Source organism: Brachyhypopomus gauderio, chromosome 15 (assembly GCF_052324685.1).
Source record: "Brachyhypopomus gauderio isolate BG-103 chromosome 15, BGAUD_0.2, whole genome shotgun sequence".
In the NCBI taxonomy this organism is placed as follows: domain Eukaryota; kingdom Metazoa; phylum Chordata; class Actinopteri; order Gymnotiformes; family Hypopomidae; genus Brachyhypopomus; species Brachyhypopomus gauderio.
Window position 1 is genome coordinate 22,330,864 of NC_135225.1, and position 571,090 is coordinate 22,901,953.

Here is a 571,090-nt window from a genome sequence, read left to right on the forward strand (position 1 = left end):
CAAGTAGATTAAAAAAAATAAGAGCAAGGACTAATATAAAAAATAGATGTGTATCAGTTAGGGGGTTAACTTTATGGAATAGTTGCAGTAAGGAAATGAAAATGTGTAGTTCAGTAAGTAAATAAAAAACATTTTTTAAGAGTAAAGTAGTAAATTCTTATAAACTTGTACAGTGATTATATATGGATTGGGTGATATTTAATTATTTATTTATTATTTATTTTTTATGTTATTTTGTACTATGCTTTGGTATACAGAATGTGAGATAGGCTTAATGTAAAAATGGTTGAAAAATAGGCTTCAACCTATACCTTTTCGGTTAAATGTATTTTGCTGACATGTTTACTTACAGCAAACTGAGGTTGTGTTGTTGTTTTGTTTGTTTGTTTGTATATATATTCTTTTTGATTGTGGAGCACATAACCGAAATAAAACTTTTCAAACGTCAAACGTCACCCTGGTGGCCACTGCCCTGCACTGTACGCAGAGAAAGCTCCGCCTGAATAGGGGACACTAGCTTTGACGTAATTGAGATGATTGGCGAGAAGAATCGTCTTTTATGGTCGATTGAGGCAAATATTAAGATTGTTCGGGATTAGCCGGTTTTCCACCAATAGTGACCAAAATAGTATTATGGGCGTTGGTTCCTGCAGTATGTTTTCTCTGACATTGTTCTGGTTAACGGATGTATGTTTCAGCTGAGGTGGGTGAACTGAACTGAAATATTGTAGCTAGCCGTTCTAGCTAATTAGCTAGCTGGCTTAGTCAAACCCGTGAAGTAGGAGACGTTTCAAAACGAGACCCTAATAACCCTAATAACCCTAATAACTGCGAACTGCTAGTGCGTTAACGCGGAGTTCTCGTGCCAAACGCTTTTCTTTAGCCGGTGTCGTGAGGTAGCGGTGAGGTAAACTCGGACGTTAGCCAGTTAGCTAACCGACACCCCGCAGTGAGTCAGGAGAGCAGCTCACACCTCCGGCTCCATCTCCGCTTTCTTCAGGTGAACTGGACATGAACTCGACCCGCTAACGCCGAGAGGGCTGAGAGGGTAGGTGGGTAACATGTCTGGCTTGTGGTAGTCGCAGCTGGATCCAGCGAGACTGTGTTAATTGAGTTTCTCTAAATGACAGCAGGGTTAGCAGGACTAGAGACAGAACATGAACATCTTGATAAGACTGATGAGTCTAGAATAAACACTCGCACAGGAACCTAGTCGGATGATAGTTGTCCAAGTTACCCTGGTATTTTGCTGTTTAATTCAGTGCATGTGACAGGCGACTTTCTGTGTTATTACTTGGTGTTAGCATTGTTAGCTAGCTAGGTGCAAAATAAAGAGATATGAGTTACTGAGGTCAACATTGTTCTCTCTTTTTAGGAGATTCTTCTGTGAGTGTCTAGGTAGGCACATCAGATACGATGGATTTGATGGACCCACAGCAAAACGATTCAAGATGCATTACATCTTTCTATAACTTCCAGGGGTGGATCTGAACTTAAATCAAGCTATGATAGCTGGATAATGTGATCTCAGTAGTGAATTATCTACAGTAGTGAGTTATCTCAGTAGTGAGTTATCTAGAGTAGTGGGTTATCTCCAGTCCTGACATGGCCAGCCAGCCACCTGCTCATCTCACTCTCGCTTGGGAACATTATATGGATTGTCGTGCGCAGGGTGCAGATATTCAGGTAAGCACTAACAAGTACATATTTGCTGTTTATTTTTAAGGTTGAGTTTTTTTGACATAGGTACATGAGCAACACTATTTCAGTTCTATTGTTAGTTCTATTCCGCATCACTTTGCACACATTTAGAGTAACGAATCAAGACAAGCACCTTGATATCTAAATTTGGTGACTCCACTGAAGGTTAACATTTGTCAAGTTTATGCAAGGATTATATCTAGAGGTTTGTTTACTTACATTCATTACATACACATACAGTTACTGAAACCACAGTCATCAGTATTTATTTAAAATGTTTTTTATAGACATCTTGACCAAAGCACTTTGTGCATTTAATAAACATTTAAATAGACAAGAACAAACCTAGACAGTGTGTGCCTTTAAAACATGAACCAACAGACCGTCCATTTGGTAGCAAGCCTATATTCAAATGATTTCTCTTTTTTTATTATACAAAAGAAGCAAGATGATTTTCAGTTTGATTTGCATTATGCTTCTCAGTGCACTAGGCTAACACCACAAAGTCTCAGTAAAGACATTAATGTATAGACATGCATGGTTCTTACACATCTTGTATGGAATGAGATGGATTTCTTATAAATTAGAGGTTATAGAGAGAGCAATAAAAGTGCACTGTGATGCTGTTCCATCTAACACAGACTCTCCTTGCTTAGTCTTGACCTTGGCCAGGGCAAACTGACTAGTTCCTACTGATATGAGAGCTGAACTGATACTACTGCAGCAGATGTGCAGGTCCTACACATTTACATGGTTTATAGACTAGTAATAACACCTTAAAGTCAACTAGTAACATCCTGCTAGATAGAGTAGGTGTTTAAGAATGGAATTCTCTTTTCTCAATTGAAACTGTTTATCTTTTTCTGAGTCCAATTAGGAGTTACATTACATTACCATTACAGTAAAAAAATCATGCTGCAAAATAAAATCATGAATGCATTTCTATAGGTCTGGTGTATTCAGGAAATCTCTTGATGTTCTAAAAGCTGAAACAAGTGTTACTTTAATAACTAGTCTGCCAGGATTATGAGCTAGCTCTTTACATTTGAGGGCGTTTGAGCCCCAATAAGCCCAAATAAGCAACTCTCATTACTGTTCCCCAAAAGAGTAATCTCTGTTTTATATTTATTCAACCGTGAAAACATTTGGCCTATCCAGTTAGTACTACTCAAAACACTTACAATCAGAGGTAGGTAGAGTATTCAACAATTTTACTCAAGTAAAAGTACAGTTACTTGAACCAAATGTTACTCAAGTAAAAGTATGTATCCCAAAAATTTACTTTTACTTTGATTAAAAGCTACTCAAGTAGTGAGTAAGTACAATTGCTCATTAATGCAAATGTTGCATCAGCCAATCACATGGCAGCAACTCAATGCATTTAGGCATGATCAAGACTATCTGCTGCAGTTCAAACCAAACATCAGAATGGGGAAGAAATGTTACTTAAGTGACTTTGAATGTGACATGGTTGTTGGTGCCAGACGAGCTGGTCTGAGAATTTCAGAAACTGCTGATCTTCTTGGATTTTCACGCACAACCATTTCTAGGGTTTGCAGAGAATGGTCTGGAAAAGAGAAAATATCCAGTGAGTGGCAGTTCTTTGGGCACAAATGTCTTGTTGATGCCAGAGGTCAGAGGAGATTGACCAGACTGGTTCGAGCAGAACGGCAACAGTAACTCAAATAACCATTCATTCCAACCGAGGCATGCAGCAGAGCATCTCTGAACATACAACACGTCAAACCTTGAGGTGGATGGGCTACAGCAGCAGAAGACCACACCGGGTGCCACTCCTGTTGGCTAAGAATAGGAAACAGAGGCTACAATTCATACAGGCTCACCAAAATTGGACAATAGAAGATTGAAAAAACGTTGCCTGGTTTGAAGAGTCTCGATTTCTGCAGCGACATTCGGATGGTAGGATCAGAATTTGGCATCAACAACATGAAAGCATGGATCCATCCTGCCTTGTGGATCAGGCTGGTGGTGGTGGTGCAATGGTGTGGGGGATATTTTTCTGGCACACTTTGAGCCCATTAGTACCAATTGAGCATTGAGCCAATGCCACAGCCTACCTGTGAGTATTGTTGCTGACCTCTCCATCCCATGTCCATGTCCACCAGTGTACCCATATTCTGATGGCTACTTCCAGTAGGATAACACGCCATGTCATAAGGTCCAAATAATCTCAGACTGGTTTCTTGAACACGACAATGAGTTCACTGTATTCAAATGGCCTCCACAGTCACCAGATCCCAATCCAATCCAAACCTTTCAGATGTGGTGGAACAGGAGATTCGCATCATGGATGTGCAGCCGACAAATCTGCAGCAACTGCGTGATACTATCATGTCAATATGGACCAGACTCTCTGAAGAATGTTTCCAGTACTTTGTTGAATCTTGGCCACTAAGGATTAAGGCAACAAGACAGTTCTGAAGGCAAAAGGGGGTCCAACTCGGTACTAGCAAGGTGAACCTAATAAAGTGGCCAGTGAGTGTATATGATGGAGAGTCTTGAATGTGTATGTTGAGCTGCTTAAAGAAACCTTTTTTGTATTGTGTTATGGACCCTTAGATATTGATTGAATTATTACTATAATAAAGGTGCATATAATGACATGGTATTGGGGGTTGATTTTAGACTTGTGTTTTGTAGGCTTAATTGTGATTAACAGATTACTGAACTATTGCACATTGTGACTGTGGCATTTGCAGGAGTGCTTACTTATCTTTGAACATTCATATAAATTTTCCAGGGAATAGCTCAAGTTGTCCAGTCAATTCAGTACATGCTACACAAAATTCCTCTGATTCAATAGAGCACAGTAGAGTATTTAATGAACATTATAGGCAATATAATTATGATTCAATGGCATACAAGGAAATCAGGACAATCATTGTTGTCCTGTGTGAACTGTAGTGGCCATAGCTGTGATTCTGATTAATATGCATTTGACTGCAGTTTCTGAGTATTCTTAGCTACATTTTCATCCAACACCTATGGCAAGACGAAGACTTTAGCATCTCTAGAAGAACATTTTAGCAGTTAAAATCCTCCATCTATCAGACCCTCCAGAATTTCGCGATGCTGCGATTTGCAACTTCAACGCAAATTCAAGCAAACTCCGCGAATTCAGGGCGGTGTAGCAACTTCAGCCAATCACCGCAACTTTCCCGCAAATTTGACCAATCACTGATGTCGTCTTGATGTCGACAAACTCCCGCTTTACTTCCGTGTATACGTTCAAGAGGAGCAGACTGAAAGCAGCGTGAGCGAGGCGAACGTTTTACACTTGCCGACGAAAATAATGGCAAAAGATCGGGAAAAGCAGTATCCCGGTACACTACATGAAAGCGGGGGTAAACTTTTTTTTTTTGTTTTCACTGTTTTTTTGTTTGTCAACGATGGGTTCATACATGTATTTCCAACATGTTTAACATTTCTAGTATCAGCCCATCCACTCCAAGTGATTTTTCATAGTCTTTTAAGACACGGAAAGTCCATTTCTGCCACCGAGCTGTTGCACTTCGAGGGATCATTTCAAGAAAGTGAGAGGGATCATTGTGCATTCTCTATCCCAAGACCTGTGTTTCAGGGGGCGGGGCATACAAAAACTTGAGAGGGATCATTCTTGCCCAAACTATTTCATACCACATAGAGTAAGAGAAATAAAATCATTGCTTGAAGTGTTAAAACCAGGGGTAAAACACAGGATAAGAAGCATAATACCCACAGGGAGATCCAAATAAATAAATAAATAAATGGACAATAAATACATGGGTAAATAAATAGGTAAATAGATAATTAAAATGGATTACTAAATGGAGGAAACCATACAACATTTACTTCCTATTGCAATGTAATCACAAAAAAAAGCAAAAACACGGCAACTTGCATCGCAATTTTTTTGAAAAACACCCGCAACATTTTAGCCCGCAACAATCACAAAAAAGGCCCGTGAAATCCTGATGGGACTGATTTATAACTTGCCACTACCAGTTAACTTAAAAACCTTATGCTGTGTTTAGTGCTGAGTTAACTATATCATCTAGACTAACTTGTATATTAAATTATTATTATATTTATGAAACATTGAATAGAGTTGCAAATTTCAGGGGATTTATTCAATATGCCAACATTTATGAACAATTAATCAGCTATTCATTAATCAACCCCACAGCACACACTCAACAAGTGAACAAGTGGGCCACATTTTTCAGCACGAAGTCTAACACACTTTCCATGCATAGAACTGTTGATTTCACTTGCCATTCTTCCTTGATGTAACACTAATGTGTAACACTAATGTAACTCTCTTTAGTCATTACAGTCCAGTAGTCACCTGTGATGGCTGGCACCTGTAAGGGTCGTACGCTTTATTTATGTCTCGTTTCCATGTAAAGTTCTACTGAATGTCAAAGTCAAATTTATTTATATAGCGCTTTTCACAACACACGTCACAAAGCAGCTTTACAATCGTATGGGTCCAGATCCCTAATGAGCAAGCCAAAGGTAACAGTGGCAAGGAAAAACTCCCTATAGGGTGGAGATTAGGAAGAAACCTCGGGACGACCAAGACTCAAAAGGGAACCCATCCTCCATTGGGTAGCCCGTTAACACAAGTCCGTGGTCGCAGGGTGGTTTCAAAGTTCCACAGCAACAGTCAAGGCTCCTGGTATGAATATACTGGCTCGACAAAATTCCTTAGTCTGTAGAAACCTTCTGAAAGACATTTTGTTTAGAATTATATTATTCATGTTTTGTCACTGTGGTTCCAAGGCCTTTTTAAATGTTTTTGCATGAATTGGTCCCACACCATACTCATTGCCCACTTTACTCATTCATCATTGTGCTTTCAGAAACCATGCAAGATATCACAGAAGGCCCATAGACACTAAAATGACAAAGCCTAGTCACTGTTACAAAAATTATGTAGACTTGAAATGTACCTACCAGTGATTAATCAATCATTTAATTAACAACCCTAGCACTGAATGAATATTGAATAAAGCATGAACAGTGTGGATATGTAAGTGATTAATTTTACATGTAAGTTTAGTCAGTTTTGGCCTACAACCACATATAGACTGCACACCACTTGTTCCGTCCTGCTTCTGTACTTGGAAGGAAAGTGAAAAACTTGATTCTCTACCACATCCTTCTGCTCTGCCCAGAGTCAACACACTATCTTCTCTGGTTATACTTACTAAGGCCTTCTAACACTGAGTTTGTGATAATTTTCAGATTGCTAATGCACTTCATATATGGATTTATAGTGTGCCAAAAACTAAACATAACTGGTGTTACATGTATTTTAATTATTAGTTTGTCAACCTACAAATTCCATACATAAAAGACATGAAAGATAAATACAGAAAATGCAAGAGCAAGGAGACACTGATACACCTTCAAGGTTTAGGGATTATGACCAGGCTTTAGGGGACCACCACAAATCAAGTGTCAGAGAACAGTGTTGTCCATGCAGTGGTGTTGGAGTGGAGAGTTTCAGACAAATAGGACACACAACAGAAGCAGAAATGCAAGTTTCATGGTTCACAAGAAAATACCTTGTCTCTACCTTCCCTCGGTAAACTTTGCTGTGCTTCCAATCTGTTGAGGTGACTTCATCATGTGCCCTCACACACGCTTAATAGTCAAAGAGAAAGGTATCCATGAGCAGAAACTACCACATATCTGTTCAGTCTGTCAGTTGAGAAGGATGTCTGTGCAATGACAACCTTGGGTATATAAGCAGATTCTGAGAAATTTATAAATTAATTGTCATTGAGCTGTGTTAAAAATAATTTAATTGTGTTCTGGTAGCTTCATAAAAAATAAATGCTCAGTTTGAGGTTCAATTTTCTTTGATTACTGGGCATTTACTTTTGAAAGGTTTGCATATTGATTTCCTGTGAAATTTCTTGCTTAAACATGAATAAACCACCATGAGCACAAAGTGGATAAGCAGGATAACATTTATACACCAGAGAACCAGCATGCATTTTTTGATTGCTGTGTTTTGTTTGTTTCTTATGAAAAAAATATAGCACACACATTACCTTTTTAGTCACGTCACATAGAAAAAACATGTTCAACAGGATGTATCGTCAGCAGAAGAACATTCTATTCAATCTCCATATCATTTGATGAGTCTGGGAGACCAAGGTGATGATTAAAGTTGTAGTTTCCACTGGTAGTGTGAATGAGGCTTACGCACCTGCCGGAAACTGGTGCACTAAAGAGAGTAAGCAGAAAAATGTCACATCATAGAAGGGCAATGCATACAAAGCTGTGATGCAAGGTTGGTTGGCCTGGGTTCTTCCATAGACACTAGTTGGGTTTACATTTGCCTGTATATTGTGAACCTACTGCACAGTAGCAGTACATTGTTAGTAATTTGAAGCTCTTTTTGAGCTCCAGTGTTGTGCTGTTTCTGACTGCTGTTCATTTTAACTAGTTTAAATGGGAAAAGTTATGCTTTAGTTAAAAAGAAAACTGGTTAGTAAGGTTTTTAAATAAGTTTTAAATAGGTTAATAGAGGGCGAGTGTGTAAAATGGAGACAAATTAAGTATTATATCGCGATCCATTCTTAGTGTTGACTTGTAACTCCCGTGGTAGCCCAACTCAAAAGTAGCCCAAAAAACCGCACCCAGCGACCCCAGAATTTTTTCCTGCGACTGGATTTTCAAACAAGCCCAATTTGGTGTGAAAACACGAACCTGGCAACTATGGTAGTATAAAGTATAAACTGTGGTAGTATAAAGAAACACCCCTCAAAAACAGGGGAAGGAACATTCACCTGACAAATTTTAATGTTACATTGTGTTTCAGGTTTGAAAAGTGCTCGAATTTAGCAGTAATCTACTACATAACAAACAGTTTAACTAAAACGCATAATTGAATAAAATTATTTTTTATACATTTTTGCTGATGACGATAATTGGCCATTGGGTTTTCGTGCAAATTTGTTTACATGAGAATAAACCGCAACTATGTTAGATTTCAGAAAGGCACACAATGCTGCTCTCTCACACCCCCTCCCCCCTTAAGTGAAGACAAATTTGTGATCAGAGAGCGACATCTACCGGTTAGGAAATGAGTGCAGTACACGGAGAGCGCATGCGTCAATAGCGGTGCGTCCACACACACAGGTGGAGATGTGTTAGCTTGCGAGAACGTATTTGAGGCTAATAGGACTTGAAATGGTTCGAAATAATTTGCTTTTTATCACATTATTTAATGGTTGTTTATTATATTGAACGTAGCGCGCGTTTCCGCCCACCTCACGCGAACCTCCGCGAACGGTTCGAAACGATATGTGGTAGTATAAATTAACACCCCTCAAAAACAGGGGAAGGAACATTTACCTGACGAAGTTTAATGTTGCTTTGTGTTTCAGGTTTGAAAAGTGCTGGAATTTGTTCGTTTCGCAACAAATATATCTGGCTGAACAGTTCTCTTGGATTACGATAACAAATACGAGCCTCTTGTAATTCCAGGACGAAACATGAGAGAACGTGAAGACGTTAAGATTGGGCGTTTTGAAACCCAAGCGTTCGTTTTGAAAGCGAATTATTTTGAGTATATGTATAAATATTTAACTTAGTTAAATTTAACGTGCTGGGAAATATTGAAATGGACCTTTAAAGTGACGTACAAGTGCTTGAATTCCACCGTTTAAAGGTGTATGAACCCTGCAAACATGACTTTGTTCATTGCGCTGAGGCGGGCGCGCGCGAAGTTACAAAATTCGAGAGGTGCACGAGCTCGCGAATTGACAGCGCGCGAGGCCCTCACGCCGCGTCAAGTATAAACCAGGCTTAACTCGCTATATAACCAGAGATGCTGCCGTTAAATACGGTCGAAAAGAAAACATTTATAAACATGCTGCAAAGATTTCACAAGCAGTATGAACTGCCAAAGAAAACCTATATCTCCCAAACTGCCATTCCAACCTTATATAATGAAGTGAAAGATGGCATTTTGAAGGAGATTAGACAACTCATTTTACTCTGCCACTACAGATATGTGGTCAAGCTCAAATTTGACCCCATACATGAGCTATACAATACATTACATTACTGCAAACTGGTGTAATTGTATTATTATGCTACTATATTATTATTGTGGCACATTGTCTTAAAGCTCCTTTGGGGAGCCCAGAAGCAAGAAAAAATTATATAATGGCACTTTTAAATGACAATATTATCGTTTATCGCAATAATTTCTGGGACAATATATCGTTCTGAAAATTTTGTCAGTGACAGGCCTAGTTGAAATTAATTGAAATAAATCAAGCTCTCATCCTTGCTTTTTGCGCATGTTGTGAAATGTGTTGCAAAAAACATGCCGGCACTCCCTTTGCCGTCTCTGCAGCAGCAAGTCTAGTCATTCTAATTTAATGTAACTGTTCATTCAGCGTCATCCTTTGGGGCCCAGCCTGCTGGATTATTAATGTCTTGCTCATGATTACACTGATGCTTCCCAAGATGCAAACAAAACTGCTGCAAAAAGAGAACAATTCCTGTGAAACTACCAAACTCCGTGTCACCTAGGGCTCTTTCCTCTTTCTTCCCTTAGTGTAAGCATGAAGAGTCATGTGACGGTGAGTGTTCTCATTACTAAGGCACTGCCTGGAAACTCTTGCTTGATTTCTTGTTGTTACCTGAGTCCAGAAGTGAAACAGGTCAGTGTCACAAGTGGCTGGGCTTGGGGTGCTTGTTTCTACTGAAATTTGTGAAATCATCCTTATTGCCCATTAAATTTGTCATCCCTTTGTTTACGTTCCCATCCTCTGTGCTCTTGTTAATGAAAGCATTCAGACTGACAGAGGTTTTCTTAAAATGTACTGCAGAGCACGTGTTCTGTTGAAATCATAAGAGGAAGGAAATTGAGTCACTTTGTAGACATCAGTACAGCATTATTTCTACCAAATTACAAATTAACCTTATGTATCAGTTATTTATCAAAATAGATAAAAACAGTAATTATACATACATACACACACACACACATATATATATATATATATATATATATATATATATATATATATATATATATATATATATATATATATATAATATATACACACTCACACACACACACACACACGAGGACCATTCCAATTTTAATGAGCCTGTGTGAATTGTAGCCTCGGTTTCCTGTTCTTAGCTGACAGGAGTGTCACCCGGTGTGGTCTTCTGCTGCTGTAGCCCATTCGATGTGTTGTACGTTCAGAGATGCTCTTCTCCATGCCTCGGTTGTAACGACTGGTTATTTGAGTCACTGTTACCGTTCTATCAGCTTGAACCAGTCTGGCCATTCTACTCTGACCTCGCATCAACAAGGCATTTGCGCCCACAGAACTGCTGCTCACTGGATATTTTTCTCTTTTTTGGACCATTCTCTGTAAACCCTAGAGATGGTTGTGCATGAAAATCCCAGTAGATCATCAGTTTCTGATACTCAGACCAGCTCGTCTGGCACCAACAACCATGCCACCTTCAAAGTCTTAAATCACCTTTCTTCCCCATTCTGATGCTCAGTTTGAATTGCAGCAGATCATCTTGGCCATGTGATTGACTGATTTGACATTTGCGTTAATGAGCAGTTGGACAGGAGTACCTAAAAGAGTGGCGAGTGGGTGAGCGGGTGGGTGAGTGAGTGGGTGAGCGGGTGGGTGAGTGGGTGAGTGGGTGGGTGGGTGAGTGAGCGGGTGAGTGGGTGGGTGGGTGTGTATATACTAGGGATGGGGAGATTCACTGATTCACATCGGTGAATTGGCACACGTCTCCGGTTCGACTGCACCGGTAGATTCAACGTGCATAGGGTTTAATTTGCGGGCGAATTTACGGTGCATCGACTCTAGCCTTTTTGCATCGGCAAATACCATGGTTAAATCGGGTGTTTTGTTTTCCGGTATCTATTCCTTATTCTAACGTATTTACAGAGGCAGCATACTTTTTATTTTTATTGATTTCTTTTTTTTTCGAGACAACATAAATGCACCATCATATCCTCAGGTACTGACGCAAACACGCAGATGTACACAACAAAGATGGAGGGAAACAAGAGCATTAGCAATGACAGAGATATTTAATGCACCAAAAAAGACATACAAATCAAACGTGTGGCAATATTTCGAGTTTTTTAAGCGAGGTGGTCAACTTGACAAGACGCACGCAATCTGCAAACAATGCCGTGGGGCTATCAAATACGTTAGTAGCACAACGAACCTGGCGACACACATGAAAAGACGGCACGGTGTGGACATTTCTGCGGCTGCTACCCCCTCGTAAGTCTAGACAGTAGTGTTGCAGATCATAATTTTCACTGTTAATACAGTACTTTTAAAAACTGTTCATCTTATGTTTTAAACGTTTTGTATAAATATAGATGGAGAAAATAACTGAATAATTCACTTGAATATATTAATGCTCTGTCTGAATATACTGAATTATGCATTTTTTTACATTATGTATTGGTTTTGCTCCATTGAAAACAACCAGGGGTGAGTTTCCCGAAACATTCTTAGCGCTAAGTACTTCTTAACCTCCTACGTTACGAGGTTATGAAGCACTACGAACGTTTCTGGAAACCCACCCCAGATGCATAAATCCCTTAAATTGTTAGAGAGTAAAGTAGAATTGTGCTATTGAGTTAAGAAAACTGATGGGTTAGGCCAATACATCCTCAAACCTCAACTAACTGTATCGAATTATCGTTTATCAAACCGAATCCTCATATAATAAGTCATATCATTATCAAATCATTTTGAATCGCATCATATCGTGAACAGGAGTGATTTGTATCGCATCGTATCGACAAGGGGTTTCAGAGTATCGCAGTTATATCATTTCGGTGACAGTGTATCGAGATGTGTATCGAATCTACCTTAGTGGTGAAGATATACATCCTTATTATATACATATCATAAAACAAAAACTGAAATTGTTCCATGAATTGTTAATCATTTGAATTGTAAATTATCTTTAGGATTTATAGATTATCTTAAGCTTCTGTCTATATGAATATTAATAACAAATAATTGCTTTTGATAGCTAGTTGTTTGTCTATGTCCAATGGTCATACGACCATTTTATTTTTGTTTAAACTAGTGTGCGTCACAGTCACATCAGAACAGTAGACAAATCACATGTAATAATAATTTAAAAGCCAGCAGATTGCCTGTAGATTTACAACATAACAGCAACTTAAATTTTTATCTAGATTTAGTCAGGACATCAGGCCCCTCCATGTAACCCCAGAGATCCTGGAAAGACGCTCCCTCCAAAGCAAAACTATGCATTCCATTCAGGAAAATAATACACATGGCCAACACTGACAAATGTTAAAGCGCTAGGCCTATCTCTCTTAACTATACATGCATTTTCACAAGATTGTTTTTTAATACTAACATTGCCCTAATTCAAAGCAACTGAATTGTGATATTTATGAAAGCTTTTGGGTGAAGTGGATTCCAGTACTTGCTAAGTACATTAGCTTTATAGTTTCAGTTCAAAATTAATAATGGAATCATCAGATGTGTAAGCTGATATTTTATATTTGAGAGAAAGTGTAAACTAAATTCCCCCACCCCTCCACCTTCAAATCACATTTAAAGCTCTTAATGAAACTTGCAATTATCTCATCATTTGTCTTTGTCATATAGTTACTATCTGCTACACATTATAGATTATGTAGCAGCCACTGTGTCTGTGGTTACCATACTGTACAGTCTTTCTTGCACTACATGAGCTTGCAAAGTCCAGGCAAATTTGCACCAATTTACTTTGAACTTCTTTTTGTTTGTCTGTGAGTTTGAATGAACGTGAAGGACAGGGTCTATATTTTGGCTCTCTTACAAATATTTATACTTAAGAAAATATTCCTGGACTGGCAGGACTGGACTTGTAAGAGTTGTGTGAATTAGTCCATGCATGGGTGTGGAGTCTTGGCTGAAAGCCAGTGTAGCCAGTGTGAGTACCTGTGGCTGTATTATAATTTGTCCCCCTCTCTCTTACATGTGCCACTTATTACTACAGCACAGGTGGCTGGGCTTCTGGAAGTTGAATGTCATGTGCAAACACAGTGGTGCTGTAGTGTCTTGTTTGTAACTGAGATTATCATATCTAGCAAGTTCTGTACTTGATATTAACAAATTCCTTTTTGCTTACATTTGTTTTGTGTTTAATATATAGTATTTATCATTGCAAAGCATGTACTAAATGTAAAAATGTGCCATATTTTGTCAATTGTGATTTTTTTCACTGCAATCGAAATTTGTCCTCCGCTTTTTACCCATCGGTGCAGTTAGAACACACACACACACACACACTAGTGACTACTAGAGGGCTGTGGTGCATACATGCCCAGAGCGTTGGGCAGCCCTAGCCACCCACCCGGGGAGCAGTTGGGGTTAAGTGCCTTGCTCAAGGGCATCGCAGTCATGGCCTCAGGCCTGGGAATAGAACCTACGACCCTACGGTCACAAGACCAGTTCCCTAATCTCCAGACAGAGGTGTCAATTCCAGGTTCAGAAAGTTAAAGTCCTCACCAGGATTTTGCTCAGGCTTCCTGGATTGTGTTGATTCCACAAATCTCACCTGGATTGCACTAATTAGAAAATCTAGCAAGCTTGAGCAAAATCCTGGTGAGGACTTTTACTTTCTGAACCTGGAATTGACACCTCTGCCACAAGACCATGACTGCCTCTATATACTATTTGGTAGAGGTGTGCCAAAAAATCGATTCACATATCAAAAATCAATTCTCATTTAATACGATTCAGAATCGATTTTAAATGTCCCAAAATCGATTCTAAGTCATGGTGAAGTCTCGCGTTATGTAATTACAAAATTACACGAAACTTTACGTTACCAGCAGGTTCTGGGACACACGCATGCGCGGAATAGAGATATTCAACCTGTCCCGTCTTCATTAAGGCAAAAATATGGGTTCATTTTGGTTTTTACCGAATGCCGGGGAAGACCGAACTTGACGCAATGTAGCTCGTTTGCAAGGCTTGCAAAATGAAGCTCAAGAATTTTGGTAACACAACAAAAAGCATTTTATTTTACCAAAGCACTTTATTTTTATTAATTAAATGTGAGACACTTTATTTTCTGTATTTGGCATTCTGTCTTGCAAAGCAGACTGTAGTAGACAATGCAGATTTTATAGACTGAAGCAGAAATTTTTATAAATCAAATCGAAATTGAATTGAATCGTGACATAGTAAACGATCCCACCCCTACTATTTGGTAATGCATGCATGTGTAGCCCTCTCTTCTAAGTCTCCCAATGAAAATAAGTTCAAAGCAAAGCTAAAAACCCTTATGAAATACACATTGCATTTATATTTCCCAAATTGAATAAAACATTATTAACTCATAAAACATTTTCGAATATTATAAATTGTAATTCAGAATTGCTTTTCTTTTTCTCTCCTAGGTCAGTCTGCAGTACCTGGAGAGCTTCCTCTGTTTGTTTCACTTTGTACAACACCTCAGTGACCCCACAGTGAAGGATGCACTCAAATTCTGGTATGGCCTATAATAAACTGGTTCCCAATAGCACACCTACATTTACCTTCAGTTCTGATGCATGGTGTTTGTAGAATTTGCACATGCATTAAGGGACACTTTTAGTATTTTTTTTATTACAGTAACAAAGTTTGTGGTGCTCCTTCCTGTATGACTTTCTCCCTCAGATATCCAGAGCTCACTTGTGCTCTCTTCTACTCTGTGCAGTAACTCATTTGCCTTCTACACACATTAAGCTTGCACATACTGAGTCATTTCCTCTAACATGGACACTGTTAAAAAAAAACCCTCAGTGCAACCCCTCTCTTCACATGCTTTTTGCTGACAGTCTTTTGTAACCACAGTGGTGTGAATAAGTTCCATACTTTTCTGATGTATGGTGTTTCTAACGTGGTCATGCATGAAGGGATACTTTTATTTTTTAAAAGGTACAGCTACAAATTTTGTGGTGCCTTCTTCCTGAATCAAATTCTTTCTCAGTGAACCAGAGCGCACTTGTGCTCTCTTCATTTCTTGACGTATTGAAGCCTGATAGTCACATTTCTCACTTATTTATGCTGACATTGTCTTGTTTATATACATTAATAAGCTCATCTGTTTCCTTATTCCCATGTAAAGCTCAGTTTCTTACATAGTATTGCTTAATGTAAAGACTACATGCTAAATATCTAGAGCTAAGTTTTGATTTGGAAATTCAAACTATATATCCTATCAAATGAAGCATTCAGTCTTCTTGACTTATTCTTTCTCCTTCACTATTTTTAAAACCCACAGTGCAACCTTTCTATTCACACACTCTTTGCTAACAGTTTTCTGTAATCACAGTGCTGCTTCAGCAGTTCATGTCACAGGCTATAGTTTTTGCTTTAAAATGATTACAGATCGTCTAGGGCAGAGGTCACTAACAGGCGGACCGCAGTCCGGATCCGGACCCGAACGCAGTCCTGTCCGGACCCAAACTCATTCCTGATTAACTCTGCAAATTTCTATTTCCATGGTCCGCAACAAATGGACCTCGGTCCAGATACGGACCCAAATGCCATCCCATCCGGACCCAGAATAAATTGTTTAAAATATTTTTTAATTTTGACTGGAGAATTCATTTTAAACCGGAGCATTTATTTCAGGGCTATTGAAAAAACACTCCGTCATGAGTGTTACGTTTGCCTGGCATGAGGAAAATTAAACGAAATCTGTTGACATAATTAACATTTTTTGATAGTGTTTATCATGGTTATTTCTGTGACACATTACTGCTGAAAGTTTGGGGCTTTTCCTGTGCAAACTAGTTGGCATTGTCTATTGGAATCATGACGTTTAGGACTCAAGTTTAATTATTAATAGCAGGTGAAATTTTTAGCTCTGTAATTGATTGCAGAATCATGGTTTCCCCCTTCTTGTAATGTGGTTGCCATGGCACCCACACCATGTGTCCTTTGTTTTTGTTCCTGTCTCCACCCTACCATGTTTTTATCTTCACTTGTTTCTTGTTACCCCTGATTAGTCTGTTTATTTTTTAACAGTTTAGTTTATCAGTGCATGTTAAAGTTGTTTCTGTTTGTGTTTACTTTCTCATATTGTTTGGCAGTTAGTCTTAGTGTTTACTTTTCAGTTAATTTCATACAAATTTATTTGTTTTTTTAACTGAAGCTTATACGAGTTAAGACATGATATCTGAAAGAGGTATGTAGATTATTTGATGAAAACCATTTAGTAATTAAAGGTAGACTCCACACAGGAAGCATTTAATCTCAAGCTAACAGGGGAGATGATGGAGGTGGTGATGGGCTCTTCCAGCTTTTCTTCATTTCATGCTGGTTACTCCTTTTTTCAGTCTACTGGTAACAGACTTCCAGTATTATGACTATTAGGGGTGCGGGAAATTTTCGATTGTTAGATGCATCTCGATGTGCACGTGGACGATTCAGAATCGATTCACAAATGACAACAATCGATTGTCTAGACGTTAGCTGCGCACATAACAAAGACGCAAGAAGAGCGGCAAATCCAGCCGACACTAACTTACTGAAGCCTGGTTTTATACTTGCGAGGGTCCGCACGGTGAAAATGATGTAATCGCGGTGACTTCGTCTGTGCGCGCGGGTCTCACGCGCTGTCGATTCGCGAGGTCGTGCACCTCTCGAGTTTTGTAACTTCACGCGCGCCGCGCCTCAGCGCAATGAACAAAGTCATGTTTGAAGGGTTCATACACCTTTACAAGGTGGAATTAAAGCACTTGTACGTCACTTTCAAGGTCCATTTCTATATTTCCCAGCACGTTAAACTTAATTAAGTTAAATATTTATACATGTACTCGAAATGATTTGAAATAATTTGCTTTTTTTAATCACATTATTGTTTTAAGTCAGCTGCTAGCACATAATTCTACTCTTGTGTGGAAGCTGTGGTTTTGATACCACATATTTGTTTGTTGTTTGCACATAATGTTGGTTAAGAGTTGGCATTTGCTGAAATCTGGTAATTTACTGCAAACATGCTGCTACAGGTGTACTTTTTCAGTTTGCATTTCTTTGTTCAGTTCTCTGGAGTGTGGCCTTGTACTTGCCATATTGCTTTCATTTGATTAAATAAAATAAAATGGGAGTTTTAAAATGGAAATAAAATAGAAGTTAATTCTTCATGGATTGCTACTACCAAGATGCATCAATAATCGTTTTATAATCGAATCGCAGACCTCTGAATCGTAATCGAATCGTAGAGTGCTTGGAGATTCTCACCCCTAATGACTATGGATTGTTTTAGTGACTCTAGTTCTTTGATTGCCCCAAATAAACATCCTGCTCTCTCACACTTGTGGTCTGCTTCCACTCGATCAACTGTGTGATTTGTTTTCTAGTGACGTCACTGCTGACTGTACCCACAAGAGCACATTTCCATATTCCCATACTGTTGAGACACATTATTCTGTTAGGACACAAACACAGAATTAGGCTGTTAATGCTTCCTGCAAAAAATTATTTTTCATCTGTCCTGTGATGCTGTGTGAGTAACACTCAGAGGGAAGTTCATATATTGTTATACAATTACAGTATATTTTCAAGAACATGCTTTAGAAAGGCCCACTTTTTACTCTAGGGGTATATGTGGCACACTCACATTTATTTTATATAATTAAAATGTGCTTTTACACAATAAAAAGTTATCAAAATATATTTAACTGTGGGAAAGTCATCTTTAAGGTGTATGTACCTCGTTTTACCTTGGTTCCGCTTCCTTGTTTCTCTTGTGTAGGGGACATCATGTCTCCGCTTCACTTTGTTCGGGAGCAGAGCAGATTCAAATTTTAAAAGGAAACTTACTAATAGTGTGGTGGATCAACTCTGTGATCAACTCTATGATGCTAATCTCCCATTCCACCACATCCCAAAGGTGCTCTACTGGGTTGAGATCTGGTGACTGTGGAGGCCATTTGAATACAGTAAACTCATTGTCGTGTTCAAGAAACCAGTCTGAGATGATTTGCGCTTTATGACATGGTGTGTTATCCTGCTGGAAGTAGCTATCAGAAGATGGGTACACTGTGGTCATAAAGGGATGGACGTGGTCAGCAACGATACTCAGTAGGCTGCAGCATTGACACAATGCTCAATTGGTACTAATGGGCCCCCACACCATTGTATCACCACCACCAGCCTGAACTGTTGATACAAGGCAGGATGGATCCATGCTTTCATGTTGTTGATGCCAAATTCTGACCCTACCATCTGAATGTCGCAGCAGAAATTGAGACTTATCAGACCAATCTTCCCATGATTTGTTGTCCAATTTTGATTAGCCTGTGCGAATTGTACCCTAAGTTTCCTGTTCTTAGCTGACAGCAGTGGCACCCGGTGTGGTCTTCTGCTGTAGCACATCTGCCTCAAGGTTCAACATGTTGTGTGTTCAGAGATGCTCTTCTGCATGCCTCGGTTGGAATGACTAGGTATTTGAGGACCAAAACTGACTTTTGAAAATTACGTCCGTGAGGTTAAATGTACTAAATGTTGGCTTACATTTCAAATATCATGTTTAGCTGAATAAACATGTTATTTAATGTACAGTATGTAGGCTTACAAATTCATGTTTAACTGAATAAACCGTTGAACACGAGTAGCCTACATTTTATTGAGCATGTTTTTTTTTTCTTCAAGTATCAAAGTAGAACAGCTTCCTCAAGCAGTCATTGATGCATTTTGGAAACAGGAGATGAGCCCCTGGTCTAATGCACCCTCTGTATTAAGAAACCCTATCTCAAAAACTGACTTTTAGTCATTACTTGGGTAGCACGCATATGAGCCATTAATTAATTTCAAGATTTCAGTGAGATTAGTCTAGATTAAAAATATTAATCTATGCCCACCCCTAATTATAAATATGTATTGGTGTTTGTTCCCAATTATTAGGCCTGTGTAACTTTAATGTATTCTACAAAGGCACTAACTGAGGAGACTGTCAGCCAATACATGTAGCTACAACTTGACACCAACTGAATCAATTTGTAGCAAACTTTGGTTCAACTAAATCATCATATATTGCTAGTGTGTAACTCACAGAGTTTGAACTGGTTTTTAGTATTGTTGCACTTTGTTTTTAGTGTTACATTTAATAATTACATCATACAAAATTATGGATCCAGTTGTAACAGATATAGCATTACACAAAGAAGTCAAAATATATATACGGCAAATTTATCGCAACGTATTTCCTCGAATTTGACGTCAAGTTTTTGTAGGCTGAAATATCCACACGTTTTGGCAGACACAACTGACAAGCGCATTATGTAACTGTCCTTTTACACATTTGTAATGTAAACATTGGCTGTATGAGGCCAACGATGCTCGGTAGGTTTTTCTGTCTCCATTCTTGCTACTGGTGGAGAACGTTTGCGTATGCGATCACGTGACTGACCGGCTTCATTTCATTGGTCACACATACTCGGGTGGCAAGACGTTAGTCAGTTTTCTCACTGAAAAGACTTATTTACTAAACTAAAGTAACGGTAGCGTGTGGCGCAAATCAGATTGTAACGGAGTAAAAGTCGCGTTTTTCTCACCACATATTTACTCAAGTAAAAGTAGAAGTCGTTCATATTAAAACTACTCTCACAAGTACATTTTTCCCAAAAAGCTACTTGAGTAAATGTAACGCGTTCCTACCCACCTCTGTCAATGACTAAGTGAAAATGTGAATCTTTGTTTATAGACATACAGTTTCTTAGCTCAATGGACAGACAGTGGAAAGTTGTCTCACCACCTTGGTGCTAGGACAGAGAAGCTTTGGTCAGATTTGGCTTTATAGGTGAGCATCAGTGTTTTAAATAAGAAGCTGCAGCAGAGAGCTAGTGGAGGGAATGCAGGAAGAGAGTCACATGATCAAAGAATGCAGTGCCATTTTCTGAAAGGATCATTGATAATTGAAGTCAAATGAATTAGTAATCATGGATATATTTGCCTTTCAGGTTAGGCCCCATCCTGGTAGTGATGAAAACCACTAATGTCTTAAAAAAAAATGTTTGATCTTTTTTCACAGAAGAACAAAGCATTTTTCCATTCTTTCATGTACAGAGTGGAACATATGGGTGCAAGTTTCATATGGGACCAGGCTTCTTTGTGCTCTAACTAAACTGTGTAGCCCTGTACTTACACAAGAACCCTGTTATTTTGTTATCTAATGTAGGCTTGTGTGTTTTTTGTATACAGTTGACTGGTATTAATAATGGTGTGGTAGAATTTTCAATGAAAGTATGACACCTGTGCCACAGAACTATTCAAACTGCACTACAGAATAATTACCCCGCTGCTCCTAAAGTATATTCAGTGCTGCACAGTTACTGCTGTAGCTTAATCTGCGAAATAAATTCAGATTCAATAAATGCTGATACACTTGAGATTGTGGTGATGCACATAACTCCCATAGTAACTTATTGCGTGGCAGCCCTTGCTGCATCACGTGCAATGTGAAAGACATGTTAACAGTTCACTTATTCTTCCTGCAGCTTCTGCTCCCTGAGCCATGACCTACAGTTGTGATCAAATTTATTCAACCCCCACTGAAATAAAGTGTTTTGGCCAGTTTGACATTGATTTTGATCATTTCAGTCATCTTATTTACAATTATATCAAAGAGGCACTTATAAATTAGACAAACATAACATAATATTTATGATGGAATAACCACAAATGTCTTTACTGTGCTCACATCATTATCAGTTTTATTCAACCCCCTAGTGACATTATTTTTTAGTACTTAGTACAACATCCTTTTCCAGTTATGACAGCTTTCAAGCGTGAAGCATAGCTTGACACAAGTGTCTTGCAGCGACCTATGGGTATCTTAGCCCATTCTTCATGGGCAAAAGCCTCCAGTTCAGTCACATTCTTAGGCTTGCGCACTGCAACTGCCTTCTTTAGGTCCCACCAGAGGTTCTCAATTGGATTTAAGTCTGGTGATTGCGATGGCCACTCTAGAATGTTCCAGCCTTTCATGTTCAACCATGCTCTAGTGGACTTGGATGTGTGCTTCGGATCATTGTCTTGTTGGAAGGTCCAACGTCTCCCAAGCCGCAGGTTTGTGACTGACTCCATCACATTTTCCTCCAAGATCTCCTGGTACTGAAGGGAATTCATGGTACCCTGCACACGTTGAAGCTTTCCTGTACCATTAGAAGCAAAACAGCCCCAAAGCATAATTGACCCCCCGCCATGCTTCACAGTAGGCAAGGTGTTCTTTTGTTCATAAGCCTGGTTCTTCCTTCTCCAAACATAGCGCTGGTCCATTGTCCCAAACAGTTCTAATTTAGTTTCATCTGACCACAGTACACTGTCCCAAAACCTTTGTGGCTTGTCCACATGACTTTTGGCATACTGCAGTCGACTTTTCTTGTTCTTTGGAGTCAGCAAGGGGGTGCATCTGGGCGTTCTGGCATGGAGGTCTTCGTTATGCAGTGCGCACCTTATTGTCTGAGCTGAAACTTCAGTGCCCACATCTGACAGGTCTTTTTTCAGTTCCTTAGCAGTCACGCGGGGATTTTTCTCCACATTACGCTTCAGGTAGCGCACAGCAGTCGCGGTCAGGATCTTCTTTCTGCCACGACCAGGTAACGTTTCCACTGTGCCCTTTAACTTGAACTTGCGAATGATACTTCCGATAGTGTCTCTTGGAATATTTAACAACTTCGCAATCTTTTTATATCCATTGCCATTCTTGTGAAGAGCAATAACCTCTTCTCTTGTCTTCTGGGACCATTCTCTTGCCTTCACCATGCTTGGAAACACACCAGTAGATGTCTAGAAGGAGCTGAGTATCACAGTCCTTTAAATCTGCCTAATTGGTGCTTATCATGCTTGATTGCTGCTCGTTGACATCCACAGATGTTTTCAATACCTGATGGAAAACACTGGAATGAACCTCTGTTCTTAGGAGTGGTAGTCGTAAAGGGGTTGAATAATTGTGTCAATGAAGAAATCACAAAAAGGCCATTTAATACTTTATGACAAAAAAAATTGATGCTATCTTAGTTGCATTTAGTTCTTTAACAAGTCCTTGTAAGATTTCATTATGAACACAATTACAAATGTGCACTGAATTCCATAAAACCCTTCGCAGCATTGGGGGTTGAATAAATTTGATCACAACTGTACCTTCATTTTGTCAGTGAGTAGGATTTTAGCAGAAAGGTTTAGCAGAAAGCCTGTCGTTTTAATTACTGTTCGGTTTTCATAAGACCCAGATGTTTAAAATGCCCCACAAGGTCAACAAATCACGTTCGCCACCACCCACCCAACCCCCCCCGCCCCCCCTCCCGTCAACAAATTACGTTCGCCATCCGTTCGTGGGGCGTGGAGTTTCCCCTTCTTCTGAGGTGGGGAATGATAGAAAAAATTTGAGAACCACTGTTATAGAGCTACAACAGAGTTTTTTTCCCCAGAACGGTTGTGTCATGTGAGAAGCTTCTGAAGATGCTATGTTCTATGTTCTATGTTCTTTGTGATGTCTGAGGTGCTGGATGCTGGAACAGCAATGTGTGATGGTCTAAACTCATTTAAGACTCAGGAATGCTTGGTAACTAGAATCACATTTGATCTTTTCCACAAAACTGAGGCATTTTCCATCCATTTGTGCTATATACATAAAAAAAAAATTATTCAAGCTTTGATTAATTTCTAATTCATTTGGTTTTTGTTTGTTTTATTCTATTGGAGGAAAAAAACTGTTAATACCCCCTTAAAAAAAAAAGTTGTGTCCTGATTACGTAAGAGCTGTTAACTATTTGGTTATTGAGGTATGCTTTTTGTTTTTGACTTGCTTTTTTGACAACATAATTTTGCTGTAGTAGCAGACAGTGGGTTCTTGTAACATTTTTGTTTCCATCCTTGTTAGTTACTGCAAAGGCTGTTGCAGGCCACCAGTGACGTGAGTCAGACCTGTGGCCATGTGACATCACATGCTTTCATGTGATGCACTGATCAACTTAAAATCTGGTAACCATCCACTTGAAGCTACAATTTATTGGAATTTGTAGGGCAGAACAAAAAATGCCGTCGTTAGGCATGGACATATTGGACAAAGCTTAGTAGTGAAAATACCCTGTGGTTAGGAATGGAATATGGGTGTGTAGCACACTCACACTTGGAGGATGATATTACATTTTTGTTCCCCAGCTTGAGATCTTTAAATAACATGAAGAAGCGTGTCTTTTCCTGCAGGGTTGGAATGTTATTCATGGACTCCGCACGATTGGCAACTCCTGTGACGCTGTGGCTCAAGTCTGTTGTACCTTGAAGTGTCTTATAGTAATGTCCATTAAAAGTCTTACATAGAAAATGTAGTGCATCTGTCACTAATAATGTGGAATATTTTAAAACTTGGTTTTTGATTTGTGCATCGGCTATGTGAAGTTTTTGAAATATGTGTCAGGTCTACTGTGTGAGCTCGCATAAATTATGCATAAAAACGTAAAAGCATTTATAAAGCATTCAGTGTCATTCAGTTAAAGTGGTTTTTGAAATTCATTCAGACATTAATTTTAACTTTTAAGTAATGTTCATTCAATATTTATAATATTGATATTCTATTCTTCTTGTTGTTTTTTCCCGATGTAAATCATATGTGGAATGTTGATTTCAATTCATAATCATTTGACGACATATTAAAATGTAATTTTTCAGATAAAAATTAAATGTCACTGAAAGTTTGCTGTTCTGTCTATGTCATTGAGGATAGTGTAGAGGTCTGAAGTTCTGGAAGGGGCCTGGTCTGCAGGATGGAATAACAGGTTGATGTGATACATTAAGGCGCTCAGTTAGTGTCAGATGACTGGTGGAGGATATGGTCCTGCATTCTCTTTGAATAAACTCCTGTTCCTCACCACTTTAGTTGTAGATCTTCTATTCCTGAGTGAATTTCTGTGATGTGACTCTAATTAGTTGCCTGCATGATGAAGATTACAAGCTGGGTCAGACCAGTTAGAGGAAACCAGATCATGAAGTACTTTGTCTGGAGTCTGTGAATGCTAGACACACATCTTTTATCTAAACTAAATTGGATAACAGTATTTCATAATTCAGTGATTTTTTTTGTGGTTTCCTATATGATAGCTAAACATGTTTGAAATTTTGCCAAGGTCATATACAAATGAAAACTGAACTAGCACACAAGATGTTTAGCTTATTTTCTCTGTGTTTGTCTGTCCTTCTGATCATCTCTCAATAGCTCAGACATGAGTGGTGCCAGTAACACTCTAGCGAGGGAGTTCCTGACCGATGTGCATCAGCTATGTAGTGCAGTGGCCCAGCAGGTGGAGGCTCAAAGGGAGGAGGAAGAGGTGTGTCACATGGTTGCCCTGGGAGACTACCTGGTCCGAGGTCGTGGCTTCCTGCTGTTAAGCACCTTGGACACCCTTATTGACCAGGTCAGTGAAAGCATGGTATGATGGATCATAGCATAAAAGCTAATTTTGTAGCAATGTAAAACAAACAAACCAACAAACTCTGATTTAGTCTGTTTTGTTTCCTGTATTTAGCAGTTTTATACTTAGTATGTAGTCTACTAGCTAGGACACACATCCTGTAAGTAGATGACTGAGCATGTTTATAAGACAAGAGTATCTGCTAAATTACATAAATGTAAATGTTTGAAAAGATTCAGTTTTTTGTGAAACATTTCTACATGTTCAAAACACTATGAAATAAAAATACAGTTGCTCAAAAATTCATTATCTAATTATTTTAAGTATTATTATTTTAATTGTTGAAAAGCGTATGTAGTTTCTTTATTTACAATTATTTAGAAATAATGCTCTGAACCTGCATTATGTAAACTTTGGCTTTAAGATGGCTGCTTTATGTGATAGGACCATCTTTCATTCAGTAGAGGCAGATGCATTAACCTCTGCCAAGATTTTGCATTTGTCTGTACAGTCATGAAGGACTTTACTGGAAATGTCTTTGAAAGTCTTCTTTGAACTTAATAGCATCAAAGAGAAAATGAGCCTGATAGTCGGAGAAAAGACTAATTACATTTTTATATGCAATTTATTAACAATTCATATACATGAATCACTTAAATAACAACACAAACAACTTTAAAATACAAAATACGATTTTATTAACAATTTATATATATAAATGACTAAAATAACCATAATAAAATTCCATATGTCATATGAACAATAACCAATAGCTGTTAATTTGATATTATATTCTTTAGTTTATCCACATACAAGAAGACACCTTGTCTGTTGACATAAATGGAAGAGGTGAAAGTCGAACACAATACTGTAGAATACTGCAGAATACTGTAGAATACTGTAGTACAGTGGATGTAGTACATCCAAATTATGGATGTAACATACAGCAGAGTAATTCATACAAAGTCAAATTTATTTATGTAGCACATATAGTGTTTATATATGTATATAGCACATTAGACTTTTAGGCTATAGACATGTAAGCTATTGTGTCTGCAATTGAACTGTAAATAACTTAATATTCAAACCCTTGATGTTAACTATTTTAGTAAGTCAAAGTCAAATTTATTTATATAGTGCTTTTTACTGCACATGTTGTTACAAAGCAGCTTTACAAGTGCATGGGTCCAGATCCCTAATGAGGAAGCCAGGGGTGGCAATGGCAAGGAAAAACTCCCTAGGGCGGGGGTCGGCAACCCGCGGCTCTAGAGCCGCATGCGGCTCTTTGGCGCTACCCTAGCGGCTCTCTGGAGCTTTTTCAAAAATGTTTGAAAATGTAAAAAGATGGGGGAGAGAAATATATATTTTTTGTTTTAATATAGTTTTTGTAGGAGACAAACATGATACCAACATTCCTAACGTTTTCCAATGCTGTAAGAATGTGTAGAATAAATTAAATTCAATTTCAACATTTATGTAAACGAAGATTTGCGTCATAGCCTGCGACACACGTTTCTATTAGCAGGGCAAGATGAGGCAGGTGGCTGTTGTAAACAAACCGGCGCGTAACTTGAACCAAGTCATGTTTGTAGGGTTCATACACCTTTATAAGGTGGAAGTAAAGCACTTGCACATCACTTTCAAGGTCCATTTCAATAATTCCCAGCACGTTAAACTTAATTATTTATTAGTGGTGGGCCGTTATCTGCGTTAACGGCGTTCGTTAATTTGATACTCTTATCGGGCGATATAAAAATTATCACCGTTAATCTATTCTTAAAGTTGAGTTGGGAACTGGATCAAAATGGGTAAGCAAACTGATGACTTTCACCTTGATAGTTTAGCTCGGGTGTATTCTTAACCAAATTGCACAGTAGGGGGCGAGAACGTGTTTTCAAACCTGTGAATTTCAAATCGCACGTGTGTTTACATGGATGCAGCCATGAAGTCGCCAGGTTTGCTTAATGGAAAATTCATTTTTAGGAAGAATCCTAATGGAGACATTGATAGGACTAAAGTTGTTTGCACCTTATGCAACGCGGAATTTATAGTTTATAAGTTTATTGTAAGAGTTCTACCAGTCTGAAGTACCATTTAAATGCAAAGCACACGTTTGCTAATGCGGCTGACGCTGGGTCAAGCACTGATGCAGCCCAGGGGAAGATTCGCCGCCGCCGAAAACAGGTTAAATGTATTAAATGTTGGCTTACATTTCAAATCTCATGTCTAGCTGAATAAACATGTTATCAACCCCTTTTAATGTACAGTATGTAGGCTTACAAATTCATGTTTAACTGAATAAACCATTGAACACAAGTAGCCTACATTCCAAAATCTGTTTTTTTTTTTCTCGCTGTGTCCATTTTAAACCCCTCCGGTAACATTTTATGTTCGCCACCCCCCCGTTAACAGATTACACTCGCCACCCTGTGTCAGTATGACAGTGTCCTTGTTTTTTGTCAGACCTAGGTGGCAACCCTACTTGGGTAGCACGCATATGAGTAATTTTAATCTAGATTAATTTCAAGATTTCAATGAGATTAATCTAGATAAAAAAAATAATCTATGCCCACCCCTAATATTTATACATATACTCGTAATGATTCGAAATAATGCGCTTTTTCGTCACATTATTTAATGGTTGTGTAACGTTCTGCGCGGAGCAGAACACGGAGGCGAACACAAACGCTGAGGAGAGCGAGATTTATTCAAGGAAATTCCATAGGCAGTGTTGTAGTCACAGGCATGGGTCATAACGTGCAGGCAATCAGAACACGAAACACGGACAGACATGGCAAAACACAACAAGGAGGACTCACTAAACAGCAGCACTAGGGCGAACATGCAAAACACAGCGAAAAACAAAAAGACCGACCACTAGACCTGGGAGACACAGGGACTAATATACACAGGACTAAACTAGGGACAGGTGATGACAATGACACAGGGGCGTGGTAACAAACAAGGACTCCATCAAAACCAACGAGCAGGGCGGGACAAACAGGCAGGGAACACGGACATGAGGGAACCCAGAGTGACAGTTACGAGAGGGGGCGTTGCCCTACGTGACATAACCCCCCCTCAAAGCGTGCCACTCCGGGGCACGCAAGGGCAGACAGGACAGGGACAGCGGACACAGGACAGACCGGAGGGACAGGACCAGACAAAATAGGACGAGGGACCTGGGACACGGCATGACACGGGACACAGGGAGACCGGATAGGGCCAGGGCGAGGCACAGGAGCAGGGCTGGACAGGACAGGACCGGGGACAGACACTGGAGCGGGGCCAGGGGACAGGGCAGAGGTAAACACTGAGGCAAACACGGCCTGGACGACGGAGACTGGGACAGGAACGAAGTGGGTCACAATCTGGGGAACAGACACGGGAACCGGGACAGAGAGGACACCACTGGAACCAGACACAGGGACGGGCACAAGGACACGAACAGGCACACACACAGGGACTGGGACCAACACAAAACCAGGGACAGAACATGGGAGCAAGGGGAACATGGGCAAAGAGACAGGGGCACATGGAAGAGCAGGGGGCACAAAGAGTCCAGGCCCAATAGAGGGCAGCACAGTCTCTGGGGACACAGGCGCGGCCGGGCGGCGGGCAGCGGGCACAGGCGTGGCCGGGCGGCGGGCAGCGGGAACAGGCGCGGCCGGGCGGCGGGCAGCGGGAACAGGCAGGGTCCGCTGGCGGGCAGCGGGAACAGGAGCCGGCAGACAGGCAGCGGGAACAGGCAGGGTCCGCTGGCGGGCAGCAGGAACAGGCAGGGTCTGCTGGCGGGCAGCGGGAACAGGCAGGGTCCGCTGGCGGGCAGCGGGAACAGGCAGGGTCCGCTGGCGGGCAGCGGGAACAGGCAGGGTCCGCTGGCGGGCAGCGGGAACAGGCAGGGTCTGCTGGCGGGCAGCGGGAACAGGAGCCGGCGTGGACGACCTCTCCTGGGTCGCAGGGACAGGAACCGGCGTGGACGACCTCTCCTGGGTCGCAGGGACAGGAACCGGCGTGGACTGCTGATGGGCAGCGGGGACAGGAACAGGCACGAACTGCCTACGGGCTGCGGGGACAGGAACCGGCACGGACTGCCTACGGGCAGCGGGGACAGGAACCGGCACGGACTGCCTACGGGCAGCGGGAACTGGAACCTGGGGTGAGGAGATGCGGTCGGGGGGCGTGTACGCCAAGCCGGCGTCCTCGGGGGGCGTGTACGCCAAGCCGACGTCCTCGGGGGGCGTGTACGCCAAGCCGACGTCCTCGGGGGGCGGAGCCACCAAGCCGACGTCCTCGGGGGGCAGAGCCACCAAGCCGACGTCCTCGGGGGGCGGAGCCGCCATACTGACGTCCTCGGGGGGCGGAGCCGCCATACTGACGTCCTCGGGGGGCGGAGCCGCCATACTGACGTCATCGGGGGGCGGGACCGCCATACTGACGTCATCGGGGGGCGGGACCGCCAAGCCGACGTGGCTTGTACTCCCCCCCAAAAAATACTTGGGGGTGTCGTGATGTGTAGCTGGCGGGATCAGCGGAGGTAGGTCCTCCTCCTCAGGGTCCTGGGTGAGCCTGGAAGAATACACAGACACAGAAGCCCCTCGGTGGCTCTCTCTGCGACAGCTCCGCCTCCTCTGAGGCGTCAGGAGCTCGCAGAAGCCATCGAGAGCCAACCGAGGGTTAAGCAAACGCCAGTCTGTGCACTCAATCCGTCTGCCCGCGACTTGTACTACAGGTTTCTCCTCCCTATAGTGATCAAGCCGGGCAGACACGTAGCGCTCAACAGGAGTCTCGACGCGAAAGCCAGTCGAAACCGAGACTTCCGTGTTCCCACAGCGCCAGGGGAATTTCTGTCTCTGGTTCGTTCACGCTGCGATATCAGAGAGTTGAACTGGACCGAACCAGCCAACATCTCATCACAGCGATTAAACTCACCAGAGTCTCGCTCCCTCGCTGTGTCCTTGTATGGTCGGTCTTTATGTAACGATCTGCGCGGGGCAGAACAGGGAGGCGGACACAAGCGCTGAGGAGAGCGAGATTTATTAATGGAAATTCCATAGGCAGTGTTGTAGTCACAGGCATGGGTCATAACGTGCAGGCAATCAGAACACGAAACACGGACAGACATGGCAAAACACAACAAGGAGGACTCACTAAACAGCAGCACTAGGGCGAACATGCAAAACACAGCGAAAAACAAAAAGACCGACCACTAGACCTGGGAGACACAGGGACTAATATACACAGGACTAAACTAGGGACAGGTGATGACAATGACACAGGGGCGTGGTAACAAACAAGGACTCCATCAAAACCAACGAGCAGGGCGGGACAAACAGGCAGGGAACACGGACATGAGGGAACCCAGAGTGACAGCTACGAGAGGGGGCGTTGCCCTACGTGACAGGTTGTTTATTTTCAAAACGCCCAATCTTAACGTCTTCACGTTCTCTCATGTTTCGTCCTGGAATTACAAGAGGCTCATATTTGTTAACGTAATACAAGAGAACTGTTCAGTCAGACAGCTATTTGTTGTGAAACTAAGTAGTTACAATTTCAAGCATTTTCAAGTACTTTAGCCTAAATTCCAGCACTTTTCAAAGCTGGAACACAATACAACATTAACATTCATCAGGTAAATGTTCATTCCTCTGTTTTTGAGGGGTGTTTCTTTATACTACCACATATCGTTTCAGAGAACACTGCAAAGAATGTGACGCACGAAGTTTAAATGAGTCGCGCGCTACGGTCACTCGTGAAAGTATCTTAATCTTAAAACTAAAATGTTGCCCTCCATGTATGAAGACACTAAAGATATAGTTTTTAAAGAAATTTTGTAGGATAGAGTTTAGTTTGTTAAGACTCTATTTGTTCTATTATTTTGTAAATGTAGAGAATCGTGACACCCCTACTACAGAATACACTGCAGGGAGAATAAACATTTAATCATGAATGCTCATTATGTATTTGTAGCTAACTTAGTCATTTTGATAGTAGGCTAATATAGATACATACAGCATGTGTTGCCTTCATTATAAGGCTTAAGGCTTAAAAATTTTTGCGGCTCCAGACATATTTGTTTTTTGGTTTTTTTGGTCCAATATGGCTCTTTCAACATTTTGGGTTGCTGACCCCTGCCCTAGGGATTAGGAAGAAACCTTGGGACGACCAAGACTCAAAATGGAACCCATCCTCCATTGGGTTGCCCAGATAGTAGGAAGTCCATATTTATAGTTGTATTTTTAAGCCAAGCAGTCGCAGTCCCTCTAGTCCCTCCAGTGTGGATGTTGAGCCTCAGGTAAGAGTTGGCATTGGCACGTCTGCTGGTGGTGTTGACGCATCCATCCATGGCCTTGCACATCCACTGGCAAGCCAGACCATCTGTCCATACAATCTATGATCAGTTCAGAGTGTTTGCCATAAGTCTGCATGAAAGGATTTTAATGCTGAAATGCCCATAAATATTCTGTGCGCAATCTCTAATCCATAAATCAACTACATTTTCCTCCTGACCTGCACAGATGGGGAGCGTATTGGTTGCAGGACCTTTTGCTTCTTAGATCCTTGTATTCACCTCACAATTTTCTTTTGACATTGAGTTTGGAGTTTTCCATACTCTGCATGAAACTATATGTTTTGGTTTTGGGTAATGTACACTGAATATAATTACCAAGTTCACAAAGTGAAATACATGTCATTCAGAGATTGTGATCATTTGCTTGTGTACCATAATGCAGTGGTTCCCAAAGTGGGGGGCGCGGAGCTATTGCAGGGGGGGCGCGGAGCTTGGAAGTAAAACATTGCCACATGTGTCAATATTAGGGATGCACCGATTCCGATAATAATATCTGAAAAAATTCTAGATCGGGTATCGGTGACAATGTGACCGATCCATAAAAACAGATCTATTCAGTCTAATTCTGTGCTTGTAACGCTTTTCGGAGTTAGTTCAACCTTAAATATCCACTTCGTCCCGGATAAAAGTGAACTTGGACAGTTAACAGGCGAGTGAAACGCGAAGCACACAGAGGAGAGGTGAATCACTGACTCGTACTCGTGCTGGTGCTATTCCACTTAGTCCGTTTATTTGCTGGTTGACCAAAATAAACCTGGGCTCCAGCACTACTTGACTGTTCATACATGAACTGGTGAGTTGTCCAAAGCTCATTGAATGCGTTACTTACAGAAATAAAATAAAGAGCAGTGGTCTGAGTCTGTCTACGGCAGAAAGCTAAAAAAAACAACAATATTCCATACGTGCACTCAACTCGCTCCCTTAAAGAGACAGTACACATATTTCTGGCCGTTACATGCTTTGTGCTCTGCGTGATGTCTGCGCTAGCAAACTAGCCACATAGGTATTGCTGATCTCTTATTTCATCTCCTTATTTATTTTAAATTATATTTAGAATTCTTGAACCATTTCAAAGGTTTCTTGCAGTTTATTTTTTTCATGTTTGACCAAAGTTGTGAACCTATTGTTTTTGTCAGTTTCAGGTTCTTTGGTATTATTTATTTTACATTCAATGTTATATTCATAATTGCTCTGACTGAACAAATGTAAGTTGTGTTGTTTTTACATGTTTTATGTGTGTTTAAGTGTGCTGTACTGGTGCAGAGTTTTCAATAAACTTGTAATTCAGTATGTCTGTTAAAAAAATGTTTTAAGTTGATTCAGCACTGCTTTACTCTATCAGATCGGTATTGGATCAGTATCGGCCGACACTAAGCCTCAGATATCTGAATCGGTATCGGAAGTGAAAAACGTGAATCGGTGCATCCCTAGTCAATATGGGGGGGGCGCAAAAATATTCTCATCTACTAAAGGAGGGCACGGCAGAAAAAAATTGGGAACCACTGCCATAATGTAATGCCTTATTACCTTCTAGCTGTGCTTCACCTCAAGATTGCATTTAAAGTGTGATCAATTTAAGTGTTGTCTTGATCACTAAACAGTGCCAATGTAGAAAATATGCCAGTCTCTTACTGTTCGATGTACTGTACTTATATGCTTCTACAGATAATTGTTGAAATGACAGTGACCTTGTACTGTTTCTTCTAGAAGGCAGTTTGTCTTTATGACCTGTTCCATTAACTCTGTAGTCTATATTGTGAGCTTTGAAAAAAATCCTTATCATCATTTACTTGGCAAGCAAATTGAAACAGGCATGACCTCCATCAGCTTCTTTCTTATACCTTTTTCTGCTATAATGCGCAGTCTCACCCTCCATGGATTTGCTTAATAATTGAATAAGGTGAGGCCATACTGTAAGGTGTCCCTGAACCTGCTCAGTGTAATTTGTTAGCGGAAGTATTGTGGTGGACATTGATGAATTACCTGGGTCACATAGAACCAAGACAGCAAGCCCTCTGTATTTACTTTTAATTCACACATGCTAGTGTACTTTCTCTTCTGCCTGTGAAGAATGTTCTCCTCCAAAAGCTCAGGGTGGAGCTAGTATTTAGGGACAAAGTTTCACTCCCACCATATTGCCTTTGAAGACTTAAAATAGTCAACAACCAGTTTGGCTTTGGCTCATCTATAATTGTTTATCCTTCAAAGCTCATTGTTATGCCTAGAGGAACAGGTGACAGTCAGGAAACTGCACAGTTAAACTGAAAGTTTTATTGTGATCAAGATTATTTTTCTTTGTATCCATGCTGATTGTCAGCAAGTGTTTTCTGGACCTGGAGGTGGAGATGCAGGGAGAACATTCTTTAACTGGACTCTGCTCATATCATATCTATAGGAGCTGAGTTGCCGTGAAGAGCTGCTCACACTCTTGTTATCACTGCTGCCACTAGTCTGGAAGATTCCTGTTCAGGAAGATAAAGCCTCAGGTCAGTGTGAGTCCATCGACAGATCATCTGATATTTCAAAACTATCCACTACATGGTGATCAGACTAGTCAAAATTGACTTTTGTTTTGTAAGCTTGTGAAATCAAAGTCTAAAATGTAAAATTCTGTTGGCTGTTGGTAAGTTTCCCTTTCTTACTGAGCACAGAAGAGATGAAAAAGAACTAGTAATAAAAAATCAAGCATGTATGTTTGTTGGTGCCACAAATCTACTTGTGAAAGAGGTCTTCTAGTGTTGTAGTGGGAGCATAACTCAAATTAATTGAATTTCTATTTTGCTTAACAGTACACAGCTAAATTGCATTTCTAATGGGGACACCCCAGGGGATCACCCCATCAGAAAAGAAGGTGGCAATTGCTGAAAAATATTCGATGAGATCTTAATCTGTCATGAAGGACTTTACTGGAAAAGGTCCTGCTATAGAATGCTTATTTGAACTTAAAAACGTCAAAGATAAAATGGCTCTGATGGAGGTTATTGAATCAGAGAAACAATTTGCAAACAAAACAAACAAACAAAACAAACTGCATTTTTTTTCTTGAATGTGGTTTTATTCATACTGTACTTCTTTGGGTCACTTGGTACTCATAAACTAATTATGCCTTGAGTATCATTTTGCCATTTTAGTTCATGTAGAAACATGAGATTCTGTGCCTCTGAAGTGCATCTGAAGGCAGTATTATTATGAGCACTTCATGAATAGTTTAGTAACCATCTGTATGCCAATCCCATGTAATCAAGAGATGGCTCAAATTGTAAAAAATGGGTTTGCCAGCATCAGAAGACATTGTTTCTGTTGATCAACTGTATGTAGTGCTGACGTGCTAATCTTTCCTAACATTGGCCTCCTAAATTGCTCCCTTATTAGTTCCCATTCATGTGCAGCATTTTTTCAAGGAACTATGACCTCCCTTTTCATAGTCGTATTAAACTGTATCAGTCAGGTTGAGAGACCTTATTTGATGTTATTATTTGTATCACAGGAAGCATTTACTAATTAGCTGTTCATAATGAATATAAAAATAGTAACTAGATGTCTCTTTTGATTTTGCTAGATTTCACACTGCCTTCACTCCTTGAAGAATGTCTAAGACGGGAGGAAAAGACTATTACTTTGAAGACAGGGAAGGAGAAAATTGGTCTAGATGCACATAACTCTGGGAAGCGCTTGTCTGGCAGTTGGAAGTCACGCCGTGCTCGTAGGACTGCACAGAGATATTCAGTGAGGGATGCTTGCAAGTCCCAGCTCTCTACTTCTGATTCTGAAGCCAATTCAGATGAAAAAGGAGCAAGCCCAGGAACCAAACATCGCAGGTCCCATGGTCCATCTGTTCGAGTTAGTAGCCAGCCTCAGGCGTCAATCATTTCACAGCAGCAGTCATTGCATTATCCCATTGTGAAGACTATGAGCAGTTCAGAAAGATCCCAGCCTCATGTGAGGCTTTTTGGAAACCTACCATCTGATGCTGACACATTAACTGACCCCACAGCCCTTTCCATTTTGAACCGTATGGAAAATTCGCCTTTTGACCTCTGCCATGTTCTACTCTCTCTTCTGGAGAAGGTCTGCAAATTTGACATGACCATCAATCACAACCCAGGCCTGGCAGTTAGTGTTGTTCCCACACTTATTGAAATCCTTACAGAGTTTGGGGACTGCTGTGGACCAGGGGGGGGCACTGGTGGAGGAGGTATTGATGAACTGGCCGGAGGCTGGACTGAGGAGCCAATTGCTCTTGTTCAGAGAATGCTGTTACGTACCATCTTGCACTTGATGTTTGTAGATGTGGGTCAGAGTGAGGCTCTACCTGATGATCTGCGGCGAAGCCTAATTGACCTTCTCAGAGCGACCTTAAGGATCCGTACTTGCCTTGAGAGACAAGCTGACCCTTTTGCTCCCAGGCGCAAAAAGACTCTGCAAGAGGTACAAGAGGACTTTTCCTTCTCTAGGTACCGTCACCGAGCCCTGCTACTGCCAGAGCTCCTTGAAGGAGTCCTTCAGCTTTTACTTGGCTGTTTGCACGTCTCTGCCCCCAATCCTTTTTTCTTCAGTCAGGCTCTTGAGCTAGTTCATGAATTTGTTCAGCATCGTGGCCTCGAGCTATTTGAGTCAACTTCTCTTCGTCTTGAAGTCCTAGGTGGTGCTCAGGACTCTGAGGTCGCTGGGGAAGCCTCAGAACGTTTGCGTGGTCTCATTGCTGGTGTGTTTAAGATAATCAGTGCAGTGAAGAAGGCCAAGTCAGAGCAACTGCACCAGTCTGTATGTGCGCGCCGCCGCCACAGACGCTGTGAGTACTCACACTTTTTGCACCACCATCGTGATCTCTCAGGATTGCCTGTCTCCACCTTCAAACAGGCAAATCAACACAATCCTTTTGAGGAGGACACTGAGTGCAGTGATGGAGAAGTGTGCTACCCTGAGCGTTGCTGTGTCCTGGCAGCCTGTGCGCACCAGTGTCTGCACCTTCTTCAGCGTCTGTCGCCCTCCGGGCCTGCAGTGCTGCAGGTGCTGGTGGGTGTGCAGGCTGTTGGTGTTTGTTGCTGCATGGACCCACATTCAGTGGTGGGTCCTCTGCTTCAAGCTTTCACAGCCCCAGACCTGCGCAGCTATCAGTCCCATGTACTGAATGTGCTTAGCAGGCTTGTGCTGGAGCAGCTTGGGGGAGCACAACACTCAGAAAAGGCCAAACATACCTCATGTAACATCTGCACTTTGGACAGTAGCCAGATACCTGGCATTAAAGAGACTTTGCAGGGCTGTGGGTCAGGAAGAGAAGCAACATCATCAACATGGCATTCACAAGGCATCCTGCCATGTACAGGGTCTGAGGATGTGCTCTGGAAATGGGATGCTTTAAAGGCTTACCAGAAAATAGTGTTTGGCGAGGACTGGCAGTTGAGTCAACACATTGCAAGTCATGTATGCCAAATGACCTTGAGAGGCAATGCAGTGGTACAGTGGCAGTTGTACACTCACATATTTAATCCAGTGCTTCAGAGGGGTGTGGAGCTAGTCCACCATGCCCAACAACTTGGTGTGTCTCGTACATGTAGCCAGATATGCAGCTACCACTCCCAGTGCCTTCCAGTGGAAGTGCTGCTTGTTTACCTCCAGACGCTTCCCGCCTTACTCAGGTCGAGGTAAGACATTTTCTTTTACATCTATTGCTATGTTTACCTGATTTATTATTGTTTTGAGCATATATCTGAAAATTCAGATCAGAATACTTATATACTTATATAAGTATATAACTTATAAGAATACTTATAATGTAAAAAATTACCAGGATTTAAATGTCCTTAGGATTTGACTGCCATTATGACATTAGTCATGATGCTTATCTGTGTAAACAGTTATAACTTCAGTCTTGCGTTTCAATAGTGTCCCTTGCTTTTGGCAGTATCTTGAGTTAAGTGTATTTTTGTACTCTAACCTGTCTGTATTATCTAAGAATAGACAACTAAGCACTTTTATATTTATATATATATATATATATATATATATATATATATATATATATATATATATATATATATATAAAAGTGCTTAGTGCTTAGAATCGATGCGAATCGATTCTGAATCGGAATTTTTTTCAACACAGGCCTAATATATATATATATATATATATATATATATATATATATATATATATATATATATATATTAATGAGGAGAAAAAGTGAAACGTGCATATATCATTACAGATATAAATTTTTCCTCAAACAATTTTTGATTATTTTCAATCACACACACACACGAAAACAAGTTGTAACTAAAAATTATACAAATATGATGACAGAGTAAAATGCAGTGCAATTAAATTTGCATATATACACGTACACACACACACACACACACACACACACACACACACACACACACATATATATATATATATATATATATATATATATATATATATATATATATATATATATATAAGTGGTGGGACTTTAACACGTTAATTTCGATTAATTAATTACAGAAAAATTTACGCACTAAAAAAATTTACGCATTTTAATGCATTTAACGCATGAGACACGCATGTAGGCAGGAGTTCTCTTATCACAGGAGCACTTCCACCCTTCGTTACCGCCTCAACGCAAAACATGTTGGTGCTAATGCGCAGGTCAGTAATGAGAACTTAGCTGCTAAATGTATTCCTAGTACGATAGGGTGAACAAACGTCCGTATTTCACATTCTGTCTCAGGCGTCCCGGGTTTTTTTTAAGTGAGGAAATGTCCTGGTTTTTAAATTACCTTCATTGGACCATTAAGACTGGATTAAACTTTCGCGAGTGGCCGTAGCGCGCGACTCCGCACGCGTTTATACATGACGCGTCACATTTTTTGTGTTGTTCGCTCTCTGTGGTTGAAGATAAATGCTTACAAGAAGCGCTGCACATTGCGTTAACTGATGCAAGTTACGAACTACCGTCCAGGGGTGAGTTTCCCAAAACGTTCTTAGCGCTAAGTACTTCTTAACCTTGTACGTAAGAACGAGGTTATGAAGTACTTAGCACTAAGAACGTTTTGGGAAACTCACCCCAGAAAGACAATGTCGAAGAAAATCCAGCAGCTGTATGATGAGGAAAGGGAAGTAAGACAGGTTATTGTGAAGAGCGCCACAAATGTGGCTCTGACTGGGGATCACTGGACCTCTGTTAGCAACAAGAATTATCTTGGTGTGACAGCTCATATTATAGATGATGAATCTATAGATGATGAAGATCCAGTCATTTGCTTTGAACATGCAGAAGACCACTTCTAGGCACTATGGAGATGCCTGTGGCAGAGGCCTGGGAAATTAAAGAAAAATATACCATCTAAAATGGTATTTAAAAACATCTTCTGATTTACTTCAATTCTTCCAATATCCTGAGCAAAACTACCAAAATTATGGGACATAATGGTGAGATTTTCCAGTGTTCTGAACTGTTTTCTGCACTCATCTATTGGTCTGTGTAGTAGACTAGTGGAAAATTGCACACATATACATACACATACATACACCTCTACCAGCATGCATGCACGCACACAAACTCCCCTGCATACCAATAGGATAATCTAGATCAATAATTAGGGGAATATAAATTAAAAAATAAAATAAAAAACCCTCAGTCAGCTGGTATAACATGAAGAGATTTAAAATATGTAAAAAAAAAAAAAAAAAGGATTCCATTTAGAAAAAAAATTTTCCACAGTAGCAATATGCACCGTCTCGCCAATAGAGAAGGTAAATGCTAAATTATCAGCTTGGGCTCTGCTGAGCAAAGACAAATCAGCGGAAATACCAAATATCGCAATTAAAGAATCTGCAGTAATGTTGGTGCCCAAAACCTTAGTCATAATCCCAGAATAATCAGACCAAAATGTATCTAGAGATGGATAAAATTTGTAACTCAAATTACATGGAGAGGCACCACATCTTTCACATTTATCCATAACGGTATTCGGATAGAATTTGGATATTTGGGATCTAGATAGATGAACTCTATGTAAGACCTTAAATTGAATCAACTGTCAAGTCTTGCACAACATGAACTTGATGGTACTTTGTTAATGGCCCTATTCCACAACATGAACTCGATGGTACTTTGTTAATGGCCCTATTCCACAACATGAACTCGATGGTACTTTGTTAATGGCCCTATTCCACAACATGAACTCGATGGTACTTTGTTAATGGCCCTATTTCACAACTGTTCTGAAAGAGTCATATCCAGCTCAAACTTCCAAAGACGCTTAATTTTTGTAAGAGAGTGTTGATCCAGATCCATAATATATGAATAAATCCTAGAAATAATACCTTTCTGAAAGGGACCCCAGCCCAAAAGATCATCCCATGGGACAACTAAGCACTTTTTAAGCCGCTCCAGATAAGAGCATATTCTAAATTTACATTTACGGCATTTGGCAGACGCCCTTATCCAGAGCGACTTACATTTTTGACTCATTTTTATACAAGTGAGCAATTGAGGGTTAAGGACCTTGCTCAGGGGCAACTCAGTCATGGCCTCAGGTCTGGGAATCGAACCCACGACCCTCCGGTCACAAGACCAGTTCCCTAACCGCCAGGCCATGACTGAATGCTAAATGCCATAAATGTAAATGGCTTAGACAAACAACATGTTTCTACTATTTCTGTCTACTAAGAAACTAAGTGGTAATATGTTTAGTAATAATTATAAATGATATCTTCATGTACTGTAATGAAAAGAAGTGGAAATAATAAGTAATCAACACAACGCATTGCACAAAATAGTCAAAAATTCAAGTGGAACCCCACTCCCTGGTTTAAAATTCATATAATTGTATTGTTTTTTTTCCTTACAGGAACCAGTACAGCTAATTATGCTTTGCAGTTAATTACCCTCTTAATCCAATTAGTTAAAGAACCTCTGTACAGTTTAGGCTTTGGTTGTGTTCCAGCTTTAGCCCAATCATTAGGAGCTGAAGGGTTTTTCTTTTCTTGGCTATGAAGAATTGGGAGCTTGAACAAAACATAAACATGGTGTGGCCAGGGATTCTTGATGACTGCCAGGGGTTCCTGAAGTTGTATATTTATAGCTTATGCAACTACTTTTCTTATTTAATTTACTATAAACTTAGATGTCTCTTTAAGATCTGCTTACTTAATTTAATGAATTTGGAAAAACTACAGGTTTAGGGTTAGAGTATAAGAACATTTTTCTCTAACTGACATAGTTACTTTGAATTAAAGTATTGTATAATATGGAATAACCACTTATTTAATGCGACAAAAATGCTGGGGTATAAAAATACACATTATCACTATGTGTTAGAAAATTGCTTCTACCGAGCAAGCTAATATTGCTTAATAACTTAATAACTGTATTAAGCAATATTAATAGATTATTATTGCTTAATAACTTTTTATTAATAGCTCTATTTTACGTTCTGCTGACAAAATTCAGAATGTGTATAGTTAATGTGTGACATTTTTCTGACACTCCATGATATAGTTCAGGGAGGGACAAAGCCCAGCAATCTTAGGTGATTTTTCTTTCTTAAAGAAATTTATGATTCAATGAGTTGAATCTCATTAACCTGTTGGACTTGAGTTAGGTACTCTGGTTGGTTAAAATAAGAGAGTTGTGATTGGTCAAGTGATAGACATTTACATTATTACATTAGACATTTATAGATTATACATGTGGGCAGTAATCAGTATGACTTGCATGCTAATTTGAGTATAAGGATTTGCCTATGCACACTTGTTGTTATTGCTGATCTATCAGTGAAAAATCTCTGGGAGGGCTGACACACAAATGAGTACTAATTAAATACATTTTCTGTTACCTAATTAACAGGATAGAAATGTTGAATTGGCCAAAAAACAACTGCCCCATCCAAATTCTTCAAAGTACAACACATATCACAGAATGCCACACAGTTAATCTCCAAATGTGGGTTTAGAAGGAAGAAACTGCCAATTTATTCCCATTTGCATTTTATTAGAAAAATGTTGAAGCACAAATATCCTGTATTAGGCTACATTACTTAAATATAAGGTAATAAGTGTAACCAGGTGATGTGTCTTACTTGTCTGTAGTTTTGTTAGTGTTTTATTGTTGATTCTCTGTTACTCTTGTTGATCTCTGTATATTTTACCTCAGCACAGTGGTGCGGGACCTGTTCTTGAGCTGTAATGGGCTGAACCAGGTCACTGAACTGATCTATCTGGACTGTACTCGACCTTGGGCACTGAAAGTGTTTGAGAAGCTGATCTTATATGACTGGGACCAGCAAACGTACATCGACCTGCAAGGGCCAGGGAGAGCTGAAGACCAACAGAGAGAGGATGTGCTCAGGCTTGCAGAGGATCTAGGGTCTCGTGGGACATGTGATGGTCCACAGAGCCTCAGCAAGTTCTATGAGGGCCTGAAAGAGGCATGTCCACATTGGAAGGACAAAAGCATCAAAAAAGCAGCTGGAATGGGACGGAGCCGTGAAGAAGCATCCTTAAACACCATTAACCTGTTCTTGTGTGTGGCCTTCCTGTGTGTGAGCAAGGAGGCTGACTCTGATAGGGACTCTGCAAATGATTCTGAAGACACCTCAGGCTACGACAGTACAGCCAGTGAACCCCTGGGTGGACGGTTACCTTGCCTCTCACCAGACAGCGTGGCATTGCCCTCCAAAGAGCAGGTGAGGCAAGCAGCAGATGTCTGGTCTGTGTGCCGCTGGGTCTACCTGGCCAGCCCTGTGTTCCGCAGGCAGTTCTTCAGGCTGGGAGGCCTGGATGTGTGCTGCCGCCTCATGACAATGGTCATACAGAAATTTACCTCTAAGACCAAAGATACTAAAGCTAAGAAAAAAAGGGAGAGTAAAGGCAAAGCAAGCCCATCTCGCTCAGACTCGCCAACACACAGTCCAGTGCAGACTGATGCAGTGTCCACAGCACTGAGGTTACAGGAGGCCGGGGTTGCACAGCTGGACCTCAGCAGATCTTTCAGTCCCGGTCACATGGAGAGCAAGAGCAAGGACTCGGGGCACAAGTTGGAAGAAGAGTGGCCTTTGCAAAGTATCCGGTTGTTGGAATCTCTTCTCGCAATTTGTCTTCACAGTGCCAACTTGGTACTGCAGAAACTTGAACCAGATCTCTCATTTCAGGTATTTAAATTATAGCATATTATTAAGTGATAAATATGAGGAATACAAAAACAAGAATCTACACGCATTCACATAATATTGATATGGTCTATTAAGATATAATTGGAATACAAGTCATATTACTGTTTGTCTACTTGAAGCCTCCTGCCTTTGACCATCTTGGATTATGTGTTATCCCCCCCCCCCCCCATATATGTCTATTTGTACAGCTTCAGTCTGTGGAAGAGACCTTGTGTCAGGTGAAGGATCAGTTGTTTCACTCTGGTGTGGTGAACTCTGACCTGGCCGTTCCCCTTTTTGACTGTCTGTTGCGTGTTGCGCTAGCTGAGGTGTGTGACGCTCCAGTTGCCAATGAAGAGATATCTGAAAGGGTGAGTTTTCATTGTTAATGTTTTTTATCCTTAAAAGTAACCAGCATGTTTGTCAGGTTTCTACTGGGCATTAGCCTATACATTTGAAATAATACTAATTTTGTGTCGTTCTGTTTAAACATCAACGTTTACTGAAAAGTGGACCTGAAATTGTTGCACTACACCACTGTAACACTAAATTCTAAGATGATGTAAAGTGAAACAAATGAAAATGGTTTATTTTAAAGATACAGTTTTTATACTGCTATAACCAGGTTCTTCTGCAGCCTAAAAATACCACATTCTTGTTAATGAGATCATATCTTATTATTACTATTATTTTTGTAAACATAAGATCACATTCATAATTGTATGTTAATGGGGTCTGCCTAATCAAAACTAGTACAAAATTAATAGGTTGTTTGTGTGTCTTATTGCATGTTTCTGGGGACTTGGGACTGTCTTAAGGCTGTACTGGTCAGCTGATGGGTCCTGTGACTAAGTGTTTAATTATTTATTTTTGTTCATTTTCTCTGATTTTGCAAATGTCCACCTTCGCTTACAAAACAGTAGAAGTGCAGTATGGATTGTTTGTTCTGTGCTCAGTTTTAATTCTCAGTTATTTTTCTTCATAGGTAAAAAATGTATTTATTTTCCTGGCTAGCACTTTTGACAGGCCTAACAGATGTTGAGGGAGACTGTATGGTTAGAGTGCAGTGTTAGTAAAGGTTAGAATTCAATTCTCTCTAGAATGTTTTTGTAGGGTTTTCCTACATTGTTGTAAAGGCATGAAGTTTGTCTGTTATTTTCTTTCTTTCTTTATTATATATTTTTAAAAGAAGTATCAGGCGGGCTTTGAGGTACCAACTCAGGTGGCGGATCTGTCTGAAGAAACCGATGAAGTTCCAGTGTGTAGTGGTCAAGGCCTCGGAGAAGAAGAGGGCTACGAGGCTGACAGTGAGAGTAATCCTGAGGATTTCACACAGCCAGAGGAAGGTAGATCTACATTAGGTTGCTCTTTCTTCAGTTGTTAACATTCTTCTTAGCATGCTAAACATATTTCCACATTGGAAACTGCTCATCTCTGGTTTGATGTGGTGAGTTTGTTGGTCTGCAAGTTTGTTGGTTTGTTGTAATTCTTGATTTTCCATAACCCAGTGTCATGCATTTGTATGAAAAACAGAAAAATGTAGAAAATGTTTTACATTTTGAAGCATTTCTATACAGCTGACCAAGAGCCAATTTTTGTGCTAAGGCATTACTAGAATTCACATAGGCAGACTTAAGCAAATGTTTAAAATGCACCCTGGTGTAGCCTTCTGGGTAGGACAGTGGGTCTCCTGTTGCTGGGAACTAAATCATACGGGCTACATACAGTCACTGTAGACTGGGTCATGTATAGTGAACTGAAAAGGCAGCTCTTACATGACCATTAAATTTCTCTAAACCAGTGTCACAAAAGGACTTGTATTTGATTACCTATTATGTGTGAGATGTTTCCCTTATTACTGATGAATTATTGGTCTCTGTTACATTTCAGTATGAATTTATTATTAATTTGGCATTTGATGGACTCTTATTTGAAGGCTATTATTACATAACCAAGGATTTAGTTTTTTGTTGTATTTTTTAAATGTTATGATTGCAGTAACCCTATGTGGTATGCTCTCCTGCTGCTACAACAGTGCAGCTGTAATCAAATGGAATTTCAGTCCCCTTTGTCTGAGATGGTTATCAGTTGCACACTTCTCTTCTTGTTCAACAATTGATGAATTTTGTTTTTGATGGGTTTATCTGTGTTACTGATGGCTATCTTGTATTTATCCCATTCGCATCACAACCAGGATTCGGTTAAGTAAGTGCCACTAGCCAGCCTGCAAATGAAAAGCAAGAAACGCAGAAGTAATCATTGGTTTTCTAAATTCTGTAGCAAGTTCATTAATATGTCATAAGTTATTCACAAGGTCTACCTATCATGTTACTCTGTGTTTGTTAGCTCGGTGGACTCACTGCCTATTGAAACTGCAACTTTTAAAAAGCAAAGTAGTCTTGTGGAAAAGAGAGGAAATGTCATGTGAACTTAGCTCAGTTTCCACCTCTAAGTAAATTCTAGACAGTTTGAAATAGTGTGTCCGCTTTGGTGGAAGGCTGTAAGAAGGAGTAGGAATGACCCAGCTGAAATAGGTACTGTGGTAAAGACACACATGTATGCCAGTGGTGTATTTTAGCATTAGCGCAGTCCCAGATCTGTTCACATTATTCCATGTATGAAATGTGGGTAAGTAGGACAGAGTTTGAGACAATATGTGATCCTGATCCTCATCACATGGAGACTGAATCCTCTCTGCTTGAGAATACAGTCATTGTTCACTGAACTGTTATGTAAGACCACTGCAGGGCCCTATGAGCTCAATCTTGTGACTACTGTTTTTAACAGATCACACATGTACACATAGGGAATGTTTGATTTTGTAAGATGAGTTGCTTCCTTTAGGATCATGTGATGATTTAAAACAGTGTTTGGGCATGGGGGCAGGGTAATGAAGACATATTTCTCTGGTTGACTGTTTTTCTCTGTTTGACTAACCTACCTATGTTTTTGACTATAAGCAAATGGAAGGCATTGATTTAAGTTATCCAGTGTTGGTACTGCACACTTGTGTGGGTGTGTGTATGCATGCGTGTGCTGGTGTGTGTGCGTGTGCACATGTGAGCATTGTGTGTAGAGACTAAGGAGTAACTGCATTGTACTGTAGTTTAGGATATAGTGGTAGTAAAAAGTTGAAAGTAATAGACAATAATTTGGGACAAGCAAGCAATGTGGTTTTGAAACGCTGGGTAATGAAACCAGTTTATATTCAAACGTTTGTGAAGCTCCAGGAGATAAAACAAGTTTATAATCAAACACTTTGTTTACACAGCTAATAAAGAACCCTTGTCAGTACATTCTCCGGAAATCTTGTCTACTACTTGGTAGTAAGAAAAGCAATCTAAAAACCTTACAGTAAACAGAACTCCTGATTAGTGACTGGACTACAAACAGAAGGTCCCTAAATGTGACCGCTCACTGTGAGCCAGTGAAACTAAATGAAACGTATTTGCTCTACCTGCCTGTTGTGCTGTGCTTGGTAACCCTGCACTGCTTCAACAAAATTATGAATTTATATCCATTTACATCGATTTCCATAGTAGTATAAACAACTAACTCATCTAATATGGCTTCACCCATGTTACTCTGTGTCAATATGTAAATGTTCGATTTTCTCTTTGTCGTTTTGGAATTAGTAGAAATTGTTATATTTCTTGCATGTTTTCTTGTCTCCTGGTGCTGTATCAGGTGAGAAGGTAGATGTGACGGCTCCCCCCGGGGAATGTGCGTTTGGCTCCAGTGGTATGGCCCAGGGCCCCCACCACGGCATCCTCCTCTTCCCAGAAATCTGTCTCATGGAGCTGCAGCTGCTGGCTAACAGCTCGCCAGACATGGATGTTCTGGGCCACGTACTGCAAAGTCTGCTGGGAGCCATACGAGGTCACCCTTGCAACGCTGCGATGATCTACCAGCAGGTACATCCCTTACCACCTGTGATACAAATGCCACCTTGACAGAGATCAAGGAGGAATATGGGCACCATTGGTCTGGGAAGAAAGTCAAAGTTTTCAGAGACTCCATCATTGCTGTTTTATGTCTACAGCATTAATGATTAATAGCATTTAAGCAATGGTTGCAGATCCAGACAGATTAAAACATGTTGGGAAAACAATAGGTAACTGAAATTGAATCAGAGTGGTATTATCCTGTCCAATCAGAGATTATCATACTGTAGCTCTAAAACAATATCAAGAGTAGGCCTGAGCCATTTTTGTATTTTGAGACTGAAAGTCAATGTACACACTGTACACAGGCGACGCCAGACGCAGTTAATAGGGAACTGTCAGGATCAGGGGATCTAACTCGACAAGAGTCGAGAGGTTTGGTGGTCGAACTACATGGGGGGGTATACAGGTGGCACCATTGGTGGTTACCAGGCAGGGTAACTGAGTGATTGGGAATTTCACCCTCGGCTGGGAGTCGAGCACCAGGTGGCCACGCATAACTGTGGGCTGACGAAAACACAGCTCGCAGAAAACCAGTGAGAGTGAAGGTCGCGCTCTGTGTGAGTGTTTGTTGTACGGGAGAGTGTGGGTGGGTAGCTAAATCTGTTCTAATTATTTTAATAGTTTTCTTATTTACTTTACTTTTTTATTATCTTTTTACTTTACTTTTTTACATTTTATGTTATTTTAATATTTTTATCTTTAATTTCTTTTAACATTTTCTTTTTGTCTTATCTTTGCTTCCTTTTAATGTTTCTTTTTATTTATACTGTAAAGCACTTTGAGTTGCATGTATGTATGAAAGGTGCTATACAAATAAAGATTATTATTATTATTATTATATAGAACAGATATACAGATAGAACAGCGTTACAATAATCTAGCCTTGATGTCATAAATGCATGGACAAGTTTTTCACAGCAAGAGAGAGCCTATCTCGTACCTTACCGTCTTGCATGAACCTCTGTCTTCTCTTTATTTAATTGCAGAAAATTGCAGGCATCCATGTCTGTATATCATCTATGCAGTCAAACAGTGAGCAAATTGATTTTAGGGCTTTAGGTTCTAGAGAAATGTAAAGTTGAGTGTCATCTGCATATTGATGATAACTAATACCATGTTTGTTAATGATATGTGGTAACGGAAGCATATATAGGTTGAATAGTAACGGCCCAAGAATTGACCCTTGGGGGACGCCACAAGTTATTTTTTGACTTGTGGAGGAAGAGGTGCCTAATACAACCTAAATACCTAATGCATAGTAATCACGCCCAGTTAGATAAGATATAAACCAATCTAAGACTAAGCCACTAAGGCCTACCCAGCTCTGTAGTTGATCAAGAAGTATTTCTTGATCAACGGTGTCAAAAGCGGCTCTTAAATCTAGCTGATATAAGGGTTGATAGTCTGTTAGTGCTTGTTGCTATGTTCTGCCTTATACTAGTAATTTTGTCCCTAAAAAATATAGCAAACTCCTCACATTTTTCAACTGAAACAGATTCAGGGAAGACACAGGAGGTGGGGTTTATTAGCTGATCTATACTTCTGAACAGGGCAGCTGGGTTATTATTAATTATATATAGGTAGAGAAGTAGTTTTTTCTTGCTGATTTCACTTCACTGTTGTAATTCTGCAATGCTGTTTTATAAATATCAAAATGTACTTGCGATTTTGACCTTCGCCAGCGTCTCTCAGCCTGCCTACAATCTTGCCTAAATTTTATAATAGATGGAGTGTTTCTCCAGGGCATCTTAATTCTACCAGAAATAATTTTAGTTACCTTTGGTGCCACAGCATCAATACAGTTCCTAACTCTGTGTGTGAATGTTTCAACTAACTCATTCCCATTTTCTGGGAGAGGAGGGAGGGACTGTATCATGTTTGTGAAGGCCACGGCACTGCCAGCACTGAGATAACGCTTGGTTATTGTGCAGTTTTCACTGAGTGTTCTAATAGATAATGACATATTGAAAAATACACCAAAATGATCAGATATTGCAATCAGTAATTGCATCAGTAATTTCAGTATTATTAATCTCTATGCGTTTAGAAATGATCAAATCTAAAATGTGGCCATGCTTATGCGTTGGGCTTGATACATGCTGTACGGGATTAAAAGCATTCTCATGAATTCTGAAGTGATTGGATTTGTGGATATATCCACATGAATATTAAAATCCCCAGCAATTAAAACATAATCAAAATCAATTAAAATCCTAGAAAGCATTTCTGCAAAATCTTCAAGAAAATCTGTATGTAGTCTGGGAGGATGATAGATAACAATCAAAATAACTGAATAAGTACTGTTGAGTTGTACTGCCAGATATTGAAACGTAGGATGTTCCCCTAATGAGATCTGCTTACAGCGGAATGGTTTATGGTAAAAACATGCAACACCACCACCTCTCTTATTTACTCTAGAGACATTAAAATAGTTAGTCGGTAGGTGAAGCTTCATTTAGCACTATTGCTCCATTGCTATCAAGCCAAGTCTCTGTTAGAAAAAGAAAGTCCAGACAATAATCTTCAATTAATTTAGCTATTATAAAAGAATTGTTTGTGAGTGAGCGGGTATTTAGTAAGGCAGGGTACCCGCGGGTCCTTAAAAAGTCTTAAAATGTCTTAAATTTAGTTTTCCATATTCAAGGCCTAAAAATGTCTTAAAATGTCTGGAATTTTATGAGGGGAGGCATTAAATTATTATAAGTGTGTGTTGTTCAGTTGTTCTGGCGCGATGTGAACTTTGCCGAATGTAGCGCTAGGACCATGCAGAAAATAACCGCTCCAGGTTCCTAGTGCTAGATTCCTAGCGCTGGAGTATACGGCCTCAACAACGTCAACAATTTTCGTTCGCCAACCGCATCCCCCCCCCCGGTCAACGATGTGGAACACACCTGCATCCCCAGTAATAGTATTATTTTTTCTTGTGAGAGGTATTAAAAAGGTCTTAAAAGTCATTGAATTTGAGATTTAAAAATGTGCAGATACCCTGGTAAGGAGACTTTGAAACTTTGTGTAAGCCATTAGGGAGATATTTATGGTGAAATGGAATTGGTAATTTCTGCAAATTTATCATTATAAAATGTCCCTATAAATCAAATACAGTATTTAAACTGTGTTTGATGATTTTGCAAATGGTTCAGCAATTGTAAATTGAAATGTGGCTTCATGCAGCTCTTATCATTTGTCAACAGGGTGGTGTGAAAACCATTCTTACTGGCTTTGAGAACATACTTAGTCAGTCAGATCCCTGCTATAAAGGTGTGTATTCTTGCATTTCTAAAATCTATTTTGGATCGCTTTGTGTAGAATACGTAATCTGTAGCATAGGCCAGAGTAGCACTGTTCAGCAAAAATGACCTGATGGCCTTTATGAACCTGAACTACAAAAGACTCATCAGGGAATTCTAGGATTGGTCCACACCTTCATGACAAGTTATTGGTGCTCTTATGACTAATTGTATTAATTATATTGTCTCATCCTGATATTTAAAATAATAACAAATTGAATAAATTGAGGCAATTTGTGTAAAAGATGCTTTGATATTCCCTGCAGAGTGCCAGACAGTGCTGGTGGAGCTGTTGGTTGCCATGGTGAGCAGTAGGATCACAGCTGAAGAGCTGGCCTTATTGATCCACATCTTCATGGAGAAGGTGCCTCCCACTGTAAGTGTCACCTCAGTATATTCTGGTGATTTACCATTAACTATATAGTTCTCAGACACTTGTAGCATCATGTTTGGTTAAATCCTAATTGTAAATCAGGGATTTACAATTTTAAGATGTTTTCGCACTTGAATTGATGATCCACTGATGACTATTGAAGCATCTTCAGGATTACAACACTGCTGCTAAGCATTCCACTGCTAGATAGCATGATTAAAAACCTTAAATGTACTTAAATGAGATTCAAATATGATCTATTTAGCTATTTCTGTCTGATGTTTCACTGCTAAAATGCAGTCTACAGGGTGGCCGCGGGTCCTTAAAAAGTCTTAAATGGTATTAAATTTCATTTTTGTCAAATAAGGCCTTGAAAAGTCTTATTTTGTCTTAAATTTTCAACCACAATGTCTTAAATTTGCGGAGCTAAATTTAGGGATGAATAATTCCGTTAGCGGTGTGTTGAACTTAAATATTGCTCGCAAGTATTTCGGGCTTAACGAGCACCGGTAGTTGTTGGACTGGCGGGATCATAATTTCATGCGGGCTGTATGTACGTTAACGTCTGTTCGGAGAGATGGGGAAATGCAAACTTAGCCAGAAATGGTTGGAAGACCCGACATATTCTTGGTGGCTCAGAGCTGTCACAGATACCAGCGAGGCTCGTCAGCAGCAGCCTGCAATATCTACGTTTTGCCCAACAAGAGAACCATTCAGTCGAGCTCTGCTCAACGTCGCATTCACGCTGTAGGCTATGCGGCTCTACCAATACTTTGAAGGCTTAGGTAATATGGGCGCTAAAAACAGTTAAGAGTCACCAGTCATACAGATCCAACGAAGGAATTGACTCATTGTTTAAAACCATGTTCCCTGATGCCGCCTTCAAGTCTGGTTTATACTTTCGCGAGTGACCGTAGCGCGTGAACCTCCGCGAACGGCGGGACCGTTGCAGTGTTGTCCGAAACGATATATGTGTTAGTATAAAGAAACACTCCTCAAAAACAGGGGAAGGAACATTTACCTGACCAATTTAATGTTACTTTGTGTTCCAAGTTTGACAAGTGCTGAAATTTAGGCTAAAGTACTTAAAAATGCTTGAAATTGTAACTGCTTCATTTCACAACAAATATCTGTCTGACTGAACAGTTCTCTTTACGTTAACAAATACGAGCCTCTTGTAATTCCAGGACGAAACATGAGAGAACGTGAATACGTTAAGATTGGGCGTTTTGAAAATAAACAACCATTAAATAATGTGATAAAAAAGCGAATTATTTCGAGTATATGTATAAATATTTTACTTATTTAAGTTTAATGTGCTGGGATATATAGAAATGGACCATGAAAGTGACGTACAAATGATTTAATTCCATCTTGTTACGGTGTATGAACCCTGCAAACATGACTTGGTTAATTGCAAGCCGCTCGCGCATGGGCGAAACCACCGCGATTACGTCATTTTCGACGCAGCGGCTGACGAGCGGCTCGCGCGCTGTCGTACACCTCTCGAAATTTGTAAAAACTTCGCGCGCGCCGCGCTTCAGCGCAATTAACCAAGTCATGTTTGCAGGGTTCATACACCTTAACAAGATGGAATTAAATCATTTGTACGTCACTTTCAAGGTTAAGTATAAACCAGTTATAATAATAATTTACTTGCTGAACAAGCCGAAGGGAAAGCAGGAACCCTGATGGCCAAAGTGATCACAAAATCAAACATCCTTAGAAAGAGTTTCAGAGAAAAAGTAGCAGAACTGAAAGGGGTTGAGCATGAGCTGGAGTGTGGATCAGAAAAACAGGAAAATGGCCTAGTGTGTGTGTGTGTGTGTGTGTGTGTGTGTGTGTGTGTGTGTGTGTGTGTGTATGGTATGATGCTGTTGTCAGTGTTTGAATTTTGTTTTGTATAAAGTTTCATTGTGTATACTGTACAGTGAAAAAAAATGTAATGTTTGTGTCTTGTATTGTCCGTCTTGTGCATTAACATTTGAAGTTTTCAAGCAGCTAGATTAATTAATGTAAATAATCAGTTGGTTTTTGTGCTTTATTTTAACGTGTATGATCTTGCGAGTTGGTCTTAATTTTATTTGGAAAACGGTATTAAAAAGTCTTAAAATGTCTTAATTTTCCCTTGGTCAAACCTGTAGACACCCTGAGTCTAGTGTGGTGAAAGGAAGAAATTTTCTGTAGTAAACATGGATTTGCCCTTGGAAGTATTTTTGCCAGTTACAAATGTTCAAGGTGAATTCTCCTAGTCTGAATGTTTTTTTTTTGCATATAGTTCCATAGTAACTTTGTGCAGTCCTTGTATACACTGTACAACCAGCATGTTGCCCAGTCTCCCTAGTTTTGAGGGAACTGATGGTGTGGAGCAGAGGTGGGGACTCGAGTCACATGACTTGGAATCGAGTCAGACTCGAGTCATTAATATTAAGACTTTTGACTTGACTTGAAAAAATATTCAGAGACTTAGACTTGACTTGGACTTTTACACCAATAAATTGGGACTTGAATTGGACTTGAACCTGTTTACTTGCAAAGACTTGATTTTTTTTACCCCAAATCTAAATTTTAAAACGCATATTAATATTTATAAAGTGCGCCCCATTAATTTCATTTCCGTCCTTATGACGCAGACCGGTGTTACACCAGATTCTGTGACCGTAGAGTTTTGTGACCACAGGGGGCGCTATTTCACAGTTTCTGTTCAGAGGCACAAACGCTTTACGAATGCTACGTAAACTACGCTGATGCACTTTCTTTACTCGTTTTTTTGGTGTCCACGAGCCAAAATATGACAGATGTTTATATTTACATTTTATCGTCTCTTAGTTACATAAATGTACTTAAACAAGATTTACCATGCCCTCACCATTGCAGCCAACAAAGAAATCATGAATGGGATGTACAGGTGAGCCTTTTTAACTGGGGTCACCAATTCTGACGGCAGCCATCAGAATATGTGACCCCACTGAATCTCCAGGTAATAATAGTACACCGTGACCCCACAATAACAGAAAACAATGAAAAAATAACCCTAAACTTTTATTAGTCTATATTTAAACATTTAATCCAAATGTTTAGAATGACCATTCGTAATGACAGCATCTTGCTTACGATGAAGCTTGCTATTTTCGTGTAAAATGATGTAACGAAACATTCTTGTTTAAGTACATTTATGTAATTAAGAGAAGATAAAATGTAAATGATCTGTCATCTTTTGGCTGGCGGACACCAACAAAACGAGTAAAGAAACACATCAGCGTAGCATTCGTAAAGAGTTGGTGCCTGTAAAAAAAAAAAGACTCGAAAGGACTTGAAATTCCAAGTTTCAGACTTGGGACTTGACTTGACGGTTGCCTGTCTTGACTCGAGACTTGACTTGAGTTGACTGTCTTTGCTTGAGACTTGACTCGGGACTTGAGGATAAAGACTTGGACTTACTTGAGACTTGCAAAACACTGACTTGGTCCCACCTCTGGTGTGGAGCACCTTTTGTTGGTTGCAAAGGCTGTTCATAATAATACTCTGTATGACATAATACTCTGTATTAGGATTGTAGACTATAGTTTCACTCCAGCTCCCTGTAATTAATTCATACTGTAGTGTACTGTAGTTTCACCATGTTCTTGTTTTCACCTCTTCTGAAGGAGATCTTGCTGAAAGGCCTTCTGCAGATAGTGGAGGCTAACACCCATCCAGAGCCCCTGCACTACCTGTCCTTCCCCATGCTTCTGGGCTCCAGTACCCCAGGCACCAGCTCGGTAGGGTTGAGGACCAGCGGAGTGACTAGACCCAGAGCAGGGGTGGGCGTGCTCTGGGGGGGCATGTTGTCCGTCAGCAGGGCTGAGGGCGATGGACGGCCTGGGCATCTACGTGCTTCCCCTTGGCACATTGCTCCCCTCCACCTTGCTGTGGTGGGGCAGAATTGCTGGCCGCATATGGCCAGTGGCTTCAGTGCCTCACTCTGGGTGCGAGTTGTGAAGAATGAGGATGAGGACAGGATTCTGTACAGAGGTATGACCAGACTTCTGCAACTGTTGGTTTTAGCACTTTAGCACATTCTGTGACTGCTCGATACTGCATGTTGTTCTTTCTAGTATGGATGTATTGATTTATCATATTCACTGAACACAATATTTGCTTGCATTTTTACAGTGCATCTTCTCAAACACTTGACTGTACATGTGTCATGGTTGCATGTTTCAGATGAAGAGCCAACAAGGGGTGACACTGTCCAACATGGGGCTTCCCAGCTGGTGGAACAGCATGGGGAGAAGAATCTGCTGCATGTTCTCTCCATGGGCTCCAAAGCCTTGATGCTGCAGGTCTGGGCAGACACCTCTACTGGGACCTGCACCTTCAGGTACACTTATACTTAATCATGCCATGAAACTTTAAAATGTTGTCTTCTCTAGTGAAATTTGTCTCTCTCTAGTTTTTTCAATGGATTGATGATCAGTGAGCCATGCTTTTGGAGTAACTTTGGATTTGTGGTTGAAGGATCTGTATCGATCCCAATGATGAGATGAAAGCTGGTCTGTTGGCTCAGACTGAATCTGCTGAAGGACTGCTGACTGCAGGCCAGTGGCAGCACTTGGCGCTTACCTACACGCAGCAGCCCGAGGGCAAGAAGAACATCCATGGATGTGTGGTGCTCTGGGTGTGTGGCATCAAGTGAGTCAGCCCTAACATCCCACACAAACACTGATCTGAATTGAACAGTAATGCAAATTTCTAGACTGTTTCTATGTTTTTATCTTTGAGATTTGTATATTTAGCTACCCACATACCTTTTAACCCTTAGATGCATAACTGGGTCAAAAATGACCCCGTGAAGGTTGTTTTCTTGAAATATCTTCATAATGAAAAATTTTCTTTTCATATTCCATGTATTCCTCAAAAACATGTTTGACAGTATTAATTGCAGTGCATGATCAATGTTTCTTTTTGTTGTTAAAACATTGCTAGGATGCAGAAGCTAGTCAATACTAAATTTGTGTTCTTATAAACTATCTTGTATGTATCTTGAAGTGTTTCTCATTGCAGTTGTTTGCTTGGTACCAATAAACTGCAGCACATTCCATCTGTATTTCCCTCAGAAAGTGCGAGGTCTCACTGGACTACACCCTACTTAGGAAGTCCAGTCTCTCTTCTGATAGTAACAAGACCTTCTGTATGTTGGGCCACTGCCTAAATGCTTCAGAAGAGTTGCCTCAGGATGTGGTCCCGCGCATTGATATGGGCACCTTACTCCTCTTTAATGGTAAAGAGTCAACCCTACTCCTCTTTAATCACACATCCTCTTTCTCAACTCCACTCTATCCGTCCCTCTCTTTTAAAACCTTGGATTACATCTATCATTTTGTGTTAATACAATAGCTTTTGTGAAATTTGGCTTTTATTTCACGTATCTTCTTCAATGAATAACCGGATATTCCTCTGACAGCCCTGTCATTTGTGATGGTGTAGTCAGCCTTTGTTTAGTCAGGTTTGTTTATTTTTGAGGAGCTAGTGCAGATATATTTCTGGTAGCTGTTTGGTGTGTGATGTTCTTTCCTTACACTGCTGTGTGTGGGTGGGCATGTCTTTCAGGTCTTTTGGTGTGTGATGTTTCCTTACACTGCTATGTGTGGGTGGGCATGTCTTTCAGGTCTTTTGGTGTGTGATGTTCTTTCCTTACACTGCTATGTCTTTCAGGTCTTTTTGAGGGGAGGGAGCTCCTCATTGTTTGTAGCTGCTGTGCCTTCTACATTCCCTTAAACAGAAAAAGCTACTAGATAATGGCTATGCTGCTGCTACTGACTACAGTCATGGCCAAAAGTTTTGAGAATGACATAAATATTATATTTTCACATGATCTGCTGCCCTCTGGTTTTTATGTGTGTTTGTCAGATGTTTTTATCACATACAGAATTGCAATCATATTATGAGTAACAAAAGCCTTTATTGACCGTTAGAATGAGTTAATGCAGCAAGTCAATATTTGCAGTGTTGACCCTTCTTCTTCAGGACCTCTGCAATTCTCCGTGGCATGCTCTCAATCAACTTCTGGACCAAATCCTGACTGATAGCAGTCCATTCTTGCACAATCAATGCTTGCATTTTGTCAGAATGTGTAGGTTTTTGTTTGTCCAACCGTCTCTTGATGATTGACCACAAGTTCTCAATGGGATTAAGATCTAGGGAGTTTCCAGGCCATGGACCCAAAATCTCTATGTTTTGTTCCCTGAGCCATTTTGTTATCCCCTTTGCTTTATGGCAAGGTGCTCCATCATGCTGGAAAAGGCATTGTTGATCACCAAACTGCTCTTGGATGGTTGGGAGAAGTTGCTCTCGGAGGACATTCTGGTACCATTCTTTATTCATGGCTGTTTTTTTAGGCAAGACTGTGAGAGAGCCGATTCCCTTGGCTGAGAAGCAACCCCACACATGAATGGTTTCAGGATGCTTTACAGTTGGCATGAGACAAGACTGGTGGTAGCGCTCACCTCGTCTTCTCCGAACAAGCTGTTTTCCAGATGTCCCAAACAAGAGAAAATGACTTTAGCCCAGTCCTCAGCAGTCCACTCCCTGTACCTTTTGTAGAATATCAGTCTGTCCCTGATGTTTTTTCTGGAGAGAAGTGGCTTGAAGTGGCCCTCCTTGAGACCAGGCCTTGCTCCAAGAGTCTCCGCCTCACAGTGCGTGCAGATGCACTCACACCTGCCTGCTGCCATTCCTGAGCAAGCTCTGCACTGCTGGTAGCACGATCCCGCAGCTGAAACACTTTTTTTTTTCAATAATCTGTTTATTGGAATTTTCAAAAGTATGCAACAAAATATGCCAATGATAAACAAGAACGAATAACTGCGCCATGTACAAGTTATTAAAGCAAAAACATAAAAAGAAAAAAGAAAATTCTTTATTAAGTAAATATAAATAAAATAAGTACAGTGGACAGTAATTGAAAGAAAAAACACAAAATCAAATTTTGTTACAAAGCTCAGTCAGTTGAGGCAAATAAATATGAAATACAACTACATGGGTTCTATAGGTTCTCTAAGGGAGGTCAAAAGAAGATGACCTTTGAACATAGTCGAGAAATGGGTCCCAAACTTTATGAAATTTCTGTAATGAACCAACTCTGATATTTCTAATTTTTTCTAATTTCACCACCCTACACATTTCTTGAATCCATGTACTGTGGGATGGAGGTGTAAGAGATTTCCATTTCAACAATATTAAGCGTCTAGCGAGGAGAGTGGCCAAAGACACAAACCAAGCCTCCAATGTAGAAAGAGACAACAAAGGGGGGGTCACACCAAACAATACCGTAAAAACATTGGGTTCAACAGGCCTACCTATAATGTCTGCTAACGATTTAAAAATTTTGGACCAATATAAGTATAAAGAGGGGCAAGACCAAAAGGTGTGTACATGGTTTGCTGATGCCTGCCGACATCTATCACATGTCGGATCAATGTTCTTATCAATATATGAAAGTCTGAGCTTTGTAAAATGAGCTCGGTGTATTATTTTACATTGGAGGAGGCCATGTTTAGCACAAATAGACGTGCTATGAACCATCGTCAAAGCCCCCCCCAAATCTCCTCTGAAATTGTTTCCCCTAATTCTGATTCCCAATGGGATTTGATTATATCAAGGGAGGCTAAACGTAATAAATGGATCCGTTCATAAAGGTATGAGATGAACCCCTTTACAGAGGCAACTGGTTTAAGAAAAGTATACAAAGAGGTTTCCTCCGGTAAACTGGGAAAATGTAAAGACATATTTCTGACAAAAGTGCGAATCTGCAGATATCTAAAAAAAATGATTTTTGGGTAAACCAAATTTATTTACCAATTGTTCAAATGTTACAAATATATCGTCAATCAATAAATCTCTGAAAGTTTTGATACCCAGATTACTCCATATTGAAAATGCACCATCTACCAGTGAAGGAGGAAATGTAGGGTTTGCAGCTATTGGGGTCAAATTAGAAAAAGTTTGCAACCCAAAATAACCTCTAAATTGGTTCCAGATTCTCAAAGAGGTCTTAACCACAATATTTCTTACGTATTTTGGGTCTGGGCCCTGAACGGAGGCACTTAATAAAGATGCTAAAGATGCGGGTCTCGAGGAAAAAGCCTCCATCTTAAGCCAGATAAGCGAAGTCGAAAGACCGGTATTCTGGAGCCAGTACTGTACAACTCTCAGGTTAGATGCCCAATAATAAAATTTAAAATTAGGTAATGCCATTCCAATGAAACACTTTAAGAGACGTTCCTGACGCTTGCTGGTCTTTCTTGGGTGCCCTGGAGCTTTTTTGGCAATAATGGAACCTCTCTCCTTGAAATTCTTGATGATGCGATAGATTTTTGACTGAGGTGCAATCTTTCTAGCTGCGATACTCTTCCCTGTTAGACCATTTTTGTGCAGTGCAATGATGACTGCACGTGTTTCTTTAGAGATAACCATGGTTAACAGAAGAGAAACAATGATGCCAAGCACCAGCCTCCTTTTAAATTGTCCAGTGGAGTCATTCTTACTTAATCATGACAGATTGATCTCCAGCCCTGTCCTCATCAACACCCACATCTGTGTTAATGGAGCAATCACTGAAACGATGTTAGCTGGTCCTTTTAAGGCAGGGCTGCAATGAAGTTGAAATGTGTTTTGGGGGATAAAGTTCATTTTCTAGGCAAATATTGACTAATTAAAATATTTGCAATTAATTGCTGTTAAGCTGATCACTCAGCTTAAGGGAAGGGAACACTTAAACAACACAATATAACTCCAAGTCAACCACACTTCTGTGAAACCAACCTGTTCATTAGGAAGCAACACTGATTGTGAATCAATTTCACCTGCTGTTGTGCAAATGGAATAGACAACAGGTAGAAATGAGAGGCAATTAGCAAGACCCCCCCCAATAAAGGAGTGGTTCTGCAGGTGGGGACCACAGGCCACTTCTCAGTACCTATGCTTTCTGGCTGATGTTTTGGTCACTTTTGAATGTTGGTGGTCCTTTCACACTCGTGGTAGCATGAGACGGACTCTACAACCCACACAAGTGGCTCAGGTAGTGCAGCTCATCCAGGATGGCACATCAATGCGAGCTGTGGCAAGAAGGTTTGCTGTGTTTGTCAGCGTAGTGTCCAGAGGCTGGAGACGCTACCAGGAGACAGGCCAGTACACCAGGAGATGTGGAGGAGGCCGTAGGAGGGCAACAACCCAGCAGCAGGACCGCTACCTCCGCCTTTGTGCAAGGAGGAACAGGAGGAGCACTGCCAGAGCCCTGCAAAATGACCTCCAGCAGGCCACAAATGTGCATGTGTCTGCACAAACGGTTAGAAACCGACTCCATAAGGATGGTATGAGGGCCCGATGTCCACAGATGGGGGTTGTGCTCACAGCCCAACACCGTGCAGGACGCTTGGCATTTGCCAGAGAACACCAGGATTGGCAAATTCGCCACTGGCGCCTTGTGCTCTTCACAGATGAAAGCAGGTTCACACTGAGCACATGTGACAGAGACTGGAGACGCCATGGAGAGCGATCTGCTGCCTGCAACATTCTTCAGCATGACGGGTTTGGCAGTGGGTCAGTAATGGTGTGGGGTAGCATTTCTTTGGAGGGCCGCACAGCCCACCATGTGCTCACCAGAGGTAGCCTGACTGCCATTAGGTACCGAGATGAGATCCTCAGACCCCTTGTGAGACCATATGCTGGTGCGGTTGGCCCTGGGTTCCTCCTAATGCAGGACAATGCTAGACCTCATTTGGCTGGAGTGTGTCAGCAGTTCCTGCAAGATGAAGGCATTGAAGCTATGGACTGGCCCGCCTGTTCCCCAGACCTGAATCCGATTGAGCACATCTGGGACATCATGTCTCGCTCCATCCACCAACGTCATGTTGCACCACAGACTGTCCAGGAGTTGGCGGATGCTTTAGTCCAGGTCTGGGAGGAGATCCCTCAGGAGACCATCCGCCACCTCATCGGGAGCATGCCCAGGCGTTGTAGGGAGGTCATACAGGCACGTGGAGGCCACACACAATACTGAGCCTCATTTTGACTTGTTTTAAGGACATTACATCAAAGTTGGATCAGCCTGTAGTGTGTTTTTCCACTTTAATTTTGTGTGTGGCTCCAAATCCAGGCCTCCATTGGTTAACCTTGGAGGTCCACTGACACGGTGCCGTGTTCTAATCTATGTTTTTATTAACATCTCTACGCAAAGATATTGTAGCAACGAGGTTCATATCATTTCATGGAACTGTCTGGCCCATTAAATTTTGCCGTAGTAGAGAATAGAGGGTTAAATAGAATAGAGGTTTAAAATCATGTCTACATTTGATTTGTACATTCATGTGTCACTAAAATATACACCTGCCAGTCCTCTCGTGATGGGGAGACTTGTGTGTCATTTATTACATGACCAGTCCATCATCATGACATCACTAATATCTATCTAATATCGGGAGAAGACAGACCCTACTGTTCTCATTTGACATCTGGTTGTAATGCTTGAAGGCAAATGTTTTAATATTTGCTATGATAAGTATTAATCATGTCATGCTTAAAAGTGGAATGGCTGCTTGGCTTAGAATGTTTGCATTGGAATGCAATTGTGACATCATTCCACTTTCTTTCTGAAACACCATCAGCACAGAATGAAATCCAGAGAGTTTCACGCTACCACCATTGTGCAGTAGAAGTGATGAATACAAATGCAATGCCGATTATGTAATTGCCTCTGTATCTGAGGCCAGTCATTGCCTTTTGTAAGAGCTTATGCACTGAGAATGCCAAAATGGAATGAGATCAATGGCATTGCTAGATATATGCTCATATGTTATAGAAAAGCTATAACACTAAACTTAAAATATTCACTTTTTCTATTTATTTCTATTTTTTCTATTTTCTATTTTTATGTTTTGCTTTTCATTTGGCATTGATATATTTACATATCTTATTGCTTTTGGTTTTTCATTTACTAGAGTTGGTTTGCCCCCTTAGCAGCCTTGTTTGAGAGCACTGTGGGACAGCTCTGTGGGTATGGCTCTGTGGGTACGGCCCTGTGAGACAGCTCTGTGGGCATGGCTCTGTGGGCACAGCTCTGTGGGTACGGCCCTGTGAGACAGCTCTGTGGGCATGGCTCTGTGGGCACAGCTCTGTGGGTACGGCCCTGTGGGCATGGCTCTGTGGGCATGGCTCTGTGGGCATGGCTCTGTGAGTACGGCCCTGTGAGACAGCTCTGTGGGCATGGCTCTGTGGGCATGGCTCTGTGAGACAGCTCTGTGGGCACGGCTCTGTGGGCACAGCTCTGTGGGCACGGCCCTGTGAGACAGCTCTGTGGGCACGGCTCTGTGGGCACGGCTCTGTGGGCATGGCTCTGTGGGTACGGCCCTGTGAGACAGCTCTGTGGGCACGGCTCTGTGGGCACGGCTCTGTGGGCATGGCTCTGTGGGCACGGCCCTGTGAGACAGCTCTGTGGGCATGGCTCTGTGGGTACGGCCCTGTGGGCATGGCCCTGGAGTCTTCAATGAAAGAGTTTCTGCTGTGCACATACTTGTGCTTACATGCTTTGGATCTTTTCCTGTTCTTTGTTCTAGAGCTTGTTGACAGTTTTGCAGAGTTACAAATGAAGACTTATACTGTATGAAATGTTACATCAGGCAGGTTTTATAAGCAATTTAAATATTTTATTGATCAACTGCAAATAAAAAATATTAAAAAACAAATTTTGACCCCACCATCAAAACTTTTATGAAGCTCGAAAGCATGTATTGTTACACTGATAAGCCACACAATTTTTTCTGTTTTGCTAATACTTGTTTATCTTTGATGTTTTAGGCTCCAAAATCAACACTGAGGAAGCATTTTATCTTTACGCCAGTGGCCCTGACCTCACATCCATCATGCCATGCAAGTACGGGAAGCCCAGTGGGACACTGTCCAAGTATGTTACTCAGGAAGGTCTTCAGTGTGAACAGATTCGAGACCTGTTGATGAGGAGTTCGGGAGTAGATACATCGCTTCTTATCGTAAGTCTGAAATTGCCTTAAGATTACATACAACGTGACTTCAGTGCATTATGAGTTCACCAACTGTGAGGGTTGTAGTGAGGACCAGATGTGGTGAGGTGAACATGTGTGGGGGCTATCCATTCAGTTTGGCATTCCGGGGGGAGGGATGTCCAACCATTCAGTGTGTCAGTGTATCAGTAAATTACAAACTACATCTTTGTACTTGTACAGTGACAAAAAAGAGATTATGTTTGGTGATTAAAGACCGTCTACCAGATGAAGTGTTCATTAGTTTCTTACCCTTTGAATAATGAGTGCAAATTTTGTTTGCATATTGAAAACATAGTTTAACTCTGGCCCTCTCCACTGATGTTATGTTTTAATTAGCAGTTGTGAATTTTACCCTAGGTGTGTGCAGTTCCTTGGATTCACATGCAAATATATTATAGACTGTATAATTATGCCAATGACAAGTCACTTAATAGGAGTTGTTTACTGCACTTCTTGTCCCAGGAGAGCCTGGCAGTTGTATACTCACCCAGCAGCCCATCTACATACACCATCTATGAACCAGTCATCCATCTGAAGGGCCAGGCCAAGACACCTGTACCATCCCAAAGGCCTTTTAGTGTTAAAGACGCACAGAGCTCCACGATCGAGCCCTTGACACTCAGGAGTCTACAGGCTGCATGGTCTGTCGGCCTCCACAGCTGCCTCCATAAGATTGGAGGCACTGGTACATTCGTCTTCCTCTTTGCTCGGGTAATTGCCTTTTTTGTAAACCTAAGCAGTTTGAAGTTTGGTGTCATTTTTGACAATTTTGTTTGGCAAACTCCTGTCTTTGCCATTTGAAAGGCCTTATACCCATAAAACACCAGTGTGCATACATTGGTTTATGCAGTTAACTGCTTTAATGGCTTAATGAAGTCTGTTTCTCTTTATCTTCTCTCTTAGGTGGTGGAGTTGAGTAATTGTGAGAGAACCCAGGCATTGGCTCTGCAGGTGCTGTTGTCTCTGGTTAAATTTAATCAACATCGTACACACGAGATGGAGTGTTGCCATGGTTATTCCATGATCCACCAGGTTCTTATCAAGACCAAGTGCATTGTAGGATATCATATCCTTAAGGTGAGCATGCATTTCAAGACTTTAAAGACTTTGTAAAGACCCAGTAGCAAAATCTCTTGTGTGAAAATACAATTATATTCTCTGCAGATGTGTGTGGGGAGCTTGTAAGTTGTATTAAACAGTGCAGCCTGCTGGTTCTGTGTGTTAATGCAGGCAGTTAGCAGAGTCTCTTTTCTTTATTCATGCCATGCTAGGTTAGCCTGTTAGAAGCCATTAGAAGACAGACACTAGAAAAATTTTGCTGAATAGATTAAATATGATGAGCTCATTAATCCTTTACGTTAAATGCAAGATCTAGTTTAGAATTTTTTAAATACACAGACCAAACATCAAGTAAGATTTGAATGCTTCTATCTGCTGATAATGCTGAATAATGCATATGCAACGGTTCTAATAGTCCCCCCTCACAACCCCAAATGTAGTCAGCTGGGAAATATTTTCTACCAGCTGAAGAAACCAGTTCAGCTCAATTCACTTCTTTTGACAGTGTCACATAGCAGCTCTTCAGACACACGGGTCTTTAGTGAAGAAGAGGCCGCAATGGCAGTTCCCTGAGACTGTTCAAGGAGAAAATTGAGAGGAAACGGGGCTGAAAAAAATCTGTGCCTTTTCATTATCTGCAGATAAACCCAGAGTAGCACAGAAGGCAAAAGAAACATGGATGAATATTTAGATAACTATGGACTGTATTAAACAGAGGCATTGGAGAAATACAGAGCAAATATCAATTAAATAAACTTATAACCAGTATTCAAAGTTAAATGAACTTATACTGTTGATTATGCAGAGGAAGAGAGAAAAACGCAGGATTTATCTAATAACAAACTAAGTTTTATTGTTATAGCTGTTGAGCTATTAGAAATGTTAGTGATGTGAACAGAAAGTGATTGGAAGATTGTAAAATAATGGTATATCAGTATGCATTTCCATAACTGGTACCAACTGTCAACATCTATGACATCAGGTAATAAGATACAGCTCTGATTGTACTGCACGCTTAAAATGCCAGCTTAAAACTGATTGTGAATCAATTTCAACTGCTCTTGTGCAAATGGAACAGACAACAGGTAGAAGTGAGAGATTTTCAACTGATTTCAAAGATTTTTATTAATTGAGATCTAGGATGTGTTATTTTAGTGTTCCCTTTATTTTTATGAGCACTATACTAATAATAATTTCTTTAGATCTGGTTAGTGCACTTTTATATTTGGTTTCATTGTCATTCAGCTACACTCATATTTGTTTCTCCTTTATTCTTTATTTCTGCGCATTCTTCTCCCAAAACAGACTGCTTCTGGTATTTATTGGATTGGCAAATATCAGATTAGTGAAGTATTGATATTTGTCAGTTTAATAATTTTTTCCAGTCCTATTATTATTGCAAATCTCTATATGCAACATAAAATATAACTGAATATTATTTAAAGGACTCTTAATGTCTACATTTGGCCTGAATCCATTGTATAAACTTCTACGCTTGCATTGCTAGACCCTTCTGGATGGCTGCTGCAGCAGCACGATCCTAACGCTGGGGGAGGAGGGCCAGTGGCATCTGGATACTGAGTCCACTGCTGTGGTGCACGACCTCAGGCTGCTCTCTGAAATACTACTGGACTGGAAGATATGGGCCAAAGCTCAAGTATACATGCTCACATACTAAACACATGCTTGACACACATTTATATTTATATTGAAATATAAATGTATATAAATATAATATACACAAATGTAAATGTAAATATTGAAATACAATATTGTTATGGCAGATGGGGGATCTTTTTAACACAACAGAATCTCCCAAAACATGTTAAAATCTTACCATCAATGTGTTTGGTAGGGTGGAGTGTGGGAAACTCTGCTGACTGCTCTGGAGATCCTGATCAGAGTGAACCATCCTCAGCAGACATTCAACATCAGGCAGCTCCTTAAAGGCCAGGTTGTGCACCGCTTCCTGCTCACCTGCCAAGTGTTGCAGGTGAGACGCACCATCCAGTAGCTCCACTTCCCTGTTGTGAATTCCCTTGCACCATCCCCACAGATCTCAAAATCTCAAAATGATAGAAATTCCGTATCTCTTCAAATGATACAATTAGGGTGAAATAGCACTCCTATGGTAATATGATGCATATTACCTTACTGATTTTGATATGGCAAAATACATTTGAATATTTTGTATTTTAAAGGATACACCTATATGATTAATCTTTACATTTGAATATTTTGTATTTTAAAGGATAGACCTCCATGATTAATCTTTACATTTGTTAAGCTGTGGAAACCTTTGATTTGTCACTAAATCAATACAACATGTGCAAGATAGCAGGTGATGGAATATTCATGATTGGTTAAAATACTTTAAATTGTAGTAATTTCCAAAATCATTTTCCAAAACCATTACAGTTTCAGGTGTCCAAGATAAGCAGGTCATGTGAAAATAAAGTATAGGACGAAGAGAAAGGTTTTCAATCTTCAATGCCTTTTTTTAGGAGAATCGTGATGAGCACCTCACCTCCATCCCACAAGAAGTCTGCCTTTCCTATGTAAAAATCATTCAGGAGGTGTTGGGTTCTCCCCCTGACATGGACCTGCTGCGACTACTCTATAACTTTCTGTTGGCTGTGCACCCACCTACAAACACCTATGTGTGCCACACACCTTCCAGCTTCTACTTCTCCTTGCATATTGGTGGGTCAAAAGACTTATTCAGCTTTTTGTCAGTACATATGATTGTTTTTCAGTTAACAGTTTGTTTATGTACATATTTTTGCATATGTAATCGGAGCTATATAAAATATTGAATATATCAAACTAGTGTTGTCAAAAAAATCGATATATCAATATGTATCGATACTGAACATTCTGAAACGGTACAATACTCGTTTCTCTTAAGTATCGATTCTTTTTACATAAAATGCGCTTTCATTTGAGCCACCCAAGCTGCCGTAATGCACAGGGCAGTTTGTAATGCTAAAATGGCAGCTAAAGCAAAAGCAGTGCTGTTGGATTCGAAGCAGATACAGATGGAAAACCGGACATGAACAAGCCAGTTTGCAAGCGGTGCTTTTGGAACATTTCAACGAATGGCGCTAAAGCCTGGTTGAGTGACCATAGCGCTCGACTCCGGCCACCTCGCGCGAAACTCTGCGAGCGGTGGAGGCGTTTATACTTTCCGCTTTGCAGTCCGAAACTATATGTGGTAGTATAAAAGAGACACCCCTCAACAAAAGGGGACTGAACACTTACCTGACGAATTCTAATGCTGCTTTGTGTTTCAGGTTTGAAGGTGCTGGAATGTAGGCTAGAGTACTTGAAAATGCTTGAAATTGCGTTCTCCTGTCACGCCCCTTGATCTCGCTGCCCATTGTTAGTCTTGATCAGCTGTTTATGTTTAACTCCTTGATGTGTTTGGTTTATATTCCCGTGTGCCCAATCTTTCCTTGTAAGTCAATTTCTGGTATTCATTGTTGCGAGAGTTGTATGTTCTGTTCCCCGTGTTTGTTATTGGATCTGCCCTTGGTGTTTAACTTTGATCATTGTATGTTCAGCGTTTGGTCCTTTCGATTAGATTTGTTTCGAGTTGTTTCGCAGATCATCATATGTTTGGTTTTGTACTCTTTATTGAGTCAACGCGTTATTGTTTCCTGATGGTTCGTTAGTGAAGTTAGTTGATTTCGCCAGGTCTGTTTTGCATTAGTCCGGTATATTTTATTGTCCTTCAGCGCGATGAACAAAGTCATGTTTGCAGGGTTCATACAGCTTGTGGAATTCAAACACTTGTATGTCACTTTCAAGGTCCATTTCAATATTTCCCAGCACGAGCAAAGACACTTCGTCAGACGTTCAAAAGACGTCCACTGAAAAGCCAGAATGAAAGTTTTTGCGATGTCTTTTTTGAACGTCTATTGCTGCCGTTCAGTTGCAGTTTTTGCAAGTCTACTGACATCCAATAAAGGTCCTAGTCAGACGTTCAGATAGAAAACTCGTCATAGACGTTCATGTTAAGTTAAAGTTAAGGTCCTAGTCACACTGTCAGATTTTGAACCAGTTTTGAACGTCCACCAGACATGCAAAAGGGTCTGGACTGACCGACGTGATACAGACATGATTTTAACGTCTTTCTGATATCGCATGTTTGTTGGGATAAGTTAAATATTTATACATATACTCGAAATTATTCGCTTTTTTATCACATTATTTAATGGTTGTTTATTTTCAAAACGCCCAATCTTAACATCTTCACATTCTCTCATGTTTCGTCCTGGAATTACAAGAGGCTCGTATTTGTTAACGTCATATAAGTGAACTGATCAGTCAGACAGCTATTTGTTGGGAAATGAAGTTACACTTTCAAGCATTTTTAAACACAAAGCAACATTCATTTGTTTGGCTTTAAAACGGAAATTAGCACAGTATCTGACTTTGGTATCGAAAATGGTATCGAATTTCAATATTTTTTTAAGTATCGTATCGAAGTTGTAATTCTTAGTATCGTGACAAGCCTATATCAAACCCATGTGTACATCTCTAGCATCACAGTGGTATCATCACAGTGGTATCACCAGAAGTGGAAAGAGTACTAAAGTATTGTACTCAAGTAAAAGTACAGTCATAGCCAAAAGTTTTGATAATGATACCAATATTAATTTTTACAAAGTCTACTGCTTCAGTTTTTATAATGGCAATTTGCATATACTCCAGAATGTTATAAAGAGTGATCAGCTTAACAGCAATTAATTGCAAAGTCAATATTTGCCTAAAAATATTTAAAATATTTTTAAAGCCCTGCCTTAAAAGGACCAGCTAACATCGTTTCAGTGATTGCTCCATTAACACAGGTGTGGGTTTTGATGTGGACAGGGTTGGAGATCAATCTGTCATGATTAAGTAAGAATGACACCACTGGACACTTTAAAAGGAGGCTGGTGCTTGACATCATTGTTTCTCTTCTGTTAACCATGGTTATCTCTAAAGAAACACGTGCAGTCATTGCACTGCACAAAAATGGCCTAACGGAAGAGTATTGCAGCTAGAAAGAGTGCACCTCATTCAACAATCTATCGCATCATCAAGAACTTCAAGGAGAGAGGTTCCATTGTTGCCAAAAAAGCTCCAGGGCGCCCAAGAAAGACCAGCAAGCGCCAGGACCGTCTCTTAAAAGTGTTTCAGCTGTGGGATCGGACTACCAGCAGTGCAGAGCTTGCTCAGGAATGGCAGCAGGCAGGTGTGAGTGCATCTGCACGCACTGTGAGGCGGAGACTCTTGGAGCAAGGCCTGGTCTCAAGGAGGACAGCAAAGAAGCCACTTCTCTCCAGAAAAAACATGAGGGACAGACTGATATTCTGCAAAAGGTACAGGGAGTGCACTGCTGAGGACTGGGGTAAAGTCATTTTCTCTGATGAATCCCCTTTCCGATAGTTTGGGACATTTGGAAAACAGCTTGTTCGGAGAAGACGAGGTGAGCGCTACCACCAGTCTTGTCTCATGCCAATTGTAAAGCATGCTGAAACCATTCATGTGTGGGGTTGCTTCTCAGCCAAGGGAATCGGCTCTCTCACAGGCTTGCCTAAAAAAACAGCCATGAATAAAGAATGGTACCAGAATGTCCTCCGAGAGCAACTTCTCCCAACCATCAAAGAGCAGTTTGGTGATCAACAATGCCTTTTCCAGCATGATGGAGCACCTTGCCATAAAGCAAAGGGGATAACAACATGGCTCAGGGAACAAAACATAGAGATTTTGGGTCCGTGGCCTGGAAACTCCCTAGATCTTAATCCCTTTGAGAACTTGTGGTCAATCATCAAGAGATGGGTGGACAAACAAAAACCTACACATTCTGACAAAATGCAAGCATTGATTGTGCAAGAATGAACTGATATCAGTCAGGATTTGGTCCAGAAGTTGATTGAGAGCATGCCACGGAGAATTGCAGAGGTCCTGAAGAAGAAGGGTCAACACTGCAAATAATGACTTGCTGCATTAACTGTCAATTAAAGCTTTTGTTACTCATAATATGATTGCAATTATATTTCTGTATGTGATAAAAACATCTGACTAACACACATAAAAACCAGAGGGCAGCAGATCATGTGAAAATATAATATTTGTGTCATTCTCAAAACTTTTGGCCATGTCTGTACTATTACTCTGAAGAATTTTTACTTAGGTATGAGTAAAGTTACTAGTCTAAATCAAGTTAAAAGCAAAAAGTAACTCATTTAAAATGTAGTTCCTTACTGCATTACTTTATTTAATTATTTAAATTGCATAGTAACAGTTAATGTGTGAATTTAGCCACTCTACAGACCAACCAGACTAACTGATTGTGAGACTGGGTACATGTTATGACTCAGATGCGTGCAGAGATGAAAAAATATCAGTCAAAACCAGTCCAGGTCAGTATCTTCAAAAAACAATTCCGGGCAACCATAGACAAGGGCAAATCCAAAAAATCTGAGTGGTTTTTGTAGCAGGTAATAACAGACAGAGAAACATGCTCTGTATGCTTCCATAGTTAGTCGGCAATACTTTACAGTGAGGTAATGGAGAAAACTGGCTTATAAGTGTATTTGTGAATGGGGAACATTTACGGCATTTAGCAGACGCTCTTATCCACAGCGAATTACAAAAGTGCTAAGTGTTTAGTCAGAATATGCATCCCTATCTAGTATAAACAGGTTTAAGTCCAAACTACTCGAGCTCAAGCACTGCCATAAACAGTTGCCAGTGCTGATACCTAGAAAGAAGACAACAAAAAATAAGATTAGACACAGAGCAATACCTAGCAAGACTGAAATACCTACAAGACTACATTAGCAAGTGTTCCCAGAGATAATGTGCAATTACGATTCACAGGTGTGAATCTTAATAATGAGGGGAGGAGGAACAAGGTAGACAATTCTGGGGATTGGAGTCCTTATGGTCCTGCTGCATGACACTGATGTTATCAATTTAAAATAGCATTATTATAATAGCATTATTATAATAACCTCACCTCTGTCTAGCCTGAATAATTGCTGTGTAACATTACCATTATTTTACAACTTGTTGGATTTGACGCTAACTACCGGTAACTTGTCAAGGTCAACAGTCAATAGTTGCAACTAACATAAGCAATGTGTAAGGCATCAATCGTTGAGTAAGCTATGACAGGCATCGATGTCTTATAGATAATTTGTGCTATGAACTATGAATGCTGCCTATTTTATTAACTACATTTTCAAAGGTACTGTAATATCATACCTCTACATTTTTGCTCAGGTTTGAAGTAAGGTTTTTGTAAGCGGAGAGTTCAGTCTCCCGGAGCAAACAAAGATTACATTACATAAAATCACTTGTTTTTGTTGCGTTTAAATTCAAAGTGGTCCTTCATGGCCAGGGGTTCAGAGTGTTCCTTCAGATATAGCCAGAGGTTCAGAGTGTTCCCTCAGATATAGCCAGAGGTTCAGAGTGTTTCTTCAGATATAGCCAGAGGTTCAGAGTGTTCCTTCAGATATAGCCAGAAGTTCAGAGTGTTCCGTCAGATATAGCCAGAGGTTCAGAGTGTTCCGTCAGATATAGCCAGAGGTTCAGAGTGTTCCTTCAGATATAGCCAGAGGTTCAGAGTGTTCCTTCAGATATAGCCAGAGGTTCAGAGTGTTCTGTCAGATATAGCCAGAGGTTCGCTCCAATCGCTTTGGGTTCAGCTTCATGTATAGATGGAGGTGTCAGACTCATCTACCATCTTTCTGTGATGTACAGTTTTTTTTCATCTCAGCATTCACTCCAGCAAATTTCCAGACAGTTTTATTTGTAGTCAGTGACACATTATTTAAAATATAGCAAATTACAATTCTTAACACAAAATATACTTAAGTAAAAGTACAGGTTCTAAAATCTATTTTAAAAAGTAGAAGTACACAAAAAACCCACTTAATTACAGTAACAGCAGATATGTCAATGCGAAGATGTGACAAATTAAGCATTATACTTTCATTTGTTAACACTTCTGTAATTCACCTCAGTGTTTACAGCTGCAAAGCTATAACACGGTAGGGGAAAATTTGAACAGATAATTTTAAATCTTGTATAAAAACGTCTCCACAATATCTATTAACTTTTGCCATTGATTTTTGTCTCAAGATGGTAAGCTGTACCAGGAGAAGGTTCAGTCCATGATGTATCTGCGCCATTCCAGCAGTGGAGGGAAGTCTGCTTGCAGCTCAGAGCTCTCCCTCTGCCCTTATCCTGAAGCACGAGCTGAAGGTAACACAGTCCCTGCAGTGCCTAATCACACCCAATCTGTCTAATCACAGCAGGTACTGGGCTCAGACACACCAGCTGCTAGTTTATGCTAATATTGCTAAGGAGACCTAAAGACATACTATTAAATATTTATTAAATTGTGATGTAGGGAAGGCATGAATTTCATGTACATAATATTTTTAGGATTTATCAGGATATCAAAGACAAGTGAACAGAAAATCCGTGGGATGTGCACTTATTGTGTCTGTTGATATTTTGACATGTACTGGTTTCCATCCTTAGTTTATCCAAAAACCATTGTGTGTCTGTATGTACTCTTATTTCCTTTTAAAATGCCGCTATTTGTGCCATCTGGCATGTACAAACACAACTGACAAGTGTTTTTGTACATGAGCTGATTCAGAGCCTGCTTCAGAAACTGTGGGTCCCAGCAAGAAGAATCCACAAAGCTTATGTCCATATCCATCTGTGTCATAGTGACCTCCCATAGTTTTGAGAGAGTCATCTTTTTCCTGTTCATTCAAACTGTTTGGGTAGACAATAAGATTTTTGTAGTTGCACTGCATGATTTCAGCTGTCAATAAATTGGAAAAGCTTGGGAGAAATAAACGGCTGCACTTGGATGTTGCCAGTGCTGAAGAAAACCACTGCGATTAAATAATGGAAACATGATTTGAAATGTGTAGAAAAACCATAACCAAAACCAAAAAGCTTTAAAAAAAAAAAGCCTTGTCTTGCAATGTTTAAAAAATGGAGAGATTCTTAGCAATTTCAGGAGATTACACATACCATACCTAAATAATAATTAGATGAAACTAAGGATTTTCATAGTCGAATCTGATTCGTCAGATTTTCCCTTTAGTCGACTTATAGTCGAATCAGGGTTTTTTTTTTTATATCTAGTGCACCTTAAACAGGATCCCGTTCTCATTCGGGACTTTTTTCCACTTCAAAGTAAATACCTAAAACACTCAGATAAATGAATAAACGTGGTAGGTTGGCTTTATTCAGCTTTTATTTATTTACTTATTTATTTTTTTATGAAACGCTAGAGAACATTGACCGTCAGTGTGCAGTGCAAAAATGTCAAAAATATTTGAAATAAAATGTGCCTGCCTGAAAATATAAAAAAAATTGCCACACAACAGAAAAAAATTATAAGTAAAGGTTCAAGTAACGGGGTTTAAAAAGCAAACAACAACAAAAAATGTTTATAGGCCTACTTGCCGAGACGCACCACGACGAGACGACACGACAAACGGCTGAACAGTTTTTTGTTGTCGTGCGAAATGAGACGTTGATGACATAACTTGCACTTTACTTTGTTTGATTCATCTTTATCTTTTTCAAAATACTTTTGAAGTTTTTTTAGTAGCCATTATAATCTCAGCAGATGCTGATCCTGTAGCGTGTTCAACTCCGCTCATTTGGATTGTGCAACTGCAGGGTGTGATTTATTAATGTGTAGTAAGGAAGATGCCTATTGTTAATGCGCACATATCATTTTAAAATATTTATTAACAGAAATTAGGATGATTTTATTTGGCAAAAGGCTATATATAACGAAAACACAGACATTTCATGTAACAACTAATTCTTAGCATCCTTGGGCACCCCCGTACAGTTAGAATGGTACATTCGACTATGACGTTCATAGTCGACTAGGGGGTATAGTCGAATCAGCAACCATTGCAGGTCACCCCTAATAATAATAATAATAATAATAAACCTCGGAATAAAATGTTTGGTGGTTGCTTCAGTGGAAGATTTGGAATGAAAATTATTTAACAAATAAAACCAACATGAATTACTTTTGATTAAAAGAAGACTGATATCAAACACTGCTGCATGAATGGTTGTAGCCAGACTAGCAAAGCATTTCAAAGGAAGAGCATGGGAAGACAATTATGTTATTTGTTATATTGTATATTATAACCAGCCCCGGCGCCTGGGGGGGACAACCGGGTCTGTTGTCCCGGGCGGGCCCCAAGGCCAGGGGGGCCCATCAAATCACTAGTTTTTTTTCACTAGTTTTAATTTACAATTACAATTTTAAATGTTTGTTTATTGTAAATGTTTAAATGGTCCCAGTACATTGCTGCTAATGCTAGTCTTTTTGGTGTTGCTGGAGCTTTGTCAGACCTTTTGTCACCCACCTGTACTAATGGAATAACTTTGTTCCACAGTGCACCAGCCTTCTTCAGTGGAGCATGGCAGTGCTAGCTCATTCCTTCCCACCACAAGCACGTCTTCCTCTCCTTACTCCTCCCCAGCCCTTTTGCTCCATCTACACCACCAAGGCTCATCTGAATCCCCTTATCCAGACATGGATGTGTCCCTCACTACACAGCGGGCCCTTGGCAGCACAGAGACTCTGAAGACAGGTAAAGATGAAAACCTTTTAAGCAGCTGTGAGTCGGCCAAGACCATCTGCGATTCCCAAGACATGCAAGGGATAAAGCAGGCCTCTCGGATACCCTCCAGGGTCAGGGTTGGTGTTGAGGAGAGCCCCCAGATGCTTCCTGGGATCAGTGTTGAGTTTGAGGAGGGCCCCCGCATGCCCTCTGGAGTTGGGGTTGACGATGCCCCCCGGATTCCCTCGGTCAGCATGGAAGAGGAGCAGGAGGCTCCAGCAAGCAGCTCAGTGGAGGGCAGTGTTAGCACAGAATTGGAGGAGCGCCTGCATTTGACCGAGGAGGAAGCTCCACGCAGGCCGGACAGCCTAAAAGGCATTCAGTCATTTCAAAGGAGCCAGAGCAACCTGGCCAGCCTGGGCCTGGCCTTCCCAGCACAGAATGGCTCTCTGGCCATCGCTCGCTGGCCAAGTGTGACTGACCGTCCTGCCCCAACTGATGACTGGGAGAGCTACACCTACTCCCCTGGCTATGACCGGGCACACAACAAGGCTGAGTCCACTGGCTATGACAGGTAGGAGGCACTTTATCACTTCTTAAATCCTCAGTTCTTCACCTTCTTCAATGATATGCCTGTTAACTTTTTTGTTTAATCACTTGTTTTATTGAGGTCTGCAAGGCTCAGTTTTAAAACACTTGAGATATCAACTAACAAATCTTTTCTTCTTGCACTTTTTTCTTCTTGCACTCGTGAAAATGTAGTGTTTTACAGCAAACATTTACAAATTGCATCATTTTTAACTTTCTTCTGTTTACTTCAAAAACACATTGCTTCAGTTAACAGATCTGAATAATGACTTTTAGCTTTTTAATTTAGCTTTTTTATTGTTTACTCTTTCTTAATATCACCAAAACAATGCAGACTTGCAATGGGCAAGTCAAGACTTTTTGTGAATGTTTACTTCTTATACTTCTCTGAAATTATTGTCATGGTGATCATCATTGGCCAGAGGAGGATGGGTTCCCTCCCTGAGTCTTTGTTCCTCTCAAGGTTTCTTCCTCATGCTCTTAGGGAGTTTTTCTTTGCCACTGTCACCCTTGGCTTGCTCACTGGGGGCTTGGACTCAGACACTTGTAAAGCTGCTTTGTGACAACAACTATTATAAAAAGTGCTATAAATAAATCTATAATATTTATAAAGAAATTTTGATTGGTGTACTATGGACTCCATGTTGAAAGAAAAGCTAGGGATTCAGTGCATTATTTACTGAGTTCTGGTCATGGCCTCCTGTGCACTCAAGATGTTGTTACAATGGACACACATGGCTGACACCAGTTGTAAAGTCAGCTTGATAAGGACAATAATGTGGGTAGGGCAGACTGAGCATTTAATCATGATTTGTTGTTCTTCACAATGTATATATATTTATAACCTATACTTATCTATACTTGTATGTATCTATACTTATAACCAAAGTGATTCATTACAAGTGATGTATGCTAAACATGAACATTTTAATGTAGAAATGAATGCTACAAACCAATATCATTATTGAAAAACTGGGGTGCATTTCCTAAAACGTTCGTAATGCTAAGTACTTCGTAACCTCGCACTTAAGAATATTTCTAAATTTACGAGTGTTTCCCAAAACTCACCGTAACTAACGTCACGTTTACACTTGTGTAACGCAGCTCGCACTGTGGAGCAAGGAGGCGGACACAAACGCTGAGAAGAGCTAGATTTATTACAGGGCATTCCATAATCGAGGTCATAGTCACAGGCAGGGGTCATAACGGGTGAGCCATCCATGTTTGACAAATACAAGGGCGTGATCACAGACAGTCACAAAACAGGGCAGGGTAACACTGAACAGGGAGCAGACAACGGAGAATACGATACCCACAAGGCAGCGATGACAGAGCACAAAATCACAAACACCAAACCAAGATCGAACATTAATCCATGAAAGAACGAATAACCGACAAGGGGCTAGGGCATGGGTTAAAGTTCTCCGTCACCACGACGGATTTCCGTCATTTGTAATTTTGGAGAAAAAAAAATCCGTCAGATCATAATAGTAAAACTAAGTTTATAATTAATGCATCGCGAGTGGCGCGAGGATCAGCGCAGCGAAAATGACACAATCACGGTGGCTCCGCCCATGCGCGTTGTGCACCTCTCGAATTTTGTAACTTCGCACGCGCCGCGCCTCAGCGCAATGAACAAAGTCATGTTTGCAGGGTTCATACACCTATACAAGGTGGAATTAAAGCACTTGTACGTCATTTTCAAAATCCATTTCAATATTTCCCAGCACGTTAAACTTAATTAAGTTAAATGTTTATACATATACTTGAAATGATTCGAAATTAGCTTTTTTTCATCACATTATTTAATGGTTGTTAATTTTCAAAACGCCCAATCTTAACGTCTTCACGTTCTCTCATGTTTCGTCCTGGAATTACAAGAGGCTCGTATTTGTTAACGTAATACAGGAGAACTGTTCAGTCAGACAGCTATTTGTTGTGAAACGAAGTAGTTACAATTTCAAGTATTTTCAAGCACTTTAGCCTAAAATTCCAGCACTTTTCAAACCTAGAACACTGCAACATTAAAATTCATCAGGTAAATGTTCATCTGTTTTTGAGGGGTGTTTCTTTATACTACCATATATCGTTTCGGACAACACTGTAAAGAACGTGACGCCTCCGCCGTTCGCGGAGGTTCACCCGAGGTGTGCGGAGCCGCGCGCTACGGTCACTCGCGAAAGTATAAACCTAGCTTAAACCTAAACCTAGCTTTAGGATAGGATAACTGCATACAGTATGTACGCATGTTCCGATTTACGACGTATCGACGTCGTATCCCGAGGACCGCCTGCATTTCAGACATCGGAAGAGCTTTAGAGGTAGATGCAAGATAAATTAAGTATTTTTTCTTTATTCTGATGAAATTTATTTTTTAATCAGAAATATAAGAAAGTGTTTTTTTTTTTGTTGTTTTTTTTGTTTGAGCCGGTACAGGTGGTCAGACGATCTGGTTCATCATGGCCGCCCGTAACTTACAGCGTAAGGCGTAATACATGAACAAAAGCACAAAATGTATGTCCTAATAAACCAACACGAAATATTTATTAAATATCTTATATACTACAACTAACTATAATCATAATACTTGTAATTCTTTTAAACTTTATTTGCATAATTTCTTTGAGTTGTCTTGTATCCTATAATTTTAACAACAGTAATTGTCATTGCCATTTTTGAACTTTTAATATTTTTGTAACATACCTACTTAAAGCAGTTAATGTTACTGCTTATGTTTTTGCCATAGTGAATCTGATAAAAACAAGAGAGCTTCATACCTTTTAAAACTCACCAAGATTCACTAAATTTGAGGAGGACCTCCAGATATCTCCATTATATAAACATTTATGTACATTTATTGCTCAGGTGTTGCATTTTGTCGCTTCATAGATTCTCTTTTCTCTCCTTACACAGGCTATTTAGATAAATATACTTTATAAATGTGTTTATTGTGTAGAATTAGGCAAAAGAGGCTGTGTCCCAACTACACAACATTTTCAGTAATTGCTGGCATTGTCTTTTGCCAGGAAAAAATTTCAGTCAAATGAAAATTTCTTGCTTTAACCCATGGGCTAGGGGAACACAGGGACTATAAGTACACGGAACTAACAAGACACAGCTGAGGACGATGATAACAAGGAGTGGCAGACGGGAAACCAGGGCAACAGACAAGCTGGGTGGGATCAAGGAGCAGGGAACAACACAGACACGAGGGACAGAGATACCGGAGTGACAGCAAGGAGAGGGGGGCGTAGCCCTACATGACAAATTGTTTGTAAAATAAGAGTGTTCTGACCCACTTGAAGCTCATATGCAGCTCTACCTCAAATTAGATAGAGGCAGCTAATTTCCCTTTTAAAAACTTGCACTGGTTTTAAGCATGGCATTAGTACATTTGCTAATATAAAAACGCAAATTTCATATTTAATGTGAAAAAGCAAAGCTAATAGCATGAAAAATGTAGTCAGTATTTTCCTAGAATTAAATTAACTTTTGTTGTATGAATCAGGGTTTAGTGGTGTCACAACAACCCACTATGAAGTTCTATTGGTTCAAATCTGAGCATAAATATATATCGTTTCATTTTACTCCCAGGTTTTAGTTATTTAATTCACATCAAACAAATAATGACGATAACTTGATAGACGTTTTTCAATGTAGCAGTAGTATGAAAATAAAAATCAAGTCAATAAATAATATATTAAATAAATCTTTGCAATGACTACAGTTACAGACATCAGAAATAACTAGTTACTCTAATAAGCTTGACTTGACATGACAGTCAAATGAACTGATCATATACATATATAAGCCAGACAAAAGTCACACCACCATTTCAACATGTATTTCTGTAGACTGTATGGTGTGTTCACACCCCCCTAATGAAACAGTTGAAATGAAGCATACACCACTGCATATGGATGGTTCAAGCATGAACGTAATTTTGATTTCAAAAGTGGGGGGGACGGATTCATCGCTATTTAAATATTTGGCTTTACCCGTAAAAACTGGGGGGGACCAAAACTGGTTTTTGAAAAAGTGGGGGGGGGGGACATGTCCCCCCCCCCCAAAATTACGTCCGTGGGTTCAAGTCTTGTGCAACCACCAAGTCATCTTTATGGACATTGTGACCTGAAACTTCCCATGACTCCTTAATCTGGACCAACTTGGATGGTGTGCTGGTGGATATATGTACTGGGTTTTACCAGGTATCTACTCTGAAGGTACTCTGCCTTGAATGACCATGAGAGAATGACTTTACCATGCTGGCTTGAAAACACAAAGGCAAATTATGCTAAATGTATTTGCCAAAATTCACATGAAACATAAATTTTATTCATTCATGTGTGTTTTTTGTTCGTTACGTGTTATAAACATAATCTAGACTTCTATGAATTTGCATTCATTGTGGTGCAAATTCACTCACCACTGAAAAATCCTGTCCTGCAACGTTACCTGCTAAACTTCTGTCAGTATTTGGGTGAGTTTGTCCTTGGAAAAATCCCATTTGGGGTGTGGTTTGCAATGCTTCTGTATATGAAAAAATACGTATGTGAATCGGTGGTTCGGTTTACTAGCTGAGCTTTTCTAGCGTAGAAGCAGAGGTAGAGTCAACAAAGAACTCCTTAAACTCCTTAAAAATTTGAAGACTTAGAAGGCTTTTGGGAAACACTCATTAAATTGGCATTCTTAAAGTGATGTTCTTAAATATGTTCGTAAATCTCTCAAATCATTCGTTATCAGGAAACGCACCCCAGATTAACTCCATTCCTTTAAACCAAACAAAATCAAATTGGTATTTTGTTGTAGTTAATGAATGTTATTTTTCCCCAGATCTGGATCAGAGGGCTGTTTGGTACTAATCTGCTGTGGACTTTATGAGCTGCTGAGAGGTGTCCTGTTGTTGCTGCCAGATCTTATGCTGGAGGAGGTGATGGACAAACTGATCCAGCCAGAGGCCCTCATTGTCCTGGTCAACCACTCCTCCCCTCTCATTCAGCAGGGGGTGTTGAAGGTCAGTCCTGTGTGCTGTTTGCACATGTTCTGTCCCCTCCATACATGTGTTCGTTAGTTCATTATATCTAATACTATATGACCACAAGTGCAGGTAAAGTACAGTATATAAGTATGTATGTATATATGTGTGTGTGTGTGTATGTATGTGTGTATATATACAGTGGGGAAAATAAGTATTTAGTTAGTCACCAATTGTGCAAGTTCTCCCACTTAAAAAGATGAGAGGCCGGTAATTGACATCATAGGTAGACCTCAACTACGAGAGACGAAATGTGAAAAAAAATTGAGAAAATCATTTTTTCTGACTTTTAAAGAAAATTGGAAAATAAGTATTTGGTCAATAACAAAAGTTAATCTCAATACTTTGTTGTATATCCTCTGTTGGCAATGACAGAGGTCAAACGTTTTCTGTAAGTCTTCACAAGGTTGGCACACACTGTTGCTGGTATGTTGGCCCATTCCTCCATGCAGATCTCCTCACGTTTCATCTTCATTGCCCTTGCTGATGGAAGGAGGTTTGCACCCAAAATCTCACAATACATGGCCCCATTCATTCTTTCATGTACACGGACCAGTCGTCCTGGTCCCTTTGCAGAGAAACAGCCCCAAAGCATGATGTTGCCACCCCCATGCTTGACAGTTGGTATGGTGTTCTTTGGATGCAACTCAGCATTCACTGTCCTCCAAACACGACGAGTTGTGTTTTTACCAAATAGTTCTACTTTGGTTTCATCTGACCATATGACATTCTCCCAATACTCTTCTGGAACATCCAAATGCTCATTAGCAAACTTCAGACGTGCCTGGCTTAAGCAGGGGGACACGTCTGGCACTGCAAGATCTGATCTGAGTCCCTGGCGTCGTAGTGTGTTGCTGATGGTAGCCTTTGTAACGTTGGGCCCAGCTTTCTGCAGGTCATTCACTAGATCCCCCCCTTGTGGTTCTGGTATTTTTCCTCACCATTCTTGTGATCATTTTGACCCCACGGGCTGAGATCTTGCGTGGAGCCCCAGATCGAGGGAGATTAGTAGTGGTCTTGTAGGTCTTCCATTTTCTGATTATTGCTCCCACAGTAGATTTCTTCACACCAAGCTGCTTGCCTATTGCAGATTCAGTCTTCCCAGCCTACAATTCGGTTTCTGGTGTCCTCCGACAGCTCTTTCGTCTTCACCATAGTGGAGTTTGGAGTGTGACTGTTTGAGGTTGTGGGCAGGTGTCTTTTATACTGTTAACGACTTCAAATAGGTGCCATTAATACAGGTAATGAGTAGGGGTGGGCGATATAATATCGTTCACAAAAATACCGGTACATTTCTTTATTCGATTGGATGTCGCTATATCGCAACATTATGACGCAAGGACACAGGTTGTGCGTGCAGCGCGTAAAATAAACATGGCCAACAGCGGAGAGAGCAGCAGTGCTCACACTGTGAATGATTTAGTTCCTAAACGAGGAGCTACATCAGTAGTGTGGAAGTATTTCATGAACAGTTCACGTTCAAAGTTCACAATTTTAATTATGAACTAGTTCAAAGTTCAGTTCATTTTACTTTTTTTCGTGAGATATTCAAATACTTTTTTCACGATTTGGCTGTTGCGCAATCAAGGAGCGGACACAAATGCGAAGTAGATAGTACAATCTCATTAGATTTTATTTCACATCTTACATTTGCAGACGACACGCGAGTGGACCGCGAATGACGTGGCATGATGAATAGAGAACTAATGCTTAATACACTAAAAGGCAGCGGAAATGACAAGGGCACAAAACTAGACCAAACAAGAGTACAACTAATTGTTACATACACTGACATGAACAAACACACGGGAAGCAAGTAACGGCCATACATGAACATGAAGTCTAACAGAACATACATGTATTGCCAGGCACGATATCACGTTAGAGAACACAGAGACCAAACATGAACTGAAAACCTAAAACACTACGAACCTGAAAATGGAATAGAGACTTTAACCATACACAAACACGAAGCTAATCAGAACCACAAATCACAGATAAGGCGTGAATACCGTGCACATCCAACTAGGAAATAAAGAAACGACAATGATCCCCGAAGGTATAGTCTGAACATAGGCTATATATACACACCAACTAGGAGATAAAGAAACGACAATGATCCCTGAAGGTATAGTCTGGACATATACACACCAACTAGGAGATAAAGAACCGACAATGATCCCTAAAGGTATAGTCTGGACATATACACACCAACTAGGAGATAAAGAAACGACAATGATCCCTGAAGGTATAGTCTGGACATATACACACCAACTAGGAGATAAAGAACCGACAATGATCCCTCAAGGTATAGTCTGGACATAGGCAATACACACACACTTGTAAAACTAAGACGAGCTAACACGGAACAGCTGAAACAGAGGGGCGTAACAAGAACAAGGAAAACATAAAAACGACGAGACTAGAAGGGGGCGTGACAAGTACAAGCTAGAAATCACTATACGTTCTTATACGTGCTATGCCTACCCCGCTCTGCTGCAATTCATCACGGGTAACGTCGTGCGGAAGCCAGTATGTTATTAACTAGCCAGTATGTTAACTATTCTCATGCGGCTGTGTATATATATATACACAGGGGGGCTGTGTATAGATATATACACAGCCCCCTCGACAGGGGGGGACAACCGTGTCTGTTGTCCCGGGCCCCAGGGCAAGGGAGGTCCATCAAAAAGCCCAGCAATTTATTTTTTATTTAAAATCTATAATTTTTTAAATAATCTTGAAATCTTTCATTAATATAAAATTCTGTACTCAAAATAAGCTCAATGGCTAAAAATATATGTTTTTTACCTATCTGCATATTTTCCATTAAGTGCATACACCCCCGCATCCCACTGAAAAATGGTTTGCTCCAGCACCGATCGTAGCCGGGTGGTACCCGCCCAACAGCGGGAAATACAGTGGTGGATAGTTAAAGAAAACACAAATCTGGAGCGCAGAAAAGAAAGGAAAAATATTTACCTGACGAATTTTAATGTTGCTTTGTGTTCCAGGTTTGAAAAGTGCTAAAGTAGGCTAAAGTACTTGAAAATATTTGAAACTGTAACTACTTCGTTTCACAACAAATAGACTGAACAGTTCTCTTGTATTACGTTAACAAATACGAGCCTCTTGTAATTCCAGGACGAAACATGAGAGAACGTGAAGACGTTAAGATTGGGCGTTTTGAAAATAAACAACCATTAAATAATGTGATTAAAAAGCGTGGGGGGGGGTTAGGGTTAGGGTTAGGGTTAGGGTTAACCCTAACCCTAGACAACTTTCTTGTCCCGGGCCCCAGCAAAACTGTCAACGGGCCTGTATATATATACCCCTACCCCTGAACGTCATAGTCGAATGTACCATTCTGACTGCATGGGGGTGCCCAAGAATGCTGCTAAGCATTAGTTGTTGCATGAAATGTCTTTGTTTTCGTTATGTATAGCCTTTTGCCAAATAAAGTCATCCTAATAATACCTAATAATAAAACCATTTCTGTTAATAAATATTTTAAAATGATGTGTGCGCATTCACAATAGGCATCTTCCTTACTACACATTAATAAATCACACCCTGCAGTTGCACAATCCAAACGAGCGCAGCTGAACACGCTACAGGATAGTCAGCATCTTCCAAGATTATAATGGCTACTAAAAAGTGTGGGAGTATTTTGAAAAAGATAAAGATGAATCAAACAAAGTAAACTGCAAGTTATGTCATCAACGTGTTTCATTTCACACGACAACAACCAACCATTTAAAACACGTAAGGCGGAAAAAAAAACAGTTCAGCCGTTGTTGTTTCGGTCGTGTCGTATCGTGTCGTGGTGCGTCTCGGCAAGTAAGCCTATAAACATTTTTTGTTGTTTGCTTTTTAAACCCCGTTACTTGAACCTTTCCTTATATTTTTTGCTGTTGTGTGGCAATTTTTTTCACATTTTCAGGCAGGCATATTTGATTTAAAATATTTTTGACATTTTGCACAGTGCCTATCTGACAGTTCGATATGCGCACTGACTGTGACTTTTTTAATGTTCTCTAATGTTTCATAAAAAAAATAAAAAATCTGAATAAAGCCAACCTACCATGTTTATTCATTTATCTGAGTGTTTTAGGTTTTTACTTTGAAGTGGAAAAAAGTCCTGAATGAGAACGGGATCCCGTTTAAGGTGCTCTAGATAAAAAATAAAAAAAAAAACCCAATTAGACTATTAGTCGACTAAAGGGAAAATCTGACTAATCAGATTCAACTATGAAAATCCTTAGTTGTAGACACCTCTAATATAATATATATGTCAAGTAAGTATGTCCTCAGGCTCTTCCATTCCATGACAACTTCTTTGTCACAAGATGTCATTGTGACGGGCAGGGGTGAGCAACGAAAAGGAAGAGATCACGCCAAGTCTCAGGGAAAAATTATGGTTTAATAGAAAGTGTGCACCTAAAACCCGTGCATCTCTAAATTAAGGATATAATGACCAGCGGTCAACTGGTACAAAGACAAGACATATATAGGCAAACAAACGACCCTCAGGTGAGGCTCCGCCCACCTGAGGGACGCACATGACGTCACCAGACAACAACAACAACAGCCGCTGTGGACGGAGGCGGCCGGTAGGGGGCCGCCTCACCGTGACAGTCATATTTACTGACATGTCAATTTGCTCAAAATAATGGGGTTATCATCTGGATCTATTATTACTGAGGACTGCAGGTAATAATTACATTATTATTGTTATCCCACTTCAAGATGCAAAACTAATCCCACCTGAACAGAGTAACCTCAGGTGAATCAGACAGATCGTTTCTAAGATCAAACTTGTATGAGATCAAACTAATATTTAAAGTCTAATTATTTATTTAAAGACATTGCACAGTATGTTGGATGAATATACACAGGAGCAACTAAAAGCATCAGTCCTGTTACACTGGTGTAATTCTAGTGTTCAGACTCTTGTTTTTCCTTGTTATTATTGTTTTGTTATCTTGAGATGTTGACATCAGAATGTTTATGAAGGTTGTTTGTGCAGCCCATCTTGACTGTCTTTGGCTTATGCATTAGTTTTTCTAGCTGTAGACAGGTCTGCTTTTTCCTTATTTAGGAGGCAGATTATGTAGTTGACAGCACTTTCTCCTCTGTGTGTGTGTGTGTGTGTGTGAGAGAGAGAGAGAGAGAGAGAGAGAGAATGACTGTGTAAATGGTGTCTCCAAGGGTTTGTTCAATGGCTGTGATTGTTGGATTAAACTTTTTAGGTATTTGTTATGCACCTTGTTCTCAAAAGCAGCCTGTTTCAGAGCAGCACTATTATGTTTTTTTTGCTCTTTGTTTGCCTTACACTTCCTTACATAGTCATTAGGCTGTTTCATAGTCATAGTGTGCAAAGAATGAAGCTGCTTCCCAACTGATGTATGTATTTTGTGTGGTACTATGCTCTACTGCTAAGTCTTTAATAACATACTATTAATAACATACTTATTAGAGCATATAGTTAAAGCTAACCCTAACTAAGGCTGTGTTCGAAATAGCCTACTACATACTACTGGCGTACTGATCGAGCCCCAAATCAGTATGCCGTATGTAGTATGTGACCAAAATGAAATTTTCCAGTACGGGAAACGTACCCGGATGACCTACTACTTCCGCAAAATATTCCAGTACGCGAACAGAGCTATCTTCGTGGTGTACTGCATCCCATCATGCAACGCTACATTCACGTGACCCCGTAGTATGCTTTGCTTTTGTCGCATACTGGAAACTGTACTGCATACTACTACGAGGACCAGTATGCAGTATCCAGTATGTAGTAGGCTATCTCGAACAGAGCCCATGCCTGGTTTACAGCAAGACAGTCCAATGGCTTACACATAATCAACATATTTATTCACTTCAGCTGTGTCAGGGCTGTACCTGGAGCCGCTCCTCCTGTCGCCACAGGAGAGGACTCGCGAGCTAGTGCTCGCTCCCGAGCCAACACTCAAATGAAATGAAATGTGCCATATTTTGTCAATTGTGATTTTTTACACCCCAATCGAAATTTATCCTCCGCTTTTAACCCATCTGTGCAGTCAGAACACACACACACACACTCTAGTGATTACTAGGGGGCTGTGGATCACACGTGCCCAGAGCGGTGGGCAGCCCTAGCCCGGCGCCCGGGGAGCAGTTGGGGTTAGGTGCCTTGCTCAAGGGCACCTCAGTCATGGCCTGTTTGGGAATCGAACCCACGACCCTCCGGTCACAAGACCAGTTCCCTAACCGCCAGGCCATGACTGCCCTGTGGCAGGTGAACCATGGGCTGTATATGTCTGAGGACTGCCTCGTTCGCGGACCAGCGCTCACACCCAGACTGCCATTAGTTCACGAACACGTTCGCAAACGCGCAATCAGAAATGATGACCTGCAGCTGTTCTCCTCCCTATTTTAGGAGGACGGCTGCAGCGTCTCATTGCTGAGTTGTTTGTTGCCGTCTCCACGCGCTTTCTGCCAGCCTCTCCTTGTGTTCTGTTTCTTCGTTGCACTTACCATGTTTGCTGTTTTCCCTATCGTTTCCGAGTTTGCTCACCTCTTCGCCACTTCCGGCCATTAGTTTTCCAGCCCTGTTGTTTCTCTATCCAGTTTGGTTTGTTATTTTGGGAAGGGTTTTTCGTTTGATCCCAGTCGTGGTTTGAGAGCCAGCTACTTCTCTTGTCGTCTTCAGTTCGTTTCTTTTGTTTTGGTTTCCTCGCGTTGAGTTTTCCGTGATCTTTTTGGTTTCTCTTTCTGTTTAGAGTTTTCCTCCGTTCTTCCCTTTCACGGAGGTTTTTTCTTTTGGCGCTTTTCCCGAATTCCTTTTGGCGGAGGTTTCAGTTCACTGTTTTATTTTGTGATCGGCATTTGGGTCTTCCCTGTTCAACATTACACTCGTTGTGTGCGGGTTCGCATTCCAACGCGTAACAAGCTGTGGCAGGTGAACCATGGGCTGTATATGTCTGAGGAGCAGCTTGATGTTCTATGAAATACAGAAGAAATATTTCAGTTCTGAAATGAAACACGAAACCTATACTAGCAACAACACAAATTAAGTTAAAATTGGGAGCTTACTATGTTACTTTCAATTTAAGTTTATCAGGCTTTCAATGAACAAAAAGTGAATTAAAAAACACAGCATGCTTTCTAGATTTCTCTAAAAGAGAACATGAAATTGATAGGTATGGTTACAACTCCTAAGCTGCAAAGTTCATGAACATATGTTAATCTTTTTTTTTTCTTTTCTTTAAACTATGATTGACATGAACAACGCATAATTGCAAGTGGTCTTGCTAGCACCGGCATTACCTAAGTATTCTTTTTATAACTCAGTTGCACATATTGGATGGCTCCTTGAGTCTTTGGAAGGAACACCTTCTCTCCCACTGAATACCATGGTTTTGTTGCTTGTGTAGTGGCTGGAATTTGGCTCCTAACCTGTTGGGATTCAGTATTAAGTGCCCAGTGCAAGTCTGATGTCCTAATGACTGAATTTGTAACTTAATTGTAAATAATAATAAGAAGAAAGTGATACTTTAGTGGTGTTCCTGCACATTTCCATGAGTCTTTCTACTTTTCTTATACTTATTACTCAATAGTACTGACATAATAGTATTGATAAATATTGGTTAAATAAAACAATACAACAATAGAGTTCTCACTAAAATGTTATCCTGACCTGTCCAGATCAGGTTTGCATATCTTGTATTACTTCTCATCTGTTGTTAGCACCCAGCAGGTATATTTCCATTTATCCACTTGTATGTAGATGTAAAAAATTTGTGGTAATCTGTGTAGCATTATGAAAACCTTAGCAAAATAGAAGTCAAAATTGATTTATTGAAGATTTGTTGTGGACACCATTAGCTGAAAAAATGTCCATTCATTAAATTAGGACTACCACTTTAGAATCACTTTTGAACAGTTTGAGTATTGTGCAGAGACAAACAAAAAATGCATAAAGAAAAATAAGGAATATTTTAGTAGTGACAAGGTATCAAATTCACTAAAATAGAACTAGAGCAGAACAAGCCTCACCAAACCAAATGAACCAGGCATGTGATGAAACAAGTGTGGCTCAAAGAAAGAAAGGGAGAAAAATTTATAAATAAAGCTGTCCTTATAAAAGAGAGGAGAGTGTCAGAAGGTCAGGCAGAGGGTCAGAAGGTCAGGCAGCAGTGACCTTTTTTTTGTTTTTAGAGGACTAGATTAAACTTATGCTGTTATTGGATTGCCATGTCACTATTATGCGTATACAACCTCTATTATAAACATAATGCTGTTTTTTGTTCTCACATTTTTACATCCTGCACCAACGTGTGTGTGCCCGCAGCTGCTTGATGCATACTTTAGTCGAGCCCAGAAAGAACAGAAGGAGAAGTTTCTAAGGAACCACGGTTTCTCTCTGCTGGCCAACCAGCTGTACCTGCACCAGGGTACTCAGGGCGTGCTGGAGTGTTTCCTGGAGATGCTGTTTGGCCGGCCCGTTAGCTTAGAGGAGGAGTGAGTACATATACTCTTATGTTTTACTTCACATTTTTACCATCCTAAAATGATCACTGAACATACTTAGATTGTACTTATACTCATACTTAGCAATCAGCTCTATTTAATCTTTGTGGTTTCTAAGGCATCACTCACACTTAACCACTGAAACCTGGAAACCCTTTTTTCATTTTGAGGGTTTTTTTGCTTACCCCTCTCCATTTTTCAGTCTCGACTTGGAGGACATGGAGTGCATCTCTGCGTTCAGGAAACGCTCCGTGGTGCCTATGCTTGGCTTGCTGGAGAACTCGCTGTATGAGAATTCATTGGTCCACAACGTACTGTGTGTACTGCTACAGCTTCTGAATGCCTGCCCCAAACTGGCTGACATCCTGCTGGATCATGGCCTACTCTATGTGCTCATCAACACGGTGTCCACCCTCAATGGCTTGGAGAGCGGGTAAATGCATGTAGTGGACTCTGTCCAAAGTCTTTATACCTTTTTGCTTTGAAAGTTTTAAAATGGTCACAGGTGGCAAATAAAGTTTTTTTTTCTGAGAGCCACTGAGCATCTTGACTCACTGTGCTGAAATAAAAAATTTAAAGTTGTATGCACAATATGCCTTGAGAAAGCCATTTAAACCTATTAAATTATTTCCAGATAACAGAGGCTCAGAATAGCCTAGCCTTCATCCTTCAGAACCTGAAGTGCTTGTGGTGTGGAAATGTTTTTAAGACCCTGTTCACCATTAACTGAAGGTTTCTCTCAAATTGACATCAGTCTTTGTTACATTAGTCTAAAGGGTGCTAAGCTTAACCATAAAAATAGACATATATAATTGAATCTGTTTAGCTTGTGGTATGAAATGGAAACTTGACTTTTTTTACTTGCATATATAACCACATTCTCAAATCCAAGTCATGTAAAAAAAAAAAATGTGAATTTTAAAGTTAAAATGTGCACATGTTCTTACAGAATTCCTCCAAATGATTACAAGCTGCTGGTGTGTGATATTCAGCAGCTGCTGGTTGCAGTGACCATCCATGCCTGCAGTTCTTCTGGCTCCCAATACTTCCGCATCATTGAGGATCTCATCACCTTGCTGGGCTTCATGCAGAGCAGCAAAGTCCCCCACACACAGGGTAAGACACACACCATCACTAAACCTTGTTGAACAAGTATGCTCCTGTGTGCCATAGATAGATCTGCAAGGCTGTGCCCCTCCTCTCCAATCAGAAATGGCCATGGCTCTGCAGTTCCGCGTTCTCCAAACAGCCATTGACTTTATTAAGACAACAGCCCATCAGGACCCTCAGAAGGGAAGCGCCTCCTCTCCTGCCCCTGGCCCAACGCATCCTGCTCTGCATCAAAAGCGCAAAAGCATTCCAGGTGAGCAACCCCTGTCTCAGCCTGGGTCAGACCTGAACAGTTACCACTATGTTTCTTGTGTAATGAAAGGTTGAATCCCATCTTGATGTACGTGTTTCTGTTCATGACATTTAAGGGGCTTCTAGCTGGACCTGATCAACCAGAGGTTCCCAGTGTAGTCTGATAACCAGTGTATATTTTCCTTCTATTACAGCACCTAATGCCAGAAGCTGGTTTAAAAATATATATTTCAAGCTTTAGTTTCCCTTTAGTTCCACTGCATGTGTTTTAAGAACAAAATGTTGATTATTAGCATGTGATAAATATGTAGGATTGCTGAGATACTCAGTGACAGGGAACTGGATGTCAGGTACTTGTGGATGTTCAAGGGTTGTTTGTTTGTTTGTTTGTTTTAACCATACCTGCCCGCAAGGCTCAGTGGACCTGAAAGACTCCATAATCCCCCGTATCCCCCGGCAACACTACTGCTCTTATGGCCAGATTCCTTTGCCCCCTGCATTCAACTTCCTGTCCCTGGACACATCCCTCCCTTCCCCCACCGGATTCTCTTCCTTTGTTATGCCCTACAACACAGGTAGTCCTTCAGCCCATGTGTGCCCTAAATGGACAACCCATGTGTGCCCTGCACCCTCTCACATTACTGGCTCTGTGTGCAGAACTCACAACTTACCTGCATGACTGCTCTTACTTTGCCCAGTATATGAAGAGATTACTGGTGCCTCAGTGTGTGATTACTGAGCTTTGATACCTAATATGGAACTACTGCATGTCTGAGTGAGGGCCCGAGGCCACAGAAATGCCTGCAAGGGGCCATGGTGTTGTGTTATTGAAGGTTTGGATTTCAGAAAAGGACAGACACTGAAATAAACATACAGTCATACAGTCAGTCTGTTTGGGGAAGGAAAAATATATATTATTACAATTTTAATTCTTATGCTTCATGAACTCATTATGTGGTGCTTGCATCTCTTTAGTGTGAATGTGTGATTTTGTATCTTCTATGTGTGTATGCGTGTGTCCATGTGTGTCCCAGGTCTGCGAAGGTTCTCCTTAGCCCAGTCGGACTCCTTGCTAACGCGGATGCGCTCGGTGGCCAGTGACGAGCTAACCCAGATGATGCAGCGACGCATGAGCCAGGAAAATCCCATCAGAGCCAGCGAGACGGAGCTCATCCAGAGACTGCAGAGGCTTGTCGTGCTGGCCATCAACAGAATCATATACTACGGTAATTCTCAGTATATGTGCAAAAAATTTTATTAGGTCAGCTTTTTAAATGTATGCTTTTTCAGTTTATGCCAGCAGCAGAGCATTTATGCTGTTCAAAGTTACAAGCTTACACACTGCACTGAATGAAAACTCACAATGAATGTAAATGGCTCACAATCAGTCATGGCCTGGTGGTTAGGGAACTGGTCTTGTGACCGGAGGGTCCCGGGTTCGATTCCCAAACCTGAAGCCATGACTGAGGTCCCCCTGAGCAAGGCCCTTAACCCTCAATTGCTCACTTGTATAAAAAATGAGATAAAAAATGTAAGTCGCTCTGGATAAGGGCGTCTGCCAAATGCCATAAATGTAAATATAAATGTAATGAATATGAACTTAAAATATGGCTTACTGAGAGAGTTAAAGTAAAGAAAAAAGTAGTGGCCCAATAAGTATTAGAAGTTTAATCCAACGTGTTTTGTAAATGTATAGGTTTCATTTGAAAACATCCTACACTGTATTTGAAATACACAAATTTGAATTTGGATAATGAAATTATTTGTGATAAAGCACACCTATAATTTAATTTAATCAATAACTCACTGTTCTGGTTCTTGGCAAATATCAGAACTTCAAAAAGTGTTTGATTGAGAGCTCCAGATAGGAAAGCCAGTGATAAGCACTATGTGTGCGTTCATTGTCTTGTCCTTTGTCAGTCGTTTGTCAGTAGAACTGACTGGCCCTTCATTTCTTGGTTTTAATATGTATTCTGCATTATTATGCAGACAATAGTAAAGACTTCTTCGACCTCTTAAACTTTCCGGAGTCTCCTGATAACACGATGACTACACCGTTACCTGGTGAGCTGGTATCGGAGGAGAATATCTTCACTCTTCCTGCTCCATTCCATCTGGCCAATATGAAGTGCTTCCAAAAGGACCTCCTTAAACTCATGATGGAGGGCATTAAGATCAGTCTGGTTAGTGGCACCCATGACTCTTTCATAGGTATCATGTATAAAATAGTGATATATGCTTATGTATTATATAGTTTAAGCAAGGGCTTATCACTTTATTCTTTTTAGCACTTTCTTTATTCAGTTACCTTTCCTTATGTAAACGTTATATCTAAAGATTAATTGAAACAATTCAATTTGTTGTGTTGATCTAACTGACTCCGCACTGACTTGCGTTGATTTCTGACTCCCTCAGGGTAGTACAGGTCGTGGTGGAGCTCCACGACAGCAGTGGGCCCGTGTTCTCTGGTCTTGTCGAGACACGTTCAAGATCCAGATTGGCCGTCTGCTGGTGCACACCCTCAGTCCTGCGCTTCCTCTGCAGAGTAGGAAGGAGGTGTTAGAGTTTGTCCATGAGCCGAACCATCCAGACATCCTGAGAGAGAGCCTCAGTCCTGGCCTGGAGGTGAGCCATTAGGGGCTACGACACTGTCACTTATTTTGTTCCCAAGAGTTTGTTGTTTCTTGCTGAACTCATGTTTGACTTTGTTGATATTATATTTGTACAGAAATTAAGGATGCCTTTTGTATTCTGTTTTGTTTTGTTTTGTTTTCGTTGTTTTTTTTCGCTGAACTTTATAAGAGCTGTGAATATTAGAGAGCTGTTTGCTTTTATTCATATGTGAATGCAGTAATCAGCTGCTGCTTTAGGTCTGCCTGACATATAGAAGATAGCCCACATAAATGCCTTCATGATCCTCACCAGCCCCTGCAGTTTCCATAGCAGCAAGAGCCTCTCATGCTTGATTTTCCTTCCTTTACTTGCTCTGTCTGTCCCCCTCTGATTCTCTAACCTTGTCACCTCACATGACCTCACACAGTTCATATATAAACAGTCGAAGGAAGAAAGGAATGTATGATAGCCATGCAAGTACAGACTCACTGAAGTCTGGACCCCATGTGTTGTCAATCACAATGTGTTAGCCATTCTCTAGCCCATTGTCAATGTTCATTATAAAGCACCCAATGATTTTCTGTCACCAATGGTCATCTTTCCTGTGGTCAAAAACTCACAACTGAGTTGGGTGTCTGGCAAAGCCTATGTACACCTATAAATGAAATCATCACTTTTTAAATTGCATTATTAAGTACACCTGTCTTTTTAAAGTGTACAGTAGAGACTGTAATCCATCTGTTGTAATGCTCACTGCAATCATGATACAACTTATCACTGGTCAGCTTCTGAACACAGGGCCATTGACAAACATTGAAGAGAAATGCATATGACTAAAGCAACAGAAAACAGTCTCTTACTCTGCATATGCAATGCAAGATGCTTCAATTAATGAAATTAATTAATTAATTAAAGTTTCTAATAATATGATGGTGATTTTAATATTTATTTTATTAGCATGGACCCAAGCTGGCTCTCTACCTGTACGAGATGCTTCATGACCACAAAGACTCCCTCACTAAGGATGAGCAGGTTGCAGCAAACACATTTATGACCTCACTGAAGCTGTGTGGCCATCGCTGCATCCCTCCCACTGCCCCGCCCAAACCAGACCTCCTCAGGGCCATTAAGGAGGTGGGTTACTTTTCCAGTTCCAATACTACGTCATTGTGGCATCACATCTAACATCTCACAGGGGACATAGACCCACAATGCATCACCAAAGCGTTAATGTGAACAACCTTTTACATATACTGTGTTCATCCAGATTCATGTGCATTACGCTCAAAATATCTTGTAGCACAAAGTGCGTTTCTTTGCCAGTTATAAGCAGGTGTAATATTTGTCCTTTAAAGGAACAGCTCAAATATGAGTCAGAGGGAATTACAAGCAAAGGTGCATGGGAGAAGAAACTGGTTAATGCCCAAAAAATGTGAGTTTCTTTTCAAGGTTGATGAGCAATTTGTGTAGGTCAGTGCACAGATGCTCTCTTGCTAGCACGGCACACCAAAATATCAGTGCTTATAGTTGTTTACCTTCCATATTTGAACACATGCTTCATTCTCAGGCTAATGCAGAGACTGGACAGCAAGTCCAAAGACATCTCCAAGATTGCAGCAGACATAACTCAGAACGTGTCTCTCAGACAAGGCATGGAGAGGAAGAAGGTCATCCAGCATATCCGAGGCCTCTACAAGACGGACCTGAGTGCCAGCCGTCACTGGCAAGAGCTGGTGCAACAACTGACCCATGACCGGTCCGGTTCTCTCTCTCTCTCTCTCTCTCTCTCTCTCTCTCTCTCTCTCTCTCTCTCTCTCTCTCTCTCTCTCTCTCTCTCTCTCTCTCTCCTTATTATAGGGCTTGAAAAGGTGTGCCCCCTCTGCTCCATCTGCCCCTCTGCTCCATTTGCTCCATCACCCCCTCTGCTCTATCTGCCCCATTTGCCCCTCTCCCTCATCTGCCCCTCTGCTCCATCTGCCCCATTTGACCCTCTGCTCCATCTGCCCCCTCTACTCCATCTGCCCCATCAGCCCCTCTGCTCCATCTGCCCCATTTGCCCCTCTGCTCTATCTGCCCCATTTGCCCATCTCCCTCATCTGCCCCTCTGCTCTATCTGCCCCATCTGCTCCATCTGCCCCGCTGCTCCATCTGCCCCGATGCTCCATCTGCCCCTCTGCTCTATCTGCCCCATCTGCCCCGATGCTCCATCTGCCCCTCTGCTCTATCTGCCCCATTTGCCCATCTCCCTCATCTGCCCCTCTGCTCTAGCTGACCCTCTGCTCCATCTGCCCCTCTGCTCCATCTACCCCATCTGCATGTATGTATGTGTTTGTGTGTGTGGTGTATATGTGTGTGTCTGTGTGTAGTGGGTATGAGAGAGATGCAGGTGTGTGCGCGTGCGTGTGTGGGGGAGGGGGAGAGACATTCAAAAATAACTGACACTCTGTCTCTACCACTCTGAGTGGAAAAGCCTTGTTTTAGTGATTTACACCCTCCGAACAAATGGTCGTAGGTCGGGACCCATTTAACTTATCGCTTCACCGAAGAGATTGTGTGAGAGAGAACCCCTTGATGATGATTTTGATATATTTTTGTGTGGTTTGACCCAAAAATGACTGATTTATGACAAGTTAAAAACACACAAAAATCTCAACAAAGCTGATTCTGATTCTCATACATTTATATGGGGGCCAATGGGGCAGTTTTCTGTGTCTAGTGCCAAACAAATGCTCATAACTCTAAAACGAATTGATCAAATGATTAGATATCGCTTTGTGCCAGAAAGGACAAGTTTCTCTCCCATTTAAAATTTAAATGGAGCTTCTAGGTCAAGGTGTAAGGATTTTACAGCAGTTTAGCCATGAGAGTTTTGATCATTTTTCTTGCCAGCACACACTCTAACTGGCAGTTGTGATTTGAATTTCTGAACATTCCACCATTCATTTTAATAGGGCTTTTTCATTTTTAATCTCAATTCTATTCAAATCTATAACTCTAATCGACTCCAAAAACGGATAGCACACCACACAGAGCCGAGACCTTCGAAACGCAGTTCGAACGGAGTCTGTACGTTAAGCGGTTCGGGCCGCATTAATCGCAGAAATTTGGAGAAGAACAATATTATTAGAAGTATGAGGAATAAAAATATAGGGCTTTCCCTATAATTATGTTAAAAACTATTTGTTGTCATTGTCACTGAATTACGTCAGTTGTCTCTAACAGAAATGTCTGTGCTACTTGGTCCTTTTCTTGCTCTGCATTTGTCCTGATTTAAATCAGCCCCATCTTCTCATCAGTCATGTCCCCGGTAGACACTTGCTGTGTTTGTGTATTTGTCCATGTGGTTTACATTTGAGCCTCATGCCCAGTAGGTTCATGGGGTTTTCTTAATGTATTAAAATGATTAATAATAGTGTGTGTGTGTGTGTGTGTGTGTGTGTGTGTGTGTGTGTGTGTGTGTGTGTGTGTGTGTGTGTGTGTGTGTGTGTGTGTGTGTTCAGTGCGGTGTGGTACGACCAGCTATCTTATCCCACTTCATGGCAGCTGGACCCCACAGAGGGGCCGAACCGAGAACGCCGGCGCCTACAGCGCTGTTACCTCACCATACCCAATAAGTACCTGCTCAAGGACCGCCGCAAACCAGAGGGTGCGCTGCTCCCCACTCGCTACTCTCACAATTCAAACTGCCCATAACCAGTTATATCACCGCTCAAACTGCCCATAACCAGTTATACTAAGTTATGGTATACTAAGAGCTACTGCCAAATCAGATTCTTTCAAAGTGATATTTTACCTGGCCAGTAAAGCAAATTTTGATTCTGCCTTTACAAAACTGCTTGGATTTTCTAAGTGCTCTTTGCTCCCTGAATAGACACTGTCAAGGACCCACTAGCCTTTCTGTTTGAAGACAAGACCCACTCATCATTTTCCTCAACTGTAAAGGATAAAGCCACTAGTGAGCCCATCAGGTACGTAAACCTTCAAGTGCATCTTCTAAAGTATTCGTGACTTTGGCTTTCTGACCTCGTTTTCTTTCTTTTTCTGTAGGTTTACACGCAAGTGTATAAGTGTAGCGCCCTCTAGAGAAACCATAGGAGAATTGCTTCTGGGTAATTCAAAACATTGAAATTTTTCATTTAAAAAAGTTTCTAAGACAATGTTCTTATGTTACGTGAATTACACGATCTGTGGTGACGTCAGAAGCTCTGCTCTTTGCCTTCAGGGAAGTCAGGGATGTACTTTGTGGAGGACAATGCAGCTGAGGCCAGCGATAACCAGGTTAGCTCAGCTGTAAACTCAGAAAATATTTGTGTGCCTGCACGTGCTAGAAACTTTTTGTTTGCTGTTTCCTCCAGCAGAGTCCTCATGGGGAGACGGAGCCTGCCTCCTTCTGCTGGACCTATGAGGAGATAAAGGAGGTGCACAAACGCTGGTGGCAGCTCCGAGACAATGCTGTGGAGATCTTTCTCACCAACGGCCGAACTCTGCTTCTGGCTTTTGATACCTCCAAGGTGACCAGCTATTTTAACTAAATCGTTACCAACTAGTGTGCAAGGTGCTGGTTTGGGGTCTTGTGTTTTGTGTGCAAGTGGTTGTTTCCCTTTGAAATATATATAAAAAATAATCAGTAATTATTTTACTAATATTAGTAAACCATCATACACCACAAAAATCTCAAGGAGCATAAAAGTTATTGGGAGGGTTTTGGTTAAATGTGGCTTTTTTTCATGTTCCACTAATATTTTGTTCTGGTCTTCTCCTTAGTTCCGTGATGACGTGTATCACAACATTCTTACGTCTGAGCTGCCCAACCTACTGGAGTATGACAACATAAGTGCCCTCACGCACTTATGGGGCTCCTGCCAGATCACCAACTTTGAGTATCTCACCCATCTCAACAAACATGCAGGACGCTCTTTCAACGACTTGATGCAGTACCCGGTCTTCCCCTTCATTCTGAGGGACTATGTCAGTGAGAGCTTGGACCTGCAGGACCCCAATGTCTACAGGTAAATGAGCAGGATCCTCTTACTAACCTAAAATGTAAGGCTTACAAATACTTTCTAATTTTGTTTTCTAATTTTTTCTTTAAAACTTTGAAATGTGAGTTTTGAGTAAACCATTAATGCTTTTTATTTTTCACCAGTAAATTTACTAAATAAATATAAAATCATGAATGATTTTTTAAAAACTGGTTAAAGCAAATCTCAAGGTATTTATTTGTTATAGGTTGAATAATTAAATTTAATTACAAATTAATAATAAAATGTAATTACAAATTGTAGGTATTTTATATATAATTCTATAATTTTAATTTAATTTTAATCTTTTTGCAACTATCATGCTGTATTTTTTCCATTTTGTTGTATTGTTTTCTAGTCTGTAGTAAACTGTGTTTGCATGATCATCTGAATTCTGGTTCTCAGATTCAATTTCATTTGCAGTAGCCTCGACTGAGCTCGGCCCAATGCAGTTTTGATTAGACATCCTGCACAGCTGAACAATCAAATAAAATCTAATTAGATTTTTTTGGAAGAAAACAACAATGTTGGTCTAGCATCTTTTTAACCTGTAAGCCTTTTAACAGAACCACATTCAATTTGCATTTAATTCCATGAAGCATTAAGTATATTTAGGCTAAATTAGGCCATGTGTCTGCTCTGTAGACATCTGCATTCATGCTTGACTGCATGACCACCTGAGTTTATTGTAGCCTACACTTCACTGTTACTTACCAATATGTCACAATTCCTACAAGGTTAATTGTTTAGTATGTTCCAAAGAGGCTTGTTGATTAGTATATGAAATGTTAGAGGCTAACAAACAATTTTTAAAATTCCTAAAGATGTTAAAAACCATATAATCATAAAGATCTTATGGGATTATAAAAGTCAGCTCTTTACATTTTGAATCCTTCAACCACTTTTAGCCCCTATAACCTTAAGTACTTTTTTCCGATGGGTTGTATTGTGGGTGCACTTTACACTCATACTGAGATGTCTGGAAGTTCCACTTTGTTTAATGAAAGTAACATTTTGCTCTAGCTCTAATACCTACTTGTATTTTTATTGTTGCAGAAACCTGAGCAAACCCATTGCAGTACAATCAAAAGAGAAGGAGGAGCGATATGTGGACAACTACAAGGTGCTTCTTTAGTCCTTTGTAGACTTACACTATCAGCTAGTTACATTTCTTGTGAATTGGTCATTAGCTCTTTAAAATGCTTAGAAAAGTGTTTGTTACTGATTTCAGCCATGCATGTGAGTATCTGTCCTATTAATCTAGGTTTTTTTTTTTTAGTATTTGGAAGAGGAGTATAGGAAGGGTGTCCGTGAAGATGACCCCATGCCACCTGTACAGCCTTACCACTATGGTTCCCACTACTCCAACAGTGGTACAGTCCTTCACTTCCTGGTCAGGATGCCTCCCTTCACCAAAATGTTCCTTGCCTACCAAGGTGATCTCAGGCTCGAATGTATACTTCCTTCTTTAACAAGAGAACGTGCATGTTTGGTGAAATGAAAACCCATTCTCACACAGCATGCAATTAGCATCCAATATTGCCCTGTCCTGCAGGTTGAGTAGCATCTGCATTTCCTGAACAGACAGGTCTTCAAACAGGCTGCCTGTGGTGCTTTAAAAGGCCACTCTGAACTGAAAGGGGTGTTGTGAAGTCTTGAGCAGCATGCATTAGGCTTAAAAAACGGCTTCAAGCTTTTGTGCCTTATTATTCCCAACTCCTCTCTCTAGACATTAATGCCCCTCCGTGATGTTTATTTATGTTAACAATTACAAGGAATGATGAAAAATGCCAGTTTTCTCTGATCCACATAGACCAGAGCTTTGATATTCCCGACCGGACGTTCCACTCCATGAACACAACGTGGAGACTATCCTCCTATGAGTCCATGACTGATGTTAAAGAGCTCATCCCAGAGTTTTTCTACTTGCCGGAGTTCTTGGTCAACAGAGAAGGTGCTCCTTCTGTCTTTTACGATCCTTCTGTCTTTTATGCTCATTTACTATTTTTTTATTCTAAGTGTTCTACATAAGTCATACTTTCAGTCCACTTACCCAGGGTGGCCGCGGGTCCTTAAAAAGTCTTAAATGGTATTAAACGCCACTCGCGACGCGTCAAGTATAAACCAGTTATAATAATCATTTACTTGCTGAACAAGCCAAAGTAAAAGCAGGAACCCTGATGGCCCAAGTGATCACAAAATCAAACATCCTTAGAAAGCGTTTCAGAGAAAAAGTAGCAGAACTGAAAGGGGTTGAGCTTGAGCTGGAGTATGAATCAGAAAAACAGGAAAATGGCTGTGTGTGTGTGTGTGTGTGTGTGTGTGTGTGTGTGTGTGTGTGTGTGTGTGTGTGTGTGTGTGTGTGTGTGTGTGTGTGTGTGTGTGTGTGTGATGTGTGAGCGTGTATGGTATGATGCTGTTGTCAGTGTTTGAATTTTGTTTTGTATAAAGTTTCATTGTGTATACTGTACAGTGAAAAAATTGTAATGTTTGTGTCTCGTATTGTCTGTCTTGTGCATTCACATTTGAAGTTTTCAAGCAGCTAGATTAAATAATGTAAATAATCAGTTAGTTTTTGTGCTTTATTTTAATGTGTATTATCTTGCGAGTTGGTCTTAATTTTATTTGGAAAACGGTATTAAAATGTCTTAATTTTCACTTGGTCAAACCTGTGGACACCCTAATTTACCATTTGAATATAATTTTTATTATGTCTTTGTTGTATAGAAAACAAATCTTACCTGTGACTTGTGAATAAAAAAAGCCACTATTCCTATTTTTCCCCCCACCAGGTTTTGACTTTGGCATTCGACAAAACAGTGAGAGGGTGAACCATGTAAATCTGCCTCCCTGGGCCAGGAACGACCCCCGCCTCTTCATTCTGATCCACAGACAGGCTTTGGAGTCTGATCAAGTGTCACAGACACTCTGCCACTGGATAGACCTGGTGTTTGGCCTCAAACAGAAGGGCAGGGCTGCCATCCAGGCTATTAATGTCTTTCATCCAGCGGTAGGATTTTACACACCCCGCAACTGTATCCCATTCATAGAATGTTGTGAAGTCATCTTTATATTCTTAAATATATTCAGTTTGTTTGAAATCTACAGTGCTTTTGGAACAAGGACATGCCCATAATCCCATTTTTACATTTGCTGAAGTTGCCCGTAATCCCAATTGCCCTCTTTGGTTATTTTTTTTTCTGGAGGAGAAAAAGAATGAATTATTTTTTATTTTTGCTGTGGCTGCATAAATCACCTGTAATTGCTGGAGTTATGCAAAATTAAAGCACCATATTGTTCAAACCTTAACTACTTTTTAGTCGAGCACAGATATGGGGCAGCCAGAGCCCTAAAAAACAAAACATTTTAAAGTGACATCAGTGACATCCGCTGCTGCCCGTCATGTGATACTGTAGTGTTTATTTACTTAGACATAAGTGATCCAAATTTGACATTGTTCTTGTTATGACTCCAAGTGAGTATTTTGAAATTGTGGAAAATATTTAACAAAGAATGGTTCAACTGATGGGATTCCCCTTGTATAAAAACCCCCACATAAACTTTCGAACAATGCATAGCTTGTTATGTCTGCCTCATGTCACGCAATATTGGGTCATTCCATGTAAAATCAACCAAAATTTAGATTGACCATCTCAGAATCCCTTCAAACTTTCCCCATTTGTAGGCAGATATGTTTCATGGAAAAATCCAAAGTATTTCTGTTCCATGTTCAATATTTCAAGAGTTACAGCCGTTTTTGTAACCCCCCCCCCCCCCCATACGCATCTTTTGCGAAAGTGGCTAAATAGCAATATTTGAATGTGAATATCTCAAACTATTACAGCTAGAAGGCTGATTTTTTTCTGTTTAGAAACTTGTATTTTTGTAATTTATACATAAATTTTGTTTTGCTTCTTTTTTGAATTTTATTTTTCCATGATATTGGTGATTTCAGTGGTGAATAAAACCACTATATCAAAAAAGGCCATTCCAATTTTTCTACCATATAATCAGCACATATCAAAGTATATAACAGAACAAAAATAAAGAAAAAATAAGTATAGGTATTTTGGGAATCAGTGTCCAAACAAGGGTACCGTACGTGTGAAATCGGATATTTGACAGCAAATTGTGCAAAAACTGGACCACATACAGGCAACTTAATTATTACTTCAACATTGCCACTGGAAGTACTTTGAAACATAAAACATAGATCAGCCTTCTTCTACTCCATCCATGAGATAAAGACAGGTGAAAATGACTCTTAGTTGATTTTTTTTCCAACTTTGGGAATTTTTTCTATTGACACAACACAACTTACAGCACCAGAAAGTACATAAATTACAAGTATACAAGTTTCTAAACATACAAAAAAAAATCAGCCTTCTAGCTGTAATAGTTTTAGAGATATTCACATTCAAATATTGCTATTTAGCCACTTTTGCAAAATATGCGTCTGAGGGGGGGTTACAAAAACGGCTGTAACTCTTAAAATATTGAACATGGAACAGAAATATTTTGGATTTTTCCATGAAACATATCTGCCTACAAATGGGGAAAGTTTGAAGTGATTTCGAGATGGTCAATTAAATTTTGGTTGATTTGACATGGAATGACCCTATTGCTTCATTTTATACCATCACTTAAACCAATCATAGCTAGCTGGCCTTCATATGCATTCTGATGTCCCATTATGCCTTGAACAAATACACACACAACTTCTGGCTAAGTGTAAACTGATTCTCTAAAAGCTAGGCTTGCTAACAACAGTATGGCAGCATACCAAATACAATGTGAGGTCATACTGTTTTATCTCATGAAGGAGCAGAACATCCCCTCAAAATGCTTATGCAAGACCCGTTTTGCTATGGAGATAATTACACCCAAACCTTTGCAGTTATCTACTTTTGCTGGAGATGGAGATAAAAGCTATATTGTCTGTTTTTACAATTCCCCAGTATATGTGGAAGAAAACGCTTCTAAACTAACGTAGCATGTTTTCCACTCTGCTTCATCCCTGTAGACATATTTTGGCATGGATGTGTCTGCAGTGGAAGACCCTGTACAGCGGCGCGCCCTAGAGACCATGATCAAGACGTATGGCCAGACACCAAGGCAGCTCTTCAGCACCACCCACATCAACCGGGCTGGTCCCAGATTTGTGATTGAGGGAGAGTTACCTGCAGCCATGGGCCTTCTGGTGCAGTTTGCTTTTAGGGAAAACCGCGAACAGGCCAAAGAGACCACCTACCCGGTAAGATAATGCTCCCTCTGCTGCCATATGATAAGTGACAAATCCAAACAAACAAATTCTAAGGAATAAAAAGAAAATTAAGATGGGTTCAGTTCAATGCTGCTTTCAGCTGAACATTTTTGTCTAGAAGGCACATAAATAAATTTTGTTTTGGTGCACTTCTGCCAAGAACAGAAGAACAGGGGCCTCGTGTACGAACGGTGCATACGCACAAAAACATTGCGTACGCTATGTTTCACGCAAACGGTCAGATGTACGAAAAGTGATTTGAACGTGAGAAAGTGCGTAAACCTACGACACCTTCACCTCTGGCGTACGCATGTTTCTAATGTGTTTTCGTCAATTAGCGATACTTAGAGGTGATGCATTGAAATTACAACTATTAAGATATCCTTCACGCACACATTGTAGTAAGCACTTACTGGGTAAAATAAAGTAAATTAATCAGAAAATTAAACAGTAAATTAATCAGACAATTTCACTGCCTTACTGAAATAATCATTCAACGTGTTTCCACTTAGCCTAGATCAGGGGTACTCAACTAAATTTGTCCGCGGTCCAATTTTGGCAGATAGCTGTCACCTGAGGTCCGGGGGGTGGCGAACAAGTTGTTGAGCTGGGGTGGCGAACGTAACACTCGTGACGGAGTGTTTTTTTCAATAGCCCTGAAATAAATACTCCGGTTAAAAATTAATTCTCCCGTCAAAATGAATAAACATGGTTTTTTTGGGTCCGTATCCAGTTAATCAGGAATGAGATTGGGTCCGGACAGGACTGCGTTCGGGTCCGGATACGGACCGCGGTCCGCCAGTTGCCGACCCCTGGCCTAGATTATATAAACATGCATTAAATGTTGCGCTGGAGTTCTTGGGTATGGCAGCGTTGGCATTACTGGAAGATATCGCTAATGGCCGAATTCGCCGAGAGCGCGTTTTCCGTAACCATTATGATTCTTTAGCCCATGATGATGACTGGCTTATAAGCCGTTTCAGATTTCCAAGAACTGTCCTCTTGTGTTGAGTTGGGTCCAGTTTTGGAGAGAGAAACGTGAGGAGTTGCGCATTGCCAGCGACAACGCTCGGCTTCCTGGTGACAGACCGGTCAGGGATGTCCCAGTCATCTTTGAGCCGGGCCATGCCAGCTGTTTTGGATGGGATCATCTGCATGTCAGCTAGTTATATAAAGTTCCCATTAAGAAGCGGTTGACCAGGCAGACATTAAAGCGCAATTTGCAGCGATAATGCAACCCTAATATAATCGGAGCGATCGACTGCACACACATTTCTATGAAAGCACCATTTGAGGAGGAATTTGCTTATGTGAATAAAAAGCACTTTAATTCCATAAACGTGCAAATAATCTGTGATGTAAAAACTTACTAATGTAGTGGCACATTGGCCTGGATCAAGCCAATGATTAGTACGTCCTTACAAACTGCATGGTTGGGATAAGATTACAAGCTAGCAGAGTGTGTGACGGGTGGCTACTTGGTAAGCAACAAAATGTAAGCATTTAAATAAAAGCATTTGACATTTCCAGCTTAGAATAATTCATTTTAAACATTGGTAATTGTTAAATTACTTAGGAAACAGCAGCTACGTGCTCAAGACGTGGCTGATGACCCTTTGTAATCCACAGACTGACCGGGGGCGGAGATACAATTCTCTCCATTCTCACACCCGGTCAGTCGTGGAGAGGGCGATTGGGCAGCTGAAAAGCCGGTGGCGCTGGCATGTGGGGTCCTGCACAATGTTGCGCACAGGTATGCCGTGCCATTGTTAGAGGTGGTGGAGCAACCAGTGGACCCAGAGTCAGGACAAATTAATGCGCAGCGCAAATTTTAACCAACTCTTTTATTGAGTCGCTGATGCTAGTGAGCACATCACTGATATTTTTAGGTGCATTATATTATTCTGCCAGTGTGCATTATTCTGACCCCACAACATTTAAAGCTTCACACACGCTATCCCACTCAGACCTTTTGCGCTTTGCCGTAATGCCACAACGTGCCAAACAAACATTTTTTCCGCACCTCTACCTCATTCAGGAGCGTCTCTACTTTCACATTCGGTGAAATTCCTCTTTTTTCCCCGTTTAGACATGGTTTGTGATAGATCAGAGAGCAAACTTCTCCGGTGCAGGGCAAATTTAAATGAATTTGCATATTTATAAGGGGGCGTGTCACCGTGTGCGCTCAATTCCACGTTGATTGGGATGTACAAAAGAAATGTGCGTGGATTTCGGCGTACGCATAGTTTGATACAACCGGATTTTTTATGCGCCATTTCCTGGATTTGAACGTACGCCACTTTTTAGTAAGAAATCTATGCAAGTCTTTGTACATGAGGCCCCAGGAGTGTATCTATACGCTAGAAACAGGATCAGTCTGATGCTGTGAATAAATAAATAATTTAAGATTTCTGTTTGTGGCCAGAGAGTGGTCAGGTGGTTTGTGTGCCAAATTGAAGTGCCTTTACATGGTCTAGTCCCCTCCAGTCGATAGAAGGCAGCTCGCTCCCAGTGATTTTCTAAGTAGGCCTCACAAACCTCCACATGGTCTTCCTGCACTGCAACAGAACACAGTGTAATGTCAGGGCTTATGGCACGATGCAGTGTATGCTGTCACAGTAGAATTTGTAACCCATGTCCAAAAGTGTTTGCACTGTTGGGCTTAAGTGAAAATGGCAGAAGACATCTCTGACACAGTTCATTTCCCGGTTATCTGGACAGATTTGATTGAAGCCCCATGAATGGTGATGTGTGACTCTGTAATGTTGTCACTGTGGAGTTATTTCTCCAAATCTGTTGCCATGCTCCTATACATGGTTTCATTGTTTCATGTGTTTCATGAAAACCAAATACTTTGATACCATCAGTAGAACCTGTGCTTGTTGAATCTAGCTGCACAGTTGTGTGTCAGTGGAGAATATGTGAGCTGGAGTGGGAGAGAGGGAATTATGTTTTGTTTCCAGTATAACCTGGTGTCTGCCTGTGAGGAAGTACAAGACTTGGATGGAGTTGCTATGGTCTAGTCCAGTGGTTCCCAAAGTGGGGGGCGCGGAGCTTGGAAGTAAAGCCTGGTTTATACTTTCGCGAGTGACCGTAGCGCGTGACTCCGCCCACCTCACGCGACCCTGCACGAACGGTGGAGGCGTTTATACTTGCGCGAGCTTCACTGCAGTGTTCTCCGAAACGATAGGTGGCAGTGGAGAATAAAAAACCCCTGCAAAACCGGTGAAAGAACATTTTTACCTGACGCTACACCAGGCATCAAAATAAATAAATACACACACACTATATATATACATAGATCTATATAGATAGAAATATACATCTATGAATCTGCGCGAATGGTGGAGACATTTATACTAGCCGCGTCACATTCTTTGTAGTTTTGTCCGAAACGATATGTGGTAGTATAAAGAAACACCCCTCAAAAACAGGGGAAGAAACATTTACCTGAAGAATTTCAATGTTGCTTTGTGTTTCAGGTTTGAAAAGTGCTGGAATTTAGGCTAAAGTACTTGAAAAGGCTTGAAATTGTAACTACTACGTTTCACAATAAATATCTGTCTGACTGAACAGTTCTCTTGTATTACGTTAATAAATACGAGCCTCTTGAAATTCCAGGATGAAACATGAGAGAACGTGAAGACATTAACATTGGGCATTTTGAAAATAAATAACCATTAAATAATGTGATTAAAAAGCGAATTATTTCGAATAATTTCAAGTATATGTATAAATATTTAACTTAATTAAGTTTAACGTGCTGGGAAATATTGAAATGGACTATGAAAGTGACGTACAAGTGCTTGAATTCCACCTTGTTTAGGTGTATAAACCCTGCAAACGTGACTTTGTTCGTTGCGCTGAGGCGCGGCGCGCACGAAGTTACAAAAATCGAGAGGTGCACGACCTCGCGAATCGACAGCGCGCGAGGCCTTGCGCACGTGCGGAGCCACCGCGATTACGTCATTTTCGCCGCGCGGACCCTCGCGACGCGTCAAGTATAAACCAGGCTTAAAACATGTGCACATGTGTCAATATGGGGGTGTGTGTGTAGGGGGGGGGGGGGCGGCGCAAAAATATTCTTATCTACTAAAGGGGGGCACGGCAGAAAGTTTGGGAACCACTGGTCTAGTCTGTGTGTTTGGTTACCAACAGTTTTTACTGACAAATTGACTGTGTTGTAGACAGTGTTGCGAATAACAGCGTCATTTTGTCAGTAACGGGATAATATAATTAATTACTTTTCCTGTCGTTACAACGCCGTTGACGTTACTGGTCATTAAAAGCGGTGCATTACTATATATTGATATACTATATATTGATATATAACAGATCTCGATAGGTCATAGTTCTCGGTATAACACCTGTTTAACTTAACAAGTCAGTAAGCGATTGGCTAAGGCAGCGTATGGTAGCCAATCAGAGCCAGTGTTTTTACATGCGCGCCGAAGCACACCCAGTCACACACGACACAAACGGAGAAGAGGCAGAAATGGCGAGTCAGGAGCAAGCCGAAGAAAAATTAGCATTTTCAAGGTGGCGATATAAACATTATTTAAGAAAATACTTGAAGTTCCTGAATGTCTACCAGACTGGGAATTTGGTTTATTTATTTAAGAATAAAGGTTTTATTGTTAAGTTTACTTCTGTTGTGAACAAACCAGTTGTCTCAGGTTGAGAGAATTAAATTTAATTTGATAGATGTAAATGCACTTTATATAATGTAGTAACTGTTTACTTTTGCTTTTTTTTTTTTTTTTTTTTTTACAAAGATTTGGGATTTTAAAGGATTTTATCCTGCACTGGTCTGTTGATGTGCAATAAATATCAAAAGTTAAACACCTTTCTGATCTACTCATTTCAACTGACTGAAAACTGCTTTTCGAAAAAAATCCTTATTCATTGACATATAACTTTTTTTTACTGTAATGCAAATAGTTACTTTCCCTGGTAACAAGTTACTTTTATTATAGAGTAATTCAGTTACTAACTCAGTTATTTTTTTGAACAAGAAGTGAGTAACTATAACTAATTACTTTTTTTATAGTAACGTTCCCAACACTGGTTGTAGAATAGGTTGAAGTCAATGATATCCTGGCAGAGGTGTACCTCTTATCTGTTTTCAAAAGTAAATGGCAAGAGAATTCCCATTATTCACTGACCTACTAATCCGTTCAACCTACAAGTAGTGGTTCAGGGAGATATGCAGATTGGTCCAATCATCATTATATGTATTTCATGAGCAGTAGGCATTCAGATGTGAAATACTTGATATTTTAGGCACAACAGTGGACCTCTTTAAGCCCTGTGGGATAATGAGGAGGGACAATGATGTCGTGTTTATTTCTGTAATGCTTGGGCCAGCTGTGCTCTGCATGTCTTTAAAACCCAAATGTGGATGCGATCAAGGCCTTTTGTATCTCCAGCTTTTGGAAATACTCACCTCCTTAGTGTTTAATGTGAATGGTTTGCGTTATGACTGATATACACTACCGTTTAAAAGTTTGAGGTCACTTAGAAATGTTCTTATTTTTTGAAAGAAAAGCAGTTTTTTTTTTCAATTTAGCTAACATTAAATGCATCAAAAATACACTCTATACATTATTAATGTGGTAAATGACTTCTAGCTGTAAACATCTGGTTTTTAATGCAATATCTACATAGATGTATGGAGACCCATTTCCAACAACCATCACTCTAGTGTTCTAATGGTACATTGTGTTTGCTAACTGTGTAAGGAGGCTATTGGATATTTAGAAAACCCTTGAAAACCCTTGTACAAGTAGGTTAGCACAGCTGAAAACAGTTTTGCTGATTAGAGAAGCTATAAAACTGACCTTCCTTTGAGCTAGTTGAGAATCTGGAGCATTACAATTGTTGGTTCGATTAAACTCACAAAATGGCCAGAAAAAAACAACTTTCAATTGAAACTTGACAGTCTATTCTTGTTCTGAGAAATGAAGTCTATTCCATGTGAGACATTGCCAAGAAACTGAAGATTTCTTACAATGGTGTGTACTACTCCCTTCAGAGGAGAGCACAGACAGGCTCTAACCAGAGTAGAAGGAGAAGTGGAAGGCCCTGCTGCACAACTGAGCAAGAAGACAAGTACATTAGAGTCTCCAGTTTGAGAAATCAACGCCTCACAGGTCCACAACTGGCAGCTTCATTAAATAGTACCCGCAAAACGCCAGTGTCAACGTCTACAGCAGACGTACTCAACTGGCTCAACGTACTCAACTCAACCCGAACGCAGTCCTGTCCGGACCCAATCTCATTCCTCCTGATTAACTGGATACGGACCAAAAAAAAACCATATTTATAATTTATGACGGGAGAATTCATTTTAAACCGGAGCATTTACTTCAGTGCTATTGAAAAACACTCCGTCATGAGTGTTACGTTTGCCACCCCCGCTCAACAACTTACGTGCCCCCCCCCCCCCCGCTCAACAACTTACGTTCGCCAACCCCGCCGCCCCGGACCTCAGGTCACAGCTATCTGCCAAAATTGGACCGCGGACAAATTTAGTTGAGTACCCCTGGTCTACAGTGAAGAGGCGACTCCAGGATGCTGGCCTTCAGGGCAGAGTGGCAAAGAAAAAACCATATCTGGCTAATAAAAGAAAAAGATTAAGACATTGGACAGAGGAAGATTGGAAAAAAGTGTTATGGACAGATGAATCAAAGTTTGAGGTGTTTGGATCACACAGACGAACATTTGTGAGACGCAGAACAACTGAAAAGATGCTGGAAGAGTGCCTGACACCATCTGTCAAACATGGTGGAGGTAATGGTGCTGGTAAAGTGGGAGATTTGAACAAGGTAAAAGGGATTTTGAATAAGTAAGGCTATCAGTCCATTTTGCAACACCATACCCTGTGGGCAGTGCTTGATTGGAGCCAATTTCATCCTGCAACAGGACAATGACCCAAAGCACATCTCCAAATTATGCACAAACTATTTAGAGAAGAAGCAGGCAGCTGGTGTTTTATCGGTAATGGAGTGGCCAGCGCAGTCACCAGATCTCAACCCCATTGAGCTGTTGTGGGAGCAGCTTGACCGTATGGTACGAAAAAAGTGCCCATTAACCCAATCAAACTTGTGGGAGCGGCTTCTGGAAGCATGGGGTGAAATTTCTCCAGATTACCTCAGCAAATTAACAGCTAGAATGCCAAAGGTCTGCAACGCTGTAATTGCTGCTAAGGGAGCATTCTTTGATGAAAGCAAAGTTTAAAGTAGAAAATTATTTAAAAAAAAAAACATTATTTCAACCTTGTCAGTGTCTGGACTTCTATTCATTTTGCAACTCATTTGATAAACAAAAGTATGAGATTTCAGGGAAAACACAAAATTGTCTAGGTGACCCCAAACTTTTGAACGGTAGTGTATTTAGCTTTTCAGGCAGTAAAGTACCAGCAAATATTATTACAACCTTTTTTCCTTCTGTAATTGAGTGTTGCCTTGTTGGGCCTTGTAACTTTGAAACTTTGCCAATAACCAATCAAAGTGGATTTTATATACAAATATTTTTTTATTTGATTTGAAAGTGGCATGATTGAAGGATCCCCCCCCTCCCAGTTTCCCTTTTAGTCTGTGGTGTAATTATGTGACTGCCCTTGCAAGAATGTAAAAGAAAGCTGTTTTGCGCAAACATTCAAATGAAGCCTACAGGATCAAACTAATGTATTATTAATATAATGTGTTTGTTATAGCATGTTTAAAATGCTTAATTTCTAGGGGTGGGAATCGTTTACTATCTCACGATTCGATTCCGATTTTGGGGCCAAGATACAATTCAAAATCGATTTTTGATTCAAAAACTATTTGATTTATAAAAATTTCTGCTTCAGTCTATAAAATCTGCATGATCTACTACAGTCTGCTTTGCAAGACAGAATGACAAATACAGAAAATAAAATGTCTTTCACATTTAATTAACAAAAATAAAGTGCTTTGGTAAAATGCTTTTTGTTGTTACCAAAATTCTTGAGCTTCATTTTGCAAGCCTTGCACACGAGCTACATTGTGTCAAGTTCGGTCTTCCCCGGCATTCGGTAAAAACCTAAATGAACCGATATTTTTGCCTTAAACGAAGATGGGACAGGTTGAATATCTCTTTTCTGCGCATGCGTGTGTCCCAGAACCTGCTGCGCAAAGTCTCGTGTAATTTTGTAAGTACGTAACGCGAGACTTCACCACAACTTAGTATCGATTTTGGGACATTTAAAATAGATTCTGAATCGTAGTAAATGAAAATCCATTTTCGATATGTGAATAGATTTTTTTGGCACACCTCTATTAATTTCTGTAGTATTTCATTTTCTGTCTGTTGTTCGCACAGGGTTTTAAGGGTTTTAAAAACTCTACCTTTTTTCAGAGTCCTCTGCCATGGATCAAAGGGCTGAAATGGGGTGAATATGTGGGCTCACCCAGCGCTCCCGACCCAGTGGTGTGTTTCAGCCAGCCCCACGGGGAGTGCTTCGGCTCACTGTTGGCTCTGCCCACACGGGCCATCTGTGGCCTATCCCGCAAGTTCTGCCTTATGATGATCTACAGCAAGGAACAGGGTGAGGGAGCATCTCTCTCTCTCTCTCTCTCTCTCTCTCTCTCTCTCTCAATCTCTCTCTCTCAGGAAAAACTCCCTAAGAACATGAGGAAGAAACCTTTAGAGGAACCAAGACTCGGCCCATTCTCCTCTTGCTGACACCGGATACATAAACAAAGAAAAGATGGGAATGATAAATAATTCTCATCTTTGTGTGCTTTATGTGGTTCTCTATGTAATTCTTATTCAGTCCTAAACTTCTTGATGGTTGGTAATAGTAGTCCAAGGCCATGGAGATACAGCCATTTGGAAAAGAAGGAGGGACAATTAGATCTGTATGGGACTATATGTGGGACACATGAAATTTAAACATTTCTGGAGTGTGGCAGCAACTCTGGCAATAAATTATTACAGCCCAGCTAAAAGTGCAGAACCAGAAGGTAACATAGACTTGGGAGCATCCTGAGACATTGACATCCATCCACTACACTGTCAACCAACTTGAGTGACCACATGCAGTGACAGTATGACAGCACCAGTGCTCCAGTCTAGGGGTGACCTGCAATAGTCGCTGATTTGACTATAGTCGACTATACCCCCTAGTCGACTATGAACGTCATAGTCGAATGTACCATTCTAACTGCATGGGGGTGCCCAAGGATGCTGCTAAGCATTAGTTGTTACATGAAATGTCTTGTTTTCGTTATATATAGCTTTTTGTGAAATAAAACCATCCATATTTCTGTTAATAAATATTAAAAAATGATGTTTGCGCATTAACAATAGGGAGCTTCCTTACTACACATTAATAAATCACACCCTGCAGTTGCACAATCCAAACGAGTGGAGCTGAACACGCTACAGAATACGCGCAGCATCTGCCGAGATTATAACGGCTACTAAAAAACTTCAGAAGTATTTTGAAAAAGATAAAGATGAATCAAACAAAGTAAAGTGCAAGTTATGTCATCAACGTCTTTCATTTCGCACGACAACAACCAACATGGCATACCATTTAAAATGCGTAAGGCGAAAAAAAAAAAACGTTTTGTTGTTTCGGTCGTGTCGTCTCGTCGCGGTGCGTCTCGGCAAGTAGGCCTATAAACATTTTTTGATGCTGTTTGCTTTTAAACCCCGTTACTTGAACCTTTCCTTATACTTTTTTGCTGTTGTGTAGCAATTTTTAAAATATTTTCAGGCATGCATATTTTATTTAAAATATTTTTTGACATTTTGCACAGTGCCTGTCTGACAGCTCGATATGCGCAATGCGCACTGACGGTTAATGTCCTCTAACGTTTCATAAAAAAATAAACAAGTAAATAAATAAAAGCTGAATAAAGCCAACCTAGCGTGTTTATTCATTTATCTGAGTGTTTTAGGTTTTTACTTTGAAGAGGAAAAAAGTCCTGAATGAGAACGGGATCCCGTTTAAGGTGCTCTAAATTAAAAAAATAAAAATAAACCCGATTCGACTATTAGTCGACTAAAGGGAAAAGCTGACGAATCAGTTTCGACTATGAAAATCCTTAGTTGAATACACCCCTACTCCAGTCTACCATAAACCCCTTAGCCCATGTACATCAATGGATGTTTTTAAGAGGCACTTAAAAACATATCTTTTTGAGATTGCTTTTATGAATTTGTAATTATAATTTGTTACTTAATTTTATATCTATTTTACTTGAATGTTTTATGTTTTTATATGGTTTCTTGTCTTATTGTAAAGTGTCCTTGAGTATCCTGAAAGGAGCTTATAAATAAAAATGTATTATTATTATTATTATTATTATGTTTGCTTCTAACTATGCTCAGTGGTATCATATATAATGTAAATAATTGTGGTCCTATGATGGAGATACATTAGATAATAGAAAATACATTACATTGTTTGAAACACCCTGCGACTTTGCAAGTTCTCTCACTTGGAAATCATGGAGGGGTCTGAAATTTTCATCTTCGCTGCATGTCCACTGTGAGAAACAAAATTTAAAAATAAATCTGGAAATCACAATATATGATTTTATAATTTATTTGTGTGTTTCTGCTGCAAATAATTATTTGAACACCTGTGAAAATTATTTGGTACAATAACTTTTAATAATAATAATAATAATAATATTTTCCACTTCTATATCGCCTTTCAAAGTACCCAAGGACGCTGTACAGAGAAATACAAAACACAGACAAGAACAGACAACGCCTTTGTTTGCAATTACAGAAGTCAAACATTTCCTGTAGTTTTTCACTAGGTTTGCACACACTGCAGCAGGGATTTTGGCCCATTCCTCGACACAGATCTTCTCCAGATCAGCCAGTTTTCTGGGCTGTCGCTGAGAAAGATTTTCTACTCTAACCACTCCTTGATTATTCTGGCTGTGTGCTTTGGGTCATTGTCATGTTGAAAGACCCAGCTACAACCCATTTTCAATGCTCTTACCTGAGGGAAGGAGGTTGTTCCCCAAAATCTCCCAATACATGGCCCCGGTCATCTCCTTAATACAGTGCAGTCGTCCTGTCCCATGTGCAGAAAAACAAACCAAAGCATGATGCTTCCACCCCATGATTCACAGTAGGGACGGTGTTTTTGGGATGGTACTCATCATTCTTTGTCCTCCAAACACAGCAAGTGGAATTAAGACCAAAAAGTTCTTTTTTGGTCTCATCTGACCACAGAACTTCCTCTGGATCATCCAAATGATCATGGGTGAACTTAAGACGGGCCTGGACGTGTGCTGATTTAAGCAGGAGAATCTTCCGTGCCATACATGACTTTAAGCTGGACCCATATGATTGTAAAGCTGCTTTGTGACAACGTGTGTTGTGAAAAGCGCTATATAAATAAATTTGACTTTAAACTATGACGTCTTAGTGTATTACCCACAGTAACCTTGGAAACAGTGGTGCCAGCTCTCTTCAGGTCATTGACCAGCTCCTCCGTGTAGTTCTGGGCTGGTTCCTCACCTTTCTTAGGATCATTGCTACACCACGAGGTGAGATCTTGTATGGAGCTCCAGTCCGAGGGAGATTGACAGTCATAATTGCTCCAACAGTTGAACTTTTTTCACCAAGCTGCTTGGCAATTGCCTCGTAGCCCTTTCCAGCCTTGTGGAGGTCTACAATTTTGTTTCTGGTGTCTTTGGACAGCTCTTTGGTCTTAGCCATGTTAGTAGTTGGAGTATTACTTATTGTGTGGGGTGGACAGGTGTCTTTATGCAGCTAACGACCTCATACAGGTGCTTCTAATTTAGAATAATAAGTGGAGTGGAGGTGGACTAACAGGTATTTGAGGGCCAGAATTTTTGCGGATTTGCAGGTGTTCAAATACTTATTTGCAGCAGTAACACAAATAAATTATTTTTAAAAATCATACATTGTGATTTCCATTTTTTTTTTAGATTATGTCTCTCATAGTGGACATGAACTAAAGATGAACCCCTCCATGATTTATAAGCGGGAGAACTTGCAAAGTCACAGGGTGTTCAAATACTTATGTTCCTCACTGTACATAGCCTTGATCTGAGGCAAGAAAGAAATTATTTGTTACTTTAACTAGGGCTGTTTCAGTACTGTGGTGGGGCCTAAATCCAGATTGGAACTTTTCAAATATGTGATTCCTATTCCTATGCTATGATCTTGGATATAAATGAAGGTTCGAAATGGGTCTATAACTAGATAATACAGCTGGATCAAGATTTGATTTCTTGATCAGAGGTTTAATTACAGCTAGTTTACAGGTTTTGGACATGTGACCTATGGTAATGGATGAGTTACCTATGGTTCGAAGAGGTTCAGTAACAACTTTGAGGTGCCTGCCTGTTTTCCAGGTGTGCGCAGCATGCACAGCACAGACATCCAGTGGTCAGCTATTCTGAGCTGGGGCTACGCTGACAACATGCTGCGACTCAAGAGCAAGCAGAGCGAGCCGCCCATCAATTTCATCCAGTGCTCACCACTACACCAGGTCAGGCAGTGCTCACCACTACACCAGGTCATCCAGTGCTCACCACTACACCAGGTCATCCAGTGCTCACCACTACACCAGGCCAGGCAGTGCTCACCACTACACCAGGTCAGGCAGTGCTCACCACTACACCAGGTCAGGCAGTGCTCACCACTACACCAGGTCAGGCAGTGCTCACCACTACACCAGGTCATCCAGTGCTCACCACTACACCAGGTCATCCAGTGCTCACCACTACACCAGGTCAGGCAGTGCTCACCACTACACCAGGTCAGGCAGTGCTCACCACTACACCAGGTCATCCAGTGCTCACCACTACACCAGGTCATCCAGTGCTCACCACTACACCAGGTCAGGCAGTGCTCACCACTACACCAGGTCATCCAGTGCTCACCACTACACCAGGTCATCCAGTGCTCACCACTACACCAGGTCATCCAGTGCTCACCACTACACCAGGTCATCCAGTGCTCACCACTACACCAGGTCAGGCAGTGCTCACCACTACACCAGGTCATCCAGTGCTCACCACTACACCAGGTCAGGCAGTGCTCACCACTACACCAGGTCAGGCAGTGCTCACCACTACACCAGGTCAGGCAGTGCTCACCACTACACCAGGTCATCCAGTGCTCACCACTACACCAGGTCATCCAGTGCTCACCACTACACCAGGTCAGGCAGTGCTCACCACTACACCAGGTCAGGCAGTGCTCACCACTACACCAGGTCATCCAGTGCTCACCACTACACCAGGTCATCCAGTGCTCACCACTACACCAGGTCAGGCAGTGCTCACCACTACACCAGGTCAGGCAGTGCTCACCACTACACCAGGTCAGGCAGTGCTCACCACTACACCAGGTCAGGCAGTGCTCACCACTACACCAGGTCATCCAGTGCTCACCACTACACCAGGTCAGGCAGTGCTCACCACTACACCAGGTCAGGCAGTGCTCACCACTACACCGGGTCAGGCAGTGCTCACCACTACACCGGGTCAGACAGTGCTCACCACTACACCGGGTCAGGCAGTGCTCACCACTACACCAGGTCAGGCAGTAGCCCAGACCAGCACAAGAACAGCCCAAACCCAGAAATACACATAATTTCATTGCTTTCAGATTTTTTTTCCTTTCTCTTAGTCTGAGGCTAAGATCTTTGTCTGTACAGTGCATTATTACATTTGGATCTTAGGAACAAGGCCAGGGCTCCACAGCACCCTCTGCAGAAAGCACATTAGATATCATTTTTCTCTTATGCCATCTTTGCTTTTCTCACTGTCTATTTCATGTCTGCTTCACTCTCTATATCTTTCACTATGCGTCTCTCTCTCTCTCTCTCTCTCTCTCTCTCTCTCTCTCTCTCTCTTCTGTTTCTCCCTATCTCCCTCTGTAACTCTTAGGTGTCCAGTTGTGCTTGGGTGCCGGATGGTTGTCAGCTGTTTACAGGCAGTAAGTGTGGAGTCATCACCGCCTACAGCAACCGCTTCACCACCACCATGGTAGGTTACCATGGCAACACAAGCCCCCCTCCACCGCCACCTCCACACCCACACAGCCGCCCACATCCATAATCACTCCCTGTAGAGCGCCTCCAAACACACACACTCACACACATTTTGAGTGGCCTCGTTCATCATCTCCCCGTTGCCCTAGAAACACATTTCCTGAAGCCCACAGGTGGGCTGGAGTCGGGGAGTGAGGCAGGAGGAGGTCTGCTCAGCCCTTTAACCACCTGCTCTTTCTCTCTGTATTTAAACACCCCTCACCTCCCCCTACACGTCTCCTCTTATCTTTATTGACATAGAGCAGTAAACAATGTCTTTTTCTGTCATTAAATAATCCCATTAAAGGTAATCCCATTTTGTTCATAGTGGCCTTCTTATGCTGTTATGCTGTATTTACAAGTCCTCCATTCAGAACATGTAGCTGCCTTGTTTGTTGTACCTGTTTGTTGCACTGAAATTGTTGACTCTCTGCTTTTTGCTTCTCGAAGGCACTGACTTTGCTGTCTTCTTCCTCAGTAATATTGTTCATCAATCCAGTTTGTAACAAAAAGCACATTTTTGTAATTATCTTTCTTTTTAGTCTTATGAGATGGAAGTGGAGTCTCAAGTTCACTTATATGGTCACACAGATGAGGTCACAGGACTGTTTGTGTGCAAACCATATAGTATCCTCATCAGTGTTAGCCGGGATGGAACCTGCATCCTCTGGGATCTCAACAGGTGTGCATTTTTGTGTACAAGTGATTTTGTTTAGGTAGGTCACACCATTAATAGATAATCCATGGAAAGTCCATATGGAGCTCCCATATGCAGAAAGAGAGTTTCACTAATTTAAACACTAATTTATATTCGTCTGATATTAGCCTTGTATGTTAGCCATAACTAAGTGCTCACTTCTATGTCTCTGTAATGTTGCAGTACTACAGTAATGAGCACTGGAGCACATCAAATAACTGTAGGCTGTTGTGGCAGGTTGTGCTACGTGCAGAGTCTCACCGGCCACAAAAGCTCTGTGAATGCAGTCTCAGCGAGTGAAACCACTGGAGACATTGCTACTGTGTGTGACTCAGGTGAGAGCGCCATGGATTTACAGGTGCCCTAAATTATGAAAACCACTTAAAGATAGATGTAGAGTCTGAAGGCTTAAAAAAGTAAAAAAAAATAAAAATAAATAAAAAATTGAGTAACAGATGTGTTTAATTTTTCCAAAGTTTAAGTCTCAGAAATTGTTTTTAAATGCAATTAATGAGAAAAAAAGCTTATAGAGGAGAGAAAAAGTTGCATCCATGCTTTTTAAATCCTTTTTTATACACATTGTTTCAGTTTTGTGTGAACTGTCTTGTCTTGTTTTCCTGTCTTGTATGCAGTGGGTGGTGGCAGTGACTTGCGACTGTGGACAGTGAACGGCGATCTGATTGGTCACGTCCACTGCAGAGAGATTATCTGCTCTGTGGCTTTCTCCAATCAACCAGAGGGAGTTTCTGTTAACGTAATCGCAGGTGGGCTTGAGAATGGCGTTGTGAGGTAAGAGACCCTACACTGTCAAACCTCTCTGAGGCTTTCAGAAAGAATGATGGCAACCCATTCTTGCCTAACCATTCTTGCCTGCTTGGAGTTTCTGTGTTTGTCTTCCCTCTTTTTGAGGAATGACCACAGGATTCCTAATGGATTTGAGATCTGTGAAATTTCCTGGCCATGGACCCAAAATTTTCAATGTTTAGTTCACCGAACCACTTAGTTATCACTTTTGCCTTGTGACATGAAGAACTTCAGTGTGAGTGGTTCAGCTGCAGTGAATCGGGCTTCAGGGAGTCAAGAATGTCAAGCGACCATCAGGAGTGTCTCTTAAAGAGGATGCAGCTACGAGATCAAATCAAATCAAATCAAAGTTTATTTGTATAGCGCTTTTCACAACACATGTTGTCACAAAGCGCTTTACAGGATTTAAAAGGTTAACAATACTATGGGTCCAGAACCCTAATGAGCAAGCCAAAGGCGACAGTGGCGAGGAAAAACTCCCTATGATGGTGGGGATTAGGAAGAAACCTCGGGAGAACCAAGACTCAAAAGGGAACCCATCCTCCATTGGGCGGCCCGTTAACACACAAATTACACAAAATACAGACAAATACACAAATCACACACAAATCACACAATCACACAAATCACACAAAGACTAAGTAAAGGTAAAAATGAAAGTTCTGGGTTTTGATATTGTCACTGTAAATGTCTGTTGATAAATGCCAGGCTTTCATTCCATGTCGGAGCAGCGATGCTGGTATTGTAGGCTCCGACTGCAATGTTACTCTCCAGGTGAACCTCGGAGAAAAGATACGAGATGTAGTAACTATGTAACAGATTAATCAAAGGCCAAACTAAACAGATGAGTCTTTAATCGAGTTTTAAACAATGAGACTGTGTCTGAGTCCCGAATAGAGGCAGGGAGATTATTCCACAATTGTGGAGCTTTAAAAGAAAAGGCTCTTCCACCTGCTGTGATCTTTTTGATCCTAGGAACAGTTAATAACCCTGCGTCCTGAGAGCGAAGTGAACGCGCTGGGTTATATTGTTCAATAAGTTCACTAAGATAGTCTGGAGCTAAGCCATGCAGCGTTTTATATGTTAATAAAAGTATTTTATAGTCAATACGGAATCTAATTGGCAGCCAGTGTAATGACGATAGTACGGGACTAATGTGATCAAACTTTTTAGTTTTTGTTAAAACTCGTGCTGCTGCGTTCTGAACCAGCTGGAGTTTGTTTATCGATTTACCAGAACATCCAGCTAGGAGACTGTTGCAATAATCTAAACGAGAGGATATGAATGCACGGATTAGTTTTTCTGCATCACTAATATTTAATATGTTTCTAATTTTGGCAATGTTGCGCAAGTGAAAGAACGCTACCCTAGTTATATTATTAATATGTGTATTGAACGAGAGATCTGGGTCTATTGTGATGCCCAAGTTCTTTACCTCTGCGCTGGGGGTTATAGTAAAAGAATGTAGATTCAATGCTACATTATGTATCTTGTCTCTCGCAGCCCTAGACCCAACTATTATTAATTCTGTTTTATCGGGATTTAGTGCTAGAAAGTTACACGCCATCCAATGTTTTATCTCTTCTACACATTTCTCAATCTTACTGTTTGCGCCTAAATCATCGGGTTTTGCCGATAAATATAGCTGAGTGTCGTCTGCGTAGGAATGGAAACTGATGTCATGCTTATGCATAATCTCGCCTAAGGGTAACATGTACAGTGTGAATAGAAGTGGTCCTAGGACTGTCCCTTGTGGGACACCATATTTAACCTGCATAGATTTAGAGGTTTTATTATTAACACTTACACATTGGAAGCGGTCAGTTAAATATGATCTAAACCAGGAGAGTGCGACTCCTTTAATACCTACCGTGTTTTCTAGTCTATCCAGCAAAATGTTGTGGTCTACAGTATCAAAAGCTGCACTAAGATCTAACAGTATAAGGAACGAGACAAGCCCATTATCGGCCGATATTAGTAGATCATTCACTACCCTGAGTAAAGCTGTTTCAGTGCTGTGGTTTGGTCTAAATCCTGATTGGAACTTTTCATGGATACTATTTGATTGGAGATGGGGTCACCACCAGTGCAGAGCTTGCTCAGAAACGGCAGAGGGCAGGTGTGAGTGCATCTGAACACACAGTGAGAGGAAGGCTTTTGGAGGATGGCTTGGTGTCAAGAAGGACAACAAAGAAGCCACTTCTTTTCTACACAAAAGAAAAACATCAATGACAGACTGACATGAATAAGCAATGGTATCAAAAAATCCTCCAAGAGCAACAGTCCAATTTAGAAATGAACATTGCTTTTTCCACCATGATGAAGCACCATGTCACAAGGCAAAAGTGATGGCCAAGTGGCTTGGTGAACAAAACATTGAAATTTTGGGTCAATGGCCTGGAAACTACCCAGATCCAATCCCATTAAGATTGGCAAACAAAAACCCAGACACAATCAACTCCAAGCACTGATTATCCAAGAATGTGTTGCCATCAATGTGTTTTGCCCAGAAGCTGATATCCAAGGCGAATTGCCGAAGGTCAGCACTGTAAATACTAAAGTCTTTGTTTAAATTGGATGTATTTGTCAATAAAAGTTTTAGAAATGTATGAAATGCTTATAACTGGACTTCATTATATGATATAAACATCTGACAAAAGTTTCTTAAAAAACTGAGGCAGCAAACTTTGTGAAAAACCAAACTTGTGCCATTCTCAAAACCTTTGGTCACGAATGTAGATGCATATGAGCAAGGGAAAGGATTCAAAAAAATCTCAAAACAACTAGAAATCAACCACTCTACTGTCCGGAAAACAGTTCATAAGTGGAGAGAATTTAAAACAACTGCCACTATAGCCAGATAATTTTGGTGCGCTCTGCTAAAGAGAAACAGTTTGTGTCCTCTTATCTGAAGATAAGTGGAGGCCTCTCGTCTCTGATCTTCATATCTGCTTTCTTTTATTTCTTTGTCTCATTTATTTTCTCCCTCTGTCTTTCTTTCCCACACACACACACTCAGGCTGTGGAGCACATGGGACCTGAAGCCAGTGAGAGAAATAACCTTCCCGAAGTCCAACAAACCTATTATAAGGTACTCTTTTCTTATACGATATATTTTTTACTAACTATAAGTCTGATTTTCTTGTGATACTCATTTTGAGCCAATTATTCATTCTGAGGCAATAATTAATGAAAATTATGTATTCAGAATATGTCACTGAACTGAAAATGCCTTTTTTTTATATCATTGTTGGCTTTATGTATGGCAAATATATTTACTAAACTGGACAAAACATAAGAAAACAGCCTGTACATGTAACCCACTCCTTGCCCCACTCTCTCAGCCTGACGTTCTCGTGCGATGGACATCACCTCTACACAGCTGGTAGTGAGGGCACCGTCATCGCCTGGTGCCGGCGAGACCAGCAGCGCATGAAGCTCCCCATGTTCTACTCCTTCCTCAGCAGCTACGCAGCAGGATGAGTGAAAATCACCACCACACACACACACACACACACACACACACACACACACACACATATATATATATATATATATATATATATATATATATATATATATATATATATATATATATAAAGGACTGTACCCCACAGTCCTTTGCTGGATGGACTTCTCTTGACTCCAGAGTCCTTCCTCTCAAGTCCTGCTCCTCAAGGAAGTGGAACGGCTTGCATGCACCAGACCTCGAGAACCATGCTGCACTCCTCAAGGCATGAGGCCACACCCCTCAAAGAATGCACAATGAGTGCTCTAAGCTAATGCACTATAAGAAAAGAGTGTTATGTATATATTTATAAATAGTATAATACAATACTTAGGAAGGGTGTGGTTGTTACTTACAGACATGATAAACCTTTTACACTCATTATGTTTTTTTCCTCGTTATCTTTGGTCAGATTGTATTATTCTGACTTTTTTTGTTATGTATTGTATTTGTTTTTGCTTTGTCTGTTTTTGTATTTGTGTTTTTGCTGTTTGTTTTATGGTATTTGGTTTTGCCCTATGTCATAATGTGGTGGTGTTTGACTTTGGAAGCTGCTATAATGATTTTGACAGACACACACCCTCTCTTAGTGGATTCTGTGTTCCTGCTTGAACCTGAGAACTGTGAATGCCTTTGAAGCTAGAACTGTCAGACATCTTTTTAACACTAAAACCTCTGCACCCTCACAAACTGCACAACCATTCTGCATAGTGAATGTGTCAGGGTTACTAAACAAGTCTTCATTTAAATCTCCTTTGAAGATGTAGTGCTCATTGTTTCCTGCCCTAATCTTAGCATGTATTTGCATCTGTGCGTGTGAGAGAGAGAGATGGTTGCATGAACGAGAAAAAATCATTAGTGTATATGTGTGGGGCCATGCATGTACTATTCGTCTTCACTATTTTGTGTTTGTTCCATTTTTTCCACCCGGTAAATGATCAGCGGGAAATACAGAGAGGGAGATCTCGCTGTCTGTTTCTTTTCAGGAAATGGACAGAGATGATAAGCATGAACTTTTGCATTAAACCAAGATGGTATCTCATGTGGAACAGAGTGGAGGAGCACTCTGGGTTCACTTGAGTGAGCCAACCTTCTCATTTGCATCATGAACTCTTACCTAAATTCAGATCCCATGTTACATGCTGCATATAGGGAGCCAGTGTGAACCCACACACCCAAACATGAATCATGTTACATGCTGCATATAGGGAGCCAGTGTGAACCCACATACCCAAACATGAATCATGTTACATGCTGCATATAGGGAGCCAGTGTGAACCCACACACCCAAACATGAATCATGTTACATGCTGCATATAGGGAGCCAGTGTGAACCCACACACCCAAACATGAATCATGGGGGCACTGATGACTCCTGATAATCTGCTTCTCTGCAGAAGTTTGCACACAAGGCATGGTCACACACACAGACACAAAAATTATATTGAAAAGTATTGCTTGTCTGCTCCCTTTACATCATTTTTCCTGTCAGTAATGGCACTGCTGGTTGTGAACTGTATGTCTCAGAACGCTTGCTGTCGTTGGTCATTGTTATCTGTTGTTAATTGATTGTTAACAGGTCACCACTCAATTACTTTCTAAAAGGAGTGCAGTTGGAGAGTCAACTTAAATCAAGTTTGATTTTATGGGGTGAATATGATCTAAATCAAAATATGAAATCTTGCCATGACCAAGAATGCCTTGCTGTGGGATTTTGTTGTTTTGTTTTTTGTTTAATTTGGGTTTGGTTTGGTTTGGTTGGTTTTGATAGTTCTTTACAAAAGTATCATTGTCTTAGTCATGGGCAAATGAGACTTGCGTACCACAAAGGGAAAGTTATCTCTTGCATCCACTATTCTCCTTTCACCCCACTTCCCTAATGTTTCATCAGGATATCCCACAATTGCTTAATCTTACACTTGATTTTAGTCGTCTGAGTTCATAAGGACAACTAAAGGTGTTCACAATGCCCTTGGGTAACTGGGATTTTGGTTAGTTTCATGTTCTTATCACTCATGCATTCCATTTTGCACAGTGTTGGATGATTGAGCTGAGAATCTTGTGTCGCTGTGTGAGTATATGATGTTAGAGTGTGAAAAGTACATTATATGAATTTGATAAAGAAAAACTCAGAAAAGAGTGTATATCTGGTGATTGATAATGCAACTTGTTATGTTTTGTCGACCAGTTTAATTATTTATTTTCTTGCAGGGTCTACACATTGTTATCCCCCCCCCCCCCAATCTTTTTTTTTTACTAAATAGAATGAGAGAATGAACCTAAATGAGATGTTTTCTTACTAAAAGTGTGTGCGTGCGTGCGTGTGTTTTATATAGATAGATAGATAGGAGTTCCCACACCTTGGTTAACATCAAATTCAAGGACTGCACCTGGCAGCATTTACCAGACGTGTGGACTCGAGTCACATGACTTGGACTCGAGTTCGACTCGAGTCACTAAACTGATGACTTGTGACTTGACTCGACGACAACACTGAAGACTTGCGACTTGACTTAGACTTTCCCTTTACTGACTTGGACTTGGAATCGGACTTGAGCTTTACGACTTGAAAAGACTTGAAATCCTTATTTTAACATAATAAATAAGTAATATAGAATCACATAACTGGATCATTTTGTATAAAATGGTGCTGTAAAATGTGAACTGCTCAGCTCAGTTTATCCGTAAACTACAGGTGAAGTTCTGCAGCCGATCAGGGGAGGGGGGGAGGGGGGGGGGGGGGAGCAGCAGCGTTGAATTTGTGCGGAGAGGACAAGCAACATGCTCCCAAAATGATCCTGTTCAATTATAAAGATTATGCTGTTGTGAATAAAACTGTGACATGCAAGACATGTGGAGTCAGGATAAGAGATGGAGATGCAACCACTTCAAACTTTGTTCGACATTTGAGGCTGCACAAAAGCAAGTCTCTGCTATGTATATTTAACATAATGCTATAACGGTTAGCTAGCTAGCTGGGATGTGATAACTCAGGGGTCGAAAATTTACTTTTACAAGGGTCCACATGAGCTACTTGACTTGTGTGAGGGGTCCGCACTAACGATAATTCTAAATCGGGAACCGGGGGGGGACGGGCGGACGGACGAAAGTCACTGAGGGGGGGGGGGGGGGGGGGGGGGGGGGGGTTAGTCAGACTAACTAACGCCTAACGTTAGTTAGTCTGACTAACTTAACATACTACTAATCAACTGCATCAATTGTGTTAAATATTGAAATTACATCTGGTGACTTGACTAGGACTTGAAGTTTAAGACTTGGGACTTGACTCGAGACTTGTTACTTGCAACTTAGTGACTTGTTCACGTCTGGCATTTACCTACTGCTACCCCTCAAAAAATGTTACAATACAAATTCAAAACATTGAATGCCATATTTCAAGCCATGCATCCTGAAATTTACATTTTCCATGCATGATATTACGCACTGATTCAACGAAAACTTCACTTACTCAATGTTTACCAATTCACCTGTGAGAAAATGCCACACACGTATTGAGGCTACACACGTTAACTATGTACAGGAAACACTAGAATGCAGTGCCGAACGGCAATAAAATCTACAGGAAAATGACTGCACCTTTGCAAAGTAGAAGTCAGCATAGGCCCTGTGGAATCAATGTAATTTTAAATGAACTTATGCTGGCAAAATAATGACATGTTGACAGCAGACAATGTAGTGAATATGGTATTTAGCTAAAGGTATGACTACAGTCATTGCCAAGTTTTGAGAATCATACAAATATTAATTTTTACAAAGTCTACTGCTTCAGTTTTTATAATGACAATTTGCATATATTCCAGAATGTTATAAAGAGTGATCAGCTTAACAGCAATTAATTACAAAGTCAATATTTGCCTAGAAAATGAACTTTATCCCCCAAAACACATTTCAACTTCATTGCAACCCTGCTTTAAATGGACCAGCTAACATCGTTTCAGTGATTGCTCCATTAACACAGGTGTGGGTGTTGATGAGGACAGGGTTGGAGATCAATCTGTCATGATTAAGTAAGAATGACACCACTGGACACTTTAAAAGGAGGCTGGTGCTTGGCATCATTGTTTCTCTTCTGTTAACCATGGTTATCTCTAAAGAAATAAGTGCAGTCATCATTGCACTGCACAAAAATGGCCTAACAGGGAAGAGTATCGCAGCTAGAAAGATTGCACCTCAGTCAACAATCTATCGCATAACCAAGAACTTCAAGGAGAGAGGTTCCATTGTTGCCAAAAAAGCTCCAGGGCGCCCAAGAAAGACCAGCAAGCGCCAGGACCGTCTCTTAAAAGTGTTTCAGCTGCGGGATCGGGCTACCAGCAGTGCAGAGCTTGCTCAGGAATGGCAGCAGGCAGGTGTGAGTGCATTTGCACGCACTGTGAGGCGGAGACTCTTGGAGCAAGGCCTGGTCTCAAGGAGGGCAGCAAAGAAGCCACATCCCTCCAGAAAAAACATGAGGGACAGACTGATATTCTGCAAAAGGTACAGGGAGTGGACTGCTGAGGACTGGGGTAAAGTCATTTTCTCTGATTAATCCCCTTTCCGATTGTTTGGGACATTTGGAAAACAGCTTGTTCGGAGAAGACGAGGTGAGCGCTACCACCAGTCTTGTCTCATGCCAACTGTAAAGCATCCTGAAACCATTCATGTGTGGGGTTGCTTCTCAGCCAAGGGAATCGGCTCTCTCACAGTCTTGCCTAAAAACACAGCCATGAATAAAGAATGGTACCAGAATGTCCTCCGAGAGCAACTTCTCCCAACCATCCAAGAGCAGTTTGGTGATCAACAATGCCTTTTCCAGCATGATGGAGCACCTTGCCATAAAGCAAAGGTGATAACTATGTTTTTTGTTCCCTGAGCCATTGAGATTTTGGGTCTGTGGCCTGGAAACTCCCTAGATCTTAATCCCATTGAGAACTTATGGTCAGTCATCAAGAGATGGGTAGACAAACAAAAACCTACACATTCTGACAAAATGCAAGAATTAATTGTGCAAGAATGGACTGCTATCAGTCAGGATTTGGTCCAGAAGTTGATTGAGAGCATGCCACGGAGAATTGCAGAGGTCCTGAAGAAGAAGGGTCAACACTGCAAATATTGACTTGCTGCATTAACTCATTCTAACTGTCAATAAAAGCTTTTGTTACTCATATGATTGCAATTATATTTCTGTATGTGATAAACATCTGACAAACACATAAAAACCAGAGGGCAGCAGATCATGTGAAAATATAATATTTGTGTAATTCTCAAAACATTTGGCCATGACTACATTTATGGCATCAAAGAAATCACATAAAATTGAGTGGTATCAACATCAAAAGAAGGAATGTTAGATTTGAGATTAATCCAGTTTCTAATGTCCATGCAAAAACTTTGTGAATATTGACATGAGAAAAACTAATGCTCCAGGGATTCTGACTTACAAAAGGCACATGATTCAACATCAAACGTAAATCTTCTTTCAAGAAACATGGTGCCCGGATATATCTTATTTATTATTTCAAAATGAGTTTCTTTCACTTTCGGAGATATGGGCCATTTGACAATTTTGGAATGAGCAAAAGCCATTGTGGTTTTATAAGTTGTATTCTTGGATGTTTCTTGAAAGAATCTATTATATTCATAGTAAATCTTTTGTCTCATACCATTGTTTACGTCAAGTATAATAAGATTCAGTCATTCACTTTTAACGTGGGCATCGAAATGGTCACCTCTGAATATAAAATGACAATTTTGATTAATTGAATCGGTGCTAAATGAATTGTTTTGTAGACCTTCAACTACCATATCAGATCATATTTTTCAAGAAAGGATGAGAAATTTAAAAGATCTTCATGACAATCTAAAGGATTCTTTACACAAATACCTTTTTCATACCAATCTTTTCTATATACTGACTTCCTACCAAGTGTGGTTTCTTGCCAGGGGTCTTCATCCATGTGATATTTAAACACCCCCCCCCAACCCAAATATTCAAGGATGGCTGTCTTTTTATTCCTGTTTTCAAAAACTTTGCAGGGTCTTGAACTTATTTTTTCAGATTCACAAACTTTCAAAGATTTCAAGGACCCAGGGGAACCCTGTAGATACACAGATACATACATACACATGGCAGTTTTCATGAGAAGTTGGAATTGTACACATCTACTATACACACCTAAACACCTCACTTGCCAAATGTTTTTTTTTTTGGACATTTTGGCATGTCATATTCTTTAATCACTAGTAACACATCTTAGAATTCACCTTATAGATCCTCATAAAGATATGAACCTGTAACCCTATGTTGATGCTTCATTGTGGATATAATGGGAAACCCAGTGATGTCAACGATGATGTAAAATTAAGCAGGGAAGCCTGTTCAGTCTGCACGTCCTGGACACTCTGATGCAATGAGTCGAATTAAGAATGGAGAGGATGCGATTTTTACCCTTTTGTAGAGCAGAGAGGGGATAAGCGCAAGCTCTCGTCGGCACAATGGTTAGAGACTTCTAGACCTTTTTGACTGTTAACGTACTGCGTGAAAAACAAAATCCGAGAAAAAAAATTACACTATAGGCTGCAAACGCAAGCGTCAAGCCGTTTCTTAAAGGCGCAGCGGTGTGTACCAAACGTCTTCCTGACACCTTTATTGTGGCCTGGTGCGTCATTGCGAGGTTCCCCACACATCTGTCGGGTCCATGAAGACTGGCAGCGAGCCTACAGCCTCTTCTAAATTATATTAGAGTGAATCGGAGAATGCGTTGCACACTGGAAAAAGACTCGTCGTTAATTGCAAATGAAAAATACTTGAATTAACCATTAAACTGGATAAGACGGAGACGGGACTCAGGCGAAGCTACTTCGGGGTTTTCCTCGTTTCCCCCTCGTTGTGAATCCCAATTTGACAGAATCTCTTGTAGGGTGGAGTCGACCCCGTTTTTCGAGTACTGAAGAGTCTGATCTTTGGCACGTTTCAGGTAGGTATATGTGTTCGACTACTGTGTTTAATCGGCTTTTTCTGCAAATACTGTTTAAGTTAAAATATTATACAGGGGGATAATGAGACAACGAGGATGATGCAGACTACAATGATTGCATACTGAAACCTCTCATAATTTTAAACATTTGTAAATATAATATTTTCAGTTATTAATGTTCAAATAACCAGATAACACTGGTATATGAAGCACTGACACTCTGTATAAACGACGTATTGTGAGGAGCTGTATCTGTCCAAAGAATCTCAAGCGTTGAAGGATTTAAATCTAGACCACAAGGAAGGTACCGCCACAGGCTGAGGATGTCAGGATGGCCAGATCATACATGAGACCATATAGCCGACGCAGTTTAGAATTCATTCAGAACTGCTGGGTGCAGCCTATGACCTGGTATTTAAATCTGTATTTCATCCAAACGGTTGAAACAGAAACTTCGCACGCATCCAGATCTCCCCGTAGGATTTCATTCACCTGCAGAATTCGATTTATACCGTGACAAAATTGGTAACAAGGGTCTGAACGAATGGCTACGCACGCCCCAGAAATTTTCATTTTGTTCTTGGAGTAGTACACATTCCAGCTGTTATATATCCTTATATTATTATATTCACATATAATTATAATTAAAACAGACCAAGCCTACTGCTACAGCCTAAGTTCCAGGTTCGCACTTAACGAATCTGTTTACCTAATACAAAATCTACTGTGCTACCACTTAGTGTATATTACAAGTAGACTATTCTCCATTTTGCCACCGGGATTCCCCCACACTGATAAGAGAACACATATTTACAAGGCCAGGAATTAAATGACTGGTCATGAGTTCCTTAAAAAATATGTTACGCCGGAGGGAAAATTATCTTAACTACAAACATAAATGCGCATAAACTAAAATGTTATTAAATTGTCGTTTTATGGAGCAAGTGCTTAGAAAATAAAATATACGTGTTGATTAAACCCCACTCCCAGCCCTTTTTTAGAAGTAGGCTACTTGTTGAGACAGTTTAATACTGGAATATAGTTAGAAAACAGTCTAAGATTTAAGCAGAAAGTTTTGAAGCCCACCCTGGTGACCATACATTGCAAATATGTTTTTGTCTTCTCTATATTAACACACCTGACTCATTCACAAGATTTGTAGTAATCAGATCTTGTAAGGCAGGATAAATACAGTAATGTTTATGCCTAACTAATACAATAATAACGAATATAAAGAATCATTGAATAATTATTAAACTTATTTATTTAGTCAGAGTGCTAGAACACTAGAAATTTGTCTGAGAACATGTAAGCTTGCTGACCTTTTCCATCCTTAGACTCCTATGATTAAAAATGAATACTAAAAAAATCCTAATAGAAAAATCATAATAGAACAGAGAGGTTTTGCCCTAATTCTAGTACAGGCCTATTACAATAGTATTATGGGGTGGAGCCTTGCATCAAATGTATGCTTATAGAACTTAAATTGTGTTCTATGATGCTGTATAATAAAATGGGAAACAGTAAATATGGGCCCCAATGAACAAGCTAAAGGTAACATATCAATGTATCAGTTCTTAATTACACAACTAAGTGAAGGAAAGAACAGCTGTACATGAAAAACACAGGCTGAATGCGTTTCCCTAGTGATTTTGAAAATGAACTTAATAGAACAGTCTATGGTTAAATGATTCCTGCCTTAGATAGCTCAATGACTCATTCAAGTACATGTTGTTTTAAAGGTCTTGCACAATGTTTACCTATCCATTTAATTTTATTATCAACATACAGCATAAAACTGCATTTTACTGGCATAGTCTAATTGAATAGTGCACCCCACCTTCATACTTTATATTGGTGTGGTTATAAAATGCTAGTGGACAACTCATAGACTGGTTTTGTTAATAATGATACAATTATTTTGTGCCCCGCCGCCACCTTTCCATTCCAGATAAGGCACTGACTGACACATTTTTAAACTATGTTTCTGATGCCATGTACCAGATACCAGAAGCAGATTCCTGACAGGAAAATCAGGGCATTGTCCTAAAGAAGAGCCAATGAGCCCAGAGTTGATAATGGTCAAAATGATTTAGCTAAACTATTGAATCCATGATAAGCATTTAGCAAGTATTTTGAGACTTTGAATGGCATTGCTAAGTGACACTTCTCTCCTCCTCGTGAGTCTGCAGGTGTAAATCATGAAGGACGTTATGGCCAACAACAGCACTGCCAGTATTTCCCAGGCTCGCAAAGCTGTGGAACAGCTAAAAATGGAAGCATGTATGGACAGGATAAAGGTGAGAGTTTGTCTGTTTGACCCATGTATATAAATTACATTCATGAATAATTGTTGATACTTTAGGCCATCTCTGTTTATATAACTATTGTGTAAACACAAATTAATAATAATTTGTGTTTACATAGAATCAGTGATTGTTTTTTCAAGTGTATCAAGAGAGAATGTTTATTTTTTTGATTACTGATTTAACAGGTGAAACTTTGAGCAGGTCATTTATTGTGCCTCTTTATGCATAAATCCAAAAAACAAACAGAACATTTCAGTACTGCTACATTTACAGAGAGAAAAAGATTGCCTGGGTAATTCTAGGGAGGGCTTTCATTCCACTGGATATGTTCACAGTTTTCACTTCCTTGAATACGATCACTTTGCAGATGGCAAACGTAACACCAAATGCTATCAAATGTTACCATATGCTTACACATTCCTACACACCTTATGCTTTTTTCCTACACTATACTTCGTGGTAGTAGCACACCATAGTATGTTTGCACATTTGAGTCAATGCAATCTGACTATTAGAAATATCCTTTCATATTACTCCAATTCCTATATTTATCATAATAAACTCATTTACATATTTACTAGTCCATACGTAGAGGTAGAAGAGTGAAAATGTGAAGTTCCTGGCTTAATCTTATCAGTTTAATATAGGAAATATGGCATTTTGAACTACTGGCATCCCACACTTTTGAAGTTTGTGAGCTTATGGTTTAGGAAGAAAGATTGGTCACCAGCAGCAAACACTGAATACAATCAATAGAAACCACAATCTCCAGGTAAACATGAAAGATTTATCATGAGGACAATTTATACTCATGATATATACATTTTCTTTGATACACTTTTAGAAATGCAGTACTGGGGGCTAGATGAATTTATACCAAATAATTAAATGTAAATTATAAAATTAATGTTTCAGTACAAGAACTAGAAAGAATGTTTCAGGAAAGCACTTCAACTGATTGCCATAATATATGGCTTTTTAACTGAATTACAGTAGAGAAGTAATGGAAAGTAATACTGAAATATAAATAATATTAATCAAGTAATGCACACTCACCGGCCACTTTATTAGGTACATCTTGCTAGTACCGGGTTGGATCTCCTTTTGCATTCAGAACTGCCTTAATCCTTTGTGGCATAGATTTAATAAGGTAGTGGGAACATTACTCAGAGAGTCTGGTCCATATTGACATGATAGCATCACACAGTTGCTGCAGATTTGTCGGCTGCACATCCATGATGCAAATCTCCCGTTCCACCACTGGTGACCACAGGTCTGGTGACTATGGAGGCCATTTGAGTATAGTGAACTCATTGTCGTGTTCAAGAAACCAGTCTGAGATTATTCGCATTTTATGACATGGTGCGTTATCCTGCTGGAAGTAGCCATCAGAAGATGAGTACCCTGTGGTCATAAAGGGATGGACATGGTCAGCAACAATACTCAGGTGGGCTGTGGTATTGACACAATGCTCAATTGGTACTAATGGGCCCAAAGTGTGCCAGGAAAATATCCCCCACACCATTGTACCACCACCACCAGCCTAAACCATTGATGCAAGGCAGGATGGATCCATGCTTTCATGTTGTTGACGCCAAATTCTGACCCTACCATCCAAATGTCGCAGCAGAAATTGAGACTCATCAGACCAGGCAACGTTTTTCGAATCTTCTATTGTCTAATTTTACTGAGCCTGTGCGAATTGTAGCCTGAGTTTCCTGTTCTTAGCTGACAGGAGTGGCACCCAGTGTCTTCTGCTGCTGTAGCCCATCCACCTCAAGGTTTGACGTGTTGTACGTTAAAAGATACTCTTCTGCATGCCTCGGTTGTAACAACTGATTATTTGAGTTACTGTTGCCGTGCTATCAGCTCAAACCAGTCTGGCCATTCTCCTCTGACCTCTGGCATCAATGAGGCATTTGTGCCACAGAACTGACGCTCACTGGATAATTTCTCTTTTTCGGACCATTGTCTGTAAACCCTAGAGATGGTTGTGCGTGAAAATCCCAGTAGATCATGGTGACCGATGTCGGCCAGAGGAGGATGGGTTCCCCCCCTGAGTCTTGGTTCCTCTCAAGGTTTCTTCCTCATGCAAAAAAAAAAAACTAGGGAGTTTTTCCTTGCCACTGTCGCCCTTGGCTTGCTCACTGGGGGCTAGGACTCGGCACTTGTAAAGCTGCTTTGTGACAATAACTGTTGTAAAAAGCGCTATATAAATAAAATGTGATTGATTGATTGATTGATTGATTGATCAGCAGTTTCTGAAATACTCAGACCAGCCAGTCTGGCACCAACAACCATGCCACGTTCAAAGTCACTTAAATCACCTTTCTTGCCCATTCTGATGCTCAGTTTGAACTGAAGTAGATTGTCTTGGCCATGTATACATGCCTAAATACATTGAGTTGCTGCCAGGTGATTGGCAGATTTGACAATTGCGTTAATGAGCAGTTGGACAGGTGTACCTAATAAAAGTGGCTGGTGAGTGTATAACATAATACACTTTGAAAAAGATCACCCCAGCTCTCATGAAACCTCAGGATAAACTTATCATGCAAAAAACTAGTTTGCCCTTTGTGCTGATCCCATTGTCTGACTCCTGAGCTGTTTCTCATGTGCCCCAGACTGTGCTTGCCTCCTGGGCCTCGAGTTGAGCTGCCAACACTGTGTACAGGAACCAGGCCATGTAGTCCACCACATTTACTCTTCTTTGCAAAAGTCAGTGTTGCATCTCTGTAGAACAACTTTGATGAAACTGGGAAGATAGTATGACCTTCATAAACAACAGTGGCTCAGCATTGTGAGTTGAGGTGAAGGCGGAGCCTTGAGGTAAACACTGGCCTTTGTTTTCAGGCATTTGAGGATGCGAATAGGAGGAGCTTCAATGGAAATTGGAGTTTAAGACCAGAAGCTCAGACGCTATGAGTGCCCTCTCTCCCTGTGGATTACTTGACAGAGTGAGGGGAGTGCACAAAGGGTGAAAGTTAAACAGTGACAGAGATACTGTAGAAAGCAGAGTGAGGAAGATGCAGCACACTCATCCTCCAAATCTAATTAGTGTGTCCTCTGGAGGGGGGATGGCATCAGTGGATCATCATCAGGAAGAGAATCAGAGCTCATCTGATTGAGGGATGTCCTCTCTCATTAATTCCTCAATCACACAGTGGAATGTGATATGTGTACATTTACATTTATGGCATTTGGCACACGCCCTTATCCAGAGCGACTTACATTTTTATCTCATTTTTTATACAAGTGAGCAATTGAGGGTTAAGGGCCTTGCTCAGGGGCACCTCAGTCATGGCCTCAGATCTGGGAATCGAACCCGGGACCCTTCGGTCACAAGACCAGTTCCCTAACCACCAGGCCATGACTGCCCTTAGTAGTAGTAGAGCCTAATTAGTAAGGCTCTCCTTCATCAGTGGGTTATGTGCCCATTGTAATTATTGACTCTTTGCCCACCATGACATCAACCAACCAGCACAGCACTATTTTCTTTGAAAACTAATCTATGTAACAACTTATAACAACATGCCTGTCACGTTACGGTCCCCGACCCCTCCCTTTTGGGCGTGTGTTTACGTTGTCTGCGTCTACTCGTCTACGTCTGTGGATCTCCGTGGGTGCGGTTACGTCCTGTGATAATCCGTCTCACCTGTGCCTCGTCTCGTCATCACGTGGGGTTTATGTGGTTTGTTTATTTAATGTGCGTTCGCGCAGCGTCCTGTGCTCGTCGTTGTTTGAGTCGTACATGTTTCCGTGTGCTTACATGTTTTACGTGCGCCATCTGCGCTATATGTGTCTAAATAAATGTAACGTCCATCAAACGCCTAGGATTCTCTGTCTCGTCCTTCGGACGTCACAGAACGACGAGCCTAAACGAGAGACAAGATGCCAGGCTATGCCACCCGGGCCAAGAAGGGGAAGAGGCCCAGCAGGCGTCACCATGCCTCATCCCCTGCTCCATCACCCGAGATGATGGAGCAGGATCCTGTATGTGCGCTCATGCATCAGGCTCGGGAAGCTTCCAGCGTGGAGAGGGCGGACTATTACCGCGAGTCCGCGGTGCGGATTTGGAGGGAGCGACACCCCTCTCCCACCAGGGAACTCTTGCCACTACAGGTAGGCTGCCTTGAACTCTGCTCTACGGAGAAGACCCCGGAGAGCGAGTCCAAGGAGGAGGAGGAAGGCAAGGAAGAAGAAGAGGGTGAGGACCCTGCTCCCTCTGTGTGTTCCGCCCCCACAGTGGATTACGGTGAGGGTGCAGAGGAAGAAGAGGAGGAGGACTATCCCCCCTTCATATGCTCCGCCCCCACCGAGTACTACGGTGAGGGCGAAGAGGAAGAAGACCATCCTCCCTCCGTTTGCTCCGCCCCCACCTGGTACTATGGTGAGGGCGAGGAGGAGGAAGACCATCCCCCTTTCTTGTGCTCAGGTTCCGCCGAGTACACGGACAGCGAGCTGTTTTCAGAGGAGGAGGAGGAGGAGGGGAGTTCTCTCCTCTCGTAGTACTCTACTGGGACCGTGAAGGGGAGCAGGACTCCGGAAGAGGGCGTGTTCTCCGAACGCTCCGAGGGCAGTGCCATGGACTACTCTAGGGGTGAGAGCCTGGAAGAGCCCATAAGCTGGAGCCTGGGCAGTGAGGAGGAGGAGATGGAGGTCGAGGACACTACCACTGTCAGGTCCAGAAAGTTAGCGCTAGGAGGAGGGGAATTCCCCCGGAGTGGTCCCCCTGAGAGAGAGAGGGCGGGTAGCCAGACCTACCCCGCGGCACGCCCCCCGAGGGCTTCCACAGAAGCCGGTAGCGTGCCAACCGAGAGGGCTGCAAGAGCGTCCGCCAGCCGCACCGCACCCGGTGGAGGGTTTGTGGCGAGGGCGGGCAGAGAACCGCCTACCACAGCGCCTGCAGCTCCCGCAGCCCCCGCAGCTCCCGGGTTCCCCCCGCTGACCGCTCTCCTCCTGGTGCGAAGCCTGGCACCATTTACATGTCTGTCTGTCCCTGTGTTCGTGTGTATTCCCGAATGTCTGCCAAATCCCCTTTTCCCTCTCGTGCCTCTGTGGGTGAATGTTCCTGTTTGTGTGTTCGTGAATGTCCTGTTCTGTTTGTCTAACGTGTTTTCCCCGGTCTTCCCAAGGAGGGTGTTTTGAGCTGTTCGTGGCAGACTCTACACCAAGGGCGGTCACCTCCCAAACCCAGGACTGAGCGCGTCGGATCCGCCCATTGATGTGGGTTCGGGGCACTTGGTCCTGTTGGCACCCCGGGACGGGTAGTGCCCTTGGTGGGGGAGTCTGTCACGTTACGGTCCCCGACCCCTCCCTTTTGGGCGTGTGTTTACGTTGTCTACGTCTACTCGTCTATGTCTGTGAATCTCCGTGGGTGCGATTACGTCCTGTGATAATCCATCTCACCTGTGGCTCGTCTCGTCATCACTGTGACAAACCACATAAACCCCATGTTTATGTGGTTTGTCTATTTAATGTGCGTTCGCACAGTGTCTTGTGCTCGTCGTTGTTTGAGTCATACATGTTTCCGTGTGCTTACATGTTTTACGTGCGCAATCTGCGCTATATGTGTCTAAATAAACTAGGGGCGGGACGCGATTAAAAAAATTAATCGAATTAATCGGAAGCTTTGTAATTAATTTATCGAAATTAATCGCATTTTAATCGCATTTCAGTATTTAACATGAGAAATATTAATTTAAGTTTGAATGATGAATGAATCAATGAACATAATCATAAACTTCAACATCTTGTTTATTTTTCCACCAGTCTACTACGAAGACCAATATATGTGTAGTGTGCAGAAAACAGTTCAGAACATTGGAAATTCTGACCAAAAATGTTGTTTAATTTAGGGAGTTTTGCTCAGGATATTGGAAGAATTGAAGTAAATCAGAAGATGTTTTTTAATACCATTTTAGATGGTAGACTTTCTTTAATTTCCCAGGCCTCTGCCATAGGCATCTTCATAGTGCCTAGAAGTGGTCTTCTGCATGCTCAAAGCAAATGACTGGATCTTCATCATCTATAGATTCATCATCTATAATATGAGCTGTCACACCAAGATCATTCTTGTTGCTAACAGAGGTCCAGTGATCCCCAGTCAGAGCCACATTTGTGGCACTCTTCACAATAACCTGTTTTAATTCTTTCCTCATCATACAGCTGCTGGATTTTCTTCGACATTGTCTTTCTGGGGTGAGTTTCCCAAAACGTTCTTAGTGCCAAGTACTTCGTCACCTCGTTCTTACGTACGAGGTTAAGAAGTACTTGGCGCTAAGAACGTTTTGGGAAACTCACCCCTGGACGGTAGTTCGTAACTTGCATCAGTTGACGCAATTCGCAGCGCTTCTTGTAAGCATTTATCTTCGACCACAGAGAGCGGACAACACAAATAATGTGACGCATCATGTATAAACGCGTGCGGAGTCGCGCGCTACGGCCATTCGCGAAAGTTTAATCCAGTCTTAATGGTCCAATGAAGGTCAAACCAGGACGTTTCCTCACAGGATGTGAATTACGGACGTTTGGTCACCCTATCGTACTAGGAATACATTTAGCAGCTAAGTTATCATTACTGACCTGCGCGTTAAGCTGGGCGTACACTGTGCGATTTTTGGCCCATTTTCAGCTGATTTTTCACTCGTTTCGGCTCAATCGCGCGTCGTGTATCGTATAGTTTACACAGGTAAACGAGGAACGATTCACACCTCACGACCAACTCCCGATCAGAAATCGCAGCGTCGCAAGAACATCAAACATGTTTGAAATTCAAATCGCTCCTCGTGAGAGTATCGCACTGTTGAAGCAGCTCCACGAGCCGACTCTCCCTGCGATTTAGTCGTACAGTTTGAGCTGGAGCTGAGTACACGATTTAAAATATCGCACAGTGTACGCCCAGCTTTAGCCGCAACATGTTTTGCGTTGAGGTGGTAACGAAGGGTGGAAGTGCTCTAAGCGAACTCCTTCCTACATAAAGTGTAAATAACACTATTTTTGTTTGTACTTCCATCTGAAAGTTTCTTATATTTAAATTTCCCATCCACCAGTGTAGCCTCTTCAGTCATCTCCATCATGATCATCTTATTGTGTGTCCATAATCTGTATGCCCGGAACTCACGCACTGAGAAACATTCCACGGTGCAAAAGTGTCTCGTCCGTTAAATGCGTTAAAATGCGTTAATTTTTTTAGTGCGTTCATTTTCCTGTAATTAATTAATCGAAATTAACGCGTTAAAGTCCCACCACTAAAATAAACGTAACGTCCGTCAAACGCCTAGGATTCTCTGTCTCATCCTTCGCTGCGCTCCGGACGTCACAATGCCAGTATTGTTTTAATGTAAACTACATTAATGTCTGTTAAGGTTTTTACTATTAGCAGACTTATTTTCTAGTGTGAGTTGACAAAATATATTCTGAGAATAATGTTTGGTTTTGTCTTGACACATGCACACTATAATGCATTTATATTTTAAATTAGTTGAAAGGGGGTGATGGGAAGTTTAGTTTCTGAGAACAATGCAGGCAGGCCACTAATACTGACAGCCATCTGTTTGTGAATGTCACTTACACGTTCACAAACTGTAGGCTTGAGCTGCCAGCCTCTCTCCCTCACAGGTTTGCCTTAACCTTGGAAAATATCTCTCTCCTTACTTGGCTGAAATTTATTGGCCTTGTCTGCCTAAGATAATATAGCTAGCTATACAATATATAGCCAGTTGTCTGTTAAAATAGTTCAACCAATATTACATCAATCTCCCAAACTACGCCCATTTATTTGTACATTGTTATGAACATCCTACAGTTTTTTCTTTTTTTTTTTTTTACAATTTACGGAATGGATTTAAATTAATTAATAATTACAATTATTAACAATAGCAATTAATAATGAGATCAGAAACAGTACAGCAGCTAAAGATAATACTACAGGATGCATTCACATTGTTGGATTATGCAGATCATACATATGCCTTTAAACTGAAGGTTGCTAAATAGAAAAAAACTGATAAAAAAAGACCTTTCATTTATCTATTGTGACCCTGAGTCAGTGTATGCATACAAGTAATACACAAATGTTTCTCCTTGCTTTTTGCAGAGAAACTACATAAAAAAGAATGCTAGATATGCAGTACGTCTGTATTTCTTTCTGTGAGCTTATTGTATATTATTTGTACTTTGTACTACTCTGCACCACCCAGGTTCAAAGGCCTTGTCACAGATCAGGTAAGTATAACACATGCTGCAGTTATGAGAGTAACATGCAGTGAGTGTATTCTGCTTCAGTCTTCTGCTGTGCACATTATTTGTCTCATTACTCTTGGGCTCTCTTTGTCCAAAGACCTGCATATAACATCATCTTTCATCATATACAGGAAAGTTTTGATTATAGTAAAGTATGTTTTGATTACAGTAATGTCTCTAGTTATGGCAAATAAGTCAGGACACAAAATGGCTTCCTTGTTATAGTAGTGTGTTCCACCCACTTGTGAACTTTTGAACCTATTTACCAAATGTCTGAGTAACAGATGGATATGTTTGTGCTTATTTACTAGTCAGTAAATTTAAACAGAATTGGTAGAGGTAAAATGAAGGATAATGTAAATAATGAGTTGGGTGTGTGTATAATTTTGGTGTACCATTGAGGTGGGGACAGGTGAAAGGATTTTTTTGAGATGCATATATTGTGTGTATGCATATTTAGCTTTATGTGTATCCAAACTGTTCAGTAACTATGATTACAGCAGACTGCCCTTATACTGAGAGTGTTAACAAATGTACGTCTGCTGTTCTGACACTTACTCACCAACCTCCCCCACTGTGGTGGCAGGTGTCCAAAGCAGCAGCAGATCTGATGGCATACTGCGACGCGCATATACGAGAGGACCCTCTGATTGTCCCAGTGCCCGCCTCAGAGAACCCATTCCGGGAGAAGAAGTTTTTCTGTACCATCCTCTGAGATAGGACCAGGATGCAGCCTCCATCTGGAGGACACCGTATCCCTGGCTGCTAGCGTTAAGCTGAGTTTGGGCTATAGCCACGTCTGTTGTTGTGTCAGTCCCCTCCTAGTGACCTGAAATAGGATGGGGATTTTCAGAGGGCGGGAATTTCAATGCCGGGTGTGGGTGGGGTGGGGGATGTCACTCAGGTGACATGCCAGTCAGAGTTTCTTTTGTCTCATTGAATAGATTTGTCCTTGCTTTGTAATTAGAAAAAATAAACCTTGCTCACAATGTATTACAAAAGACGTAAACACTCTGAGTGTTTGGTGGAGGTGGGAGATGGTTGTTACGTTATAACATTTTTATAAGTAACTACAATTTCTTTGTTCCCCTATACTATTATCAAAGATATGTAGAAATCAAACAGGTATTTTTAGTGAACAGGAAAATGCTTTTAATTCAAACTACGTGTGTTTGAATCAGTAGCTGAATTACTGAATCATAACGCAGAAAATGTTTTTATAACCTGATGTATACCCTACAGCATAGTATACATGTCCTGTTTTGTCAGATAGCACAAAGGTACTCTGAGAGTGTGGTTTAATCTTATATAATACATTAACATCAGTAGCAGTGCCCAGTCTGAAAATTATAAAATACTGAAAGGAGCATCAACAAAATTATTATTTTTTACATCATTTATTAGGCTTGGTCTCAGTCAAAAAATAGCACAGCATTCTTTGAACTTCCCTAGAGTGGGGTTTGTCCCAAATGCATTATGGGCATCTGTTATCTTTGGATGGGGCTTATAATCATACAGATGTAATATTTGCGGTGAACAAGCCAATGCCTCATCTGGCCCACAGATGTGGGGGTGGTGGCTGGGGGTTGCATGTGACCCAGACGCCTAACTAGATCACCCAGTTCAACTGAAACCACACTCTGGATAGCATCTGTGTATTTCTCCTGTTGGTAACTATAACAGAACTGTCTATCCTGATACTCATTTTCAGTACCAGAAGTTATTCAGAGACTCCCTATGGGCAACATTAAAATGATGGTAAAATATGGTTTCTCTCCTCTCTCACTGGTCTTGACCTTGTTCATTATCGTTAGCTCATCTCCCCAGAAATAAGCCTACACCAAGGACTGATTCAGACGTCACATTATTGTTGGGGATGAAATTATGTTTCATAGCTCCTTGACAGCCTTACATACAAACAGGGCATGTTCCATGATCGTTCTGCATTGTCTTGCCTGTTCTATTATGAACAAGGGGGTCTTTAACTGAAATGCCAAACTGAGGGCCTGCATGTTCCCCTGTTGTGCTTGTCTGTTCTTTCTAAGGGACTGTGTGAATGGATAGATTGAATCAAGAGTGCCAAGTACTGTGACAATGGCATGTCCTCTATACTTACTTCACAAGGTTTTTCTCCTATTCAAAAAAGCACAATGTTAAATGTAAATTTAGTCTAGCCTTTGCTTATTTATACAAAAGTGTTATTCTATTTAATGCACATCACCTTATATTACCTAAGGTGGTGTTTCTGCTAACTTATTGTATTATACCCCTTTAAAGTGTACTATTATATTGTAACATTAGCGGAAGGTCTTTTTTTATATATATATTTTGAACATATTTTGAACAGCTGGATATCCAGTAGATGGGTGCTAAGGTACCCTCTAGATGTTACATTTGTCTAGGATCAGCTCACATACTACAAAGTAATTAATAATTTCACTGTATTACTTTGTAAAGTGGATAACTTCGAATAAAGTCTATAATATATCCCTGATGACCTCTGTGTAAATACATTGTCAAGTTTTACAACATGTATTACATAAGAATGAGGGTTTCTTACAACTTATAAAGGTGGAATTTCAACAATGACAACTTGTGGTCAATTTGCTAAATTCAGTGGATAAATCTCAGCTAATTTCTAACATGTTTATGAACACACAATATTTATGATTTAATAAGAGTAACTTGCATGGACCTATTAGCATATATATTAGAATTTTGAGATACTTGTTATTTAAATAATGCTTATTAAATGTATGGAATTGTTGGTGCTTTTCTGCACTTTTCTCTTTTAGAAGTTTGGATGTGTAGATTTGTGCAATTGTACAAATGAATAAAAACATTTCAAATTTGTCTGAGTCCATTTTATTGTCTGAATAAGAAATCACAGAACATATTGTTGGACAGGTGAATACAAAGATTAGAATATAGTCTGAAATATTACAAGCTAAAAAACATGGATGAGAACTGCAGCCAGTGTAAAAAAAAAGCTTCTCTGATCAACTCCAATGAAACATGTAAACTCTTTGACTATTTAAAGTAATATCAAACCCCTGCTGAATTTTTTGTGGGTGACAGTAAGTTACTGAAGACACTTCTGAAGTGAGGTTCATGATACTAGCCATGTGTCACGTACCATATAGCATTTCAGAATCAGAATTGCCTTTATTGTCATTATAATTTGCATTACAATGAAATTTGATTCTACTCCAAGGTGCTTGTTGGAACAATAAATACACACAATGACATAAAACGACAAGGTAAAAAGTAGTGCCACATTTACAAATGGTTCGGTAGATTATTTCCATGATATGTTGAATATTGCACAAAGTTATTTACAGTGTATGTTACATAATATTGCACATGGGAAGTATTTTACATGGGTTGTATTACACATGGCTTGGGAATTTACATTATTGTTGCCGTTATTGACATGTTGTTCAGTGCAGTGATGGGTCTTGGGTAAAAGCTGTCTCTGAGCCTACATTTATGTGATCAGTGGAGACACCTTGTGACAACTATTAACGTTTCTTCATGTCTTCGATCTTTTGGAACGTTCAAATGGGTATTTTTCTGTATTACTATTTGTACACTTTTTACATAGCCTTTTTGTTTGTTTAGTTGTTTTTGTTTGTTTACAGTGGTTTAACCTTGCCTTTGGTAAGCTAATTTGTAACATGACACCCACAGACTGGATCTTTTTTATTGTGGTACAGTTTTGTTTAGCGTAATGGATACTTCACGGACGAGGCTGAAGCAGAGGCCTGCTGTATGCCTGTAAAGTCTTGGGCCAGGCAAAACTCAATTGAATCATACATAACTAGTTCCTATATGTATGAGCAACCTGATTTTGGCCTGGCCCAGAATCATTTTAGCCCTCAAATCTAAATGGCAAAATGGCATATTGACTAAGTGCACAGGTGAAATGGTTCACGAGGTGGATTTCAGAGGCCTGCTGTATACATGTAAGGCATTGGGCCAGGCAAATAACATATGCATCATACATAACGCTTTACTATATGTAAGAGAAACCTGATTTTGGCCTGGCCCAGCATAATTTTATGCTTCAAATCCAACTGAAAACATGACACATGCAGTGGTGCGCACATGAAATTGTTCAGGTTGTTATTTGCCTGGCCCAGCGCCTTAAAGGTATACAGGAAGCCTCTGAAATCCCCCTGAACAATTTCATGTGCGCACCACTGCATGTGTCATGTTTTCAGTTAGATTTGAGAGCTAAAATGTTACTGGGCCAGGCCAAAATCAGGTTTCTCGTACATAGAGTAACGTGTTATTTATGAAGCATTTGAGTTTTGCCTGACCCAAGGCATACAGCAGGCCTCTTAAATTGCTGCTCTTGCATCATTTGACCTGTGCGCACCACTCCATGTGTCATGTTTTCAGTTGGATTTGAAGCATAAAATTATGCTGGGCCAGGCCAAAATCAGGTTTCTCTTACATATAGTAAAGCGTTATGTATGATGCATATGTTATTTGCCTGGCCCAATGCCTTACATGTATACAGCAGGCCTCTGAAATCCACCTCGTGAACCATTTCACCTGTGCACTTAGTCAATATGCCATTTTGCCATTTAGATTTGAGGGCTAAAATGATTATGGGGCAGGCCAAAATCAGGTTCCTCATACATATAGGAACTATTTGTGTATGATGCATTTGAGTTTTCCCTGGCCCAAGACATTACAGGCATACAGCAGGCCTCTGAACTTGCCCCTGTGAACCATTTCACCTGTGCGCTTTACTCAATATGCCATCTTTCCAGTTAGATTTGAGGCATAAAATGATTCTGGGCCAGGCTAAAAACAGGTTCCTCATACATATCGGAAGTAGTTGTGTATGATTCCATTGAGTTTTGCCTGGCCCAAGACATTACAGGCATACAGCAGGCCTCTGAACTTGAACCTGTGAACCATTTCAGCTGTGTGCTTAACTACTCAATATGTCATGTTTCCAGTTAGATTTGACACATAAAATGATTCTGGGCCAGGACAAAATCAGGTTCCTCATACATAGAGGAACTAGTTATGAATGATGCAATTGAGTTTTGCCTGGCACAAGACATTACAGGCATACAGCAGGCCTCTGAACTTGCCCCTCTGAACCATTTCACCTGTGCGCTTAACTACTCAATATGCCATGTTTGCAGTTAGATTTGAGGCATAAAATGATTCTCGGCCAGGCTAAAAACAGGTTCCTCATACATATAGGAACTAGTTATGTATGATACAATTGAGTTTTGCCTGGCCCAAGACATTACGGGCATACAGCAGGCCTCTGAACTTGGCCCTCTGACCCATTTCACCTGTGTGCTTAACTACCCCAATATGCCGTGTTTCCAGTTAGATTTGACACATAAAATGATTCTGGGCCAGGCCAAAACCAGATTCCTCATACATATAGGAACTAGTTATGTATGATGCATTTGAGTTTTGCCTGGCCCAAGACATTACAGGCATACAGCAGGCCTCTGAACTTGGCCGTATGACCCATTTCACCTGTGTGCTTAACTACTCAGTATGTCATGTTTCCAGTTAGATTTAACACATAAAATGATTCTGGGCCAGGCCAAAACCAGGTTCCTCATACATATAGGAACTATTTATGTATGATGCATTTGAGTTTTGCCTGGCCCAAGACATTACAGGCATACAGCAGGCCTCTGAACTTGGCCGTATGACCCATTTCACCTGTGTGCTTAACTACTCAATATGTCATGTTTCCAGTTAGATTTAACACATAAAATGATTCTGGGCCAGGCCAAAATGAAGTTCCTCATACATATAGGAACTAGTTATGTATGATGCATTTGAGTTTTGCCTGGCCCAAGACATTACAGGCATACAGCAGGCCTCTGAACTTGGCCGTATGACCCATTTCACCTGTGTGCTTAACTACTCAATATGTCATGTTTCCAGTTAGATTTGAGGCATAAATTGATTCTTGGCCAGGCCAAAAACAGGTTCCTCAATCAATCAATCAATCAAAGTTTATTTGTATAGCGCTTTTAACAACTCAAGTTGTTGCAAAGCAGCTTTACAGGGTTTACAAGGTTAACAATACTATGGGTCCAGAACCCTAATGAGCAAGCCAAAGGCGACAGTGGTGAGGAAAAACTCCCTATGATGGTGGGGAATAGGAAGAAACCTCGGGAGAACCAAGACTCAAAAGGGAACCCATCCTCCATTGGGCGGCCCGTTAACACACAAATACACAAGTCACACATAATTCACACAATCAGACTAGGTAAAAGGTAGAATTGAAAGTTCTGGGTTTTGATATTGTCACTGTAAATGTCTGTTGATGAATGCCAGGCTTTCATTCCGTGTCGGAGCAGTGATGCTGGTATTGTAGGCTCCGACTGCAGTGTTACTCCCCAGGTGAACCCCGGTATCAGCACATCCACCAGCAGCCAGACCATCCCCCAGGTGCCTGCAGGTGCCTGTATCCAATCGTCTTGGGTAGAGCCATGCAAGAAGATAGATAATACAGACTGAGTGGACATGAATTTAAACCACTGTTGATTTTAATGTACGTAGCTCACGTGCCAGTGATCAGCATGTGGCTCCGGCAGACTAATCTATAGCAGCATAACTAAAGGGAGGGGTTCAGAGGTGACCACAGGCATGAGGGCTCACTGAGACATTGCTTTCCAGTCAAGTCATAGTCACAAATAGAGTGATGCCAAGACACAGCTGGATGACAGCATCAACATCTCAGATCACCAGAAATCTCAACGTCTGGGGGCCCCCAAGCTCCCACACCTTACAAGGGGAATTTTAGCTGAAGGCTTGACTAAACAGGTGAGTCTTAAGTCTAGATTTAAAGATTGGAACTGTGTCAGAGTCTCGGATTGGAGCTGGAAGGCTATTCCATAATTGAGGGGCTTTAAAAGAGAAAGCTCTGCCTCCGGCTGTAGTTTTACAAATTTTTGGAACTACGAGAAATCCAGCATTTTGGGAGCGCAAAGGGCGAGATGGGTTGTAGTAATCAATGAGTTCACTCAGATATTGTGGGGCAAGACCATTTAACGCCTTATAGGTTAACAGGAGAACTTTAAATTCAATGCGATATTTAATCGGCTGCCAGTGTAGTGCGGTGAGAGTGGGATTAATATGATCGAATTTCCTAGCCTTGGTTAGGACTCTAGCTGCGGCATTTTGTACAAGTTGTAGCTTCTTTATGGACTGTTTAGAGCATCCAATTAGAAGACTATTACAGTAGTCCAATTTCGACGAGACAAAAGCATGAACTAGCTTCTCTGCATCAGCTAATGAAAGTAAGTGTCTCAGCTTGGCAATATTACGTAAATGGAAAAAGGCAGCCTTAGTGACATTGCATACATGTGTGTCAAATGAAAGATCAGAATCAATAGTGACACCTAAACTTTTTGCAGTAGATTTTGGTGTTACTGAAAAACCATCTAGGGTAAGGGGAATATCAGCCCAATTGCTTCTAACAGCTTTAGGCCCAAGAATCAGTACCTCAGTCTTGTCAGAATTTAGTTTAAGAAAATTAGACGCCATCCAGTTTTTAATATCCTGGACGCAGTTCTCAATCTTAAGAGTTGTGGTGGTATCATCTGGATTAGAAGATATATACAACTGAGTATCATCTGCGTAGCAATGGAAGCTAATACCATGCCTACGAATGATAGTGCCCAGTGGTAGCATATATAATGAGAATAATATGGGGCCCAGTACAGATCCTTGTGGGACACCATACTTTACTTTAGAATGCTCAGAGCATTCGTTATTTACTAGCACAAATTGGTAACGATCTGTCAGGTAGGACCTGAACCAGGAGAGTGCTTGACCTCTTATGCCAATGAGTGTCTCCAGTCTATTAAGTAGAATATTATGATCAATGGTGTCAAAAGCAGCACTGAGGTCTAGCAGTATGAGAAACGAAATGTGTCCTTTATCAGAGGATATTAAGAGATCATTCAGTACTTTAGTTAGTGCTGTTTCAGTGCTGTGATGAGCTCTAAATCCAGACTGAAATAACTCTAAGACATGTTCTGTCTGTAAGAAGGAAGAGAGTTGTGAAGAAACTACTTTCTCTAAAATTTTGGATATGAATGACAGATTAGAAATTGGCCTATAGTTGGACAGTTCTTGGGGGTTAAGACCAGGTTTTTTAATTAGCGGCTTGATGACTGCAAGTTTAAATGAACCGGGAACGTAGCCCAGGCTCAGAGAATAATTTATTATAGTAAGCAACGGTTCTACATTGCTGTGCAGTAATTCTTTAAGTAGATGGGTTGGTACAGCAACCCATCACTTTGAGTTACATGTATGTATGAAAGGTGCTATACAAATAAAGATTATTATTATTATTATTATTATTAGTATGCATGTGGAGGGTTTAGCAGATTTCACCAGTGAAATAAGCTCCTCACGACCAATTGGGGAGAAGGACTCTAACAGGGCATCAGAGCTGACCAGACAGCTGTCAAGGTGCATTGGCGTGTTGACAGGCTCTGAGATAGCACTACTAATGTTTTCCCTAATTTTATCAATCTTATCATTAAAGAATTTCATAAAATTGTTACTGCTACACTCTAGTGGAATAAGAGAATTGTTTTGTTCATGACTCCTCGTAAGGCTGGAAACAGTTTTAAAAAGGAGTCTTGAATTGTTTTTATGTTTTTTTATTAAGGCCGATAAGTATAAGGACTTTGCCGTATGGAGGGCATGCTTATATTCAATAGGGCTGCTTTTCCATGATAGTCTATACACTTCTAACTTCATATTTCGCCATTTACGTTCCAGGATCCGCGCGGCTCGTTTGAGGCTACGCGTGTGCTCATTGTACCATGGCGCTATTCTTCTCTCCATGCCTCTCTTATATCGTAGTGGTGCAACTTTGTCTAAAGCTGTACGAAGAGAAGTCTCGATGTGCTCGGTGAAACGCTCTAGTCCTTCCGGAGCTACAAGTGGATCAGTGTTTGTCAGACCCGGTAAAATATCAGTGAGCGCGGCTATGGTGCTGGGTGTTATAGCTCGTTTAATTTGATAGCGGGGTGGCCGATGAACACAGTCAGTTAAACACAACTCGTACGTTATGAGGCTGTGGTCAGAAACAGCCTCACTCTGAGGAAGAATTGCTAAACTGGATATGTCAATACCAAATGACAAGACCAAGTCTAAAGTATGACTACAGTTATGCGTAGGACCCACCACATTCTGAGTGATACCCATTGAATCAAGAATTGCTTGAAAATGAATGCTAAAAGAGTCACACTGATTTTCAAAATGGATATTAAAATCACCCACTATAATCACCTTATCGGCTGATAGCACTACATGAGACAGGAAGTCTGAAAACTCCTGCAAGAACTCAGAGTATGAACCAGGGGGGCGGTAAATAGTAATTAACATAAATGACTGTGACACTTTGTTGCTTGTTAAATTTGAAACATTTGATACAGTGAGGATGAGGTGTTCAAAAGAATTAAACTTGAAGCCAAATTTTTGAGAAATGCCTATATCAGAGTCATATATTGTGGCGACCCCACCTCCTCGACCATTTGGACGGGGGTTATGGACATATCTATAGCCAGAGGGAGAAGCTTCATTTAGGGCCATATAGTCGTCTGGTCAGGTCCAGGTTTCCGTCAAGCAAAGCATGCATAGATCATGATCGGTAATCATTTCATTAACAAGCAATGCTTTAGATGACAGGGATCTAATATTTAGTAGTCCTAGTTTCAGATTTAAACTGCTCTCTGAGGGAGCATAGTTGAATTTAACATTGATTAAATTTTGTCTACTAACTTTACGAGAATTATTTTTTTGGTACTCGAGGAACAGACACAGTTTCAATCTGGTGTGACCTAGGTGACGTCTCTTTGCAGCTCGCAGACAGTCGGTTTAGCCTGTTTGTCTGCTGCCTGGCCTCGGCTCTGGTTTGTCAATCCCCATTACCTACACCTACACTACCACTATTAAGCCTAGCAGATATGCTACGAGAAATGAGAGCAGCACCCTCCTAAGAGGGGTGAATGCCGTCTCGCTTCAAAAGGCCAGGCCTGCCCTCAAAACGTGTCCAATTATCTATATAACCCACTTTGTTATCTGAGCACCATTTAGACATCCAGCGGTGTAACGCCCATAACCTGCTGTAGGTTTCAGCGCCACGCCGAACTGGAATGGGACCAGAGCATATTACGGCATCTGACACGGCATTCCTCACACATATAGGAAATATATGGGTCATTATCATTATAAAGTGCCTTTGAGACATTGTAATTTCGATAAGAAAAAGGTAAGATTTCCCCTTTCATGTTATAATCATGTTATTAAGCTGCCCCTTGAGTGTTAAAAATACATATTGGTCAAGCTTAAACACTTTTTATAAATTAAATACAGAATGTCAAAATATGGGCATATTGCAAAATATGTCCACCCTGTCAGGGACAAATGTAAGCTTCAGCTATATGTTTTTTATTAAATAATTATAATAAAACATACCTTTTTAGAAAGGTCTTGTGTCCCCTTCTAGTTAATACATTTCAGATAATGGGAAAATTCTTTGGGAAATACTAAAATTAGAATAAAATTACAGCTCATGTACAGCGATGGCCATAGGTCTTCATTGTTTTTAAAATAAAATGACAAACAAATGTAACTGTGACATTGGGGTGCTGGAGCAAGGACGAGACACGAGTCCAGGTCTCCGGTCCAAACGACACGTTTTTATTGTGAATATTGAGCAACGGCGCACAGAAAACAATCACAAGCACACAACGTGCAGACTATAGACAACGACGAGCACAGGACACTGCGCGAGCGCACATTAAATAGACAAACCACAGTAGCCCCACGTGATCACGAGACGATTCACAGGTGAGACTTATTAATCACACAACAAAACCCTACCCACGTATATACACTGAGGCAGACAAAGCACGTGGACTACGTTGACACACGCCCAAAAGGGAGGGGCCGGGGTCCTCAACGTGACAGACGCCCCCTCCAAGGGCACTACCCGTCCCGGGGTGCCAACAGGACCGAGTGCCCCGAACCCACGACGATGGGCGGATCCGACGCGCTCAGTCCTGCGTCTGGGAGGTGACCGCCCTTGGTGAAGCGTCCGCCACGGACCGCCTAGAACACCCTCCCTGGGAAGATGGGGGGAAAAGACGGAAGACACATTAAACGGAACGTTCACAAACACACACACAGGCACGTTCACACACAGTGGCACAAGAGGGAAAAACAGGTTTGGTAAACAAAGGGGAAGACTGACAAACACGGGAACACACACACACGACATAGGCGCCAGGCTGCGCGCCAGGAGAAGGGCGAGTAGGGGAGAAAGAGTTGGAGCTACTGGCGCGGCAGGTGCTGCGGTGGGCGGTGTTCCTCCTGCCCCCGCTGCATAACCTCCACCGGGCGCAGCGCGGCTGGCGGACGTGCCTGGCGTAGCGTGCCTGGCGTAGCGCGGCTGGCGGACGTGCCCTGCGCAGCGCGGCTGGCGGACTCTCCCCCCAGCTGGTCGTAGGGGACGTCCCTCTCGCCTCGCGACCGCTCTCCGGAGTCGGCTGTGGGCTCTTCCACCTCCATCTCTTCCGCCTCGCTGCCCCGGCTCCAACTCATGGGCTGCTCCGGACTGCCACCCCGAGAGCAGTCCATGTTCTCTCCTCCGGAGCGACCGGAGGGTGTACTCCACCCTCCCTTTACCGTCCCAACCGAACACTCAGAGGGGGGTAGACTGACCTCCTCCTCGGAATACATGTCGCTGTCCGTGCGAGTGCACGGACAGAGGACGATCGTCCTCCTCATACCCCTCCTCCTCCTCTCCGTAGTCAGTGGGGTGTGCAGAGCGCTCCGACGGCGGGTAGTCCTCGTCGTCGTCCTCCTCCCCCTCCTCTACGACGGAAGAGGGACCTACGGGCGGAGGGAGGTAGTCCTCTTCCTCTGACTCCTCCTCTTCCTCCCCCCCGTAGTCTATCGTGGACACGTCGTCCAACGAGGGAGCGTAGGCCTCCTCCCCCTCCCCACCGTAGTCTACGGTGGAGGCATCGCACAGGGACGGAGGGTATGACTCCTCCTCTTCGTCCTGCTCCTCCTCCTCGGAGTCCCCCTCCCCAAACTCCGCCTCCGGGGTCGAGTCCGCGACGCAGATCTCCCCGGGATCTCTCTCCGTCGGCGCGAGGGCGCGGGATGGAGGGGAGTGTCGCTCTCTCCAAATCCTGACCGCTCCCTGGCGGAAGAGCTCCGCCAACTCGGGGTCTCTGTCCTCAACCTTCTGGGCTGAGGTCAGCTGGAGGGCGCATACCAGGTCTGACAGTAGCTGATCGCGAGTCGGCGGGGTTATGTGGCGCGGGGGAGAGGAGGAAGAGCGGTGATGCCTCTTGCTGGAGCGTAACACCTTCTTAGGCCGGGTAGCGTACCCTGGCATCTTCGGGTGTCTCAGGTCGGCTCGTCGTTCTGTGACGTTGGGGTGCTGGAGCAAGGACGAGACACGAGTCCAGGTCTCCGGTCCAAACGACACGTTTTTATTGTGAATATTGCGCAACGGCGCACAGAAAACAATCACAAGCACACAACGTGCAGACTATAGACAACGACGAGCACAGGACACTGCGCGAGCGCACATTAAATAGACAAACCACAGTAGCCCCACGTGATCACGAGACGATTCACAGGTGAGACTTATTAATCACACAACAAAACCCTACCCACGTATATACACTGAGGCAGACAAAGCACGTGGACTACGTTGACACACGCCCAAAAGGGAGGGGCCGGGGTCCTCAACGTGACAGTAACTAGCAAAACTTTTTAATGGTTTTGTTTGGTCATCATTTGGACATCAGGAAATCACACACAGGTTTACTTTATATTCAATACATATTTAGTTTTTTTCATTAAACTTAAATTTGACAGGGTGGACATCAGCACGATAGGGTGGAAAATTACATGACAGGGTGGACAAATGCAATTCATTAAGTACAGAAAAACATTAAAAAGGATGAGTTAGGTATAAACTGTACTCAGTTAATTCATACACCAACATCAGAACACATATGCTTCTCAACAGAACATCAAAACAGAACATCAAAAAACATCTAGCGTAGGCCTACTCAACAGGATTGCCTCCAATTCAGCTATCTTAATTTCCAAAAAAAAAACCAAAAAGATAATTATAATGATTTTCTTTAAACATATCAATTTTTTATATCATGACTTTACCTTTCTGTACATACCTTTCTCCCTCCTCTCCTGCTCTCATTTCATTACCTTTCAGTTGGAGGGGGGGGGGTGATTTAAAGTGCTATAGTGGTTAAATTGCAGAATTGCTAAAACTTTCCGAAAGAAAATGTCGGCAGAAATGTACCATGTGTTGGGCAATATAGGCTGTGTTCGAAATAGATTACTACATACTGGATACTGCATACTGGACTCAGTATATACTGGATACTGCATACTGGTCCTCGTAGTAGTATGCAGTACAGTTTCGGGTCACGTGAACGTAGCGTTGCATGATGGGATGCAGTACACCATGAAGATAGCTCTGTTCGCGTACTGGAATATTTTCAGGGTATCTGCACATTTTAAAATCTCAAATTCAATGACTTTCAAGACCTTTTTAATACCTCTCACAAGAAAAAAAATACTATTACTGGGGATGCAGGTGTGTTCCACATCGTTGACGGGGCGGGGGGGGGGGGGGGGGGGGGAACGAGAATTGTTGACGGGGGGGGGGGGGGGGGTGTTGGCGAACAAAAATTGTCGACGTTGTTGAGGCCGTATACTCCAACGCTAGGAATCTAGCACTAGGGCCCTGGAGGATGTATGACCTGTATGTGAGAGCATGAGGTATTGGGCTTTAAGTGTGTATGTGCTGTAAAACATAGGGGGCACAAAACTAGAGAGAACTAAGATTTAATGTGCCTTACACCCACTCTTGGGCAAATGTTCACACAAGTTGCCCGCACGCAGCATTGGCCAAGGAGCCAGGTTTCCATCTCTGCACCTGTTCCCTTCTGTACTCTCCCCTCCCACCTTCCTCTCATTATATTTGAGATGTAATGAAAAACCCTTAATCTCTTACTAACTTAACAACTTCTAACCTGGAGGGCCCTGGCTGGGGCTGAGTTTCAGGAGTGCTGGGTGGTGTCTCTGACAAAACTATGGCCCTGGACTTTGCTCTGGCTGCTTTTTTTGCCTCTCTCCACTTCTTTCTTTTTGCCCTCTTCTCTCGCTCACTCAGCTCATTAATCCCCTTTTTCATTCTAGTGTCTCTGTCCTTCTTCCACCTGGCACTCTCTTTTTCAAGATACTGTCTTCTTCTGTCAGGGTCAGCATCACGGCGCTCCCGGTAGCGTTTTGCTATTTCAGCTCCTCTTTGACTCATAACTAAAACAGATGCAGGACACCCTTAAACCAACAGTCTTCAATTGTTATTGTTAACAAGAGGTGTGTATAATGTTATTTTATTACGTTATTATTGTCATTATTGTCATTATTGTCAAAAAACTATCCACCTGTCCCCCCTGTCATGCATCATGTCCACCCTATCAGGGAAGTATTAATGACAGGGTGGACAATGATAGGGTGGACATTTTCAGCTAAAATTTGCAATTGCTAAGCACATGGGGGCCTCTTAGCTAGCAGAGTTAGCAGTAGTGAAGGTGACCTCAAAATAAATATGACAATATTTAAAAAATTTTAAAAATAATAATATTTTAAAATATTTCTCCATGATAGGGTGGACATGTTAAGCTCGACACCATGCAACAAGAAAGACAATATGAAGAAAATTGTGAAATTAAGGTGTAAATACTTACTGATAAGGGGTCATATGTGTCAGCCATCACTGAAGATCATCAAATTGGTGGTCGTGATGTCACAGATGACATCAGCTACCGCATTAAAGGGCCAGTTACAACATAATGACAGGGTGGACACTGATTTGAGGGACATGTATTAAATACTTAATATTTATATTAAATATCTGTTGGAAACTACTAGAATTACCCATTTATGAAAGTTCTTGTCAATAATAATAAGACCACAAAAAAATAATTTTAATTTTGTTTAATTTAATGACTTATTATTGTGACGGGTAGGGTGAGCGAAAATAAATGGAAGCGATCACGCCAAGTCTCAGGGAAATAGGATGGTTTAATATGTAAAGTGCGCAAACCAAAACCCGTGAACTGATTCGAATTAAGGATATAATAACCAGCAGTCAACTGGTACAAAGACAAGACATATATAGACGAACAAACGACCCTCAGGTGAGACGGATCGCGGGCTCCGCCCACCTGAGGGACGAACACAACGCCACACCCACAGGACAAGCTGCTGCTGTAGACGGGGGCGACCAGTAGGGGGCCGCCGTACCGTGACAGATCCCCCCTCCAAGCCGCACTCCCCTCCACCGGCTGTGCGGCCTACAGCAGCAGCACACAAAACAAAGGGGCAGGCAGGGACAAGGGACACACCCCCTGTAGTCCCGGAGCTGAAACACAAAACAAACAGGTTAGCTCACCTACCTGGGCGGGACCCTGGACCGACTGGGCCGTCAACAAGACAAAACCACGCCCAGGTCGGTCACAGGGCCCTCATGCCCTAACCGGCATTAAGCCGCATAGCCCCACAGGTGCGAGGACGACGGGCCACGGCTCCTTGTCCATCCGGGGTGTATGTGTGTGCAGGTTACCTCCCTGGAGCGTGGCTACATCACCTCCAGGACCCCGTGGAAGGGTCTCCGTCTTGTGCAGGAGCTCTTCAGACCGGAGCCCCATGGTCCCCAAACATCCGGGGGCCCCAACCCTCTAGGGAGGGGCTCTTTAAGACCGGGCTCCGGTCACCCCACAACATAAGGGGGCTCCTGCCAGGTGGAGACCTCCACAAGGCCCAGGAACGCCACGATCCACCGCCAGGGAGAAACACCTGCACATAAAACACAAATGCACACACACACCCACACACACCAACACAAAACACATACGCGCACTACCCTGATCCCCCCTACAATGGGGGAGGGGTCTCCGTCTCAGCAGGGGACTTCCACCTGCTCAGGAGAACCCCCCACGTTCCTGGTCAGGGCCTCCCTCAGGAGCGACGCCCTCCGTGCCACTCCCCGTGGCATGGGACCATCACTGGTCCACCCCCAACACACACTCAAGGGGGAGGAGCATGTGTGGAATTACATACAACATATCACAGGCACGCGAGAACACACACGCAAAAACTAGACAAACAAAAAACAGTGTACAAACAATGAACGAACGGGACTCTTACATGCGCGCTCGGTTTAATTTTGTGACGTGCCGCTCAGGTTCGCAGTCGCTCCCCCACACAAAACACAAGACGACAGGGGAGCGAGGCGACAGTGACGAGCGGCACCCGCGTCACACACGAAACACTAAACATATAACACCACGAGCACGCACACTGGTCCACACGCCCATTCACACGTACACTTCACCCACACAAAACATGAAGAGTATACAGGGAAGACGCCCTGGTCCTCGCCGTGCAACACACAAAACAAACGCACGGCGAAACTCTTCCGACACACAAACAACGGACATGAAGAGCTGTCTCAGGGCAGACTGCCCTGGTCCTCGCCGTGCTACACACACACACACACACACACACACACAACACAAAAGCACGGCGGAGCTCTTCAAACAAAACACCACGCAGACAAACACTTACCACGAGACATGACCACGAACGAAGGAGAAAGTAAAGGAGACTGGCGGCTTCCGAAAGTGGCTGGTTATTCTGTGACGGGTAGGGTGAGCGAAAATAAATGGAAGCGATCACGCCAAGTCTCAGGGAAATAGGATGGTTTAATATGTAAAGTGCGCAAACCAAAACCCGTGAACTGATCCGAATTAAGGATATAATAACCAGCAGTCAACTGGTACAAAGACAAGACATATATAGACGAACAAACGACCCTCAGGTGAGACGGATCGCGGGCTCCGCCCACCTGAGGGACGAACACAACGCCACACCCACAGGACAAGCTGCTGCTGTAGACGGGGGCGACCAGTAGGGGGCCGCCGTACCGTGACAATTATACTTATAGTTGCTCCCACTATTGTGAGAGGGACATGGCAAAATCGCCTACACACACTTAAAGAAAATAGTACAAATTAATAAAAAATAACTCCAAGATGGTAAATATAGTATAGATATATGTGTTAATGATTATACATTTGTAATAAAAACTCAAAACATCATTATTTTACATTAAATTGAAAATAAATGTGTGATTCTGACTGGGACCTTGAAAGGCACTTTATAATGATAATGACCCATTTGTGTATGATACAATTGAGTTTTGCCTGGCCCAAGACATTACAGGCATACAGCAGGCCTCTGAAATTGCCCCTCTGAACTATTTCACCTGTGCGCTTTACTCAATATGCCGTGTTTCCAGTTAGATTTGAGGCATAAAATGATTCTGGGCCAGGCCAAAAACAGGTTTCTCTTACATATAGGAACTAGTTATGTATGATTCAATTGAGTTTTGCCTGGCCCAAGACTTTACAGGCATACAGCAGGCCTCTGAACTTGCCCCTCTGATCCATTTCACCTGTGCACTTCACTACTCAATATGCCATGTTTCCAGTTAGATTTGAGGCATAAAATGATTCTGGGCCAGGCCAAAATCAGGTTGCTCATACATATAGGAACTAGTTATGTATGATCCATGTGTTATTTGTCTGGCCCGACGCCTTATAGGCATACAGCACACCTCTGAAATTGCCCCTCTGAACCATTTCAGTGCGCTCTCTGTGCACTTAACTACTCAATATGCCGTGTTTCCAGTTAGATTTAAGGTATAAAATGATGTTGGATCAGGCTAAAATCAGATTCCTCTCTTAGGGAGTGACCTGTTCTTCGTGATGCATTTGTTATTTCTCTGGCCCACCATCAATAAGGCTTTCAATAAGCCTCTGAAACTGCCCCTTTAAATGCGTTCACCTATCTGCCCACTGCTCAATATGCCATGTTGTGTGCTGGTATTTCTTCTTCCGATTATTTGTGTTCTAGAACAGGATTTCTGTGTTTTTAGTTTTCAAATCTAAGAATATGTTTCCTTACGTTAGAAATGTTGACGAATTCAATCATCATGTACAAACTGCATACAACTGACTTGAAATAGAAACCATTTTACAAATGAAATGCTTTCATTATATTTTTATTTTTTACATTCACAAAATCAGTATGGGAAACAATAACCTCTTAAATGTCTGCTCCTACGCTCGTTTAATGTAACGTTTACTCTATCGCTTTTAAACAAAGTACGCAGCAAACACGCATCGTGAACATACCCTTTTTGAATAAGTAACCAACTTCAGCCGCCGAATACGGAGCTGCGAATAAGTAACCAAACGAATCTGCGAATAAGTAACCAACTTCAGCCTCGTACTTCACGGTGTATGTAAAAGTCGTTAACAACCTATAACGACCGATAAAGTTATCTTCATCTGCATCTCATCCTCATTGTCCTTAATGTCTACATTAAACAAACTACATATCCCAGAGAGCGAGTGGCGTATACTGCTACATTTCTATTGGCTGATAAAGACCATCACCGGCGCAATACGCAGCGTCTGACTGCTAAGTCAGACATGAACTGAACACACGGAATAAACAGCACAGAAGTTGGATCTTAGCGAACAGCAATACCTGGCATCCACTCATTTTTACAGCTCTGTACCCTACCCCTTGATTAAATGTGTCTCTATTAAGTCGTATGTCCATGAGAAGTTTAGCATTGTTATTACTCCCGTGTGTCATCGCGGTCCTGGTGCATTTGTGGTGGGCGAGCGGAAAAACTGCTTTCTTCTTGGACTTCAAATCTGCAGGTTGGTCGTACTCAGTTTTCAAATTGTAACAGCGTTATTGATAGAACAGTTGCAGGTACACCGCATCTGTCTGTAAGCGTCATTACTGATATAAACAAGGCAAACACTTGGGGATCCATTTATTACACGGATGTTAAAAGAACGTTGCGATTTATCTAGGAACATCTTACTATATATATATATATATATATATATATATATATATATATATATATATATATATATATATATATATATAATGTGTGTGTGTGTGTGTCATACATCAGTAAAGAAATCACCGTCATTTTCACTCAAATTGAAAATGTAGGCTTTGAGATGTGGTCCTATAGTATTACACTGTGCAGCAGTATTTCTATGACTAAACTAATCAGTGCGGAAGAACGAGAGTAGTTTCACTTAATTACAAAATTACAATGTAAGTATTTAAACTGACAGGGAGCCAGAACACAGTACATGAAGTCCTCGTCGGAGTGTTGTCTGCCAGACATCACCATGGTTTACGGAAAGCCATAAGAGACACATGGCTGGGTTACATCAGGGACCACCCCAAGTTTACGAATCGGTCTGTATATTTACGTTGTATACAAAATTGAGGTATTTGGTCGTAATGACTTCTGTACTGTTTGAATTTTTGTTGCTTGGTAAATCTATTTGACTAAATGTCTTGTATTCATATTATAATGTTGGTAAATATATGACTTAGTTTTAGTATTGTGCTACACTTGGTGTGTTAAAGGTTAGCCTTGATTCGAGTCTCTTCATGTTCATTGTTAATGGCTCATAAATTCTAAATTATTCATATTTCACATTCAGTTTTCAGTCTGAATAATCTTGAGATAAGTTTGAGTGACATTGTGGCTTTCAGTTACTTAGTTTAATATCTTGTTTTTAAGGGTGTTGGTAAAATTTATCATTGGCAAGCATGGCTGTGCCTTTCCTGAAGAAGATCGGGAAGACCCGTATTCTTGTACGCCGTTAAACCTCACCGAGCCAGGTAAAGCACTCCTGAACAGGCCTACAAAATAAAAGTATTAAAAGTTCCCAATGGATTTTTACCCATTCTATAGCTCACTCCCCTTTGTCTTGTGTTAATAGCTGTGTATCAAATGGACAACTCGCTGAAATGAAGATGTGACATTAGAGGCTGTAATGTCTTATTTCACCGAGAGTGGTCCTGGTCACAGATGCACTAAACCACAACCACCTTTTACTCCTGATTTGAGCTGCAGTGTACAGCCTCAGTGCAGCTTAATCACTTTGCAAATGTCTTTATGCCACCTTGGGGTTTTCTCCTTTATTCTCTTTACACATTTCTGATTGGAGAGGTGCATTTGCTAATAGACCCTTTCACTCAGAGAAGGTCTTGTGTAGTCCTAAAAGCTTGCTTGATCTCCGTCACTCCAGACATGGGCTAAGAAAAAACATCTGCATGGATTCATCTCTCTGTGCTGTGTGGTCTTTAATTTGCCTTTGTCTCAGGAATGTGAGAACCTCAGGGTACCCGCGGGTCCTTAAAAAGTCTTAAAATGTCTTAAATTTAGTTTTCCATATTCAAGGCCTAAAAATGTCTGGAATTTTATGAGGGGAGGCATTAAATTATTATAAGTGTGTGTTGTTCAGTTGTTCTGGCGCGATGTGAACTTTGCCGAATCTAGCGCTAGGACCATGCAGAAAATACCCGCTCCAGGGTCCTAGTGCTAGATTCCTAGCGTTGGAGTACACGGCCCCCCCCGTCAACGATGTGGAGCACACCTGCATCCCCAGTAATAGTATTATTTTTTCTTGTGAGAGGTATTAAAAAGGTCTTAAAAGTCATTGAATTTGAGATTTAAAAATGTGCAGATACCCTGGAACCTGGTGTTGAACAACTGAAATGAGCATGATGTCTCTCTTTTAGCAGATGCATGCATCTAATTAATCTTTTATTTCTTTTTTCTTTTCTTCAATTAAGAGAGCTTAGGCCTCAAATAGGGATGCACCGATTCCGATATTAATATCTGTATCGGTCCAGATACTGGAAAAAATTCTAGATCGGGTATTGGTGACAACGTGACCGATCCATAAAAACAGATCTATTCAGTCTTTTCAATTCTATTCAATTCTATCAATTCTATACTTGTATTGCTTGCTTTTCGGAGTTAGTTCAACCTTAAATATCCACTCTGTCCTGGATAGAAGTGAACTTGGACAGTTAACAGGCGAGTGAAACACGAAGCACATAGAGGAGAGGTGAATCACTGACTCATACTCACGCTGGTAGTATTCCACTTAGTCCGTTTATTTGCTGGTTGACCAAAATAAACCTGGGCTCCAGCACTACTTGACTGTTCATACATGAACTGGTGAGTTGTCCAAAGCTCATTGAATGTGTTACTTACAGAAATAAAATAAAGAGCAGTGGTCTGAGTTGGTCTACGGCAGAAAGCTAAAAAAAAACTACAAAATTCCGTACACGCACTCAACTCGCTCCCTTAAAGAGACAGTACACATATTTCTGGCCGTTACATGCTTTGTGCTCTGCGTGATGTCTGCGCTAGCAAACTAGCCGCATAGGTATTGCTGTTTCTCTTATTTCATCTCCTTATTTATTTTAAATTATATTTAGAATTCTTAAACCATTTCAAAGGTTTCTTGCAGTTTTTTTTTCATGTTTGACCAAAGTTGTGAACCTATTGTTTTTGTCAGTTTCAAGTTCTTTGGTATTATTTATTTTACATTCAATGTTATTGTAGTGTTTTCAACAAGGATGTTGGTGACACCAAGATAAACCACCATGAAGACCCTGGAGTTTGATTGCAGCGTTTTACTGTCCTCATGAACATGCGTGGTGAAAACTGTTGCAAATAAAACCAATCTCAACACATATTTAACGCAAAGCATCGAACTAAGTTAAATCCACATTTTAACAAATAAACATTCGTATATATATAACCTCATCTGAATAAATTATAGGTGACATGACATTCCTGCCTGGTGAATTAGCAAGGATGACATGTGATTACGCTTTCGTACCGTTACTTGCAAATAAAGTCGCTTGCTAGCGCGAACCCGGAAGTGCATCTCTCCATACTTCAAAATAAGGCGCACAATTGAGGAATTATTAATCTAAACAATGCGTAATTAACATTTTGCATTCTCCTTTTAAATTAATAAACATACATATTCTAAACATATTTACAGGAAAGCTCCAAGGGCAGCACACTCCCCGCCTGGCCTCCGTGAGGCCATGAAACCAAACGAAACATTATGTACAGTCCTTTTGCATGAGAAGGATAACTTCTGTAACTGGTCGCACGAAGGTCTTTACACAACCTTGATCCCATACTTTTACCTCGATCCTTCTTACTTTATCATCCTTGCCAGGGAATGTGGCAGTGACTCTCGCCATGGGCCAGCTGTTACGAGGGACCTGCTTGTCTTTAAGGAGAACTAGGTCGTCGACATGTAGGTTTCTACGACATGCAGCCCATTTCTGTCTTTGCTGTAATGTAGGCAGGTACTCACGCCTCCAGCGTGTCCAGAACTGGTTAGCTAGAGCCTGGACCTGTCTCCATTGTTTGATGTAAAGGTCCTTGTCCAAGAAGTCTCCAGTTGGGGGTAAGAGGCCAGATTTCTGTGTAAGGAGCATTGATGGGGATAGAATAAAGGGGTTCTCTGGATCCGAGGAGACTGGAAGCAGTGGCCTTGCATTCATGATGGCTGTAATCTCGGCCATGAGGGTGCATAACACTTCATGAGTCAGCCGTACCTTTCTTTGTAGTAGCATGGAGTCCAGGATCCTGCGAGCAACACCGATCATGCGCTCCCAAGAGCCTCCCATTTGGGAGGCATGTGGCGGATTGAATTCCCAGCTACAACCTTGGTCTGTTAAGTATCTTTGCATTGATTTGTCCATTCCTAATTCCTTTGAAGCTCCAATAAAGTTAGTGCCACGATCAGATAGCAACAGTTTGGAGGGACCTCTTAGTGCAAAGAAACGGCGAAGGGCGTTTATGCAACAGGACGTGTCTAGTGATTCAATTGCCTCAATGTGCACAGCTCTCGAACTCATGCAGGTAAACATAATGGCCCACCGCTTACTCTCAGCGTGTCCACCTCTGGTGCGTCTGGTTGCTCCTGTCCAAGGCCCAAAAACGTCAAGGCCAACGTAGGTGAAAGGAGGACAAGTTTTAAGGCGCTCAAGTGGTAAATCAGCCATTCTTTGTTGCTCTGGTTTCCCCTGCAGTTTGCGACAGATTATGCATTTGTGGATTACCAAGTTGATTAATCTTTTGCCTCCAATAAGCCATAATCCCACAGCCCTGACTCCTCCTTCCGTCAGATGACTGCCTTGGTGCTCCACTAGCTCATGGTGGTGACGAGTGAGCAGAAGGGAGACATGACTGTCCTTGGGGAGAATGACTGGGCTCTATTCGAAGTCCTCAATTTCAGAATGTTTGAGCCGACCTCCAACAGAAATCAAACCGTCCTGTAGGACAGGGCTCAGTCTTTGTAGGGGGCTCTGTTTTGAGATCGGTTTGCCTGTATTAAGGGCGCGAAGTTCCTTTTCAAAGCAGGTCTTTTGAGTTTCTTTAAGGATGATGTTTCTTGCTTGAGCTATTTCCTCTAGTGTACAAGGCAAGTGACATTTGTGCCAGCCTTTGCAGCCACTGTTTGGATCAGTGCCATTGAAGGATTTCGCGATGTGGATGAGATTTGCTATTGCTCTAACTAAGGACTTGAAGGTGGAAAAATGCTCAAAGCGTTTGCTGCTCAGTATTTGGTGGTGAGTGGCATACGTTTTGACTTGTGGCCTAATTTCTGAATCTTTGTCTGGTTCAATTAGCTCAAATGTTCCACTTACTTGTCTTACCTCCGCAGGAGGACTGTGGATAAAGGATGGTCCCACGAACCATGATGACTTCATGAGTTGAGCTGCTGACAACGACCTTGATGCATGATCTGCTGGGTTTTCCTCAGTGCGCACATAGTGCCACTGTTCTGGCTTTGAGGACTGACGAATGCGCTGTACCCTGTTGCAGACATATGTGTAGAATCTTTTTGACTCATTATAAATGTAGCCTAGTACTACCTTACTGTCTGTATAAAAGTGCACCGCATCACAATGCAAGTCCAAATCAGCCATCTCTACTGCCAAGACGGCTGCGCACAGCTCAAGTCTTGGTATAGTGGGTTCTGACAGCGGAGCCAGCTTCGCTTTGCCCATTACAAATCCAACCTCGACTTTACTATCATTTTGAATTACCTTTAGGTAGGCTACGGCTCCTATTGCTTTAGTTGATGCATCTGAGAATATACAGAGTTCTTTGCGCATTGCTTGACTGAGCGAGGTAGAAGTGTAGGTCCTAGGGACGTATATGTCTTTTTAAATCCTGAAGAGAATTTCTCCATACATCCCATTTAATATGCTTGTCCTCTGGCAGTGGCGCATCCCAATCAGAACTTCCTGAAGTGAGCTCTCTGAGTAGAGCTCTTCCTTGGATTGTGACAGGTGCCAATAGGCCCAGAGGATCGAAAACACTGTTGATGGAAGACAGTATGCCACGTCGAGTGAATGGTTTGTTTGTGATGGCTACCGAGTAAGTGAATGCGTCCTTTGTTGTTTCCCAAATGAGGCCAAGGCTTCGCTGAGATTGTGTTTCTTCACCACTTAAATCTAAGTCTTTGACAAGTGGTGCGCAATCTTCAGGGCAAAAGGCCTGCATGACTGCCTGCGAGTTAGAAGCAAACTTATGCAGGCGCAGATTGGATTCAGCGAGTGAGGCTTGGGTTCTTCTAAGCAAATCTATAGCTTCCACAGGAGATGGCACAGAGATCAAGCCATCATCTACATAAAAGTGCCTCTCCACAAACCTGACTGCATCGGCACCATAATCCTTTTCACCTGCTCCGATGGCTTTGCGAAGTCCGTAAACAGCAACAGCAGGAGAGGGTGAGTTGCCAAATACATGTATTTTCATGCGATAGTCAATGAATTCCTTGTTTACATCATTGTCTTTGTGCCACAGAAAACGGAGGAAGTTACGGTGGTCCTCGCACACCTTAAAACAGTGAAACATTTGTTGTATGTCTGCCATGATTGCAACACTCTCTTTCCGGAAACGGAGAAGAACTCCAATGAATGTGTTATTTAAATCCGGGCCAGTAAGGAGAACGTTGTTGAGTGAGACGCCTCCGTACTGGGTGCTAGAATCAAAAACAACCCCAGGCCTGATAGTTTTCAGGCGCCACGCCGGAATTCCTGCGTACCGACATATCCGCGAGAAAAAAACATATTTAATAAATATTTTATATTAAAAATATTGACGGAAAAATCTGTCAAATCATAATAATAAACCACACACATGCGCGTGCTGTCCGTTTTGAGGCTGAAATATGATCCTCTCACTGGATCATCAGTGCTGGATGGATGACGGCGGTGTCACTTGATTGACTTGCGGGTCATCCCGACTTCTGATTTTTGGACATTACGTAAAAAAGCTACCTCCCTCCAACCTTAAGTCCAGTTTGTTCTGGTGAGTTAATGTTTTCAACTTGATTAGTCGTGCTGAAGACATTAATGCATAAACATCATACAGGCGGTCCAGGAGTTACGAGGTTCCCGAGTTACGATTTTTCGTGGTTACTACACATCTCCCATTTACTGTATAAAGCCTCGTTTGGACCCAAGTGATTCTGCGTCGTAAACGGAACTTGGTGTTTGGTGTGCGCGGCGTCAGGATTTGTTAAACGCAGTTATGGATAAAGGTATTTGCCAAAAGGCTAGCTTTAGGATAGGATAACTTCGTATAGTACGTTATTTACGTACAGTATGTACGTATGTTCCGATTTACACCGAAAATCGATTTACGACGGATCAACGTCGTAACCCGGGGACCGCCTGTATTTCAGACATCGGAAGAGCTTCAGAGGTAGATACAAGATAAATTCAGTATTTTATCTTTATTCTGATTAAGTTAAATTTTTATCAGAAATATAAGAAAATATAAGTATTTATAAATATAAATATAAGTGTTTTTTTTTGAGCCAGGTCAGGTGGTCAGACGATCTGGTTCATCCTGGCCGTCTTACGGCGTAAGGTGTAATACATGAACAAAAGCACAAAATGTATGTCCTAATAAACCAACACAAAATATTGATTAAATATTTTATATATTTAAGCCAACTATAATCATAATACTTTGCATAAGAAATTATTTGCATAATTTCTTTGAGTTGTCTGGTATCCTATAATTTACTAGCAGTAATGAATAAATAATGAATCAGGCCTGTTTTTAACATATTGTGTTAACAATCTTTAGGTTACAGCATTTTCTCAGAATATTAATAGAAATTTGTTTTTTATTTCACGATAATGATTACCTGACATATTTATTATTAATTAATTTAAAGATTAATTATTAAATATTCTAAATATGGTACAATTCCACTCCACCCCACCCACCCCCCCCTCCCCCCCCTCCCCCCCCGGCGCTCATAAAAAGTTCAGGCTCAGGAAGTTTTCCCACTATCACCCCTGCAACCCTGATCTCGTTGTACTTTTGTGGGTGATAAACCCCAAAGGTTGGAAGAAACCAACACTCCTCTCCCTGTTTTAGTGGGGGTGCCACTTCGGCATGACCGTTGGAGAAGATGCTGTCCATGAATGCCACGTATTGTTCCTTCATGTGAGGTTTCTTGTTTAGGTTGCGTTTTAAGGATACAAACCTAGTGACTGCCTGCTCTCTGTTGTTAGGCAGCTGCTGGCGGGGTTGTTTAAAAGGAAGTGGGGCAACCCAGCTGTTGTCCTCATCCCTGTACATAGCATTGTCCATTATTTTTAGGAAGAGAGTGTCCTGTATTGAGAAGGCTGGTTTATTGTCGTCTTTCGTCCGGTTAAAAACTGTTTGCCCCAGAGTTTGTTCAGATACTTTTACTGGCCTATTTGCATGTGGCATTTCCGTGAGTTGCAGAAGGCTGTCACATGGTCCGAAGACTGTAGGGCGGCCATTCTCCAGAATGACTGTTTTGAGGGTATTAACTGTCGGCTTATGAACACTACCTAGACAGACCTCCCCAACTACAACCCAACCCAGATCTAGGCGTTGAGCAAAAGGTGCGTTATGAGGGCCATTGACTCTCTGCCTGACCTTGTGTGCTTGTAAAGCATCTCGCCCTAGTAGCAGGAGTATTTCAGCTTTTGGGTCTAATTCTGGGATATACTTTGCTATGTACTGGAGGTGCAGCTGGTGTAGCACTGCGCTAGGGGTCGGGATTTCACTCCTATTGTTGGGAATGTCCTGACACTCGATGAGCGGGGGTAGAGGGATGACTGCTGACCCATCTAGTGACTCAATCTGAAAACCTTCAGCCATTTTCCCCATGTTTCTACTATACCAGAACATGTTCTAAGATTGTAGGAGAGAGGTTCATTTTTGAAATCAAAAAGTTTGAAGAACTCAGGTTTGGCTAGGGAACGATTACTCTGATCGTCTAATATTACATAAGCATTGATTGCCTTGTCTTTGTAACCTTTAGGGTATACCCGTGTGAGGCATATCTTAGAACATGAACGACCCCACTGACCTGGTCCACACACGTCTGTACAGCTCGATGTGACGTTGACTGTGTCGGGACTGATTTCTCTCTCCCTGCCATTCTCTTGTGCCGGTGGGAGAGCCTTATTGGCCTGTGGAGGAGGCCCAGGATGCATGACTGTGTCGTGACTTGTGCTGTTGCATTCAGAGCACTTTACTGTATGTTTGCAGTCCTTGGCAAGATGAGTGTCTGAGAGGCAGCATTTAAAACAGATTCCTTTCTCTTTGAGGAAGGCCTTCCTTTCGTCCCGAGGTTTGTTCCTAAATGTACTGCATTCTTTGAGTGGGTGTGGCTTATTGTGTTGCGGGCAGTTCTCGTTAAAGTTCCTGATGGGGGGGTGAATTGTTGGTTTTGTGTACGCAGACCGGTTTACTAGAGTTGAAGTTCTTTGCATACAGTTTTTCTGGTTTTGAGTGTGTTTGGCTATTTAGTTGATTGAAGCTTGGATCATTGCGTTTCTTCGCTTCCTTACATACAAATTTGCAAAAATAATCAAAGGGAGGGAAACAGCCTTGATTTTCCTCTTTGTACTGAGAGCCATGTGACACCCACCTTTCCTGGAGTCCATATGGGAGTTTGTCCACCACTGGGCCAATTCCACGAGAGGTATCCAGATACACCAGGCCAGGGAGGTAACCGTCTTCCTTGGCGCCTTGGGTGTCTTGTAGCAGATCTCCTAGTTCGCGGAGCTTGACGTGATCTTTGACTGTTATTCTTGGGAAACTGTCTAATCATTGGAAAAGTGATTTTTCAATTATTTCGGGTGCTGCATAGCATTCATTTAGCCTCTCCCACGCTTTGTTTAAGGCTAATGTGGGGTTGTTGACGTACTGAGCGTATGCGTTTCACCTGATCACTTGACTCCTTTCCTAGCCATTTTATCATTAAATCTAGCTCTTGAATAGGACTAAGCGCCACCTCACCTGTAGCACCCATAAATGAAGAGTACCATGCTCTGTAGTTCTCTGGCCTATCATCAAATTGGTAGAGGCCTGAAGTGATTAGATCTCGGCGTGCCATATATTGGGCAAATGGCTCTGCTGGATTTGGGGCGCTAACTGGGGTGACATAGTGAGGCATGAATGATGAGCTGAATGGGTCGAGGGGTGAAGTAGGTTTTCCTAATTTGGGTTTTGTTCCATCTCTGGACTGACTGGGCATGTTATGACCACTTGGGGCAGCGACATTGTCGTTAGTAAACTTTTGCTCGAAGCTTCCAGGTGGTGGCGCTATATTGTGTTCATCAGGGGCATGCCACGTTATTAATGTGTCGTGTGAACTTACTGCTGGGTGAGAGGTGTTTTTTATGTCTGTAGGACGTGGCGATTGGTTAGTGCCCATTTGAGATTGTACATACTCTCTTGTACGCTCTAATTTTGCTTTTTCAGATGGAGATTTTCTGCTATCGGGCTCTTCTTGTATTGCCTCAGCTTCTTCTAGAACTTGTGCTTCAGCTACAGCAGCTTCCCTTTGTAAAGTTAGCACTTCCAATTCTGCATCTATTTTAGCCTTTTCCAATTCACTTTGCGCCTTTTCAACTTTCAGCTGTGCCTCTTTGCTTGCATATGATGCTGTTACCTTAGCAGCCTCTGCTTTAGCTCGCGCCTGGGCAGCGCTAACTGCTGATCCGGATGAGTGGCTAGTCTTGAAACTGCGTGCAGACTTGTTACTGGCTGCCATTTTGACCGTGCTGAATGGAAGATTGGTGTCTTTTCACTGTAGTGTTTTCAACAAGGATGTTGGTGACATCAAGATAAACCAAATAAACATTCATATATATATAACCTCATCTGAATAAATGATAGGTGACACAACATTCCTGCCTGGCAATTCAGCAAGGATGGCATGTGATTACGCTTTCGTACCTGTGACGCTCGGGGCTGGACGAAGGATGAGACACGGATCCCTCTGGCTTGACAGATGTCACTTTTATTTTAGTGCTTAACGCGCACGAAAAACACAGATATAGCGCAATAGCGCACGTAGAACACTCCGCAAACACTCACAACGTGTAGACTTAGACAACAATGAGCACAGGACACTGCGCGAGTGCACATTAAATAGACAAACCACATTAGCCCCACGTGATCACGAGACGATTCACAGGTGACTTATTAATCACACGACAAAACCCTAACCACGGATATCCACTGACGCAGACAAAGCACGTGGACAACGTTGACACACGCCCAAAAGGGAGGGGCCGGGGTCCTCAACGTGACGGTACCGTTACTTGCAAATAAAGTCGCTTGCTAGCGCGAACCCGGAAGTGCCACACCGGAAACCGGAAGTACATCTCTCCATACTTCAAAATAAGGCGCACAATTGAGGAATTATTAATCTAAACAATGCGTAATTAACATTTTGCATTCTCCTTTTAAATTAATAAACATACATATTATAAACATATTTACAGGAAAGCCCCAAGGGCAGCACAGTTATATTCATAATTGCACTGACTGAACAAATGCAAGTTTTTATGTGTGTTTAAGTGTGCTATACTGGTGCAGAGTTTTCAATAAACTTGTAATTCAGTATGTCTGTGTTTAAAAAAAAATGTTTTAAGTCGATTCAGCACTGTTTTACTCTATCAGATCGGTATCGGATCGGTATTGGCCGATACTAAGCCTCAGATATCTGAATCGGTATCTGAAGTGAAAAACGTGAATTGGTGCATCGCTAGCCTCAAATATAGTTCGACTCAGACAAAAGTGCAGATTTTTGGATTATGAATCTGTGTTAAAGTGCTCCCATCTGCTGCACTGTGTTTAATGATTTCTTTCACAGTCTTATGCATAAATTCTTAGTGTCTCCTGTCTTTTAGGTTGCATTTTATGTTTTCAGATATAGTTTATTATATTAATGAATTACTGGAACCTATTTTGATTCTTCTAGTTGCTGGGCAGGACGTGGCCATCCTAAGTGTGCCCAACATCTCCGAATTGGTGCCGTCGGATGTCTCAGCCATAAGTATGGACTTCAAGGTCCTCCACTCTGTGGTGATCACACAGCTGGGTGTCTTTGCCAGTGGCCCACAGCGGGACATTAAGGGCAATGTCACAGTGAAGCTGTTCCAGGTGGACCAGGAGGTAAGCAAACTATATGTACTATATGTAAATGGAGCAAAGGTATGAAAATACACTTGTGACATGAATATGATGAGATAGTATAAAATGTCTGGGACAAACTTGCAGGGATCCTTTCATCTATCAAGATGAAGCAGTATTCTCTTGGCAGTTGATTTGTACTTGATTGTAATAGTAATTTAGTTACTCATTCCTGCATTCTTTATAATGTACTCATTTACAAAATTGATTAACTTAACATACCTCATGAAGGTGAGGTATTGTGTCCGTTGCAGTCTGTCCTTCTCACTCTTGAGGTAAATGTGTCTTATGTGTCAGCACTGCAAAAATGTAAGTAAGTAAGTAAGTTTTATTTGTATAGCACCTTTCACAGACAGAATCATCACAAAGTGCTGAACAAACATACTAAGATCAAGTCATGGATAATACAACAATGAAAACAATGAACAGCACTTAAAAAAAATGCCTGCCTAAATAAAAATGTCTTAAGATGTTTCTTAAAAGAGTCAGGAATCAGAGCAGTGAATGGACAGTGGTAAAGCGTTCCAGAGCTTTGGAGCCACCACCTGAAAAGCTTTGTCTCCACGAGTTTTATAACGGGTTCGAGGTACAGCCAGCAACATATGATTTGAAGACCTCAAAGTCCTGGATGGACAGAGAGGCTTCAAAATATCTAATATATATTTGGGGGCCTGACCATGAAGCGCTTGGAAGGTTAAAACCAAAATTTTAAAATGACTCCTTAAGTGCACAGGTAGCCAGTGCAGAGAGGCCAGAACAGGTGTAATATGGGCTGTCTTATGGGACTTTGTTAACAGACTCTCTGCAGCGTTCTGCACGGACTGAAGCCGAGCCAAGGAGGATTTATTAAGACTGTTACAGTAATCTAAACGCGAAGAAATAAAATCGTGAACAACCATCTCTAGTTCCTTCTGTGATACAAAAGACCTCAGTTTTGAAATATTCCTTAAATGATAAAAACAGTTACGAACTAAAGATATACAATGGGTGTCAAATGACAAGGAACTATCAAAAACAACACCCAAATTTCTGAGACTATTTTTTATTGAAGGAGTTAAAAAAGCAAGATGCTGCCTGATTACAGGGATTTTATCACCAGGAGCAACAATAAGAGTTTCAGTCTTGTTTGCATTTAACTGCAGGTAGTTGTTGTTCAGCCATACTTTAACTTGTTACAAGCAGTTCATGAAATCAGCCAATTTGTGGAATTCAGAGGCTCTAAAGGAACAGTACAGATGAATGTCATCAGCATACAGATGATAAGACACGTTACTGTATGTCCCCTAAAGGGTAGAGGTACAATAAAAAGAGGATTGGACCCAAAACTGAACCTTGGGGTACCCAATAAACATGATTCATAAGAACGGTAAAAGACCTTTCAGATAAGTAAGAGATGAACCAGTTTAGCACAGAGCCAGAAATACCAAACACATCTCTCAGTCTGTTGATAAGAACAGAGTGATCTACAGTGTCGAAGGCAGGAGTTAAGTCCAATAATACCAACACAGTAAAGTTTCCTGAGTCAGCTGACATCAACAAGTCACTTGAAACTTCTAATAAAGCGGTTTCTGTAGAATGCAATTTGCGAAATCCAGACTGAAAAATGTCCATAAAATTATTTTCCCCCAAAAAGCGGTTGAGTTGTTCTGCTACAACCTTCTCAAGGATCTTTGATAAAAATGGAAGTTTTAGGTCTATAGTTTTCAGGCAGAGAAGAGTCCAAATTAGGCTTTTTTAACAGAGGGCAGACAACAGCTGTTTTGAAGCAGTGAGGTACAGAACCGGAGCCAAGAGGGAAATTTATCAATTTTACAATACTTGAGCCAATACAATTAAAAATATTTTTAAAAAGAGATGATGGCAGGACATCAAGGGGGCTTCTTTAATGTGCTTCATTTTGAACTGTGATAGACTGTTAAGATGAGGATGTGCTGACTTAGAATCAGGGTTGGAAAATGTAATACATTTTGTAACAGACTCAACAGTGTCAACATCTAGGCATAACAGATTATTTTCAGAACTTCTCCCTCTGAAAGTGTGTCTGTGGCTGCGTTTGTGTCATTTGTTTTCTAGGAGGCTGTTGTGACTGCTTGCTTCACTGGACTGAGCCCAGGAACCTACATGGAGGGGATGTGGTATAAAGCTGTAGAGCAGTTCATTTTGCCTAAGGTGTGTGTGTGACGGGCAGGGTGAGCAACTATAAAGGAAGCGATCATGCCAAGTCTCAGGGAAAGAGGATGGTTTAATTGAAAGTGCGCAAACCAAAAACCCGTGACATAGATCCAGATTAAGGAAATAATAACCAGCAGTCAACTGGTACAAAGACAAGACATGTATAGACGAACAAACGACCCTCAGGTGAGACGGATCACGGGTCCCGCCCACCTGAGGGACAAACATCACATGACCAAAACAGGACAGCTGCCGCTGTAACCGGGGGCGACCGGCAGGGGGCCCCCCACAACGTGACAGTGTGGGCTCTTACAAAGAATAGTATAACATTTTAAGTCACTTTTAATTGATCAAGTGTTCATAAGGTGTGTGGGCTCTTAACATTTAAAAAGACACTTTTGATGGACTAAGTCTTCCACTCATTTGTATTCTACATTGTCTTGTAAAATAATTAAAAATAATTGTAAAATATATTGCAGTATGGAATGAGCAAGCTTAAAGTTCCATACTACTGTTTATTGTTTAGTTTTTTTTTGTTTTTTTGAGTATGGTACATCACAGTTGTTCTAAACATTCTATGTTTGTATTATATGTGTATTTTGAGTGGGAAATTTAGTTGGAATTTTTTTCAGGTATTTCATTAGAATCTTTTTTCTTAAAGGGAACCCCGGCTGATAACATATGTAAGCCTTAATATCGTGTAATTACTCTAAATTATTAAGACACGTTGTAAAAAATCACAAAAAGTAGCAGATTTTTTAGATTTTCTGTAAAATCCCGCTGCACGTAGGTCGACATTTTTATAACTGCTGACGGGCGCAGCAGGTAGTGACGTCAAATGGTTGCAGTGACTTGTTTATAAATGACCGCTAATGCTGTACCTTCAAGTTCAGGATCCGCAAACGAGGGAGAAGCAGTAAACGTTACATTCTTTTTATAGTCTTTTCAAAGGCTTATATATTATATTATATTACATGATATAATATTACATTACTATATTAAACTTTAATGTTTAAGCCCACATTCTGGGGCTTTTGGACTTTCTGTGTGGGAAAACTGTGGGCACTGCATTGTGTTTTAGTCTATGTTTAAAACCAACAGCACCCGTCAACTCTCACCAGTCGGGCTCTACTGAATGACTCAAACGCATCGGGACTGAAGAGAGCAAAACCGCGGGTCTTTTGGTAGCTGTGTTCCTCCACACGCTGCTTCTCAAATTTTTCTCCTCTTTTTATCTTTGGGAAAACTGTGAAGACTAATATCAGTCTTCCCACTGCCTTTCGACTGGAAATAACATCCAACGGCAACACAGTGTGGCATGGTTTTCTTTAAGGTAGCTCAGCTAACTAACATTAACTCCTTACAACCACAGTCAAGTTTAGCGCGCTGCAACCATTTGACGTCATCTACCCAGCAGGCATTGCGCATCAGAAAACATGGCTGCGCCCATATGTCAAATATTTAGAATAAAAGCGTTGATTTGTAAATAAATCTGCTGCTTTTGTGATTTTTTTTACAACATGTCTTAATAATTTAGATTAATTACAGCATATTAAGGCTTACAAGTGTTACCAGCCGGGGTTCCCTTTAATATGCAGTGTATGATACATCTCAGCAATTATCCATAAATATAGCAAAATATGTTCCTCCCCAATCTGTCAGACCTTCACATATAACATATAAGTGCTATTTTTCTCAGATTTTAACATGTGGCATGTAAGCATTACTGATACTATGACTGTTGCTCTGCTGGAAGGCACTCTTGCCTTTTGACAGGGGCCAAATGTCAGCTGTTTAAGTACCCATCTTGTATGTCTGCAGGGCTTTGAGGGAACTCTTTTGTGGGAAAACCAGGATTTGACAGGCCTGTTGAGTCTAAATGTGTCCAAGGTCCAGCTCAATAATGGTGGAGGGGTGCTGAAGTTGGGATCTGTAAGCCCAATTCTTGTTTTTTTATTAAACTTTGTTGTTTTGAGTTTAAATTTGATTTGCAGACACCTTTGTTCAGTGTCATTTCTGTATGTGTTTAATTAGTATGTATCTGGTATTGCCAAGCTGTTATGTAAGACAAGGAGGAAAACTCCTTCCTGTGTTGCAGATAGAAGAGGGCACCTTGCCACATAGAAATGCAGTGGGATTTCCTGGACTAGCTGGAGGATTCACTTTCTCAGTTTATAGTAGGTCCATCTAAATCATGTAGTGGTTGTCCTCCAATTCAGGCTTGTGGTATTTGGATTGACTCTCTGAATGAATTTATAAACCATTGAATGATTTTGACCCTCGGTATTAACCTCATATCAGTAATTATGCTTTTATGCCACTGGGAACAAGTAGCAGTTCATGTAATAGCATGCATAGCCATGTCATTTGCTAACTTCCTGCAAATTCCATACATGTCCTTGGCCCACCTCTATCCATGTCCTCAGTGTGTGTTGTTCTTCATTATGTGTGTCTCTCTCTGGCTCTCACTCCCAGATGTGGAGGTGCTGCAGGAGCTGCTGCATGGGCGTGCCGGTAGGCAGGAGGCCCACATGGCCAGGTTGAGAGAGGAGGACAAAGCCCTGCAGGATGAAAGCCGAAGGTATGGAGACATGGTGTTCGTGGAAGTAGTGGACACTTACAGGACGGTGCCTTTGAAATTGCTACAGTTTTACAAATGGTAAGCTCTGTGTATTAGTCATAACCATGAATTCTCTTCTGGCAGTCACTCTGCAAATTTTCAGTGACTTTGAGAAAAGAGAAGCTCAAAGGTAACTTTTTAAAGCTTCTGAATTTCCCACACTGGTAGGGCTATGAGCAGTGCTGACTTCAGTCTGCTCCTGAAGACAGATGATGATTGCTATATTGATGTTGATGCTGTATTAATGAAGATTGACCACAAGAGCATGACACAGAGCAAACTCTGGTGGGGAAAGTGAGTATAGTGTGGGCCTGTATGTCCAAGAGCGTTCTTTCTGAACTCCTGCCAAATTAATGTGGTTGGTGATTTTTTTGTATTTGTATCTTATTTGTATCTGTTTGACCTGAAGTATTTCTACATTCATTAAGCTGAGGGTTGTTGTCCTACTCCCTTGTCTGAATATGTATTATTCATCAGTATATCATGTTAATAAACAATGCGAGATATGCCTCCTCAGCTTCAGGCAGAACTGGGCAGTGGACCGAACAGGGAAATGGCAGGAGCTGGAATATACTAGCCCTGTGTATCCTGCCTTTGCTTGTGGTTCTGGTTATGTGGTGTCCAGGGACTTGGTCGCATGGCTGGCCGACAATGCAGAGAAGCTCAAAGCTTACCAGGTGCTCTTGGTTTTCAACACTCAAAAAATGGTCTTGAGATCTGGCTGTAATTATCAGTAGTAGCTCAATCAACATGTATTTTTTTCCATAATTTGAGCTTTGTACCTATTTACATACATTTGAAAATTTACATAACTTACATAAAATATACTATGTATATGTAAAATATACTAAGTAACACTTAGTATGTAGTATTAACAACCAAATTTTGTTTGTCAAACAAAATGCTAATGCCAAGATTTAATATTTATTAAATATGCTGTCCAAAGTTGGTATGTGGAAGACTCAAATGACAAATATGATCTAATTACATAAATGTTTTATGTGTAATAATGTTGAAAGATTTTGTAATGATACCTTTCAGATTCTCTGTTCTCTGTATTCAGTGCTCATTAAATATGTATGCTATTTAATAGGGTGAAGATGTAAGCATGGGAATATGGATGGCTGCAGTGGGTCCTCACAAATATCAGGTCAAACAAACATGATTTACTAATCAATGTTTTTGCTAAAATTTGTAAATTGGAGACAGTACTAAGCCTTATTACCATAAGTGATGAACATGATTTGAATTAAATGTCTGTAGTTGTTATTTTAAAACAAGTAACATACTTGTGAACATTTTATTAGGTACATCTACTCTATATCTTTACCTAAAGAGTACCAGTCCATTGTTATTACATGTGTCCAATGGCCTCTTTTCTCACTCTACCTCTCTACCTGCGACCTGGGAGCTTGTGGGTTCTGTCTAGTTTCTTGGCTGATAGGACTACTCTCTTCTGGAATCTTCTTAGATAATGTTCTTGAGATCTACTCGAGCTGTCCTCCCAGTTTGGCAGTCACAGCCCTGAGCTCTCCAGTTACCATGTGAACCACTGGGGATTGCTACATGGCCCTCACCTGCTGTATATCCATCACTACTATGTCCGGTTGGTTAGCTATTGCCATTTTGCCAGTCTGCATCTGGAATTCCTAAAGGATCTTAGCTTGAAGATTCTCCAAACACCTTTCACTTTCACCTTGGAACTTCCAGCCCATACTCAGCACAGATGTGTCTGTACACTATACCAGCTACTTCATTGTGGCGTTCCATTATTCTTTGCCTGCTAGCTCGTCATAGTTTTCATCAACAAACCTTTTTTTCATGACGAAAATGAGACGATAACTAAATAAAAACTATACGAAGGGATAAAAACGATGACGAAATTAATGGACATTTTCGTCAACGAATAAAAACGAGATGAAAATATTGGCCAGCGACGACATTCAATCAATCAGAGCTTTTGAGAAAGGAACTTATAAGTTTATAAGGGCGTACTCACACTAGGCACGGTTTGCTGGTTCCGTGCTGGGGCCCGGTTATCCCCCCTCCCCACTCCCCCTCTGACCTGCACTCACACTCGCTTTGTCAAGCCGGCCTGAGCACGCTTACCTCATCACAACGTGACTTTATTTGGAAAAAAAGCGCAACACAACACAACACTATGGAGTTCACGATTCTCTTTTTATTGTATTTTTGGAGTCGTTTTGGGAGAGCAGAAACACGGTGCAAGCACAGATTTATCGATAATTTAACACAACAATTGTCTGCTAATCGCTTTGCCGCTATGACTGTTTAACGTGAGCGTCGCATCACTGACGTCATGTTTGAGTTCCAGCGAAATGAACCAATCAGACGAGGCACCAAGCGGGCCCGGGCACGGATAGCGCTCACACTAGAAGCGAACCGTGCCCGAGTCCACATGAATCGTGCCCTGGCCCACCTCTTCAAGCGGGCCCGAGCATGGTTAACTGATCCGGGCACGGTTGGAGCGCTCACACTAGCCAAACGAACCGTGCTTCGGCAGAGAACCGTGCCCAGGCCCGGATCACAGAGCCTAGTGTGAGTATGCCCTAAGAGATCCAACTGTAACTACTTTAGCGTACACGGAGAGGTGGGACAAACAAGGTAACTGTCCAATCACTAACGTATTAACGTCTTCACATCGCACAGAACTCGGGAAGACCATACTAGCCTGTGAACTGTGATCACTCATGAAATTTAACTCGAAGTTAAAGTTCCTCGACAATGTCAGCAGGGAGAAAGATAAGAGGTGATATATGGACACATTTCTCCTTTGACTTTGAGAAAAAGAAAACGGTGTGTAAACCATGTGGGATGATGATGTCGGGAAAAATACGACAAATGAAACGACATCTGCGGGCTATGGCATTGCTGTTTTTATGGCACCCAGTTTTATATAGAATGTAATGTGCATTGTTCATAACAAACTCCATATGTTTTCAGGTAGAGCGGGCCAACTGGTCATCAATGTTTTGTTATTGTTATGCTCAATAACTATAAGTTCAGGGGGCTATTCCACGAAGCGAGCTAACTCAGTAAGCCGGGATTTTTAAGACAAGCCTGGCTCATTTTGTTCAAATTCGGTTCCACGAAAAGAGGCTAGACTTAAGCCTCACTCAGTTACTACAGCAACATATACGTTTGTACAAACCTGCTCCATACCAGGCTAGAGTTGAGGCTTACCTTAGCTGGACCACTTCTATTGGCTGAGCAGTCTCGCCATCCGGGAAACAAAATTGAGGAACAAGGTTCCGCTGCAGTTCTATCCATTAAAATTCAACCTTCAGAGTACATATTCATCGTTAATCAGTGAGGTTTCTGCACATTTCAATGAATTGGTTTAATCCTAAATTCAGGTCAGTGTAAAATGGAATACAGTGTCTAATCGCAGTTATGGTGCACAAACATACATTAGCATAAACTATATCACAAAAAATACAATTATATGTACCTGAATATCAATAATAACTGAGTAATTTAGGTGAAGATACTTTTAGGTATATATTTATCCCCATACTTCCTCTTTTGTGTTCAAATTACAAGCAAATCATATCACTCTGCAATTCACATATGTTCAGTATAAATAATGTAAATGTGTGGTTAACTTAATGGTGCAAAAAGGAAATGGATACAGACAACTACCTTACCAAGATTTTCATACAGGTGATACAAATAATCCAAAATGTAGGCTATAAAAAGAGCAGCTAACAGTGAAGGCTGATTGGCCATGGCATGCCCATTTGTAGAGAATCCAGTAGATGAGGGAGTGTGTGTAGTGCGCAGAGCATTCATGCTACCAGCTCCAAGGTCATTCCAGGACAGGACAGATCCACAGGGTTTTCTGGATGATTACTTATTTGAGCACTGCAGGTTCAGAAGACACAGTATTATTTATCTTTGTAAATTACTGGGGCCATATATTGAGAAGACCACTAGACGTAGTAAAGCTTTTACCAAACCCTAAGTGGTCTGTATCGCTTTGCGCTTCTTTGCCATTGGTGCATTTCTGTACAGCATTGGGGATGCAGAACATCTTAGTAAGGCAACAGTCTGCCGCGAAATTCGAAAGGTTTAAGCATTTCCTTAATATATTCATCAAATTCCACAATGATGGGGTGTCTGCTGTTTTGCTTTAAAGCAGACATACTCAACTGGCGGACCGCGGTCCGGATCCGGACCCGAACGCAGTCCTGTCCGGACCCAATCTCATTCCTGATTAACTGGATACGGAAAATATATATATATATATTTATAATTTATGACGGAAGAATTAATTTTAAACCGGAGCATTTATTTCAGGGCTATTGAAAAAACACTCTGTCATGAGTGTTACGTTTGCCACCCCCGCTCAACAACTTACGTTCACCCCCCCCCCCCCCCCCCCCCCCCCCACAACAATTTACGTTCGCCAACCCCGCCGCCCCCGGACCTCAGGTCACAGCTATCTCAATCAATCAATCAAAGTTTATTTGTATAGCGCTTTTAACAACTCAAGTTGTCGCAAAGCAGCTTTACAGGGTTTACAAGGTTAACAATACTATGGGTCCAGAACCCTAATGAGCAAGCCAATCTGTCAAAATTGGACCGCGGAAAATTTAGTTGAGTACCCCTGTCCTATACTCAAACAGAATAAATAACAACCCAGCGGCCATTGTCTTCCTGGATGCACAAAAAGCATTTGATCATATAGAATGGCCATACATGTTTGAGGTACTTAAAAGATTTGGGTTTGGTGACACAAAGCATTCTATTACAGGTAATGAAACTGTGTCCAAAATTGTCTGTTTTATCCAATGCAGATTGTTCAAGGCCATTAGAACTACATCGTGGGGTTCGACAGGGCAACCATCTTTCCCCATTGCTTTTCAATTTGGCTTTAGAGCCACTGGCAATTGGGATAAGAAATCATCCATGTATACATGGTATCAAAATATTGAATGTCTGGTGAATTTATATGCAGATGATTTGCTGCTGGTTATTTCAGATCCAGTTGTTTCTGTGCCCAGTTTATTAAATTACATTGATTCATTTAGCAAACTTTCAGGATATACAATTAATTGGAACAAAGTGAATTCATGTGCGTTACTAAGATTCTCAGTCCTAGTTTTCTGAATTCTTTGCCATTTAAAATAGTGGATGACTATTTTACATACCTTGGCATTAAAGTACCACGAGATCCCAGGCATTTGTTTAAGCTAAACTTTCTGTATATGATTGACAAACTTAAAGCAGATATTGAAGGCTGGAAGCTGTTACCTTTATCTATGATTGGACAGGTTAACTATATCAAAATGGTTGTCTTGCCACGATTTTTATACCTCTTTCAAAACATCCCTATCTATCTCCCTGGCATATTTTTTAAACAACTTGATGCAATTGTTTTGTCTTTTATCTGGGCCTGCAAAACGCGTATTTCAAGAAAACACCTAAAAAAAACCTACCACAGTGGGTGGTCTATGTCTACCTGTATTTAAACACTATTACTGGGCGGCCAATGCCAGAGCACTTACTTACTGGCAGTGGGGTGTTCCCGGTAAACAATTACTTGAGACCTCTCCATTATGGTTAAAGATTTAAATTTTGTCAGTTCCAGAATCTTCCCTTCTGTTCTCCTGTTCTCAAAGATGAAACCTTCTATTAAAATAATTGGTAGTAATTTTGTTGTAAGGAACTCTGAGTTCTAAATCGAATGAAATGTCTCTTGTCTCTGCCATTGGTCTCCATCTATACCCCAATTGCCTATAATCACTTCTTTGTTCCATCACAATTAGACAAAACATCTAAATTAAAATGTATCAAGGACCTATATATTGATAAGTTTGCATCCTTTGATCAATTTTATAAAAAAATGTGGTCTCTGTCACATTTTTTTTATATTTGCAACTTAGACATTATGCTAAAAAAATATATACCATTCTTCCCAGATATGCTGAGGGAGCATGTTCTTTATCATTCAAAATCAAAGTCAAATTTATTTATATAGCGCTTTTTACAACACATGTCACAAAGCAGCTTTACAATCGTATGGGTCAGAGGCGATTTTAGGATCTGGTCTTTAGGGGTGCCCAGCCCCCAGTGCTCACAGAGGCACATTTTTTCTCACCAATTGAGGTGAACTAGTACATTTATAAATTTTGGAGCCGTATTAGTTTTGCTTTGAGTTGTTTTCCCCTACAACATTCAATCTTAAATCAAGTACAAATCATTGTGCTTTTAGCATGTAAACTGAAAAATTTAATTAACTTGAACGGTTAGTTTTTTTGTGCTTGTTTTGAGTTCAAATGACTTAAAATAGGGTAAAATTCTAAGTAAGACCGATTAAGTTCATTATACTTAAAATAAGCAAAATAATCCTAAAACTTGCAATGCCTAGTAAGTCAAAAATTCTTATCAGAGAAAAAAAGATTTATTGCCTTAAAATGACTTAATTTTACTTGTTAAGATTTTTTTTTTTGCAGTGAAGAAACATACCTTCTCACCCCAGCTCAGGTGCTGGCTGCCTCGCAAATCCAGAAATGTAGAATGTGAACAGCTAGCTTACGACCAGAACAAAATGCCAAGCTGTAGACAATTCTAGCAGCAAACAGTCGCGTGAATGTGCCAACCAATCAGAAGAGATATAGTTGATAAGTGGACTGGTCACAAGCCTCGAAGCAGGGTTGCCAGATTGGCCAGTCGAACCAAAGTATTGCGCAGGTGCAGAGCAAGTTTTTTGCATAATATAATATTTAAAAAATGTGTTGAGCCAGGGGGTGCTGAGCAACCTGACGGTGGTGCTCTAGCACCACTAAAAATACCCTAGCCTCGCCCCTGGTATGGGTCCAGATCCACAATGAGCAAGCCAAATGCAACAGTGACGGTGGAAAAACTCCCTATGATGGTGGGGATTAGGAAGTGACGTACAAGTGCTTGAATTCCACCTTGTTAAGGTGTATGAACCCTGCAAACATGACTATGTTCATTGCGCTGCGGCGCGCGCCAAGTTACAAAATTCGAGAGGTGCATGACCTCGCGAATCGACAGCGTGAGGCCACCACGATTACGTCATTTTCACCTCGCGCTGCTTGCGGCACGTCAAGTGTAAACCAGGCTTTAGCGCCCTTCGTTGAAATGTTCCGAAAGCACCGCTTGCAAACTGGCTTGTTCATGTCCTTCGGTTTTCCATCTGTATCTGCTTTGAATCCAAAGTATTTCGACACATCACTTCTGCTGCTTTCCTTGCTTATTAAGACGGGCTGCAAACACACTGCATTTGCTTTAGCTGCCATTTTAGCATTACAAACTGTTCTGTGCATTACGGCAGCTTGGGTGGATCAAATGAAAGCGCATTTTATGTAAACAGAATCGATTGGCTCCTTTGGTTGGTACAGCTTTAAAGCACCGTTTGCAGACCAGTTTTGATGTGTCCATGGGGTTGCCATGACTGTCTGAAATGTATGCAAAATAATTCCATATTTCGCTTTGTGCGTGTAGTTTTTCAACAAGCTGAGAACAGTCCGCAATATTGCTTGTATTAGCAGCCATCCTACATGTTTTCTTCTTATTCTGCAGAGAGGAGGCAAGCGCTGCACTGCTGTATGCGCACACTGCCCCTGTGTGGCACTCTTTGGAAATACTGCTCTCAGTCCTATAGCACCGATACTAAGCAAATTGGGTATTGTACCATTTTTAATGACGAAGTATCGCGATACCACTCTAGTATCGGTATACCGTGCAACACTACTGGCAGAATATTGCAGAAAGATTAAATGTGTGAGCATATAATTTAATCCATTCATTGGCATTTTAAATGTGTTATAAATGTGGAGGCGTTTATACTTTCGCGAGCATCACTGCAGTGTTCTCCGAAACGATAGGCGTTTTGTCCGAAACGATATGTGGTAGAAACACCCCTCAAAACAGGGGAATGAACATTTACCTGACCAATTTTAATGTTGCTATATGTTTCAGGTTTGAAAAGTGCTGGAATTTAGGTTAAAGTACTTTAAAATGCTTGAAATTGTAATTACTTGGTTTCACAACAAATAGCTGTCTGACTGAATAGTTCTCTTGTATTAGGTTAACAAATACGAGCCTCTTGTAATTCCAGGACGAAACATGAGAGAACGTGAAGACGTGAAGATTGGGCGTTTTTTAAATAAACAACCATTAAATAATGTGATAAAAAGCTAATTATTTCGAGTATATGTATAAATATTTAACTTAATTATGTTTAACATGCTGGGAAATATTGAAATGGACCTTGAAAGTGACGTACAAGTGCTTTAATTCCACCTTATAAAGGTGTATGAACCCTGAAAACGTGACTTTGTTCATTGCGCTGAAGCGCGGCGCGAAGTTACAAAATTCGAGAGGTGCACGACCTCTCGAACCGACAGCGCGCGAGACACTCGCGCACACGCGGAGCCACAGCGATTACGTCATTTTCGCCGCGGGGACCCTCGCGCCGCTCGCGAAGCGTCAACCAGGCAGGCTTGTTGTTGAGCGGGGTGGCGAATGTAAGTTGTTGAGCGGGGGTGGGAGTGTTTTGTCAATAGCCCTGAAATAAATGCTACGGTTTTGTTTTGGTCCGTATCCAGTTAATCAGGAATGAGATTGGGTCCGGACAGGACTGCGTTCGGGTCCGGATCCGGACCGCGGTCCGCCAGTTGAGTACCCCTGGTCTATAGGAAGCAGGATCTGAGTCTTCCTTTCCCTTTTTCAGCTATAACTAGATGTTTGCTTCATATAAAGATCTAGGGAGCTTTTTATTTTTAATACATGACCGGAGCAAGCTCCTTACAAAAAGCTTTATACAATTCACACCCAAATCCATCCGGACCAGGAACCTTACTTGTTGGAAAGGACAAAATAGCTTTAATAATTTCAGTTTCAGAAAATGTGGAATCCAAATCATTTTTAGAAGCATCTGGTAGCCGTGGGAGGTCTACACTATCAAAAAACGTATTAAATTCTGTGTCAGCAGCCTTTGCTTTGGAGGAGTGTAGGTCTGAGTAGAATTCCCTAAAACAGTTATTTATTTGTCTTGGATCAGTAATCAAGTCGCCAGATTTTGATTTAATCCTATGAATTGCTTGTATGCCTTTTAACTGTCTGGCCAGTTTCAGGTTTATCTCCTAATTCAAAATATCTATATTTTGATTTAAGTAAGAGGTTTTCTACACGCTTAGTAAGGATAGAAGTATATTCATATTTGAGTTTTAAAATTCAATTATAATGTAATTGTGCCAGAGAGGTTCTGAATGTTTGTTCCAAAACTGGGAGTTATTTTTCAATTTCCAGAATTGGAATTGAAATGACTATTATTGAGTCTCTTCTGTTGAGACACATAGGATATAGTGTGACCTCTCGCAACGACTTTTCAATCAATCAATCAAATTTTATTTATATAGTGCTTTTTACAACAGTTGTTGTCACAAAGCAGCTTTATAAGTGCAGAGTCCTAGCCCCCAGTGAGCAAGCCAAGGGCGACGACAGTGGCAAGGAAAAACTCCCTAAGGGCATGAGGAAGAAACCTTGAGAGGAACCAAGACTCAGGGGGGGAACCCATCCTCCTCTGGCCGACACTGGTCACCATGACAGCAACAACAATTTACACAGAAGAACAATTTAGACATGTAAGGGATAATGTCCATTTTGGTGTAGGCATGTCCTGTTAGGCAGGAGGTGGCTGGCCCAGGATTGATCTCAATCAAAGGCTTGTCTCCTCATCTCAGTGTTCCTCAAGAAAATGAAACAGGGAAAATTAGCTCTGTATGAGGACATATACAGGACAGATGAGACTATAAACATTTCTGGAGTGTGGCAGCAACTCCGGCATTAAGTTAAATTATTACAGCCTAGCTAAATAAGGCAGAACCAGAAGGTAACATAGGCTTGGGGGCATTCTGAGACAATGGCATCCGTCCACTGCACTGTCAACAAACTTGAGTGACCACGAGCAGTGACAGGATGACAGCACCAGCGCCCCAGTCTACCATAAAACCCTTCACCTCTGAACCCCTGGATTTGTACCTTTATCTAAGGGGGGATATTAATTATCAAACGCTAAACTAAATAAGTGGGTTTTCAACCTAGACTTAAAGATTGTGACTGTGTCAGAGTCCCGGACACATTTAGGAAGATTATTCTAAAGCTGGGGGGCCTTACAAGAAAAGGCTCTTCCCCCTGCTGTTACCTTGTTAATTTTTGGAACTAATAAAAGACCAGCACCCTGTGATCTTAGTGGACGTGGGGGTTCATAAGGTATTGGACTGATATGCTGAAATTTTCTAGTTCTGGTCAGAACCCTGGCTGCTGCATTTTGAACAATTTGAAGTTTATTTAGATTCCTATTTGAACATCCTGACAGTAGTGCATTGCAGTAGTCTAATCTAGAGCTAAAAAAGGCGTGCACCAATTTTTCCGCATCATCCTGTGATAATGCATTTCTTATCTTAGCAATGTAGCGGAGATGTAGAAAAGCTATCCTAGTAGTATTATCTATGTATTTATCAAATGATAGGTCTGAGTCGAGTATGACGCCTAGGTTTTTGGCTACTGTGCCAGGTGTAATGGGGTAGCCTGCGAGATTAAGCATTAGATCTGGAATTTTCTGTTCTGTTTTTTCTGTTTCTCCAGAAGGAGAACTTCTGTTTTGTCCTCATTAAGTTGGAGGAAGTTTAGAGACATCCAGCATTTAATATCTCTTACACAGGCCTCAATTTTTCTTAAACTGAGTTTGTCATCAGGTTTGGCTGATATGTAAAGTTGAGTGTCATCTGCATAGCAGTGAAAATTGACACCATGTTTGTTTATAACTGTGCCCAGTGGTAGCATATATAATGTAAATAATAGTGGTCCTAGAATGGAGCCTTGCGGGACCCCATATTTAACTTTTGTACGTTTGGATGGAATATTATTGAGCTCTACAAACTGATAGCGATTTGTTAAGTAAGAATGAAACCATGAAAGGGCTGTGCCAGAGACTCCAACCCAGCGTTCTAACCTTTCTAGCAAGATCCTATGATCAATTGTGTCGAAAGCTGCACTAAGATCAAGAAGCACTAACAGCGATACATAACCTTGATCTGAAGCAAGGAGGAGGTCATTTGTTACTTTAACTAATGCTGTTTCAGTACTGTGATTGGGCCTAAAACCAGATTGGAACTTTTCAAATATGTGATGCCTATGCAGATATAGGCATAATTGCTGGGCAACAGCTTTTTCTATGATCTTAGATATAAATGATGTGTTTGAAATGGGTCTATAATTAGATAGTACAGTAGGATCAAGATTTGGTTTCTTAATCAGAGGTTTAATAACTGCTAATTTACATGATTTGGGCATGTGACCTATTGTAATGGATGAGTTAACTATAGTTAGAAGAGGCTCAGTTACCGCTGGTAATACCTCTTTTAATAACTTTGATGGAACCGAGTCTAGTGTGCAGGTAGCACAATTTAAGGAAGAAATTATTTTCTCTAATTCTGATTATGGGAGTGGATCAAAGCATCAAGTTTTTCTCCCAGTATGCGATTTAAATCGATGTCAACCAAACCAGATGACATACCAGTTGTATTGCTAATAAAAGGTTTTATATTTTGTCTAATATTCTCTATTTTATTATCAAAAAAATCTATAAATACATTACTAGTGAGGTTTACTGAAATCTGAGGTTCTGCGCCTGCTTGATTTTTTGTAAGTTTGGAAATAGTATTAAAAAGAAATCTAGGATTGTTTTCATTTTTCTCTATCAGTGAGGCTAAGTATGCTGAGCATGCTTTAGTGAGAGCCCGTTTGTACTCAATAATGCTATCCTTCCAGGCACAGTAGAATACTTCCAACTTAGTAGATCGCCATTTACGCTCTAATTTACGTGCTATTTGTTTTAAGTTTCTAGTTTGGTCAGTGTACCACGGAGCGAGTTTTTTAGATCTAGTCTTTTTATATTTAAGTGGAGCTACTATGTCTAGAGCTGATCTGCAGGTATTCTCTATGCAGTTGGTTAGACTATCTAACTCTCCTGGATAGGATGGCGAGTGGGCTAGAGCAGTTAAATCAGGGAGGGCTTCAATAAACTGTGTTGCTGTTAATGAATTTATCGAGCGCTTTATACACTGCCGAGGAGACGGGCGGGTATTTATGTTAAGATGAATCTCAAATTTGACTAAATAGTGATCAGAGATAGCTACGATTTGCGGGAGTATATTTATATTATCTACGTCAATACCCAACGTTAAGATTAAATCTAGGGTATGATTTTGATAGTGTGTGGGTCCTACAACGTTTTGTGTAATGCCAACAGAGTTCAATATAGAAGTAAAAGCCCTTGTCAGTGGATCCTCCGCATTATCAAAATGTATGTTAAAGTCTCCTACCATTATTATTTTGTCACTACTAACTGCTATATTTGCTGTAAAATCTGTGAAATCTTTTAAGAAATCTGAGTAAGGCCCTGGTGGTCTATATACATTTGTTAGGGAAAATGAACTTTTATTTTCAGATGGACTAATTACATTAATAGACAGCATCTCAAATGAATTAAAGATATCCAAGTATTTCTGATGAATTTCTAAACAATCACGATATATTATACATATTCCTCCTCCTCTGCCTGACAATCTAGGTTTATGTATATAACTATATCCCACAGGAGTGGCTTTGTTTAGAGATAAATAGTCACCAGATTGAATCCACGTTTCAGTTAGACATAGAATATCAATTTTCTGGTCAGTTATAAGTTCATTCATAAAAACTGCTTTAGAGTTGAGTGATCGAATATTAATTAATCCAATTTTCAGATCGGTCATATAGGTAATAATTGGATGTGAAGTTTGAATATTAGTTAAAAACTTAGGACGGACTATTTTCTTATGATTTAATTTAACCCGGGGCACAGACACAGTCTCAATCCTATGGGATCTTGGTGACGTCTCTAAGCAGCTCGCAGACAGGTTTAGCCCGTTAGTCTGCGGCCTGGTCGCGACTCTGGTTAGTCAGCAGCTCCTAGTACTACACTGCCTACTAACTAACAGACTACGGGCTATGCTGCAAGATAACAGGGCAGCGCCATCCCGGGTGGGGTGGACACCGTCCCTGCCTAAAAGACCAGGCTTGCCCTCGAACTCTTCCCAATTATTATTAATAATAATAATAATAATAATAATAATAATAATCTTTATTTGTATAGCACCTTTCATACATACATGTAACTCAAAGTGCTTTACAGTATAAATAAAAGAAACATTAAAAGGAGATAAGACAAAGACAAAAAGACAGAAGAAAATTTTAAAAGAAATTAAAGATAAAAATATTAAAATAACATAAAAAGTAAAAAGTGAAGTAAGTAAGATAATAAAAAGTAAAGTAAATAAGATAAGAAACTCTATCTTAATAGTTTTAACTAAAAGCGGATCTAAACAGGAATGTTTTGAGACTGCTCTTAAAACTATGCAGGGATGAAATGCCTCTGAGCTCTTCAGGAAGAGAATTCCAGAGCTTTGGGCCATAGTGGCTAAAAGCACCCTCGCCAATCTTTAATCGGCTTTTAGGAATCACCAGTAGATTACTGTTTGAAGACCTGAGAGACCTGACTGGAACATATCTAACCATCATTTCACTTAGGTAAAGAGGGGCAAGACCATGAAGACATTTAAAAACCATGACTAGAACCTTAAAATCTATTCTAAAGCTGACAGGTAACCAGTGCAGTGAGTGGAGTGCAGGTGTAATATGATCTCTCTTTCTCCTGCGGGTCAGAACCCTTGCAGCCGCGTTCTGAACTCGCTGTAGGTGCGAAATAGAGCTCTTTGGAAGAGCAGATAGAACAGCGTTACAATAATCTAGCCTTGATGTGATAAATGCATGGACAAGTTTTTCACTGTCAGCAGGAGAGAGCATATCTCGGACCTTAGCGATGTTTCGAAGATGAAAGTAAGCTGTCTTGCATGTAGTCATGATGTGTGATTTGAAGCTGAGCTCATTATCAAAGGTGACGCCCAGGTTCTTAACACATTGTCTGGCTTTCAGATTCATTTGATTTAAATAAGTCTGGACATCATTCCTTTGTGAATCACTGCCAAGAACAAGAACCTCTGTCTTCTGTTTATTTAACTGCAGAAAATTGTCAGACATCCATGTCTGTATATCATCTATGCAGTCAAACAGTGAGCAAATTGATTTTAGGGCTTTAGGTTCTAGCGAGATATAAAGTTGAGTGTCATCTGCATATTGATGATAACTAATACCATGTTTATTAATGATGTGTGGTAATGGAAGCATATATAGGTTGAATAGTAACGGCCCAAGAATTGATCCTTGGGGGACACCACAAGTTATTTTTTGACGTGTGGAGGAAGAGGTACCTAATGCTACATAGTAATCACGCCCAGTTAGGTACGATCTAAACCAGTCTAAGACTAAGCCACTAAGGCCTACCCAGCTCTGTAGTCGATCAAGAAGTATTTCATGATCAACGGTGTCAAAAGCGGCGCTTAAATCTAGCAGAAAAAGGACTGAGAGTTTGCCTGCATCCTTATTCAATCTCAAGTCATTTACTACCTTAACTAGGGCTGTTTCAGTGCTGTGGAGAGCTCTGAAACCAGATTGAAAAGTGTCATTTATTTGATTTACTTTGACATAGTCATTCAACTGGATTGACACTACTTTTTCAATGATTTTGCTAAGAAAGGAAAGGTTAGATATAGGTCGATAATTATTAAGAATTGTGGGATCAAGATTTCTGTTCTTTAATAGTGGTTTAACCATTGCAGTTTTAAAAATTTTAGGGAATTCACCCAATTGCAGAGACTGATTAACAATCGTTAGAACTTCATTTGCTAATGAGCTCAGAACCTGCTTGAAAAAGCTTTTTGGTAAAGGGTCCAGTTCACAAGTAGAGGATTTTAGTGATGAAATCACATCAAGTAGTGTTACCATGTCAACTTCTTGGAAATAAGACATATTAAAGTTAGGCTGAGTAACTGATATAAGGGTTGATGGTCTATTAGTGCTTGTTGCTATGTTCTGCCTTATACTAGTAATCTTGTCCTTAAAAAATATAGCAAACTCCTCACATTTTTCAACTGAAACAGTCTCAGGGAAGCCACAGGAGGTGGGGTTTACTAGCTGATCTATGCTTCTGAACAAGACAGCTGAGTTATTATTGGATGAATTGATTAAGGTAGAGAAATAGTTTTTCCTTGCTGATTTCACTTCACTGTTGTAATTCTGCAATGTTGTTTTATAAATATCAAAATGTACTTGCAATTTTGACTTTCGCCAACGTCTCTCAGCCTGCCTACAATCTTGCCTAAATTTTACAATAGATGGAGTGTTTCTCCAGGGCATCTTAATTTTACCAGAGATTATTTTATTTACCTTTGGTGCCACAGCATCAATACAGTTCCTAACTCTGTGTGTGAATGTTTCAACTAGCTCATTCCCATTTTCTGAGAGGGGAGGGAGGGACTGTATCATGTCTGTGAAGGCCACGGCACTGCCAGCACTGAGATAACGCTTGGTTATTGTGCGCTTTTCACTGAGTGTTCTAGTAGATAATGACATGTTGAAAAATACACCAAAATGGTCAGAGATTGCAACATCAGTAATTTCAGTATTATTAACCTCTATACGTTTAGAAATGACCAAATCTAAAATGTGGCCATGCTTATGAGTTGGGCCTGATACATGCTGTATGAGATCAAAAGAGTTAAGCATCCTCATGAATTCTGAAGTGATTGGATTTGTGGATATATCCATGTGAATATTAAAATCCCCAGCAATTAAAACATAATCAAAATCAATTAAAATCCTTGAAAGCATTTCTTCAAAATCTTCAAGAAAATCTGCATGTAGTCTGGGAGGATGATAGATAACAATCAAAAGAACTGAATAAGTACTGTTGAGTTGTACTGCCAGATATTCAAACGTAGGATGTTCCCCTAATGAGATCTGCTTACATCGGAATGCTTTATGGTAAAAACATGCAACACCACCACCTCTCTTATTTACTCTGGAGACATTAAAATAGTTAAAGTCGGGAGGTGAAGCTTCATTTAGCACTATTGCTCCATTGCTATCAAGCCAAGTCTCTGTTAGAAAAAGAAAGTCCAGACAGTAATCTTCAATTAATTTAGCTATTATAAAAGACTTGTTTGTGAGTGAGCGGACATTTAGTAAGGAGACTTTGAAGACTTGATGTGTTTGATCAGCATCGCTTACATCACTTGTGCATTTCACTGGGATCAAATTTTGTTTGTTACAATGTATTGTACCCTTATGTTTTCTTCTGATTACATTTTTATTTCGACTCTGAGAGCCATGCCACCGGCTATTTAAAATAACTGGAATGTAGCACTGACTAGGAGCATGGGTTCCAGTGTGTCAGACCTGAGAATTCACTGAGTGTGCAGGAGAAGTGGGTGAGTTCCTGCAAGACAGCAGACTGTAGTGTTGCAGAACCTCTTCAATCTCCTGGAGTTTACCTCTGAGACTGTGGACAGATTCTCTGACAGGAGATGGTGGGCTCCTTTGACTGCTTAATAAAGCCCACTTGATTTTCTGAACACCACTTGGACATCCAGCGGTTTAGCGATGTGAGCCTGCTGTATTGCTCATCACCGCGCCGCATTGGGATGGGGCCAGAGCAGATTACGGCATCGGACATCGTCTGGGCTAATTTAACCACCTCTTTAACATTAGCCTTAGTCACCTCTGACTGCCGCAGATGTATATCGTTGGCCCCTACATGAATCACTATCCTAGAAAACCTCCTATGAGCTAACAATCTAAGGTTGCCACTAATGTCCGGCGCTCTGGCTCCCGGTAAACAGCTGACTGTAACCGCTGGTGCCCCTACAGGAATAGCGACTTTCACGTGCCGAACTATAGAGTCTCCTATGACCAGAGTCTCCTCAGAGGGTGTAGCACTGAGCGGGGCAAACCTGTTGGACACGTGAATCGGTGAGTGGTGCTCTGGTGGGCTAGCGCTGGCGTTAGCGGTAGCTGCAGCCCTCGCTCTCCGACTACGCCGCCGAGACGTCACCCATTCGCCCCGCTGTGAGGGCTCTATCGCCGGAGTCGCGGAGGCGCTAGTTCTCCCTGGCGCGTCCACACCTACTACAGACCCTGTCTCTCTATCCCTCAATAATGAGTGGACGCGGCGCTCTAAACTTTCCACTTTCGCCACAAGAGAAGTAACTAACTGGCACCTCTCACAAATACTATCACTATTACTATCAGTGGCGAAAGGGTCTAGACTAAACATGCCACACTCCGAACAAGGAAACAAACCAACACCAGCCATGAATAAATCAAAACACTTACCGTGTCTAGCCGATTTATACAAACTTACGCTAGCTGATTTTTAGAAGCAGAAAGTTGATCAGCGGCCGGAATATTCAACTGCCCGTCTTGACGGTGGAAGTACTATCTGTAAAAAATTATCTAGGAAGGCAAAAAATAAAGATTACAGGCCTCTCATCTTTTTAAGGGGGAGAACTTGCACAATTGGTGAATGACTAAATACTTATTTTCCCCACTGTATACAAGGTAATACAGAAGTGTGAAGCAGTCAGATTCACAACAGATATCTGGACCTCGATCCAGATGGAGGCCTATCTCACAGTCACATCACATTTCATCACTGAAGACTGGCGACTGGAGAGTTTCGTTTTAGAAACAAAAAAAATGGATGACAGTCACACAGCCGATCACATTGCAAGAGAACTGACGGAGATTAGTTTTGAGTGGGACATCCAAAGTACTAAAATAGTGTCTGTGGTCCATGACAATGCGGCAAACATGAGTGCGTGCACCAATTAGCTGACCCAGCAGCCCGCATGAGGAAATATGAAAGGAGTGCGCTGCACGGGCCACACACTACAACTGCATTAATAGTGCGCTAAAACAGGACCCTATTTACTGCACTGTTGCTGCTGCAAGGCGTGTTGTTTCTCATTTCAAAAAAAGCGCAAAGGCCCCAACATCACTACAAGATAAACAGAAAGAAAAAAATGTCCCTCAGCATAAATTAGTGCAGGATGTTGTAACTAGGTGGAATTCTGTATTTGATGCTTGATCACCTGATTGAGCAAAGGGGGCCTGTTTCAGCCGTGCTAACGGATACAAGTGTGAGCAAACAATCAGATGGTAACCTGGAGCTCTCCACATCACAGTGGCGCACAGCAGAGGACATAGTTGCTGTTCTTAAACCAATGATCACTCTGACTGAGCTTTTGTCACAAGACACCAACGCATCCTTGTCTGCTACTGTCCCCATGCTCATGAACATTAAAAAATGGCATTTGGTGGTGTGTGATGACAGCAAAATCACAAAAACCATCAAAACTATACTGTCGGATGAGATGGACAGGCGATGGGAGCTGAAAGATCCAGGCTTCGAAAGGAGTGTCCATATCAGTGCTGCTGTACTAGACCCGCACTTTAAGAAACTCTCCTTTCTCTCTGATGTGCAAAGAGATGAGGTGTATTCAGCGGTAGCAGAAATAGCCGAGAGTCTCACTGACGGGTCATCATTGGAGGAAAGTGACATGGTTGTGAATGCTGAGCCTACTGTGCCCAAACATAAGGAGACAGTGATGGCTATGCTGCTGGCCAGTGATGAGGAGGACCAGGCAGAGGATGAAAACAGTGACATGAAGGCTTATATCAAAGACTTCACGAAATGCAGCGGAGGTCCACTGGAATGGTGGCAGAAAAATGAGGCGAGATACCGAAAACTGTCGAGCTGCTAGGAGATTTCACAGCATCCCCTCCACCTCCACACTATCCGAGAGGATATTTTCTAAGGCGGGTTTCATTGCAAATAAATCACGGAGTGCACTTTATCCGTCCAACATCAACAAGTTGGTTTTTCTGGCACACAACTTTAAAAAAATCAGAGGATCACAGGTGCAGTAGAACACGGGCTTATCAAATGTTATGAAAGTTTTTTTCTCTTTCCTTTTTTTGACAAATCGTAGGTGTATCTATTTTTGGAATGCAAGTCGGAGGCTGCATGCGGTGCGTGCAAGTAGACCGATAAACTTTTTTTGTTGTTGTTTGCTTTTTAAACAGTTACTTGAACCTTACTTTAATTTAATTTATAATTTTTTTGCTGTTGTGTGGCAAATTGTTTTTATATTTTCAGGCAGGCCTATTTTATTTCAAATATTTGCACAGTGCTAGTCTGACAAAATTCAACATGCACACTGACGGTGACTTTTTTGACGGTTAGTGTTCTTTAATGCGAAATAAATAAAAGCTGAACAAAGCCAACCTACTATGTTTATTCATTTATCTGAGTGTTTTAGGTTTCTCCTTTGAAGTGGAAAAAGTCCTGAATGAGAACGGGATCCCGTATAAAGTGCTCGACTAAAGGGAAAGTAGTCAACTAAAGGGAAAATCTGTTGAATCAGATTCAACTATGAAAATCCTTAGTTGAATACAGCCCTAGTTCAAAACTCAGCTGTACGTATCATTACAAGAATAATTATTTTCATCATATCACACCTGTTTTATATCAGCTGACATTTACAAAACTTTATTCCTCACTTTCAAGGCAATTCACAACCTTGCCCCTCCATATACAGTATATCATCCTTATCAGCAATTGAAACACCTTGCCGGTGCAGCTTGGACACATCGTCAGTGATGAACCCAGGATCATTCGGTGTTTCGAGTCTTAAATCATCAGACACCCTCACCTGGGCGACCCAACCGGGGGTGATCAGTCCCCGGTTTGTGTCCAAGCAGCATGCTACTCCATTCTTCTCCCCTCTTGATCCACAGCCACCTGGAGGCTTTTTCTGCTGCCTCACTGATGTTTTTTGTGGCTCTTCTCTCAGCCAACCCTCTAATGCCAAGGAGCTTGAATGCCCGGTGCACAGATTGTCCTATAAAACCCCTGCAGCCCACCTCTATCGGCTCACAGCGGGCCCGCCAGCCACTTTCTCTGCACATCTCTACCAGCTCCAGGTATTTTGCCTTCTTTCGTTCATGAGCCTCCTCCATCCTTTCCTCCCAGGGGACTGTAAGCTCCAGCAGCACTACTTGCTTAGAGGACTCAGATGTTAGTACCAAGTCGGGCCTAAGTCGTGTTCTTGCAATCTGCTCTGGGAATTTCAGCTGCTTCCCAAGGTCCACTTTTAATTGCCAGTCATTAGCTGAGGCTAGTAGCCCAGTTGGGGCCTTGTGTGCCACTTGGGGTTTTTCTCCTGCCCTGATGAAGGTGATGTTATGCCTTCCTGGGAGCTGGCATTTTGCTGAATTCTGGTGCAGATGGTTTCTGATACTGCCTTAAGCACCTGGTCATGACGCCAGGTGTACCTCCCTTCTCCCAGAGCTTTTGGGCAGCAGCTTAGGATGTTCCAGGGAGCCTCGACCATGGCAAAGTGAACACAATGGTTTTTCTGCTAATCCCCAGCAATGGAGATTGGTTGGACTTGGAAGGACATCGTACACTGACTGGATCAAAAACTTGAGTCGTGCAGGCTATAACTTCCAAAGCTCTGTCCAGGTGATCTTCCGTGCAGATGCATTCTCCCAGTTTGTCCAAGCTCCTTGCTGGCGCATGCCCACCATCCTGCTGCGGCGTTCCTCCTCCACCCCTGCTCGGATCTCTGATTGGATCATCTGGCGTCTTTCTTTCCCCTGGGCTTTTCCGTAGCATGGTCGTGTGAAGCTACCTAGCCCAGCCCGACCAACTGCCACTGTGCCAACCAAGATGCCATGCCTCAATCTTGCTTCAGCCTGTTCTACTGCCTCCTGTGCCTTCCACTTCCTTCCGGTCCTGACTGTGATACCTGCTGAAGACACTCTGTTGTCAGCAGAGTCTCTATAAAGCATCACCTCCCTGGCTCTTGTGACCTTAAACTCCTCTACCAGGCCAGAAAAAGGAAGTTGCAGCTTGTTGGAGTTCCCATACAGAGCAATGCTGCTTAGGCTCTTTGGCAGACCTAGCCACCTTCTCAGGTACTGGCTGATGTTGCGCTCAAAGCCCTCTACCATGGTTGTGGGAACCTCATACACCAACAATGGCCACAGCAGTCTTGGCAGGATACCATGTTGATATATCCATGCCTTGAACCTCCCTGGAAGACCTGATTTATCTACTGCTGATAGCCATCTCTTCAACTCCGCATGTGTGGACTGGACTGCTACCTTGTCTTTTAGAGTGCTGTCGTAGATCTTCCCTAGACTTTTGATGGGTTTCTCTGTCACTGATGGAATAAGGACTCCATCCAAGTAGAAGCGATACTTCTCCACCACTTTACCTTTCCTCAGGACCAGAGACCTGGATTTTGCAGGCTTAAACATCATTCTTGCCCATGTGATAATCCTTTCCAGACCCTGCAGAAGCCAGCGACATCCTGTCACCGTTGTTGCTGTGACTGTGAGATCATCCATGAAGGCTCTAATCGGAGGCTGGCGCATGCCTGATTTGGACAGGGGGCCCCTACATTCCACTTCAGCTGCTTTGACCATCATATTCATTGCTAGTGCAAACAGCACGACTGATATGGTACAACCTGTAATGATCCCTTTCTCAAGTCGATGCCATGCTGATGTTACTGACCCAGAGGTGAATCTCAACTAAAACTGCTGTAATAGTCCCATATGAGTTTGTTGATCTTCTCTGGTATGTGGTGAGCTGTCAAAGCTGTTGACACAAGCTTGTGCGGGATGGATCCATAGGCATTGGCCAGGTCGAGCCAAATGACTGCCAGGTCCCCTCGGTTTTCCCTTGCCTCCCGTATCAGCTGTGTGACCACTCCTGTGTGTTCTAAACAACCTGGCATGCCTGGGACTCCTCCCTTCTGCACTAATGTGTCAATGTAAGAATTCTTAAGGAGGTACTCAGTCAGCCGGTTTGCCAGAACCTTGAAGAAGATCTTGCCTTCAACACTGAACAGGGAGATGGTGCGGAACTGTGAGATGTTACTTGCATTCTCCTCCTTAGGTATCCAGACACCTTCAGCATACCGCCACCGCAACTCTTCCCCTCCGCCATACTACCTTGATGAGTCTCCACAGCCTTACGAGGAGTCTGGGGCAATGTTTGTATACTTTATATGGCACACCGCTCGGTCCTGGAGCTGCACTGGCCCTAGCCATTCTCACTGTTTCCCTGACTTCTGCCAGGGTAGGTTCTTTAATGTTGAACTGAGTGGAGGGTTCTGGAGGTATAAACTCTCTACAGGGGGGCAGATCTTCCTCTCTCCTACTGTCGCTGTATGATTTCTGGAGGTGTAGGTTCATTTCATCCTCTGGGCAGGATAAGGTTCAATTCCGCTTCTGTCCTAGCAGCTGCTTAGTGACTCTAAAAGGATTTGCTATGAAGGCAGTGCGTTTGCGGGCCCTCTCTCTGCCCCTTCTCCTGTGACACTCAGCACGTCGGAGGCAAATGAGCTTCTGTCTTAAAATGTCCCGGAGCTCTGTAAGGGCTTGCCTTTCCTCCTCGTGTCCCTTCCTGTACTGTTGTTTAAGGGCCTTTAGTTCTTTCCTCAGCTGGGTGATCTTTGTTTCTCGCCGGTTTGGCCTAGCTGGGATCTTGGCCTTTGGTTGTTTTATGCCAAATCTCTCAGCACCAATACTGACGATTAAAGATGACATCAACTGGAGTCGCTGGTCAACACCCCCTCTGGACACTGCCTCCAGGGTAGCATCCACATCTTCATCCAACTTCCGCCATTCAGCCTCCTTGTGTGCAGCAGGCCATAAGACCCGGCGATGTTCAGATGGTATGCTAGGTGGAACAAGTAGAGTGTGGAGGCTCTGGACGCTGTGGGGTTGCTCCGGGTCCTGCTCCTCCTCCGTCTCACCGGGGTCAATGCTAAGCACTGGCTCCATGCGTTGCTCATCTTGCTTCCTCCTTGTGCAGCCCATCCTGGCCTGGTGGATCCTCAGGCCTCTCAGGTTCTTACAGACCTTGCCACATAAACAGGTTGCTCTCATTGTCAATAATCCGTCGCACATGTCTTGTATCCTTAGTTCCGTCCTTATTAATATCACCTCTCACTCACCATCACTGAGATCATCTGCCTCCACTCACCTGTCTGTTCCCACTATACGCCTCAGCACCAGGGGCGGTAGGGTTTTTAATAGCTCTGCCTCTAGGTTATGGAATGCTCTACCTCCTGACTTAGGGAATTCTGACTATCACATTTGAAGTCGGGTCTCAAAAATCACCTATTTAGAGTTGCCTAGAACATCTGACTTCAATTGCTCTGTTCATTTTATCAATTTTTTTTGTTGAATACTGTCTCTCTGTTTTGTTGTTTTATTTATTATTGTCATATTTTAAATATGTAAGGTGAACTTGAGTGTAAGAAGGTGCCATCAAATTAAATGTATTATTATTATTATTATTATATGTGTATGTATTTTATTGACCATAAAAGTGGCCAATGAAGATTTTCTGGAGCAGTCATTATTTATCTGTCCTCAGAAAATACAAATTACACTGTTCTGGCACACTGTAGACAACAGCTGTATAGCAGATGTACCGAAAAAAGTGAATATTCAGTGCATGTTGTCCCCTGAGTTGTAACCTCATTCTTTGTGTTGTTTGTAAACAGGATGCAGGCTGGCTGTGTGAGAAGGAATGCTATATGGACATGCTGTCATCACCCCAGCATACTGCTGAAGAGCTACGGTCTCTTTGGGACCAGAAGAGAGCTTGTGGGGACCCGTGTGGCTGTGTCTGGGGCCACCATTGAAGTCTTTGGGAATCACTGAAGCCTTTGGATATGAAAACAAGAACCTAAGCTGGTGTACACCTCACTGACATACTAACTCTGCAGTACTGTTAAATCTCTGGTGTGAATATTTTAGATGCTTGATAGAAGAAGCATTCAAAAATTGCTGTGAGTGTCTTTGACCTGAGTGCACATTATGGAGGAGCACCAAGAGGAGACGTGCAACAGTGAACCAGTTTCCCTCAAGTGTATTTTTGTCATACTTTAAAATCCTAGTCATGATCATGATGTCTCACACATGCTTCGTGGGTGTACCAACAGATGTAAAAAATAAAGATGAAAAATATGGTTTGTTTTATTATTCATCCTGTCATGGCTTCTTGTGTTATTAGATGCGGACTTTAAAAGACTGAAAGCTAGATTGACCTTTTATTGTCTTTGAATTTGCTAAGTTGGACAGCAAATTTTCCTTTTCACTTATTATGACTTACTTATCCCCAGATAATACACAAAACCCTTTCAGAACATTATAAAAGTAAGAACAGGTGAAAATTTTAAAAGGTTTCTCCTTGTTCACTGATGAACGAAGACATTTGTCTAGATTTGCAATATCTGTTTATGCAGAGCCAGCATAAAGTGTGGATAAGAGTCAAAGTCAAATTAATTTATATAATCAAATCAAATCAGATTTATTGTTACATCACCAGAGTACAGGTACACCGGTAAACAATATTTACAATAAGATGTATAAATTACAAACAGTTAAGCTAGTGTATGTACATTAAAAACTTACTCTGTAGTGTCATGTAAATAAAAATAGTGTTATTCAAATTTTTTTTAATATCTACAATATATTAAATATACATGTGATATTGCACAGTGAATGGAGCTGAATGTAACAGGCTATGGATCTTATAATGCTGTGTAGATGTGCCAGTGGTCACACTGAGTTATGATGCAGTAGTAATGTCAGAGCAAGGTATGGAGTGAGTATATGATGGTGCAGGGGTAGAGTATTGTCTCTGGTTGTAATTTTTAAGTCCCATGGTCCAGCAGTGCAGGGGTGCAGTGTGAAATAAAGTGCAGATGTACTGTTGTGTTCATACATGTAATGGGGGGTGTGGGTTGGTCAGAGCCGAGATTACTGGCTGTTCAGTAGCCTGGTGGCATGGGGGAAGAAGCTGTCTCTGAGCCGACTGGTTCTGGCTTTGAAGCTTCTGAGCCTCCTACCACTCTGCAGCTGAGAGAACAGACAGTGGCTAGGATGGGAGGGGTCCTTCATGATCCTTCTGGACTTCCTCAGGCAGCGGCTGGTGTATAAGTCCAGCAGGTTAGGGAGCTGAACCCCGGTGATGGACTGTGCTGTTCGTACTACTCTGCCGAGATTTACTCTCAAGAACAGTGCAGTGATTATACCACAGTTCAAGTATCGCTGTTTATTGAAAGATTTTGAGTTAAAGAGGACTGTAATGTATTGTTGAAAATGCATATGTGGTGTGCGTTCTGTGTGTGCCGAATGTGCACCCGTGCTGAGAGGCGGGAAGTGTTGAAAAGAGGCGGGGTTCCGCGAACTGAATAAAGAAAGTAAGCGCACGTTGAAAAACCAGCTCCTGTCTCGTTCCTGTTATATTGTACACAATATATAAGTACATTACATGGTGTCAGAAGACTGTTAAGAACGGTAACTACGCAGCCATGACCACGCAGTTTGAGCATCCGAAGATTGACTGGGATGCCGCGGATTTGTATCAGGAATTTCAGCGGTTTAGCTGCCACGTCAGCTTCATATTTGCAGGGCCCCTCACCGCACTGCGGGCGAAAGAGAAAGCCGGATGGCTAGGTACGTGGATTGGGGAGCAAGGAAGAGAGATATATAAGACGCTACAATGGGAGGATGGCGAAAAAGAAGATCCCGCGAAAGTGCTGGACAAGTTCGCCGGGTATATCAGACCGAGAAAAAATAAACGGATCGCCAGACATCGCTTCAAGCAGAGGAAGCAGGGCGCAACGGAAAGCTTCGACCATTTTGTGAAGGACCTGAAGCTGCTTTTAATGGACTGTGAGTATGCAGACGCAGACGACATGCTGATAGATGCAATAATAGCTGGAGTCAGAGAGAAACGCGTCCAGGAGAGGCTGTTAGACAAAGGCGAAGATTTGACCCTGGCTAAAGCAGTCGAAATTCCCCAGCAATTCGAAATGTCTCAAATTCAAATGCGAATTGTTAGAGAGGAAGATGCACAGGTGGCGCATGTTTCAAGCAGACCTAGCTATAATAGCCAAATTAAAAAGGCGTACAGTCACAAGCGGCATAAACCCGTCCACCCAACGCAAACTGCACAAAATAAAACGAATAACTGTTCAAGATGTGGTAAAGATCCCAAACATAAGTGGAATGGAGGAAAATGCCCAGCAAAAGGCTCGTTGTGCTCATGCTGTCAGAAACCAAATCACTGGGCATCAGTCTGCCGAAGCAAATCTGTAAGTGCAGTTAACGTAGAGGCAACCTCCTCACAGAATGACGAGGACATTCTGGACATAAACCTGACAACAGAGGATGTTCCCATAGCGGTGCATATAGATGATAAGTGGGTGGTAGATATTTATGTCCTGTCTCAAAAAGTGCAGTTTAGGATAGATACAGGTGCAAAATGTAACACTTTGACTCTAAACTGTTACCAGTTGCTAAAACACATGGGGGAACTAAAGAGTTCCAAAAGAGTTCTGAGAACTTACTCAAACCACAGAATAAAACCAGTGGCTGCTGTTGACCTTCCACTAACCTATAAAGACTCTAAAGGCACTGCAGAGTTTGAAATAGTGGACAGCGCACAAGAGAATGTGCTCAGTGGTGAAACAGCTGAGGCCTTTGGCTTAATTACTAGGCTGGACTCTCTAAAAGTCAGCAGTGTGGCAGATGATGTAAGTACGGTGAACAACGGCTCCACGAACCTGAGCCCACCGCCCGGGTTAGAAAACTTTCCTGAACTTACACGCACTACCGGAACACTGCCAGGCAAATACACAATTAAGATCAACCCTGAAGCAAAACCAGTGGTACATCCTGTGCGCCGACAACCAGTAGCTCTCAGAGCGAAGATCGTGAATAAGCTCAACAAGATGGTGAGTGATGGCAACATCACCAAAGTCAACCGACCAACTGAGTGGGTGAGTTCTATGGTTGTGGTCACAAACAAAGACAAACTCAGAATATGCATAGATCCAAGCGACCTGAACTGTGCTATAAAACGGGAACACTATCCAATGCGCACGATCAAAGAGGTTGTATCCACTATGCCCAATGCAAAGGTGTTTTCTGTCCTAGATGCAAAGTCAGGTTTCCTACAGATTGAGTTAGATGAAGCATCATCTTTTCTGACAACGTTTAACACCCCTATTGGGAGGTTCAGGTGGCTGAGGTTACCCTTTGGCATAAAATGTGCACCGGAAATATTCCAGCGCATCATGGACCAGATGTTGGAGGGCATCAGTGGTGAAACCGGCATAATGGATGACATTCTCATTGCAGCACCCACAGTAGAAGAACACGACAAAATACTAAGGAAAGTTGTGGAAAGAGCCACAAGTTACAATCTCAGGCTTAACTTCAGTAAATGCCTCATCAGACAGCCAGCAGTACCATATGTGGGACATTTAATAACTGCTGAGGGATTAAAACCAGATCCTGCTAAAACAGAAGCTGTGCGATGCATGCCACCACCAAGCGACAAAGAAGGTGTCCGTCGTTTCTTGGGGTTTGTGACATATTTGTCAAAGTTCATTCCAAAACTTAGTGAGATTGATGCTCCCTTAAGACAACTCACCAAAAGTGATGTGGAGTTCGCGTGGGATCCGGCGCAGCAGCAGGCGTTCGACAAACTTAAGCACGTATGCACTCATCACCCCGTGCTGAAGTTTTATGACGTGTCAAAACCTGTGGAGATATACTGTGACGCAAGCAGCACAGGACTGGGAGCAGTTCTGTTACAGGATGATCGGCCAGTCGCCTTCTCATCTAGGTCAATGACTGATGCCGAGACGCGCTACGCGCAGATTGAGAAGGAGATGCTCTCCATTGTTCATGCCTGCGCCAAGTTCCACCACTACATATTCGGGAAACATGTCACAATATACAATGACCACAAGCCACTGGAGGACATCTATAAGAAACCACTACTCTCAACTCCGATGCGCATACAGAGGATGCGCTTGCGACTGCAGTGGTATGACATCACTGTTAAATACAGACGAGGGAAAGACATGGAGCTCCCCGACACGTTGTCCAGAGCTCAGCTGTCAGACAAGACCCCAGAGGCAGGCAGCCTAGAGTGCGTCTCAATGCTCAACTTCCTGTCTGTAAGTAACGATAAATACACTGAATTGCAAAAATGTACCAAAGACGAATTAAGTCTTCTGCAGCAAGTTGTCCAGCAGGGTTGGCCAGACAACAGGAGGGAACTACCCATTCCTATTCAGCCATACTGGGACTCAAGAAGTCAGCTGGCTGTAACTGACGGTGTAGTATACAAAGGCATGCGCATCGTTATTCCCCCCACCATGCATAGACGCATGCTGGAGCTAATACACCAGTCTCACCTGGGCATGGTGAAGAGCAAACAACGAGCACGGGAGGTGCTCTATTGGCCAGGTATGAGTCCTGAAATTGAAGACATAATCAGAAACTGCTGCAAGTGTGCTGAAATTCAAAACAGACTTCCCAAACAGCCACTAATGCCAACCGAGACACCTGAGCTACCGTTTGAAGTAGTGGCCTCTGATCTGTTTGAATTTGAGGACAAACACTACATCATACTAGTTGACTATTACTCTAAATATATTGAAGTTGACCTGCTAAGAGACCAGCGCAGCCGTACTACTATTGAAGCCTTGAAATCTCAGTTCAGTAGGCATGGCATCCCTGCAATTCTGCGGACAGATAATGGACCGCAGTATGCCTCTGAGGAGTTCAAGGAGTTCTGTCAAAACTACAGCATTGTACACAAAACATCTTCACCTCACACGCCACACTCCAATGGTGAAGCAGAGCGAGCAGTACAAACAGTTAAGAGACTGTGGAGCAAAGCAACCGACAGACATCTGGCTTTACTAGACTACAGGACAACACCCCTTGAGTCAGTTGGCCTTTCGCCTGCACAGCTGCTTATGGGCAGGAGACCTCGCAACAAACTGCCAACTGCTCGTGCACTACTTAGACCAATGACCTATGACACCCTTAAGGTAAAGTACCTACTAGACAAGACCAAAGACACACAGAAGTTCTATTACGACAAAAGAGCAAGTTGTGCACGTCCAGATCTTCAACCTGGTGATGAGGTCAGGATGGCACCGTACCCTGGCAACCAGAGGTGGACCCCTGGAGTCGTCACTCAGCAACACACTTCCCCACGATCATACATTGTGGACAGCAAAGGCAAGTTGTATCGGCGTAATTTGCAACATCTCCGCAGCTCCACTCCAACTGCCAATCAGTCCCAGCATAATCTGCATGATGAAGCCTGGTGTGAACCAGCAGCAGAGGAGCCACAGTCAACAGCATCCCCACCAGAGCCTTGTCCGTCACCCATAGAGGTACCACGGCGTACGCAGGCCCAAACAGGTGGGCTCCTTCGCACTAGATTGGGCAGAACAGTAAGACCACCCGAGAGGCTCAACTTGTGAACTTGTCTTAGTCAGGGACAGGCGTGGTAAGACGTCTGTTGGAAGTGATGTGCTAGCAACCTCTCCTTCTTAGTTTAGTTTGACCACTTGTTCATCTTGTAGGCTAAATATTTTCTGTGTATATTAAGCTTACAGATATCTGTGAAAGTATTGATTTAGTTATGTTTACACCGTTGTGAAGGTAATGAATAATTCCAGTTTGGAAGATTGTCGAAGATACTGTTTACATCTGCTATATCTAGTACTGAACCTGTGACTTATTACTGAGGAAGGGGGATGTAATGTATTGTTGAAAATGCATAGCCTATGTGGTGTGCGTTCTGTGTGTGCCGAATGTGCACCCGTGCTGAGAGGCGGGAAGGGTTGAAAAGAGGCGGGGTTCCGCGAACTGAATAAAGAAAGTAAGCGCACGTTGAAAAACCAGCTCCTGTCTCGTTCCTGTTATATTGTACACAATATATAAGTACATTACAAGGACGAGAAAATACGACCTGTTTGGTTAAAAACACTCCGCCAGCTAAAATAGTTCCATTCAATGGCTCGCTGCTAAACTTATACAACACTGGAACAGCCTTACCCAATAAATATTATAGAGGTAAATATACACAAAAACAACTGTTGATTAAGTTGTATTTATTAAAAATAAAGTACAACAATTATTGTCCATCCACTGCTGATTGGAGGTTCGTTCAGGTATCTGTTCAGTCCAACGAAGCTGCTGATGCTATATAAGTCTCCCTTCACGTTTCTGACGGATCCATAAAAACGTCGTAAAAGCTGATTCATTTCATTTTTGTTGATAATACTAAAATCGACTGCAATGTCGTTGCTCTTTAACCAGTATTTAAAGACATTAAGAGCCCAGGACGTTTGTTTTACGGTATTAACTTCTCTGCATTTCCAGCCCATCCAGATCATTGTTTGTAAGCGTGACAAACCTTGGCTCATTGGAGGAATCAGGCTGGTCATTTATAGCTTCATCCTCCAGTTTCAGATTGAAACAAATGCTTTCGAAGCCAATAGATTTAACGAACTCCCTGTAATTCATTTTGATAATGTTGCTGCTTGTTTGTAGTTGCGCTGTTTGGCCTGTAAACGCTGCTGCATTGCTAGGTTACCTGTATGTGGCGGAGTAATACATGGAGAGCTTCGGTTACAGTGCTATAACGTGTAATATTGGCACTCCTAGATCGCCTCTCAGCCAATCACATTGTAGGGTCGGAACTAACTGTGGTATAATAATAATTATTAATTATTTGGCCAAGTTTAATATTATGAGTTTAGTTGGTTGGGCTGCACACAGTTCTAGTTCTATGTGCTAAGCTTCCCTATCCCGCCATGTGGTGGACAACGTATAACCTCTTCATATACTGTATCGCCTCTTCAAAACTTAGGTAATGCTTCATCAAATTTAATGTTTATAGTGAATGATTTATCAGTTGTGTTTTTATTGATTTTCATCAGTTGTGATGGTGTTTGTTATTTGTTATTAGTTTTATGACAAGCGAAATGAATGAAAAATAAAATAATGAAACTTGAATGAATGCTTTTTGTGTTGTTGCTTCAAAAGCACTTGGTCTTACTTAAATATAATATAGTTTTGAGTATTTTGTGTTTGCTAGGCAAATGTAAGGCACTGTTTCGTTGTTCACTTGTTGATCGAGTAGGCCTAGGGGTTTTGATATGACGCTAAGAAAAAAAAAGTTTTTACTTTTACTTTTAATACTTAAGTATTTTTGAAGGCAGATACTTTTGTACTTCTACTCAAGTAAAAAATTGAGGTGAATACTTTTACTTTTACTTGAGTAATATTCAATGCAAGGTAACTGTACTTTTACTCAAGTACATAATTGCTGTACTTCGTCCACCACTGGTATGCCGTCTGGTCCTGCTGCCTTGTGCGGGTTCACCCGTCTGAAGGCTCAGTGCACATCAGCTATACAGACGGAGGGGGAGGGGTTGGGATCAACAGTGGCACTTTTTACAACACGTCACAAAACAGCTTTACAATCGTATGGGTCCAGATCCCCAATGAGCAAGCCAGAGGCACAGTGGCAAGAAAAAACTCCCTATGATGGCGGGGATTAGGAAGAAACCTTGGGAGGACCAATACTCAAAAGGGAACCCATCCTCCATTCCCACTAGCAGAAGTCCGTATTTATAGTTCAAATTAGTTCTATAGTTAAAGTTCTAATTCCAGGCCAAGTAGTCAGTCCCTTCATGTATGACTATCTTGGAGTATTTATGTTTAGCCAGCGCCTTTAGGTTAGCCCTGATGTCAGGCGCTCTAGCCCCCGGGATACACTTGACTATGGCTGCTGGTGTCTCTACAGGGGTCGCTACATTCATGTGTCAGAGCTGTGAGTCTCCTATAACCAGAGATCTTTTAACAGGTCATTCAGTCTGTGTATTACTGAGTGGGGCAAACCTGTTTGACACGGGAACCTGAGACGTCGCCCATTCGCCCCGCTGCGAGGGCTCTAATGCTGAAGCTGGGGCCTCGCTAGCTACGGCTGTGCCAACCGGGCCTGCTACGCTAGGTGCTGACTAGTGGACATTATTATGCTAAAATAGCAAAAAGCTTCTGTACTTTGCATTTTCTCTTGGTGTGGAGATGGTTTCCCCACTGGGAGCTGCATTAGTTATGAGAGCAAGACCATGGTATAAAATCTCTGTATTTGGTTGTAATCAATAAAGCTTTCCTTCTCTTTTGCGATCTTAGGGAGTTTTTTCTTGCCACTGTCGCCTCTGGCTTGCTCATTAGGGATCTGGACCCATACGATTGTAAAGATGCTTTGTGACAATGTGTTGTAAAAAGTACTATATAAATAGTATATTATTCCTTCCTTTTGTTGCTCACCCCCGCCTGTCACAGAATGACCAGCCACCCTTCGGAAGCCGCCGAGTCTCTTTTTCTTTCTCCTTCGTTCGTGGTCATGTCTTGTGGTAAGTGTTTGTCTACGTGGTGTTTTGTGAAGAGTTCCGCCGTGCTTTTGTTTTGTGTTTGTGGCACGGCGTGGACCAGGGCTGTCTGCCCTGGGAAAACTCTTCGTGTCTGTTGTTTGTTTGCTTGTTTGAAGAGCTCCGCCGTGTCTGTGTTTGTGGCACGGCGAGGACCAGGGCGTCTTCCCTGGAAAGGCTCTTCATGTTTTGTGTTTGTTAAAACGTGTGTTCATGTTGACGGATGTGTGGATCAGTGTGCGTGCTCGTTATGTTTAATGTTTCGTGTTTTGTGTGTGACGCGGTCGCCGCTCGTCACTGTCGCCTCGCTCCCCGTGTGTCTTGTGTTTAATGTGGGGAGCGACTGCGACTCTGAGCGGCGCGCATCACTGTGTGTTTATGTCGAGCGCGCATGTGTAGGTCCCGTCTGACAGTCTGTGCACCGTTTTTGTTTGCTTGTCTAGTCTTTGCGTGTGTGTTGTGTCCTAGCGTGTTGTCAACTGTTTGCGTGTAATTCCACGCATGCTCCTCCCCGTGAATGTGTGTTTGGGGGGGGACCGGCTGTGGTCCCGTGCCATGGGGTGTGGCACGGAGGGCGTCGCTCCCGAGGGAGGCCCTGAATAGGGTAGGGCGCGTGTGTGTGTGTGTGTGTGCGTGCTGTTCTCTGTGCAGGTGCTTCTCCTTGGCGGTGTTCCTGGACCTTGTGGGGATCTCCACCTGGCAGGAGCCCCCTTGGGTTGTGGGCACTGGCGTAGGGGAGAGGCACGCAAGGCACGCACTGCGGGGGGGGCCCCGAACACAGGTGGGTCATCCTCCTGGGTGATGTTAATGTTTTCCCCCACGCTTAAGCCTGGTTTATACTTGAGGGTCTGCGCGGCGAAAATGACATAATCGCTGTGGCTCCGCCCGTGCGCGAGGGCCTCGCGCGCTGTCGATTCACGAGGTCGTGCACCTCTCGAATTTTGTAACTTCGGACGCGCGCCGCGCTTCAGCGCGATGAACAAAGTCATGTTTGCAGGGTTCATACACCTTAACAAGGTGGAATTAAAGCATCACTTTCAAGGTCCATTTCAATATTTCCCAGCACGTTAAACTTAGTTAAATATTTATACATATACTCGAAATTATTTGCTTTTTATCACATAATTTAATGGTTGTTTATTTTCAAAACACCCAATCTTAACGTCTTCACGTTCTCTCATGTTTCGTCCTGGAATTACAAGAGCCTCGTATTTGTTAACGTATCGTTTCGGACAACACTGCAAAGCCATATTTACACTGCAGTGACGCTCGCAACGCTCGCGAAAGTATAAACGCCTACACCGCTCGCACAGGGTCGCGCGCTACGGTCGCTCGTGAGATTTTAGCTCACGCACGGGCCTCCTCATTGCCTCCTTGCGGTGGGGCCCCAGAATTTTGCGCTACGCCTCTGGTTGTGGGGTGACCGGAGCCCGGTCATGAAGAGCCCCTCCCTAGAGGGCTGGGGCCCCCGGATGTTTGGGGACCATGGGGCTCCGGTCTGAAAAGCTCCTGCTGAGGTGGGAGATCCTCCCTCCTGCCCGGGGTGACCAGGAGGCCCTTGGGGCTGCTCCCTAGCCCGCGTCGGGGGTGCTCTGGGCCTCGGTCTCTGGCGCTCCTGGGTTGGGTGGAGGAGTCCACCTTGCGATGAGAGGCCCCGGGAGGGGTTGGCTCCCCAGGAGGCTGGGGTGACCCCTAGCAGAAGGCAGGGGTCAGCTCTGGGAGGAGGTAGGTCCAGGAGGTGAAGTAGCCACGCCTTGGAGAGGTAGCCTGCACACACACACACATACACGAGGGACGAGAGAGGAGCCGTAGCCCCTCGTCCTCACACCTGTGGGGCTCACCGGCTGAAGGCCGGTTAGGGCGTGAGGGCCCTGTGACCGACTGGGGCGTGGTTTTGTGTTAACGGCCCGGTCGGTCCAGGGTCCCGCCCGGGGAGGCGAGCTGAGTAATGTATGTTTTTGTGTTTCAGCTCCCGGACTCAGGAGGTGTCCATGCCTGTCCCTGCCTTCCTGCCCCTTCGTGTTTTGTGTGCAGCCGCTGTGTGCCACACACCCAGTGGAGGGGAGTGCGGCTTGGTGGGGGGGTCTGTCACGGTGAGGCGGCCCCCTACCGGCCGCCTCTGTCCACAGCGGCTGCTGTTGTTGTTGTCTGGTGACGTCATGTGCGTCCCTCAGGTGGGCGGAGCCCGTGATCCGTCTCACCTGAGGGTCGTTTGTTTGCCTATATATGTCTTGTCTTTGTACCAGTTGACTGCTGGTCATTATATCCTTAATTTGGAGATATTGCATGGGTTTTAGGTTTGCACACTTTCTATTAAACCATCCTTTTTCCCTGAGACTTGGCGTGATCGCTTGAGACTTTGTTGCTCACCCCCGCCCGTCACACATACACTCTGCTACTGTCAAACTAAAACTGAATAAATTATTGATCTAACTTTTAAAAAGGTTCTAAAATCAATCTTCATCCATCTTTGACAAAATGCTGGTAATAAAACAAATAACTGCAACAGTGAATTACAGTCCAGGCTAGGGAACTGATGCATAGCACATACTTGTGTTTTTAATCATTTTAATACACCAGATTCAACATACTGTTACAACCTCGTCTATCAACTGTGAGGAGAAATCAAGTGAGAAAGCACAAAAATGCAAGACATCAGGTTTACATTTTTGATACATATAAATCACAAAGTACATTCATATTCTATAAATGAATACATTTGCTATATATCCACAATAAAATAGGTTTACTTGAGGGTTTAAATAATAGGTAATAATAAAAGTAGGTTTTATGTAAAATGATGGAAAAAATCTGTGTATAGTTCTCCCCTGACAATCCACCTCTCACAAGGTCCTCTGCCTGTGCAAAAATATCATTTGAAATGCCTCCAGCTATTTTTCATGTGATTTACAAGAGTGGAGCTTCTTGCTTCTTGGCCTTTTTACAGAAGTGAAAGTGGCGTGATTTATTTTACGTTGAGAGGTAGCAAAACTTTATAGGGTGTTCTCTGGCCCATGTTTATCCTCCTTTTCTCTTTTTGATAGGAAATGTATCCCTCGCTTAAAGATGACCAGTGCTGCATGCCTCTGCATTTGGGTTCCCAGAATTCTTAGTGATGGGACATTTTTGGTTATCAGTTATCACTGGCCCTAACCCCTCAAAAGATTTAAAATTATTTATTTATGAAGCTGAAGATATAAAACCAACAGTGACTCATAATTCCACAGGGGAGAGATATTATTAGATATGACTTAGTAGAGATGCTGCATCTTCTAACAATTTCAAATTGCTCTCTCATTACCATACTATGATATTTTAGCTGAAGACACCCACCCTTTTTTAGTTAAACTCTTGTCTCTTACAGGGCTAAAACTTCCTATTTGAAACATGGCACTATGTTACTAAAGTACTTCAGTATTATTTATTTAGCTGAATGTCTGATCCAGAAGTTCCAACAGTATTCTTCTGAAAATTGATGAGACTGACAAATAAGCATGACAATGCTCAGAAGTCATGATGTCTGTACCCCACCCCACCCCTCCCCTCCCCCTCCCTTTTGTAAAGAGCCACGAGTCCCTGGGCCATTCAATGAGTCCCATACTCATTCTTTTGATTTAATGTAATGCAAGTGTCAAAGGAAAACGAGCCACAAAGGGAAGTTACATGATGCAAGGTTCAACCAGATATCTACATGTTGACATGAGATGGCCCAGGAGAGACAGACGTAATGGATATATTTATGTATAGAGAGTATTAGGAGAATGGGGAATCTGTGGTCCCTTTGTTAGATTTTTTTATCTTTGTTTTGTTTTAGGTAGGTAGTTAGGTAAGTTTTGTGTATTTTCTTTTTCTATGTATGTGTAGGGATAAGTAGTTTGTGCTGACAGGAAGGTTTTTGATGTTTTGTTCTTTTGGAGCTGCCGATTTCCAATGCCACAACCACAGTTGTTGTATGTGTTGCAATAAATCTCACTCTTTTTATTCATTCCACTATGCTTTTTTTCTTTTACCATTATTTATCATGTTTTTCCCTCAGTGCCTCATCTGGGGAACGTAACAGTTGTTACAAACTACTAGTTACAAACCACTTTTCCCTAAACATTAAAGATTAAAGAGAGCACCGATTCCCTATTCTCGCAATACACTCTATAAATAGATGGATATAAATATAGGTGTGTACAGGCCCATTGACAGTCTTGCTTGGGCCCGGGACAAGAAAGTTTCATGTGCACGTCATTTGAATTTTCTCTGTAGCAGACAATCCTTGAGTTAGGTCATATAGTATATAATATAGCCACACATCAAAGCTGTTTTTGACAGCTGACAGGTTTATACTTGACGCGTCGCGAGGCGAAAATGACGTAATCGCAGTGGCTCCGCCCGTGCGCGAGGGCCTCACGCGCTGTCGATGCGAGGTCGTGCACCTCTCGACTTTTGTTACTTCGTGCACCGCGCTTCAGCGCAATGAACAAAGTCATGTTTGCAGGGTTCATACCAGAGGTGGGACCAAGTCAGTGTTTTGCAAGTCTCAAGTAAGTCCAAGTCTTTATCCTCAAGTCCCAAGTCAAGTCTCAAGTAAAGACAGTCAACTCAAGTCAAGTCTCGAGTCAAGACAGGCAACCGTCAAGTCAAGTCCCAAGTCTGAAACTTGGAATTTCAAGTCCTTTCGAGTCATTTTTTTTTTTTTTAACCAATGTTGCAGGTATATTTTAAATGTAAATAATAGACATGTGTTCTTTTTTTTTTTTTTTTCAACTCTTTATTTAAAGCATTTTTTTGTTTTGGCGAACAGGATCAACATAGGTAAAGAGAAAATTTTAAAAAAAAGGAAAAGAAAAGAAAAACACACGCCGTGGGGTGACAGTTCATATGTTTAAGTCCTTTGCATTGAGGTTCTTGTAGAGTGTCCATTTCTGCCAGTTCTGTTCAAACGAGGGTTTTTTGATTCGCAGTAGGAATGTCAGTTTCTCCATGTTATGCAGCTCTACCATTATTTCCATCCATTGTTTTATTTTTGGTGTCTCTTTTTTCAACCAGTTCTTTGTAATGACTTTCTTCATCGCCACGAGCATTATTTTAAAGATATAGACGTCTGCTTTTTCAATCAGTCCCTCTGGAATCAAGCCGAGGTATAGAATCCGTGGATCTCTCGGTACTTCGTATTGGAGGACTCCATCTATTATTTCTAATACTTCCGCCCAGAGTGGTTGTATTTTCACACATGACCAAAAAACATGTAGGTGACTGGGATTTAAATGGCCACATTCTCTCCAGCAAATCTGGTTAACTTTAGTTTGTTTACTTTTGATAAGGGGGGTAATAAAGTACCTTAGTAGATTCTTCCAACCGAATTCTCTCCAATTTCTGGAGCTGGTAGAAGTGAGTTGTGTTTTACACATCAAATGCCAATCACCTTCTGAGACATCCAATTGCATTTCATTTTCCCATTTAGCTTTTACATAATATGAATTAATCCCATTGCATTTCTGAAGGCAGGAATACAGTTTAGAAACAGTTTTAGAGGGCATCTGTTTGACTGAGACCAACAACAGTTCCACTAGCTTATTGCAGTTGTCTAATTGCGGCTTCACCTGGGTGTCGTAGAAGTGTCGTAGCTGCAGATATCGAAACAGATCTTTATTTTCTAGTTTGAATTCCTTTTTAACCTTTTCAAATGATTTAAAGTTGCCTGCCTCAGTCAAAGTACCTATTGCTGTTATACCTTTTTCCGTCCATCGTTTGAAGGTCTGATCAGTCATTCCTGGTCTGAAGGTACTAGTATGTGAGGGCCAAAGCAGTAATCTGCAATCTCCCTCCAACTTATTTCTCTTTACTATCTCTGTCCATATGGTCAGTGTTTCTGTAACAGTAGTGTTATCGTCCTCCTGGAATCTACTCTGTTTCTCTCCCAGTCTGGCCTGTGGTTTAACTTTGCTTTGGGTCAGTTCTATCTGTTTCCACTTGGCAGTATAGTCTGAGGAGCACCAGCACACAATATATCTCATTTGGGCAGAATAGAAATAATCCCTTAAGTTTGGTAGGGAAAGTCCTCCCTGTTCTTTCCCCAACTGCAGTGTCTTGAATTTGATCCTCGGCCTCTTGCCTGCCCAAATAAACCTTGATATATGTCTGTCCCAGGCTGTGAACTGAGAGTCTGGGATTTGGACTGGCAGAGAGCTAAACAGGTATAATAATCTGGGGAGTATGTTCATTTTTATTACTTCTATTCTTGAACTAAAGTCCATAGGCATTAATGACCATTGTGCTAGATCTCTTTTTATGTTATTGTTTAGGTCTGGGTAGTTTGCCATGAAAAGTTTCTTCGAATCTTTTACCAATTTAACTCCCAAATATTTTATTGATTCCAAATCCCATTTTAGTTTGTACTTTTTTTAAGGAAATTACTTGGACTGTAGTTGATACTAAGTACCTGTGTTTTTGTAATATTTAGCTTATAACCAGATTTCTCTCCGAATTCATTAAGGATTGAAAAGAGCTTGGGAAGGGATGAGTCTGGATTTTGGATATATGTGATGATATCATCTGCGAATAATCCTATCTTATGTTCTTGTTGTGCTATCCTTATGCCTTCAATATCATTGTTTTGTCTGATTTCTTGGGCCAACGGTTCAATAAATAAAGCAAAAAGTGAGGGGCTTAAGCAGCATCCTTGCCTTGTACCTCTATAGAGACTGAATCTAGTGGAAAGGGTGCCATTGATCTTTAATCAAGCTGTTGGATCCTTGTAGAGGGCTTGTATGCTCCTTATGAATTGGCTACTAAAGCCCATTCTCTCCATAACTGCGAACAAAAAGGGCCAGCTCACTCTATCAAAGGCCTTTTCAGCATCGAGGCTTATTAGGACAGCGCCTATTTTTTGCTTATTGACTATGTCTATGACTTGAATTGTCCTAATATTGTCCTGGGTTTGACGGTTTTTTATAAATCCTGTCTGATCCCCATTTATCAAGTTAGATAGTAGTGTTTCCATCCTCTTGGATATTATTGAGGTATAGAGTTTATTATCAACATTAAGCACAGAGATTGGTCGATATGACTCACAATGTTCCTTGTCTCTGCCTTGTTTAGGGACTACGGAGATTATCGCTTCCCTCCAGGAGGGTGGAATGGTAGCCTTTTTAAGTGTCCAGTTAAAGGACTCCAGCAGTAGGGGTGAGACTTCCTCCATAAAAGTCTTGTACCACTCGTTTGGGTATCCATCACCCCCTGGACTTTTGTTGGTTTTCAGTTTACCAATAGCTGTAACCAGTTCAGCCTTGTTATTGGGGAGGTTAATGCTTCGTTCAGGTGTAGGTCTATGGTTGGAAGGTCCAATTTGAACAAGTAGTTTCGAATTACGGTTTCATTTGTGTTTTCCAATGGGGAATATAGTGTTTCATAGTAGGTCTTAAAGACTGTGTGGATGTCCTCTGGGTTAGAAGTTAGCTTATTAGTTGAGGGGTCTTTAATTTTGTTTATAAAGTGCTTAGTTTTTTGTGATCTAAGACGCCTTGCAAGAATTTTTGTTGCCTTTGATCCAGATTCATAAAACGTTTGTTTAGTGAATTGCAGTTTCTTTTCAAGATCTTCAGATGCCTTTTGGTCCAGTGTTTGTTTTATTGTTTTTATTTGTTGTGCTACTTCCTCCCTATGGTTAAGTTGGTGTAGCTTTTCAAGTTCTCTTAACTGTTTTTGTAGGTTGTCATATTCAAGTCTCTCCATCTTTTTTATATAGGATGTTTTTGATATCAAATATCCTCGCATTACAGCCTTTACCGTATCCCAAAGTATTGTGGGTTCTACTTCAGCATCTTTGTTTAAGATTATGCATTCTTGTATTTCCCTCTTAATAGCCTGCACTACCGTTTTTTTATTTAATAATCCTATATTTAATTTCCATTGAGTTGCTCGTCTCAAGTCTTCTATGTTAATTGTTAGATATATAGTGTTGTGGTCTGAGATATCAGTGGTCCCAGTTGAACAGTCGCAGACCCTATGTCTATCTGTGGTGTTCATTAAAAAATAATCTATTCTAGAGTAGACTTTATGAGTTGCTGAGTAATGAGTAAAGTCTTTTACGTCTGGGTTGTAGTCCCTCCACACTTCAAATAGCCCATTATCTTTAATCAGGTTTCTCATGTTTTTAGATATGTTTTGCTTTTGTATTCTATTACTTGTAGTATCCAGACTGTGGTTCAGTATAGTGTTCCAGTCACCTGCACAAACCAAAATGCCTTCACTCATGAAGAGTATTTTGTCGAAGAGAAGCCTTAGAAATTTCAGATCACTCGCTGGAGGTATATATACATTGACTAAAGTAATCACAACATTATTACATCTGCCCTTAACAATAACATATCTGCCATTCTTATCTGTTTCTACTGCCATAATTTCAAAATTGACATGGTTAGATATTAGCGTAATAACCCCCCTCTTCCTACTGTTTTTGCATGAACTGAAAAAAGAGTTAGTGAAGCCTAGTTTTTTATATTTTTCATGTTCATTCCTTGCTAAATGTGTCTCTTGGAGAAACACCATATCTGATCTTGCCTTTCTCAGCTTTGCGATGACTTTACTCCTTTTTATAGGATTACCTAGGCCATTAACATTCCAGGACACAATTTTAACCCCATGCACCATAGTTACATAACAGTGTGAGTGCTACAGTCACCCCTTTAAACAGTACGCGTGCGTTATAGAAAAAATGAACTGTGGAATAAAATCTAAAATAAATAAAGAACAGGCTGAACCTTGGACTCCAGTGATGGAGAAAAAAACTATCCTTCTCCAGGGCCCTGTTGGTGGGCCGAGGGAGAAACCAATCATAAAGAAAGGGCCCTATGTAGGTGGTTAACAATAAGTTATGCACCATCCTATGTGTCCAGCGATCTATACTCTTTCTGGTGCTGCTCCCAGCTATGAACATCTGAAACTCGTTACTCATCTGACCCGACACTGCAGCCAAACCTGGTCCTATCGCTCCTTTCGAATCTCCGAAGTATTTCTTTGGCTCTTCCCGTGGCTGCAGATCGACTTAATTTCCGAAATTTTTCCTGCCGTTGCCAGCCCAGGAGCTCTTTCAGTCTGGACCCAACTGAGTCGAACTGTTCTCTTTCCTCGGGTACGGCCACCGTAAAACCTCGTCTCTTTAATTCCAGCCCAGCTTCGTGTGCGCTATTGTAGGTTTGGGTGCCGTCGTCCCAGTGGATTCTCATATTAGTATAAGGCGTCTGAAATCGGATGTTTCTCTCCTTCAGAGCTTTCTTTAGTCCATTGTATTCTCTGCGCTTTTGGACGATCTCCGTGGCATAGTCATGGTCGAAAAACAACGTTCGGTTTCCCAGTTGCACTTTCCCTTTTTTCCAAGCCTTCCTTAGCACTAGCTCTTTCGTTGTAAACTCCTGAAAGTTGACGATAAGAGGACGCGGGGGAGCCTCGGACCTTGGCCTGGGAGCGAGGGATCTATGGGCTCGCTGAATTTTAAGCTCCAGCTCCGCAGCCGCTGGAAATTCGCGCTTTATAAGCTCAGACGCAAAATGCGTCACTGAGCTACCTTCCTCTCCTTCAGGTACTCCAAAGATGCGGATATTGTTCCTCCTAGACCTGGATTCCAAATCTGTGAGTTTCCGCTGCATATTTTCTTCCCGCTGCATGGCTGTCGCGAGGACTCCAGAAACTTCCGTAGCCCAATCTTCCACCTGCGTCAGGCGGGTTTCCATCTCCCCCATTTGCTCTTTCAGCCCTTGCACTTCCTCAGTGAGGCTATCTAGCTTGTTGCTCATCTCTCGGCGTATTTAATCCATAGACTTTCTTAATTGGTCATTGTCCCCTTTGAGATCGGATCTGAGCTCCTTTATGGCTTCCAAAAGATCATTCGACGTTACATTAGGTCCGGATGGCTCTGGTGTTTCAGTTGGGTTAGCGTTAGCCTGTGAGGTTGCCTCGCTAGCTTTTGGAGTCTGGCTGTTTTTCTCCTTATGTTTAGGCATGGTTGGTTCAAAAAGTTAGTTTCTTGCTGTTCTGGTTTCTTTTTTTTATTGTAATTAAACTCTCTCCCTACCTTAGAAATGAGTTTTGAATACAAAACAATCGAGTTTAAGCTGGAGCACGTTGCACACAGGTCTGACTACTCATACCGGAAGTCCCCCATGTGTTCTTTTTTAAATCTGTATTCTCCTCAAATCTTGATAAAACATGTGCAACTGAAAACACGAAGTATAAAAAAAATTAAAATTACACCTTTTTATTGCACATTTCAATTTTTTTTAACTTAGCTGCAAAAATATTCATACTTTAAACTACAATTTTCCAGAAATAAATATTCTGTGAAAGTCATAAGTAGAACTCCATGTTCAAATAAAAAGTGCTAATATTTTCACAGTACAATACAAAGAACCATAACGGCATTTTTCCCTCTCTTCTCTTATCTGGTTTCTTAGAGAACATGTGTGTCCATGTGTGAGTGACACAAGACAAACAAATATAAGAACTGAACAATTAACAGGAATCTGCAACTTTAGACATTTCAGTAAACTATTCTGCATTGCATTTGCAAAAGACCAAACTGGCCAAAAGTCTGTATGTCATTTGTGCACGATGAGGCCGTAGAATGATGCCCCCATAGCTGAAAACTCGCTCCATTTTTGTCAATATATTTTTTTCTCGACGTAGATGGCTTCAAAATCACAATCCATGCTGAGATAGAACTGGATATTATGATGGTGACAGAGAGAGGCTCTCTTACCTGAGTTCAGATACAGAATCCAGGGTTGCCAACCCTCACGCATTGAGCATGAGACACATGCATTTGACCGTCTTCACACGCTCTCACGCCACACATCCGATTTCTCACGCCGAAAAAAAAAATCCAATTTACCTCTGATCCACCTATATGATTCAATGAGTTACTAGTTCGCGCTGGCGCCAATCACCGGCGATCGATATAACACTTAGTGTCCATTTTACGTTCGCTACGTTAAGTTACCCCCCCCCCCCCCCCGCTCAACAATTTACACTCGCCACCTCCTCCAGGTTAAAATCTCACTCCAAGCGAACGTCAAAAGTTGGCAACCTGCAACGTGTTGTAAAAAGTGTTATATAAATAAATTTGACTGACTGAATTTGACTTATATTTACTTTACATTTACATTTAAGGCATTTAGCAGACGCTCTTATCCAGAGCGACTTACAAAGTGCTTTGCTTTTGATCACAGAGTACATCCTAGGTTATAGTACGGATAGGCTAGAATTCAAGACACCATTGAGTCAGACTACTACTAAACTACAGGAGTCAATATCATTACCTATATCACTGTTTTGCGAGTTAGATGTTTGCCAAGAAGCACAAATAACCATAGACAGACATACAATTTAAGAACAACGGCAAGTGGTATGAGCTTAGTGCTAAAATTTACATTAGAGAGAATTTACATTAGTTTTTATTTTTGTCACAAGGTACTGCATCTTGTTGTCCACGACACCTTGGCATGGTGTGTTTGAGCCCCAGTATTTATTTGACAAAACTGTCCCATTAGTTTTGGCAATGGGCTCAATTTAAAAGGTATGAGACATGAAATAGAAAAAATATATATTAAAAAAATAAAGGGGCTATGTGAGGACTCCTGAGAACAACTTGCAGCCTTGTTTCGGGAATGAAAAGAGAGGACAGAGCTCTACAGGAAGCTCTAAAGGATTGGTTTAAAGTACAAGTACAAACAACTTAATCTGATAACTTCATATTCTACTATTTTATTTTTAACAAAATGAGTAAAGTTGATGTCACACAATGTGTACATTGTGAGCAAGGAAAGGGAAGCAAAAGAGCAAACTCAAAGACCAACAGTGGAAAGCAAAACATGAAGGTTTAAAAACAAATTAATGAGGAGGAAAACGAGAGACAGCTGAAACAACAGGGTATGCCTACAACAAGGGGGAGTGGAAATACGGCAACAACAGCCAGTTGTTGTTATTAGCCAGCTAATAATGGACAATAAAACAAAAAAATTAATAAAATTGAAAAACTGGCAAGGGGGTCTTTGGATTCCTTTAGTGTGTAGCTTTGATGTCACCATTTTTGACATGCTCTAATGACTTTATATCAGGAAAACCAGGCACATGTAACAAACATACTTTCTTCCATAATCATTTGTAGATATGGAAGGTAATGAAGCAATTCCTTCAATGGATAAGTACTAAAATATTACTACATGTCTACATGTATTTCTGATACTAGATGTATTGAAACTGAAATTTTTACTTGAAAGATATCAAAATTATTACAGAATTATTATTTAAAGAAAGTTTCATTGCTTTCACAAAGTTTCAGTAGGTATTATTTGAATAATGTTAAATATATTTGAAAATACACTGAGCAGATTCTGCCTATATCACTGTATACAGAAAAGTAAAATAAATTAATTAATTAATAACCATAATCATAGTGGCACAAAGGGCCTGTTAAAGTTACATGGCACATGATACAGAGCATTGTGCAGGGTAAAACCTAAATGAAAAGCAATATGCACGTCTTGCTCCATTTACTGTCTACACACAGTGAGACACTGACTTGTAGTATATACACGGGTGTAGTGATGGTGGCGTCCCATAGGCTGAACTGAGAAACATGGCCTTAAACTGTGAACATGAGCTACATGCTCCCCTTAAACCTTCAAAAAAACAAAATGATTTTCAAAATTTCAAATGTAGGGCGTGAATCCCACATCTTTATTTCAGTGTTTTAACCGCTTCACATACAAACCCAAAATGCAGCAGCAGATTTCATGCTGAATTGTGCAGTGTAAAAGTAATAAAAAGTTACACACAGACATTAGGACAACACAATCATGCAGGTAGTTTTCAGGTTTTGAAATTTCTTGATTTTTATTCATTTAAATACGAATAAACAAAAACAAATCTTTATTCAGTTTGTAGACAAGCTAATGAGTTTGAGTAAGTAGCTCTTATTAAAGATATTAACTGATTTTTGGGGTCCATTCATATTTGCCTTGCAGCACATTTGTAAAACATACACTATAAAACAAAAAATCACGTCATTTAATCACTATACTTTTAAGGGCTCAAACTGGTGTGCAGAGTGTATGTAGAAAATTAAGGCTTTATGTGTCTCTTTGCTGTTTGGGTTTAGATTGACCTCTTTGTATGAAGCATCTGCAGTCAACTGGGAGGACATAAGGTTTGCATGGTGTGATTGTCAAGTCTTATAAATCATTACTTTCTGGCATAATTATCACATCTGATTAGACAAAACCAAATGCTTATGAAGCCGATTTAATGATTTATTACACTGCCCTGTGTTAATTGCCTTAATCTACCAAGCCTAATTAGATAGCACACTGCTAGCATGATATATAAATTAAAACTTAAACTAAAGGAATGTGGTAAATTTATAAGAAATGTAACATTATTGCGCTGTTATTCTTTTACATTTTTAGTACATTAAGACTCTGTGACATCTGATTTCCTAAGTCAGTGCTATATATAGCTTAACAAGAGGTAAAACTAAAATTTACAGAGTGCAGAAGTCCAAGTTGTGGTCAGTGTGTTGGCTAAAAACAACCAACCTACCAAAACACACCATTAGCTACAGCTGTAAAACACGTCACCTAGCTGCACATGGTTCTCCGGCAGTTGTCCCCGCCGTCACTGCTTTAGTTTGGTGTCTGCAGTTGAGGGTGCAGCTTCTGGTTCCTTGTACATGCGGCTGAGGTGTTCTATCAGTCCTTCCAGCTCTGGGTTGCCCCCGAGGTCTTCAATGAGATGGTAGGCCTCGGCTTCCAGATCCCTAAGAGTCTGCCTGGTGTATGCGAAGGAGCCCACCTTCTCCAGGTAGTCCACGCAGTAGTGCTTGATGTCTATGTTTTCAGTGCGCTGACGCAGAATGTTCTGCACCTGAGTGCTCTCAGGCTGTGACCGAATGGCATGAATAGTGGGGAAGGAGAACTTGCCTTCAGTCAAGTCCTCACAAAAACTCTTGTTGGCACTGTATTCACGCGAGTTCAGGTTGGCATAGTCATCCCGAATCTGGAAGAAAAGGCCCAGGGTATCTAGCAGGGGCTTCAGGTCACGCTTCCAGGTGGAGAAGAGCTGCATGAGGCCCACAGCCAGGCCAAACAGGCCACCCGTCTTGCGCAGCACCATGCGGCGGTACTCGGCCTCGCTGGGGCAGGTGTACGTGTCGCGCCAGTGGATGTCCAGGCCCTGGCCACGGTGTAGCTCCAGCAGTTGCTGGGTGAACACATGCACAGCCTCAGGGTGCTCCAGGGTCAGCACCTTTTCCAAGCCCAAGAAATACACATAGTTTGCGGAGTTGATGACAGAGGGCACGCCATAGATGCTATGGGCCACGGGAAATCCACGCCGCAACTTGGAGCTGTCCTCAATGTCATCGATGAGCAGACTGGCATTGTGAAGCATCTCTGTCACCTCAATAATAACCTACGGAAACATGAACACAGAATATGAGCATGAGCAAACAAAGAACTCTGATTTAATTTTAGTTTTTGTCTGCACACTTGTACTAGACCAAACCTTACTCAGCACATTAATCTCAAGACATTTATATGCAACTATTCACTTGCTTGAGAGATAAACAAAGTTTGGTTCTTCCATGAATCAAAAAGCATCCAGGTCTACAGTACAGAGTTTTGTTCATACTTTTAAACATCATTGAACCACCTGCAGAGGGCAGCAAATGATCAATAATTATTCGTACGCCAGAATAAGGGAAACCCTTCATAATCAGGGTGTGTCTCAAAGAGCAAACTACCATAACATCATCATAACCTAGTATCAGGAAGAGGTTGTATGGACCACTAAGTTTTTCTGAAACATCAGTGTTACTGTACTACAGTACTACTTTCCCTTATATAGTACTAAGATTTATGATATTAGTAGTGCTGGGCAGTATACCGGTTCGCACCAATAACCGGTGTTTATTTTGTTATGATAAGAATTTTTTTTGCCATACGGCAAAATAATTCAATAATCGGTATCCAAACAAACAATGCTCATCATAAAATCTAATTTTACTATTTTTACAGAAGCCCCACAGCTCACTAAGTGAAACTATTCACCTCATAGAAAACTTTTCTAATATATCTGACTACTCAATCAATTGGCAAAAATCATCCATTCTTCCAATATGCAATAATAGCTGGGATATGACAACTAACCCACCCCTAATCCCCGTCTGCACATCTCATATCACGTATCTGGGTGTTAACATTTCCTCCAAACACAAGGTGGACTTAATGCCACAAATTTTTGTCAATACTTTCTTTCCAATCAATTGCAACTTATATTTAAATGGATTCACCCGTACCAATCAGACAATATTCTCCTAGACTCAGAACAAGCCCACAGTCGCAATATTCCACTCTCAGATCTTCCATTCCTCAGCCAATCAGTTAAAACACTACCTTGTTTCAAGTCTTTAACAATATCATCTGCTCTATCAGTCCCCCTTATCCCCATCTAAATTAACCCCTATTTGGAACAACCCTGACATTTTAAGCAACCAAAAGACTAGGGGTGGGAATCGTTTACTATCTCACGATTCGATTCTGACTTTGGGGGCCACAATTCAATTCAAAAATCGATTTTCGATTCAAAACGATTTTCGATTCAAAAAACGATTTGATTTATAAAAATGTCTGCTTCAGTCAGGGGTGGAAAGTAACTAATTACATTTACTCACATTACTGTAATTGAGTACTTTTTATGAGTAATTTGTAATTTTCTGAGTAGTTTTTGAAATATGTAATTTTTACTTTTACTTGAGTACATTTTGACCCAAGTAGTTTTACTTCACTACATTTGAACGCCCTCACATTACTGAGTAAAAAAATATTGATGGTGAAAAATTAAATGTGGGCAGAAATTTAAACTTCTGAGTCCCAGAAGTGAAGGCCAATTGCGTGGCCTTGCCTTGCGCACACCCTTTCCATTGTCTCATAATCAGGTCGTAATCTGGTGCACTTTTTTTTCCAAAAGGATGAGATTGTTCTATCTTTAAATCTTCTATCTATCAGGTTCTGTGGCAGGGGTACTCAACTGGCGGACCGCGGTCCGGATCCGGACCCGAACGCAGTCCTGTCCGGACCCAATCTCATTCCTGATTAACTGGATACGGACCAAAACAAAACCGTAGCATTTCTTTCAGGGCTATTCCGCCACGAGTGTTACGTTTGGCACCCCCGCTCAACAACTTACGTTCGGCACCCCCGCCGCTCCGGACCTCAGGTCACAGGTATCTGCCAAAATTGGACTGCGGACAAATTTAGTTGAGTACGCCTGTTCTGTGGGATCCTGTGGGCATTTTATTGTGAGTAGTGGAATCTTGTTGCATTTTAGTTTGATTTGTGGCATCTTGTGGGCACTTAATTTTGTGTGCATTTAGTTTTTTGGATAATTTGTAATTTAAATTTCTTTATTCTTATCATAGTGATGTCCGTTGGACAATAGGACTGAAAATTGTTTGCACTTTATGGTACAGGTTGTGATTGTCCTTGTGCTGTGAGGAAGTATGTTCCTGAGCCCAGCTGATCTTTTTGCAAGTGTGGATGTGCACTTAAATACGCTTTGAAATCTATTAAAACAACTTGTGCTGAATTTGGTTCATGATTCATCCATGCATTAAATAACTGAAAGTAACTAAGTAACTTTTACTCAAATTACATTTTAAATGAAGTAATTTTGTACTTTTACTCGAGTAAATTTTGAGATGGGTAATTTTACTTTTACTCTGAGTAGATTTTAGGCAAAGTAATGATACTTTTACTCAATTACAATTTTTCAGTACTCTTTCCACCTCTGGCTTCAGCCTATAAAATCTGCATGATCTACTACAGTCTGCTTTGCAAGACAGAACGACAAATACAGAAAATTAAGTGTATTTCACATTTAATTAACAAAAATTAAGTGTTTTGGTAAAATAAAAATAGTTTTTATTGTTACCACAATTCTTGAGCTTCATTTTGCGAGCTGTCAGGGCTGGCTCGGATGCAGTTCCCCCAGCCGTCGCTAGGGGCACCAGAGTCAGTCCCAGACTAAACCGACATAACCGTACGTTCTCAGCCAGTCTGCTTTCTCTGTGATTGCTTATCGTTTAATGGTGTCTCGCCACCTCTCTCTGTTATGCTTTCTCTTTACTTATTCGAGTATCTTATGCGTCGCTTCCTGACCCATCTCAAGTTTTCCCAATCCTGTATGTCTTCCTATCCGTTTTGCTTTTATTTTTGGGAAGGGTTTTATTTTGCTGCAGCGTTTTTTGCCAGTTACTTCTGCTGGTGTCCTTGGTTTAATTTTCGCGTTGCATTTATCTGCACTGTATTTTAGTTACTGTTGTTTTGTTTCTTCCTCCCGTCTCACTACGGTTGAGTGTTATTTTTCACGCGTTGTATTTTCCGCATTGGTTTTTTTGTTTCTATTTACTCCGTGCCCTCACGGTTTTGCTTTCGATTCTCTTGCGCGTTGAGTCTTCCGTGTTGTTTTGTTTGTTCGTTCTGGGTCGCTGTGCGCGTTTCCCTCTCGCTAATACATGTGACGAGTGTCAAACGTCTTGATCTTGCGAGCCGGCACTTGAGTCCACCCTTCTCTATATTATTTCTCACCCTTCTCTATATTAACGCTCCCGTGCTCACCGCGTTACACAAGCCTTGCACACGAGCTACATTGTGTCCAGTTCGGTCTTCCCCGGCATTTGGTAAAAACCAAAATGAACCCATATTTTTGCCTTAAATGAAGACCGGACAGGTTGAATATCTCTTTCCTCCATGTGTTTTGAACCTTTTCCGCACATGAGTGTGTCCCAGAACAAGCTGCGTAAAGTCTCGCGTAATTTTGTAATTACGTAACGTGAGACTTCACCACAACTTAGAATCGATTTTGGGACATTTAAAATCGATTCTGAATCGTAGTAAATGAGAATCGATTTTTTGGCACACCTCTACAAAAGACACTACACTTCCATACATGGTCAAGCAAGGGTATAACGCACCTACAACATATTCTCCACAATAACACCATAGTCCAATTTAGCAGTTTAATCCAGGGGTATGGCATCGAGAGTAATCAGTTCCTTCAATATTTACAAGTTAAATCAGCCATACAAGCAGGGTACAACAAAATAACTATAAACATAAACCATCCACCTTTAATCTCTGCATTAATTAACCTAACTCCCAAAAAATTACTATCTAAAATATATAAAACAATTTTCAAATCTGATAACTCTCTTTACATCCCCACATCCAAATGGGAAGAGAAATGAAATGAAATGTGCCTTATTTGTCAATTGTGAATTTACACCCCAATCGAAATTTGTCCTCCGCATTTACCCATCTGTGCAATTAGAACACACACACAAACACACACTAGTGATTACTAGGGGGCTGTGGTGCACACATGCCCAGAGCGGTGGGCAGCCCCATCCCGGTGCCCGGGGAGCAGTTGGGGTTAGGTGCCTTGCTCAAGGGCACCTCAGTCATGGCCTCAGGTCTGGGAATCGTACTCACGACCCTCTGGTCACAAGACCAGTTCCCTACCACAAGACCATGACTGCCCCTATGGGACCTATTGATCACTCCTGATGCAGACTTCTGGACCCAGATATGCAAAAATATTTACAGTATGTCTAATAACTCAAACTTACAATTATTACAATTCAAATTCCTTCACAGAATATACTATACTAATGAGAAATTATCAAAACTGGGATTCACTTCTAACATCTGCACTAATTGCTCTCAAAATACCCCTGACACATACATCCACGCTTTCTGGTATTGTACACCCATTCAACAGTTCTGGGAAAAAATCATAAAATCCCAATCAGTCATCTTTGATTCCCACATCCCACTATCCCCTTCCCTCTGCTTACTTAATGACATATCCAACACTAATCTCAATAGCACTAATACGAAAATGCTTCTTATAGCTTTAACCATCGCCAAGAAAACAATCTTCATGACCTGGAAAACAAGACATAAAACAGACATCTCACTCTCGAAAAATCTTCTGCTGGACTATATTACTCTTGATAATACACCCGCTTCTAATACACACACAGATACAGATTCTCTCTCCATATGGGTTTCAACACTAACTTCTCTTCTGAAATGACATTGTTACCTCAGCCTGTGAGCCTCACACCCCCCCTTACATACAAATACAATACATGTAAACATAAACAAAACATACTAAAGATCTTATATGTAACACTAAACAGCAAATATTTAACTTATATATCTGCATATATCTCACCTCACTACACCTATACACACATGGGCACATACAATCACACATTCACGGAAAAACACAGAAACTGCAATATTTAAAACACCCCCTCACCCCTTTTCTCCCCTCTTTTTCTCCTTTGTATTATTTTACCCTTTGGTCATACGTTCATCCCCCCAGAGTATTGTTATTGTCTTGTTATATGTACTTTTGTAAATAAAACAATAAAAAAAATTAAAAAAAAGAATTTTTCATATACTGACCACACCGGTTTAAATAGCCTTCACGTGTCCGGAACGCAGCACGGTGGTTAACTATTTCTCAAGGGACGCTTTTTATTGCTGCACCACTAAGCACACTTGCAACAGAGCGCAAATCTAGCTTGCTGAAAACGAGGGACGTTCTGAACCACAAATTCTACCAAATATTGAAGCTATTTATATTACGTGTAGCTGGTTCACACAAATTGTATAAACTTAGTTTTGATGTTGTCTGAAAAATGTTTTAAATAAAAGGTTTTACATTTTTACTGAAACTGTCATGCTATATGATTCATTCACTACTTTAGAGCTACCATTTGAAAACTGATCATGTGGGGCCATGCAAATCTGTATTACATGTAATACTTAGGTCATGGGTTAAAGCAAGAAATTTTCATTTGACTGAAAATTTTTCCTGGCAAAAGACAATGCCAGTAATTATCATGGCCTGGCGGTTAGGGAACTGGTCTTGTGACCGGAGGGTTGTGGGTTCGATTCCCAGACCTGAGGCCATGACTGAGGTGCCCCTGAGCAAGACCCTTAACCCTCAATTGCTCACTTGTATAAAAATGTAAGTTGCTCTGGATAAGGGCGTCTGCCAAGTGCCATAAATGTAAATGTAAATTACTGACAATGTGGTGTAGTTGGGACAAGGCCTCTTTTGCCTAATTCTACATAATAAACACATTTATAAAGTATATTTATCTAAACAGCCTGTGTAAGGACAGAAGAGAGAATCTATGAAGCAACAAAATGCAACACCTGAGCAATAAATGTACATAAATGTTATCTGGGGGTCCTCCTCCAGAAAATTATTCAAAAATCAAGTCAAATTTAATGAATCTAATGATTCATTAAATTAAAACATGATTAATGAGTTTTAAAAGGTATAAAGCTCTCTTGGTTTTATCAGATTCACTATAGCAAAAACATAAGCTGTAAGATTACCTGCTTTAAGTAGATATGTTACAAAAAAATTAAATATCCAAAAATGGCAAATTAAATCACACCACTGGATAGAGCTTTTAAATACAAACAGAACAACACCATCCATGTTAAATTGGTTTAGAAATAAAAAGTTGACATTTTAATGGAAGAAATGCGCCTATTTTCTCCGACTGTATTAAAGCTAAATGAAGAAAAGTCTGTGATCGGTGGAGAGATTCTCCAGTATAAATAACCATAACTTCTATATTTTACTACAAATTCAAATAAAAATTGAAATGTGTCACTTTATAGTATGAACATGACATTATAATATTCAAAATGAATGAACAAATGAATATTTAATGATTAGTAGTACATTGGGCTGAAGCGTGGCGCGCGCGATGTTACAAAATTCGAGAGGTGCACGACCTCGCGAATCGCCAGCGCGCGAGGCTCTCGCGCACGGGTGGAGCCACCGCGATTACGTCATTTTCGGCGCGCGGACCCTCGATTATATACATTATATATATATATATATATATATATATATATATATATATACACATCCAGTGCTGAAGAGCACCAGTGAGAGAATCATATTTTGGCCACAAAACAGATAACACGCGCGTGTGTGGTTTATTATGATTTGACGGAATTTTCCCCCCAAAAAATCAAATGACGGAAATCCGTCGTAGTGACGGAGAACTTTAACCCATGACTTAGGTGGAGACATTTTTCTAACAGTGGAATAGGGTACTCTTAACCACTCTACTGCAGTAATTATTTTCATAATCAATGCAGTTAACACATCATGCATGGGGAGAAAAAACAGTCAAATACAGTGAAACAGATATAATTTTTAAAAATACTATGATATAGAATTTTGGTCATTCCACCCAGCACTAGATATTAGTACACCTAAAGCTCCACCTAAAGATGTCAGACATCGGGCACATCAAACTACAATTACAATGAAGAATTAGTTACTTACTGGGCATGGCTACTGTGAATGACAATTTATATTTTTTATGTCACATGAGCAGCTATTTTAAAAGCACTGGAACGCAAGTGAAAAAACAACTGGGTAAATAAAGACAAATTTGCATGGAAAACAAAAAAAATCATTCAGGTTTTTATTCTGGCTGTAATGACATTTAAATATTCTGTAAAATGGACGGCACAGAATTTATGAAATCTGCCAGTGTTAATATTTTGTTCTTTGTTCTGACATTTTATCTTAGCAAATGGAAATACTGAGTTGAATCAATGCTTCCAATTTGCTCAAGATAACACCAAAAGAAGATTACATCATACAGTTTTAACACAATGTTTCATTTTAAAAAAATGTGCTTAAAGAGGTCTCAACAAAACTGACCCAGGGGGGCATTAGATCTTGAGGATAGCATTGTACCATGTCTCTCTGTACTAGCCCTTTCTGACTGGAAGCATATGGCTTGGGAAGTCTGGAGAACAGTGTCACTTGTTCAAGTAATTAGCAGTGGCACACTTGAGCTCAAGGCTGCTTCACCCTTTGGGCTGCGCTGACAGCTGAGTGGGGGAGGGAAGGAACAGTGCAGGGACTCACAAAGCCAAGGGCGACCCAGGACTAATTACCAACGTAATCCAAATAAAGACTCAACAGCCCTGTGTAACCTGGGACCAAATACCCATGTAACCCAAACAAAGACTGACAACATCCCTGTGTGACCTGGGACTAAATACCCACGTAACCCAAACATAAAGACTCACACAGGCCATGTACAGGAAAAGGTCCTCAGTTTCAACGTGAGCTATACAAGCTCACATACAGTGAGGTTTTGTTAACAAACTCACAAGTTTTTGTTAACATGCGTCCCTGTTGCATCACCACTCAGAGCAAGGTAATAAGGCAGCATACAATAAAAAAAAAATACTTATTTTTATTGATGACTACTACTTTTCATTTGTTTAATTAAAAGACTACAGCAAAAATGAAAGAAAAAAAAACCCAACAAAAAAACAACTGAAATACATATATATATTACATATATAGCACTAGAGGTCAATAACAGTCAGTACAGGGAGCAACTGCCCAATAATCTGCTCACTCAATGTTAACCAAATCAAATTGACATGGTGTCACAGAGTTCACTTTTAACCAAAATCAAATGTTCAAGCCATTGTTCAAACACCACTGTTGAAGAAGCTGCCTATTCACCATTAAGCACTGCCACATCTGCCATTTAAGTAACAGAGAGTGAGTGAAAGACATGCACACACCCGCACATGTAGCCTCAGTGTGCTGGGCATGCAGCCAGAGTGGCTGAAGCATTTATCCTTCGAACACAGCCTTTCAGCCAACAGGGTCCCCCCCCACCCCACCACACACACATGCACACACACCTTGCCCAAAGAAACAAATGTGAGTCAAGAACAAAAAGACCCAAGTAAAACATGTCACACAATATAAGACAAAACATGATAAAACAGTGGTTTTCAGCAATGAAACATTAAAACTGACTTTTTGATACTGCCTGAAGTACCAATTATAGTAAACAAGAAAAAAAACTGTCAAAGGGTGGGAGAGGGGGAATTACAGTCCACACATGAGCCACAATTGCAAAGGCCAGGAAATCTGGCTAGGGGCTACAACTGTTTTCCTGGAGCATGTTAAACTGCTGTCTCAAGGGCAGAGGGTGCATTTGCTCAGCTTTATCTTCTCCCGAGTGCAGACACTCGCTGAACAGTAATAACTAAGAAGTGCAGGCACTCTACACACCCAGAGGTCTCCTGTGCCCCATTATTATATCAAAATCAGTGATGTAGCATGAGAATGGCTAGGGTGTTTTCTGGTGTTATTGGTGGTCCATGTTACATTTAAACTCTAAAATACATAACCTTAAATTAGGCTTAAATTCTTTAAAACTAACATCTTTATGAATTGTTACCTCGAAAAAGTCTGTCACCCTAAATATTTGACATCTTGTACTGCATGTTCAACGGAGTCCTTAGGAACTTAGGAAAGTTCACCTGTCAAGTTCCTTCTCAGTTTCAAATGTAATGATTCTACCTGTGTGTAATCATGCTGCACCCAACAGAAACTCAAATACAAAAATGCCTCAAACCTTAAAAACATTACCAATAGGTTCGATAACTCATTAATTTATAGAAGATATGACTGCTCTTTTATTTAATAAAAACTACTGTTCAGACAGGACAGGGGGACTTCTTATATTGCCTACAAGAACAATAAGTTCTCTTAATCTTTCAATTTCCCTGAGGGCTCAATAAAGATCCATCCATCCATCCATCCATCCATCCAAAAGCTGATTAAGTTCCATTACTTTTAGATTACAATTTAAACCATTAACTGCCAAAGAGTTTCAGAACACCATGCGAGCTAGAATGGTCACCAACACGCTCCCACAAGCTCGTTTCTCTGTGCAGATGCAACTTGGTAGATGTGTAATGGATCCATATAAATAATATGTTCCTGCAGGCCAGCACTGCTGAGAAAGTCATTTGCTGCAGAATGCTACACTCCAGTGTACACTCCCTATACTCCTGTCAAATGTGTAGTCTCCATCAGTGTTCATGCCTCAGATAGGAACAGAAGGTACTTCAAACTGGACCTGTGATACCTTCCTGGAATACTTATTAAAAGCACTCTTCTGCAATAGGAGATCATGGACTTTAGGTTTTTCCAAAGATAGCAGTCCGACTAGAATTTGTGTAGCACCCAGCTGAGATTGGGATATCCTGAAATATTATCAGATTACAGGACATAACATGAGGAAAAGGTTTGTGTCAATTGCTGTTTGAAGTCCTGAAATCTGCAGTTTATTGTCAAATAAACACAAATTCATTTTATCAAGATTTTAACTTAACATGTTTAAAGCCATATGAAACAAATACCTCATTCACTGAAAATAAATCAATGTTAACATTGAAAAAAATCTTGCGTCCACATCAAACAAATCTCACATTTATATATAACCGCCTGAATATCTGCACTGATAACACAAAGCATAAATCACACCACAAAGATATCATAAAGGCACGTTTCCAGTAACATATTGCAAGACAATGAACGAAAAACTAAACACACCCAGAGCACTAATTAGTACATTCTTTCTGAAACTATAATGAATACTTAATTGTAGATAAAATAATGTAACGGTATTTGTTATTTTTTGATGGTACTGAAGTACTGAATTGTACTAGTGTGTTTCCTGTGCTCAAGTAATGCATTCTAAGACTGATTCTAATAATAACTCAGTTAAGCAGCTATAAGACTAGAGATCATGTTTCAAAAGAACACTCCACTGGTATAAGCCACTGTTCAGGTGTCAACACTGCTTACTTTTTTCCACACACACAGCTCTCTCTAATAGTAAAAGTTAAGTTTTCATTGCCATTTCACTGACAATGTCTTCTAAAACCGACATTTTTATTGCTTGTCTCTAGGCCTGTCATGATAACAACATTTACAGAACGATATACTGTCCCAGAAATTATTGCGATAAACGATAATATTGTCATTTTAAAGTGCCATTTTTTCTTGCTTCTGGGCTAACCAAAGGAGCTTTAAGACAATGTGCCACAATAATATTATAGTAGCATAATAATACAATTACACCAGTGTTATGTGCATGGAGTGCACGTTGTGTTTTTCTGTTGACATCCATAGGTGGACTCTTTGCTACTGTAAATCGCCCTCTGGCTGTGGACAATCAACATCGGCGTGTTCCACCAATCTGGTTACAGAAAGGCTTCATCGGCTAACCAATGGGACGCTGTGGAAGGCGGGCGTTCTGGCTTAAATGATGGCTACAAGGACGGATGAGAAGAGAAAGACACCTGAATGATGTTTGACAGAGTTGTTGTGTGTAACCTGGTAGAGGTTGGCCGAGTTGTGTGCTGTGCATATAGAAAACCACTCTATCTCTAGATGTACACTACCGTTCAAAAGTTTGGGGTCACTTAGAAATGTTCTTATTTTTTTCAATTTAGCTAACATTAAATGCATCAAAAATACACTCTATACATTATTAATGTGGTAAATGACTATTCTAGCTGTAAACATCTGGTTTTTAATGCAATTTCTACATAGATGTATGGAGACCCATTTCCAACAATCATCACTCCAGTACTTATTCCCTCACGCTTTGAACCATGCAGCTTATAATGAGGCTTTTCTGTAGATGTTTCTTCACCCGTCAGGGGTGGAGGACAGTTGTAAATCAAAGAAAAAAGTGCTCAATTTTATTTAGCACACTCCACTGTAAGGAGGCTATTGGATATTTAGAAAACCCTTGAAAACCCTTGTGCAAGTAGGTTAGCACAGCTGAAAACAGTTTTGCTGATTAGAGAAGCTATAAAACTGACCTTCCTTTGAGCTAGTTGAGAATCTGGAGCATTACAATAGTTGGTTCGAAAACTCACAAAACGGCCAGAAAAAAACAACTTTCAATTGAAACTCGACAGTCTATTCTTGTTCTGAGAAATTAAGTCTATTCCATGCGAGACATTGCCAAGAAACTGAAGATTTCCTACAATGGTGTGTACAACTCCCTTCAGATGAGAGCACAGACAGGCTCTAACCAGAGTAGAAGGAGAAGTGGAAGGCCCTGCTGCACAACTGAGCAAGACGACAAGTACATTAGAGTCTCCAGTTTGAGAAATCGATGCCTCACAGGTCCTCAACTGGCAGCTTCAATAAATAGTACCCGCAAAACACCAGTGTCAACGTCTACAGTGAAGAGGCGACTCCGGGATGCTGGCCTTCAGGGCAGAGTGGCAAAGAAAAAGCCATATCTGGCTAATAAAAGAAAAAGATTAATATGGGCAAAAGAACACAGACATTGGACAGAGGAAGATTGGAAAAAAGTGTTATGGACAGATGAATCAAAGTTTGAGGTGTTTGGATCACACAGACGAACATTTGTGAGACGCAGAACAACTGAAAAGATGCTGGAAGAGTGCCTGACACCATCTGTCAAACATGGTGGAGGTAATGTGATGGTCTGGGGTTGCTTTGGTGCTGGTAAAGTGGGAGATTTGAACAAGGTAAAAGGGATTTTGAATAAGGAAGGCTATCACTCCATTTTGCAACACCATGCCATACCCTGTGGACAGCGCTTGATTGGAGCCAATTTCATCCTGCAACAGGACAATGACCCAAAGCACACCTCCAAATTATGCACAAACTATTTAGAGAAGAAGCAGGCAGCTGGTGTTTTATCGGTAATGGAGTGGCCAGCGCAGTCACCAGATCTCAACCCCATTGAGCTGTTGTGGGAGCAGCTTGACCGTATGGTACGAAAAAAGTGCCCATCAACCCAATCAAACTTGTGGGAGCGGCTTCTGGAAGCATGGGGTGAAATTTCTCCAGATTACCTCAGCAAATTAACAGCTAGAATGCCAAAGGTCTGCAATGCTGTAATTGCTGCTAAGGGAGCATTCTTTGACGAAAGCAAAGTTTAAAGTAGAAAATTATAAAAAAAAAAAAAAAAAAACATTATTTCTACATTGTCAAATCTTTGCAGGATGTTTATAAATGTTTTCTTTTCAACCGTATTTAACGGCAGCATCTCTTTGGCTATATAGAGTTAAAGCCTGGTTTATACTTGACGCGTCGCGAGGGGGAGGCACGGTGAAAATGACGTAATCACGGTGGCTCCGCCCATGCCAGGTACGCTGTTGATTTGCGAGGTCGTGCACCTCTCAAATTTTGTAACTATTTTCTCATGTTTCGTCCTGGAATTACAAACGTAATACAAGAGAACTGTTCAGTCAGACAGCTATTTGTTGTGAAATGAAGTTACAATTTCAAGCATTTTCAAACACAAAGCAACATTCATTGTTTATAAAAAAATTAATAAAAGGCTTTAAAACGGAAATTAGCACAGTATCTGACTTTGGTATCGAATTTCAATATTTTTTTAAGTATCGTATCGAAGTTGTAATTCTTAGTAATTCTCATTTATTTATACATTTTTTGCACTGAAGTAGCTTTATTTCACTTGTAGGTCTAAAGGCCCCTTTGGGCCTCTTTTTGCCTATTGAGGCCAAAATGCCTATTTGTGTGTGAACCCACAATCGCTGCTTACAGCTATATTTAATTATATTTCCCAACTGTGATTCTATTGGAGCGATCATTTTTAGAACTAAATCAAACAAAAGTTTACCATATTTGTAACAAAGTGACATTTACAAAAGAACTTAGTCAGATATCTTAACATGAATAAGCTGATTTAATAAGATTTTTATTACACTGTACAATGAAATTCTTAGTCATTCTTAGTCACAGGGAGTGATGCAATATAAATGATGCAATACAAGCAACATAAAGCTTTTATCTTCATAAGATTAACTATAACAGTGGTAACAAACTGCTCAAAGCATAACAAAAACAATTATGCTTGAAATTCCAAACTAATTAGAATATAAGCAGATAACGGTATTCAAGTATTTATTATGATTCTTATCTTGGACAAGCAAGCAAATTTCTCCAAAGGCAATCATATAGAACGAAGCCAAAATTCTAATTCAAATTGTCCAAAAGGAGATACTTATATGATTGCTAAATCATTAAATCATATTGCATGAATCAAAGCTCTCCAGCCACTCCAGATTTGTTCACTTTCCCCTCTCTAGTAATCCTACCCTTTACAGTAAAACCTCCAACTCAATTTTGAAGGGCAGATGTCTGCAAATGGCTCATGATATGGCTAAGTGCCAAAGTCTATTTGCATTGATTTTTCACTCTCTGAAATGTAAGTTTAGACAGGAGGTGAGGGTGTGAGGGAATGAAGGGATGATGAGCAACAGTGAGATAAACATAGACATATAATGGACAATAGGGTTTTGCAGTGGGTCATTAAATCAGCATGGACGAAACCAGTGGTTTATAATCCCAGTGTGGGGGGGTCTCGTGTACTGCACAGTCAGCATTTTACTTTCTCTGTTCTGCTTTGTCCCATATCAAATGAAATGCCCTAAATACTAAAATAAAATCAGTTTATTCAGTTAGTTAGAATTATTCAATTAAAAGGACAAATGTCCAAAGAAGGGTGTGAAAGAATGATGAAGAAAATGGAGATAAACAGACATACAAGGGACAATATGGTTTGCATACAAAATGATTCAACTCCAAACCAAACATAAAAAGGGATTAAAACAAGCCTGCTGTGAAAAATGTCAAAAAGTCAAATTATTGACACTCTCAAATAACATTTGTCATTTGAATTTTTATATCAATTAATATATTTGATAGATAAGCATGTCCTTACCAGAAGTTTCTCCTCGGGTACATTCAACCAGTGGTTGAACGCTTGGGATAATTTAGTTCTGATTTGTTTTCCTGTCGAATTAGAAGTAGAGAAAGAGAAAAAATACATTAGTGGCAAAGATGCAAACATTTCTTACATTTTACACCTCATTAACCCTAGGAGGTCTTTGGGCATTTTTGCTATTTAAGCATGGTTTCATAAATGTGTTTCTAAACATACTTAATTATAGCATTTTACCCACATGTCTCATATCAAAATGTCCAGAACAATCTCAGCTCTCTTCCTAATGAGGTTACATTGACTTAGAGTATTGCATAAATAAATAATATAGTCATAAACCTGAAAATATGAGGCATATATATATATATATATATATATATATATATATATATTAGGGGTGGGACGCGATTTAAAAAATTAATCGAATTAATCGGAAGCTTTGTAATTAATTTATCGAAATTAATCGCATTTTAATCGCATTTCAGTATTTAACATGAGAAATATTAATTTAAGTTTGAATGATGAATGAATCAATGAACATAATCAAACTTCAACATCTTGTTTATTTTTCCACCAGTCTACTACACAGACCAATATATGAGTGCAGAAAACAGTTCAGAACATTGGAAATTCTGACCAAAAATGTTGTTTAATTTTGGGAGTTTTGCTCAGGATATTGGAAGAATTGAAGTAAATCAGAAGATGTTTTTTAATACCATTTTAGATGGTATACTTTTCTTAAATTTCCCAGGCCTCTGCCACAGGCATCTCCATAGTGCCTAGAAGTGGTCTTCTGCATGCTCAAAGCAAATGACTGGATCTTCCATTCATCATCTATAATATCAGCTGTCACACCAAGATCATTCTTGTTGCTAACAGAGGTCCAGTGATCCCCAGTCAGAGCCACATTTGTGGCGCTCTTCACAATAACCTGTTTTACTTCCCTTTCACAATAACCTGTTTTTTTTCCCTCGTTCTTACGTACGAGGTTAAGAAGTACTTGGTGCTAAGAACGTTTTGGGAAACTCACCCCTGGACGGTAGTTCATAACTTGCATCAGTTGACGCAATGTGCAGCGCTTCTTGTAAGCCTTTATCTTCGACCACAGAGAGCGAACAACACAAATAATATGACGCGTCATGTATAAACGCGTGCGGAGTCGCGCGCTACGGTCACTCGCGAAAGTTTAATCCAGTCTTAATGGTCCAATGAAGGTACTTTAAAAACCAGGACATTTCCTCACTTTAAAAAAAACCCGGGACGACCGGGACAGGATGTGAAATGCGGACGTTTAGGTCACCCTATCGTACTAGGAATACATTTAGCAGCTAAGTTATCATTACTGACCTGCGCGTTAAGCTGGGCGTACACTGTGCGATTTTTGGCCCATTTTCAGCCGATTTTTCACTCGTTTCGGCTCAATCGCGTGTCGTGCATCGTATAGTTTACACAGGTAAACGAGGAGCGATTCACACCTCACGACCAACTCCCGATCAGAAATCGCAGCGTCGCAAGAATATCAAACATGTTTGAAATTCAAATCGCTCCTCCTGAGAGTATCGCACTGTTGAAGCAGCTCCACGAGCCGACTCTCCGCAACGAGTTAGTCGTACAGTTTGAGCTGGAGCCGAGTACACGATTTAAAATATCGTACAGTGTACGCCCAGCTTTAGCTGCAACATGTTTTGCGTTGAGGTGGTAACGAAGGGTGGAAGTGCTCCTGTGATAAGCGAACTCCTTCCTACATAAAGTGTAAATAACACTATTTTTGTTTGAACTTCCATCTGGAAGTTTCTTATATTTAAATTTCCCATCCACCAGCGTAGCCTCTTCAGTCATCTGCATCATGCTCATCTTATCGTGCGTCCATATAATCTGTACGCCTGGAACTCGTGCACTGAGAAACATTCCACGATGCAAAAGTGTATCGTGCGTTAAAATGCGTTAATTTTTTTAGTGCGTTAATTTTCCTGTAATTAATTAATCGAAATTAATGCGTTAAAGTCCCACCACTAATATTATATATACACACACACACATACATACACACATACACACACACACAATATATTTTATATGAAACTACACATTTACTGAAAGAGATAAATAATATTGTTGCTTGAAATATGTTTGCTCAAGTGTTTGCTTCACAAAAATAGTGAAACATGTAATATATATAGTAGTATACAAGTATAAAGTAGTAAATAGAGATGTGTACACCAAACTACAAACTACAGAGCTGACATCAGCTTAGCCAAAACATATCCACTCATCTAGATTATTCTATACTATACTTTCACATATATAAAGCAAACTTCTAGGCAAAAGACAAATACGAAATCATAAAAAAATAAGTAAAAATAATTTATAAAGAATAAATGACGATTTTTGCACAGCAGCAGTTTCTAGCTAGCTAGCCAGCCAGCCAGCCAGCCAGTAACACATTGCGAGCCTATCTGTGATTGTCCGCTATTATAGTGAGCGATATCGCAAATTAACATTAATTTAGTCATCGATCTGTTATACTTTTCATAAAACCCCTCAGGAAATAAACATGGGTTCATCACCGCTATGTAGATCACTAGGGATAGTAGTAGTTGAAGGTGAACCACTGAAGCAAAACTGGTTTGTTTACTCGTTTACTGAAAGAGTCTAAAGCTACTTCCGCAAAGGGTGATATGTCATCGGTCATCGGGTCATCAGTCATGAATCACCCCTCAGGAAATAAAAATAGGTTCATACACGCTAGCTAGCTAGATGCTAGCCAGCTGCTAGCTAGCAAACGAACTACATCGCACACATTGCGAGTCTATCTGTGATCGTCCGCTTTTATAGTGAGCAATATTGCAAAATAACATTTATTTAGTCATCGATCTGTTATACTTTTCATAACACCCTTCAGGAAATAAACAGGTAGACGCTAGATAGCAGTAGATGCTAGCTAGCAAACAAACTACATTGCACATATCGCACACATCGCGAGCCTATCTGTGATCGTCCTAGATAGCTAGCTAGCTAGTGGAGATCCATGTTTGTATTCTCTATGTCTGCAGGCTACAAAATGAATCTAAAGCCCTCTGCTACTTCCGCGAAGGGCGATGTGAGTGAGGTCATCGGTCATGTAATGACTGACACTTGAATCTGCCAGTAACAGGGAGAGGGCAGTCACACTGGGGGAGCAATAAACCCCCTCGTGCAAGCCATAAAAGGATTAGCCATATATCTAGCTCCTTGCGTCCCATTAGCTCCTTGGTTTGCCATTGCAGACATCCAAATGATTTATTAATTAATTTTTTATACCAAAGACACATTTTAAACAAAAACCTCTGATATCTTCCTCTGCTTACACACTATCCAACCCTCCCATTGGCTGGTGGATAGCTGATGTGCAACAACTAACAATCCTTACCCCCCCCTTCAGTTCTCTTCAGATGCAAGTCTGTATTCCCTGTGTGCATGCACTATAGGCTTGTGTCTCACTGTGTGTCTTAGTAGTATTTACAGTCTTGACCTCTTTTAAAGTCACAACCAAGTGTACCACAACATCAGTTCCCCTCTACCTTTTCAAAGAAGAGCTAGCTGCTTTCTGCAGCTGGAAATGATCGTGATGATGAGAATGATGATTTATTATTATTATTTTGATACTATAGACCAGTTTTTCCACTCCCCAGCCACCTCTTATCTCTCCTAGGGGGATGCCGAGGCATTCCCAGGACAGCCAAGAGATATAATCTCACCAGCTTGTCTGGGTCTTTCCCAGGGTCTCCCCCCAGTTGGACATGCATGGGAGGCATTGGTGTGGCGGTGTAGCGATTCTAAATTGTTGAGCGGCGGGGGGGGTGGCGATCGATCGCCAGGAGTTGGTTAATTACTAAGGCATCATGTATAAACCTAGCGTTTGATGTAACAGTCTCAGCAAGAGCAACATCCAACTAAAATAACTGGGTGTGAGGGGGGGTAGGCGCATCCCCCCTGTTAAAATAAGTGGGGGGACGGTGAACTGCTGCAAACTGATCCAGCGAGAGCTGTAGGTCTTGGACTGATAACAGGACTATATCATTCAGAAAAAGGAGATCCACCACTTAGCTACGCAGAGAAATTCTGTCCATAAAAGTTATGACCAGAATTGGAGACAAAGGGCAGCATTGGCAGAGTCCAACTCTAATCGGGAACCAGTCTGACTTATTGCCAGCCATGCGAACCAAGCTCCTACTCCATTTGTACAGGGACTGGATAGACCATAGCAGTGGGCCATGTACCCTATAGTCCCAGAGCACCCACCAGAAGAATTCCTGAGGGACACGGTCGAATGCCTTTTTCAAATCCACAAAACGTGTGGACTGGTTGAGCGAACTACCCTGCACCCTCTAGGGCTCACACAAGGGTGAAAGCTGGTCCAGTGTTCCATGTCTAGGACGGAACCCACATTGTTGCTCTTGTAACTGAGATTTTGGAAGACACACTCAACATCAAGCATGCTTATAGGGTCATTCCCCTCCCCCACCTCGGCCAGTCAGACCACCTCTCCATACTGTGACACTTACACAGAAACGGTACTGGACTATATAAAGTTCTGCACTGGAAATGTGACGGTGGACAAAACAATCCGGGTTTTCCCTAACCGGAAACCCTGGATACCAGCGAAGTTCGAACATTCCTCAGAGCACGCAATGCTGCCTTCAGGTCAGGTGACAAAGCACTGTACAGTGCAGCTCGAGAGGACATGAGATGCAGAATTTAAAAAGCCAAGGCGGACCACAAGAGGAGTATTGAGTCCCATCTGTCCAGCAACAACATGCGGGAGGTGTGGAAGGGCTTTCAGGACATAAACTTCAGAGGATGTGTGGCGACATCTGGAGACCTGAATGCTCCACTGGCAGATGAGCTAAACAGCCCCACAAATTGATTTAACCTCTCACTGGCCCAGGCAGTTATACAGTCCTGCTCGAAATCATCCACAATCAATCCAGCCTGAATGATTACAGACCTGTGGCTCTCACACCTGTAATCATGAAGTGCTTTGAGCGTCTGGTCCTGCAACACATTAAGAACTATCTTCCTTCAACCCTCGACCCCCATCAGTTTGCATACCGTGCAAACAGGTCCACAGAGGACGCCATCTCCATAGCGATGCACTATGCACTGAGTCATCTGGAGCAGCGGCAGAGCTATGTTCGGATGTTCTTTTCGTGGACTACAGCTCAGCTTTTAACTCAATCATACCAGACATCCTAATAACAAACTGACCACCATCAGCCTCCCCCCTCTTACATGTGCCTGGATAAAAGACTTCCTGACCAACCAACAAAAGAGATCACTGTCGACTTCAGGAAGCACTGCATCGAACCAGCCCCCCCTTCATTAACGGCGAGTGTGTGGAGAGGGTTCACTCATTTAGATTCCTTGGAGTCCAGCTATCAGATGACATCTCCTGGACAGAAAACATCACAGCAAATATCAAGAAGGCTCAAAAGCGACTACATTTCCTAAGGGTCCTTAGGAAGCACAACTTGAAGTCCAACCTGCTGCTGACCTTCTACCGCTCGTCCATCGAGAGCCTACTGACATACTGCATCACGGTGTGGTATGGCAGCTGCACCATGGCAGACAGGGAGAGACTGCAGAGAGTAGTGAAGACAGCACAGAGGATCATTGGCTGCCCTCTACCCTCCCTAATGGGCATTTACTCCACCCCCTGTCTCAGCAGAGCATAATCCATAATCATGGATAACTCCTACCCCGACTCTGATCTGTTTGACCTGCTGCCCTCAGGAAGATGCTACAGGTGCATCAGATCAAAGACAAACCAATTCAAGAACAGTTTTTTCCCCAAGGCAATAAACAAACTCAAATTTGCACTAACCCCAATCCTACAGACTCTCCGACACTCACCGTGCAATATTTATATTCCACTGTGCAATATTTATATTTATATTGTATATTCGAGATTGTGTATTTACTATGTATTTACTGTGTTATTTACTGTTATTTACTGTGTTTTATGGTGTATTTGCTACTGCACTGGAGGAGTTGCTACAATCTCAATGTACTGTGTATAGTGACAATAAAAGGCATTCCACTCTATTCTATTCAACTATCGACTGGACTCTTCACCAGAACCCCTGCATAGACCTTACCAGGGTGGCTGAGGAGTGTGATCCCCAAATAGTTGGAGCATACCCTCCGGTCCCTTTTCTAAAATAGAGTACCTAAGTAAATACTGTTTCAGACCAAATACACCCAAGTGACTGTTGCCTCCTCTAGAAAGATCATGCATCCTGGTTCACTGCAAGAATTATTTAAGGTGCTGAACTGGCCTCCAATTTGTCCAGAAAAATAGAAAACTGATAAGTCATGTTTTTAAAAGTATTCAAGTTTCCACAAGCCTTTTAAAGACCCTAATCTGATTTTACAATTGTCACCCTACGACTACAAGCTATGCCTACAGTTTAGGCCTGTGTTAAAAAAATCGATTTTCCGATTCAGAATCGATTTGCATATGATGATCTGATAATCGATTTGTACGTCCAAAGATCGATTTTTTAGTGAACTTTTACCCCCGCCTCGTCACTGAATTCACGCAGGCGTGCTCGGTCTAACTAACTGTAAAACAACATGGCGTCGGACAGTGCCGGTAACGACGATAGTCAAATCGGCAATGTAAAAGCAGAAGGACAGTTAGTCCATGTCACTGACAGTTTACCCAGTGTTTTTAGTTTAAAAAGTTAAAAATGTTCTTGTAACGTTGGGCGCAAGGCGATGGACGAGACAGAATCCTTTGCACTATTCAAATCGTTACGTTTATTACATTTACCGAAGCGCAGACAGCGCACATAAAACACGTTTACATAGAACGTGTGCGACTCAAACAAGGACGAGCACAGGACGCTGCGCGAACGCACAAACCCCACGAGGTGAGACGGATTATCACAAGACACACCCGCACCCACGGAGATCTACAGACGCAGACAAGTAGACGCAGACAACGTTAACACACGCCCAAAAGGGAGGGGTCGGGGACCATAACATGACAGTTCTGTTCTTATATTTGCACTTTAAAGAAAAATACACGTTTAGATTTTATACTTTCAGTTTATTAAGTGTGAGCACTTTTAAAATAAAAATGCATTTGGTAGCAACAGCTTTTGGGTGAATTCTTAATTATTTCAATCATAATAATAATGCACTGGTTAGTGTCCCAGTAGGAGTCCACTGTTGCAGACACCTCAAATATGTCCTCTGTTTATTGTCCTGGATTACCTTTCTTGAAGGTAGATTTATGATTACCCTTTTCACCAGTCTTCCAGCCATCAGTAACTACCAACTACCAGTAACTATTTGCTGATTAATATCGATATAATACTAGTTTTAACATGTTGCTTCTGTACATAGTCAGGAAACAGCTCAAATACATTTTTAATAACACTAAACCCCGAATTGGATCGAATCGGATCGATTCTTGGAATTTGAATCGATACCCAGCCCTACTACAGTTCCTATACAACTATGCCTTTTTGATAAACTATGCCCAGCACAGTTAAACTCATGTGTTGAGGATTTTTGGTGATTGTCATTCTCTCTGAACCACGGGTTCCTCATTGATAAAATACATCCAGGTGTACTGGGAATCATCTTTCTGGCTATGAAATCCAAGAATTTGAGTGTCATCCGTGATTTAACAAAAGAGAATTGATCACCTTTAGTTTGTGTGACTGCATTCTCTTGATAGAGGTAGTTTGGCGAATCTGTTGCTGCGGTAATGTTGATCAATCAGTCAATTCCACCAATACTTGGGCTAGTCAATTAAGAAGTACGACTTTCAGCCGTTTGATGTTAATTGTACTAAAGTTGGAGTGGTCTGAATGGAGAACGCCAAAGAGAGAGAGATGGCAGAGCCTCTCTTACAAAGGTCTAATATTGATGCAGATCAAACCAGAAAGAGAGAGAGGTGTTCTGCTGATCAAGGTATTTAAAGACGTGAATTCCACATGCTTTAGACACAGCCTCACTCTTCTGTCGAAGCAAGCTTGATCTATGTATTGCTGGTGGTATTGTCACCTGCTGGTTTGGCATGGCACCTACAGAATGTTGATGGAACGCAAAAGGCTCAACTTGGAAATGTGGAAGTGTTGTGCCTGGACCGTCTGTGAAGTGCACATAAAGACACAAATCAAGACCTCCATGGGACAATAATAATTTTCACCAGGGGTGCCCATTACATCGATCGCGATCGAAGGAAGTGTCAGTCGATCGTGAAGGAATGCGGGTAGATCGCATGTAGTAGTGGATGAATGACAGGATATCGTCCATCTGCTCTGACGGTTGTATATATACACCGCCCCATAACAATTTACGTTCGCCACCCCCCCTTCCCCCCGTCAACAACTTACGTTCGCCACTTACGTTCGAAAATTTGTGGGCACCCCTGATTTACACTGATCATTTTTATGTTATTTTGTTCTCAACGCTTTCCACTATGTAATAAGAAAAGATTTTCAACTATTATTTCATACATTGAGATCTAGGACGTTTTTTTGAGCAGTATACATAATGGGAAATTAACAAGACATAGGTGGACCGAATAACTAAAGAGGGGAATCACAGTGGCTAGAAAAATCTATGGAATAGGGAATAGGGAATACATCATATTTTTTGCCTTATATTCTTATAAGAAGTTCTTGACAAACATCCCTGAAGGTCATAGAGACTAGCCTTGAAGTTGCCTAAACCACTTGGTTGAAGAAATGCAGAAAAGAACTCCAAGTGCGCCAACTGATTGAAAAGTTTTGCTTACATGAAACACCACACAAACACGCACAAAGCTAATATCAGCATGTGATTATGGCCCTTTAAACAAATAAATAATAGGCTAGTGGTCGAATACTGGGGAGATGGTACCATCTCTTTTAATGTGATAAAAAGCGATTTCGAATCATTTCGACCATATGTGAATTTGTATAAAAATGTAACTTTATTAAGCTGTAGGTGCTGGAAAAGTGGTGTACAAGTGCTTGAATTACACCTTGTAAAGATGTATGAACCCTGCAAACATAACTTGGCGCAAAACAGCGCTGAAGAGCGGAACGCATGAAGTTTCAAAAAGGGACGCGATAGCGGAGCCACCGTGATTGCGCCATTTTTGCCACGCGGACCCTCGCACCAGTCACGACACGTCAAGTATAAGCTAGCTTTATGGGTGGTGCAGCAGATTGCTCTAGATACCACCAGCCGCAGTAAGTGACTGTTTGGTTCACGTCCGACTTTTAAAATCCTATGTACTTCCTGACAACAGACACGGCTTCTTTCTTTGGCAAAAGTTCCTTTGGGGCATTCATTATCTGTTTGTTAGAATCTGTGGTTCCGAATGTCCCTCGTTTTCAGGAAGCTAGATTTGCGCTCTGTTGCATGTGTGCTTAGCGGCGCAGCAATAAAAAGCGTCCCTTGAGAAACAATTAACGACTGTGCTGCGTTACGGATATGTGAAGGCTATTTAAACCGCTGTGGCCAGTATATGCAAAATTCTTATAATAACAAAAATAAACACCGGTTTTCGGTGCAAACCGGTATACTGCCCAGCACTTGCACACATGCACAACTAGGGGGCCAAAAAACTCTCCTGCACACACTGATTGGCCAAATAACATGAAACTTGGTATGCATAATCTATATGCATCTATGGCACAACTGCTTGCCCTGCACAATCATATTTCCAATATGGCGTCTGCTATCGACCAATCAGCTTTCAGTACACATTTCACAAGCTTACCATGTGAGTTTCGTGTGAATTGACATGAAATGTTCATACACACACCCTCCAAGATGTACTCAAGTATGACCGGAATTGCACCACTAGGTGGAACTATATTAGAAATTCCTGAATTTCCCCTACATAATATGACATAAAACAACAGACTTGGACTCATATGATTCTACGCAGAATCCCTAACAACTTTGTAATTGCATGTGGTTTGCAAAAATGTACAGATTTTTCCCCCATTATGAAATATGCATCATTTCCATCTTTCATACTAGTCCTAGAATTTTCACCATCACCTGAAATGACTAAGACTTCTGCAAATGTATATTTTTATATGCATCACAATGGTACCGTCATGACACATAAAATTCATATTTCAATAACTCCGCCATAGTACATCTGTTGTGAAAATTGACATGCACATTTACATGACCATTGACCATATCTGCCAAGTTTTAGCCAAATCCGTGCATAAACGGCTCTCTAAAATGAATATTTTCATTTTCCATATTGAACAAAGCAGTGAACAAGAGAGACACTGCTAAGTCACGCACGCCAGCGTTCTCACACGCAGACTGCCCCCTTCATACACTCCCGACACTCCCCCATCCTTCTAACCCTTAAGCAAGGTTTATACTTGACGCTTTGCGAAAATGACAATTGTGGTGGCTCTGCCCCTGCGCAAGAGCCCCACACGCTGTCGCTTCACAAAGTCGCCCACCTGTTGAATTTTGTAACTTTGCGCGGTGAACAAACAACAAACAGTGAACAAAGTCATGTTTGCTGTGCTCATACACCTTCACAAGGTGGAATTCAAGCACTTGTACGTCACTTTCAAGGTCCATTTCAATATTTCCCAACACCTTAAACTTATACATATACTCGAAATTTATACATCTAGGGTAAACGCCATTAAGCTCACCCAAATCTAAAATTTGACATATTTAAAGCAAAAGTCATTCTGTTTAGCAGGAGATGTTAAGTTAAAATGAAAGTAACAATGTTAAAAGTAACATTGTTACTCATATAACAATGTTAATTTTAATGTTAGTAGTTTTACAATTTATAATAAAGTTATTAAAGTTTAAAAGTCAAAAGTCTGAGGTGTGCTTAATGGGTACATTCTGTACCCTTTAAGCACACCCCTGTTCCAATTAAGCTCACAAGAATAATTTACATTTATAATTATTGTTAATGTAAATAATTTCAATTTTTTTTTTATTTTAAATTGAATTTAGACATGGAAATTTGTTTGATCCCACTGAAAACATATGCAAAATTGACATGATTATGTTCTGGAAAACCACAATAATATGAGAGGAAAGTGATAGTGAATGAAATATTTTTTTATTAAAATTCATGTAACCATAACCAGATGCCCTAAAAGATATAAGCCAAAACACAAAAACGTAGTTTTGTCTTGGTTTTGTCATCTTAACTCTGTAAAAATAAGATATTGCTAATTATTTTACCATAATTTACACAGAAAACAGACAGTGATTATTTTTAGACCACAAATGAACTATTCACATAGGCAGTCTATGTAAGTGAGCTTAAAGGGAGCACCCTGAGCTTAATGGGGACAGCAATACTTTCGCATTTAAAATATAATAGACTTTATTTTAACATCAGTATTTTGTCACAAAAATGTTCTTTACCATGTATATAATCATATACTGTTTGAAGTAAAGCAAGAAATACTGATTATATGTTTATACTTAAGCTTTTCCCCGATGTGCTCACACTGATGCACTCCAGTTTTTATGCTGCTGTACCCTTTAAGCTCATGTAAAAATGATACAAAATCTTTAAAAAACCCTGCAAAACCCTACAAATATTATTTCTCATCCATTTGGAAATAAATGATGTGCTAAATAGTAAAACACAAGAAATTATCGGGAGAGTCACGTGACGCAACCTGAGAGATGGCCGCTTGAGGGGAGACCTCTGTGCACTGTTGCAAATTTCGATTAGAATCTCGACATTGCAGCTCTTCAACTACACCTATCTCGTTTCTGAGTGAGTCAAGCAGCTATCCGACATACATTTGTTGGATATAATGGCGTCTAAACGCGTCAGTCCACCTAACACCAGGCAGCGTGACAACGCTGAAGATAGCGCTGGCGATCCGAGTCATGGGAGATAGTTTGCACACAGAGATTGCTAGCATCCATGTGCTTCTCAAGCAAATGTCTGCCGAGCAAAGTCACAGCCTGGAAGAAATCAGGAAAACAACCACATCTATAGAGGGCAAGCTAACAGAAGTTCTTACCCAGTTGGGGAGCGCAGAGAGCAGACTGGACTCGCTTGAAGAGTACGTAAAAGAGATGAAAGTCCATCTGCAACTCGTGCTGAGATGTCTAGTCTCCAGCGAAAGATAGTTGATCTGGAAGATAGATCCCGCCGCAACAACCGGCGATTTCAAGGTTTCCCAGAGCATTGCAAAGGGAGAGTCCCAGCAAAATTCTTGTCTGATGTGATTCCTGAGATGCTCGGTCTGGAGTTCCCATCCGGGCTCATGGTGGAGCGATGTCACTGCTTGTCAGCTACTCAAACGCGGTGCAACACACCGGAGAGAATTCTCATTGCCCGTTTCCTTAACTGGCAGGATAAGGAGTCAATAACCAACACGGCGAGGAAAAAGGGTGAAATCTGCTGGAATGGTAACCTCATCAGGATCTTCCAGGATTAATCCAAAGAAACTGTGGCCTTACGGCAAAGTTTTCGAGAATGCAAGATATTACTTCATCAACGCAAGATACCTTTGAAATTGAAATACCCAGCGGTTCTCTGTATCACTACGGAGGACAGAGGAGAGCGGCACTTTGAGTGCGCTCGCGCCGCGCTCAGTTTCATTTCGGCTTTACAACCGTCGGCCGAGTACACCCTCGCCTGACGGAGCACTGTGCTGGGGGGAATCCTGGACTTGATGTGTGGCGAATAATCAAGGTAGGCCAAACTGGCCGTTAAACCAGGGTATCTGCACATTTTTAAATCTCAAATTCAATGACTTTTAAGACCTTTTTAATACCTCTCACAAGAAAAAATAATACTATTACCGGGAATGCAGGTGTGTTCCACATCGTTGACAGGGGGGGGGGGGGGGGGGGGGGGGGGGGGGTGTTTGTTGGCGAACGAAAATTGTTGACGCTGTTGAGGCCATATACTCCAACGCTAGGAATCTAGCACTAGGACCCTGGAGTGGTTATTTTCTGCATTAGCGCTAGATTCGGCAAAGTTCACATCGCGCCAGAACAACTGAACAACACACACTTATAATAATTTAATGCCTCCCCTCATAAAATTCCAGACATTTTAAGACATTTTTAGGCCTTGAATATGGAAAACTAAATTTAAGACATTTTAAGACTTTTTAAGGACCTGCGGGTACCCTGTAAACATATGGCTCAGCAGCAGAGAACTTAGTCACATAATGCCCTTGTCGATGTTCTCAGTTTTAGCGAGACTCACTTTTATTAATATTGTTTAGAGAGCTGTTTTGTCGAGTTACTTAATGTGAGATGGTCTAAAGTTTGCTGTTGTGACGGTGTCACTGCCCTTTTGGCTGCCAAAAGTTTGCAGATCATGGACCTAGTTGGTGTTTTTTGGGGACGCCAGGAGAGTGGTAGCTCATGTGTTTTATTTGCTTTATTCTATACCTTTTGGGTTTTTTTCCTTTTTCTTTACCCCAACCATTGCTACTCCTATTATTCTGCGCCCATGCATCTATTTTTTCGGAGGATATATATGCTCTTTTAGCACTGTATGTAAAGTGATAATCTACATGTTGAAGTTGATGGGCAAGTGGTCATCATATTGCTGGAATGTTAAACTCAATGTCAGCTAAATTGGGAAATGTGTAGGGTCTGAGCATAGCCACATGGAATGTGAAGGGGTTAAATAATTATATTAAAAGACGGAAAGTAATGTCTTTCTTGAAATCAAAGAATTATGATATGGTCTTTCTACAAGAAACACATCTCACAGACTGTGTAAGAGGCTTAGTACAGATTGGATGGGCAATGTTCTATCGTGTGAAGGGTCGACCAAGAGCCGGGGGGGGGGGGGGGGGGGGGGGTGGCAATTCTTGTTAATAAACACAGTTCCAATGTAAAAAAAGAACTCAATTTTTGGAGACCTAGAGGGCAGTATAAATAGAATGGGTAATCATCCAATCATTCTAGGGGGGGATTTCAATCAGGTTTTGGATGTAATGCTTGACCAGAATAGACCACCCTCCTCTCAAACCCGGAGATTGAAGCAGGTTTTAGAAAATATGTGCGAAGCTTTAGGCTTAGTGGACATATGGCGCATCTTGAACCCTACACTAAGGGACTACACCTTTTTGGGTGTACTCGGACTTGACCATGAAGCATCTAGGTATTACTATGTTCTGTTACAGAAGTATCTCAAACCCTCTTTATTAAAATTAGCATGGGAAAAAGATTTGAATGTTACATTCACTGATAAAGATTGGTTAAATATTCTACGGAAATCAAAAAAGATGTCTTGGAGAACTTAGAACTCGGCTGGTACAGTTTAAAATTATCAATCGTTTTTATTGGACGCCCAGTAAGTTATTTAGAGCAAACTTGAAAGGCTGCCCAGCTTGCTGGAGGTGTTCCATGGACGGCACATTAATTCATTGTCTAGGATTGCTCTGTAATTCAGGATTTAGATGGGCTGCAGATCCATGCTACCATCGAAACTATAGTAGGGGTACAGTACCCTTATCTGCCCAGCCTATACATTCTGGGAGACCCAAGCCCTCTGAACCACTTAACAAACCATGACTGTGACTGGATCCAGACAGCTCTTATGGTAGGCAGGAGGCTACTATTGAGACATTGGAAGTCACCTCAGGCTCCCACCTTAAGCGATTGGTATGAGTTATTAAATAGAGTGGCTTCCTATGAAAGACTCTCTTTCAGACTGACAGGGATGCCTGATCAGTATTTCAAGAAGTGGCAGAAATTTCTGGATCATATTGGTTTAGTAAACCCCGATTAGATCACATCTGTTAAGGTAGTAACAATCTTTCCTCCCCCCCCCTCCTTTTTTTATTTATTCATTTTATTTTATATATACATTTTTTATCATTATTTATTTTATTTCATTTCTTGCATATTTGTTATTACAATTATTAAACTGCTGTCATTATTCATATTGTAACTTTCCCTGCTCTTGGTGATATTTACTATATTATTTGTATTACATAGTAATCAGGCTTTGTATACTGTACCAAGGTGAAAATGTTAAATAAAATGCTGATCATAAAAAAAAAACACAAGAAATTATCATGTGTGATTTACTATATTGGTGTCTGCAGCAATCTCATATGACTAGCATGCCAACAAGGAATTGCAGCATTTGCTAAAATGCTGTAAAACTGTATTTTGAATTAACTGTAACTTTCTCTTACATCCAAGTTCCAACTTGTGCTAGGTTGTGTTAAAACTATTAATCTCTTAAATTTGTAAAAATTGGTGATGCTTAACCAAATTAAAATTTGCTGTATATGAAAATTTTAAAAATCCGAGGGGTCTCTCCAGATCAATGTTTTCATGTGGCTTTCAAAATGGCTGCCAGGAAGAGGGAACACTGACAAGATGATGTTAAAATATGTAGCAATATGATTGGCTTTAAATTGCATGGGATATTTTACAAAACAACTACATGTCTTGATTTAGTCATCAAGCAGGATAACTTTTTTGTATTAAAATAATTTGTGTTCAAAGTTGCAAGTGTGCTTAATGGGTACGTGAGCTTAATGGGGGCGGTTACCCCATCTCTCCCTGTATTTCACATGCACACACAAAAACACAGGCCTCACTATGGGTTTCACATACATACTGCCATACAAGCCATACCTACCCATACTTCAGTGAATTACACAGACACACGCAAACAAACTGACATTTAGCTTCTGTGTTTGAACACACACACACACACACACACCTTCCTATGCAAACGTACATAAATATATAGACACACGTGCCTAAATCTAGGGGCCACAAAAACACTGCTTGACACACACCAATGGAGGATGGGTTCCAGGGTTGCCAACTTTTCAAGTTCGCTTTCAAGTGAGATTTGAACCAGGAGGATGTGGCGAGTGTAAATTGTTGACGGGGGGTGGGGTGGGGGGCTCCTTTTAAAGGGTCCAGTGGTGTCATTCTTACTTAATCATGACAGATTGATCTCCAGCCCTGTCCTCATCAACACCCACACGTGTTAATGGAGCAATCACTGAAACGATGTTAGCTGGTCCTTTTAAGGCAGGGCTGCAATGAAGTTGAAATGTGTTTTGGGGGATAAAGTTCATTTTCTAGGCAAATATTGACTTTCCAATTAATTGCTGTTAAGCGGATCACTCTTTATAACATTCTGGAGTATATGTAAATTGCCATTATAAAAACTGAAGCAGTAGACTTTGTAAAAATTAATATTTATATCATTCTCAAAACTTTTGGCCATGACTGTACTAAACCTTGTGCACAGCCTTTCCAGAAGAGTTGAAGCTGTTCTAGCTGCAAATTATGAACCAACGTCATGGTGAACTCTATGGATTAGGAGTGGGATTGCACTTAAGCTCATTTGTGAGTCAAGGAAGGTGAGGGAATACTTTTGGCAATATAGTGTATATAGTGTACCCCTTTTACTCAAAAACATTTATCCAAGAAGCATAGTTTTGCTGACAATGAAAGAGTATTGGAAGTGAGGAGGTACTTCATTGCCATTTGAAAATCAGCCCACTTTCTTTTTGCGTGTGTAAATTTGTTACGTAATAGAAACTGCATGGTATTCTCAAAGCTATTTTAAATATAGTGTTCCAGTGCTGTTCATTTTATAACACATTTATACTGAATATGTCTTCGGCCACTATCCACAATGGTTATACTGAAAATCTTGAAAATGTGTCATCAGCAAAGCAAAGACATTTAAGTACCAAGGTCACAACATTTATCTGACCTAAAAATAAAAAATAAAAAAAGAAACCAGAACAAAATGTGAATTGATGTTTTATGCTATACATGTATCTAAACATTAAAAAACACAAAAGACAAGGCCAAGGCAGCACGACACAGCTAATAATAGAGCCATGCCAGCACCATGAAGATTGTAAACATCTTCCTTCTCTCACTCCATTATGTTCTATTGAGTAGGGTAGGTGTTGCACACTTTCTCAGTAGGCCTGTCACGATAAAATTTTCAGAACAATATATTGTCCCAGAAATTATTGCGATAAACGATAATATTGTCATTTAAAAGTGCCGTTATAGAATTTTTTCTTGCTTCTGGGCTCCCCAAAAGAGCATTAAGACAATATCCCACAATATTATAGTAGCATAATAATACAATTACACCAGTGTGCAGTAATATAATGTATTGTAAATCTCATGTTTGTGGTCATATTTGAGCTTGACCACATATCTGTAGTGGCAGAGTAAAATGAGATGTCTTTAATCTCCTTCAGAATGCCATCTTTCACTTCATTATATAAGGTTGGAATGGCAGTTTGGGAGATATAGGTTTTCTTTGGCAGTTCATACTGCTTGTCAAATCTTTGCAGCATGTTCAGAAATGTTTTCTTTTTGACTGTATTTAACGGCATCTTCTCTTTGGCTATATAGCGAGTTAAGCCTGGTTTAAACTTGACACGGCGCGAGGGTCCGTGGAGCGAAAATTACGTAATTGCGGTGGCTCCACATTATTTAATGGTTGTTTATTTTCAAAACGCCTTTACGTTCTCTCATGTTTTGTCCTGGAATTACAAGAGGCTCATATTTTTAATGTAATACAAGAGAACTGTTAATTCAGACAGATATTTGTTGTGAAACGAACAAATTCCAGCACTTTTCAAACCTGAAACACAAAGCAACAGCAAAAAGAGCCATTTTAATATAGATTCGTCTAGATTAATTTCAAGATTTTAGTGAGATTAATCTAGATTAAAAAAATTAATCTATGCCCACCCCTAATATATATATATATATATATATATATATATATATATATATATATATATATATATGTGTGTGTGTATGGCGGTCACTCCTGAGGAGTATGATGACCCCGGGAACTTCTCTCGTGCGAGTATAATCCTATGTGGTGGAGGCAAGTCCGTCTGCAGTGACGACAGGAGAGTTGGGAAGCAACTGGCACTGGCACTGAGAGCCTCTAGTCCAGGGGTGGCCAACCCGTCATAGACCAAGAGCCACTTTTCTTACTGTGTTACGGCAAAGAGCCACATCGTACATGGGCGAGTGTAAATTATTAGCTGTGAAGACAGTCAAATGAGTGTTTTCCACTACGCCGGTTTTAAAAGTATTAGCGGCTCGCTAGGCTTGTAAACTAACCGCGCACCACGAAAATGTAGCAGTGTGTTGCCCCGTTTGTGCAGGTGAGCCTGCGGACCGGCTGGGGAGCCGCATGAAACCAGGCAAAGAGCCGCATGCGGCTCGCGAGCCACGGGTTGGCCACCCCTGCTCTAGTCGCACATTGCTGTCTGCGCCTCTGGGACTCTGCCCTGAGTTGACTTTCCACACTGGTGATGGACTGTCTGCAGTGAGCTCTCCAGACCATGCGGTTCTGAGCTGCAGCCTCCCATGTCTCTGCCTCGATATTGCAGATTTTCAGGTGGCTCTTCAGGCAGTCCTTGTAGCGGAGCTTCGGACGACCAACACTTCTTCCATTGTGCCACTCACCATAAAAGACTGCTTTAGGCAGCCTTACTTCACTCATGCGTAACACATGGCCAGCCCAGCGGAGTTGGCACTGGGTAAGAAGAGCGTCCACACTGGGTATGCCAGCACGTCTTCTAACCTCTACGTTGCTGATGCGATCCTGCCAGCGGATTCTGAGAAGATGGCGCAACTGAGCCATCTGCGTGCGCTGAAGCTGGTTGACATGGCGATGTTACAAGGTATAAGTCTCTGCAGAATAAAGCAGGCAGCTGAGGACAACAGCACGATATACCTTGCATTTGGTGGAGAGTCGGATTCCAGGCCGTTTCCATACTCTGGTCTGAAGCTTCCCATATGCTGCAGAGGCTGCACTAATGCGTCTCTCCACTTCCCTGTCCAGGCTATTGTCACTGGCAAGTGTGCTTCCAAGGTAGTTGAAGCTCTGGACTGACTTGAGTGGACACCCATTCAGTTTCAGTACAGGGTCAGCAATAGCTGCGTGGCGAGGAGGCTGAAGCATGACCTCCGTTTTTGTGACGTTAATAGTGAGCCCTAGGCTCTCTGCCACCAAATGGAAGGCATCCAGCATGTTTTGAAGCTCTACCTCAGAGTGAGACACCAGAACCGAATCATCTGCATATAGCAGTTCCCTTGCACAGACTGTGCGCGTCAGAGTCTTGGCTTTCAGGCGGCGAGTATTGAACAGGTTGCCATCTGAGCGTGTTAACAGGTATACTCCACCCTGGTCAGGGCAGAGCTCGAGTACAGCACTGAGGTAGAGGGAGAACAGGGATGGGGCAAGCACGCACCCTTGCTGACACCCTGCTTCACTGTAAACTCCTCAGACAGCCCTCCGTTTAGTGAGACCTGAGCCATCATTCCAGTATGTAACTGCGAGATGAGGTTGGTTAACCCGTCTGGGCATCCGTACCTGTGCAGAAGGGTCCACAGGCATTCTCTGTTCACAGAGTCGAAGGCTTTGGTAAAATCGATAAATACCATGTACAAAGGGACATTTTGTTTGAGTGCCTTCTGTTGCAGTTGCCTCAGTGTGAAAATCATATCCACAGTTGATCTGCCAGCGCGAAAACCACATTGCGATTCTGGCAGTGTAGCATCCAAGATTGGTTGCAGGCGTTTGTGGATAATCTTTCCCAGAACCTTTCCTGCTGTTGAGAGAATAGAGATCCCTCTGTAGTTGCCACAGTCCTGCTTGTTATCCTTCTTCTTATAGATGGGGATAACCAGAGCATCTTTGAAAGCTTTTGGAACAGTCTTCTCATTCCATATGGCGGACAGAACATCATAGAAAGCTGTAATGATAAGTTCCCCTCCTTTTTGGAGGACCTCTGCCTGGATGCCATCAGTCCCAGGAGATTTGTTGACGGCAAGACTCCGCACGGCCGTCCTCACTTCATCTAAGTCCAATGGGGCATCCACACCGGAAAATGTGGGTCTTTGCCGAATCCTGTTTAGGACGGCAGGATTGGCATTCGAGGTCTGATTGAGCAGCTGGTCAAAATGTGAACGCCATCTTTGCAAGATGTCATTTTTCTCAGTCAGGAGCGTGACTCCATTGGTGGCCATCACAGGGGTGGATTGGGGGCCCTCTGGTTTGAAGACAGTCTTTAACGCCTGGTAGTAGCCTCGAGAGTCACCAATATCAGCCAGTTGTTGGATTTCCTCAGCTTTCTTATTCCACCAGCTGTCTTCCATGTCCCTTAATGCGCGCTGGAGTTTGGATTTAGCTCTAGCAAATTCAGCTCTAGTTCTTTGACAGGATGGATTGGTAAGACAGGCCAGGTGTGCACTCTTCTTTATTTTAAGCAGTGCCTCAACCTGGTCATTGCCATCGTCAAACCAGTCCTTATTCCTCCTCCTGGGAAACCCAAGGGTATCTTTGGCGGCTTGGTATAGGCAGGAGCAGTAGTGCTGCCATTTATCACATGGAGTAGAGGCTGGATCTAAAGTTGGGAAGAAACGTCTATTGAAGGTGTCAGCAAGAGTGCCCTGAATGCTAAATTCTCGAAGCTTGCCAACATCCAACTTCCTGCTGGGCTTGGGGGCTGTCCTCTGCCTGGGACGATGAACAGAGACCCTGAGTCGACACCTAATCATGTAGTGATCGCTCCCACATTCCGCACCTCTCATTGCTCTGGTGATGCATACATCAGACACATGGTTATGGCTAATAAGGATGTAATGCAGAAGATGGGGGTGGCCAGATCGTGGGTGTTTCCATGAGAAGAAATGGTTTTCAGAAGTGTTAAAGAGGGTATTGCTAACTGTTAGTTTGTATTCATTACACAGCTGAAGGAGGAGCTCCCCACCGCTGTTACTAGCACCATGACCGTACTTACCAAGGACCTTGGGCCATGCTAGGTGGTTGCTACCAACTCTGGCATTGAAGTCACCAAGCACAACTAAGGTGTCAGTACGTGGAGTGCTGTTAAGTACTTCCCTTAGCTGAGCATAGAAGGCACTAATATCTGCGGGGGCACTTGTCAAAGTGGGAGCATAGACACTGACGAGGAACATGTGGGTTCTACTAGATAAGACTAACCGCAAAGTCATGATCCGATCAGATACTGGCCTAGGCAATTCGGTAAGCTGGGGGAGAAGCCGGTTAGCGATGGCAAAGCCTGTGCCAGAGGTTCCTTGCAGCCACGAGCCTCTGGGTAGGCCTGACCAAAAGAAGGTGTGGAACTTCTCCTTCCTTTCGCCAGTGTCAGGGAACCTCATCTCAGAGAGGGCAGCAATGTCAACCCCATAAGCAAAAAGTTCTCTACTAAGCAGGGCGGCCCTTTTCTTTTTTGTGGAAGAGTCCAGAAGTGTTCGCACATTCCAACATGCGATTTGTAGTTTTTGCTTACGGTTGAGCCCACTAAATTGGAGACCCCGCTGACCGTGGGTAGCCAGCCAGGGCGAATTGGGGGAATGAGCCTTTTTTACCTCACCTTTTCTAGAGGTGTCCTCGAATTGAGGCAGGTGGGGCCTCCCTAAATAGGGCCGCCTGGTCACCCAGGAAGGACATCACAGTTCTGTCACCCTTCAGAAAGCTGTGCGACCATCACTCCTGAGTGGCGCAGATGCAAGTTCTTACTGCCGACTTCCAGTTTCTCAGACCTGCCAGCACCGCAAGAGGGCTTGTCGCTCTGCGACTTGGGAAGAAGAGAGAGAACAAAGAGTTGCCAGTGTGGCCTGCACGTGACTTAAGGTGGAGTGCTGCCGTGGCTTCACTATTTAACGCATAGATGGGAGAGATTGGAGGATGGGCTGGGAAAACCTCAGCCCTTTAGTAGGTCTTGTTTTTAATCCTACAGGGTGTCCTCCCACCCTCCACCCGAGGCAGAGCAAGGGGGGGTTGCGACCTGACAGCTTGACTTGATATATATATATATAAAATTGACAATCAAGAGTCAGTGATGTTTTATTTTGAAAAAGTAAAGACATTTTGGGATTCTCTCATCAATCTGGTGAGTTTTATTTTTATGCGGTATATATTTGTTTTTATGCCAGTCGTAAAGGCCCCCCATGCTGTAAAGGTCGGTCCGTGAAAAGATTGTCTGACATGTAACCGATCCGTGGTGCAAAAATGGTTGGGGACCGCTGCTGTAGAGCATACAGTGAGTTATGAGCATCACCCATCTCCAAAAGAAAAACTTGCACATCACACCTATGACTAAATGAAACAATTTTTTCCCCTTTGTGCAGTGGCCATTTTGAGCAGATTTTTAAACAATTTGTACTAATACACTTTAACACTAGTTATCTTAAGGTGTACATATAGCAAAATGATAATTCAGGATTCAAACTTGAAGTAGACTGTTGGGCCAACATACTGATTCAGCTTCAGGTGGTTTTGATTTTGAGGATTTAAAGTGTGTAAATGTACAATGGTGATGTAAAATTGGTCATGCTGTTTTTTCTGATTTAACAGGGTGTTTGATAAAATAAACAATATTGAGCATGTACATGGAAGTACTGATGAGCTCCACAGTATTGTTCACTAGGTGTCCAAGGCCTCTCCAAAGTGCCATACCTTTATCCAAAACGTGCCACACCCTTATCCATGATGTTGGCCACTATACATCAAGAGCATGAAACATTTTATTTTTACTAAAACAAAATAATCTCACAGAAAGTTCATTACCAATAGCTTCATTATTAATTGGCCAAAAGATGAAATAGCTTCCAAGAAGCTACCTAAGCTAACTATGCCAAGGGGCTAAACAATGCTGAGGAAAGTACTACAGTACATAATACTGTTTCATTTCTAATATTTAGTATGCATTGTCTTATTCACAACTGTTTATTTATACTCACAAACCCAACTGCATCCTTCATAGCTCTTCTTAGCCATTCTTATCTAACTTCTGGTTTATCATTCTAACCAAACAACTTGACAAACTCCAGCTAAATTTTCTTTTTCTATGATGTCCAAAAGAATATGCAATCGAAATATTCACTAATAAAATAATCTCCAGATAAATTTTCTTTTTCTATGATGTCCAAAAGAATATGCAATCGAAATATTCACTAATAAAATAATCTATGATTGCTTCAGTGTCGCCAAACCGAGTCAATCGCGTGTGCTCTGAAGAGCTTATATTAGTTTAGCTTAGCATGGCTCGTTTCACTACCGATATGGCTTGTTGTGATGCGCATGTCATTCCCAAAGACAAGCAAACACAAATCACAGTAAGTGAGGTGTTAATCTTTTCAGCTTCGAATGACCTATTGGCTAGAACAACCACCTAGAAGGCATCAGCTCGTCGCTTTTGCAGTTACTTGATAGCCCCCCTCCCTTACCCCTTTACACCTCACTAGGCAGAGACGTGAAAAGCTGTCATTCAAAACCACCACCCCGTCCAGACCAATAAAAACTACGGAATTCAAAAGTAAACAGATGCAGCTTTGCAATTCAAGAACAGATCAGGTAAAACGGTGTTGCAATGTCACTGATGAGAATTGTTTGTTGTTCGCAGCAAAGGAGAGGATTACACATTTTTATAAGAGGTTGTGAGAAAGCAAATAAAGGTATTTGCTAACATTACATATGCTGTTTGAAAGTGCCAAAGTCAAATTTATTTATATAGCGCTTTTCACAAAATGTAAATGGGCCGTGGATCACACGTACCCAGAGCGGTGGTCAGCCCTATCCCGGCGCCCAGGGAGCAGTTGGGTTTAGGTGCCTTGCTCAAGGGCACCTCAGTCATGGCCTCAGGTCTGGGAATTGAACCCACGACCCTCCGTTCACAAGACCAGTTCCCTACCACCAGGCCATGACTGTCCAAAGCAGTATGTCACAAAGCAGCTTTACAATTGTATGGGTCCAGATCCCTTATGAGCAAGCCAAAGGCGACAGTGGCAAGGAAAAACTCCCTATGATGGAGTGGATTAGGAAGAAACCTTGGGAGGACCAAGACTCAAAAGGGAACCCATCCTCCATTGGGTGGACCGTTAGCACAAGTCTGTGGTGCTCAGGGTGGTTCTACAGTTCTACAGTAATAGTTAAGGTTCTTGTTCCCTGGCCAAGTAGTCACAGTCCCTTCAGTGCAGGTGGTGGGCCTCAGGTAGGAGCTAGCATCAGCATGTGATACTGATGCTTTGATAGTAAGTGAAATTTAGGTGACAAAACATGGTCATCTTACTAGACTATTAACAAGGGCAATTTAAAAGCAATTCAAGTTACACGTGTAAACCACATGTAAACACAGTGTGTTCAGAACGGGATTTCTCGAGAACAGTTCGATTAGTTGATGGCTGAAACAGTTGCATGTAGATGGCTGAAAAACGGAATGCAGGAAGTTATACTAGTTCTAAAAAATATCAGTGTGATCTGTTTGCGTTTTACGAATTTTCTGCGATATTAGCTATTATTTGTGGATAAACAGATTGTGACCGGAGACAGGACCACTAGGGGCGCAACTGCACAAAGAGGTTTAACCCCTTAGGACTCCAGCTACGAATATCATAAGGTAGACTGTGAGGCAAGGTAGGTGACTGTTCATTGTAACAATTTGCAGACAGTCGCATATGCAAAAGAACAGCAGCAGTACATAATACAGTCAATTTTTTCTTTTAGGAGCTATACTCAGTACACTTCATCTCAAACACAATAAGGCCAATAAGACTCAAATGAAACATTTGCTGTTTGGGCATGTCATACTAAAAGTCATTAAATAAAGAATATATTCAACAAATGTAAAAAATGTAAAATGTGCCATGTTTGTCAATTGTGATTTTTTCACCACAATCGAAATTTGTCCATTTGTCCTCCACTTTTTACACATCTGTGCAGTTAGAACATGAACACGCGCACGCACACACTAGTGATTACTAGGGGGCTGTGGTGCACACGTGCCCAGAGTGGTGGGCAGCCCTAGCGCGGCGCCCGGGGAGGAGTTGGGGTTAACAGCCTTGCTCAAGGGCACCTCAGTCATGGCCTCAGGCCTGGGAATCGAACCCAAGACCCTCCGGTCACAAGACCAGTTCCTTAACACCAAACCATGACTGCCAAGACATATAGCCAAGTCTCCCCAGTAGGGGAGGGTGAATTCAAATTCTTACCTGGAAGCTGCAGTAGGTAACTGTATGGTTCTAGCAGTATCCTTTCAGTGGCTGCATCCGCAAGACCATCCATCCCTTACCACTTCTGCAAACAAACCAAATCTGTCATAAAGAATAAACCTTATGAATAAAGATCAGAAGGACACATCTCCTAAGCTTAGTTAAGACAATGCTGAAACATTTTATTCATTTTTATTTCACTAATATCTTGATCAGATCTGGATGACCACATGATCAATGGATGACCACAGTGACACAGATTTCTCAAAGCACTAGGATGTATATCCTTGCAACTTTGTCTTCTATAATTTATCATTTTAAATGAGTACAGTCTGATGTTTGAAAATTCTCAGCTTTTAACCAGTGGTGGGACTTTAACGCGTTAATTTAGGATTAATTACAGGGAAAATACCAAACTAAAAACGCATTTAATGCATGAGACACTTTTGCAACGTGGAATGTTTCTCAGTGAACGAGTTCCAGGCATACAGATTATATGGACGGACAATAAGAAGAGCATGATGGAGATGACTGGAGAGGCTACGCTGGTGGATGGGAAATTTAAATATAAGAAACTTCTAGATGGAAGTACAAACAAAAATATTGTTATTTGCACTTTATGTAGGAGTTCGCTTATCCCAGGAGCACTTCCACCCTTCGTTAACACCTCTACGCAAAACATGTTGGGGCTAACGCGCAGGTCAGTAATGATAACTTAGCTGCTAAATGTATTCCTAGTACGAGCAAACAGTGTCGCCAGTCAACACTCGACCACATGTCGGGGTTCAAATTAAGAAACACAATGTCAAAGTCCACGTCAGACAAATTGACCAATTCAGTGGCGAGATGGATTGCTGTGGACTGTAGACCGCTCTCTGTGGTCGAAGGCTTAAGTAAGACGCGGCGAGTTTAAACGCCTCCGCCATTCGCGCAGATTCGCGCGAGGTGGGCGGAGTCGTGCTACGGTCACTCGCGAAAGTATAATCCAGGCTTTGCAAGAAATTCTGCAAATTGCGTCAGCTGATGCAAGTTACGAACTACCGTCCAGAAAGACAATGTCGAGCAGCTGTATGATGAGGAAAGGGAAGTAAAACAGGTTATTGTGAAGAGCGCCACAAATGTGGCTCTGACTAGGGATCACTGGACCTCTGTTAACAACAAGAATTATTTTGGTGTGACAGCTCATATTATAGATGATGAATGGAAGATCCAGTCATTATCTTTGAGGTTGCAGAAGACCACTTCTAGGCACTATGGAGATGCCTGTGGCAGAGGCCTGGGAAAGAAAGTCTACCATCTAAAATGGTATTAAAAACATCTTTTGATTTACTTCAGTTCTTCTTATTCTTCCAATATGCTGAGCAAAACTCCCAAAATTAAAACATTTTTGGTCAGAATTTCCAGTGTTCTGAAAACTGTTTGCTCTGTTTTCTGCACTCATCTATTGGTCTGTGTGGTAGACTGGTACAAATATAAACAAGATGTTGAAGTTTATGATTATGTTCATTGATTCATTCATCATTCAAACTTATCATTCAAATTAATATTTCTCATGTTAAATACTGAAATGTGATTAAAATGTGATTAATTTTGATTAATTACAAAGCTTCTAAATAATTCGATTAATTTTTTAAATCGCGTCCCACCCCTACTTTTAACACATTCTGAAAAAATTGAGATGCACAATCAATTTGTTCAATCTGTAGGCCTGGGTTAGAGTTATATTGTCAGCTTCTGGATCCTGTAAGGTGGGTAGATCCTTAACTTCACATTGTAAAAGTCACAAAAAGAAAATATTGAACAACTGTGAGAACGTATTCTCACTGTGGTGGCAGGGGGAAAAACTGCAGAAAGTGAAACATCTACCTGCTAAATATATTGAAATGCATTAGAGAAAAGCTGCTTCTTGTGATGCAAACATCATTTTTAAATATTTATTAACAGAAATTAGGATGATTTTATTTGACAAAAGGCTATATATAACGAAAACAAAGACATTTCATGTAACGACTAATGCTTAGCTGCATCCTTGGCCACCCCCATGCAGTTAGAATGGTACATTCGTCTATAACGTTTATAGTCGACTAGGGGGTATAGTCAGCGACTATTGCAGGTCACCCCTAGTCCTGACTGGGAAGCAGTGTTTTCATCTCACGCACATTTGACGAAAATGAACTCAACCTAAGCGAACAGTACATAAAAAAAAACAAACAGTACATAAAAAAAACAAACAAACACAAACTTCGATATACATAAGTCGTGATATGATTCAGGACTTTGGCATGGTTGGAGGAGGTGGGCGCACATTACGAGTTATGTACACAACTGTTGTTTTCTAGGTAAAAAGTAGATAAACTCCATTATCAACACTCGGTACAACGCCACTGACCTGCGGTCGCTTTTAGGAAGAAGAGAATAGACAGCGGCAGTAGTTATGAAGCTCCCTCAGTTGTCTGCGGTGCCTTTGCTGCACCTCGTATGTGCTTTATTCCAAAACGTGTGACAGAAGACCAGAAGAGTCTCACCAACGAGACTCAAAGCACAAATCACAATAGCACAGATACTTCATGCCGCTTCATGTAGCAGTCTGTCGCTCTTAGAGCTGATGAGGTAACCGGGGCACAGCACAGACCATTTTGCAGGTGACAGCGCGGACCAGCTGGGGAGCCGCATGAAACCAGGTAAAGAGCCGCAGGTTGGCCACTCCTGCTCTAGCCTCTCAGCAGCAGAAGTTACAGAACCTGCGACACAGCCATTACAGAGCAAAGACCGAATTTGATGCTTTAGAGCTCTGATGAGGATATATGGAACATGTATGTAGACACATATTACTCCCTCTGTATTACAACAAAGTGATTATAGTGATTAAGAGCATATTTATTTAGTTGCCCGGTATTTGCAAGTATGATTTCCAGTATGATGAACGAAAACAAAAATGGTTCAAAACAGAACAAACTACCGTATTTTCTGGACTATAGAGTGCACCTCAATATAAGCAGCACCTACCAAGTAAAAAAAAAAAAAAAAAAAATGTTGTACAAGCCGCACCGGGCTATAAGCCGCATATATCTACTGAACTGAATCCAGTGAGTCCACGCTTAACGACGGTTCTGGTTAACGACAGACCGGAGTTTATCCGCATAAAGACGCTACAGATTATACTGTCATCAGTGCAATTCTGAGTAAATGTACAAGTCTCAAAATTTGCTGTTCCATGTCTCCAATTGGCCATTCAGTCTCAATTTGACAAAAATATAAAGGGCATTTTTTGTATAAGGGCCTTTTTCACATTCTGGCTTGGTCTACCAAGGCAGCGTGCTAAGCGAACATTATATTTTGCTACACAGAAAGCAGATTTGTTATACTGACTATTCAGGGAACAGATGGAACATAACATTACACTGACAATATATGCATTTTTATGGAAGGAAAGAGTTCAGGAAGAAGTAGGAGTCACTCAGAATTCCATATACTTATAAGGAAGATATACTTGTATGTAGGAAGATAAATATATACTCCATATACAGTTGACTTTTGAATAGCTTTTTTTCAGATACAGAATATACGCGTATATACAAGTTAATAGGATGTAGTTGTAGAATTGACATACAAATTTTGAACACCATCATCACAATATAAACATATATAAAATCACAATATAAAAGCTAGAGCTCTGGAGTTTTAAATTGTATTTGATGTACATTTTAATTTTATTTGATTATTTTATTAGAAATACAACCATGTGGAATTTCTAGAAAAATAATAACCAATATTTGGTACCTGATAACCAAAATAATTTGTGGTACTTTTTAATTAATTAAAAAGCTATGTACATTTGACATGCAGAGAACATGCTAAAAATGAATTGAAACATGAAATCAAGATTTGACCATTATTGCAAATGCCATGCCAGGAGGGAGTAGCCAAAGGCTGGCACTTCTTGTCTGAGTGCTCTTGACCTTGGCAGTTATGTGATAATCATGTAAAGTAGGGATGTCCCGATCCAGCTTTTTGAACCTCCGATCCGATACCAATATCGGACTATCCGAGCATGTATTAAAGTTTAAAGTTATTTAGCCAACTTACTTTGTTGTCAAACTCATGTTTTTTTTTTTTGTTTTTTTTTTATTGTGAAGAATAGATACAGGTCATACAAGACAAGGAATAAGCATAGTTGAATCTTCATTTTTAAACAAAGAAGGATCCACAACACACTCATACACGCCGACCGCCCAACTACCAAACCTCATACCACCTAAGACCCACCCCACACCCACCCCACCCCTAAACCCAACCAAACCCTCTAGCACCTCAAAAAGGAAAAAAATAAAAATAAATAAATAAAAAAAAAATAATAATAATAAAATAAAATAAATAAAAAAAAATCTCGACAGACTACAATATGTGCGTTAAATGTCAATAATTACTAGACAGGACTGGTTCAGACCCTTATGATTCAAGATTCAAGCGCAGGGGGTGGCAAAAAAGGATCAACACTAACACCTAGGATGTCACCCATTTATTGAGCAGGGGTTGCCATGTTCTCAGGAAAATGTTGTCTTTGTTTATAAGATTATAGCGAATTTTCTCCATGTGCAGCACATTACCCAGGTCCCTGAGCCACTGTTGAAACAGTGGGCTGGCTTCTGACTTCCACTGCTGCAGAATGAGGCGTTTGGCTAGCAGTGTACAGAGGGAGACCGCTTGGCCTTCATATTTATTTATGTGGGGGTTAGATACTGTAATTCCGAACATGGCCAATAGGGGATCTGGTATTAGCGTTTTATTGAAGGCCTTCGATAGGTAATCAAATATGAGAGACCAAAAGGAATTTAGTTTAGGGCAGGACCAAAACTGATGGGCCAGTGTACCGTGCTCTTGTTTGCATTTGTCGCAAATCGGCGAAGTGTCAGGGTATATAGTGTGAAGCCGAGTCTTAGAATAGTGGAGTCTGTGGACTACCTTGAATTGAATTAGTGTATGTCTAGCATTTATAGAGCTTTGGTGTATTTTATCAAGTGCAGACTTCCACAATTCGTTGGATATTTGCACATCAAGCTCCTGCTCCCAGTCGCTTTTCAGCTTATCAATAGGCACCGTCACACGGGCCTGTAACACATCGTAGAAGAAGGAGACTGATCCCTTGGTACCAGGTACATGGCGAAGGATGCTATCCAGAGTATTGTGTTTAGGCAGGTGCACATACTGCGGTAAATGTGTCCTGAGAAAATCTCTGACTTGGAGAAATCTGTAGAAATGTGATGGTAGACCATGAGACTGCTGAAACTGATGAAAGGACACCAGGTTTCCCTCTACGTAGAGATCTTTCATTGTGATAATGTTTCTATGGAAAAAACAGGGTCTGATAAGGCAGGAGGAAAGGCGTGATTATGGCAGATGGGGCTATCTAAGTAAATTTTTGCAAATTGAGAAAAGACTGAATTTGTCTCCAAATTTTTAAGGAGTGCAATATAACAGGGTTGTTAATGCAAGTTGGTATTTTTATCTTGGCAGGGTTATTGAGAAGCGCCGAGAGTGATGTGCTACCACAGGTTGCCAGTTCGATCTGAAGCCATGCGGGTCTGTTCTCGTGTCCACTGTCTCTCGACAAACATTCACGCCAAAAGGCTAGCGCGTTTAAGTTGGCTGCCCAGTAGTATAGTTTGAATTGTGGCAATCCGAATCCTCCCTTTGCCTTGTCTTTACATAGATTTTTTTTGGACGTTCTGGCTGTTTTGTTGTTCCAGATAAAAGATGTTATAATAGAGTCCAACTTCTTAAAGTAACAACAGGGAATAAACACAGGAATACACTGAAAGGTATAAAGAAATCTGGGAAGGGCGACCATCTTTATGGCGTTAATACGACCAACCATAGAGATGGGTAATGTGTTCCAGAATTCAATATTATGTTTTAGTTGTGCTATCTTGGATTCCCAGTTGAATTTCAGAAGCTGTGAATGTTCTTGAGTAGCTGTTATGCCCAAAGTTTTGAAGTGGTCCTTGGTAATCTTAAATGGCATTGTACCTAGAAAATCTAAGTCTACTTCATCTGATATGGGCATCAGTTGACTTTTCTCCCAGTTAATCTTATAACCTGAGAAACTCCCATAGGTTTCAATTAGGTGCAATAGCGGAGGAATAGATGATTTGGGCCGTGATAGAAATATTGTTGTGTCGTCTGCGAATAGAGACAGTTTATGAGCCGTGTTGTTTATAATAACTGAACTGATCTCAGGACTTGCTCTAAATTTACTGGCCAGTACTTCTATAGCTAGATTGAAAAGATATGGTGAACAAGAACAGCCTTGGCGGACACCTCTCTGGAGAGGAAAAGACTCTGAGATGTCACCATTAGTGATGATTGAGGCTTGAGGATGAGCATACATAATGCGAATCCAATTGGTGAAAGGTGAATAGCATGAATTCCCATTCGATATGGTCGAAGGCCTTTTCCGCGTCTAGAGCAATCACAACCGACTCGACACTGTGCTTATGATAGATAATATTGAAAAGGCGACGCAAGTTAGAGTATGTGTCTCGACCAGGAACAAATCCAGTTTGGTCGGAGTGTAATAGGCTGCCTATGTTTAGACAGTCTATTCGCTAATACTTTGCTTAATATTTTCATTTCCATTTGAAGAAGAGATATAGGACGGTATGATGACATCTCTAGGGGGTTTCTATCTTTTTTTAAAATCAAAGCGATATTTGCTATGTAGAGCGAGGGGGGTAAAACAGAAGTTTCCTTGGCGTGATTGAGCATGCGTAAGAGCAGTGGTGTAAGGGTTGGCAGGTGTGCTTTGTAAAATTCAATAACAAACCCATCTGGGCCGGGGGCTTTATTATTAGGAAATTGAGATATGGCTGTTTTAATTTAATCTAATGTAATATCGGCTTCCATTAACCCAGCTGCCTCTTTATCTAATGTAGGGAGCAGAATATTATCCAGAAATTGTTTCATGGTCTGTGGATCTTTAGTTTTAGACTTGGATTGGTACAGATCGCTATAGAACTGCACAAAGCATTTATTTATCTCTACAGGATCTGTGATGTCTACGCCTGTGCCATCTCTAACCCTATGGATTGCATGGGAAGCTTGTGAGTGTCGCAGTTGCCTGGCAAGTAGCCTATGGGGTTTATCTCCTAATTCAAAGTATTTTTGTTGGGTTTTGGCTAGGAGTGAGCTGACTGTGTGACAGAACGGTGTTATACTCATATTTTAATTTGGTGATTAACTCTAAGGTGGCATCGTTGGGGTTGGACTTATAAGTGTTTTCGTGAGTTAGCAGGGCCTTTTCTATATCTTTCAGTCTTTGGTTCTCCACTTTTCTCTTGTTAGAGACATACGCAATAATATGACCTCTAGCACTGCCTTTAAAGATTCCCACAATATTGAGTCGTTGACGTCCCCTGTATCATTCTCCCTAATAAAATAGGAAATCCGCTCTTGCATATAGTCAGTGAACAGTTTATCTGACGAGTTTCGGGTCAAGGCTCCACTGACGGCTTCTAGCTCTAGATTTACTGATTTGCAGCTTCATGGACAAAGCAGCGTGGTCGGATATAGTGATGGGATGGTACGTTACAGTTGCGACGGTTGATATCAGTTTAGAGTCTAGTAGGAAGTAGTCGATGCGCGAGGAGGATTTGTGAACTGGAGAGAAAAAAGAATAGTCTCTGCCGGTAGGATTTAAAAGTCTCCAGATATCTACCAAATTTAGATTGTCTATCAATGTGTTTAGGCGAACACTAGAGTTGGACTGTTGGGAAAACTTAGGAGACTGCTTATCCAGAAGAGGATCCAATATACAGTTAAAGTCTCCTCCGACTATAATGTTTGTTTCTAAAATGTTTGGAATAGCATCGAAAACCTTCTGAAAGAGAGGGTCATCAAAGTTAGGCGCATAAATATTAACAAATGTTACAGGTACAGCATTTAAAGTGCCCAGCACAATGAGAAACCTATCATTAGGATCTGTGATTGTAGAGGAATGAATAAAAGGGACATTTTTCCTAAATAAAATTGCTACACCCCTTGCTTTGGAGCTAAAGTTGGCTTGATATATTTGGTCTGCCCAGCTGACCTTGAGACCTCCCTTAGCACTGTGCCTGATGTGCGTTTCTTGTAGGAACATTATGTCGGCTGCTAAGGACTTAAGGTATGTAAATACTTTGGCTCTCTTAACGGCATGACCTAGACCCCTCACATTCCAGCTGACCAGCTTAAAACCTGCCCCCTGCGCATTTGTGGATGTATTATGTATTATCAACTATCCATGTATAGTTGGGTGGATCTATGCTGTCAAGATAGAAAGGAAAAGTTGCGGTAGTGTTAAATTTCACAAAAAGAAACCGAAAGGAAACTAAAAAAGAACTCCTAACTCTACCCCTCAGGGAGCTACCCCAAATGTAGCCTCCACTGACACTGACAATCACTGTACTTACGGTACTTAAGCGCACAATTCCCTTGGTTAAGAAGCAGCCCTGATATTGCAAAAGTGAAATATCTTACTCGTAAAACGTGGCCTCTACCACTCTTTATAAATACTGTTTCTTTCTGTTCAGTATGAAAAATTATGTAGAAACTTTGTATAAAAAGACTCTTCTCGTAGGAACAATACAAGTTGGAGGAGAGAGAAAAGAAAAAAAAGGAAAAAAAATTAAGATAGCTGAATAAGCAGTGCTTATTCAGCTATCTTAATTTTTTTTCCTTTTTTTTCTTTTCTCTCTCCTCCAACTTATTAAGCATTGAAAGGATATAAATGTTAAGACTTTGAGCGTGGTGTAAACATATCGCCAACAGAACTAAGTAGAACCTTCGCCGAAAACGGCAAGACTAAAGTGAAGACAGACTCTTAATGACAATGGTCAACTCACAACAAATTGGTAAAAGTTCCACAAAGTCCCTGAATCCCGTCCTCTAGAGCCAGGATAAACCCGTCCGCTCCTGCCTCCAAAGCGCACTGTCGTGCTGGAGTCTGACCTTACAACGCCAGCGCCCGTGGAAGTAGCTACACTGCCGGAGGTTCTGCTGCGGATCGACGGAACGAGGCCACCAGCTCGCGGGCTTCATGGGGAGTGGATAGTCGCTTCTTGCCCGCATTCTCGGTCGTGACGAACAGCTTGGCTGGGAAGTGAAGAGCGGGTTTGAGACAGAGATTGTACAGGTCTCTCATGACTTCGCGGTATGCAGATCGTTGTTCCAGAACATCGGGGCTGTAATCTTCGAATATGTGTATCGGGGTGCCTCGGTACTGAAGTTTATCCCTCATTTTGCGAGATTCACGGATCACCAGGTTCCGAGCGTGAAATCGGTGGAAGCAGACTACGACTGATCTGGGTTTCTCGCCGGCTTTAGGCTTAGAGGAGAAAGCGCGATGTGCGCGATCTAATTCCGGTGGTGATGGGAGCACATGCTCGCCCAGGACCTCAACCAGAAGACTCGAGAAAAATTCCGTGGGCTGGGAACCTTCAATTGACTCGGGTAGGCCTATGATACGTATGTTGTTCCTGCGGCTGCGCCCCTCCAAGTCTGTTAGCTTAGCCGTGAGCCTGGCATTGTCACTGGTTAGGACTGAACAGGATTCTTCCAGTGCTCTGATGTGGTCGCTAACTGTGTTAGCATTCGTTTCAAGGGACTTGATCCGTAGCTCCTGTCCCTCTACTTTGGATTGTATAGCGTCCAGCTTTATTTCGAGACCGGAGAAAGCTGATCTGAACTCGGTCGACAGGGCCGCTCTGTGGCTCTCCAGCATAGCAGCCAGGGCGTCCATGTCGGGACCGCTAGCAGGTGAGCTATCTTTTGTATTCTCCTCCTTTCTTAAGTTCCGGCTGGACTTCGAAGCCATTTTCGACGAAAGTCAGTTAAGGTAAAGTCACGAGCAAGTTGGCGGGGTTAAAGTGGTAAGAACAGGGCTGAATAGAATAGTTTGTTTTAAAAAAAGGTGGGAGCGCGATAGTTGTACGTCTACTCCATGTGCGCGGCGACCGGAAGTCCAAACTCGTGTTGAAAAGCGTTTTACTCTTGATAAATAGCCAGCTGAATTAGGTGTGTTAATAATACACAATGGTTGGTAAGCAGAAACTGACCTGTTTATTTAGCAATTAATAAACTCAAAATAGACAAAATAATAACCGGAACGGACTTTCAAAAAAAAAATTGGATCAGGAGTCTGGATCTGCATTTTCTCGTGCCTGCCAATCCAATACCGATACGCATTTTTTGCAAATATCGGCAGCTGATCCGATCCAGGGGGGGCGAATTGAAAAATATTGATACTGAGCAAATATTTTTTATGAAGAAAAAAAAAATCATAGTGGAAAAATCATTTTACAGATGTCATGCATGGATATGTATGTTAATTCAAAAAGCAAAAAACTGTTTACAAGAAAATAACATTTTCCTTCCACTGCCTTAAGTGTGTCTCTAAGATGATATTACTGCACTCAGCTGCTTAGTTCAACATACATCTGTGCATGCACATGCACACTCCCTCACATGTTAACATGCGATTTTGTCTTGTTAAAATGCTCTCACTGGAAAGTAAGTAGCCTGTTCCCTACACTAGTTAATAAAAATGATATCAATAGAAATCACATGTGTTAATGTATGGATATTTGTTCCATTTCATCATTTAGTTCTATTTGTTTTTATCATTAATGGGTAGAAAACTGTAGTTAACCTCTACACCAGGTGTGCCCACAAGTTTTCAGCTTGCGAGCTACTTATAAGATGATCAAGTCAGAAAGATCTACCTCGCCTCGAGTGTAAATTGTAGATGGGGGGGAGAGCGTAAATTGTTCCCGGGGCGGTGTATATATACAAAACCGTCAGTGTAGATGGACGATAGCCTGTCATTCATCCACTACTTTTTAATGTCATGCGATCTACCCACATTTCTTTGCGATCGACCGACACTTACGGTTGATCGCGATCGACGTAATGGGCACCCCTGCTCTACACTGTTATGTGACTTAAGAGTAATCTGGCTGTTATCACATGTATTCCACTGCTTTAAACTGAGGATGTGATATTGTCAGACTGGATTTGAGATATGTGTCCTAAAAAATTTTTCACCAGTATCAGATCCAGCATTTTGCTGCTGATAACCCAATTGTAACATGTGATAGTGCAGGAGTGGCCAACCTGCCACTCGCGAGCCGCATGCGGCTCTTTGCCTTGTTTCATGCGGCTCTCCAGCCGGCTCCTCACCTGCACAAACTATCTGTGCCGTAGCCCGGTTACGTCAGACTGCTACACCTTCATTGTGCACAGTTTGTTTACAAGCCTAGCGAGTCGCTAACACTTGAATTGTGTTAACACGAGCCGCTAACATGTTGGTGACTCTGCTTTGAGTCTCGTTGGTGAGACGTGGTCCTCTGTCAGACGTTTTGGAATAAACCACATACGAGGTGCAGCAAAGGCACCGCTGAAGACTGAGGGAGGCTTTAAACCTACTGCCGCGGTCTGTTCTCTTCTTCCTAAAGATGAGCGCAGGTCAGCAGCATTGTAACGAGTGTTGATAACAGTTTATCCACTTTTTACCTAGAAAACAACAGTTGCGTACATAACAGAACTCAGAGTGTGCGTGCACGAATGCCTGAGCAACCTCACCGTGCTGTGGCCCACCTCCTCCAACCATGCCAAAGTCCTGAAGCACATCACGCCTTATGTTTATATCGAAATTTGTGTTTATGTTTTTTTAATCGTTCACTTTGTTTGACGCAAATACCAGGGTGAACTCAAGCTGAGTAGACAGCCCTAGCCCGGCACCCGGGGAGCAGTTGGGGTTAGGTGCCTTGCTCTAGGGCGCCTCAGTCATGGCCTCAGGCCTGGGAATTGAACACAGGACCCTCTGGTCACAAAACCGGTTCCCTAACCACCAGACCATGACTGCCCCCCCACACTGTTTGTGTGTGACATTTAATAAATAAATCTGAGTAGAGGTCTGTGTGTGTGTGTGAGAGAGAGATAGGAAGGTATGGGTGATGTTCAAACGTGCCCACATGTATAATGTGGCTCTTTGCTGTAACACAGTAAAAAAGAAAAAAAAAGTGGCTATTGGTCTCCGACGACTTGGCCACCCCTGTGATAGTGGATCGATAGCACTCTAAATGCAAGGCATTGACATAATTGGAGTATGAAAATGAATGCATACAAGATATGATTTGATAATGATTTGAGAAAATATCAAATTGCTGTTATACAGGCAGTAAATTGCATACAGCAAAGTACAGTAAAGCCATGAAATGAACAGTCCTGCCATGAAAACTGTGAAATAAGACAGATGGTGAAATGAGACACTACAAAGATGTGGAGCATAAAGCTTTCGAGGCTGTCAGTTTATAATAGCATCGAGCTGAGCTCATTACCAATGTCATGGATGTGGCAGTGACATGCTTCTGCAGTCACAGTCAGGCCCGTTGACAGTCTTGCTAGGGCCCGGGACAAGAAAGTTTCATGTACATCAGCGACACTGAATGCCTAATCTAGACATGGCCTTGTCTGACACAAAGATCATGGCGTGGCATATGCATTAACCATGTGCTAATATTAGGGATGCAAATGATTAATCGACTTTCGATTAATTGTCGATTAAGACGTTACTCGATCAAAATGTATTAATCACGATTAATCGTTAGAGAGCGCTCCTGTAGTAACTTGAACAGAGTGTAAGAACGAGAGGTGAACATGTGTCGCGAAAGACCAGAGTGGAAAACAAAATGAAGCGGGCGAAAAGACGTGCGGTGTGGGACCATTTTGTAGCGGGTTCGGGAAACGAGGCAGAAACTGCGTAATCCAGAAAATCCAGAGGAGGGAAACTTTATTTTCCACGCAACTCAAAACAATAGCACTGTTCTCTTCCCCTCCCCTGGCGTGCGCAGGCGCCGCTCTCCCAGTGTCACTTAAAGGGCCAAGTGCCTGTCTGTTAGGGAACTCGCTGCGAGGAGTAGTAGTCGCTACAATTTCAACATTGTTAATTTAGGCTAAGAAGTTAAATGTTCTCTGTGTAATGCGGTATTGAAGTACAACAGTTCCACTAGCTCACTCAATTATCATTTGAACACCGTGCATGCAGCTGTCCTGCATATCACCAGTGCACCTGGTCAACTTAAAATCACAGCTACACTGGGAAGGCAAGTGTTTTCGAAGCTCGCTATGAAAAATGAAAGAGTGAGCTAAAACAAAGCTATCTACTGCTACTACTGTAGCCCTTACAACAGATTGTTGGACGACTCTAACAACATAAAGTTACATTACCGTGACGTGCCACTACACTGACTAGAACTGGCAGCTAAAATCTGCAGTGCTGATTACGACGAAAATGTCGGACAGACACACCGCTGACAATTTAGCTGACAAGCTCAATGATGTTGTGGAGACTTGGGCACTCTCCGGTCGCGTTACAGCGTGTGTTCACGACAACGCTAGAAACATTGTCCAAGCATAGGCTCAATAATATTCTGTTTGGCTCTCTATTTAATTTCTTCTTAAAATTTTTTTTTTTTTTTACATTTTTTAAAATGTCTAATGTTTCAAATGCAAGAACGGAGCCAGTCCTTAATTTATTCCTTTTTTAAATGAAAGAATGTATTTTGTTATACCATAAAAAATTCCTAATGCATAATTACATGAGCAATATATCATATAATACAATATAATTATCATAATATAATATATACTTTTTGACCAAAGTGTTTTAACTACACTGCTCAAAAAAATAAAGGGAACACTTAAACAACACAATGTAACTCCAAGTCATCCACACTTCGTGTTCAGATAGGAAACAACACTGATTGTGAATCAATTTCAACTGCTCTTGTGCAAATGGAACAGACAACGGGTAGTAATGAGGTTTTCAACTGATTTCAAAAATTTTTATTAATTGAGATCTAGGATGTGTTATTTTAGTGTTCCCTTAATTTTTTTGAGCAGTATATTTAGCTAATATTTTTAAAAGCCCTATTGAAACACTGAAATTCAGGTGGAAAACGCCGCTTATTGATTAATCGAAAGTCGATCGATAAGATCAATCAACTAACGATTAATGAATTAATCGATAATTTGCATCCCTAGCTAATATCATGTAAAATTTATGAAAAAGAAAATCTAAGTAACTCTGTTTCAACAGAGTAACTCTGATAAAACATTAAGGAAAGCTGGAAAAAATGGAAAATAGAAAATTCATGGAAAATCATTAAGAGTTGTCAAAAGCAGCAAAAGCAAGGAAAGGCACCTCATTTACCCCAAAATTCCCCAAATGGGAGCACTGATTACATATTTAACTTAATGTTGGTGTAATACATGTTATTGAGTTAGTGCTGTCTTCCGGATTGAGTGAACGCTGGCGTGTCTGGCTGCCGCTGCTCACCGGTTACCATTTGCTGTTACTTTGTAAGTCTGTCTAGCTTTCCCTGTGCTGTTGACATCGACGGATTTACAATGTGGATCCACAGAGCGCGTGTCTGGTCTGTGCTCACCTGGGCTGTTTTATCAGTTGTTTATCAACTGGTGATAGCTCTCCTGCAGTACACTGCTGCAGAACTTCTTAGACTCCGCTTCCACCTGGCTGGACCTCCACCTGTGGCGTTTCACCTCCATCCGGACATCGCTTTTAATCCCCGTCGTAAATACATCCACCGTGGGTCACGGCGAAACTACACTACCAGTGACAGTGACTCAATACAATCTTTCTGGACTAGTACTCATCGCCCTGTCCGAAATACTGACCGTGGAGTCAACCGCGATGTACTAGCCCACCTGGCGAGGTCGGCTAACTCTACCATCAAACATCGCAGTTCCAACCTGAACTTTGGTCTACTAAACGTCCGATCTCTTACTGGCAAGGGTCATCTCATCCAGGATGTCCTTCGCGACTGTAAGTTGGACTTTCTCTGCTTGTCTGAAACATGACAACTTCCCAACGACTTCGTTTCTCTTTACGAGTCAACTCCACCGGAGTTTGTTTACATAAGTCAACCCCGCATTTTGGGTAGGGGTGGAGGTTTCGCGATAATTCACCGGAAGCACTGGAAAGTCATCCCTGTCTCTGAACCACTCTTCCATTCATTTGAATACACTGCAGTTCGGCTCCCTGGATCTACTCCTACTATTTTATGTATCGACCACCTAAACCTAACAAGGATTTCTTATATGACTTTGCTGCTCTTCTCACTCATCTCTCTGTCCTTTCCCCCAATATGATTATTGTTGGTGACTTTAATATCCACTTGGACAATGGTAATAACCTTCTCTCCAGAGATTCCACTTCCTGTCTGGATAGTTTTGGTTTGCAACAATACATCAACTTCCCAACTCATTCTAAAGGTCATATTCTTGATTTGGTTTGTTGTTCTGGTGTCATCGCTACTCACTGCAAAGCTGATCTGTTATCCCTTTCTGATCATAAGCTCATTTATTTTAATGTTAATATATTAGCTTCGAAAATCTGTGTACCGCGTGATATTTCATTTAGGAAAATTAATGATATAGATCCTGTTATTCTCTCCTCTGCTATATCTGACCTTCCATCGGGTCACAGTCTGTCAACTCCTGATGAACTAATTTCCCACTATAATGTCAATCTCCAAAACCTTCTTAATGCATTTGCTCCACTCAAACATAGATCTGTTTCATTCGCTTGCTCAGCTCCATGGTTTATGCATATGCACTCTCCTGATTTTTGCAATTCTCTCTTGTCTTTCTTCTCTGATAAAATTTTTAATATTCACCAACAACTTAGCTCTATACTGAAGCTGATTCCCCGTTTTCCTCACTGCCCGCCTATCATTTCTTTTCAGCTTTCACTCTTCCGTCCTTATGTGATGTAACAAATATTATTCATAAATCTAAACCATCCACCTGCCAGCTTGACCCTCTTCCCACAAAGTTGGTTAAAGCTTGTCTACCTACCTTGGCTCCTCTCATTACCACTATTATTGGCTCTTCTCTTAATTCTGGAACTGTTCCATCATCTTTGAAAACAGCTTCTGTCACTCCGATTTTAAAAAAGCCTGGCTTAGATCCTAATAACTTCGATAACCTTCGCCCCATATCTAATCTTCCTTTTAATGCAAAAATTCTGGAGAAAGTTGTTACCTCCCAGCTCCACTCTTACCTCGCAAAATATAATCTTTTTGAACAATTCCAATCTGGTTTCCGCCCCCACCACTGTACTGAAACAGCTTTGTTAAGGATCACTAATGACCTTTTGATGGCAGCTGATTCTGGTTTTCTCACTATTCTCATCCTCATTGATCTCAGTGCAGCATTTGATACCATTTCTCATGATATCCTGAATAGATTAGCTTCCATTCGTATCCGTCAAACTCCACTTGCATGGTTTAGTTCATATCTTTCAGGCCGCACTCAGTTTCTTCAACTTAAACCTCATTCCTCTAGGCCAGGGGTACTCAACTGGCGGACCGCGGTCCGGATCCGGACCCGAACGCAGTCCTGTCCGGACCCAATCTCATTCCTGATTAACTGGATACGGACCAAAACAAAACCGGAGCATTTATTTCAGCGCTATTGAAAAAACACTCCGTCACGAGTGTTACGTTTGCCACCCCCCACCCCCGCTCAACAACAAGCCTGCCTGGTTGACGCTTCGCGAGCGGCGCGAGGGTCCGCGCGGCGAAAATGACGTAATCGCTGTGGCTCCGCGTGTGCGCGAGTGCCTCGCGCGCTGTCGGTTCGCGAGGTCGTGCACCTCTCGAATTTTGTAACTTCGCGCCGCGCTTCAGCGCAATGAACAAAGTCACGTTTTCTGGGTTCATACACCTTTATAAGGTGGAATTCAAGCACTTGTACGTCACTTTCAAGGTCCATTTCAATATTTCCCAGCATGTTAAACATAATTAAGTTAAATATTTATACATATACTCGAAATAATTCGCTTTTTATCACATTATTTAATGGTTGTTTATTTAAAAAACGCCCAATCTTCACGTCTTCACGTTCTCTCATGTTTCGTCCTGGAATTACAAGAGGCTCGTATTTGTTAACCTAATACAAGAGAACTATTCAGTCAGACAGATATTTGTTGTGAAACCAAGTAGTTACAATTTCAAGCATTTTAAAGTACTTTAACCTAAATTCCAGCACTTTTCAAACCTGAAACATATAGCAACATTAAAATTGGTCAGGTAAATGTTCATTCCCCTGTTTTGAGGGGTGTTTCTACCACATATCGTTTCGGACAAAACGCCTATCGTTTCGGAGAACACTGCAGTGACGCTCGCGAAAGTATAAACGCCTCCACCGTTCGCGCACCCCCCCCCCCCCCCCCCCTCGCTCAACAACTCAACAACTTACGTTCGCCACCCCCGGACCTCAGGTCACAGGTATCTGCCAAAATTGGACCGCGGACAGTTTTAGTTGAGTACGCCTGCTCTAGGCTATTTCCTGTTACTGCTGTTGTGCCCCAGGGTTCAGTATTAGGGCCTCTCTTATTTATTATCTACTTGCTCCCCCTTGGCTACATATTTCGCAAACATAGCATAAATTTTCATTGTTATGCTGATGACACCCAGCTCTACATTTCCTCCAAACCTACCTCATCTTTTCCCCCTTCCTCCATTACTTATTGTCTGTTGGAAATTCCGTCATGGCTCTCATCTAATTTTCTTAAACTCAATAGTAAGTCAAAGTCAAATTTATTTATATAGCGCTTTTCACAACACACGTTGTCACAAAGCAGCTTTACAATCGTATGGGTCCAGATCCCTAATGAGCAAGCCAATAGTAAGAAAACCGAAGTTTTACTTGTTGGTACTCCCTCCACTTTAACCAAATCTCCAAGTTTTCCCATTATTATTGACACCTCTCATATGTACCCTTCCCCTCAGGTAAAGAGTCTGGGTATCATACTTGATAGTACACTTTCTTTTTCATCTCATATTAATTCTGTCACCTGCTCTGCTTACTTTCACTTACGTAATATTAACCGACTCAGTCCCTTTCTTACTCCTCATGCCACTGCTATCCTTGTTCATAGCCTTATCACATCCAAGTTAGATTACTGTAACTCACTTCTCTTTGGTCTCCCGAATAAGACTTTCCATAAATTGAAACTGCTCCAGAACTCTGCTGCCCGGGTCATTACTGGTACTCCATCCAGAGAACACATCACCCCGGTATTGCAACAGCTCCACTGGTTACCCATTGAAGCCAGAATTCATTTTAAAATGTTAACACTCACATTCAAGTCTATCCATAACCTTGCTCCTCCTTACTTGTGTGAACTGCTACACATCTCCACTCCATCCCGTTCCCTCAGATCCTCATCCTCCACTCATCTTACTGTTCCTTCTGCCCGTCTCGTCACTATGGGCAGTAGAGCCTTTAGTCGCTGTGCTCCTCTGGAATTCCCTTCCCCCCGCTATCAGGAATGCTGACTCTTCTCTCTTAAATCTCTATTGAAAACTCATTTGTTCAAGTTAGCATATTCTCTCTAAACTGTTCTGTGGTGTTTGTCATGACTCTTTTAGTATTGTTTTTACCTTGATGTATTTAAATGATTGCTGATTCAGCCTTATTACTGTTGCTTTTATCTGTTTGTAAGGTGACCTTGGGTTTTTGAAAGGCGCCATCAAATAAAATGTATTATTATTATAAAGCATGCACCAATATGCTACCTGCTTGTGAAAGAAAATGTATGTGCTTCATTTATAACTGGTCAATAGAAAGTCCTAAAATCCTACGTTGTGTGAATTACAGTATCTAGGCCATGAGTGCACAACATAAGGCCCGCGGGCCGACGCCTCCCAATGCGGCCCGCCGGTTGATAAATAATTTGGCCCGCCTTCTGGCTTCGTGCCTGAATTTGAACAACGAACCAACAGTGTTGTTTTTGGGCTACTTTTTAGTTGGTCTACCACGGGAGTTACAAGTAAACATTAAGAATCGATCGAGATATATTACTTAATTTGTCTCCATGTTACACTACTCGCCACCCGCCACCCCCCCCCCCCCCCCACCTCTACAATTTAAACTCGCCGCCACCCAAGTCGTCAACAATTTAAACTCACGCCCTTCAAGCTGCTTTACGTTTATTTGTGGCTTGGCTCTTCCTTCAAGTTGTGCATCCCTGATCTAGGCTATCTGGCAAACTAGGCTATATTTAAGTAAATTTAGACCCTATTCGTCATCATGGCTGACAATTTATTAACTAAGGAAAATCTAAAAGAAATAATGCCCCCCCCCAAAAAAAACAGTTGGCCGCTTGCCTATTCGTATTTTCAGTATGGGTTTTGAAAACTGTAATTCTAAAAACTACTTTTTTGTAATGTGAGGTTTGAGAGGTTGTATTGTGAGCTTTTACCTCAGAATCCTACTGTGAATATGATTTACTGGAAAGACCAGTCTTATGAAAAATATCAGATTGTACTAGATTGAGGTTTGCGTAACTGATGTATATGTGAAACTGGTCCAAGCAAGCCTAAAGTAGAAATTCAGTAGAAATTGTTTCCAGCGTATTACGTGAAACATTCACATGCGCATTTTACATACACATACGCAATACTACTGTAATTATGATATTACAGTGGCTACTGGCTGAAGAACGCAATTGATCCTTTAAAGAATAATTTATTCTTGGATGCCAGCATGATGTTCCATATGAGCTTTGTGGATATTCAGGCAGTGGCGAATCGTCAGGGCCCTCTAAGCCCTCTCAGAGGGCCTAAAATATTCTCAAATATAAATAATTTATCCAATTGTCAAAATCTATTTACAGTTTGACAATCGACATTAAACAATTACAGAAATATAAGCAAATAAATTATTCACCCGTGTCTATTCAATCTGTGTTGGAAGGTGAGGGGTTAAGTGGAAGCCTGTGAGCCTGTGTCTCCCCCATCAGGACTGTGAAGCCCGCTGTTCATTTACAGAGGGCCTGGCAGTTATAATTCAGTACAATACCAGTTTCAAATGACGGAAATTGACCAATCATATCTTCCCTCTTAGTGGGCGGGCTTAACTGTATGATCATTTCTGCCCGCTGTGGCGACGCTAGCTGTCGTTAGCGTACCACCGCTAGCTAGTTTCGATTCATTCCTTTGATGCCCTCGTGCACGTTGTTTACATATTCCGCTCCCGAGGAACACGGATCTGTGAACCTTATTTTGTTGGAACCTTATTTTGCATCACCTAGATGCACAAGTGACTAACCTTATACCCTTCCATAGGTGGGTCTAAAAAGACCCGATGAGAATCAATGTGTTTTTATGCCATTTTTGTCATTTTGGTGAAGAATAATCACCACACAAGAATGATTTCATGTTTGAAATATCTTTATTTTTCACTTTTTAACATCTTTGAAAAATTAATTTACCAAGAACAGTAATAGATAAATGTGAAAATAGCGAACATCCATTTTGTGTGTGTGTCTGTAACTGTCCAGTCATTGACAGTTCCTCTCTTTTTTTCCTGTTTAGCCTTCTTCTCTCATCACTATATGCAGTTCAGACAAACTACCTGTTTCTGGCTGTGATCACTGCACAGAGGTGCATTGCATTTCCCACACATGCTGATGCTCCTACCTGAGGCTCAACATCGGCACTGAAGGGACTGTGACTACTTGGCCGGGGAGCAAGAACCTTAACTATAACTGTAGAACCACCTTTTGTCTACAAATACGGACTTGTGCTAACTTGGGTTTCTTCCTAATCCCCACCATCATAGGGAGTTTTTCCTTGCCACTGTCGCCTTTGGCTTGCCGCCTTTGGCTTGCTTAAAGATCTGGACCCATACGATTGTAAAGCTGCTTTGTGACAACATGTGTTGTAAAAATCCCTACATAAAGAAATTTGACTTTGACATATTGCTGACTTTTCGATCTTTGTCACTTGGGCAGATCTGGTACCTCTTTCTCTTTGGTTGGCCCTGTCTGCTTCTTTCCTGTGGCTGAGTTGTGGGTTTTGTCACCCCACACCTTTCCCTTGCAATAATTGGGGTTTGCAGTTGGGGGCAGCCTTCCAGTCGATTCCTCATGTGGGGTGTGACTAAATCCTTTGACAGCTCTTTGAGGAAGAGTCGTCGTGCAATGGCACAGGCTGTTCGTCCACAGTGATACAATCACTTGGGATGACTGTGTCTACAGTTGACCAGGAACAGGTCCCATACATAGCAGAAGGCTGCCATATGGTTTGTTTCCAGTCTGAAGGCTCTGGTCCTCTTATCATTGAAGCGCAAGTTACGGCAAATATCTTCAAATCTTCCAACAGCCATAGTGGCCTTGTACATGGGATTATGCAGGGGACACCCAAACGGCTCATGGACCGAAAAATCCCAATTCTTCTCATGTCCGGCAAGCAGGTTCAATCCAATGAAGGCCATCAATTCATCTTTGGTGACATTTTTCCATTCTTTCCCTCTAGCTGTTGTTACTCTCCGTCCTTCCAAGTTTGTGCACCTCATCAGTGATCAAGAGCTCCCATGCCTCTTTTGGTGAGACAGTAGTGCTAAACCCTTGTGCAGGCCCTGACTGACTTCTGAGGATATTGTGGCTCTGTGTTCTGCCCTGGGTGGGACGTAACTCACTCTAGTAAGAGGCCTTCTGACTCATTCTGCTGGACATTTGGACAATGTCTTCTTCAGAGGACACAGAAGAGGAATCTTCTGAGTCAGATTGATCCTGTTCAGTTGGATTTCCAGGTGGATGACTGCTACTACCACAAGGACAATAGTCTGGTTCCTCATCATCAGACATTTCAGACTCAAGAGTTCAACCCCGTTACTTCCTCTCCATCATCCATCAGCATCTGCAGGACTGTTACGGTTGTGTATCTAGCAGCCATGACACCTTGGATGAGGAAACATAAGAGTAATGTTTTCTATAGGTCAATATGTAGCTATATAAATAATACACACACACGCACGCACACACATACACACAGGCACTACATGGTAATGTTAGTTAGCTTAGTTAGGTAATGTTAGCTAGCTTAGCTTGCTAGAGTTAGTTATAAAGTAGGCTAATTTGTTGATAAATAATAAAAGTCATGAAAGACACAGAATATTATTATTATTACTATTCATGTCATATTATGAAGATTATACTTACATGTATCAGCGCTTGCTGTGTAAAATAATCTTCCTGAGGGATGAAACTTCTCAAATAGTACGTGTGGTCCACTTTTGATTTATTTCTGACAACCACCTTTGATAAGAATCAAAGGTTCCCATTGGATTCCATAGAAAATTCATGCAAGTCATTTTTGACCCACTGATGGAAGCTTGGGGTAGTAATAAAAAAGCTACAATTTCTTAAAATTTATAAAAGGCAAGTTAAAAATGTAAATGGCATTAAGTCAAAAACATGTTTTTTGAGGAATACCTGGAACATGAAAAGAACAATTTTTCATTGTGAAGATATTTCAGGAAAACAACCTTCACGGGTCATTTTAGACCCAGCTATGCATATAGGGGTTAAGAAGTTATCTAGTACAGATATTATTGTAGGTACTTGGATACATTTTTCAGATTATTCTAATGGGTTTAAATTGAATAGATTATTGAATAATTGAATAGATCCTGGTGAGACATTAAAAATGACACCTCATATGTTAGAATCCATCAATCCAAACAGAAGTTATGACATTTTAAAGTGTGTTATTTAGGGTTTTTTAGGGCTCATTGAAATGCATTAGAACAAAGAAATAAAATTGTGACAAAAATGTCTCATCTTTAAACCACTGTTATTCTGGAAATAATGAAGATAATGAAATGAAATTTTCAAGGAAGGAACAAAATACAATTGGCCTTCAGGATATGTAACCACATCAAAATTACTTTAATCAATAAAGGTCAAATGTCAAGGTCAAAGATTAAGGGAGGAATTACTGGTTATCCTTTTCTGTGGAGACTTTAGCGTCTAAGCTACATGTAGGCTACTCGACCTGCAGGATGCGGTGTTCAAAATGACTGACGGACACTCGGTATCACGTAAAATTAGCCACCAATTCATTCATTTTAAGTGTGAGTCCAGCGAAAAAATGATGACGTCATCGGCGCTGCCAAGCGCGACGCGAACTGAGAATATTTCCAAGTAGGCCTACCTATATTATTGATATATATGATCGAGATGTTTATTGCGTTTCTAAAGCTGTACTGTTGTCTCAGTTTTTATTATTATTTTTATTTATTGCAGTTATTTAGGAAAGGAAACAATTTTTTTTGGGGGGGGGGGTTGGATGGGAGCGGGCCCAGGTTTAATGGTCACGGTTCGCTACTGTGTTCAGGTAAATAATTTTTTAACATGATAACAAATGTAAATAATTTTGGCACAATAAATCAAGACAATCTTTACGTCTATCACGTCAAAAACTCAGAGGTGCTTGAACACGTTAACGCGTTTATTTTAAAAAACTAAGAATGCACAGGAGGGCGACACAACCTGGAACTAGCCAGCAATGTAACATTTCTGCCCGAGATCTTCGCTAAAACGTGGGACACTTTGAAGAGAAGAACTACGAAGACAAGACACTGATTACCTTACCTTGTTGGAATGTTAAAAATAACGTTTACTTTTTTACTTTCTATTTAAAAATATTAAGAAAAATATTAAAAATATTAATTTTCAATTAATAAGATACGTGTCTTTCTGTATAGATGACCTTGATTAATTGGCTAGTTAATCGTAGCAGAAATCAACAAATTAGCCTTAACACATCACATCCGACACTCACATCCGAACAAAACCAATAACAACGTGAAATGGCAGCTGGTGTAAACTAACTACAGCTGGTGTAAACTAACTACAGCTGGTGTAAACTAACTACATCCACGGTTTTACAACGAGCCTGCGCGTGAAGAAATGCCAAGTTTTATACTAGGCTAGGCATATTATAAATACTTGTCTCCATCCAATCTAGTCGTGAGGAAATTACATAGAATACATTTATAGTAAAATACCTGAACAAAGGACATCTTACGTGATGTTTGGGTTATTACTGTAAATGTTTAAAACATCACTCTTATTTTTAGTCTTCATCGTAAACGCGCCACCCACCTTCTAAATGGGTAATGTATAATCCGGGTACTTCCGTTATCGAGTTCTTTTTCCTGATAGCCAACTTGCTAATATTTAGCACGCTAGCCAATCCACAGATTCTCTTTCAATGGTATTCATGAATTCTTGAGAAACAATAATGGCAAAAATCCTTTTGATGTTGATTACATATGTTATCATTAGATTCTAAGAGTCAATATGCAACGCAGGTGATCGACGTTTCTTGTCTGTCTTGAATCCAGCGAATTCTCCTTTTCGCATTCACAATGCATAAATACACCATAGCACATGAGGAAAGAAAGCGCGCTAGAGTGGGTGGAGTCATGCCCATTTTATCTTGCAAGTATTTTTGGGAAATGTAGTTGAATACAATCAATGTGCATATTGAAGTTGGTTGTGGTCGAAAACATGAACCTCCCACGAAAACTACACTTCCCAACAAGGGTGTGTATCGTTTGCGCGTGAAATTAATGGATTTTTAGAGCAAATGTCATCCAATAAAATCCAGAAGGCGGGATTATACATATATGGTAACCAATGAGTAAGAGTAGTGTCCACTGTGGGTAGGTTTGTGTGCCCGTCAGTCAACTGTAGAAGGGTAGAGGATCACCAGAGAAAAGGAGTCGGACTGCTGAGACGTTTCGTCGGATTCGGTTCCCGACACGGATCCCGGGTTTTCGGGCGACATTTGAACGTTAATCATCGAGGATTGTTTTCTGTTTTCCAATGGATTAATGTTCATTTTCAAAACATAAGAGCAGGAAAATCGTGTTAACTCTATTCATCAGGTAAGACGAGCTATTAAATGTTTCCATAGCTATTTTGAGTGAAAAACAATGGTTTATGCTACCTCAACTATCAATATTAGATTAATGTGTCCTAAAGCTCTCCATGGCGTTGTTGTCTGCGTTTAACCCACGAACTAGGGGTTTTACACGGATACTGGTCGATCAGATTGCTTGCTAACCTTGCTTGTCGTACTCTGAAGAAAAGGGGGTTTGTCAGGTAAATATAGTGGGTACTTTGTCACTTTATCAGTTTGCTATTTGTGTATACACCGCGGAATATTGAAACTTGTAAATTTCTGTACAACTTGATGTAAGCAGCTGGTGTTGTGTTGGAATTCGAAAAATTACTTGAATCATTAATGCTGCTGTTGGGCATCAAATAACTGATCGGGGAGACAGAGCCTTGTTGGGCAGCCCTTACGTAAGGCTTTGTGCAGGATACATCGCTCTTTCAAATCTATTTTCCAATGAAATCCGTTTCAATGGTCACATTTTGAGTTTGGAAGATCTGTAAAATGAGAATTGCTGGTATGCAGACTGTGATCTTGTAAGGTTACAATCTTATGGTGCGGTAGTAGTGAACTCTTGTTTTATCTCATTAGCATTAGATACCATGATACATTGTAATAGTTTTGAGTTGGATCATTGATCTATTGACTTGTCTTTTGGAAATTCCATGTTTACTTCCTCTCCTCCACCTTCGTTTTCGAGCGACAATCTCACGATAGAGCAGAAATGGCTGGCGAGGTAGGCTGTAGTGTTTTGGCAAGCTTTTCATGTCTACCGTCGATAGTTGTCAAAGCACGACAGTCTAGTAGTAGACAATTCCCGCTCTGCTGGTGAACAGGATTATTTGTCTTTTTAGTGATATTCCAGTACCTACTCGGACTAAAACGAGCGAAGACCGAAAACGACAGTTGTTGTTGTCTGAGGTGACATTGTTACCCTATTGGATGGCGACGTAGCCTCTTTGAAATTTTATCTATGGGGCAACTGTTATTTGTATTCTTGAATAATAACCAAGCTTAAGGAATGAAAAGCCATATTCGAGTAAGTTTTATTGTTGTAGTGAATGACCTTGCTCTGAGTGGCTTTAGCATGTTCATTGTGCAAGCTTGTTATACACAGCCGTCAGCATTTTGTAGTCGAGCTTTTCGCCTCCATTTAGACACCGAGAGCTGCTTTTTGTCAGTTCTTTGTGATTAATGGTTAACTAGTCTGAGTGTTCATCCATTCATGTTAGCTAGGGTTTGTGATTCCCGTGGCTTTAATCGGCTCAGCCCTTCTCCGCAATAGATGGACTGGGCTTCGGAAAACTCGGTGTCGTCCTGAAAGTGAACAGATCGAACATGTTTAACAATAATACGGGATAGCAAACCCTTTTGTCTTTGAAAATGCACAGCGGTAGTCCTAAATTTATACAATTTTAGAAATAAGACGATGTCAAAGCAATTCTTCGACTTCACGGTGCGTGCATTTCGCTGTTTCCCCTGTTGGACTGACTGCTTAACTGTCTGCTGTGGTAAAGAAATGGCGTCATCGGCTGCTGTAGCGCAGCAGACATTAGGCGAACTTACGCCAACAGCAGTACGGGCTACTGTAGTCTCTCATGATTAGTGAACGCTGCATCGCTCCGATAATTTCCTCCGAAGAATATCTACTCTGGGGTCTCATGAAAACTTCACTAGCTGTGTAGAGTGTAAACACCGAGTGTAAAAGTTTATTTCTGAGTTGTTGGTGCAAGGTGACTGCTTGCTGCTGGAAAAATCCTGTAATTGAAGCGGCACGAAATCATGAGGCAGGTTAAAGTCTTCCCAAATGTCCAGTAGACTGTTGAGGCGTAGTGGTGAAGCCGCGAGCTTCACCTACGAAAACCTCTACACCGCCAATCGTTACTTGTCCGAATGGTATACGAGTATGACTTGAGTAAACGGTAATCACAACAGTTAGCTATGCAAAACCTAAAGACAGATGATTTATCAATCAAATCAATACAAAGATAACGGTCGAAAAGGTTTACAACCTTCTCTTTGTGCGTCTACCCCAAAACACATGGTTTGCAATGCCACGGTAAGCAGCAAGTTCAGTTCATGCACGTTTCGTTTCACATTTAAATACGCTTTTTTGTAAGTGCATAGTAGTTTATGTAGTTATGCTCTTTTATGTGAATTATGTGCACTACTTTCAAGTGGCTTTTTCATGCTTTCTGTGTCCAATCATTCACTTTTTCTCTTTCAAAGCTGAAGATTTGAAACTGCTGTCCCTTCAAGGATTGTTGTGGACAGACATGAAGGTAAGCTATTAGTTACTAAAACTCTACATAGACCAAAGGGCTTGTAAAACATGCTAGAAAAGTGATCAGTGTTGGTCTCAAAGTAATGAATGTGTCAGTGTGGATGGTAATAGCCGGTTCTGTTTGCACTTGACCATCATTTGTACTCCGGGTAGACTTTGATGTAGTGTAGTAGCAGGACTGGAGAGTGAGGATGTATGCAATTTTTCTTTTTTGTTTATTTGCTTGTCTTGTATATTTGCATATTGTCTTGCATAACCCTAGAAAAAGAAACTGCTAATGTTTGTATATTGCCTCAGCTGTAAAACATGATGTATTGGGCATGTATGACTGGCAGTGACTCGGTAGGCTTTATTGATGATGTGATTGCTGTTAGCAGTAGCAGCATGAATTCAGATTCATGTAAAAGTATCCAAACTTCAGAGATTGCAAGTGTCTGAAACCTGGCTGATGCGAAGGTTTCTACAAGAACCAGCTGTCCCAAATTTGTCTGCCACTTTTTGATATCAAATAAAGTCTGATACAAAACAAGTGCTCACTGACATGTAACCCTGGCAACCCATAGATGATACTGCTGTGCTGTTGAATGCTGGGGCTAAGCAACTAATTCCAGTAATTATTTCAATTGGTGTGCTTGCAATATGAAGGCCAAAGGTCACTCTGTGTAAGAAGATATGTTCTCTTGTTGAATCTCTTTTAAGTGGCTTTAATTTAGGCTTTGCTGTTAGCTTACTGGATGTGCATTTCCTGATTTGGAGTGTGCATTAGATGCATTGTATTTTGGAACTGATGCAATTTATAAGGTGAAGGGAACCTCCTACGCCTCCTTGGTCCATCCATGTGCATAGACACCCCCTTCTGTTTACATAAGATGTCTCTGGTCTCGTTATGTATTACACTTGTGTCTTGATATAGTCAGTGTATTTGTATGTGTGTACTTTCTTTGTCATTCGTTGTCTGACTTCATCCCGTAAGTGTTTGTGAATTATCACATTGTCGTTAATAAACGCTGTATGTTTTTGAAACACTCTCTGCTTGGCATCATGTTTCTTTGCAATTATTACAATATTCTTACATAATTCATAGTCATTTTTTGTTTTTTGTAACATGGATCTAAGTAATGTAATTTAACATTTACAATTAGCTATAGTTTAAAGTCCCTGTCTTGCTGGCCTGCGTCAGGCCATTACAAGCACAAGTCAGATAACGTTTGGCTTGTGGTAGGTTCTGCATAGGAGCAGTGCTTTTTATGAATGACAGTGTCCTTGTTATGGGAAATATGCACAATAAAAAATGTCAACTATTTATTTTGATGTCCACTGTTTTGGACAGTCAAAATAACCACTGTCCAATTAATTGTTGACTATATAGTGTTTATATATTTCTCAAGATCTCTCAGTAATGTAGAAAAAAACTATACAAAAAAGTAATGAAAGAAAATATCTGCAAACTATTTTAAAACTACTACTTAAATTTGCGTTTGAGATGGGAGATACTATTCAATCTAGGGGAAATCCTTTAGATGTTTCCATGGTAACTAGCTTCTGCGGTGTTACTTGCAGTATTTATTCATTTGGCCAGAAAAATAATTATTAGGAGGATTGGGTCATTGGGTGCCTCCATATTTGGTCTGTGTGTTTGATCCCATTTACAGGCATGAAAATCTGTCACCTTTCGGCGAAATTCGCCGTTTTGAAGTTGAAAAGGGTGACCTACGTGAATCGTGTAGATCCGATGAGTTTTTTGTTTTGTTTTTTTTTGGGGGGGGGGGGGGGGGGGGGGTCGGGAGGTTATATGTATATATTTTAATTATCATATTGACTTAATAAGCAAACAGAACACTTCCGAAATCGGCCATTTCAATGACACAGTGGCCAGCAGTTTCCGCCCAGAACCATCATAGAGGCCAAATAGCGTTTCAATCATACCAATATTCATTTACTGCTAAGCGGGACGAGAAGCAGGACCTAGTGCTACACCGGGGGCAAGGCAGAAGAGCGAACATTTACCAGATCGTACATTTACCACTACATTTACCAGATCGTACATTTACCACTACATTTACCACTACATTTACCAGATCGTACATTTACCAGTGGATTTAATTGGGTTATTAATGGTTTCAATCGTTTTCATATTTTGCGGTAAAACAAAGTTACTGCCGTTCGCTACAGCGTTGAATACTGTCAGAGCCACAAGCTCTTGTGATAAATAGGTAGATAGATAGAACTCTATTAAGTTCACGTCAACCCCGTGTAGTTAACGGTGACATAAAATAAGAAACGAGATTTTTTTTCTAGTGTCTGTAGTTGTAACTGGTGAATCCAGGGACGGGTGAGGATAACATTCGCGACAGGGCTGAAAACGTTGAAGATGAAGTTGTAAACGCTTGTCGTTTGAGTCTACCCTGTGCTTTAGCCCATGTTAGAAAATAAAAACACGTGAACCTGGTATTTTTACACTCATTTTCACCGCTGATGTATTTATTGTTTCATTAAGACGTAATGGTTTTGACTGAGCCATCTGGAATGGCGAAAGCCGCTTCTCGCGTTTGAGGATCTGGCTTCAAAAAGACAGTCCAAAAAAAAAAAAAAATTAATAGATTTTACTATATTTTATGGAGCCCGTAAGGTGACATCATGTAAAAAAATAATAACGCGTGGCCACGACTTATTAACGCGTGGGAGATACTAATGTCTCCTTTCACACGCGGCAACAAAGTTTATTTTTTCACAGCAAAGCAAGCAGATCCCAGGGACGTTCGCGAACTGACTGCCCAAGGAAGGTAAACCTGGCTTTATATAAAGTAATACTTAATTATCTTGTTCGCACGCGTTAGTAAGTCGTGGCCACTCGTTATTATATTTTTTACATGATGTCACCTTACGGGCTCCGTAATATTTGGCATCACCTGTGCTGTATCCCCGTACACCAACAACCCCCCCCCCCCCCCCCCCCCCCCCCCCCCGCCATCGCCGTATACCCATGACGTCACATGTCAACGCCCCGTCGCCATATCCCCATGACGTCACATGCCCCGCCCCCCGGTCTTTCACCTTTTTAACCCCTGACCCATTACTGCATTTAGTGTTCACTAACTCTTGGTGTATTGAAAGCTGTGTTCTCGTTTACACTTGACATCACACCCCAAGATGTCATTTTTTAAGAGACATTTTTATATACCATCCCAATAACTTTTACATTTGACTCTGAATACTAACTTACTTATTACTGCTAAGTGTCTTACTGAGGCTTAGCAGATGGTTGCTTGCTGTCTTATTAATATTGCATCTGAATCTGTGCTATTTAAGTACTACAAACATATAATAGCAATGATCATGTGACTAGTGTTACACATTAGGTAAAACATGACTAGGTGGTGGTGTGCATGTAAGTATGATATGAAGATGTGAGCAAGGCCCTGAAGTTGTGTATGCCCAAAATAAAGTTGGTCAATTTCCAAAGCTCTCCACTCAGCCTCTTCATACAATATGAGGATGCAAACTATAACCAGTGGTGCTCAAGAAAGGCCAGCACAAAGTCAACATGGAAGCTTTCCAATAGTTGATTAGCTGAACATAAAGAGTTAGAAATTCAGGTTGTCACTTTACTACCTGTTGGATGAAGAAGCACTTCAAGTGAAGAACTGGAGAGTCCAGGATGCATTTGGGTCTTATTGCCGTCCAGAAAAATGTAGCGTTTGAGAGATATCAATGTTTACTGATTGTGAGATGAATAGAGACAGAATTGTCTTCAGTATAACAGCTAAGCATAACAAAGATAAGCTACTCTGAGAACCATAGCTAGCGTTGAGAACAAAGCCATAGACATCTGGAGAGCAGGTTCGTGCAATGGCTGCCCCAAAGAAAGAAATTGAAAAGTAGTAGTAATGCAATAGTAGAAAGAGCAAAGATGGGGAAGCAAAATGGATCAAAGTTTGCAAAGAAGAAATAAAATCCTGCCCAGTAAAAGAAGAAAAAACAAGTGCCTTGCCTAGTCAATGGTGTGAAGTGCAGAGAGTGTGACAAAAATAATCACTTCACAAAGGTGTGCACTGAACAAGCTGTATAGACTGTTTAGGTTACCGATTTATTGTCTGGGGCAGTGTTGAATGCACTCGGGTAAATGCACTTACTGCAGTTCAGGATGAAGCAGGGAATGCCATGATGCTTGTCAAGACTACAAATTAAGTTTAAGCTTGACACCAGTGCTGACACAAATATCTTGCCTTAAGAACATGTCAAAAATCTTCCAGGTAGTTTACCAGGCACCCGCTGACACTGGTGGCTTATGGGGGATCACAAATAACTCCAGCAGGGTGTGCCTACTTAAAATGCACTACTGAATGTGCAGAAGCAAGGATACTGTTAATCACTAGGCAGACCAAGTCAGGATCTAAAACTCATCAGACTCATTGTGTTCCAAGGAGTTCCATGATGGACACCACATTCATATTGACACAGGCATAACTGGTTATTCATGATTGCAGAAAAATACCAGTGGACATGGAGTCATGGAGTGGAACTGAGCTTTTGTACATAAAACTATTAAGTGAGCTTTAAAAAATAGCACTTTGTTGGTATATTTGGTGCTCATTCTTTGACCCTGATAAGTATGTACTACAGCAGGGGTCGGCAACCGTTGGCACGCCAAGGCATAATCACTGGCACACGACACGCTGGACCAGCATCAGCAAAAAAAAATAATAATAAAAAATCTCAGACAGAGAGCACGATCCTTCAATCGAAATTGCTCCTCAACTCTCTGCACTCAGCTCCTGCCACAGACCCATGTTTAAATTTGTTTAAATAACCCTAACAGGCGCACGGCACTGTGTGTGACGTAATCCCTGAGTCGCGTCAAGGCTGGATTATGGATTATACTTTCGCGAGTGACCGTTTATACTAGCCGCATCACATTCTTTGCAATGTTCTCCGAAACGATATGTGATAGTATAAAGAAACACCCCTGAAAAACAGGGGAAGGTACATTTACCTGACGAAAATTTATGTTGCATTGTGTTCCAGGTTTGAAAAGTGCTGGAATTTAGGCTCAAGTGAGGGTAGCCCTGTTCAGAATGTAGACAGCGTCACTGTCAGTACCCAACCTGCAACACCCACTAGAAATGTTAAAGTTGGCACTCTAGCTGCTGGAGATGCATCACAGAGAATGGCCAACACAAGAGCAGTTAGATCCAGTGCCACAGGTTTACTGGCCAATCCATGACACTGTTAAGGATTCCAAAAGTACTGAGGAGAAACTACATTTTGCACATCAAAGAATACAACACACAATGGAGCATGCATACAAGTGTTTGTACTGTCCTTGTAAGTCCATTGAAATAGAACAAATGGTGTAAATTTGTTCTGTTTGTCAGCAACATTATGAAACTGCAGAAAGCCAATTAAGTCAAATGAGTAACTTCCCTGGTATAGGCTATATGTTCATGTATTTGAGATTCAAGGCAGGTCTTTTATTCTTACTGTGGAGTCCTTATCTAAGTACCCAGAGGTTCAACAGCTTCCTAACAAAACATGCACAGAAAGCTGTGTTCACCAGGCATGGCAGTCCAAGATGAGTAGAATGTTTTTGTGCCATTCACTAGTGCTGAAATGTCAGTTTGCAAAGGACTGGGGCAAGAATGATTGACACTGAAATCCATGATGAAGACCACCAGAAAAAATGGACCTTCTTCTTCTTCGGTGGTCACTCGAAACGATCCAAAGAAGACCTCAACGGTGGGACAACATTGGTCAAAGAGAGACTAGTGAAGTTTACAATCGACACACATGACCTCTCAGTGTGTTTGTACTAGGTACAGCTGTCAACATGGGAGCTCCAACATCAGCTCTGGTTCAGTAGAGGAGGGCACAGTCATGATCATACAGTGTAGTGACACCAGTCACGGTCAGTATAACTTACATTCACACAGGACAGCAGTGATTTCATTAATGTTCAGCAGTCCTTTAAGGAACAGCTGCTTGAGACTGCTTGAGACCTCTGAAAATGAGCCTAATGTTTATCAGGACACACATAGAGTGAGGGAGTGGTGAAACAGCTTGTCAGATTCAAGGATATTTGATATGTTAAAGGTCAGATCCCACCATTGGATCATGAACTTGTGAACTCTGACTCAATTTTGTGACTCAAGTCCACAAAGACCGATTTTATATAATTATTTATGTAGTTCATCATATTCAAGTGATGTGTAGTGGTTTACTGTAGTGTTGTAAAGAATTTCCTCATGGACCACCAATGATGATAAGGACGAGAGTATGTGTGTGTGTGCTGAATCCTTGTACTAAAATGGTAAGCAATTCAGTTTCATTACTGTCAACATTTGTCATCTGTATTATAATAATAATAATAATAATAATAATACAAATTAATAATTAGCCTTTTATAAATAGACCGAATAGATTGTGTATAAATAGACAATCACCTTTAAGTGCGTATTACTGCGATTTCACTTTTTGCCTCTGGATATACTTCCTTTTTTGTTTTCCATTTTGAGTGAACATGACACATGTAATGCTTTCTTTGTGTTTGCTTACAAGTGTTACCCAATTGCTTGAACTAGGCTTGGGCAATGTAATTTAGAAAATAATTTTTTCCAAAATTATAGCGGGAAATGATATGTTGCAAATTCAAAATACCCCATATGACAGGGTTCCCACAGGTCCTTGAAATCCTTGAATGTTTGTGAATCTGAAAAAATAAGTTCAAGGCCTTGGAAAACAGGCACAAAAAGACAGCCATCCTTGAAGGTCCTTGAATATTTTGGGGGATTTTAAATTTCACATGGATAAACACCGCTGTCAACGAATAATAGGGCAGTTGGAAGGAAGTCAATATTTAGAAAAGATTGGTATGAAAAAGGTATTTTTGTAAAGAATCTTTTAGATTGTCATGAAGGTCTTTTAAATTTCTCATCCTTTCTTGAAAAGTATGATCTGATATGATGGTTATGATAGTTGAAAATCTGCAAAGCAATTCCTTTAGCACTGATTCATTTAATCAAAATTTTAGATTTAGAGGTGACTGTTTCGATGCCCATGTTAAAAGTGAATGACTAACTGTAAATGTAATAAGATTATCAATGATATGAAACAAAAAATTTACTATGAATATTATAGAGATTCTTTCAAGAAACATCCTAATACAAATTATAAAACCTCGATGGCTTTTGCTCATTCCAAATTTGTCAAATGACCCATATCTCCTAAAGTGAAAAGAAACTCATTTCGAAGATATATCCTGGTAGTCATGTTTCTTGAAAGAAGATTTAGCCTACATTTGATGTTGAATTGTGTGCCTTTTATAAGTATGAATTCCAGGAGCATTAGTTTTTTTATGTCAATATTCACAAAATTTGTGCATTTGGAAAATCTCAAATCTAACATTCCTTCTTTTGATGTTAATACCACTTTATTTTTCTGTGTTAAACTTAAATTCGGATTTCTCTGATGCCATAAATGTAGTCATACTTTTAGCAAAATACCATATTCACTACATTAAGTGGAGCGGCAGTAGGTCCTCTGCTTAATGAATGAATTAATTTAAATCATATTATTCTTTATTTAAGTCGATCTAAAAAACTAAAATGCTAGAATCATGTCACACCAGATCTCTAGAAATGTATTGTTCTGATCTCATGCATGCAAAATTTCATGCATGGAAAATTTTAATTTCAGGATGCATGGCTTGAAATATGGCATTCAATGTTTTGAATTTGTATTGTATTAACATTGTTTTTTGATAACATTGAGGGGTAGCAGTAGGTAAATGCTGCCAGGTGCAGTCCTTGAATTTGAGGAAGTTGGTCCTGGAAAGTCATTTAAAGGTCCTTGAATTTGATGTTAACCAAGGTGTGGGAATGTGGGAACCCTCATATGAGAATTGCAGGTTCTTTTGTAATTTCAGCAGAAATTATTTGATATTAATTATTACGTGACCACTATATAGCCACTATATAAATGAACTGCTGCATATCGGTGTGAGGGCAACAATAAACTAAAATTTTAGTATTATTCACACAGATAGGCATTTTGGCTTCAATAGGAAAAATAGCATTAACAGGGCTAGGGGTGTTAGCATGAGATTAGCTATGTTTGCTAGCTCAGGAAACTCATATTTCCATTTGAGGGGAAATAGTATAATTAGGCAAAATCTAATTATATACATATCAAAATTGATACATTTAGCTCTTATTTTACATAATATTAATGGACTTATCAAAGATGTGGCAGAAAATTGCTGAAAATTGATGACAGGTCTCAAAACACCAACGTTATTAAGTGTCTTCTTGTCAGGTGTCCCTAGACTGTATACACTTGGGCTAGGCTAACTCAACAATGGAAAATGTGATTTGTATGCAATAAAAAATGTTATGGAAGTAACAAACCATTTAATTGGATGAAGTAATGGATGCCAAAATATATGTTTTCCTTTGTTTGTAAATTGGCAATAAAGTTGAAAGTGGGCTTTAAGGGTGCATGGGCTTAATGGGTGCACTTACCCTATATGGCAAGGTCGCAATGACTTGCTAAGTGAACGCCACTGAGAGTAACATTCTGAAAGTTTTAGCTTTGAAAATTATTGATCTACAGAGTTTAGAGATTATGCCCATATCATTTTTCACAGGAAGGGTTAAGATTCCTAGTAGTAGTTGGAAAATTAAGGATTCAATTAAGGATTGCAAAACAAACTTGCATTTTTGAATAGGTCTGGTAATGGCAAAGTTGTCTCTTTACCACCAAGTTATGTTCATAAATGAAAATATAGAGGAGTTATGCATGAATTTCACAAATAATACCACATAGTGGCCAAATGATTTGAAACTTTACATACTGATTAAAGGTCCAGGTTTCATAGCATTCCGGTTTTATGTCGATTGGCCAATGTAACACCTGTGAAATGGCCAAAACCAATTAATTGGCTCATGGCGGCCATGTTTTTTGAGTGACGATGTCATCACTAAGTGTCCTTATACCACTCAACCCTATGATGCTACATGTACAGTTTTGGCTTGATGTGACCAATGGTTGGTGAGGAACAGTTTTTCCATGTTATAGTGCCCTCTATTGAACTATCTTAGCCAGTTTTGACATGTGACGTCAAATTCACGTGCCCTATCAGCTTATCAAGTTTCATGAAGATGGGTCAAAGCATTGCTGAGAGATAACTGCCTAAGTAGATAAGGGTCAGCCTCAGAGCTATTGATTGACATGTGACAACCAGACTGTATGTCACAAATGTCACAATTTTGTTGATAATTATTGTTAATGAGATTTTTGTGAATAGTTTGACACCAAGACTGGTAATCAGATGAAACACCAAGGACTAGTAGGCAAAAGTAGGTTTTTCATATTATGCAAATGAGCAAAAAATGTAAGTAGACAGAGCTTAATAGTTGTATATTAATAGTTCTAATGAAAAGAGCCAAGAAATACAACAGTAGCTTAATTTTGTTTCTAGGCCTTGCGATGTAGGAGATATAGGCTAAAACGGAAAATTGTGCACTATAGCACCATCCGAAGGTCAATGTGGGTCCCTCTACTTGTGTGTGTACATACTGTACCAATTTGCCAAGTTTGGTGTTTCTAGGCTTAGCAGTGTAGGCTTCACGATATGGTTTATATTAAAAAATTGACAAAGAATAATAATAATAATACGAAGAAAGAAAAATCCTAACAATTACAACTACACCCAAAAAATCTTCCTTCTGGAGAACAAAGAATTGATTTTTGTGTGGTTCCCCAGTAGATACTATCAAAGACGAATACGAAAGACATGAACACACTGATGTAAATAACCTGTTTAAGTTTTCAGTTGTTCAGGCCAGTGAGCATTTAGAATTCTTGTGAATTTATTTTTTGTAAAAGTTAATGTCTAAGCAAGTTCACTGTGCTCATTAGTGCTGGGTGGTATACAGTAGAGGTGTGCCAAAATATCGATTCATATATCAAAAATCGATTCTCATTTACTACGATTCAGAATCGATTTTAAATGCCCCAAAATCGATTCTAAGTCGTGTTGAAGTCTCGCGTTACGTAATTACAAAATTACGCGAGACTTTACGCAGCAGGTTCTGGGACACACTCATGCGCGGACAAGGTTCAAAACAAATGGAGGAAAGAGATATTCAACCTGTCCCGGCTTCATTTAAGGCAAAAATATGGATTCATTTTGGTTTTTACCGAATCCCGGGGAAGACCGAACTGGACACAATGTAGCTTGTGTGCAAGGCTTGTGTAACTCGGGGAGCACGGGAACGTACACACCGCGTGAAATAATATAGAGAAGGGTGGACCCAAGTGCCGGCTCGCAAGAGCAAGACGTTTGATACTTGTCAAATGTATTAGCGAGAGGGAAACGCGCACAGCGACCCAGAACGAACAAAACAACACGGAAGACTCAACGCGCAAAAGAATAGAAACCAAAACCGTGAGGGCACGGAGTAAATAGAAACAAAAAAACAACGCGGAAAATACAACGCGTAAAAAATAACACTCAATCGTAGTGAGACGGGAGGAACTTTTGCCAAAGAATGGAGCCGTGTCTGTTGTCAGGAAGTACATAGGGTTTTAAAGGTCAGACATGGACCAAACAGTCACTTACTGAAAATGCTGTAGAACAAAAGTTGTCACGGCTGGTAGTAACAAGCAGAGGTGGGGACTCGAGTCACATGACTTGGACTCGAGTCAGACTTGAGTCATTAATATTAAGACTTTTGACTTGACTTGAAAAAATATTCAGAGACTTAGACTTGACTTGGACTTTTACACCAATAACTTGGGACTTGAATTGGACTTGAACCTGTTTACTTGCAAAGACTTGATTTTTTTTAACCCCAAATCTAAATTTTAAAACGCATATTAATATTTATAAAGTGCGCCCCTTTAATTTCATTTCCGTCCTTCTGACGCAGACCGGTCCTCTGCTTTTCCACACTCTGTACGTGTGTGTGTGTGTGTGTGTGTGTGTGCATGAGCTGCAGCACAACCAATCAAATGGGGGAGGTCAGCGAACGTGAATTGCTACCGGGCGGGGTGTAAAATGGACACAAATTAAGTATTATATCGCGATCGATCGCCAGTGGTTGGTGCCAGAGTGAACTAGTAACTCATTGAATCATAGATAAGGATCAGAGGTAAATAAACTAGATTTTTTTTTTTGGCGTGAGAAATCGGATGTGTGGCGTGAGAGCGAGTTGGCAACCCTGGGTTCTGTATCTGAACTCAGGGAAGAGAGCCTCTCTCTGTCACCATCATATCCAGTTCTATCTCAGCATGGATTGTGTATTTGAAGACATCTACGTCGAGAAAAAAATATATTGACAAAAGTGGGGCGAGTTTTCAGCTATGGGGACATCATTCTACGGCCTCATCGTGCACAAATGACATACAGACTTTTGGCCAGTTTGGTCTTTTGCAAATGCAATGCAGAATAGTTTACTGAAATGTCTAAAGTTGCATTCCTGATTCCTGTTAATTGTTCAGTTCTTATATTTGTTTGTCTTGTGTCACTCACACATGGACACACATGTTCTCCAAGAAACCAGATAAGAGAAGAGAGGGGAAAAATGCTGTTATGGTTCTTTGTATTGTACTGTGAAAATATCAGCACTTTTATTTGAACATGGAGTTCTACTTATGACTTTTTCACAGAATATTTATTTCTGGAAAATTGTAGTTTAAAGTATGAATATTTTTGCAGCTAATTTTAACAAATTGAACTGTGCAATAAAGAGGTGTAATTTAAATTTTTTTTATACTTCGTGTTTTCAGTTGCACATGTTTTATCAAGATTTGAGGAGAATACAGATTTAAAAAAGAACACATGTCTATTATTTACATTTAAAATATACCTGCAAAATTGGTTAAAAAAAAAAAAAAGACTCGAAAGGACTTGAAATTCCAAGTTTCAGACTTGGGACTTGACTTGACGGTTGCCTGTCTTGACTCGAGACTTGACTTGAGTTGACTGTCTTTGCTTGAGACTTGTCTCGGGACTTGAGGATAAAGACTTGGACTTACTTTAAGCACCTTCAGCTTAATTAAGTTACATATTTATACAAATACACATATGGTTGAAATGATTCGAAATTGCTTATTATCACATTAAAAGAGATGGTACCGTCTCCCCAATATTCGACTACTCTTATTTATTTGTTTAAATATTATGCTAATTAATTAAAGGATATTTGTGACTTTTCAGTACAATGCAACCCTTGACAAACAGCCCTGGCTACTTTGTCTAAATACCTCTTTTTTGTTATTAACAAACAGCAATTTATAATATTATGTGTAGCTAGTTCACATAAGTTGTATAAACCTACAGTTTTTATGTTGTCTGCAAAATTCACTGATTCATTCACTACTTTAGTGCTATCATTTTAAAACTGATCATGTGGAGCCATGCAAAACCAGCACTAGGATAAAGTGCTATCTAGGATGACACCCAGACTCTTAACCTGAAGTGAGGGGGAGACTAAGGAACTGTCAATTGAGATGGAGAAACAGTAAAAGCTGTTTCAGTTTTATTGCTATTAAGGAAATTAGATGCAAACCAGGTTTTTATTTTAGATAGACAGTTTGAAAGGGATGAGAGTGGAAACAAGGTGCTTGGTTTACCAGATAAGTAGAGCTGGGTATCATCTGCGTAGCAATGGAAATCAATATTATATGAGTGAAATATATTGCCAAGGGGCAAGAGGTAAATGATGAAAAGGAGGATTATATACACTGCTCAAAAAAATAAAGGGAACACTTAAACAACACAATATAACTCCAAGTCAACCACACTTCTGTGAAACCAACCTGTTCAGTTAGGAAGCAACACTGATTGTGAATCAATTTCACCTGCTGTTGTGCAAATGGAATAGATAACAGGTAGAAATGAGAGGCAATTAGCAAGACCCCCCCTATAAAGGAGTGGTTCTGCAGGTGGGGGGGACCACAGACCACTTCTCAGTACCTATGCTTTCTGGCTGATGTTTTGGTCACTTTTGAATGTTGGTGGTCCTTTCACACGAAGCATGAGACGGACTCTACAACCCACACAAGTGGCTCAGGTAGTGCAGCTCATCCAGGATGGCACATCAATGCGAGCTGTGGCAAGAAGGTTTGCTGTGTCTGTCAGCGTAGTGTCCAGAGGCTGGAGGCGCTACCAGGAGACAGGCCAGTACACCAGGAGACGTGGAGGAGGCCGTAGGAGGGCAACAACCCAGCAGCAGGACCGCTACCTCCGCCTTTGTGCAAGGAGGAACAGGAGGAGCACTGCCAGAGCCCTGCAAAATGACCTCCAGCAGGCCACAAATGTGCACGTGTCTGCACAAACGGTTAGAAACCGACTCCATGAGGATGGTATGAGGGCCCGACGTCCACAGATGGCGGTTGTGCTCACAGCCCAACACCGTGCAGGACGCTTGGCATTTGCCAGTGAACACCAGGATTGTGCTCTTCACAGATGAAAGCAGGTTCACACTGAGCACATGTGACAGACGTGACCGAGTCTGGAGACGCCATGGAGAGCGATCTGCTGCCTGCAGCATCCTTCAGCATGACCGGTTTGGCAGTGGGTCAGTAATGGTGTGGGGTGGCATTTCTTTGGAGGGCCGCACAGCCCTCCATGTGCTCACCAGAGGTAGCCTGACTGCCATTAGGTACTGAGATGAATTCCTTAGACCCCTTGTGAGACCATATGCTGGTGCGGTTGACCCTGGGTTCCTCCTAATAGTAAATAGTAAATAAAAAAATGCTAATGCTAATAAAAATGCTAATGCAGGACAATGCTAGACCTCATGTGGCTGGAGTGTGTCAGCAGTTCCTGCAAGATGAAGGCATTGAAGCTATGGACTGGCCCGCCCATTCCCCAGACCTGAATCCGATTGAGCACATCTGGGACATCATGTCTTGCTCCATCCACCAACGTCACGTTGCACCACAGACTGTCCAGGAGTTGGCGGATGCTTTAGTCCAGCTCTGGGAGGAGATCCCTCAGAAGACCATCCGCCACCTCATCAGGAGCATGCACAGGCGTTGTAGGGAGGTCATACAGGCACGTGGAGGCCACACACAATACTGAGCCTTATTTTGATTTGTTTTAAGGACATTACATCAAAGTTGGATCAGCCTGTAGTGTGTTTTTCCACTTTAATTTTGTGTGTGGCTCCAAATCCAGGCCTCCATTGGTTAATAAATTTTATTTCCATTGATGATTTTTGTGTGATTTTGTTGTCAGCACATTCAACTTTGTAAAGATCAAAGTATTCAATGAGAAAATTTCATTCATTCAGATCTAGGATGTGTTATTTGAGTGTTCCCTTTATTTTTTTGAGCAGTGTATATATATTTTAATTATCATATTGACTTATTAAGCAAACAGAGCACTTCCGAAATCAGCATAGAGGCCAAATTGCGTTTCAATCATACCAACATTATTCATTCATGTTATTCATTTACTGCTAAGCGGGATGAGAGGCAGGACCTATTGCTATCTACGCCGGGGACAAGGCAGAAGAACGTAAATTTACCAGATCGTACATTTCCCAGTGGATTTAATTGAGTTATTAATGGTTTCAATCATTTTCATATTTTGCAGTAAAACAAAGTTACTGCCGCTCGCTACAGCGTTGAACACTCAGAGCTACACAAGCTCTTGTGATAAATAGGTAGATAGGCCTATTAAGTTCACGTCAACCCGATGTAGTTAACGGTAACATAAAATAAGAAACAAGATATTTTTTTTCTAGTGTGTCTGTAGTTGTAACTGGTGAATCCAGGGACGTGTGAGGATAACATTCGCGCCAGGGCTAAAAAGGTGAAGTTCATCTTCATCTAAAAAAAGGTGAAGTTGTAAACTCTTGTCCTTTGAGTCTACCCTGTGCTTTAGCTCATGTTAGAAAATAAAAACATGTGAACCTGGTATTTTTTACACTCATTTTCGCTGCTGATGTATTTATTGGTTCATTAAGACATAATGGTTTTGGCTGAGCCATCTGGAATGGCAAAAGCAGCTTCTCGCGTTTACGGATCTGCCTCCATCCATTGAATCCATTGACAAGACAGTCAAAAAAAATTTTTTACTATATTTTATGGAACCCGTAAGGTGACATCATGTAAAAAAATAATAACGCGTGGCCACGACTTATTAACGCGTGGGAACGAGATACTAATGTTGCCTTTCACACGCGGCAACAAAGTTTATTTTTTCACAGCAAAGCAAGCAGATCCCAGGGATGTTCGCGAACTGATTGCCCAAGGAAGGTAAACCTGGCTTTATATAAAGTAATACTTAATTATCTTGTCCTCAGGAGGACCAAGACTCAAAAGGGAACCCATCCTCCATTGGGCGGCCCATTGGCACAAGTTTATGGTGTGCAGGATGGTTCTATATATAAAGTTAAGGTCCTTCTTCCCTGCCCAAGTAGTCACAGTCCCTTCGGTGTAGATCATGAGCCTCAGGTAGGAGCTAGCATCAGCACGTCCTCTTGCGGCAATGGCACATCCAACCCCGGCATCAGTACATCCACCAGCAAGCCAGACCATCTCCCAGGTGCTTGTAGGTGCTTGCATGCAATCTTCTTGGGTGGAAGCATGCAAAAAGATAGACAATAAAGACTGAGCGTGTGGACATCAATTTAAACCCTCATTGATCTAAATGTACACAGCTCACGTGCCAGTGATTAGCATGTGGCTCCGGCAGGCTAATCTATAGCAGCATAACTAAAGGGAGGGGTTCAGAGGTGACCACAGGCATGAGGGTTCACTGAGACATTGCTTTCCAGTCAAGTCATTGTCACAACTGAGTGATGCCATGACAGGTGGAAAACAGCATCAACATCTCAGATTACCGGAAATCTCAAAGTCTGGGGGCCCCGAGCTCCACACCTTACAAGGGGAATATTAGCTGAAGGCAGTTCACACGCTAGATATTCCAGTGAACTGTAAGCAGGCACAGATACTGAGATGACTTTCCATTTCTCGCAGTGAAGTATCACGAGACCCCCTCCGCAACGTACGCTACGTGGTTAACAAACAAACCTGGGAGGAGTAGAATCGTTGAGTTGTGAAAAGTCATTGGGCTGTTGCCAGGTTTCTGTTAAGCAGAGAAAGTCAAACTTGTGGTCAGTGAGGAGATCTTGAATGAGATATCCTTTGCTCATAAGTGAGTGGATGTTGAGAAGACTTAAGTTGACAGTGGTGGAGTCACGTTTGGTGATCTAGCTAAGCGAGCTAGCCGGTATTCCTGGGAGGACAGCGGGTGGTAGACTAGAAGGAGTGAATTGCTGTAGAGCTGTCGACATGAAAATTCCGGTGAGATCCACGATGAACGGACTAGACCTGCCAGTGGTTGATACAAAGGCAACAGGACAGTCCAGACAAGTATAAACCCAGATGTACAACTGGCTCACCCACATTGAGTAGGTGGTGTATAGGGGTGGGAATCATTTACTATCTCACGTTTCTATTTGATTCCGATTTTGGGGGCCACGATTCGATTCAAAACGATTTTTGATTCAAAAACTATTTGATTTAAAAAAATTTCTGCTTCAGTCTATAAAATCTTCCACTACAGTCTGCTTTGCAACACAATTAACAAAAATAAAGTGCTTTGGTAAAATAAAATGCTTTTTGTTGTGTTACCAAAATTCTTGAGTTTCATTTTGTAAGCTGTCAGGGCCAGAGTCAGTCCCAAACTAAACCGGTGTAATCAGCAGTGATTCGTCTCATCTGTTTGTTAGGCTTCTTAAGGAAGCTTGTGGAGACGAATCACTGCTGAATCGTTTGGCTATGCCGGTACATTCTTAGCCAGTCTCTGCTTTCTCTGTGGTTGCTTCTCGTTTGAAGGTGTCTCGCTACCTCTCTCTTATGCTTTCTCTTTACTTATTATATAGGAGGTATATATCTCCTGCATTGCTTCCTGACCCATCTCAAGTTTTCCCAATCCTGTATTTCTTCCTATCCGTTTTGCCTTTATTTTTGGGAAGGGTTTAATTTTGCTGTATCGTTTTTTTGGCTGCTGCCAGTTACTTCCCATGGCATCCTTGGTTTTGTTGTTGCATTGCATTTATCTGTGTTTCTGTTGTTATTTTGTTTCTTTCTCCTGTCTCTCTATGGTTGAGTGTTATATTTCACGCGTAGTTTTTTTGTTTCTATTTACTTCGTGCCCTCACGGTTTTGGTTTCTATTCTTTTGCGCATTGAGTCTTCCGCATTGTTTTGTTTGTTTGTTCTGGGTCGGTGTGTGCGTTTCCCTCTCGCCAAAATGTCAAACGTATTGCTCTTGCGAGCCGGCACTTGGGTCCACCCTACTCTATTATTTCACGGGGTGTGTATGTTCCTGTGCTCACTGCGTTACACAAGCCTTGCACACGAGCTACATTGTGTCAATTTCAGTCTTCCCTGGCATTCGGTAAATACCAAAATGAACCCATATTTTTGCCTTAAACGAAGATGGGACAGGTTGAATATCTCTTTCCTCCGTTTCCTGTCCTTCCAGGAACAGTGGAGTACTTCCTTAGTCGATTGCCATTTCCACTCTAATTTACGTGCTATTTGTTCTAAGTTTTGAGTTCGGTCAGTGTACCGAGTATCTGCAGAGTTAAAAAATTTTTTTTTTGAATGGCTGCTATATCTATATCTGATCTGCAGGTATTCTCTAAGCAGTCAATTGTTTTCCAATTATCAATATAGCAAACTTGATTTTCAGAACACCACTTAGACATCCAGCAATTTAACCCGTGAGGCTGCTGTATAGCTCATTGCCATGCTGCATTGGGATGTGACCAGAGCAGATTACAGCATCGGACATCGTTTGGGCCAGTTTAACCACCTTTTTAATATTAGCCATAGTTACTTCGGACTGCCGCAGATGTATATTGTTAGCCTCTATATGTATCACTGTCCTCAAATATCTCTCATTAGCTAAAAGTCTAAGGTTGCCACTAATGTCTTTTGGTCTTGCTCCTGGTAAACAACTGACTGTAACTGCTGGAGCCCCTAAAGGATTCGCTAATTTCACATGCCGAACGATAGAATTGCCTATGACCAGAGTCCATAAGACAGGCTCCTGAAGCGGGTGCTTCACCGAGCGGGGCAAACCTGTTGGGACACGTGAACCGGAAAATGGTCGCTTTCCGACTACGCCACCAAGATGTCACTCATGAGCGGAAGCGGCACTCTAATCTTTCCACTTTCGCCACTCACACTCAGAACGGAAACAAACCAACACCAACCATAGAGTGGGACTTGCGCTAGCAGACTCTTTCGGGAACAGGCTGGAACAGACAAGTGCTTGTCTACACTGTGGAAAAACTGCCTGTAAAAATGGTCTAGGAAGTCATTCAATTAAGAATAGTATGAAAGGATAGTATGAACAGAATAGTATGAAAGGAAGCAGCATCTCCATGGAAGCAGCATGTGAACTGTGATGTTCAAAACCATTCAACTGTAAGTTATGTAACTTGCAACACAGTTAAATTGATTGTGTGCAAAAACTAAGCACCATAATGCAAGAACTAATATTACTGACAATGTGGATTAAGCTGCAGTGTCTCACCTGGTTGAGCTGGCAGTGCAAAAGTTTGGTTTGCAAGATGCACACATGCTGTCATATTGAAAAATGTAAAGCACTTTGGATAAAGCAGCTACTGAGCGGTCTCGTAAATTAAGCTCTCTATTGAAAACCAGGCTCATTTACAATCGGTGCCTTTCATTTGTATGACCCCTATTTGTTGTTTTGTGACTGGTCAGAAATTAGGCAAATTACAGCTGTGTAGCAAGACTGAGCCAGTCCCCTCTACTGTGCAGCCATGCAGGTGACTTTTTGGCTCCTGTTGTCACCTATTTACATGTTGGGGCATGGTTGCCTTCTCCATTATATCTTCTTTATGTGCATCTGTCCCACTTATTCAACTTGTGTGTGCAAATACCCTCACATGTTTGTGTTTACTGTTTTTGTCACAAAGTTAATGAACTGTTTCTCAACTTCTAGTCATTGACTTTTGTAATGGTATTATTTGAGCCCAGTTTGGAAAAAAGGTAAAAAGAAAAACATAGTTGAAATGTTTGTAGAGGTCATTATTTCATTATTTTTGTAGAGATTTTTATTTATTATTTTTTATTCACTTTACACTATGCTAAATATTTGTGGTGTTCATAATCCATTTAGAAAATGAAATTTGAGAGAGTAAATTCTAATAGTTCTAATAGTTTTAGTTTTTTGTGATCAAATGTTTGGGTTTTACATAAGATACACTAGCCTTAAAGGTTCATTTAGATCATTTAGTTTATGCAGAATCTGCTCAGAGAGCAGGTGGAGTCATAATATTAAAAGGGCTGTTTTTGGTATAAAAGGGTCATTCCATGTCAAATCAACCAAAATTTAGATTGACCATCTCAGAATCCCTTCAAACTTTCCCCATTTGTAGGCAGATATGTTCCATGTTCAATATTTCAAGAGTTACAGCCGTTTTTGTAAACCCCCCCAGACGCATCTTTTGCAAAAGTGGCTAAATAGCAATATTCGAATGTGAATATCTCTAAAACTATTACAGCTAGAAGGCTGAATTTGTAATTTATGTACTCTGGTCCTGTAAGTTGTGTTGTGTCAGTAGAAAAAATTAACAAAGTTGGAAAAAAAATCAACTAAGAGTCATTTTCACCTATCATTATCTCATGGATGGAGTAGAAGGCTGATCTATGTTTTATGTTTCATAAAAGTAAGTACTTCCAGTGGCAATGTTGAAGTAATAATTAAGTTGCCTGTATGTGGTCCAGTTTTTGCACAATTTGCTGTCAAATATCCGATTTCACACCTACGGTACCCTTGTTTGGTCACTGATTACCAAAATACCTATATTTATTTTTTCAATTTTTTTGTTCTGTTATATACTTTGATATGTGCTGATTATATGGTAGAAAAATTGGAATGGCTTTTTTTGATATAGTGGTTGTCACGTTGAGGACCCCGGCCCCTCCCCTTTGGGCGTGTGTATACGTGGTCCACGTGCTTCGTCTGCGTCAGTGGAACTCCGTGGTGATGGCTATGTCGTGTGATAATGTGTATCACCTGTGAACCGTCTCGTAATCACGTGGGGCTAATGTGGTTTGTCTATTTAATGTGCGCTCGCACAGTGTCCTGTGCTCGTCGTTGTCTAAAGTCTACACGTTGCTGTGTGAGAGTTTTTTTTATCTGTGCGCTATTGCTCAATCATTGTCTGAATTAAAAGTGACGTCAGTCATAAAGGAAGGATTCTGTGTCTCGTCCTTCGCCGACCCACGAACGTCACAGAGGTTTTATTTATCACTGAAAATTACCAATACCGTGGAAAAATAACATTCAAAAAAGAGAAGCAAAACAAAATTTATGTTGTGCTAAAATGCAGTATTTACACAAAAAATTAATTTACACAAATTTACACAACTTTTTGGTTGATTTGACATGGAATGACCCAATAAATATAAAACCCGATGCTGAGTTAGCAGATGTTCAAGTACTTGATAGTCAACTGTTGCCATCTGGTGGAGCAATCATAGTTTTTCAGCTTCTCTTTTTTTAATGTTATTTTTCCATGATATTGGTGATTTATTGGGATATTCACATTCAAATATTGCTATTAAGCCACTTTTGCAAAAGATGCATCGAGGGGGGGAGGTTTACAAAAACGGCTGTAACTCTTGAAATATTGAACATGGAACAGAAATACTTTGGATTTTTCCAAGAAACATATCTGCCTACAAATGGGGAAAGTTTGAAGGGATTCTGAGATGGTCAATCTAAATTTTGGTTGATTTGACATGGAATGACCCAAAGGTCTTTGAAGTCTTTTTAGTATACCTGGCTTCATGAGCTCATTTGAATACCATTGATACCGTTGAGCTCCTTTGAATACCATATGATAAACGTAGTCATGCCTCCAAATCCACAGGATAGCAGCAGATATCCTAGACTCAGCCAATTGACCTAAATTATGCTGAAAATCTGTAGTGTATGCTAAAGATGAGAGTCCAAAGTCAAAATAACATGGTGATTAGTGTTGTAGGGTGGTTGTCTCAAAAATGGTTACAGAATCGGCAGCTCGCTGAACAATTGTTGGACTGGATTGAGAACCTCTGTTCTTTTGCAATAAACATGCCTGGTTTTGGCTTGCTTAACCACTCTTAGAAGGATACAGTTAGACCTGCAGGCAAAATAATAATGTATAATTAAAACTAATTCACAGTAATGTCCTGAGTCCTGATGACACCTTTACAGGTGAAAGCTAGCACACGAAGCTATCCTACCAAACATAATCTACTGTGATCATTCTCTAAATTAGCGTTCATGGGTTCATATCTCTGAACAATCATGATTCTCTCTGCTTATGCCATTGTGTGCTCTGATTGTGTGGTTAATAGTTGGGAAATCATGGCTAGATGTGTGTCGCTTAAGCAAGCGAATTAGAATATGAGTATCATATCTTCACATATTTTCCAGGTAGATCAGATTTCTTTTTTTCATTCAAGGTTTATAATCTTTCTCTTTTTTTCAACCTCAGATGTTTGTTTAATGTTATGTCATAAAACATGAATACTACTTTACATTTCCTTTACATTCCTGGATTTCAAATGTTTGATTGAGATGTATCCTAGCATTACGTGTTAATTATAAAAAAATGTATTGCATTGAGTAGTGATGCAACAGAAAGATGAAAGCTTTTGCAAGCACAAATACATTTGCTAAAACTCTGCCAATAATCATTTGACAGTGAAAATGTTCTAAGCCTTTTAAGACAATAGTAATAATTTAACTTCTGGTCAGCTGTCAGCTGTATAGCTTACAACAGCCAGAAGGGATTTAAGTATAAATATAAATGATATGCAGTTTTATCACCATCACTACACAATATATCACTACTACCTTCACTATGCATAGTATTTTATTTACTAGAATGTAGAATGTTTCCATTCATTTTAAAATTAATGAAATTGTAATGGAAAATTAATTCCATTAATAGAACTAATTTTCCAGTGGGAGTTGTGTTGCTTCTGAATCTCTGCATTGCCATATGATGACTTGTAAACACAGAAATGTCAATTCCCAGGCAAAGCAGCACTGCAAACTAATGAGGTGTTTGTTGAACTGAAACACTTTCAACTCCCTTTATCCAATGATCCAATGTGGCAGTGTGAGTATTAACAATGTGTAAAGCTGTTCTTTAAAAGTCTGGTTGAGTCTTTTTCAGTGGAAGGTTTTAAATGGGTCACTGTGCAGAGAAAAGGACATTTGAGGGCTCCTCTCATTTTCCGGGTTTGATTTTCTTCTGCTGGCCTAGTGAATTGGTCTAGTGGCTTGAGAAGCTTAATCACATCCCAGCTGATGGGATGGGGTGGGGGAGTGGCTTGCATCACCTGTCTCGGGCTTACATTTCATTGGAGTCCTGCTGCAGAGGCTCAGCCTGTCCCTTCCCCCACATAGCTGAGGTAAATTGGTAAGTGACCTCATTTTAGAATTTTCATTAGCTTACTTCAACAACTTTCCTTTTCCTCTTATGAATTGTATGGATTGATAAACACCTTTATTTGTATAGCTCAGATATTTTACTCATTAGGAGACTCTAGAAACTGTTAGACTCTTTTAATCAACTGCTGAGATACAACTCCAAGATTAAATTACACCATGAAAACATGGTGATTCTTGATCTACAATGTCTTGTTGGTAATCAGCCATTTATGTCTACTTTGCCTTTCATGGGCCTTTTGTCTTGTGCTTTGTTCAGGAATCAAAAGGCAATCTGATTTCTTTCAGTATAGTTATATGATTCTTCTAGGCTGTTAAAACCAGTAATATAACATTTGGATAATTTTTACATGTTATTTTGTTGGGTACTAGTGTTTCTTATGTTAAGATTTGCATTAAGATATGCACCATATTGTGTAATATATGGTTAAACTAATTTAGTTATATCGATGGGTGGTTATCTGGACAAAATGGTTAGTTTTAGCAAATACATCAACAGCATGATCGCATTAGTTAAATAGAGAATTATTTCCTGTAAGATTAGAGCGACTGCAACACTCGAGTTATATTTCTCTGTATGTAGCTATTAGTGATGCACTGAAATAAAAAATGCTCAGAGAAACTAATCCATTAATAATTCATTTAGGTCACTTCTGCATGGCGGATATTCTGGGTTTCTTCTGTAAAATGAAATGCTCAATGCATCCATGAGTTCAGATGTTTTGTCTCATGTACTGAGTACTGTAGTTCACATGTGCTGGATGCAGTGGCCAGTGCTGTGCAATGATCATGCATACAGAGATGGTATAGAGCTGTGCTTGAAAATGCAATGCAGGGTACGCATCCATGAAAACAGTGTACATGTGGGGTGCCAATCAGGCAAGAAAGGCAGATTTGGTAATGCTGTTTGCTGCCTGATGCTAAGACTGTTTGCATCTGTTAGTGATGACTAGTGCAAAAGGGCTAAAGAAGCCAGGTATTTTTAACCACTCTTTCTGTTTTTATAGTTTTACATTTTTCTCATTTGTGTTTAATATTTAAAAAGGCAGTTGAAAATGGAACATGTAATTTTTGACAATTTCTAGATGATAATGTACAATGACTGTAATTTCAATTTTTATTAAGTAAAAGTGAGTCAGTGTTTGTGATAATATATGAAGTTTGTCCCTGACATATGTGTAAGAAATTATTTCCTTATTGCTTTTTTGTACTCTTTTCTTGTAGCTCAAAGCTAGAAATTAACTAATAAAAGGCTTGAAAGGGAGGAGCAGGGAGAGCAGTGTTGTAAACCTGAGGAGCCTTTGGCCATGGTAGCAATACTGAGCCAGAGAGCTAGAGCTTGTGCAGCAGTGATGGCAGTTATCTAAGAGCAGGTTGTCAGGGCTGTTTGTGTGATGTTAATGAGTATCTGCACTGTGCCTGGTGAAGACCTGTCGGGCAGAGAGCCACAGGAAGGAGGAGGCTGGTGGAATCAGAGCTGGCTGATGCTGTGCACTTTGGCAGGCATGCTGTCCTCAAACAGACTGAGAGGGCTTGTACTGATCGATGGCTTACTAGAGTGCTGCATTAAGCATAGAAGATCAGCATGGTAGCACTTGATAATGTAACACACAAAAATAAAGAATTGCTTATTATTAAACATAGATTATGTTGAGTTGAGATGTTGAAATGGAACTCAACAATCATTGATATGTGAACCTAGTTGCAATGTTTTCATGTTTGTTGTAAGGCCATTACAATGCACGTTTGGAATTAGGCGCTGATAGAAAAATTATGTTCTCCCTTAGCAGTCCCCTGAAGTCCCCCCCCCCCCCCCCCCCCCCCCCAGCATGACCACACCACAGGCTTGAGCTGTCCTCTCCATATTGATTAAAAGGAACACTATGATGATTAAGGGAATTGCATAATGCCCTTAGGTGTGTGCCACACAGCCACAAAAAGAATATTAACATCAATGAACCAAGGTTATAATCGTTAACGAAAACGAACAAAAAAAATGAAAACTGATATTGAAAAAACATTTTCGTTAACTGAAATAAATAATAATGGTAATTAAAAGAAAAAAACAATAACTAACTGTAACTATATTACATGTTTAGAAAACTAACTAAAACGTTCTGAAATTGTAGATAGGATACCCTTCGTTTTCGTGTTTGTCAGTTTATTTATAAATCGATTTTTTTCACTAGAAGTTTTATATTAGCTGGCAGAAGCGTATGACAAGCGTAGACAAACCACATTAGCCCCACGTGATCACGAGATGATTCACAGGTGAGACTTATTAATCACACGACAAAAACCCTAACCACGTATATACACTGACGCAGACAAAGCACGTGGACAACGTTGACACACGCCCAAAAGGGAGGGGCCGGGGTCCTCAACGTGACATGTATAAGCAGTTGTATGTAGCTGATATAATGCCTTTATTTAGGTTTGAATTGTATGCTTTCCTAAATAGTTAGATAACCTTTGCGTTAACATAATGTCGCAGCTGTAGGTATCTAAAAAAATCTTGGTTATCTAGTAAGTGCTTTTCCTGTAACATTTCGAAACTGAACATTGAGTTATCTTCCATAATAGTATATATGTGACGGGCAGTGTGAGCAACTAAAAAGGGAAGCGATCACGCCAAGTCTCAGGGAAAGAGGATGGTTTAGTAGAAAGTGCGCAAACCATATACCCGTGACATAGATCCAGATTAAGGAAATAATAACCAGCAGTCAACTGGTACAAAGACAAGACGTATATAGATGAACAAACGACCCTCAGGTGAGACGGATCACGGGTCCCGCCCACCTGAAGGACGAACATCACGTGACCAAAAACAGGACATCTGCCGCTGTAAACGGGGGCGACCGGCAGGGGGCCCCCCCACAACGTGACAATATAAAGCTCTTATTCCTTTTGTTGTCCATGTTTGGAATCTTATATCCATTGCATTTGGTATAAAATCATGTGAGTCATGTGAGCACCATTTCAGGGGAAGCAGGTCTCCCTTTACTTTATGTATTGTCACCATATGTTCCCACACTTTCAAAATAAATTTTACCCATGGGTTATCTGTTTGGTGTATATAGTGTTTTAATTTAGAGTCTGCTATCGCTGCCTGTATCGGGATGGGAAGCAGCCTTCAATGTCTTCAATGTCTTTCCATTGTGCAAGGTATGATAGGTTGCACCAGCATATTATTGTTCTTGTCTGGGCAGCGAAGTAGTGTTCTCTAAGAGATGGTAAGGCCCAACCTCCCTTTTCTTTCATTAATTGTAATGTTTTGAAACGGACCCTTGGTCTCTTCCCCTGCCATATATATCGAGACAACATTTTGTCCCATTCATTAAATTTACTCTGGGGTATTCCTATTGGGAGAGTCTGAAATAAGTATAGAAGCCTTGGTAATATATTCATTTTTATGGATTGTATTCTTGAGCTGAAGCTGAGAGGGTATAAGGTTCCACCTTGATGTCTTCTTTGATCTTTTTATCTAAAGGGGAGTAGTTATGGTCTGATAGTTTTGAGAGATCTTTTGGAATTGTGATACCCAGATATTTTATATGTTTTGTTTGCCATGGCCATGGACATCTGGTCTTTATCTCAATTGGTGTATCATAATTATACATTAATACTTGGGTTTTGGTTACGTTGACCTTCTACCCTGACAGTTCTTCATACTTCTCTAGTGCTACCATTAGTTGGGGCAACGAGTGCGTTGGGTCACTAATATAGGTTATCACATCATCTGCATAACGGGCTATCTTTTGTTCCCTTCCTGCAAGACATGTCCCTTTGATTTCTGGATTTTGTCTTATATATTGAGCAAGTGGTTCAAGGAAAAGTGCAAACAACAGAAGTGACCAAGCACATCCCTGTCTTGTTCCCCTCTCCAGGGTGTAGCTATTAGAGAGATAACCATTAACTTTGACTCTTGATGTGGGTCTGTCATACAGTGTTCGTATAGTGTCGATGATCTTATTGTGGAAATTAAATTTGTGTAGGACTCTGTATAGAAATGTCCAGGAGACCGAGTCAAACGCTTTCTCTGCATCTATACTATCTACTATTGCCTCCATTTTGGTCTTAGTTACGTGGTTAAAAATGTGTAGTGTCCGTCTTATTTTGTCTTGTGTTTGGCGTTGGTGGATAAAGCCTGTCTGATCAATGTGTATCAAGTGGGTCATTAGCTTCTCAAATCGCCTTGCCATTATGGAAGTAAAATCTTATAATCTAGGTTCAAGACAGATATTGGTCTATATGATGGACACTTTGTTTTATCTTTGCCCTCTTTTGGGATGGCTGATATTATCGCCTCTTTCCAGCTTTGAGGCGTTTGTGACTTTTCCAGGGTCCAATTCAGTGTGTGAAGTATGACTGGGATTAATTCACTTTTAAACTCTTTATACCATTCTGCTGTATATCCGTCAGGGACTGGGGATTTACTCACTTTCAGTTTGTTGATTGTGGCTAGAAGTTCACTTTCTGTTATCTCAGCCACGAGCGTATTATTCTGTTCCTCTGTCAGTGTAGGTAGTTTTAATGAGTTTAAGAAGGTGCCTATCTGAAGTATGCTTCATACCGGGACTCTGGTGTATATAGGCTTTTGTAGTATTTCTCAAATGCTTCATGAATTTCACTAAGGTTATTTCTAAGTTATTTTGTTAGTGCATCGTATATTTTATGAACTGTATTTTCGGCCATTCTCTTCTTCAACCTCCATGCTAGTAGTTTCATTGATTTGGAACCACATTCGTAAAAACTCTGTTTCAAATACATGAGGTTTCGTTTAACATCCTGTGTTGTTATATTTCTGATTTCAGTTCTGATTTTATTAATTTCCTGTAGTGTATTCCTATCTGAGTTCGATTTATGTTTTACTTCAAGATCCTTTCGTTTTTTGTAGTCTCTCCAATATACCCTGTCTATCTTTTTTCTTATCTGAGGCTATTGATATAATTTTCCCTCTTAAGACAGCTTTCATGGTGTCCCATAACATGGGTGGTGATGTTTCCTCATTTGTCATTAAGGACTAGGAAGTTTTTTTTTTCTTTTCTAATTTCTTCCTTAAAAATAGGGTAATTTAATAGGCTAGAATTTAGCTTCCATGTAGTATTTCTGGGTTGTAAGTTAAGATCAACCGTGAGATATAGAGGAGCATGATCACTTAAATCTATTGTCCCAATATCACAGGTATGTATTTTATCCTTATCTTTTCCAAATGTCATAAAGTAATCTATTCTGGTATATAGAGCGTGATGGGGCTGAGTAGTGGGTGTAGTTCCTTCTCCTCTGAGACAGTTCTCTCCAAATATCTATAAGGCCAATATCTTTAAAAAGCAGTGGTGGACGAAGTACACCAATTATGTACTTGAGTAAAAGTACAGTTACGTTGCATTGAATATTACTCAAGTAAAAGTAAAAGTATTCACCTCAATTTTTTACTTGAGTAGAAGTACAAAAGTATCTGCCTTCAAAAATACTTAAGTATTAAAAGTAAAAACCTTTTTTTTTTTAGCGTCACATCAAAACCCCTAGGCCTACTCGATCAACAGGTGAACAGGAAACCGTGCCTTACATTTGCCTAGCAAACACAAAATACACAAAACTAGCCTATATTATCCTCACGACATTCATTTCCAAATTGTATCCATATTAATAATTCACACTAGAAAGGTAGACAAGTAGACACACTATTGTCATCATTTCAGTTATTTCTTGAAAGAAATGGAGACAAATTAAGTATTATATCGCGCCCATCTCAAAAGTAGCCCAAAAAAACGCACCTCGCGACCCCTGAATTTTTACCCGCGGCTGGATTTTCAAACAAGCCCAATTTGGCGTGAAAACCGCGAACCTGGCAACTCTGCCAGTGAGAGAATATATATGTATATAATCGAGGGTCTGCGCGCTGAAAATGACATAATTGCGGTGCCTCCACCCGTGCGCGAGAGACTCATGCACTGGCGATTCGCGAGGTCGTGCACCTCTCGAATTTTATAACTTCGCGCACGCCGTGCATCAGCGCAATGAATTACTCATTAAATATTCATTTGTTCATTCATTTTGAATATTATAATGTCATGTCCATACTATGACTACATTTCAATTTTTATTTGAATTTGTAGTGAAATATAGAAGTTATGGTTATTTATACTGAAGAATCTCTCCAACGATCACAGACTTTTTTTCATTTAGCTTTAATACAGTCGGAGAAAATAGGCACATTTCTTCCATTTAAAATGTCAACTTATTTCTAAATCAATTTAACATGGATGGTGTTGTTCTGTTTGTATTTAAAAGCTCTATCCAGTGGTGTGATTTAATTTGCCATTTTTGTATATTTAACTTTTTGTAACATACCAACTTAAAGCAGGTAATCTTACGGCTTATGTTTTTGCGATAGTGAATCTGATAAAAACAAGAGAGCTTCATACCTTTTAAAACTCACCAGGATTCACTAAATGTGACTTGATCTTTAAATAATTTTCTGGAAAACACCCCCAGATAACTCCATTATTTAAACATTTATGTACATTTATTGCTCAGGTGTTGCATTTTGTTGCTTCATAGATTCTCTCTTCTCTCCTTACACAGGCTGTTTAGATAAATATACTTTATAAATGTGTTTATTGTGTAGAATTAGGCAAAAAGAGGCCTTGTCCCAACTACACCACATTGTCAGTAATTGTTGGCATTGTCTTTTGCCAGGAAAATTTTTCAGTCAAATGAAAATTTCTTTAACCCATGCACTAGATACTAGTACTACCCAAGTACTACCATACTGATATCTCATTAATCTTAGTAATGAAATAGGACATTTTGGTGAATTAAAAGGTTCATTTCTGGTCAGTCACTGCACTTTTTATTATGAGATGTAATTGCAATGTTATAGAACTCATTGAGCTGAATCATACAAGACCCATTACTTATCTGTATTCTGCATAACAAGATTGCAGCATGAGTTTTTATGATTTCTTAGGTTTTTGGGTACTGTAGCGCCCCCGACAGGCCAATTTGAACCAAACTTGGCCTACCTCACAAGGACCTCAGTCTATAAAAGTCTTTCAAATTGGGAGTTGATTACTTACATGGTTTATGAGTTATAGCAATAAAGGTCATATATGGCATGGCCAGAAGGATATAATGGAAAAATGGACCCACCTGAAAATAAAAAAATGCAACATTTTTTCCATAATTATTTAACTACAGTGTCAAAAGATTATGCCCATGCCACTCTTGCCATCATTGGATCAAATTCTTAGGACTAGGAAAAAGAGATATTTTCAATCGATGAATGTGACAAAAGTATGCATTTTTTAATAGGATTGCAAAGTTGTCAGGTGTACTGCAAGGAATCAAAAGAATCAAGTTGCACGTTCCTAAGTGAAAATTTGGAGGAGTTATGCATGATTTTCACAAATAGCGCCACCTAGTGGCTAAATGTTTAAAAACTGCACGGCATGACACACAGTCCTGAGATAAGCACAGTGGTGAGGTTTCATGTTGATTGGCCAATGGTAAGTCTGTCAGATGGCCAATTAATTCAAATTAAATTTAATTGGCTCATGGCGGCCATGTTTTTTGAGTGATGTCATCAGTGTGTGCCTTGATACCACTTGGGCCCCTGATGATGCCTGTAAAGTTTTGGCTTGATGTGACTAATGGTTTCTGAGAAACAGTTTTTCCCATGTTATTGCGCCCCCTATTGGACAATCGTGGCCAGCTTTGTCCTGTGACCTCTGAGTCATGTGCCCTAACAACTGATAAATTAGTAAATTTAGCTACGCCTCAGAGCTATTGATTGACATGTGACAACCAGACTGTATACAAATGTCACAATTTTTTCCGTGAATATAGATATAATATGGAGATTCTTGTGAGTAGTTTGGTACCAAGATTGTGGTGATCAGATAAAAAACCAGGGACTAATATAAAAAAGTAGGTTTAGCTTATTATGCAAATTAGCAAAACATCTAAGTGGGCGGAGCTTAATAATTTTTGAACCATTCTATTTGGCTTGAGGAAGGAATCCATCAGAAGTGGAATTTTTTTCTAGGACCTACAGTGTGGGAGATATGGGCCAAAACGCAAAAAAGTGCGCTATAGCACCACCATCAGGCCAATTTAGGTCTCTGTACTTAAGCGTGGTCCTGCAAAGAGACTACAGTATGCGTTTTATGCGGAGAAAAATAATAAGAAAAACCCGAGCAATTACAATAGGTTTCCCACACTATGTGTGTGAACTAAGGATGTATATCTTCACCACTAAGGTAGATTCAATACACATCTCGATACACTGTCACCGAAACGATATAACTGCTATACTCTGAAACCCCTTGTCGATACGATGTGATACAAGTCACTCCTGTTCACGATATGATGCGATTCAAAATGATTTGATAACGACATGACTTATTATATGAGGATTCGATTTGATAAATGATCATTCGATACAGTTAGTTGAGGTTTGAGGATGTATTGGCCTAACCCATCAGTTTTCTTAACTCAATAGCACAATTCTACTTTACTCTCTAACAATTTAAGGGATTTATGCATCTGGGGTGGGTTTCCCAAAACGTTGTAGCGCTTAGTAACCTCGTATGAAACGTATGAGGTTAAGAAGTACTTGGCGCTAAGAACGTTTCGGGAAACTCACCCCTGGTTGTTTTCAATGGAGCAAAACCAATACATAATATAAAAAAATGCATAATTCAGTATATTCAGACAGAGCATTAATTTATTCAAGTGAATTATTCAGTTATTTTCTCCATCTATATTTATACAAAACGTTTAAAACGTAAGATGAACAGTTTTTAAAAGTACTGTATTAACATAGTGAAAATTATGATCTGCAACCAGAGATGGGGACTCGAGTTTGGGACTCGGACTTGAGTCGGACTTGAGTCGCACTTAAGTGGCATATACAGTGACTTCAGACTCGACTTAGACTTGCATTAAAAAGACTTGCAACTCGACTTGGACTCGTGATTTGAGACTTGTGAACAACCTTTTATTTGTAATGTTCTTTTGTGTTTCATTTGACAACCTTTTCTCCGCCTGTCTGAATGCTTTTTACTCCGCACACCTCACGCGAACCTGGCGCTGCACGCGCCGCAAAACATCGCGTTCACGGCGGCGCTGGTGAGGACGCTCGCTTCTGTTCCACCATTCATAATAAGTTTTGGGTACAAAGCAAGTACAAGTAGCAAATAGAAGAGCAGGAAACTGCAGAGTGTGTGGCATAAAAATACAGGACGCTGGTTCCACCACATCTACTTTTATTCACCACCTGAAAACCCAGCCGGAAAAGATAGTCACTGCCTGACCCGCCCACGATAGTCTCCTGCCTCAGATCACCACCGCCATCACGGTTGACGGTTTTAATGTTGGCTTCTAGTTTGGATTCGGGACGGCAAACACGCTGTGCCAACAACTGTGCGATTGAGACGCCAGGACTGCTTGGCAGTTATCTACCACATGGACCTGCAACTATCCCTTCTTCCTTTGCCCAAGCTGTCCTCATTTGAATGTCTCTCATTCAAAATTGTGTCAAAGATGTCTACAACAATACTACTTATCTACCGTCCTCCAAAACCTAACCCAGGCTTTATCACAGAAATACAGGACTTACTGACATCACTTTGTGCAACAACATCTAATATCATCATACTTGGAGATGATAACATCCACATGGATACACCTACAAGTCAAACTACTGTAGAGTTTTTGGAGCTCCTTGACTGTGTGCACCTTAAGCAGCATATTGACGTTCCCACACACAATAAGGGGCACACATTTGACCTGGTCATCACTGACTTTGCGCCCATAATCAATCTTTGTGTGTACGACATGGGCGTTTCTGATCATAAGGCCATTTCTATGGAGATGTCTTTAACATGCTTGCACTCCAAACCAAAACGTCTAATTCAGTTCAGAAACCTGAAAAATATTAATCCTGCCACTCTCAGTCAAGATATGAAGGAACTATCAACCACTGCACTTTTTATGTCACTTAATGACTCTGTTGACTACTACAATACCGACCTCCACAACATTCTTGAGTTCCATGCCCCACTGAAATCAAGAACGGTCTCCTTCTCCAGATCAGCCCCGTGGTTCACTGAGGAGCTGCGGAATATGAAGACAGCTGGACGTGTCCTTGAGCGACGCTATGTCTCCTCAGGCCTGGTTGTCCACAAGCAAGCTTACTGTGACCATCAAAAGGCCTATTCTAAAGCTCTAGCCACAGCTCGGTCTCAATTTTACTCTCACAAAATTAGCATCAGTTCCGGAAACTCAAAACAGCTGTTTTCTACAATAAGCCACTTACTGAAACCTCAAACCCATACATGCAGTAACCAAACGGGAGAGCTCTGTAATAGGTTTATGACATTCTTCTCCAACAAGGTAAAATCCATCCGCTCTGCCTTACTATCTCTATCACCCTCTACACCATCACCAGTGATACAGACTCCAGAGCCAGTGACCTTACTCTCTCACTTTACTGACACCACGCAGAGAGAGGTGGAGGAACATATCCAGAAATTGAGGCCCTCCACATGTTCACTTGATCCTCTCCCAACAGCACTAATAAAAGCTAACATCTCTGTTATTAGCCCACTCATTACTGCAATAATAAATAACTCACTGCAAACTGGGAAAGTCCCCTCAGTTCTAAAAACGGCTCTTATTCACCCACTCTTGAAAAAACCCTCATTAGATCCTGAAAACTTGTCAAACTACAGACCCATCTCTAACCTGCCATTTCTCTCCAAGGTCCTGGAAAAAGTTGTTGCTGTTCAGCTTCATCATCATCTTCATACACACAACTTGTATGAGACTTTTCAATCTGGTTTCCGGATTGCACACAACTCGGAGACAGCACTGGTCAGGGTTACCAATGACCTCCTGATGGCTGCTGACCATGGCTTCCCATCACTCCTTATACTCCTGGATCTCTCAGCTGCCTTTGATACTGTGGACCATAACATCTTGCTGCATCAACTCCAAACTACAGTTGGGCTTTCTGGGACCATCCTCCAATGGTTCCAGTCATACCTCACTGACAGAACTGACAGAGTATGTGGCCCTGGGGGAAGCAAGGTCAACTCCCCACACTGTCACCTATGGGGTCCCTCAAGGGTCAGTGCTTGGACCAGCACTGTTTACCGTCTATATGCTCCCTCTGGGCCACATTATCAGGAAACATGGTCTATCATTTCACTCCTATGCGGACGACAGTCAGTTATATCTTAAAACAGATCCCATTTCCACCTCAGCCACACTACCAGTTCTCACTGCATGCCTGGAGGAGATTAAGGTATGGATGTCAAAGAACCTTCTTCAGTTAAATAGTGACAAAACAGAAGCCATTCTAATAGGTACTCCACATCAGACCAAGGCAGCTCTCATCAGTAATATCTCTGTCTCTGGCCATAGCATTCCCCTTTCTTCCTCTGTTACAAATCTAGGTGTCAAATTTGACCCACATTTATCATTTACTGAACACATCCGTCACCTCTCCAAAATCTCCTTCTTGCATCTCAAAGATATAGCAAAACTCCGTCCCTCTCTTTCCCAACTGGATGCTGAAAAACTGGTCCATGCCTTTGTCTCCTCCAGGCTGGACTATTGCAATGCCCTCCTTGCAGGAATCTCTGACAGGAGCCTACAGAAGCTTCAGCAAATTCAGAACAGTGCTGCCAGGATCCTGATGAGGAGGCGCAAATATGACCACATCACACCGGTTCTACAAACTTTACACTGGTTACCCATCCATTACAGAATCCAATATAAACTCTGCCTTCTTACTCATCAATGTCTCCATGGAAACGCTCCACTCTACCTCAAAGAGCTTCTTATTCCGCACAACACCCCAAGACATCTCCGCTCAACTAATACCTACTGCCTTCAGCAGCCCCGGACCAAACTACGCACTATGGGTGACCGGGCCTTCCAAGCTGTTGCCCCACGTCTCTGGAATGCTCTCCCAGGCCCCTTGAGAGCACCACAGAGCGTGGAGTCTTTTAAAAGAAATCTTAAAATGTTTTTATTAAAAAAATCCTACTAGTATTTGTTGTATTATCTCTGATGTGCGAAAATTTTTGTTGCTTTTATCTACTTGCTCTTATATGTTTGTTCTGATTTTAACTACTATGTAGCACTTTGAGGTTTCATTGAAATGTAAAGTGCACTATAAATAAAATGGATCATTATTATTATTATTATTATTAAAGGTTATTAGCAATATTGCAATATTGGTATTGACTTGCCACCAGTGCACCAGTAGAGAGGGTGTTCAGTCATGGAGGCCTCATAATGCGCCCTCACCGAGCCAGGCTAAGACCATTCATATATATAGTTAACCATGGTATTTGCCGATGCAAAAAGGCTAGTGTCGATGCACCGTAAATTCGCCCGCAAATTAAACCCGATGCACGTTGAATCTACCGGTGCAGTCGAATCGCAGACATGTGTGCCGATTCACCGATGTGAATCTGTGAATCTCCCCATCCCTAGTGTGAACCCAAAAAATATTAGCAATTACAATAGGTTTCCCACATTGTGTGTGAACCCTAACAATAGGTTTCCCACACTACGTGTGTGAACCCTAACAATAGGTTTCCCACACTACATGTGTGAACCCTAAATATGTCCCCATAGTTCTCTGTAAGTGCATACCTGAAAGGTATCATTTTACATTTGAAACGGTCTCCCCAGGTACGTTGAAAAATCCTCGCATGGCTCGCAGTAGATTGCCGTCTATCCGCGCTCGGTTGCTCAGAAGCTGTGGAATTTCAAGATAAATGACCTGGGGCTTGCCGTTGGACTGAAGGGTTTTTACTGAAGGGACCGGTGAGCGCGGTCCAGTCGCAGTTCGAACTCTGTCGGCAGTTTAAGAAGTTCGTGGAGAAATTTGTCAATCCACTGGGTTGTGTATCCTACTTCTGAGCCTTCTTTAATCCTGTAAATCCTCAGGTTTTCTCGACGCCGTGCGTTCTCCAGCGCTTCACAGCGGGCCTCCAGCTGCCTATCCCGGTGTAAGAGAAAAGACAGTAGCTGTGTGTGTCTGCTGTGGTTATCTTCCACCGAGCTCACGCGTTCCTCCACCTCGGTAATTCTGCTCCCCAAGCCTCGGACAGTACTGTCTATATTGAGAACCTGTTCGGAGAGTTTTTCAAGCGCCTCGTTTACCTCTTGACAAAACTTTCTGAGTTCTGTTACAATGGTGACATTAATGTCACTGTCGGGACTTTGTGTGATATTGCTAGTCTCTTCAGTCATGGTTAGTTTAGCCGGCATGGGATTGTTATCCTTGTCAAAGAAGTCCTTCGATTTATCTTCCTCTTTTGATTTCGGTGGTTTTTTCCTTTGTTATGACTCGTCTTGATATTAGGCGTTGAGTTTTTCAAACTATGGGGACTAGTTCGTTTTTAAAAGTTTGTCATTATAATTCAGGGCAGAGAGCGAATCTCTCAGGCAGCCTTCCCTCATTCTGACATCCAGGTTTCTAGGTGTATCTCGGCATGCTTGGCAGATATTGCTTCATGGATGACTGCTCACCACTTGAAGCTCAACCCTAGCAAAACTGAGCTTCTGTACATTCCAGGAACCCCAAACCCACACAACCTCACAGTTTCCTTTGAGAACACCTTGTTAACACAATCGGAAACTGCACGAAGCCTGGGTGTAACATTGGACAACGAGTTGTCCTTCTCAACACATGTTTCAAAACTGACCAGATCCTGCAGATTTCTCCTCTGCAACATACAGAGAATACGACCCTTCCTTTCACAGGAAGCTACTCAAGTGCTTGTGCAGTCTCTAGTAATCTCTAAGCTGGACTACTGCAATTCCTTACTTGCAGGTCTTCCTCTATGGGTCATCAGACCTCTACAACTAATTCAGAATGCTGCAGCACAACTCCTCTGCTACGCTCTCTTCACTGGCTTCCAGTAGCAGCACGCATCAGATATAAAACCTTGATGCTTGCTTACAAAGCCAAAAATGGACTGGCCCCTCCCTACATGATGTCCATGGTCAAAAGCCGATTCATACAGTGAACACTCCAAACCTCAAGCTTGGCTCGACTCAAAACTCCATGCTTAAAGTCTCATGGAAGACAAAGCTCCAGACTATTCTCCGTCCTAGCTCCAAGATGGTGGAACGATCTTCCATTAGCTGCTAGGACTGCAGAGTCTATTGCTATCTTCAAGCGTAGACTGAAGACCCACCTGTTTGTTGAGTTCTTACCAGATCACTAACTCAACTGATACCACTTGCCATTGTTCTTTAAATTGTATGTCTGTCTATGGTTATTTGTGCTTCTTGGCAAATGTCTAACTTGCAAAACACTAGGTAATGACATTGACTCCTGTAGTTTAGTAGTAGTCTCACTCAATGATATCTTGAATTCTGGCCTATCCGTACTTTTTCCTAGGATGAATTCTGTGATTGGATGCAAAGCACTTTGTAAGTCGCTCTGGATAAGAGCGTCTGCTAAATGCCGTAAATGTAAATGAGTACAGTGCCCATGTAATGGTATGAATGATGTTTATAGTAAATATACCTCATGAAATGCTTTTGTGAGTACATGTGAGTCTTTGAGCATGTGTGCATGATTTTTACCCTTTCTCTCTTCACCATCTCGTTATATAGACACTAGAAGAGCCCCCATACCTGACTGTTGGCACTGATGTGAGTGCCAAGTACCGTGGGGCATTCTGTGAAGCCAAGATCAAGACTGCCAAGAGACTGGTCAAGGCCAAGGTGAGCCACTGCCTTGAAAAAAAAAAAGATAAATAGGGTCAGGCAGATTGTCTTGAAATGAAGTCCCAGTAGTATGCTTTGTGGAATGAGAGTTGTTAGGCATATGGTATTCTACTGAGGCACAGTAAATCTGTCCCAGGTATTAAGCGATTAAAGTAGTTGGTAGTGTTGTTGGGATCTTTAATATAATTGCTTCCACCGATACTGCCTTAATCACTACATTAATCTCCGTTATACATACATATACAGTGCAAGTGCGTTAAAAATCAGCCAGCAAGATGAAATGTTTTGATTATGATCTGAGATGTGTTCATTTTCACCATCAGTTGCATGCAATAAACATGAAATAGAACATGACATAGGTCTAATGATTTTCTAATGTTGACATTCTGGCTTGTTCTGACTCCTTGTCTTGGCTGTGTTCTTCTTTTTTCTCCAATGCTTTATAATTTGTGTCTCATAGACATGAAATGCAATTAACCAGCTTGGTCGTAGACCAGAGTCTCTTCTTCACAATGTAATCAAATTCTTATCTCTGTGCTGCTGGTGTAGCATCTGCCATAGCCCCTGTGTCTTTTTCTCTCCATGCCTTATTCTCTTCCTTTCCATGTTTTCCCTCAATCTTTCCTCAGTCTGAGTTATATTAAGTCACTGGAAGAGGTTTTAGAACAGAAGTTCTGCACGGCAGGTTGGCCCAGCCACACTTCATCCTGGCTCTTCTGCTTCACTTCTGCTCTGTTTGTGTGGCATCCCATCTTGAGTCTTTCACTTACCTCAATCAATCAATCAATCAAATTTTATTTATATAGCGCTTTTTACAACAGTTGTTGTCACAAAGCAGCTTTACAAGTGCCGAGTCCTAGCCCCCAGTGAGCAAGCCAAAGGCGACAGTGGCAAGGAAAAACTCCCTAGTTTTTTTGCATGAGGAAGAAACCTTGAGAGGAACCAAGACTCAGGGGGGGAGCCCATCCTCCTCTGGCCGACACCGGTCACCATGACAACAACAACAATGTAGACAGAATGTAAAAGATGCAATAATGTCCATTTAGACAGAATATAAAATATGTAATAATGTCCATCATGGTGTAGGCATCCGATTAGGCAGGAGGTGGCCGGCCCAGGATGGATCGCTTGTCTCTCCTCAAGCAGGCAGGCAGCCATGTGGAGAAATGAAACAGGGAAAATTAGCTCTGTATGAGGACATATACAGGACAGGTAAAATTATAAACATTTCTGGAGTGTGGCAGCAACTCCGGCACTAAGTTAAATTATTACAGCCTAGCTAAAAAAGGCAGAACCAGAAGGTAACATAGGCTTGGGGGCATTCTGAGACAATGGCATCTGTCCACTGCACTGTCAACAAACTTGAGTGACCACGAGCAGTGACAGGATGACAGCACCAGCACCCCAGTCTACCATAAAACCCTTCGTCTATGAACCCCTGGATCTGTACCTTTATCTAAGGGGGATATTAATTATCAAACGCTAGACTAAATAAGTGGGTTTTCAACCTAGATTTAAAGATTGTGACTGTGTCAGAGTCCCGGACACATTTAGGAAGATTATTCCAAAGCTGGGGGGCCTTATAAGAAAAGGCTCTTCCCCCTGCTGTTACCTTGTTAATTTGTGGAACTAATAACAGACCAGCACCCTGTGATCTTAGTTGACGTGGGGGTTCATAGTAGGAAATAAGTTCCTGGAGGTATTCAGGAGCAAGCCCGTGTAGTGCTTTATATGCCAATAATAGAATTTTAAAATCAATACGAAATTTAACTGGGAGCCAATGCAGGGCTGATAGGACTAGTCTAATATGCTGAAATTTTCTAGTTCTGGTCAGAACTCTAGCTGCGGCATTTTGAACTATTTGAAGTTTATTTAGATTCCTATTTGAACATCCTGACAGTAGTGAATTGCAGTAGTCTAGTCTAGAGCTAACAAAGGCGTGCACCAATTTTTCTGCATCATCCTGTGATAATGCATTTCTTAATTTGGCAATGTTGCGGAGATGTAGAAAAGCTATCCTAGTAGTATTATCTATATATTTATCAAATGATAGGTCGGAGTCGAGTATGACGCCTAGGTTTTTGGCTATTGTACCAGGTGTAATGGGATAGTCTGCTAGATTAAGCATTAAATTTGGAATTTTCTGTCTTAGGGCCCACAAGGAGAACTTCTGTTTTGTCCTCATTTAATTGTAGGAAGTTTAGAGACATCCAGCATTTAATATCTCTTACACAGGCCTCAATTTTTCCTAAACTGAGTTTGTCATCGGGTTTGGCTGATATGTAAAGTTGAGTGTCATCCGCATAGCAGTGAAAATTGACACCATGTTTGTTTATAACTGTGCCCAATGGTAGCATATATAATGTAAATAATAGTGGTCCTAAGATGGAGCCTTGCGGGACCCCATGTTTAACCATTGTACGTTTGGATGAAATATTATTGAGCTCTACAAACTGATAGCGATTTGTTAAGTAAGACTGAAACCATGAAAGGGCTGTGCCTGAGACTCCAACCCAGCGTTCTAACCTTTCTAGCAAGATCCTATGATCAATTGTGTCGAAAGCTGCACTAAGATCAAGAAGCACTAACAGTGATACATAGCCTTGATCTGAAGCAAGGAGGAGATCATTTGTTACTTTAACTAATGCTGTTTCAGTACTGTGATGGGGCCTAAAACAAGATTGGAACTTTTCAAATATGTTATTCCTATGCAGATATAGGCATATGCATATTGACAGTGTGTTTTAGTGTGGGGATGTTTTCATTCTCTTGTGATTTTCCTGATATCTATAAAAACTTGGCGTGAGGCTCAACGGTAATGTATTAGCATGTAGCTCTGGAGCTCCAATAGATAAAATGATGTGAACTCAAACTTGAAACCTAGAGCTTTGAACTTCAGCTCAAGACATAAAGACTTGGCAGCAACACTTTGATGATAAAAAAGCCCCTTTTGGTGAGACTATATAAATGTTTGGTAATAAATAAACGCCAAGGTTGGCAGAAAGCCAGACAGATGACACTCACATCAACAGATCTTTAGTCAACAGTTTGTGAGAGGAACCATTTATGTCCTGTTATGGCTCAGATGCAAGGGGAAGCCTAGCTTTGAGAACACACCAGATCCTGTTTAGTATTCCAGCACACTAGACGGTGGTCCCTTGGTTTGGAATGTAAGGACTGCAGTCTCATTAGCCAGGAGAAGGGAAAGTGGAAAGAGAGATTGATCAAGTCTAGGCATACAGATGTATCAACTGAAATCTCATTATAACACAGAATTTCATACTTGAAGTCTCCAATTTAATAATAATATTATTATTACTATTATTACTATTGTTGTTGTTATTATTATTATTATTATTATTATACATTCTATTGATATAGTACTTAAAATAAACAGAACTTAAAGTACATCAACTGACAGTGTTCTCTTTGTAATCTCCTCACTGCTCACAGCACTGGTATGGCAGGAACCCAGAGTCGGTGGTTTACAAGTGCTTAGTGGTATAACAAATAAATAGTTGTCTGATTGTTTATTTACTTTTGCACACTGAATCCCCACCACCTCTGCCACCTGTCCTCTTACAGGTGACCTTCAAACCAGACTCCTCCACTGCTGAGGTGCATGATGAGCACATCAGAGGAACTCTGAAGGTAAGAAAGTCTGCTTTAAACTAGTAAATATATAGGATCCGTGTAGGTGAAGGACCTATTTGGTTTTAATACTATATTTGAAGTAATGTACAAGTATTAATTTGCCATTTTGTTTATTGACTACAAGTTTCATCAATTTATCTTTTCATCTTTCTGTTTTCCTTCCTGTCACCAAAAGTTTGAGGAGGTTTTAGAAACTTTCCAGTGAGCTTAACCAAACATGAAATGCATAACTATTCTCTGCCTCCATAGCTTTGATTATACATGTGATCATAATTCCTGAAGACTTATTTGAGAAAGAGGAAAGGAGGGATTGTGCATTATGCATCCTTAAAGTGCAAATCATGAGCCTCTGAAGCAGACATGTTTAAAACTTCAGTTACCAAAGTCTTGGAACAGCAATGCTGTTAGCCTATTTATTATGCTTTATTACCTATTTATTATGCTTTATTACCTATTTATTATGCTTTGTGAGCATTTAAACCTATTATCATTTAATCCAAGTAGGAATGCTTCCTGTTTAAAAATATGCAAATAAATAAATGATATATCAACATCTTGTGTACCATATCTTGTGGTCAGTGATGGCTTAGTTACCTTGAAAAAGTAATCCGATTACTGATTACTTGATTTTAAAAGTAACTACGTTAGATTACAAGTTACTTTAGTAGTTACATTCAGCAGCAAAATGATTTTTTCCAATACTCACTTTATCGGAAGTGCATTTTTAACAGTAACAATGTATTGAAGCAGGTTCGAACCGAGGCAGAAACTGCTTAATCCAAAAAACAAGTGAACTGTTCAGTCAGACTGCTATTTGTTGTGAAACGAAATACCATTACAATTTCCAAGCATTTTAAAGTAGGCTACTGTAGCCAAAATTTCAGCACTTTTCAAACGTGGAACACAAAGCAACATTAAAATTGGTCAGGTAAATGTTCCTTTCCCTGTTTTTGAGGGGTGTTTCTTTATACAACCACATATCGTTATGGACAACACTGCAAAAAATGACTTGTAAAATGTGCTCGCGCTCTCACAGGGTCGCGCGCAACGTGCGAGTCGAGCGCTACGGTCAGACGCAAAAGTAGAACTGAGCCAAGAAGAAAGCAAAAATATATATTTTTACTAGGGAAAATAAAAATAGTAACGCACAGTTACTTGGATAAGTAACTTTAATCTGATTACTGGACTGGAAATAGAAGCGCGTTATATTACTCGTTACCGAATAAAGTGGTAAGATTAGAGTAACGCGTTACCGACATCACTGCTTGTGGTGTATTTTATCCTAAAGCTTATGCAAGACCTCCCTGTTTATTATGAAGTAGTGAACATCAGTAGTGAACTTCATTAGTAGTAGACATTGTAGCCTCTTAATTAAGCCTTTTGATGGTACAGATTTATCCAGAGAAGATTTCCAAATCACTGAGAATGGTGACTTATTAAATGTGTAAAATGTGCCATATTTAAATGTGCCATATTTTGTCAATTGTGATATTTTTTCACTGCAATCTAAATTTGTCCTCCGCATTTACCCATCTGTGCAATTAGAACACACACACAAACCCACCTGCCACTAGTGATTACTAGGGGGCTGTGATGCACACATACCCAGAGCGATAGGCAGCCCTAGCCCAGTGCCCAGGAAGCAGTTGGGGTTAGGTGCCTTGCTCAAGGGCACCTCTGTCATGGCCTCAGGCCTTGGGAATCGAACCCACGACCCTCCGGTCACAAGACCAGTTCCCTACCACAGGACCATATTATGGTTTAAATAAGCAGGAGGAACAATTGGACTGGTAGTGCTATAATTTTCATCTGAACAAAGCCCACCTCTTGTATTTGTACAAGCCAAGAATTACAAAATATCAATAGTAATTAGGCTGGGGTTGGTCAGAAATGTGTGTATTTAATGTGTGCATTTAAACTTAGTTTTAATGATATCTGTAACGTTATCAGTTTATCTGCTGTTCAATTTTCATGCTGCATTGACCTTTTTATGGGTTGAGATATTTTTGCATCTTCTCACTAGCTCTGGATGTTTTGTACAAACCTCAGCATATTACTACGTAATGGACTATGGGTAAAACATCGAAACATATAAAAGAAGCACTCTTCGCATGAGACGTCCACATAAGTGGGCAATGTAATTTACAATGAATAATAGGGCTGAACGATTTTGGAAAATAATCTAATTGCAATTTTTTATCTATAAATTGCGATTGTGATTTTTTCCCACTGTTTTCAGGAAACTCTGTTTCGGCATTTTTTATACAGCTCAGATACAGGGTTGCCAACTTTTCAAGATCGCTTGGAGTGAGACTTGAACCTGGAGTGGGTGGCGAACGTAATTTGTTGTTATCGGGGCGGTGTAAAATGGACAAAATGTAAGTATTATTATTATATCGCGATCGATCGATCGCCTGTGGTTGGCGCCAGAGCGAACTAGTAACTTTTCAGTCTAAGACACTCAATGCGTGAGAGTTGGCAACCCTGCAGGTATAGCAACTTGGCTAAAATATGTGCGTGAGGGCATTTGGTAGCGCATATCCAGTGTGTTTAACAAAGCCATGAAGCCGGGATTGTTCACTATATTAATGGGCATCATGTCTTTCACTATGAACTCCGTTACTGCCTGAGTTATTTCAGCGTGCCGCTTCCAATTATATCCATAAGGAGTTACACTTTCAAACGGTTCGGTCAGTGAACCCTGTCTGCTGGACCGCGGTCAAGCTATCCGTGCTTTAAATCTTATTGCGCCTATGCGTGATTTTACGGTATTTCGCTGCTCACTGCATACTAAGGCTGTATAAGCGCACAGAAACACTTTGGCGTATTTGAAGACGCAGCACTGGTCGTTGGCATTTTAGCCTTACAAATATCATACGAGGCTTTGTGGTGTTTTTTTAAATGCTGAAGGTTTGTAGTGTTACCTCGCGTCGTAGCAACAGTAGCAAGGCGCATTTTGCAGGGTACCTGACGTTGAGCAGCATCTTTTTAAAGCCAAAGTAATTTCACACAACTGATGTGCTGCCCCTCTTTGGTATTAGACTTTCAGTTGTGTCAGCTTCTGTCAAGCCTGAAGCCTTTGTGCAACAAGTTAAACTGCGCTGTGTTAACTTCACTTCTCCACCTCCCTGCCTCCTGCTCGGGTTTGCTCCGTTCGTCCTCGGCTCGGCTCGCTCCCAAGTCACGTGACCAGTTTAAATCGCAGCCTGTGCGATTAGAGAATCGCGTTTTAAAATATTGCGAGATTATCGCAAATGCAATTAATCGTTCAGCCCTAATGAATAAGGCAAATTGGTTTACATGGCTTATCCGTTAAGTTCATACTTAACCATGTCAATACAACAAAAAACTATTTCCAAGTGTTAAAAATGTGATATCACAAAGTGAATGCACTGCAAATGGGTTTGGAGTAATTTTCTGACTTTCAGGTGGGTGCTGTGGTTGAAGTGAAAAACCAAGACGGAATCTACCAGGAAGCCACCATCAACAAACTTACAGACGCTAGTTTGTATACTGTTGGTAAGTTGACAAGATAATAAGTCCTAAGTTTATTATATGGAAAGGTGAATATTTTGTGTAGATAAAACCACACTACACTATATATTAGAAATGGTGTAAGAGGAATTGCCTTATTCTTTATGTATACGTGTGTATATGAATTCAGTTCAGTTCATCTTCGTTAATTTAGCACTTTTAAGAATAGCCATTGTCTTATAGGAATGTTTGTGTGCATGAACATGTTTGTTTGGTGCAGGATAACACTCCTGTATTGTTTTCTACAGTGTTTGATGATGGTGATGAGAAGACCCTGAGGCGATCTTCGCTCTGCCTTAAAGGAGCACGTCACTTTGCAGAGAGCGAGGTTGCCTTATTTGCGCACATCCTTCCAAACACAGATTGCCATACACATAAAGATCATGCACTTATTTACTGATTACAGACATTTAGAATCAACCTAATTAGGGATGGTTCATTAACACCAAGAAAAATTGGCCAGCCAGGAATGTGGTATGAAACCACTGAACAAGCTGTTTTCTATTAATCTGCCTTCAGTGGTAATATTTGTAAATTTTTGTACTTTTCTGGTTAATCTTTGTATGGATGTTGGTTGATCTTGACATCTTCAGCTGATGATGTCTTTTGTCCCCCTTATTATGGGTGTAGACACTTGATAGGCTTCCTCTGACCAATCCTGAACATTTTGGAACACCTGTCATTGGCAAAAAAGGAAACCGCGGGGGGCGACGTTCAAATCCCATGTAAGTGTTTTTTGTTTGCTTGTTTGGTTTTTTTTTTGTGTGTTTTTTGGGTGGGGGGGTGGTAAAAGTTCTGGCATTTTGCTAAATAATGTAATCCTGATAAAAAAATCTGAATAACCACATTCATTTTACATGGTTGAAATCTATTCCTGCACTAAATTTCACTGACAGTGAATAACCGTAGGAAAAGCTGATACACCAGTTCAGTGCACAGTTGCTGTGTTTTTTTATTTGACTGTTGCGGGAGCTCCTAGCCCATAATTTTCTCGTGGAAGCATTATACACTATATTGCAAAAAGTATTCGCTCACCTTCCTTGACTCACATATGAGCTTAAGTGACATCCCATTCCTAATTCATAGGGTTCAATGACTTTGTTTTTTTCAACTCTTCTGGGAAAGCTGTCCACAAGGTTTAGGAATGTAATTACAGAGATTTTTACCATTCTTTCAGAAGCACATATGTGAGGTCATATACTGGACGAGAAGTCTCAGTCTCCACTCTAATTAATCTGAAAGGTGTTCTATCGGGTTGAGGTCAGGACTCTGTGCAGTCAAGTTCATCCACACCAGACTCTGTTATCCATGTCTTTATGGACCTTGCTTTACACAGTGGTGCACAGTCATGTTGGAAGAGGAAGGGGCCAGCTCCAAACTGTTCCCACAAAGTTAGGAGCATGGAACTGTCCAAAATGTCTTGGTATGCTGAAGCATTCAGAGTTCCTTTCACTGGAACTAAAGGGCCAAGCCCAGCTCCTAAAAAACTACCCTACACCATAATCCTCCCTCCACCAAACTTTACACTTGGCACAATGCAGTCAGACAAGTACCGTCTGGCAACTGCCAGACTCGTCCATCAGATTCCCAGATGGAGAAGCACGATATGTCACTCCAGAGAACATGTCTCCACTGCTCTAGAGTCCAGTGGCGTCGTGCTTTACACCACTGCATCCAACGCTTTGCATTGTACTTGGTGATGTATGGCTTGGATGCAGCTGCTCGACCATGTAAACCCATTCCATGAAGCTCTCTGCACACTGTTCTTGAGCTCATCTGAAGGCCACAAGAAGTTTGGATGTCTGTAGTGATTGACTCTGCATAAGGTTGGCGACCTCTTCGCACTTCAGCATCCGCTGACCCTGCTCCGTCAGTTTATGTGACTTACCACTTCGTGGCTGAGTTGCTGCCTTTCCCAAACACTTCCATTTTCTTATAATACAGCTGACTCTTGACTGTGGAATATTTGAGTGATGAAATTTCACTACTGGATTTTGTCCACAGTTCCACGCTGGAATTCACTGAGCTCCTGAGAGCAACCCATTCTTTCACAAATGTTCTTTCACAAAACATGCCTAGGTGCTTAATTTTATACACCTGTGGCTATGGAAGTGATTGGAACACCTGATTCTGATAATTTGGATGTGTGAACGAATACTTTTGGCAATATAGTGTATTTTATGATCACCTTGGAGTTGATAATATGTTCATTCACTTCAAAGTGATGGCTCTGCAATTCGCAGTTCTCTGCTCTCCTTTCATGGCCTGGAAATGCTTGTGTGTTTGTGTGTGCATGCACACACCTGTGAAGCACCTTTAACAAACTCAGTATTGTGAACCTGTACCAGTCATTAAATCACTTGACACCTTGAGTGAAGGCACGTTCACCTGTTCCAGCTCTCTAGGGAAGTAAGACTCTCAGAGTCTTATCAGAGTTTAGTATAGAAATGTGAACCTACTCCTGAACAACCCCACAGATTTTTAGATAAACAAAGAGAAAGCCAAAATAGAAAAAACACATTTCCATCATTCTTGTAATATTGTGTCACATACCTCTGTGTCACAGTTGGACAAATAATCTTAAATTAATCACGACGTCATATGTCCTGTGGGATCGTCCATTAGCCGAGCCCTTTCTCAAGGCTGTGTGGCTAACTGGGCCGTGTTGATGTACAGGCTGAAGGCTGTTGCACTACCGCCTGGAAGGTGAAGGAGCCAGGCTTGCCTGCGCAGGCTGCTGCAGCGCCAACTCTTAGCCAAGAGCCGCATCGAACAGCGGCGAGTGAGTGGTCCCCTCATCAGGCGCAGCATAATTAGCAATTACGCTTATCCATAACAAGGCGACGAGGACAAGGAACAGGGAGCTCCTCTTTCTGCTGGTATTGTAGGCAAGGGCACATGGCTCAACAACTTGTAATAGACGAAGCACACAGTGAGATGCAAAGCCTTATTTGTGCTGACATCTGTGTTAACCATTCAGTGATGGGAAGGGACGTATTGATTTTGTAATAGCATTGCTTTGTCACTAAACAATGTTTGTCCAAAACAAGGCCAGTAGTCCTTTTCTATACACGTGTATAATTTCTTGATTTGATGCTTTAGATTGTGAATTATGTTTGCTTAATGCTGGCATATGTAACTCCCCTTTATGACAGTCAAGAGGAAGAGTCCTCTTCATCATCCAGTGAAGAAGAAGAAGGTGACCAGCAACAGAATGAGGAGCTCTATGGCAAGGTGGTATATGTGGAAGGCCTTGCCTCAGGGGACAAGAAGAAGATGATGTGGTATCCTGCCCTGGTAAGCTTGGATGACTTTATATATTTTATATATATATATATATATATATATATATATATATATATATATATATATATATATATATATACACACACACACACACACACACACCACACACACACACACACACACAATGGGTCTGGTTAACGACGGACCGGAGTTGACTGACTTTTTTAAAAACTCCTCCTGTGCGTGGAGGAGCAGTGGCAGCACTGTGGAGTGTTGTGGAGTGTTGCCTTCACCGCCGCCCATCTCAGCAACGCAATCGCTCTTTCTCACACTGTACACACGCACAAGAACATTGTTCGTTTTTTTCTATACTGTATTTATGATCAAAGCGTATCTAAATCTAGGGTCACGCTTTTATGTGCTGTATAGTTACTTGTTACAATTATAAACATGTTAGCTGGCGCTGTCACCGGGTCAAGCGATCAGGCTGTCTTATGAGAAAACTACGCATGCTCCGATCGCGTCTCGTTTACTCTGCTGCTTCCTTTCACTGAACACTTGAGCTTCGTAATCTAGGTTCACTTGACACGTCGTAACTGCCGCAAGGGTCCGCGCAGCAAAAATGATGCAATCGCGGTGGCTCCGCCCATGCGCGTTGGCCTCATGTTGCGAGGTCGTGCACCTCTCAATTTTTGTGTGTGCGAAGTTACAAGGTGGAATTCATGCACTTGTACGGCACTTTGAAGGTCCATTTTTAGTATTTTCCAGCACCTTCAGCTTAATTTACATATTTATACAAATACATATATACTCAAAATTATTCCAAATAATTTGCTTTTTGTCTCATTAAAAGAGATGGTACCATGTTTGGTAACAGCAGAAGAGCAGCATAAGTGCTGCATAATAAGCTTGTTGGCATTTAATGTACATATATTGGCACCTTCCACACCTTCAACATCGAGTGATCGTGGCGGTGAGGGTGAGGAAGGAGACCACCCTGGCCCTACCTAGAGACAGTGTTTGCGTTTGCTGGAGCGAAAGTAAATTCCTATAGGATGAAGTGCCATCTCTGCCTCCCTAAAGAGGGTGAAATATTGGCCTTCAAAAATTCACCTTCGAACTTGAAGAAACACATCAATGTAAGTTATAAATATAACACACAGAAGACACCCCAGCTTTAGCTGTCAGTAAGTGCTAGTTAGGTTAGATATATTAGCTAACTAACCTAATTATGTTCATGACGCGCTGCAGTATTCACTTAACATTAGCTGGCAATCATAAAGGCGATGTCACACTGAGTTGTGTTTTTAGCAACAGTAAGCCGTGTCTCTTTTCATGCTGACTAATCATGTGCCCATTTTTATAGTGTAGTGTTTTTATAGGGTAAGGGCATTTAATGAGGGTAAACGCAGGGCAGTAGGCTCACCCTTAGAATCCGACAAATGGATTTTACACAGGGTTGCCAACTTTTCAAAATCACTTGGAGTGAGAATTGATTTTGGGAGAGTGGGGGGGGGGGTGTAAAATGGACACATTAAGCATTATATTGCGATCGATCGATCGCAAGTGGTTGGCGCCAGAGCGAACTAGTAACTCATTGAATCATGGATGTAGATTTTGTTTCAGCGGATGTATGGCGTGTGAAGACAGTCAAATGCATGTGTCTCACGCTCATTGCGAGAGAGTTGGCAACCCTGTTTTACGTTCAAAATACACTTCGTTTTCTCAGCTAAATTAACGTCAAACCTACGACATAGGTTATCTGTTTTTTGTGTTAAGCCCAGTTTTTTGAATTTGCTACTTGTTTGTACATACAGAACACTTGTATTTGTGGTCTTTGACATCTTTGATTTATAAGTGATATATAAAACAATTGATAATCAAACTTTGGCGGCTTTCTTTAATTAATTCAATTAGTCGGCCGTTATATATCACCGTTAATCTATTCTTAAAGTTGGGTTGGGAACTGGGTCAAAATAGGTAAGCAAACTGATGACATTCACCTTGATACTTTTGCTCGGCTGTATTCCTAACCAAATTGCACAGTAGGTGGCGAGAACGAGTTTTCAAACCAGTGATTTACCACCCACAACAAATCACACGTGTGCTTGGATAGATGCAGCCATGAAGCCGCCAGGTTTGCTTCATGGAAAATTAATTTTTAAGAAGCTTCCTAATGGAGACATTGACATGACTAAAGTTGTTTGTACCTTATGCAACATGGAATTAGTTTATTGTAGGAGTTTTACCAGTCTGAAGTACCATTTAAACGCAAAGCACCCATTTGCTAATGCGGCTGACGCTGGGTCAAGAACTGATGCAGCCCAGGGGAAGATTCGCCGCCGCCGAAAACAGGTTAAATGTACCAGTAGCGAACCGTGACCATTATACCTGGGCCCGCTCCCATCCCCCCCCACCCCACCCCTCGAAAAAAATTCATTTCCTCTCCTAATTAACTAATAAAAAATAAATAAATAATGAGACAACAGTACAGCTTTACAAATGCAATAAACAATAATATCTGTACTAGATAACTTCTTAAGCAAAATAAGGTTCCAACAAAATAAGGTTCACAGCTCCGTGTTCCTCGGAAGCAGAATATGTAAACAACGCCCAAGAGGACATCAAAGGAATGAATCGAAACTAGCTAGCGGTGGTACGCTAACGACAGCTAGCGTCGCCACAGCGGGCGGAAATTATCATACAGTTAAGCTTCCCACTAAGAGGGAAGGTATGATTAGTCAATTTTACTGTCATTTGAAACTGGTATTGCGCTGAATTATAACGGCCTGGCCCTCTGTAAATGAACAGCGGGCATCACAGTCCTGATAGGGGGAGACACAAGCTCACAGGCTTCCACTTAACCCCTCACCTTCCAACACAGATTGAATAGACACGGTTAAATAATTTATTTGCTTATATTTTTGTAATTGTTTAGATGTTGATTGTAAAACTGTAAGTAGATAAATTAAAATTGGATAAATTATATTATATATATTTGTTTTAAGAATATTTTAGGCTCTCTGAGAGGGCGTAGAGCAGGGGTCTCCAACACGTCGCTCGCGAGCTACCAGTAGCTCGCCACCCCTTTCCGAGTAGCTCGCCAAAGGGCCAATGAATTACATATAAATTTGTAAACCTAATTGGTCCCATCGAGAAATCTACTTAAATTTATGTCCAATCAAAATTCACAGTTGTCCCTCCCCTTCTAACACTAAATGATTATTCGTCAATTATACAACAGTTAGTTCACAATCCGACTGGTTGAGAAGTGTTCTAACCCTGCAGATATGTGTGATAACAGCACGGTATTCTCGTTCTCTGTATCACTCCGCGGACGCGTTGTCAAGTAACGGCATGTACATATATTCACGATAACACACTCCCTCTCTTGTTCTATTGCTCAATTAGCTGTCAATCAAAAAGTTAGGCTGCCGTCAATATTGAATAAATCAGGGGTCACCTACGTCATGAGTCGCCCGCGGGCTTGTTTTAAAAATAGCTCACTATAGCGCCATGCACCAAAGCGCTGCATCGTTTATGTTTTTGCTACTATTATAGATTGTCCGCGGTTGCTAGCGGTCTTCCCGCTTAGCAATTGACACTCGCACACGCAACTTTCGTTCGCTGCCGCCACTACGCCCCCCCGGTAGCCCTCCGCAATAACTGGTATCCAAGAAGTAGCTCCCAGTTCCAAAAAGGTTGGAGACCCCTGGCGTAGAGGGCCCTGACGGTTCCCCACTGAAATGTACTAAATGTTGGCTTAAATTTCAAATCTCATGTTTAACTGAATAAACATATCAACCCCCTTATAAACCCCTTTTAATGTACAGTATGTAGGCTTACAAATTCATGTTTGACTGAATATGCCCTCTTAAAGTATGTAGGCATTCAGTACTATTTTCATGTTTAACTGAATAAACAATTGAACATGAGTAGCCTACATTTTATTGAGCATGTTTTTTTTTTCTTCAAGTATCAAAGTAGAACAGCTTTCTCAAGCAGTCATTGATGCATTTTGGAAACAGGAGATGAGCCCCTGGTCTAATGCACCCTCTGTATTAAGAAACCCTATCTCAAAAACTGACTTTTAGTCATTACTTGGATAGCACGCATATTCTGAATGAGCCATTTTAATCTAGATTAATCTAGATTAATTTCAAGATTTCAGTGAAATTAATCTAGATTAAAAAAATTTATCTATGCCCACCCCTAATATATATTTAGTCAGTCACCAATTGTGCAAGTTCTCCCACTTAAAAAGATGAGAGAGGCCTGTAATTGACATCATAGGTAGACCTCAACTATGAGAGACAAAATGTGGAAAAAAAATTGAGAAAATCATTTTCTCTGACTTTTAAAGAATTTATTTGCAAATAATGGTGGAAAATAAGTATTTGGTCACCTACAAACAAGCAAGATTTCTGGCTGTCACAGACCTGTAACTTCTTTTTTAAGAGGCTCCTCTTTCCCCCACTCATTACCTGTATTAATGGCACCTGTCGTTAAAGTCGTTGTTGAAGTCGTTAACAGTATAAAAGACACCTGCCCACAACCTCAAACAGTCACACTCCAAACTCCACTATGGTGAAGATGAAAGAGCTGTCGGAGGACACCAGAAACCGAATTGTAGACCTGCACCAGGCTGGGAAGACTGAATCTGCAATAGGCAAGCAGCTTGGTGTGAAGAAATCTACTGTGGGAGCAATAATCAGAAAATGGAAGACCTACAAGACCACTAATAATCTCCCTCGATCTGGGGCTCCACGCAAGATCTCAGCCCGTGGGGTCAAAATGATCACAAGAACGGTGAGGAAAAATCCCAGAACCACAAGGGGGGATCTAGTGAATGACCTGCAGAAAGCTGGGACCAATGTTACAAAGGCTACCATTAGCAACACACTACGACGCCAGGGACTCAGATCTTGCAGTGCCAGACGTGTCCCCCTGCTTAAGCCAGTCCATATCCAGGCACATCTGAAGTTTGCTAGAGAGCATTTGGATGTTCCAGAAGAGTATTGGGAGAATGTCATATGGTCAGATGAAACCAAAGTAGAACTATTTGGTAAAAACACAACTCGTCGTGTTTGGAGGACAGTGAATGCTGAGTTGCATCCAAAGAACACCATACCAACTGTGAAGCATGGGGGTGGCAACATCATGCTTTGGGGCTGTTTCTCTGCAAAGGGACCAGGACGACTGGTCCATGTACATGAAAGAATGAATGGGGCCATGTATTGTGAGATTTTGGGTGCAAACCTCCTTCCATCAGCAAGGGCAATGAAGATGAAATGTGGCTGGGTCTTTCAGCATGACAATGATCCCAAGCACACTGCCAGGGCAACAAAGGAGTGGCTTCGTAAGAAACATTTCAAAGTCCTGGAGTGGCCTAGCCAGTCTCCCGATCTCAACCCCATCGAAAACCTTTGGAGGGAGTTAAAAGTCCGTGTTGCCCGCCGACAGCCCCAAAACATCACTGCTCTAGAAGAGATCTGCATGGAGGAATGGGCCAACATACCAGCAACAGTGTGTGCCAACCTTGTGAAGACTTACAGAAAACCTTTGACCTCTGTCATTGCCAACAGAGGATATACAACAAAGTATTGAGATGAACTTTTGTTATTGACCAAATACTTATTTTCCACCATTATTTGCAAATAAATTCTTTAAAAGTCAGACAAAATGATTTTCTCAATTTTTTTTTCACATTTTGTCTCTCATAGTTGAGGTCTACCTATGATGTCAATTTCCGGCCTCTCTCATCTTTTTAAGTGGGAGAACTTGCACAATTGGTGACTGACTAAATACTTATTTTAGTATATACCCCACAGTGTATATATATATATATATATATATATTGTCACGTTGAGGACCCCGGCCCCTGCCTTTTGGGCGTGTGTTTACGTAGTCTATGTGCATCGTCTGCGTCTGTGGATATTCCGTGGTGATGGCTATGTCATGTGATAATCCGTCTCACCTGTGAATCGTCTCGTTATCACATGTGGGTTAATGTGGTTTGTCTATTTAATGTGCGCTCGCGCAGTGTCCTGTGCTCGTCGTTGTCTAAAGTCTACACGTTGCTGTGTATGTATCTCTGTTCCCCGTGCGCTATTGCGCAATATATGTTAATAAACTTAAAGTGACGTCCGTCAAGAAGGATTTCGTGTCTCGTCCTTCGTCCAGCCCCGAGCGTCACATATATATATATATATATATATATTATACACACACACACACACACCGTATTTTCTGGACTATAGAATGCATCTCAATATAAGCCACACCTACAAAGTAAAAAAAAAAAAAAATGTAGCCGTACCGGGCTAAAAGCCGCATATATCTATTGAACTGAATACATTTAACTGAACTGATCAGTTTCCAAACAGTGCCTGTAGCATTTCACATGCGACAGATTTGGCTTTCAGCCAGTGTTGTATCGAACTCCGACTCCCCTTGTTTATCCGCGCATAAAGACGCTACAGATTATTTTGTCATAGGTTTCTATGCATAAATAAGAGCTAGACATTAATTATCCATCACAGGAAACGGCACGGCATTATCTATGTCCAAAGCCACACTGGCTCAAGGGTGTTAAATATATAAAAAAAATAAAAAAAAACACACACTGGCTATACCGAAGCTCACCTCGACGTCACAATATTACAGCAGTATTATGAATCAGAGTGCTCAATGAACTAAGTTATAATCACTGTAACTCCCGAATATCATCTGTAACATCTTTATGCGTGTGAAACAAGGTGAAACTTGGCACAACATATGTTGGTTTGTGCCAAACAAAAATTATCCATTGTGCCTGCTGCTTGCATGTGCTAAATGAAAATGAGCACTTTCTTCTTTGATTTACAACTTTGACATCCACCTGATTCACTTTCTCCTCCGCCCCCTGACGGGTTAAACAAAATCAGAAAAGCCTCACCTCATTATAAGTCGCATAGTTCAAATCGTGGGGAAAAAAGTAGCGGTTTATAGTCCGGAAAATATGATATATATATATATATATATATATATATATATATATATATATATATATATATATATATATATATATATATATATATATTCACTTTAATTTTAATTTTCTCCTAGAACACGTGACTTGCATTTAGATTATAAATATATACAAATAATCTAAATAATAAAGAAAAATACTTATTAATTTTAAGTGATTTACAAAGCTAGTGTGTCAGTGAAGCTTTAAAATATTTATTGACAGAAAAGTTCTGTGTTTATTAAGTAATCTGTAATTATTACTGTTCAGTATTACTCCAGTAGTATGAAAACTAGGACCATGCATCTTCATTTTATAGGGAGTTTTGAGTGACACCTCCTGGTTGTTGTTAGTAGTGCTATGCTCTCTAGCACCATCTGAAGGTTCTCTATAAAATTAGTTGCATTTGAAAAAGAAAAAAACAAAGCATGTCATTGGCTACAATGTTTTCTTCCAGTGTGAGTGCATAGTGGGAAGAATGATGGGATGACTGCAGTGTATTTGTTTTTATTAGGGAGTGTTGGCCTTGTGTGTACCCTTGTGTGCAATAAGAAGCAACAAAAACTAAATTATGAAAATATAACTGATTAAAATGGAAATATTTTGATGAACACAGAGACTAGTTTATTGAACAACATTAAAAGTAACATTTTTATTTTCTTTGGTTTGGCTTATTTATCAATCTTGGAGGCAGTTAAAATATTATTTATTATGAACATGTAGCAATATATCTATTAATACTGCCCTAATAAGAAGTAGTATGTACTACTACTACTTTAGTAGTTTGACTTCAGTGAAAGCTTATTTATTTAGTATTTTAAACAGCTGTTTCATAAAACAGCTTTACAAATGTACAAGGCCGCAATGGTGACCGTGCTGAGGAAAATCACCGAGATTTTGTGGCTCAACATTAGATAGATAGATTACAAGTTACTTTAGTAGTTACATTCAGCAGCAAAATTAATTTTTTCAATACTCACTTTATTGGAAGTGCATTTTTAACAGTAACAATGTATTGAAGCAGGTTCGGTAACCGAGGCAGAAACTGCTTAATCCAAAAATCCAGAGGAGGGAAACTTTATTGATAACGCAACCCTGGCGCGCGCAGGCTCCGCCCCCCAGTGTCACTTAAAGGGCAAGACTCGCCGTGAGGAGTAGGAGTCGCTACAGTATCTCCTGACATTACGTTTGTGTAGCTGCGCGGTATTATTTGTAAATTTATTTGTTAACGTAATACAAGCGAACTGGGGTGGGTTTCCCGAAACGTTCGTAGCGCCAAGTACTTCGTAACCTCGTATGAAGCTACGAACGTTTCGGGAAACCCACCCCAGTTCAGTCAGACAGCTTGTGAAACGAAATACCATTACAATTTCAAGCATTTTAAAGTAGGCGACGTTAGTCAAAATTCCAGCACTTTTCAAACGTGGAACACAAAGCAACATTAAAATTCATCAGGTAAATGTTCCTTCCCCTGTTTTTGAGGGGTGTTTCTTTATACTACCACATATCGTTTCGGGAGGACACTGCAAAGAATGACTTGTAAAACGTGCTCGCGCTCTCACAGGGTCGCGCGCAGCGTGCGGATTCGAGCGCTACGGTCAGACGCAAAAGTAGAATTGAGCCAAGAAGAAAGCAAAAATATATATTTTACTAGGGAAAATATAAATAGTAACGCACAGTTATTTGGATAAGTAACTTTAATCTGATTACTGGACTGGAAATAGTAGCGCGTTATATTACTCGTTACCGAAAAAAGTGGTAAGATTAGAGTAACGCGTTACTAAGTAACTGTCACGGTGAGGCGGCCCCCTACCGGCCGCCTCTGTCCACAGCGGCTGTGTTGTTGTTGTCTTGTGACGTCGTGTACGCCCCTCAGGTGGGCGGAGCCCGTGATCCGTTCCCACCTGATGGTCGTTTGTCTGTCTATATATGCCTTGTCTTTGTACCAGTTGACCGCTGGTCATTATATCCTTAATTCGGATCTATTGCACGGGTTTTAGGTTTGCACACTTTATATTAAACCACCCTTTTTCCCTGAGACTTGGCGTGATCGCTTCCTTTTTGTTGCTCACACCTGCCCGTCACAGAATGACCAGCCACCCTTCGGAAGCCGCCGAGTCTCTTTTTCTTTCTCCTTCGTTCGTGGTCATGTCTCGTGGTAAGTGCTTGTCTACGTGGTGTTTTGTTTGTTGTTGAAGAGCCCTGCCGTGCTGAAACGTTGTGTGTGTGTGCAGCACGGCGGTGACCAGGGCGGTTACACGTTACTTCGTGTTGTGTGATTACACGCGTGTGTAGGTGTGTGTGAGTGAACGGACGTATGGATCGGTGTGCGTCGCTCGCGTGTGTTACTCATTGAATGTTTTATGTGTGACGCGGTCGCCGCTCGTCACGGTCGCCTCGCTCCCCCGTGTGTCTAGTGTTTGATGTGGGGAGCGACTGCGGACTCGAGCGGCGCGTCACCATTGTTTGTTTGAGTAGAGCGCGCATGTGTGGGATCCTGTCCGTTTGCCGTTTTGCACCGTTTGTTTTGTCTAGTCCTTGCGTGTTTGTTTTGTCCTAGCGTGTTGCGTGATTTTGTTTTGTTTTATGTAATTCCACGCATGCTCCTCCCCCTGAATGTGTGTTTGGGGGTGGACCGGCTGTGGTCCCGTGCCACGGGGTGTGGTACGGAGGGCGTCGCTCCCAAGGGAGGCCCTGAGCAGGGTAGTGCGCGTGAGTGTTTTGTGTATGTGTGCGTGTGTGTATGTCATGTGTTGCAGGTTGCTCCTGGTGGTGAATAGCGGCCCTCCTGGACCTTGTGGGACCTCCTAAGTAGGCAGGAGCCCCCTTATGTGATGGGGTGACGGGAGCCCGGTCTTAAAGAGCCCCCCCTGGAGGGTGAGGGCTCCCCGGATGTATGGGGACCTGAGGGCTCCTGTCTGAAGAGCTCCTGCTGAAGACAGAGGTCCCCCCTCATGCTCGGCGGTACCAAGAGGTCTTGGGGTGTAGCCGGCCCACATAGGGAAGGAGTGTTTCCCCCCTGGAACCTCCGGTGGGGTGGAGGAGTCCACCTTGCTATGTACTCCCCCGTGAGGGGCGGTCTCCCTGGCCGGTTAGGGTTGCCCAGGGTCGAGGTGCGCCGAGATGAGAGGTAGGTCCAGGAGGTGGTTAGGACCGTGCCCCAGGGAGTAGCCTGCACGCACGCACACTTTTGTGGGGCTCTCTGGCTAAACGCCGGTTAGGGCGTGAGGGCCCTGTGACCGACCGGGGCGTGGTTTTGTCTTGTTGACGGCCCAGTCGGTCCAGGGTCCCGCCCAGGGAGGTGAGCTGACTAATGTTATGTGTTTTGTGTTTCAGCTCGTGGACTGCAGGAGGTGTTTCCCTGCCTGTCCTTGCCTTCCTGCCCCTTCGTGTTGTTGTGCAGCCGCTGTGTGCCACACACCCAGTGGAGGGGAGTGCGGCTTGGTGGGGGGGTCTGTCACGGTGAGGCGGCCCCCTACCGGCCGCCTCTGTCCACAGCGGCTGTGTTGTTGTTGTCTTGTGACGTCGTGTACGCCCCTCAGGTGGGCGGAGCCCGTGATCCGTTCCCACCTGATGGTCGTTTGTCTGTCTATATATGCCTTGTCTTTGTACCAGTTGACCGCTGGTCATTATATCCTTAATTCGGATCTATTGCACGGGTTTTAGGTTTGCACACTTTATATTAAACCACCCTTTTTCCCTGAGACTTGGCGTGATCGCTTCCTTTTTGTTGCTCACACCTGCCCGTCACAGTAACGCGTTACTGACATCACTGCTTGCAGGGGATTTGCTGATCTTCAAAAGAACATTGCCCAAAAAAGTTATTATTGGCAGTTAAGATCTGTTGGAATAATATAAGTGCTCTGTGCTATAGTAATGAGGGTTCTTGGACCACCCTCCTAATGTTATCTACATCTGTAACATGATAAAAAAAAATTATTAAAAATAATCACTCTTGCATAAGAACGTCTGCCAAATATGTATTTCACATGACTTTCTGTGAACACCGAAAGATATTTTTGTCTTATTGTATAACCATATCTTACACAATTTTTGGTATTGATGAATTCGGTACATTGTACATTTTCCTTTGGCCAAGATAACAACACTTAATATTTTATATAATAATTAGCGGTTTTGCATTGCAAAAAATCTGTAGATCATTCAGTTTCCTTGACCTCTTCATATATCTTACAGTTTTAAGACTGAAATGACCTTTGCAAAAGTTTTCTTTGTGGTCAAGTCAAGTGGCTTTTTATTGTCATTACATCTGAGTACAGGTACACAGTGTAACGAAATTTCGTTCCTCCGGAACTGTGGTGCAACACAAATCAACAGTACAACAGACAACATACAACAGACAACAACGTTTTCAGTTTTCTTTGTGGCCATTTTTGTTCAGGTAAATACGTTAGTTCACCAGGAACTGTAGCCATTTGCTCCAAATAATGCTTAGGGTGGTCTAAAACTGCAAACTTTCTAAACAAGGGTCCTATAGTTTTTCTATCTAGTATTTACTACCATAAATGGAGTATGGTACTACCATGTAGTTGGATGAAGGTTGTTTCCTGTGTGAGTACACCTCATTCATTTTGTACCCAGCTCATGTCTCATATTTGTGGCCATGTTTTGGTCTCTGGTGTATTTTGGTCTTGGATCAAACAACTGGGTCCAATCAAAGCCCCAATGATGTTCAGTGAAGTACATGCACTTGTTTTAGGTTTGATGGAAGCTGAGGAAGCTTTTGATAAATGTTCCAGGGAGCTTGTTTGCATGTACAGTTGTGATCAAATTTATTCAACCCCCACTGAAATAAAGTGTTTTGGCCAGTTTGACATTGATTTTGATCATTTCAGTCATCTTATTTACAATTATATCAAAGAGGCACTTATAAATTAGACAAACATAACATAATATTTATGATGGAATAACCACAAATGTCTTTACTGTGCTCACATCATTATCAGTTTTATTCAACCCCCTAGTGACATTATTTTTTAGTACTTAGTACAACATCCTTTTCCAGTTATGACAGCTTTCAAGCGTGAAGCATAGCTTGACACAAGTGTCTTGCAGCGACCTATGGGTATCTTAGCCCATTCTTCATGGGCAAAAGCCTCCAGTTCAGTCACATTCTTAGGCTTGCGCACTGCAACTGCCTTCTTTAGGTCCCACCAGAGGTTCTCAATTGGATTTAAGTCTGGTGATTGCGATGGCCACTCTAGAATGTTCCAGCCTTTCATGTTCAACCATGCTCTAGTGGACTTGGATGTGTGCTTCGGATCATTGTCCTGTTGGAAGGTCCAACGTCTCCCAAGCCGCAGGTTTGTGACTGACTCCATCACATTTTCCTCCAAGATCTCCTGGTACTGAAGGGAATTCATGGTACCCTGCACACGTTGAAGCTTTCCTGTACCATTAGAAGCAAAACAGCCCCAAAGCATAATTGACCCCCCGCCATGCTTCACAGTAGGCAAGGTGTTCTTTTGTTCATAAGCCTGGTTCTTCCTTCTCCAAACATAGCGCTGGTCCATTGTCCCAAACAGTTCTAATTTAGTTTCATCTGACCACAGTACACTGTTCCAAAACCTTTGTGGCTTGTCCACATGACTTTTGGCATACTGCAGTCGACTTTTCTTGTTCTTTGGAGTCAGCAAGGGGGTGCGTCTGGGCGTTCTGGCATGGAGGTCTTCGTTATGCAGTGCGCGCCTTATTGTCTGAGCTGAAACTTCAGTGCCCACATCTGACAGGTCTTTTTTCAGTTCCTTAGCAGTCACGCGGGGATTTTTCTCCACATTACGCTTCAGGTAGCGCACAGCAGTCGCGGTCAGGATCTTCTTTCTGCCACGACCAGGTAACGTTTCCACTGTGCCCTTTAACTTGAACTTGCGAATGATACTTCCGATAGTGTCTCTTGGAATATTTAACAACTTCGCAATCTTTTTATATCCATTGCCATTCTTGTGAAGAGCAATAACCTCTTCTCTTGTCTTCTGGGACCATTCTCTTGCCTTCACCATGCTTGGAAACACACCAGTAGATGTCTAGAAGGAGCTGAGTATCACAGTCCTTTTAAATCTGCCTAATTGGTGCTTATCATGCTTGATTGCTGCTCGTTGACATCCACAGATGTTTTCAATACCTGATGAAAAACACTGGAATGAACCTCTGTTCTTAGGAGTGGTAGTCGTAAAGGGGTTGAATAATTGTGTCAATGAAGAAATCACAAAAAGGCCATTTAATACTTTATGACAAAAAAATTGATGCTATCTTAGTTGCATTTAGTTCTTTAACAAGTCCTTGTAAGATTTCATTATGAACACAATTACAAATGTGCACTGAATTCCATAAAACCCTTCGCAGCATTGGGGGTTGAATAAATTTGATCACAACTGTAGATAATATGCATTGTAATTTTGAAGATTCAGTGACCAAGATGTGACGGGAACCTAATACATTCTAATTATTGATTGGAGAATTTTCCCCCCTGAATGGTGAAGATAAATAAGCAGCTATACATGTTACAGCCTTCATCTGACGTATGGATGTGAACTACCTTTCAAATTATTTTGAACTTTTGCATATTCCTGAACAAGCAAGGAATATTCAGATGTGTGTCATGTTTTTGCCACCCTGGTAAGAGATGAAATTATGAATGGCCACTAAAGTTCAAATTGCTTTCAACATTTTACCTACTTTGCTCAGTTCATTTTACATTGTACAAATGACCAGATCAAAGATAACAAAACAAGTGTTTGTCATTTTAGCATAAAGACTTTCAGCAGTTTAACACCCTGATGAGGGAGGAAGACCTTATCGATGACCACTTATGAGTTTGTAAAATCCCAATTTTTTTATTTAGGATATATTTTTGTTTTATTAAATATTTTATTTTATTAATATTAAATAGAAAATATTAATTTTCTTTGCATAATCCAATTTACAATGTATAATAAACAAAATATATAACAAAAGGTCTGTCACATCGGCACACTTCAATCAAATCTATGGAATCATTTAATGGTAATTCACATCAGTTAATGCAGTGGTTCCCAAACTTTTTCTGCCGTGCCCCCCTTTAGTAGATGAGAATATTTTTGCGCCCCCCCCCCCCCCCCCCCCTCTAGGGATGCACCGATTCACGTTTTTCACTTCCGATACCCATTCATATCTATCTGAGGCTTGGTATCGGCCGATACTGATCCGATACCGATCTGATAAAACAGTGCTGAATCGACTTAAAACATTTTTTTTTTTAAACACAGACATACTGAATTACAAGTTTATTGAAAACTCTGCACCAGTATAGCACACTTAAACACACATAAAAACATGTAAAAAAAAGCACAACTTGCATTTGTTCAGTCAGGGCAATTATGAATATAACATTGAATGTAAAATATCAAAGAACCTGAAACAGACAAAAACAATAAGTTCACAACTTTGGTCAAACATGAAAAAAATAAACTGCAAGAAACCTTTGAAATGGTTCAAGAATTCTAAATATCATTTTAAATAAATAAGGAGATGAAATAAGAGAAACAGCAATACCTATGCGGCTAGTTTGCTAGCGTTGACATCACGCAGAGCACAAAGCATGTAACGGCCAGAAATATGTGTACTGTCTCTTTAAGGGAGCGAGTTGAGTGCACGTATGGAATATTGTTGTTTTTTTTAGCTTTCTGCCGTAGACAGACTCAGACCACTGCTCTTTATTTTATCTTTATTTTATTTCTGTAAGTAACGCATTCAATGAGCTTTGGACAACTCACCAGTTCATGTATGAACAGTCAAGTAATGATGGAGCCCAGGTTTATTTTGGTCAACCAGCACATAAACGGACTAAGTGGAATAGCACCAGCGCGAGTACGAGTGAGTGATTCACCTCTTCTCTGCTTCGTGTTTCACTCGCCTGTTAACTGTCCAAGTTTTCTGTCCGTGTCGGAGTGTAACTCCGAAAAGCGTTACAAGCATAGAATTAGACTGAATAGATCTGTTTTAATGGATCGGTCACATTGTCACTGATACCCGATATAGAATTTTTTCAGATATTAATATCGGAATCGGTGCATCCCTAATATTGACACATGTGCACGTTTTACTTTCAAGCTCCGCGCCCCCCCTGCAATAGCTCCGCGCCCCACCTAGGGGGCGCGCCCCCCACTTTGGGAACCACTGAGTTAATGGGTGATGTGTATTTATTGGCTTTGCAAATAATTTGAGTTATCTTATTATTCCTGGTTTTATTGCTATGTCCACCTCACACCTCACATCTACCCTTGCTCCAGTCATAATGTTTTTGTTTGTTTGCTTTTAAATTAAATAGGGTAGATGTTTCCCAAATGCTTTGTAGTGTTCTCAACTTAAATGAGAGAGAGTGTGTGTTCGGTCACCCTTGCTGTACCATTTAACGATGATCTTCATATTACAATGCTTTTGGCAGACCATTCCAGTACCTTTTAAGGGGTTGGCCTTTGAGCAGCCTGCTAAAATAAAGACCAATGTGTTAATATACTTTCCAAAAATTTCTTTCCCCTCTTTTTTGATTTTTATTTTTATAAGGTCATCTCTCCTGATTGCCATGAGGATGTGACGATGAAAAAAGACAGTGTGTTTGTCCGCACTTTCAAGGATGGAAAGTTGTGAGTAGCATTTAAATGTTTGATTTCAGACAGTTGTCAATAATTCAGGCAAAGGTTAAATGTCATGGTACATTTTTAATCATTGTTGGGGAAACTACACATCAAGTATGACTATTACTATGCAAGATGTGGCCGGAACATGTACTGAAATTGTTGAAAAGTATAGAAAAACAGTCATAGCTATGCATCAGCAGAGGCAATGGGCTGATGCTGGATGCCTGAGACAAGTGCTGGTTTTGGTGAAGCCTTCTCTAAACTCAGTTCAGCTACCACCAACATTTTTCGACTAATGGAAAAATATGTGTGCTTTGTTCACTTCCATGGTTGTGATTTCCTATGTGGTAAAATCAAAAGCAGGTTGTAAGGGAGTTTTGTGTTTGGACCACTGAAAAGCCTTGGTGCATTACTTTCCAGAGTATTTATTGGGATTTATGGATTTGAGTGCATTGTTTAGTTTTAGAAGTGGCTATGGCGTAACAAATGTAACTCTTATCAGCTGCCAGCATGTTCAGCTGGTTAATATCTGAAATGGACTTGTAGAAGAATGTTCTAAGCTGTTATTCTATAGTTTGGAGTGTTCTCCCTGTGCCTGTGTTGGTTTCCTCCCACAGTCCAAAAACATGGCAGTTAAATAAATTTTAATTGACGGGGAATGCATATGTATGACTGACTATGTTAGATGTAAAAGCAGAGTGTTGGTTGTGTCCTTGGGTATCAGAAAGGTTTATAAGTGTTAATAATAAAAATAACACAGGTGGTGTTTCCTGCTTCAGTTGAAAAACATGGATGCAGAAGATATTCCATTAGCTTTAAAATTTTATTTAATAATTTAAGAAAGCTGATTTTTAAATTAATAAGGCCTCATTTCTACTTTTCAGTAAGTTTTATGGAACTCCAACATTTTGTCAAATTTTATAATATGAAGAGATGGCACCTGTCTGATACCACATATCAGAATTGGATCAATATCAGCAGAATTTGATCAAATCAAATCTTATTTATATAGCGCTTTTTACAACAGTTGTTGTCACAAAGCAGCTTTACAGTGTCCGAGTCCTAGCCCCCAGTGAGCAAGCCAAAGGCGACAGTGGCAAGGAAAAACTCCCTAAGGGCATGAGGAAGAAACCTTGAGAGGAACCAAGACTCAGGGGGGGAACGAATCCTCCTCTGGCCACGTCGGTCATCAGTAGAAAACAATTTTAAGCACACTAATCAGATGCCATCACAAATCTGCCTGAAAACGCTATAGCAGAACTTGTAATTTTGTGAATTGTTTTTGTCTATTATTTTGTTCATTAATATATATATATATATATATATATATATATATATATATATATATATATATATATATATATATATATATATATATATTAGTGCTGTCAATTCCAGGTGCCGCAATTAAAAGTCCTCACCAGGATTTTGCTCAAGCTTGCTAGATTTTCTAATTAGCAATCCAGGTAAAATTAGTGGAATCAACACAATCCAGGAAGCCTGAGCAAAATCCTGGTGAGGACTTTTAATCGCGGCACCTGGAATTGACAGCACTAATGTATATATATATATATATATATACATATATATACGTATGTATACATACATACAAGGAAGTACAGGGAGAAAGGAGAAAGTGTGAGAGACAGAGAGGTGAAGGAATAACCAAACAAATAAAGCACTTCTCCAAAATCATTAACTTAATTACTCTATGGCTTTGAATATACAAACAGCATGAAACCGCTGCTGAGTGGAAAATGTGAATAAAACTTTAGCAAAATGATGCGAGATCTAGAAAATTCCCTGTATTATTACAAGTAAATAAATTCTAACATGTTTTGTCTTTCAGTCAAACGGTTTTGCGTAAGGACGTTCGTGAATTTGATGCTGAGATATCTCCAAAGGCTGATGCCAGCCTCAAGCCAGGTCAGAGTCCAGGCTGCATACACCCTCTTAGAGCATTTAAACAGTAAGCTGTTTGTTTTGGTAGTAGGCTTGCAGAAGTAACCTTTAGCAGATAAATTGTAATGTATTATATCTTCAGGCAAATTATTGAGAGCAATTGATTTTGAAGAAGCCATAAGCCTATTTGAGCATGTACATTTTGGCATGTACACTTGCCCACACGTATACCCCTCTGTGTAGCTGCATTGACTCTTAATATCAGATCCACTGCACTGGGATTTTGTCATGTGAGTTTTAAATGAGGTTGTTCAGTGTGCAATTGTAAATGATGGGTTTGGAATGAAAAACAAAAACCTATCATGTCCCTTTGTGTATGCAAAATGTTTTTGTTTTATCTGGCAATGCTTCTGAAATTGTTTCTCTTTGTCAATTTGATCCCATTCTCAAAATATCTGAAAGACCTGACATTGATTTTCTTCTGTAGTCATCAAGAATAGTGTGTGTGTGTGTGTGTGTGTGTGTGTGTGTGTGTGTGTGTGTGTGTGTGTGTGTGTGTGTGTGTGTGTGTGTGTGTGTGTGTGTGTGTGTGTGTGTGTGTGTGTGTGTGTGTGCATACGACTGTATGTGTGGGTTAATGTAGCACTGGATGCAGCTTGGGATTTCCAGAGAAATGGAACTGTGCCCACCACCTGGAGGACAGAGGTGAAGGATGAAAGTTCCAGCAGTGAGGAGGATGAAGAAGAGGAAGAAGAGGTACAGGAGGATGATGGTAGCAGTGAAGAGGAACAGGTGAGAATTCTCATTTACTCATCCCATGTTGTCCAAATGTACTATGGAATTACATTATGTTGTATAGTTCATGTGCTACATATTCCTTGTACTTGAAACCATCGGTCACAATAAAGATGATCTGTTGTGTTTTGGCTGTACCTGAAATTATCTGTTGTTATTGCTGCTAGAAAACCGGCATGCTATTTTCAAGCCAGAAAAAAATAAGTGTTAACAGAAGTTCCCTTTATTTGCCATGATGAAAAGTTATTTGTTTTCCCCTTTAAAATATGATAATGCCAGAGGTTTCTTGTTCTGGGCTTAATCCCAAGTAGGTGCAGTATGGCATTTTAACAACCATATTGCTAAATAATTTGCTTTTGCCAGGTATATCCTCAGCAATAGTCTGAAAGACACTTCTTAAATAATTTGCATACCCAGTCTTAGGAGATATTGCAGTTTCTGTAAGCAAGTGTGCAAACAGGGTTTTGCACTATGATTTTATTGCTACACTCACCTGGATTTATGTAATTAAAAAAAAAGTTTTTGCAGAGTGCAAGCAGACTTTTTTTTAATTGTCACTCAGAAAACACTTGCCTGTTATGCTATCTATAAATAATCTTGGCTGTTGGACTAACCAAAAGAGTACGTCCATATGTATGTCCTTGCTGCCAGGTGCTCCTCCACAGTTCCATTTCCAAATAGGGTAATGAAGTTATGTTTGTACCCACACATCACCAGCCATTAAAATCTTCTTAAATTTTTTTTTTTTTTTCATCATCTTTAAAATAAATAAAATGCAAATCTAAGCTTGATTGTGAAGGGGCAGTTATTAGAAGCTACACCTGGTGTCACGGTCACAGCTCCGGACCCTTCCCTGTGGGTGTGTCGCTATGTCGTCTGCGTGCAGTTATGTCCATGTTTGTAGTTCCTTGGGTGTGGGTCGTTTGTGAGCGTGTTCGTAGTCTCACCTGTGGCTTGTCTCGAGATAACGAGGGTATGCGTTAATCACCTATTTAATGTGCGTTCGCGCAATGTCTTGTGCTCGTCTTTGTCTAAACTTTTGAGCCTGTGTGAGAGTGTCTTGTTGTGCTTGCCCTCCGCACGGAGCTTAACGTGTTTATGGTCACATTAAACGTTTTATGTTGCACCGTTCAACGTTCGTCGTGCCTCCTCCTTCGAGCATCACACCAGGCAGTTAATCACAACCTGCCTGGTAGTTTTGACCCTTCATATAGGCTTATACCAGAATGAGTGGTACTTCAGATTATGAATCTTTTTTATGGTGTGTTGTAAGAGAAGAGCCTTCATGTGTAGCCATGCATTCACCCTCTCTAAATTCAACATATGTTGTACAGGAAGAGGTGGAGCCATTCCCAGAAGAGAGGGAGAACTTTCTCCAACAATTATACAAATTCATGGAAGACAGAGGTAAGACATACGTTTTGACAAATCATGGCATGGGTGTTTACAGATGTGAGAGATTATCTCTCAACGGTTTCACAATTTAGGTGCTGAACAGTTGAAAATACAAGTAAGCACATATATTATAGCTTGGACTATAAGGGCTGTATGTATTTTAAATGATGTTTTTATAGCATAAATGTTCCTGTCCTTTATAGCATAACTCTTCTAGAGTTGCTAATCGTCTTTAATCAACTCTCTTCAGGCACTCCCATCAACAAAAGGCCAGTCCTAGGCTACAGAAACCTTAACCTCTTTAAGCTCTACAGGCTGGTGCACAAGCTTGGAGGGTTTGATAGTGTGAGTATGGGATGATTATGTAATTGTAATTGACACGTAAGTCCTGATGCTAGTTAAGAAAAGTTTATAGGTTGGCAGCATGTATTTATTTACTTATTTTTTATTATTATTTACTATTTATTCATTTGCAAGCATTCTTTAGGAAATTGGCTAAAAAGCATCATGAGTGATACTCCAACTCAAATATCTGTAAAACAACTGCCCCATGCTATCCCTTTTACCCATTTACTTCTATTTATATTGTGTTAAATAAAATTTGACAAATTCCACACTGAGAACTAGACATCAAAATTCCTCTAATCAGATTAATGCACATGATTGAATAATCACTGACACAGAAATTGTTCTTTCTATGTTTTATGTGCCGTCTAACGAGGCAAGAAAAGTTTGGACTGAAAAACCTTTTGCCCCTGTGGCTATGAGGATAAAAAGAAAGAAAAAAATACTTTTAACAAAGCATTTATCTTGCTCTGTCAGATATTTTCTGCTTTTGTGTTACATGCCATATTCATTGAGAGACTAGTTTTGAGAGCACAGTCACTAGATAAATCAGTTTTTTTTTAATGATGTTTGACTTCAACAAACATTAATTATGGTATTTCATATAATGTATAACATTCCGGCCACTTTATTAGGTACACCTGTCCAACTGCTCATTAACGCAAATATCGAATCAGCCAATCACGTGTCAGCAACTCAATGCATTTAGGCATGTCCACATGGCACAACACGTTGTTGCACAACACGTTGAACCTTGGCGGATGGGCTACAGCAGCAGAAGACCACACTGGGTGAAAAAACCCATCCTCCATTGGGCGGCCCGTTAACACACAAATTACACAAAAACAAATTATACAGATGAATACACAAATAAATCACACAATCAGGCTAAGTAGGCTATAAGGTAACTAGAATGAAAATTCTGGGTGTTGATATTGTCAATGTAAATGTCTTGTGATGAACGCCAGGTTTTCATTCCGTGTCGGAGTGATGATACTGATATTGTAGGCTCCGACTGCAGTGTTACTCCCCAGGTGAAACTCGGAGAAGAAAGATATGCGATGTAGTAAATATGTAACAGATTATTCAAAGGCCAAAATAAACAGATAAGTCTTTAGTCAAGTTTTAAACATTGAGACTGTGTCTGAGTCCCGAATAAAGGCAGGAAGATTATTCCGCATATTATATAATTAATATAATTCTATTATATAGATTTTACAGTAAAACCTATATCTGTGTCATATATTGTGGCTACTCCACCTCCACGCCCTGTGATATGGGGCTGATGAACATAACTGTATCCAGGAGGAGCTGCTTCATTAAAACTTACATATTGGTCTACTCTAGCCCATGTCTGTTAAACAGAGTGCATTTAGTCTGTTATCTGAGATTATTTTGTTTACTATCACAGCTTTTGATGCAAGTGATCTAATGTTTAGAAGTCCTAGCCTTAGTTTAATATTGCTGCTCACTTCATGTTGATTATTTAATTTAATTTTAATTAGATTTTGAAAACATATCGCCCTGTTATTCCTATATCTGCCACGGTTAACAGACACAGTCTCAATGGTTTGGTAGGTAGGGAAGTAAGTTCTACTTAGCTGGGTAGGGAAGTAAGTAACCGTTTCTTTTCATTTTTGGTTGATGTTGTCCTTAACCGTCTGTCTGTCTGTTGTCAGTTGTATGTATCGGCACCGTTATTTTGTTGTGTTAGCGCTTGCTAACAACTGTCCGGTCGCTGCTACTTTGTTGCCGTTAGAAACGCAGAGCCGTTGCTATGCCTTGCGCTGCTGAAGTTCCGCTCAGTTTCGGCTGTAGTTAAAAATAAACTTTCGGTTTTGTTCTCGGAAGATGCTTTGGTGTTTCTTCTATCCTTTTATCTCATCGATAGATTATATTTCAAATTTCTCTAGGTGAAAATACCTTAAAACATGTAAACTAAAACTGCACATTCTTAACACTAAATGTAAACTAGAACTGAACTTTCTTTACTTAAAAGGAAACCACAAAAACTTAATTGTAAAAAATGTCCTTTAACTTTAAACTTAACCTAAGCTTAACAATTATGTATTTTTCATTTAATCATTACCTGTTTTTGCCTTTTTGGCTGCACCTTCACCATTCACTTGCAGGCCTTTTGAATAAAAATCTATCCAAAGAGGTTTGCTTTTGTCTGCCTTTTAAAATGTTATGGACATGTGACAAACAAGTGTCATTAAAAAGTGCTGAAGTACGACCAGTTGAAACTTTTTTTAACCCTACTTTTTTCAATGAAACTTGAAAGCTTCCCAAATCACAACTCGTATCTCGGAATTTCACATGGAACAAAAATACGGACCGAGTCACTGCTCGTATCTTTAAAAAAATCGTATGTTGGTCTGCTTGTATTTCAAGGTACCACTGCATTATACAAATGTCATTTCAAATTTCATTGAAAATATGAAAGAACCATTTTAAGAAAGCAGTTAATCAGCATTTGACTGCTTGGCTCAGATGTTGGGAGTTGGATGAGAACAAAACCATGCATTGGCAAACCGTGTATTGGCAAGGACTGGGTTTGCTCCTTTGGCTTTGTGGGAGCCCTTTTTATGAAAATTGCATTTGCAAGGGTTGTGGCTTTTGGGCCCTTCTGCTGGCATTGTCACATAGACTGACTGTCACTTAGAAAGACTGGTTATTGAATCTTCATGGTGAGAGTGGGGAACCGTTTAGATTTTTGTACTGGTGGAGAATGTTTTTTATTATATATATATTATACACACACATGGTTTCATGGTATTTGACCCTTTTTCCCCCCATGCATGATGTGTTAACTGCATTGATTATGAAAATAATTACTGCAGTAGAGGGGTTAAGAGTACCCTATTCCGCTGTTAGAAAAATGTCTCCACCTAAGTATTACATGTAATACAGATTTGCATGGCCCCATATGATCAGTTTTCAAATGGTAGCACTAAAGTAGTGAATGAATCATATAGCATGACAGTTGCAGTAAAACATTTTATTAAAAACATTTTTAGACAGCATCAAAACTGTAGGTTTAAACAACTTATGTGAACCAGCCATACGTAATATTATAAATTGCACACAAGTTTGTTAATAACAAATAAGAGGTATTTAGACATAAATAAAGTAGACAGGGCTTTTTGTCAATGGTTGTATTGTACTGAAAAGTCCCAAATATCTTACCTTTAATTAAATAACATAATATTTAAACAAATAACAGTGGTCGAATACTGGGGAGACGGTACTACCTCTTTTAATGTGATAAAAAGCTAATTATTTTGAATCATTTCGACCATATGTGTATTTGTATAAATATGTAACTTAATTAAGCTGAAGGTGCTGGAAAATATGGAAAATGGACCTTGAAAGTTCCGTACAAGTACTTGAATTCCACCTTGTAAAGGTGCTTGAACCCTGCAAACATAACTTGGCGCAAAACAACGCTGAAGAGCGGAAAGCGCGAAGTTTCAAAAATCGAGAGGTGCACGAGCCACGTCCAACCTTTAAAACCCTATGTATTTCCCGTCAACAGACACGGGTCCTTTCTTTGGCAAAAGTTCCTTTGGGGCATCATCTTTTACTTCAATGTTTGGTAGAATTTCTGGTTCAGAACGTCCCTCGTTTTCAGCAAGCTAGATTTGCATGTGTGTTTAGCGGCTCAGCAATAAAAGGCGTCCCTTGAGAAACAATTACCGACCGTGCTGCATTCCGGACACGTTTCGGCTGTTTAAACCGGTGAGGCTGGTATATGAAAAATTCTTATCAATCCAAAAATAAACACCGGTTTTCGGTGCAAACCTGTATACCACCCAGCACTAAAATATATTTATTTATTTATTGCTTGCTAGAACAGAGTGTCTGTTTTCTTATTCCTGTGCTCCTAATTCACATTTTCTATCTATGTCTTCTTTATGACAGATTGAGAGTGGATCTGTTTGGAAGCAAGTTTATCAAGATCTGGGAATCCCTGTATTAAACTCCGCCGCGGGTTACAATGTCAAATGCGCCTACAGGAAGTATGTAGTCCTAGCTTGATGTATATGATTATGATTATTTTTAAATATATATATATATATATAATGTGTGTATAATCACATCACTTTATCACTTGCACAAAATATTCTGTTTCTATGGAAACCTTGTGTGTGTACTTTTGTAAAAACTATCTCTCCATCTTTTACTACAGTACACTGCAGTTATTCCCCAGGAATAAAATTTCTTTGTCTTGTCTTAAAACTTCTTTGTCTGAAAGGAAAAAACAAGAGAGCAGATGTTTTCCGATGGTGTTTTAACATGTCACAATTTTGCATATTGTGTAGGTATCTGTATGGCTTTGAGGACTACTGTACCTCAACGGGGATCACATTTCGCATGGAACTCCCGTTTAAAGCAGCTGAGAAGCAAATCTCTCTGATGGAGAGCGGCGCTGATGGAGAAGCAGGGGCCAGTAATACTGCTACTGTCTCAACCTTGGCCAATGTAGGCAATGAGCTGAACCTTGAACAAGAATCAGAGATCCCCAGTACCCCATGTCTAGTCAAGGTACAGTCCTGCATCTCTATAAAACTATCAGTCCAGTTTAAACCTGCATGTAGTATGCAAACGTACACTATATTGCCAAAAGTGTCCATTCACCTTCCTTGACTCACATATGAACTTAAGTGACATCCCATAGGGTTCAATATGACGTTGGTCCACCCTTTGCAACTAGAACAGCTTCAGCTCTTCTGGGGAAGCTGTGCACAAAGCTTAGGAGTGTGATTATGGAGATTTTTGACCATTCTTCCAGAAGCGCAAATGTGAGGTCACATACTGATGTTGGACGAGAAGGCCTGGCTCTCAGTCTCCGCTCTAATTCAACCCAAAGGTGTTCTATCGGGGTTGAGGTCAGGACTCTGTGAAGGCCAGTGAAGTTCATCCACACCAGACTCCATGAACAGAGTGTCTCCATGTCTTTATGGACCTTGCTTTGTGCTCAGTCATATTTGAATAGGAGGAGCCATCTCCAAACATTTCCCACAAAGTTGGGAGCATGGAATTATCCAAAATGTTTTGCTATGCTGAAGCATTCAGAGTTCCTCTCACTGGAACTAAGGGACCCCTGAAAGCTCAGCCCCTGAAAAACAAACCCATACTTCCCTCCACCAGATTTACCGTTCTCCTGGCAACCGCCAAACCCAGACTCGTCCATCAGATTGCCAGATGGAGAAGTGTGATTTGTCATTCCAGAGAACGTGCCTCCACTGCTCTAGAGTCTAGTGGCAGCATGCTTTACACCACTGCATCCAACGCTTTGCATTGTACTTGGTGATGTATGGCTTAGATGCAGCTGCTTGACCATGGAAACCCATTCCATGAAGCAACTAATCTTGAGCTAATCTGAAGGCCACATGAAGTTTGGATGTCTGTAGTGACTGCAGAAAGTTGGTGACCTCTTCACACTATGCGCTTCAGCATCCACTGACCCCACTCTGTCAGTTTATGTGGCCTACGACTTTGTGGCTGAGTTTACATTTACGGCATTTAGCAGACGCTCTTATCCAGAGCGACTTACAAAGTGCTTTGCATCTGATCACAGAATACATCCTTGGTAATAGTACGGATAGGCCAGAATTCAAGATACCATTGAGTCAGACTACTACTAAACTACAGGAGTCAATGTCATTACCTAGTGCAGGGGTGGCCAACCCGTCAGAGACCAAGAGCCACTTTTTTACTGTGTTACAGCAAAGAGCCACATGGGCACGCTTGAACATCACCAGGGTTGCCAACTTTTCAAGATCACTTGGAGTGAGATTTGATCTTGTAAATTGTTGACGGGGGGATGTAAAATGGAAATTAAGTATTATATCGCGATCAATCGATCGCCAGTGGTTGGCGAATTAGTAACTTATTGAATCATAGATGTAGATTAGAGATAAATAAACTAGATTTTTTCAGCATGAGAAATCGGATGTGTGGTGTGTGAGCGTGTGAATACAGTCAAATGCGTGTGTCTCACGCTCATTGCGTGAGAGTTGGCAACCCTGCATCACTCATCCCTTTCTCTCTCTCTCTCTCTCTCTCACTCACACACACACACACACACACACAGAGAGAGATACCTCTGCTCAGATTTATTACAAATGTCTTGTCCTGACTGGGAAACCGTGTTTTCATCTCACACACATGCGCGTTTGACGAAAATACCGGGGTGAACTCAAGCTAAGCGAACAGCGCATTAAAAAACAAACACAAACTTCGATATAAACATAAGGCGTGATATGTTTCACGACTTTGTCACGTTTGGAGCACACTACGAGCTGTTATTTATGCATCTGTTGTTTTCTAGGTAAAAAGTGGATAAACTCCGTTATCAGTACTCTTTAACTCTTTACAATGCCAATGACCTGCGCTCACCTTTAGGAAGAAGAGAACAGACAGCAGCAGTAGTTTTTAAACCTCCCTCAGTCGTGTGCGGTGCCTTTGCTGCACCTTGTATGTGGTTTATTCCAAAACGTGTGACAGAAGCGTCTCACCAACGAGACTCAAAGCAGTCACTTCATGCCGCTAGTCTCCCGTTTTCCACTACGCCGGTTTTTAAAGTATTAGCGGCTCGCTAGGCTTGTAAACAAACCGCGCACCACGAAGATGTAGCAGTCTGTCGCCCTCAGAGCTGATGAGGTAACCGGGCCACAGTACAGACCATTTGTGCAGGTGCGGGCCGGCTGGGGAGCCGCATGAAACCAGGCAAAGAGCCGCAGGTTGCCCACTCCTGACCTAGTGTTTTGCAAGTTAGACGTTTGCCAAGAAGCACAAATAACCATAGACAGACATACAATTTAAGAACAACGGCAAGTGGTATCAGCTGAGTTAGTGCTCAGCTTCAGTCTACGCTTGAAGATAGCAATAGACTCTGCAGTCCTAGCAGCTAATGGAAGATCGTTCCACCATCTTGGAGCCAGGACAGAGAATAGTCTGGAGCTTTGTCTTCCATTTCCATTTCCAGTTCTCAAAATACAGCTGACTGTTGACTGTGGAATATTTAGGAGCGAGGAAATTTCATGACTGGATTTGTTGCACAGGTGGCATCTTATCACAGTTCCACACTGGGATTCACTGAGCTCCTGTGAGCGATCCATGCTTTCACTAATGTTTGTAAAAACATGCCTAGGTGCTTAATTTTATACACCTGTGGCTATGGAAGTGATTGGAACACCTGATTCTGATAATTTGAATGGGTGAGCAAATACATTTGCCAATATAGTGTATATGCAGACTAATATATTTAACTTGTTCTCCTTTTCTATAGGAGGAGAACTCCGAAGTAGCAGGTACTTGCAGGGCCAAAGTGGACACAAGCAATCTAAAGATGGAAGACAAATGTTATAGTGATGAAGAAGGGAACGGTACAGATGAAGAGCTTGGGAAAGATGCTCGGCAAACAGTGGACAGCCCATGCATGGATAACATGAAGGAGGAACCATGTGAGGAGCAGAGCAAGGACCTGTCAGGGTAGGTGGAACCTGCTAGACCAGGGTACATTCTCAGTCACCCACAATGTGAGTGATGGCACTTGGATTGTATCCCAAGTACAAAGGAAACCAAAATAGTTTTCTTGTTGACTGGGTTACAAATGGAACATGATGGACACAAAAACCTCATAAATTCCATGATGCAATAGTGACAAACAGGGGTTGAAGTGTGCTCTAGATCCCATGCTACTAAGGATGAACCACAGCAGCTTGCTGAAAATAAAGCTAAAAGGAATATTGCTCTGGTTGTAACCTCATTCAGCAAAAAGAATGCTATAGAAGTACCAATGGACAATTAATTTGAGAAATGGACAGGTTGGAGTGTCTGGAAATGGAAACTGCAGTGGTTGTTTTCATGGTGAATAATCACACATTTTCTCTGTTAAACCTACCCACTGATCCAGCATGGCAGCCTTCAGTTAAACAGCATGATATAGGTATTGCTGTCCATTGCATTTTTCCTCTTTTTATTTATTTTGCATTTCTTTGTTTACTTAAATATTTTTTAAAGAGGGTACATTTTGAAGTTCTTGTCAGATGAAGTGACTGACCTATGAAGTGACTGACCAGTGGTGGTACATGATCATAATCTCAACTTTCCCTTGCTGTTAGAAGGGGTTCCTGAAACTTTCCTGAAACTGCTCTCATCTGGCTTACTTTTGTCTTCAGTGTAATCAGTTGTGGTTGTGTTGGAGTGAGCTTGCCTGTTGCTGGCATTCATAGGTCAAGATTCTGAGAATTTTTTTGTTTGTTTTTTAAGAGCCTTGCAATATTTGATGGTCTCCAGATTTCTTGGACATTGGCTTCATTGTTTTGCCAAGGGATATTTTTCTTGCCACTTGCCTTTTAGCATTCATTAAGGATCTTTACCTGGATTCCTGTAAAGCTGCTTTGAGATCATGTCTGAAAGAAGCAATGTATAAATAAAACTTAATTGAATTTACGTATTAAGGCATATTCAATGGCTCAGGTTCAAGTATATATACTTGAAGACAAAATTGCTGTCCTGTGTCCTCATCCTTTTCTCCTCCCTACCACAAATCTGTCTTAGTTTTAGTCTTTAGACTGGTGATGTAGTACTCTGATTAGGGCTAGAACTGCTGCTATAGAGAGTTGGCGACCATGTTACAGACCATGTGGAGAATTTTTGCTGTTGGCTTCAAATCTCACTTCATTAGGCTTGCCGCTATAGCAGTGATATGTGAAGAATGAGCGAATGTGGAGATGTGCGTCCCTTGAAACTTATGTAGGGTTAGGGATTTTGTTTTGCTTTCTCTTCTAATTCCTCTGTTTGAATTGCATTTGAATGTTGTCATGCTTGTGGGGATCAAGCCTGAACGTTTGACCAAAGCCCAACACTAGCATCATAATATTCCATTCAGTTAGTTTTTTCTTTGAATTTGGAAGCTCTGAAACCAGGGTCCTGCCTAGCACCTTCTAACCTGTTGCTGCAGTTGCTGGGGCGTGTGGTACTGCTTAAAAAACAACAAAAAAAAAAACATTCTCACTGCAAGGAGTCACAACATGTCTGTGAAGCAACAGTTAGTACAGCTACAGTAGTGGACTATCTACTGCGTCTAACTATGCCTGAACCTCTGCTATCTAATGTGATTGTGAAATGCCCTATGCTGCGCTTTGCTGTGCCTACCTCTGCAACCCCCCCTCCCACACAAGGATACCCACACACACTTAAATACATGTACACTGGTACCAAGTCTTATACGGTATCAGGATGCTGCACTGCTTCTCAGAACAAAAGGAGGAATAGGAGCTAAAGGAGGGTACAGTTGTAGCCAGATAGGGTTACCATACCTTGATCCTGAAGTGTTTTAAATGGATAGGCTTCATATTGAAGTGAAAGGTAGTTTTTTTTTTTAGTCGGCTGATGACCCCATGATAGTGGCCTCTGGTAGTCTTGATAAAGGATTTTGAGAATTTTACCAAGTGGCAGGGAAAGAGGGTGGTAGAAATATTAAGATTGAAAAAGTCTAAGGCAATAAGTTTAGAGGGTTTTATTTTGTTTTGTTTTTTTCTGGGGTGGGGGTGGGGGTGGGGGAGGATTGATGTGCTATATTCTGGGACAGGCCTAGGGCAAGGAAGTGCTGAACTGTTTTTTTTGCAGGGATGACAGCAGTCAGGAGTGGGAGGAAGGGGAGGAGTTTGAGTGTTACCCCCCTGGGATGAAGGTGCAGGTGAGGTATGGGCGAGGCCGCAATCAGAAGATGTACGAAGCCACTGTGAAAGAGTCAGACCTGGAGGGGGGAGAGGTGCTCTACCTGGTGCACTACTGTGGCTGGAACATCAGGTAAGGCAGGACCCTGGCAACTCCTATCAAAATCTTCCAAAAGCTTAAAACATGGTAAATAGGCTTCCCCTGCAGAAGAATCCAACTTCTAGTGATACCCTGATGTTTTGTTGTCCTTGCTTCTTTAAGTTACTACTTCAAACATGGCTCTTTTAAGGCAAAGTGTACAGAGTTTCATTGTGGCCATCTAGTGGTTGTTGAGAAATCAGGCGTGTGTTTGACACTTTACGGAGGGAGTGCTGACCGTTTCGATCTATAAGTTGCATTTGTCCCTAGAAAAAATGTCTAAAGGCCATTTGGTGTTAGACCAATCGTGGTGCTCCACCATGACTTCTGTGCCTGGTTTTGATGGGGCACATCTCATGTAGAAATAGTGGTGGAAACAGGGAACATTGCTTTCCACTGCAGAAGAGTAGGAAGGTGGACTTGGAGTCTAAGGGAGACAGAGGCAGCAAGGTGACTCATTTTACACCAGTTACTTTATCCACAAAGCATCTAGCTCTGACACCTTAGAAATCATGATAACATATGTTTGTGTAATATGCTTGTTGGCTGAATGTGGCGAATCTGAATTACATTGTAAATATCTGCTTAAACACATCATGCTGTTTTCCCTTTTTTTGAGCCAAAACTTAACAAACAAGTGGTCTCTCTTTCTCTTTTTGTTCTTGGAAAAGAAGGACATGACAATTTATATAAAAATTGTAAATATGATTGTTTAAATGTTTAAACATTCAGTAGCATGAATTGAATTATTAAAGAGATTGGCAGTTGTCAACCTAATATTGTGAAAACGTAAAGCAAAGCAGTTATGTGTTGCGCTCCGAGTGGTGTCTTAAGATTGTAATCACTTTTTGAGATTTAAGAGGTAAATTATTTCTCACTTTGGCTCTGGGTGTGGTTGCTGTATAATGTTTATTTGATCAGTTCAACTCAAGAATAATCTAAATACACCACTGACTCTTTCTCATTAGATATGATGAGTGGATCAAAGCTGACAAGATTGTGCGTCCAGCTAATAAGAATGTTCCTAAAATAAAGCATCGAAAAAAAATAAAGGTAAATACTAGATGCTTACCATGGGTAACATTTCCTGTGCCTTAAAATTTAAAACCTTGACAATTTTTCAGATACAAAACCAAATTTCTTTTACTTTTGTTTTATTACTTTTATTAAAGTTGAATTAATTGAAAATATGTCTTTTTTGGGGCAGAACAAAGGTGAAAAAGATCGAATAGAGAGATTAAATAACAGAGAAGACCTTTCTCCCACCAAAAATCGCATCAACAGATCCTCCAAACCAAACTCTGATGTTTTTTCCAAAATGGAAGAATGTGATGGTAAAATCATCCAACAAACTCAAGGCAAAGCAGTTGATATTGCCTCCGGTCTAAATGGTCTCCAAGGTAATTTCAGAAACACTGTTTCAACTTGCTGCAATTGCATATGCTTGGCATTATGCAGAGGTGGACATTCCAGATTCAGAATGTAAATTTTCCTCACCAAGATTTTACTAAGGCTTCTTGGATTGTGTTAGCTCCACTAATTTTACCTGGCTTGCACTAATTAGAATATCCAACAAGCTTGAGTAAAATCATGGGAAGGAGTTTTACTTTCTGAACCTGGAATGTCCATCTCTGGCATTATGTACAAAGTCTCAATGTTATATTTGTTAGGACAGATAGGTTTCTGATCTAAGAAAGACTATCCACCATAAGCCATACTTATTTAATATATTTTTTGCAGTGTCTGAGAGTTCCACAGATGACAGCGAGCAGGAGGAGGAGGATGGAGACCATAATGAAGAGGGTCCGGCAGATCGGTCAAGCCTTCGAAGAGGAGGTCCTCCAGAATGCCTTCAAACACCACCTCACTGGGACAGCAGGGGATCCACTGAGGGTCTCGTGGTTTCACAAAGTATAGGCACAGAAGAATCACCCAGTCCAGATAGTCCAGAAACAGGCAAACGAAAGGGGCAGTATGAGACTGAGGGGGAGGCCCCCAGTACCAAGAGGAGAAAAGCTGAAGGACCACATGAGTGCACACCTAAAACCCAATGCAAAAGCAAAATGAGGGGTAGCAGGAGTGGGGATTGGTTACCCAGCAGTTCACCTAAGAAGTTAGAAGACAGAAGCACATGTCCTGGGGATGAAAAAGGAATCAAATGCAGCAGCAGCTCTGAAGATGAGGGCAGTCCTCCCACAGAACCTCAGGCCAAAGAAGAGCCACAAGTACACCCTAAAACCAAGGGCTCACCCTCGAAGAAGTATAATGGGCTGAAGGAGAAGACCAAAGGTGGCAGATCTTCAGGATTCTGGGAGATTACTGACAAGCGAGCCAAAGTGGCTGTTGGGATAGATGAACGGGTGCCTGGCTGCCGTACCAAAGGCCAAAAGGATGTGTGGTCCAGCATCCAGGCTCAGTGGCCTAAGAAAACACTGAAAGAGTTGTTTTCAGATTCAGACACTGAGGCTGCCAACTCTCCTCCCCCTGCAGTGCCAGCCATGGATGAGCCACGCACTGAGCCCAGTCAGAAAGGTGAACCTGTGGAGGATCCCCAGGAAAAGAGCCAGGAGTATCCCAGCAGTGGAAGCAACTCTGTCCTTAACACACCACCCACTACACCTGAGTCTGCTGAGGCCTTGGGTGAGATTCGCTCATCCTCTTCACCACCTCAAAGTTCTGCCTTGACCTCTTGCTCTCCAGCAGTGTCCTCACCAGCAGGGCCTCTAATAGAGGAGAGTGTTGGGGGCCGCAGCGAATCTGACAGCAGCATGGTGGAAGTGGAGAGTGTAGGCTGTGATCTTCAAGAGCTGCCTCAGGAAGAGGGGGCAGCATCCCCCTCCAAAGCCTTTGACTGCAACCTGTCCAGCAACAGCAACTGTAGCCTGACACTTAGCAGCAGCAGTCAGCATGAAACAGAACAGAAAGCCAAAGGTATTCAGACTGTGTAGTGTAGTTTTAGCCTCCATATGCTTATTGTTTTGGTCATTTTGAAGGAGAATTGACTTTCCACTCAACAAATAAATGCAGAGATTATTATTATTTTTTTTTTCTTGAACCTTAGAAATAACCCTACTTAAAACCTAATGGAAATTTAGTTAATCACTAATGTATTTCCCCTGGCTTTTTTACTATTTGCTTGTCCACAGCTTCATCATCTACTCAAAAGCGACTAAAAGAGTCTCAAGGAGGGGGAGCATCAAAAAAACACAAGCGAAGCCACAAGACCCTGAGCTTGCATCCCAAAAAAAACCATAAATCAGGTGGTTATACACTATTACTCAGTTTTATCCATTGTATCCAAAGGTGACCTTCACCTAAGAGAATTTTGTAAACAATTTGTGTTATAAGTAAATGTGTTTTTGGCATAAAGTTGGATTATTTTCTCCCCTTTTGTTGTTTCAGTAGACTCTGGTTACCAATATAATGGTCATAAGAGTATTTTATAAAATTGGAGAATAGTAAAAAATTATTCTTTTCAAGAGCAATTTAGAAGCCAAAGTTAATTTAGTACTTTTTACAACATATGTTGACATAAAGCAGCTTTATAAACACATGGGTCCAGATCTCTAATGAGCAAGCTAGGGGCAACAGTGTCAAGGAAAAACTCCCTAGGTGGGAATTGGGAGGACCAACAAGTTTCAGTCACATGATAGCTAAATTTCTATCAGGCCAAAATCAGGTATAGAACTGAAATTTGCATTTTCTCTCTATCTGTAGCCAACAGCAGTGACAGTGAGGACCAGTCTATTAGTGAGAGCGCTGTTAAATCGCCAACCTCAAAGAGCAGCACAGCTGACATGAAGGCCATCATCCTACCCAAGTGTTCGAGCCGGGCACCCCCATCCCAGAAGTATCACAAACATGGGGACTTGGAGCACTCACAGTCTAAAGAGCAGCATGCGAATAGCAGAGGTGCTCGCATCTACAAATGGAGTTTTCAAATGTGTAAGTGTCCTGTAGTACACTGCTGTCTGCTTGATTTATTTATTTTTAATTATAGTGCTACAAATATCTGGAATTTGTTTATTTTATTCCAATTTTTGCAGCGGATTTGGAAAAGATGAGTAGTCTGGAGAGGATAGCATTCCTTCAGGAGAAACTGCAGGACATCAGGAATCACTATCTCTCCCTCAAATCTGAAGTGGCTTCAATTGACAGAAGACGAAAACGTATGAAAAAAAAGGAACGAGAAAGTAAGTTATCTTTCTTGTAATAATGTAAGATATTAGGACAGCCATAAATAAGCTGTGATCATTTTTTTTTTCCTGTACACCAGCAAATTGAATTTTAAATTGGACAATTTATTTGAGGATAAAATGCAGAATGTTAGTCAGAATTTAATGGTATTGACATTCAAATACATTCAAGTCTTTTTACACACTTCTGAATTTAGGGAACAAAAATTATTTGGACAACTCAACATAATCTTAAATGAAATTGAGTATGACTGCAGTATTGAGTAAGACTGCAGAATTTCTTCAGCCTGGAAATCACAATAGACAGTGCTCTCTAATTCTACTGTCTATAATACAGCCATTTCAGATTCTGCTCATTTGCTTTATGCACTGAAATGTATGAAAAACACATAGGGTTGAGGTCAGGTGATTAATTTAGCTATTTTGTCAGTTATTGTACACTCTGGCCCTAGAAAGTCCATCATTAGCTAGTTAATTAGTTAGTAATTGTTGCAGGTAATTTTCTGCTGCAAGATAAAGCACCACCCATGTTGAGGCACTGCGTAATCAGTGAAGACAGGCAAACTATTATCTCTGGCAGATATACATGCCCAAGCATCCATGTTTCAGAGATGAGATAGTATGGTTTGGATGACAACAGGTATATTCCTTGTGTGCTACAGCAGTATAGAAGGTTTATAATGCTTTTTTCTCCAAACTTCAATCTGGCAACTGTACATACAAGTTGTATGTACAGAAAAAAATCTAAGAAAAACTTAGAATAGATAGAAATGTGCACACTAGAGGTCTGCACTCCCGCGGTAATCCCGCGGGACCCATCAGAATATCTTGCGGCGTGGGACAGAATTTTATTGTTATTGGCGGGAGCGGGAGTTTAATTAGTGCAGGCGATGCGGGAGCAGGACCGCATATACATGTAGAAAAATCCCGCAAATTAATAAATAGTCTGGAAAATTATAATAACAACGCAATGATTTCCATGCATAAGGAACAGGAGGAAAACAACTAATCAGTAAGTAAGCAGTAAACTAATTCAAAATATTGGCTAAGCAACTGATCACGTGAACATGAAGTGTGCGTCATTTTGTCATTTTGATACCGAAATGGCAGACTGTAGACCAGGGGTCAGGGGGTGGTGAGTGTAAATTGTTAGCGGAGGGGAGGTGTAAATGGTCACAAATTAAATATTATATCGCAATCGATCGCCAAGTATAAACGCCTCCGACGCTCGCGCAGGTATTTTGGACATGCTGGTCCAGCGTGTCGCATGCCATAGGTTGCCGACCCCTGGTGTAGACGGTCAACCAGTTTCAGCTGTAGAAAATTCAATTAAAACAGGCGAATACACCACAATTAAGCCAACTACAGGAAAGTCTGATGTATGGAAGCCATATTCCATTGTAATTAATGGATATGGAAATCGTCTACCATTTGTTTGTTGTGATGGATGTCAGAAAGTGTTGGTGTACGTCACCTGACGGCATGTGTTTGGACTGTGGTAAGAAATGGGACGATCCATCGCTATATTGCTGTTTTAATAAATACATGAGAAAATTTCAAGTACTAAATTTAATTAATTCAATTCATATTAGGATTGCAGGCGGGGGCGACAGAAATGTGTATGTGGCGGGTGGGTGCGGGATTAAAACAAGCGATTTTCTGGCCGGTGCGGGCAGGAGCGGGACTAAAACAAACGATTTTTTGGCGGGAGCGCGACTTAAACAAGCGGGAGCAGGCGGAAGCGGGATTAAAAAAGCAGTCCCGCACAGACCTCTAGTGCACACTCAATTAAAACACAAGTTGAGGTTGATGCATCATTAAAGTCTATTGTATGTGTTGCTGTTATTACATTACAAAGATTATAGAATACAAGGAGTAGTCTATTGTCTATCAGACCAGTCACTTTCACTTTCTACTACCTCACAATTCAAGAACTTTGTCGAATATAAGATTTCACATGATGTAAAGCAACACAAGATATTTTCAGATGCACTTTTAAATAAGTTTTGCAAGTGCAACAGTTCTGTAATTCAAATTTTACGTTAGCAGGTGCTGCGTTGGCTTCGTCGTCGTCCTCATCCTCACCATCGTCGAGCTCACTAACAGCAGCAGTCATGCTTACACTTGCTGACCCAACGGTCTCTGGCTCATCACAGAACTCTGGAGTCTCGGTGGAGTGTAGGTGACGAGAAGAGACAGGTCCCTCCTGCAGCACAGAGCACTTAACCAGCACCCAGCCAAGCCTGTCCTACACCTCATATTGTAGGATCCAAACTCTGATGGACAGAGTCACCTGACACAAAGAACCGGGGCACAAAAATAAACATAATTTTTTTTTTTTATGCAAGAAAAAAAAAGAAAAAACACAATACAAAACAGAGCCAGACAACAAGAAGCACTATTTTCTATTGACAACTGTTTCCTCTGCAAGCTAATTGCACTCAAGTGTACTTTTTTCTGAAAAGATATAAGGTGTGGAAGAATGCATAAAACAATCTTTTTACATAATACCCTTTTTTAAGTTTGAGCAATAATTATGAAAATGTAGGTATAGATTATATCCTTTCTGTGAAGTGGAAAGTATGCTATACTGCAGTGATTGATTGGAGTAACTGGTTCAGTTCCACTCTGTTATTCTTGGTGTGTGTCTGTGTCCTAACAAGGAATGAAGTGTCCCTCAGCCCCCAGAAATCAGTTTAGTTCAGTGGCCATAGTCTATGTCTAAATGTGTGAACAACCGGTTCTCATCGATATTTTATGCTGTGCTTTTTAGGAGTGATAACGGTTTTAAACAGAAAATTCACTGATGGCCATTTTGTGGAATGATATTCATGTGGTGGGGCCATGGAGGTTCCTGTTTGGCACTTGGTGGGAATGATGGAAAGAGAAAGAGTCAAGCTGAAAGTTACCTAAAACCTACAACTGGAGAGGTGTGTGCATGTATGTTTCATAATGTGTGCATAAGTGTTAATAATAACACATCAAAGATTACAGCAGTTGAAATAGTTTTTGCAGTACGACAGGTCCGTTTATGAAGCATGGGTCTGCAGTAATAATGTTGTTTGAATGTTAATCAATGACATTATTTAAAGCTTTCAAAGAAAAACCTTATGAAATATATATTTATAAATATATATTTATTGGCGGTTCACCTTAAGCATTACCCACTTGAGTCTGTACTCCTGCAAAACTCTCTGAGATGTACTTGTCTTAAAGACAGAGGAGCAGTGCAAGAATGAGTCATTATGCCAAGGACTGTTTACTACTAATGATGTTTATATGAAAAATATAAATGGAGAGGTAGAATTCAGTATTTCTGAAGTGAATCTTCTATTATGATTGTAGGTGGGTACATATAGAGAATTAATAACTTTTTCTGGCAGCCAGGACTCTAAATGTATTTTACTACTGAAATATATATAAGACAAAAAACCCTGGTAAGTGGGGTTTCAAAAGTTAATATGGCAGTATTCGGCAGTGCAATGACAAAATGGTAGATTTGTTGGAAGTCACCTACAGTGACAAAAATCTGCTTTAGTCCATATGTAGCGTGCTGTATACTGATGTCTTCCCTTTTCTTTTACCACACCTGTTTTTCACCATTAATTTAAAGAAGCTATTTTCTCATTTCTTGAGGAAAAATGTCACTCAAATGGTGTGACCAGTGGCTTACATTTTCAGTCATATTCAGTTTTTATACTGAAAAAATAAGGACATTTGCCATTGATTGTTAAGACTTATGAAAGTAAATTATCTTCTAGGTTATGCTAGTATCACCGTAAATTATTTTTTGCTGGCTGCAATATTGTCAACACTCAAATGTACTAAAAATAGACAGGGAGTTGTTTCTACTCTGTAGGAAAGCTGTCATATGATCCAGTCCCAGCTCTTCACAGATCAAATCAATTGTGGTGCTTTGTAAAATGTTTCATTCTTTTCATGGAACACACTGTACCTTATAATGTTTTCCTTGAAAATATTTTCACCTCCAAAAATCATTGGTTAGGTTTGGCATTCCCTGACTAAGAAAGGGTTTACAATTACTTAAATGTGTGTTTATAATGATAATAATAAAAAAAAAAACGTGTACAATACTGACAACACCTCCAGTGTTTTCTTTGTACAGTTTCCCAATTGTACTTTAACCTGAAGGTCTGTACCGGTTGGCACTTGTATGTATCTGTTTGCCTTTGTTATACATTTGTATATTAAGAGGTGTGTTTTGAGTCAAGCTATTTAATATCTTGCACTGTTAATATGTACTTTTCTGTACAGACAGTTTAGACTGTTTTAACTGTAGTGTCTGTACATTTTTGAAGGTAAAAGCATGTCCTTTTCCCCTTTTTGTTTTGCTTTTATGTAGCACACTTACGTTTTCATACATGCTCTTTCATTCCTGTTTCCTGTTCTTTATTTCTTTTTGTTTAAATTGTGCTTGTAATAGTGTTTTTTATGTGATTTCAAAGTATTTTCCAATCTGTACATGGACTGTAAAGTTTTATGGATCCTTACAGAAATGTTCTGAGACCATGTTTGAGAGTGAGAATGTGGCAAAGCTCTTATCGTATTTATTAGGTTCACCAGAGGATGGAGATTGTGTAATTTATTGTACAAATGTAAGCAGAAAATCCTCCATTTCAAATAAATGCCATAGTTTGTGAGTTCTAATCTTGACTTGGTACATAATTAACTGTTAAATTAATACGTTACCACAAATACAAAAAGTATAATGCCTACTGTAGCTAAAAACCAAATTAATTCACTGAAGGAATTTATACATGGAAAAAAGATTCTGTATGTCACGTTGTGGGGGGGCCCCCTACCGGTCGCCCCCGGTTACAGCGGCAGCGGTCCTGTTTTTGGTCACGTGATGTTCGTTCCTCAGGTGGGCGGGACCCGTGATCCGTCTCACCTGAGGGTCGTTTGTTCGTCTATATATGTCTTGTCTTTGTACCAGTTGACTGCTGGTTATTATTTCCTTAATCTGGAACCATGCACGGGTTTTTGGTTTGCACACTTTCTATTAAACCATCCTATTTCCCTGAGACTTGGCGTGATCGCTTCCTTTTTAGTTGCTCACACCTGCCCGTCACAGAATAACCAGCCACCTTCGGAAGCCGCCAGTCTCCTTTGCTTTCTCCTTCGTTCGTGGTCATGTATCGTGGTAAGTGTTTGTCTACGTGCTGTGTGTTTGTCGTGTATTGTCTGAGAGAGCGTTGAGTCTGTCCCCACTCGTCCCGCCGTGTTTAAATGTTGTTTGTGTTTAAACCCGTAAATCACACGGCGGTGACTAGAGCTGGGGACCGGTAGACTCCGCTCTCGCCCAGCGAAACTACCGGTGCCTCACATTGCGCACGTCCGTTGTCCGTTATCGTCTGTGTGTGTGTGTGTATGTACGTTGTAGTGTTTTGTTTTAATAACGACGCGGACGTGAGCGAGTGTGTGAGTGTGCCGTGGTGTGTGTTTCGCTGGTGGTGTTCGTGTGTGTATGTAGTCGGGTCCACCGGTGCGTGCCGCACACTAGACCGCTTTAGACGCGAGGGTCTCTCGGTGCCTTTTGCCTCGCTCACCCGATATCCCGTGGTGACGGGGGTGAGCGACTGCGAGCCTGAGAGACGCGTCGCTGTGGGCGTGACGCGCAAGCCGCTCGCGTATAGCTCTCTCTCTCTAAAGATCTGCGGATCCCGTGGGGAGAACGGTGAGAGAGAGAGAGCTGGAGTAGGCGCGTCACGCTCCGCAGAGCGCGCGCATCGGTGGGTCCTGTCCGTTTGTTTGTGTTCTGTCTTTGCGTGTTCGTTTTGTCCTAGAGTGTAGCGTGCTTTGTTTTATGTAATTCCTCTCTTGCACCCCTCTTCACTGTGTGTGGGGAGGGGCCCATTTGAGGTCCCGTGCCACGGAGGGCATCTTAGGTGCGTGTGTGTTATATGTTGTATCTGTGTTTTTTGTTTTGTTATTCCCCAGAGGGGCCCCCCCTAAATATGTTTTTGGGGGGGAGTTATGGGGTTCCTGAGCCACGACATGTGGCTCAGAAGGCACTGCTCCATCAGGAGACCTGACCGGTTGGGAGGGACCCCTGAGCAAAGAGGAGCCCCTGTACCCCTTTGTAGGCGGAGGAAGCCTGGGGTGTAAGGACAGGGTGTCTCCTCATGCCAAGAAGGGGTCCCTTCCCCCCTGTGTAAAAGGGGGGTCAGTGGTCGGAGCAGTGCGCGTTTTGTGTTATGTGTTGTCTGTGTGCGTGTGTGTGTGATGTGTTGCAGGTCGCTCCTGGTGGTGGACTGCGGTACTCCCGGACCTAGTGGGGTCTCCAGGAGGAGACCCTCTCCTTCGAGCTCGGGGTGACCAGCGTGTCCCTGTTGCGGATTGCCAGGGCCCTGGTCTCTGGCGCTCCTGGGTTGGGTGGAGGAGTCCACCTTGAGATGAGGGGCCCCGGGGAGGGGTTCACTCCCCAGGAGTCTGGGGTGACCCCTAGCGAAAGGGCAGGGGTCAGCTCCGAGCGAGGAGGTAGGTTCGGGAGGTGGTTGGTGAAAGCCGTGGCCGCACCCCAGTGTGGCGGCCTGCACACATCCACACCTGTGACGTGTGTTGGGCCATGTGCTCCCGGTCCGCACTCAGCAGTGGGGCTTAAGCGGCCTAAGGCCGGTTAGGGCGCGAGGGCCCTGTGACCGACCGGGGCGTGGTTATCGTCTTGTTGACGGCCCAGTCGGTCCAGGGTCCCGCCCAGGAGGCGAGCTAACCTATGTGTTTTATGTTTTCAGCTCCAGGACTGCAGGGAACGGGTTCCTGCCTTGTCTGCGTCCTGTGACGAGGAGCTTATATGTGTGTTTTGTGTTTCAGCTCAGGACGGCAGGGAACGGGTCCCTGTCTTGTCCCCGCCCTCCCGCCCCTTTGTTGTGTTTTGTGTGCTGCCGCTGTAAGCCGCACATCCGGAGGGGAGTGCGGCTTTGGTGGGGGGGTCTGTCACGTTGTGGGGGGGCCCCCTACCGGTCGCCCCCGGTTACAGCGGCAGCGGTCCTGTTTTTGGTCACGTGATGTTCGTTCCTCAGGTGGGCGGGACCCGTGATCCGTCTCACCTGAGGGTCGTTTGTTCGTCTATATATGTCTTGTCTTTGTACCAGTTGACTGCTGGTTATTATTTCCTTAATCTGGAACCATGCACGGGTTTTTGGTTTGCACACTTTCTATTAAACCATCCTATTTCCCTGAGACTTGGCGTGATCGCTTCCTTTTTAGTTGCTCACACCTGCCCGTCACACTGTACTGTTAATTTTTCATGACAATGGAGAATAATTCAGTTGGCTTCATTACTTGGGCCTTGTCATCCATTCTTGCATTAACTAAAATTTGTTAATTAATTTACATATAAATTTGAGTTACATATCTATTTTTTTCTAAAAAAAAAAAAAAGAATCCTTTGCATCCCTAATGTAGTGCACTGTTTTGACTTTTCATGGGACCATGGACAATAATTAAGTTGACATTATTTATTGTGTATTATTACAAAAACTGATAATTTTCTATACTGTTCACCTCCTTCAGTTTCATGACCACATTGATCATGACCGCTCACATTGCTTATGCTTCTTAAAAATACAGTTCATTCGCATTATTCTGTTTAAATTTCTATGAATTTTAATGAAGCCATAATATTCTAGAAATCCACTTTTTTCCCTACTGTCACTACCTCAGGCATCTAAAAGATATGTGTTTTCTACTAGCAAACGTATTGGGCAAATTCTAAGCGTATAGTACAGAACTAGATTTCATACTGATAACAAATATTTCATTCAATAATTATACAATATAAACTTAATTTCACAGGTCCTTCAAATGTATACCTTCAAATACTACATTCCATTTTGCATACCAAATCTTAGGTCATTGATTTTACCTTGAGTTTTCATCATTGAGAGAGAATAAGTAATAGTAATATTGAAGGACACAGAAATCATTGAACATAGATCAATCAAGACACACCATAGCAATGCGTTCCAAGGGATTTTAGTAGCAAACCTAGAAGGAAAAGTCAACGTTGGCCTGCCTAGCTTAATGTCTGAACTGGGTGTACCCTACAGGTAAGAGCAGGGAGAGCTCATTAGTCATGGTGCCAAGCCTACTAATCAGAGGGTTGTTGGTTCAAAACCAACCATTGCAAAGTTACCACTATTGGTCAAACTGTACTTGGTCAGAATTGGTCTCAAATGTCCCTACTCTCAAAAAGCCCACTCTATCAACAACATTCCCATCTAAAATCTTGGATTTCTCAGTGAGACATTTAAAATGTGGTAACTTCTCAGTGACAAATACATATGTCTAGTATCTGTTTTTTCAATTGTTTTTGAAAACAGAAAGAGCTTCTATCAATTTTTTCCATATACTATCTACTGACTACATGAATTTATCTTGCTTTATGCTGTTTACTTTTATCTTACTTTTCACAAATGTATCTTGGTAATTTGCTGCTCCTGTTTCACCTTCCACCAAATTAAATTATTTTCATAACATTAAGAAATGGATGTCAAAGTGTATAACTCACCTTACAGCAATCTCCCAAGCTACGTGCTTTGTCTTGTTTCTACCATTTGCTGTAAGCTTCCTTTCTATACTGATGGCTCACAAATGTATCACCCGACCTGCTCCTCTCTCATCTTCCACTCTAATACATTGTTTATAAGGCATTAAGCACTGAATGGCAACAGATTTTCACAAAATGTTGATGGGGTCTATGGCTGCTTTTGCCAAGCAAGTGATTTTTGTTGTGATATAGTTGGTATTACATCAACTCCTACATTTAATATTGCATATTGCATATGTTACCTTCTGGTTCTGCCTTTGTGAGCTAGGCTGTAATAATTTAACTTAATGCCGGAGTTGCTGCCACACTCCAGAAATGTTTATAATCTCATCTGTCCTGTAAATGTCCTTATACAGAACTAATTTTCCCTGTTTTATTTTCTCCACATGGCTGCCCACCTACTCGAGGAACAATGAGATGAGGAGAGACAAGCGATCCATCCTGGGCCGGCCACCTCCTGCCTAACCGGATATGCCTACACCAAGATGGACAATGTCCCTTGGATCTTTTCCCTTTCCTTTTCTTTTTTCTTTCTGTCTAAATTGTTGTTGTTGTCATGGTGTCATGGCGTCAGCCAGAGGTAGGGTTGCCACCTGTCCCGGTTTTCCCGGGACTGTCCCGGTTTTCACGTCGCTGTCCAGGTTTCCCGGTTTGTCCCGATATTCCTTCTTTTTAATATTTGGTCCCGGCAAAAAAAAAATTAATTTAATGTCCCAGTTTTCACTAGGTTAGTTCAAATGACTATTTAGACTGTTTCTGCACACTTTAAATCCGTCTTTTTTCTCGCTGTGTCCATTTTACACCCTCCCCCGTCAACAATTTACGTTCGCGTATGACAGTGTGTCCTTGTTTTTTGTCAGACCCCCCCCCCCCCCCCCCCCCGAGTCTTAGTTCCTCTCAAGATTTCTTCCTCATGCTCTTAGGGAGTTTTTTAAATTTATAATTAATTCAGAATTTTACGGGGTGCCAATGCCGTGTAGCAGTACGGTCACATAGGAGAACTGGGTATCATAATAAAACATTTATTGATCTGGAAAGAACTTTTTCTGGTTGTACCACTAAATTATAAACAAACACCAGTTCGTGTCTTTACAGTAGTACAGATTAATCTTCCTGAATACCTTATGCCTGCACAAACATTCCCCACTAACAGGTTATTCTGGGCAATTTTAGGTTACGTATGACAATGGCAATTGTATTGTGGACTAAATCTGGCCTAGCTGTAGCTGCCAAATTTAACTTTGTCATGGCATTTGAACTCATGGCGTTTTCCTGCTCCGGAATTCATACAAAGTCCTAATCATCATTGCACAGCAGTATGTGGGCCAAATAAAAGTAGTAACTGTGATCCAGAAGTGGACCATCACTCGTATGCTATCTGGGTTGCATCATTCAAATCAAAACTAAAGACAACTTGAAAAAAAAGACAATGCTTTCTCTTCCACATGCTAATCTAATAACTCCCCAAAGCCCTCTCTGTAGTCATGTCAAGTCAGGGCCTTACTCAGATTTCTTAAACGATTTCACCGATTTTGCAGCAAATTTAGCAGTATGTAGTGACAAAATAATAATGGTAGGAGACTTTAACATACATTTTGATAATGCAGAGGATCCACTGACAAGGGCTTTTACTTCTATATTGAACTCTGTCGGCATTATACAAAACATAGTAGGACCTACACATTATTGAAATCATACCCTAGATGTAGATAATATAAATATACTTCCGCAAACCGTAGCAATCTCTGATCACTATTTAGTCCAATTCGATCTTCACCTTAACATAAATACCCGCTCGTCTCCTCGGCAGTGTATAAAGCACTCGATAAATTCATCAACAGCAACACAGTTTATTGAAATCCTCCCTGATTTAACTGCTTTAGCTCATTTGCCATCCGATCCAGGAGAGTTAGATAGTCTAACCGACTGCTTAGAGAATACCTGCAGATCAGCACTAGATATAGTAGCTCCACTCAAATGTAAAAAGGCTAGATCCAAAAAGCTCGCCCCGTGGTACACTGACCAAACTAGAAACTTAAAACAAATAGCACGTAAATTAGAGCGGAAATGGCGATCCACTAAGTTGGAAGTATTCTACTGTGCCTGGAAGGATAGCATTATTGAGTACAAACGGGCTCTCACTAAAGCACGCTCAGCATACTTAGCCTCACTGATAGAGAAAAATAAAAACAATCCTAGATTTCTTTTTAATACTATTTCTAAACTTACAAAAAATCAAGCAGGCGCAGAACCTCAGATTCCAGTAAACCTCACTAGTAATGTATTTATAGATTTCTTTGATAATAAAATTGAGAATATTAGACAAAATATAAAACCTTTTATTAGCAATAAAACTGGTATGTCATCTGGTTTGGTTGATATTGATTTAAATTACATTACCGGGAGAAAAACTTGATGCTTTTCATCCACTCCCACAATCAGAATTAGAGAAAATAATTTCTTCCTTAAATTGTAGGCTACTACCTGCACACTAGACTCAGTTCCCTCAAAGTTATTAAAAGAGGTATTACCAGCTGTAACTGAACCTCTTCTAACTATAGTTAACTCATCCATTACAATAGGTCACATGCCCAAATCATGTAAATTAGCAGTTATTAAACCTCTGATCAAGAAACCAAATCTTGATCCGACTGTCCTATCTAATTATAGACCCATTTCGAACACATCATTTATATCTAAGATCATAGAAAAAGCTGTTGCCCATTAATTATGCCTATATCTGCATAGGAATCACATATTTGAAAAGTTCCAATCTGGCTTTAGGCCCCATCACAGTACTGAAACAGCATTAGTCAAAGTAACAAATGATCTCCTCCTTGCTTCAGATCAAGGCTATGTATCACTGTTAGTGCTTCTTGATCTTAGTGCAGCTTTTGACACAATTGATCATAGGATCTTGCTAAAGTGGTTAGAATGCTGTGTTGGAGTCTCAGGCACAGCCCTTTCATGGTTTTATTCTTACTTGACAAATCGCCATCAGTTTGTAGAGCTCAATAATATTCCATCCAAACGTACAATAGTTAAATATGGGGTCCCGCAAGGCTCCATCTTAGGACCACTATTATTTACATTATATATGCTACCATTGGGCACAGTTATAAACAAACATGGTGTCAATTTTCACTGCTATGCAGATGACACTCAACTTTACATATCAGCCAAACCTGATGACAAACTCAGTTTAGGAAAAATTGAGGCCTGTGTAAGAGATTAAATGCTGGATGTCTCTAAACTTCCTCCAACTAAACGAGGACAAAACAGATGTTCTCCTTGTGGGCCCTAAGGCCGCAAGACAAAAAATTCCAGATCTAATGCTTAACACTAGAAGCGCCACGCCTCATTTACATACTTATACCTAGAAGCGCGGAGGGCCGGTCATCTGACCGCTTTCACCACCTCCTACTAGCGCCGTGTTGTTTTCATCTACTTAAAGCGCGCTTCGGGCGGTCAAAAGACCGCTGAGTCTTTACACAGGGGAGCTGGTACTGACACATAATTAACGCTAGATGGCATTTTGCACAAAAGGAAGAATGAGCTGCCCAAACAAAATATTCGTAATGGTGACATTTGCACGTAACATCAATATGTTAACAAATTAATGTGACTGAACCATTTAGAATCAGTGCCTTGTGACCTTGTTCTCAGTAGCTTCCCCATTGCCAGTTTTGTTTAGTTTAATATTGCATTTCCTGGTTTGTGCGAAAACGTAAATGCAAAATATAGTTTCAGTTTTGTTTCTTGGTTAGTGTAATAGTTTGCTTATTTGTCTGTGTGTTATTCTGTTGGCATATATGTCACTAGATTATCATGTTCGTTCGCCACACCACTAACCCACTGGCCCGCACCCCCCACTGTGAAGCGTTCACGTCTTTTGTCTTGCTAATGCAACAGACTGCGCTGCAGCCTTCCACCCCCACATCCACAGAAAGCTTGTTCGATACTCAGAGTAGCAAAGTGAAGCCCGTAGACCGAGCTAAAGCAAGTTTGTTTGTATACTCAATGTTACGCCATTTCAAGTTTTAATGTCTAAAAGTTGTGTATGTTAGTGAATTATAGGCTATGGTGAACATAACAAATCTACAAATAAATGTCTATAATGTTTTGTGTTAGACAAAGAACAAAAAGCATAAATAGGCAAAATAATTACAAAAATATAATTATAAAAGGTAGGCTATGTACCTTTGCGTAACAAAACGCAAAATTATTAAAATGATACGGATGGCTTCACGAATATAGTTGCCTCTCTCCTCTCTAATGTTCACTTTTTTATCTCGGCGTATTGTGTTGCCGTTTCAAATGAGGTGTTTGATCGGTGAATAGCCGATGTGTGAGCCCACGTCCTAACGACCGTGTTATCACCGAGTGTTATCACCATTCGGTGATTTACATGTAGCGTATAGCTATTGCATAAGTTTCGTTCCCCACCTCAAATTAAGTTCCATTTATGTAGTGAATTGTTAACTTGAGAATAAACCTCCACCGCTGTGGTTAATGTTCATGCACTGTTTGAACCATATTTATTAATTACAGCCAGGTTTTGGAGGTTGTAGATCACAGCTACAGGCCAACAACGGGTGCATCCCGTCTCTCTTTAGCGTATATTGAATAAGTTTCGTTCACCACCTCAAATTAAGTTCTCTTTGTTTTGATTTGTGTGTCAGCTTCACACAACTCAACATTCAAAACACAGCTTAGGTGCAGTCTTTGCACATTTGCCACAGACCAGTCGCTTACATGTCTGGCAGATGTCATACGTTTTGTTCCCTGAACATCTGCCGACTTGGCATTGTTTTCTTTTTGAGGGCGGGCAAGGAGCTTCAGGTAAAATTCACTTTTGTGCCACTGCCCTAGCCGGTTTCGCCATTTTCTGCTGTGCACACAGCTCCTTTACCAACTCGAGAATAAACCTTCGTCTGCTCAGGTTAACGTTCATGCACTGTTTGAAAAATATATGTGCATTTATTGCAGCCAGGTTTAGGAGGTTGTAGAACACCGCTACAGGCCAACGACGGGTGCCTCCCTTCACCGAATACAGTCATGCCATTTGATCCATAACATCAACGCCACATTTAGTCGTGTTGTAATATGAAACAGTTTCAGGCAGTTTCTTTGCGCCATTATCAATTGAAACTGTCTGATGCATTGAGCTCAGGATGCATACATTTTTTTTAGGTTTTGCCTGGTAAATTGTTAGAGTTATTTTTCCAGCCGCAACACCTTGGTGGAAAATCTTTCAGACTGTGCCTGTGTACATGGGGGCATCTCACATCTGATTTTATTCATCGTACCAACAATAGTGGTTTTGTTCGCCAAAAGGGTGTTTGCAAGTGCCAATGAAGTGAAGAAATTGTCAGTCGTTACATTTCTTCCTTTACCCGTGAAAGGCTCCATCAAACGCAATACAATATTTTCAGACAACCGTTGACCAGCCGGCCTGCTTTCATCTTTCACTAGATAGGGAATGGCGTTCAACATATATTTTGTTTCAACATCAGCGGCCACCCAGAACTTAATCCCAAATTTATCGGGTTTATTGGCCATGTACTGAGTGAAACGACAGCGAGCTTTAGTTGGGAACAGTTGCTCATCAACAGTTATGTTCTCACCGGGCGTATAAGAAGCAATACTGTTTTTCACAAATTTATCAAATATTTCCGAGATCATAGCAAATTTATCAGATAGCGCATGATATCTCTGAATGTCTGTCTAGACATTGTCTCTTTGAAAATGGGATTTCCTAAGTCAGCAGACCAGTATTCACCAAGTTTCATGCTTTTACCGGCTGTTATACCTCTCAAATAAACGAGACCCACAAATGCTTTCAGTTCGTCAGCTGTTAGTTTGAACTGAGCATTATTTCGTTCAGCCTCTGCCTCTGTGTATTTCAGAATTGCGCCCCACATTTCTGTGTCAATCAAACACAGTAAGCTGGTCAGTGGACTTTTAATTTTGTCCTTGGCATAACACGTAGGCCCTGGGGTTTCTCTCACAATATTGCACTCTTGTGCTCCACCCCGAGGTTTGCCAGCAGTTTGTTCAAACCACACCGTACCGTCTTTGGCCTGAAATGAGTCACCACAACACTCAGTTTCAGAGTCCGATTCTGAATCAGATTCAAGATTCAGATCCATTTCACTTTCGCCCTCTCCATCCGACACCTCACATTGTTCGCCCTCCGATTCCATCTCATCAATATTGCACAGCATGTCCAGCACTTGCTCTGGGGTGTACATGATTCTCTGTGCCATTTTTATAATGCACTATGCAACCTTTCAAACGCCCAAACCGAGGAGTCATGCAAACTGTGTTGCTGTTCGATCACCCAAACCGAGCTTTCAAGCAAACTGTGTTGCTGTTCGATCACCCAAACCGAGCTTTCAAACAAACTGTGTTGCTGTTCGATCACCCAAACCGAGCTTTCAAGCAAACTGTGTTGCTGTTCGATCACCCAAACCGAGCTTTCAAGCAAACTGTGGAGTCACGAGGAGTCATGCAAACTATGTTGCTGTTCAAACGCCAAAACCGAGCTTTCAAGCAAACTGTGTTGCTGTTCGATCGCCCAAACCGAGCTTTCAAGCAAACTGTGTTGCTGTTCAAACGCCCAAACCGAGGAGTCAAGCAAACTGTGTTGCTGTTCAAACGCCCAAACCGAGCTTTCAAGCAAACTGTGTAGCTGTTCGATCGCCCAAGCAGAGTTTTCACTCAAACTGTGTAGCCGCGTCCCGACGAATTTATAGCTCATGTTGCCTCATGAATGCTATTGTGAATAGTGTTCATAACAGCACCGCCCATGCCATCATCTCAGTTTCGCTCGCAAAGGTATGCATTTACATACGTAACTTGCATTCTGCTTAATTCTTTTGTAATGCTAGTGTGTCAAAAGCAGCCATACATAATGTATGTATCTAACAGCTAGCCCTGGCGAAGAGGGATTATACCCGAGAGAGAATTTCTTTGAGATATTGACTTGATAAGTAGGCTAATTACCATTCGCAGAATTCTTGCAAACTACTAAAGCATTTATTAGGCAAAGCAAGACTCTCTCACGGTTTGAAAACCATTGATGTAAACTTATATATAGTATATATTAAATAATATTAATAAATAAAGTATATATTTTAAGACTTTGGAAAGTGAAACACTTTCACTTTCGTTCAACGGATGAATTCCGTTTTGTCTTTACACAATAATCAGTTTGAACTTTGTGAATAATTTAGTTTTGAAAACTATTGATCTTTATTTAGTTATACTAAATATTAAATGACATACGAATCTTTGCGACACCCGCTGGCAGAAAAGAGAATCACAGTCTTGAAGTGTAGGCGACAACGACAATATTACAGAGATACGAGCGAAATCGATTGAAACTAGCATGTGCAGGGTTTCTTTTAACAATGTAAAAATACTAGTTTATTAAAAGGACAATTCTGGGAAAAGTCATGAAAGGAGGTTTCTGAAATTTGATCCAGTGCAAAGATTATTTTTTTTTTTTGTGCTGCTGCGGTCAAGTGACCGGTGCTCGGCGCTTCTAGGTATAAGTAGGTCGACCAGAGGCGGCGCTTCTGCAGAAAAATTGGTGCATGCCTTTGTTAGCTCTAGATTAGACTACTGCAATGCACTACTGTCAGCATGTTCAATTAGGAATCTAAATAAACTTCAAATAGTTCAAAATGCCGCAGCCAGAGTTCTGACCAGAACTAGAAAATTTAAGCATATTAGACCAGTCCTAACAGCCCTGCATTGGCTCCCAGTTAAATTCCGTATTGATTTTAAAATTCTATTATTAACATATAAAGCACTACATGGGCTTGCTCCTGAATACCTCCAGGAACTTATTTCCTACTATGAACCCCCACGTCAACTAAGATCACAGGGTGCTGGTATTTTATTAGTTCCACAAATTAATAAGGTAACAGCAGGGGGAAGAGCCTTTTCTTATAAGGCCCCCCAGCTTTGGAACAACCTCCCAAAATGCGTACGGGACTCTGACACAGTCACAATCTTTAAGTCTAGGTTGAAAACCCACCTATTTGGTTTAGCGTTTGATAATTAACATCCCCCCTTAGATAAAGGTACAGATCCAGGGGTTCATAGACAAAGGGTTTTATGGTAGACTGGGGCGCTGGTGCTGTCGTCCTGTCACTGCTCGTGGTCACTCAAGTTTATTGACAGTGCAGTGGATGGATGCCATTGTCTCAGAATGCCCCCAAGCCTATGTTACCTTCTGGTTCTGCCTTTTTAGCTAAGCTGTAATAGTTTAACTTAATGCCGGAGTTGCTGCCACACTCCAGAAATGTGTTTAATTTCATCTGTCCTGTACATGTCCTCATACAGAGCTAATTTTCCCTGTTTTATTTTTTCCACATGGCTGCCCGCCTGCTCGAGGAAAAATGAGATGAGGAGAGACAAGCGATTCATCCAGTGCCAGCCACCTACTGCCTGACCGGATAGCCTACACCATGATGGACATTATTACATCTTTTCCTCTTCTTTATTTCTTTCTGTTTAAATTGTTGTTGTTGTCATGATGACCGAGCTCGACCGATGTCGGCCAGAGGAGGATGGGTCCCCCCCCTGAGTCTTGGTTCCTCTCAAGGTTTCTTCCTCATGCAAAAAACTAGGGAGTTTTTCCTTGCCACTGTCGCCCTTGGCTTGCTCACTGGGGGCTAGGACTCGGCACTTGTAAAGCTGCTTTGTGACAACAACTGTTGTAAAACGCGCTATATAAATAAAATTTGATTGATTGATATTTTTATACTGTGAGACTGTGTGTGGGGGTATAGATGAATAGGAAAATACCTTTCATGCTTTCTGTTCAGTATGTATGACTTACATATTACAAGTGCTGCAAGTAGGTTTTGTGAGTAAAACATTTATTTATAGATTTCTAGATCAATTTGGTCAGATCTGTTAGGTAGCTTGATAGGTTATGGTTTTATTTTGTGTGTTGTGTGTCCCCTATAGGCAATGTCCTCTTTTGGGGGTGTAATGCTCTCCTTTTATAGGTTATGGACCCATACGATTGTAAAGCTGCTTTGTGACAATATGTGTTGTGAAAAGCGCTATATAAATACATTTGACTTTGACATTATTAAAGTACCCACATACGTTTGAAGCTTGCACATTTTGCAAAACCTAGATTATCAGAACTAGATTATCAGCAGCAGCTGAGATATTGATTCAAACATCTAACACTGTAGGTAAAAAATGAGCAATTCGAATTAAACACTCACTTTATGACTATCACTTCTACGAAGTAGGCCTACTTTACAAGAATCGAACACCCTTATTGGGGCATGTCTGACAAAATACTTATACCTGTCTGTAAAATGGATAAGGAGTTTAGGCTATACTCCTCCTCACACAAGTATGTGAAACCACAAGGGTATGCATGGGATAACGTAAGCTAACGCTAACATTAACTATCTTAGTTGCTAAAAAAACTTGTGAGTGGAACTGAGTGGAGTTTCCATATTCTCCCCGTATCTGCGTGGGTTTCCTCCGGGATCTCCGGTTTCCTCCCACAGTCCAAAGACATGGAGGTTAGGTAAATTGGCCCTCCCTGATTCCCCGACAAAATTCTCCCTGAGTGTGTCTGTGTGTCTTCATGTTCAATAAAAAAGCAGTTGTCTGAATGTGTGTGTGCTTGTGTGCCCAGTGGTGGATGGTGCTCTGCCACTAGGGTCTGTCCTCTCTCCCCTTCCTGCACCCTATTCAGTCCCCCAGGGGGCTGTGGATCCCGGTTGAGAGTACGCTGTGCGCAATTGGCTGCCGCTTCTCGCCGGTGTGTGATTGGTTGTGTACGTGTTGTATCCGTGTTAAAATTGTAAAGCGTCCTTGGGTATATAGAAAGGCGCTATATAAGTTGAACATTCATTCATTGAACATTCAATGTTCATTAAATGAACATTCACTTCTACGAAAAGGCCTACTTTACAAGAATCGAACACCCTTATTGGGGCATGTCTGACAAAATACTTATACCTGTCTGTAAAATGGATAAGGAGTTTAGGCTATACTCCTCCTCACACAAGTATGTGAAACCACAAGGGTATGCATGGGATAACGTAAGCTAACGCTAACATTAACTATCTTAGTTGCTAAAAAAACTTGTCACTCATAGTATTTTTCTGATTTTCCTCTCAAACGTCACTAGCAAGATAATGCTAGCTAATCTCAGCTGGTAGAAAACCAATGCTATGTTTACTTTTTCACGATATCAACGTGTTTATGCAACTGGAAGCTCCAAATACTATGAACTATGGTAAAACAAATAACCAGCTAGCTAGCTAATCTAGCCAGCTATAGTTAATTATAAATCCAACGTTTGCATTGTATACATCAGTGGTTCCCAAACTTTTTCTGCCGTGCCCCCCTTTAGTAGATGAGAATATTTTTGCGCCCCCCCCATATTGACTAGGGATTCATCGATTCACGTTTTTCACTTCCGATACCGATTCAGATATCTGAGGCTTAGTATCGGTCGATACTGATCCGATACCGATCTGATAAGAGTAAAACTGTGCTGAATTGACTTAAAACATTTTTTTAAACACAGACATACTGAATTACAAGTTTATTGAAAACTCTGCACCAGTATAGCACACTTAAACACACATATAAATATGTAAAAACAACACAACTTGCATTTGTTCAGTCAGTGCAATTATGAATATAACATTGAATGTAAAATAAATAATACCAAAGAACCTGAAACTTACAAAAACAATAGGTTCACAACTTTGGTCAAACATGAAAAAAATAAACTGCAAGAAACCTTTGAAATGGTTCAAGAATTTTAAATATAATTTAAAATAAATAAGGAGATGAAATAAGAGAAACAGCAATACATATGCGTCTAGTTTGCTAGCGCAGACTTCACGCAGAGCACAAAGCATGTAACGGCCAGAAATATGTGTACTGTCTCTTTAAGGGAGCGAGTTGAGTGAGCGTATGGAATATTGTTGTTTATTTAGCTTTCTGCCGTAGACCGACTGAGACCACTGCTCTTTATTTTATCTTTATTTTATTTCTGTAAGTAACGCATTCAATGAGCTTTGGACAACTCACTAGTTCATGTATGAACAGTCAAGTAGTGCTGGAGCCCAAGTTTATTTTGGTCAACCAGCAAATAAACGGACTAAGTGGAATACCACCAGCGCGAGTACGAGTCAGTGATTCATCTCTCCTCTGTGTGCTTCGTGTTTGACTCGCCTGTTAACTGTCCAAGTTCACTTCTATCCGGGACAGAGTGGATATTTAAGGTTGAACTAACTCCGAAAAGTGTTACACGCATTGAATTAGACTGAATAGATCTGTTTTTATGGATCGGTCACATTGTCACCGATACCCAATCTAGAATTTTTTCAGATATTAATATCGGAATCGGTGCATCCCTAATATTGACAAATGTGCACATGTTTTACTTCCAAGCTCACCCCCCCCCCCCCCCCCCCCCCAATAGCTCCACGCCCCACCTAGGGGGCGCGCCCCCCACTTTGGGAACCACTGGTATACATGGTTAGTTAGCTAGCTAGCTAAGTTGGCTATTTGTAGTACACAAAATAAAACTGCCTAATGCACTTGGCATGTATTAGCAAGCCTCCTTAGCTAGCTAGCTAACTAACCATGTATACCAACGCTAATGTCGGATTTATTTTAATATGCACAAAGAAACATTTGTGGATGTGCCATTTGGCATAGGGTTAGAGTATACAGTATACAGTACAGTATAACAATTTTTTTCACAAATGGATAGTGGACAGTGAAGCCAAAGAATACACAATCAAAGCAGAGGGATAAATGTGGTTCAATACAAGTAGTAGATATGTTGCAGATATCTTCCCATAATTTGGTAGAAATTGGAAATGTTGTCAGGGTGAATTCTGCAGAAAGTGCAGTTCGCTTACATGTCCTTTATAAACCATTGTTAAAATGTTTTTGATGGATAAACTCTGTAAATTATTTTAAAAGATACTTCTTTCACTTTATGTATGATATATATTTTGCTGGCAAGGTCCAGATCTCTTTCCAGTCGAGGTTGTTAAAGATGGTGTTCTAATAGATACATATGCATTAGGGCATACTCACACTAGGGTCTGTGATCCGGGCCCGGGCACGGTTCCCTGCCGAAGCTCGGTTCATTTGACTAGTGTGATCGCTCCGAACCGGGCCCGGGCCCGGCCCAGTTAACCGTGCCTGGGCCCGCTTGAAGAGGTCGGCCAGGGCACGATTCGCGTGGACTCGGGCATGGTTCGCTTCTAGTGTGAGCACTATCCGTGCCCGGGCCCGTTTGGTGCCTCGTCTGATTGGTTCATTTTGCCGGAACTCAAACATGACGTCAGTGATGCGACGCTCACGTTAAACAGTCATGGCGGCAAATGACAAATGATCGATAAATCTGTGCTTTTTTTTTTAAGCGCGCTTTTTTCCCCAAATAAAGTGGCGTTGTGATGACGTAAGCGTGCTCGAGCCGGCTTGATAAAGGCAGTGTGAGTGCAGGCCAGAGGGGGAGGGGGGATAACCAGGGCCCAGCACGGAACCAGCAAACCATGCCTAGTGTGAGTACGCCCTTAGATACAACATCTTTCTAAAACAGTGAGCGTATATGATGATTACTATTGTGTGATGTTACATCCAGGGTTCCCACACCTTGGTTAACATCAAATTCAAGGACCTTTCAATGACTTTCCAGGACCAACTTCCTCAAATTCAAGGACTGCACCTGGCACCATTAACCTACTGTTAACCCTGAATATGTTGCCAAAAAACGATGTTAATTCAATGCAAATTCAAAAGACCGAATGCCATTTCAAGCCATGCATCCTGAAATGTTCTGTGCATGACATTAAGCGCTGATTAAATGAAAACTTAATTCACACTCAACATGACTGGCAATTTAGCAGTGGACCTGTGAGAAGGTGACGTTCATGTAAAGTGGCTACACATACGTTAACTACATACAGGAAACACTAGCTTTCGGTGCTGAACAAACAAACAAATTTCTCTACAGGAGAATGACCAAACTTTTGCAAAGTAAATGTCAGCATAGGCCCTGTAGAATCAATATAATTTTAAATGAACTTGTGCTGGCAAAATAATGACACGTAGACAAATAATAATAACAATAATAAACATATGCATATACACATACAGCACATACATAAAACAGAGGAGCAAAGCCATATAATGAAATTAGAACTATAGATTTCTAGAGAAATCTGGTGTGAGATAATTCTAGCATTTTCCAAGTTTTTTAATCTAATGAAGAATAATATGAATTTAATTAATTCATAAAGAGAAAAGAAGGCTTTTAACAACTCCATTTACTGTAGTGAATGTGGTATTTTGCTAAAAGTACGACTACATTTATGGCATCAGAGAAATCCGAACTTAAGTTTTCCGCATAAAGTAAAATGGTATCAAAAGAAAGAATGTTAAGTTTGAGATTAATCGAGTTTCTAGTGTCCATGCAAAAACTTTGTGAATGCTGACATGAAAAAACAAATGCTCCTGGAATTCATTTTCTGACTTACAAAAGGTACATGAATCCACATAAAGTTTAAATCTTCTTTCAAGAAACATGGCTACAGAATATATCCTATTCTAATATATATTCTATTTATTATTTAGTCTTTTACTTTAGAAGATATGAGCCATTTGACAAGTCATTGTGGTTTTATAATTTGTATTAGGATGTTTCTTGAAACAATCTAGGGCAGTCATGGCCTGGTGGTTAGGGAACTGGTCTTGTGACTGGAGGGTCGTGGGTTCGATTTCCAGACCTGAGGCCATGACTGAGGTGCCCCTGAGCAAGGCCCTTAACCCTCAATTGCTCACTTGTATAAAAATGAGATAAAAATGTAAGTCGCTCTGGATAAGGGCGTCTGCCAAATGCCGTAAATGTAAATCTCTATTACATCTTTTGTCTTATACCATCAGTGATAATTTTGTTATTACACTTGAAGTCAACTAAGTTAGTCATTCATTTTTAACATGGGCATCGAAACAGTTAACTCTGAATATAAAATGACATTTTTGATTAATTGAATTAATGCTAAAGGAATCACTTTGCAGACTTTCTTAAAATCTTTATAACAACTATCAGATCATATTTTTCAACAAAGGATGAGAAATTTAAAACATTATGACAGTTTTTTTCATAGTAATCTTTTGTAAATATTGACTTCCTACCAACTGTGCCCTATTATTCCTTGACTGTGGTCTTCATCCATGTGAAATTTCAAACCCCCCAAAATATTCAAGGACCTTCAAGGACGGCTGTCTTTTATGCCTTTTTTCAAAAACTTTCCAGGGCCTTGAACTTATTTTTTCAGATTCACAAACTTTCAAGGATTTCAAGGACCCGTGGGAACCCTGTACATCATGTAGAGCAGAGGTCACTAACAGGCGGATTGCGGTCCGGATCCGGACCCGAACGCAGTCCTGTCAGGACCCAATCTCATTCCTGATTAACTGCAAATTTCTGTTTCTGTGGTCCAGATACGGACCCAAATGCCATCCCATCCGGACCCAGAATAAATAGTTAAAAATATTTTTTAATTTTGACGGGATAATTAATTTTAAACTGGAGCATTTATTTCAGGGCTATTGAAAAAACACTCCATCACAAGTGGTACGTTCGCCCCCCCGGACCACAGGTCAGAGCTATCTGCCAAATTTGGCCCGCAGACAAATATAGTTGATTAGCCCTGATGTAGAGGAAGATATTTTCCCTATTTCAAGATTGGTTGGGTCGATGGGTAATAATGTTGGATCATGTCCTGGTGTACTTTTAAATAGCATACTCACTCCAGCAAGTATAGCATTTATAACTAATTCAGCAAAAGTAACTGCAACATTGAATTGAATTAATAAATCTTAGTTACTAAATATTTACAAAATTCTTGATTTGTCAGTAGGGAGCCATTTGAGTTAAATAACTGTTGTACCAAGAGTATATTGTGAAACCATAGATAGTAAAATAAATAGTTGTTTCTATATACAATGTCTTTGTTGTTCCAATCTCTAGGTAAATAATTATCAAAACTTATTTTTTAATTTTCAGGTTGGTCCATTTTTTTATTATAGGCCTATCATTCAGGCCATGACCTATATGACCTATGTTGCTATCAGTGTTGTATAAAGTATTAGAGACCCATACTTGAGTAAAAGTAGAAGTACTGTCAAGGTGAGGCGGCCCCCTACCGGTCGCCTCCATCCACAGCGGCTGTTGTTGTTGTTTTGTTACGTTGTGTGCGTCCCTCAGGTGATCCATCTCACCTGAGGGTCATTTGTTTGCCTATATATGTCTTGTCTTTGTACCAGTTGACCACTGGTCATTGTTTCCTTAATTTGGATCTATTGCATGGGTTTTTGGTTTGCGCACTTTCAATTAAACCATCCTTTTTCCCTGAGACTTGGCGTGATCGCTTTCTTTTTAGTTGCTCACCCTGCCCGTCAGAAAACTACTCTATCAAAAAATTTACTTGAGTAGAAGTTGAAGTGTTCGTTATAAATTTTACTTAAGTAGAAGTATAGAAGTATTCAGCATTTTTTGTACTTAAGTATTGCAAGTAGTTTATTCTAAAATTTATTACTCAAGTACTGAAAGTAAAAAGTACAAGTATTGTTTTGAATTAATTAAAGAAAGCCGTCAAAGTTTGATTATCAATTGTTTTTATATATCACTTACAAATCAAAGATGTCAAAGACCACAAATACAAGTGTTCTGTATGTACAAATAAGTAGCAACAGATAACCTATGTCCCGCTACGTTGTAGGTGTATTTTGGATGTAAAATCCGTCCGTCGGATTCTAAGGGTGAGCCTGCTGCCCTGCGTTTACCCTCAATAAATGCCTTTACCCTATAAAAACACTATACTATAAAAATGGGCACATGATTAGTCAGCATGAAAAGAGACACGGCTTACTGTTGCTAAAAACACAACTCAGCGTGACATCGCCTTTATGATTGCCAGCTAATGTTAAGTGAATACTGCAGCACGTCATGAACATAATTAGGTTAGTTAGCCAAGATATCTAACCTAACTAGCGCTTACTGGTGTGTCTTCTGTGCGTTATATTTATAACTTACATTGATGTGTTTCTTCAAGTTCGAAGCTGAATTTTTGAAGGCCAATATTTCACCCTCTTTAGGGAGGCAGAGATGGCACTTCATCCTATAGGAATTTACTTTCACTCCAGCAAACGCAAACACCAGGGTGGTCTCCTTCCTCACCCTCACCGCCACGATCACTCGATGTTGAAGGTGTGGAAGGTGCCAATACACTGTGTGCAGAATTATTAGGCAAGTGAGTATTTTGATCACATCATCCTTTTTATACATGTTGTCCTACTCCAAGCTGTATAGGCTTGAAAGCCAACTACCAATTAAGTAAATCAGGTGATGTGCATCTCTGTAATGAGAAGGGGTGTGGCCCAATGACATCAATATATAAGGTGTGCTTAATTATTAGGCAACTTCCTTTCCTTTGGCAAAATGGGTCAGAAGAGAGATTTGACGGACTCTGAAAAGTCAAAAATTGTGAGATGTCTTGCAGAGGGATGCAGCAGTCTTGAAATTGCCAAACTTTTGAAGCGGGATCACCGAACAATCAAGCGTTTTGTGACAAATAGCCTACAGCACATATGTCAAAGTCAAGGCCCGCGGGCCAGATCCGGCCCGTGAATTGATTATCTATGGCCCCCTGGATGATATTTAATTACTGTTAGAACCGGCCCGCAGGCCACAGCCGCCCGCTGGTGTTTTGCACGCACAAACACTACATTTCCCACAATGCAACGGTAGCCCGCGAAGTCACTGCAGCGCGCACAAGCGGCGAGGGTCAGCGCGGCGAAAATAACGTAATCGCAGTGGCTCAGCTCGTGCGCGAGCGTCTTGCGCGCTGTCGATTCGCGAGGTCGTGCACCTCTCGAATTTTGTACTTTGCGAGCGCAGCGCCTCAGCGCAATGAACAAAGTCATGTTTTCAGGGTTCATACACCTTTACAAGGTGGAATTCAAGCACTTGTACATCACTTTCAAGGTCCATTTCAATATTTCCCAGCACGTTAAACTTAATTAAGTTAAATATTTATACATATACTCGAAATGATTCGAAATAATTCGCTTTTTATTCACATTATTTAATGGTTGTTTATTTTCAAAACGCCCAATCTTAACGTCTTCACGTTCTCTCATGTTTCGTCCTGGAATTACAAGAGGCTCGTATTTGTTAACGTAATAAAAGAGAACTGTTCAGTCAGATAGCTATTTGTTGTGAAACGAAGTAGTTACAATTTCAAGCATTTTCAAGTGCTTTAGCTTAAATTCCAGCACTTTTCAAACCTTTATTACTTTATTCATGTTTGCTTGTTGAAAAATATTTTCACTTGAAATTACTGACAGATCCATAAGAAAATTTAAGCATGAAATAATATACACTGTGTTAGGTCTTGGTTCAATAGGCTATGTGCAATCATTTCAATATGTTTTAATAAACATTGAACCAGTCTGGCCCTCGGCTTGTAGCAAATTTGTTTTTTTGGCCCTCGGTGTATTTGACTTTGACATCCCTGGCCTACAGGGTCGCAGGAAGCGTGTTGAAAAGAAAAGGCGCAAAATAACAGCCCATGAACTGAGGAAAATCAAGCGTGAAGTTGCCAAGATGCCATTTGCCACCAGTTCTACCATATTTCAGAGCTGCAACGTTACTGGAGTATCAAAAAGCACAAGGTGTGCAGTACTCAGGGACATGGCCAAGGTAAGGAAGGCTGAAAACCGACCACCTTTGAACAAGAAACATAAGCTAAAACGTCAAGACTGGGCCAAGAAATATCTTAAGACTGATTTTTCTAAGGTTTTATGGACTGATGAAATGAGAGTGACTCTTGATGGACCAGATGGATGGGCCCGAGGCTGGATCAGTAAAGGGCAGAGAGCTCCAATTCGACTCAGACGCCAGCAAGGTGGAGGTGGAGTACTGTTATGGGCTGGTATAATCAAAAATGAACTTGTGGGACCTTTTCGGGTTGAGGATGGAGTGAAGATCAACTCCCAGACCTACTGCCAGTTTCTGGAAGACACCTTCTTCAAGCAGTGGTACAGGAAGAAGTCGGTATCGTTCAAGAAAAACATGATTTTCATGCAGGACAATGCCCCATCACATGCATCCAAATACTCCACAGCGTGGCTGGCCAGTAAAGGTCTAAAAGAAGAAAAAATAATGACATGGCCCCCTTGTTCACCTGATCTGAACCCCATAGAGAACCTGTGGTCCATCATAAAACGTGAGATCTACAGGGAGGGAAAACAGTACACCTCTCTGAACAGTGTCTGGGAGGCTGTAGTGGCTGCTGCACGCCATGTTGATCGTAAACAGATGGATGGAAGACTTCTGAGTGTCATCATGAAGAAAGGTGGCTATATTGGTCACTAATTTGTTTTTGGTTTTGATTTTGAATGTCAGAAATGTTTATTTCTAAATTTTGTGTTGTTATATTGGTTTACCTGGTGAAAATAAACAAGTGAGATGGGTATATATTTGTCTTTTATTAGGTTGCCTAATAATTCTGCACAGTAATAATTGCCTGCATAAACAGATATATCCTCCTAAGATAGCCAAATCTAAAAAAAAAACACTCCAACTTTCTAAAATATTAAACTTTGATATTTATGAGTCTTTTGGGTTGATTGAGAACATAGTTTTTATTCAATAATAAAAATAATCCTCTCAAATACAACTTGCCTAATAATTCTGCACACAGTGTATATGTACATTAAAGCGCCAACAAGCTTATTATGCATCACATATGCTGCTCTTCTGCCGTTACCAAACATGGTACCATTTCTTTAATGAGATAAAAAGATAATTATTTGGAATAATTTTGAGTATATGTGTATTTGTATAAATATGTAAATTAAGCTGAAGGTGCTGGAAAATACTGAAATTGGACTTTCAAAGTGCCGTACAAGTGCATGAATTCTTGCTTCACACGCACAAAAATCGAGAGATGCACGATCTCGCGACGCAACCGCGCACATGGGCGGAGCCACCGCGATTGCGTCATTTTTGCCGTGCGGACCCTTGCGGCAGTCACGACGTGTCACAAGCTCAAGTGTTCAGTGAAGGCAGCAGCAGAGTAAACGAGACGCGACCGGAGCAGGCAGTTTTCTCATAAGACAGCCTGATCGCTTAACCCGGTGACAGCGCCAGCTAACATGTTTATAATTGTAACCAGTAACTATACAGCACGTAAAAAATGTATCGGAGTAAAAGTATTAAACTGATGGAAATTATGTAGTGAAGTAAAAGTGGAAGTAGGAGAAAAAAATAATACTCCAGTACAGATCATCAACTCCTAATTTCAAATGCTGTGATGGATTGAGGTTCCTGTGATGTGTTCCAAGTTTGGTTCAAATTGACCTGTCGGGGACGCTACTGTACACAAAAACCTCTAAAATCATCAAAACTAATGCTGCAATCCTGTCATGCAGAATACAGAAAAGTAATGAGTCTTGTATGATTCAGACCAATGAGCCAAATAACTTTGTATTTACATCTTATACTCATATACAGTGAGGGGGCGTCAGAAAATTTCGGGGGGGCAAACGTAAGTTGTTGAGCGGGGGGGGGGGGGGGGGGTTGCGTGTAACGATTGTCGAGCAGCCGAGGGGGCACCATGTAGCGATTGTTGTAAAATAAATGGGTCTTATTTTTTACACTGAGGCGGCGGGACACCTCGCCTGAGGGGGCAACGCCCCCATTCGCCCCCCCCCGTGGCGCCGAATACCGTACACTACTACACAACCCGCTGTAGCTTTACTAGCATGCCTGCACATATTCAAAGCTGTTTTCTTGTTTTGCCTAGCACTACGGTGGCTGAGAAGGCACACACGCACCCGGAAAAAAAAAATTATTTTTTGAAAATGAGAATCGATTCTGAATCATTCAATGTTAGAAACGTGATTCGAGCTTGAATCGATTTTTCCTGCACCCCTATCTATTAGTGAGTCTCGAAACAGACTGGAGAATAACTCAATGGGTACCTCACCCTGCGCTTTCACCTCAAAATTCCCCATGAACATAGGTAGGAACCCTTGATAATCAATATCTTTGCATCTCCAGATTCTATTCCTACCTCTGGCATTCAGTTTTCTTTGATAATTATTTAAACCTCCTTCATTTCCTTTGTCCCCTTCCTCATTTAGTTATTTTTTGCTTTTTTTCCACTTCTGGTTCATATTCTCCTTCGCTGATGTCACTGTCACTGTAAGTGGACTCTGACACACTGGAATATCCTACTGAACTATGTTTGTGTATGTTGTAAGTGTTTCAACGGCGACATATGTAGTCCCGCTCCAATGAAGGTGGTAGAGTCTAATGAGGCTGGAGGCCTATGCCGAGCAGAGGATCTTTTGGGGGAACTTCCCAGGGGTAGCGAGTGTGCCCCGACGTACCGCTAAGCATTTACTGCACAGTTTTACCGATGTTTTATTTGGTTTGAGGGACTATGTTCACGTGTGTGCTGCACAAATAAAAAAATCATGGGTGAAGTCTACCATTGGAGTCAAGCCTGATCTTTTCGGGGTCTCTTCAGTGTATATATTGTTGTGAAGTCGCATCTACCCCCAAGGCATCTCCACATGCCATATTTGTCAATTGTGAATTTACACTGCAATCGAAAATTTTTCCTCCGCATTTTACCCATCTGTGTGTGACACTCACAAAGTTTGGTCACATTTGTGTTTATATGTTTATTTGGTTTCATTTGATGTGTTTATGTGTTTAGTTTAATGCAGTCGACTTTGCCATTGTGATCCTGTTCTCAATGCACTTTAATTCCAAGCCTTTTTAATAAGAGAGTAGGGATTCCTGTTTTTCTGAGGTGCTACCAGTAGGGGGCAGTTAATCACTGACTGTGCTGCGATTATCTACGGTTCTCGAACTTTCCTCTCAGACCAGAGAGGCATTCGTGAAAGCAAGCCATGTTGTCTGTCATCATCATTTTTTAACCCTGTTTTTCAGGTGAGCACTGTATGAAAATATACACTAAAATCATTTTAATACGTTTACAATGACATAGTACATATTTATTAGTGCTGTCAATTCCAGGTGCCACGATTAAAAGTCCTCACCAGGATTTTGCTCAAGCTTGCTAGATTTTCTAATTAGCAATCCAGGTAAAATTAGTGGAATCAACACAATACAGGAAGCCTGAGCAACATCCTGGTGAGGACTTTTAATCGCGGCACCTGGAATTGACAGCACTAATATTTATACATTTATGTTGGTTGGTGCATTGAGTAGAGGCGAATTATTTAGTTAAAAAAGCCGATGTACGAATTGAGAGTGGTGAAATGGCGGTTGTCACTGTATATGTATTTTGTTTGTTTTCTTATTACTGTTAAACTGATAGTTGGCTAAGTTTCTGAATGTTAAGTACTGAGAAGGTAATGATTTGGGATGTGAGCAAGACTAGCTATTTTTGCTATTCTATAAGATGAGGTAACGCTACTTATCATATAGCTATCCGCTCTCCACTGAGTTCAGTGAAACGCTGTTAGCGAGCTTCTCTTGTTTTTAGTCTCGAGCACCTATGTAACGGACATTCAGTCAGCAATATCCAAGTGTCATTTACTTAGTATATGAAATACTCTGCGTGTTGAGACTAGTAATATTTTCTCATTCAAAATGTGAGTTGATGATGCTGTAACGTTTTGGAAAACTGACGTGCCTAAAATGAGACGATAGTACAACTCCGGTAGGCATACATTCAGCGTAGTGTAACGAGTAAGAGCTAAGGTATCAGTAAAGCTACAGTTATCATTGTGTTTGTTTGATAAATATGTCTGGCTTTGTGATTTTATGTTTGTTTCATACTGAATGGAAGTTTGTACTGGGAACAAACCCAGAAAAGTCAAAAGGAATTTATTGAGAAAGATCATTTCTAAATAAACAGACCAGAGCTGCGTTCGTGAAAGCAAGCCGTGTTGTCTGTCATCATCCTTTTTTAAGGACTTTTTTCAGGACTACAATCTGCCCATAGGGGTTTCACGCTTGGGACTTGTAACAGATTCTGTGCAATTAGAACACACACACACACACACACACACACACACACTAGTGATTACTAGGGGGCTGTGGTGCACACATGCCCAGAGCGGTGGGCAGCCCTAGCCCGGCGCCTGGGGTGCAGTTGGGGTTTAGGTGCCTTGCTCAAGGGCAACTCAGTCATGGCCTCAGGCCTGGGAGTCGAAACCACAACCCTCCAGTCACAAGACCAGTTCCCTACCACAGGACCATAACTGCCCATGAATGAATTTTTAACCTACAGTACGTACACACACACACACACGTTCTTAGATTTTGCTTCTTTTTTTCTTGGGCAATAAAAATACTAGATTTTCCGCGCTCGTGATTTTTGAATTGGATTTGACTCCATACAATGCATTCAGTGGTAATTAATGCTTTGTGGTTTTTTATGATGTTTTTATGATTTTTATTAGACTTTTGATTTTTTGGCATTTTAAAAGTTTAATTGTTCAAAACATTTCAAATTCTTTATTTAAATAGCTTGATGTATGTTTTATAATGAACTGTTCTACTTCGCAGATGTTTACATTGCACCGTGACGTGTGAGAAGGTCCTTCCTCTAGTTAACGAAGCGGCTAACAGATCAAACGACCTTCTGCTCCGCAGAAATGATGGGCAGTAAAATGGGTACGATTGCAGCCGGTATCGGTGGGGCCTTGTTCATCGGTTATTGCGTTTACTTCGACAGGAAACGAAGAAGTGACCCTAACTTCAAAAAAATACTGCGTGAACGTGAGTACTGAAAACCGTGTAACTACGGTTAGCTCGTGGTAGATAACGTGAGGTAGTTGGCTACAAAACCATCTTGCTGAGTTTAGCTACTATAGGAAACGACAGCTAATCTCTGCAAAGTAGCTTACAACTGTGGAGATTATTAAAACGCGTTTTCCTGATATGTAGTACTAATAAGGCCAAATGGTTATGAAACGATTGCAGTAAATGAGCCGAGAATAGCTAACCTGTTAGCCACTTTAGAACATGCATAGCCTATGCGTGTTGCGGCCTACCTCGCTATTTACTTTCAGGTAGTAGCTGATCTCCCCTGTCTTTGATTAGCCAGCTAGACAAACCTGCATCAGCATGCACCACCTCTAAATGTTCGTGGTTAATTTGCTACTTTATACCAACATTTAGAATACTTGCTAGTTCGTTTCGTAGTTTTGGCTAGCTAACTAGTTACTGAGTCTTTTTTATATGCTTTAACTTGTCATAATAATAATTATTATTATTCAATTGTTTTGATGATATGCTGATTTGTATAGGCCAAATCCGCAATAATTCCGCTCTGACCGTTCTCATTGAAGTCACATGGCTACAAATCCGAGCTCTGACCACATAAAAATTGACTCAGATCTTATTTGAAATGGACGGATGTGTTCTTACACAGCGTGCCGTACATTGACACTAACCCTACCAACATTGCTGGCTAGTTGGTAACTAGATCAGTCTACATTTTACTTACCATTTATTTTTCCAGGTAGGATGAAGCAGAAAATCTCTCAGGAAAAATCTGGATTAGCCAGGGTATGGTACATCTCTTACAGCATATATACATCTGTTTGACATTCATGGAAATTCAATATTTTCACAAATGTGCTTATGACTATGAGCTTATACTCTAAGCTGGTATGTCAGTAATTTTTCTCTTGTATGCAAGGCTGTGCTGGAACATCCTGTCCAAATTCACAATCTGTTAAATACAATTGTTTACTTTTTTATCTGTCAAGCTACCAGATCTGAAAGATCCTGGAGCTGTGCAACAGTTCTTTCTTGATGAGATTCAGCTTGGGGAGGAGCTGTTGGCACAGGGTGAGAAATTAATTTGCATCGCTTGGTCCACATCAATTACAGTCTGAATTATCTAGCAACTCTGGTCTGTCAGTACAACAGCAGTAAAAGTCAACACTGATGTTACTTATTCAGATGTAAACTTTTAATATATTGAATACTGATGAAAGCTTGAATATTTTTTTCCCTCTCAGGAGACTATGAGAAAAGTGTGGACCATTTGACTAATGCTATTGCTGTGTGTGGACAGCCCCAGCAGCTCCTACAAGTCCTCCAGCAGACTTTACCTCCTCCTGTCTTCCAGATGCTCATTACCAAAGTGCCCACCATCAGCCAGGTGCATTTACCACATTTTCGCTTCAAAAAAACATCCATTCTATTTTCAGTTTTATAGAGGGTGTGTATTAAATTAGAGAACTAAACAGGTGTAATGGTTATTAGCAAGTACATGCTTGAAAAGATAATTTTTTATGCATTCTTCAAACCCCCCCAATGGTTTGTTTTAACTTTTGGGATAAGCAAGAATGCAACAGCAATACCTAGAATTATCCAAAGTTAATGGTCTTTGTTCAGTGACCTGTGACTATTTCACCTCTAGGACACTAATCTAATTTAACTTTAGTCCACGGTTCTTGACCATTCAGTCTGCACCAACTGTCTCACTAAGTGTCCCTCGTTTTTCTTTCATAGCGGATAGCAAATGCCCAGAACTTGGCTGAAGATGATGTTGAATGAAAATGTGGATTTTGATTGGATAGTCATAGAGTGGTTTAATAAAAGATTCAGTCTAGGTCATGATCTCTTAAATGCTGCTACGAAGCCTCTCTCTTTTGTGTGTGTTTAATTTAAATTGAATACATAGTTATGCATTTTTGGAGAGTAGTCAGCCTTCACATTGTAGATGGAAATTTTGATATGACATGTTTAAAATTAATGCTTACTATGATGGGCAGAGATTACTGTCACTACTGTCAAAGGAAGATGCATGACTTCACATTTCTCCATATTTAAAGAGTTAATTTCAAAACTAATATTTCAGCTTGAACTGTGGATTAAATATTGATAGTCATTTGAGTTGTTTCTATGTAGTTTGAAAATAAAAGATGAAACATTTCTTTATCAATGTTGATGTATAGTTTTGATTATTCTATGATTATGATATGAATGATTACGTGTTTGCAACACATGGATACACACAAAGGTATAAACCAAAGATTGTTTAATGGCAAAATCTCTGACATCTGTACTGATTTTTTCCATGTAGTTTCCACCAGTAGGAGGCAGTAATAACAAAGAATAGGTGTGGTTCCTTGGGGTGTTTATTTTTTACCATTACAATCGTACTCAGGGTGGACAGGTACTCACCACAATATGGTAGCAACACTTCTACATTTTACTCTGTGCATACTGTGACTTTTATTGCATGCCAGCACTTTTCACAAGCACCCCATACTCTTCTGCACTTAGGTTCTGGGCAATGCATAATACCCAGGGTAAATTGCATATGATGCTCACCCGTGCTATCTGAGCCTAATTTAAAACAAGTAACATTACTTATTGGCTTGGCTTCAAATGGGCACAAATAGAATGCACAAGTCAGATGATGATGCTTAATGGAGGCTGGAAACAGCACGATAATGAGAGCACCTCTCCTAGCAATGAGGAGCCTGTTGATGTAGCATCAGCAAAAACATAATTCTAGATGAATGGCCTGATTGTTGGTCAAAGGATCAAATTATGTATTTTTGAATATACACACACACAACAATACACACATAATGGAATCGCACAAATATTAAATTATTTGTGTATTATATATGATCAAATGAATAGTTTGGTAAATGGCAATCACTTTGAATAAATGGGTTTATAGTGTGATCATCAGTGATATATCCTTCACTGTAGAAATTCAGAATTTAATACTTTATGATTTGTTAATAACAGCCTATACACCCAATCAGTATGTGAATAAAGGGAGTTCTGATATAAAGGGAACTCCAAACACTGATAACAATAGTTAATAGTTGTTAAGATGTAATGTAAAGGACAGAGATGTATAGTAATGAAGTACAACTATTTCACTACTGTACTTAAGTACTAAAATGCTGTATCTGTACTTTACTGGAGTATTTTTTTTCCTACTTCCACTTTTACTTCACTACATATTTTCCATTAGTTTAATACTCTTACTCCGATACATTTTTTACATGCTGTAGGCCTATAGTTACTTGTCACAATTATAAACGTTAGCTAGGATTCAAACCCGTATTATCATCACTGCCAGAGTGGTAGATGGCGCTGTCACCAGGTCAAGAGAGCATGAGAAAATGCTTTGCTGCTGCCTTCACTGGTTTATACTTGACGCGTCGATTGGTGCAAGGGTACCTGCAATGACGCAATCGCGGTGGCTCTGCCCATGCGCGTTACCCCTGCGCGCGGTCGTGCACCTCTCGATTTTTGTGCGTGAGAAGTTACAAGGTGGAATTCATGCACTTGTAAGGCACTTTCAAGGTCCATGTTCAATATTTTCTAGCACCTTCAGCTTAATTTACATATTTATACAAATAAACATATTTGTATATGTTATATATATATATATATATATATATATATATATATATATATATATATATATATATATATATAACAAAAAAAAGGGACCCCTCACCCCTTAAAAGTGTTCTACCTTTGGATAGGACAATGTGTAAAAAATTTTAAGTCATTATGATAATATTTAGTAGTCCCCCAAGGGCGTCAAAGTTTTTATCTACCCGAAAATCATATTTTCGACACGATTTTCCATATTTGAGCAGTTTTATTGAGTGCATATAATGTTTTTACATGTCTTATACATCATAGCGAGTTATTTAACAGTTCTGCATCAATTGTTCAAACATGCAATGCTCAAATTGCACATATTTGCTCAAAATGTGCCAAAAATGCTTCAAACTGGCTGTTTTTTTGTTAATTTAACAGCAAAACTGAAAGTAGCAATCATGAACACAATCAACAGTCACAAATAAAAACCTTAACATATTCACACACTCAATCACAAACATGTCGGATTGTCGGTGATGGCAAACACTGGATTCCAGTAGAAACTGAAGTCTACACTCTACAATTTAAATGTTTACAAGGTCGTTGCGGTCAGATGTCTTAAACTTGCTTCGATGATTCTCAACAACTTGCAGGAGGAACTGCCTTTGTTCTTCATTTTTCACTGAGCCATTGAATTGCTGAATTAATGCCACACCACGCTCAGCAGAATCGTTGACATAGGGAATATATCTCACAAAGGTCAACGCTTCTTGATATGACGGAATAACAGGCCACGACTCTGAAGACTGATCTAGAAAGCTGCTGTCCAACCCGGTTACATCAAAGAAAGTTCTTGAGACAACCAACTGTGACATGTCTCTTGGTACCTGTTTATTAACATGTAAACCTCTTTCAGATTGCATGGTTGCAACTAAACGAGCTTTTTCGTCAGCAGATGAAAGATCTGAAAACAGTGCAAGAGTTGCTAGTTCTGGTGTCAGGTACCACGAGTGCCTTTCCATCATTCGCAAACCAACATCTCGTAGTTTTTCATCGTCATAATTCTGCAATCGCTGAATCAACAAAAGATCATTGATTGGAGCATCAGATGCAGTTCGGCTGGTGAACCAGGATTGAAGATAGATCATCACGACAAACCTGTTGAAAAGCTGAATGCCTATTTTCTCGCGTGCCGTCAAGTGCAGCACAGATTCGTTGCTGGAAAGCAGAAGTTCAATTTTGAGTGAATAGATGGCTTTAGCCATCCATCTGGCTCTGTGCATTGCTCCAGGTCTTCTAACTGCAGTTTGACTTGGGATACCTACTGCAGATGCAGCCAACTGAAGAAGCTCCAAGTAATCGTCACGGGGATGCTGCTGTGTTATCTGGTCTTGGATGAATTGTCGAAGGTTCTCTGGTGCTTCAATGAGTGGAACTTGATGCACTGAAAGTTCACGGCTATTAAGTTGTGACCATTTGTTGCGAAATCTCTTGAAAAGCAAGACTTCTGGGCCTGTTGATGGTCCTAGACAAACCTTAAGGACATCAGCTAGTAACACTTCGAACATATGATGGCGACATGCTAGCCAAAGTAGTTCACGTCCCAGCATATTCTCAAGAAGAGTGCATGCTCCTTGCTTGTTACCTGTGTTGCAAGATGTGGTATCAAAGCACATTCCCACAACATTATCGGCACAGTCTCACATTTTCATATGGTCCAAAACTGATCTTGCCGCAGCATTCCCAGTACCTTCAGTAGTCTTTGGAACACCAAGCAGCTTAACAGACCCATCAGTACTTGAAGTAATCAAAATGGCCAGTCGATCAACCAAAGAAGTATTGTCGCCATCGATGTCAGGTAGTAGCTTACCATCCCAATGAACAATGCATTTACAAGATTGGAAATCCATTCTGATTTTCTTTGCAGCAGTTTCATGGAATAGTTGGCGTCTACGATGAATTGTACTTCTTGAACTGATTGCTGCGTGAGCGGTGTTTCATTAGATTATTGCGCTCATTGTACAGGTCTTTTATCTTCTGGACGATTTGATGCTTCTGTCTAACTGGCAAGTGGGACTTTACCCAAAAAGGAACCAACTGATTGTAAACGTCATGTGCGCTATCAGTGACTGTCATCTTCTTAGTGATGTGGTAGTAAGTAAAATTCTGAAGCACATCACGACCACTGGGTAAACGAGCACCAAGCAGCATCTCTGTTGGATGACCAATCAGCCATACATTGTCACTACTGCGAGTGACCAAGGATGTTGCCATAATCTGTCAATAAGATAAAATTGCTGCCAGCATTAATCACACAATGCTTAGATAGTGATGCACTAAATGCACTAGAAAAAGTTTATTACAGAAACTTGAGAACTTAGAATTATTAGTACTACAAAAAATAACAATAGTACAAATAACTACAATAGAGTTCATGGGTGACTACTTAACGGCCTACTGCCAGCCCTTACTAGTACTAGTTACTACATAAAACCAATAGTCACAATTTGAAGTTAAATATGTGACACAACAGTGGTCAACTGATTTATCACCATTATTAATCATCATTACTCCGCAAAACATTCATTACCAGAATTAATTGATTATTTTATAATCAAAATAACTGATAAATTCTCAAAATTGCTGTCTGAAAATCATGGCAGCCATTTGTAAACAAAAACAAAGAAAACAAATTTAACAAATAAGTAAATTACTTAATACTTACAGTTCATGCATGATGAGTTGCAGTATTGGATTGGTGTTCCTGTTTCTCACTCTTAAAAACTGACTAAAAATCGTAGCTTTAAGCATTTTCGGCACATTTTTAGCAAATATGTATACTTGTAATGTGTGTTTTGAACAATTGATGCAGAACTGTTAAATAACTCGCTACGATGTATGAGACATGTAAAAACATATGCACTCAATAAAACTGCTCAAATATGGAAAATCGTGTCGAAAATATGATTTTCGGGTAGATAAAAACGTTGACGCCCTTGGGGGACCACTAATTATTATCATAATGACTTGAAATTTTTTATACATTGTCAAATCCAAAGGTAGAACACTTTTAGGGGGTGAGACTTAAGAATATCAGACTTTGTTTTTTTTTGGGACACCCTAATATATATATCCGAAACGATATGTGGTAGTATAAAGAAACACCCCTCAAAAACGGGAAGGAACATTTACCTGATGAATTTTAATGTTGCATTGTGTTCCAGGTTTGAAAAGTGCTGGAATTTAGGCTAAAGTACTTGAAAATGCTTGAAATTGTAACTACTTCGTTTCACAACAAATGGCTGTCTGACTGCACAGTTCTCTTGTATTACGTTAACAAATACGAGCCTCTCAGGACGAAACATGAGAGAACGTGAAGACGTTAAGATTGGGCGTTTTGAAAATAAACAACCATTAAATAATGTAATAAAAAAGTGAATATTTCGAGTATATGTATAAATTAGTGGTGGGCCGTTAACGGCGTTCGTTAATTTGATACTCTTATCGGGCGATATAAAAATTATCGCCGTTAATCTATTCTTAAAGTTGGGTTGGGAACTGGGTCAAAATGGGTAAGCAAACTATGAAGACTTTCAACTTGATAGTTTAGCTCGGCTGAATTCCTAACCAAATTGCACAGTAGGGGCGAGAACGAGTTTTCAAACCTGTGAATTACAAATCGGGCCTGTGTTTACATGGATGCAGCCATGAATTCGCCAGGTTTGCTTCATGGAAAATTCATTTTTAGGAACGTAAAATGTTACCGGAGCGGAGCTCGGAGTGGTCGTTTTCTGCATGGTCCTAGTGCTAGATTCGTCGCTATTTAAATATATCTTTTTAACCGTTAAAACTGCAGAGGACCAATACCGGCTTTTGAAAAAGTCCCCCCCAAATTACGTCCGTGAGGTAAATGTACTAAATGTTTGCTTACATTTCAAATATCATGTTTAGCTGAATAAACGTTATCAACCCCCTTTAATGTACAGTATGTAGGCTTACAAATTCATGTTTAACTAAATAAACCGTTGAACACGAGTAGCCTACATTTTATTGAGCATGTTTTTTTTCTTCAAGTATCAAAGTAGAACAGCTTTCTCAAGCAGTCATTGATGCATTTTTGAAACAGGAGATGAGCCCCTGGTCTAATGCACCCTCTGTATTAAGAAACCTTATCTCAAAAACTGACTTTTAGTCATTACTTGAGTAGCACGCATATGAGCCATTTTAATATAGATTAATCTAGATTAATTTCAAGATTTCAGTGAGATTAATCTAGATTAAAAAAATTTATCTATGCCCACCCCTAGTATAAATATTTAACTTAAGTTTAACGTGCTGGGAAATATTGAAATGGACCTTGAAAGTGACGTACAAGTGCTTAAATTCCACCTTATACAGATGTATGAACCTGGCAAACATGACTTTGTTCATTGCAGTGCGCGCAAAGTTACAAAATTCGAGAGGTGCATGATATGATGTTAAATCCAATTTTAAAAAAGTAGTAAATTGTGTGTGAAGGCACTCCTTGTGAGATGAAGGCAGACTGCCCTGAAGGTCTCTGGTCTGTAGATAAGGATAAGCTGCATCAGAATGGTGCATCTGATGGACCGGATGAACAAAGAGGCCTTGGCCAAATGACCCTGGCAGGGAAGGAGTGATGGGGATGATACCTCACCCCATCACCTCACCTCATGTAGGCCACCAATGAGACCTAACATGCTTAACTCATGTCATGGAAGTATGATGTAATCATGTAGCAAAATAGTATAAGAACTATGGTCTGTGAGGGGGGGGGGGGTCAACTTTCTCTTGCAGATGCTCTTGTGTGTGTAACAGAGGTCTCTGGATTAATCCATCTTTCTATTTTTCTGTCTTTTGTCTTTAATAAACTTTGTACTCTACTTTGATACCATACCCAACTGCTTTTGACTGTTCTTGCTCAAACTTAAATGACAGTACATTATAGCACACATGTATATGTGTTGTTTCTCAACCAGGGCAGTGTAGATCATCAACATCACACTATAAAGTTATTGAGGATATTCCAGTGTGTCAGAGTCCACTTACAGTGACAGTGACATCAGCGAAGGAGAATATGAACCAGATGTGAGACGAAGCGCAAACAAAACGAGGAAGGGAACAAAGGAAATGAGGGAGGTTTAAATAATTATCAAAGAAAACTGAATGTCAGAGGCAGGAATAGAATCTGGAGATGCAAAGATAATTATCAAGATTTCCTACATATGTTCATGGGGAATTTTGAGGTGAAAGCGCAGGGTGAGGTACCCATTGAGTTATTCTCCAATCTGTTTCGAGACTCACTAATAGATGAGACTGTTTTAAGGGATTTCATACAAGGAAATAGCTGTGGAATAACCTGATTTTTTTTACATCACTGCCTATATTTATCCAATACAAGCTAAATTGTAGCCTGAACGGCATTAAATTGCAATTAACTGTTCAAATGTTAGGAAATGTTTGTTTCAAGATTCTTTTAATATTCTTTTAACGAAAAGAGGATAGATTCTCCCAATTTGTTATATATTTTGGCAATTTTTATAGAAAATATTCACTCCATTTTTGCATGGTGTCCACATATGTGGACAGTTGAATAACTTTATTTTAAAAAGATTTTTATGTAAAATAATAAACCATTTGACTTTTTATGCATGTCAGACTAATAAAAACAATTATTAGCTATTCACAAGCAGAGATTGCAGGTTCACACACGTATAGGCCTGTCACGTTGAGGACCCCGGCCCCTCCCTTTTGGGCGTGTGTTACGTTGTCCACGCGCATCATCTGCGTCTGTGGATCTGTGTGGTGGTGGTTGTGTCTTGTGATAATCCGTCTCACCTGTGACTCATCTCGTAATCATGCGGGACTAATGTGGTTTGTCTATTTAATGTGCGCTCGCGCAGTGTCCTGTGCTCGTCGTTGTCTAAAGTATACACGTCTCCGTTCATGTTAAGTGTTGTACGTGCGCTTAACATGAAGTGTTTATTCGTATTCTTATTAAAAGTGACGTCTGCTAAAACAAGGATCTGTGTCTCGTCCTTGACGCCGCACCCATCGTCACAAGGCCTAAGCAGGCGAAGAGAACCAATGTGTTGATTTGAGCCAATGTTTGACCTTTGATGTGAATGTATGAAGTGTTTTTTTTTTTTTTTAATCTCAGATGAGGCACTAAATCCCCCAAAAATCAAAATGTGGCTACATGTATTGGCAAAAAATTATTCAGATCATAGAACTAAATCACATGCTGAGATTAGCTTTGTGTGTATGTTTGCGAGCTGTTTCATGTAAGCAATGCATTTCAGTAGGTTCCAGTATTTGGCGAGTAGATGGAGCCAAAGTACTACCATACAGATATTACAGCGATGAAAATAAATTTTAGTGAAATAAAACGTTCATTCCTGGTCAGGCTGTATACTTTTTGTTATAAGATGTAATTACAAAGTTATTTGGCTCATTGGTCTGGGGTGGGTTTCCCGAAACGTTTGTAGCGCTAAGTACTTCGTAACCTCGTATGAGACGTACGAGGTTAAGATGTACTTAGCGCTACGAACGTTTCGGGAAACCCACCCCTGAATCATACAAGACTCATTACTTTTCTGTATTCTGCATGACAGGATTGCAGCATTCGTTTTGATGATTTTAGAGGTTTTTGTGTACAGTAGCGTCCCCGACAGGACAATTTGAACCAAACTTGGAGCACATCACAGGAACCTCAATGCATGACAGCATTTGAAATTAGGAGTTGATCACTTACATGGTTTGAGTTATAGCAACATAAGTCATATATGGCATGGCCTGAATGATATAATGAAAAAATATGGACCAACCTGAAAATTAAAAAATCCAAAATTGTTTTGATAATTATTTACCTAGAGATTGGAACAACAAAGACATTGTATATAGAAACAAATCTTTACTTTACCATCTATGGTTTCACAATATACTCTTGGTACAACAGTTATTTAACTCAAATGGCTCTCTACCAGGGCCAGCACTAGGGGGGGGGGGGCTGAGGGGGGCATTGCCCCCCCAAGCACAATGCAAGCAATGGGTATTTTTTTAATGATCTCTGAACCAATCACCAAAATTCATTTTGCTTTACAGCGTGAAGATATTTCCTTGCTTATTCCTGATTGGCTCTTTGAATCATATAAAAATCGGCAGACTGCCCCAAACAGTTCAGTTCAGTAGTATATGTTCTGTTAGTGTGAGCGAAAGGCAGGTATACTGGTAAACACTCTTCTGAGTTTAAACTGACTTCCACATGGTAATATTTGCTTAACTGTGGTTTTTTGTTGCTTTAATGTTACTTACCTCTTGCATAGGTGTTGCTTAAATTATTTTATTAGCGGTTAGGCTAACTTGGTTCTCCTAAACCTGCGCGAATGACGGAGGCGTTTAAACATGCCACGTCACATTCTTTGCAGTGTTCTCCGAAACGATATGTGGTAGTATAAAGAAACACCCCTCAGACCCCTCGAATTTTAATGTTGCTTTGTGTTTCAGATTTGAAAAGTGCTGGAAAATTTCTTGAAAATACTTCGTTTCACAACAAATGGCTATCTGACAATGTGAAGACGTTAAGATTGGGCGTTTTGAAAATGTGATAAAAAAGCGAATTATTTCGAGTATATGTATAAATATTTAACTTAATTAAGTTAATCGTGCTGGGAAATATTTTAATGGAACTTGAAAGTGACGTACAAGTGCTTTAATTCCACTTTAAAGGTGTATGGCAACCCGGCAAACATGACTTTGTTCATGGTGCTGAGGCGCGGGCGCGCAAAGTTACAAAATTCGAGAGGTGCATGACCTCGCAAATCGACAGCGCCCAAGGCTCTCGCGCATGGGTGGAGCCACCGCAATTATGTCATTTGCGCCGCGCGGAACCTCGCGCTGCTCGAGACGCGTCAAGTATAAAATAAACTAAACGTGAAGCCAAATTTTTGAGAAATGCCTATATCAGAGTCATATATTGTGACAACACCACCTCCTCGACCATTTGGATGGGGGTTATGGACATATCTATAGCCAGAGAGAGAAGCTTCATTTAGGGCCATATAGTCATCTGGTCGGGTCTAGGTTTCCGTCAAGCAAAGCATGCATAGATTATGATCAATCAATCAACCAATCAATGAAATTTTATTTATATAGCGCTTTTTACAACAGTTGTTGTCACAAAGCAGCTTTACAAATGTCCGAGTCCTAGCCCTCAGTGAGCAAGCCAAGGGCGACAGTGGCAAGGAAAAACTCCCTAAGGGCATGAGGAAGAAACCTTGAGAGGAACCAAGACTCAGGGGGGAGCCCATCCTCCTCTGGCCGACACCGGTCACCATGCCAATGACAACAATTTAGACAGAAAAACAATTTAGACATGTAAGGGATAATGTCCATTTTGGTGTAGGCATGTAACGTCTGAGACTCGCAAAAACCGGAGGGCGATCATATTTGCGAAGAGAGCTTACTTTTATTCAGTACACAAGGGGTTAAACTCTCCGTAACAACGGAGAGAGACAACACTTGACGAACCCTTCCGGGATCGACGAGGCATGATTAACCCAATATACAACGACAAACAAAACAATCCTAAAAATCACACACACGCAAAACTTACAATCAAAATATACACAGGTACAACATCACAGCAATTCTAATACGAACAGACACCAATTGAACATTACACTAGACACAGGCACAAGGAATACTACGGCTACATAACTGAATCAATCTGACCAAGCGCATCAGGCAAGACAACTATCAAAAGAACACTCAACACGATTACTTAAGCAACATAAGAATCACACAGAACACTTATTTTTCAACAATTGCAAACAGTTACTCTTTAAACAAGAACGACAGGACAAGAATAAACCGAAGACTTTTCAATTACATAAAACACCGCGCTCCAATACACATAAACAATTCAAACAGAGGACATGAATGAACAACACTGATTACTTCAAGGAGACAAAACCATCTAATCTAACTGGACAAATGCGTGACTAGGATCAGGTTAATCTTAGCAGATTTTCATCAGTAACTCTTACGTGAACACAGACGTATATACATGGCCAAGACGTAATAACAGACAACAATGGAGAAACGTGAGAGAACTAAATAGAAGAACGACACGGAATTAAATGCAACACAGGTGAAAGTAATAACCCAAATTAAATGAAAAACATGAGACCCAGGGAGGGGCTACTCGTTACAAGGCATATCTGGTTAGGCAGGAGGTGGCTGGCCCAGGATAGATCTCTAGAAAAGGCTTGTCTCTCCTCATCTCAGTGTTCCTCGAGAAAATAAAACAGGGAAAATTAGCTCTGTATAAGGACATTACAGGACAGATGAGATTTTAAACATTTCTGGAGTGTGGCAGCAACTCCGGCATTAAGTTAAATTATTACAGCCTAGCTAAAAAAGGCAAAACCAGAAGGTAACAGACTTGGGAGCATTCTGAGACAATGGCATCCATCCATTGCATTGTTGACTGCATTGTCAACAAACTTGAGTGACCATGTAACGTGGCTCGCGCCACGGAGCGAGGAGACGGACACAATCGCTGAGATGAGCGAGATTTATTACGGGGAATACCATAAGCAGAGTCGAAAACACAGGCATGGGTCATAACAGGCAGGCAGTCCAGACACGAAATACGCACAGACATATCGGTACTTAAACACGACGGGGGAAACACGGAACAGGCAGGAATACAGGCAGCGGAAACAATACTCACAACTGAACAAATGGATAGACAAAGTACAAGGCACGGAGTAGACAAAATCACGGATACTGGACTGGGGAAATACTGGGACTTTATACATAGAAACTAAAACAAGGAACAGGTGATAACAATGACACGGGGGCGTGGTAACAAACGAGGAATCACGGAGACAACGAGCAGGGCGGGATAAACAGGCAAGAACACAGACACGAGGGAACCCAGAGTGACAGCTACGAGAGGGGGCGTTGCCCTACGTGACAGAACCCCCCCTCAAAGCGTGCCACTCCGGGGCACGCAAGGGCAGACAGGACAGGGAACTACGGCACACGGCGAGGGACAGGAACAGCAGACACAGGACAGACCAGAGGGACAGGACCGGGCAGAACAGGACATGGGACCTGGGGCATGGCAGGGACAAAGACAGGGGACATGGAGACTGGCCAAGAGCTGGACAGGGACGTGGTACGACACGGGACACAGGGAGGCTGGACAGGGCCAGGGCGAGGCACAGGAGCAGAGCCAGACAGGACAGGACCGGGGACAGACACGGGAGTGGGGCCAGGGGACAGGGCAGAGGCACACACGGAGGCAAACACGGCTTGGACAACTGAGACTGGGACAGGAACAAAGTGGGTGATGACTTGGGGAACAGACATGGGGACGGGGACAGAGACGACACTACAGGAAACAGACACGGGAACAGGAACACAGATCTTGACAGACACAACCACAGGGACAGGAACCAAAACAAAACCAGGGACAGGACTGGGGAACATGTGCAAAGAGACAGGGGCACATGGCAGAGCAGGGGGCCCAAAGAGTCCAGGCCCAATAGAGGACAGCACAGTCTCTGGGGACACAGGCGCGGCCGGGCGGCGGGCAGCGGGCACAGGCGCGGCCGGGCGGCGGGCAGCGGGCACAGGAGCCGGCAGACAGGCAGCGGGAACAGGCAGGGTCCGCTGGCGGGCAGCGGGAACAGGCAGGGTCCGCTGGCGGGCAGCGGGAACAGGCAGGGTCCGCTGGCGGGCAGCGGGAACAGGCAGGGTCCGCTGGCGGGCAGCGGGAACAGGCAGGGTCCGCTGGCGGGCAGCGGGAACAGGCAGGGTCCGCTGGCGGGCAGCGGGAACAGGCAGGGTCCGCTGGCGGGCAGCGGGAACAGGCAGGGTCCGCTGGCGGGCAGCGGGAACAGGAGCCGGCGTGGACGACCTCTCCTGGGTCGCGGGGACAGGAACCGGCGTGGACGACCTCTCCTGGGTCGCAGGGACAGGAACCGGCGTGGACGACCTCTCCTGGGTCGCAGGGACAGGAACCGGCGTGGACGACCTCTCCTGGGTCGCAGGGACAGGAACCGGCGTGGACGACCTCTCCTGGGTCGCAGGGACAGGAACAGGCACGGACTGCCTACGGGCAGCGGGGACTGGAACAGGCACGGACTGCCTACGGGCAGCGGGGACAGGAACCTGAGGTGAGGAGATGCACTCGGGGGGCGTGTACGCCAAGCCGACGTCCTCGGGGGGCGGAACCGCCATACTGACGTCCTCGGGGGGCGTGTACGCCAAGCCGACGTCCTCGGGGGGCGTGTACGCCAAGCCGACGTCCTCGGGGGGCGTGTACGCCAAGCCGACGTCCTCGGGGGGCGTGTACGCCAAGCCGACGTCCTCGGGGGGCGTGTACGCCAAGCCGACGTCCTCGGGGGGCGTGTACGCCAAGCCGACGTCCTCGGGGGGCGTGTACGCCAAGCCGACGTCCTCGGGGGGCGTGTACGCCAAGCCGACGTCCTCGGGGGGCGTGTACGCCAAGCCGACGTCCTCGGGGGGCGTGTACGCCAAGCCGACGTCCTCGGGGGGCGTGTACGCCAAGCCGACGTCCTCGGGGGGCGTGTACGCCAAGCCGACGTCCTCGGGGGGCGGAGCCACCATACTGACATCATCGGGGGGCGTGTCCGCCAAGCCGACGTCCTCGGGGGGCGGAGCCACCATACTGATGTCATCGGGGGGCGTGTCCGCCAAGCCGACGTGGCTTGTACTCCCCCCCAAAAAATACATGGGGGTGTCCTGTGGAGTAGCCGGCGGGATCAGCGGTGTTAGGTCCTCCTCCTCAGTGTCCGGGTTGAGCCTGGAAGAACACACAGACACACACGCCCCTCGGTGGCTCTCTCTGCGATAGCTCCGCCTCCTCTGAGGCGTCGGGAGCTCGCAGCAGCCATTGAGAGCCGACCGAGGGTTAAGCCAAAGCTCGTCTGTGCATTCCCTCCGTCTGCCCGCTGCTTGTACCACAGGTTGCTCACCCCTGTGGCGTTCGTCAAGCAGGGCAGACTCACAGCGCTCAAAAGGAGTCTCGCCGCGAAAGCCAGCAGTGAGAGACTGCGCTTTCTTTGGTCTGCGACGAGACTTCCTTGTTCCCACAGCGCCAGGGGTATTCCTGTCTCCGGCTCGTTCGCGCTGTAACACATGAGAGTTAAACTGCACGGATGCAGCCAACAACTCGTTACAGCGACTAAACTCACCGGAGTCTCGCTCTCTCGCTGTGTCCTCGTTTGATCCGTGATTATGTAACGTGGCTCGCGCCACGGAGCGAGGAGACGGACACAATCGCTGAGATGAGCGAGATTTATTACGGGGAATACCATAAGCAGAGTCGAAAACACAGGCATGGGTCATAACAGGCAGGCAGTCCAGACACGAAATACGCACAGACATATCGGTACTTAAACACGACGGGGGAAACACGGAACAGGCAGGAATACAGGCAGCGGAAACAATACTCACAACTGAACAAATGGATAGACAAAGTACAAGGCACGGAGTAGACAAAATCACGGATACTGGACTGGGGAAATACTGGGACTTTATACATAGAAACTAAAACAAGGAACAGGTGATAACAATGACACGGGGGCGTGGTAACAAACGAGGAATCACGGAGACAACGAGCAGGGCGGGATAAACAGGCAAGAACACAGACACGAGGGAACCCAGAGTGACAGCTACGAGAGGGGGCGTTGCCCTACGTGACAGACCACAAGCAGTGACAGGATGACAGCACCAGCGCCCAGGGGCGGACTGGGGAGAAAAAGTGTCCTGGGAGTTCCTGACAGACTATATATCTGTATGTGTGTGTATACTGTATATCTATACATCTATACATGGCACGTAGTGTATATGACGGCGTTTATTGTCATATGGACAATATTAATTCCAGCAATAATATGATTACAAAGCCACATAGTGGCTTTGTAGTAGTCCATCATAAGACCACCAAACAAGTTGTTTTACGCAAAGTGCATCCTAAAGAACAACCTACAACTCTAACGTGGGTATTTCTTCCTCTTACCTATTTGTGGTGGTTAGTTTTAATCTAAGAATTTCAATAGCTTTAAAAAAAAAACAGTGCGCAGTGCTCTGGAACCTTTAAGACCGCCACTTGCATCCGTGTTAACATGGTGCCTTAGACGTTGCAGAGGCGACAGCAAATAAAATAACATGTTATCTACAATTTAAACTGCTGTATGTTTTCGTAGTCCAGCCCGTATTTTCTGGGACAAGTTGTTTTTTTTTCTGATTTCCGCTGCATACCGTCAGCCCGCATCAGCTGGCCCAGTCCACGGCCCGGTCTAACTCGTTCATGTGTTTACAGGATCAGTCCGCAGCCGCGCTGAGCAGGTTAGTCTGACTGGAGCGGGGGAGGTAATAACACCGTTAAACAGCAGTGTGACTACGGGCAGTACGCAGTGCGCGGCAGTGGTTTCTCCACGGGCCGAGTTAAACCACTGGCGGCCAGCGGCCCACTAACCCATCGGCCCCCCGGGGAAATCCGGTAGCAATGTATGCCAGTCCGCCCTCTCCCCATAAATAATAATAAATATTTGATAAACTGCCGTAAAAATATAAACATTTTACGACACTGTGTCAAAATTTACATTCGAATTTACGATCGTGAATTTACATTTACGTTTACAAATTTACATTCGCCACCCCCGTCAACAAATTATGTTCGCAATTTACGTTTACAAATTTACGTTCGACAACCCCCCCCCCCCAACCCCGTTGTAGTGGTTCAATTTTACATCCACTATGACAGTATTGGTATAGGTCTGAAAATTGTCTGGCCCACAGGTCAGAGCTCTCTGCCAAATCTGGCCCGCAGAAAAATATAGCCCTGGCTTAGAGCATCCAATTAGAAGACTATTACAGTAGTCCAATCTTGACGAGACAAAAGCATGGACCAGCTTCTCTGGATCAGCTAATGAAAGTAAGTGTCTCAGCTTGGCGATATTACATATATGGAAAAAGGCAGCCTTAGTGACATTGCATATATGTGTGTCAAATGAAAGATCCAAATCAGTAGTAACACCCAAGCCTTTTGCAGTAGATTTAGGTGTTAATAAAAAACCGTCTAGGGGGAATATCAGCCCAATTGCTTCTAGCAGCTTTAGGCCCAAGAATCAGCACCTCCGTCTTATCGGGGTTTAGTTGAAGAAAATTAGATGCCATCCAGTTTTTAATCATGAGAGTAGTAGTGAGATCATCTGACATTTAGCAGGCTAGTAGTTTAGAATGATTCTTCCTTCCAGGGTTAAGAGCTCAAGATCCCGCGAGTGTGGAAAACAACAAATAACCAACACCAATACTAATACTTCATATCATAGTCAATAGCATGCACTATTGGCGGGAAATGCGTGAATAACCAAATCCCCGAAAATTGAAGGATGACTCTTCTGTCACCTTACATTACATTACATTGTCATAACTTAGTTAGTTCACTGCTATTCCACATCAATAAGTTAACATTTGCTATGTTAGCTATCTAACTTTAGATCTAGCTCTCTAGTCAATTTTACGAGCTAAACTTACATAGCTAGCTAGCTAACACTTTGGATTAATGTTAGCTTAATGTATAAAAGAATTGGCTAGCTAGTAATGTTAAAAGCTAAACACAGCAGAGGTTACCTCAACTAGTTTACCTTAGCTTATTTTAGCGAACACACATACACGTTATTTAAGGTTGGTTAATTAGCTTAATAACTGCAATTCATGTTACCTATATAATACTAAGTCATATATTTTAACTTATGATTAGATAAATGAAAAGATTCCTCCTTTGTGTAGGTCATTTCAGTCGTCATCGTACAGCAATGTGTAATTCGTAGCAAGATTCCGCTGAAAGTCAAGTTCAGTGAAGCACAGTCCGTATGCCCACCATATATGCCCACCCCGTCTATACTGGTGGGCATATCCTAACGTATGTGATCAGAGTTGGGGCAGAGATACTGTCCTGCCTATCGGTTCTAATGCGCATGTTCTGGCTCCAATTTTCATCTACTGCACAAGATGGCATCCAAGATGGCAGCGTCCATGACGGCCATCTTGGTAGGTTCAAAAATTCACAATGGGAGTCAACGGTGACGTACCGCCCATTATATATATGGTTTCTGGTTCCATCCATCAGCATCTGGTTTATTTCTACTGCCAAGCAAGCATGGACTATGACATGGCCTGACAGGTCCAGCTCTTCATACTTGAAATTCTTTCTCAGGGAGTTCAGGGAGTTTGCTGTAGTCTGCTCTCAGGTTCAACAACCACCAGACAACTGTTGGGAATTTTCTTCTCCGACCCAGACGGGCCCCAACACCGCCCCGATGAACCGACTGGTTTTTGACTGAGTGGTCCAAGCAAAGTCTTGACAACAAAAGTTCTTTTAAAATGATTTATATAGAATATAAATGAATGCAATATAATAGAAGTATACGTGGTACAAACTCTTCAGTGCACTGGTGCTAGTTGCCTAGGAATCTACCTAACCCAAGTGGATCTCAGCAGTGTCCAAGCGAAAAGCCTCTCGTGCTGGGCGATGTCCTTTTTTTCATACTCTCTGTCCATAAGTTTCGATTTGTTAAGTTTCGATAACTCCCCAATCCTGGCTGCTCTCCATGGAAATTCACCTGCTCCTCTTCTCCCAGCCTGTGTGTCTGGTTATCTAAAAACTGCTTGCTACACATCCTGCACTGAATAGGCCCCTTCTGTTCTCCTCAAGGCCACTGAGGCCTCCTTACTCCTGCTTTCCCACAGTCTTCCTGAAAAACACTAAATTGACACATCAAGTTATTAGCCTTTAATTTTCTTTTTTCCAACATTCCCCCTTTTAGACCAAAACATTGGTCTAACTCTAGTCTAATACTAAAATCTATCTAGCCCAGTGCACTTATTAAAAGAAAGACAATCATAAAAATCCCTAAATGTGTATACATTCATAGTGTGACTATGTCAGTTAGTACAACGTCTATGTGTTCTTTTATGTGATTGGTGGGTTCTGGATCACTCCCCAGTCGTGGGCCGAGACCTTTCAGACTATTCGGAGATGCCCCCCTTCATCTCCCACGGTCTCGTGATTTGACGTTGTCCCCGAGACCCAGGTCCCGCCTGGTGGGAGATAACCTCGACCCGTTCTATTAATGTGCCCATGTGTCATGCATATTACTTTTAAGCTAGTGAATCAGCTTTCATGTGCTGTTGGTTGTGCTCTAATGTGTGGTGCATCTTCATTCTTCATCAGTCGCTGACGCTGCCAATACCTACAAAGCAAGCATAATTATTCAAAAACAACAAGTTTTTCACACAGAATCGTCTTCTTCAGATGATATGTCATCATCATCCTCCGCCATCAGTGGCATAGTGTATGGTGGTGGGTTCTTTGCGTCCCCCTTCTCAATCGCGGCTGTGATCAACCTTTGGGTGAGAGATCTGATACATGGTATACAACAACATCCACAAATAACAACAATTGCAATGAACACTGCTACTGACATAAACAAGGACATAATTAGTGCCTTCCATTTCCCAAACACCTTAGTGAACCACTCCTCCATGGGGTTACTGATACCTGAGGCCTCCTGCATCTCCTTAGATAAAGCCTTCAGTCCGTCCAGAGCTCTGGTCACCGATCCGTCCGGTGCGGTGTTATTGGGAATGAAGGTACAACAGTTGTCGCCAAACATGAAACATACACCCCCTTTTTCCGCCAGGAGCATATCTAGAGCCATTCTGTTTTGTACGGCCATCAGTGAGGTAGCTCTCAGTTGTTCGCTCAGCCCCTCTATTGCGTCTCTCGTTAGGTTGGTTAATCTCAGTACATTGTAATGGACAAAGTTGATCCTATCTACATTCTTGTTCGGTGTTACTGGAAACAAGGCTGATATAATTGGAATGTTCTCAAAGCCTGTAGCTATTTGATCAACTAGCTTGTATTCATTGGGAACCCCCCGAGGCACTCCTATGGAGTCAATGTATGTTGGTGACCCTATGGACAAATCAAAGGCATCACGCTTCTTTCTCCCTTGGGCTTTAGCAGGCTGCGGTGTGATTTCCCTCAGCCCTATCATTGTTATTGGTGTGATTAGTCTAACCATAGCACAGATTCCTTTAGCTTTTCCTGGTATTAATGCCAACAGAGTGTGTCCTCCGCAGTACCACCAGATCCCTGCCCGGGCTACTCTCCCTATCCCCGGGACCTTCGTTGTGGCGTTACACCAATCTGGTTCAATTTCTCCCACACTCATGATTGCGTCTTTCTCGGTCAAGTTAAAACATTGGTATTGCCCTGTAAGTTTCACTGGCACGAAAGGAGCGTTACCTCCTTCCAAATTTTTGACATACGGAAAAATACTGTCCAGGCTGGAACAATTTGGGGTCATAATACTTCTCACCTTAGTTAAATTCAACATACACTGATATCCTACTGGATCTGTTTCAGGATTCAGTGGGGCTGGTGAGGTCATTAACGCGGGTCGGGCCGCTGCACAGGCCACACAACCTTCTAACCCATTTTCTCTACTGTTTTGTTCTAGCCATGACAACCACAAATTCGAGCCGCTGTAACCGGTTGCTAATTCTATTAACTGCTGGGACGATAATTTAGTGAAATCTGTGGTTAGAGTGAATCCTCCACCTCTTCTATTTTTGCCTCAGGTTTTGCTGGACTGAGCGGCTTGGGTTTGGCTAAATAGCTGAGTTTAATTATTCCCCATATGTCACGTCCTGATTGCTCCACCCCCAGGGTGAAGTACAACGGTCTGTTATTACCCCATATCTGCCCATTCCATCTGACAGAAAAAGTTACTGGATTTTGGGACACGTGATAATCTCGCTGAAACGACACATCGACCCACCATTTGCTCAAAGAGGTCGTAGACGGGTTACCCTTCTTATCTCCTAATGTCGGTTTCCATCTCCCCGAGTACTTTATCACTGACCCCCAACCAGGACACCAGTCTGCACTATAGAAACTCCCCCTTCCTTGACAGCCCGCATTAACTTGATTGGTCCAACATATGTACAAATCACATCCTCTGTATGAGGCATTGGCTCCCCCGCAGTCCACTACCTCACATAAGTCAAAAGTCCAGCTCGAGGCTGTACCATCTCTATAACTCAATTCCACACCTCCGTATGTCCGTACACACCGGTCCTTGGACTGTCCTACTGGCCTGGTTCCAGCTTCTCTTGGTTTTCTTACTTTAAAGTCTATTTTCTCTGGTTTGGTCGCGTTTACTAGCGGGTTAGGGCTGTGGATCTCATCGGGCCTCACCTCTTTGCAGACAGTGTGATTGTCGTCCCACTGACACAAAGTTACGTTCACGTTATTGGGTTGTTTCTGATTTCCTACACTAAATATTACCACCGCTCCTATTATCACCGCGGCTAGAAACGTTCCCCCCCATAGCCAAGTCCATGTTCTCAAAGTTAATCTCCCTACTCTAACATATTGTTGGTACTGAGCCTCATCTGGACGTCCCACACGTCCCGACAACATGTCTCTTATTTCCCACAGTTCCATCCTAGGATGGAAGATGGTGCACCACCACCTTGGTACCGGTTGGTTTAAGTAAAGTTTTAATGATTGGTTTCACAGTCCTCCAGTCTAATCCGTCTAGTCCACAACCCAGCTTTGGTATGGCTAGAGTGTTAATGTTCAATGATATTAACAATGTGGCCAGGTGTTGTATGCTTGAAATCAGATCTCCTAATTCTGGCTTCTCCCTGTAATATCTTTTGGTCACTAAATGGAATATGATGTGTGTCTGTGTGGTTTGTGTGGCACACTTGCCTATGGGCACCTTGGCTATACCTGTAGTGCCGAACGCTTGTCTGATCTGCAGAGCCACTCCAGCTCCCAGGTTCAGGTCTGCGCTCACACAGTGTGCTATAGCCTCACAGTCAGTCTCCAACAGGTCTCCTTCACCTTCCTCCCACCAGTCCTCGGCTGTGATGTATTCTCTGTAAAAAGCTACACTGGGGTCGGTACTCACCACCAACTCCTTCCCTGGGGCTTCTCCTGTCTCCTCCAGGTGTGTCTTGATCTCTCCTGTGGTTCTTGTTGGTTTTTTTGCTGCAACACAGTGTGAAATGTGGTACCAAGTCTTACCTTTGTCTTTCCTCACTTTCACTGAGTGCTCGTTGGCACCTTCGACCTCCCACGGGCCTGTCCACCGTGGCTCGTTCCACTTCCTCTTGTGCACCTTGATCCTTACCCAATCCCCTGGCTTCACCTTCACCTTGGGTGATTCCAGGTCTTCTTCTCCTTTTTCCTGTTGAACAGACTTATTGATTTCACAAAGCAATTTGGTTAATTCTCTCATGTACTCTGACATCTCCTGTTCCTGGATTTCTAAAGCTGGTCCCTCAATCCTCGGTCGAGGGCACCCTGGCATGGGTCTCCCTGTCATGAGCTGGTGTGGTGAGAGATTGTATTCTCCCGTGGGGGTTGCTCTCATGGACATCAACACTAGTGGCAGCGCCTGAACCCAGTCCATGTCTCCTGCTGCGCACACTTTGGCCAGTTTAGTCTTAATGGTCTGGTTGGCTCTTTCCACCAACCCCTGTGACTGTGGGTGGTAGACAGTGCCAAACTTGTGGGTTAGGCCCAGCTTTTGTTCTACTTCTGCCAAGTGTTTATCAAAGTGGGACCCATTGTCACTCCTAATCACTTTTGGTAGGCCGAACCTGGGAATCAACTCATTTTGCAACCATTTTATGACTGATTTTGAATCTTCCTTTTTGGTGGGTATAGCTTCTACCCACTTGGTGAATCTGTCTACCATGACCAACAGGTACCTGTACCCCCTTACCCTGTTGTCTGGCCCCATGTCTGTGTAATCGATCACAATCTCCTCAAATGGCCCCGCGGGCACTGGGTATCCTCCAATTCTCACCCGGTATGGTTTCTTTACATTGTATGACTGACAGATATCACATTCGCTCACGTATTGCTTCACATGGTCTCTGAGGTATGGATGCCACCATAAACATTCTAATTTGGTCACCACAGCCGACACTCCGGAGTGAGTTGGCCCATGTGCTTCGCATAGTATCAATTTCATCTTCTCTAAGGGCAAAACTACCCTCCCTTCTGGACTCCTCCAGAGTCCTTTAGTGACTGTGGCTCCCCGGTCTATCCACAATTGCTTCTCATAGACCGTGGCTTGTTCTTGGATCTGTGCCAGGTGGCTCTCTGTCAACTCAGGCATGTTATGAGTTTCCAGCAACAACAAGCTCTGTGGGTTGTACCCTCCAGCAGCTTTGGCTGCTCTGTCAGCAGCTTCATTACCTCTAGAAACAAAACTGTCATTACCCTGATGTCCTCTTACCTTTATCACAGCCACTTCTTTGGGTAACATGATAGCTTCACTCATGTACTGCTCTCAAATGTTTGATTGGCTGTCCTGTGGCGTTAGTGTACCCATTATCCATCCACCTGACTAGTTCATGGTGGATGACCCCATGCACGTATGCTGAATCTGTGTAAATGTTCACAATCTGTCCTGACGCGTGTTCCAGTGCTCTAGTGAGGGCGACCATTTCTGCCAGCTGAGCTGAAGCTGGTTGTGGAACCACTCCTGATTCCACCTCCTCCCACTCTTCCCCACATGCTTGTACCACAGCGTAAGAGGCCTTCAGTTCGTTACCTTGTCTCCAACAACTCCCATCTGAACAGAGTTCCCATGCTCCTGGTTTAGTAATTCTGACCTTGTGCAGTTCTGGTCTGAGCTGAATGTATCTTTCTGTGGCGTCAGCGCAGTCATGTGGTGTCGCATCTTCGGCTACTTCAATGTTATCAGTCAGATTCACAAGTTTTGACGCAGTGTTGTACGTGATGTGTGGCTGTGTGAGTATGGCTTTTATCTTGTTCTGTCGTGCTCTTGACAAAGAAAAGGCTTGTGAGTTTATGAACGCCATTACTCCATGATTGGTGCTGACTATTAGTGGGTGACACATTACCAAGTGTGCTGTCTTCTCTATCGCTGTGGTGAGTCCTGCCATGTATGTTGTGCATGGTCCTGTTCCTATCACTGGTTGATCTAATTTGGAACTGTGAAAAAATAAAATGTTCCTTCCTTCACTCTCCCCCTTCTGAAAGAGACAAGCATGAACATGATTGTCTCTTACAGAAACATTTAAATGAAAAGGTTGTGTGTAGTCTGGTGCTGCTAATTCAGTAGCGCTAGTAAGTGCTTGTTTCAGAGTTGTGAAATCCCTCTCTGCCTCAACCATCCAGTCAAGCTCCACCTTCCCGTTACTCAGACCTTTTGACACTGTGAGTTTTCTGAGGCTGTGAGCTAAATCACTGTAGTTAGGTATGTAGTTGCGGCAGTAGCCTGTCAGGCCTAAAAATGACATCATTTGGGACACTGTAGTGGGCTTTGGAAATGACAGTATTGACTGTCTCTGATTTGGAGTCAGGGTGTGACCTTTGTGTGAGATGTTTCTCCCCAGAAAGGTGACCATCGGACTGGCCACCTGGAGTTTAGACTTGTTCACTTTGTAACCTAATTCAGCTAACAATGTTAGAATGGTTATGGTGTCTCTAAGGCACTTATCAGGTGAAGTACTAGCTATTAACAAATCGTCCACGAACTGTATTAGTACGGTGTTAGGGTCAATCAAATCACTGTCAGTTAATCTAGACAGATCTTTCAACAGACATTGATTGAAGATGCCTGGTGAGTCTTTGTAGCCTTGAGGTAGCCTGTTGTATGTGTACTGTTGACCTTTAAAGGTAAACGCAAAAATGTCTTTCACATTCTCATCAATTGGTATAGAAAAGAAAGCATTAGCTAAATCTATGCATGAAAAGCTGCAGTGTTCAGTCGTTAGGTTCTGCAAAGATCGATATGGGTCAGGTACTGGTATGTTCTCAGTTACAGTGACATCATTAATGCGCCTCAAATCATGCACCATACGATACTCATCTTTTCCAGGTTTTTTAACAGGTAGTATGGGCGTGTTCCACGGTGACGTTGTGGGTTTCAGAACTCCAACTTTGATTAAATCTGCAATGGTGTCTGTAATACCTGCCATGGCTTCTGGCTTGATTCGGTACTGTGGCTGATGAACAATTGTTTCTCCTGGCTTTAACCTAATAGGAGCCATGTGGTGTGATGCACATCCTACATCTACCTTTGTCGTGGTCCACAAGTTGGCTGGGACCGTCTCTAGTTGTTCTTTGGCCTGGGGGTGATCCAACAGTGCTCTGCCGTGTGTGGCTGTCAGGGGCTGGTTACAGAAGTACGCCAAGTCACTGGTGTCACATGCGACTCTCCAGTACTTACCATCCGATGTACCCTCTACCCCTGGCAGACAGGTTGGGCGAAACTGTTCCTTCATGGCAGTGGCCAGCATGGGGCCCAGCTCACGAGGTTCGTGTCCAGCCGAGACCAACAGCGAGACATGTGGTAGTGAATCCTGCTGGTCCGGGTTTCTCCAGTACGTCATCTGTTCTCCTGTTAACACAACTAGTGCAGCCACACCTTCAGGTCCAACAATCATTGATTCACAAATTATATTTTGTAATTGACCTTCAATGTTATTCCACAGCTGTCCGTAAACCCCATCCTCCCCTCTGATGTAATTAAAAGTGCAGTGTGTGCTGTCTATTGGTGGGGTCATACTCTGAAGTGACAGGAACCATGGTTTCCATAAATTAAACGTGTAAAGCAAATTTTTAGCAGTTGCTTGTTCCTCAGGATGTTGTAATGTGGCCCAGTAAATGTGAGCTGGACCGTCCGCTGCTTGTTGATTAAGTATTCTGAGGCGCTCATCATGGTTGGTGACAGAGACAGCTAATTTACCTTCACTCGGTGTGCATTCAATAATAGCTGAAAATTGACACAACAAATCTCTACCTAACAAATTAATTGGGCACTGTTAGACAAGAAATACTGAACGCCCTTTTTAGGATTGGGTAATTTATCTATCATAGTGTGCAAATCTCTGTGTGTCCACGGAGCGTATGTGTGTGCGTAACTGCTCCCTGGTACTGCTATTATCGGATAATGACCACCAGGGGTCGACATGTTCTTGGCTTTTGATCGCGTGACTACACCGTGCCTGTCATAGTAGGCGGGCACTCTCACCCATTCCTCGGATTCAGACAGGTTAATACATTCATCTCCCACCTCGCTCTCCTCTGAAGAGGGAGTTTTCACTCGTCTGTTCGCCCCACCCTCATCATTCTCCGCTTCCCATTCTAAATTTTCACCAGTCACAATCAATGTATCTCTACAGTCAGGTGCGCCCCTATTTCTCCTTTTATCATCCGCAGCGCATTTCTTTTGCTGTCTCGCACGCTCTTTTTCCAACTTAGCCTCTTCCTGCCTGATGGCTTTCTCTACGTCACAGACCACTTTCTCTGCTCTGTTCAACGTCTGTTCGAACCGGGTGGGGGCACTCAGACTCAAATTCTCATCCATTCGCTGTTCAATTCTTTGCAATGCATTATTTATCTCTGTTTCTCCAGCTTTCTCGCGATCACGGTCTTCGAGCCTCGCTAGTCTACTCTCTATTTTATCCATAGCCACATCACTGACAACCTCCATTACCACTTGTCTCCCCTCATCACATTCACGCTCTCTCACTGATTTTAGACGTGCAGAAGCCCCGTCCACATCAACGTCACTCATTTCACTCACAGACACAGGCGCCATCAGCGCTGCACGCGGACATTGAGGAGCACTGGGTTCACACGCTTTTTCTGCATAGGGAGGGGGCACAGGGAGTTCTGTCTTTTTGGTTTCAACTCGTTCTTTATCATTAATCTTCTGACAAATTTTCCGAAATGTTCTCACATACGACAAATAAGTTTCAGCTTCTTCCAGCTGGATTTTACGCTTTTGCTTAGTTAGGGCTCCGCTAGCCTCTAATCTTTTTTTCTCTTTATTAACCTGTGTGACCCAATGCTTCTCGATGTGCTCCCAATCAACCTGATACACACCACGGTCGTCCGGGTCTGGCCACAACCCTTCGGATCGCATCTTCTCAAAACATTTTTTCACATACATCACCGTGTCAGACCTCATTCTCGGCACAGCACGTTTCTCCATAGTATCAACCAAATAATCCTCCAAACCCTTAATATTATCCATGATATAACTCCGGTTTTTAAACTACTTCCAAATTACTTTTTCTGCAATTCGATTCCGTAAATTTTAAAACTTTTTCGTTGTACTCACTAGCACTTTAATACCCCCGAATTAATTCAGTAAACTTTATCACTTTATCGTTGTGTTCGCAAGCGCTTTAATTCGCCAGCGCGCACCCCAAGGGCAGACAGACACAAGTTAATATCTCCACACTCCAAACAACTCCAGCTCAACACAGCTCACGCGAGTTTCACTTCCAGCACTTAAATCGTACGTTTACGGAGCGTCATAAACCAAATTATAATTTCATGCATGAAAATATATAATAATTTTTGTTTTACACTTTAACCTCTTATGAAATGTTTCTCTTGTGCTTGTGTACACAATGATGAACGTCTTTCTTGGGGGCTCATGCAATTTACTCAGGGGTTCAAATGTCCTCACATAAGAGGCTCATGGATTTATGGGCGTGGGTTTGTAAGTCCCCCAATGAAAGGCTCTCAAGTTTTATTATAGCACGTATGCTCAAACAATTTATACAGGTCTTTATTCAACATAAAACCACACGGTACATGAAAACCAACCCAACACTGCAATTTTGCAAACACGCATACACAGATACAGCTGTAGTTTCACCAATCACGCACGCAATTTCAACAAAACACACGGGGGCCCCCCAAAACCGCCTGAGCGCGTCCTCCGGAATTTCTTTGAATAATCTATTATTCTTGGAATCCCAGGCTACCTACTCATTCATTTAACCGTGACCGAGCGCATTCTCCACCATTCTCTTTTTTTTTTTTTTTTTTTTAGAACAATAGTTCCCCTTTTTTTTTTGAACGTGGGCTACCTACTCGTCACCTGAGCGCGTCCTCCACCGTTCTTTTTTTAAGAACGTGGGCTACCTGCTCTTTCTCTGGGCACGTCCTCCACCGTTCTCTTTTAGAACCGATGGGCTACCTGCTCTTTAACCGTTTACTGCAGTTACAGGGTGTCCTCCTCACGACTTTGAGTCGTAGGGCAATCCTCCTGTCTATATATCGAGTTTGTAACACGTATACAATTTCAATACTAAATTTACAGAGAGTATTTCGCCTCGACCATTTAGTGACTGAACTTTAATTTAGCCTATGACGTAGTAACATCAGCCAATAGGAGAGAATGGCTCCTTACCTTTTTTCAGACCGCGCAGTTTAGTTCAGTCACCTCACGGACGGATTGACCTCCTCTCTTGTCCTAATTGCAGAATTCGACTCCAGCCAAAAACCATCCTCTGCTACCAATTTGTTGGGAATTTTCTTCTCCGACCTGGACGGGCCCCAACACCGCCCCGATGAACCGACTGGTTTTTGACTGAGTGGTCCAAGCAAAGTCTTGACAACAAAAGTTCTTTTAAAATGATTTATATAGAATATAAATGAATGCAATATAATAGAAGTATACGTGGTACAAACTCTTCAGTGCACTGGTGCTAGTTGCCTAGGAATCTACCTAACCCAAGTGGATCTCAGCAGTGTCCAAGCGAAAAGCCTCTCGTGCTGGGCGATGTCCTTTTTTTCATACTCTCTGTCCATAAGTTTCGATTTGTTAAGTTTCGATAACTCCCCAATCCTGGCTGCTCTCCATGGAAATTCACCTGCTCCTCTTCTCCCAGCCTGTGTGTCTGGTTATCTAAAAACTGCTTGCTACACATCCTGCACTGAATAGGCCCCTTCTGTTCTCCTCAAGGCCACTGAGGCCTCCTTACTCCTGCTTTCCCACAGTCTTCCTGAAAAACACTAAATTGACACATCAAGTTATTAGCCTTTAATTTTCTTTTTTCCAACACAACCACTGGTGTGTTGCCTGCTTCTTCCATATGTTTTTCTAGTATATTTCGGTCTTCATCTTTGGTAGGTATGTTCTTATGCCGTTACTGTGCAACCAAGAATACACTTTGGATGGCTTGTGTGAGAACATCTTGGTGAATTTATTCTCCTGGCTTCTACAGTATTTCTCTTGTGTACATCTCATAGGGTGGAATGGAGGATTTGCATTAAGGGTTTGCAGACAAGAAAGTGGTTGGTGATTTTACACACCTTTAGGCAACATTATTTCTTCAAGCTTGGATCTTCAACCAGAGTTCTGGGAGATTGAGGGTCCTGAACTGTATTGTATAATGTTTCAGGATTGCAACTCCTCTGAATGGAGATTTCTGATGTTGTTCCAGGGATCTGCTGGAGCCATTTGTAAGTTAAACATTTGCCAAGAAGCACAAATAACCATAGACAGACATACAATATTAAAATATCAATGATGAGAGAACTGCTTAAATATTTACATATTACAGTGTCACGGAAACATTCATATCGAAACACCCAGCAGGACACTAAAGCCTAAAGTGAAGAACAGAACATTCACTCAGAATTCATTATATGTGTTAATTTAAGCGGCGCGGGGCAGGAGGCCTCTTTTCCACTGCTGGTGGTTGCTAGCTAGCCTGCTAGCTAAAGTTGCAAATGTGAGGACACGTTAGACGTCTACGGTTTATTTTTCTATTTGCTTTGTTGGTACATCAGAATCAGGACATTTACAACATCTCGAAATGATTATTTGACAAGACTACCTGGCTAATGTAAGAACATCTGCATACTCTCAGGAATAACACCTGATAGCCATTAGGACTCAGCTGTCCCTCATCACCACGCCCACATTCCAGGCATTCATATACACCGCCGTCACAACACCTAGTCGCGAAGTATTGCCAACTATTTTGCGTACCGTGCGTTATACTACTCTGCTGTTTCTCCTGTGCACTGACCTCTGCCTGTTCCCTCAACCTCGTCTCCTGCCTAGCCCTCAGGTACCGTACGGACTCGTTACGACCCCGGAGCGGATTGACCACTCCCAGCAAACGGCATTAGATAAACTCCGTTTATGTATTAACATCTCGCATTCTCTGGTTATATCTGTCAAATAAAGAGCACTGCGCTTTTGCACAAGGATCCCTCTCTGTCTTCTCCATTCGTTACACATACATTTAGAACTATGCTAACACTGCTATACCTTAACTGCATTGGCCTTTAGTGGAAATGAGACCATTAACACATATTAAAACTTTGTTGAAAGTGACTTATTTGAAAGTAACATTTTCTATACCTGTTTATACAAGATGTCATATTTTGTTTCGACAGCTGGGCATATAGTCATATATAAGTGTTATTTGGCTTATTATATTGAAATATTTGATTTTAACCTCAAGAATTACTTTGACCCTTTAAGTATACAATCTTGAGAAATGTGAAAATAAGTAAATTCATCTGCAACATGACTTACTCCATACCTCGTGCAGTTGATGTAGCTAAAGGACTTGCAAACATGCATAAGCTCCTGCACAGCCGGGAAACCCCGTAGCAAACGTTACTAACTTGAAGTGCGCATGCGTTCATTAAACAAGTTAGTACAGTGGACAAGAAACATAAAACAGTAAGTTACATCAACAAAGGAAAATAAGTTACACTGTAAAAAATTTCAAGTCTCACCAACTAAAAAAATCTTAGTGACCCGTTGCACCTAAATTTTTAGTTGGTCTAATTTAAGCTCTGCAAATTGCAAATTTTAAGTTTTGCTGACAACTACAGAATTCAGTTTAATTAAAGAAAATAAGTTGAGCCAACAAAATGTTATATATTAACCAAATACACCTAGTGAGTCCAACAAAATGTTTTATGTTGTTCCAGCTACGATTGTTTAGTTCAGGTAATTATTCATTAGTATCCAAGTTGCCTGAACTATACATTTTATGCTTTATGAAGTCAATTCAAAATATACAGAATATAATTAAGTAATTGTGCATTTTATTTGCATGTCAAAAAGTAAACATAAAATATTACCAAACAGGCATATGAGAGCTGCTTTATAAATGTAATAAAAATTGAAACGTCGTCTCAGGAGGACAAGAATGAGCCATGAGACCAATGTTAGCTCAATGCTATTTTATTAGCAATATGCTAACAGCAAAAACACACTGGTTCTAAGGGAGGGGGGACACTAACACGCATACAACACACATCCAGGGAAACGGGAGAACTGACCGCGGAGCTGTATGTGGTTGGAAAAAGTATCAAAAAAGTACTTAATTAGAAATTGGGCTTCAGCATATGCTTAATTACTACGCAGATCTAGCTAGCTAGGTAGCTAACGTTAGTCCGCATGCTAACAGTTTGCTGACGTGAGGTAGTTAAATTCCAAACGGACATTTAACGCGTAACGGTTAACCGTTAATCGGTAGCTTGTCCTTGCCAACCACAACAGTATTAACACTAACATTACTAAACTCATAGCAAAGTTAAACACTGAAAAACAACTTGTTGGCTTAGCTACCCACTAAACATTAGACGTCTTATGGACGTGCAGATCATGTGTCGGTCCAAGACCAATTCTGGACTTCTACTCGACGTGCAAACTAGGTCCGTAATTTGGACGTCTAACTATGACCCCACTTGTACGTCGATATGCAGTTAAACACTTGAACGTCGGAATTTCAACATCACGGAGACGTCTAAGAAGGGTACAGAAAATGTACATGATACATAATATTTGTTTTTTTTAATATTAATGAACATTTCTAAATGTTGAGTAAAGCGGTTTGAGAAAACTTGTCTTTTGGGCGATAAACACTTTTGCTCGACTCCGTCAACCTAAAACTCCATGTAACCTCACAATGGTGCAGCCTGTGAACTGTAATAAATCCATATTATTATACATTATTTAATGTAGACACGTATAAGAAAATGTATGTATTATCAAAATATTGTAATTTATGTATAACTATTAATGCATGATGTTAAATACAATCAATTGACTATGATACAAAAGTGAGCCTACATAAAAAGCTCGAGCGAGTTGCCTCGCGCATTTAGAGGAGTTTAAATTAAAAAGAAATCCATTACTTTTTACAGTTATTTACTGGCGATTTTAGGTAACATTAACAACTGGTCTTTAGGACACAAACCTCAAAAAGTTAACCTAAAAATGTTTATATGTTGTAGTAACAGATCAATAGATATAATTACCTTGTACTTTTGTAATGAATTTTTGTAAGGTTTGTTACGTTTTAACGTTAGCCAAAAGGCTAGCTACCTAATCACGTATTGGATGGAATTTACCACAGACATTACTACTTTTATAAGTTGGCATGTTTTGGCCAGTGATCAATAAAAATGATGGTGGAAAGAAATTGGAAATGCCATTCATGTGATTTATTTGTAAAGCATGTATATTGTAACGTGTGTAACTGGTGCCAGAAGGTGGCGGAGCTGTTTATTGTTCCCATTCATCTTTCTGAAGTTTCGTTAGGCTCAGCAGATTTGAACCTTTACACTTTTGTATATGTTTCCAGTTATCTGCTGCGACGAAAACGAAGCTAGGAAAATTTACCAGGACAAAATGCTACCTTCTAAAATGGCACTAGTTGTGCACAGAAACTATGAATCCCCATGGAAATTGTGTTTAAAAAAGCATTTCCTTCGAGATTAATACAGCTCTATTTAGAAATAGCTGTTGGTAGGCTAAAAACGATGTCTAAAAGGAGTCAAAATTTTACGCAGAAAAGACCTACACAATGACCTCATTTGGACTAGAATTGGCCCTTATCCGGACGTGCGGAAGACGTCGGAAAAAAGACGTCATCTGGCGTCACAGTCTGCACCTTCAGGGGACCAAAATCCGACGTGCAAAAATGACTTGGAAAAGACGTCGTTTCAACTTATCTTTTCGCAGTGGGTATAGTTTTGATAACTATACGTTTGGAAAATATGTTGAAATACGACCTAGAGTCTAACTCAACAACAAAATTCTAACTCAACAAACACCACCAAGTTAGTTGTGTTAGCTTAGTAAAGATCCACATTAACTTCACTCAGTGAACGTTTGAGGTCCTCTAGATAAATGGTGAAACGCTGTGTCTTCATTTTAGTTTTGGTGCAGAAGGCGCCAAGAAAATCTTCTCTCGAGCATGCGCATTAGTTTTACCACTACCACTATTGCTCGCCCAACACAGTTTTTTACTTTGGACTTGACATGTTGACTGAAAACCATAATGCTCATTCACTGAACACAAAATATTAAGTTGAATGGTAAAAATGCAGCAGCTGATGGCACAACTTGTTTTTTGTTTTTGGAGTAACTATTTTTATGTTTCATGCTTTGCCCACATAAATGTTTATATTCACAGAACATAAGCAAACAAAGATTTTTTACAGTGTAGGAATACGTTGGAGCTGAATTTGTTGAAATTACTTAAGATGATATGTGAACCTCACCAACTTTTTTTTAGTTCAAATTACATTATTACTTTAGTTTCAAGAACTAAAGAAAAGTTGGATTTTTTACAATGCACTTTAAAAACGAAAAATTTCAAGGCAACTTACTGCACTCGATTTTTGAGTTTTGATCCCAACTCACAGTTGAGCCAACTTATTATTCCTTGTTCCAATTATTTATTTTTCACAGGTATATAAACTTCAGATTTTAAGTCTTGCCTACAAATAATTCCAAATGATTCAAGTTATGCTAACTTATTATATCTTGTTTGTCACGTTGAGGACCCCGGCCCCTCCCTTTTGGGCGTGTGTTTACGTAGTCTACGTGCATCGTCTGCGTCTGTGGATATTTCGTGGTGATAGCTATGTCATGTGATAATCCGTCTCACCTGTGAATCGTCTCGTAATCACCTGGGGTTAATGTGGTTTGTCTATTTAATGTGCGCTCGCGCAGTGTCCTGTGCTCGTCGTTGTCTATAGTCTGCACGTTGTGTGCCTGTGTTTGTTTTCTGTGCGCCATTGCGCTATACTTTACAAATAAAACGTGTCGTTTGGACCGGAGACCTGGACTCGTGTCTCGTCCTTGCTCCAGCACCCCAGCGTCACAGAACGACGAGCCGACCAGAGACACCCATCATGCCGGGCTACAAAAGCAAGCCCAAGAAGGGCAAGAAGCCTAACAAGCGGCATCCCCGCTCTTCGTCTTCTTCCCCACGCCGCGGGGTTTCGCCGACACTGGCGCAGCTCAGGGAAGACCCGGAGTGCGCGTACCTGCTGTGCGCAGCTCGGGAGACCTCCATACCCGAGCTGGCAGCAGAGTATCGCCAGACGGCTGCACGGGTGTGGCGGGAGAGACATCCCTCGCCTGCCCGTGAGCTTTCGCCGATACGGGTCAGCGTCCCCGAGCTCTATGGCGAAACAGGGACGTCATCAGAGGGCGAGCTCGGGGAGGACCCTCCCTGCAGTGAGGAGGAGGGAACACCCCCGCACCGCGACGCCGCGCCAACGCCAGGACAGCTGGAACGAGACCCGCAGTGCGCCGCCCTGCTAAAGATGGCTCGGGAGACCTCCAGCCCCGAATGGGCGGTGGTGTTCCGCCAGGAAGCAGTGAGGGGCTGGCTGGACAGACACGTGTCTCCTCCCCACGCCCTCTCGTCTCAGAGGGTAGACACCTGCACCGTCAGCGCTACCGCGTCAACCCCGGAGGAGGAGTTCGGTGAGGGGGATTCCCCTGGCGAGGGGGAGGAGCAGGAAGAGGTGGAAGCCGCCTACCCTCCGTCGGTCGATGACGCGTCCACCGTGGACTACGGTGGAGAGGGAGCGGACTACCCCCCCCCTCGCTCGACGACGTGTCCACCGTGGACTACGGTGGAGAGGGAGTGGACTACCCCTCCTCGCTCGACGACGCGTCCACCGTGGACTACGGTGGAGAGGGAGTGGACTACCCCCCCTCGCTCGACGACGCGTCCACCGTGGACTACGGTGGAGAGGGAGCGGACTACCCCCCGTCGCTCGACGACGCTTCCACCGTAGACTACGGGGAGGAGGAGGAGGAGGAGTCCGAGGAGGAGGACTATCTCCCTCCGCCCGTAGGTCCCTCTTCCGTCATAGAGGGCGGGGAGGAAGACGACCGTCCTCTGTCCGTGTACTCAGGCGCCTCTGAGTACACGGACAGCGAACTGTGCTCGGAGGAGGAGGACGGTCCACCCTCCTCTGAGTGTTCTGCGGGGACTGTAAAGGGGAGATGGACCCCGTCCGCGGATCGCTCAGGAGGAGAGAGCATGGACTGCTCCCGGGGTGGCAGCCCGGAGCAGCCCATGGAATGGAGCCGTGGCAGCGAGACGGAGGATATGGAGGTGGACATCCCAGAGGGCCAGCCGAGGGGAGAGTCCGTCCGCCGCGCTGCAAGGGGCGCGTACGACCGCCGCGCGGCTCCGGGCGTGTCAGCCCGCCGCGCCGCACCGGGCACGTCAGCCCGCCGCGCCGCACCTGGCGCGTCAGCCCGCCGCGCCGCACCTGGCGCGTCAACCCGCCGCGCCGCACCGGGCGCGTCAGCACGCCGCGCCGCACCGGGCGCGTCAGCCCGCCGCGCCGCACCTGGCGCGTCAGCCCGCCGCACCGCACCTGGCGCGTCAGCCCGCCGCGCCGCACCGGGATCGTCAGCCCGCCGCGCTGCACCCGGTGGAGGGAACGCAGCGAAAGCAGGAGGAGGACTGCCCACTGCAGCACCAGCAGCGCCGGATCTCTCTCCTCTGCTCGCGCTCCTCCTGGCGCGAAGCCTGGTGCCTGTTTCCTGTTTGTCAGTCCCAATGTTTGTGAGTGTTCCCGTCTGTGTATCAAATCCCCTTTTCCCGTTTGTTCCTCTGTGTGTGAGCGTGCCTGTTTGTGTGTTTGTGAACGTGCCGTTGAATGTGTTTAACGTCTTTTCCCCCGTCTTCCCAGGGAGGGTGTGCTAGGCGATTCGTGATGGACGCTTCACCAAGGGCGGTCACCTCCCAGACGCAGGACTGAGCGCGTCGGATCCGCCCATCGTCGTGGGTTCGGGGCACTCGGTCCTGTTGGCACCCCGGGACGGGTAGTGCCCTTGGAGGGGGCGTCTGTCACGTTGAGGACCCCGGCCCCTCCCTTTTGGGCGTGTGTTTACGTAGTCTACGTGCATCGTCTGCGTCTGTGGATATTTCGTGGTGATAGCTATGTCATGTGATAATCCGTCTCACCTGTGAATCGTCTCGTAATCACCTGGGGTTAATGTGGTTTGTCTATTTAATGTGCGCTCGCGCAGTGTCCTGTGCTCGTCGTTGTCTATAGTCTGCACGTTGTGTGCCTGTGTTTGTTTTCTGTGCGCCATTGCGCTATACTTTACAAATAAAACGTGTCGTTTGGACCGGAGACCTGGACTCGTGTCTCGTCCTTGCTCCAGCACCCCAGCGTCACATTGTTCAGATAATTTATCTTGCCCAGATAATTTATCTTGCCCATGTATATGAACCTCAAAATGTAAGTTTTACATACCAAGAGTTCCAAATTTTTAAAAGTTGTGCCAACTTATTTACATTTTATGGCATTTGGCAGACACCCTTATCCAGAGTGACTTACATTTTATCTCATTTTTTAAATATAAGTGAGCAATTGAGGGTTAAGTGCCTTGCTCAGGGGCACCTCAGTCATGGCCTCAAGCCTGGGAATCGAACCCACGACCCTCAGATCACAAGACCAGTTCCCTTACAACCAGGCCATGACTGCACATAACTTATTATATCTTGTTCAGATAATGTACATTTCACATGTACATAAATCTCTAGATTCAATACTAAGAATAGCTAACTGAAGTAGTCATATAAGACAAATGACAAAACAGTTAAATTTACACATTTATTATACCTTTCTGCATCAAGTAATTGCATGTGGAAAGAATAAGAACACCAAGCAGGCTGATTCAAAAACAACAATTCTGACTTGAGTAACAATGCAAGAAATAAAGTGCTGCAGTATAGTATAAACAAATAATATCCAGATTTAGATTCACTTTCTAAGTTATGTGTCACATCCAGCTCCTCCCTCCTCCCGCCTAGTTTTCGCCGTTTTCGTGGTTTCCCCTCTGTCTGTCACGCCCCTGTCCTCAGTACTCGCGCCTGTGTCTTGTTTTCACTCCCGTTTCAGTGTATATCAACCCCTCTGTTTCACTCCCCTGTTTCAGTGTATATCAACCCCTCTGTTTCACTCCCCTGTTTCAGTGTATATCAACCCCTCTGTTTCACTCCTCTGTGTCGGTCATAGTACGTGAGTCCCTCCTTGCTTTTCTGCTTTCCCATGGTCCGCTGCTTATCGTTCTGTCTGTTCATGTTCTCTGTTGTGTTAGAAATTCTGAAACCCTTAAATGGTGAGCGCAATAAAAGTCAGAGGCAGTTGGATTAGATAATAAAGTACAATGATTTATTTGAACATAACATGGATTAACCCTGAGATCTCAGTTACAAACACACCTGGGGCCTCATTTATAAAACTTTGCGTGGAATCTGGAGTGAAAATGTATGTGCGCTCAAAACCAGGAAATTGCGTGCGCTCAAAAAAAATCTGATTTATAAAACCCTGCGTACGCACACCCGCACGTTGTTTCCTCACAACCATCTTCAAACTGAGCGCAGCTGAATCAGCCGCACGTTCCGCCTCCGCCCCGCCCACTTTTACCCATAAATGGTCAAATGCAAATCACTCATAAATATTTAAATGGCAGCTTGCCCCATTCTTTTTGAAGCGGAATAATGGATGAGAAAAAGATGAAAAAACGAAAATTTGGAGAATGTGAAGTGGAAGTCCTTGTTTCAGAGGTCGAGGCAAGGAAATATGTGTTGTTTGGGAGCCTTAGTAGTGGAGTGACAAACAAACGTTGAGTGGCAACATGTGGCTGCAGCTCTACAAGCCGCACTGTTGGAGAAGTAAAAAAGAAATGGTCAGACTTGAAAGTAGATGCAAAGAAACGGATTTCTTTGCACAGGAAGAGTGCAAGTGCTACTGGTGGGGGAAAGGCCACACTTTCTCTGTCTCCTTTTCATGAGAGGATGGCATGTTTAATTGGGGAACCCCTGTTAAGTGGCGTGGTGACTGAAAAGGAGGGCGATACAGACTTGGCTGATGAACCCATCACTGGTGAACCAGGTAAAAACAAATTATCCATAATCGTACATAGTTTTAATAAAGACGCAATAATCAGACTTTTTTTTTCATAGAATGGTTTATTAAATTATTTAACCATCACTGTTTTTTAGAGAGGACTGTGGGAGTGGACAGCAGTCATTCAGCTGAAGACTTCCAACCCGGCCCCAGCGATGTCTCCGGTGCCCCGGTTGCCTCCAGCAGTGTCTCCGGTGCCCCGGATGCCTCCAGCGGTGCACCACGTGCTTTAAACGGAGGTCGTGTTCTGACTGAGGCTGTTTTACAAACACAAATAAACACAATTACAGCAATTGACAATTTAACAAATGAGCTTAAAGAGATTAAGGGGATACTGTCTGAAATGTCAAGTACATTAAAAGAACTTGTTAAAAAATACCTTTGCGTTTCTCTCCAATTATTTATAATCGACGCATCACGTCCTCGCTCAGTCTGACTGCTTGAATATTACGTGCGTCAGGTGGGTAAACATGTGGGTCTGGTTCAGGCTCATTTGCTTGTTGGTCGGTCATTATCAGGGGGAGACCATTCTGCTGTGCCATGTTGTGTAGCACGGCACATGCTCTCACTATCCAGCAGACTTTTTCTGGGTTGTAAAGCAGTCTCCCACCTGATGCATCTAAACAGCGCCATCTGCCTTTTAGCAGCCCGATGGTGCGTTTTACAACAGAGCGTGTCAAGAGTGTGCACGTCATTGTAGCATCTCTCCTCTGTGCTCTGTGGGTTTGGAAATGGAGTGAGGAGCCAGCGCTTGAGCGGGTAGCCACTATCACCTAAAGAAATTAATCAGAGATAATGTTGCATTTACTGCTAGGGCAACTGCTTAAATTAAAATAATAATAATACATTTTAAACTTACCAAGAAGCCAACCATCCCGTACAGCTCCATTTTCAAGACGGGTTCCTACACTGCTGTTCCTCAGAATAAATGAGTCATGAGTAGAACCAGGCCATCGAGCAACTACGTTGGTTAAGGTCATTGTAGCATCGCATATGACCTGTACGTTTATAGAATGAATTTGCTTTCTGTTGATGAAAGCAGCTTCATTCTGGCTTGGTGCTCTTATGGCAACATGAGTGCAGTCAATTGCTCCGATTACATTTGGGAAACCGGCCACTGCTGCCTGTTCACTCTGTAGAAATGAATTAACCTTAATTAAAATGCAGAGTGAAATAAAACCAGCTAGAATAAAATAGTACTACAAATAAAGTCGAATAAGATACAGCATGCACTAAAACCATACAGACAAAAAATAATGACTGCAAATTAATTAATAATTAATTAATATGTGTTTGTTAATCTTTCTGTTCTTAATCTTGATCTATTCGGGATTAACTGATGCGTGAGGATGGTTTGCGCATTTACTTGCAATTCTCTATTTAACCAGATGATGTCACTATTTCCCCACTCTCTCTCCGCAATGTTTTACAGGTTTACGGCAGCTCTAAAGTTTGCTTAAAACTACGTACGTTTTTACGCCACGTACTTTTTTATAAATCACAGTTTTTGCGCAAGTTGTTGCGTGCGCACATTTCAGACCCGTTTTTGTGCGTACGCACGCTTTATAAATGAGGCCCCTGCTGTCTGTAGCAGAGAGAGCTAATTCCCCACCCCAGACTCTCATCCTTTATACTCTTGATCATCAATACACACGGTGTCCACGAGGTGGACACGAGGTGATTAACTAAATATGATTGGACAATGCATGACCTAATTAACACTGATTTGACAGATGCATATGATGCCCCCTCCACGCTCAGCATCCTCATGATGGCGTGGCAGATTGAGTGTCGCCGTAGTCCTTTCCACGCTGAGATTAGGCGTCTCCAGCGAGGTCAGTTTAGGAACACCAGGTCAGATTAGATCTCGGCCGAGGCCATCCAGAGAACACACACACACACACACACACACACACACACATCTGGGGCCTACTGAAGTCACGCTGATGGCTTCAGTGGCATGATTAACACACGTATGTAAAAACCCTACTTCTAATGTGTTTAATGTATACTGAGAAAGCCTGACATAAATGGAAACCACCAAATTTCCATCACACTGTCTTGTATCTTGTTTTGGTTGTGGTTTTATGTTTTCTCCTCATTGACCTTTTCTCTGCTCCGTGTAGTCTGGCTCATTTAAAATGTGTGTTGGTTTGTTAAGCTTCCCCCTCGCTGTTTACCCCTAGTTACGTTTTTCCAAAAGTTGATATGGACCTTGCTTTGTGCACTGGTGGAAGAGGACGGTGCAACTCCAAACTGTCCCCACAAAGTTGGGAGCATGGAATTGTTCAAAATGTCTTGGTATGCTGATGCTGTCTGTGTAATATTTAGAAGCGAAGAAATTTCATGACTGGATTTGTTGCACAGGTGGCCAGGGGTGTAGTGGGGGGACGCAGGGGGACGCCATCCCCCCACTTGTTTTAACAGGGGGGATGCGTCCCCCCTGGATGTTGCTCTTGCTAAGACTAAAGCTAGGTTTATACTTAATGCATTGCAACCGGCGCGAGGGTCTGTGCGGCAGAAATAACGCAATTGCGGTGGCTCCGCCCATGCACGAGGGCCCCGCGCGCTGTCGCGTCATGAGGTCGTGCACCTTTCGATTTTTGTAACTTCGCGCATGCAAAGTTTGCAGGGTTCCTACACCTTTTACAAGGTGAAATCCAAGCACTTGTACGGAACTTTGCAGGTCCATTTTCAATATTTTCCAGCACCTTCAGCGTAATTAAGTTACATATTTATACAAATACACACGCTTAACGCTTTCTCTCCTCCCGTCCTAGCGCAGCACGTCCGTTTGATGCAAAAAAGAATGTCACCAGTCTTGTGTCTTTTAACCTTTTATTAAAGCTAATACAATCAAGAAATAATAAAGAGATCTCTGAGAGTACACAAAAGTGAAATCGATCGCCAGTGGTTGGCCCCACAGCGAACTAGTAACTCATTGAATCATAAATAAAGATCAGAGGTAAATAAACCCTGAACCCTGAATAATTGGGTCTTATTATTTAGGGGGCGGGACACTTTGCCCCCTTTGCCCCCACCCCCCCGTGGCGTCGGCCCTGCCTAGGTGTAACAGAGTGAAAATGAAAGTAGGATGAACACCTGTGTGAAATCTGTCAAAATGAATATATGTATAGTTAGTTAATAAGTTATTGTTCCCATTTTATTTGCATATGTATATAAGAACTACAATACCCTGTGTCCATAATAACTTCCGGTTATAGAGGTTCCGGTTCTATTGTCTATTCTATCTAGTCTTCGCGCGCTCCCTGCTTCAGGGATATATATACATAACACAATACATATACTTGATCTATCAATGAGTTGTAATATTCTTCAGGGTCGCAATTATTTCCCTGTTTGATATTCATTCACCACATTTGATGCGCTATTTTACGACGCCATGAGACGTTATTAGCGTAAAAACCCGCGCTATATATGCTAAGCAGCGGTGTGAGTTTTACAGCAAGCTAATTTCTTATGAATGTCGAATCGCACAATCACTGAAATGTCTTGTGAATGTAGGAATGATATGGTTAGTTTTTTTGATGTAATAATCACTATACGATCACATTCTGGTTTTATTTTCTTGTCAACTTTATTAATTTTTTGTATGAATGTCTGTATGAGCTTTGATGATAATTATCATACAGATTAACTCAGTTGAACGGATGTTCTGCTGTAGATGTTCTGCTGGCAATAAAGTCGGAGAAAGAAGCTGACCAGAGCCTGTCGTCTGAGTTTAAGCTGCACAAGACACACATCGTTACACTGGTGCCGTGACTCGTGACCAGTTCGCCAAGATCAGCTCATCGCCGATCGCCGAGGAAGCTGCTGAAGAAGTGTGCAGTGGTTAGAACTCATTGCCGGTGGAGAGGCTTACGTGATTATTTTCTACTTTATGTGTATTGTTCTGTTCTGTATCGTTTACTGCCAGTAATTGATTAATCAATTGTTTTTTTGCTCATTCATTACAAGTAATATTATGGCTCAGAAAATTAATGACAGTGAATTTGATGAGGGCGTTAATGTCTCTGTAAACGGAAATCGAGGTGTTAAGTTAAGTGAGCATATGGGTCATGAGTTTCAGTCAACGTTGGGCCTTGGTAGGGGCAGAGGGCGTGGCTTTAGCCCGGGGTGGTCTCCTATGGGGCAGTACCTGAGAGATAATCCACAGACTTCCACTCCAGTAAGTGACAGTGTTAGTCTGCAGAATTTAGCTGACTTGGTAGGTCAGTTGGGAATGCAGATAGGAGACTCAATTGCAGCTAGGTTAATGGCAACTGGACTTTTGGACAAAGACACTGAACCTGACCTATCTAAGACTAGTACACAGCCCAGCTCTGTTAAACGGGATGCATCTCGAGTGACTGTGCATGTCAAAACCGGATACGAACCTGTCGTATTTAGAGGAGACGGTAGCGACAAATATTCAGTCAAGGAATGGGTTGACATAACGAAAACGTGTCTGAAAAAGCAAAACTGTGAGTTGAGCGCACAAGCTGAAGAAATTCTGAGTAGGCTGATGGGTAAAGCTAAGGATGTAGTAAAAATCGCTTTGCGGAGCGACGAGTCGATAGATGTGGCGCAAGATCCTGAAGTCATATATGACATCCTTATAAGCTACTTTAGTGAGCCTTCATCGTCTCTTCCCCTAGCAGACTTTTACACCACTGTGCCCAGACATCAGGAAAACCCTGTAGACTACTGGATCAGGCTCAATAAGACTGCTGATACAGCTGATGAGGGGTTACGACGTCAAGGACGGAAAATGGAAAACATCAGAGATGAGGTGGCTCGCATGTTCGTGAAACATTGCCCAGATCCGGGCCTGTCATGCATTTTTAGATGTAAGCCAGTCGGGGAATGAGCGAATAAATGAGTTTCAGAGGGAATCGAGGGCTTCAGCGAAGTCTAGCGTACACGCAAGCTTTAGGAGTCACCCTACCGCAGTCATGGCGGAGGATTCATGTCAGGTGCCAGGTGCCATGGCTCTGCCCGTAGCTGGGAGTCAGTCTATTTGCTCTACTAGTCCCTCTCAGGTTCCATACTCGCCACAGTCTGCTGCTGCTTACCCTACATCAGCTCAATGTAAACCTCTAGTTCAACACGCCCAATCAGCACCTGTGGCACATAACAACCACAAGGCCGACGACAGTGTTTTGAGCCGTATGATGGGTATGTTATAAGAGGTACTGTTGAAGGTGGAACAGCGCGGTACAGCCTCACCTGTGCGTCAGCGGATAGGACATCAAAAATTGGACACGACCCCATGTAAAGTTTGTAATGAGAGAAGTCATTCTACTCTGTCACATTGCAAGTCTGATCATCTGTGCTTTAACTGTCTAGCTCCTGGCCACTCCAGACAGTGATGCCTGAACAGGTCTTCCTTGCAACTGAAGCCTGATCAGGGAAACTAGATGACCTGTATTTAGCGGGAGGCAGTACAGGTCTGGACGTATACTCCCACACAGATGTGATTGAAGCCATTGATTCAGTATGTGCAGACGACAACACGCATGTGAGTGGAAGTGAGGCTATTGTATATCAGAACACCACTATAGTTGGCCAAAACGACAGTTTGTTTTACACACCTGTGAGAGTCAGTGGAACGGTGACACTGGGTGCCATGTTAGATAGCGGTTCAATGGCCTGTACAATGAATGAAGCTGCCGAACGCTCTCTCCTTGTTGCTGGTGCCATAAGTGAGACTGACAGACTCTCTTCAGATGTCACGTTAGTAGGAGTCGGGGGTCGGCGCGTCCGTCCAAAATCAACCTTCAACGTTGAGATGGAAGTGTATGGCTGCAAAATTATTGTACCTACCTTGGTAGTAGAGGGACAGCATGACGAACTGATCCTAGGAACCAATGTTATTAAACACATTCTGCGGGAGTCAAAGAAATGTGGTGATTACTGGAGAGCTGTTTCCAAGCCATGCTGCTCGGACCCTGAAACAGAACAGTTTCTGTCCATGTTAGCTGGGTTAGACTGCTGGAGGGGAAATGAAGTTCCGGATAAGATAGGCACAGTAAAGTGTAACTCTGCCACATTGCTGGAACCTGGGCGTGAATACCTTGTGTGGGGTAAACTGCCGAAGTCCAATGTGATGTCGCCGGGCAGTGCAGTGCACCAAGGGGTATTATGGTCGCTAGAGTTGTGACACCACTGTGGGGAGATAGATGGGTTCCGCTGAAAATCATGAACATTTCTGATGCAAAAATGCAAAACTGGCAGACATCTATCCCTGTATGGCTTTAGAGGATTTTGAGTCAACTAGCTGTCTTCAGAGTACCCACTCACGTATTTCACCTGTTGACCCTGAGACACGTGACAGTTCAGCCAGGGAGAAGATTGCATCTGTTGGCCTTGATGACTTGGATTTGAGTCTCTGTGATGTGTCAGAAAAATGCAGAAATGAAATGGCTGATTTGGTCCTTCGTTATGAAGACATATTCTCACGTCATCACCTGGCCTGTGGAAAGGCGGAGGGGTTTGTCCACAGGATCCATCTTACTGACCAGAGGCCATTCAGACTGCCATTCCGGCGGGTTCCACCAAGTCAGTACCAGAAGCTGAGACAAATTTTGAATGAGATGGAGCAGAAGGAGATCATTCAGAAGTCGACCAGTGAGTATGCGTCTCCTATTGTGCTCGTTTGGAAAAAAACTGGAGAGCTCCGCCTATGCACAGACTTTCGTTGGCTGAACAAGAGGACTGTTAAAGACCCACACCCGCTTCCCCACCAAGCAGATTGTCTGGCTGCGCTCGGTGGTAATTCCTTGTTCAGTACAATGGATTTAACCTCCGACTTTTACAATATGCCGTTGCATGAGGACGACAGAAAATACTCTGCATTCACCACACCCATGGGCCTGTATGAGTATTGTCGTCTGCCACAAGGCCTCTGCAACAGTCCAGGGAGTTTCATGCGTATGATGACTGCTATCTTTGGAGACCAGAACTTCCTTAGCCTGCTGTGTTACCTCGATGATGTGCTGGTGTTCGCACCTGATGAGGAGACAGCTTTGGGACGCTTAGAAACAGTGTTCAGTAGATTGCGTGAGCATAATCTAAAGTTGGCCCCTAGGAAATGTCACTTTTTGAGAAGCTCAGTGAAGTTCCTGGGGCACATCATTGATGAACGAGGCGTATCTACGGACCCAAGTAAGGTGGAAAGTGTGTCTAGTATGTCCAAAGTAGACTTGATGGAAGCTGATGGTGTTACTCCTTGCCAAAAACGCATTAGGTCCTTCTTAGGCATGCTGAATTATTATCAGCATTTCATCCCCGATTACTCTGCCCTTGCTCGACCTCTCTTCTCACTCTTAGCAGGTCATGGGGGGAAATCAAAGCATCGCAAAATAGGCGGGAGTTCCCCAGTTAATCGCAAGCTGAGCCCTTCTGATTGGACTGACGAGCATGACTCTGCTGTCGAATGCCTTAAAACATCTCTTGTGAATTCGTCTGTGTTAGCTCATCCGGATTTCAGCAGACCTTTTCAGCTGTCTACTGATGCTTCATTGGATGGTCTTGGAGCAGTTTTATCACAAGTCCAAGAGGGCGAGACAAGAGCTAGGCCAATAGCGTTTGCAAGCAAGTCCCTAACACAATCTCAGAGGAATTATCCAGCTCATAGATTAGAGTTTTTAGCGCTTAAATGGTCTATTTGCGATAAATTCAGTCATTGGTTGAAGGGTCATGACTTCACTGTATGGACTGATAATAATCCGCTTACGCATATAATGACCAAGCCTAAGTTGGATTGTTGCGAACAGCGCTGGGTGTCCAAACTGGCGTGCTACTCCTTTGACATCAAGTATGTGCCAGGCCCGCATAATGTGGTAGCTGATGCCCTTAGCCGCCATCCGTTCGTTAGACCAAGTGTTGGCCTCAGGCTGCTCAACGAACCCTATGGCAAACTCCTCAGTGAAACCAAAAACGTGTGGTAATGCGGTTGAAGAAGTGTTCAGATTGTCAACTGATACGACCACAGATACACAGTCCACACGTATGTGTTCTGAACAATACCATGTTCCGACCCTACACACCCACACGCAAACGGTGCATGTTTTGTCACAGACAGTTACTGCGGGTGAAGTTTCAGCAGTTCTGGAATCTCACACTGAATGGGAGTTAGGTGCTAGAACTCGTGCATTAGAGATGGCGTGTCATCTGCCACAACACATCCCTGATATGGTGTATGACCTACCCGGTTACACAGACGGTGACCTACGTGATGCTCAACAGCAGGATAGAATTCTTTCACGGGTGCTATTTTATGTTGATAGGGGTCGTAGGCCCTCCATGCGGGAGAGGTTTAAGGAGCCGGCTGATGTGTTGAGATTTCTAAAGCATTGGGAGAAGCTAGTGTTGCGCAATGGCATCTTATTCAGGGATTCTCATGACAAAGTTTTGAAGGCCAAACGTCATCGATATGTTGTGCCTGAGTCCCTCAGAGCTGTCGTGTTGAAGGGAGTTCATGAGAACGCCGGTCATCAGGGCCAGACCAGGACTCTCAGCATTGTTAGGCAGAGATTTTTTTGGTTGCACTTGGATAGAGACGTTAGGGATCATGTGCGTCATTGCCATCATTGTGTTGTAAGCAAGGTGCTGGAGCCTGATGGCAGGGCTCCATTGGAGAGTATCACCACCTCAAGACCACTTGAGCTTGTGTGTATTGACTTTTGGTCAGCTGAGGACTCGCGCAATAAATCTGTTGATGTTTTAGTTGTAACTGATCATTTCTCCAGACTAGCGCAGGCTTTCGCTTGCAAGAATCAGTCAGCTAAACAAGTGGCTAGGACCCTCTGGGACAAATATTTTTGTGTTTATGGGTTCCCTGAGAGGATCCATAGTGATCAGGGCCCTAATTTTGAGAGTGATCTGTTTGCTGAGCTCCTTAAGTTATCGGGCATTAGGAAATCGCACACAACCCCTTACCACCCTATGGGGAATGGTTCAGTTGAATGCTTCAATAGGACATTAGGCAATATGATAAGAGCTCTGCCTTCAGAGGAGAAGATCAGCTGGCCCAAACGATTACAGACACTGACATTCATGTATAATTGCACAATTCATGAAACTACTGGCTATGCTCCATTTTACTTGATGTATGGCAGAATTCCCCGTCTTCCAGTGGATGTCCTGTTCCGGAATGTCTTAACTGACCATGATACATCAGACTATGACAAGTATGTGGCAGACCTCACTGAGGAACTCAAGAAAGCGATGTCACTTGCTCAGGAGCATGTGAGTAAAGAGCAGAACAGACAGGCTAGGCTGTATGACAAGAGAGTCAAAGGTGCTACACTTGAAGTTGGTGACCGAGTTCTCGTAGCCAATAAGAGAGAGAGAGGAAAACGTAAAGTTGCTGACAGATGGGAGTCCGTGGTCTACACAGTTATTGATAAAAATGCTGGAACACACACATACAAGATTCGTGACACTGTTACTGGCCTTGAGAGAATTGTCCATCGGAATCTCCTGATGTTGGTGAACTTCCTGCCTATCGGAGATGGACCAGAAGTGCCTTGTCCAGCACCATCCTTGTCTACTGAGCTTTCACTTGCTAGCGACGATAGTGATGCTGCGACTGATGGATCGTCATTCAGTGGAGAGGAAGCTCATTCGCCTCATTCTGACAGATGCGTTGAGATCGATGGCTGTACTGATGCACCTCTTGTAACCCCTGATGTAACATTGCAGGTGAGGGATGTGCCTGATAGTCATGGAATGGAAGTTGTGAGCGTGTTACCGGTCCCTGCACAGACAGACACCACGGCAAGGACCAGAGAGTGGATTACGCAGATTCCTAGTGAGGGTCAGGTTTCAACATCTTGTGACGGTAACTACACTGACCAAGAACCTCATGCGTCTGACATGACTACTGACGGACCAACAAGCAGCACTGTCTCTGAAGACCTTTCCTCCGGGCGAGGCGGTAAAATTGCTTCTGGCTGTGACAGCTCACTTAATGCCGATTGCTCTAGTGTTCATACAGGTCAGTCTGAATATTACAGTGACTCAGGTAACGCTGACAACGTTGTTCAGGGTTGGGATCTTGATACCCGACGCAGGACCAGAGTAGGACGTGTTGTTAGGCCCGTCAGTAGGTTACTGTACACTATGTCAAACCAGAAAATTGCTAGGGACTTCCAAAAGAAGCTTAGCACCACTGACTTCAGGTAGTCCACGCTGAAAACGGGAAAAGAAAACTAAACAACAAAACAAACAGCGGCCTACCCTACCTGGTGCTAAGCGACTTCTTTCAGATATTAACAACAATAACCAAGAAAATAAAAGAGAACACCACATAACAAACACAACTACGCAAACACAGAGACACAGTCCACCACACACACACAAGAACAAGGGCAGTCTAACAAGGGGCAGTCTAACAGGTCTCGAGTACGGTTAGCAGATGTGTATATATATGTCCAAAATCAACCCCAAAACAGGGAGATCAAACGAGGAGAGCCTGCCACTCTCTCCTGCCGTCTTCACTTCCAGGAAGCCTTTTATAGGAAGCTGTGGATTGACTTGTCAGGCACCACCCAGAGCCATGTGACCCCATCATCCCGGGTGCACCTGAAAGAAATTACAACACACCACACATTCCACAGCACACCACGCTCCCTCGGGAGAGCAGCACAATCATACAGTAATATCTCATCACGCTCCCGCCAGAGATTAGTACAATGTGTACAGTAATAACTCATCTCGCTCCCGCAAGAGATTAGTACAATGTGTACAGTAATAACTCATCTCGCTCCCGCAAGAGATTAGTACAATGTGTACAGTAATAACTCATCTCGCTCCCGCAAGAGAATAGTACATACCAGGACCTAACAGAGCAGAGCATTAAGATCAGCATGTTGACGTTCTGTGAGATTTTCACGTTCAATGACGAAAGGGAGCACAGATGACTGAGCAGGCGGAGTAGACACGTTACACACCAATGCTGAAGGTGGAATGTCTTCTTCATTTACTGGTGTGAACTGACCAAGTTGCATACCTGGTTGAAGCACCACTGGGCTGTTCGTTGGATTCATCACACGCACAATTGTAAGGCCACGATCAGCTGAACTCAGTGTCCGGGCCACAGCAATACCATCTATATTGAAAAGGCAAGGCTCAAGAATACCACAATACCCATCTGGAATGCCTGAATTAATAGAAGGAGGTACAAGTGAAGTCAGACAATGCATTTCACAATGTGGAGGTATGGTTGTGCTCACAGAGATTTGGGCTACACAGCTATCCGGAATCAGTTGGTTCGTGTGCAGGAGTGGCAAGTTCTGATTGTAGAGACAGCACAACCCTTTATCAAGGTCTAAAGTGGCATGGTGTTGCTGAAGAAAATCCCAGCCAAGTATGATGCCATGACCCACGTTTCTAATGACCTGCATATCGTGCTGCAAGGTAAGGTTACCCAGTGTCAAAGTAACCCCTATAGTACCTAAAGTATCCAAACTTTGACCTGTCACTGATTTGGAAAGAATGAAATTCTTTAGCATAGGCCGTCTGCTTAAAGAAGTGATCGACATTCGTGTGTTTTCATTAATGAAAGATATACTAGAGCCTGTGTCTAACAAAATATGCATGTCAGTGCCTTCCACAATGCCTTTTATGTAAGCAGTGAACATTTTGCCATCATACCTAGCAGTGGTAGTAGCGGTACTGCATGGTGGCTGTACTGTACATTGGTTATTTGACTCACCGAGGAGATTGACAGTAGGGGCTGGTGTAGGAATAGCTGATGAGCGCCCCACCTCATCAACTAGTGGTAGTTTCCCTGACGATCATGCAGATGAGCCCTCCCATCATACTGGGAACGCTCCTGGTTTTGGTAGTGAGCTTGTCTGGGTCCCTTGGTGTTTTCTACATGATCTTGAAAGGAGACATTCTTGGTGTGAGGACTTGGACTCCGACGACGAGATGGTGATCTGGCACTGTACGTGACTGTGTAGCGGGGTTTTTGTCCGTCATCATAGTAGTCAAAGGGCTGTTCGGGAGAATTTTGAAAATTATAACAGTCCTTTGGCATGTTGGTGTGCGACCGAAAGTCCAATTTGTCATGCTGGTCCATGTCTCTGCCACGTCTGATGTAGTCTCTGCTGCGGTGTGACGAAAACGAATAGGGCTCTGGCACAGAACGGTGAGAGCCTGAATACCCGCTAGGAAACTGAACATGGGATGGGCTTTGTCTGGGTCGGTACCTGCCTGGGCTCCTCCACTGTGGCGTCTAGTAGTAGTAGTGTATTTGTCACTATGCTGCCAATGTTCTTTATCATGCAGCTGTAGCTTTAGTGCAGCCATGTCTTTGCTTAGGTCTTTGACTGTTTCAGTGAGGTCCTGTACAGCTTGCAGGAGGTGCGTGTCGTTTCGTGAAACAGTGCTGACTGACTGAATAGCTGCAGCGGAGCAGTCAGTGTTAGCGGACATAATTGGCGGCACCAGTTTGGCTGCGTGTCGTACTCTTTCAGCCAGAGCTGCAGCTTCAAATGCCTCCTGGAATGTTTTCACACCTTTTTCATGACATTTAATTTGAAGCTCTTGATCTAATCCAGCTAAAAATCGTGACAGCTTCATGTACTCTGTGGCATTTTGTTCAAAATCTGGAAAAGCCTCTTTCACAAGACGACAAACGTCAGCTGCATAGACTTCAAGTGCCTCGTTCGGCAATCTATGACGTGAATTGGGGAATGTCTGAAAAGACGCAATCACATCTTTCTGGCCGAAAGCTTCTTGTAAACATTTTTTTGTCACAGCAAACGAGCCCTGAATTGCAGCAGGTAAATTGTCCCAAACAATAAAGAGTTCAGGTGGCAGTCTGGTAGGTAGCTCAGATGCTAATACTGAATCCATCTGAACGCCGGTGTCTTTATAACGAGCTTCTTGAATTACCTCATAGCGTCGAGCCCACAGCTGAAAAGACTCCGTGCTGTCGTTTCTGAACGGTGGAGGTAGCGGAATGTCCCGCGGTGTTCTTTGAACAGCGTGGTGCAGGCCCACCGCCGCTGGAGCTCCGTTGTCCGGACGAGATGGCTCTTCATCAGACATGATTCCGCTCCAAGGAAAAGTAACCCAAGAAAAAAAAACGTGTAAACGTGTTTAGCTTGGTGTAGCTAATCAGTCCGTATCCGATGCAAAAAAAAGTTAAGACGAGACTCGATGAACTTGCAAAAGAAAAAAAAGAACCAACACCGCTACCACCAGTGTAATATTGGGTCCGTTGTTCCGTGGGTAGCGTGGTCGTGGATAAAGGAAAGACAAGCACACAAACGAGCTCTTTCTTAATACTTTTTATCTCCTGCTCGGGTAACAGAACTGACATCTCAGTGTTCGTTTTTCCCGCTCTCCCTCTCGACCCATCAACCCCAGCGCTCACAGGGGAGAGCAATCAAATACAGCCTCTTAACGGCTGTGAATGCACATACATCAAAAGAGGATTTACAAAATTTAAACAAAATGATTTGAAAATAATAAAATATTTTTTAATTCTTACAGTAGTTAAGTAAAACTACTTGGGTCGAAATTTACTCAAGTAAAAGTAAAAATTACATATTTCAAAAACTACTCAGAAAATGACAAATTACTCATAAAAAGTACTCAATTACACTAATGTGAGTAAATGTAATTAGTTACTTTCCACCCCTGTATACTACCACGTATCATTTCGGAGAACGCTGCAAAGAATGTGATGCGCCGAGTATAAACGCTTCTGCCATTCGCTCAGGTTTGCGCGCAGTGTACGGAGTCGCGTGCTACGGTCAGACGCAAACTTTATGCTCCATTTCAAATTTCTGTGTTACCAACAAGTAAGTAGCATGAAGCTTATTTTCTCCTGTGGTTTATACACTATACTCTCATCCCAGGAGTCCTGAGTCGGGACTGGACTGCAGTAGCTCGACTAGTTAGCTTAGCCAGGACCCAGGGCATCAAAAGTGTACGTGCTCTTGTCTTAGCCAAGTCATGCTAGACGACTGAGTAACGTAGTTACCTATGCTGCACCCTACATGTCGGTTTGCTCTGTTTAGAGCAGTTTCGTTAGTGTTACGCAGTTGCATCTTGTTCTGTTTACTGGTTCGATCAATTTCACTTTTTCACGAGTATAGCCTGGGATTCCACTTCATTTCCTGTCAGGTTATATTCCTACCTATACAGCAACAATGATGGGGAAGAAGGAAGAAGACTGTGTCACCCCCCCATCCCCCCCCCCCCCCTTCGGCCTACTGTTCTGTAGTTCGCCTGGTGGTAACATATGTTAGTTTAGTAAATCAAAATTTAATTTCAACTGTATGATGAGGAAAGAGCTCACCCCATCACCAAACCCTTAAACCCAAGACTTACTTCATGGAGAGACTCTGGCAAGGAGGTCCTGCCCAGCTGTCGCCCCTCTCTTAGTTCCAGGTCGTCCCAAGGAGCACCAGAGGAGGGAGACCCAGAGGTGATGAACCTGCAGGATGGACGGTAATAAGTATGGGTATATACGGATGCTGGGGAAAATGCAAGGAAGGCTTGATGGGTAAGGATTGTTTGCAAATAAAAATACCTTTGAGCATTGGATAAGACTCGTTGAAACATTATTGCAGCCCTCTTTGGGAAGCCTACTAACCTCGTCACCTGCTAATTACCCCCAGCTACATAACAGTCTGTTTGCAAAGTGTAACGGTGAGGGTAGGCAGCACGACGAGGTGAGTGTGTTTAGCATACACACACATTTATTATACAGTAGAACTGTAGAGCAGACGGCACAGTCACATAAACACTAACGAGACTCTGACAAAGACGAGCACGGGAGACTATGTAAAAAGCACATTAAATAGAGAGAAAAAACACGAGCCTCGAGTGATGAAGGGACGAGCCACAGGTGAGACCGATGAGCACACTCACATGGAAACCACACCCATGGAAATACACACATGGACATAACTAGATGTAGACTACATGCACACATGCCCCAAAGGACGGGTCCAGGGTTGTATTTGTGTATATACACAAAGAACATATAAATGGATCAAATAGATAAAAGAAATGTTCAAGAGAGATTTATCAATTTACTTGGGACTTCCCATTATGTATGGCCTACTTTAGCTAGCCCTAACAACAAAAATGTATTTCCCTGATATTCAGCAGGATTCTAACCTGCCTACTGGATGTTAATTCCCATTAAATCCATCAAAGCAATTATTTCTCTAACCTTTATACATGTTAGATTAGTTAGGTTAATGAATTAAAAATGTTTTTTGCATTATGCTTTTCAAGACAACATGGAATAAATGTAATAAACAATTCAATATAGATCATTTGAATCCTGAGGAATATTCAAGTATTTTGACAGGGGGCACTGTTGCCACAGAAAGCTATCCAGACTCAACAAATCAACTTGGACTTCTTGCGAGAAAAAGGAAAGGTTGTAGTCCAGCCAAGAACTTAAGAATGACTACAGTGTTTATATAAAGCATAATTAGCTATTTTTGACATAATAGTGCAAAGCTTTGATAGAAATCTACCATAACATACAGTATACAGGCACCTGTAATGCAAATTCTGTACAGACAGTATGTAAAGATAATGAAGACAATAATGAACTATCAGTAAACCTCAATCCCCCCTTCCAGTGCATGGCTGAATGTTTTCATTAGTCTTGAGATTATTCACAGCAGTCAAGGATTCATAGTTCACAAGTAGGTCTATCTCAGTTTTCTTTAAAAAACTAGAAGCCAGAATACAGCTAGAGCCTGTTGTTGTTGATGTTATTGTTGATTTACCTTTGCTCTGATCATACCCATGTCCTGTGACACTTGCAAGATGTGGTTTCTGAGGACAGTGCAGCCCTGACACTCTAGAGAGAAACGGCATTGTCATACTAGCAAAGGCTGAGGAAATATGAGCCAATTCAAAGCTGGGCTAATAATATTGTCGGTGCTTTGTAACCAGAAGCAGCAGGGGGATTTAATTACTCTTAAGCAAGTCTTAAGCAAATACAGCAGAGGGGGAAGGGAAAATACCCTGGCATGTCCTAAAAATAAAATGAAGCATATGTGCTTGGATTACTAAACATTACAAACACTCTATTACCCTTGTTTTGTACTCAAGAAAAGAAAACAAGAAAAATAGGGAGAAAAAAGAAAACAACAATAACAAAATTAGTAGTTGGATCAAGTTCAGAGTAGATTAAAATTACTTGTGGCCCTCTCTAAGATAAGAAACAATTGCCTATTATCATCCATTATCTTACTCAATTTCAATTCCCTTCATTGCCTACATTAAGCTCCCCATGCTCCAATCTGTAAACCCACACCTGAAATCTGTCAATACCATCATAATTCACTGCCTAACTTCATAGAAAAAATTCAACTGCTGCTATTGGTCAACAGAGGTACATTTCTTCTAGAAATGCATTTCCCTACCATTCTAAATAGTTCTCCATATGTCACTTCTTAGTTTAATTTTGTACCTACTACTATAATTATTATCCACCCAGAAAGATTACTACACAACTGGTTTTACACATGCCCAGCAATTTAACAAGCTATTCATGAGAATTGGAGAATTCCTTCTCTTTTTTTCTCTATTTCAGACACTTTTGCTTATCATCACTTCACAACATTATCTTACATATTGTGGCTTAGACAAAAAACTCCCAGGATACCTTCCCCCCATTGGCTTTGTTTTTTTTTTGGGTAATTGCAATGCAGTAACAGATTTGTGTTGGGGTGGCCAAGTGGATGAGTACTGGGTTAAATAAGCAGTCTCTGCTTTCCTTTTTCTCCTTCCCTCTCTCTGTTGTTGAAATCTTGAAGTCTTCCTGTCTCAGGGCTCAGTGAGTGCCTCCGTTTGAATCCTGACACAGACTCTTGTTTTGTATATTGTTGGTCTCCTGCATTGACATGTAACAAATGATGGTCCCTGGAGTATATGTGTAGGAGTGTGGGTGTATTATATATGTGTAGGAGGGGGTTTATTAATGCAGTGGCCTGAGGATCTCCAGCTTTGCATTAACACCGTGGTAAGTTTGTAATTTATTATTTATTTATAACCCCTCCAAACAGGGAGCTGAGTGAGAGGGAAGGGTTGAAAGCCCAGGACTGTCATGCTACACATGATCTTATTTCTCCTTGCCCTGATTCTCTGAGCTAAGAGAAAAAAATTATCAGATGAAGCCTGTGGTGATGAAGCCTGTGGTGGCTGTGTTAGGGACAGAAGAAAATGAAGACAGAATGGCAAATCAAGGAAAACTATTATCTGACCTTTCTTTTTAATATATACTCATCTTGTCATAAAGCACCAGAGTCATGTATGTCCCTCAGAGGGAGCATTCAATAGTCAAAGTCAAAGTCAAATTTATTTATATAGCGCTTTTCACAACACGCGTTGTCACAAAGCAGCTTTACAATCGTTTGGGTCCGATTCCCTAATGAGCAAGCCAAAAGCGACAGTGGCAAGGAAAAACTCCCAATGATGGTGGGGATTAGGAAGAAACATTGAGAGGACCAAGACTCAAAAGGGAACCCATCCTCCATTGGGCGGCCCGTTAGCACAAGTCCGTGGTTCCACAGTTCCACAGCAACAGTCAAGGCTCCTGTTCCCCGGCCAAGCAGCTTCAGTCCCCTCGGTGCAGGCGGTGGGCTTCAGGCAGGAGCCAGCACCAGCACGACCCTCCGTGGCATCAGCACATCCACCGGCAAGCCAGACCATCCCAGAGGTGCCTGCAGGTGCCTGTATCCAATCGTCTTGCGTAGAGGCATGCAAAAAGATAGACAATACAGACTGAGTGGACATCAATTTAAACCACCATTGATTTAAATGTACATAGCTCACGTGCCAGTGATTAGCATGTTGGAAGTTGGACCTTGGGGTTACTTCTATTCACATAGATATCAGATAGATATAGAGATAATCTCTTCTTCTTGGTCCTTGTATTCTTTTGCCCCATGCTACAGGAAATGAGAATGTGTTTATCTGTCTCTCACCCTCTAGCTCTCTCACCCACACACACATGCACACATATACACACTTTCAGAGCTGTGTGGAAAGTACATACTCTGTCCAGTGTTTCACTGCATACTTCAAACTTATGAAAGCATGTTTATCTGCTACCCACTCATTGACCTCTGTGACATTCTGGCATATCTGCTACGTGTCTGTGTTTAACTGTAAATTACATGAAATATGTACAGTAAGTATAGGCAGTGGCATATTGTCAGCCCTCTCATAATTGCTGCTAAACAGCATAACTTAGCATTGTGAGCAGTCCACATGAAAACCCTGGTTTTTACTTCTATGCAGTGTGTTAAACAGCAACATGACATGTAAACTCCAACAGAAGATACATACACTGTAACGTTGGTTAGGAGGAGGAGGCTGAACACAAGTGCGAATCGGAGAATGATTTAATGGAAGAACAAGCAAAAACACTACAAACATCTAACATACATATTGAACAATATAGAAAGCAAAAACCATGAACATCTAACAGATAACTCTGACAAATCATGTTTGACATAGAATCAAATACCTTTTCTATCAAAACACCAGAAGTACTACACAAAGACTTACAAACAATGACCAACACAGAGAAGACCAAGCTATGAATAGCTTGCCACCTCCAGATAAGTGTAAGAAACAATATCTGAATTCACTCCACAGCCCAAGTAAAAGAACGATTCAATGTGTCAAAGTCAAGTCTTCGTCATCCTGTGGATCCAAATTGGCTTTTCAGTTATTTTAAGAGTCTGGAGAACAATAATGGACAGGGGATATAAACCCACAGAGGAAACAAATAATTGATACAAAATTGCCAGTAGAAAGGAACATATTTGACTGGATCTTTATATGTAATCATGGTTGCTGTCAATAGTGCTGCACATGGGTCTGGGCAGCTGCAGGCAGGAGAGACTCTAGCCTTTGATGCAGCACTTGTGGACAGTCGCCCTACTTCCATAAATCAGAACAGGAGGGGGAGGGGAGAGAAGTAGAACAAGGCTCAAATTGATGTACCAAGCACAGCTGCAGGCATCAGCTGACTCCACTGGACTGGAAGCAGCCTCTGTGTCTCCCTCCCCCACCCTCAAAGCTAGCTGCTTAAACTGTGACCTTTCTGTTTCTGCTAGCACACAAAACCCTTCCTGCCTGTATGACTGTGTACCATGTCCTTCCTCTGATACACTCCCCCTCCCCCCAACCACATCTACAATGTTCCAAACCTCCGTGTAAGCAAGTCCTATGTGATCCCATCTCTTTATGTGTGAGCACTATGTGCCACAGAAATTCTGTAGTTCTTTGCTTTATTTTGTTTCTCTCTTCTTCACCTCCTTTATGGCTGACATTTAGAATGTATCTTACTTTATCTTACTAAGGCATGTGCTGCTGGGCATGTCTTGCTCCTCAGTGCTGAGGAGGAGTCTGGTTCTTTGCTGAAGTTGAATCATAGGTTAATTATAATGCTGGATTTCTCAGTGGGCTGTGTGGCAATGAGACATCCTCATTGGTATGCATAGACTGCCACAAGCTTTGCCATGCACACCAGAAAATATATACAATTCTCTGCACAGAAATATATACAACTGAAACCTAATCCAAATACGGAATCAGCTACATACAAGTGCCCTCAAGTGCTGACTCATTTGATTCTTTGTCTTTAGTTTGAGTTTTAAATATTTGTACATTAATTTAAATTACCAGCAATGATGTTAAAAACAGGGAAACTAGATAAGTCATTATATTCACCCGGTCCTTTATATATTTAGCCACTCCTTTTTCTGTATGTTTGTAACAGGGGCGGACTGGCATACATTGCTACCGGGGATTTCCCCGGTGGGCCGATGGGTTAGTGGGCCGCTGGCCGCCGGTGGTTTAACTCGGCCCGTGGAGGAGCCACTGCCGCGCACTGCGGCCCCGGCCCGTAGTCACGCTGCTGTTAAATGATGTTATTACCTCCCCCGCTCCAGTCACACTAACCTGCTCAGCGCGGCCGCGGACTGATCCTGTAAACACATGAACGAGTTGGACCGGGCCGTGGACTGGGCCAGCTGATGCGGGCTGACGGTATGCAGCGAAGATCAGAAAAAAAAACAACTTGTCCCAGAAAATCCGGGCCGGACTACGAAAACATACAGCAGTTTAAATTGTAGATAACATGTTATTTTAAATGTACTGCTGTCGCCTCTGCAACGTCTAAGGCACCATATACAAAATGACCTTAACACGGTTAACACGGACGCAAGTGGCGGTCTTAAAGGTTCCAGAGCACTGCGCACTGTTTTATTTTTTAAAGCTATTGAAATTCCTAGATTAAAACTAACCACCACAAATAGGTAAGAGGAAGAAATACCCACGTTAGGGTTGTAGGTTGTTCTTTAGGATGCACTTTGCGTAAAACAACTTGTTTGGTGGTCTTATGATGAACTATTTAAAAGCCACTATGTGGCTTTGTAATCATATTATTGCTGGAATTAATATTGTCCATGTGACAATAAACGCCGTCATATACACTACGTGCCATGTATAGATTCATATACAGTATACACACACACACACACACACACACACACACACATACAGATATATATATATATATATATATATATATATATATATATATATATATATATATATATATATATATATAGTGGGCCAGTCTGTCAGGAACTCCCGGGCCACTTTTTCTCCCCAGTCCGCCCCTGGTTTGTAACAAGAGGCGGACACACTTGCTGAGAAGAACATATATTATTACATGTAGACTCACACAACTTGACAGATGGACAGAATGCGAAAGACGAGGTATGGTGAATGAAATGAACATGTAATGCAAATGAATTCAACACAAAGGCAAAAAAAGGACAAAAACAATGAAATACCAAACCTAACACAAGACTACATTTATTATTTATTTATTAGCAATACATGATACATGATATTAACAAACCAAACATGCACGTAAACCCTCAGGCATCATATACACATTTAACAGACAAGTGAACACCACGAACGTAAACCTCTCACAGACAATGACTATGCTCATAAGAAGGACACTAAACACAGAACTATAAATCTTAGATAAAGTCTAAAACAATATAGACATTAACTCATCGACAAAACACCCATTAACAAGAAACCATGAAACACGCACTCAAACATGAACACGATAACTTAAACCAAACTCTAAGACGGAAATACGAGACATGAATGTAGAACCTAAGACTCTTTTAACCATTTAACCATGTGACACGGCATAAACATACAACATATACCTGAACATATCAACCTACGCACATATAACATGTAGCCTAACTTAACAAACGAAACATCAGTAGATACCATAAACAGAATCTCCCAAACATGTATTCTGAAGCTTTAATAAATGGCATGACAAAGCAGGCGGGGGTGGGGCCAGGCACGACAATGTTCTGTTTCCAGACCCTGGAGCATATATCCTTACTTGCAAAAAAGAAGTAAAATATGATCACTGAGTATATGAAACATTTTGCTTTGCCATTGTAAGTTTCTTCTTTAGAAAAGTCACAGACATTTCACATCCCAAATTTCCCATCATTTGACATGGATACACATACACAGATATGGAACCTCAGTCTGTCCTGTGTAACATGGCTGGAGAGACAGGAATGCTATTTTAGGTGCTATCTGTGGGTCTATACCCTGAAAGAGGTCATCTTTAATGTTTCCTCAAAGCTCTCTAACTTTGATAAGCCTCAGTTTCACTTGCAGATTCAAATCTCTTTCACTAGTTCAGGGTTTATGCAATTGTCTAACAATTAGTATTTCACTGAATACTAAAATAGATTTTTTATAGCCTGACCCTATCTGTTCATCTGGCCATAATTTTTTAGTTTTTAAGGGCTATAGAGAATGTTATGAAGCACCACAGTACCCAAATATCTTTGCTCTAATACACTACCTCTTGCTGAGTGCAGTCCACAGCAGTAGCATGTGAGAAGGAAAATGTGACAATGGCATGGCATGGCTAACATATGAAACAAATTTATACACATCCATGTTCCCTAACATCTTCCCTAAACAAGATGAGCGTCCTGAGGTCAGGCAAGAAGGTGTTGCACAATGCATCATAAGCCATTATTTTTATGACTCACCCTCATGTCTACATGTGCATAAGTGTTTGACTAATGTGGCAAGGATAATCTGGATTTGCAAATGTTTGTGTGAGGGGTGTGTATGCAAATTTAAGTACAGTAATTTTGTTGGATCTGTTTCTAAATGCCTGTGAAAATTATGAGTGTGTATGTGAAAAGAGAGAGAGCATATACATGAGCTGTTGTAAGCTCTTTTCATCACTGTAAATTGATGTGGATCTTCTCTAGGCTAAATGTAATAGTGCCCAGAGGGAAAGGGGTGTGGTCTATGTGGGTGTTGCACATAAGCAGATGGGAGGTTCCTGTCAAATTGGCATTCCATGGTGACTATAGTCTGGACCCATAGTATTGTTAACCTTGTAAATCCTGTAAAGCTGCTTTGCGACAACTTGAGTTGTTAAAAGCGCTATACAAATAAACTTTGTGTGACGGGCGGTGTGAGCAACTGAAAAGGAAGCGATCACGCTAAGTCTCAGGGAAAAAGGATGATTTAATAGAAAGTGTGCAAACCAAAACCCGTGCAAAAGATCCAAATTAAGGATATAATGACCAGCGGTCAACTGGTACAAAGACAAGACATATATAGGCAAACAAACGACCCTCAGGTGAGACAGATCACGGGCTCCGCCCACCTGAGGGACGCACATGACGTCACCAAACAACAACAACAACAGCCGCTGTGGACGGAGGCGGCCGGTAGGGGGCCGCCTCACCGTGACACTTTGATTGATTGATTGACTACTCTTCAGGACTGTGCATTCAAAATATAAGCTTGTCAACCCTCTTTTGTTTAATCTTTGGCAGAGAAATAATATAAGAAATGGTCAAATTATGTCTGTTTGAATATGCAGCATTGAAACAGCAGAAATGATATAATAATGTTGAACCATAGCTTGTGTTGTTTTTTATGTTTAAAAATATCCAACATTGATTTCTTAGATATAACTGCTTTCTTAAATTTACTACCCAGCTTATTTACATTATAAAACTTTAAAGACATAATCCAGAGTATGTCTTCAGCCTCAGATACTGTTGTATACAAGCAGAAATGAGTATTGGGAACAATTAGTTCAGCAGAGTGGAATATCCCAGTCCTTTACTCAAGTTGAGTAAACTGAATTGTTTTTTAATTATTTTAGTGAGAAATAAAGCCTGAGCAATCCCTTTGTGCAGAGGCCATTTTCAGCCCATTTTGAGACATTTTTGAGCCTCTTGTACTAGTACACTTTTATCTCAAGTTGTACATATGGGAAAATGATCAATCAGAGCTCAAACTGAAGTAGACAGTTGGGCCAACATATTGATTCACCTCCAGGCTTATATTTCCATAATTTTTGCTCCATGAGAGCCTCAAAAACAGAAAAAAAGTTTTTATTTTGGGTATTTAAAGTGTGTAAATGTACACACTCTGCTTTTTCAACACGGTGTTGTCTGACAAAATAAACAATATTGAGCATGTACATGGAAGTACTGATGAGCTCCACAGTATTGTTCACTAGGTGTCCTAGGCCTCTCCAAAGTGCCATACCTTTATCCAAATGTGCCACACCCTTATCCATGATGTTGGCAACTATACATCAAGAACATGCAACATTTTTTACAAAAACAAAATAATAATGTTGGACATCTTACAGAAAGTCCAAAAAGTTAATTACCTATAGCTTCTTTAGTAATTAGCCAAATGATGATATAGTTTCCAAGAGGCTAAAGTCAAAGTCAAATTTATTTATATAGCGCTTTTCAATCAATCAATCAATCAAATTTTATTTATATAGTGCTTTTTACAACAGTTGCACAAAGCTCACAAAGCAGCTTTACAAGTGCCGAGTCCTAGCCCCCAGTGAGCAAGCCAAGGGCGACAGTGGCAAGGAAAAACTCCCTAAGGGCATGAGGAAGAAACCTTGAGAGGAACCAAGACTCAGGGGGGGAACCCATCCTCCTCTGGCTGACGCTGGTCACCATGACAACAACAACAATTTAGAGAGCGAGACAGAAGAAAAAAGAAAAGGAAAAGATGTGAGGGATAAAGTCCATCTTGGTGTAGATTTATAAACACGAGTTCTTTATGTAAGTCCTGTATAGTCCCAAACGTCTTTATAGTAATGTTATACATGAGTCCTTTATGTAATTTCTGTTAGGTCCTATCCATCATCCTTTATCCATCATCCACACTATACCTATCAGGGCGTATCAGGGGTGTCAGGGCGGTGGGTTGGTCCTCCATCATATCCGGTTAGGCAGGATGTGGCCGGCTCAGGATGGATCTCTGGAAAGGCTTGTCTCTTCTCATCTCAGTGTTCCTCGAGTAGGCGGGCAGCCATGTGGAGGAAATAAGGACAAATTAGCTCTGTATAAGGACATATACAGGACAGATGATATAAACATTTCCGGAGTGTGGCAGCAACTCCGGCAGTAAGTTAAATTATTACAGCCTAGCTAAAAAGGCAGAACCAGAAGGTAACATAGACTTAGGGGCATTCTGATACATTGGCGTCCATCCACTGCACTGTCAACAAACTTTGGGTTGTAGTAAGCAATGAGTTCACTCAGATATTGTGGGGCAAGATCATTTAACGCCTTATAGGTTAACAGAAGAATTTTTAATTCAATGCTATATTTAATCGGAAGCCAGTGTAGTGCGGCGAGAGTGGGACTAATATGATCAAATTTCCTAGTCTTAGTTAGGACTCTAGCTGCAGCATTTTGTACAAGTTGTAGCTTCTTTATGGACTCTTTAGAGCAGCCAATTAGAAGACTATTACAGTAGTCCAATCTCGGCGAGACAAAAGCATGGACCAGCTTCTCTACATCAGCTAATAAAAGTGTCTCAGCTTGGCGATATTATGTAAATGGAAAAAAAAAGGCAGCCTTAGTGACATTGCATATATGTGTGTCAAATGAAAGAAACGAATCAATAGTGACACCTAAACTTTTTGCAGTAGATTTAGGTGTTACTCAAAAACCACCTAGCCCTTACGCAAAGAATATATATTTTCCTATATATTACCTGTCAATATATTAAATTATTTTGTGTTCTGATTTACTGGCTAATTGAAAAGATTTAACAAATTTAATATTCCTCTTGGCTACACTAAGTGATACTAATTAATAATTAACTGATAAAAAGCAAATAATTTTTATTACCAAAATGTATTGGAAATATACAGACTTATATATTATGTTATATAATAATCAATATATTACAATATATTTAAAAATACATAAGGAATTGCCGCTTTTCATATATTTTATATGATGTAAAATATATTTACTCATATATCTTAATATATTTCATATTATATTTAATAATACATTTCATTATATATATATATATATATATATATGAGACGGATAATGACAAGACGCACCCGCACCCACGGAGGTACACAGACGCAGACAAATAGACGCAGACAACGTTAACACACGCCCCAAAGGAAGGGTTCGGGGACCGTAGCGTGACAATAATATTAAACATAATAAGATATATGATGTAGAATACATAAAATATATTTACTCATATAGCTTAATATATTTTATATTATAATTAATAATACATTTCACACACACACACACACACACACACACACACACACACACACACACACACACACACACAAACTTTACCATATAGCTAACATATATTACCACACACTAAGGGGTAATCAAATTTTTTTTTATTTTGCTTTGGAAAAAAAAAACCTTTCACACAAAATGTTATAACACACAGTTATAAACAATAAAGTGCATCTCAGAACCATTGTGAAATTTAGTAATTGCTTGGACTTTAGCCATTCACCTTTAAACATAAAAATTGAAAATTTAAGTCCACCTTGTGAAACACATCAATTTGTGAAACACCGTCAGTTAGATAGATAGATAGATAGATAGATAGATAGATAGATAGATCCCTTTGGGACATAGGCGTGCAGAAATAGACATCAGGTGGTTAATATTGGATATGGATTTTATCAGTTGGTGGTGTGACTTTTTTCCATTGAAATCTCACGTTTAGAGAATGTTACAAATAAAAGTCAAATTTAATTCAACATGTGCGTGTAAATTTTTTTAATAATGAAGTGTTCAACGTGCACTAAAAAGTGCCCTTTCCCCCCCTGAGCACTTGCCCCCCAAAATGTCTGTGCACGCTACTGCTTTGGGAGGTTTCCCTCAGGGAAATTAAGATTCCAGCAGCATGACGGTAATAGAACAGTGATAAAAATAGAGATTAAAAAGAGATAGTGATAACAGAGATTAAGTTATTACTAATAATAATAAATACAAACACAGAATAAAAAATAAACAATACTAAAAAACAGTAGGATATAAAAACAATAGAATATAAAGAGCCAAAGATGAATTGCACATGCTTATTGCACTATTTAAAATGTTATTGCACTGGATATGTTGTAATGAGCCTTAAGGTTATTGTGCGTAGTCCGGTTAGTGTTGATTGATCAGTCCATTTTCCTGTGGCCCCTCCTCCCCTGCAAAGAGGAGTTGTACAATCCAATGGCATGCAGGACAAAGGAGTTTTTGTACCTGTTGGTCCTGCACTTTGGAAGGAGCAGTCGGTCACTGAACAGACTCCTCTGGTTACTGATGACAGTGTTCAGAGGATGACTGGCATCGTCCATGATGCCCAGCAGTTTGTCCAGGGTCCTCTTCCCTGCCACAGTCACCAGAGTGTCCAGCTTCATTCCGACCACCGAGCCAGCCCGTCTGATGAGTTTGTTCAGCCTGTGTGTGTCCTTCTTGGATATGCTGCTCCCCCAGCACACCACAGTGTAGAACAGGACACTGGCAACCACAGACTGATAAAACATCCACAGTAGTTTCCTGCAGATGCCAAACGATCGCAGCCTCCTCAGGAAGTACAGCCTGCTCTGTCCCTTCCTATACAGGTGGTCGATGTTACAGGACCAGTCCAGCTTGTTGTCCAGCCACAGCCCGAGGTACTTGTATGAGTCCACAGTCTCCACCTCAACACCCTCTATTAGAACTGGTTGTGACTTTGGTCTGGACTTCCCAAAGTCAATGACCAGCTCCTTGGTCTTTGAGGAGTTGAGCTGCAGGTGGTTGCTGTAGCACCAGACAGTGAAGTCCCTCACCAGGCTCCTGTACTCCTCCTCTTCATCATCCCTGATACACCCCACTATAGCTGTGTCATCAGCAAACCTCTGAATATGACACAACTCCGAGTTGTAGCAGAAGTCTGCTGTGTACAGGGTGAAAAGAAGAGGGGCCAGCACCGTGCCCTGTGGAGCTCCAATACTACTGGTCACAGTGTCAGACGTGATGTCCTTCAGCCTGACGTACTGTGGCCTGTCAGTTAAGTAGCTGTAGATCCATGTGACCAGGCAGGGGTCCACTCGCATCCTGTTCAGTTTATCCTGAAGCATAAGGGGCTGAATGGTGTTGAAGGCACTCGAGAAGTCCAAGAAGAGGATCCTCACAGTGCCTTTTCCCTTATCCAGGTGTGAGTGGGCTCGGTGTAAAAGGTAGAGGATGGCATCTTCTACACCAACACCTGCCCGGTATGCAAACTGCAGACAGTCCTGGGCATGTTGCACCTGTGGTCTGAGGAGACTGAGGAAGAGCCTCTCAAAGGTCTTCATGAGGTGTTATGTGAGTGCCACTGGTCGAAAGTCGTTCAGCTCACTGGTCCGGTTCTTTTTGGGCACAGGAACAATACACGAAGTCTTCCAGAGAGTAGGCACTCTCCTCAGTTGTAGGCTGAGGTTGAAGACCCGTTGGACTGGTTCACCCAGTTCCGCAGCGCAGGTCCTTAGTAAACGTGGACACACCTTGTCCGGGCCTGCTGCTTTACTGGAGTGGAGTTTCCTCAGTTGTCCCCTCACCTGGTCTGCAGTGATGTGTGGGGGGCTCTGTGATGAGATGGTAGTGGAGGAGGAGGAGGCTGCTGTAGTAAATGGTGAAAGGTGTGTTGAGGGAAGAGGGAGATATGGCTGGAGTGAGGGAGAGGGTGTGGGAGACATGGACTGGTTGAACCGGTTGAAGAAGTTATTCATCTCGTTAGCCTTCTCAACAGTCCCTCCTATGGCTCTGGTCTTTGTGTTGTGACCAGTGATGGTCTTAACACCTTTCCAGACCTCCCTCATGTTATTCTCTTCAAGCTTAAGCTCCACCTTTCTCCTATAGCTGTCCTTAGCTTCCCTCACACAGCGTTTCACCTCCTGCTGTGCTGCTTTCATCGCCCCCCCCTGTCCCTGCTCCGGAATGTGGCCTTCTTCCTGTTGAGGACAGCTTTGACTTCCCGCGTTACCCATGGCTTGTTATTAGGGTAACACCGTACAGTCTTCATGGGGGAAACCACGTCTACACAGAAGTTAAGATAATCCGTCAGACAGTGTGTCATCCCCTCTATGTCCTCACAGTGTGGGCTAAGCAGCACATCCCAGTCCATGGTGTCGAAGCAGTCTCTGAGGGCATCTTCCATTCCTGGAGACCACCTCCTGATGGTGTTGGTTGTAACAGGCTGCCTTTGAACCAGGGGTGTGTACTCTGGCTGTAGGTAGACTAGATTGTGGTCAGACTTGTCTAGTGGGGGGAGGGGAGTAGCTGTTATCTTATTTAACATTGTCCATACTGTTCTTTCTCTTCACCTGGTGCCTTAACTCACAAATTCTTGTGTTGATTGATTTTCTAAGATCTGAGATCTTGGCCCCTGGATGCTGGTTTACAACAGCATCTGTGAAACACAACAATAACAAATAATTAGACATTCACAAAATACAGCATGAAATATAAGTACATTCATTGTGACACGGGAGGCGGCTGACGGACGAGACACGAGTCTGCTGGTATTTCTCACGGTCACTGTTTATTTCTCACAAATGTAGCGCAATAAGTGCACGGGCAACACATAGACCTTTACACACAACGTGCAGACTTAGACGACGACGAGCACAGGACACTGCGTGAGCGCACATTAAATAGACAAACCACATAAACCCCACGTGATTACGAGACGAGCCACAGGTGAGACGGATATTCACAAGACATAGCCACAACCACGAAGATCCACAGACGCAGACGATACACGTGGACAACGTAAACACAAGCCCAAAAGGGAGGGGCCGGGGTCCTCAACGTGTCATTTATAATATTTTAAATGAACTGGTTTGTAATGCAAATAATGGAAGGACAGAGTTTGTATATTTGGGCCTGAGGGTGGTGCCACCAAATTTGGCCTGATTCATTTGGGATGCATTCATGTGCTAATCAATTTCAGACCATGAGATATCAGATTTCTTACACTTCTTACACACAAATTCTTATAGCCTATTATATTTCTGTCATGTTACAGCCCTGGATCCTTCCCTTTGGGTATGTGCATGTGTAGTCTATGTCCATATATGTACGTCCTGTGGGTGTGGTTGTGTATGTGTTCACCCATCTCATCAGTATAAAGTGTTATATGCGGTGCTCGTTATGTGGTAAATTAAGTATATATGGCGTGAGCTAGTATTGTCCTGTGCTTGTCTTTGTGAGTCCCTTACATGTTCTATGTCAGACGTATGCCAAGGAGCTAGTTTCGTTCAAATAAACATTTATAGGATCACTCATCTCTGCATCCTGCATTATTTCACACGTGACAACTTCAATGATTCGGTATGTAATCTGTGGTTGTGCTTTTTTTTTTAAAAAAAGAGGTCCTGCAATATTTAGCTATGGTTTATGCCAATGTGACTGCATATGCTGCTGGCTATGGTAGTCAAACAATATTTTAATGAGCTGGTGTTTTACTTTAATGTATTAGCATAATCTATATGGTACATACATGTGTCCTAAAAGCTCCTCCTTTGTTATAATTGTGACAAATAAAACTGGAAATTCTGGCACCAAATCTGAAAAAAATGGATATTTTACCAAGTAAAGCTTGCAGTTTTTTCCCATCGAGAGGCTGTCGTCGTTGTGCAGTGGGATCGACTTTGTTGATCCCTCCGATCAGATTGGATTTTAGGAGAACATCAACACTAAAGAGGCCCAACAGCAGCACTCGTGCCATCCCACTGGCTGTAGGTTGTGATTTTGCAGTCTCCCAACAATGAGCTGAGACAGTGGTGGTGCCATCTTTCCCATGTTTCACCTTATTAATTGTAAAAAACAAAACAAAAAACAAAGAAAATCACCACAAGCAACCGAATATGTTATGGTATGTTTTCAACTCTAAACGTAGCAACTGCAAAAATGCTTACTTCTGAAGGTGTACAAGATGTAGTTTCACCCTCATTTTCATCTTCACAGACAGTAACATCTTTGGTGGGATTACTATTGGCGAGAACCTTTTTAATGTCCACTAACAAAGATGGAATTTCTGTAAAATAATTTTAATAAGAAAATGAATGTGGGGTAGCTCAGTGTATCACTGCAAGAATCCTTGGGTGGAGTGGTCTGGGTCCTTTTCAAGTTTCAAGATTTACTTTCTGTGTGGAGAATGCATGTCGTCCACCTGAGTTTACTCCGGGTACTCAATTACTAAATCAGTAATGAATTCTTAATGAGCAGTTATAGGTAATATAACTATTATAACTAATATATTACATGTAAAATGAAACTTTAATTTAAAATGCAAAGATACTCATTAGCATTTAATATGAAATAAATACTTGCCTTTAACTAACATGTGGCGCAGTCTGGTATTTTCCTTCTGCAAAGCCTTGACCTGGTTCTGGAGGTCTCTGATTTGCTCAGCATTTTCATTGCTTGACCCTTCTGCTGGACTCTGGATTTCTGGGGTAAGTTGGTTGTTTTCAGAAATAATGTTTTCCTCTGCCTGCCTCTGTGCTGCAAGTTTGGTTTTTTTCTTTAAGGTAAAGGGTTTTGATTATGGATGAATCAATACATAAACACTCTTAATTTGATATCATTTCCAGCTTTCAAGTCATTCGCAAATTGCAATTCCTAATACAGTATATAAGTAACCATGTTACAAAACTCTGACAATAAAAAGAACAAAAAATGTGTGTCAAAGCAGTACTAAGTTTAAATAAGAAGGCAGTTGTCTGTATAGATGCTAGAGTAGACATTGGTTGCATCAAACTGCAATCCATTCACCACCTAATCCAGGGATGTCAAAGTCAAATACACCGAGGGCCAAAAAAACAAATTTGCTACAAGCCGAGGGCCGGACTGGTTCAATGTTTATTAAAACATATTGAAATGATTGCACATATTGAACCAAGACCCAACACAGTGTATACTATTTAATGCTTAAATGAATAAAGCAATATTTTCTTATGGATCTGTCAGTAATTTCAAGTGAAAACATTTTTCAACAAGCAAACAGATAAAAACAAACTTCCTTCAAAGAAAACATGTCCTGTACATTAAATTAATAAAGTTATAAAGGTTTGAAAAGTGCTGGAATTTAGGCTAAAATATTTGAAAATGCTTGAAATTGTAACGACTTCGTTTCACAACAAATGTATTACGTTAACAAATACGAGCCTCTTGTAATTCCAGGACAAAACATGAGAGAACGTGAAGACGTTAAGATTGGGCGTTTTGAAAATAAACAACCATTAAATAATGTGAATAAAAAAGCGAATTATTTCGAATCATTTCGACTATATGTATAAATATCTAACTTAATTAAGTTTAACTGGTGCGCGCAGTTACAAAATTCGAGAGGCGCACGACCTTGCGAATCGACAGCGTGCGACGCCCTCGCGCACGGGCAGAGCCACTGCGATTGCGTCATTTTCGCCGCGCGGACCCTCGCTGCTTGTGTGCGCGGCAGTGACTTCGCGGGCTACCGTTGCATTGTGGGGAATGTAGTGTTTGTGCGTGCAAAACACCATCGGGCGGCTGTGGCCTGCGGGCCGGTTCTAATAGTAATTAAATATCATCCAGGGGGCCATAGATAATCAATTCCCCCAGATCCGGCCCGCGGGCCTTGACTTTGACATATGTGCCTTAGACTGATAAAGTGCAGTGAGTGTGTGTGCCATACGATAGATTTGTGCCTAGGGTTGTTCCTGCCTTGCAAACTGGCTATGCACTGGGACCCTAGAAACCGGGAATAAGTGGTTAAGATATCAAATCAAATCAAAGTTTATTTGTATAGCGCTTTTAACAACTCAAGTTGTCAGATGAAATCAATGTAAGCTTGAACTGCTTTATTTCTTATTTCCAAGATAGTGATGATCCATTTTGATCAATAATACATCAATAATGTCTTCCCTATGTGTTTCTGTGTTTTATTAATATTTCACTGAGTGCACTTAAATATGTTAATTTAGTCAGGACATTGATATTTTTCTCAAATAATTTTTAAATGCACATTTTTTGTGTTAGGTTTTGTCTTAAAATATAACTTTGGACACATACAGTTTGGTTAGTAGAATGTATGGGTATTTATTTAGTTATCTGTTTTATAGGTAACTTATGACAATTCTGAAGATTGGTCTCCTCTCAGTAAACAACAGAGTTTGTCAGGAGTGGAAGTCTCTGTAAGTTTTGGCTATGTAGCTGAACAAAATATTCTTTGTCAATGATTTGAACTTTGACAAGAATCTGACTTGTATTAGCAATAACAGTCTTTTTGTTTTTACACAACAGAACCTGAATCATAATTCCTCTGAATGCGACTCTGACAGTGGCTCTGAAGATGCACAGTGGTGGTTACGTTAGCGTAAGTGCAATGTGCTTTTCAACTTAAAAAAACAAAACAAAAAAAAGCATAACCACAGATTACGAACCGAATCATTGAAATGTCACGTGAGGTGAATTGGTTGTTACCTTAAACTTAACCAAACTGCTTTATTTATGTAACTTTAACTCTTAATCTCATCTTTAACCGTTAGCCTTTTGACTGCCTGGTTTAACCCCCTTGCACGCAAACTTTACCTTACATTTCCCATCAAGTAAATTCATAATGATCAAAAACATTTGGTCTATATTGTACATGAACGTCAAATTCATATTGTGTATCTACTGTTTGCATCACGCTTACATTAAGTGAAACATTCAAAGTCAAGATGCCTTTTTTTTGGCTGCAGCATTATGTCAAATAGAAAATATCTTAAGTCGTGTGCATAATTTCATACACATGTCCCTGTAATTCAGCAGCACCTTGGTACTTTTGGGAACATCAAGATCTCTACTAAAATTTGTCCGAAGTGTGCCAGGGTCATCTTTTCATTGTATCATTGTTTTGTAGTCTATGTGGCACATATGTTTTTAATTATTTTTTAGAAAACAGCTGATGAACTCTCTGAAGCTTGGACTCCTATCAGTGGACAGTGCTGTCTTTCAGGAGAGGAAGCATCTGTAGGTATCAGTTATCATGTGTGTACATTATCAGGGTATGCTCTGTTAAAGGCAAAACAAAAGCCTTGTTTTCTTGTATTAATGTGTGCAATGATTTGAAGCTGCATAGTTTGAAAATGATTAAAAATGTGGTCATTGTTCTCACAAAACAGAACTTGATGTGCCATAGTTCTGACCATAACATTGAAAACATCTCTGAAGATACTCACAATGCTCAACACACAACTGTAAATATACTATATATGAATGTATTAGTTCATAGATGCTATATATCACAAGCTTTCTGCTTTTTGTTTCTAATTTGGTATTAGTTCTTGTGCATCTCAAAAAATCAGATAGTTCCTCTGAAATTATTATACTGGAGGTTATAACAGGTGTACAAAATCAGTTTATTTGTAAAATGTTTGTTGGGATATGTATAACTATTTTTGGGTCTATGTTTAATACATTTCTATTATTTTATTTGTTATAATCAGAAACTTCTTTTTTTGTTCCCTATTCCAGATCCTGCAGGCTGACTGTGGTGATTCTATGTCCAGGTATCCTCCATCCCCACTCTTGTTTGAGGATGAATGTTCTACAGAGTGTGATCTTCACTTCAGTGATCGACCAAATTCGAGCCCATTATCAGAGTCATTAAGTGACTTCAATCCTGATGACTTGGATGACAGTGTCGGTATGAGTATGTTGGAACCAATGCAGTCTTTTATTGAGTCTGACTCTGAATCCATTCTTGGCAGTGGAGAACAATTTTCCCCTGTATATGAAAGCAGTCCTAACGAGTCAGTAAATGAGGGAGAAGATAGTAATGAAAAGTTTCCTCAGTTAAATGAAGAGCCACTTTACACTGGTTCACGACTAACCAAAGCTCAGAGTTTTTTACTTATAATGTCATTTGTTTTAAGACACGCACTCACTGGTGTGGCCCTCTCCGATCTTCTAGATTTTATTAATATCCACTGTCCAGAAAACATACTGTCAACATCAAAACATCTGTTCTTAAAAGTGCTTAAGCCAATACAGGGTCACCTACAGTGTCACATATACTGTCCAAACTGTGAGTATTACATCGGTGACAAAGTTAGTGAAGGGCAGTGTAGTTAGTGAAGGGAAATGGTACTGTCAGGGCATACCCATATAAAGATGTTCCAAAAAGGGACCACACTTCAACCATAAGAGATGCAAAGGAGGCTCTGTGCACCACAAAATCTGTGAGAGGTGTTAAAGGGCCCACATGTCTTATAAACATCCCACACTTTGACATCATAACTAGTATGCCTCCTGACCATATGCACAATGTACATCTTGGTTTAGTTCGTCAAATGGCAAGCATGTGGCTGGACAGTGAAAACCACGAGAAACCATACTACATTGGTAACCGAGTGAATGAACTTGATGAACAACTCTTACTAATTAAGCCTCCTTGCAATGTGACAAGAGCCCCTCGATCTCTTCAGCAAAGAAGGTTTTGGAAGGCTAGTGAATGGCAGAACTGGTTACTGTTTTATAGTATATTTGTGCTAAAAGGAATTCTGCCCGAGATATTTTATCAACACTGGTTACTTCTTGTCACATTCATGTTCTTACTGTGCAAGGACATCATTACAACAGAGGAGTTAAAAAGATGTGAAAATTTGGTTGTAGATTTTGTCAAACAATTTGAAACACTGCATGGAAAGCAGAATGTGTCATTTAATGTACATTTATGTCTTCATTTACCTGAATCTGTAAAGAATTGGGGGCCTTTGTGGGCACATTCAGGATATATTTTTGAGTCATTTAATGGGGTATTACTAAAAATGTTTCATGGCACTCAGTGTGTTCCTTTACAGATAATGAAAGAATTCACATATAGACAAGTATTGCCTCTTTTGAGAAATTATGCACTGAGAAATGCAGTGCCTGAATGCATCCAGCTGTATAACCACTTAAGTGGTCAAAAAAGACTGAGGCAGTTTGAAAGAGTAGCAGATCAGGTTCTTACCCTTGGTTTGCATTATTCTCGAAAACTTACTAGTGAAGAGTTACTGGCCATGAGAGAGCAACTTTCAGTCACAGTGGATACAGTCGTGAAAATATTCAGTAGAATTCTAGTCAATGGACAACTGTATTACTCACAAGAATTCACCAGAGTAGTGAAAAGGAACAGCTTCACTGTTTTGCAGGAAAATGGACACATAATCTCTGTTTACTACTACATCATAGTAGAGCAACAAGGCAACAGAAAATGCTTTGCTCTTGGAAGAGAGTATGATAGATCACACAATACATTGATTAATACTGAAAATGTAGTTGGTCTGAAGAGAATGTTGCGGGGCAGGAAACAGATATTTCATGTGACAATGTTTAAAAGAAAATGCTTGCTAATTGATCTGCCACGATATCCTAGCCTCTATGCATGTATACCGCCAAGATCCAGTGTGGAGGACTGAAAAGTGGGGTGGGGGTGGTGGGGTTTAAATATGCTGATATGCTCAAACGTGTTTGGTTTGAAAGGTCTTGTGTTGGAATTGAATATATACTGTCAATTTTTTCATGTATGGAATGTGTCATTATGCAAACAGTGGAATAACTTGAAAATCAGTTGAGCATTTTGTAAAAGTAAACTCAAACATTCATTGTAAAAATGTAATGCAGTTTTTGCCTTCATTGCAATATATTTTTTACATGTGTAAATATATAGACATACATGTTCTATGCATATATTGCAGTATATTGAAAAATATAAGCACTTGTTTCCCATATATGAAGTTGTATAATTTAATATATTGAAGTATATTTTTCAGTATATTGCCATATATCTTTGTTTCATAAGGGAGGGTAAAGGGAATATCAGCCCAATTGCTTCTAGCAGCTTTAGGCCCAAGTATCAGCACCTCAGTTATATCGGAAAATAGTTGAAGAAAATTTTACGCCATCCAGCTTTTTATGTCCTGGACGCAGTTCTCAATCTTGAGAGTTGTAGTGATATCATCCGGATTAGATGTCCTGTTGTGGAACGAATTTTGATTGTTTCTCTAAAGTGTGGTAATCTGTTTACGTACTAATCTTTACTTTTTGCCTCCCTAGACAACTATTACAGGTAGTGCTTCCACTATCAAGACAGTTGACTACTCTCTTCGACTGGAAACATCTTCGACATTTCGACATCTTAACCGAAGCTAAGTATTTCATCATGTCTGAGTCGCTTGTTGCTTGTGTTGAGTGTGGCATGTATAGTTACTCTTCTTCTGTCAGTAGTGATGATAATAATAATTTTATTTGTGTGAAGTGTAGGTTAGTTATTAGTATGACGGAGAAGATTTCGCTTTTAGAGGAGCGCATCCGGGCTTTAGAAAGTGCTAGAGAGTTTGTAGCAGCTAGCACAGCTAGCGTAGCGGCTAGCGCAGCTAGCGTAGCAGGCCCGGGTTGCACGGCCGTAGTTAGCGAGCCCTCAGCTCCGGCATTAGAGCCCTCGCAGCGGGGCGAATGGGTGACGTCTCGGCGGCATAACCGTAGGGCTGAGCACCATTCTTCTCAGGTTCCCGTGTCGAACAGGTTTGCCCCACTCAGTAATACACAGACTGAGCGACCACAGACTGAGCGACCTTCGACACATGAACGTAGCAACGAGTTTACACCGGGTACACAGTTGACACCAGCGGCCATAGTCAAGCGTATCCCGGGGGCTAGAGCGCCTGACATCAGGGCTAATTTAAAGGTGCTGGCTAAACGTAAATATTCTAAGATAGTTATACACGTCGGCACCAATGATGTGGGTTTGAGACAGTCTGAGATCACCAAGGATAATATTAAAGAGGTGTGTGAGTTAGCGGGGACGATGTCAGATGCCGTAATATGCTCTGGTCCCATTCCAGTTTGGCGTGGCGCTGAAACCTACAGCAGGTTATGGGTGCTACACCGCTGGATGTCTAAATGGTGCTCAGATAACAAAGTGGGTTATATAGATAACTGGACACGTTTTGAGGGCAGGCCTGGCCTTTTGAAGCGAGACGGCATTCACCCTTCTTGGGAGGGTGCTGCTCTCATTTCCCGTAGCATATCTGCTAGGCTTAATAGTGGTAGTGTAGGAGTAGTTAATGGGGATTGACAAACCAGAGCCGAGGCCAGGCAGCAGACACACAGGCTAAACCGACTGTCTGCGAGCTGCAGAGACGTCACCTAGGTCACACCAGATTGAAACGGTGTCTGTTCCTCGAGTACCAAAAAATAATTCTCGCAAAGTTAGTAGACAAAATTTAATCAATATTAAATTCAACTATGCTCCCTCTGAGAGCATTTTAAATCTGAAACTAGGACTACTAAATATTAGATCCCTGTCTTCTAAAGCATTGCTTGTTAATGAAATGATTACCGATCATAATCTATGCATGCTTTGCTTGACGGAAACCTGGACCCGACCAGACGACTATATGGCCCTAAATGAAGCTTCTCCCTCTGGCTATAGATATGTCCATAACCCCCGTCCAAATGGTCGAGGAGGTGGTGTCGCCACAATATATGACTCTGATATAGGCATTTCTCAAAAATTTGGCTTCAAGTTTAATTCTTTTGAACACCTCATCCTCACTGTATCAAATGTTTCAAATTTAACAAGCAACAAAGTGTCGCAGTCGTTTATGTTAATTACTATTTACCGCCCCCCTGGTTCATACTCTGAGTTCTTGCAGGAGTTTTCAGACTTCCTGTCTCATGTAGTGCTATCAGCTGATAAGGTGATTATAGTTGGTGATTTTAATATCCATTTTAAAAATCTGTGTGACTCTTTTAGCATTCATTTTCAAGCAATTCTTGATTCAATGGGTATCACTCAGAATGTGGTGGGTCCTACGCATAACTGTAGTCATACTTTAGACTTGGTCTTGTCATTTGGTATTGACATATCCAGTTTAGCTATTCTTCCTCAGAGTGAGGCTGTTTCTGACCACAGCGTCATAACGTACGAGTTGTGTTTATCTGACTGTGTTCATCGGCCACCCTGCTATCAAATTAAACGAGTTATAACACCCAGTACCATAGCCGCGCTCACTGATATTTTACCGGGTCTGACAAACACTGATCCATTTGTAGCTCCGGAAGGACTAGAGCGTTTCAACGAGCACGTCGAGACTTCCCTTCGTACAGCTTTAGACAAAGTTGCACCACTACGATATAAGAGAGCCACGGAGAGAAGAATAGCGCCATGGTACAATGAGCACACGCGTAGCCTCAAACGAGCCGCGCGGATCCTGGAACGTAAATGGCGAAATTCGAAGTTAGAAGTGTATAGACTATCATGGAAAAGCAGCCTTATTGAATATAAGCATGCCCTCCATACGGCAAAGTCCTTATACTTATCGGCCTTAATAGAAAAACATAAAAACAATTCAGGACTCCTTTTTAAAGGCCTTACGAGGAGTCACGAACAAATAAATTCTCTTATTCCACTAGAGTGTAGCAGTAACAATTTTATGAAATTCTTTAATGATAAGATTGATAAAATTAGGGAAAACATTAGTAGTGCTATCTCAGAGCCTGTCAACATGCCAATGCACCTTGACAGCTGTCTGGTCAGCTCTGATGCCCTGTTAGAGTCCTTCTCCCCAATAGGTCATGAGGAGCTTATTTCACTGGTGAAATCTGCTAAACCCTCCACATGCATACTAGATGCTGTACCATCCCATCTACTTAAAGAATTACTGCATAGCAATGTAGAACCGTTGCTTACTATAATAAACTATTCTCTGATCCTGGGCTACGTTCCCAGTTCATTTAAACTTGCAGTCATCAAGCCGCTAATTAAAAAACCTGGTCTTAACCCCCAAGAACTGTCCAACTATAGGCCAATTTCTAATCTGTCATTCATATCCAAAATTTTAGAGAAAGTAGTTTCTTCACAACTCTCTTCCTTCTTACAGACAGAACATGTCTTAGAGTTATTTCAGTCTGGATTTAGAGCTCATCACAGCACTGAAACGGCACAAAACTAAATATTGAATGATCTCTTAATATCCTCTGATAAAGGACACATTTAGTTTCTCATACTGCTAGACCTCAGTGCTGCTTTTGACACCATTGATCATAATACAGTGGTACCTCGAGATACGAGCTGCTCTATATACGAGCGATCCAAGATACGAACACCGAGACGAGCAAAATTTCTGTTCGACACCTGAGTGCACACTCGAGATACGAGCATGAACCGGTCATCACAGCCATTCGCACGTGTGCTTTGCAACGAGTAACAGTACGTACGGTGTATACAGTACAGTATTTCAATACTACAAAAGTTTTTTTTGCATTATGGCTCCAAAGAAAGGCTCTAGTAGTGGAAAGTCCAGTGAGAAGAGAATGGTAACTATAGAAACTAAGCAAGAGATTATTCACCTGCATGAGAAAGGCACTCGTGTAGCCGAACTCGCTCGTCTGTTCGGCCGGAGTACATCCACCATTAGCACTATCCTGAAGCAGAAGGACAACTTTAAAAGTGCAAACACGGCGAAAGGCTTGACGATATTGTCCGAACTTCGGACACCGGTTCATGCCTTTATTAATAAAGAACATGTCTTTTTTTCCACATTTACGCTAGTTTTGTGACTTTTTTAAGGACCGGAACCAATTACAATACTTTACATTGTTAAATTGCTTCCAGAACCGAGCAGTTCGAGATACGAGCACGGGTCTGGAACGGATTAAACTTGTATCTCGAGGTACCACTGTATTCTACTTAATAGACTGGAGACACTCATTGGCATAAGAGGTCAAGCACTCTCCTGGTTCAGGTCCTACCTGACAGATCGTTACCAATTTGTGCTAGTAAATAACGAATGCTCTGAGCATTCTAAAGTAAAGTATGGTGTCCCACAAGGATCTGTACTGGGCCCCATATTATTCTCATTATATATGCTACCGCTGGGCACTATCATTCGTAGGCATGGTATTAGCTTCCATTGCTGCGCAGATGATACTCAGTTGTATATATCTTCTAATCCAGATGATATCACCACAACTCTCAAGATTGAGAACTGCGTCCAGGATATTAAAAACTGGATGGCGTCTAATTTTCTTAAACTAAATTCTGACAAGACTGAGGTACTGATTCTTGGGCCTAAAGCTGTTAGAAGCAATTGGGCTGATATTCCCCTTACCCTAGATCAGGGGTAATCAATTAAATCTTTCCGCGGTCCATTTTTGGCAGATAGCTCAGACCTTAGGTCCGGGTCCGCGGTGGCGAACGAAAGTTGTTGAGCGTGGGGGGGGGGGGGGTGGCGAACGTAACACTCAAATGGGTGGTGAACGTAACACTCGTCTGAAAATAAATTCTCCGGTTTAAAATATAGTCTCCCGTTAAAAATTTTTTGGCATTTGGGTCCGTATCCAGTTAATCAGGAATGTGATTGGGTCCGGACAGGACGGCGTTCGGGTGATACCTGCCGCCATTTGGTGATACCTGCCCTAGATGGTTTTTCAGTAACACCAAAATCTACTGCAAAAAGTTTAGGTGTCACTATTGATTCTGATCTTTCATTTGACGGACATGTATGCAATGTCACTAAGGCTGCCTTTTTCCATTTATGTAATATCGCCAAGCTGAGACACTTACTTTCATTAGCTGATGCAGAGAAGCTAGTCCATGCTTTTGGCTCGTCGAGATTGGACTACTGTAATAGTCTTCTAATTGGATGCTCTAAACAGTCCATAAAGAAGCTACAACTTGTACAAAATGCCGCAGCTAGAGTCCTAACCAAGGCTAGGAAATTCGATCATATTAGTCCCACTCTCGCCGCACTACACTGGCTGCCGATTAAATATCGCATTGAATTTAAAGTTCTCCTGTTAACCTATAAGGCGTTAAAAGGTCTTGCCCCACAATATCTGAGTGAACTCATTGATTACTACAACCCATCTCGCCCTTTGCGCTCCCAAAATGCTGGATTTCTCCTAGTTCCAAAAATTAGTAAAACTACAGCCGGAGGCAGAGCTTTCTCTTTTAAAGCCCCTCAATTGTGGAATAGCCTTCCAGCTCCAATCCGAGATTCTGACACAGTTCCAATCTTTAAATCTAGACTTAAGACTCACCTGTTTAATCAAGCCTTCAGCTAAAATTCCCCTTGTAAGGTGTAGGGGCTTGGGGGCCCCCAGACGTTGAGATTTCTGGTGATCTGAGATGTTGATGCTGTCATCCAGCTGTGTCTTGGCATCACTCTATTTGTGACTATGACTTGACTGGAAAGCAATGTCTCAGTGAGCCCTCATGCCTGTGGTCACCTCTGAACCCCTCCCTTTAGTTATGCTGCTATAGATTAGTCTGCCGGAGCCACATGCTCATCACTGGCACGTGAGCTATGTACATTTAAATCAATGGTGGTTTAAATTGATGTCCACTCAGTCTGTATTGTCTATCTTCTTGCATGGCTCTACCCAAGACGATTGGATACAGGCACCTGCAGGCACCTGGGGAATGTCTGGCTGCCAGGGGATGTGCTGATGCTGGGGTTCACCTGGGGAGTAACACTGCAGTCGGAGCCTACAATACCAGCATCACTGCTCCGACACGGAATGAAAGCCTGGCATTCATCAACAGACATTTACAGTGACAATATCAAAACCCAGAACTTTCAATTCTACCTTTTACCTAGTCTGATTGCAGGGGTGGAAAGTAACTAATTACATTTACTCACATTACTGTAATTGAGTACTTTTTATGAGTAATTTGTAATTTTCTGAGTAGTTTTTGAAATATGTAATTTTTACTTTTACTTGAGTACATTTTGACCCAAGTAGTTTTACTTCACTACATTTGAACGGCCTCAAATTACTGAGTAAAAAAAATATTGATGGTGAAAAATTAAATGCGGGCAGAAATTTAAACTTCGAGTCCCAGAACTGAAGGCCAATTGCATGGCCTTGCCTTGCGCACGCCTTTTCCATTGTCTCATAATCAGGTCGTAATCTGGTGCACTTTTTTCCCAAAAGGATGAGATTGTTCTATCTTTAAATCTTCTATCTATCAGCTTCTGTGGGATCCTGTGGACATTTTATTGTGAAAAGTGGAATCCTGTGGGCACTGTATTTTGAATAGTTGGATCCTGTGAGCGTTTTAAATAGTGGAATCCTGTGCGCATTTTGTTTTATTTTGAGATGTGGGATCCTGTGGTCATTTTATATTTTATTTTGAGTTGTGGCAACCTGTGGGCATTTTATTGTGAATTAGAGGTCTGCACTCCCGCGGGACCCGACAGAATATCTTGCGGCGCGGGACAGAATTTAATTGTTATTGGCGGGAGCGGGAGTTGAATTAGTCCAGGCGATGCGGGAGCGGGACCACATATACATGTAGAAAAATCCCGCAAATTAATAGTCTAGAAAATTATAATAATAACAACGCAATGATTTCCATGCATAAGGAACAGGACGAAAACAACTAATCATTCAGTAAGTAAGCAATAAACTAATTCAAAATATTGGCTAAGCAACTGATCACGTGAACATGAAGTGTGCGTCATTTTGTCATTTTGATACAGAAATGGCAGAGACTGTAGACCAGGGGTCGGCAACCTTTGAGACATGGAGTGCCAACTTTAACATGTCCAGTCAATGAGTGTGCCACTATGGCGGTGAGTTTAAATTGTTGACAGAGGAGGGGGGAGGTGTAAATCGACACAAAAAGTATTATATCGCGATCGATCGCCAAGTTTAAACGCCTCCGCCGTTCGCACGAGGTGTGCGTGCGGAGTCGCGCGCTACGGTCACTCGCGAAAGTATAATCCATTAATATAATAATTTATATTAAAATATATATTTTTGCTGATGCTGGTCCAGCGTGTCGCGTGCCTGTGACTATGCCTCGGTGTGCCAATGGTGGCACGCGTGCCATAGGTTGCCGACCCCTGCTGTAGACGGTCAACCAGTTTCAGCTGTGGAAAATTCTATTAAAACAGGCGAATACACCACAATTAAGCCAACTACAGGAAAGTCTGATGTATGGAAGTCATATTCCATTGTAATTAATGGAGATGGAAATCGGCCTGTTGTGATACATGTCAGAAAGTGTTGGTGTACGTCACCTAACGGGATGTGTTTGGACTGTGGTAAGAAATGGGACAGCGCGATCAATCGCTATATTGCTGTTTTAATAAATACATAAGAAAATTTCAAGTACTAAATCTAATTAATTCAATTCATATTAGGATTGCGGGCGGGGGCGACAGAAATGTGTATGTGGTGGGCGGGTGCGGGATTAAAACAAGCGATTTTTTGGCCGGTGCGGGCGGGAGCGGGATTAAAACAAGCAGGTGCGGGCGGGAGCGGGATTAAAACAAGCAATTTTTTGGCGGGAGCGGGTCTAAAACAAGCGGGAGCGGGCGGGAGCGGGATTAAAAAAGCAGTCCCGCGCAGACCTCTATTGTGAATAGTGGGATCCTGTTGCATTTTAGTTTGATTTGTGGCATCTTGTGGGCACTTAATTTGGTGTGCATTTTGTTTTTTGAATAATTTGTAATTTAAATTTCTTTATTCTTATCATAGTGTTGTCCATTGGACAATAGGACTGAAAATTGTTTGCACTTTATGGTACAGGTTGTGACTGTCCTTATGCTGTGAGGAAGTATGTTCCTGAGCCCAGCTGACCTTTTTGCAATCGTGGATGTGCACTTAAATACACTTTGAAATCGATTAAAACAACTTGTGTTGAATTTGGTTCATGATTCATCCATGCATTAAATAACTGAAAGTATCTAAGTAACTTTTACTCAAATTACATTTTAAATGAAGTAATTTTGTACTTTTACTCGAGTAAATTTTGAGATGGGTAATTTTACTTTTACTCTGAGTAGATTTTAGGCAAAGTAATGATACTTTTACTCAATTACAATTTTTCAGTACTCTTTCCACCTCTGTCTGATTGTGTGAATTGTGTGTGACTTGTGTATTTGTGTGTTAACGGGCCGCCCAATGGAGGATGGGTTCCCTTTTGAGTCTTGGTTCCCCTGAGGTTTCTTCCTATTCCCCACCATCTAGGGAGTTTTTCCTCGCCACTGTCGCCTTTGGCTTGCTCATTAGGGTTGCAAAAACTTCATTCTGGCTTTTCAGTGGACGTCTTTTAAACGTCCATTATTAACGTCAACTGAATGTCAGTAATAGACGTTCAAAAGACGTTTAAAAAAGACGTCGCAAAAACTTTCATTCTGGCTTTTCAGTGGACGTCTTTTAAATGTCTGACGAAGACGTTTAATTGACGTCTTTTGGACATGTCTTTGCTCAGTGGGGTGTCACTAATATACGATGATTGATTATTGCTATAGCGAGCTAATAAAACAAAATTAAAATCCGTATTTGCTACAAGACAAAGTCCTGAATTGAAAAACCTAGAGGTAGCAAGCTAGCTAATTTAATATTTTGCGTTGCACAGAACAAATTCGCTTTACTTTTCCTGTTGCTTGTTTGTATTCCAAGTATGTACATAGACTATTTGTAACGTATTGATCAGACAGACAAGGATCCAAGTGCGGATAACAACCGCTTTTATTGAAACAGCAATCACAGAGCACTTGAACAGGCGAGTTACTCTGTTCAGGGTGTGTTGTGCAGGAGTATAGTAATTGTAGTCAGGACAGTCCAGAGTCACGCCGGTGAGACAGAGGCCAGGAGGTACAGAGGGACTAGGCAGCGAACGAGAGCAGAGGTCGGGACACAAGAAGGCAGAAACAGAGAGACCGCTTGGTACGTGGCATGGCAACAATCCTTCACAACCCGGAAGAGAGAGGAGGAAACTTAATAGTTGCAAAAGGGGCGGGGCGATGAGTAGCAGGTGAACCACATCACACGGCAATCATGTGCTGTTCCTGACACAATTAATACACTTTTTTCTTTTCTGTTTAATATTTCATATTCTCCCTAAGACTGCCTCCAAATCACAGCTGGGGTAGAGACATAATTAAAATCCGCATTTGCTACAAGACAAAGACCTGAATTGAGAAACACAGAAGTAGCTAGCTAGCTAATATGTATATATATATTACTATATATATGTATTTTCTCACAAAAAAAATATATGTATTTTCTCCTTGCGCTCTGCTCTCTTCACCAGAGAAATGATGAGCGTGGTCACTTCTCTGCTTTTGATTGTGCAGTGAGTGCATGATTACTGAGTGAGAGCTGAAACTGGCCAGTACAAGAATAAAAAAAAAGGTGTGTGTGTGTGTGTAGGGGGGGCATAGAATCGTAAATGATTGAACATTAAATATGCAGTAGTTAGTATATTTATAGCTAAATATGATGTGAAAATTTTAATGTGGATAGTGAACCCGTTTTGCATGTCCATTGACATTCAATAGAGACCCTAGTCAGACGTGTGAATAGTGAACCCGTTTGCACGTCCATTGACATTCAATAGAGACCCTAGTCAGACGTGTGAATAGTGAGCCTGTTTTGCATGTCCACTGACGTTCAATAGAGACCCTAGTCAGACGTGTGAATAGTGAACCCGTTTTGCATGTCCACTGACGTTCATTAGAGACCCCAATCAGACGTGTGAATAGTGAACCCGTTTGCACGTCCACTGACATTCAATAGACCCTAGTCAGACGTGTGAATAGTGAACCCCTTTTTGCATGTCCACTGACGTTCAATAGAGACCCTAGTCAGACGTGTGAATAGTGAACCCGTTTTGCATGTCCACTGACGTTCAATAGAGACCCTAGTCAGACGTGTGAATAGTGAACCCTTTTGCACGTCCACTGACATCCAATAAAGGTCCTAGTCAGACGTTCAGATAGAAAACTCGTCATGCACATCCATAGATGTCTAGCCGAGGTCCTAGTCGGACTGTCAGATTTTGAACCAGTTTTGAACGTCCACCAGACGTGCAAAAGTGGGTCTGGACTGACCGACGTGATACAGACATGATTTTAACATCTTTCTGACATCGCATGTTTGCTGGGATAGTGCCCAGTGGTAGCATATAAGCTATAAGCTAGCTAAGCTAACCATGCCAAGAGGCCAAACGATGCTGAGGAAAATACTACAGTACTTAAATGTTCTAATACTGCTTATAGTCTAATATTTAGATGCATTCTATGGAGCTTTTTTAGTGTCATCAGAACCTGAACCTGAAATCATTATAATGATTAAAAACAGTCTGTAAAATCCTTTCAGGTATGCAAAAATTCGAGTTAAAATTCAGGTTCAGGTCGAAATTCAGGTTCGGGTCAAAATTCAGGTTCGGGTCGTAATTCAGGTTCGGGTCGAAATTCAGGTTCAGGGCTACCTCCCTCCTGCCTTAAGTCCAGTTTGTTTTGGTCAGTGAATGTTTTCAACTTGATTGGTCGTGCCGAAGACATTAATACTCCGATTCAATCGACATAAAACATCATACAGGCGGTCTCCGGGTTACGATGTTCCGGAGTTACGATTTTTCGTGGTTCGACACATCTCCCATTTACTGCATAAGCCTTGTTTTGACCTAAGTGGTTCTGCGTCGTAAACGGAATTTGGTGTTCAGACGATCTGGTTCATCATGGCCGCCTTATGGCGTAAGGTGTAATACATGAACAAAAGCACAAAATGTATGTCCTAATAATCCAATGGTATAAGAGGGCTTCCTCTCTTAGGCAAAGGGAGGTTAGGTTGGTTGGTTGATGTTGGTGAATGTTACTGTGTTGAGCCCAAGGATAACCTAGGGCAGGGCTATTCAGCTGGCCAGATCCGGCCCTTTAACACTAGAGCTCCTGAAAATTCAAGACTGTCAGGACATCACCCCTCCTTCCCCTCTGTCTTACCAGCAATTAGCAAGAACAAACATCACCCTTTATTATGTTAATTCACAGAGCAAGTCTGAGGCAGCAGTCTACTGCAGTCTACTACTGCAGTCTACTACTGCTACTAATATCCTCTGTAAATATATTATATACTGCTAAATTTGTTGTATATCTGTCAATAAAGTATAGCACATGTATTTGTTTGATCCTCTCACTGTCTTTATTGGGTATATTCTGTCTAGAATTAGATAGATAGCACCGCAATCATAATGCTAATTTCGGCTAGCAATGCCGTGGGATTTCCAATATAACATTAGCCTCAAGCTGTTGTTAGAGAAACAGTTGTCTCTACGTCTGCTGCTGCGTGCGCTTGAATTACACACACACACACACATATATATATATATATATATATATATATATATATATATATATATATATATATATATATATATATATATATGAGAGAGAGAGAGATAGATAGATAGATAGATTTTTCTTTTCAGTTAGGGGTATGCTCAGTTAGTATGAGCTGCTGTCTGTGGGTGTGTTCTTCAGTCATTATTATGAACCATTATCACGGGTCCATAGTGTTCCCGTGAAACACATTATCATTAGCGTGGTATTGTCGTTATGAAGCGTCCCAGATTTTCTTGTGTATGCACTTCAATAGCGCCACACATTTACATCGCTGAACCATTATCACGGGTCTATATTGTTCCCGTGAAACACATTATCATTAGCGTGTTATTGTCGTTATGAAGCGTCCCAGATTTTCTTGTGTATGCACTTCAATAGCGCCACACATTTACATCGCTGAACCATTATCACGGGTCTATATTGTTCCCGTGAAACACATTATCATTAGCGTGTTATTGTCGTTATGAAGCGTCCCAGATTTTCTTGTGTATGCACTTCAATAGCGCCACACATTTACATCGCAGAACCATTATCACGGGTCCATAGTGTTCCCGTGAAACACATTATCATTAGCGTGGTATTGTCGTTATGAAGCGTCCCAGATTTTCTTGTGTATGCACTTCAATAGCGCCACACATTTACATCGCTGAACCATTATCACGGGTCTATATTGTTCCCGTGAAACACATTATCATTAGCGTGTTATTGTCGTTATGAAGCGTCCCAGATTTTCTTGTGTATGCACTTCAATAGCGCCACACATTTACATCGCAGAACCATTATCACGGGTCCATAGTGTTCCCGTGAAACACATTATCATTAGCGTGGTATTGTCGTTATGAAGCGTCCCAGATTTTCTTGTGTATGCACTTCAATAGCGCCACACATTTACATCGCTGAACCATTATCACGGGTCTATATTGTTCCCGTGAAACACATTATCATTAGCGTGGTATTGTCGTTATGAAGCGTCCCAGATTTTCTTGTGTATGCACTTCAATAGCGCCACACATTTACATCGCTGAACCATTATCACGGGTCCATAGTGTTCCCGTGAAACACATTATCATTAGCGTGGTATTGTCGTTATGAAGCGTCCCAGATTTTCTTGTGTATGCACTTCAATAGCGCCACACATTTACATCGCTGAACCATTATCACGGGTCTATATTGTTCCCGTGAAACACATTATCATTAGCGTGGTATTGTCGTTATGAAGCGTCCCAGATTTTCTTGTGTATGCACTTCAATAGCGCCACACATTTACATCGCTGAACCATTATCACGGGTCCATAGTGTTCCCGTGAAACACATTATCATTAGCGTGTTATTGTTTGTTATTGACGGACTACAACCGGATGAAGGTATGCATATGTGTTGGCATGGCAGAATCAATTTATACATGAATGAATTCGTTCAAAATATAACATGTACTTCTTTGTAATTGTTCTTTGCAGTGCGCCGTTGACATCATGGATCAGAAGGTGCGTTCATACACAGTGCGCGCAGGAACACGCCGGTGGCCCGTTGCAGTGTTTTATAACATACTTGACCTGGCAGCGATGAACGCGCATGTTTTGTACACAGCATGCACGGGGTCCACAGAGAGCAGGAGAGTTTTTCTATATGCTCTTGCTGGGGAACTTCGTCATCGTCATCTACAGGAAAAGGAGTTGAAGAAAACGCCACGTCCTTCGCCTTCACCTGGAAAGACGACCACGTGTCAAGTGCAGTCACACTGCAACCGCAACCACAGCATCAACGTGTGTGTTGAATGCGGCAAGTACACCTGCCGCAAATGTAAGAACGAGGGTCCCTGGCGGTGTAGCAAGTGTTAGCTACAACTACATGAAGGTACGTTGATAAGTATATGTGGTGGTACATATTTTTTGTCTTCTGAAAGATCTTATTCAAAATGTAAGGTGTACTTTGAATTGTTCTCCACAGTATCAACGCGTGTGTTGCATGCGGCGAGTACACCTGGCGAATACACCCTGGCTGTGTAGCAAGTGTTAGCTACAACTACATGAAGGTACGTTGATAAGTATATGTGGTGGTACATATTTTTTTGTCTTCTGAAAGATCTTATTCAAAATGTAAGGTGTACTTTGAATTGTTCTTCAGTGTGGCATCGCCATCATGGACCAGAAGGTTCAAATACCCCGCGAGCACTAGACGCACTTACACCTGTTGACATCATGGAAAGGAAAGTTCAAAAACACTGCGAGCACAAGAGGCACACATACACACTATAATCTCCTATCGCTTTTTATAATCTCCAATAATCTCTTCTTTCTGTTCCAGAGTCGCACTTCACCACACCCGGAATGGACATTCCACTTCAAGAAACCCGGAATAGACATCCATATTTGATCAGAATAAAGTTGTTTTGCAGCACATGAATTTGTTTTCCTGTCTTTTCCTCTCCTTTTCCAGCCTGCTGTTTAGATCACAATATTTATCAGTGATGCAGTGATGCAACGCGATCACGCTAATTTCCGCTAGCCATATGATGAGATTTCCTATATAACATTAGCATCAAGCTAATTGCGCCTAATAATTTCTTAGCTTTTCAAACGCGAATTCAAACGCGGAATCAGAAAGTGTTTGATTACAACAAATATTATACAGTATAGTATAGGAAATATACAAAGAGCAAGATTCAAACAATTTTATTTATTTTTATAGTTTGATGGGACTCATTACAGAAACTTGTCGTCTCTACGTGCGCTTGAATTGTAACTTGAAACACGAGTCTACAAATTTTCCGCTGTTTGTTGTAGCATCGGTAACATATACCGACTTTGTAACCTTGAAAAGTTTTTCGTGAAGTCGTATGAGCTTGGGGGTGAGCGAGTGCTTTGGCAGGCGTATGAGCTTGGGGGAGAGCCAGGGCTTTGGCAGGCGTATGAGCGGGGGTGAGCCGCTTCCACCGCATTACCAAGACAATGGGCGTTAATCCCTTCACAGCAGGGGAGTGGGCTACATGGACCTTACCAAGCCCTGTGAAAATTTTCGCTTCTCTAGGAGCTCTAGTGTATGAATTTGTACCGGCCCCCGGCCCATCTCCCCATAAATAATAACAACAAATTACTTTCGCTCCCCCCGTCAACAAATAACGTTCACTACCCCCCCCCCCCCCCCCCCCCAACAAATTACGTTGCCCCCCACCCCCACCCACCATCAACAATTTACGTTCGCTTCAATTTTACATCCACTATGAATGACAGCAGAGCCGGAGTGGCTAATCGGGAGATTCGGGAGAATTCCCGATGGGCCGGCTCATGTCAGTCTCTAGTTTGGGCAGATTGGGAGGGAAAAATAATTTTGGGCCGTATTTGGGCATGAAACTCCCGGGCTGAAAAAGTGTCCCACTCTGGCCCTGAATGACAGTATTGGTATAGGTCTGATAATTGTCTGGCCCACAGGTCGTAGTCCCACGTTCACACAAGGCTAATAAGCTATCATCAGTTTTAATTCTTCTAGATCTTTCTGCAGCCTTTGACACGGTCAACCACAACATCCTCCTCTCTGTCTGTTCTTTCTAGCCTCGGTGTGACTGGCTCTGCTTGGAAATTGTTCCAGTCATATCTTGAAGACCATTCCTATCATGTAGAGGAACTACATCCTATCCATGTAAACTTTCCACTGGAGTCCCCCAAGGCTCAGTCCTAGGCCCTCTTCTCTTTATATACTCGTTCCCTTGGTGACACTATTTTGTCTCATGGTTTCTCTTATCATTGCTATGCTGATGACACCCAGCTAATTCTTTCCTTCCCTCATTCTGACACCCAGGTTTCTAGGCGTATCTCGGCATGCTTGGCAGATATTGCTTCATGGATGATTGTTCACCACTTGAAGTTCAATCCTAGCAAAACTGAACTTCTGTACATTCCAGGAACCCCAAACCCACACAACGACCTCACAGTCTCCTTTGAGAACACCTTGTTAACACCATCAGAAACTGCTCGAAGCCTGGGTGTAACGTTGGACAACGAGTTGTCCTTCTCATCACGTTTCAAAACTGACGAGATCCTGCAGAGTTCTCCTCTGCAACATACAGAGAATATGATTCTTCCTTTCACAGGAAGCTACTCAAGTGCTTGTGCAGTCTCTAGTAATCTCTAAGCTGGACTACTGCAATTCCCTACTTGCAGGTCTTCCTCTACGGGTCATCAGACCTCTACAACTAATTCAGAATGCTGCAGCATCTCCCCAAGTTCTCACATGTGACTCCTCTGCTACACTCTCTTCACTGGCTTCCAGTAGCGGCACGCATCAGATATAAAACCTTGATGCTTGCTTACAAAGCCAAAAATGGACTGGCCCCCTCCCTACATGATGTCCATGGTAAAAAGCCGATCCATACAATGAACACTCAGAACCTCAAGCTTGGCTCGACTGGAAACTCCATGCTTAAAGTCTCATGGAAGACAAAGCTCCAGACTATTCTCCATCCTGGCTCCAAGATGGTGGAACAATCTTCCATTAGCAGCTAGGACTTCAGAGTCTATTGCTATCTTCAAGCGTAGACTGAAGACTCACCTGTTTGTTGAGTTGTTACCAGAGCACTAACTCAGCTGATACCACTTGTCGTTCTTAAATTGTATGTCTGTCTATGGTTATTTGTGCTTCTTGATAAAAGTTTAACTACTGTTTAAATGAACCCATTTTAATCAAAACACTAGGTAATGACATTGATTCCTGTAGTATAGTAGTAGTTTGACTCAAGGGTCAATCGTGAATTCTGGCCTATATGTACTATTATCTAGGATGAATTATGTGATCAGATAAAAAACAATTTGCAAGTCGCTCTGGATAAGAGCATCTGCAAAATGCCGTAAATTTTGGCGGCTGGGGGTTGACTCTGCAGGGACTGCTTGTGCCGGCGGCTTCCTGGGCTGGAGGGCTTCTGCCGACCTGTGGTGTCTGTATGTTTGCCCTGGTTGGTGGCTCGGGGGGGCCCTGTCTCTTGGCTGGGGTGTGGGGGGAGCAGGTGCTGGGACTGCCCGACTCCATGTTGGGTCCCTGACGGGCGGAGGTGGCCTGCACCGCTGCAGGCGTGCCGCCGGGTGGGGTGGGTCGGTCTGCCTTGCATCGGGGTATCGGGTCTGGGCCATGGGACTCTGGGGTGCCTGGGTGGTAGGGGTGGGACGCTTTGGGGGGTATTTGGGGTGGGCTGGGACGCTGGTTTTCAGACTCGGACCAGCTTATCTTTTATGCTGTAGATGTCTGTTGTCGTTTGATTGTTGTACTATTGGAATGGTTAAAGTATATGAGGGAGATTGTATGTGGGTGTATATATGTGTGTAGATGTATAAATGTGTGTATGTGTATATATGAGTGTGTTGCACATGGGATGTAGGTGCGTGCGTGTATATGTGAGTGAGAGTGTATATATGGGATGAATATGTATGGATGAATATGAGTGCGAGGGTGTATATATGTGATGAGTGTGTGTTGGTGTATGTGTGTGTGTGGGTGTACAGTTGTGATCAAATTTATTCAACCCCCAATGCTGCGAAGGGTTTTATGGAATTCAGTGCACATTTGTAATTGTGTTCATAATGAAATCTTACAAGGACTTGTTAAAGAACTAAATGCAACTAAGATAGCATCAATTTTTTTTTTGTCATAAAGTATTAAATGGCCTTTTTGTGATTTCTTCATTGACACAATTATTCAACCCCTTTACGACTACCACTCCTAAGAACAGAGGTTCATTCCAGTGTTTTCCATCAGGTATTGAAAACATCTGTGGATGTCAACGAGCAGCAATCAAGCATGATAAGCACCAATTAGGCAGATTTAAAAGGACTGTGATACTCAGCTCCTTCTAGACATCTACTGGTGTGTTTCCAAGCATGGTGAAGGCAAGAGAATGGTCCCAGAAGACAAGAGAAGAGGTTATTGCTCTTCACAAGAATGGCAATGGATATAAAAAGATTGCGAAGTTGTTAAATATTCCAAGAGACACTATCGGAAGTATCATTTGCAAGTTCAAGTTAAAGGGCACAGTGGAAACGTTACCTGGTCGTGGCAGAAAGAAGATCCTGACCGCGACTGCTGTGCGCTACCTGAAGCGTAATGTGGAGAAAAATCCCAGCGTGACTGCTAAGGAACTGAAAAAAGACCTGTCAGATGTGGGCACTGAAGTTTCAGCTCAGACAATAAGGCGCGCACTGCATAACGAAGACCTCCATGCCAGAACGCCCAGACGCACCCCCTTGCTGACTCCAAAGAACAAGAAAAGTCGACTGCAGTATGCCAAAAGTCATGTGGACAAGCCACAAAGGTTTTGGAACAGTGTACTGTGGTCAGATGAAACTAAATTAGAACTGTTTGGGACAATGGACCAGCGCTATGTTTGGAGAAGGAAGAACCAGGCTTATGAACAAAAGAACACCTTGCCTACTGTGAAGCATGGCGGGGGGTCAATTATGCTTTGGGGCTGTTTTGCTTCTAATGGTACAGGAAAGCTTCAAAGTGTGCAGGGTACCATGAATTCCCTTCAGTACCAGGGGATCTTGGAGGAAAATGTGATGGAGTCAGTCACAAACCTGCGGCTTGGGAGACGTTGGACCTTCCAACAGGACAATGATCCGAAGCACACATCCAAGTCCACTAGAGCATGGTTGAACATGAAAGGCTGGAACATTCTAGAGTGGCCATCGCAATCACCAGACTTAAATCCAATTGAGAACCTCTGGTGGGACCTAAAGAAGGCAGTTGCAGTGCGCAAGCCTAAGAATGTGACTGAACTGGAGGCTTTTGCCCATGAAGAATGGGCTAAGATACCCATAGGTCGCTGCAAGACACTTGTGTCAAGCTATGCTTCACGCTTGAAAGCTGTCATAACTGGAAAAGGATGTTGTACTAAGTACTAAAAAATAATGTCACTAGGGGGTTGAATAAAACTGATAATGATGTGAGCACAGTAAAGACATTTGTGGTTATTCCATCATAAATATTATGTTATGTTTGTCTAATTTATAAGTGCCTCTTTGATATAATTGTAAATAAGATGACTGAAATGATCAAAATCAATGTCAAACTGGCCAAAACACTTTATTTCAGTGGGGGTTGAATAAATTTGATCACAACTGTATACATTGGACAACTGTGTGGGTGTATATGTGTTTGGGTGAATGTGGATGTCCAATGTATGATTGGTATGGCTGAACAGGCTACTCTCTGCGATGGGGTGGTGGGGGTCTGGGCTTGGATGAGGTGGTGATGTGTGGTGTCTCGCTGGTATCGACCTCCCCGGGTCGACCTCTTCCTGCCTGAAGCGGGGGGCAGTGAAACACTGTGCCTAATGAGCCAACTAGTTAGCTGGCTGTCCTCTTCCAGAGGACTATTTCTTCTGGACCTACGTATCCCCCCCTCACTTCCACCCCCACACATACAAACACACACACAGTACTCACATTTAGGATCCTGGGGGGCAGGCATGTCCAGAGGTCGACGAGGTGGGCCTACTGTCATGGCCTCACTTGTCTCCTCACCACTGTCTGTCCCTCCGTTTTTACTGCTGTTATGGTCCTTAGTGCAAAGTGACTCGTTCTAAAAGGACACAACATAAATAACACCACACAGTAAGGTTATTTCATACATGGATCTTTTATATTTGTTTTAGTTTCTGTTGGCCAACCCATCTTACAAAACAAAAACAATTACATCACTATTCACACGTCTGATTTGGCTTATGCCAAAATAATAACCAAAAACAAGCGAAACACCCCCCTTTCTAATTTCCCTAAACCAAAAGAAATAACCAAAACACAGACCAATCGTCCCTAACTCCCTATTCTCTCACAAAACAGAAGAAAAGGACAGTTCAAATAAATAGGCACTTACCCAAACAAAATACAAACGAAACAACAACTTAACGAGAGAACATGGACCCACACAAAGTCTGGTTAGAACTGTAACAACTCATAAGGTGCATTAAAGCTCTTAGCGCCCGAAGTATGGATTAACGTCTCAAATCGATGGCACCCGAACATACACAATTCAAAACCCTACTCTGTAATGCCTTGGCAAAAGAGGACCGCATGGTGAACTGACAAACAACACACCATGGGCCACCATACTAGAAGCACAAACTCTTTAAAAAGGGGAACCAATTACTAAAGTAGCCAATCCCGTCGTTCCGTCGTCACATGGAAGCAGCACCTGTCTTCCATATTATCTTTATATTCGCCCTCCAGTGGACAACCTGCAAAAGAACAAGCTAGCGCAAAACAAAAGAAAACCAGGCATGTAACACTGCACTTTATACATTGAGTATATGTACTCAATTTTAACTGCACCATAGTATCACGCACTATCATACATTCATATACACCAATACCTACACACCAACACCTACACACAACACTGCACTGGGGGTGGAGGGGTGGGAAGGCCTTCCCTCACCCGTTTCCTGCTCCCTGCTGGGGCAGAAATTGGACACTGATGCAGGGGCTTGGCTGGTGGCGTTTTTTGGCTGCTGCCAATCCTGGGTGGGCCATTTGCCCCCGCCTAGGAAAGTGTGTAAATGTGGATGAAAATGTGTAAATGTGTCTTTGTCCTTGTCTCTTTATGTATGGGTTTGTGGATGTGTACATGTTTGGGGGGGGGGGGTGTATATATGGGTGTGTGTGTGTATATATTGGGGTGAATGTGTACATATATTTGTGGGTGTATATATGTCTAAGAGTATATATGGGTGTTGGTGAATGTGTGTGGGAATGTATATTGTTACGTGCCTGGTTTTCTTTTGATTTGTGCTAGCGTGGTTTCTTGTAGGTTTTCCACTAGAGGGCGAGCAAGAAGACGATATGGAAGACAAGTGCTGCTTCCATGTGATGATGGGATGACGGGATTGGCTACTTCATTCATTGGTTTCCCTTTTTAAGGAGTTCTTGCTTCTACTACGGTGGCCTGTGGTGTGTTGTTTATCAGTTCACCACGCAGTCCTCTTTGCCAAGGCATTGCATAGTAGGGTGTGTTGATTTGCGTCTGACTTGTGTAATTTTGGGTACAACCGACGTGAGACGTTAGTTGTTTTAGACGTAGACGGTTGTTTTGGGCGCTAAGAGCTAAAGAGTTGTTTTATTGCACCTTATGAGCTGTTATAGTCCTAACCAGACTTTGTTTGGGTCCATATGTTCTCATTAACTGTTGTTTTGTTTGTATTATGTTGGGGGAGAGCCTATTTTTTTAGTCATCTTTTTCTCCTGTTTTTATGAGAGGATAGGGAGTTAGGGATGATTGGTCGTGTGAGAGGAGACGATATTGGGTTCACGTGAACGAGACAAGATTTTAAGAACACTAAAATGACAAATTATATGACTGGACAACAGACTTTTATTTAACCGAGTTACACATGCATTTTGAAATGTTTTATTATAACTCTTAACATGCATGATGTAAGCATGAACTTTTAATAAACTTCTTCTTCTACAAATTGAAATTAAAATAAAATGTCATCAAAGTTAGGTGAAAGATACATCTTGCTGATCATCAGTGATGTATCCTGGGGTCACTGGGTGTTTTGGGTCTTTCAACATCAGACACCCTCGCCCAGGCGACCCGACCGGAGTTGATCAGACTCCGGTCTGTGTCCCAGCAGCATTTGTACACTGATCAGCCCTCTTGATCCAAAGCCATCTTGTGGCTCTTTCTGCAGCTTCAGTTGCAGACCTGATGGCTTTCCTCTTTGCCTCACCGGTGAGGCCCAGCATGGTGAGGACTTTACAAAGGGACCACCCTGCAAATCCTCGGCATCCCACCTCCAGAGGTTCACAGTATGTCCTCCAGCCTTTGCTCCTACACTCCTCCACCAGCTCCTGGTACTTGGCACACTTCCTTTCATTTGCCTCCTCCATGCGTTCTTCCCAGGGCACTGTCAGTTCCAGAATGATCAACTGCTTGGTGGAATCAGACACAATGACCATATCTGGTTGGAGCCGATGTTATTCTTGTGGAGTCGATGTTATTCTTGCTGGAATCTTTAGCTGCTTGCCCAGGTCCACTTCCAGCTGCCAATCTGTGGCAGTGGTAAGGAGACCTGAACTGGCCCCTGCTTGAATATTGGGCTTCTCTCCAGCTCTGTGGAATCTTGGGCTTTCCATGGACTTGGACTTGGGCTTACAGTGTCCCTTGGTGCTCTTAATGGCCTTGAATATACTCTCAGCAATCGCCTTTAGCACCTGGTCGTGGCGCCAGCGATAACGCCCCTCTCCAAGTGCTTTCGGGCAACTACTGAGGAGGTGTTCCAGGGATCCCCGTCCTGGGCACTGGGGGCAGGATGGTGACTCTACTTTGCCCCAGACATGCAGGTTGGATGGACTAGGTAGGACATCATCAAACGCCTGGACTAAGAACCTGATGTTAAGGGAGTCTGCTCTCCAAATGTTGGACCAGGTGATCTTCCTTTGCAGAACATTCTCCCGTTTAGTCCAGGCTCCTTGTTGTCACATTCCCACCATCCTGCTGGCTTGTTCTTCCTCCACGCCTGCCCGCACTTCTTCCTGGATGAGCTGTTGCCGCTGTTTTCCCTGGGCCTTGTCCACCCTGATAGATGGGAAATAGCCAATACCTGCGCACCCTGATGCTATGGACCCAACCAGCGCCTTCTGCCTCAGACGTGACTCTGCCTTTTCCAGAGCCTCGTCCACCCTCCATTTCCGGCCTGTCCGCACCTGGACGCCAGCTAATGCCACCTTCTCATCCCTAGATTGCCTGTACTGCAGAGCTTCTCGAGTTCTGGTTACCATAAACTCCTCAGTGAGTCCCCTGAATGGAAGCTGCCAGATATTACTAGTGCCATACAAGGCAGCACTGCTCAGGCTTCAGGGTAGGCCAAGCCATCTTTGTAAGTAGCTGCTGATCTTTCTCTCCATGGCCTCTACAGTTGTAATAGGTACTGCATACACTAGCAGAGGCCACAGGATGCGAGGCAGGATGGAGTGCTGGTACATCCAGGCCTTGAATCTCCCTGGCAAGCCAGATCTGTCAACACATCTCAACCAGCTCTCAAGCTCCTTGCTGGTTCTCTGGATAGATGATGAGTCTTTTAGGCTGCAATGAAAAAGCTTCCCAAGACTCTTGACTGGCTGTTCTGTAATGGATGGGATAGTGGCTCCAGCCAGAGAGAAGCCGTACCTGTTTGTCACCTTTCCTTTTTTGAGCACCATAGATCTTGATTTTGTTGGCTTAACACTGGGCAGACTTTTGCCATGAAAAAAGTCGCGTGGAAAATCAGCCTCCGAGTAGCCCACTTCCCCGCTGTGAAGAGATTAGTGCCCTTTGTCTTGCTAATGACATGGTGCGCGTTTGAAGCGCCAACCCCCGCTCTCCTTTCCAAGGAAATACAGCCTGGCTAGCTCCTGTATATCACAGCTCCAAGAAGCAATTCAAAAGTTACAATCTATCTTTCTTTATAGCGCGAAGGTAATTATTCCTATGCAGAATAGGAATGAATCCTTTGGTTTGAATAGCGCTAAACAATCTAAGTGAAATAAATCCTCGCGTTGTTTTTGTATTAGGTGTACATGCTGTGCGATTTTCTCAAGGCAAAACCAGACACAGACTAGCCAGTTTTATATGTTTCATTCACATTTCATGCTTACTTCGTCGCACTAAAGAATAAACTACAATAATGTGCATGTAGTAGGCATACGTGTTGTGCGATTTTCGCAAGGCAAACCAGACAATGACCAGTCCATTTTATGTGTTTCAAGCGCCGACCAACGCTCTCCTTTCCAAGGAAATACAGCCTGGCCAGCTCATCTGTATATCACAGCTCCAAGAAGCAATTCAATAGTTACAACCGTGAATCTATCATTCTTTATAGCGCAAAGGTAATTATTCCTATGCAGAATAGGAATTAATCCTTTGGTTTGAATCGTGCTAAACGATCTAACTGAAATAAATCCTCGCGTTGTATTTGTATTAGGCGTACGTGTTGTGCGATTTTCTCAAGGCAAAACCAGACACAGACTAGCCAGTTTTATATGTTTCATTCACATTTCATGCTTACTTCATCGCACTAAAGAATAAACTACAATAATGTGCATGTAGTAGGCATACGTGTTGTGCGATTTTGTATGTGTTTCATACGTATTTTATGCTTACAATAAAGAATAAACAATGTGTTTGCGGTACGTGTAGTGCGATGTAAAATTCACAGAATCGTGCTGCAGAGTAAACAAATATACATTTTGAATCCACTACAAACTTGTAAGATACCAGTCAATCTGTGTACCTATATTTTTTGTAATGTAAAATAGTTGCACATCGTGTTAGAGTATATGCGCGATTTACAGAAATAACGCCGGTAATAGAACCGCTGTTGTAAAACTTTTACACACACACACAGTAATAACAACAATAAAGATATTCTTGCCTTAGCAATGACAGAGTAAAACAAATGTGTGATGCAGAACAACATTATTTTTATTAGAAAAATAGAAATCTCATTTGAAATACAGCCAAGTCCGCTATGAGCATCCCGCAATCTAACAGTTGCTACATATCCATGGCCCATCCTTTCTACATTTTCGACAGGTGTACTTGGCACACTTGGTGTGTGATTGTCCTCAGCATCTCTATGTCGATCAAACACAGAAAGCTCTGTAACCTGCTTGTGATTCTGCGCTGTAGAAGTAAAATAAAAATCACATTACTTATATGTTAAAAAAAATAGGAAATATAAAATAATACATCTTTACATCATACATAAAAATATTTATAAAATATAACAAAGAGGACATATCATTACTTACATGTAAAAAAAGAGGAAATATAATATAAATATTAGTGGTGGGACTTTAACGCGTTAATTTCGATTAATTAATTACAGGAAAATTAACGCACTAAAAAAATTAATGCATTTTAACGCATTTAACGGACGAGACACTTTTGCACTGTGGAATGTTTCTCAGTGCGCGAGTTCCGGGCATACAGATTATATGGACGCACAATAAGATGAGCATGATGGAGATGACTGAAGAGGCTACGCTGGTGGATGGGAAATTTAAATATAAGAAACTTTCAGATGGAAGTACAAACAAAAATAGTGTTATTTACACTTTATGTAGGAAGGAGTTCGCTTATCACAGGAGCACTTCCACCCTTCGTTACCACCTCAACGCAAAACATGTTGCGGCTAAAGCTGGGCGTACACTGTGCGATATTTTAAATCGTGTACTCAGCTCCAGCTCAAACTGTACGACTAAATCGCAGGGAGAGTCGGCTCGTGGAGCTGCTTCAACAGTGCGATACTCTCACGAGGAGCGATTTGAATTTCAAACATGTTTGATGTTCTTGCGACGCTGCGATTTCTGATCGGGAGTTGGTCGTGAGGTGTGAATCGTTCCTCGTATACCTGTGTAAACTATACGATGCACGACACGCGATTGAGCCGAAACGAGTGAAAAATCGGCTGAAAATGGGCCAAAAATCGCACAGTATTCCTAGTACGATAGGGTGACCAAACGTCCGTAATTCACATCCTGTGAGGAAACGTCCTGATTTTTAAATGACCTTCATTGGACCATTAAGACTGGATTAAACTTTCGCGAATGGCCGTAGCGCGCGACTCCGCAAGCGTTTATACATGATGCGTCACATTATTTGTGTTGTCCGCTCTCTGTGGTCGAAGATAAATGCTTACAAGAAGCGCTGCGAATTGCGTCAACTGATGCAAGTTACGAACTACCGTCCAGGGATGAGTTTCCCAAAACGTTCTTAGCGCCAAGTACTTCTTAACCTCGTACGTAAGAACGAGGTGACGAAGTACTTGGCACTAAGAACGTTTTGGGAAACTCACCTCAGAAAGACAATGTCGAAGAAAATCCAGCAGCTGTATGATGAGGAAAGAATTAAAACAGGTTATTGTGAAGAGTGCCACAAATGTGGCTCTGACTGGGGATCACTGGACCTCTGTTAGCAACAAGAATGATCTTGGTGTGACAGCTCATATTATAGATGATGAATCTATAGATGATGAAGATCCAGTCATTTGCTTTGAGCATGCAGAAGACCACTTCTAGGCACTATGAAGATGCCTATGGCAGAGGCCTGGGAAATTAAAGAAAGTCTACCATCTAAAATGGTATTAAAAAACATCTTCTGATTTACTTAAATTCTTCCAATATCCTGAGCAAAACTTCCTAAATTAAACAACATTTTTGGTCAGAATTTCCAATGTTCTGAACTGTTTTCTGCACACTACTCATATATTGGTCTTCGTAGTAGACTGGTGGAAAAATAAACAAGATGTTGAGGTTTATGATTATTAGGGATGTCCCGATCCAGCTTTTTGAACTTCCGATCCGATACTAATATTTATTTGCACTTCCGATCCGATACCGATATCTACCGATACCGGCCTATCCGAGCATGTATTAAAGTTTAAAGTTATTTAGCTAACTTACTTTGTTGTCAAACTCATGTTGAAAAGCGTTTTACTCTTGATAACAAGTAGCCAGCTGAATTAGGTGTGTTTGAATAATACACAATGGTTGGTAAGGTGAAACTGACCTGTTTATTTAGCAATTAATAAACTCAAAATAGACAAAATATTAAATAACAAACAGAAATAGCATCATTAAACAAAGGATTAAAAAGCCACAAGTGCAAATAATATTGTAAATTATATTAAAAAAGCAAAACTGTCACGTAGGGCTATGCCCCCTCTCCTAGCTGTCACTCTGGGTTCCCTCATGTCTGTGTTTCTTGCCTGTTCATCCCGACTTGCTCGTTTGTCTCTATGATTTCCTATTGTCTGCCACGCCCCTGTCGTCATTGTTATCACCTGGTCCTTGTCTAGTTCTGTGTATATTAGTCCCTGTATCTCGCAGGTCTAGTCATCGGTTGTTTTGTGCTTCATGTATTCTCAGTGTTGCGAACGGCATCATTTTGTCAGTAACGGGATAATATAATTAATTACTTTTCCTGTCGTTACAACGCCGTTTACGTTACTGGTCATTAAAAGCGGTGCGTTACTATATATTAATATACTAACAGTAATGCGAGCGGACCGCTGCCCAGACTAGTGAGGAGTAACAGATCTCGATAGGTCACAGTTCTTGGTGTAACACGTGTTTAACTTAACAAGTCAGTAAGCGATTGGCTAAGGCAGCGTTATGATAGCCAGTGTTTTTACACGCACGCCGAAGCACGCGAGTGACACGACACAAACGGAGAAGAGGCCGAAATGGCGTCAGGTGCAAGCCGAAGAAAATTTAGCATTTTCAAGGCGATATAAACATTATTTAAGAAAATACTTGAAGTTCCTGAATGTCTACCAGACTGGGTATTTGATTTATTTAATTAAGAATAGAGGTTTTATTGTTAAGTTTACTTCTGTTGTGAACAAACCAGTTGTCTCAGGTTGAGAGAATTTAATTTAATTTCATAGATATAAATGCACTTTATATAGTGTAACTGTTTACTTTTGCTTTTTTTTCAAAGATTTGGGATTTTAAAGGATTTTATCCTGCACTGGTCTGTGGATGTGCAATAAATATCAAAAGTTAAACACCTTTCTGATCTACTCATTTCAACTGACTGTGAAAACTGCTTTAAAAAAAAAAAAACTTAATTGGCATATAACCTTTTGTTATACTGTAACGCAAATACAGTATAACAAAATACTGTAACGCAAATAGTTACTTTCCCTGGTAACTAGTTACTTTTATTATAGAGTAATTCAGTTACTAACTCATACTTTTTTGAACAAGTAGTGAGTAACTATAACTAATTACTTTTCTAAAGTAACGTTCCCAACACTGTGTATTCTCTGTTCACGTTCGGTGGCTCTTGTGTGTGTATTCGCGTTTCCCTGTTTGTTTCAGCCTGTTCCGTTTTCCCTGCCTGGTTTCTGTGAGCCAGAACGTTACAAAAACACACAACCTGAGTGGAAAATAGTCTATTAACATTAACATCCATCAGTGCTCTTGAACAAGTGTAAACCAAAGCTTAAAAAAATCCGTTCTTTAGAAACTCATGTTGTTTATGGTGGTATTTCGCTAAATGCTTGATTAGATTGGTTGTATTAAAAGTTTTTACAGCTTTACCACCACGCTTGACTTTGCTGTGGCCTCTTCGGCCTACCTCTTCGTCTTTGTCGTCCTTTAAGGTAAAATAATCCCACACAACTGACATTTTTACCGATAACTTCAAATTTACACGGCGGTCCTAATGGTTAGGAGATGCCGCGGAGCTAAATTGGGGAGACGCTTTGCTCGTGTGCTGAAGGTCTGCTGGAAAATGCGGACAGGATTTTACTCACACTGGCAAAACCACAGCAAAAACTGGAATGGATTATCTAAATGGGTGCGCTGGAAAACCCGGATCGGACTTAAAAAAAACTGGATCAGGAGTCTGGATCGGCATTTTCTCGTGCCTGCCGATCCGATACAGATACGCATTTTTTGCTAATATCGGCGGCCGATCCGATCCAAATATCGGATCGGGACAACCCTAATGATTATGTTCATTGATTCATTCATCATTCAAACTTAAATTAATATTTCTCATGTTAAATACTGAAATGCGATTAAAATGCGATTAATTTCGATTAATTAATTGCAAAGCTTCCGATTAATTCGATTAATTTTTTTAATCGCGTCCCACCCCTAATAAATATATTTATAAAATATAACAAGGAGGAAATATAGCTGGCCAAATTCAGTTCAATGCTTTTTCCTATGCACATCCGTGATAACATTACTTACATGTAAAAAAAAGAGGAAATATAATATAAATATATTTATAAAATACACGTCCTATACACATCTAGAAAAAGAAAATATAGCTGGCAAAATTCACCTATACTTTTCTTGTATACATCTACGAAAAGTTTTTTACGTTACCTTGGCATGCTCTGTAGGTCCTGCGGTCTCACTGAACGTAAAAGTGGTGCTGGCGTGTCCACGAATGCGTACATCTGTTTTTTCCCAAGCGGTTCCATCTTTTGCGTTTATGTTATGTTCAGGCCTACTGACATCCTTAGCAACAGAACACTTCTTTTGTGGAGGGCTACGGTTTTCTTTTTCATCCGATTGTCCACTTGTATCTGCGCCAGATGAAACTGCCAGATCGGAGTCTTCAGCACTAACAGAATGTTCCTCTCCTCCATCGGAATCGCAGTCATCCATTTCGTTCAGAAGAGCCAAAGCTTGCAAAGCAGTGTAAGTCCTCTTGTGTGCCATCGTAGTGTCCGTGTCTTCCTCGCAGAACAGGAAAAATATATGAAATGATTCACCTGTGTTTGTGTGTCCGTTTTTATCCCAGCTGGGAGAAGACCAAACCCCACCCATCTTCAACAAGTGTAAATTGTGGACCTTCACGTCGGCTGGTGCAAAGGCGCTAATAACATGCATATCGATACCCGCTAACCGATACTACCGCATTTCCATTTCTTTATATCAGATGGATGAATAGAAGTATGAATGGTTGAATAGTCAGTCAGTCTCTAATCAAATTTAATTGTTCTATACTATCCAAGTACAATATGGAATTAGGTAAAAAAAACAAAAAAACAAAATAGATATGGTTAGAATTCTTATACAAGTAGTGCTGTTTTATAAAAGCAGAATAACATAAATAACATATACAATGACTACATTTGATTTTCTCTAAATACAGATAGTATATATAATTTTTATGATATTTCTGAGATTATTTTATGGTGTTTCCTGTCTATGTAGCAGTGCAAATTATATATACATTCTACCTGTAAATTAGTGCTGTTTCATAACAGCCGAATCGCAGAAATAACATACATACAATGTATAGATACGGATAGAATATATATAATTTGTACTGATCGATTTCGTTTTTTACTTAATTTTAGATTACACTTGGATAGTAAAAACAAATAACTTCAAAATTTTAAGTTTGTAGCGAGGTGGATTCAAAATGTAATTTGTTTTCTCTGCAGCAAGATTCTGTGAATTCTGTGAATTTGCCATCGCACTACACGGACCGCAAACGCATAGTTTATTCTTTAGTGCGATTAAGTAAGCATGAAATGCGTATGAAATGTATAAAATGGGCTAGTCAGTGTCTGGTTTGCCTTGTGAAAATCGCACAGCACGTACGCCTACTTCAAATAAACGTTTATTCTTTAGCGCGAGGATTTATTTCAGTTAGATTGTTTAGCGCGATTCAAACCAAAGGATTCATTCATATTCAGCATAGGAATAATTACCTTCACGTTATAAAGAAAGATAGATTCACGGTAGTAACTTTTGAATTGCTTCTTGAATCTGTGATATACAGATGAGCTGGTTTTCTGTGGAAAGGAGAGCGGGGGTCGGCGCGGTTTGCCTGCGAAACTCCTCATACTTTTAGCCATATTAGTGTTTGACCTGCTGCCTCAGTGCTCCGCATTTGCATAATAAAAGGAAGGATAATTGCTGGGAAGAAGGAGGGGTGATGTCCTGGAGATCCTGAAATTTCAGTCTTGCCAGTGTTAAAGCTCAATCTTGCCCATGTGATGAGCTTCTCAAGTCCCAGCAAAATCCATCTGCTGCCTGGGACAGATGTAGTGGTGACAGTTAGGTCATCCATGAATGCTCTTATAGGGGGCTGACGTACTCCAGATTTTGTCAGGGGCCCCCTGCACTCAACCTCTGCTGACTTCACGATCATGTTCATGGCGAGTGCGAACAGGATGACTGAGATTGTGCAGCTCGTTATGATGCCCTTTTCAAGTCGATGCCAGTCTGATGTGCCCGACACAGCAGTGACTCTTAGCCTGAAATTGCTATAATAGTCCAGGATAAGGTCTATGACTTTGGTGGGAACGTGATGTTGCAGGAGGGCAACCTCAACAAGCTTATGAGGTATGGAGCCATACGCATTGGCTAGGTCCAGCCACAGTACGGTCAAATCTCCTTTCCCTTCACGCGCCTCTCTGATGAGTTGCGTTACCACTCCTGTATGTTCCAGGCATCCAGGCACTCCAGGAATCCCACCCTTCTGAACCGATGTGTCAATATAACTGTTCTTCAGAAGGAACTCTGTTAGTCGTCGTGACAAGACGCTGAAGAAAATCTTGCCTTCGACACTTAACAGCGAAATTGTCCTAAACTGACTGATGTCCTTTGAGTCCTCTTCCACACATCCCGGATCCACGGATCCACACACCCTCTGCACATCTCCATTGGCCTGCCACTTGTCCCCTGCGCCAGATCACCCTCAACAGCTTCCACAAATATCGCCGTAGTTGTGGACAACGTTTATACACAGTGTATGGAACACCGCTGGGGCCTGGTGCTGATGCTGATCTGGCTCCCTTCACGACCTCCTGTATCTCAGCCAAGCTGGGCTCCCTCATCACAAACTCCACTGCTGGTGCCTGCGGGCTAATGAGGGACCTCTGTGGTCCAAGCTCATTCCCTCTCTGGGTCGCAGAGGGTGTTGTGCAGAAAGATGTTTACCTCTGCCATTGAGCACATAAGGTTGCCACTCCGTTTATCCCCAAGCAGTTTCTTGGTGAAGATAAAGGGATTACAGATGAACGCAGCACGCTTCCTTGCTCTCTCCTTTCTTCGCCTTCGGTGCCCTTCTGCACGTCGCAGCGTCATGAGCTTTTTCCTCAGAATGTTTCTAAGGTCTGCTAGGGGTTGTTGCTCTTCTTTACCTGCCACCTTGTACTGCTTCTGTTACGGCCCCCCCTTTTTAAACTTCCTTTCCACTACCGGTCTAGGTTACAGGAGGAACAGCAACATGGAACGTGGTGAATGTATAAAATGGAAGCCAATATTCGGACACCACTGATCAAATGCCAATAAAAACTTTTATTCAATGACTAACACTCATATGATCAGTAGCATAACTGGGCAAGAGCGGCACTCAAGAAAAGAATCAAACAAAACCAGTAAGAAAAACTCTCCTGACATACCTCTAACCCCCTAACAGAACAAACCAAAAATCTCCTAACTGAACTTACCTACAAAATAAGTAAAACAAACATACATAAGTAGTGCCCGTCCCCTTTCCTAGTGAAACCCAACAATGTTACTCTAACAGTGCTGTACAATGTACAGGGCGCCCCATCTTACCTGCCCAGTTTACCTACATTGCATCAATGTGATATATTATAACCCAAACAGGTGTTACAGGGTTAAGGCCCAAAAAAGCTCTCCCTCTCGCAGGCCGGCGGTAGTCTCTTAAGGCCAACGCTCCGCCTCCGGTATTTCTCCAACAGTACTCCCATTGGGCAGTTGGTCCATCTCCAGGTGTTGGAAAGAATCCAATCAGGTTACTAATGAGAAACCTGAAGTCGTCTCAAGGAGCCGTAACACTTCTTAAGGATCCGCAGTTCTTGCCGCAATTTTTGGATCTGAACAGCACGGCGGTTTAGTGTGAATTTGGTCCTCGGGTTCCTGCCCTCACTGAGGCCAAACCTCTCTGCTGCATAGCTGACTATGATGGATGTCATGGTCTCAAGGCGTCTGTCCACTTCTCCCTTGGTGGTGGTTTCCAAGATCTGGCTTACGTCTGTGTCGAACTGTGCCCATATTGCCCGGCTACTGGCTGGAGGCCACTTGATCCGCTTCTGATGGAATGATTTGCAGGGGTTTAGAGGCTCTACTGCTTGGAGAGCAGTATTTTTAAAAATAAAATAAATAAAATTAATTATTTCTCCTTTTTTCAAGCACAAACTATATTATGTGTAAAACAAAAATTCACTGAATTTGCTGCAACTACACTGCCATGTTCATTTTAAAGAATATTAGCATGTCCACATATTAGCATATTAACATCCGCACACTGCTCCCGATATCCTTTGCTGTCTCAACTTGCCAAAGCGTGCCTTTCTGTCCCTGCCAAGTAAGATATGTTTATTTGAGTACTGAGCTGTGGTGGTGCTGTAAATGTCTCTGCATCGTGCTCGTATTAACCGCGGTGTATACATACAATGTTTGCATATGGTCCGCATCTTATCAGTCACTCTCTTGCCATTTATCATTTCTGTCGTGTACCCCAAATGCTGCCAAACAAACTATTTGAAAGTGGTGGGGGCATCTTCAATAGTAATACCTGTATTTTCCGATGTCATTCTAGCTGCTTGCTGGATCACAAATCCCACGAGACAGATTTTTAACGCGCCGATAAATATCGCTGAGTTACATCTCTCGAGATCTCGTAACACCCCTAGTGGATGTACATGTGCGTGTAGGTGTATATATGTGAGGGTCTATATTTAAGAGTGAGTGTGGGTGTGTGTCCGTGTGTGTATATGTTTGTGTGTGGGTGTATACAAGGGGGTGTGTATATGTATGTAGCAGTGTATATGGGTGTGAACGAAGGTGTATGGGTGAATATGTGTGTGGGTGTATATATGAGGGTGAATGTATATATGAGGTTGAGTGTATGTGTGGTTCTGGGTCTGAGGCTTGTTGTGCCCGGTCCTCTCCCGGCTGCTCCCCTGTGGTTTCTTCTCCCCTCCAGGGGGTGGGGGGTGCCTTGGGGTTTTGTGGGCTGGTCTGGTGCTCCGGCGTGGCGGGGGAATGTAGTCACAGCTTTCTCCCCTCACTAGTAAGTATCCTATGTTGCACTTACATAAACACACACACTCACACATACATCACAGTCATTTGTGCTGTATGTCTTATGGCGCATTTCCACTAGGGCCTGCTTGGCGCGGTACGGTTCGGTACGGGTCGATTCGCAACGGAACGGTACGGTCGCGTTGTGTTTCCATTACAATGGTGAACCACCCCAATGTGGGTGGAGTCGCTGTTGGCGCGCGGGTTGTAGTGTCGTGACATCATTTGTATACGACCACAACACCGGTCGACGCCCCTTAACACATAGCATTATTGTATCTTATTTATCTTTATCTTCATTATTGTATGTGGTTGCTCTAATTATTGATAATAATTTGGTATTACTCAAACAGGCTGAACACACCCTGCATAAAAATCATCAGTCATACAATCAAATGAAATCAAACTTTATTATGAAATATAGATATTTAAAGTACAACATATGTAAATAATATAGTTATAGTTTTAAAAAAGTGCAAAAAGCAAATATATACGTATAGCTTTATATGAAATAAATATTTATAGTACTACAAGCAACATTTTGTGTGCTTTTACTGGCGTCTGTCTCGCATGGTGTTCACAAGTTCGCCAAGCACCCCGAGGAAAGCCCGGTTGAAGGAAACATTTTCCGCCAACTCCGCTCGCCTCGTCAGTGGAAGGGGAATCTTGAACGTAAAAAATAACAAATATTAAACACAAGCATTCCTGTGAAAGCAACAACAATATAGCGTAACTGCACAAAATGTGTAGCACGTCATCGCTGCTCATGCTATGTTTATGGCTACAGCTAACTAGCAAGGCTAAGAGCTAGCTATTGTACAGTAGTGACTGTGGTGGTAACATTAACTACAAACACAGCTCTAAATTCCTGCGTTTACAATAGATGCGTTCATATTACGTTCATATTACATCTTTTACGAGCCTAGTAGTAAAACTGTGAAATCACAATACACTCACCATTCTCCGTGGCCTCCAGCACCGACAATGTCCAGCACGTTTTCTCTTCCGTTACTGGCTGGCCGGTGACCGTATATGACATCCATTTGCTGGAACCATTTCCAGTCTTTGCGGTTTGCTCCGCTGTGTCCGTTATGGTCCTTCACCGCCCGGTAATCGCGTTAAGCTTTTTTAGCTTGGACCGACCGGCACTGCTGAACGGACCGCTGGTAGCCATGAGTGGCCATTAGCGCGGAAACCTCGCTAAAAACCTTTACATTTCTAGTGGCCTCGTCCAGTTCGCCCTGGATTTTTTGATCGCTGATTATTAACAGAAAGGTTTGTACCTCGGCGTTTGACCAGGGAACAGACTTCGCTCCTTGGGTTTTAAAAATGGCTGAGGAGTCCATAGCATAGCGGAGGAGTCGCTCTCCTGACGCAACCTGTGACGACACTCCCTGGCCAATCAGTGTCATGCTGTTACTCCACGTCACAGAACTGTACCGCTTCGGAACGGTTAGAACCTCGAGCGAGTCGGTACGAAAAAAGTACCCAAAGGGGCCGGCTCACAGGGTACTGGTACTAATGGAAACACTCACAAACCGTCGCGAATCGAACCGTACCGCGCCAAGCAGGCCCTAGTGGAAATGCGCCATTAGGTACACTTTCTGCTCTTATTTCAGGAGCAGCAATTGGTGAACCATTGCAGTGGTCATTTGAGCCGTTTTTTCTGCCTTTCTGTCTTTTCCCTTTTTACTTTCTCTCCCCCTCTTCTTTTCTCTCCTGTCCTGTATGGTCCACCTAACCCCAATTATTTTTATCACTATTGTACTGTATTATACGGAATTGTTTTCATTTGATCCTTACATAAAAACATAAAAAGTTGTCCTCCAAAGATGGGGTGGGGTGAAGGTGGGCCAAAAAAAAAAAACCAAATGCTGTAAATTTTAATACGCTACATATATATAGAGCACATCCCGTCTTGTTCAATAAGGCATGTTTGTGTAATCAGACCAGCCGGTTATTAGGATCAAAATTATGATGATGCGCTGTGCTTAGGGAAACTATGGAGGCCATAAATGAGGCCCTCTTCCATGGTGGACGCCATAATTCCTCAGACTAATGTCCTGGTGAATCTAATAAGAAGGGTTTCCTCAGTCCTGGGGTCGTGAACTTTGGGTTGAAGTGAATGAGCTGAAAGAAAACCTTTCTTATTATTTTTCACTTCATGCTGCAGGAATCTTAAGGGACCAGAGATGGTTAGTTTCAGTAGACCCTCCAAGCAAGGGAATGAAAAATCTTCTGCTTTCTCCACTTCACCTCAGAAAGTATTTTTGTTGCTGTCAGAATTTTCTTTCATTATCTTTTCTAAATCCTATTCAATGCATTGGACACCACATTTCTGTGTGAGCGAAAGAGAAGGAGAGAAAAGAAGTGAAGGGGAATATGCTCGATTGCATGTTTAAGAGATAACAAAGTGATGTTTCCATGAGGTCATCTGCTCTGTTGTTGTGGGTGGGGATTTTTGTTCTGGATTTCCCTTAATGTAGTCTTGTGCCTCTACTAGTACTAAGTACTCTAGTTACCCTGTCATAGTTTCTCTCCCTTGGGGTTTGACAGTTTGACCATAGCTATTTAGTCATTGTCATAATATTCTGGTAGTGGATTTGAGTACTTTTGCCTTTCACCTAACTAAATAAATAAATAAACAAGATTTGTTTTCTTTGACAGACTGGCCCACTATATATATATATATATATATATATATATATATATATATATATATATATATATATATATATATATATGTATATGTATGTGTGTGTGTGTGTGTGTGTGTGTGTGTATACTGTGTGTAGATATGAATCTATACATGGCACGTAGTGTATATGACGGTGTTTATTGTCATATGGACAATATTAATTCCAGCAATAATATGATTACAAAGCCACATAGTGGCTTTTAAATAGTCCATCATAAGACCACCAAACAAGTTGTTTTACGCAAAGTGCATCCTAAAGAACAACCTACAACTCTAACGTGGGTATTTCTTCCTCTTACCTATTTGTGGTGGTTAGTTTTAATCTAAGAATTTCAATAGCTTTAAAAAAAACAGTGCGCAGTGCTCTGGAACCTTTAAGACCGCCACTTGCGTCCGTGTTAATCGTGTTAAGGTCATTAGTACATGGTGCCTTAGACGTTGCAGAGGCGACAGCAGTACATTTAAAATAACATGTTATCTACAATTTAAACTGCTGTATGTTTTCGTAGTCCAGCCCAGATTTTCTGGGACAAGTTGTTTTTTTTTTTCTGATCTTCGCTGCATACCGTCAGCCCGCATCATCTGGCCCAGTCCGCGGCCCGGTCTAACTCATTCATGTGTTTACAGGATCAGTCCGCGGCCGCGCTGAGCAGGTTAGTCTGACTGGAGCGGGGGAGGTAATAACACCGTTAAACAGCAGCGTGACTACGGACCGGGGCTGCAGTGCGCGGCAGTGGCTCCTCCACGGGCCGAGTTAAACCACCGGCCCACCGGGGAAATCCCCGGTAGCAATGTATGCCAGTTCGCCCCTGCCCATGGATAGCTTGTAACCCAAGTGGAGCACTTCTCCACTTGTGATAAATTTCAAACATGTAGATAATAGAATCCCAAAGAGAGCCAAAGCTTTCAACACAAGCGTACATCCGAACAGTTTTCCTAAAGAGAACCAAGAAACTAACAGCAGAAAACCAAAATTGCCTTGCTCTGTCTTCAAAAGTGAAACTCATGGCATCACAAGGTGTCCCACCTTCACAGCAAAGAGTGTTGAAGATAAAAGGGCATACATTCATGAAAATCGGCTCTACTTTGGATGCTTAAGAAAGGGTCATATGACCAAGGATTGCAAGAGGCAACACACATGCAACACATGCAATCGTCGTCACCCAACCTGCTTGCATAAAGACAGAAACCAAAGACCTGTGGAAACAATGAACAGCTCCACTTCCACAGAAGAAAATGCAAGCCAGGAAATGCACAAGGTCTTGTCCCATGCATTAACACAACGCTCTTCTGCTACCTCAGGTATCGTTCCAGTCAGGGGCGTCACCTGGGGTGGGCTTCCGGGGCTTCAGCCCCGAATGATTATCCAGTAGCCCCGAACCTTTTCACTCAGCTGTACTATTAATGAGGAGGCCAATGCTGCTGTGAGAATAGGAAATCTCTTAACACCAATCATAGTGCCGCCTCAAGGATAAAGTTCCGCCTTTCAGGAGAAACAGTCAATCAGCTTGCTGGTTTTGCGGGCGCGGAGGAGAGCCCACCCCCACCCCCGTGGGGGAGCGCACATGCGCTCTAGCCATTTTTGGCAGCAGGTTGCAGGTAGCTGACGGTGAAAGAAAATGGATATACTGCGTTTTTTCAAGGAGAAAGGTAACGGTAGTTAACTATGTAAACTGTGATGACATTGTTTGTGGAGCTATCTGATATCTGGTTAAAAACTTTAGTAAAAGCTCACTATCACCAACAGTCATTCTGCAGAATTTGTGGGTCATTCCAGGATTTTGGTACATTTCCTGTCCCACCACTTAAATTTCAAATGTACATATCCAAAATATCTAAATGACTATTTTTTTTAAACATTGTACTTGTTATAAGACAAACTGTAAAATTTGGTGGAAAAATAAGCGCCTTAGATATTATTCAAAAGACCGAATACCTTTGAACCACCTCAAAAAATGGCCATTTTCTCGTCCCACACATTGGGTGACCAACTCCTTTAAAATAATTAAAATTAAAATAAGCTCTAAATAAATTACTTCCTCTTGTATATTGTTGAAATGCATCTCCTTTACTTATGAAAACAACTTATTTGGTCTACATTGTATTGCATGTCACAGTTTTTACACTATTAAGTTGTGTCCCACAACATGCGCGCAACCCTGTTACCATAAGGAATTTTATCTGGCAGAGAAAGGGTTAAAAATATTTGTGTACTAGCACAAAGGAATTTGCATCACAAGGACATTTCCTGCCCACATGGCAAGAAAAATGGTAAGTGCTCTAACAATTTTCAAGGTTTTTTTCCAAAAATGTTTGTCCAAGTTGTGTGTGTCACTCAGTGAATGCAACCCTGTTCCTCATATTGTAAGACTAATATTGAGTAGAGTCAAAATTTACTTTATATACTTATATAACCATATTTGTCCTTGATCTTGTATACATAGCTAAATTTTACAGTGAGCATCTGTATTTAAAAACCTGTAGATTATAAATATATGATTTAAAATGATCAAATTGAAGATCAAATTTTCAGAAGTTACCACCCCTGAAATGTACCAAAATCCTGGAATGACCCTTGTGCACCCTTTGTTAAATTTTAAATCTGTTGAATAAAAAAATATAACTCCATATTATAGTGTTAAACATTATATATCAGGGTACGTATTGTAAAAAAATTAAAAATAATTAATTGGGCTGAGCCCCGGATCTTTACATACCCAGGCAACGCCCCTGGTTCCAGTCTATGTCTTCAGTACCACACAGAGAGATACTTACATATGCAATACTTGACACACAGAGTGACTCATCATTTGTTCTAGAAGATGTACTTGATAAACTCAATGTAGATGTCCAGCCAGTAATGCTGAAACTTAGTACCATGACAGCCATCAACACAATTATATCAAGCAAGGGTGTTCATGGTCTACAGGTTTGAGGACTCTACTCTGAGAGCTGTATTCAACTACAGCAGGCCTACAGTCGTAACTTCATCCCGGTGGATAAGTCTTACATTCCAACGAAAGAAACAACATCTCTGTGGCCTCATCTCAGAAACTTGGCAGACAAGTTGCCACCCCTTCAAGACTGTGGGCTGCTAATAGGATATGATTGTCCTTCAGCACTAGCTCCTCTCGAAGTTGTCTTAGGTGACAAAAATCAGCCGTTTGCGCAAAGATCAGAACTAGGATGGAGTATAATAGGCTCGACAAACCCCCACCTAGACAGACAAGGAAGTCAAAGCTTCGTACATCGGCTAACAGTAAAAGAACTCCCAGTTCCATCTGCAACAGATGTTCTAAAGACTTTAGAGTCAGACTTTATTGAGAGAACTTGAGGATAAATATGTCACAAGACGATGTTCATTTCATACAGTTCCTCAGTGACCACATCAGGCAAAAAGAAGATGGGCATTATGAGATGCGCCTCCCTTTCAAATGCAAAGGGCCACCCCACCTACCAAACAACAAGAGGTTAGCCACAGTTCGCCTACAGTGTCTTAAGAAAAAATTAAAAGCCAACAAACAATACTACGATCAGTACAAAACATTCATGGAGGAAACTATTAACAGGGGTGATGCAGAGCCTGTTCCTACAACATCTGAGAGAGAGAGACAGAGTGGTACCTTCCGCATCATGGTATTTACCACCCCAGAAAACCGGATAAGCTGAGAGTTGTTTTTGATTGTTCTTCCAAATTCCGTGGTATTTCTCTGAATGACACCCTGCTTACTGGGCCTGATTTAATCAATCCACTGGTAGGAGTGCTTTGTCACTTCAGAAAGGAAGCTGTAGCCATTATCTGTGATATTGAACGAATGTTTTATCAGTTCTCCGTCATGCCTGAATCCAAGAATTATCTAAAGTTCCTCTGGTGGAGAGGTGGAGATTTAGAGAAGGAACTGCAGGAGTACAGGATGACTGTCCACCTCTTCGGAGCTGCTTCATCTCCAGGATGTGCCAATTTTGGTCTGAAGCATTTAGCACGACAACTATCCTCTGGCATCAGCATTTGTAGAAAAAAATTTTTATTTTGACGATGGGTTAGTCAGCGTCTCCTCAGTTGAAGAAGCCAAGAAACTGATAACTGAGGCCCAGGAGCTGTGCAAAATAGGAGGCCTACGCTTGCACAAATTCAACTCAAATGAAGAAGCTGCTCTGTCATGCTTAAGCCCTTCTGAAAGAGCAGCAAACATTGAGCCTCTGGGATTCGATCCAACCCCATCAGAAAGTGCTCTTGGCATTCAGTGGTTGATAAAAGATGACACTTTCAGCTTTAACATCAGCTTGAAGGATCAGCCCTCAACCCATTGTGGTTGTTTGTCATCGCCTCTCTTTATGATCCACTCTGATTCATTGCCCCCTTCAGCCTAAGTGGAAAACGTATCCTTCAAGAGCTTTGTCACAGAGGCATCGAATGGGATGACCCACTCCCAGAAGATGTAAAGCCACGGTGGGAGGAATGGATAAAGGGTCTTCTCAAGCTAAATCACTCACATGACTTCCATAACATTAACAGAGTAGAACTACACCATTTTTCAGATGCCAGCTGCATTGGATATGGTGCATGTTCCTATCTCAGTGTGATGGCCCACTAAGGCCCACACATGTAACAGCATATGGGTTGTGTGTGTGGGTTGGTAGTGTTGGGGAGTTTATATGGTTTTAAATGTTTAAATGTAGCTCAATGAGCTTATAGGTATAGACATAAATAAAGACACCAGTGAATATGAAACCATACACACTTATAGGATGTAGGTAGCTCTCTTGTAGCTCTCTTTGTAACACGTGTAACACTGTTCATACCTTGTGCCAACGGTTTAGCATTTTTAGAACATGTACTTTTCTATGCTAGGAGGGCACACCAGCAAGAAGAGTCAGACCATAGGTAGGGACAGTGGTAGCATTTTATTGAGCTTACCCAGATCTGTTTTCCTGCCTTCTGTGTTTGTTCCCCAGGAGCCATGTCTGCAGCATGGGTCAGTGGGGGGTGCTTAAGAGGGAGTGCGGGTTTACTGAGCCTGTCTTTATAGACCTTCTTGGAATTCTGGGAAATGTGGGCTAGACTATCTGGAACCTTTCTAGGGGGTGAACCAGAGGTATTCAGAGAGTTGTGTGTTATGTGTAACTGTATGTACCTTTCTTGTTTTTATGCCTAACATGGAAGTATTATGTTGGGTATTGGGAATGTGATGTGAGATGGGAAATGGCTTTATTGAGCTATGAGTGTCTGTTAGTCTTTGTTGAGGGGGAATGTATTTGGTGAATTGTGTATGGTCTCACCCATGTTGTTAAAAGTGGCCATGTTGCCATGTGTTAAAAAGCTTTTGGTTATTTGTCTGGCCAGAATGTATGTGTCCCCATAAGGGATAATAAATGTATAAATTGACTCTCCTTGTTGTGCTCCGTTTCCTTCGGTCACACCCTGACACTCAGGTATGAAAATGACAAGGATGAAATCCTTTGCAGTCTCGAGATGGGAAAGGCAAAGGTTGCTCCCTCAAATGTCACAAGTATCCCAAGATTGGAACTCGCGGAGGCAGTGGTTTCTGCAAAAGCAAGTGTCGTGTTAAAGGGTGAGCTTGACATGAAAATAGATCAAGAATTCTTCTGGACTGATTCGCAAGTTGTACTCGGGTATATCAACAATGATGCTTGTAGGTTCCACATATTTGTTGCAAACCGTGTTCAACTGATCAGAGATAATAGTGATCCTAATCAATGGCATTATGCGGACACCTCGGAAAACCCAGCCGATCACGCATCTCGAGGTCTTCATGCTTCAGACATTCACTCAACGAACTGGCTGCGAGGACCAAAATTTCTCTGGGAGCGTGAATTACAAATAACACCTGCAGTAAGTCCAGCAGAAGTAAGTCCAGCAGACTTACTTGTTGGTGATCCTGAAGTAAATACAATTCAGGTTCTTGTAACTGAGACCAATAATTGCAATGACATCCTCAAGCATCTGAGTCTGTTTTCCTCATGGACAACACTTGTAAAGGTGGTTGCAAGAATCAAGAGACTATGGTCTAAACAAAAACAGCATAGTGAACATGTAATTGTAGAAGAGCGTAAGAAGGCTGCAGAGACCGTGATTAGGATTGTTCAACAGCAAGCCTTTCCTCAGGAGATAAAAATGCTTCAAGGCAAAAGGGAACTTCCAAACCCAAGCTCTCTCTTCAATCCTAATCCTATCAGCAAATGGCTGAACTACCTAGAGAACGTCTTGAAGCCTCATCACCTTTCACGTATAGTGGCATTTATTATCAAAAAAGCCCGCAAAGAATAAAAAAGATATGGACTTATTTTCACATGTCTGTACTCTAGAGCTGTCCATATTGAGATGCTTGAAGATTTGTCGACAGACTCGTTCATCAACACATTGAGATGCTTCATCAGTCTCAGAGGAGCTGTTAGACAACTTCGTTGTGACCAAGGCCATCTTCATTGGCGCCAGAAATGAATTTAAGGAAGCACTTAAACAGTGTGACACCAAACTACTGGAAATCTTTCTGACTGAAAGGCAGTGCGAATTTGTCTTTAATTCCCCCTCTGCCAGCCACGCAGGTGGTGTGTGGGAACGGCAAATTAGAACCATTAGAAACGTGCTAAATGCTACCTTTGCACAGTGCCCAGGTCGACTTGATGACGCTTCTCTCAGAACACTGTTCTATGAAGCCATGGCTATCGTTAACAGCCGTCCACTAACAGTAGATGGAATAAATGATCCTCAAGCGATGGAACCCTTAACGCCAAATCATCTCATCACGATGAAATTGAAAGTTGCCCTTCCTCCCCCTGGAGTATTTGTTAAGGAGGATTTGTATGCCACAAAGAGATGGAGGAGAGTTCAGTATCTCATTGAACAATTCTGGTGTCGTTGGAAAAGGGAGTATCTACTCAACATATCCACAAGACAAAATTGGCACTTACCTCAGCGCAACCTCAAAGTCGATGACATTGTCATTATTAAAGATGACAACCTCCAGAGAAATCATTGGCAACTAGGACGGGTGGTGGAGACTGTTCAAGAAAGTCCAAGTAGGAGAACAAAAGCCTCACAGAAAACAAGCTCTTCAATCTAAACCTTCAGTTATTGAGAGGCCTATACAAAAATTTGTACTTCTCCTTGAGAATTGATTCAAGCAAACACACTGCTTGATTGTTTGTGATGTACAGTTCACCTGTATACCTCTGATAGTTTAATGTGAGTCATTTATTAGAGTCAAGAAATCCTGTACAACTCATTTAGTTCGTTTGTGTATTCTTTCATTCACTGTAGCAGGATTTGGTGGGAGTGTAAATGACAGCCTTACAGTGCCTTGCAAAAGTATTCACCCCCTTGGATTTTTCCCTATTTTACTACATTACAACCTGTATGTATTTTCTTTTTTATCTGAATTGAATGTGATGCATCTGCACAAAATAGTCTACGTTTTAGAAGTGAAATGAGAAAAAATATATGTATATAAAGAATATGAAAAAAAAAACTGAAAATTGGCATGTGCATATGTATTCACCCCCTTTGTTATGAAGCCCCTAAAAAGTTCTGGTGCAACCAATTACCTTCAGAAGTCACATGCTTAGTGAAATGAAGGCCACCTGTGTGCAATCTAAGTGTCACATGATCTGTCAAATCAAATCAAATCAAAGTTTAATTGTATAGCGCTTTTCACAACACATGTTGTCACAAGGCGCTTTACAGGATTTACAAGGTTAAAATATCTGTCAGTATATACACAAGTGAGTTCTTCGGCACGAGTTCAATGTATGCACGTTGCTCCAGAGTTGGTAAAAACACGAGAACAAACTAATTATTTGTTATATTCTTTGTTGACATTTGTGGAAGATATTTTACTGTAGTTTGCTTCGTTTTTTGTGTTGTTGTACGTCAAATGTAAAGACTGCCATTGAGAGGTGTGTGGAAGATAGGCTGCTAGCAGACAAAGATCAAACTTAGCGCCCTTGGAAGCACAAGGAGGTAGGAAGAAAACATTGTGTATTAATCCAAACGAGACAATGACAAAGGGAAATTGTCATTATTATTTTATTTTCAGTAAGAGCTGTAACTCATAACATAAAAGGTTAAATTCATGTCCAAGTTTGCTACACATTATCTGTAAAATATAGTACTAGAGCATTTGTTTTTTTTGCATCCATTTTGTAGTTTTCACGGTGTCAAAATGTCGGTGGCGAAAGGAGGAGAGGAATAAAGATACACCAGTCGAAGCTCCGAGCATTGTTTGTGTGATTAACCCAGTGGTTCTCAAACTTTTTCTATCATTCCCCACCTCAGAAGAAGGGGAAATTCCACGCCCCACGAACGGATGGCGAACGTAATTTGTTGACGGGGAGTGGGTGGCGAACATGATTTGTTGATGGGGGCGGCGCCGAACGTTTTAAACATCCGGGGCTTATGAAAACCGAACAGGCATTAAAACGACAGGCTTAAGCCTGGTTTATACTTGACGCGTTGCGAGCGAAAATGACATAATCGATGTGGCTCCGCTGTCAATTCGCGAGGTCGTGCACCTCTCGAATTTTGTAACTTCGTGCGCGCCGTGCCTCAGCGCAATGAACAAAGTCATGTTTGCTGGGTTCATACACCTTTACAAGTTGGAATTAAAGCACTTGTACGTCATTTAAAAGGTCCATTTCAATCATTCCCAGCATGTTAAACTTAAATAAGTTAAATATTTATACATATACTCGAAATGATTCGAAATAATTCGCTTTTTTATCACATTATTTAATGGTTGTTTATTTTCAAAATGCCCAATCTTAATGTCTTCACGTTCTCTCATGTTTCGTCCTGGAATTACAACGTAATACAAGAGAACTGTTCAGTCAGACAGATAATTGTTGTGAAACGAAGTAGTTACAATTTCAAGCATTTTCAAGTACTTTAGCCTAAATTTCAGCACTTTCAAACCTGAAACACAAAGCAACATAAAAATTCGTCAGGTAATTCCCCTGTTTTTGAGAGGTGTTTCTTTATACTACCACATATCGTTTTGGAGAACACTGCACGCGGAAAGTATAAACGCTTCCACCGTTCGTGCAGCGTCGCGCGAGGTGGGTGGAGTCACGCGCTACGGTCACTCACGAAAGTATAAACCAGGCTTAAACAGGCGTTTAGAAAGGTTCATTTCTTCCAATTGCTTGCGCCCCACCTGCAATACCCATGCGCCCCACTAGTGGGGCGCGCCCCACACTTTGAGAAACGCTGGATTAACCCAAGTGGTCCGCTACAGTAATTATTGTCTTTAAGGTCCACTTTAAAACTCTCCTCTTTAAACTATACATATGCCAACAAAAACAATCACATTTAAGTATTTTAATCCCCAGGTAAAGTTGAAATGTGACATCATATTGAGATCAAGACATACATGTTTTTACATTCTTCAATACTGATGTACCCTGAACTCTATGTAAAATAACCATGTCAAACAGAAAATCTAAAACAGCACATTTTCTGTACTAAATTTACTTTAATTTACTCTATTCCTTAGCACTTGCTGCTCTCATTGATCTTCATAAATATATTTTTTTCCAAATCATGGCTGTACTGGGTGACAGAAGCAGCAGGTTTGGCAGTGCTGGGTCCATCTCCATAACAGACACAGCACAGCAAACACACTCAAAGTAAAGCAAAGAACAGAGGCGTGCAGTGATTGTATTTTTGTTTGACAAGCACCAAAACCCGGTGGATATTCATTGTCAAAATATAGTAGTAAAGTGCCTCTGCACGTTTTTCACCACACAACCAGGGTTGCCAACTCTCACATTGAGCGTGAGACACACGCATTTGACTGTCTTCACACGCTCTCACGCCACACTTCCGATATCTCACGCTGAAAAAAAAGCTCTACATCTGTTTCAATGAGTTACTAGTTCGCCAACCACTGGTGAGCGATCGCTTTAGCCCCCCCCCCCCCCCCCCCCCAGTCCACAAAAAAAAGCGGTAAATTTATTTTATCTCTTAGGTTAGTTTATCACCGTTTAGCAGTTTTACACACCAAAGTATTAGCATTTATGCTAGCGGAGTTTGAAGACTCAAGCTACTGTTGTGGTGGATGAAGTACACAAACCACGTACTTGAGTAAAAGTACAAACACACACCACCCCCCTAAATCGTTGGCAAAAAAGTTGGCAACCCTGACACAGCACTCATAACAGAGCAGGCACATAGGATTGCCTTCGGGGTATGTGTACATATTTATCTGTCCAGTCGTTATTATATTTTCTGTTTTCTGTATCAATCTTACGTCTCTTCTTTGACGGCGCCATGAGTGAGTCTGTTTTGGAAACCATGGAAACGTGCCGTAAAGTGCCACATGGTGTCGTAAAATGTTGCAAATAAGTGTTATGTATAAAATGTTATTTATTATATATATATATATATATATATATATATATATATATATATATATATATATATATATAAATGTTATTTATTTTTATGGCAGTTTATCAAATATTTTTTATTATTTATGGGGAGATGGGCCGCGGGCCGGTACAAATTCATTAAAGGGCCGGTTCTGGCCCGCGGGCCGCCAGTTGATTAGTCCTGGGCTAGTGTGTTGGGTGAAGCTGTTTCTTTTGAACTACAATTAAATCTTAATTTACTACACTCTGCTGAGTTGTGCGCCATAGTCAGTACAATGGTGATACTTCGACATAATTATTCACATCTTCTATTAATCCCAGTTATATTTTTAATTTCTGCCAACATCTCATCATTTTAATGTCATGCTGATCTAATGGTATCACTTTTTACCGTCTTCCAATTCTAAAATTACACTATAGCAACAACCTTCTGGTGCTTGCAAACAGTTTGCCTTGAAACAGCACAACCCAAAGAAAATATACCCTTTATTTCTATTGGCTGTACTTTTCTCCTGCCTATAAATTAACTAAATAAGGATCATGTGAAGTCTCCCAAGCATTTGGGATATGGTTTGAACACAGTGTAAGAGGGCTATGCCTTTGTGGAGCATTTCAGAAGGGAAAATGACAAAAAAAGGAGTAGTCACGCAGGGATAATGACTTTCATTATGAAGTCACAGTAAGTGGTTAACACATGAGAGCAGTGTGACACTGAACTGCTGTAGGCCTTGGCAAGTGTCCACTGAACCTTCTTTCCTGGGCATTGCTAGACCTCCGCTTCATTCTTCTAACAGTTTATCATGCCTGTACCTGAACATTCTCACAGGTACAGATTTATCAAGACAACCTCTGATTAATACCTCCAGGCAAGGTCAAAAAAAGGTCTTGGTGGGATGAAAAATGTATACATCCATAGCCAAATCTCAGGCATTTCTTACTGAACATGCTAAACTAAAGGATGGCTTCAAATGCCTTTAACTGACTGCAACTATAAAGGGGGAACCAGGAAGCTCCTGGTGGTGAATAAAAAATAAGGAACTTTTGGTATACTGTATCTTTGATTTATCTGGCTTTTGTGTATGCAAAGAAAATCATGGCAAAATATCATCATTAGCTCAGGATGATTGACAATTACTTCACAAACACATTGCACACATATTGGTGAGAAATTACTCAATTCGCTCTAATCAACAAGCAGTTGTTTTCAGATTTATGGTGTCATAAAATAGAACTCCTTTGAATAATGTGAAAAAACTTAATGAATGAGAATGAATAGGGAGACAATCTTACACAGTATCCAAGCTCACATCAGACATACTATGGAATTCCTTTTCAAGTTTAGTACTTAGATTAATTCTGTCACTCACTTCTGAGAGCATTCTCTTTCCCAAAATCCATGCTTTGAAGTCAGCAGGCAACTGGCGTCCAGACGGCAATGGCCAAAAGCCATATCCGAAGCTGTGGGGATGTTTCTGACATTCCCTCCCTCTCATAACAGTGGGCTGTGTTTTTTTTAGTTATTGCTCTTTGGCTGACACAAAGAGAACTAGACAGACCAATGATAAATGCCAAACCACCGGCATCAAAGAGACTTCCAGTTTTAAAGAGGCCGCCACACTAGACATTAATGAAGCTACAGGTCTGCTGTAGAAGTCATTTCTCCAATAATTTAAATTACAAAACTTTTCTGAAATATGTTTGGTATTTCACTGGGACACTTTCCACAACAATATGGGTATTTCATGTGAATTTAATGAACAAAATGTACCCACATATTATTATATTATATTATTATCAAAATTGTGCTGCGGTGTATATTCTCCAGAGGTTTCATTTTTGGATCAATCAATCTCTGAAGCAGGTTCGTTCTGTTATGTGTGAAACCGAAAGTAGAAAAAAGATACCACCTACATATTTCATTTGCATACTGCAGTGCATATGTCACTAGTCATAACTGCAAACACTCGCTGAACCTAAATAGCTTTCTCCTGATACGATGAAAAGCTTAGCAATTTTAGTCTAAAAACATACCTCTCTAAAAAACTGAATATAACACTGTTATGCCATTTTTGAATAACATGCCAGACAGACCTTACTTGTACTTGACAGAGAATAGGAACTACAGTGGACTCACAATATTTTGTTACTGATAATATAATTAAAAAATAATATCATCATTAGCTCATTATAAAATTATAAAATGGATATGCAGTGAGTAGAAGTAATGTAAAATAATCAGTTCTAGTGGTATTACAAAATCTCTTCCATGACTACAATAGACATATATATAATTGTAAATTCAATTTTAAACTGGGACAGGTCTGCATAGCTGAACTGAATAATTATGTTAGAATAGACTGTGTAACTATTTGTAACTGACCAGACTGGTTCATCACTAGACTGGTTCAAAAAGTATGGTGCTCCTTGAACTATGAACTACAAAATACTTTTATTAATATTAGACTCTTTACACAGATTAAATTATTTGTGCTATTTTCACTATTCACATTTCATAATGATTTAATAATTAAATAAGATTATTAAATGATTATCTGCTTAATTTATTTCCTTGAGAACCAAAGCCATATACATCCTGTTTGAATCAGTCATCACTTATAATATGAAATATGATCTTTAAAAAGTCATCACTTATGTGCAAAAGACTGGGGATTTTGACAGGAAACCACATCACTTCCTGTACATCAGTGGCAATAGTCTTTACAAACTACAGAAAGGGACATGTCAAGTGTACCATGCAGTTACTAGGTCATTAGTATTAGTGCAGTAAAACAATTAAAACAATTAGGCTATCTGATGTTAATACTGATTTTTTTTCACAACTAATTTTTTTACCTAAATAATGATCTACCTTCTTTTTAAGCTTTCTTTTGTCATTATATCTCCACTTCTTTGCTGGCATAAACAGGAGACAACAGGCTGCCGCATTTGTCTCCCAACATGTGGCACATCTGGATTCACGCCTTAATCATTACTTACTTTTTATGGTCTACTTTTGGTAACCATGGAAACTGGTGTAGAGTTTGGCAGAGTGCCTTTTAAGGAAGAAAGAGAAAAGGCAGAGAGGGGAGAGATGTGAGGGAGGGGGGGATGTGAGCTCTCAGGAGTTGGCCTATATCCAATGTAATCATGGTGCAGAACTGAAATGAGGCCTTTGGCAGCACACCAGGTTTCTGAGAACAAAGATGTGAGGCTCCAATGTAGGCGGCAGAGCCTGCTTGGCATCCCTTACCATTTCCCAGCAGCCCTTGCCATGGCTGCCTGCCAGCCTGCCTCCTCCTCCCTCTCCTGCTGGGACTGCAAAGAGGATCTGAATAAAGACACTTGTTTTTATCCAGGCTCCTCTTCTCTGCTCCAATGACATCACCTCTGCAGCCTCCAACCACCCAGTGCACTCTCTCTCTCTCTCTCTCTCTCTCTCAGGACCTCCATTTTAACTGCATTTCTCCATTTTATAAATACTGTATGATGGCACAATACTAAACTCTGATTTTTGCTATTTGTCTTGTCTATCATAAGTGGTATGATGGAATCAGTTTATATAATTGCCAAAAAGAAAAAGTTTGTTCTGTTTAAATATATACATAAATATGTTTTCAGAGTTTTGTAAGCTGATGAACAAATATAGAAATTCCAAATATGTTAACACAAGTTAAATATTTTGTTTTTATACATTGAAAAGATATTAAGGAGTTTCAGAATAAATACAGATTTTAGAAAAGAAACTAGCCATTACGAGATTTGATTTTAAAAGAAATACTGTAAACAGGATGTGGCTTGTCAGTAGGGGTATCCTGGTAAGCACCTAGTTGCCATGGTTACCCTTTCCTGAAAAAGAAACTGTAGCCAATCAAGAAGATAGTAAGGAGATCTTACACACAACCAGTGTCTGGGGCTCAGCACATAAAAGGCTGTGTCATTCAGTTCATTTGCAAGTTTATACTAATAGTAAAATGAGCAACTCTCTTCAGTTTTTTGGGTTCTCTCAAAAAAAAAAACAACTAAAAATCAGAACCTAAATGATCAGTATTTAGCTATAGCAGGATTACTGTTTATTTACACAAACATCATCGTGCGAACAACTTAAGCAAAAAAGATGATATAACTGTGGGGCAAGGCATCCTTATGGGAGACTAGCATAAAACCGCAAACATCCCGATGCACTTCATTATGCATAAAAATTAATGAATGCATAATAAGCAACTCTGCTGAATAAAAGATGGGCAATCTAAACAATGATCAGGCTCACAGAGTAAAGCAACAAAAACAGCAGCTTACACGCTGCTGGATTCATTCTCAAAGGAGGGTCCCCTATGCCTACCAATCACATGTCTGCTCTCAAACGAGGTCCCCTATGCCTACCAATCACATGTCTGCCCTCAAAGGAGGGTATTCCCATATGCCTACCAATCACATGTCCGCCCTCATAGTGTGAAGCAACAACCAAAACACCAGATGTTAGCTTATTTCAGATTCAGAACAGTGCCAAATGAGAAATGAGTTGCTATTTTACAGTAAAGTTGATGCAGTTTTACAGATTTAAGAAAAACTGTAAAAGTTCCTGTAACAGAAGTCCATGAAGCCCCACTGAGTTTTCGTTTATTGTATATTGGTCTCTGTCTGAAAGTTGTGAATGACACAGTGTTAGCTACTTACATGAGGCCACTAAAATGAACCACGCATGCTCATTGTGCTTGTCTGCATGCCAAGCGGTTTGCTGTTTGTCGAATAGGGCGAGGCGAGCTGTTGGTACGTGACTAAACATCTTGCTTCCTCTTTCCAATGTCACGAGGACTTGCACAAACACATCCTGCCTTGTGTCTGCAGATTTCATTTGCATTGCCTCACCACAGTAGAACTAAAGCTACATTCACTTGGAACTAGTCCAAGTCATAAAGGGAAGTATCGTAGACATCAACCCATAATTTCTGTGCCTGCAACTGTGTCAGTGCACAATGTAACAAGTGAAAGGTAGTTGAGGATGTTAGCGCACTACAACGCTTGGACATTTTAACTTTATTGGCCCATATTTCAATGCACAGTTCATCTTACACTTCAGGTTAAAGTGAAAAGGGAGTCCACTCATGCTCTGAAATATTACCCTTGCTCTTAATATTAACCTAGCTCAGGGAAAAATCAATATCTGGTCTTGTTATAAGCTAGTGTTCTAAAATTATTATATTATCAGTTATTGAGATGATGTCATAGTAGGCTATAAGATGATAAAATATTTTGGTAGTATATTGCTGTATTTTTAAAAATGTACAATTTTCGGATCTTTTCGTTGGCCACTTGAGTACTTACAATAGTAGAAGTAATTTTAAAAATAAATGATAAATGAGCTAAAATCTTAAAAATCAATTGAAAAGACGGTTACATAGTAGCTGCAAACATGTGGACTGGCAAAATACAATTCGTGCACCCCAGATAGAGCATGCGTGGTGGAGCGGGAAAAAAACGGATTGCACGGCGTTTATGCGTTAACCATGCATTGTCTCAGATGGTTATCTCCTCAGGTTAAATGCAACTTGATTTTATTTTTTTTTAAGTTCTCAGCTTATATATGATGAAATCTCACGGCGGTGAGGTATGTATCTGTCAACTAAACAAGCACCAAAGTGGTGCTCACCATTTCACGACGAAACAGTCCTCAAATGTTCTGAAAGCAGATGAAGTGCGCAAATTATTAATTAAAATAATAATTAATAATTAATTATTAAAACTTTTTGATATAGTCCTTCAATACTGTGGTGTTTTGGTCTGGTCTGGTGTTATATAGGCATGTATCTCTGGCCGCGATTCAAATGATTAAATAAAGGGTCGTATCTTCTTCACAGAGCATGCGCCGGACAGGGGAAGAATCAAGCGCATAGAATAGATCTGGAACCGTCGATGACGTCACTGCTCTACATCGAGCACGCAGAGTAATAGTGAGTGAGGCAGATAGAGGTGCGTCGTAGTAAAGTACACGCCACTATGAAGATCTCTGCGTAACGTAATCGTTGTTGTCGTTGTCTACTCAGGGAGACACTGAGAAGAGAAACTTACAGTAGGCATTTTTTACTGTTCGGAGTGAAACACAAGGATATTTCAAAAAGGATTTTCGATCTTTTTTCTTTTCAACAAAAGAAATGTCGTCTGCGGCAGTTGCTGCTTCAAGAAGGCAGTCATGTTATTTATGCGACTTGCCCCGCATGCCGTGGGCTATGATTTGGGATTTTACCGAGCCTGTCTGCAGAGGATGTGTTAACTATGAGGGTGCGGATAGGATCGAGTTTGTTATTGAAACTGCAAGACAGCTAAAAAGAGCTCACGGATTCCAGGAGGGTAGATCGCCAGGTCCAGGGAAGCAGCTGTCGGGGAAGGAGATTCAGACGGGAGACACGGGCTCACGACCACCTCAGCCACTGGACCGTTACCCTCTTTCCTCTGACCGACCACTCAGACTGGGAACAGAATACCAATCGGGAAGGCAGGCAAATGGCAATACTTTTCCAAACGGATTTTCTAAACCAGATGAACCACCGGAGCTAAACCGCCAGAGTCCTCGAAGGACTAGCACTGTCCCCCCAAATTTAGTGCCTTTAGTAAATGGCAGCATGCCTCCTGTTCATTCTATTAACGGCAGATCAGGACCAATTGGGCTACCGTCTGCTGTCACGACAGCTAGCCCCAGCGATCTTGGCGGTAAGCGACCGGCTTCCGTCTCAAGTACGGAGCACGAAAGGGAGATGAAAGACAAGCACAGACCGGACAGCCTGACGCCGGAGGTCACCGATAACCATAAATCTAGGACTGATGAATGGTTAAACAAGAATAAAACAGTTAGAGAGCTAATGGCTCACCCTTACGACAGCAGATTTAAAAAGGATCATACTATGCAACAACGAATGATGTATGACAGCGGCCCTGTTCCCAAATCAGGTACTGGAAAAAACGTAATTTAGATTATGATGCGATATTTTAACAATTATGGTTAACGATCATAACCTTTGTTATGACTCGGTTAAAAATCATTGTAAGCGCTGGGCTCGTTTGAGGGAGTTGAGTCAGCTGCTGTGTATTACGAGTGTCAACGATAATTTCCGCTGATCAAAGCGAATCATGTTTTTATGCATGTGACGCATTTCAGTTTGTCTCACTGTTGCAGAATTTGGTGGTGCAGTGTGTCTGTGACTTAAATACCGCAGCATGTTAACTTAAAATGGTAAATTTTCCACACAGTTAAGCAGAAAATACAAGATTATTATTATTATTTTTATTGTTTTGTTATTTATCATCACATAGCGAGGCCAATAGCATACTTGAAATGCACAGATTAACCCTCCCTCCCTTCTTCTTTAGAGAGGGGAAAACATCCTAGGAGTCTAAAAAGAAAAGCCTCCCCAGAGCCAGAGGGAGAGGGCATCGCAGGAAAGATCAATGGAGACCAGTGGCTACTGCCATCAGGAGACAGCTTGAAAATGCCCCCTGTGCCACCAGCGACTTTTGCCCCTTCAACAGTATCTCCACTTTCTCGCACTACTCCACCTGAGGCAGCTCAGAATGGTCAGTCTCCAATGGCTGCACTCATCCTCGCAGCTGATAATGCAGGGGGAAACAGTTCACCCAAGGATGCAAATCAGGTGCACTCCACAACACGGAGGAACAGCAGCAGTCCGCTTTCACCTTCCTCCACCAATCAGAGAAGACTGGCACAGAGGGATGGTTCGGGCACTGGAACTCCTCACACGACAGGCATAGACCCTGTACATCCCCAAAGCATTCCAGACTCTTCCGTTCCTAGCAGCATTCCTTTATGTTGTACGCTGTGTCATGAGCGTCTGGAGGATACCCATTTTGTTCAGTGTCCCTCGGTTCCATCTCACAAATTTTGCTTTCCGTGTTCCAGGGAGAGCATCAAACAGCAAGGTGCTACAGGCGAGGTGTACTGTCCAAGTGGGGAGAAATGTCCGTTGGTTGGATCAAATGTACCGTGGGCATTTATGCAAGGAGAAATAGCGACCATACTTGCAGGAGACGTGAAAGTGAAAAAGGAGAGAGACCCATAATTTCAGCATGACATGTTATCTTGCAAAAATGTTGAAAATATTAATCTCTATAAATATATAAGTATCACAAACATACCAAACAAACAGATACTAACGGACATGTACGTATTGGACACAAGGATCATGCATACTTTGTAAATATTGCTGTATAATTTTTTAATACATTGTGTTTCTATATTTTTGAAGACAAAGGTATGTACTCATTAAACATATTACTTTCATGTTTGTCAATGTTTAACAATTTCTTGATGTACTTTTAGGTATGGTGGCAGTTCTTGTTAAACGTTGAATGTGACTAATGAAACTCTATGAGCACTTGGCAAACCTGAAAATGCTTTTAGCTGTACTTGTATGCACTTGTTTAAAATTGCCAAATACATTTTTTGATCTTGTATTAATTTAGTGTGTCTGCTGTTTGCTAGATTTAAAAAAGCTCTTTTATATTTACATAAGACAAACAAGAAGACGTTTCTTAGTCTTATTTGAATGGGACATGCTGGACATGCCTGTTCTGAGAGCGTGCATTGTAGACTGCAATGCAGAAGTTGGGTAAACAAATCAGTTTTAAACAGTTTATTCATTAATTTCAGCTACTGATTTTGACAGAATTGGGTAGTATAAGCTTGTCTATAGATGTAGCTCAAAATATGATGTGTGGTGCTGTAAAAAGTAACATTAAAATGTTCTGCGTGTTCTTGGGCATTGTTGACAATTTGGTTCCGTTTCTGCAGTTTTTTTATTCCTTATTACAGAAGCTTGATTATCTGTTGTCAATAATCATGGCATGAGATACATTCTAAAATACATGCTTGAAGTATTCATACATTCATTCCGTAGAACAGTATTTGCATATTTATTATAATGGGACATGTGTGTCCTCTCCAGCAAACTCACATCTGCAAAGCTCTGAAAGAATGTGGTTACCCTATTCTGTCGGCTGAAACACAATATGTAGTCACATGATTTACCATGGAATTCCTGAGTCATTGTCCCTTTTGTGCCCTTCTTCTGTAACACAGTGTTAAGGGACACTGTTCTGGCCTGCTTGTTTTGTTGCTCCCTGTGATTCAGTGTAATGCAAATCTAAACTTGGTTTTTGTGTTTGATTATGTGTTTCATTTAATTCCATATTATATATGAACATATATGAATTATGTATGACAGTAGCACACTCACCAAAATAACAAAACAAATCCACCCAATATGCAAATAGTAATCCAAATCGAAACAACCTTACTGATTGTATCATATTAATGTGCCATGTGCAATATAATTTTGAATTACTAAGCACATATTATGGTGAAGGAACACTTATTATTAGTGTGTAGATGAAAAATCTCATTTCAGTTAATGTTTGAAAAAGGTAACATCAACTTGGACTGACTTTATGACCAAACTAAGTGAGGTACATTTCTAAAGGCTGGAATTCTCTGCAGTGTCAGTGTGCTGTCCCATACTCAGTTTCCAAAGCTAGCAAACCTGGGCGGATGAAAAGCATCCTCCATCTTTGAAAAGCTGTCCACATAATGAGGTTTAACATCAAATGTCTTTTTCGTTCTTTTTAGTGCCTTCAGATTGTTCAGTAAATGATGATACTTGTTGCCTCTGTGTCAGCATCTGAGTTGTAAATAACATCCTCTTTTAATGGCATAGTATTTCCTCATTCTTCATGTTCTTTCTGTAATATTTTGAAAAATAAGTTTAGTACTACATGTAATATCAAGGACATACTATATCCACATATTCCTTAATTCACTTACAAGGGGAGACGATAGAAAATACTTTGGGTTGTGGCAGAAACAATCACTAAATTATTTTACCTTCTGAAATTTTATAAGAACATGCTGTTGCCACAATTAATTACTTTTATAACATCCGTGATGTAAGATTTTTGCTTCCTTTGACATGTTCTTATACTGAGCCAAATACAGTAGTCATGCATGTGTCTTGGGAATTCTGGCTCAGGCGTAACAGCAGGCTGTACCATTGCCTAGTTACATTGTTCTGTAAGAAACAGAAGGTATGTGAATAGGCTGTGAGGCTCCACAGAGTGGGAACATCCATCCATCCACTTTTGCTTTGCCTTGCACAAATCTTCAGTAGGTTACAGCTCTGTGCTCCTGCTGCTTAATTATTGACAAGCAGCAGTGTTTTGAATAGTCTGGCGGAAAGAGCCCTGATATGTTTGTTGATAAACCCAACAAAACATTTGGACTCTGATACTCTGTCCTTATCTGATATGAAGCTATTCATGAATCAGTGGAATATGGCTGTTATCCTAAACAGCTAAGATTAAACTTTGCCATTCAAGCTGCATTTTAAAACAGTCACCAATCTGTTTGGTGTCTTGGCTTGAATTAAGAGCAAGCATTTGGCATCAGTAAGCATTTGGAAGGATCATTAAAGCTAAGTTACTATACTCATAAAAGGTATTAACAGTACTGTATTCATTCAGTCTCTATAAAAAATTCAAATACTGCCAATTTTACTGTGTACATAAGAGACAGTATCAAAGAACATATGAAATAATAACATTATGTGATTGCTAATGTCTGTTAACTTCAATGCATTGCAAGAAAGAGTTTTGCACTGAGAAAAAGTTAGATTTCCCTAACGCAATTCTTTTTTTACCAAGTATTAATTACATCAAAGTATCCACTGTCTTATCAACATATTTGTTTTGTTTCCTGTTTGTGAAATCCTTTCATTAACTGATTCAGTATTTTCAGTTTTGAGCAATCATCACAGGTTTTTTTAGTTACACATACAAAAGATGTAGCAATAAAAGACAGTGTGATATGAGATGTGTTAAAAATGACATCTTTGACTGATTTCTGTCTCCTTGCTAAACATGCGAGCAGATGTATGCTCCATATTATTTTCATTGTATATGCTACCACTGGGCACTATCATTCATAGGCATGGTATTAGCTTCCATTGCTATGCAGATGATACTCAGTTGTGATTATATCACTACTACTCTCAAGATTGAGAACTGCGTCCAGGACATTGAAAACTGTATGGCGTCTAATTTTCTTCAACTAAATTCTGATAAGACTGAGGTGCTGGTTCTTGGGCTTAAAGCTGCTAGAAGCAATTGGGCTGATATTCCCCTTACCCTAGATGGTTTTTCAGTAACACCTAAATCTACCCCAAAAAAGCTTAGGTGTCACTACTGATTCGGATCACACATATATGCAATGTCACTAAGGCTGCCTTTTTCCATTTATGTAATATCACCAAGCTGAGACACTTACTTTCATTAGCTGATGCAGAGAAGCTGGTCCATGCCTTTGTCTTGTCAAGATTGGACTACTTTAATGGCCTTCTAATTGGATGCTCTAAACAGTTCATAAAGAAGCTACAACTTGTACAAAATGCTGCAGCTAGAGTCCTAACTAAGGCTAGAAAAATAGATTATAGTAGTCCCACTCTTGCTGCATTACTCTGGCTTCCGATTAAATATCAAATTGAATTTAAAATTCTTCTGTTAATTTATAAGGCATTAAATGGTCTTGCCCCACAATATCTGAGTGAACTCATTGCTTACTACAACCCATCTCGCCCTTTGCGCTCCCAAAATGCTGGATTTCTGCTAGTTCCAAAAATTTGTAAGACTACAGCCGGAGGCAGAGCTTTCTCCTTTGTGGCAATGATTTGATTGGAAAGTAATGTCTCAGTGAGCCCTCATGACTGGTCACCTCCGAACCCCTCCCTTTAGTTATGCTGCTATAGATTAGTCTGCCGGAGCCACATGCTAATCACTGGCACATGAGCTATGTACGTTTAAATCAATGGTGGTTTCAATTGATGTCCATACACTCAGTCTGTATTGTCTATCTTTTTGCATGCTTCTACCTAAGACGATTGCATGCAAGCACCTACAAGCACCTGGGAGATGGTCTGGCTTGCCGGTGGATGTACTGATGCCGGGGTTGGATGTGCCATTGCCGCAGCAGGACGTGCTGATGCTAGCTCGTAGCTTGGGCGGCCCGTTAACACACAAATACACAATTCACACACAATTCACACAATCAGACTAGGTAAAAGGTAGAATTGAAAGTTCTGGGTTTTGATATCGTCACTGTAAATGTCTGTTGATGAATGCCAGGCTTTCATTCCGTGTCGGAGCAGTGATGCTGGTATTGTAGGCTCCGACTGCAGTGTTACTCCCCAGGTGAACCCCGGCATCAGCACATCCACCAGCAGCCAAACCATCCCCCAGGTGCCTGCAGGTGCCTGTATCCAATCGTCTTGGGTAGAGCCATGCAAGAAGATAGACAATACAGACTGAGTGGACATGAATTTAAACCACCATTGATTTAAATGTACATAGCTCACGTGCCAGTGATGAGCATGTAGCTCCGGCAGACTAATCTATAGCAGCATAACTAAAGGGAGGGGTTCAGAGGTGACCACAGGCATGAGGGCTCACTGAGACATTGCTTTCCAGTCAAGTCATAGTCACAAATAGAGTGATGCCAAGACACAGCTGGATGACAGCATCAACATCTCAGATCACCAGAAATCTCAACGTCTGGGGGCCCCCAAGCCCCTACACCTTACAAGGGGAATTTTAGCTGAAGGCTTGACTAAACAGGTGAGTCTTAAGTCTAGATTTAAAGATTGGAACTGTGTCAGAATCTCGGATTTGAGCTGGAAGGCTATTCCATAATTGAGGGGCTTTAAAAGAGAAAGCTCTGCCTCCGGCTGTAGTTTTACTAATTTTTTGGAACTAGGAGAAATCCAGCATTTTGGGAGCGCAAATGGCGAGATGGGTTGTAGTAATCAATGAGTTCACTCAGATATTATGGGGCAAGACCATTTAACGCCTTATAGGTTAACAGGAGAACTTTAAATTCAATGCGATATTTAATCGGCAGCCAGTGTAGTGCGGTGAGAGTGGGACTAATATGATCGAATTTCCTAGCCTTGGTTAGGACTCTAGCTGCGGCATTTTGTACAAGTTGTAGCTTCTTTATGGACTGTTTAGAGCATCCAATTAGAAGACTATTACAGTAGTCCAATCTCGACGAGACAAAAGCATGAACTAGCTTCTCTGCATCAGCTAACGAAAGTAAGTGTCTCAGCTTGGCGATATTACGTAAATGGAAAAAGCCAGCCTTAGAGACATTGCATACATGTCCGTCAAATGAAAGATCAGAATCAATAGTGACACCTAAACTTTTTGCAATAGATTTTGGTGTTACTGAAAAACCATCTAGGGTAAGGGGAATATCAGCCCAATTGCTTCTAACAGCTTTAGGCCCAAGAATCAGTACCTCAGTCTTGTCAGAATTTAGTTTAAGAAAATTAGACGCCATCCAGTTTTTAATATCCTGGACGCAGTTCTCAATCTTGAGAGTTGTGGTGGTATCATCTGGATTAGAAGATATATACAACTGAGTATCATCTGCGTAGCAATGGAAGCTAATACCATGCCTACGAATGATAGTGCCCAGTGGTAGCATATATAATGAGAATAATATGGGGCCCAGTACAGATCCTTGTGGGACACCATACTTTACTTTAGAATGCTCAGAGCATTCGTTATTTACTAGCACAAATTGGTAACGATCTGTCAGGTAGGACCTGAACCAGGAGAGTGCTTGACCTCTTATGCCAATGAGTGTCTCCAGTCTATTAAGTAGAATATTATGATCAATGGTGTCAAAAGCAGCACTGAGGTCTAGCAGTATGAGAAACGAAATGTGTCCTTTATCAGAGGATATAATAATAATTTGTAGCTGTTTCACAGATTTGTTACATCGTTCAGTATAAACAAAATATATACTTGGCAACAGAGTGTTTTCCTATGATGACCACAAGACATAAACTCTTGGAGCATTTACACAGAGTCATATCTGTAAAACTGTAAGTGAACTCAGTATTATATATACATCAATACATGGACCTGATCTTTGTTGGTGGATTTCACAACAGAAAGAAGCAGTGCACAGCAAGCATGAGTATGCTCTGGCTGCAATTACCCACAAATGTTTTTCTCCTGGCTGAAAACACAGGGGTCATTTTGCTTGAAGAAGTTTTTTTACATTACATATTTTCCCCAAAAGTGACACACAATTGTATATTCCTCATAAATCCTCTGGTTGAGAACAAGCTGTTCCTAAATGTGTTAAACTTTGTGATATAGCAAGAAAACATCCAGTTGTTGTTTGGTACTTATATCCAGACATTTCACCATCTTTGTCTGGCTGATTAATATTAAAAACTGTTTCTGGGAATGTGTATATACATCTAAATTCACGTGTATTAAGTTTCAGTTTTACCATTCAGACTACCAATTCTAGGCCGCCTAACAAATCTAGGTCAGTTCATTTCCCACATGCTTTGTTTAAAAGTCCTATTTTTGTCATGCTGCACAACAGAACATGACACAAGGTTCACTACCACCATGGGAGGCTAAAGTAACATAGTGGAAGCAAAAGTCCTGTATTTAGCAATCTTTTAATGAGGCTATGTTTAGCAAACTTGTGTTACTATAATCCCTTGAAAGAGAGTGAAAACGTGTGAGAGAGGGAAAGGCAGCTATGTTAAAAGGGAAATCTGGTCTGCATTCACTGAATCCCAGTATAGTTGATGCACCAGTTCAATTAAAGCCTGTGAAAGAAAAATAAGGTCACCCAGAAATTTCAAATTGAGGACAGAGAATATGTCTTTTTCATCAATCAAAGTGTCCCTTTGGATTGTGGCTTCTCTTCTATACAGTGGGTTCAATATTTTGTAGTGCTCTGAAAAACTGGCTCCCTAACTAGCAATTAGATGGTGTGGACGGAGATCCGGAGCATCTGTATTTTTAAAAATCCCTCTTGATTGCTGGTTAGGTCTTCTGAAAATAGCTGTCCTATTTTTTCCCATGCAATGCAAGTAACAAAAACCTCAAACCTTGAGTTTCATTTAAAAACTGGAAAATTTTAAATGGAAATATTTTGGGTTAGTAAAAGGTTGTATACATTGAAACCATTTATCAGTGAAATTAAGAGTGATAACTGTAAAAGCTCATTTTACCTCACTGTAAAAGCTCATGTAATAACCAGTGTCAGCCAGAGGAGGATGGGTTCCCCCCCTGCGTCTTGGTTCCTCTCAAGTTTTTCCTTGCCACTGTCGCCCTTGGCTTGCTCACTGGGGGCTTGGACTCAGACACTTGTAAAGCTGCTTTGTGACAACTGTTGTAAAAAGCGCTATATGAATAAATTTTGATAGATTTTTTTTATAATAGCCCTTTGTAATAGATACAACTGAGTACATTTTGTTGTACTAATGCATTTTACACTGTTAATTATAGGAATGCAGAGGAATGTGCAAATCAGCAACTTGGAGGAGACCTAAATGTTTGCATCCTATTAGCAATTACAATAAATGTACTTGTCCTATTATATACGTTTTATTTTTTAATGATTAATTATTTTCTTCACAGCTCTGCACAACCTTCTTTACTTTGTTCTTGTCACGTTGAGGACCCCGGCCCCTCCCTTTTGGGCGTGTGTCTACGTCGTCCGCGTCTGTTCGTCTACGTCATTGGATCTCCGTGGGCGTGGTTTCGTCCTGTGATAATTCGTCTCACCTGTGGCTCGTCTCGTCATCACGTGGGGCTGATGTGGTTTGTCTATTTAATGTGCGCTCGCACAGTGTCCTGTGCTAATCGTTGTCTGAGTTTACATGTTTCTGTGTGCTATATGTATTCTCGTGCGCTATTGCGCAACGTTTGTGTGTTTATTAAATGTGACCGTCAGAGAAAGCAAGGATTCTGTGTCTCATCCTTCGCCTCGCGACCAACGTCACAGATCTGTGTATGATTTTCTACACTTTCTTATGATCTCTATCTGAATTCTACTCAAACTCTCCATCTCTTTGCACCACAGTTTTATCATATAATTTTCTCCTTATATTCAATCAAATATAGCCTGGGATCAGAAGCAGATTATAAGTCTGCAAAGTGAAAGTGTGAGAAGTCACTGCACAGGGCTAGGTAAAGAAACAAAGATATAGGAAGCAGCTTTACAAGTGCCGAGTCCTAGCCCCCAGTGAGCAAGCCAAGGGCGACAGTGGCAAGGAAAAACTCCCTAAGGGCACGAGGAAGAAACCTTGAGAGGAACCAAGACTCGGGGGGGGGGGGGAACCCATCCTCCTCTGGCCGACGCCGGTCACCATGACAACAACAACAATTTAGAGAGCGAGGACAGAGGAAAAAGGAAAAGGAAAAGATGTGAGGGTTAAAGTCCATCTTGGTGTAGATTTATAAACACGATTTCTCCATCGTATCTGGTTAGGCAGGAGGTGGCCGGCCCAGGATGGATCTCTGGAAAGGCTCGTATCTCCTCATCTCGGTGTTCCTCGAGTAGGCAGGCAGCCATATGGAGAAAATAGAACAGGGAAAATTAGCTCTGTATAAAGACATTTACAGGACAGATTACATTAACCTAGCGGGGGGTTAGAGGGTTCTGAAGCTGAAGGAGAGGAGGCAGAGCAGTAGGGTGGAGGTTAGAGTTGGTACGTTGAATGTGGGCTCTATGACAGGTAAAGGGAGAGAGCTAGCTGATGCGATGGAGAGGAGGAAGATAGATATACTGTGTGTACAGGAGACCAAGTGGAAGGGGAGCAAGGCCAGGAGCATTGGTGGTGGCTTCAAACTCTTCTATCATGGTGTAGACAGGAAGAGAAATGGAGTAGGGGTAATCCTGAAGGATGAGTTTAGTAAGAGTGTAGTGGAGGTAAAGTGAGTAAGTGACAGGGTGATCTGTGTAAAGTTAGAGACTGATGATGATGAATCATCATGATGTGATGATGAATGTCATCAGTGCTTATGCTCCTCAGGTAGGTTGTGATGTGGAGGAGAAAGAAGAATTCTGGAGAGAGTTGAAGTTGTTTTGCAGGTTCCTAAAGAAGAGAGAGTGGTTATTGGAGCAGATTTAAATGGACATGTTGGTGGAGGGAACAGTGGTGATGAAGAGGTGTTGGGTAGATATGGTGTTAAAGAAAGCAATACGGAAGGACAATTGGTTGTAGATTTTGCTAAAAGGATAAAGATGGCTGTAGTTAACACTTACTTTAAGAAAAAGGAAGAGCACAGGGTAACATACAGGGGCGATTTTAGGATCTGGTCTTTAGGGGTGCCCAGCCCCCAGTGCTCACAGAGGCACAATACCAAAGTATTGCGCAGGTGCAGAGCAAGTTTTTTGCATAATATAATATTTTTAAAATGTGTTGAGCCAGGGGGTGCTGAGCAACCTCACGGTGGTGCTCTAGCACCACTAAAAATACCCTAGCCTCGCCCCTGGTAACATATAAGAGTGGGGGAAGATGCACACAGGTCAACTATATCCTCTGTAAGAGACAAAACCTGAAAGAGGTTAGTGATTGCAAGGTGTTACCAGGGGAGAGTGTAGCTAAGCAGCATAGGATGGTGATATGTAGAATGGTTTTGGAGGTGAAGAAGAGGAAGAGAGTGAGAGCTGAACCTAAGATCAGGTGGTGGAAGTTAAAGGATGAGGACTGTGGTGTAAAATTAAGGGATGAGGTGAGGCAGGTAGTGGGTAATGGTGGTGGTGTTCTGGATACCTGGGATGAGACTTCAAATGCAGCGAGGGTTGTGGCTAGGAAGGTACTTGGTGTGACCTCAGGACATAGGAAGATAGACAAGGAGTCGTGGTGGTGGAATGAGGAAGTTCAGGAAAGTTTGAGAGGAAAGCGGTTGGCTAAAAAGAATTGGGATTTTCAGCTAGATGAAAAAGTAGACAGAGGTACAAGGAGATGTGTCGTAAGACAAAGAGAGCAGTGGCAGAAGCTAAAGAGAAGGCATATAGCAAGCTGTATGAGAAGTTAGACACTAAAGAAGGGGAAAAGGATCTGTAAAGATTGGCCAGACAGAAAAACCGTGATGGACAGGATGTGCAGCAGGTTAGGATGATGATGGAAATGTGTTGTCTGGTGAGGAGAGTGTCTTGGGAAGGTGGAAGAAGTATTTTGAGGAACTGATGAATCAAGAGAATGAAAGGGAAAGAAGGATAAGTTCCCCAGGTGAGCAAGGAGGAAGTAAGGGCTGCAATTCGGAGAATGAAGTGTGGTAAGGCAGTTGGACCGGATGATATTCCAGTGGAGGTATGGAAATGTTTGGGAGAGACAGCAGTGGAGTTTTTGACTGGGTTATTTAACAGAATCTTGGAAGGTCAGAAGATGCCTAAGGAGTGGAGACGAAGCATAATGGTGCAGATTTTCAAGAATAAGGGCGACGTTTGGGCCTGTAGTAATTACAGGGGAATAAAGTTGATCAGTCACAGCCTGAAAATCTGGGAAAGAGTAGTGGAAGTTAGGCTTAGAGGAGAGGTAGAGATCAGTGACCAGCAGTATGGTTTCATGGCAGCTAAGTGCACCACAGATGCTATGTTTGCTTTGAGAGTGTTAATGGAGAAGTATAGGGAAGGACAGAAGGAGTTAAACTGTGTGTTTGTTGACTTAGAGAAAGCTAAGCAAGTCACCCAAGAGTCTTTAGATGTCTGTCAGCAGAGGCAGGCGGCGTTTCTGGACAACGGAGACCACAGTCACGCAACACTGGCCACAATAAGTGCCACGATTATGTGGCAGATGCCACAAGGTGCCATTTCTGGGTGGCACAGTGGTCACTTTCGTGCTGCTTACATGCTACTTACACGCCAAACAGGGACCGCACTCTTACAGGAAATTTAGCAGAAAGACGTGCCTCCCAATGACCTCTGATATGTTTTGTGATTGGCCAGATGCAGTTCGATTAGCTCTGAGTTTGTTTGCTCATCCTACGTATCCCGGATGAACCGCATTTCAACCTGAACCTGAATTTCGACCTGAACCTGAATTTTGACCCGAACCTGAATTACGACCCGAACCTGAATTACGACCCGAACCTGAATTACGACCCGAACCTGAATTGCGACCCGAACCTGAATTGCGACCCGAACCTGAATTGCGACCCGAACCTGAATAGCGACCCGAACATGAATTTCGACCTGAACCTGAATTTTAACTCGAATTTTTGCATACCTGCGAGGATTTTACAGACTGTTTTTTCAAATAATAATGATTTCAGGTTCAGGTTCTGGTGACACTAAAATAACTCCATAGCTATTACCCCTGTTCTTAAGAAGCCTGGCCTTGACTGTTCAGACCTACAAAACTACAGACCTATCTCCAATCTGCCTTTTCTAGTTCTTGAGAGGGCTGTTGCCATACAGCTTCAAGCTTTTCTGTCCACCAATAATCTTTTTGATTCATTTCAGTCTGGTTTCCGCTCCCTTCACAGCACTGAGACAGCTCTCCTTAGCGTACTTAATAATCTGCTCCTTTCCTCTGACTCTGGCCGTACATCTGTCCTTCTGCTCCTCGATCTCACTGCTGCTTTCGACACTGTTAACCATAACATACTCCTCTCACGGCTTTCCAGTATTGGTCTCTCTGGCACTGTGCTATCCTGGTTTACATCTTATCTTACTGACAGGTCTCAGTATGTTAGTATTGGGAAGCACAAATCCATTTCTGCTCCAGTCACTCAGGGTGTGCCACAAAGTACTGTTCTTGGTCCCCTGTTATTTATCTTATACATACTTCCTCTTGGCAATATTATCCGTTCCTTTAGTCTTAATTATCACTTTTACTCTCAGATCTACCTTGATTTCAAATCAACAGTTTCCTTCCCTCCTAAAGGCTAATGGCGCTGGCTTAATAACTAAAAATTAATGTGGTGTGTCTGAGAATGGGGAAGACTATATCAGTTATCAGCAGAAGATAGACATGGAGAGATCGCATGCAAGGTGGAGAACGTTGTGTGTACAAATCTTAATGAAGATTATGAAAATAAAGTTAAACACAAACATTCAGAATGTATTAACAGAAAACTTATTTAAGTCTACAGTTCAAATAATTATGCTCTTTTACAATAAACTCTGCCCAGCGGTTAGACTCTCACATGTTGAGGACTTTTGGGTGGTTTTGTCATCTTCTCTGAATTCTCTTGGAATTAGGAGGGAATTTGCTCCACAGGTTCCTCGCTGATAAAAAGCGACGTTGTCCAGGTGTGCTGGAAATTGTCCTTCTGGATATAGAGTCCACGAATGTGAGTCTCTTTCACGGTTTAACAGGGAATTGATTGCCTTTGTTTCAATCTGTGTGGCCGCATTAGCAAACTTGATGGAAGTAATTCAGTGAATCTGTTGCCATGGTAACGTTGACCCATTGGTTGGTAGATTACACTGTAACTCGGGCTCTTTAATTAAGAAATACGACTCTCAGCTGTTTGCTGTTATGCGTATTAAAGTTCGCATGCTCTCAATAAAGAAAACCAGAGAGAGAGAAAAATGGCGAAGCCTCTCTTTAATAGGTCTATCCTCTGTGTCTGTCAAACCAGAGAGAGAGAGATGGATGGCTGATATGGGTATTTAAACACCTGGGGCCTCATGTATGTACGGTGCGTATGCACAAAAACATTGCGTACGCTATGTTTCACGCAAACAGTCAGATGTGCTAAATGTGATTTGAAAGTGAGAAAGTGCGTACACCCACAACACCTTCACTTCAGGCATACGCATGTTTCTAATGTGTTTTCATCAATTAGCGACACTTAGAGGGGATGCATTGAAATTACAATTAAGAAATTACTATTAAGATATCATTTATGCTCACATTGTAGTAAGCCCTTATTGTGTAAAATACAGTAAATTAATCAGAAAATTAAACAGTAAATGAATCAGACAATTTCATTGCCTTACTGAAATAATCATTCAACGTGTTTCCACTTAGCCTAGATTATATAAACATGCATTAAATTTTGCGCTGGAGTTCTTGGGAGATGGCAGCGTTGGAATTACTGGAAGTTATTGCTAATGGCCGAATTCGCAGAGAGCGCGTTTTCTGTGACCATTATGATTTTTTGGCCCATGATTATGACTGGCTTATAAACCTTTTCAGATTTCCAAGAGCTGTTCTCTTGTGCCGAGTTAGGTCTAGTTTTGGAGAGAGAAACGCGAGGAGTCACGCAATGCCAGTTCCTTTACAGGTGCTGACAACGCTCTGCATGTCAGCTAGGTATATAAAGTTCCCATATGAAGCAATTGACCAGGTAATGGTTCAGTGGTTGACCAGCGATAGCCAGATTCCCGAATGTAATTTGAGCGATCGACTGCACACACATTTCTATAAAGGCACCATCTGAGGAGGAATTTGCTTATGTGAATAGAAAGCACTTTAATTCCATAAACGTGCAAATAATCTGTGATGCAAAAATGTGCCTTACTAACAGTGATGTCAGTAACGCGTTACTTAGTAACGCGTTACTCTAATCTTACCACTTTTTTCGGTAACGAGTAATATAACGCGCTACTATTTCCAGTCCAGTAATCAGATTAAAGTTACTTACCCAAATAACTGTGCGTTACTATTTTTATTTTCCCTAGTAAAAATATATATTTTTGCTTTCTTCTTGGCTCGGTTCTACTTTTGCGTCTGACCGTAGCGCTCGACTCCGCACGATGCGCGCGACCCTGTGAGAGCGCGAGCGCGTTTTACAAGTCATTTTTTGCAGTGTTCTCCCATAACGATGTGTGGTAGTATAAAGAAACACCCCTCAAAAACAGGGGAAGGAACATTTACCTGAAGAATTTTAATGTTGCACTGTGTTCCACGTTTGAAAAGTGCTGGAATTTTGACTAACGTCGTCTACTTTAAAATGCTTGAAATTGTAATGGTATTTCGTTTCACAAGCTGTCTGACTGAACAGGGGTGGGTTTCCCGAAACGTTTGTAACGCTAAGTACTTCTTACCCTCGTACGTTTCATACGAGGTTACGAAGTACTTGGCGCTACGAACGTTTCGGGAAACCCACCCCAGTTCGCTTGTATTATGTTTACAAATAAATTTACAAATAATACCGCGCAGCTACACAAACGTAATGTCAGGAGATACTGTAGCGACGCGGCGAGTGTCGCCCTTTAAGTGACACATGGGGAGGGGGGGGGGGGGGGCGACTGCGCGCGCCAGGGTTGCATTATCAATAAAGTTTCCCTCCTCGGGATTTTTGGATTAAGCAGTTTCTGCCTCGGTTACCGAACCTGCTTCAATACATTGTTACTGTTAATAATGCACGTCCAATAAAGTGAGTATTGGAAAAATTTATTTTGCTGCTGAATGTAACTACTAAAGTAACTTGTAATCTAACGTAGTTACTTTTAAAATCAAGTAATATGTAACGTAACTAAGTTACTTTTAAAAGGAGTAATCAGTAATCGGATTACTTTCTCAAGGTAACTTAGCCATCACTGCTTACTAATGTAGTGGCACGTTGGCCTGGATCAACCCAATGATTCGTACATCCTTACAAACAGCATGGTAGGGATAAGATTACAAGCTAGCAGAGTGCATGATGGGTGGCTTCTTGGTAAGCAACAAATTAAAAGCATTTAATAAAAGCATTTGACATTTCCAGCTTAGAATAATTAATTTCAAACATGGTTAATTGTTAAATTACTTAGGAAACAGCGGCTATGCACCCAAGACGTGGCTGATGACCCTTTGAAATCCACTGAATGACCGGGAGCGGAGATACAAATATCTCCATTCTCCACCCGGTCAGTCGTGGAGAGGGCGATTGGGCATCTGGAAAGCCGGTGGCGCTGGCTGGACAGGACCGGGGGATGCTCCTGTATCGGCCATAGAAGGTGTGTTGTATTGTGAGGGCATGTGGGGTCCTACACATTGCGCACAGGTATGCCGTGCCATTGTTAGAGATGGTGGAGCAACCAGCGGACCCAGAGCCAAGACAAATTAATGTGCAGCCTAACCCAGGCAACAAGGCTGTTACGCGTCGCCACCGATCGCGGCGGTGACGCATTGGTTAAAACGTGATGAGGACTCAAACGCGACCCACTAAAACGAACGGCAAAAAACAGCCAACTGAAACCTCTGCGAATGTGGGAAAAACGAAAACAAAAAAACCCAGAGGGAAATAACAGAAGAACGACACAGAGAAACTCGTGTGTACAGACCAGGTAAGTAAACAAACAAAAAACACGCGGAACGGAATACAATGCGTCTAATAAGGAAAAAACGGGGAAAACGAAAATCACACGGAGAAAGCCTCAACGTGTCAGAGAGGGAGGAGAACAAATAAGAAACAAAAGATGAAGCTTTGGTAACAAGACCTACAGCTTCTACCTGGTTACCTGCCAGTCTGTCAACCAGAACACTGGAGAACAAACCGACGTAGAACAGAGAGGAAAAGACAGAAGGTAAAACAAACAAACCTGAGAACGCTCAGGAGAGAAACAAGAGAACGAGAGAAACGTAGAAATAGCACGAAGGCAAGAGAAACTGGCTTAGGCTGTGAGTGCACAGAACAACAAACAACTTGTATTAAATAGGCTGCTTACAGCTGCAATCTATTGGGCTTGATTGCCCCTGGTTCTAGCTCGCGTGCTCTGTCTAGTGGCAGCAGGAGGCACGCGCCTGGGTCAAACCCTGACAGAACCCCCCCCTCTAGGCCCGAGACCCCGCGGGCCCAGGGCCACAGCCCTGTCACGATAAAAAGAGGTGATCAGGGAACGATCCAGGATGCGTGCCCTGGGGACCCAAGACCGCTCCTCAGGTCCGTAACCCTCCCAATCCACCAGTAACTGGTCCCGTCCCCGACGAACATCCAAAACCCCGACGAACATCCAAAAGACGCCGTACCGTATAGACCGGACCCCCACCAATCATACGCGGCGCAGGAGGAGCCGGGGCGGGAGAAGAACCACACAAGAACGGCCGGAGATGGGACACGTGAAACACTGGGTGGACACGCATGGAAGGAGGGAGAACCAAACGGTAGGTGACCGGGTTGATGCAACGGTCGATCTTGAACGGACCCAGGAAGCGAGGAGCCAGTTTTTTAGTACCACCCCGAACCGGTAAGTTACCTGCCGTCAACCACACTCGCTGACCAGGACGGAAGGACAGCGCAGGGAGACTGTGCTTGTTGGCGCTGCGGCAATAGGCGGAGGAGGCCTTCAACAAGGCCGAGCGGGCCCGTGACCATGCCTTGCGGCAGCGCCAAAACTGAGCCACAGCGGAAGGCACAGCCACGGCTTGTTCGTGATCCACAAACAGAGGAGGGGCATACCCGAACAAGCACTCGAAGGGTAACATGCCCAGAGCCGAATGCCACAGCGTGTTGTGGGCGTACTCGGCCCACAACAGGTGGTCGGCCCAGGACGCAGGGTTAGTGGAAGCCAGGCACCTGAGGGTCTGCTCCAGGTCCTGGTTTACACGCTCGATCTGGCCATTAGACTGGGGATGGAAACCCGAAGACAGGCTAGCGGAGGCGCCGAGGAGGGTCAGGAACGCCTTCCAGAAGCTGCTGGTGAACTGGGGCCCTCTATCGGACACCACGTCCTGAGGGAACCCGTAATTGCGGACTACATGAATGAGCAAGAGAGACGCAGTCTCCCGGGCGGAGGGCAGCTTGGGCAGGCCGATGAACTTACTGAATTTGGAAAACCTGTCCACGACTACGAGAATGGTGGTCAGTCCTTTAGAGGACAGAAGCCCGGTGACGAAATCTAGGGAGATATGAGATCACGGTCTGGAGGGTGTGGGTAACGGGCGCAACAACACCCTAGGCTTGCTGCGTGGCGCCTTACTTCTGTTGCACACCTCGCAGGAAGCCACGAAGTCGCGGATCTCCTGATCCATGGCTGGCCACCAAAACCTCCTCTTTATGAGCTCGGCGGTCCGCCTTGCGCCAGGGTGCGCCGCGTAACGCTCAGTATGTCCCCACAAGAGGACCTTACGCCGGGCGGTCGAGGGAACGTAGAGACAGCCAGGAGGAACACTGCTAGGCCCGGGTTCATTGGCGAGTTCGTCCTGCACTGTTTTCTCAATCTCCCACCGAATGGGTGCCACTACAACCCCCGGGGGAAGCATGGTTTCAGGAGGACTGTTAACAAGAGGAGGTTCCCACTGACAAGACAAAGTGTCAGGCTTAGTGTTTTTTGAGCCCGGACGGTATGACAAGGTGAAATCGAAACGGCTAAAAAACAGGGCCCACCTGGCCTGTCTAGCATTGAGACGCTTGGCCTGCTGGAGGTACGTCAGGTTTTTGTGGTCCGACTAGACCAGGAAAGGGTGACAGGCTCCCTCCAGCCAGTGCCGCCACTCCTCTAAGGCCATTTTAACGGCCAGGAGTTCTTTGTCCCCTACGTCGTACCGCCTCTCCGTAGGGGTGAACCAATGTGAAAAATAGGCGCAGGGGTGCAGCTTAGGTGGTTCCCCAACCCTCTGAGAGAGAACCGCCCCAACACCCAAATCAGAGGCGTCGGTTTCAACAACGAAAGGGAGCTCAGGGTCAGGAACCCGCAACACCGGAGCACTGGTAAAAAGGCCCTTAAGCGTCTCGAACGCCTTCTGGGCTTCAGGGGTCCACGTGAATTTCCCCAAATTTTTACTAGTAAGGGCAGAAAGCGGAGCAGCAAGGGAACCAAAATCTCTGATAAACCGTCTGTAGAAATTGGCAAAACCCAGAAAGCGTTGAACCAAACGAATGGACGTGGGCACGGGCCATTGAGTTACGGCTTTGATTTTGGCGGGGTCCATTGCCAGTTGACCCTTAGCGACGATGAACCCCAAGAAGGCCACCTCGGAGACGTGGAACAGGGACTTCTCCAGTTTTACGTAGAGGTGATTCTCTAGTAACAACTGGAGAACGCGGCGAACATGTTGCTGATGCTCTTGGACGGTACGGCTATATATTAAAATGTCGTCGAGATAAACATAGGCGTAATCATCCAGAGCCTCCCTAAGTACACCATTCACGAACCGCTGGAAAGCCGCGGGTGCGTTCATGAGCCCAAACGGCATAACTAAATACTCGTAATGACCAGAGGGTGTATTGAAAGCGGTTTTCCACTCGTCGCCTTCTCTGACTCGCAACATATTATACACGCTTCTAAGATCTAACTTAGTGAAGACCGTCGCCCGTTGAAGGGCCTCGAAGGCGGAGGACATAAGAGGTAAGGGGTGGCGGTCTTTGATGGTGATCTTATTTAGTCCCCTGTAGTCTATACAAGGGCAGAGGCCCCCATCCTTTTTCCCCACAAAGAAGAACCCAGCGCCTGCGGGAGAGGTAGAGGGACGGATGGTACCAGCAGCGAGCGCTTCCTGAATGTAGGATTCCATAGCCTTGCGTTCAGGCAGTGCTAAGGAAAACAAACGCCCCCTAGGGGGAGTTGTACCAGGTAAGAGTTTGATCGCTATATCGCAGGCTCTATGCGGGGGCAGGAAACCTGCCTTACGCTTGCTGAACACTTCTTTTAAGTCGTGGTAAACAGCAGGGACTTTTTCTAAGCCTGCTATTTCTTCTTGCTTTTCCCCCGAGTTTACTGCAGCGGGGCACCAAGCACGACTGTTCGCACACTTTACTCCAATGATTGATAGAAAGGTTGAGCCAGTCAATATCAGGATTGTGGCGCTGAAGCCAGGGAAACCCCAAGATCAGCTGCAGTTTAGGCGCAGCGATGACATAAGGGGTGAGGGTTTCGTGATGGTTCCCTATAGTAACTGTCAGAGGAACTGTTTGGTGGGTTATATCACCTGAAGTGAGCAACCTGCCGTTACGGCGGACACCGAGAGAGGTTTTTCTAGGGGAACCAGAGGTACAGAGAGAGAAGCTACGAGGGCGGAGTCAATGAAATTGCCAGTGGCCCCCGAGTCTACGAGAGCCAAAACTCGGTGTTCGTCTGAACCCCTCCATGAGACCACTACGTGGGGCATCAGACCGCATGCGGGGAAATAAGCGCCATGACCCGTCGGTGCAACCCCATTCACCGACGGGTCTGCCCTTTTCCCTGTAACTCGGGACACTCGGCGATTCTATGGTCAGCTCGGCCGCAATAGAGACATTTTCCCTCCCGTAAGCGGGTTTGTCTTTCCTGACGGGAGAGGCGAGTGTGCCCTAACTGCATGGGCTGTTCTGATGTTTCGCTGTCCTCTTGAGTAGTCTTGTGTACAGGAGACACTGGTTTAACACTGGGTGGAGCGAACAAACGGCGGTGTTTGCGATCCCGTAACCGATTGTCTAACCTAACTGTGAGTTCTATAGCGTCGTCCAAACCGCTGGGTGGGTCTCTGAGGGACAGTTCGTCCTTTATCTCTTTGCTCAGTCCTTCTATGTAGATAGCCTGAGGGATCTGCTGAGGCCTCTGATCTGCTGACGTCACTGGCTGCTCCTGCTGCTTCCTGCCGACGCTGCTGCGGAGCGAACTTTGAAATTGTTTTTCTAAAGTGTACTAATCTGTTTACGTGCTAATCTTTATTTTTTGCCTTCCTAGATAATTTTTTACAGATAGTACTTCCACCGTCAAGACGGGCAGCTGAATATTCCGGCCGCTGATCAACTTTCTGCTTCTAAAAATCAGCTAGCGTAAGTTTGTATAAATCGGCTAGACACGGTAAGTGTTTTGATTTATTCATGGCTGGTGTTGGTTTGTTTCCTTGTTCGGAGTGTGGCATGTTTAGTCTAGACCCTTTCGCCACTGATAGTAATAGTGATAGTATTTGTGAGAGGTGCCAGTTAGTTACTTCTCTTGTGGCGAAAGTGGAAAGTTTAGAGCGCCGCGTCCACTCATTATTGAGGGATAGAGAGACAGGGACAGGGTCTGTAGTAGGTGTGGACGCGCCAGGGAGAACTAGCGCCTCCGCGACTCCGGCGATAGAGCCCTCACAGCGGGGCGAATGGGTGACGTCTCGGCGGCGTAGTCGGAGAGCGAGGGCTGCAGCTACCACTAACGCCAGCGCTAGCCCACCAGAGCACCACTCCCCGGTTCATGTGTCCAACAGGTTTGCCCCGCTCAGTGTTACACCCGCTGAGGAGACTCTGGTCATAGGAGACTCACAGTAGCCAAAAACCTAGGCGTCATACTCGACTCTGACCTATCATTTGATAAATACATAGATAATACTACTAGGATAGCTTTTCTACATCTCCGTAACATTGCTAAATTAAGAAATGCATTATCACAGGATGATGCGGAAAAATTGGTGCACGCCTTTGTTAGCTCTAGATTAGACTACTGCAATGCACTACTGTCAGGATGTTCAAATAGGAATCTAAATAAACTTCAAATAGTTCAAAATGCCGCAGCCAGGGTTCTGACCAGAACTAGAAAATTTCAGCATATCAGTCCAGTCCTATCAGCCCTGCATTGGCTCCCAGTTAAATTCCGTATTGACTTTAAAATTCTTTTATTAACTTATAAAGCATGGCACGGGCTTGCTCCTGAGTACCTTCAGGAACTTATTTCCTATTACGAACCCCCACGCCCACTAAGATCACAGGGTGCTGGTCTTTTATTAGTTCCAAAAATTAATAAGGTAACAGCAGGGGGAAGAGCCTTTTCTTGTAAGGCCCCCCAGCTTTGGAATAATCTTCCTAAATGCGTCCGGGACTCCGACACAGTCACAATCTTTAAGTCTAGGTTGAAAACCCACTTATTTAGTTTAGCGTTTGATAATTAATATCCCCCTTAGATAAAAGTACAGATCCAGGGGTTCATAGACAAAGGGTTTTATGGTAGACTGGGGCGCTGGTGCTGTCGTCCTGTCACTGCTCGTGGTCACTCAAGTTTGTTGACAGTGCAGTGGACGGATGCCATTGTCTCAGAATACCCCCAAGCCTATGTTACCTTCTGGTTCTGCCTTTTTAGCTAGGCTGTAATAATTTAACTAAATGCCGGAGTTGCTGCCACACTCCGGAAATGTTTATAATTTTACCTGTCCTGTATATGTCCTCATACAGAGCTAATTTTCCCTGTTTCATTTCTCCACATGGCTGCCCGCCTGTTTGAGGAATAATGAGATGAGGAGACCAGCGATCCATCCTGGGCCGGCCACCTCCTGCCTAACCGGATGCATACATCATGATGGACATTATTACATATTTTTCCTTTTCTTTCTCTTCTTTTTGTCTAAATTGTTGTTGTTGTCATGGTGACCGGTGTCGGCCACAGGAGGATGGGTTCCCCCCCTGAGTCTTGGTTCCTCTCAAGGTTTCTTCCTCATGCAAAAAACTAGGGAGTTTTTCCTTGCCACTGTCGCCCTTGGCTTGCTCACTGGGGGCTAGGACTCGGCACTTGTAAAGCTGCTTTGTGACAACAACTGTTGTAAAAAGCGCTATATAAATAAAATTTGATTGATTGATTGATTGATAGCCCCCAGCGCTTCTGAACCCCAGTCGCTCTCTGCCGCCAGTGTGCGGAAATCTAACGAGTATTCTGCCACAGTCGATCTGCCCTGTCGTAAACGCAACAGTTTAGACGCGACAATACCTCCAGAAGCCGGATGAAAAAACGCCTGCTGCATAGCCCGAGAAAACCGTTCAAAAGAGGAACAGAGTTCCGGTTGTTTCTCCCACACTGGTGTAGCCCACCGTAGTGCTTTCCCTGAAAGCAACGCCATCACATAGGCCACTTTAGCACGCTCGGTGGGAAAACGGGATGGCTGCTGCTCAAAAATCAGGGAGCACTGTAATAAAAACCCCCTACACTCGTTGGGATCCCCACTGTAACGCGCCGGAGCGGGCAATGCGGGTTCCGTACGGGAATTGGCAGGCAGCCCTACAGCCCCGGAGGAAACCGGAGGGCTGGCAGCAGTAACAGGCGGATCTGGCTTTCGAACCGCGAGGGAGATAGTCTGGAGCTGGGTATGTATTTCCCGAAGTGTCTGCTCGTGCCTGCCGATAGCCTGCCCTTGCATAGCGAGGGCATTCCGCATCTCGTCGGCGAACGGGTCAGCTGAGTCCATAACAGGCTGAAGTTGTTCTGTTACGCGTCGCCACCGATCGCGGCGGTGACGCGTTGGTTAAAACGTGATGAGGACTCAAACGCGACCCACTAAAAACGAACGGCAAAAAACAGCCAACTGAAACCTCCGCGAATGCAGGAAAAACGAAAACAAAAAAACCCAGAGGGAAATAACAGAAGAACGACAAGGAGAAACTCGACATGTGTACAGACCAGGTAAGTAAACAAACAAAAAACATGCAGAACGGAATACAACACGTCTAATAAGGAAAAAACGAGGAAAACAAAAATCACACGGAGAAAGCCTCAACGTGTCAGAGAGGGAGGAGAACAAATAAGAAACAAAAGATGAAGCTTTGGTAACAAGACCTACAGCTTCTACCTGCCAGTCTGTCAACCAGAACACTGGAGAACAAACCGACGTAGAACAGAGAGGAAAAGACAGAAGGTAAAACAAACAAACCTGAGAACGCTCAGGAGAGAAACAAGAGAACGAGAGAAACGTAGAAATAGCACGAAGGCAAGAGAAACTGGCTTAGGCTGTGAGTGCACAGAACAACAAACAACTTCAGCAATGAGTTGCTGAAGTCGCTTGTATTAAATAGGCTGCTTACAGCTGCAATCTATTGGGCTTGATTGCCCCTGGTTCTAGCTCGCGTGCTCCGCCTAGTGGCAGCAGGAGGCACGCGCCTGGGTCAAACCCTGACAAAGGCAACAAATCATAGCTACAATATATAAAGGTAAGAGACAGCAATCACATTTTAACCAATTCTTTTATTGAGTTGCTGATGCTAGTGAGCTCATCACTGATATTTTTTAGGTGCATTATATAATTCTGCCAGTGTGCATTGTTCTGACCCCACAACATTTAAAGCTTCACACGCTGTCCCACTCAGACCTTTTGCGCTTTGCCGTAATGCCACAACATGCCAAACAAACATTTTTTCCACGCCTCTACCTCATTCAGGAGCGTCTCCACTTTCACATTCGGTGAAGTTCCTCTTTTTTCCCCGTTTAGACATGGTTTGTGATAGATCAGAGAGGAAACTTCTCCAGTACAGGGCAAATTTAAATGAATTTGCATAATTATAGAGGGGCATGTCACAGGAGGAGTCAGCCACTCTCGTGTGTGCTCAATTCCACGTTTGGGATGTACAAAAGAAATGTGCGTGGATTCCGGCGTACGCACGGTTTGATACATCCAGATTTTTTTTTGCGTACGCCATTTTCTGGATTTGTACGTACGCCAATTTTTTGTAAGAAATCCACGTAAGTCTTTGTACATGAGGCCCCAGGAGACCTGCCAGCAGATGTCGGGGTGTTTTGCACCAAGCACAGACGTCATAGCGGCTCACAAAGTCCTTCACCTCCTTCTGGAGCTCAGGCCACCAGTACGTCCTCTGAAGCAGCTCTGTGGTCCGCAGAATACCTGGGTGCCCGGAGGTCGGGGCCGTGTGTACCCACTGCAACAGTTCCTGACGGTGCACAGAAGGAACATACAGTAAACCTTACCTGGAGGACGGGTGCTTGGGGCAGGTTCGCTAGTTTGTGCTGCCTGGATCTGCTTATCAGTTGCATACTGACACTGCTGAGGGTCGAAGTCATCATGTGATCTCTCCGCGACATGGTTGACGCTACTGAAATGTGAAAAAATAAGTCCGCATTGCCGTAAAGATGGAGCAGTCTAAGCCAGGGTCTAAACCAGGGGTCACCAGGTCGCCCGCAAGGATGTCATGGGTCGCCCGTGGGCCTGTTCTAAAAATAGCTCACTATAGTGCCGTATACCAATGATCTTTTTTTTTTTGCTTTTTTTTTTTTACTATTTTTTTTATCAGCCTTGCATTGGTGTAAGCTTGAAAATTACAATATAAAAAAAACTTGTTACATGTAAAATTGTTACATATTAGATTATTAGAGATTGTCCGCGGTTGGCGTGTGGAGACTAGCTAGCGGCAACATGGCAGAAAAAAAAAGAAAACGTATCATTTTCACAGTGAATGGGAGGAAGAGTTATTTTTTACTATGGTAAAAGATTCCTGCATGTGTCTCATTTGCGGAGCAATGGTGGCGATGGCATAGCGGCACAATGTGGAGAGACATTACAGGACGTGTCACACAAGGTACCATGCTAACTACCCTCTGGTCAGCGCACTACGTAAGGAAAAGGGCCGCAAGTTAAAGGCAGCTTTGTGCAAACAACAGTCTTTTTTCACGAGGCCGGTGAGAAACTCCCAAACAGCAACCGAAGCCTCATTTCTTAATAAAGAAAAAGAAGCCATTTTCAGATGGGGAGATTTTCAAAGAGGCGATGATGATAATTCCCTTTCCCCGCAAACACCGTGCTTAAAGACGAGAAATATGTAAACGATGTAATCTCCACTCTCTCCAATGTCCAACTGGGGGCGACTACAATTGTTAGAAGAGTGTCGGCTATGTCCGGGAACTTGGCTGATCAGCTGGACCGGGATCTGGCGAAGTGCAGGTGGTTTAGCCTCCAGTGTGACGAGTCCATGGACAGTAGCAGTACAGCGCAGCTGATGATCTTTATCCAGATGGTGTTTGATGATTTCTACACAAAAGAATTTCTGACACTGCTGCCCCTAAAGACAACTACCAGAGGAGTTGACATCTATAACGCGGTGAAGGATTTTTTTTGCAGAGAAAAGGGTACCGCTGGGCTCCTGCTATGATTGGCCGACATGCAGGATTCATCGCTCACTGTAAAGGTGACACAGAGTTCCCAAACTTTTTGTGTTATCACTGCATCATTCACCAGCAGGCGTTATGTGCAAAGGTGATCGGCTTTGAGAACGTGATGACTCCCGTCGTGAAGATCATAAACAGCATCCCCTCCAAAGCTAAACAGCACAGAACACTCAAGGTGCTATTGGTGGAGCTGTCAGCTGAATATGATGACCTGCTACTACACACAGAAATCCGATGGCTCAGCAGGGGACGGATTTTGCATCATTTTTTGTCACATTTGGGTGAAATCAAAGAGTTCATGCAATACAAAGGTGAAGACACCTCACTGATGGAGGACACTGAGTGGACACTTGACCTTGCATTTTAAACAGACATTACTGGGAAACTGAACCATTTGAACTGTGAGCTGCAAGGCAAAAGGTAAAGCTGTTGCTGACATGATAAGTGCTTTAAATGCATTTAAAGCCCAGATGAACATTTTTTTCTGTACATTTACAGAGAAAAAATGTGCTTCACTTCCCCTCTGTGCAGATGATGCTGAAACACAATGCTTCTGTGTCTGAGACTTTTGACAAAGTTGCAGAAAAGTACTGTCAAGTCATAAACAGACTTGGGCAAGAGTTTGAGAACAGGTTTTGTGACCTTCATCAGCTTGAGCCATGTGTGTCATTTATTTCCAATCATTTCATGAGCGTGGACACAACATGCATTGCTGAGCAACTAAGTGCAAAGTTCAGCTTGGATGCTGGACAGGTGGAAATTGAAATTGTGACATTGCAAAATGACCTCCACCTCAAAGCCTATCAGGCTTCACCAAACTTTTGGTGCCTTGTTGACAAAGAAGAGTACAGTGGTGTATGCACAGCAGCTATGAAGGTTGCCAGCCTGTTTGGTTCAACCTATCTTTGTGAATTAGCCTTTTCTGACATGAACTTCATCAAGAACAAACACAGAACACGCCTCACTGATGCACATCTGCAAGACTCACTCAGAGTTGCAGTGTCAAGTTACACCCCAGATTACAATACACTGGTGAACAGCATGCAATGCCAGGCTTCTCATTAACACCCACATTAAAATCTCAGTGGCAACATGGCAGTGCCATGGCAAAGTTGAGTTTGTTAAATGTTTGTGAAATATGGTAATTTTGTTAAAAATGCTGCAGATTTGATGATAGGTTCAGTAAAATCTGAAAGTACATTTTTGTATGTAACAATTGATAATCTGTTCATAATTTGTTAAATTATTAATGGCTAGTGAAAATGTATAAGTGATAATTTGAAAATATCAATACTTGCAGATATTTATAGAAATAAATAATTTATAGAAATAAAGTATTGATATTTATTTGTTTGCTACCTTGTTAAATTTTTGTTGATAATTATTGTGAGAAATCATTAGCATGTCTTCACATAGATGAATATAATTAATTATTAATAATAACATAATTATACCTTTAATCTGTGACGGGCGGTGTGAGCAACTAAAAAGGAAGCGATCACGCCAAGTCTCAGGGAAAAAGGATGGTTTAACACTAGAAGCGCCAAAGCTCCGGTCATTTGACCGCTGTGACGTCTACTAGAAGCGCCGCCTCTGGTCGACCTACTTATACCTAGAAGCGCCGAGCACCGGTCACTTGACCGCAGCAGCACAAAAAAAATAATATCTTTGCACTGGATCCAATTTCAGAACCCTTCTTTCATGACTTTCCCCAGAATTGTCCTTTTAATAAACTAGTATTTTTACATTGTTAAAAGAAACCCTGCACATGCTAGTTTCAATCGATTTCGCTCGTATCTCTGTAATATTGTCGTCGTCGCCTACACTTCAAGACTGTGATTCTCTTTTCTGCCAGTGGGTGTCGCAAAGATTCGTATGTCATTTAATATTTAGTATAACTAAATAAAGATCAATAGTTTTCAAAACTAAATTATTCACAAAGTTCAAACTGATTATTGTGTAAAGACAAAACGGAATTCGTCCGTTGAACGAAAGTGAAAGTGTTTCACTTTCCAAAGTCTTAAAATACATACTTTATTTATTAATATTATTTAATATATACTATATATAAGTTTACATCAATGGTTTCAAACCGTGAGAGAGTCTTGCTTTGCCTAATTAATGCTTTAGTAGTTTGCAGGAATTCTGCGAATGGTAATTAGCCTACCTATCAAGTCAATATCTCAAAGGAATGATCTTTCGGGTATAATCCCTCTTCGCCAGGGCTAGCTGTTAGATACATACATTATGTATGGCTGCTTTTGACACACTGGCATTACAAATGAATGAATTAGAATGCAAGTTACGTATGTAAATGCATACCTTTGCGAGCGAAACTGAGATGATGGCATGGGCGGTGCTGTTATGAACACTTTATTCACAATAGCATTCATGAGGCAACGCGAGCTATAAATTCGTCGGGACGCGGCTACACAGTTTGAGTGAAAACTCTGCTTGGGCGATCGAACAGCAACACAGTTTGCTTGAAAGCTCGGTTTTGGCATTTGAACAGCAACATAGTTTGCGTGACTCCTCGGTTTGGGCATTTGAACAGCAACACAGTTTGCTTGAAAGCTCGGTTTGGGCGATCGAACAGCAACACAGTTTGCTTGAAAGCTCGGTTTTGGCGTTTGAACAGCAACATAGTTTGCGTGACTCCTCGGTTTGGGCGTTTGAACAGAAACACAGTTTCCTTGAGAGCTCGGTTTGGGTGATCGAACAGCAACACAGTTTGCTTGAAAGCTCGGTTTGGGTGATCGAACAGCAACACAGTTTGCGTGACTCCTCGGTTTGGGCGTTTGAAAGGTTGCATAGTGCATTATAAAAATGGCACAGAGAATCATGTACACCCCAAAGCAAGTGCTGGACATGCTGTGCAATATTGATGAGATGGAATCGGAGGGCGAACAATGTGAGGTGTCGGATGGAGAGGGCGAAAGTGAAATGGATCTGAATCTTGAATCTGATTCAGAATCGGACTCTGAAACTGAGTGTTGTGGTGACTCATTTCAGGCCAAAGACGGTACGGTGTGGTTTGAACAAACTGCTGGCAAACCTCGGGGTAGAGCACAAGAGTGCAATATTGTGAGAGAAACCCCAGGGCCTACGTGTTATGCCAAGGACAAAATTAAAAGTCCACTGACCAGCTTACTGTGTTTGATTGACACAGAAATGTGGGGCGCAATTCTGAAATACACAGAGGCAGAGGCTGAATGAAATAATGCTCAGTTCAAACTAACAGCTGACGAACTGAAAGCATTTGTGGGTCTCGTTTATTTGAGAGGTATAACAGCCGGTAAAAGCATGAAACTTGATGAATACTGGTCTGCTGACTTAGGAAATCCTATTTTCAAAGAGACAATGTCTACAGACATTCAGAGATATCATGCGCTATCTGCGCTTTGATGACAAGAGCACAAGGGCTGCCCGCCTTGCGACTGATAAATTTGCTATGATCTCGGAGATATTTGATAAATTTGTGAAAAACAGTATTGCTTCTTACACGCCCGGTGAGAACATAACTGTTGATGAGCAACTGTTCCCAACTAAAGCTCGCTGTCGTTTCACTCAGTACATGGCCAATAAACCCGATAAATTTGGGATTAAGTTCTGGGTGGCCGCTGATGTTGAAACAAAATATATGTTGAACGCCATTCCCTATCTAGGGAAAGATGAAAGCAGGCCGGCTGGTCAACGGTTGTCTGAAAATATTGTGTTGTGTTTGATGGAGCCTTTCACAGGTAAAGGAAGAAATGTAACGACTGACAATTTCTTCACTTCATTGGCACTTGCAAACACCCTTTTGGCGAACAAAACCACTATTGTTGGAACGATGAATAAAATCAGACGTGAGATGCCCCCATGTACACAGGCACAGTCTGAAAGATTTTCCACCAAGGTATTGCGGGCTGGAAAAATAACTAAAATTTACCAGGCAAAACCTAAAAAAATGTATGCATCCTGAGCTCAATGCATCAGACAGTTTCAATTGATAATGGCGCAAAGAAACTGCCTGAAACTGTTTCATATTACAACACGACTAAATGTGGCGTTGATGTTATGGATCAAATGGCACGACTGTATTCAGTGAAGGGAGGCACCCGTCGTTGGCCTGTCGCGGTTTTCTACAACCTCCTAGACCTGGCTGCAATAAATGCACATGTATTGTTCAAACAGTGCATGAACGTTAACCAGACCCTCCAGAAAGTCGCGATGTTGCGATTTGCAACTTCAACGCAACTTCAAGCAAACCCCGCAAATTCAGGGCGGTGTTGCAACTTCAGCCAATCACCGCAACTTTCCCGCAAATTTGACCAATCACTGATGTCGTATTGATGTGACGTCGACAAACTCCCGCCTTACTTCCGTATATACGTTCAAGAGGAGCAGACTGAAAGCAGCATGAGCGACGAAAATAACGGCAAAAAGATCGAGAAAAGCAGTATCCCAGTACACTATATGAAAGCGGGGATAAACTGTCCAGATCCGACCCGCGAATTTATTATCTATGCCCCCCTGGATGATATTTAATTACTATTAGAACCGGCCCGCAGGCCACAGCCACCCGATGGTGTTTTGCACGCACAAACTACATTCCCCACAATGCAACGGTAGCCCGCGAAGTCACTGCAGCGCACGCAAGTGGCGAGGGTCTGAGATAAGGTTTATAAGTTTAAACTTTAAACTGAGATAAAGTTTATTTATCTCTGATCCATATCTATGAGTTACTAGTTCGCTCTGGCGCCAACCACTGGCGATCGATCTCGATATAATACTTAATTTGTGTCCATTTTACAGGCCGCCTGGTAACAACTTACGTTCGCTAACCCCGCCCCCCCCCCCGTCAACAATTAATGTTCGCCACCCCCTCCAGGTTCAAATCTCACTTCAAGCGATCTTGAAAAGTTGGCAACCCTGAATAAATAGGTAAATAGATAATTAAAATGTACTACTAAATAGAGGAAACCATACAACATTTACTCCCTATTGTAATGTACTCACAAAAAAGCAAAAACACACCGCAACTTCCATCGCAATTTTTTTGAAAAACACCCGCAACATCAAACATTTTAGCCCGCAACAATCACAAAAAAGGCCCGCAAAATCCTGGTGGGACTGGTTAACCTGAGCAGACGAAGGTTTATTCTCGAGTTGGTAAAGGAGCTGTGTGCACAGCAGAAAATGGCGAAAGCGGCTAGGGCAGTGGCACAAAAGCGAATTTTACCTGAAGCTCCTTGCCCGCCCTCAAAAAGAAAACAATGCCAAGTCGGCAGATGTTCAGGGAACAAAACGTATGACATCTGCCAGACATGTAAGCGACTGGTCTGTGGCAAATGTGCAAAGACTGCACCTAAGCTGTGTTTTGAATGTTGAGTTGTGTGAAGCTGACACACAAATCAAAACAAAGCGAACTTAATTTGAGGTGGTGAACGAAACTTATTCAATATACGCTAAAGAGAGACGGGATGCACCCGTTGTTGGCCTGTAGCTGTGTTCTACAACCTCCAAAACCTGGCTGTAATTAATAAATATTGTTCAAACAGTGCATGAACATTAACCACAGCGGTGGAGGTTTATTCTCAAGTTCACAATTCACTACATAAATGGAACTTAATTTGAGGTAGGGAACGAAACTTATTCAATATACGCTAAAGAGAGACGGGATGCACCCGTTGTTGGCCTGTAGCTGTGTTCTACAACCTCCAAAACCTGGCTGTAATTAATAAATATTGTTCAAACAGTGCATGAACACTAACCACAGCGGTGGAGGTTTATTCTCAAGTTCACAATTCACTACATAAATGGAACTTAATTTGAGGTGGGGAACGAAACTTATGCAATATACACTACATGTAAATCACCGAATGGTGATAACACTCGGTGATAACACGGTCGTTAGGACGTGGGATCACACATCGGCTATTCACCGATCAAACACCTCATTTGAAACGGCAACACAATACGCCAAGATAAAAAAGTGAACATTAGAGAGGAGAAAGGCAACTATATTCGTGAAGCCATCCGTATCATTTTAATAATTTTGCGTTTTGTTACGCAAAGGTACATAGCCTACCTTTTATAATGATATTTTTGTAATTATTTTGCCTATTTATGCTTTTTTTTCTTTGTCTAACACAAAACATTATAGACATTTATTTGTAGATTTGTTATGTTCACCATAGCCTACAATTCACTAACATACAACTTTTAGACATTAAAACTTGAAATGGCGTAACATTGAGTATACAAACAAACTTGCTTTAGCTCGGTCTACGGGCTTCACTTTGCTACTCTGAGTATCGAACAAGCTTTCTGTGGATGTGGGGGTGGAAGGCTGCAGCGCAGTCTGTTGCATTAGCAAGACAAAAGACGTGAACGCTTCACAGTGGGGGTGCGGGCCAGTGGGTTAGTGGTGTGGCGAACGAACATGATAATCTAGTGACATATATGCCAACAGAATAACACACAGACAAATAAGCAAACTATTATACTAACCAAGCAAACTATTACACTAACCAAGAAACAAAACTGAAACTATATTTTGCATTTACGTTTTCGCACAAACCAGGAAATGCAATATTAAACTAAACAAAACTGGCAATGGGGAAGCTCCTGAGAACAAGGTCACAAGGCACTGATTCTAAAAGGTTTAGTCACATTAATTTGTTAACATATTGGCGTTACGTGCAAATGTCACCATTACGAATATTTTGTTTGGGCAGCTCATTTTTCCTTTTGTGCAAAACGCCATCTAGCGTTAATTATGTGTCAGTACCAGCTCCCCTGTGTAAAGACTCAGCGGTCTTTTGACCGCCCGAGGCGCGCTTTAAGTAGGTGAAAACAACACGGCGCTAGTAGGAGGTGGTGAAAGCGGTCAGATGACCGGCCCTCCGCGCTTCTAGGTATAAGTATGTAAATGAGGCGCGGCGCTTCTAGTGTTAATAGAAAGTGTGCAAACCAAAACTCGTGCAAAAGATCCAAATTAAGGATATAATGACCAGCGGTCAACTGGTACAAAGACAAGACATATATAGGCAAACAAACGACCCTCAGGTGAGACGGATCACAGGCTCTGACCACCTGAGGGACGCACATGACATCACCAAACAACAACAACAGCCGCTGTGGACGGAGGCGGCCGGTAGGTGACATAATCATAATGATATTCATCTATGTGAAGCAAAATTCAGCAAATTTGTGATTTCACAAGTGTGTATCAAACTGGTAGCAATAATTGGTATCCAAGAAGTAGCTCTCGGTTTCAGAAAGGTTGGTGACCCCTGGTCTAAACAAACTATGAAACGTAAAGGTGCACAGCAAAATCAGCAGAGTTAAATATTTGGTGTTGTTTAGCAATTCTTCCTCAGAGTGAGGCTGTTTCTGACCACAGCCTCATAATGTACGAGTTGTGTTTAACTGACTGTGTTCATCGGCCACCCCGCTATCAAATTAAACGAGCTATAACACCCAGTACCATAGCCGCGCTCACTGATATTTTACCGGGTCTGACAAACACTGATCCACTTGTAGCTCCGGAAGGACTAGAGCGTTTCACCGAGCATGTCGAGACTTCCCTTCGTACAGCTTTAGACAAAGTTGCACCACTACGATATAAGAGAGCCACGGAGAGAAGAATAGTGCCATGGTACAATGAGCACACGCGTAGCCTCAAACGAGCCGCGCGGATCCTGGAACATAAATGGCGAAATTCGAAGTTTGAAGTGTATAGACCAGGGGTCTCCAACACGTCCCTCGCGAGCTACCAGTAGCTCGCCACCCCTTTCCGAGTAGCTCGACAAAGGGCCAATGAATTACATATAAATTTGTAAACCTAATTGGTTCCATCGAGAAATCTACTTAAATTTATGTCCAATCAAAATTCACAGTTGTCCCTCCCCTTCTAACACTAAATGATTATTCGCCAATTATACAACAGTTAGTTCACAATCCGATTGGTTGAGAAGTGTTCTAACCCTGCAGATATGTGTGATAACAGCACGGTATTCTCGTTCTCTGTATCATTCCGCGGACGCGTTGTCAAATAACGGCATGTACATATATTCACGATAACACACTCCCTCTCGTGTTCTATTGCTCAATTGGGTGCCAATCAAAAAGTTAGGTTGCCGTCAATATTGAATAAACCAGGGGTCACCCACGTCATGAGTCGCCCTTGGGCTTGTTTTAAAAATAGCTCACTATAGTGCAATGCACCAAAGCGCTGCATCGTTTATGTTTTTGCTACTATTATAGATTGTCCGCGGTTGCTAGTGGTCTTCCCGCTTAGCAATTGACACTCGCACACGCAACTTTCGTTCGCCGCCCCCCCGCTCAACATCTGGTAGCCCTCCGCAATAACTGGTATCCAAGAAGTAGCTCCCAGTTCCAAAAAGGTTGGAGACAACTGGTATAGATATCATGGAAAAGCAGCCTTATTGAATATAAGCATGCCCTCACGGCAAAGTCCTTATACTTATCGGCCTTAATAGAAAAACATAAAAACTATTCAGGACTCCTTTTTAAAACTGTTTCCAGCCTTACGAGGAGTCACGAACAAATCAATTCTCTTATTCCACTAGAGTGTAGCAGTAACAATTTTATGAAATTCTTTAATGATAGAATTGATCAAATTAGTGAAAACAGTAGTGCTATCTCAGAGCCTGTCAACATGCCAATGCACCTTGACAGCTGTCTGGTCAGTTCTGATGCCCTGATGGAGTCCTTCTCCCCAATTGGTCGTGAGGAGCTTATTTCACTGGTGAAATCTGCTAAACCCTCCACATGCATACTAGATGCTGTACCAACCCATCTACTTAAAGAATTACTGCACAGCAATGTAGAACCGTTGCTTACTATAATAAATTATTCTCTGAGCCTGGGCTACGTTTTCAGTTCATTTAAACTTGCAGTCATCAAGCCGCTAATTAAAAAACCTGGTCTTAACCCCCAAGAACTGTCCAACTATAGGCCAATTTCTAATCTGTCATTCATATCCAAAATTTTAGAGAAAGTAGTTTCTTCACAACTCTCTTCCTTCTTACAGACAGAACATGTCTTAGAGTTATTTCAGTCTGGATTTAGAGCTCATCACAGCACTGAAACAGCACTAACTTAAGTACTGAATGATCTCTTAATATCCTCTGATAAAGGACACATTTCGTTTCTCATACTGCTAGACCTCAGTGCTGCTTTTGACACCATTGATCATAATATTCTACTTAATAGACTGGAGACACTCATTGGCATAAGAGGTCAAGCACTCTCCTGGTTCAGGTCCTACCTGACAGATCGTTACCAATTTGTGCTAGTAAATAACGAATGCTCTGAGCATTCTAAAGTAAAGTATGGTGTCCCACAAGGATCTGTACTGGGCCCCATATTATTCTCATTATATATGCTACCACTGGGCACTATCATTCGTAGGCATGGTATTAGCTTCCATTGCTACGCAGATGATACTCAGTTGTATATATCTTCTAATCCAGATGATATCACCACAACTCTCAAGATTGAGAACTGCGTCCAGGATATTAAAAACTGGATGGCGTCTAATTTTCTTAAACTAAATTCTGACAAGACTGAGGTACTGATTCTTGGGCCTAAAGCTGTTAGAAGCAATTGGGCTGATATTCCCCTTACCCTAGATGGTTTTTCAGTAACACCAAAATCTACTGCAAAAAGTTTAGATGTCACTATTGATTTTGATCTTTCATTTGACGGACATGTATGCAATTTCACTAAGGCTGCCTTTTTCCATTTACGTAATATCGCCAAGCTGAGACACTTACTTTCATTAGCTGATGCAGAGAAGCTAGTCCATGCTTTTGTCTCGTCGAGATTGGACTACTGTAATAGTCTTCTAATTGGATGCTCTAAACAGTCCATAAAGAAGCTACAACTTGTACAAAATGCCGCAGCTAGAGTCCTAACCAAGGCTAGGAAATTCGATCATATTAGTCCCACTCTCGCCGCACTACACTGGCTGCCGATTAAATATAGCATTGAATTTAAAGTTCTCCTGTTAACCTATAAGGCGTTAAATGGTCTTGCCCCACAATATCTGAGTGAACTCATTGATTACTACAACCCATCTCGCCTTTTGCGCTCCCAAAATGCTGGATTTCTCCTAGTTCCAAAAATTAGTAAAACTACAGCCGGAGGCAGAGCTTTCTCTTTTAAAGCCCCTCAATTATGGAATAGCCTTCCTGCTCCAATCCGAGATTCTGACACAGTTCCAATCTTTAAATCTAGACTTAAGACTCACCTGTTTAGTCAAGCCTTCAGCTAAAATTCCCCTTGTAAGGTGTAGGGGCTTGGGGGCCCCCAGACGTTGAGATTTCTGGTGATCTGAGATGTTGATGTGTCTTGGCATCACTCTATTTGTGACTATGACTTGACTGGAAAGCAATGTCTCAGTGAGCCCTCATGCTTGTGGTCACCTCTGAACCCCTCCCTTTAGTTATGCTGCTATAGATTAGTCTGCCGGAGCCACATGCTCATCACTGGCACGTGAGCTATGTACATTTAAATCAATGGTGGTTTAAATTCATGTCCACTCAGTCTGTATTGTCTATCTTCTTGCATGGCTCTACCCAAGACGATTGGATACAGGCACCTGCAGGCACCTGGGGGATGGTCTGGCTGCCGGTGGATGTGCTGATGCCAGGGTTCACCTGGGGAGTAACACTGCAGTCGGAGCCTACAATACCAGCATCGCTGCTCCGACATGGAATGAAAGCCTGGCGTTCATCAACAGACATTTACAGTGACAATATCAAAACCCAGAACTTTCAATTCTACCTTTTACCGTAGTCTGATTGTGTGATTTGTGTGTGACTTGTGTATTTGTGTGTTAACGGGCCGCCCAATGGAGGATGGGTTCCCTTTTGAGTCTTGGTTCTCCCGAGGTTTCTTCCTATTCCCTACCATCTAGGGAGTTTTTCCTCGCCACTGTTGCCTTTGGCTTGCTCATTATGGTTCTGGACCCATAGTATTGTTAACCTTGTAAATCCTGTAAAGCTGCTTTGCGACAACTTGAGTTGTTAAAAGCGCTATACAAATAAACTTTGATTGATTGATTTATTCTCTCTGTGTGATTTATGTAAATAAAAGCAACCTACTTCCGCATTTAGATCCCTCTCCGCCTGGTCAATTCGTTACATCAGCTTACATATTTCAGATCCTTTGATAAGTAGTTCTCCAATGAGAATGATAAAAGAGCTTGCATAGTGCCATATTGTTATATGTTGAAAATATGAGAATGTCATTCTGTATTTTTAATGGTTTTATTTTATGTGGTGCACATGTTGAGAAAAAAATGATAAAACATGTAGTATGTGATTCTATTTTCAAGTTAAATTGAATTAATTGCACACCCAAAGCTGCAGTATGCAAATCAATATCAGCATGGTAAATCAGTTGATAAAAAATTGACACTGTAAGGTAGTCAGTTTATAACACTGGACTCTGGTGCTGAAAAGTTTGAACACTGAGTAGTGTTACACAGTGGTACATTTTAACTCTTTTAAGTAGTTAAAAATAACTCTCTTCAGGGCTCTCAAGTTTTGGATTCATGCCAGAGTGTGAGAGTTGTTGACGGGGGGGTGGCGAACGTTAATTGTTGAGCCGGGGGGAGGGTATGTGGCGAATGTCAGTTGTTGAGCGGGCAGTTGTATACGTTGTATATCGCGATCGATCGCCAGTGGAGGGCGACATAGATATGGATCGGAGGTAAATAAGCTAGATTTTTTTTCTCGCCGTGTGAAATCGGAGGTGTGGCGTGTGAGCGTGTGAAGACGGTCAAATGCATGTGTCACACGCTCAATGCGTGAGACTTGAGAGTCCTGCTCTATTGCAGTGTAATTACTACAACACTTTGAAAAGTGTTAAAATAACACCCTGGGGTGTGGACCCATATAGACACTTTAAAAGTGTTGAAATTAACTCCCATATTTAACTCCCAAATTCGTGTTTTTCGAATTTGCTGTGTGGTGCTGAATAGCTGAGAGAGAAAAAAAGAAAAGCTTGTAGCGGATACATATGTTAGTTTATGGATTATGAACGGGGCACCATCCTGATTGCTCAGGAACCAATATTGTGATAACGGAGATAGGTGGAATATGGTTTAATCAGTCCTAATACCATTGACCAAAATATGTATTTACCACCATGACCAGATTAATGAATAAATGTCCAAATTTATTCAATGATTAATATGACAATTGATATAAAGAATAGCATATGGAATGATTTGGCTGATATGCGAATCTACTAATCTAACCAGAGATATAATAGTAAACAACAAAGAATAGAAAATTAAACAACAGCGAATGATAAACAACTGTCAGTGATCATTAGATTTAAATGGATAATATGACTATCCTAAGGCTTTCCTAACTAACGTAGTACCCAAGGACGGACATGAGGTCTTTAGAGAGAGAATAGAAAAGGACAAAGAGAAAGTTTGGGCAGGTTAAGGGTAACGGTATTTACTATATCGGACTCCGGGAGAAATAGAAGTTGGCAAACCCAAATCAGCATATGAACTGAGCATCTTACTTCGTTGGATAGGTGTGGTAAAGCGGACCAACCGGTACGCGTTCACAGTTCGTTTCCTGAGGTGACTAAGGTCTGATGGAGCAGGTCACGTGAGATGGTGTGACGCGGGGGTCGTGGCGAAGGATGAGACACGGAATCCTTGCAAGTTGACTGACGTCACTTTTAATTTCACAGATATTGCGCAATAGCGCACGAGCTACACTGAAAAAGCACACACACGTGTAGACTTAGACAACGACGAGCACAGGACACTGCGCGAGCGCACATTAAATAGACAAACCACATTAGCCCCACGTGATTACGAGACAATTCACAGGTGATACACATTATCACACGACATAGCCATCACCACGGAGTTCCACTGACGCAGACAAAGCACGTGGACCACGTATACACACACCCAAAGGGGAGGGGCCGGGGTCCTCAACGTGACAGACGCGCCCTCCAAGGGCACTACCCGTCCCGGGGTGCCAACAGGACCAAGTGCCCCGAACCCACGACGATGGGCGGATCCGACGCGCTCAGTCCTGCGTCTGGGTGGTGACTGCCCTTGGCGAAGCGTCCATCACGAATCGCCTAGCACACCCTTCCTGGGAAGACCGGGGAAAAGACGTTTGACACATTGAACGGCACGGTCACAAATACACACACAGGCACGCTTACACACAGTGGAACAAGAGGGAAAAATGGGTTAGGCACACAAAGGGGAAGACTAACAAACACTGGTACACACACACACCACATTGGCGCCAGGCTCCGCGCCAGGAGGAGAGCGAGTAGGGGAGAGATATCCGGAGCTGCTGGCGCTGCGTTGAGCAGTCCCCCTCCTGCCTTCGCTGCGAACCCTCCGTCAGGTGCAGCGCGGCTGGTGGACGTGCCAGGTGCAGCGTGGCGGGCGGACGTGCCAGGTGCAGCGGGGCGGTGGAACATACCGGGTGCGGCGTGGCTGGCGGACGTACCGGGGGCGGCGTGGCTGTCGGACGTACCGGGTGCAGCGCGAGGGAGCTCCTCCTCATACTCCATCGGCTCCTCCTCACCCTCCAGGACCCCTTCCATGGACTCAGCCGGGCTCTCACCCTGGGAATAGTCCATGGGGCTGGCCCTGGAAGATCTGGAGGACGTGGTCTCTCCAGGAGTCCTCCTCCCTTTAACAGTTCCCACGGAGGAGGGAAGGCTCTCCTCCTCGTCCTCCGTGTAGGAGTCGCTCTCGGAATTTCCCGAGCTCAGGGTCCTCCATGAGCTGCGACCGAGTCGGCGGAGCTTCGCGGCGTGGGGGAGAAGACGAAGAGCGGTGATGCCGCTTACTGGGCTTCTTGCCCTTCTTTGGCTTGCCTTTGTAGCCTGGCATTTTGTTGGTGTCTCGAACGGCTCGTCGTTCTGTGACGCGGGGGTCGTGGCGAAGGATGAGACACGGAATCCTTGCAAGTTGACTGACGTCACTTTTAATTTCACAGATATTGCGCAATAGTGCACGAGCAACACTGAAAAAGCACACACACAACGTGTAGACTTAGACAACGACGAGCACAGGACACTGTGCGAGCGCACATTAAATAGACAAACCACATTAGCCCCACGTGATTACGAGACAATTCACAGGTGATACACATTATCACACGACATAGCCATCACCACGGAGTTCCACTGACGCAGACAAAGCATGTGGACCACGTATACACACGGCCAAAGGGGAGAGGCCGGGGTCCTCAACATGACAGATGGCTTGAATCGCAGACTTAGCGGTGACGTCACAGTCGCAGCAGGAGGGCGCAGACAAACTTGTGCAGATAACTTAACTGAGAAAAAAATGAGCTTGACTTGAAAGACTAGACGAAATAAAAGTACGTTTGACGACGACACGTAAAATAAAGGAAATTTTTGCTCCAGTGGACTCTGCGGTGTTCGGCGTGAGTCCAGCAAACTGTTGGTCGCGATGGTTTGGAGTGTTTCCAACGAGTTAGTCTCTGAGCCTCGGCGAGTCTGGCGAAATTCTCCAAGTCCTTCCAAGTCTACCAGGCTGCCAAGCTCATTGTCTCTCCTTGAGCAAGGGTTTTTAACCAACTTTTAGGGGCGTCATCGTAAGGCACTTTTTGGTCATCATGTCATTGACCATTGGGCCTGTATTATTGAATATTCATTACCTATGCCCGGACAGGGGAGAGAGAGAGAAAGCGAGAGAGAGAGCGAGGGGGGGTCCTTCTTTCCAGGTGTAGTTAATGACTTAACCAAAGGAGACAGATTTGCACAATTTGAAGACAAAGGGAATTCCCTATTCCTAAATAAATTTACTTACATACTCTCAGGGTTGCTAACTTTTCAAGATCACTTAGAGTGAGATTTGAACCTGGAGGGGGTTGCGAACGTAAGTTGTTACCCGGCGGCCTGTAAAATGGACACAATTTAAGTATTATATCGAGATCGATCGCCAGTGGTTGGTGCCAGAGCGAACTAGTAACTCATAGATATGGATCAGAGATAAATAAACTAGATTTTTTTTCCGGGGTGAGAAATCGGATGTGTGGCGTGTGCGCGTGTGAAGACGGTCAAATGCGTGTGTCTCACGCTCAATGCGTGAGAGTTGGCAACCCTGTACTCTGCCGGCACGCATGCCATAGTGTCACGTCCAGCCCCTCCCTCCTCCCTGGTCCCGCCTAGCTTCCCCGTTCCAATGTTTCTCCCCCTGTCTGTCACGCCCCTGTCGTTAGTGCCCGCACCCGAGTTTCGTTGCACTCCCCTGTTTCAGAGTATATTATCCCTTCTGTTTCAGTCCTCCGTGTCGGTCATTGTTTTGTGTGAATCCTGCCTTGCCGTGTCCTGCTCTGCCTTGTTCTCTCCGTCTTACCTTACTAGTGTTTTGTTTTTGTTCCATGTCTGTTTTGATCTGTAGTCTGTTCTCCCTGCATCTGTCTGTACGTAAGTCTTCCTTGCCCGCCTGCTCTTTCGTGTTCCCTGTTCTTAGGTTTTCCTGACTCTTGTTTCTTGTGTTTGTTCTATGTTCTCTGATTAGTGTAAATTCTCTTGTTGCCCTTCAGATCCGCTGCTTGTTGTCTTAGTAGTCTATATTACTAGTGGTTTCCCGGTCATTCGTGTGTTCTAGTTTGCTTGGCCTCTTTATGTTAACCTGTTGTGTTCTGTTGTAGTTTCCCCTTCTTTGTGTTTAGCTGTAGTCTAGTCTGCTCTCGCCAGCTGTCTAGTTTTGTTATTTCCCTCTCCCCATTCGTAGTCATGGTTCTCCCCGTTATGTTCATGTAGCTTTGTAATGTTACGATGTGTGTTCACTTTGCTTGGTTGCCTCGTTATTTCATTCTATGGTATTAGTCTTTCATGGTATAGTGTGATTCCTTTTTGTATTCTATGTTTCTGTCTTGTGTGTTGTCACTCCCCTCTTAATAAATATTCAGATATCTGCATTTGCGTCACTCCCACTGTTCCTAATCGTTACACATAGGTTGCCGACCCCTGGTCTACACATTGAGCCATTCTTAATTTCCACTTTTGGACAATAAATGACACATAATGCACAGACAGGCATGAATGTGAGGTCACATAAGCACACATGAAAATGATTACATTCGATGAGTAATATACAAACTAATACATAGATATGCATATGCCTAATATAGTGCATTACATGTTGATACTTGGTTATATATGAATCTAAATTAATATTACATTGGAATATTGATAAGTCTAAAATAATGCAGCACAGGAATATGTGAGTACACAAGTCTCTATGACTAACACAGAATTAATGAGCATGTATGTATAAACAGCAGAACACACAGTAATATATATATATATATATATATATATATATATATATATATATATATGCATGCCTGCCTTAACTATAGAGTTTAAGACTACAAGAACAGGTATATCTAACTACTGAAACACAAAGTAATACATGGATATGCATCAATGTGGTGTGTTTATACAATAACAGGTATTCTAATATGATCACTTAATACTGAATACATGCAAGATCATAAGTTGTGTCTTTATATCAATCACATATCTCTAGCTCTGCATTTCTAACGGCAATGGAGTAGCAGGACAGTTGTTAGCAAGCGCTAACACAACAAAACAGCGAAAACAACAAATAACGGTGCCGATACATACAACATACAACAGACAGACAGACGGTTAAGGACATCACCCAAAAATGAAAGAAAAAAACAGTTTCCAACGGCCATTCATTAGGTAGAACTTGCTTCCCTACCTACCAAACCATTGAGACTGTGTCTGTTAACCACGGCAGAT

At 41.6% G+C, this 571,090-nt stretch overlaps 9 protein-coding genes, 3 long non-coding RNA genes, 1 other non-coding gene and 2 pseudogenes across 34 annotated transcripts; 11 read left to right on the forward strand and 4 right to left on the reverse strand.

Moving 5' to 3' along the window:
• The first annotated feature begins 502 nt into the window (after positions 1-502).
• lyst (lysosomal trafficking regulator) lies at positions 503-123,742 on the forward strand. 13 transcript variants are annotated; one of them, XM_076975168.1, is made up of 56 exons: positions 503-703; positions 884-1,048; positions 1,376-1,686; positions 15,164-15,255; positions 24,967-25,165; positions 33,910-34,000; positions 35,074-37,159; positions 41,660-42,656; positions 42,866-43,027; positions 43,846-44,002; positions 46,344-46,570; positions 49,795-49,861; positions 50,157-50,266; positions 53,911-54,277; positions 54,470-54,626; positions 54,764-54,937; positions 55,363-55,526; positions 62,099-62,289; positions 62,785-63,033; positions 63,226-63,399; positions 64,889-65,038; positions 65,237-65,374; positions 65,886-66,084; positions 71,518-71,640; positions 73,827-74,568; positions 79,416-79,596; positions 87,956-88,125; positions 88,337-88,567; positions 89,084-89,250; positions 89,345-89,497; positions 89,910-90,071; positions 90,531-90,722; positions 91,486-91,679; positions 91,912-92,121; positions 93,067-93,243; positions 93,465-93,541; positions 93,677-93,865; positions 95,610-95,755; positions 95,981-96,077; positions 96,157-96,218; positions 96,332-96,387; positions 96,465-96,620; positions 96,874-97,118; positions 98,187-98,253; positions 98,410-98,566; positions 98,944-99,084; positions 99,923-100,140; positions 102,154-102,384; positions 110,776-110,965; positions 114,771-114,907; positions 116,313-116,411; positions 116,998-117,137; positions 117,390-117,487; positions 117,785-117,941; positions 120,976-121,047; positions 121,301-123,742. In XM_076975168.1, the coding sequence occupies exons 3-56, from the start codon at positions 1,606-1,608 to the stop codon at positions 121,437-121,439; spliced, it is 11,808 nt and encodes a 3,935-aa protein (XP_076831283.1). In that variant the 5' UTR covers positions 503-703; positions 884-1,048; positions 1,376-1,605; the 3' UTR covers positions 121,440-123,742. The 13 variants fall into 13 exon arrangements, 12 of the variants coding, with proteins under 12 accessions (XP_076831283.1, XP_076831281.1, XP_076831286.1 ...); XM_076975166.1 differs by having other exon boundaries at positions 503-1,052; XM_076975171.1 differs by having other exon boundaries at positions 503-1,048; positions 96,468-96,620.
• Positions 123,743-127,780: 4,038 nt separating this feature from the next.
• gng4 (G protein subunit gamma 4) lies at positions 127,781-141,847 on the forward strand. Of its 2 annotated transcripts, none has more exons than XM_076974961.1 (3): positions 127,781-128,441; positions 130,627-130,741; positions 139,581-141,847. In XM_076974961.1, exons 2-3 carry the CDS (start codon positions 130,643-130,645, stop codon positions 139,707-139,709), a joined length of 228 nt encoding a protein of 75 aa, XP_076831076.1. In that variant the 5' UTR covers positions 127,781-128,441; positions 130,627-130,642; the 3' UTR covers positions 139,710-141,847. The 2 variants fall into 2 exon arrangements, with proteins under 2 accessions (XP_076831076.1, XP_076831075.1); XM_076974960.1 differs by having other exon boundaries at positions 127,822-128,441; positions 130,634-130,741.
• Positions 141,848-157,525: 15,678 nt separating this feature from the next.
• b3galnt2 (beta-1,3-N-acetylgalactosaminyltransferase 2) lies at positions 157,526-198,364 on the forward strand. Of its 3 annotated transcripts, none has more exons than XM_076974051.1 (12): positions 157,533-157,860; positions 158,296-158,422; positions 158,754-158,854; positions 169,333-169,526; positions 171,618-171,713; positions 173,538-173,648; positions 173,815-173,893; positions 174,192-174,297; positions 174,505-174,630; positions 174,854-175,013; positions 175,430-175,486; positions 197,919-198,362. In XM_076974051.1, exons 1-12 carry the CDS (start codon positions 157,749-157,751, stop codon positions 198,057-198,059), a joined length of 1,410 nt encoding a protein of 469 aa, XP_076830166.1. In that variant the 5' UTR covers positions 157,533-157,748; the 3' UTR covers positions 198,060-198,362. The 3 variants fall into 3 exon arrangements, with proteins under 3 accessions (XP_076830167.1, XP_076830166.1, XP_076830165.1); XM_076974050.1 differs by having other exon boundaries at positions 157,553-157,860; positions 174,192-174,375; positions 197,919-198,358; XM_076974052.1 differs by lacking the exons at positions 158,296-158,422; positions 158,754-158,854 and having other exon boundaries at positions 157,526-157,860; positions 174,192-174,375; positions 197,919-198,364.
• Positions 189,221-417,458, reverse strand: LOC143476077 (uncharacterized). The gene is made up of 2 exons (XR_013121220.1): positions 417,411-417,458; positions 189,221-191,784 (listed from the first exon to the last, which is right to left on the reverse strand). It is a non-coding gene; the product is annotated as an uncharacterized LOC143476077 (long non-coding RNA).
• ggps1 (geranylgeranyl diphosphate synthase 1) lies at positions 218,454-284,821 on the reverse strand. Of its 4 annotated transcripts, none has more exons than XM_076974834.1 (4): positions 284,426-284,819; positions 260,410-260,494; positions 235,393-235,463; positions 218,456-221,132 (listed from the first exon to the last, which is right to left on the reverse strand). In XM_076974834.1, the coding sequence occupies exons 2-4, from the start codon at positions 260,480-260,482 to the stop codon at positions 220,338-220,340; spliced, it is 939 nt and encodes a 312-aa protein (XP_076830949.1). In that variant the 5' UTR covers positions 260,483-260,494; positions 284,426-284,819; the 3' UTR covers positions 218,456-220,337. The 4 variants fall into 4 exon arrangements, with proteins under 4 accessions (XP_076830952.1, XP_076830949.1, XP_076830950.1 ...); XM_076974835.1 differs by having other exon boundaries at positions 260,410-260,511; XM_076974836.1 differs by lacking the exon at positions 284,426-284,819 and adding an exon at positions 284,329-284,415.
• arid4b (AT-rich interaction domain 4B) lies at positions 285,018-373,988 on the forward strand. Of its 4 annotated transcripts, none has more exons than XM_076973789.1 (24): positions 285,018-285,213; positions 287,454-287,506; positions 324,664-324,774; positions 328,363-328,428; positions 331,860-331,950; positions 332,214-332,293; positions 332,596-332,690; positions 335,121-335,262; positions 350,783-350,862; positions 352,706-352,782; positions 353,402-353,550; positions 354,888-354,960; positions 355,199-355,293; positions 359,218-359,315; positions 359,619-359,841; positions 362,591-362,793; positions 364,936-365,118; positions 366,093-366,177; positions 366,332-366,524; positions 366,865-368,055; positions 368,271-368,384; positions 368,842-369,069; positions 369,171-369,317; positions 371,367-373,988. In XM_076973789.1, the coding sequence occupies exons 2-24, from the start codon at positions 287,501-287,503 to the stop codon at positions 371,504-371,506; spliced, it is 3,870 nt and encodes a 1,289-aa protein (XP_076829904.1). In that variant the 5' UTR covers positions 285,018-285,213; positions 287,454-287,500; the 3' UTR covers positions 371,507-373,988. The 4 variants fall into 4 exon arrangements, with proteins under 4 accessions (XP_076829904.1, XP_076829906.1, XP_076829907.1 ...); XM_076973791.1 differs by having other exon boundaries at positions 371,370-373,988; XM_076973790.1 differs by lacking the exon at positions 285,018-285,213 and adding an exon at positions 285,319-287,283.
• tomm20a (translocase of outer mitochondrial membrane 20) lies at positions 400,540-402,916 on the forward strand. The gene is made up of 5 exons (XM_076975325.1): positions 400,540-400,741; positions 401,487-401,533; positions 401,737-401,818; positions 401,992-402,134; positions 402,488-402,916. The coding sequence occupies exons 1-5, from the start codon at positions 400,618-400,620 to the stop codon at positions 402,530-402,532; spliced, it is 441 nt and encodes a 146-aa protein (XP_076831440.1). The 5' UTR covers positions 400,540-400,617; the 3' UTR covers positions 402,533-402,916.
• Positions 402,268-402,401, forward strand: LOC143477150 (small nucleolar RNA SNORA14). Its single transcript, XR_013121494.1, has one exon. It is a non-coding gene; the product is annotated as a small nucleolar RNA SNORA14 (small nucleolar RNA).
• A 21,376-nt stretch (positions 417,459-438,834) lies between the features above and the next one.
• On the reverse strand, positions 438,835-440,590 carry LOC143476989 (uncharacterized). The gene is made up of 3 exons (XR_013121441.1): positions 440,323-440,590; positions 439,843-440,236; positions 438,835-439,720 (listed from the first exon to the last, which is right to left on the reverse strand). It is a non-coding gene; the product is annotated as an uncharacterized LOC143476989 (long non-coding RNA).
• Positions 440,591-456,347: 15,757 nt separating this feature from the next.
• LOC143476102 (uncharacterized) lies at positions 456,348-477,143 on the forward strand. Its single transcript, XM_076974090.1, has 6 exons — positions 456,348-456,480; positions 471,985-472,056; positions 472,166-472,238; positions 472,802-472,876; positions 473,381-473,415; positions 475,946-477,143. Exons 3-6 carry the CDS (start codon positions 472,215-472,217, stop codon positions 476,964-476,966), a joined length of 1,155 nt encoding a protein of 384 aa, XP_076830205.1. The 5' UTR covers positions 456,348-456,480; positions 471,985-472,056; positions 472,166-472,214; the 3' UTR covers positions 476,967-477,143.
• LOC143475953 (uncharacterized) lies at positions 477,007-479,031 on the forward strand (annotated as a pseudogene).
• A 1,132-nt stretch (positions 479,032-480,163) lies between these two features.
• Positions 480,164-483,169, forward strand: LOC143475954 (uncharacterized; the record flags this gene model as incomplete). Its single annotated transcript, XM_076973835.1, has 1 exon — positions 480,164-483,169. A coding segment is annotated over one exon (795 nt), but the record flags the coding sequence as incomplete, so codon positions are not given.
• Positions 483,170-488,729: 5,560 nt separating this feature from the next.
• LOC143476109 (uncharacterized) lies at positions 488,730-489,433 on the forward strand. Its single transcript, XR_013121229.1, has 3 exons — positions 488,730-488,886; positions 488,980-489,064; positions 489,157-489,433. It is a non-coding gene; the product is annotated as an uncharacterized LOC143476109 (long non-coding RNA).
• Positions 489,434-496,531: 7,098 nt separating this feature from the next.
• LOC143476095 (uncharacterized) lies at positions 496,532-507,481 on the reverse strand (annotated as a pseudogene).
• Positions 507,482-527,593: 20,112 nt separating this feature from the next.
• irf2bp2a (interferon regulatory factor 2 binding protein 2a) lies at positions 527,594-532,550 on the forward strand. The gene is made up of 2 exons (XM_076974084.1): positions 527,594-528,621; positions 529,042-532,550. Exons 1-2 carry the CDS (start codon positions 527,829-527,831, stop codon positions 529,746-529,748), a joined length of 1,500 nt encoding a protein of 499 aa, XP_076830199.1. The 5' UTR covers positions 527,594-527,828; the 3' UTR covers positions 529,749-532,550.
• The last annotated feature ends 38,540 nt before the right edge of the window (positions 532,551-571,090 follow it).

Coding starts and splice junctions, on each gene's coding strand:
- b3galnt2 (XM_076974050.1), top strand. CDS start 157,749: ATGTCCATGAGAAGTTTAGCATTGTTATTACTCCCGTGTGTCATCGCG. Junction 158,855..169,332: donor GTTAAACCTCACCGAGCCAG/GTAAAGCACTCC, acceptor TGATTCTTCTAG/TTGCTGGGCAGGACGTGGCC. Junction 175,487..197,918: donor TGGGTCCTCACAAATATCAG/GTCAAACAAACA, acceptor GTTTGTAAACAG/GATGCAGGCTGGCTGTGTGA.
- tomm20a (XM_076975325.1), top strand. CDS start 400,618: ATGATGGGCAGTAAAATGGGTACGATTGCAGCCGGTATCGGTGGGGCC. Junction 401,534..401,736: donor AAAAATCTGGATTAGCCAGG/GTATGGTACATC, acceptor TTATCTGTCAAG/CTACCAGATCTGAAAGATCC. Junction 402,135..402,487: donor AAGTGCCCACCATCAGCCAG/GTGCATTTACCA, acceptor TTTCTTTCATAG/CGGATAGCAAATGCCCAGAA.
- ggps1 (XM_076974834.1), bottom strand. CDS start 260,482: ATGGATGGTCTTGCGGATGCAGCCACTGAAAGGATACTGCTAGAACCA. Junction 235,464..260,409: donor TTACCTACTGCAGCTTCCAG/GTAAGAATTTGA, acceptor CTAATTCGACAG/GAAAACAAATCAGAACTAAA. Junction 221,133..235,392: donor TACCCGAGGAGAAACTTCTG/GTAAGGACATGC, acceptor ATGTTTCCGTAG/GTTATTATTGAGGTGACAGA.
- lyst (XM_076975166.1), top strand. CDS start 1,606: ATGGCCAGCCAGCCACCTGCTCATCTCACTCTCGCTTGGGAACATTAT. Junction 88,568..89,083: donor CTCAATGGCTTGGAGAGCGG/GTAAATGCATGT, acceptor ATGTTCTTACAG/AATTCCTCCAAATGATTACA. Junction 90,723..91,485: donor CAACAGAATCATATACTACG/GTAATTCTCAGT, acceptor ATTATTATGCAG/ACAATAGTAAAGACTTCTTC.
- LOC143476102 (XM_076974090.1), top strand. CDS start 472,215: ATGCACAGTGGTGGTTACGTTAGC. Junction 472,239..472,801: donor ACAGTGGTGGTTACGTTAGC/GTAAGTGCAATG, acceptor ATTATTTTTTAG/AAAACAGCTGATGAACTCTC. Junction 472,877..473,380: donor TTTCAGGAGAGGAAGCATCT/GTAGGTATCAGT, acceptor TCCCTATTCCAG/ATCCTGCAGGCTGACTGTGG.
- irf2bp2a (XM_076974084.1), top strand. CDS start 527,829: ATGTCGTCTGCGGCAGTTGCTGCTTCAAGAAGGCAGTCATGTTATTTA. Junction 528,622..529,041: donor CGGCCCTGTTCCCAAATCAG/GTACTGGAAAAA, acceptor CTTCTTCTTTAG/AGAGGGGAAAACATCCTAGG.
- gng4 (XM_076974961.1), top strand. CDS start 130,643: ATGAAGGACGTTATGGCCAACAACAGCACTGCCAGTATTTCCCAGGCT. Junction 130,742..139,580: donor CATGTATGGACAGGATAAAG/GTGAGAGTTTGT, acceptor CTGTGGTGGCAG/GTGTCCAAAGCAGCAGCAGA.
- arid4b (XM_076973789.1), top strand. Junction 355,294..359,217: donor AGCTTGGAGGGTTTGATAGT/GTGAGTATGGGA, acceptor TCTTTATGACAG/ATTGAGAGTGGATCTGTTTG. Junction 366,525..366,864: donor CGGTCTAAATGGTCTCCAAG/GTAATTTCAGAA, acceptor TATTTTTTGCAG/TGTCTGAGAGTTCCACAGAT.